The sequence below is a fragment of the Triturus cristatus genome, chromosome 2_2 (genome assembly GCF_964204655.1).
Source record: "Triturus cristatus chromosome 2_2, aTriCri1.1, whole genome shotgun sequence".
NCBI classification, from domain to species: Eukaryota; Metazoa; Chordata; class Amphibia; order Caudata; family Salamandridae; genus Triturus; species Triturus cristatus.
In genome coordinates, this window is record NC_140582.1 from 836,538,035 (window position 1) to 837,114,750 (window position 576,716).

General features: G+C 44.6%; 1 protein-coding gene and 1 pseudogene across 1 annotated transcript; one reads left to right on the forward strand and one right to left on the reverse strand.

Moving 5' to 3' along the window:
* Positions 1 to 14,855: 14,855 nt before the first annotated feature.
* GRXCR1 (glutaredoxin and cysteine rich domain containing 1) lies at positions 14,856 to 465,250 on the reverse strand. The gene is made up of 4 exons (XM_085643314.1): positions 464,758 to 465,250; positions 88,160 to 88,399; positions 83,495 to 83,560; positions 14,856 to 15,062 (listed from the first exon to the last, which is right to left on the reverse strand). The coding sequence occupies exons 1-4, from the start codon at positions 465,163 to 465,165 to the stop codon at positions 14,883 to 14,885; spliced, it is 894 nt and encodes a 297-aa protein (XP_085499440.1). The 5' UTR covers positions 465,166 to 465,250; the 3' UTR covers positions 14,856 to 14,882.
* On the forward strand, positions 123,641 to 124,318 carry LOC146862854 (18S ribosomal RNA; annotated as a pseudogene; the record flags this gene model as incomplete).
* Positions 465,251 to 576,716: the final 111,466 nt, after the last annotated feature.

The window sequence follows — 576,716 nt, forward strand, 5'->3', positions numbered from 1 at the left end:
GGACAAACCTTGTCATAGGAGATAATTATCGCACCCTACAGATTCCAAACCCCACCATGTCATATTGGATTGGGTTTTTATGGGCATTAAGAATGTTACCTTTATTTTTGGTTATTATGAAACTTTATGTTGATGTTGGGTCCTCTTTAGGCCTGCTTTAACCCCTTCGACGCGCATGACGGAGCGGTTCCGTCATACACGTCGGTTGCGCTGTGCGCATGACGGAACCGCTCCGTCATGGCCCCGCCCGCGCACAGAACCTTCAGCGTGGCGCGGAAATCCGCGCCGCGCTGAAGGGGTTAAGGGTGTTGGTGATGAGGGTATGTTGATCATAAAGCCAAAAAGCATGTGTTTTTAAATATGTAAAGTGAATGTCAAAAGCTGTAGGCCATTTCCACTTGAATTATGAATGAGTGGTAAAGCCTATAGACCCACTCTTTGGTGCAACGTCCTAAATTGTGATAGTAGGCCTATTTAAGGGTATTGTTGGTTTTTAGGGTAAGGGCAGGTTGGTGTGCAAACTATCATATGGTACATCACATATAACAGAAAGAGCATATGTTTATGGGATGTATGATGATACAACGCGTACCATCACAACGCGGTATGTTACATCGCGGTTTTGACAACGCAAGTCGTTACATCGACTTGCGTTGGTAGGCGCTGGATTTAGGAATAGTGTGAATTACTATTCCAACTCCAGTCTACGTACAGTAGGGAAGGTGTTGGAATAGTAATTCACACTATTCCTTAGTCTAGAGCGCCCTCCAGTGCAAGTCGGTGTAACGACTTTCGTTGTTAAAACCACGATGTAACCATACCGCGTTGTAATGGTTTCGTGGTAAAGGATGTTTCCCATGTTTATGGTGTAAGTCGCCGCCTGTGATGAATATATAGGGCACAAGACTACAAACTGGGTATTTTGTGGACCCCACTTAAGTGGGGTTCCCATTTGCAATTCCACCTGACATCTTGTAAATATTTTTTATGTTGTGCCTAGTATTTAGTTATGTGTGCATTAGAGTACTTTTACTTTCTAAAGTGAAAGCAGAATGCACACAAGACCTTTGCTAGACTTGACTATTTTCTTGGCTCACCGGAAGTTGCTTCCATATTTCAGCCGGTGGAACCCCGCCCTTTATCCGATCATGTCTCTTACCCTTAGTGTTCCATCCTCTGGCCCATCCTCTAGAACCTGGTGCCTTCATGAAACCTTACTGCAGCACCCGGAGGTTCTTGCCCACATCACTAAGACAATCACTGACTGTTTGGATATTAAGGAGACCCCGGATGTTGGAGTCTCTACTCTTTGGGATGCCCTGAAAACAGTTGTCAGGGGGGATTTCATCGCTATAGCTGCTGCCATCAATGAGCTCTGTCGGGAGAAGAGGGAGCAACTAACTCATCAAGTCTTAGAACTGGAACATTTTCATAAGAGAACTGGTGCTCCCAGGGTTTGGAGGCAGTTGGAGGCAGCCTGTGAGCAGTTAGAGGGCATCGATGTTGACAGGGCATAATACGCGGTGCTTCTCCTTCGTCCCCGATATTATATTGGCAGCAATAGATGTGGGCGTCTCCTGGCTAACCGGTTGCGCATTCAACGCCAGGAGTCTGGAGTCCCAGTGGTGGCTGATGCCGAAGGACATGTGTGGAGGGATGACCCACACATAGTGGAGACTTGCTGTTATTTTGATCAGAATCTCTACACAGCGCAGGACCTTCTGCCTGATGCTGCAATTGCATACCTCAAAGAGCCCCGTACCTCTGCCTTGACACTGGGAGAGGCGGCTGAACTAGACCACCCTGTCCGGATAAAGGAGGTTATTACTAGCATAGCCTGACAAAAGCCGTCCAAATCTCCGGGCCCGATGGCATCCCTGCCTCCTTTTATACGGCCTTCTGCCATTGGCCTGTCTTCTTACTAGATTATTTAATGCAATTGGGGATGATTCCTTGCTTCCCCCTCCATGCTCATGGCGTCTATCATAGTGATCCCCAAACCGTGGAAGGACAAGTCCCACTGCTCCTCATATAGGCCCACCTACCTTTTGAATGCAGACTTTAAACTCTTCACAGGCATTTTAACTCCCTGTCTTAGTACCTTACTTCTGGGCCTTATAGACCAAGCCGGATCCGTGCCACAACGGCAATGTAGCGCTAATACAAGGTGAATCCTCCACCTTATACATAAGGGTCAGAGATATGACCAGGAGAGGATGCTCCTGGCCATAGATGCTTAAAAAGCGTTTGACAGGGTCCATTGGCCACACTTAGCAGCGACCATAACGCATTTTAATCTCAGGGACCGGTTTACTAGGTGGATTCTTAGCAGCTATATTCAACCCACAGCGGTGGTCCGTGTCAACAGACATTCCTTCACCCCATTCCCCATTGGCAGTGGTACCCAGCAGGGGTGCCCTGTGTTGCCTTTACTGTTCGCCCTTTACATGGAACCAATGGTGCACCAAGTCCGCACTAACCCCAAGATACGAGGGATTCTCTTTGGGGGTGAACAACACACCATAAGCTTATATACAGATGATGTCCTGGCAACCTTGTAGGAGCCCCCTACCTCCCTACCGGCATTCCTGGAAAAGCTGGAGGCTTTTGGTCGGCAGGCGTGCTTCAAGGCAAATATCCACAAATCACAGGCTCTCAATTTGACCGTCCGCCCACACGCACTAGACACCTTACAGCAGACCCTCCCCCTTCAGTGGGCATCGACCTCTATCCCCTACCTGGGTCTCCACATCACCCCCACAATCTCAGCAACGGTGGCCCTTAACTATCAGAGCCTGACCCACCAGATTAAGTCTGACCTGCTCTGGCGGCAACCTTACTCACTCTCCTGGCTCGGACGGGTCGCAGCGATTAAGATGGGGTTTTGTTCCTGTTTCAGGTTCTCCCTGCCAAGTGGCCCCCTGGGACATTGCATCCCCTGCACCCGGAGCTTAATCCATTCATTTAGGCTGAAAAATGTCCTCATCTTTGTAGACCTCAACTACAGACCCCCAATTGAAGGAGGTCTAGGCTCATGAATCTCTGTCACTACTATCAAGCCACCCAAATTAGGGTCTTTGTGGAATGGGCTCGCGAAGAGTAATAGAAGCGCTGGCTATTTATGGACAGGGCTCTGGCGGGACAGCCCCTGTAGAGAATTCCCTTTCTCCCCAGACACACCCACCAACAACCCTCTATCTTTCTTCCATCACTAAGTTTTCGCTGGCTGCCTGGGAGTGATTGGCGATACGGGGAGCCTTACATCTTTCCCATCCCTGGGCTTACGTGACTCTACATTCCTAAAACCATAGAGCACTAATGAGCACACCCTTGAGTATTAATGATCCCATAGGGTACTGAATGAGTAAACAGATTTCCTATGTCCAATATCACATGTAAAAACTCTTCAGCAAGTAATATCAGTCGATGCGATCAAACAGCATACAGAGTCCACAGAAATCAAATGTCTTCAATTTGGCGATTTTATTCTTGTGCTTCATACATCCAGCATGAAATCTGCCAATGTGCCAACACGTGTTTCGTCTACCCGTAGACTTTTTCAAGGCTGGAACAATAGATATTTAAGACATCGTTGTTGCTTTATAAATAGCAATTGTCTTAATTTGTCATAACAGCTTAAAATCAAGATAAAACACGGTGGTTACAAAGATTATGTACACTTTTATCATAAGAGTTTAGTCAAAACCGTGCAAAAGATCCGTCACCAAAATGAACCAACTATAAACCTAATAATTTTAAGTAAAAAGGGTGTGTTACAAGACTAAGACATGTATCAAGAAAAAGGAGGAAGAAAAGAAAAAACGAATGAGAACCAGCAAATTCCCAATTGTCGTAGGAGGTGGTCACCCAGTGTGCCAGAAACCAAAAAAAAGATCTGTGTTGAGAAAGTCCCTGAGGCAAGAGAAAGATCATGCCTAATGAATTAACGGCCTATCGACCCACCGGTTGGCCCGAGAACTTGTTGTTGTACTTTCGACCTCTGGAACTGGGCAGGCTGTAGATCTATTGGCCACCTGTTTGACCTGGAGGTAGAGGTCTCCTTCGAGACACTATGCACAACCCATGCGCTCCCAGAATCGGAGTGTTGGCATTACACCCGGATCCGCCATTAGATACTGCACCCTTCTGTCCGTACTGTAGCAGAGCTACAGCTTGCCCCCTTTGATCGCTGGCTGATCTCTAAGATATCCAACAAGGTGTCTCATCTCAGAGTTATACCACATGACAAGCCCCATTGCGGAGTCTTCCAAATCTACCTGCAACAAATGCTGGGAGACAGTAATTGGTAGAGAACTGATGTTGAAAGAGTGGGGAGATATTTACTACCATGCAAGACACACCGTTCACAACGTGGCTAGCATGGAAACGGCTAATAAAGATAAAGTCATCACCTATTGGTATTACACACCACACCGATTGCACAAATATAACCCATTTAAATCACCTGAGTGCTGGCGCCAGTGTGGGTCCCCAGCCACTCTACTACATATCCTATGGGAATGACAAAAACTCGCGGCTTACTAGTCGCAGGTACAGAACTTCCCAGATTTCCTGCCTACATTATATTGGGTCTTCCCAATGAGCTCACCTTCCCACCTAAATCCCGCAGAGAAAAGCAGATTGATCTGGCCCTGGGGGCAACCCTACAGAACATTTTGACACACTGGGCATATTCCCACTTACTTGGGATGTTTGCATCAAATGGGGTACATATTAGGGGTGGAACGCATAACCACAACTCACAACTTGTCATCTCTGTCACCAATCAGCCTGAGACCACAGCAGCTAGGTTCCATGTCTGTCTCACTGAGATAATGACCTGGATGAGCCATAGATTCCTGAAAATAAATACAGACAAGACAAATGTGATGGAATTCGGCCCGGGCAAGCCCCAGTGGAACAGGTCCTGGTGGCCAATTGAGGCCGGAGAATGCCCCAGCCCGGTGAACAAGGCCAGGAACTTAGGGATCATCTTTGATGATAATCTGAACTTTGGCGCCCAGGTAAACAGTCTCACATCATCCTGCTTTCTCCTATTAAAAACTCTGAGAACATTTTTTCCATACATCTCTCAAGAGCTGCAAAAAACGGTGATGGCAGCACTTTTTCTATCCAAGCTGGACTATTGTAATGCCCTATTTTTGGGCATCGACAAATTCCAACTGAGAAAGCTGCAGTCTCTACAAAATGCCCCAGCGACACTACTCATGGGCATACCCAGAGGACAGTCAACCTCCGCTGGAATCAAATCACTTCACTGACTTCGGATCAAACAGCGTGTAGAATTCAAGTCCCTCAGCCTTGTGCACAAGGCAATATATGGTGGTGGCGCTGAGGACATTCAAAAACTGTTCCCACCATACATTCCTCCACGCACTCTTAGATCTGCCAGCCTGGGTCTCATTCAGATCGCAAAGACCCGATGGGCAAGATAGGGGGCAGGGCAATATCACAATGTGTGGCAAAGCTCTGGAACACACTGCCACTATCTATGATGCTCCAACCCAACCTACAGCTTTTCAGGAAGAGCTTGAAAACCTTGCTCTTTACATCTGCATATGCCTCCATCAACCATAGTGCACCATTCCTGTCCACACACCCAGCACCAAGACGCCATGGCATTCAAGCGCTATATAAGCATATAAACATAAACATAAACATAAACCCTCAATCAATCAATCAATCAGGGACTTGTGAAGCACGCTACTCACCCGTGAGGGTCTCAAGGGGCTGGGGAGGGCAGCTCCGGGTCAGCCGAAGAGCCAGGGCTTGAGGCTCTTCCTGAAGGTGTGCAGAGTGGGGGAGTGTCTGACGTTGATCGGGAGCTTGCTCCAGGCCATTGCCGCAATGTAGGCGAAGGGTCTTCCACCCGCTCTGGTTTTGCGGATGCGCAGGGTTTCTGCGAGGACGAGGTCAGAGGAGCAGAGGTTTCTCCTGGATACTTGGAAGGAGACTCTTTCGTTGAGGTATTTGGGTCTGGTGTTGTGGAGGGATTTGTAGACGTGGGTGAGTAGCTTGAAAGTTACTCTCTTCTCCACGGGGAGCCAGTGGAGATCTCACAGGTGATGGGTGATGTGTTCATGTCATTGGATGACGAGGACGAGTCTGGTCGAGGTGTTCTGGATGGTCTGGAGTCTGCGTAGCAGGGATTTGTTGATTCCAGCATAGAGGAACCCTCACCTTGTTCAACCAGGGTGCGTCATTTCCCAAGCTGTGGGGTCCATTTCTGAAGTTGTTGACGTCAGAATTCCACAAGCTTATCAGTCCAAAGTACTTAAGACTTCTTCGTCTGCCTGAGGCCTCCCCGCCGCCAACAGAAAGAGAGCCACCGATTGATAGGTTATCTTTATGACAGTGCTGATTTTGTTTTATGTGCAATCGGGTTCGGGGCAGGGGCAGGGGAAGGAGTTATGGGGATGACAGGCATTCTAATGCACTGTGGCCTGACGAAATCAGACCTTGATTTGCTGATGTATTATGTCTAATGCTTATAACAATAATAAAGAATTTTGAACCATAAAGTGAAAGCAGAGGCTGGAATGTGTTTTTTGCTGAGTTATGAGTTTCTAGTACACATTACATCTCCGAGTCACAAACTGCTCTGCCCAAAGACATAGCTTTCATTGGTGCAGCAGGTACAGTAGCACCGGGGGAGAGAGGCCTGAAGGCTCCACTTAGCCCTGTAATTCAAACAACAGCTAGGGACCCATTTACTTCCTTGCACTATGGCCCATGGCACACTGGCTATGCTACTGGCTTTGCCTTGCTACCCTGAGAGTTAAATGCTAAAAGGGGTACTCGGTTCTCAGTCCGAGGGTTCCACAGCAGGAATGCCCCAGGACCACATGGTTAAAAGGCCTATATTATATGAAATCAAGGGGAGAGCTAGGGAAAAAGTAAGTACAGGGGTACGTCCCTTCCCCAGATCAATATGAGACTTAAACAATGTGGACGGACCAACTATGTGTATGTAATTAGATCACTGTGAGTAGTAAAAAACTGGACCCTTAGGTGTTCTTAAAAGACCCCTCACACACCAACCTGGTTGGTGTCATGCTTCATCATTGAGGTCCCAACCGGGAGGCCGAGTGCCTCCCGGTTGTGCTACGACGCCTGATTACAGCGGAGCTGGTGTAGTGCAAAAATTTGATGTGAGGTTGAATATTTACAGTTAAGAATATCTCTGAGGATCCTTATCTAAAATTTTAATAGTGGCAGCTCAGGATATGGTTAAAAATAATAATATGTGTCGTGCAACTAAACTGGATTTATTTACCATAAGTTGCTGTATGTGTGGCGGTCTACATGTTTCAGCCCGTAAAAATGTTGTAAGGGCTTTCTTCAGGACCAAAGGTGGGTGAAAAGTGAGTGGCAAAGGTGAATAGTGCCACGTGAAACCTTTTGTAAAACCAGCACACGCGCTAAGGTGTGTGGTTAAAAAGTGCCTGCATACTTACTGACACTTGAAAATAACTATAAGGAAAAATAGAGACACAACAAAACATATAATATCGCAACAATAAAAATGCAATGTTAGTGGTAAAGGTGTGATCGTAGTCAAGTGTCTCTATGACTACCACAGTGATTGTAGCCCATGTGGTTGGCTGCATGCAGGAGGTACTGTGCATGCTGCGTTGAAGATCATGATGAATAACAATGGCAAGTACACAGTGTGCGCACATAGAGTAGGAGACTCAGGGCGCTGTTCTAAGACTGACATAATGGTGCTGTGTGGCTCCTATAGGTGAAAAGGAGACCATATATACAAGTGAGGAGCACCTAGAGCAGTCTACTGGATAAGTGAATACGAACCCGGAGTGAAAAAGGACCGAGCCGCTATTACTATGGTCCTTGGCGCGATGTGCGCGTATAGTCAGGGATACATACAGTGAAAGCTTATCCTAGACAATTGGTGGTGAAAGGACTGTAGAGACAGTGGTAAAGAACTACAGTGGTAAAAAACTACATTCAAAAGCATGCACAGTAATAAGTTTGTATTTACAATGTATGGGGCAAAATGCGGGAGAATCGGGGCTTGGGGGGAGGGTTGCTCATCCAAGTAACCGATTTGAAAACACAAGGATAAATGCTATCAGTACTGAGTCTGGTCGCGGACTCTGTGGGAAGAGGCCGTATGGAGCACGTATAATCTTACTTGGTAGTGATGGTCCCTCCGCTGTAAACCTGACTAGGTCCCTCGCAGTCCCGGCTGGTGCTGGGAGTGCCGAGGGAGCGCGGCTTAAGTACTAAGTGTTTGAATCCCGGTACATGAGAGGTTGCACGTCCAGGTTTCGTGATGACAAGACACCGGGTGGTGTGCGCATCCGCAGGCATGCGCGGTGCTGGTGCAGTGATGTTAGCGCTGGGTAAACACGGCGGCCATCTTAGGGAGGTGTTCACAGTCGGATAGACTGATGCGCGGGTGTAGGATATGCAATTATAATTATTTTATAGGTGCCATAACACTGAAAATAATTACTGAAAATAATTACGGGCCGAGATTACGCTAAGTCTCTGGATACAGGTACTAGACAGGCTGCGTCAGTGCAGTACAAGGGTGGAGGCTGGGAAAAAAGGTGGGTAGGTTGCTGTGAGTGTGTTATCTGGCAGCAGCTGTCATAATGCAGTTGGAAGTGCCAGACTCAAATATGAGTGGCATAAAGGAGTAGTGGTCCTGTCTGCCGGGGTGTAATCGCACAGGATCACAAGGGGATGTCATGGTACAGCGGACAGAGATAATGAGTATAGTCCAAAGGTATATTATCAATCAGTGGAAACATTGTTGACCAAAAATGGTGGTTCTGCATTAGGCTCTGTTAAGGCTGTTCCAAGGGATATTATCATTCAATCCCGTTTTATGGCTGGATAAGTGGTATATCCATCTCTGTTCTTTTTGGAATAGCTGCTGTTGGATGTTAGGCATGTTAGGGTCAAGGGTTTCTATGATGACCCAGCACATGTCATTGGTGGTATGTCCTGCCTCCAAGAAATGGTTGGTCATTTTGGTCACGTTCTATTTGCATCGTGTGGTGCTCGGATGCTCACAGATCCTGGTCTTAACTTTTTGGTTGGTCATCCCAATGTAGGTGAGATTACATGGACATACAATGCGGTATATGGCATGTGCTGTGTTGCAGTTGGTGTGTTGACGTAGTTCCCATGTTTTCCCAGGTACCAGATTGAGTTTTTTAGTGGTTGCAGTTAGGTGACAGACACTGTAGTTGCCACATGGAAAATGGCCGATTACTCTCAGGAGCCCCCAAGCGTTAAGGACAGTGTTGTCAGGTCTTTGTACTGGTGCTGGCCTGGTAGAGACTAGAGCGTCCTTGATGGATTTGGCTTTTTTGTGTGACCCCAAAGGGAGATCCCAATTAAGGTTGCCAGTGTGTAGGATTTTCCAATGTTTTTTAACAATGTTTGAGATTTTAGTGGAGACTGTGTTGTAGGTAGTGACACAGGTCAATGGAGTGGGTTGTGGTTCTCGTGGATGTTTTTCAATGAGAACCTCACGGTCTTGGTTCCTGGCCCGTTTTTTGGCTTTGTCAGTGATGTGTTTGGGGTACCCCCAGTCTTGAAGTTTGTTGCTCAAGTCCCTTGCTTGGTTCTTGAAATCTGTCACACTACTGCAATTCCTACGAAGTCGTAAGTATTGGCCGTAGGGGAGATTCTCCCGGAGAGGCTTAGGGTGGAAGCTGGAAAAATGTAGGAGTGAGTTACGTGCAGTCGGTTTGTAGTGTGTTTTGCTTTTCAAAAGACCCTCCTCAGCCCAGATGTCTAGGAAAGTAGTCTTTTGGTGGTCCACGACGTGTGTGAACTTGAGGTTATGGTCAGAGGTGTTAAGCCATTGGCAAAAGGTGTTAAGTGATTCTGTGTCTCCTTCCCAGATTAGTAGAATATCATCTATATAACGTTTATAGAACTTTAGTTCCGGGATCCGTGACACATTGTTGAGAAAGATGTATTTTGACTCCAAATTGTGAACATACAGGCCTGCCACACTGGGGGCAAAAACGCTCTCCATGGATGTACTGTGTTTTTGGAGGTAGAGTTGACCTTCGAATTCGAAGTAGTTGTCTTTCAGCGCGAGTTTTGCACATTCCCAGATAAATCTCCTGGATGTGTGGTGCTTCCAGTCAGTTTGTTTCAAGACTGTCTCCAGGACGCCTAGTGTGTCATCTTGAGGGAGGCTGGTGTAGAGGCTTTCTACGTCGAAGCTCACAAGGAAGGAGGTCCCAGGATCATAAGCCAAGTTTTAATTAGTCTCAAGAGATCCTTTGTGTCTTGGAGATAGGTATTCGTGGATTGAACCACAGGTTGGAGGAAAAAATCACAGTACCGGGACAATGGTTCTATTAAAGAGCCTATGCCAGATACAATGGGGCTACCTGGAGGAGGTGATTTGTTTTTTTGTGTCTTTGGTAGTATATAAAAATAGGGTATTTTGCCCATAGTAGAAGTAAGGAATTAAGCTTCATTGGGTGTGATTTGACCCGTTGATTCAGCTTCCTCGACTAGGGAATGGATGCGTGCTCTCAGGTTTTCGCTTGGGTCTTGGTTGAGTTTCTGATAGTTTTTTGTGTCACTGAGAAGTCTCTCACATTCGAGTCTGTAGTCTTCTTTGTTCAAGATGACCGTCCCTCCGCCTTCATCGGTGGGCTTGATAATGATCGATTGGTTGGATCTCAGGGATTGTATGGCAGCACGTTCTGCTGTGCTGGTATTCTGGAAAGTGTGGTCCTCGTTCAATGCTTCAATGTCCTTGGAGACGGCTTGTTCATAGACAGCCACCTCGGGAGGAATGGCATTGAGAGGGGGCATACATGTAGATGATGCTCTAAATCTTGTGTCCCCTTCTTGGTCAGCATTGGTTGAGGGAGGTGAGTGTTCAAAGAAAGCCTTCAACCTGAGTTTCCGGAAGAATGCAGCTAGCTCGCAGTGTAGTTGAAACTTGTCTAGTCTAGCAGTGGGTACGAAGCCAAGTCCCTTCTCAAGGACTGTCATTTCCGTTGGTTTTAAGGTATGGGACGAAAGATTCATGACCAGGCTCATCTCGTGCTGGGGCCTGGTTGTTGGTCTTTGGCCTTGCTCCTCGTCAGTGCTCCCTCCTGTTGGTCGTCTCCCCAATGGTCTTGGTTTCCTCGTCGTCTTCTCCCCCTGTTTCGTTGGCCTCCTCCTAAAAAAGGGAACCGTTGGTTTGGGTTCATATACTGCGGTGGTGGAGGAGGTGGGGGTCCAAAGGGCATGTTCCAGCTGTATCCATATTATGGGTGCATCTGCGGGTATTGCAGCGGGTAGTGGGTGTTTTGACCAGGTGGCCCTGGTGTCCATGGTTGTTGCCAGGCAATGTCCTTGCCTCTTCCTTGTTGTCTTCTTTTGTAGCTACTTGAAATGGAAGTGCTGCTCCCTGATGAATCATCATCTGAGGAACCGCCTGACATGTCGCTCCTCTTGGGTGCTTTGTAATCAGTGTCCGCATAGGGGTAAGATTCAGATACGAAAACATTTTAAGGTCCTTTTGGAACTTGTTAATTTTGCTTTGTGTTAGGTTTTCTTTGTACTCATTTATCTCTTTGTTGGTCTCGTCCAATCTCTTTTTAAAGGAGGGTTGCTTTAAAGTGTGCTTCAGTAGTTTGGATTTCTATGAGAATGGCCTCGGAGAGACGCTTGGCTGTTTGTATAATTAGAATAATCCAATCTCGTGTACACCGCCATGCTATCTGTGCCAAATCTTTTCTGAAGTTCCCATCATCCAGAAAGATCTGTGGGGCATTCGTGACTATGAGTCCTCTGGAGGCTGTGTTATTTCGCAGATATTCGGTAAGGATGACTCCATGGAGAATAGTTCTAATGCGCTTATGTTTTTTCTCCGTAAGGGATTCTCAATCGGCTGTTTGTGCTATTGATGTTGCCACATTGAAGTCTGCCATAATGGGTGGGTTCGATAGGATGTTGTTGACATCATCCAGTGTAAAACCTAGGCCCTGATTTTCGGCCATGGTGTAACTAGATACTGTGCTGTTTAGGGGAAGGTACTAATTCTGGAATACAAGTTTGTATTCGCAAAAATTAGTTAAAAAAAAGGAGTTCACGGACTCTCGCAGCTGTGCGCTGCAAAATGACTATACGAAATCAAGGGGAGAGCTAGGGAAAAAGTAAGTACAGGGGTACGTCCCTTCCCCAGATCAATATGAGACTTAAACAATGTGGACGGACCCACTCTGTGTATGTAATTAGATCACTGTGAGTAGTAAGGAACTGGACCCATTAGGTGTTCTTAAAAGACCCCTCACACACCAACCTGGTTGGTGTCATGCTTCATCATTGAGGTCCCAACCGGGCGGCCGAGTGCCTCCCAGTTGTGCTACGACGCCTGATTACAGCAGAGCTGGTGTAGTGCAAAAATGTGATGTGAGGTTGAATATTTACAGTTAAGAATATCTCTGAGGATCCTTGCCTAAAATTTTAATAGTGGCAGCTATCAATTAATCAATTAGCATTTGTACTGCACGACTCTGTCACCCCTGGGGTATCTGGGTGCTGGGGTGCAAGGTCTCCGTAGTTTCAGCTCCCCCTGTGACGGGTCTTGAGGAGACCGAGACAGGTAACAGAGGGTAGTGGACTGCAGTCAAGCTGGACAGGAGAACTGTCGAAGGGGAACTGGCACAAGGACTTGCTACAATAACTTCTGATTTCTGGGTCATCCCAAATAAGACTGGTGAAACAAACATCTTCTTTAATTACTGGGTCTACTGGTAATCAGTGGCGCAATACAGGCCCCCGCAGCTCCCATGGTGCAGGGGGCCCCAGGCTCCAGCAGACCCCCTCAGCACAATACTCTGGCTGGAGAGCTCCTGATTGAGTCTAGAGGGGGGCAATCAACGAACCTTGCAGGGGGGGGGGGGGGGGGAGGCTCAAGTTTTGTTATGCCAGTGCTGGTAATCCTTGAAGTTTGAGAGGCTTTTGTGTTGCACCAAGTAAGTTAATTTGAGGATCCTGTTCTTTAAAAATAAAACACACAAAAATCAAGGGTGCCCCTTCTCTCGGTTCTCATATGTGAGAGCCCTACATCCTAATTTGAGGGTAATTACCCAGTCAAGCATTATTTCAAATTCACAATTCCAGTGAACAGGACATAGAGGGTATATCATAAAAATAAACAGGATGGCCTCACACATCCCCTGGGTGTCATGCTTCATCATCAGCCATCCTGCGCAAGCCAGAGAATCCTCTAATATGATATACCCTCCAGGTCCTGTTCACACGAATTGGGATTTTGAAATCATCTTAGACTGTGTAATCAGTGACACATTTGTTTTTTTTTGTGTTTTGATTCTACACTCCCTCTTTCAGTCTCACTCTTTGCCTAATGGGGGACTTTTACTCTCTGACCATTTACAAATATTGGGGCAGATTTACAAGCCCCTTGAGTCACTTTTGCGCTGTTGTTGCGTCACTTTTGTGACGCATCGGCGGAGTAAAAGTTGTGGCCCATTTACAACGTGACGCATCTAGGGAGATGCGTCACGTTGTAAAGCCCTGCGTGACACTGCGTGACATTATACCTGCGTCAGGTATAACGTATGAAGGGTAGGCATTCCCATGTAGGAAAGCCTCGTAAAAGTGACGCAGTGAAATCTACAAGATTTCACTGCGTGACTTTTAGGACGCAACTGCGTCAAAACCTTACGCCTGCTTGAAGCAGGCGCAAGGAGTGATGCAGTGTATTGGGAATAGGCCACAACACGCATTGCTGGAGTTGCGCTGTGCTTGCGACACAACTCCAGCAATGCGTGACTTTTCCGTCAACAGATGCGTCAGAATTTCTTATGCATCTGTCAATCCTTGTGCCATGGTGCGCCGTATTGTAAATACGGCGCATCCATGGTGACGCAAGGGTTTTGCATGGTGGCGCAGGGAAAGTGACGCATCTCTACAGATGAGTCACTTTCTTGTAAATCTGCCCCATTGTGTCCCAAATTTGGCGATGGACTATTAATGTTTTATGTGCATTTTATTGCAAAATGACAGTTGTAATTGTTTTAAAAAGTAGTGATTATTGATTTCAAGAAGCTTTGGATTTTGTGTCTGCTTAACTGAGGAGAGAGGTGCAGATATAATTTGTTTAAGAGGTGCACTAATAATACACTTGGGCTGAGGAGTTTGAGGTGTGTTAGAATTGAGTTATTGTCCCCTTGCTTGTGTTATATTTTGTGTTAAGTTAGCATTCATGGCGCCGTTTTATTAGCAATTCTAAGCTCCTCTCTCGTACGGCTTGCCTCAGCAGAAACCTGTCTCCATGCACCTTTGCTCGTGTTTCCCCAAGGCCGATTTCAGCTGCACTAATGAATGTACTCTCTATTGTTGCATACCTTAGCTGTTAGACAGGCTCCTTCCCATCCTCACTCTGATGGCGAGCATGGGTGAAGTGCCCTTGGAGTGAAGATAACATGTAACAGGGCCCAGGGATGTAGCTCATCCTTATGTGCCTCCTTTGTTTGCTAGTGCCTGGACTGGGTTGTTTGAAAGGCTGAGAGGTGGTCACGAGTTACCCGAGTGACCCTATTCGGGTTACTTCCATCTGGTGCCAACTTAAAGTTGCCCACTGTACCTTAGTAATCAACCAGGGGCCTGGAAGGAGGCAATTTCTATTCTGTGCCTTACATTAGATAAAAGGCAATCTTGCTACACTCCTGTGGATGATAATAACTTGCCAAGTTAGCTGAATTAGCAACGTCACAAAAAATATTATATAAATCAATTTTATTGTCTGGTTCACATGATAATGACGACGTGTTTATAAAAGTGTATATAACAAACCGTTACAGTATCATAAAATGAGGTTTACATGACAGTCGCAGTGTTTAACTTGCACAGCTCTTGCAGCGCTGTAACCCGTTTTCGTTGCACGCTGTACACTTCAGGGCTTTGAACGAGTCTGTGAAGCAGTTCCGGAACACTGACATCTTGCTCCCATGGCACACTGAACACGGAAGGAAACCGAACCCCCCGCACGAGGGACACGCATGTGGGTGCTGCACTCTCTATAGAAACAGAGAGAACGAAAGAACAGTTATTTCATTGCTTGTAGGGGCAGGGTACATTAACTTTGATTTGCTATTGCTTTTAGCTTAGTATCTGACAAGTAACTAAATATAATAGTGCCATCCAGTGGTGAAACAGAACAATGACAGGTTGATTTCGGTTTCGAGAAAGTGAACTCTAAATGATACATAGCCTGAAGCAATTTATGGTGTGTTTTTTTGTCTTTAAATTATTAATATTTCAGTGCTGCAGATTCATACTTTTTCTGTGGTATTGTCAGAATACACGTTCCCTGGAAGCAAAGTTATTGATCCTTTATACAATGCTAGAAATGCTGGTTAATGCCGAGTGATATATTTAATTTAACACAATCATTGCAACAAACTGTATCAGAAATATAACCAGCAGAACAATGGCACCTGAAAGGATGGTAAGGGTCTAATAGACTGCTCCACAGCTCTCAAATTTCACATTTCCAAGCTTGCGTATCTCACCACTCCAGGGGCAGATTTACAAGCCCCATGCGACATATTTGCGCCACCGTTGCGTCACTTCTGTGACGCAGCGGCAGTGTAAACCATGCGCCACGTTGTGAATTATATACAACTTGACGCATCTAGGCAGATGCGTCACGTTGTAAAGCACTGCGCGCCACATGAAACCTGCGTCAGGTTTCATGTGGGCGTTCCGTCGCAGGGTGGTCGTTCCGTTGCAGGAAAGCCTCGTAAAACTGACTCAGTGAAATAGAGTCAGTTTTACGACGCCCCTGCGTCAAACCCTTATGCCTGCTTGAAGCAAGAGTAAGGAGTGACGCGCCACATTAAGTATGGGTGGCCCCTGTGCATTGCTGGAGTTGCGTTGCGCTTGCGACACGACTCGAGCAATGCGCTACCCTTACGCCGCAAGATGTGAGACGCATCTGCCTAGCCCTGCGCCACGGTGCGCCGCATTTTAAATGCGACGCATCCGTGGTGGCGCAAGGGCAGAATTGTGTGTCGCATCTTTCCTGGCGCATCCCAGCTGATTTGCTGAGATGCGCCAGACATTGAAAATATGCCCCCAGGTATTTTCTTTGCATCCAGGTACTTGTAGTCCTGAATTTACAATGGAATGGAAAAAACCGAAAAAGAACCTGGGTGGCATGGACTGCTTCTGCATGAAAATTTGGAGTTGTGCTGTCTTTGCTTAGGAACTATCTAAGCAGTAACTGGTCAAACGCAACTTCTATCAGCACCATTTCTTACCAGCACAAGAAAAACACCCGCCAGCTCACTCTCTGTAAGAAAATGTATTATTAGTTGTGTAGGTTGTGAACATAATCCAACACACAAGTTCAATTAAAAAAAAACTTGGGCTCAACTAACCATGACACAGAGCAGACAGGTTTAACTTAAGGTGTAGTGTCTAAAGTTTGAGTGACAAAACAATTTAAAAGCCAAAATTCAAAACTGTAAAAAATCTAAATACTAGTTTCTAAATATAGAGAAAATCTTAATAAAAAAATTACACCAAAACAACTAAAATCCAATAAAGAGAACCAGAGATCTGATTTCTAATGTATAAGGCAAAAAAGCGCCAAGAAAATGTAAAGGGCTAATCAAAAGTCACTGTTCGTGGCTGACCAGGAGCTTGATGCGATTTTGCCAGTGAATTACATTTTTAATAAATATTAAAAATAGTGGTTGAATCTGCCTGTGACTTATCCAAAATCAAGTTAGATGAAATATTTTTTTATTAAGATGTTTATTTTTCTCAAAGGCATAGAATAATATCCTTGTCCATAAAAATAGGGGGCTAGTCACTGTAGTTACATACCATCACTACATTCTTGAATGCACCACTTTTAAATACTAGGCAGCCTGCATTGTGGGCTACAAGGCCTTCTTATGGGTGACATATATTATTTAAAAGTAGGGTTCTTCATTGTCAGAAAGGATAATTTTGACAGGTTCACCTGCAGATTTAAAAGATGCAGTAGTCAGGCTACACAGGTAGTCACGAAGCCAAGTTTTTGCCATCCTGTGCCATTGGTGCCTTTCCTGCATCATATACTATGGAATTATTGGATAGTTAAATAGTCCAACTGGGGATTTGCCAATTTCCCATGTTTTAGAGGCCAGTGCACATACAATGGGAACTGGACAACAATGCTCTAGTGTTCTGAGTTGGAAAAACACCATTGCCAGTCAGCATAAAATGAGAATGATCATGCAAAAAGAGGGATTTTCTCACTCTCTCACTTCATGCTGATGTAACTCAACCCTGCTTTGGAAGGTTCTCCCTCCATGTCCCCTGTGTCCCTCATCCTTTTATGCAGCTGCAGTATTACCCTCTTAGCACTGACTGCCTCACTCTTGGTTGCTGCAACACTCTCCCAATTCATGATGTTTATATGTGGCTCTTACAGTTCTGGCCTCCACAACCCCGTGATTCTGCTGGACTCTTTCCCTAACTCCACACTCCTGAAGCACTGTCTCCAAGCTGCTGAAGTCCTCTCTTCCTCCTTTCAGGATCCAGCAATGGCCAATCACCCCTCTTTATTAAGGTCCTCCTCTCACTTTCCTTGAGTCTCCAGTGCCCTTACTCTTCAATGCTTCTGTTTTACCTTTCGGTCACCTACAACATCTCCTTCCTTCACAATCTCCAATGACTTCCATTTAAGCTCCTGCCTCAGCTCTCCATCCATAGTCATGCAGAAGCCCTCCCTCTGGGCTCCTGCAACACTGCCTCCACACAGAAAGTCTCTAAAACATATCACCGCATGATAAAAGCATGACTTTTAGTATCTGAAGTTTGGAGTCCTCATCAATAAAAATGTTTTAAAATGGTACAAGTGAAACAAGTCCCAGTATTCCTAATGCTATTGATTAAACACTGGGACTGCTCTAAGTTACCCTATGGCATGGGAATGAATGACAGATGTGTTTTGGCTACTGCAGCACACCTTTCTTTCTTGCTCCTGAGTACAGCATCAGTGCACTTCCTCACTCCAGACTACTGCAGACTCCGTTGGCATAGACTGATGCTTCAGTAACATATTGATAGAAACAGCCTTGTGTTTCATCACAGTAGCTAGACATAACTGGACCAATGAAAACTACACTCTTCAACACGCTGTCTTGTTCACGGTTTTAGAAAACACTTGTCACTTACCCCCACATTTCAGTCACAGGGCCATGTTCACCACAATTTTTGTGCAAAAAAAGTCTGACCTGTAGCTGCTATGACTCAGTGGCTTGAGAGTCAATCTAAGGAGTTGGTGGGCATGGACTCACAAGTTCAAGAAATTATTGCAGCCCGCACATGTCAGGTTCAAACATATCGCATACAGGGGAGGCTCCCAGAACTAACACATGCAGGACTCTTGTACAGCATTTATAATTGCTTGAGTAACTGAGAGTCTCTGTTCTCCAGAACTGCAGCTCTTAACATGTGGTCCGGGGAACCCTGGGAGTCCGCAACGCTTTCTCAGGGGGTCCGCGACAGCGTAAAAATTAAACAACTTAATAAAGTGTGTATAAATAAAGAAGCAAAATTGACATTGTTAAAACATTCTATAAATGTGAATTCATTTGAAATTGGAGGATACAAATAAAGGGGCTTATTTATGAGCCCCTGCGACACTTTTACGCCGCCGCTGCTTCACTTTTTGTGATGCACTGGTGGCGTATAAAATGCGCCACGTTGCGCCCTATTTACAAAGTGACGTATCTAAGCAGATGCGTCACTTTGCAAAACCCTACACTACATTATACCTGTGTCAGGTACAATGTAGCGCAGGGTGGGCATTCCTCTGCAAACCGCCTCGTAGAAGTGGCGCAGTGAAATCCATCAGATTTCACTGTGCCACTTCGAGGATGCTACTGCGTCAATATTATACACCTGCCTCACAGCAGGCGTAAGACTGACGCAGGCCCTTTCACATGGGGCCTGCCCCATGTGAAAGGACACATTGCTGGAGTTACGTCTGTTTTCAGACACACCCCAGCAATGCGTCACTTTTGCACCAACAGATTCGTCAGTAATATTGACGTATCTGTCATTCCTTGCGACATGATGTGTCATACAGTAAATATGACGCATTCATCATGTTGCAAGGAGGGCGCAGTGAAAACTATTGCATCGCTGTTTCACGCAGCAATGCAACAGTTTTCATAAATGAGGCACGAAGTTGGTATCCTCAAATGGATTCATGGGAGAAGTGCAAGTGCATCAAACAGAATAGAGTATGGACGATGAGTGGCCTAAATTGAATTTCGAAATGCTTTTAAACTTCCCATGAAAAAATTCAAATGTTGATTTTATGATTGATTAGTTTGTGAATTATTAAAATATTTATTTATTTTTGTTTGATGATTGCTTGTTTCTGTACTTTTGTATATTAATTTGCGGTTCAGATCATCAAACTTGCTTAGACCGTGGTTGCAGTTTCCAGTAATGACTCAGTGGGGGGGGGCTCTTGATTCCAATAATGATTCATTGGGAGTCCCCAGGTTTTAGTAATTTCAGTGCTACATGACATCATTTCTTCTACACCTATCATTTTGGATAATTGACATCCATGCCTTCCTCTACATTTTCTCTTAAGCGTTATATAATACCACCACAGCTAATATTTATCAGCTGTATAAAGGACATTTTATTTTGCAGAAACATTAATCGCATTTGCAATCTTTTGGCGCTTCCTTTAGGTAGCATGAGAGAGCTTCCATTGTTTTGGCTAAGTTGTGCAAGACATCAATAGGGTTAGGAAAATCGACGGTATCCACTTAACAGTAGACTTTAGCTAATGGTGCCATGAAGTTGATGAGTGGCTGTAGAATGGGAATGAGGATATGAATGCACAAGGCAATGCCCTCTTGTATTCATTGGGGGCAAGAATATAATGTATACATTTGCTAGTGATTTGGGGGTCATAAATGGTTGACCCCCTTAGTGCAATGTTAACAAGGAGACTGGCCTCATTGTATAGATGAGCAGAACATATGTATATTGCCACTGTGACCTGCATCCAGACTCAGCCTGTGGAAGCTGCTGTCTCCTCCTTGAAATAACCACCTGTGAGACTAGGGCTTTTTTGCAGGTTTACCCCTACTTTTTGACTATTAGGCACTGGTGTAATGACTCTGTAGTGTACTGGGCCTTGCTGACCAGACCTCTATGTATGTGCTCTAACCCTAAAAAGTATATATTTAATTGGTTTACCCCAATTGGCATAAGTTAACGTACATATGAGCCCCTAGTACCAGAGGTACCTAGGGCCTATAGGTCAAGTGTCCCTCGTGAACTGCACCACTTATTGCGACAGAGCAAAGAATGGCTCTCAGCCCATCATTGCCAGCTGCCAGAGCAGTTTTTCAACTGTTAATCCAACTTTGCCATTTAAACAAATGGCAAAGCCAAAACCTTCTTTTTGTACTATAATAAGTCACCCCTATGGCTGGCCTACTGAGCCCAAAAGGTTGGGTGCATTATAAAAAATAACTGGGCATGGATTTTATTACCTTTACATGTCCTGACAGTAAAAAACCCAGCATTGCCATTTTTACTGTGGAAAAGCTAGTAGCTCCAGTGGTGAGTATGGGGGTTCACGCTGACAACTCTGGACTGCTAACTTCCAAAGTAGCTTACTAAATATGGTGCTTAAAGGTATTAAATGAATCATTGCATTAAACCCTACTTCTTTTTCGAATTTAATGTAACATTTGCACTAATGGCAACTTTAAAAGGTTGCCACTTTGTTGCCCAAAATTACCAGTAGCCATTTACGGTTGCACACAAGTTGAATTACTCAAGTCAGTCTCCCAACCTCCTAGTGTAGATGACTCTCAGGAAGAGGAACAAAGTATCTGCTGCGGGTAGAGATGTGACCTCCTCCTGGCAGGATAGCCAAATTGGCTGTAAACCCCAAAATTTACTTGTGAAGAAAATGTTTTTTGCAGGTTCACTCACACTTATTGACTATTGGGTACTGGTGTAATGACTCCGTGATGTCCTGGACACTGTTGACCAGGCTTCAGTACATGTGATTTGACCATCAAAAGTGCATGTTTAATTGGCTTATACCCAATTGCTATCTGTTACCTCCCTTATAAATCCCTAGTATATCGTAGCAAGGGTACCTAGGGCCTCTAAGTTAAAGTGTCCCTCGTGGCATTCAGCACCTATTGTGCCACCACGAGTGTGACAAAACCTCCCAGCCTGCCATCGCTGTCTGGCAGGGCAATTTTCAAACTGCTAAATCAAACTTTGTCATTTACAATAGTGACAAAGTCCCAACCTTCCTTTTTAATATAAATAAGTCATACCTCAGGCAGGCTACTGTATAGTAAGAACTGAGACGTGTTTTTCTATGTCCTAACAGTGAAAAAAATTGTCCCTTTTGCTGTTGAAAGGTTAGTAGCCCCATTGGCAAGTGCAGGATTACATGCTGACAACTTAGCAATGCTAACTTCTGAATGGGACAACTAAAGTTGGTGCTTCATGGTATCCATAGAGTTGTTATATTTCACCTGACTTGATACCCAAGTTTAATTTAGTTAAACTTTTCAGTAAATAGCAACTTTGTTGCCCATTGTTGGAACTGACAACTTTAGTGTTGTTTTCCCCCACCTTTTTTCTCTACATCCTCCTGTTTTTACTTACTTTGCTTTTGCTAGCTTTAGGACACTGTCACCTTCCCACTTCTAACCAGTGCTAAAGCACTTGTGTTCTCTCCTTTAAGCATGGTGAAATTGTCTGACAACCAACTGGCACATTTAATTTGACTTGTAAATCACTAGTAAAGTTGTAATATGTGCACCCAGGGCATGTCAATTAAATGCTATTAGTGGGTCTTCAGCACCTATTGTGCCACACACTTAAGAAACCTTTTAAACATGCCTCAGGCCTACCATTACAGCATGTATGTGCAGATTTAAACTGCCATTTCAACCTGGCAAAATAAACCTTTTGCCAGACCTACAGTTTCCATTTTAATGCACATAAGTCACCCCTAGGATAGGTCCTAAACAGCTTAGAGGGCAGGGTGCAGTGTATTTAAAAAGTTGGACATGTACTTTTAAGTTTTACATGTCCTGGTCATAAAGAAATCCTACTATAAGTCCTACCTCTCCTATAGAATCACATTGGGTTCCCTTATTACATTTAACATGTGGTAACTTTCAATTGGGAGTAGACAGGAATATCCAGTTTGGTACCTAAAGAATTGTAATTTAAAATTCCCCTTTATGGTAAAGTTGGATTTGAAGTCACAGAAAGTTAAACAAGAAAAAATGTCCTAGCCGTCACATGTATCTGCTGTTAAAGTGATTTAACAGACTAAAAACCATTAACTAAATTAAACTGTGTAAGAAAGTGGCTCTGTATATACTGTTCCCAAATAGGTACAGTGTGCACAGAGTCCACAGTCCCCAGAGGTTTGGCAGAGGCTAAAGTTAGGTATAACCTTACTCTCTAAAGTGGTAGCTTGGTTGAGCAGTAAGGCAGTATCAGAGGACAGTGTAAAGCATTTGTTGTACACACTCAGTCAGCAAATGATCTCACACACTCAAGAACTGAACTCTAGGCCAATGGTTTTTTATCAAAATATATATTTTTTTTATTTTAGAACCAACAATAGGTATCAAAATATACTTTCTCCGAATGAGATGCTTTAGATAAATACTTTCAATAGGCAATAGGCTTTTGAATGAAATAGATACAGTTGTTGCAGTAGGCAACACAATTTCAAACACAATTATACATTGTGCTCAATGGGAATTTCTAATTAAATGCAATTGATTACTTTTTGGATTACTTTTCTTACCACAGGACTGGATCCTAGATTTAGTCCTGGGACATCTCCTGTAAACAGTTGAGTAAAAACGTTTTGGTTACAGTTGTGATTTTTAAGGAATATTATTGTATTTTAAAAGTTGACACTTAGAAACTTTTTCACATAGAATCACCAATGTTATCCTATGGGAGGAAATTCACATAGAAGGTAAGTAGGGTTATGGTTACTTTTTCTAACTCAGTGTTGGATCCTGGATCCAGTACTGCTGTATCTCCTGTAAACAGTTGGAAGAAAGCGTTCTTGTTATACAGGCGATTTTTAAGGAATATTTGTAAGTTGCAAAAATCGACACAGAAAAATTTCTGGTGAAAACCAGGCAATGTTATCCTATTGAGGAAAATCAAGTTAGCGATAAGTACGGTTGTAATTACTTTGCACCAAGATCCAGCACTGAGATCTCTCCTGATAGCAGGTGAGTAAATTCGTTTTCGTTATTCGGCTGATTTTAGATGAATATTTTAAAGTTTCAAAACTCGACACTTAGAAGAATTTCCAAGTGAAACCAGTCAATGTTACCCTATGGAAGAAAAGTGAGTTATCGGTTTTTGGGTAAGTACTCGACTGGCAGAGTTAAGGTTCTGGGCATAGACTCAGGGGTCTCCCAGGGTCAGGTAGGTACAGTTGTTACACCCTGAGCGACACAGGGGCAGCCGGGTGCAGAGTGAGTTAGGCCCAATGTTATCCTATGGGAGGCAGGGGACCTTTGGTTGGTGGCTGCTGGCAAGCAGGCCACGGGGCTGTGGGAGCTGGGCTCCTGGTCACTTGCTCAGGGCAAATGGGGAAGTAGATTAGGACAGAGGTTGCACTCCCAGGGGCACTCAGGCGGCTGGGTGCAGGGTGCTTTTGAGCCGTCGGGCGTTCAATGGATTTCAACGGAGAGGATCAAGGACGACCAAAAGGCTGCAAGCTCGGTGACGAAGATTCTTCAGGTGCGACCACCACTTTGAGAGGTAAGTTGGGAAGTTGGAGGATAGGTAGGCACCCAGGAGTTGGGCACAGGGGGCCGCAGGGCACCGGGTGCAGGGGTGCCTTTTGGCGTCGGGAAATCTTACCCTCTGCTGGTCGCGGTTGGAGGGGTCCCTGGTTCTGAGGCTGCAGGCGTCGTCAGGAGCATCGAGGTGGGTCCTTGGGTGCTGGATTCGGGGTCACAGTCGCCGGGGGGACGTCCTTGTGGTCTTGGTTCACTCCGGTACAGGCCAGGCTTGGCGGGTGCAGAGTGTGCAGGAGTCGTGGTTCCTGGCTGTTACTTGCTTTGAGCAGTACCACTGCTCGTGGGAGTCCCAGTTAGTTAGAGTCACAAGGCAGTCAGGTCCTCCGGGGTTTTTGAGGTTGCTGACCACGGGAGATGCCGGGGTTTAGCAGGAGCAGGTTCGAGGGTCGAAAGGCCTGTAGGGCTGGGGCCAAATCAGTTGGTGTCTTCCTCTTGTTAGCAGCTGCACGGGAGGTCTTCTTGTTTCTTGATCTTCTTGCTGGTTTCGGAATCTGGATCTAAGGAAGGAAGGTTCAGGGTGCCCCTAAATACTAAATGTAGGGGCATTACAGGTAGGTAAAGGATAGGGACCAATGGGTTCCTTCCCTGGGGTGGGTACACCCTCTATCCTGCCACTCTCCTGTGGGAGTGGGCAGTAGCCTAGTCCTGATTGGCCAGGGCTTCCCATCTTCAATATGGCGAGAGCCCGGAGATGTGCTTCACCTCGCCTCCCCACCTGAGGGGTGGGGTTGGCAGTGGCTGGCACACCCCCTTTCCTTCCTTGGGGTTTCCCGCCAGTCTTCCCGCCAGAGTGGGGGTCAGAACCAGTAGGGGGGCCAGTTGCTGAGTACAGCAAGTGGCCTGGAGAAGCTCACAAAGGTGGCATGCCTTTAAAGCTTCCCCTGCCCATCCTGGGAGAGGAGACCTAGCACTTCGCCCAGGATGTGCATTGTTGCAGGCCCAGGAGAGCGGATGGCTCTCTACCCAGGGGTCCAGCAACATGTCTGCTGTGTGGCCGCCTAGGCAGCCCCTCAGACAGGACGTGGATTGTAGGTTAGGTTCAGGGGGCAACTTCAAGTTGCCCTCTGTCGTGCATCTTACATTAAATCCCACACTGGCATCAGTGTGGGTTTAATGTGCAGAGAAGTTTGATACCAAACTTCTCAGACTTCAGTGTAGCCATCATGGTGCTGTGGAGTTTGTGTTGACAATCTCCCAGCACCATATACTCTTAAATGGCAGCACTGCACTTACAGTGCCAAGGAATGGACCTGGGTACTGTAGGGGTACAGGGCTCATGCACCTGTACCCACACCACTGGCATAGGGCACCCAGCTAGAGGGGTGACTGAGGTATGCGAGGGAAGTGTGTGTTGTGGGCATGGCACACAGGGATGTGTGCAACGTCATCTCTCTGTTTTGTTCTGCACAAAGACACTCAGCCTGCCAAGGCAGTGTGTGTGTGTCAGGGTACAGGGCCTCTAAGGGTGGCACAATAAGTGCTGCAGCCCTGGTCACAAGGCTCTGGGTACCTAGGGTGCCACTTACCAGGCGCTGACATGTGGCCACAGATGCCAATTGGGTTTAGGCTTCATGCAGTTTTAGGGAAGGAACATAGGCCCCAGGTACCAGATTGGCAGGAGCCCAGGGCAAGCTCGGTCAAAGTACATCAGCAATTCAGCAAAACGTGGAGGCATACCATGCAAGAAAGATGGCACTTTCTCACGCACTGGACTTGGTTCACTTATTTGCTAAGTCATTCACTGTTATATAGAGACGTAAAACCACATTATTTCTTAAGTCAGACACAAGTGGATACGTATGAATTAATATACGCATTGGTGATACATGTAACAACACATGAAAACAATTATGGAACTTAAATCAACATTGTGATGCAACGATACAACAATACATAGTGACAATAATAAACAAAAGTGGTTGTGCACGATAAAGCCAGTCGAAGTTCATGATACAGTAGCAGCAACTTAACAATCATTAATCATCTAATTGTCTACAACATTACCAGTGCTGCTAAACACATGGAAGAAACTGTTATGCATAGTAGGACAAATTTAATTAAATAAAAATAATCCCCGCGTTGTGTAGTGCCAACGCGTTTCGATTCCCAGAGTTATTTACGGGATTCTCTTCAGGGCGTGGACTGGGTTATCTAAAAAGAAAGGGTTGTAAAATATTAAGAAGAGGACATTGATCTGTATGTCTCCTATGTAAAAAGCATATGGGTTGCTCTCCTCTAAAAGCACCTGTTCATGAGAGAAAAATATTCCTAGGGCGCGATCCTCTGGAGCCAGAGGAAGTTGCGACAGGCTCAGTCTGTAATAAAGAATTAGGTTTGTATCAATGTATTTGCAGATGATGTTTGAAACACATTGTTGCCAGGGATGAGAAGGTGTAACTTACTTTTAACAAGTCTTTGAGCACTTTTGTTTGTTAGTTGAAACTTACTGCTCACATACAAATTCCAAGTTCAGTTTGGATCAAGGGCCTCCTGTGTTGAACAAATTTAGAACAATGTAACTAGGTAAGGGCCGTGTAAGGGTTTGCCAGTGTAGATTTAGCACTTTATGAAAAATGAAGCTTACTTAGTTTATAGATCTTACTGGCGTATTTCGAGCCTGCTTCTCGTAGCACTGTAAGAAGAAAAAGAAATGTCAATTTCAAATGCGTGGATGCTGTGGCAAGAAACGCTGAAAGTCGGCAGACCGTCAGGCTAACTCAGTTCAAGGAGGCAAGGAGAATAATCCCATCTTGTTTTCTCTTTGGAGAAGCGTGTCACTTCTGGGCTTCACCTGTTAAGAAGCTTCTCCCGATCAGCTGCATTCTGGCAAAGTGAGTTAACAGCTATACGTGTTGTCTTAAACAGCCTAACGTAATGGCCAGAGGGGAGTCTCCGCTACATTTTTGTGGAAACGGCACAATGCAGTGTCACTGGTCTAATTATCATGATGAATACAGAAAACTGTTGTAGATTCCTTCAAGAGTTTGCCAGATAAAATGGGATGCATTCTGGATAATGGAGTTCAGATATTGAATGGACCAACAATTTCAGTGTCTACCCTGTTCCGACATTTCATTAAGCCCTTTCAAGATGCTATTTAATCTTGCAATCATATATGCCTCATTTCTAAGTAGCATTGAATCAGTATCACCACCTCTTGGTGAGGGTTTGATAACCGACAGAACAGTCCATTTAAAATCTAGATCACCATGTTTGGAATCAACAAAATGATTGACCATTGGTGCTAATGTTACTTTATTTTTGACCCGTGATCGATGTACTATACGTTGTCAAATCTCCTGGGAAATATTTCCAAAGTAGATTTTTGGACAGGGTCAAATGATTGCATATATAATGTTTTTGGTCTTGCAATTAGAAAATTGCTTTCTTGTCCACTTAATGTTGTCATGTGCAAATTCATTGCCAACCACTGTGTTACTTCAGCTCGTACAACATTTACGGGGACCCTGCAGGGGTTTCATTTTGAAATGTGTTCTGAGGTCCTTGTCTTTTCCTGAAGGGGGTAGCTCTGCTCGTACTATACGCTGTCCAATACTCATGTTTTTATTCATGGCGAAGAGAGGTTCATCAAGTCCAAGGGCCAGATTTTTCACAAGGTGCCAATTCTTACGAATGACGGACTGGAATTTGTTTGTACGCTGGCCATATGTTGAGACGCACACCAGTCTCTCCATCTTAGGTTTTTCTTTTTGGATTAGTAAACACTCTCTTGGTGTACACCATGCTCTTTTAAGAGCACATTTCAGCAGTTTTTTGGGGTAATCCCGATCTTTCATCTGTTCACAGAAGGTGTTCCCATCTACATCAAAGTCATCACTACGGGAGCAGTTCTTTCTAATCCTGAGCAGTTGCCCATATGGTAAATTGTCTTTAAGATTCCTGGGATGGAAACTTTGGTAGTGCAGGATGGCATTCTTGTCCGACATTTTTTTGTGTAACTTGGATGTGAGTTTGTTTTGATGGGGTATGACCCTGATGTTCAGGAATGTTAATTGTGTCTTTCAGTCAAAGTAAATTGGATGTCTGGGTGTCGATGGTTCAGCCATACATGAAATGCATCTAATTCCGATCCCGTGCTACTCCAGAGGCACCAAACATCATCAATGTACCGGTACCATTGGGTGAGATTTTGAACAAATGGATTATTGTTATAGACATACTTTTCCTTGAATCTTGCCATATAGAGTACGGCCATTTCTGGGGCGAAGGGACAACCCATGGCTGTCCCCTTGATTTGCCAGTAGAAGTTCTCCTCAAACCAGAAAAAATTCTTCTTTAGTGCCACTTCAGCTAGTTGAAGAATGAATCCTGTGGTGACCCGGTGAGGTCGTGATCTGGAGTCCAAGTAGAATTCGATCACTTCTAATGAGTATAAAATGAAACGAAATCAAAGGACACTAACCATTGCCGCACGTGATCAAAGGAGGTATCTTCAACTTTATTGATAAAATCAGTGGTGTCCCATAGGCACAAAGGGACATTGAGCAAAAACTGTTTGAGGAATGTATCCACATATTTGGAAATGGGGTCCATGATTGAATTGCAGCCCGATACTATCGGACTGCAAGGAGGTTCTTGTAGTTGCTTGCAAATCTTCAGGATGAAGTAGATGACTGGGATCCTTGGATGTTTCTTATTGAGGAATTCATGCTCTTTCGTCCCTATGATTCCTTCAACAATGCCAGCATTGAATATTTGACTTATTTGTTCCTTGAGTTCACGGGATGGATCTTCTTTAGTTGGTCTGTACCACAAGGGGTTTTGAACCTGCTATTGTCCTTCTCTTAAGCACATCTACCTTGGCCAAACCACAACCGCTCATCCTTTGTCGGCTTCTTTTATGACTATTGAGTAGTCTTCCTTCAGTGCTTGTATTGCTTTTTGCTGTGAACTAGTCAAGTTGTGTTTACTAAAAGATTGTTCCTGTTCCAGTTGTTGAATGGAGGAAAGGACAACCTGCTTGAATGCCAGGATCTCTTTGGGGATAGTGTGTGAGGGTAGTATAAAGTTGGATTTATTAGCTAGTCCAGATGGTTGGCATTTTCTAGTCTTAACCATGTGATGCCTTGCAGCCTCTATCCTGAGTCACATGACTTGGTGTAGCTGACAGTTGGTCTTTGTGTGTTGCTCCCAGGCAGTGGGATAAAGGGGTATAGGTGTTGGCAGGATGGGCCATCTCTGACTTGACGAGGGAGAGCAGCTGTCACCTACCACACTTGCACATCACAAAGCCTCTGCCTGAATTCACTCGCAAAAGGTTTGGAACAATTTTTTGTAACCCCAGACAAGCCAGGTCAAGGAGGCAAGAATTTCCAAGCACCTTCTAGAAACTTCTCCTTCTTGAAAGTGGCACCAGGTATAAATAATGGACCCCAGACGCAAATCTTCAGTAAACCTCTGGACCGGCTGATACTACAAACTAAGGAATGATGTGCTGCTCTGCTGTCAGAAGGACTGATATCCTGCTGCACTGCTACTCTGATTGCCTGCTGCCCTTCTTGTTGAGAAGGAAGGCTGTACCTGCAACGTTCATCCCAGGCTGAAGTGACTCCAAGGGTCGACTGACTGACTGCCTGTTCTGAGCTACAGGGACATAACAAGCTCCAGAAGCCTTCCTGCATCTGGCAAGTTGACCTGCAAATGGATCTGCTACTGATCTGCAACTAGACTTGCCTGAGCCCTGTGGGCCTCCGCTAGAGGGAGTTCCCGATCCCCAAGAGGTGTCCCACAGGTTCTGGAACCTTGGTGTGGCATGGGTTAAGCTCCTTCTTCAAGAAAAGGAGAAAAACCGAAGTTTTGAGCTCTTCGCGACCATGTACGGGCTTGTTTACACCAAGATTTTGCCAATGTAAATCTCAGGTAAATGCAGTTCTCCAGGCCACAGTGACCGCCAGAAATAGCTGGCAACGTGAAATTTGCACTTCACGCCACATCATCGGCAGCCTGTGGTGACCGACAAACCAAAGCTTCAGCAACGACCATCTGTGACGCCCAACAAGATCTTCTCACAACAGCAAAGCCCCGCCTGCTCTTTGCGCTACATCTATGACCATATGCGACCCTCTCCCTGCTCCTCGCGGCCCCCTCCACCATAAACAAAACTCTTCATGTTGGACTTATGAAGATAACTCTTTCAGCTCAACTAACGGTTCCTGTATCTGGCCCACGTTCCATTGCAGTCTGCCTGTACTTGTGACATTCACCTTTCTCACACAACCAGATAACCACAAATGGAGCTTTGTGCTTTTAGGTGCGATACTTATCTAAAATCTTTAACATTGCAAACCTCTGGCTCTTCTCTTGGATTTTGTTGTTTTGGGCTCAAATAATTAATTAAATTTTACTCTATTTTTCTAAATTAGAGTGGAATTTTCTTGCGTTGTATTTTCACTTCATTCCAGTTGGAAGTGATGCATAAATACTCTACACATAGCCTCTAAGTTAATCCTGAATGCTTTTGTTCCAAGCTACCAGAGGGTTAAGTACAGGTTAATTTGAGGTTTGCTTGTGACTTCACCCTGACAGGAATTGTGGTTGCTGTTTGAGATGGGTTTCACCCTGCTCAACCAGTAACATAATTTCAGATACCCAAGTTTTCCTGCGACCAATCACTTGCCACGAGACAGCCTTCTGCCCTCCTTGAGGAACAACTCTCGGGAAGGAAAACAAATGGCCTGCCATTGGAACAGGTGTTACCTCTCCCTAGCAGGAAGGCAAAATGGGGTGTGATCCCAAAAAATTAGCTTCAAAGTGGAAGCCACCTGTGAAGGGCAAATGGTAGACACATAAGAGAAGAGCTGCTCTTTTGTTCTGGTAGACAGGTTTACGGGGACAGAGAGGGGGAATCAGTAGCCAAACCAGTATTTCTGTGGGTATGTAGGCTTCAGGTAGCTCACCTCTAGGGTGGTGTACCAAGCTCCATACACCAAGAGAGGGGTACTGCCATCTTGAGTAGAACATTGCACTCTGGGATCGCTATATGCCACACTTTGCTGGAAGTCATCATCAGGTAGGAAGGGCCCTGGTAGACAATTGACTAGTAGTCACCACATTCCCTGAGGGCACGTTGTGGACATAAAAGTGGCACCCCTGGTCAGATCACGTCGACACTGGAGAAAGGACTGTTCTGCTGTTCCCTAAACCCGGCATAGAGAGGCTGCACTGAAGATTGGACTGCACCTACTGATCCTTGGGCTAGGAAAAAGAGAACTGAGCCTTTGATGCCCTGCTCGAAGAAAAGATGTCTTTGAGCCCCAGACAGAAGACAAGCCAAGAGTCAATTGGCTGACTTCCTGTTAAAGCTCCATGGTCACAAGAGTGGAAGAAACCTGCCTTGTCCAGTTGATATCCATAAGTGCTAGACCACCACTGACCAATGAAGCACAGCCTGGAAGACAAAGTCAAAAGTTGCACCCAAGTCTGCTGGACATGGGAGAGTCATAGGAGTGCAGTTTGGTTGCCCAAGACAGACACTAGCCTCAGTTAAAGGGATCAGCTGGTTTCGCTGTAACTGGAGACCAGTAGACCAGTGGCAAATGGTCTTTGGCTGGACTTCAACCAACCTTCAAGGACATCAACCTCCTTGGCCAAAGTCACCCCAGCATGTTCGTGGACTGAGGGGTGGCCCCAGTAAGGCTCATATCACCAGATCAGAGTTCTCAGCATCTACAGCATCTTCAGCATCATGTATCCCTTTTTTCAGGACCACTCCATTGATGTCCATGGTTGTTCGACTGGCGAGCCTGGAACTGGACTAGAGATTGCTTTGACTGCAAGGTAATTGTCCTCCCAAGTCAGTCATTGAACCCTGTGACTTGCTTCCTGCTGCTGTATGTCTCCCAAAGGGGTGGAGTAACACAACGTTGCACAGATTTTTCAAGTAACTGTGAACAGCAGTAGTTACCAATGCGGGTTTGCTATTTGAATGCAAACCAGTGATTTATTATTTGCTTAATAATTTATATCTCCAGACCCCTTCATTGGATTTTGTTCATTTGGGTGTCTGAAAATTCATTAAAAAGAACTATCTGTATAATTTGGTGTCCGATTTCCTTTGTGTTTCATTTCTTTCTTATTCAGCTGTTTTCAGTACCTCTAAATGCTTTGAACTTGTTCCTTTAACAAGGTCTGACTGCTCGAAGCCACAGGTACCCAGAGACAAGCTAAGGATTGCAAACAAACCTTGCGGGACCCAAGATAGGTTTGTGAGTTTACTACACAATGAGGTTGCACAATCACACCATATAATAAACCGCTTTCCTCATAGCGAGCTTCAAAGGCAAAGCCGCCTTTAAATGGCAAATTGTAGTTACACATGAGAGGAGCTGCTCTTTTATTTTAGCAGAAAGGCTTGTATCTCTGGCAGGGAGAGAGAATCCATGGTCAAGCCAGTTTTTCAGAGGACATCTCTGGGTAGTCTAGGAAGCTCACACACCAAGAGAAGGGTCCTGTGATGTTGAGAGTGGGTAGAATAGTGCATTCTGGGTTAGATAGATGCCACATATTCCAGGAAGCCACACCAGGCAGTACTGGAACTGTTAGCCCAATGGATAGGTAGTCACTACATCACCCTAGGATCATTGTAGGCATAAAAGTGGCAGCCTGGCACCCAGACCTCAGATCCCATCTGTACTGGAGAGAGGACTGAAGAAAGACTGCCCTGCTGTTCACTGGACCCTGCAAAGAGAGGCTGCACCAAAGGCAGGACTGCACCTGCTGCTTCTTGGACTGTACCTGTGGTGTTGTGCTCAAGGAAAAGTCATCCCGAGCCTAGGCAGAGAAGGTGATTCCACAAGTCAGTTGGCTGAATCGTTGTTACAGCCAGAGGGCCATAAAAGCTGACAAGCCTACTCATCTGAGAGCCCAGTGCCAAGAGGCCAAGAAATGGATAGAATGTGACATAATGGCCATAGCTGCCGACTTTGGAGCTGGAGATATATCTTCGAGTACCGGCATCGGCTCAACATTCTGTGATTCTGGACAAATCACTTATGGGCCACATGTATCATTATTTCAAGTAGCGATTACATAATTGCGATTTTCTCCAAATCGCAATTAGGTAATCGCTATTCCTAATGTATGAAACTCTAAGCGGTTCCTAATGGGCTGCAAATAGACCTACCTCATGCATATTAATGAGGTATGTCGCAATTTATGACCCATTAGGAATCTACGCCAACACAGGGATTGTGGAGGTCAACAGACCACCATGTCTAGTATTGCTTTTAAATAAAGCAGTCTTTTTTTAGATGCAGCCTGTTTTCCGTGAAGGAAAATGGGATGTGTTTAAAATGAGAAAATGAAACTTTGCAGTTTAATTTTCTAACAGTAGGCCGTGGTCCCTGGGACCACTGCCTACTCTTAAAAAATATACATTTTCCATTCTGAAAGGGAAAGCAGCCCCCTGGGGACTCCTTCCCATTTGCAAATGGGTTACCACCTCCTTCAAGGAGATGGTAAAATATGAATGTTTTACAACCGCAATTCGGTCACAAAACATTCATACATCCCATTCAGATTCGGTATTTGGAAGGGACACCCTAAACATGCCCCTTCCAAATATCGAATCGCAAAAACAAATTGCGATTCAGTGACGTGTTACCAAATCACAATTTGTGTTTCATACATATGTAAAAGCATTTTTGCGGTTGGATATGGGCTGATCATCCGTTTCCGACTGCAAATAGGCTTAATACATGTAGCCCTTAGTCTCCCCGTGCCTACCAAAAAAAGAAAATGAATGTGGCCATATGTAATGAAACTCGTGCTCATGTTAAAGTGTTCAAATACCCTTGGGTCAAGTTTGCACTACACAAAACTGTAAAAGAACCACTGACCACTTCTGGATGCTGAGGTGCAGCCAGGGGGATCAAGTCTCAACCCTCAAAAGTTCCACCCAGATCTGTTGGACCTGTGAGGGTCGTCAGAGTGCAGTTTGATCACCCAGCAAGTTAAAGAGAACTGCTTTTTTTGTAACCAGAAACCAGTAGACCAGTGGTAATTGGATTTTGTTCTCGACTTCATCTGGAGTTCTTGGGACATCAACGCCTGAGGCCAAAGTCACAACACTGTATTCGTGGACCCAAAAGTGGCCAGTGGGAAGAGTAGCAAGAAGACTCCTGACCCAGGCTCCGCACCCCTAGCATGCTTGAGTATCTTCAGCATCCTGCATCCCTTGTATCACTACTGCTCTATTGACGTCTATGGTGGTTCACCCATAGGGCCAGGAACTGGACTGGAGACTACTTAAACTTCAAGGTATTTGTTCAACCGGACCTGACTGGTCTCTGTGACTGGTTCCCTGTTGGAGGTGGTCCCCATAAGAGTACCCTAGCAGCCCTTTTCAAGTTACTTGTTATGACTTTATACTCTAAACCGCTAGTCACTGTAGATTTCAATGATTTATTGCATTGAATAAAAAGCTGTGATTTATTGTTTTCTTAAAAATCCATCTCTCTAGTAACCCTCAGGTGGATTTTTGGCATTGAAGTGTCTATTTCAAGATAAAAAACCAACCTAATTATATAAATTGGCGTTGGATTTTTATTGTGTTGCATTTTTTTCCTATTCAAATGCTTGGTTACTTCTAAATGCTTTACATGTGTTCTTTTGATAAATACTGACTGCTCTGAGCCGCAGCAACCCAGGTCTGAGCTAAGGTTTACCAAATGAACCTGCTGGACCAGATATGGAATTGTGACTGTATCACATGATGAGGTAGCACAACCACAATACATAATAAACCACGTTCCTGACACTGCCCTGTTTCTTTCAGCCATAATGTAAAAGAAGATGTTTAACAAATATGAGCAGTAGAACATTTTAGCACTGTCCGTCTGCTTCTACTCCTGGCCCACACCATTCTTATTCTGGTACAGCCTTTAGTTCACAGACAAAAGGGCAATGACAGAGACGAATAGCAAACTAGGTTCCATGTTTGTCAAATCACAGGGTATCCCCCATGACATATGGAGTTATATACCATAACAGATCGTACTGGCACATGGGTAAAAATAGGAGGCGATAACTTGGGGTGTGAAGGTTCCTTAAGACATTCAAAGTGTGGCTCTGGGTTGAATTATGAATACTTGTCAGAGGAGAATAACAGCATCCATTTGCTAAAGAGGGCCTTGGAAAAGTAAGTACTAAAACTTAAACTGCCTGATAGAAAAACTATCCTCTCTTTAGAAAATGAGTAATTTGAGCACAAATACTGAGTTAAAGGCATTGCTAGAAATGAGATAGGAGTGAGAGGGTATGGAGACTACGGATAGCCCCTGTCCACTCTCTTAATCGTAACAAGGAGAGAGGTTCATTTGTTGTAGTTATTTAAGTTAGTTTGGACAGATGGCTGTTGCAGTTCTGTCCTGAGGAGTGGGAGTTGAGGGATTTTAAATGTGAGGCTGAGATAGGAAATTACAGGTGGAGGGGAGGAAGCAGGGGAGGGAGTAGATGATAATAAAATGGGAGTCCAAAATAGACCCAAAAAAATACATTAGGAAAAAAACATTGATGTCTTGCCAGGAAAAATACACATTTATAACATAGAATGATAGGGATTGGGTACTATAAGGTTCAAAATACAACCCGATTTAAAACCTAGGGGAACCAAGATGGAAAATCTCAAAGAAACCCATTTGACAAGTGAAAAGTTGCAAAGCAGATAGTGTCGCCAGTGTTTTGCCATTGGATGCTCCTCATATTCTAGAGGGGCACTGATTTGTGTAAGGCATGGGATATTGTTCATGGTCATGTTCGTGACAATTGAGATCCAGATTGACAGAGAGGGCAGATATATGCTAATGAGTGGCAAAATGGATGGACACTACTATGTAGTAACAGCCAGCATATATGCACCAAATACCGACTAGACTGCCTTCCTTGCTGCCCTGTTGTAATGCCTGGCCTTAGGGCCTGTGTCCAGATGATTTTAGGAGGTGACCATAACTGCTACCTGGAAAGATATATGGACTGCTCCTGTCCTTAATGTCAGGCACCTTTGTTTAAAAAAGGGCCAAGGGCTTACCTCCTGGATGGCACACTAGAATCTAGTTAACACTTAGAGGAAAAATCATATTTACACTCAATATTACTTTCTCTATTTCCCAGTACTTGACATACATGCCAAGCTAGACCACTCATTGTTACTGCAACTCTTGGAGAGCCATTCAGAATTAATAGGTTAAACTATTTCTGATCATTGCCTATTACTGGTGACAATGGCCTGGAATGACAGGGCAACAAACATATGTACTTGGAGACTATAAGGGACTGCACTGGAGGATGAAAGCTTCAGGACAGACCTGAGAGAGGCCATCCACAATTACTTTGAGTAGAATGAGTAAGCAGTCTTCAACAGCATTTGGGAGTCATTTAAAGTAGTGGTGAGGGGCTAATGCATCAAGGCAGTGGTGGGGTCAGGAAAAGAGTAGAATAAGAACTGATTAAGCTGAATAAACAACTGCACAACTTTGAGCACAAGGTAACCCGGAAAAAAACTGATTCCTACTTCTGGTTGAAGCAAGGGAACACAAACCTTACTTACCGAGAGGCTTCAATACCACAATTACATAGAATATGTGACTAGAACCCAGAGAGAAGGGGGTACATAATTCAAGTGCTTACTAATTTGGCTAATCAACACATAATATAGAGGGGTCTCCATAACACAAAAGGGGAGCAGGGCAAGGGACATACAGTATGGATGAAATGTATCAGTGCTGGGTTTTACCAGGTGTTAATTGACTTACAAGCATGGAAACTGGCCACAATTTGCATCAGTGATCAAGCAATAACACACTTCCTGGAGTCGACAAGCAAGGCATTCTACTACTTAATGCACTTTGGGATACCTCGATTTGGTTTCCCACAGGACACTATCCCTGCTAAAGACTAATTACGAAATTTTCTGAAAAATGATGGCAAGAGAATGTATCCACAAGTACCAATACTAGTTCATCCAGAATAAACTTGGTTTAATCTGAAACATAACTCCTTCCTGATTTAAGATATTTCATTACAGTCCTCACACAAATGCCATAGGGATATGTTGAGCTGATGGTGATATCAACAAACACTGAAAAGATGTTTGGCAATGCCTACTCATGGTACTTAAATGGATAGGAATATGCGAAAATATGTTGAGTGGACCACCCTGTTATATACTCAACCAACAGCTACTGTTAGATTAGGTACAACAATATCCCCATCCTATGTAGTACAGAAATGCATTAGATAAGACTCTGTGCTTTCCCTAATGCTCTCTACACTAACAACAGAGCTGTTAGCAAATGCAATTAGAATGGAGGGTATCGGACGGACCATCCCTTTGTCAGAAAAAGAACACGTTATATCACTATACACTGATGATCTGCTGCTATTTCTTTAAGAAAGAGGCTCAGGAGTGGGATCTTCAGTTAATAGCTTAAACAAATGTGGATGATTATCAAGACTTATAGTTGATAAAATCAGTGGTGTCCCATAGGCACAAAGGGACATTGAGCAAAAACTGTTTGAGGAATGTATCCACATATTTGGAAATGGGGTCCATGATTGAATTGCAGCCCGATACTATCGGACTGCAAGGAGGTTCTTGTAGTTGCTTGCAAATCTTCAGGATGAAGTAGATGACTGGGATCCTTGGATGTTTCTTATTGAGGAATTCATGCTCTTTCGTCCCTATGATTCCTTCAACAATGCCAGCATTGAATATTTGACTTATTTGTTCCTTGAGTTCACGGGATGGATCTTCTTTAGTTGGTCTGTACCACAAGGGGTTTTGAACCTGCTATTGTCCTTCTCTTAAGCACATCTACCTTGGCCAAACCACAACCGCTCATCCTTTGTCGGCTTCTTTTATGACTATTGAGTTGTCTTCCTTCAGTGCTTGTATTGCTTTTTGCTGTGAACTAGTCAAGTTGTGTTTACTAAAAGATTGTTCCTGTTCCAGTTGTTGAATGGAGGAAAGGACAACCTGCTTGAATGCCAGGATCTCTTTGGGGATAGTGTGTGAGGGTAGTATAAAGTTGGATTTATTAGCTAGTCCAGATGGTTGGCATTTTCTAGTCTTAACCATGTGATGCCTTGCAGCCTCTATCCTGAGTCACATGACTTGGTGTAGCTGACAGTTGGTCTTTGTGTGTTGCTCCCAGGCAGTGGGATAAAGGGGTATAGGTGTTGGCAGGATGGGCCATCTCTGACTTGACGAGGGAGAGCAGCTGTCACCTACCACACTTGCACATCACAAAGCCTCTGCCTGAATTCACTCGCAAAAGGTTTGGCACAATTTTTTGTAACCCCAGACAAGCCAGGTCAAGGAGGCAAGAATTTCCAAGCACCTTCTAGAAACTTCTCCTTCTTGAAAGTGGCACCAGGTATAAATAATGGACCCCAGACGCAAATCTTCAGTAAACCTCTGGACCGGCTGATACTACAAACTAAGGAATGATGTGCTGCTCTGCTGTCAGAAGGACTGATATCCTGCTGCACTGCTACTCTGATTGCCTGCTGCCCTTCTTGTTGAGAAGGAAGGCTGTACCTGCAACGTTCATCCCAGGCTGAAGTGACTCCAAGGGTCGACTGACTGACTGCCTGTTCTGAGCTACAGGGACATAACAAGCTCCAGAAGCCTTCCTGCATCTGGCAAGTTGACCTGCAAATGGATCTGCTACTGATCTGCAACTAGACTTGCCTGAGCCCTGTGGGCCTCCGCTAGAGGGAGTTCCCGATCCCCAAGAGGTGTCCCACAGGTTCTGGAACCTTGGTGTGGCATGGGTTAAGCTCCTTCTTCAAGAAAAGGAGAAAAACCGAAGTTTTGAGCTCTTCGCGACCATGTACGGGCTTGTTTACACCAAGATTTTGCCAATGTAAATCTCAGGTAAATGCAGTTCTCCAGGCCACAGTGACCGCCAGAAATAGCTGGCAACGTGAAATTTGCACTTCACGCCACATCATCGGCAGCCTGTGGTGACCGACAAACCAAAGCTTCAGCAACGACCATCTGTGACGCCCAACAAGATCTTCTCACAACAGCAAAGCCCCGCCTGCTCTTTGCGCTACATCTATGACCATATGCGACCCTCTCCCTGCTCCTCGCGGCCCCCTCCACCATAAACAAAACTCTTCATGTTGGACTTATGAAGATAACTCTTTCAGCTCAACTAACGGTTCCTGTATCTGGCCCACGTTCCATTGCAGTCTGCCTGTACTTGTGACATTCACCTTTCTCACACAACCAGATAACCACAAATGGAGCTTTGTGCTTTTAGGTGCGATACTTATCTAAAATCTTTAACATTGCAAACCTCTGGCTCTTCTCTTGGATTTTGTTGTTTTGGGCTCAAATAATTAATTAAATTTTACTCTATTTTTCTAAATTAGAGTGGAATTTTCTTGCGTTGTATTTTCACTTCATTCCAGTTGGAAGTGATGCATAAATACTCTACACATAGCCTCTAAGTTAATCCTGAATGCTTTTGTTCCAAGCTACCAGAGGGTTAAGTACAGGTTAATTTGAGGTTTGCTTGTGACTTCACCCTGACAGGAATTGTGGTTGCTGTTTGAGATGGGTTTCACCCTGCTCAACCAGTAACCTAATTTCAGATACCCAAGTTTTCCTGCGACCAATCACTTGCCACGAGACAGCCTTCTGCCCTCCTTGAGGAACAACTCTCGGGAAGGAAAACAAATGGCCTGCCATTGGAACAGGTGTTACCTCTCCCTAGCAGGAAGGCAAAATGGGGTGTGATCCCAAAAAATTAGCTTCAAAGTGGAAGCCACCTGTGAAGGGCAAATGGTAGACACATAAGAGAAGAGCTGCTCTTTTGTTCTGGTAGACAGGTTTACGGGGACAGAGAGGGGGAATCAGTAGCCAAACCAGTATTTCTGTGGGTATGTAGGCTTCAGGTAGCTCACCTCTAGGGTGGGGTACCAAGCTCCATACACCAAGAGAGGGGTACTGCCATCTTGAGTAGAACATTGCACTCTGGGATCGCTATATGCCACACTTTGCTGGAAGTCATCATCAGGTAGGAAGGGCCCTGGTAGACAATTGACTAGTAGTCACCACATTCCCTGAGGGCACGTTGTGGACATAAAAGTGGCACCCCTGGTCAGATCACGTCGACACTGGAGAAAGGACTGTTCTGCTGTTCCCTAAACCCGGCATAGAGAGGCTGCACTGAAGATTGGACTGCACCTACTGATCCTTGGGCTAGGAAAAAGAGAACTGAGCCTTTGATGCCCTGCTCGAAGAAAAGATGTCTTTGAGCCCCAGACAGAAGACAAGCCAAGAGTCAATTGGCTGACTTCCTGTTAAAGCTCCATGGTCACAAGAGTGGAAGAAACCTGCCTTGTCCAGTTGATATCCATAAGTGCTAGACCACCACTGACCAATGAAGCACAGCCTGGAAGACAAAGTCAAAAGTTGCACCCAAGTCTGCTGGACATGGGAGAGTCATAGGAGTGCAGTTTGGTTGCCCAAGACAGACACTAGCCTCAGTTAAAGGGATCAGCTGGTTTCGCTGTAACTGGAGACCAGTAGACCAGTGGCAAATGGTCTTTGGCTGGACTTCAACCAACCTTCAAGGACATCAACCTCCTTGGCCAAAGTCACCCCAGCATGTTCGTGGACTGAGGGGTGGCCCCAGTAAGGCTCATATCACCAGATCAGAGTTCTCAGCATCTACAGCATCTTCAGCATCATGTATCCCTTTTTTCAGGACCACTCCATTGATGTCCATGGTTGTTCGACTGGCGAGCCTGGAACTGGACTAGAGATTGCTTTGACTGCAAGGTAATTGTCCTCCCAAGTCAGTCATTGAACCCTGTGACTTGCTTCCTGCTGGTGTATGTCTCCCAAAGGGGTGGAGTAACACAACGTTGCACAGATTTTTCAAGTAACTGTGAACAGCAGTAGTTACCAATGCGGGTTTGCTATTTGAATGCAAACCAGTGATTTATTATTTGCTTAATAATTTATATCTCCAGACCCCTTCATTGGATTTTGTTCATTTGGGTGTCTGAAAATTCATTAAAAAGAACTATCTGTATAATTTGGTGTCCGATTTCCTTTGTGTTTCATTTCTTTCTTATTCAGCTGTTTTCAGTACCTCTAAATGCTTTGAACTTGTTCCTTTAACAAGGTCTGACTGCTCGAAGCCACAGGTACCCAGAGACAAGCTAAGGATTGCAAACAAACCTTGCGGGACCCAAGATAGGTTTGTGAGTTTACTACACAATGAGGTTGCACAATCACACCATATAATAAACCGCTTTCCTCATAGCGAGCTTCAAAGGCAAAGCCGCCTTTAAATGGCAAATTGTAGTTACACATGAGAGGAGCTGCTCTTTTATTTTAGCAGAAAGGCTTGTATCTCTGGCAGGGAGAGAGAATCCATGGTCAAGCCAGTTTTTCAGAGGACATCTCTGGGTAGTCTAGGAAGCTCACACACCAAGAGAAGGGTCCTGTGATGTTGAGAGTGGGTAGAATAGTGCATTCTGGGTTAGATAGATGCCACATTTTCCAGGAAGCCACACCAGGCAGTACTGGAACTGTTAGCCCAATGGATAGGTAGTCACTACATCACCCTAGGATCATTGTAGGCATAAAAGTGGCAGCCTGGCACCCAGACCTCAGATCCCATCTGTACTGGAGAGAGGACTGAAGAAAGACTGCCCTGCTGTTCACTGGACCCTGCAAAGAGAGGCTGCACCAAAGGCAGGACTGCACCTGCTGCTTCTTGGACTGTACCTGTGGTGTTGTGCTCAAGGAAAAGTCATCCCGAGCCTAGGCAGAGAAGGTGATTCCACAAGTCAGTTGGCTGAATCGTTGTTACAGCCAGAGGGCCATAAAAGCTGACAAGCCTACTCATCTGAGAGCCCAGTGCCAAGAGGCCAAGAAATGGATAGAATGTGACATAATGGCCATAGCTGCCGACTTTGGAGCTGGAGATATATCTTCGAGTACCGGCATCGGCTCAACATTCTGTGATTCTGGACAAATCACTTATGGGCCACATGTATCATTATTTCAAGTAGCGATTACATAATTGCGATTTTCTCCAAATCGCAATTAGGTAATCGCTATTCCTAATGTATGAAACTCTAAGCGGTTCCTAATGGGCTGCAAATAGACCTACCTCATGCATATTAATGAGGTATGTCGCAATTTATGACCCATTAGGAATCTACGCCAACACAGGGATTGTGGAGGTCAACAGACCACCATGTCTAGTATTGCTTTTAAATAAAGCAGTCTTTTTTTAGATGCAGCCTGTTTTCCGTGAAGGAAAATGGGATGTGTTTAAAATGAGAAAATGAAACTTTGCAGTTTAATTTTCTAACAGTAGGCCGTGGTCCCTGGGACCACTGCCTACTCTTAAAAAATATACATTTTCCATTCTGAAAGGGAAAGCAGCCCCCTGGGGACTCCTTCCCATTTGCAAATGGGTTACCACCTCCTTCAAGGAGATGGTAAAATATGAATGTTTTACAACCGCAATTCGGTCACAAAACATTCATACATCCCATTCAGATTCGGTATTTGGAAGGGACACCCTAAACATGCCCCTTCCAAATATCGAATCGCAAAAACAAATTGCGATTCAGTGACGTGTTACCAAATCACAATTTGTGTTTCATACATATGTAAAAGCATTTTTGCGGTTGGATATGGGCTGATCATCCGTTTCCGACTGCAAATAGGCTTAATACATGTAGCCCTTAGTCTCCCCGTGCCTACCAAAAAAAGAAAATGAATGTGGCCATATGTAATGAAACTCGTGCTCATGTTAAAGTGTTCAAATACCCTTGGGTCAAGTTTGCACTACACAAAACTGTAAAAGAACCACTGACCACTTCTGGATGCTGAGGTGCAGCCAGGGGGATCAAGTCTCAACCCTCAAAAGTTCCACCCAGATCTGTTGGACCTGTGAGGGTCGTCAGAGTGCAGTTTGATCACCCAGCAAGTTAAAGAGAACTGCTTTTTTTGTAACCAGAAACCAGTAGACCAGTGGTAATTGGATTTTGTTCTCGACTTCATCTGGAGTTCTTGGGACATCAACGCCTGAGGCCAAAGTCACAACACTGTATTCGTGGACCCAAAAGTGGCCAGTGGGAAGAGTAGCAAGAAGACTCCTGACCCAGGCTCCGCACCCCTAGCATGCTTGAGTATCTTCAGCATCCTGCATCCCTTGTATCACTACTGCTCTATTGACGTCTATGGTGGTTCACCCATAGGGCCAGGAACTGGACTGGAGACTACTTAAACTTCAAGGTAATTGTTCAACCGGACCTGACTGGTCTCTGTGACTGGTTCCCTGATGGAGGTGGTCCCCATAAGAGTACCCTAGCAGCCCTTTTCAAGTTACTTGTTATGACTTTATACTCTAAACCGCTAGTCACTGTAGATTTCAATGATTTATTGCATTGAATAAAAAGCTGTGATTTATTGTTTTCTTAAAAATCCATCTCTCTAGTAACCCTCAGGTGGATTTTTGGCATTGAAGTGTCTATTTCAAGATAAAAAACCAACCTAATTATATAAATTGGCGTTGGATTTTTATTGTGTTGCATTATTTTCCTATTCAAATGCTTGGTTACTTCTAAATGCTTTACATGTGTTCTTTTGATAAATACTGACTGCTCTGAGCCGCAGCAACCCAGGTCTGAGCTAAGGTTTACCAAATGAACCTGCTGGACCAGATATGGAATTGTGACTGTATCACATGATGAGGTAGCACAACCACAATACATAATAAACCACGTTCCTGACACTGCCCTGTTTCTTTCAGCCATAATGTAAAAGAAGATGTTTAACAAATATGAGCAGTAGAACATTTTAGCACTGTCCGTCTGCTTCTACTCCTGGCCCACACCATTCTTATTCTGGTACAGCCTTTAGTTCACAGACAAAAGGGCAATGACAGAGACGAATAGCAAACTAGGTTCCATGTTTGTCAAATCACAGGGTATCCCCCATGACATATGGAGTTTTATACCATAACAGATCGTACTGGCACATGGGTAAAAATAGGAGGCGATAACTTGGGGTGTGAAGGTTCCTTAAGACATTCAAAGTGTGGCTCTGGGTTGAATTATGAATACTTGTCAGAGGAGAATAACAGCATCCATTTGCTAAAGAGGGCCTTGGAAAAGTTAGTACTAAAACTTAAACTGCCTGATAGAAAAACTATCCTCTCTTTAGAAAATGAGTAATTTGAGCACAAATACTGAGTTAAAGGCATTGCTAGAAATGAGATAGGAGTGAGAGGGTATGGAGACTACGGATAGCCCCTGTCCACTCTCTTAATCGTAACAAGGAGAGAGGTTCATTTGTTGTAGTTATTTAAGTTAGTTTGGACAGATGGCTGTTGCAGTTCTGTCCTGAGGAGTGGGAGTTGAGGGATTTTAAATGTGAGGCTGAGATAGGAAATTACAGGTGGAGGGGAGGAAGCAGGGGAGGGAGTAGTTGATAATAAAATGGGAGTCCAAAATAGACCCAAAAAAATACATTAGGAAAAAAACATTGATGTCTTGCCAGGAAAAATACACATTTATAACATAGAATGATAGGGATTGGGTACTATAAGGTTCAAAATACAACCCGATTTAAAACCTAGGGGAACCAAGATGGAAAATCTCAAAGAAACCCATTTGACAAGTGAAAAGTTGCAAAGCAGATAGTGTCGCCAGTGTTTTGCCATTGGATGCTCCTCATATTCTAGAGGGGCACTGATTTGTGTAAGGCATGGGATATTGTTCATGGTCATGTTCGTGACAATTGAGATCCAGATTGACAGAGAGGGCAGATATATGCTAATGAGTGGCAAAATGGATGGACACTATGTAGTAACAGCCAGCATATATGCACCAAATACCGACTAGACTGCCTTCCTTGCTGCCCTGTTGTAATGCCTGGCCTTAGGGCCTGTGTCCAGATGATTTTAGGAGGTGACCATAACTGCTACCTGGAAAGATATATGGACTGCTCCTGTCCTTAATGTCAGGCACCTTTGTTTAAAAAAGGGCCAAGGGCTTACCTCCTGGATGGCACACTAGAATCTAGTTAACACTTAGAGGAAAAATCATATTTACACTCAATATTACTTTCTCTATTTCCCAGTACTTGACATACATGCCAAGCTAGACCACTCATTGTTACTGCAACTCTTGGAGAGCCATTCAGAATTAATAGGTTAAACTATTTCTGATCATTGCCTATTACTGGTGACAATGGCCTGGAATGACAGGGCAACAAACATATGTACTTGGAGACTATAAGGGACTGCACTGGAGGATGAAAGCTTCAGGACAGACCTGAGAGAGGCCATCCACAATTACTTTGAGTAGAATGAGTAAGCAGTCTTCAACAGCATTTGGGAGTCATTTAAAGTAGTGGTGAGGGGCTAATGCATCAAGGCAGTGGTGGGGTCAGGAAAAGAGTAGAATAAGAACTGATTAAGCTGAATAAACAACTGCACAACTTTGAGCACAAGGTAACCCGGAAAAAAACTGATTCCTACTTCTGGTTGAAGCAAGGGAACACAAACCTTACTTACCGAGAGGCTTCAATACCACAATTACACAGAATATGTGACTAGAACCCAGAGAGAAGGGGGTACATAATTCAAGTGCTTACTAATTTGGCTAATCAACACATAATATAGAGGGGTCTCCATAACACAAAAGGGGAGCAGGGCAAGGGACATACAGTATGGATGAAATGTATCAGTGCTGGGTTTTACCAGGTGTTAATTGACTTACAAGCATGGAAACTGGCCACAATTTGCATCAGTGATCAAGCAATAACACACTTCCTGGAGTCGACAAGCAAGGCATTCTACTACTTAATGCACTTTGGGATACCTCGATTTGGTTTCCCACAGGACACTATCCCTGCTAAAGACTAATTACGAAATTTTCTGAAAAATGATGGCAAGAGAATGTATCCACAAGTACCAATACTAGTTCATCCAGAATAAACTTGGTTTAATCTGAAACATAACTCCTTCCTGATTTAAGATATTTCATTACAGTCCTCACACAAATGCCATAGGGATATGTTGAGCTGATGGTGATATCAACAAACACTGAAAAGATGTTTGGCAATGCCTACTCATGGTACTTAAATGGATAGGAATATGCGAAAATATGTTGAGTGGACCACCCTGTTATATACTCAACCAACAGCTACTGTTAGATTAGGTACAACAATATCCCCATCCTATGTAGTACAGAAATGCATTAGATAAGACTCTGTGCTTTCCCTAATGCTCTCTACACTAACAACAGAGCTGTTAGCAAATGCAATTAGAATGGAGGGTATCGGACGGACCATCCCTTTGTCAGAAAAAGAACACGTTATATCACTATACACTGATGATCTGCTGCTATTTCTTTAAGAAAGAGGTTCAGGAGTGGGATCTTCAGTTAATAGCTTAAACAAATGTGGATGATTATCAAGACTTATAGTTGACCAGCATAAGGCATGCACATTCCCACTCTTCTCAATGGAAGAGAATGAGTCGCACATATGACTGAAGTGATCGGTAGGAGACGGATTCTCTGCATTCTTCCAGTGAGGTATGAGGGGATCCATTTGAGGGTGTCTCCCTGGATTCCGATGTGGTGGCATCTGTTGATCAAGATATGATGGGATACAGTGTTGAAGGTAACTGACAGGTCCAGGAGTATGATTGAAGTTATGCTGTTATGCTGTTATGCAGTTACGCTTGAGAGAAAAGGGCTGTTTTCCACAGAATGCTCTTTTTTAAGCTTATTCCTCTACCCAAAGAAGAAAAAAAGTGGATATAGATTCATAGATCTGCCTCTGCTGATATTCAAAAGAGCAATAGCAATAGTGTGGAAATGCGCCTAAGGCCCAAGAATAAAAGAATGATGGAAAACTGTGGGAAATCTGCTACAAGCCAAAGCACAGCACTTCAAAGGTAGGAGAAACAAGTACTATGTACGAGGTCATTGGCAAACCTATAGGATGAAGTATTGGTGGCATTCGCTGGAAAAAGTAAATCTCCTGAGGAATCATACAATTGATCATGAGGCAAGGCAAAGTGCGCACTACTACACCTGGCGTAAGCGAGGTATGTCAAAAGGCAGGGGCATAATCTGACTGAAAAGAGGAAGCATGAAGGACCACCACTCCCCCAATGAGTGGTACTAGACAGCCCCCAGAATTCAGACCCCTCCGCTAAGGAATACCTAGAAAAGCACCAGTCCCACACCGGTTCCAATCTTTATGTTCATTCGGTCTACATGACTGTGATTGAAATGCTGCATGATACAGGTAATCACTGAGGAGGAAAACTTTGTTAAGATCCTAAAAACATACTTCTGTAACTCAAGGTCCAGATATATAAACATGTGCAAAATTAATAAAAATAATAAGTAAAAGATGTGAGAAGTGCAGTGTCTAAACTGGTTCATTTTCCAGTTTCTGAGAATTGCACTCCCTCTTTTTAGGTCCGCCTTGACAGTGATTCCTATTCTTTGTTATTTATCTAGTGCAATAAAAAGCACCTGGATTCTGAGAAACTCAGAATCTCCAGGAAGGTGTATGATCAAGGAGTGTTTGCATGGCAATTCACAAGGGACTATTTTATATGTAAAGGGATTACCCAATCATCACTCATTTTCAGATTTTTGTCATACCTGCTTTGTATCCTTTTTTGATACTTATTTCTTCGCATCAGCATTTTTTAACGGTTTAGTCACCTATCAGCATGTTAAGTCACTTCAGCCTACAGTGACCAATTCACTCCAGCTCATTATGGACACTGTTTCCAGTCCTGAACCTTTCACCTACAAATGATTACTTTTAGGTGTCTAATTAGTGTAATGGAAGTAATGTAAGACTATGACACAGAAAGCTCATTAGGCAATCACACTAAAGTTCACGACTGGAAACAAGGTCCTTCACGACCCAGAAGGACGTTGTAATTCATTCTGTTTCACTGGGTTTGCCTAAAAATAGGTATGGTATGTAATATTTAAAGGTAGGTCTTCCTCCTAATAGGAAAATTGAGGGTTTGAGCTCCGGCAGGATAGTCTTTTAATTTTAAATATGCGTAAAATAATGACATTGACATGGTCTACCAAGTTTCCTAGGTCAATGTGTGTTGTGCTTTTTCTGCACAGGATTTTTTCTTTAAATTCTGGGACGGTTTTATAATGTAATATACAAGACCACAAGTCCCAGATTTCAAAGAAAAAAACTGGACTGGAGCAGCACATTACGGTAATCTGGGAAACTTGACAGGGCTGCATTGAGCAGCTCTCATAATTCTGTAGCAGCCTTTTGATCTTCGGTATTTGTAGTTTTTTAAAGAAAAGCCCATGCTGTAATCATCGCCTAGAACAAGAGCCATTTGAAGGGACTGCATGTCCATTTTGCCCTAGTGGCTCTCCCAGTGTCTCATCTAGCATCATGTACCATTTGTATGGAATTTCTAGCCAGAGAAACCCCCTACACTCTTTTCATTCAACAGCCTGCTTTGAGAGTACTGAAGGATAGTCCTAACCTGTAACACACACACATTTCACGTATTGCACAACTTACTGCAGTTTTCTCCATTGCAAAAGGAGAGTTTTAAAGCAGAAATTAAGGTTAATATCCCTCCAATCTGCAATTGAAAAGTTACAAATTGTCCTCTCTTTTCCTGATGCTATATGATTCCAAGACCTTTAAAATGCAACCTCAGCATACCACCCACCGTCATCCAATCACAACTGTGCCCTGGCAGCTCTATCCTTCACTAACTCTAACCCCAAAATCACTGATAGCGACTTGGGGCTAATGGAGACCCCTTAATAGTTAACATTTTCCAATTTTTAAGACATTTATGAACATTATGACAATAACGTTTCATGATCAACGGAAGGTGCAGGTACAGTAAATGTGATTTGAGAACTAACGATCTTGTAGAAATGGAAGTTACAAAGACCCCATTTATAAGTCTTCCTCTGATGTTTTTTACAGGCCTGCCTGGCAACTGTTAGGTGTACCTGATCAGCTTCTCCTTGGGAATGATGTATTTGGTATTTGCACGCCTAGGTTGCATAACTGTCCTCAGTGACACCTTGACAGAGAAACTGAAATACCTTGGAAACATTTTTCTGAGTACTAAAAAAAGTAATGCCCAGTACAGGAAAACCAATACAAAATTGGGCATAGCTTAGTAGTCTACCTTGGCCATCAAGTGGATGGTAGAACATGTCATCCTTTTAAGGCTTACATTTAGGCTATCATAGATGGAGAAATTCCAAACACTCAGGCCCATGCATGGGCAATCTTGGACCCCAATGACTTGTACAAGAACTTTGTAGAGATCTTTGAGTCTATCACTACCCCACTCATAGTGTTGATATTTATGAAGCAGTCTAAGAAGGTCAACTGGACTGCAGCTCATTAGAAAGCACTGAACCAGCTGAAGATTACTTTGGGTCAGGTAGCAGTTTTGAAGCAACAGATATCCGTAAGCACTTCATATTGCATGTGAGACCGGCCTCGTGGCGTGGGCCCTCCCGACCAGCAAGCTACCCTGCAACCACGCCGAACCTCGATGTCACAGACTCCGGCCCCCGTGGCCCAACATCCCGAGGGCCGGCCAGATCAACAACACGCATGCCCGGCCGAGGGAGAGCGAAACCCCACAAACCAGACCGAGAGGCGCCGATCCTGTCACACCTCTGGTCTCTTCCCCGAGGGAGGTTTCGATCGACCACCAGGCTCCCGGGGAGCAGGCGCCTCGCCTGCTGGGTGTCTGGAGTCCCTCCCGGACCCACCTGAACAGATCAAAGGGCCGAGCGACAGGAAACCCCGACACACCGCCCCCAGGCACCAGACCCCTCTCCGTGAGGACTCCGGACTTCAAAGCGGAGGGGGAGTATAACAAGGGGTGCTGGAGGGACGGGAGGCAGAGAAGACCTGGACTGACGAGAGCCTGCTGACCTGGTCGCGGCTCGATCGCTCCCCGAACCAAAGAACCCTGAACCATCTGAGCCCTGCTGACGCTGTCGCGGCTCCCCAAACTTTGAACCATCTGAGCCCTGCTGACGCTGTCGCGGCTCCCCGAACTCTGAACCATCTGAGCCTGCTGACGCTGTCGCGGCTCCCCGAACTCTGAACCATCTGAGCCCTGCAGACGCTGTTGCGGCTCCCGAACTCTGAACCATCTGAGCCCTGCTGACGCTGTCGCGGCTCCCAGAACCACGAACCTCCGGTGCCTGCTGAGTGACTCGCGGCCCGCTCCTCCAAGAGAATCGGCAGAGATTGCCGAGAGAAGCAACATCCCCTCAGCTCGAGGATTGAGAGCTGTGCGCCGGATACTCCGCAGAGGCACTGATTCAAAGACTGTCCCGCTACCCCCTACCCCTCATCACGAGATCGCTGCCGCTTGTGGCCCTAATTCTGAACCTGCCTCCCGGATCATAAAGATCCCTGACAATTAATGATAAAGTCTATTGTCTCGCAAAGAATTCCTATGTGGTGTCCCTCTGTCCGAAAAGAGTACGTGCAGCGCGGGCGATCCTAGGTACGAGACCCTTCCAGGAAGGGCCTCCCCGCTCTTGCTCGGCCTAACTCTGGGAAAGGTGGGCCTCCGGGTGGTCAGGAAAGTATTCTGCAGCCTCTCCGGGGAACGCTTTCCAACATTTGGTGGCAGGCGACGGGATCCGAGCCAACACCTAGAGATCGTGCAGTGGACGGCTAACGCACTACCAGGAAGAAATGGAAGGAGAAACCTCCCTAGGTGCCGCAGGCACCAACCCGAGCACGACATTCCGAGAGGACCAGCGGGAATCTTATACGCACCGAGAACTGAAACAATTTTGCAAAGAGCTTGGAATCGCTACCACCGGACTAAGCACGAAAGAAGACTTCCAGGGAGCATTAAAAACCTGGGTCGAGGTGGGAACTCCCCGGACACAAACAGAAGGAGAGCTGCCTGACGAACCACGAAGCATCCCGGGGAGGAACGGCGCCCCCGAGGGGGGCCTATCCCCCGAGGAACTAGCGGACCGAGAAAGAGGTCGCAACCACGAACTAGAACTAGCAAAATTAAAAATCGAAGGAGAACTAAAACTGGCCGAAAAGAAGCTGGCGGTAGAACAGTTACGCCTACAAGGAGAACTTGAAGAAAAGAAACGACAAAGAGAACACGAAGAAAGAAAACTCCAACTGGAGCACGAACGTGGCCTAAAAGAGATCGAGCTCAAGGCTAAGAATGCGGAGGCCAGACCCTCGGAAACCCAACCCATCTCCTCCACCGTGGAACCAAAGGTCCACATCCCCAAAGATGTGGTGAAGGAATACTATAAGAACGACGACATCCAGCAGTGGTTCAAAGCCTACGAAGTCGCCATGACCTCCCACCGAGTCCCGCAGAAGGACTGGGGGGCTGGGCTGTGGGGCTGGTTCCTGAGCGAGGGGAGAGATACCCTGCTGGACCTGCCCTCCACGGTGATGAACTCCTACAGTCACATGAAAGAGGCCCTAGTAGCCAGATATAGGCTCACCCCTGAAATGTACCGACAACGGTTTAGAGACTGCAAGAAGATACCCGGCACCACCTGGGTGGAGTACGTGAACTTTTACAGCCGGGCCTTGGACGGGTGGATCAAGGGCAGCAAGGTCTCCACCTTTGAGGAGCTGTTCGACCTAATCGCCTGGGAACACTTGTCCGCTAATTGCTTTGTAGAACTGCACCAGCACCTCCTGGACAGCAAACTCACAGACCCTCGAAAACTGGCCGTCGAGGCCGACCGGTGGGTAAACACCCGGGCCTCCCGGGGTCCCGTGGGAGACTACGGTCGGCACAGTCAGGGACCCCCCCGCCAGAGGGGCGGAGGGAATCAAGGCCGGCCAAGGGAACACCCGGGGGGATCCCCGCTCAGCCCCCCCGAGGACAACCTCCGCCCTTTCCAGCTCCACCTCCGGCCAGCACCGGGCCACCGGGGAGGCCGGGGCTTCGAGTGAGGATCACCTGTTTCCGCTGCCAACAGACCGGACACTACGCCAGCGACCCTCAATGTCCCATGTACCAAAGAACCGCCACAACCACCCTGCCGGCTCGACAAATGGCCTCCGTAGCCCTGGGGGAAGAGATGGAAGACTCCGAAGAATGGGAACCCGCCGCCATGGCCTTGGTCTCCCTCGGGGACCGGGAGATGGTCCCCGGAACGTCCCTACCAGCCAACACGAAGAAGTGCCGACAGCAGGTGACGGTCAACGGTCACCGCGTCGAGGGCCTCCGGGACACAGGGGCGAGTGTCACGGTGGTCCATTGTCACCTGGTCTCCGAAGACCAGATCCTACCCGGCGCCTTTTGTCCCTTCATATCATCAGACAATTCCAAGAGCCTCTGCCGGATGGCCCTAGTTCCCTTCGAATGGGGGGGAGTCACTGGCAAGTTAAAAGTGGCGGTCCGAACCTCCCAGCCCGTGGACTGCCTCCTGGGCAACGACCTTGAGAATTCCCCGTGGGGACAAGTGGAACGAAGAGCCCATCTCGAGATGATGGGCCTACCCGAATGGGTATGCGCCACCACGCGCTCGATGACTCTCAGAGTACCTTCCTCCGAGGGGGGGGAGGCCCTGCCACGGAGCACCGCCACCATCCCCGAGGTCCCGGATGCGCCACCCGAGGCCAACGACCCCCTTCCGGACGAAGCGACCGTTCCCGACGAGGGGTCCGTGCCTTCCGACCCCGAACCCCTGACCGAGCTCGGGGACCTGCCGGAATTGGCACAGTGGCGCAGCGAAGGAGGTCCCTCCCGAGAAGAATTCTGTCAAGAACAATCCACCTGCCCTTCCCTCATTGGACCCCGGCAACAGGCCGAGGCCCAAGCAGCAGACGACCGGACCGGCACCCACTGGGTATACTGGGAAAACGGCCTCCTGTACAGCGAACAGAAGTCGGCCGAATTGGGATCAGCCCGAGTACTGGTGGTTACCCTGCGCTTCCGAAGTCTCCTCCTGGGCCTGGCCCATGATGTACCCCTGGCCGGACACTTAGGCCAAGATAAGACCTACCAGCGACTCGTCAACCACTTCTATTGGCCCAAGATGCGAGCGAATGTGGAGGCCCACTGCAAGTCCTGCCTCACGTGCCAGGCCAGCGGGAAGAGTGGGGGGAAGCGCAAGGCTCCACTACAACCCTTCCCCGTCGTCAGTACTCCTTTTGAGCGGGTAGGCATCGACATCGTGGGACCGCTGGACCCCAAGACCGCCCAGGGCCACCGGTTCATCCTCGTCCTAGTGGACCATGCCACCCGCTACCCCGAAGCCATCCCCCTCTGCACCGTGACGGCCCCCGTGGTGGGCTGGGCCTTGATGGGGATCTTCTCCCGCGTGGGGTTCCCCCGCGAAGTCGTGAGTGATCGGGGTACGAACTTTATCTCCCGATACATGAGGTCCCTCTGGCAGCAGTGCGGAGTATCGTACAAGTTCACCACCCCGTACCACCCCCAGGGGAATGGCCTAGTCGAGCGCTTTAACAGGACACTGAAAGGAATGATCATGGGCCTCGAAGAACCCATACGCCGGAGGTGGGACTTCCTCCTCCCCTGCCTCCTGTTCGCCTACCGGGAGGTTCCACAAAAATCCCTGGGGTTCAGCCCATTCGAACTACTATATGGACACCCCGTCCGGGGACCCTTGAGCCTGGTCAAGGAGGGTTGGGAAACGACTCCCCGGGGGACCCCCCCGGATGTGTTCCGATACATCTTGGCCCTCCGCAACCAGACCCGGAAATTCCGAGAACTCGCAGAGGCGAACCTTGAAGCTAGCCAAGAAGAGATGAAGCGCTGGTATGACCAGAATGCTACGCTGGTCGAGTTTCAGCCAGGCCAACAAGTCTGGGTCATGGCCCCGGTGAAACCCTGCGCCCTCCAAGATAAATGGACTGGACCCTTCGAGGTGATCGAGCGGAAGAGCCAAGTCACCTATCTCGTCGATGTGCAGTCTCCGCGGAACCCCCTCCGGGTCCTCCACGTGAACCGCCTCAAACCCCACTTTGTAAGGACAGAGTTGAGTTTACTCCTGGCCACCGACGATGGGGCCGAAGAAGACACCGAGCCCCTTCCCGACCCCCTGGGGGCGAAAGAGACCGATGGTTCCGTGGAGGGGGTGAGACTATCAACAGCCCTCACCGCCCCACAGTCCGACGACTGCCGCCAGCTACTAAGGCAATTCGCAGACCTCTTCTCCCTGATCCCTGGGGTCACCAACTGGTGTGTCCACGACGTGACCACCGGCGACAGCCCGCCAGTGAGACACCGGGCCTACCGGGTCCCTGACCGGGTCCGAACCTGCATCCAGACCGAGGTAGCGAAGATGCTGGCTCTCGGGGTGATTGAACCCTCCGACAACCCCTGCGCCAGCCCGGTAGTCCTGGTCCCGAAAGCAGCGGCCCCTGGTGTCGCCCCCGAGCTGAGATTCTGTGTGGACTACCGAGGACTCAATGCGGTCACCCGAGCGGACGCTCACCCTATCCCCCGCGCAGACGAGCTCATTGACCGCCTCGGGGCCGCTCGCTACCTCAGCACCTTCGACCTAACTTGTGGATACTGGCAGATTGCCCTCACCGAGGGAGCCAAGGAGCGCTCCGCCTTCTCCACCCCGGATGGGCACTACCGCTTTAGGTTGATGCCGTTTGGAATGAAAAATGCCCCGGCCACCTTTCAGCGGCTGGTGAACAGGGTCCTGTCCGGACTAGAGGGGTTCAGCGCAGCATACCTCGACGATATAGCGGTATTCAGCTCCCAATGGACCGAGCACCTCCAGCACCTCCGACAAGTCCTGCTGGCTCTGCGCCGGGCCGGCCTCATCATCAAAGCCAGCAAATGTCAAATTGGGCACGGCTCCGTAACCTATTTGGGGCACCAGGTGGGAAGTGGACAGGTCGCCCCCCTCCAGCCAAAGATCAACGCCATCTTGTCCTGGGAACCCCCCACAACCCAACAGAAGTCCGGGCCTTCCTGGGCCTCACCGGTTACTACCGGAGGTTTATTAAGAACTATGGCAGCATCGCAGGCCCCCTCACAGAGCTAACCTCCAAAAGACACCCCAAGAAAGTACAATGGACTCCCCCCTGCCAGAAAGCGTTCGACGCCCTAAAAGCAGCTATGTGTACGGCTCCGGTGCTTAAAGCCCCTGACTACGCCCAGGAGTTTGTGGTCCAGACGGATGCCTCGGAACACGGCATCGGGGCAGTCCTCTCACAGTTCGACGACAAGGGCATCGATCAGCCCATAGCCTTCATCAGCCGAAGGTTGCTGCCCCGAGAACAGCGGTGGAGCACAATTGAAAGAGAGACCTTTGCAGTAGTCTGGGCCCTCAAAAAGCTACGGCCCTACCTGTTCGGAACACACTTCCGAGTACAAACAGATCACCGACCCCTGCGGTGGTTGATGCAGATGCGAGGGGAAAACCCCAAGTTGCTACGCTGGTCCATCTCCCTACAAGGGATGGATTTTACTGTGGAACGGGACGGACCACGCCAACGCGGACGGTCTGTCCCGATTCTTCCGCTTCAGTGACGAGAACCCCCAAGTGGGTGGGTAGTTCTCCCCACCTTTCAGCTGGGGGGGGCACGTGTGAGACCGGCCTCGTGGCGTGGGCCCTCCCGACCAGCAAGTTACCCTGCAACCACGCCGAACCTCGATGTCACAGACTCCGGCCCCCGTGGCCCAACATCCCGAGGGCCGGCCAGATCCCCAACACGCATGCCCGGCCGAGGGAGAGCGAAACCCCCCAAACCAGACCGAGAGGCGCCGATCCTGTCACACCTCTGGTCTCTTCCCCGAGGGAGGTTTCGATCGACCACCAGGCTCCCGGGGAGCAGGCACCTCGCCTGCTGGGTGTCTGGAGTCCCTCCCGGACCCACCTGAACAGATCAAAGGGCCGAGCGACAGGAAACCCCGACACACCGTCCCCAGGCACCAGACCCCTCTCCGCGAGGACTCTGGACTTCAAAGAGGAGGGGGAGTATAACAAGGGGTGCTGGAGGGACGGGAGGCAGAGAAGACCTGGACTGACGAGAGCCTGCTGACGCTGTCGCGGCTCCCCAACTCTGAACCATCTGAGCCCTGCTGACGCTGTCGCGGCTCCCCGAACTCTGAACCATCTGAGCCTGCTGACGCTGTCGCGGCTCCCCGAACTCTGAACCATCTGAGCCCTGCGGACGCTGTCGCGGCTCCCGAACTCTGAACCATCTGAGCCCTGCTGACGCTGTCGCGGCTCCCCGAACCACGAACCTCCGGTGCCTGCTGAGTGACTCGCGGCCCGCTCCTCCAAGAGAATCGGCAGAGATTGCCGAGAGAAGCAACATCCCCTCAGCTCGAGGATTGAGAGCTGTGCGCCGGATACTCCGCAGAGGCACTGATTCAAAGACTGTCCCGCTACCCCCTACCCCTCATCACGAGATCGCTGCCGCTTGTGGCCCTAATTCTGCACCTGCCTCCCGGATCATAAAGATCCCTGACAATTAATGATAAAGTCTATTGTCTCGCAAAGAATTCCTGTGTGGTGTCCCTCTGTCCGAAAAGAGTACGTGCAGCGCGGGCGATCCTAGGTACGAGACCCTTCCAGGAAGGGCCTCCCCGCTCTTGCTCGGCCTAACTCTGGGAAAGGTGGGCCTCCGGGTGGTCAGGAAAGTATTCTGCAGCCTCTCCGGGGAACGCTTTCCAACATTGCAAATGAAACCTCAGTCAATTGGATTTACTCAATTCTCTCCTAATTCAATGAGAAGGGTCTATAACTTTAATTGGCTTTTATTATCCTTCAGTTGCTATCCAGAAGATAGAACTTGGTAACAATTGAAAAGTGGTGTTTTGCAATCATGTAGGAATTGTAGAGGGTCCATCCCTACTTCTTTGGGACAGTCTTTACCACGGAGGCCCTCAAATGGTTCCTGACCCAATAATCCATGCTGGTCATACCACCTTGCCATCGCTGCTAATTTCTTTGCCCATGAAAGTTTTTTTCTTTTGGCAAAGGTTTATAGGGCCCCTATTCCAGAGGCTCAGTAAATGCACTCAGAGATGATGCATACTGGCTAGGGTATATGGACCTCTCTCATATGTCTTAATGTTTGTGTATTTGAGATGTTCACAACCATTAAGAGCATACTTGTTTTCAAGAATAAATGTGATTATTGAAACATATGCTTTGTGGTGCACACGTTAGGTTTACCCATAAATATTAAAGAACATTTATTTTGGAAAATAGACAATTGCATGACAGAGAATTGATTTTACCCATATGACACAACCAAATTCCCCCTTTTCCTTCTAGTTTCCAGGGCTGTCTGGAGACAACACATATGATTTCCTGACAGAATAGCACCTCAGATTGTGTATCTATCATCTACATGTAGAAAGATCCCACCGCATTGCATTCTGTGGAGAGAACCTTCTAAAACTCTACTATGAGGACGTAATCTGTGCTATACTTGCCTTAGTTGTACACCTGTGGGACTGGGCCTTCATAAACCTCCTGTAGTTTGTGCTGCTAGAAGATGCAGAGTGCTTTGTATTTTGTCCTGTATAGGAGCCAACCTAAAGTCCCCGTTCAACACTCTTCTAGCTTGCCATGCTGTAGAGGGCCTTCCTTTGTGAAAGCCCCCAGGCAAACTATTATTCATAGGTGATTGGTTTAAGAGAGTGAAATGGAAAAAGATTGAATGATTACATTTGCGTTGCAACATTTTTACTAGTTCAAATATACTTTTTCATAAGATTCAGTAATGCAACTTAATCTTATGAATAACTTAATCTTACATCAATTGATTATGTGCCAATGGACGATTCTGTGCCAATTGACGTTTGGATACCGACCGCCCAGCGTGAAAGACTTTTCGCATATGTAACCAGAGCTGCCCAATTGACTATGCCTTCATAAATGCTTACCACTTCACCGAAGTAAAAGGGTTTGAAGTGCTGCAAAGTGAAGGCAGTGATCATTGGCCCCTAGAATTACTACTCAGGATAGCACAAGAATCGGAAAGACATAGAGTGGTCCTTTTGCAGATAGAACACCCTTGACGCTTACCTACCAGTAATAGTAAGGATAGTTTGAAATTTGTTAACGAGCTTTTGATTGACTATACGTCCCTCTGTAAACTAGAGGAAAGAGAGAATGTTCAAACACTGTATGAACAGGTGATTGAGCAGTTTGTAAACTATTTAAGGGAACTTGTAATGCCAGGATCTGCATCCAAGAAAGGAAGTCAGGAGAAGGGGGAAAAGAAACGGCTGGTTTAATAATGAATGTAGGAGCATAAAATTGAGGGTACGGAAAAGGGAAAGACAGCTTAGACAGGACAAAGTAACAATGGAACATCTGTGCTTGGTAAAACCTGAGTATAAAAATAAGTTGAAGGAAAAGAAATTTGAATATATAACAAAAAATTGGCAAACAATGATTGAAGTGCTAGGCACAAATAATATAAGATTATTCTGGCAATTGGTATGGGAGGGAAATGAGCAAGGGGAAATGCGGTGCTTAGTGGGAAAAGATGATTGGGCTAATCATTTTAGCAATTTGTATGATAGAAAGAGGTTAGACAAGAATCTGGAAAAGTAAAGGAAACCATCCATTCCCTAAAATTAACTAAAGCAGCAGGGCCAGATAATTTATCAGCAATCCTACTAAAACAATGTGGATTGGTGGGTTAGTCTTTTAAAGTTCACCTTTTGAAATGTTTTAACTTCTGGGATTTTCCCGGTAAGTTGGAAAGGGGCAATAGTTAGACCAATATCTAAAAAGGAGGATGCCACACAGCCCCAGAATTATCGCCTTATCAGCTTGCTGGATGTGGGGGAGAAAGTATTCTCTAAGATATTGCTAGGCGTAATGAAGGCCTGGGTAGAGCAGAATAACTTGATCCTGATAGAGCAAGGTGTTTTTAAAGATGGCCTCTCAACAATAGATCATTGTCTTAGCTTATGGGCAATGTCAAAAAAGGCAATCGAAATACGAGGAAGATTGTCCTGCTGTTTTGTTGATTTCTGAGCTGCCTTTGATTTGGTTATCCTAAGCTATTGTGGAATATGTTGGGGCAGCTTGGAATCAATAAAGCGGTACTCTCACTAATTTAGGAAATGCACTAGTAGAACTGGGCCAGGTGAATCCTAAACACCCTGGGGATGCTATCAAAGAAAATAGAGATAAAGAATGGATTACGCCAGGGCTGCGTTCTGGCCCCACTACTATTCTCTTTATTCCTGTCTGACCTACCTAGTATATTATGCAATGCTGGGGGTTAAGCCCTTAATTGGGGGGACCCACATACAATGTCTGCTATACTCTGACGATCTCGTGATAGTGGACATGACAGAATTGAGGTTGCAAAAAAAGCTTGATTTTTTTATGATTACTGTTTCAAAAAATGCCTCACGATCAATTTAGAAAAAAACTATGATAATGGAGCTGGGGAAAGGAAAGGAATCATTTAACTGGAAATTCGGAGAGGTCAAATTTGAGTTGGTGGAGAAATATAAATACTTGGGCATGTGGTTCGATACCAAACTAAATTGGAGGGACCATATAGATTCAATTAAAGCAAAGGCCCTCTCTTCAGTATGGGGCCTAAAACAGTTCAAGTGGAAATATGAAGGCCCGTCTCTGCCACCAATTTTATCAGCATTCAATGCAATAGTCCGCCCACAATTCCAATAGGGAGTGGAGGTTTTAGCTCTAGGCAGTAAATTGGATTGGAATCTTGAGAAGGGTAAATGTGTGACACAGCTCCTTGCTCTCCCAGCATCAACGATGATTCAGGCTGTGAGAGTAGAATGTTAACTTACATCCTGGAATTATCAGGGATTGCAAGCTATATTGATTTTTTGGCAGAAACTGAGTAAGGAAGGGACCCTCAAAATATTACACCTTTGTAAAAGAGATATGGAGGAAAGTTAACTGAACTGGGCATCCCAAGTTAGACATACGCTAGGTAAGATTTGCATTAAACTATCATTAGAACCAGAAAAAATAGAAAATAGGGCAACAGTTCCCTAATCAGGAGCTACGCGCTATTATAGCCAAAAAGGCATGAGAAGATCTATTTTATCGTCCACTCTGTTCCTGGTAAAAGGATGGAGCAATGATCATATGTTCCCCTACATTGAGGCCTTGCCAAGTCCTTAGCTTATAAATGTGATATTGAAATTTAGAGTTGGTCTGAACCCATTTAATGTAGACAGGAAGAAAAAAACTGTGATGAGAAATGAACTGGGCTTGTGTACATGTGGGTTAAATGTAAAATGCAGTGGCCTACACATCTTGCTGGACTGTTTGTGGTTCCTAGAAGAACGGAATACATTTTTAAAACCCCTTTAAATTATGTATAAAATTATTAATAGGGATCAAGCTCTAAATCTGTTGATAAATATGAGATTTTTAAATATTGTAAGTGCAATAGAAAGATTCTTAATTGCAATACAGGGGCCTATGAAAGAATTGTTATTCTAATTTAAAATGGGTGGAGGGGGTAGGAGCAAAATTCTACGCACTAGTTGAGGACGCTCTGGAGTTCCCGTATGTATCAGAAATATACATTTTATGTATATGTAATTCTTCCCATATTTGGTTATGAATTAAGAGCGGCTTGCTATAGAGTGGCACTACTCCCACTGTAAGCTCTAGTAGGTTTTTTACTCTGTTTTGTGTGGATTTATAGTTGCACGTTTTGTATTATTCATATTTATTATTGCATGTTTTTACTGTGGCACCTTTTATGGCTATATTTGCCGAATAAAGCATGATGATGATGATACATCAATTGTTATAAAATAATACAATTTGTAAATTTAGAAGTGCATAATACTAAGGTAAAAATTAAATATCTGTCTTTGAATTCACATATATTAAATAGCACCGAATTTTATTCTAGGTCATGTCCAAATTTATCTCTTTCAAAGTGTGTTTTTTCAACTGGCATCATTAATTAAATTGATATGATGTAAAGATGTTATGTTATTGTTCCAATATTCATATGCATTTCAATTCCATAGATGCCATGCATGCATCAGGGTTTCATTGTGTTGGCATCATTGTCACATTGCTGAAAGTCGGTTATGTAAAAGACCAGTTGGCCTACAACAAGTTGCTAAGCAAATGCCTTGACCTTAGCAAATGTATACCTCCATGCTTTGAGTAGTCAATTGAGAAGGAGTCCTTGCATGCTCATGCTTAGGCTAGCTCTGAGTTGTAAACAATTAAGTCAGGGCCTCCAGAAATACCTCTACCTCTATCCAGATCTCTCTCAGCTAAATTGTCCAAGCCCACATTCCACAAAACCTTAAGATAAACATCCCACATAACTTTGAGCGGTTTTGCTTATAAATCATTTTTATAGGTGAATCTGTGAGTGACGCATACAGTTGACTTTGTTAAATGTGTAATTGTAGGCTCCTTTCAACACGTGCCCCCTCACTGGGCAAGTTGCAGTATTAAACAGACTCAAACAATTAACATTCCTGCCAGCAAGGTAGCACATTGGTGTTTTAAAGTTCCTAGGAATCACAGCTTGGCAGGTCCACAAATTTGAGAATGCTGATACAAAACAGGTAGCTGAAGATATAGCCGGGAAGCTAGCCTGAGACAAGTCGAATAACACTTCATAGCACAGAAGCAGCGCTCCTTGTAGTCACCAAGGAACTTAAAGCCATACTAGACAACAGAGGGTCAGCCGCCATCATACTGCTTGATCTCAGTGAAGCTTTTGATACAGTCAATCACGCCATACTAAAAAACAGATTGAGGGAAATAGGTATCTGGGACAAAGCAATGGAGTGGCTAAGCTCCTTTCTGAAAAACCGGTCTCTCCAAGTGATGGACCAGGTCTGTCTCTCGGATAGCCTGCCAATAACATTTGGAGTGACACAGGGCTCCTCCCTTAGCCCCACTCTATTTAATATATATGTAAGACTGCTTTCCACCATTATGCAGGAGTTTGGCATCCTAGGCGTATCGTATGCTGACGATACCCAGCTGATCATTTCTCTGTCCCAAGATCACAACCAAGGTAACATTCAATTGGGTCCCTGCCTGAACAAACTGTTCCAATGGATGTCAAACTGTTACCTAAAACTGAACGGCGAAAAGACAGAACTCGTGATTCTAGGCAACAGGGCCATTACCAGGCCAGTTAACAACTGGCCATCCTGTATGGGAGACCCACCAGTTCCTAAACCGGTGGTAAACAAATTAAAGCATCCGGCTAGATAGCTCCCTCTCAATGAACCAACAGGTAAAATAATTGTCTGGTATCTGCTTCGGGCTGCTGGGAACGCTCAGAAAGATACTGGAACTTATTCCGGAGCAGCTTAGGAAAACCGTCATGCAGTCTTTGATAGTCCCCTGTCTGGACTATGGGAGCTCTCTGTACTTGGGCTCAGCTAAGTATGTGATTAAGAGGCCCTAGATGGTGCAGAACGTGGCAGCTAGGCTCCTGCTCAAACTCCAAAGACACACTTCAACAAGAGAATTCTTGAAACAACTACACTGAATGCCAATCGCTGGGAGAGTAAAGTTCAAATCCCTTTGCATCGCTCACAGGGCAGTAAATAATAAAGACTCAGAAAAACTCAGATATCTGATTTCTGCACATGCCCCCATCAGGCTACTAAGGTCCTCCCATTCACACCTCCTCCGTACCACCAGAATAAAGAAATCTAGATGGGGAGCCCGATCCTTTGCTCACCTGATTCCAAAACTGTGGAATGAGCTACCTCTGGACCTAAGAGGGCTGCAAAATGAACTGGCATTCAGAAAAAAACTAGAGACCTGGCTAGTTCCTGTAAACCACTAATGGGCTCCGTCTCTTACCACAGCTCTCATTCTCAGCACAGGGAAGCCTTAGGGTAGCCATGTGCTATATAAATCCCAAACCAAATCAAGTAGTAAACATATGTTTGTTGTTTCCCCAAAACGTCCCTAGGGTCTCCAAGGCAAGAGCTCTTGGATAAATGTTGGCAAATGTTTCTCCCTCCAGAGCAGACATGAGCTGCAGTGATCATTCGACAAAATCAAGGTATTCTGGTGGCTGGATTCAGCATAAAGCGAGGCTTTCTAGACCAGGAAACTATGCCTCGAGGAGCAGCTTTTTGCTACTGTAGTTTGGATCAAAGATCTTTTGCTAAATGTAAAAGTATAGTACATTGAGGGTGATATAGAGAGTAGTAAGAGGCTTCGAGGGAAGATAGGAATGAAAGAAATGTACCTGTGGAGATGCTGACATTTATATTAAAGCAGTTTCTTGCAAGATTCATAGAGAAGATAAGAGATCAGCTGAGACTGCAACAAATTAGCTCACAACCAAATCTATACATTGCTTGTGTCATCGCTGAATGTATGGATGCAGAGTAAGCCTCCTTTTACAACATTGTTTCTGGTATACCCTGAAATGCTATTTCCTTCTCATAAAGAAAGTTGAAATTGTTTGGGGAAGTTTCGACGGTGAGAAAGAAGCCTCCTGATTTATATTAGAAAGAACAAGTGTATCTCAGAACTAAAAGAACATATGGGATTTATATGGAGGGGTGAGGAAAAGAGGAAAACATGGGTGGTCTGTTTGAGTCTTGTACTTTTAAGGCAGCAATCTACCAACTGCTTCATTCCTCACACTCCTTTTGTTTTTTTAAATATTTTTATTAGTGCATGATTTCCGAGTTACATATACCATATTCCATATTTCATTGACTAATTAGCATTTAAACATAAAAAAACATATGATCATGCGGAAAAAAAGGAGAATAAGAAGATCATCATGCACAATTTTGTTAGTTTATTCCCCCCCACTCCACCCCAGAGTACACCCACCCACCCATCCCACCCACCAGGAGTTGGACACGCTCGCTTGTCTTTGATTTGAAGATAAACAAAAATATCAAAAAATAAAAAAGAGATTTGGGGCATACCCCTACATCTCAAGCCATCTAGTCAGTGGTTCCCAAATTTTAAGACCTTTGGATCGGGACCGTAATCCTCTTTTTTCATAAATAGCTTTTTCAAAGTTATAATTAGCCAGTAAATGAGACAGCCATTGGTGAAAACCTGGGGGGGTTGGATCCAGCCAAGCTGAATCCAGACATAGACGAAGTATGGCCATGCCTATAAAAAAACAGTTTTTCTCCTGGCTTCCCCTGCAATTCCTGGTCCACCCCAAGTCCAATCAGGGATGGGGAAAGAGAAAGTTCACTCCCTAGCACTTCCTTAATAAAGTTTGAGATTGCTTGTTTTAGATTGCTTAGAGCATCGCAGGAGGCGAACATGTGATTGAGATCCGCCTGATATAATGCACACCGGGGGCATAGAGTCCCTCTTCCTGTCCCCCATTTTGGAGTGTAATAAAATGAGAAACAGGATTTATAATACTGAACCTGAAGCCAAGCATTAATGAATTAAAAAAATAGTACACAACTCCAATAGATAGTGGTCCATTCTTTCTCACGTTATCTATGATATGGTTGTTGAAAAATCCAGATCGGCCACCACCTTTTTTGCTTAGAAAGTCTCGTATTTGGAGGTATTTGTAAAACTCCCTCCAATCTAATTCATACCGTTCCTTGAGATTTTCAAAAGAGACTATATCAGTTAGAGAGTAAAAATCGCCGAGCTTGGATAGACCCTTATCTTGCCACTTTTTAACTATTGAGTCTTTAAAAGTTTCTGGCAGGTTGGGATTGTTACAAATCAGTGTATAATAATTTAGGCGGCCCAATCCTAGCATTTTACGAACTGATGTCATAATTCTATTTCCTCCGATCAGCATTTTAAAGCGGACCTTCTTATAGTGGCTGTCATTCAAGATTCTCCAAACCCATCCCCATGCGTCTTTACCCATTATAAGTTTTTTAGGTGTAGGTATTTCTTCTGAAGGATTGTCTATTGGCTTATCAGAAATAAGAGTTAGTTTAAACAATAGAGTGGTTGCCCAGTAATAAAATCTTACATTCGGTAGAGCCAACCCACCCCTTTCTCTTGGCAAAGATAGATATTTATATGCTCTTCTGGGCTTTTCATATGCCCAGATAAAGCGAGAAAATAAATCTTCAATTCTCTTCAAACAGTTGGTGGTAGATTCTAACGGAATTGCCCTTAAGAGATACAAAAACTTAGGGAAAAAAAGCATTTAAAATATATTACATCTACCAATTATTGATAAATGTAAATTATGTAATCTTTCTAACTCAATTTTAGTTTTAGCTATCAGGGGATCAATATTACCATCCACAATGTTTTCTACATTAGCCATAATATTTACTCCAAGATACATAGCCTTTTCAACCTGTCTAGTATCATTGCCCATACTGATGTTATTACAAATAATTAGAGTTTTAGTACTGTTAAGGGAATACCCCGATAATTGCCCAAATCTCGCCGCCCCTGCTTCGACCTCGAGTATAGCTGTTTCAGGATTAGGAGTTACTAAAGCAATATCGTCGGCATACACCAACACTTTAGTTTCCAACCATGGAAAACAAAGGGCTGATATTTATTTTAGCCTCCAGTTGTCGTAAGAAAGGATCTATATAAAGTGCGAACAGAAGCGGCGAGCTTGGGCATCCCTGCCGGGTACCTCTGGTTATATTGATGAAATCTGTGAGTACTCCATTTAGATACAGTCTTGCAGTGGGTTGGAAATAAAGCATCTTAAATGCCTGTATGAATCCCTTGCCTATTCCGACCCTTGACAGGGTCGCCCATAGGAAAAGCCAGGAGACCCTGTCAAAGGCCTTTTCGGCATCCAACAGTATACATGCTGTTGGAGCCCTAGAAATTTGGCGGCATAAAAAAGTGAGATAACTCTTCTGATATGATCAGTAGTACCGCGTCCTGGAATGAATCCATGTTGTCTAGGTGAGACTACTTTATGAATTACCACAGCTAAACGAGCAGCTAAAATTTTAGAATAAATCTTACTATCGGCGTTTATCAGGGTTATGGGGCGATAGGAGCCAGGTTCTAGCGCTGATTTATGTTTTTTCAGAAAAACTAATATTTTTGCTTGAGCCCAAGATTGAGGTGGTCTCCCTTCCTTAAATACATGCATAAATAGTTGTTGCATACCATCTTTCAACTCGGTCGAAAATTTCTTGTAAAATTCTAGGAGTATACTGTCTAAGCCGGTAGCTTTGCCACTTGGGAGACTATTAATACATAGTAGAATATCCACCCACTGAGGGGGTTCCTCAAGTTGTTGCTGATCTTCTTGATTCAATTGTTCAGTTGGAATCTGATTAAGATATGTTGTGATATCCTCCAAGTGACCAGAAGTGGCCTCATAGTATAGATCTTGGTAATATAAGTAAAACACCTTCCAGATTCCCTCAGGATCTGTAATTTGACCTTGTATAGGATCATTGATTGCTGCAATTGTATTCCGTGTAGCTTTTTGTCTTGCCCTAGTGGCCAGGTGATGTCCGACCTGCTCACTACACTCATATGCTTCCTCCCTCCAGGCAGCCAATCTATCTGTGGCCCTTTTGGCTATTATCTCCATAATAGACAACTTGGCTACCATTACTTTGCAAGTGCGTCTGCAGAGTCACCCCCATCCTGGAGTACTGCGTTCAAGTCTTCTTCTGCAGCCGCCAAGCGACTCTGCATATCATTTAGCAGTCGACGTTTCTCTTTGTTCAGGGATAGCGAAAAACTAAGTGTCTCTCCCCGTATCGCTGCTTTCAGTGTATCCCACACCACCTCAATCCCTGTACTCCCTAAATTCTCTTTAAGAAATTGGGGATCCACAGCCTCATATGTTCGCAATATTCATTATTTAAAAGTAAGGATCGTTCGAAGCTCCAATTGATCATACCTCTATTTTTAAACACTGCCCCTTTAAGTTCAACTACTAGAGTATTGTGATCTGCCACTATGCGAGGGGCCTTCTCTATTGAGCAGGTGTGAAGGATAATATGGGATGCAAATATAAAATCTTATCTCGCAAGCTTATTGTGTGGAAAGGAATAAAATGTGTGTCCAGGATCTAAGGGGTGTTGCGAATGCCACATTCCTCACACTCCTATGTGTAGATTGCCTGTCAGGAATTAGCACAGAGTCAAAGTAATGGCCCAACTGTGACTCACAAGACTAAAACTCATCAGGAACATAACAAGGGCTAGGGGTAGAAAATCCTGCTCAAAACTGATCAACCTGTGACTTAAGATGAGTAGATGAAATCTTGCCTTCTAAAAGGTTGCACACTCTTTTCTCATGTTGCCAACTTTTATTTATCTTCCACTTCTTAACTCCTCCTTGAGGTTTAAATGTACAGCCATATACACTACCCCTACCTTTAGGAGGTTTCACAGCTCCTGCTCATGTCACCAACTTTGATTAATGCTCTACTCCTATTTTGTCCACATGGGAGCATCCGACTTATTGCAGTATTCCTATTTTGGGGAGGATACCACCCAGATTACTGGCCTTCTGTGATCATCATCTATCTTGTGTAAACGCACACAGTGCTCTTCTATCCATCTGACTGGGTTGGTGCTTTCTAAATGCCTGTTTTTATCCCAGCATAACACTAGCTGACATATTGTGGTTCTCTGTAGGCAGAATATCTAGATAGCTAATTCCTGCACCAAACCGAAAACAGTAAACAGAACATCTCCCACATATTTGTCAAAGTGCACATACACCATAAAGTTCCTAGTTGCAGGGCTCACAAGGCCCTTCACCATTAAGGTGACAATAGAAAACGTGTTGCCAATGATATCTCTGCAGTGGCAATGGTCAGCAGGATTTATAAAGGTGAAGGAGTGAATGAATGAAAGTGAATTTAAAGAGCGGAAAAAAATGCCCAAAGATGGCAAGGCACTAAAGAAGGGTTTGTTCAGTACAAACCAACAGTGAGACAAAAAAAACATCAAGGACTCATTGCAGAATCAGTAAAGAGTGTAGAACCAGGTTTTCAAGGTATTTTTGAAAGGGACAAGAGTCTGAAGACAGGTGACAGATAGTGGAAGAGAATTCTATAGCTCAGCTGCAGGAACTGAAAAAGCTCTGCCACCCCACCTTGACTTTCAATATTTAGGAACAACCACATGATTAAGGTGCTGTTGGACTTGGCCCTTTTTGCAGGGTCATCCCTGAACTTTTTGCCTTCCTCCTGTATTTTTTTCTGACCTGTTGTTGGCTGTTTTATGACTCTGGGCGCTTTACCACTGCTGATCAGCTGATATGCTCTCCATGTTAAATTGATGTATTGATTAGTGACTCCATGATTGACCTATTTGATTTACTTGTCAGACCTTAGTATAGTGCACCATGTGTGCCCAGGGCCTGTAAATCAAATGCTGGTGGTGGGCTTGCAGCACTGGTTGTGCCACCCACAGAAGCAGCTTGTAAAGTGTGTCTCAGGCCTGCCATTGCAGAGCCTGTGTGCAGTCTAGTACTGCCATGATGACTGGGTAAGTGCACCCACTTACCAGTCCCTAAACCTTCCCTTTTCTTCATATCAGACACCCCTAAGGGAGGCCCAAGGGCAGGGTGCATTGTAGGTAAAAGGTAGGACATGCCCTGGTGGGTGTGGCATATCCTAATAGTGAATTACAGCCATTTTCGTTTTTCACTATTGCAAGGCTACCAGTCCCCATAGGCCAGAATGGGCAGTTTGATTATAACACCTTACAATCCTAACTGACCCAGGGAACATGGTAGACATTCGAGTTTAGTATGTCTGAACTCAGAATGATAAAATACATCTTTAAGTGAAGTTGGTTTTAAAATTCTGTGTTTGAAAATACCACTTTTAGAAAGTAGGTATTTTCTTACCTAACCATCCAGCCTGCCTCTGCTAGCTTGTGTATTGTGTGTCTGGTTTGTGAGTGACAGGGGCTGGGGTGGCTCCAGGAGACAGGGTGAGTCAGCACAAGGCTGAATAGACCTATCTGCATGAGGAGTGGTGGGAGGAGTAGCACCTGGTCCTGAATAGGGCTGTGCCTGCCTTCCACAATGCTGGCTCCACCTCCTGTGGTGCGTCTGATGACCCTGGCCCACACTGTCAAAGGAAAGAAGGAGTCCTGTAAACAAAGTGCTCCAGGACTGCACATAACTGGTTTGGACTAGGTACAGCCACTCTCTGCCTTCAGAGACAAAGGATTTTGATGTATAAAAGGGGGCACCCAGACCCCAGAATTTTAGATCACTTCTGGGAATCAAGACAAAACTTTACCAAGGAGAAGAACCAAGGAAGCTGAAGGAGGAGACTGCCCCTGTGCTGTGCTGTTGGGGTTGGCCTGCAGTGGTTACTTTATTGCCAAGGAAAGGAGAAAAGGATCTTTGTGTGTACTTTTGCAATCTTGAAGAAGAATCACCAAGGGCTTGAACTGAGCTTGACTCCTGTCTGAAGTCTCAGGGATACAAGATTTCACCACCAGCTCCCCTGAATTCCCTTGCTGTGGAATCCTGCCTGCAGAGAGGTACCTACTGTTGTTTGGGCCCTCTGAGAAGACTGTGAGTCGCTAGGAGCTAGAAGCGTGATGCAACGAGGACAAGCGTGTCGCCGCTGCTGCAGTTGCCGTCGCATCGCCGAAGAAGCGTGCCGCTGCTTCAGCTGTTCGCCGTCGCATCATCGATGAAGTGCGTTGCATCACCGGAGAAGCGTGTCGCTGCCACAGAAGTTGCCAGCGCATCACCGGAGAAGCGTGTCGCAGGGCCTGTCACAGATCAGAAGTTACCGAGTTCGCCGCACGGCCGTCGGGCTTGCACGCATCGCATCCAACATTATCGCATCAAGACGCCATTTTCTAGCATCACACCGGATCGTCGCATCACATCGAGGCGCCATCTTGTTGCATTGCACCGGATCACAGTAAGAAACCGACGCATCACCTCCTCTCCGGTAAGGAACAGACGCATCACCTCCCCTGCACTGCAGTAAGGAACCAACGCATCACATCGCCCAAAGCAAGGAACGGACGCATCGCCTTCCCTGCGACCCTTTTGTTTGTATTGCGTGATGCATCCAAGGTACTTTGAGAGTAAAGTGTTGCATTTACCATCTACATTGAACTAAGCTATTTTCTATCATTTTAGAGACTATTTTTGATTACAGTATTGAAGTACTGGGTATTTTAGTCCCAGCGGTGCAGGGGCACACACCCTATGACTTCTGGGTTTCACCCTGTTCCGGACCTACAGAAACACAGAGTCTTCTGGGTGAAGTCAAAGAATCGTTTATTGGCTGCAGACCAATGACAGGTATCCTAGAAGTACAACAGCGTGTATGTTCTCAGGAGACTGCTGAAAATCATAGCAACGGACTTCTCCTTAAGTACAAAATATCATGCTCCAGGCATACATTCCTTGGTTTACGATATGGTCATATAAAGGCATACATTACAAACGAAAAAGCAGAGTCATGATGACCATCCCACATTCCAGTTCGGCCAGCCCACAATGATTTACACAGGAAGGTTCAGATCCCATGTTTGAAGTAAATAGACCCCCCAATAAACATGAGCATCTCCTGTTTTGGGAAACAAGTCATAAAGCAGGAACAAGCAGGTGTGAAAGAGATTAGCCGGAGGATTGTGTAGAATGAAAGGGTTTTATGACGGGTCAAGCCCTGATACGAATCACAGGTGGAAGGAGGAAGGGGAGCTCGTGAGACCGGTTTGACCCGGGGCAGCAGAGCCAGCTGCCCAGGTCACAGAGAAGTCAGAGGGAAAGCCCGTGCACTGTGAGGCCCGTATTAACTCCATCATAGCCTATGTGAGGGCAATGACAAGATGGCCACTGCTTCAAAAATGGAACCCGCGTAGCTGAGCAGAATACGTGTACACAGTGCATTCGTAGCTAGAACGGCACATAAAGCACTCGTACGTGCCGCATTTACCATTTGCGGTTCGCTAATACCAAAAGAGACAGAGGTAGGGCCCTGTCCCCTACGCGGTTCCGAATACCAAAGTACGACAGACCCTCCTTTTGCCCTTACATAGGCAATCACTATACTCATCTTAATCCGAGTCTAGGTCAATGTTCACGAAGTCATGGAGATGTTGCTGTAGCATCATCCTATTACTTAGCTCGTCCCTCGATACAGGTTTCCTTACACATAAGGTAGCACAGAGGCCACATATCGCAGGAGCACACTGTATGCATAGACAGAACAGGAAAAGAATGGCTAAGATCATTCCAACGACCATCAGAACTTTCCAACCCCAGGCAGATATCAATTCCCAGAACCATCCCATCAGTGACCAATCTCCCTTATCCACGTGTATGGCTTCAGATATTTTATGGAGTTTGGAGATGGCTTGATACACTGTTGGAGCATTATCTGGTATGAAAATGCAGCAACTGGATTGGATGACCTTGCATACCCCACCGCGGTCTGCAAGAATAACGTCTAGGACCATGCGGTTCTGCAAAGTCATAAGGCGATCCGCTTGGAGCTCAGCTGTCAAATTACTAAGGGCACCAGCCGTTACATTGACGGTGGATTCAACCACACGAGTCAGCTGTCTCAGGTTCCTACTATTGACCATAGGTCCCCAAAACGGCAGGAAACCCAGGAAAAAGTCTCCTGCTTCCTGACCGGCAGTGTCCTCCTTACTAATCACACCTCTCACAACTCTGGTCTTGTGATAGTCAGAGGCAGCAGTAAATGTCGGCGGTAGCAAGTTCGCAATATAACATGTGCCCGAGAAATCAGGGGGCAACCACGTATATGCTCGGTCATGACAGATGAAATATGTGCCCTTAGCAGCCAAAAACGCAGGGGAAAACTGTGACGGGAAAGTATACGTTTCAGTACAGTCACTTCTTCCCAGTTGAGCCCTAGGGTTCTGACCATTACCCTGTAAGCAGAACCGACCCATGTGGGGTACGACCCAGATTGGAGATGAGATTTTTCGCTGTCTTTCACCCAGACTGATACTATACCCCGTCGCGTTCCATCCTACATAAGGTCTCAGCTCTTCTTTGGGAATGGACGAGTATGCATTAATATCCCTACTCATATCGGCAACTCCTTTCATCAAAGCCTTATTATTGGTGATGGGTCTGATGGAACGCGGTGGGCGAGGGGAGTATGTATCTAGGGCGTAGAGAAACATGGTTTGGAATGCCCATGACGATCCATTGTAACTGTACGGTAGCACCAGGTAGGGAATACCCTTGTTAGTGGTATGGGGCATTAACCCACAGACCCAGCAATTGGTCGTATTCATTACCAGTTGGTGCTGGTGCAAGAGTTGGATAAACGAGTTATTTACGAACTCTGATCGTCGGGTCTGTTCGTGCTCAGGCAAAGGGTGAAAAGAGTGAGAGGAGGCAGTAGAAAGAGATATAGGCTGTTGAGTCGGTGCAATGGGTTTTGGAGCAGAGAAAAACACACATCCTACAATAAACATCATGATACTACACAGTGTAACAAAGCACAAAAAGATAAAACATTTACTTTTTACAATTCTACACATCCTTGTTTGAGAGTTCATTTCCTCAATCGGTCTCTCCATCCTACAAAACTCCATCCTCTACTCGGGCCGCTCGCGGTGGATGAGTTTCTTCTGCTAAGGAGTACGCCTGTCAGTCCAGGGAAACGCCCTAGACCAACCAGAACCGTTGACCTAGCGTCTTCGGCCTGTACCCCAAAGTCTTGGCACCGCGACCCTGCGGCAGAACCCGGATGGTGGTTCGAAAAACAAAAATCAAGAAAGTCCTTCAGATGGGAGAGCAAAAAATGTCAAAAGGGAAATAATGAGGAAATCTTTATTCGTCCATGGGCCTAGGTCTCAAGTTATAGCGGAGACGGCCAGGTGCTGTTTGGTCTTGAAACAAAAGTTCAGGCTCAGTGGTGTCCAGTCGATTTGATGGCGGCACAGCTTCCTGCAGAATATTGTCACTCTCTTGGACTGAAGCTGTGTCTTTTAGGCGTGCGTCACTGAATGGTACAAAGCGAGGTACAATGTCTGTCTCTGAGTCGGCGATACCCTCGTTGACCCACTGGTCATATGGCAGAGGCAAGGGAACTACCTTGCAGTGAGTACCATGAATCCAGTGCTTCTTCCCTTTCACTCGCACTGCTGATCTTGTCGAAAGAAGAACAAGATGGGGGCCGATCCAGCGAGGTTCGTCGTTGCCCTTACGCTGGAAATTCCGGACCAGGACCCACGAGCCAGGGTTGATGGGGTGTCCAGGAGGTTCAGAGGCTTGGGGAAGAGTATCATGTACCTGTTGGTGCAAAACACGCAGTTTAACAGTCAAATCATACAGGTAATCGAGCAGTACTGGATGCTCTATTTCACTGAACTTCGTAGGCCTTGGCACACCCCATACGTTGGCCGGGCGGCCAAAGACTACTTCATAAGGACTAAGTCCTACTCGTGAGTGTATCGTCATTCTGGTGGACAAGAGTGCTAGAGGCAGAGCGTCAGGCCATTTAAGACCAGTGCTCGCCTGGATTTTGGCTAACTTGAGCTTTAAGGCTCCATTGTAGCGTTCAACTAGTCCAGCTGATTGGGGGTGATTTGCAGCGTGGAATTTCTGCCTTATGCCTAAACCTTCACATACATTCTTCATCACTTTACCCACAAACTCACTACCATTATCACACCATACCATTCTCGGCATCCCAAACCTAGGGAAAAACTCCTTCACAAGGGCTTTGGCTGTGGATAGGGCAGTGTTATCTTTCAGAGGATAAGCCTCTACCCATTTGGAAAAAGCACAAACAACCACCAATACATATTTCAGGTTGTTGCATCTTTCCATGTGAATAAAGTCCAGCTGCAAAACTTCGAATGGACATGATGGGGGTGCAAAGTGACCGGCCGGAGTTGGGGTTCCCCTACCAGGGTTGTACTTCAAGCATACTATGCAATTCTTGACCACATTCTCTGCACACTTGGGAATCCCAACATTCTGCCATACTGGAGCCAACAACTTACAGATACCTTTCGTACTGATATGCGCCATTCCATGTGCCATAGTAACCACTGGAAGCACATATGCATCAGGCAACAACCATCGTCTATGTTCTGTCAGGTCAATCCAACAACCATTCTCATCCAACTTACCCATACTCTCTCTCCACTTGCTTAACTCTTCTTCTGTAGCTTCAGCCTGAAGCGACTTCACACTCTCTATTGTGTTCTCATACATTCCCACATCATTAACCCATCTTGCGGGGCCTGCAACATACATTCTAGTCTTCACATTCTGTGCTGTCTCTCTCGCGGTCTCATCAGCGAACGCATTCCCACGTCCAACATCATCTGTGACTTTCCTATGCGCACTGCATTTCATGATCGCAACTTGCAAAGGTAGGGTCAGCGACTCAAGGAGATCATTCACCAACTTGCCATTCTGAATTTTAGCTCCATGCGACGTCAGGAACCCACGCTCTTTCCACAAACGCCCAAAATTATGAGCCACGCCAAAGGCGTACTGGCTATCTGTGTATATGTTCACTCTCATTCCTTCAGACAACACACATGCTCTCGTGAGGGCGATCAATTCTGCTGCTTGGGCCGAATTATGTGGCACTCGTGCAGTTTCCACGACCGTGTGTAAAGTCGTGATAGCATATGCAGCAGTCGTGTCACCATTAGGGAGCTTGAAACATGACCCATCTACCCATAAAGTGCCATCACATTCAGTCAGGGGAGTATCTTTGAGATCTACTCTCCCTTTCGTCTCTTCTTCTGTCCTGAACAGACAGTCATGTTGCTCAATCTCATCTGAGTCTGCTGGAATCGGTAATAATGTGGCTGGATTCAGCGTATTGCATCTTTTTATGTGTATGTGATTCGCTAACAGTGTGAGTTCATACCCTGATAATCGCGCACTAGTCAAGTGTTGTGTCTTGGTTCTATTTAATAATGTGTCTACAGCGTGTGGAACCATGACAATCAATGTATTGTCCATTACCAGACCAGCAGATTGTCGGATAGACATCGCTGCAGCAGCTGTCGCTCTCAGACAGCTTGGCAATGCCCTCGCTACAGGGTCCAAGGTGGATGAAAAATACGCGCATGGGCGCGGTCTGTCGCCAAAAGGCTGTGTTAACACTGACAACGCACATCCATCTTTCTCGTGAACATACAATGTAAAAGGCTTGCTATAGTCAGGAGTGCCCAACACAGGAGCTGAACATAATGCATTGCGTAATTCCACAAAACTTTTCTGACACTCTTCAGACCATGGGATAGGATTCGGTGTGTCTTTGCATGTTAATGCTAATAAAGGTTTTGCCAACAAAGAAAAACTAGGGATCCAATGCCTACAGTATGAAGTGATGCCCAAGAAAGCACGCACTTCTCTCTGTGTCCTTGGCACACTCAACTGTGCAATGGCTTGAATTCTTTCTGGGGTCAGTCTCCTTCCCTCCTTCGATAAGAGATGACCTAAGTAGGTCACTTCTTGTCGACAATATTGCAGCTTAGAGAGAGACACTTTGTGATGGTAAGCGGATAAATGGCGCAACAGTGACAATGTGGCTCCTTTACAGATCTTTTCAGTATCCGCAGCGATCAGTAAATCGTCCACGTACTGGATCAGGATAGCGCCACTAGGTAAAACAAGTGCATCAAGCTGCGCTTTCAAAGCTTGACTGTATATGGATGGACTCTCGCAGTAGCCTTGGGGAGCGCGTTTGAAGCGGAAGCTTCGGCCTCCCAGACTAAAACCAAAAATGTCTCTGCTCTCTTCTGCAATTGGGATACTAAAGAAAGCATTCTTTAAATCGATCACTGAAAACCATGCAGCAGAGGCTGGAATCATCGTTAACAAGGCAGTTATATCAGGGACAACCGGAAACTGAGGCACAACAATCTTATTAACCTCTCTAAGATCAATCACAAATCTGTAAACAGGTGGCTGTGAAGGGTCCGTTCGTTTTAAGACAGGTAAAATCGGACTATTGCAAACGTTGCCTCTTGTCTCTTCAATCACACCCTTATTAATCAAGTCGCTGACAATGTCTAACAATGCTTTCTGGCCTTCATTAGAGATCTTGTACTGGGGAATACGTGGCAGTCTGACATGGGCCTTTAAAGTCACCACATATGGTGGTATTTCCAAGAGGCCCACATCATTGGGACCAGTAGCCCAAAGGGCATCCGGAAGGGATGACAATTCAGGTGGCATCGTGTTTTTAGACAAATACATTGGAGAAACCACTTGCTTGCCTAATGTAAGTTGTACTCCTGAAGGAGAACAATACAGTGTAGCATGCAATCTTTTCAACAAATCTAATCCCAGCAAATTCTCACCACAACCTGTTGTCAGGATCAGGGGCGCTTTCAGCTCGCAAGGTCCAACGGAAAGTGACATGGGACTGGAAATCGGGTTCCTAACCGGGGCGCCAGAAAAACCTACTGAAACATTTATATCGCCAGACAAAGGTGCGCCAGGGAGTTTGGAATGCATGATTGAACTCTTTGCAGCACCAGTGTCTAGCAGAAAAGGCTCCGTTACATTTGCTGTAGTCACCTCAACATACGGTCCACTCTGATCCACTGGCACTGAAACAACTCCCTCTCTCTGTCTATGGCTATCCTAGTAATCATTATTCTCTGCATCACCATCTTCTGCATAATAATCATTATTGTAATACTGAGCCGTATTACTAGTCGCATTAGCTTGCTGATCAAAACTATTAATGGCGCTTTGGGGCGGAAGAGGACGCGCGTTTTGGGGAACACTCCCACGCCCTCTGCCTCTAGGAGCTTGCTGACCACCTCTACCTCTTGCGCCATACGCATTACCGTTCCGTTGCATTAATTTAGGACAACTATATTTAAAATGACCTTCCTCTTTGCAGTATGAACATTGGTTGGGACCTACAGGGACACGTGGTTGATAATACCCATTCATTTGCTGATTAGTCTGAAACTGTTGGGGTTGGTGATAGACACCTTGGGGTTGTCTATAATTATTAAGGCCGCCACGTGGTGGATAGGCCTGCTGTAAAAGGACCTTTGTCTTTAGTTCCTTCGTTTTCTTCTCCGTTCTATCTTTCTCGTCTTTATCTCTGTTCTCATAATACTGTGCAGTAGCCAGTATTTGCGCTGAAGAAGAAACAGCCCAAGAACTCTCTGAATCTTTCAACTTTTTACACAGGGAGTAAATTCTGCACAAACTTATCCACAAACAACCGTTGGCCACCCTCAGTACTCATATCTTGCCCACTGTGGTCAATAAACGTTTCCTCAAACCTAGTAAAGAAGTCTGACACTGTCTCATCTTTCTTTTGTTTACATGCAGATAACTTGTCCCAATTTACGCGCATCGCAGGCATTATTGTCTTCATATACGTGATGATTCTACCAGGCAATTCAGCTACTAAAGGTTCTGGTTTCGCACCACCCGTCTGTCTAGCATCAGCAGCAACAATGTTAGCCCAGGTATCCCCTAGTTCTGCATTGTGATCTACATTACGAATTGATCCCCATAGAGGCTGTGGAACAACATTACCAAACAACATGTCTATGTCGGCCAGATTCATAATGCATGACCCTGCCGTCTGTGACAACTCTTTATAATAACCTGCTGGGTTTTTACGGGGATCAGGCAAGGACTGCTTAAGTGCTAACACCTCAGAGCGCTTCCATGGAACATGCACCCAAACACGTTGGAAATGCGCTGGCACAGCGGGGTTATTGCCGACAGCTGCAACTGCTTCTTTCCATACCGGGGGAACTTCTCTCATAGGGTATTGTCGCGCTTTTGCCTTTTTCCCCACAAGGACCTCTTGTTCAAACAATGACTGTTGGCAATCGTCATTCCTTAAGGACAATACAACCGCAACTGCTTTATCTACTTCGCGGTCCACAATTATACCAGTTCCAAAATCGAACCTCACTCTACACAATTCCTGCGGGTTCGGATTTCTACCACTATCCTCCAATTCTTCACAGAGAATTTCGCACATTTTCTCGAATACATATCTCTGTTTCGGGGCATCCCATTGATGGAAAGTGTTAACAACCGATTCCACATCATACAGTGAAGGAAAAACGATCCATCTACGCTCCATGTGATCTATTACCTTTTTCTCATCGGGGTTAGGCAATTGGCTGCGCAACTGCTTACGCTGTACACCAGGAGTTTCACCAGATGACCCAAAGAGAGGCGACATTAATGTAGTAACCACATTGGCTAAACGCTGTCGCGCTGAAGGAGAAGCTGAGGCGAGAACAGGGGGAAAAACAGAGGGAAGAAAAGAGGATGTAGAGACAGGTACTGGAGTGGTAGAAGGAAGAGCGTTAGGGGAGGCAGTTACTGAATTAAGCAAAGTCGCAGGAAGTGCGGGGGTAGTTGGAAGCACTACCGGAGGCGCTTGAGAGGACTGCGCTACAGGAATAGGAACTGGTTGCAAAGCAACTGGCGGTTGCGGCAAGGCTTGCAGTATATGCACTGGAGGTGGCATATTTACAAGCTGGGGAGGCGCCGTGGCAGTTTGAGCATACGGGGGTGGCGAACTCAACAAATGCGACATTAAGGGATCTTTCTCCTTTTCTTCTGACTCATCCTGCTTAGAATGTGGCAAAGCTGGGTAACATTTGTCAATCCCTAACTTACGCTGCCTGTGCAATTGCTCATTCATTTGCTCCTCTTCATTATCTTTAAATTGTACAGCTGCTTGCATTACTGACATACCTCTCTCTCTCTTATTCTTTTTCGCTAGCTTAATTTCCTTCTGTTTGGCTTCCTTTCGCCATAAGCGGAAAGAGTCAAACATCGCCGGCCGGGCTTTCTTCTTAAACAATTTAATTTCCAGGTTATCTAAAATATCGGTATCAAAACTACCATTTTGGGGCCATTTTAAAACACCGTCTTTCCTGGTGTAGTGGATCCACACTTCGTTATATGCAATGGGGCCTACGCCATGTTTCACATAGAGCTCATAAGTTGGAGTTCCAACCGGAGGAACCGGACATGATTCTTCCAGCTGGAAATCTTTTCCACAACCCAAACAGAATAATCTACCAAATAGTCCAGAACCAGGCATCTTCGCTCACTAGTCTAGATCCAAACGTCAAAGGATTATCGATTACGATATTCTCGTGAATACACGAGTCCTCTGGCTTTGGGGTTTGCAAACACCAAATCACCAATTACCAAATCAAATCAAACGATCCCGAGGGATACCCAAACAAATGGGAGACGCTCCACTTATACTTAACTGAATATTGCTGATCGATGACGTCACCAGAAGACTCTCTCGATTGTTTCGCTCTCTCAAACTCGTCAAGGGTCCAAAACAGGTCGATTAATCAGGGCAGCAGTCCTTCGTAGCCGTCGGGACGCGGAGAACCTCGCAGAAAAGACTTTCGGACCACGTCGACATGCAGGGGTCGATGAAGTGGCGGCCTTCCTCCGGAATTTCCACACGAAGCTCCTCACGAACCTCTGGCTTGGACTGGTACCGCTGAAATCGGCCCGAGTTGGGCGCCAAACTGACGTACTGGGTATTTTAGTCCCAGCGGTGCAGGGGCACACACCCTATGACTTCTGGGTTTCACCCTGTTCCGGACCTACAGAAACACAGAGTCTTCTGGGTGAAGTCAAAGAATCGTTTATTGGCTGCAGACCAATGACAGGTATCCTAGAAGTACAACAGCGTGTATGTTCTCAGGAGACTGCTGAAAATCATAGCAACGGACTTCTCCTTAAGTACAAAATATCATGCTCCAGGCATACATTCCTTGGTTCACGATATGGTCATATAAAGGCATACATTACAAACGAAAAAGCAGAGTCATGATGACCATCCCACATTCCAGTTCGGCCAGCCCACAATGATTTACACAGGAAGGTTCAGATCCCATGTTTGAAGTAAATAGACCCCCCAATAAACATGAGCATCTCCTGTTTTGGGAAACAAGTCATAAAGCAGGAACAAGCAGGTGTGAAAGAGATTAGCCGGAGGATTGTGTAGAATGAAAGGGTTTTATGACGGGTCAAGCCCTGATACGAATCACAGGTGGAAGGAGGAAGGGGAGCTCGTGAGACCGGTTTGACCCGGGGCAGCAGAGCCAGCTGCCCAGGTCACAGAGAAGTCAGAGGGAAAGCCCGTGCACTGTGAGGCCCGTATTAACTCCATCATAGCCTATGTGAGGGCAATGACAAGATGGCCACTGCTTCAAAAATGGAACCCGCGTAGCTGAGCAGAATACGTGTACACAGTGCATTCGTAGCTAGAACGGCACATAAAGCACTCGTACGTGCCGCATTTACCATTTGCGGTTCGCTAATACCAAAAGAGACAGAGGTAGGGCCCTGTCCCCTACGCGGTTCCGAATACCAAAGTACGACAGTATTGTGGATTTTTGTTGTTTGGTCTTGTGTTAAGTCTAGTAAAGATTACTTATTTTTCTAAACTGGTGTGGTGTCCATTTGTAGTGTTTTCACTGTATTGCTGTATGTGTTCACAAATGCTTTACACACTGCCTCTGAGATTTGCCTGTCTGCTCGTGCCAAGCTACCAAGGGGGTGAGCAGGGGTTATTTTAGGAGTGTACCCCCTTACCCTGACTAGAAGCATGGGTCCCTATTTGGTCAAAGGTACCTACCTCTGCCAACTAGAGACCCGCAGTTCTAACAAGTGTGCAGAGTAAAGGTGTCACAAGGAGATATACCAATTAAATATTTTTCTCATTCTTCTCGGTCCGGTGTTATATAGCGTTTTATGGAGAATACATGAAGTTTTACACATAATGCGCATGTTGATAGGTAGCCAATGAAGCTTTGAAATTCCCCCGCAGAGACGGATTTATATTTAGGGATGTAGAGAATCAGTCTCACTGACGCATTCTTTACCAGCTGTACCTTGGCGATGGCAGATTACTGATCTTCAAGTATAGTCCATTACAATAATCTAACCTAGATGAAATCAGGGCCGCAGTTACTTGTTTACGTGCTGAGATAGCAGTATGGAGAGATGGTGTTGAAGGTCAAAGACAAATCCAAAATGTCCAGTACTGCGGCCTACCCTGCATCTATCATGGTTCAAATGTTGTCAACTGCAGATTTTAATGCAGTTTCTATCCCACAATTACTTCTGAACCCAAACTGCGAGGCATCCTGCAGTTTGTATTGCTTAAGGTATGCCATCAACTGTGATTTCAGGTGCTATTCTAACATTTTGGCTGGGGTAGTAGAAGTGAAATGAACGGTAATGTTTAAAGTCCAGAGGGTCTAAATTGGGTTTTTAAGAAGAGGTTTTACCGCCCCCGTTTTCCAGAGTCGACGGAAGCACCCTGCGCTGATTGCAGTATTAATGTGGCCTGGAATCAGGGAGGCTAGCTTTCTGCAAATTAGTAAATGTGGTTTGGTTTTTTCAAAGTGATCTTTGAGTAATAGTGCACCAGGATGTACACCTAGAGCTGTTTGCTGTTATTCTACACAGCATAGTGCTTATCAGTCCCCCCATTTGTTATTCCATTGTTGTTTATAGGTCTACCCTGCAAAGTATATTACCTGGGTGTTTACAGTGCCTCCGTGGGACGAGCTTCTGTTACTTCTGAGTAGACCTGCACAAAACATAACCTAGGGGCATATCAACACCAACCGGCAATAATTATCGCTAAGCGCACTTAGCGCTAGGATAATTATCGCTGGCTAGCGTTGATTTTTATCGCTGAGATAGCGTGCTATTAGCAACGCTTATCTCAATAGCGATAAAAATCCGCACGCTCAGTGGCTAACATGAGATTATCGCTGGAAACCCAGCGATAATCTCACGTTAGCTTGTTGATAGGGACAGACAAACTTAGCAATGATATCCTCCTTCCATAGGATATCATGGCTAAGTCAGAAAAATACCAGACGTAGAAAAGCAGCGTTAACCACGGTTAGCGCTGCTTTTTTTGTCTCTAACAGGGTTAGCGATATTCTTGATAATAGGAGAAATGTCGCTTAGCGACATTTCTCCTATTATTTTACTCTGGAACGTCCCCTTTGCATCTCATTAGAGATGCAAGGGGAAGCGTTGAGTGAATGGGTGCTAACATGCAAATTTGCATGTTAGCACCCTGTTGTTGATAGGGTGCTAGTTTTATCTCTGCTTTTTTGGCTTTTAAAGCCAAAAAAGCAGAGATAAAGCCCTTGTTGATATGCCCCCTAGTTGTTTAGCAGTACCTGTTGGCATTGGCTCTCTGAGTGTAGCTCTAGGTGTTCTCCATATAATTTACTCTCTCGTGGACCCCACCTATCCACATCTAGATTTCAGTATACCGATCTCTTCTAAAATGTTATGTATGTGCCACAGCATACATTCTTACAATCTCTGCTAAACCTCATGCTTAGACACAGAAACATTAACTGCACCATGTTTGAAGCACTTCGTTGAAACTCAAGCATCTCACAAACACCTCCCACATACGTCAAACTACACACAACGCCCTACAAATCATGCAATCTGAAAGAGCACTATGTGGTCTTGTTTAGAGAACGATGCATTATATAAATGCAATTAGTTGGCATACATGTCTTGTAGATTCTCGTTAGAGAATTGTGTATGTAGAGCACTTTGATGATGCAGTTGATGTGATGTCAAGGGCACGCTAGACCTGGAAAGATTTGGTAAAAAAAATCCCATGGGCTGGGAACTCTGGAGATGTTGAGCCGAAATAGATCCAGTGTCAAGGGTACTTTCTCATCCATGGAATTTAACAGCTATGGCCATCTACAATGTGTAAAATAGATATCCCTTCATTCACTAGGACTTGAGTAGAACGATAGTCCATGCCTTGGTTACATCCCGGTTGGACTATGCCAACAGCTTGTGCTTCGGGTTGCCTGCTTTTCTAATTCAGCGCCTTCAAACTTTTCAGATCTCTGCTGCTCGATTCATTCTCAAGATTCCTCATCGCTCTTCGTTGTCTGTTCACCTAAGACACACCTTCATTGGCTCCCGAAACAGTAAGTTGATCCACTTCAAGGCCCTCATCTTTGCCTTTAGGGCCTATACTCTCGAAGGTCCTTTCTAGCTTAGGGGCCAATTTAAGCCCTACTGCCAGGTGAGATCACTGAGATCTAATAACCTCAAACTGTTCCAACTCCCCCTCATTCACAAGGCCAGAAAAGGAGACAGATCATTTGTTTTCCTGGCTTCCAAGCTGTGGAACGCTCCCCCTCTGGTTCTGCGAAGCAGCCCTCTGAAGCTGTGTTCAGAAAGAGCCTTAAAAACCCTGCTTTTTGATTTCGGCCTAGAGGGCATCGAGCATCTCTATAAGGTTTTCCTTGGTCTTGACCTTTCTGCTAGTGCCGGGGCACCTCCTCGGAGGCAGCCGATCGCTCAACAAATGACTTGTATAATGGCTTGCATCGCATTCACTACTACAAGAAAGTGGCACCCATCACGCTCATCTCGAAAATAAGGGCTGCCCTCAGTATAATAGAATGCGCCACTCTAAGGAAGGAATTACAAGGTTAGCTAAATTAGAGAATCTTCTAATTTCTCTATGTGCTTATAACATCCCTGATAATTTCAAATATATTTCCAGGGCCCATAGAAAAGCAATAATTTGACTGTATGTTCAAATGCTCAGTGAATAGTGAATATGAAATTTAATACAGCAGATTCGACACAAAAAGAATAGTTACCTCGATTTTTGTTAATAGATCTTGTAGCTCACCAGATTCATTCATTGACAAAATTTTCTCTGCACCCTGTTGAAAAAATAAAAATGAAATCCAAACTGTTTTAAGTGGGTTTTGAAAATATACATTTATTTCACTTCTTTAAAATGTTTTTATATCAATGTGTGAGAAAATAAAGACCATTTTCAGTCACCGAAACAGTGGTGGCTCCTCTGCTAAGGTGGAAGAGCGTCACCCCACAGCTCTCCAAGCGTTTGAAAGAGGAAAACAAATGATAATAACGCACCGTTAATATCATTTTATTTTTCCTACTGCAGTGGCTCAGTTGGGGCAGAGCAATGATCTGTGTGGCAAATGTACACTCTCTAAGTGCACATGACTCTTTGGCCGGCCCTCTGTTCTCCACCCAGGATGCATTACAGCCTGCATGCAGAACATGCCCAGGCCCCCAGCCCCTGTCTTAGCGCCGAACCACGCCGCTCAGACCAATCACAACTCTGCATTGCAGCGTTGTGTTTGGCTGTGGGGAGCATGGGGGCTTCCTGCTTCTGGACTCGAGGAAGACGAAGAGGACCAGTAGAGGCGGCGGGTGGTGGCAGATGCCTTTCCAGGTAAGTGCTTTTTGTTTTTTTAAATCGTTTTTATTCCTCCGTTACCACCCTTCCACTCCCGTCAGGTAGCAGCCGCTACTGCACCGAAGTCAGCCTCATGCCATCAAATTCTACAGTCGGATTACCCAAGTATATACTGTGGTCATTACATTGAATGATGCATTAAATATTACAAAAAATAGAGGAGCTAAAAAATCAAATCTAATGCAGGATAATAACAAAATCTCTGAGTGGGTAAAGCATTCTTGGGATGTGCCCCATCATAAGAATGTTTGCTTTCATTGCCATATGTTTGACTACCTGAGGGTCACCCCTTAACTTTAAGATCTTTTGCTGCTTCATTGCCATATGTTTGAATATATCCGGCTGCACCCTCTTACTTGAAGGTCCTTTGCTCATTCTCAACTTGATCCCAAAACCTCCGCCGTCAGCCATCCACAATGGGAACCTTCTTGTTCTAACGAACGTGTAAATAACATTAGCCTGGTCACCATTGTTGCAACAGAAATACAACTCTAGTTCGTCTTCAATTTAAAAGCCCTCAGTTACAAAATCATGTCTACTACTGGGCTGACTTTCTCCAAGCTAATCACTGAGATTTTATGTATAATATGAACTGGCTCTGTATTATAGTTATCTTTTGATCCATGATCTACCTTTCATTGAGTAAGACAATTACTGGTCCTCACCAAAAAGTATTATAGACCAAGGGCCGCATTTATTGGTGTCATGTAACAGGAGAACTGCCAAAAGTTGGTGGCGCCACAGGGGATCTGCCACTTGCTGTTCCAGTGGGAAACCGCTTGCATTGAGCAAACAATGATGAAAATGTTGGTGGACAGAAATCATGTCGGGAGTGTTTGACCTGTGTGGGCCAGACATGCACCCCTTGGGGTCACAAACAGGAAAAGTGCAAAAACGTCTGCAACAAGTCTGGAGCATGCGACGAACCTCACACACCTCAGATAACCCCTAGAATATAAGGGACTAGGCTTTTTTACCAGGGTTCCTGATAACATACCCCTAGATAAACCCCATAACTGCTGACAGGTCTGCTACAAGGCCGTTAATTGGCTCATTCACTGCCACTCTTTTTTCCACTGCAGTGGCTCTTGCCTCTGCTGAGGTGATAGCCACTTCATTAAATAGAACCCACTAACCTGGTAGATAACTGTATTTTTTAAGCTGGGCAAGCAGATCCTGTCCCTTTGCCTCCCTAGACATTTGGCAGTTGGTCCACCAATCACTAAATTAGGCCCTCAGGAACTCAATAGGAGATGGGTAGTAATGTCACAGCTGCCAGAAAGTGGCAGCTCTGTTGTATGCCAATCTTTCACTCCCCCAATATTTCTGCACCTTGGTGGTTCCAAACAGGAAATGTGCAAGAATGTTCCTGAAGGTCACCAACATTGTTTTTATACGATCCGAAGACAGATGCCTGTCTTAAATGTCTGTCATCACTGAACAAAAAAGTAGCAACAGGTTAACCATGCCTTATCTCTTATTTGTCATTGAAACAGTTCACGTAAAAAATACCCATTCACTCTATGCATAAGTCTAAATTTGGCTCCGCCCATAGCCTGGTAGAGGCTGGACAAGTTGAGGTAGTGACTGCACTGCCCTTGCTGTTTGGTGGCCAGCCCAACATCTCAATTTCACAAACTTAGTGGGGAATAGCTGCTTGTGTGTGAACCACAGAGAATTTCTAACAGTCATTAGTACGCAACATTGTGTGTTTGGTAAATCTGTGTAAAAGGAGGTGTGTGGTATCTGGGTGTTCATTGAATTCATGTAAGGTAAATATGATCATCCTGGATAAGTGATGCAATGTTTAATGTAAGTGCATTCTGGTTAAGTGGGGGTTCAACCAGTACTCAGTTAGAGGACTCACTTAGAGACTGGGTTAAACTAGGGAATAGATCATAGTCTTTGGGGCTCATATATTGAATTTAATAAGTACAATACTGTTTAATGGTCTACTATGTTGTGAACCTGATATTAATTAGGAGTCTCCGATTATATTTTCCGGTTTTCTTTGGTTATTGTGTTGGCTGGCAAAATATAATCCTGATTTTATTTTCAATATACTGTTTGCTTTGAACATTGTGGTTGTGTTCTATTGTAGTAGTTCAAACTAAGGTGTTCTTGAATGGTTTATGCAGAGTATGGTACTTGTTAGAGTGCCAAAGAGTGCTACTAGTATGTTCATGATTTCTAGTTCTTTTGTGGAGTTTCCTTAGAGTGTGTAGTATGACACAGTAAGTTGAGAATGTCCTTCTAGACCTATCAGCCTTATGGGGGGTCCTCTCACAAATGTTTTGCCTCTACTCCTCATGTTTTGCTGAATTTGTTTGTTTTTGGTGTCCTTAAAACTCTGCACACTTTATCACTGCTAACCAGCGCTAAAGTGCTTGTGCTGTGCTATCTCCTCTAAAAACATGGTAAACATGGCGTACACCCAAATGGTCTATTTATTTTACTCGTAAGTCCCTAGTGAGGTGGGTACTACATGTACCCAGGGCCTGTAAAATAAACGCTACCAGTGGGCTGCAGCACAAATTGTGCCAACCACTTTAGTAGCCCTTTAAAAATATGTCTCAGGCCTACCATTGCAGCCTGTGTGTGCAGTTTCCAACTGCCATTTTAACCTGGAAAAATAAACCATTTGCCGTGCCTATACCTTCCTTTTTAATACATATAAGCCACCCCTAAGGGAGGCCCTAAACAACTAACAGGACAGGATGCAGTTTATTTAAAAAGTGGGACATGTTCTTTTAAGTTTTACATGTCTTGTTAGTGAAAAACACTAAATTTGTTTTTCACTGCTGCAAGTACTACCTCTCCCTTAGGATAACATTGGGTTACCTTATTACCTTTAATAAGTGATAACTTTTGATTGGGAGCAGGTAGAAAAGTCATGTTTGAAGTCTGAGGAATTGAAATTTAAAACCCTCTTTAATGGCAAAGTCAGATTTTAAGTTACAATTATGAAATTGCCAATTTTAAAATGACATTTTCTTGTCCTAACCATTTGGTGCCTGCAGCCTTTTCCTTGGTCCATGACTAGGTAAAGTTGGCAGTTGGCCTTTGTATTTTACTCCCGGATAGTATCACAACAGAGTGGTCACCTACCACACCTGCCCTTCAAATGCACTGGCCCGCTCACACACTAGCCTACTGTGACCACCAACAAACTGGGACCAGATCAGGGGGGAAGAAATACCAGACACAACTGTAGGGGGAACTCCAGAAGCTTTTCCTATTTCAAAGTGGGCACCAGATATAAAAAGGGTTTCTACAGACCCACTCTTCAGTACACTTCTGGAGATCTGGATGTTACAGAAGAAGTGTGCCCTGCTGCTTGATGCCTGCCCTGCTTACTGAGAGAAAAGACTAGACCTGCACTTTTCATCCCAGGCTTAAGTAACTCCAAGGGTCAGCTGACCATTGGCGGCTGGTGAACTTTGAAAGTGGTGAATCTTAAGACCAAGTCCTGAATATACTGTGCAATAAAGAGCAGCAAGTGAGCATGACTGCCACAAGGGAGGTTAATGAAAAATCTTCTGCTAGGAATATTTTTTTTAATGGAGTAAAGTAGTGCTTATTTTAGCACAATGTCTAAAATAAATTGATCATAAATCCCCACTATGTTCGCTCTTTGTGAGGGGCCATGCATGGGTCATGACAGCAGTGCCCTTATTGCTACCCCTGTGTAGTGCAGTGCCCCTCCTTTCTACAACAGGAAAGGAAAAAACTGAAATTGAAATATCAAAGTGTTGGTAAATTGCTTTCATTTTGTGGCCAAATGTTAAGGAATTTTCTAGCCACTAAAGGAATTTGCTGTTGTTAGGAAGAAATAGGGAAATTGCCTAGACATTTGTAAATTCACAGAAGGACTGTTTGTTTTTAAGGATACATTAAACAAATAGTTTTAGAATATGGACAGCCAAGATATATTGTTTTCCTAATAGATCAAAAAGATTGACAGTTTCACCCATTTGCATAACCGCATACAATACACTTTGTAGCAAGGCACTTCGAATAAGTCAATACTTACCCCAAGGTAATGGCCATCAATAAATACAACGGGTAGCGATGGAACTTCGGATACCCTCCTGCATCTTTCATCCAACTCTTTACCATAGTCAATATTCAAAGCAATATTTTTCTCTTCAAACTTTACTCTATGGTTTTGGAAGATTTTTCTCACCAGCTCACATCTTTCAAAGGTTGTTCTAACCACACGCAGGCTAGTGGTGTAGATTACAATTCTTCCAAATTCTAGATGTGTGGATGGCTGCAGAAAAAATTTGATTTTTTTATCTTATATCTTATATCTTAGATCCATATAAAGAGTGCGTTCAAATAATGTATTGTCTGTTTAAAGCAATATGAGTAAACAAATGTTTTCAAGTTAACAATATTGTTAATAGGAAATAATTTGTGAGACCTTTTAAACATAGTACCCATAAAAATCATGAGAGAATTTTTTTTATTTTAATGATGGTTTGTCCCAGCACAGGATCAACATGTTTCACATCACCTTAAAACTCAGAACAATACCTAAAATGAGAGTGGTGCCAGTAATTCCCACCACAAGATCACCATTTTTAACGTTACATCTTATATTTCAGCACAATCCTTAAAATGATGCTATCAATCATTTACATTTTGACTAAAATGAGTTATCAGTCTTTCAAAATGCTCCTTTTACAACCATCCGTAATTTCAACCAGAGAATTTCAATGGACATCTCATGTTCAAGAGAAAACAAACACTGGCAAAGCCAAATGGTATTGCTATCAGAGGTTTTATTTGGAGGTGCTGATGCACTGGAGGTATTGCCAGTTATGTTGGTGCTGGGATTGGTATTGTGAGGTAGGATTTGTGGTAACGGTATTGCTGGTGTTTGTAGTGGTGACGTGGTATTGTTGTTGGTATGTGATATTGCTATTGAGAATTTGGTGGTTATTGTATTGCAATTTATTTTAGCCTTAGTATAGCACTTCAGACAGCTAACAGGTCTGGAAACTGCTTTGATTTCATGAAGCCTTGGGTGCATTTTCAGACCTATGTAGTTGGATGGGTGCTGGATGTAGAATGAGCTATGTGGGAGAAGTTGGATGAGGTGCAAAAAGTTTAACTTCCAGCTCCAAACATAGAGTGAATACATTCCTGCTCATATGCCTTGTGTGTTGAGGAGACTCTGCTAATAGACACAGGCCTGCTAGCACATTATTACCATCTTCAAGGAGGTGGCAGATTCCCAACCCTTGAGACTCAGTTAACCAACCCATACTGTACTGGAACTGCATTTTTGTAACCCTTCTTAACCCTGACAAGACACTTAATAGGACAAAATGCATGGACATAGTGATAAAAACATGATCAGTGCAGAAATCCTCATTCACTACATCTATACCACTCGCATAGGCCCAAGTGGTGTTATTGGTGGCAGAGAGGGTAATATTGGTGGTATTTGTATTGATGGCATTGGTGGAAGTGATGGCTATAGTGTGTATAGTGATGGTGGTTTTAGTAGTTGTGGTATTAGTGGCTGTGGAAATGGTGGTGTTGGGGGCACTGCTGCTGTTGATATTGATGTATTGTTTTTGCTGGTAGTATGGGTGTAGATTGGTGCTTGTACTGGTATTGGTGGTAGTAATTTGGTGGCAGCAGTGTTTGTAGTGTTTTGTACTGTTTTCTTGTGACTCAGTGGTACCGAGTCACACAAAAACAGTAAAACAAAGATAAAGAACAAGAAAAGGGGGCAGGGTAGAAACACCCTGACCCCCTAGGCCTGCTCAGGGGGTCCCACAAGGACCGCAGGGCCAAAAAAAGCATTTTTTCTAAAAACATTTAGTCGGGATTCGCTTTGGGGTCAAGAATCTCGCTGACATTTTTAAAAAAATGAAGCGCTTCATTTTAATGAGGCCCCCGGGTGGGTCAGGTCCCGGAGGCATTGTGAAAAAATAACAGCGGGGCCCCTGGGGCCCCCGCAGCCCCGGGGAATGCCAACTCTCCGGGACTATGCAGATTATGTGCGGGGGGCACGCGGCCCCCCCGCCACCTCCCCAGGGCTTATTTAGAAAATAATGCACACGCTGCCCCAAGGACTGCCACCTCCCCGGGGCTCAATTAAAAAAGGCAGGGGGCCTTGCGGGCCCCCCAAGCCCCGGAGACCACCACCTCCCCGGGGCTGTAATAAATAATTTGTTTGGGGGGCTCGAGCCCCCCCCAGACTGCCACGGGAACCACCACCTCCCTGGGGCTTTAAAAGTTGGGAGGGGGACCCTGCACCCCCCTCCTGAGCCCTTGATGGCCCTGGGGACCGCCACTCCCCAGGGCCAGCTTCTGCAGTGTCCCGGGGTTCCCACCCCGGGACACTGCTGTTTGCTATGGCAGGGTGGGAGGCATGCGGCTCCCGCCCTGCATGTCAGCAGCTCCCCTTGTGGAAAAGCAATGCCGACTCCCGCAGGAGGCGGGGAGCTGGCGGGACTGTGGGGGCATTGGGGCTCTCCCCACGGTGCCCAACAGAGCAGCCTGGCCCCGGTCCCCGAGGCCAGAAGTGGCTCAGGAGGGGCCACGCAGCCCCCCTCCCCAATAATAAAAATATTAATAAAAAATAAAAAGTAAAGGCCGGCCCCGGGAAATGGCCACGCAGCCCCCTCCTTAAAAAAAAAAAATATATATATATATATATATATCTGTGGCCATGCCCTGGGGGATGGGGTGCCCAGGGCCGAAATTGGGAAAAGAAGGGGGGCCACGCAGCCCCTTACTGAAGGAAAAAAAAGGCGGCATCGCGGCAGAGGCCAAGCCCCCTCCTGGCAGCACTCTGCAAATGCACCCCCTGGCGCGTTGTAAGTTGGGGAATTAATGCCCCTTGAATACTGAGGGTCCCTGGTGGGTAGTTGGCCCCCAGGGACCTACCTCCAGTATGCACCAGGGAGCTGCGTTGCAGAGAGGTGGTCCGAGGTCACGCCCCTTTTTACACCTCTCTGCAACGGAGCTCTGTGGTGCTCACTGGAGGTACCTGGTGGGCTAGTTGGCCCCCAGGGACCCTCAGGATTCAAGGGGACTCAATCCCCCAACTTACAATGCGCTAGGGGGCGTGTTTGCACAGTGGTGCAGGGAGAAGGCTGGGCCTGATATTACAAGTGTGCAAACACACCCCCTGGCGCTTTGTAAATTGGGGCATTAAGTGTCCTTGAATCCTGAGGGTCCCTGGGGGCCAACTATCCCACCAGGTACCTCCACTTGAAAAAATGCTTCTAAATGTTTTTCTACTTAATTATCAAAATCGAATTTAATTGTTAACTCAGATGTTTGATTACCCAAGTAGAAAAGTACATTTGTAAAAATGTGCTGTTGGCTGCTCAAGCTAGATTTTACCTAAAACCAGATCTGTCACTTATCATGCCTCCTGAGCTGGAATTTATACCCTTGGGTGGGAGAGTTAATGACTCTAGATCAGAGGTCAATAGCTTACATATGACCCCATAGCAGGAATCAGCTAAATGGGTGTAGTCAGGAAACACTTGGCAGAAAAGAGGGAAACTTTAGCATTACCTATTTTGACTTGGCGATGGCAGGGATGGCTTCTGTTCATTCCCAGTACCCTGGTTTTATGCTGTGAAGTGGGAGGAAAACTCATCTATATAGGGCATTGGCTAAGGAATTGAAGAGAGGCCTTCCTGGTGGTTACTGCGTTCTCCCCTCTTAATAAAGGCGCTCTTGGGTAATCTTACAGTAAGACAAAGAGAAAGTGCTGCAGAAGGAGGAGGGGAACTTTGAGAAAATAGTTAGGATTGATTGTTAGAATGTCACGAATTAATGTCCTGTGCACAGAATAAATGTAATACTTCAACCAGCACCTCCTAAGAACTTTTCTGGGCCTGGGAAGAATTCACCTGAAGATGAGTGCCCTGTTGGAAGAAGAATCTTGATTGCTGACTCCTACTGGAAGATGAAGGACCAACACCCCCTGCTGGCACCCAGGGACCTTAAGGGCTTATAATGGTTGGCCTCATATAATCCTGCTTCAGAGATTCACAAAAACAGAAGGACTCCTAATTTCAAAAGGGTCTAGCTGACCGCAGATGACTGGAACCTGAGGGAGACCTGAATGGAGAGAAATTGGGTGCCTAGAAGTCTGTTCTGAGGAGCTACGGGTTGTAGGACTGACAAAGAGGAACTTCTTGGAAAAAGATGGGACCTAGCCTTTTTTTTCCACCTCCAGAGGACAGGGAAATTGTGCATAGGTTTGCCCAGGGAGGCAGCTCCCAAGATGGACAAGTAAACCAGGTTCATCTTGCTTGGAGTTTTTTGCCGTGTGATTTGGTAGAACTTCAGGACAAAGCTGTACAGCCTGGTGGAACTTTGCCCAGCTATGGCTTCCAGCCTAATCCTGCTGGAGGACTGTATCTTTCAAAAAATGTGAGTGAATCCAATGGTTAATCTTTGGACCAAGGTGAGGCAGCAAATCGATCTGACCCACTACATGTCTTCAGCAGCTTCAAAATCAATGCTTGTCCAGCTTTTAAAGCCAAAATCAACGACTTTATCAAGAGCTCAAAAATGATGTATGCACGGCCTTGGACCTTGCCCCACTGGAAGATTTTGACGCCCAGTTCAGAAACTAGATCCAAAGGAAAAAATTTGACCAGGACAACCGCTTGGTGTACCCAACCCCATTCCATCACAATCAGGCTGAAATCACACCTAGTCTTGGTCAGCACCAAACAGTGACTTTTGATTGGTGCTTTACTTTTTCTATGTACGTTTTTGCCCTAAAACTTCATGGGGAAGATTTACAATAACTGGCGCATCCCTATATATCAGCAGGGATGCGCCAGTTATTTTGCGTCACGGCAGACACCTCTTGCGCCACTATGGATGCACCGCATTTACAATGCGGCGCACCATGGGGCAAAAATAGACAGATGCGTGACGCATCTGCTGCCGTAGAGGTGGCGCATTGCTGGAGTTGCGTCGCAAGTGCAACGCAGCTCCAGCAAGGCTCGGGGCGCCCCTATGCCTAATATGCTGCGTCAATCCTTACTGCTTGTGGTACATCGTTGACTGAATGTGTGTAGGAAGCAAGGCAATAAACAGGGAAATACTTTACAATAAATAAAGATGTACACACGCATGTTTCCTAACCCTGCGCATTGATAATGTACAAACGGCATACACCTTCTTGTTGCATTGAACATTTGCACAGTGTGAATACTCAAACGAAAGTAAACAACACAGATGAAAAGACATACATTACTCACGCTTTATTCATGACATACAGCTCATGCATAAATGGCTATCTCTATGAAGTGTTTAGGGCTTCTATCACTCGCCATGAATGAATGGTAAATCTGCATTGTGCCAGTCGTCTGTGCAACAGCCTCTCTCACCTGCAATACACTTATTTTTCAATTAGAATTAAATGTATTCAAGTGAAAATCGATGGCTGATTTTATATCAGAGCAACACATGTCTACATGGTTTGTTTTGGCATTGTAATGCAGCTACAACCTTGTCAGCAACATGGCTCAGTGAGTAAAGAAATTGTGCTAACCTTGCTGTGATCTGCATCCTAAGACTTTGAGTCATGGCAAGGCTCAATCAGACTTCAATCCTTCCGTGATACTAAAATGAGCACCATCACATTCTATGTAGTAACATCTTCAGTGAAAACAACTAAGAAATGCCAGAAGTCACCTGAGCTGAAAAGTTAGATTTAAAGCAAATTGGGGCATATCATCAAGGCCATGGGATAATTTTCGCTCAGCGCTCTTAGCGCGAGGATAATTATCGCCGGGCAACTCTGAATTTTATCGCGGAGATAGCGTGCTATCAGCAACGCTTATCTCCAAAGCGATAAAATTCAGAGCGCAAGCTGCCAATTGTGCGATTATCGCTGGAAATATACCGATAATCACACAAGGTTTGGCGAAAGCTTGCTGATAGGGCAAGGCATACTTAGCCAAGATACCTTACATATGATATCATGGCTAAGCCAGTCTTGAAGCAGACATAAGGAAAGTAGCGATAACAGAGGTATTCGCTACTTTGCTTGTCGCTCTGCAGGTTAGCGTGCCCATTGATAATTGGAGAAATGTCGCTTAGCGACATTTCTCCAGTTATGTCAGGGCAGGAACGCCCACTTTGCATCTCATTAGAGATGCAAAGATGGGCATTGGGGGAAGGGCGATAATGCAAGGATTCACGCGATAGCGTGACCTTGCTGATTAGGCGATAAAATTATCGCCACTTTCCGTCCGAAAATGGATGCTAAAGCGGTGATAATTTTATCTCCGGGGCTTGATGATATGCCCCATTGTTTTTTACATGGCATGTTTATTACCCTTAAGAAGGCAACTTTATGTGCTCAGGACATTAATCTTCACAGCTTCGGTCATCATCATGTTTTCTGCTGAATAGAGTTTAATGGATGTCAGTCAATGATTCAAGGGAAGGGGTTCAGAGTCTGCTAACGGTTAGGACCCGATGCCCTAACCATTGTTCGCAGCCAACTGATTTGCGAATACGGATTCAATTTTTGATGCGAGCATTGTACAAGTTGCATCTCTAATTATCCATTTGCATTGGGTTGCACACCATGTGTGAATTGTCTTCAGATGAACTCCAAAGGAACCACTGTTCTCTTTGATAGACCATGGCGAGGGCAGGGTCAGATTGGGACAGAAAATTGCCCCAGGTACCAAAATAAAAGTGGCCCCCATTTGAAAATTGGGTCAGTTTTGAACTTGTAAAGACATACCTTCTAAGTGTTTCTGCCAGATTTCTGTAAAGGGCAGTTCAACGCTGACAGAGGATGTGGGTTCACCATCTAGATTTGGGTATTCACTTTCACAAGCCTAATGATGTGTGCGTACTTGAATGCCCTAAACAAGTCTACCAATGCTGGATAATGATGGAAATAATCATTGGCAAGGCTCTGATTGATAGGTATTAACAGTCAGCTTTATTTAGAAATTCCCTACATTCTGCATCTATAACAGCTATCCAGCTGTTGGTTTTACTCAAGAGTAAAGCAACCATCATGGTGTAAAGACAGGATTTAGGGATGAAGTGATGCAGGGGAAAAGGTGGAGCAAGAGCAAAGTAAAATGCGGACAACAAAAAAATATTGCACAGAGGAAAATGGAAAAGAGAGCAAAGCTGCTGGGGGAGCAATGATGCCGAGAGTAAAAGACAGAGAAAACAATGAGACCAGATAAGGGCATGATGTCAAATTAATTTCCACATAATTTCAATTTACGTTTTTACGTTGTTAAGCTTAAAGATTTTTGCTTGATTTATATTACTGAAATAGAACAATTATGCGTTATGATGATGATAATTATTATGAAGCCCCTGACAGCAACACCTTTATGCTTTTAAATAAGTCACCCTACTACTGATAGGTATATAGGTAGAAACTAGCAGCATTCTGTAATCATTACCGCACTCTCTTTTTAGGCAAATGGTCCTTGTGAGTGAAGCAAACACTATTATTTAGCACCAGGAAAAATGTGTCAGTGCCGCAAGTCGGTGCAGAAATCGATGAGTTCTCGGGGTCACACGTGTTGCAGATCAAACTCATTGAGATCGAAGTCAGGAACGCTGACATAGGCAGTGCCAGGACAGTGGTGTCACTGCATGCAGTGGGTCATGCACTTCACAATGCGGTATCCATGGATTCAGTGCGGGAAACGGCGTGGCATTGGTGCGGAGCGCTGGTGTCAGAGTCGAAGACACTGTTGTCGGTAGCCCGAGGCTGTGGTGTTGTCGAGGGTGGTGCGGTGAGTCGGTGATCACGGATGAGGTGCAGACAGGGGAGTCGGTAGCTGCGATTAGGCATCGTTGTCGGTGAGGCCAGCATTGCAGTGCTGTTGAATTTGGTGCGACGAGGCAGTGCCCACAGCCATGGTGCAAGCAGCTGCATCAAGTTCAGCTAGATATGATGTCGTTGGTGAGACCAGGGCTGCAATGTCATCAAAGTCGATGCTGCGCTCACCCGGTGAGCAGTGACCATGGTGTCCATTCAGGCAGTGGTATTGGTGACGGCATCTGAAATGCTTTTCTTGCAGTTATAGCTCAGCAAACATCTCCAGTGGTACCACTTGGCAGGTTCAGGACTCCCAGCAATGGAGTCTAGGTGCTCTATATGAAGTCTTTTGTGTCCCTGAGACTTCTTAACAGGAGGCCAGAACACACAAGCCCTCGGAGAAACTTGGAAAGCTGGATCAAAACAGCAAAGACCTTCACTGCCCACAGACAGAAGCAGCATTTGCAGGCCAACCCAGCAAAACAACACACAGCAAAGGGGCAGTACTCCTCCTGTCAGCTCTTTAGCTCTTCTTCTTGGCAGAGTCCTCAGTTCAGATGTGTTCTAAAAGTCTGGAGTTTTAGGTGCAATACTTATACCCCTTTTGGCCCATGAAGTCTTTAGAGTTTACAAGTTCCTGCCATGCCTGGCCTTGGCTCCAGACACGCTTTAGGGGGGTGGAGACAGCATTGTGAGAGAACAGGCACAGCCCTATTCAGGTGCAGGTGAGAGCTCATCCCACGACTCTAGCTCAGGAAGGCCCATCTGCCTAGTGATGGACCATCAGCATATACAGGGCGCACCTCAACCTCCTTTGTTTGACTGTCTAGAGTCAATGCACAAACAGGCCTCTGTCAATCTAGAACCAGACGTTGATTCCACAGGCAGGCAGAAGCACAGGATGGTTAAACAAGAAAATGCCCCCTTTCTAAAAGTGGTATTGTCAAACACACAATTTAAAAACCACCTTTTCTAAAACACGGGTTTCTAAATTATGAGCTGAGAGAGCCCAACCCCCAAATCTCTAGCTGTTCCCAATTGAAAGTTACACTTGTAAAATGTTACAATGCAACTCCAATGATAACCTATGGGAGAGCTAGTCATTGTAGTAGTGAAAAACGAAATTGACAGTATTTCACTTTCAGGAGATGTAAAACACACCAGTACATGTCCTACCTTTCACATGCACTGCACCCTGACCATGGGGGTACCTTAGGCCTACGTGCGGGGTGCCTTACATGTAGTAAAAGGTACTCTTAGGGCCTGGCAAGTGGGTGAAAGGCCTGGTCGACATGGCAGTTTAAAATTGCACTGAAAGACACTGCAATGGCAGGCCTGAGACACGTTTACCGGGCTACCCATGTGGGTGGCACAACTAGTGCTGCAGGCCCCTAGTAGCATTTGATTTAAAGGCCCTGGGAACACCAAATGCACTTTACTAGGGACCTACCAGTAAATCAAATATTCCAATCATGGATAACCAATCAGAATCACACTTTACACATAGGGCATATGCACTTTAGCACTGATTAGCAGTGGTAAAGTGGCCAGAGTTCTAAAGCCAACAAAAACAGGAGGTAAATGGCAAAAGGTTTGGAGATAAACATGCAGAAGGTGCCAGGTCCAACACGGAGCACTGAGTTAGGCCATAGTTTCTGCCACAGTTTTGAGCTCACTATTGTCTTAAGTAGTTGAGGATCTGGTGACGCTGAAGTTTACAACCTTAGATAGTGGTTAATGGTTCTTTGTTGACAGGATCATTCTAGGCCTGTGCTGCTTTTGATTGGAAATACAGCAGCATTTGTTTACTTAGCCAAAGTAAATATTAGGAAATAACAGAATAACATACATACAGCAACATAACAACACAAATAAAACATAACCGGGCACATCACATCAAAACACACAAAACAAAACGTAGCACTGCAGTCATGTTGCAGTAATGCTGCACCAAAAAATACAGCAGCACAAAAAACAAAAGAACATATTACTACCATGACACAATACCACAAAACAAATGTACACAGACGTTATTGTCACATATTATGACTCTTTGAATCCTGTTTTCACGGATAAAAGGTGTAAAAGGTGTTTGGAGCAAGTACTTCCTTAACTAGCCACCAAGTGCATGAACTAGTGGCAGTCAAAACTGTTTGTGATCTGTTCCATTGAAGATAATGAATTAAAGAATTGACTCAAAGTCCATTCTCAGATGTACTCTAAGAAGAAGTACAGAGCGAGTGTGTGAGGTACAGAGAAAAAGTTTGTGAAGTGTCACAAACATACAATTTGGCATATCCAGAGACGGATGAATAGAAGAAAAAAATAATGTCGCTTTTTAGGACAAATTGGCTTATTTGTTGTGTTGAAGACATATACTTTCTTTCTGGAATTATGAAATAATTTTGTTTTCTCTTCTTTTTCAATGTCCGACACATTTTCCTGAACAAAACGTTTTTGGAATTTTCACATGAGATTCACTGAATGAATCTTGTTTCAGTCAAACAATGTAATGCCTGACTATAATGATTTATTTGAAGTTGTATATCTTTTTGCTACTGTTGGACTTGGCCCTTTTTGCAGGGTTATATCCACAAACGTTTTGCCTTCTTCCTCCTATTTTTCTGACCTTCTTTTTCTTGGCTTTCGGACTCTGGGCACTTTACCACTGATAAACAGTGCTAAAGTGCATATGCCCTCTCCTCTAAAACATGGTATTTCCTTTCCCTATGGTTGGCATTTTCGATTTACCAGTACGTCCCTAGTACAGAGCACCATGTGTGCCCAGGGCCTGTAAATCAAATGCTACTAGTGGGCCTGCAACACTGATTTACCATCCACATGAGAAGCCTGCACATATGTCACAGTCCTGCCACTGTAGTATCTGTGCGTGCAGTTTTAAACTGCCATTTCGACCAGGGCAAATGTTCAAACTTTCCCTTTTATTACATGTAAGGGACACCTAATGGAGGACCAAGGTAGTCTATTGGTTAGGATGCAGTGTATTTAAAGGGTAGGACATGTAATGTTTTGTTTTACATGTCCTGGTAGCGAAAAACGTCTAAAGTCATTTTTCCATACAGCACGGCCTATCTCTCGCATAGGGTAGCATTGCAGCTGACTTGTAACATTGTATAAGTGCCTCTGCCAATTGGGAGCTGATAGAAAATTGGAGCTTGGAGTCTCTGGACTCACAATTTAAAAACACATCTTTTAGTGAAGTTGGTTTTTAGTTGCAGGTCTGAAAATGCCACTTTTAGAAAGTTGCAAAAAGTTTTGTTTGAAGCAGAATGCACTCCTTTCCTTGAACTGATTCATAAATCAATCAATCAATCATTTGTAGAGCGCACTACATACCCGCGAGGGTCTCAAGGCGCTGGGACGGGGTGGGGGGCGCTACTGGTCAAACAGTCAGGTCTTGAGTAGCCTCCTGAAGGTCAGCAGGTCTTGGGTCTGTCGTAGGCTCAGTGGGAGGGTGTTCCAGGTCTTGGCGGCGAGGTGGGAGAAGGATCCCCCACCGGCGGTTGCTCATCGGATGTGAGGGACGGCAGCGAGTGTGAGGTCGGCGGAGCGGAGCTGGTGGTGATTGCATGCGAACAGATTCCGTGAACTATCCCGAATTTCCCGGGTTACGATAAGTAATCAAAAAGCAACGTGTCTGACGCGTCAATCAGCCGCACTGCGAAATGTAGGACCTGATCCTCAAGATAAAGAAGTTAACTAGTCGTACTCCAGTAGTTTCACAAAATTCTTCGTCCAAAAATGAATCAAAAAGTTAATCCAATAGATCATAATCACAACAAGGACAGCGTGATGCCACTGTAGTTCTTTATTTTGTGTAATCTTCAATTGCCTTCTGCGTGCCCATCCAGACTTCAACATCGGCATGTAAACGTGAACAATTCATGCTGAAAGCCCTTGTGCTGTTTCACCCAATGCATTTCGAGCCATTTTAGCTCTTCGTCAGGGGTAACTGAAATGGTAATAACAAAGACATCTAAACCAACAATTCAAAAATACGTTAACTATAACATTTGCGTGCACATCCTGTGAATTCTCCCATTTTTGGACGAAGAATATTGTGAAACTACTGGTTTAATGTGGAGTACGACTAGTGAACTTGTTTATCTTGAGGATTAGGTCCTACATTTTGCAGTGCGACTGATTGGCGCATCAGACATGTGCCTTTTTCATTACTTTTAGAAAGTTGGCATTTTCTTACTTTAACCATTCTGTGCCTCTGCCTGTCTCTGAATACACGTCTGGGTCAGGAAGACAGAGCGAGCTGTTTGTGCATTCGCTCTAGACAATCACACAAAGGGAGCTGAGGTTCGCCCAGCATATTCTTATGGCCCATCACCTGGCTGATGGGCATTCCTGAGCTAGGGAGGTGGGAGGAGTTGACACTGGCAGTTGAATAGGGCTGTGCCTGTCCTCACACAAAGAAGTCTCCACCCCCAGTAGTGTGTCTGGAGCCAGTTCAGGGAAAAGCAGGGTCTTGTGCACTACAAAGGCTTTCCTTTGAAATTTGCCTACTTTAAAGGCTGAAATGGGTACAAGTACTGGACCTTTGATACCATACACTCAAAACACTCCTGGGTTGAGGACATTCTATCCGGAAGAAGAGCAGAGCAGTTGTCAGGAGGGACTGCCACTATGCTGTTTGCTTTGCTGAGTTTGCCTGCTGCTTGCTGCTTCTGCCCTGGGAGTGAAAGGGCTGGGCTTTGCTTTTTACAGCCTGCTTTTAAGGTTCTCCAAGGGCTTGAGTTGAGCTTGCCTCCTGTTAAGAAGTCTCAGGTCGATCAAAGACTTCACTTCCAGTAACAACTGGGCCCCGCTGCTGAGGAGTCCTACATGCCAAGTGGTGCCAATCCAATTCCAGTTACTGGGCCCTTGAAAGTGAGTTTGGAGTACTACTAAGAAGAAACCAAGGAATCAACGCCGATCAACTTCAGAACCAGCGCCTGTCTGAAACTCTGACACCGTGCCACTGCCTGCACCAGAGCTGTGGTCCTACTCAATTAACTGACCGCAACTTGCACCGGCTCTGACAACAACGCAGAGCCTCCGAAGCTTCACCACTTCACAAGTCTCGAGTACCACACCACTGATGTCTGGGGTGCACCGCTCCGATGCCTGTGGCCTGGTCTGACATCAACACCACAGAAACTGAAGCTCTGCGGCTTGACTCTCAACACCTCAACATCGCTCTACAGCAAGGAACAGAGGTACCACAATGGCAACTGCAGCATCACCTCCTCTGGAGCAGTAAGAAACTGATGCGTCATCTCCCCTGCCTTGCAGTAAGGAACCAACACTGCACCAGCCTCTGAAATTCCTCACCTCCTCTGTGTTTTGCAACATCTTTCTTTTTCACCATGACTCCAAGGTACTGCACTGTGGTCTGCCCGACTCCGTAACAGGCCCTTGCTCCATCGATGTTAGACTGATTTTGTGGAGTCATCGACTGTGACCAAATAGCCCCGGTTGGAGCTATTTTTGATTTCTAAGACCTATGCTTATTTTAATCTTTAAAATGTGATAATTTGATTTGTGCATGTTGGATTTTTGTTGTTTTATTCTTGTTTACTTCAAATAAATATTGGCTATTTTTCTAAACTGCTGTGGAGTCCTTTTGTGGTGTTTTCACTGTGTTACTGAGTGGGTGTATGTGTGTGCGTGTGTATATGTGTGTGTGTTTTTGTACAAATACTTTACATATTGGTTCTGGGATAAGCATCACTGCTTGCACCCAACAGGGTGAGCACTGGTTATCTTTGGTGTGTAACTTGCCCTGGCTTGAGTGGTGGGTTCTGCCTGGCTCAGGTGCATACCCTAGCCAACCAGAAACCCCATTTCTAACAGCCACCACCACAAAACCAATGAAAAACAATGCAAACAGCAAATATGAAGGAAGACTCCATTTCTTAGTATCATTCTTGCAGCTGTGCCACGTGTAAAGACAGCAATTCCACTTCTTGTATCACAGGACATATTGGATAATATGTAAAGTTATCTGTGGAAAGTTTTTATGCCAATTTGAACTACTCAATAAAGCAAACTTAGCAAGATTTGGCTATGCCCTTGGTCTTGGTTACTTTAGCTATAGCCACATACAGGGCTGGACATTGACATTTCCCCTGTGCACAAGGACCCTTCGAGGACAGTTTTGAAATCTCGAGGTTGCTCCTGGTGCTTATATTACTTTCCCCCGCTCCTTAGGTTAGTTGCTGCGGGTACTGAGAGGATTCAAGGGAGGGACGGGGAAGGTACAGAGGAACTGATCAGAGAGGGAGAGGAGAGAGGAGAAAAGGGGAGAGAAAGAGAATGGATGGAAAGAGAGAGAGAGATTGCGTGAAGAGTCGGAGGGAGCAGGCTAGTTTGAGCATTTTTGCCAGGGATGCTAATGGTTCTCCAATCTATCTCTGGGAACATATAAACATATAATACACACATTCTGATGCACATGCAGTCAAAGAATTGACATATGGGTACCAACAGAACAAGAGATGTAGGATGGATGAATGAATGGACTTTGGACTTTTGGACATGCGGGTGAATACATTTATAATTAGCTGTTTGGAAGGAAATAACTATATTCAGTGGTGGATTGGTGGGTAGATGGTTGGGTTTGGTTGCATTGTTGAGTGGATGTAAGTGTGGGTACATGAATGAATGCTGGGTGTGAGTGGATGTCCGAATGTTTGGGTAATGGTGAATGCAAAAAGATTAATGAGTTAGAGAAGTGTTTTTTTTTTTAAATATAAACTAGAAAATCATACTTACGCTTAAGCCATCCTTGCAAGTTTAGCTAAGAACTCGCACGGCATGCTAAGACTTAGAAATTGTCACACATAGCAGAGTGAAATGGCAAGTTCAGAATGCAATGTAATGTTGAATAAAAAGCCAAGACCCACTGCAGGTACAACTGGCTGTGCGTTGCAAAAGGCAACCTGTTTGTCTGCCAGCAGAGGGGATGAGAGCAGCAGAAAGCTCATCTTAGTAAATATGTGCTTTGTTCTCTTCTTTTTTCCATGAGGAAAGCATCAAACCAAATGTGGTTGTTGTGCTGCATTGCATGAAAAGTTAGTCAATCTGACAGTGGCGGCTGGCATCTACGGGAAGGGTGGAAGGGCACACGGGCGCTTAAAATAATATATATTTTTTTTAAACGTAGCTGAATTCAGTGACGTCCTCTTCTTTTGACACAGGAACCGTGTGCTGTAACTCCCTTGGCCAATCCTGGCGCTGCTCTCACCAGCATGAGAGCAGCCCTAGGAGCAGTGGGGGCTCCTCTGCTAAAGCTGAGGAGCGTTGTCCCATCGCTTTGAAGCAATGCAAGAAAGGAAAAATAAAATGATAATTCGGTAATATTATTATCATTTTATTTTGTCCCTCTGAGGCAGCTTTGCATGACGGGGTGGGGTGGTGCGGGGTTTCTCTGCTCACAAGGGAGGAGTGGTAGCACCCTCCTAACTGTGCAATGTTTGGCTGGGCCTCTTGGGCCAAACAAACGGTCATTCCACAATTTGCATGTTCTCCATGCCTGCATGGAGAACATGCCCAGGCCCCCAGTCCCTGGCTGAACGCTGACCCACGGCACTAAGACCAATCCCAACGCTGCATTGTAGCGTTGTGATTGGTCAGGGGAGTCTGGGTGGTTACCAATCACAACACTATATTGCAGAGTTGTGATTGGTAATGGGAGCCTGGCTGCCTGCTTCCTGTTCTGAGGAGAGACGACGGAGAGACGCGGTAGTAAGGTACGTATTTTTTTTTTAAATCCCCTTACCTCCACCTCTTGCCCCCCCCCCCGCCACTCCCGATCCATGCTGGCCGCTACTGGGTAGGAGTGGTGGGAGCAGCCTCACTCGGTGCTCCACATGTTCTGGAGGCTTTGGCTTTTTCTAACCCGGCTGTCTTAAGAGAGCTGGGTTAGAGATGTTTAAAGTGTGCATGTGTGGCTGACCGTCTCAAGACGGCCGGCCAAAAAGACATGTGCATTTTAAATGGTGCCATACCAGCCCACTTACCTCCCTGCTGTTGTCACTTAGCAGCGGCCCACCCCCCTTCTGACACTCAGCTCGGGAAATGAAAAATAAAATCGTAATTACCATTTTATTTTTCATCTCTGGGGCTTTGGGGGGATTTTGAAGTGGGGCGACGCTCCTTCGCTCAAATGAAGGAGTCGCTCCATCTGGGCCACATGTGCCAACTTGAAATAAAACCTCAGTCTGCTGTAGCTCTATGGAGCAAGGCCTACTAGACATGTCTGGTACAAGTGTCTCTCTTGCATCTGTGCTTATAGGTTTATATGGAGAGGTCTCCAATGAGCCCCCTGCTGCTAGTTTAATATGATTAACCTTTACGCCGGACAGAATGAAATGGTGTCATTGCAAAAAAAAAAATATCAAGCAGATCCTCGTGTAACTTGCAAAAATGAGACCCTCTAAATGTCACATATAAGTGTCAGAATGTCACATACAAACACACCAAATGTATGGAAATGTCACATATCAGTAAAATGGATACTTTGAAACCTGACCAAACCCTTTTGAATCTGTATCTCTCCTGATCTGTTGGTTATTCAAATGCGAGAAGGTGCATTAGTGAAAGAAAAAAAATCATTACTAAAGGGGGACCCACACCAAGCCATGCACGTATGGCCTGAACAAATAAATAATGTATTGTATTGTATTGACAGTGTGGCATTGAAGGAAATAGATTGGAATGGGCGACGCGATTTTCTTTGGAATCCAGAGCTCTTTCTTACCTTCTCTCCTTTTTATTTGTGTACTATTTTGTGCAACAGCAATGTTTTTAAAACTGATTGCACTTTGATGTGTCTGTGGGATTGTAAAATAAAGATGTAAACCAAACCTGTTCTGATGCCACGAAACACTTTGGCTACACTGAGAGACAGATGGTGCTCATCACTCCGTATGCTCGTTTTCCCGAAGCGTGAAGTAAAAACCATTTAAAATGACAGTGAATCATGGATGGGGCTGTTTTGTGTTGTTCAACTAAGAGTACTGAAGCGACAGAAAGCAAATGAACTCATAAACAACAGGGAGGAGGATTGTTAGAGAAAATGCAGGACTCTAGTGACTGAGGTAATGCTTAATTCACCAAGAATCATCCGTAGTTTGACAAACTTTGCTGTAAGTCACAGGTACAACCTATGAAATGGGACCAGTGTGTGTCCCTTGAAGAGTGGCAGAACGTTGAACCTAGACTTCCGGGACTCAAACAGGATGGCACATGTCACAAAGATTGAAAGCTCATAGGAGCCACGTCAGTGTGGTGGCGTCACTGCATTGTTGAAGGGTTTAGATTAGCTGATATTGTATCGGGATGCCAACATGCTTTGTAACTAGTGCTGGAAGCTGCTGTTGGCACTGACCGTTCTTGTCAGTGATTATGGTTTGTCATAAATACCTTTTCAAATATTCATTGCAGAATAACAGAACGTACAGTACATAGAAAATACAGGAAACAGTGGAAATAGAGGAAGAGATGGTCAGGTGATGGTGTAATGTCGTAGAAATAAGAAGGCTTGCAGTGGTTGTTCTCCTCATAATAAACAAATGACTTACATCAAAAACTGTAAACATTTATGGAAATGCAGACCTAATATTTGCTACGAAGGTATCTGAGTATGTACGAGTATTCCCGTAGTACTGCTTCCCGCATCTATAAATGGGTTAGGGAATTGGCCCCAAAGTGTGCACACTTGAAACGCAGTGTGTGAATGGCTGGGGCATTGCACGCTCTAGTGTACCCAACACTAGGCTCGTACACACTCTAGGCCACATGCATCAACGAAAATACCGGTCTGCGAATCTGCCCCTTTGCGACCGGTATTTTTGCATTTGTGATGCATCATTCCAAATGCAAAATTTGCAATTTAACTAATCGCAAAATTTGCGATTACCTAAATTGTGATTGCATTAAAGGAATCGCAAATTACAATTCCTTAAATGCAATGCATTAACAAAAAGAAATGTGCGATTTCGCAAATAGCAATTGCAAATTACCGTCAATTTGATGTTGATGGTAATTTGCGAAAACTTAGAAAAATGCACTAATGTGCATTTTTTCAAAGTTTCCTGTTACACACACACACCTGCGCTTGGGGCATGTGTATGCACAACATGTGGTAAATGGAAATTTCAGGGGTGCAACAGGATGTCCTTTTGGCACCCTTGCACCCTTGAAATTGCATGCACAGTTTGTGAGTACCTATTGTGTACTGGCAAATTGCACATGCAATTCCCATTCATTCCTATGGGCTTCCCATTCCATAGGAATGAATGGAAGCCATTCCTTAATTACGACTCACAATTTGAGAGTTGCAATTAAGGAGATTCCTACATGCATAGGCAATTGCGAGTCCTTAATTGCGATTCCTTAATAATCGCAATTAAGGAATAGCATTTGCATATATTGATGCATGTGCACCTCTGTGTGTAGGTTTTCTGGAGGTTCACAAACTCAGCAAAAACCAAAGGAAATGATGGACGGAGTGTTGAACATTGCAAGCACTCACCCCCAGTCAACTGATCTGGGTTTAATCCATCATCGTTCTTTAGCCCACTCTGCCACCCCAGTTCAGACATGGCCATATGCAAATCAGTCTGACCCTGTGCCTCATGGGAACAGTCCAGCCCGAACTGCCAAGCCATGTCTTCCCTGGACCGGAAACAAGCTTCCTAGGACCGGTTTCTGGCATTTCAGCCGTCTTCAGCCAGGCTTGCTTGAATCCAGTGGCAAAGTGAGCAAGGGACTCCCGTCTGAGCATACCCTGCCAACTTACGGCGAACAAAGCAAAAACCAAAGGAAATGATGGACGGAGTGTTGAACATTGCAAGCACTCACCCCCAGTACACTGATCTGGGTTTAATCCATCATCGTTCTTTAGCCCACTCTGCCACCCCAGTTCAGACATGGCCATATGCAAATCAGTCTGACCCTGTGCCTCATGGGAACAGTCCAGCCCGAACTGTCAAGCCATGTCTTCCCTGGACCGGAAACAAGCTTCCTAGGACCGGTTTCTGGCATTTCAGCCGTCTTCAGCCAGGCTTGCTTGAATCCAGTGGCAAAGTGAGCAAGGGACTTACGTCTGAGCATACCCTGCAAACTCAAGCATGTGCACACTAATGTGTGAAGTTCTAGGGCAGTGCACAGTCAAATACATGCATCAGAGATGAGCCCGTACATAATAACAGACATATATAAAATGTGCGTAGGTTCCATATTGAGTGTGCATAGTGCTTTTACATACTCAATCCCAAGACACCAGTGTTAGCAAGTTCCCCAGCTGCAAGCACCTGAAGCCCATTACAGTCTTCCTTCCTCAAACTACACTATTTGTGTATTGTACACAAGTTGTTTGTTTTTTTATATCCATTTTTATTTTTCTCACATTTTCCAGAAAACTGTAATCCATCACAGCCATGTAGAAAGACAGCAAACAGAACCATTGACCACTTCGTACCAATTTGGGTGGTTGCAGCATGGCAACCACAGTGCAATCAATAAAAACCCCCGCCTCCACAAATTGGAAGCATTCACAATTAACAGAGCCATCACCCCTATTACCACAGTTACAGTTTATCCCTTTTCCCAGAAAAACAGAGTCATGGGAAGAACAAGGATAAAAGGTGCTGGAAAGATCCCCATTCCGCTAATCAACTCATTACGTTCCCAGATTTCCTTAAATGTTGTCAGATTGTCATCAAGTTTATAAATTAGGCTTTCATAACGCTCAGCATCATGCATATCCTCGAAACATTGTCTATATGTCGGGACCCTAGTGGACTTCCAGTGAACTTACCATCACTGTCAACAAACAGTGTTTCACCTGAAATGTCGATTCGAGAAGAGTGGGAAAATCATGTTAGAGTACAATCCTAGCATTAAACTCCAGCGATGTGTCTAATTATTACTCTGACGTGTCCCACATCTGTTTCCAATAGCATGGCACAATAGAGAATTCCCCTAGGAGATATACAATAGGCCACTGTGCCGGCATCATGTCCAGGACCGGGAGTGCATACTTAATTTTACTGGCCGGAATTTTCCGGAGTGCAGTGCCAGCTTTGTAAAACCTTGAGGTAACTATACTCCAGCATTGCCTTCCTCAAGCCCCGGTCATGGTCCTCCAGCAGCTTCCCCAAATCTTCATTTTAGAAGGTAGTTAGGAGGCAGGTTTCCCACCAGTGTCAGAGCTCACTCAATGTTTCTAGAGAGAAGGCATGTGTAAAAAAGTCCAAATCCAAGCAGATGATGAAGAAGATAATTTATTCAGCGACACAGCAATAAGCAGCCACCACGTTGAAGGTGATGCACCAACTGATCTGGCTCTCAGCATTCCATAAGAACATTCCCATGGAATGCGGGAACCAGATAAAAATAAGTACAACAGCTGAATGAGAATACAATGCGATGTAACACAAGTCCCCCCTTAAACATAACTCTAAACAGAAGGGAACAGGAAAGGAAGAAAAGGCAAAACAAGGAGACAAGAAAGAGAAGAAGGAAGAGAACAGGGAAGAAACAGAAGAAATAAAGGAAGAAAAGATCAGACCAGAAGCAAGAATAAAGAGTAACCACTAAACAAAATCAGCTAAAGGTTTCAGAGCAAAACGATCCCTGCTGGCTTCCTTAACACGGGAAGCAACCGAGTTCTCAGACAATTGAGACACCATGGAAACATCTTGGTGAACATCTGCCGGAAAACCACAGGCCTCTGGTACCTTTAAATTCACCATGAAGTCATTTCCATTATCTTCACCATTCTCGTTTTCCCGACCATGATCTACAGGTTTGACACACTTTGAGACCTTGTGGATATTTGTATACGCGGATTGGCGTTCACGGACACTCTCGTTCTCTGGGGGGCATTTTACCTGATCTGCACCCAATAAACTTTATATCACGTTGAAAATCGCTTTCCGGCATCCCATTATATCGTCATGTGATAGGTAGCAGCATATGTTTCTGCACCCTTGTATTTTAATAAATACATATCCGAAAACTATTACTTTGGCACTCTATTCATTTTGAGAGGAAAGTTTCAAATTTGTCATTCAGGAACCAGCCTTCTGTTTATCAGTATAGCCTTATATATCGTAACGGCTATAAGTTTGTTATCCCATCGGATTTTCTCTCGTTTATATTAATGGCCTTGATAAAGTCTTTGGAAAGACGAAACACGTGTTGGCAAAAAAAGTGCTGAGATTATTTTATGAAAGAACTTTTCGTGGACTCTAACGAAAGAAAGAATAAAGAATTACAGTCCCATACTTGAACTGGATGGTGTCAGACTTATGTTTTTGAAATCCCTGTCAATTGTTCTTGTGGAGTAGAAAAGAAGTTAACGGAATATTGTACCCTATGTTGCCTAGGAACCAAATCTCTATATTTTCAGAGGTTCATGTAACTTTTGCAGGTGTGCCACAGTAACCCTAATCTTTTGCTTACACTTTGAAACCTTTCTAACATTCCACACTTTACCTTCCTGTGCTGTAATAGAATTGGAAAAAATGTATGCACTTTCATAGCTTTACCGAACCTAGGCGCACCTTTGCCCTCATAATTAGGTTTGCGTACCCTCACCCAATCTCCCACAGCAAAACCATGGGGTTTGGCCCTCCAAAACTTGTCATACCACTCCTTGGCCTTATTTTGTTTCCTCTTGACTCTCTCAACTACATCAGCCACATCACAATACTCACCAAGACAGCACCATTTCTTCTTGAACCACCAAGGACACAAACGTGAAGCAGGATTCCTCCCTTTCAACAGTTTGAAGGGACTGACCTCAGTGCTGGTGTGTGGAGTAATCCTGTACATCCATAACTTCTCTCTTCTAAGTGGAGAAGTGTGGCTCAATGGTTAGAGTGGCAGACCTTGAAGCAGAGTTCTGGCCCAGGACCGGAGATCAATCCCCCGCCTTGGTGGGTCTTGGATTCAATTTCCTCGGACCTGATCATTCTCACCTCGGTGCCTATTCTAATCATGGGTCTCACGCTGCAACTCTGGGCAATAGCTTGCTTAATCTCCACAACGGCCCCAGCAGTGCTGGGATGCCTGGCTTCACCATGGGTGTGCCCAGAAGTGGACATTTCACAGGGAAAGGCCAGGAAGGGTTCCTCAGCGGTATGAGTAAAAGCGCCAGGAGACCCTCTGTTGGGGGTGGCAGTGCGCTGTACATTTACATTTTAAAAAACTCCTCCAATTACTCCCCGAGGCATGTGCATCCACAACAAATTTCTTTAAAACACGATTAAACCCTTCAACTTGACTGTTTTTATGGGGCTCATACAATGATGTGGTAACATGCTTTATGTCACAGTGTTTAAGAAAAGCTTCTATATGATTAGACGTCAATTGGACACCATTATCAGTCACCAGAGTGGAGGGACACTCCACTCTGGCAAACACCTCCTTGAGAATGTCAATAACAGCACCAGTAGTAGCATGTGGAACAAACGTGACTTCTGGCCATTTAGAATGGTAATCAACCAAACTAAAGCAAAACTGAGGTCACGGGGTAAAAAATTGAATGGCCCAGAAACATCAAAAGCTAACCTCTGCCATGGCAAAACAGGCCATTCCACATGTTTCAAAGGTGGAACATTCAACTTAAGCTTCTTCTCACTTGAAGCACATATTCCACATTCCCTCACAAATCGATCTATCGTGCTGTCCATTCCAGGCAGCCAAAAATGAACTCTTACCAAACGCTTCATGGCGGACATACCTGGAAGTTCCTTGTGAGCCAGCTTGGGAATTACATCATGAACACCTCTTGGTGGAACACACTTGCCTACTTTGATTAACAAACCATCTTCCATTTCAAGCTCCTCAGCTACTTTGCACAAGTCCTGCAACTCCAGGTTCACTTCCCCTTTCTTGGGCCAACCTTCCATGACAAATCTTCTCACATCCTTCCAAACCTCAGCCGACTCTTCGCACTGCTTCCACAACTCCTCTGTGATACCAGAAAACTCATCATCAAACACATCCCTGATACCAGCCACCATATTCACCTCACCTACTTCAACAACATCACCAAGTTGGCGCTGCAATCGGGAAAGACAGTCCGCAGTCACATTCTTTTTGCCGGGCACGAATTCAGCATCAAAGGTGTACTCTTGGAGCTTGGAAGCCAACCTGGCAATATGCGCCGTGGAGTTCTATCCACCACCAGGAGCCAAGATTTTAACTAAAGGCTTATGATCTGTCCTAAGCACGAATCTGCACCCCCACACAAAGTTCCTAAAGTGTTCCACCACCCACACACAAGCAAGAAGTTCCCTTTCTATGACTGCATACCTGCGCTTAGTCTCATTCAAGGTACAGGAAGCAAAAGAAACATTCCACTACTTGCCACACTTTTGGGGTAACACAGCCCCAACATCATACAAGCTGGCATCCACAGGGATCACACATAATTTTCCCATACAGAACGGTTTCAATGTGGGAGCTTTTACAATATCACATATTATTTTATCAAAAGCTACTTGTTGAGCTTTAGACCACTTGAATGAGGCATTGTGCCTCAGCAAAGCTCTCAAAGGTTCCATCTTGGTTGCAAAGTTGTTAATAAACTTGCTATAGTATTCACACATACCAGCAAATGACAACAACTGATCCTTGTCGGTGGGAGCAGAAGCACCAACAATGGCTTCCACATTTGACATTTTAGGCACAACTCCATTCCCAGACAAAGTGTGCCCCAAATACTCCACAGATTTTTTAAACAGTTTGCAATTTATGCCTTTTAAGAGTTATACCATGACACTTCAGTCTGCTGCAAACTTCAATGAGATGCCACATGTGCTCATCCACATTCTTAGAGAAAATCAAAATATAGTGTTGGAAACACTTCATAAAGCTATCAATGCCTCTAAAAATATGAAACATTTCCATTTGGAAAACGTAGGCGTCCAACGCTAAGCCGAAAGGCACCCTAGTAAATTGATACAGACCTTTTGAAGTGATGAAAGCGGTTAGTTGCTTGGACTCCTCAAAGAGTTTGATCTGATGATATGCAGACCTAAGGTCCAAAGTTGAAAAAATGCTAGCACCCTCTAACATGGAAGCCATCTCATTGATATTGGGAAGAGGATGACAGTCAATAACAATGTTAGCATTTAACACCCTCAAATCAACACATAGCCTCAATTGTTTATTCGCCTTGTGCGCTAAAACGATGGGAGAAACCCATTCAGCATATTCTATGGCTTCAATAATACCACCATTCACCAAATCATCCAACATCACCTTCAGTTCCCCCCTCACATTAATGGAAACACCACACAACCTTTGCTTCACGGGAACAGGGAACAGCACCTTTTTATAGTCTGATTCTATGGGAAGAATCATGTAACTTCCCTAAATTTTCTGAAAATACTTCACAAAACTGTTGTACTATCTCTTCAGCACATGCACTTTCATCAATCGACATAACTTGCAACACTTCAGTTTCTTCGTACAACTGGACAGAATCATCCGCTCACGGGTTAAGGATGATTCCCAATTTCCACTAGTCCCTCCAGCCTAAAACGTTCACTCCTTTGGCCGCCACATACAATTTGATCTGGGCACTCCTGTTCCTAAACACTAGAGGGATGCTCAAATAACCATCCAGGTCAATGACTGACCATCAAAACTTTCAGCTACCACATCAGGTGCCTTTAACTGTCCTAAACTAAAATCTCTTGACATTTCTCACTGAAATATTCTCGAGTAATGATGGTCCAAGGACTACCAGAGTCCACCATTAAAGTTAACTCTATACCAACTACTGTTACAAGACACTTGGGAGACAACATGTTGGGCTGTACAGTAGAAGGAGCAATCATGTTGCTTTGCTGAATGGTTATGCCTTTGTCAGTGTGACCCTTACAACTACACATACATCCAGACTTACATATAGATGATCCGATGAGGAGATCTCTGGACATGCAGTATGAGGAAGGTCTGACGCGGTGAGTAGAGCTGTCCGGTGCGATGAATTTGATGATGGCAATATCCAGGCAACCAGAATCAAAAACGGTACCAACAGTTAAACGGAGAGGTGAAGAAATCCCAGAAACAGCAAAACATAAGCAGATTCACTACCTGGGGGCACAGATCCAAATGTCCAAATATTGTAAGTAGACACACCTCCTATGCAGCGTAGCGAAAATCACAAATAGCAGAAGCAAGGCGTGGGTAAAGGAAACAGTCCGTTCCTGTGTCGCAGGGATGACAGGAGGTTTCCTTTCAACTCATCGCAAATGTAAAAAAGTCAAATCCAAGCAGATGCTGAAGAAGATAATTTAGTCAGCGACACAGCAATAAGCAGCCACCAGGTTGAAGTTGCTGCACCAACTGATCTGGCTCTCAGCATTCCAGAAGAACATTCCCATGGAATGCGGGAACCAGATGAAAATAAACACAACTGGTGCATTAGAATACAATGCGATGTAACAGAATCGTTGATAAACAGAGATTATAACCCTGAGATGGAACCCCTAAAATCTTTCCATGTATATATATGTCTGAATAGGAGACAGCAGCAGTGCATACGTTGTCTTCCTTAGTTTCTCTGATAAGGCCCCCATCAGTTGGGTGTGCATCCAGAGTTGTGTGTTGAGGAGATCATAGTCACCTTGCAATTCCAAAAAGGATTTGAACTCAGACACAAGGTGTGTGTTACAACCTTTCCAGAGAGACCAACTGACCTCCGCTCACTCTATCCTGTTTGATGGACATAGCAGAACATGAGCCCATTTGCATTCTTTCCTAGCAGACTGTATAATGGAATTGGAGCCCCTAGAACTGCTCTGAGGTGTGGTGTGGTATATTACTACGTCCCCCTTTGCCCTAGGAGATGGTGTTGTAAACGGATCCACATAGGTGTTAGAAATGGGGTTTCTGGCTGGCTAGGGTATGCACCTAAGCAAGGCAGAACCCACTCCTCTAGTCAGGTTAAGGGAGTTACACACCCAAGATAACCCCTGCTCACCCCCTTGGTAGCTTCGCAGAGCAGTCAGGCTGATCCCAAAGGTAATGTGTAAAAAGCTTACACAACACACACACACCAGTGACATGCTAGGCACACTACAAAAGATACTCCACACAAGGTTGTATAAAAATATCTCATATACATAGACCACAATCACATAAATCACTTAGCTGACTAGGCGATTGTCATAACCTTACATAGATCATAAATCACTTTGCCACTAGGCAAGGTTCATAACAGCATAGGTAGTGCAATAAGGTAAATACTCATATATTGCACACATTAGGAAAACATTAGGCATAACATCAAAGTTAGTGCAAGAAAGCAATACTTATAAGTTATACAGGTCATAAAACATCTTTACTGTGCACATCTTGCCGGTCCTGAAAGGATGGTTGTTACTCTTCCTTAGCCAAGTATATAGTAACCTAAATCATGGCATCGGGACTTATGGAAAATATGCAGCCCTTACAATGCAGACCATAATATGCAGAGCTCAGGCACATCAATCTCTTAACCTCACAACGGCCGCAGGGACGCCTGTGCGCCCATTACCAACAGCGGGGTAGATTTCCAGGAATGCCCCCACGGTAGGTAGGCTTGAAGCTGCCCGCATTCATGCGGCGTAGCGGCAAGTACTTCCAGCAGGGTTGGGGTGAGGGAACTCACTCGGTCCCCCTCCCGGTCTGGACCAATCAGTGACTGGCCAATGCAGCTTCTCCAGCTGCCTGAGGCAAGAGGCGCAAGGGTTCTCTCCTCTGCTGGGCTGCAGCATGTAGATCTGGAGTGGCCGCGAGGCTTCGGCTCACTTGCACTCAGGGCAGCGTACCCGCTCCTCCTGGCAGTCGGCTTCCAACGCAGAGGAACCGGGCACCCGGCACCTTACTCAAGGCGGGGCCGCGACATGCAGTGCTTCCTCTTCAGGTTGCTTCGAGGCTTGTTGCCAGGCAGCGCCTCGTGTTAGTGTGGTGCTCGCTCAGTTGACAAGTGTCCACACTCTAAATCAGCGCACCTTTCGTGCTTATCACAAAGCAGGTGGGGGCTCAGCCCAGAACTCCAGTACACGGGCAGCTCAGTGGTTTTGCTTTGCCCATGACGAGTTGCAATCTCAGGACTATGAAGCAATATTGCCGCAAACTAGAGAGAGCCTGGAGACAAGATTACTCACAATCAAAGCAAGTTGAGTATAGAGCCGCAATAAAGCTCTATAAAAATCAAATAAAATCTGCGCAAGCCCATTTTTATGAATCCAAAATCAATCTAGCTGCAAACTCCCCCAAAGAAATTTTTAAAATAGCCAAATCTTTTATTTCTCCCCCTCCCCCCGAGCGTCTGTCACCTGACGGCGCGCATACCCGTTGCAATAATTTAGCCACTTTCTTCTCCCAGAAGATCCAGGCCATCTATTCTTCATTTTCTACTGGCAGTGGTGACATGGACCACACCACCACTACAGATTCTGACTTCTTAGCCCCCAGCTCACTGGATGGATTCCCCCTCCTAGATTCCGACACTTTAGACAGAATGCTTCTTAAAGTCATCTCGGGATCCCCCAATGACCCAGCACCCCCGCAAACTCTCAATAAGGTGATGGACATCATCCGCCCTGTCATTCTGGATGTCCTTAATGCTTCCATCTCCTCTAACTCCGTCCCAGCACCATGGAAATGTGCGATGGTTAGGGCCCTTTTGAAAAAACCCACCTTGGACCAGAACAACTTGGCCAATTTCCGCCCCATTTCCCTACTTCCCTGGATGAGCAAACTGCTTGAAAGGCACATCAATAATATCTTAGTGGACTACTTAGAATCAAATAGTCTGCTAAGCGCCTCTCAGACGGGTTTCCGCCCGCAGCATGGAACTGAAACTGCTCTCCTAGCAGTGACGGAAGAAACTAGATTGGTGCTGGACCGGGGAGGAAAAGCAGCCATCATACTACTCGACCTCAGTGCCGCGTTCGACACTGTCAACCATGCCACAATGCTACACCGTCTGAAAGGCATGGGCGTGTCGGGCGCGGCCCTGGAGTGGCTGACCTCCTTCCTGGACGAGCGCTTCTTCCAGGTGTTTGAGGGCAAAGCAGTCTCCCCTAAGCAACCACTTAGATGTGGGGTTCCTCAGGACTCCTCCCTGAGCCCCACACTTTTTAATGTCTATATGCGACCTCTAGCGGCGATAGTCCAGCCCTTTGGCGTGCGTATTGTCACCTACGCGGACGACACCCAGTTGGTGGTCTCTCTGGACCACACTGAGGAGCCGTCCAACACCCTGGGCCTCTGTCTAGAGGCCGTTGCTAAGTGGATGCAATCGTCCTGTCTCAAACTTAACGGGGAGAAGACAGAGATTATGCTATTGGGTAACCCTTCTCCGACCATTTTGACATCAATTTGGCCCACCTGCCTTGGTGCTCCCCCCCCTCCCAAACCGCAGATAAAGAGTCTGGGAATCTGGCTCGATAAAGCGCTGGACTTCTCGGTCCAGGCTACCAAAACTGCCTCCACGTGTGTCGGCCTAATGAAAATGCTCCGCAAAGTACTCCCTCTGCTTCCTTTCCAGGCGAGGAGAATCATGGTTCAGGCCCTGATACTCTCCCGCCTGGACTATGGAAACGCGCTATATCTGGGTGCCCCGGCTTCAGTGACCAACAGGCTCCAAGTCACGCAAAACTGCGCCGCCCGATTATTATTCAACATCCCCCGCTGGCAGTCAGCCAAGAAAGCTTTAAAAGAATTGCACTGGCTCCCGATGGCTGCTAGAGCACAGTTTAGGGCTATGTGCATTGTGCACAAATCTTTCCATCGAACAGGCCCTGCCATCCTGTCCCCCTTAGTTGTGCCCTACGCTCCATCCAGAGCCCTTCGCTCGGCATCATTGCACCTAGTTACCACTTCTAAAATCAACAAAGCACGTTGGGGTGGCCGTTCCTTCTCCCATACTGCTGCGAGACTTTGGAACTCCCTCCCCTTAGCCCTCAGAGAAAATAATAACCGGCTGGCTTTTAGGAAAGCTTTGAAAACCCACCTGTTTGCAAAAACGTGCTAGTCTCACCCTGCGGCCCGCCACAGTGATCAATTAAAGCGCTGCGAGGCCTCCGGGTAGTCTATGCGCTATATAAATATAATTTTTCATTTCATTTCATTTCAATCAAGGAAGTGTCAGAGAGCCTCCCCGTGATGAAAAACACAGGCAGGCTTTCCAGGAAATAAAGCCCAACGTATTTCTAGCAGCACAAAGAACTTCCAGTAAGCACAAGAAGTTCCAGTAAAGTAAAAGCACAATGAAGGAAACTATAACAGCACCCTTGCAGTCCTTCTCTTGCTCCAGGCAGTAGCAGCCACTGCAGGCCATCCTACCTCACACACATCAGAGGCAGCGCTCCTCATACGGCTTCTCCAGATCTCCTCCTAGGCAGGTTCTCTTTAAATCCAGCAAGGACCTTTCTCTGAAGTCTTTTATCTCCCTGAGACTTCCAACAGGAAGCAAACACACACAATCCCTTGGAGATTTCTTCCCAAGCAGGATACTATAGCAGGGCAAAAAGATTCAGTCCTTTTCCTCTGCCTCCGATAAAGGCAGCAACTGCAGGCCAACCCAGCCCTCACTCAGAGAATAAAGCGTTCCTCACACAGTCCTTCCGCTCTTCTTCTTGTCAGCTGGAAGTAATCTGAAGTCATGGGGTTTTAGGTCAAATACTTATACCCCATTTTGTCATTGTTCTCTTTGCTGTAAGGGTCTCTGAACCCAGTCCAAACCAGTCCTATCCTCCCTAGTGCAGCATGACCTCAGGGGCCAGAGACAGCATTGTGAAAAGGAGACACAGCATATTCAGGTTCAAGTGAAACTCTCCCACCACTTTAAATGCAGGCCAGCTCCTGTCACTCCAAAACAAGACGCTGAGTACGCAAACAGTCAGAGGCACACAGAATGGTAAAGTAAGAAAATGCCCACTATCTAAAAGTGGCATTTTCAAACACAGAAATTAAAAATCACCTTCGCCAAAAGGTGCGTTAATAAATTCTGAGTTCAGAGAACCTAAACTACATTTCTCTATCCTGTCTTGGAAAGTTATACTTGTAAGATTTTACAAAGCAACTCTCATGTTAGCCTATGGGACAGATAGCCTTTCAATAGAGAAAAACGAAAAACACAGTATTTCACTATTAGAACATGTCACACATAACAGTACATGCCCTACACTTCGCATATACAGCACCCTGCCCATGGGGGTACCTTGGGCCTACCTTACGGGTGCCTTACATGTAAGGAAAGGGAAGGTTAGGGCCCAGCAAGTGGGTGCACTTGCCAGGTCACATGGCAGTTTACAACTGCGCACGCAGACACTACAGTGGTAGGTCTGGGACACATTTACAGGGCTACTCATGTGGGTGGCACAACCAGTGCTGCAAATCCACTAGTAGCATTTGATTTACAGGCCCTGGCACTTACCGTGAACTTTACTAGGGACTTACCAGTAAATCAAATATGCCAATCATGGATAACAAATCATATTACAATTCATACAGAGAGCATATTCACTTTAGCACTGATATGCAGTGGTAAAGTGCCCAAAATCCTATAGCCAATAAAAACAGGGTCAGAAAAATAGGAGGCAGAAGGCAAAATGTTTGAGGATAACACTGCGAAAAGGGTCAATTCCAACAATAGGCATCTACCTAAAGAGCTAAATCATGGGCTAGCTGATGAGCAATCCAATAACATTCTATATGTGGCAGTCGTAATACCTCCCATTTTTGTGGCAGCATAGACTTTGAACCTTTTAACCGTGACGTCTCTCCACTCTATATGAACAACCATATATTTTATGTCTATCTGTCTTAGAAGAACCTTGGTAATTGGCAGAGGCAACATTCTAAATACATAATTGAATCTGACTGTAATGTTCATTTTCATCTACTTGCACCCTTCCACATAGAGACATGTTTGTGTTCCAAACTCTTATAGTCAGAATTTGTTTTCTCTATTAGAGCGAAGATTTTGCTCTGTATCATGTCCACTAGGCCTCTGTTAACATAGATGCCCAGGTATTTAAGACGCAGGTGTTACCGCGTGGAAGGCCAGTCATCTAGGGAAGTTTGGGTCATGGTCATAGCTAAGAGTAAGGATTCACATTTAGACTAACTAATGCAGTAGCCTGAGAATCTTGAGAAGAGATTGATCAAGCCACCAACTTTTTAGCTGATTTCTGGGGTTGAAATAATGTCAAAGGAATAAAATCAGTGAAAATAAATATTTTGTGGTCTTCCACCACCATTCGTACACCCCTGATCTCACCTTCCTTGTGCATCATTATCACCAGCTGTTCTAGGGCAAGAAGAAACAACAACAGAGATAAGGGCATCCCAGTCTCCTTTCACATCTTACTGGGAATTAGGGAGATATAAAGCCCCCAGTACTGATCACCGCTGCTGGGTCCTGATGTATACCCTGCACCCAGGCCAGGAACGTATGGCCAAAACCCATCTGTACTATGGTACGAAGAAGGTACCCCACTCCACTCTATCAAAACTCTTCTAGGTATCTAGTGAGGGGAGTACCTTCTTGTCCTCATCATCCTAAACCTGCCAAAGGATATGAGATAAAAGTTTAAGGTTGTTGGTGGTGGTGCATCCCTGGATAAATCCAACCTAGTTAAGATGGATCAGGGTAGATTTTCCACAGACGGGTTGAAAATATTTTCACTATGATCTTAGCATTCACTTTAATTAGTGACATCGGCCTATAGTAGGCACACTCCAAAGGATCTCTTTCTGGTTTAGGTCTCCCATGTCCACAACACCTCTTCCAGGTATTGGCATCCTTCTGAGTTCTCCCTGTCCAGGTCTACCTGGCCATCTCCATGATGGGCTGGAGGTGTCGCCAGTGAAGCAGTATCCATTCGAGTGTCATCTATCCTGTCCAGATCGTCCAGCAACATTTTCACATCCTCCAGTTAAGTGTATTCACGTTTCCAGACGTCCATAGTGATCACCATTCTTGCCGGTTCCATTAGTCTGTATTTAACCTCCTTTTTCTTTAGTCAGGGCCTAAGTGTCAGAAATCGTTTTACGCATTAACTTAGTTTCAAATGAAAAGTATGACAAGAAGAGTATCTGATTGTTTTCATATGTGTAAGGCCCATGTTGTTTAGCCACGATCAGACCTTGCCTGGCCTTCTTGTTCCACAACTAGAAAGCAAGAATGTGTCTTGGACATGATGAAGAGGGTTTATGACACAATCTTGCCCGTGTGCACTCTGGAACTCCAGGGGAGAATTGAAAGTCACTTTCAAGAGGGTCCAGAGCAGGGCACTGAGAAAATCCACCATGTTGTCCTGTTATACATTCTAAGGATTCCCAGATAACCTCATATTGTTCCTCCGGTTTCTATCTTCCAAGTCTATGGTTTTCTGGCAGAGCTCCCAAATCTCAGGGCCCCATTCAGGCAGAGTGTCCCATCTGGATTCCATTTCCATCATTCTTTATCCCAGGATAGGCAGGTTGGAGTGGAAATTATTGAAGTCCTCTCTGAGAGACTGCACTTCAGTGGAGGTGATAGCTATTGTATTGGGGGTGGTGGGCGGTAAACTCTGCTCTGCTGGTGGAGTTTTGTCACTCTGTGCTCAGTTTGGTGGAATTTACAGGTGCCCAACCGTATAAATGTGAATTCCTTGTCACGTGTTAATGTACTGAGTTAGGGACACAAGCAGGTATGTTTTAAATATTGGGAAACAGACGCGACCTCACCTCTGTCCTGGTGGGCCAGCTCACGGGTGGCTGGGCCACATCTATTGTAGTGCAAGGAGGGCTTCTTCCCGTGCACCTGAGCCATAACAGAGACAGTTACCTTGGGAATGGGTGGGCTGTCTTTTTGAGGGAGGAGCCTTTTCCAACCAATCACAGGCATTTATTGGAAGTATATCAACAAAGACCGTCTTAGCCTATCTATCACCTTGAATCCAACTTTTCCCTTACCTCGCCTTGTTTTCACATATTAGGAGAGTCGTCGGAAGTGGAGTGAAGGCAGTCACCTTCTGGAGATCGGCTGTTCAGAGGCAGGAGGTGAGGGCCACGTTCAGGCAGGCACCTCACTGCAATATTGGGAGGGCTTGCGTGTCAGTAGCAGCCGCTATTATAAGAGTGTGAAGTTTCATTGTTACTGACTTCTCTGTGTGAGGTTTCATATTCGCTTCGCTTTGTGATCCTATTTATACCTGTTCCTCTGCAAGATGAGGATTAATGCTCCTGAAGCTTTTTCTTGCCCTAATTCAGTGCATGTATAGTAAATTGGAATTATCTCTGCCGAATGAGAAGGTATTGAGGGAATTGAGACAGGCTCTTCAGAGTGCCAGATCTGCCCAGGCATGTCCTCTGTCTGTTCAGAGAGGGTTTGCTATGCTAAAATCACCATCTTCCCAACTTTCAGTTTTGCCATTTTACTGGAACATAGCCCATTTCTCCTAATTCTTTTGTTTTCTGCAACCTCCTTCCAGTTAGTGGTAGAATTGGTTGTGAAACCCATGGTGGATCCCAGAAAGCATTACATTTCTGAATTGAGCAAGGGGTCATGTGTAGATGTTTCAAGGTTTTCTCGGGTGCTTGGCAGGACCCACCCCATGACCCGCTGGAGCCCTGGCCCCATTCCGTGCTTCTGAACTCAGCCATGCAGGAAAGGCCTTCCCGGGCCCGCTGGACCCCTGTCCTGTGCTCTTTGCAAAGCAGCACGCTAGAGGAGGGAGCCCCGGACCAGGGTGCCCACCCCATGGCCCAACAGGGGGCCCCAGGCCCTGTTCATATCCTTTGAAACCGGCCGTGCCGGGGCAGCAGCCCTTTTATGACACCAAAGAAGAAAACCCAGGGCCATGGTGGGTTCGCAGACCCAGGCCTGCTGGCTCCCTGACCCTGAGGATCCCGGTCTGTGGCTCAGAAGCCCTAACCGGGTCAGGTGTTTCCAACGAAGCAACCCACAGTCACCAAATAGGCCCACCTATGCCCGATCGACCAGAGTCTGGTCTGGACCTTCCCCAAGTAGGCCCCTAATCTTATCTGTGACCGCAGAGCCCATGTGCCCCCGCTGCATGCTTGGCGGCATGGAGGGCCATCACATGGAGCCTTGGCCCCACCGGAGCACTGACCGAGGGCATGACCACAGCCTGCCTCCCTGTTGGAGAAGAGGGGGGGCTTTCCTGGCCTGCAGATTCCCCTTTGCCAATCTCTGCTTGTTCTTAGGAGAATGCTAAGCCTTGCGCGGGGCCTGCCGACAGTACCTCTTGAGTGCACGGGACATTGGCAGTCACTGCCATACGAGATCTGGCCCAGGTGTCTGCTGAGGGCTTCTCAGAGCTCTCCTGGACTCGTATTCCAGTTGGCAGCATGGGGTGGAGCTGGGTCTTCATGCAGGGATGCTCTCTGCTTTTTCCCCCGGTAGGAAAGTGACCCTTTTTTGCATGGTTACCCCCCCACTTTTTGCCTAACCTTCGATGCAACCAGATTTGATATGCCCTGGATCCCTGCCAATCAGATTTCCAGGGCCTGTGTTCTTTCCCAAAACCGTACCTTTGTACCCACAATTGGCACATCTCTGGCGACAGTTTTTTTGGGGGGCAGTTTTATATAGCGCAAACTAGACCTGAAAGTATCAGAGTGCTTTACATGAGCACCAGTTGTGTTACAGACAGACACATTCAGTTTTTGTTAGACACAGCATGATTAAAGGATTTGCCCAGAACCACAGGATGTTGAGTGTCCCTGCCAAGACTCGAGAATGTCCACTCCTTGGTCGCATGAAGTCCGGTCAGGCCGGGATCGTGCACGAGAGGGCCCGGGCAGCAGGGCCTTCAGGGGTTGTCCCAGCCTAGGGAGGCACTGCCATTAGGTTACCCCACAGCGGGGTCGTGCTGGGTGAGCGTGGGTTCTGTCTCGGGAAGGCCTACTGTGTGCCACTCCAAGAGGGGCAGGGGCCGCAGCGTCCCCAGAGCCTTAGGCCTACCACATCCAAGCAAGGCAGCAGGCACTAATTACCCACTCCCGACTCAAGGAGGTAGTGACAAAACATTACAATAAAGGACTCTTTCGAGGTCCTGTAATTAGAATGAGTACAGTTTAAATCCTTTAACGTGGATCCATTGGAGGGCAAGTCTGGTGCCAGCAGCTGTGGTAATTCCAGCTCCAATAGCGTATATTAAAGTTGCTGTAGTTAAAAAGCACAGATTTGGATCTTGGGATTGAGCTGGTGGTCCACCGCGAGAAGAGCTACTGCCTGTCCCAACCCCTCCCTCTCCGCGCCCCCTTGATGCTCTTGACAGAGTGTCCTGGGGGTCAGAGCGTTTACCTTGAAAAACCTAGAGTGTTCAAAGCAGGCAGGTTCCCTGAATACTTGAGATAGGAATAATGGAATAGAACTCCAGTTCTATTTTGTTGGTTTTCGGAACTGGGGCAATGATTCATAGGGACAGCTGGGGGCATTCACATGGTGCCACTGGAGGTGAAGTACTTGGACTTGTGCAAGACGAACCAAAGCAAAAACATTTGCCAAGAATGTTTTCATTAATCAAGAACGAAAGTCGGAGGTTTGAAGATGATCAGATACTGTCATAGTTCCGTCCATAAATGATGCTGACTAGCGATTCGGTGGTTTCATTCCCATGACCTGCCAATCAGCTTCCAGGAAACCAAAGACTTTGGGTTCCGGGGGGAGTATGGTTGTAAAGCTAAAACTTAAAGGAATTGAAGCAAGGGCACAACCAGGAGTGGAGCTTGTGGCTTAATTTGACTCAACACGGAAAACCTCACATTGGCCCGGACACGGAAAGGATTGACAGATTGATATCTCTTTCTCAATTTTGTTGGTGGTGGTGCATGGACGTTCTTAGTTGGTGGAGCAATTTGTCTGGTTAATTCTGATAATGAATGAGACTCCTCCATGCTAACTAGCTACGTGACCCCCTGCTTTTGTCGTCCAACATCTTAGAGGGACAAGTGATGTTCAGCCACACAAGATCAAGCAATTACAGGTCTGTGATGCCCTTAGATGTCCGGGGCTGCACGCATGCTACACTGAATGGATCATCGTGTGTCTACTCCTCACCGACAGGTGCGGGTAACCCGCTGAACCCCTTTCATGATAGGGATTGGGAAATGCTAATATTTCCCATGAACAAGGAATTCCCAGTAAGTGCGGGTCATAAATTCACATTGATTAAGTCCCTGCCCTTTGTACACACCGCCCGTAGCTACTGCCGATTTGATGGTTTAGTGAGTCCTCCGATGGGCCCTGCCTGGGTTGGAAACGCCAAGAAGACAACCAAACTTGACTAGCTAGAGGAAGTAAAAGTCATAACAAGGTTTCTGTAAGTGAACCTACAGAAGGATTATTAACTGCGGAGCAGCCCGAGCGATGGACAGCACAAGCCTGAAACCCTCTGCTGCCTCTCAGATGAAACATGCATACTGTAGGCACAGGGTCTGGCCCCGCCTTTGCATGCCCTGGCTGGTGGAGCAGTCCATTGCCTCTGAGGCACTTGGGTGCGGACTGGGTGTGGGGTGGGCTTCTCCACTGGGGAGGAACCGACCGATGAACGTAAAGTGGTACTACATGTACCCAGGGCCTGTAAATTAAATGGCACTAGTGGGTCTGTGACACTTAAGCATGCCCTTACATCCAGTGTGTACAGTTTTAAACTGTCATTTCGACCTGACAATATAAACCTTTTGCCAGGCCTAAACCTTCCTTTTTAATGCATATAAGTCTCCCCTAGTGTAGGCTCTAAACAGCCCATGGGGCAGGGTGCAATGTATTTAAAACATTGGACATGTCCTATTGAGTTTTAGATGTCCTGGTTGTGAAAAACTCTTAAATTCATGTTTTACTACTGCAAGGTCTACCGCTCCCATAGGATAACATTGGATTAACTTATTACATAATAAGTAATAACTTTTAATCTGGAGCAGGTAGGAATATCGAGTTTGGTTTCTAAAGAACTGTCATTTAAAGCCCTCTTTAATGACAAAATCGGATTTTAGGTTATAATTTTAAAAATGCCCTTTTAGAAAGGAGACATTTTTTGTCCCAACCATTTAGTGTCTGCTGCCTGTATCCTGGGTCATATGACTAGCTGTAGCTAGAGTTTGATCTTGGTCTATTGATCCCAGACAGTGAAATTAAGAGCCATAGGTGTTGGCACAATGGGCCATCTCTGACTTGATAAAGGGGAAGAACAGTCACTTACCACACTTGCACATCACAAAGGCTCTTCCTGAGCAAACTCAAAAAGGGTTTGACACTAGTTTATTGTGACCCCAGACAACCTGGGGCCAGAGCAGGAAGGCAGCAAATTCCAATCACCTCTGAGGGTGGAAACCTCCAGAACCTTCTCCTACTTAAAAGTGGGCACCAGGTATGAATATTCGACCCTCAGACCCAACTCTTCAGTACACATACCTGGACCTCTGAAAGGCTCAGAAGAATGCCTGCTGTGCTGCTCTGCTGCAAGAAGTACTGCCACTCTGCTGCCCTGCTGTACTGCCCTCCTGCCTGAGTGATATGGACTGGATACGCTTCTTGAATGCAGGACCCCAGTGTGACTCCAAGGTCTAGTGGGCTGGCCTTCTGATCAGAGCCTCAAGGACCGAACAGGCTCCAACAACCTTGTACCCAACACCAAGTCTCTGCTGTGAGCCCTGCATTCCCAAGTCCCGGACCCTTGGAAGTGGGCCTGAAGGTGCTTTGCCAGCCAGCAAATTTACTTACTGGATTAAAATCTCATTGGACCAGACCATTCCATTGAAAACCTATAAATGCGCACAACAGGATATAAAGTCCCCTTGGGTTAAATCCCATTTATTGGTGCTAAAAAGGATTGTGAAAGGCTGGAAAGGCATTGGAGAAAGTCTTATGACTCCATGAGCAAATTGGACTACAAGAAAGCAATACAAATCATCACTATGAGATTAAAAGTGCTTAATTGAATTATTATGCATTTAAAATAGACAAGTCCTCAAGTTCAGCCAGTGAAATTGTTCAAATAGTCTAATCTCTTACAGATTCCTTACCTGTTAGCTTTCTACTTTTGCCTACTGTGGCACGCTGTAATGATTTGCCCAATTTCTTTTTAGAAAAGGTAACAGATACCAACCTATTGTTTTCCTATGAGACCAGGCATCTACAGCTGTCCACCACTCCTTGGCAACTTAGCCTTCCCAGGGAACCACTTCCATCTTTTCCCTCTATCAGTGCGGAAGATCTATCTGCCTTATTTGATGTGGGTAAATCAAGCTCACCACTTGGCCCCAATCTACCACATATTTTGAAGCAGGGGGCGGGAAAATCTTTCCAATGCCACAAGAACTGCTTAATCTCCCTCTAAGGAGCGGAATAATTCCTTCCCACTGGAAACATGCAGTGGTGAAACCACTGCTAAAAAAATCCACTCTGGATCCACTATTAGCTGAAAACTACTGACCAATCTTCCTACTATCCTGAGGTTGTGAAGTTGCTTGAAAAGCATGTGAATCAACATTTATCATTATTCCTTTAATCTAATGAGATCCTCCATCCTACAAAAACGGGTTTTAGACCACAACATAGTACTGAGACAGCACTGTTTGTAGTATTGGAAGAACTCAAAATGCTCCTTAACCAAGGAGGGTTCTCCAACAGTTTTATTACTAGATGTAAATGCGGCATCTGACACTGCAGCCCACTCAGTCCTTATACAGAGACTTGAAAATGAGGATGTAAATGATCTTGCTTTAAGCTGGTTTACATCATTTCTTGGGGATAGGAGTTTTCAAGAATTTGGTAAAGCATGCTACTCAGAGATATGCCCCTATGAAATGTGGAGTGCCTCCATCCTCCTCATTGAGCCTGACCCTCTTTAATTTGTATGCACGCCCTTTGGGAGAGATTGTACAATCCTTTGCTCTCTCAATAGTTGTATATGCTGAAAACACTCAAATAGTTTTGTACCTCAATCCACAGAACCATTCAAAAGTACATCAAATTTTACCTTGCTTATAGGAAGTAGCAGACTGGATGGCTAATTGTTGTCTTATACTTAACAGAGATAAAACCAAAGTCATGGTGGTTGGTAAAGACTTCAAGCTGGCCTTACGTTTGCTGGCCAGACTCTTTAAGAAGTGCTTCTACACCTAAAACGTCCATAAAAATTAGATATTTGGTTGAACTGCACACTCACTTCAGAAACCAAAGTCAGGGAGGTTGCAGCAAATTATAATGGCATGCTTAGAATGCTTAGAAAAATATTTTACATTTCACATTTGTCCTCCAGAAGGCTAATTGAACAGGCGCTTATGCTGTCATGCCTTGACCGCAGAAACTCCCTTTATTTAGGCTCTCCATGGTACATAGTCAAAAGATTACAGGTAGTTCCTAGGCATCAAGCTCATTGGTCTTGTTGCATTGGCTACATAATAAACAGAGGATACAATAGAGCCCAGAGGGCATATTATAAAAGAGACTCTCAACTGACAAAGTCCTTATTGCAGCTCTGTATACCAGCTAGGACCTTGAGAGCTATAAACTCAAAGTTGGTGGTGACGCCAAAGGTCCACAGGGCAAGAGGCGGAGGCCAATCCTTCTCCTGTTCGACCCCTCAGCTATGGAGTTCCCTACCAATTGGGATACTTAAAATGTTAAATGAATTCATCTTTAGGAAGATGCTAATGGCTGTTTGCTTAACTGAGGTGTGCTTGCCTGGAGTCTTGTTTGGGATTCACTAATGGATTAGAGTCTTGTTAGTTGTTTAGTGCTGGGAGGCCAATGTGGGTAGCCAGGCACTCCACAAATTGCCTGGAATAGAATAGAATACCTATGATCTCAGCAGAACTGACGCAGTGCGAAGTATCGCCTCCCAAAACTCCACATCGGATCCACAGCGCTACGCATTACCTCCCAAAACTCCACATTGGAACCGCTGCATGTTGCATCCTAATGCAGGACTTCACATCATATCCCGCAGCATCCATGAAACCTTGGCTACGCATCGCATCCATGACACAGAACTTTGCATCGCAAGCCCCTCGTCAACGGCATCCTCGAACCATTGCTGCGTGAATGCTCTCCACTCCAGGACTTTGTATCACCTAGGATGTGTGATGCTCAATGCATCTTCGACGCAGGATCTCACAAAGTTCCACAACCAGGATTGAAGGTGTTATTCTTCAATGTGCCTTATTGGGTCCCAGTAGCTGGCCGTGCTCCATCGCACGTGGCCTGAACTTGTGACTTTGTCCCAGTCCGGCATTACTAGATAACCACAGTTGGCACTTTGTGCTTCTAGGCTCTATTTTCCCTTAAATCTTCAAAATTGCATATCTCCTGTTCTACTGATTGGATTTTGTTATTTTGGTGTTAAATAATTAATTACATTTTACACTATTTTTCTAACTTGGTGTGGGTTTTTTCTTGCGGTGTGTTTTCACCTTATTTCTGTTTGAAATGCTGCATAGATACTTTACATTCCCTCTAAATTAAGCCTGACTGCTTTGTGCCAAGTTAGCAGAGGGTTAGGCACAGGTTAATTCGGGGTTTACTTGTGTTGCGCCCTGACAGAGATTCTGGTTGTAGCTTGAGTAGGGTTTCATTCCCCTCAACCAGTAATTCGTTTTCCAACAGGTGGGCTGGAAGGATAGGTGAAATTGGGTGGGGAAGAAACTGTTGCAGGGATTCTGCTTATACACAGAACTATGCGAAGAACCCCAGGACCTCAGTGAATTGTGGTGTACCAGAAACTCACCTCAGAACCCAGAACCCAGTATCCGGCTAGCATAAGTGTCCCATTCGTTATCCGAGATTTGGCTCAGAGATCCCAATGAAAAGACAACCCAGAACAAGCTACTCAGTGTACTCTCAGGAATGGTGGGAATCGGAAATACCTGTTCGTATATTATTCTCACATCAGTCCACAACAAGAATCAACAGAGACACGGTGAAAATAAAAAGAGTTTATTTTTATAGACCACGTGTCCTAAGATGCAGTACTTTGGCTAATACAAGCAGACAAATGATTAAAATCAAAACCATCAGCATCGTTACAATACCATAGAATATAAAAGGGGTGATCATGTTATAATGACAGTGGATACTACCACCTTCCCTTTATTAAGAAGCTAATATTATTATTAGGCTAATAGAAGGTCTCTTAGGCTTGAATAGGGGACCCCATACCTCAAAGATCAGCTTAGTGAAATCACATCACAGGAGCATCAGGAGTCTTCTCGCAGGAAGGCTCGTCTTCGGTCTGAATATTAATTATGATGTCTGCAATATTAAAAGCACCAACTTTCAGGTATTTGCAGCTGCCCGTGTGTTATGGCTAAATAGTGGGTCGATCAACCTAGAGTGGAAAACATGCATTGTGTAACAACCCAGACTGTTTGTCACACCATGTACAGACCAAGGTCACTGCGCAGAGCTCGGGATGGTAACAACAGATTGCTCCCGTGTGAGGCAAGGCTCGAGTCAGGAGTTTGTTTAAAGAATAACATGTAAACGCAGTGTCGTGCGCAAAAGCAGCAAGATGGCTTTCTAACATCTAACGTGGTTATGCTAACTTAACAATGTATGTACGTATTAAGGGAGTCCTCACTACATGCCCCCTTGATCGAAGCACTATCCAGTAGGCAAGAAAACAGAGAACGCAGAGTTCAGTTTCGACAGAGCAGAACAAGGCGTATTCAATTTAAACTTTCAGATCGGGCAAAGTCTGAAAAAATGAAAAATGAAAAGGGGAAAAAAATCAAAAAACCTCAAACGAATAACGGGAAGAGAAAAACTAAAAAGAAATGCTGCGCCGGGTAGCCGTCCAAAGGCACAGGTAAAGTGGACGACATTACACTCAATCCATGAACGTATATGCAGCATACGTGGCAACTGCTTCCAACAAGAAATCGTTTGCAGAGCCACTAAAAGTCTCAGCCATCCAATTAAGTAAAGAAAAGGAACATACATGTTCTTCAATAAGCGGAGCCTCTAGCACAATCAGAGGGCAACCGAACTGTTCCTCCAGATAGCTCATAGCTAAGAAATCGTAGGCAGCCCTTGTGATGTCCCAATTACCCAGGATACCATGCGCCGCACCACAGGCCATAATCCGAACACCAGAACAGGCAAACTCGTGAGACACTAAGGGCCTCATCAGTCGATCGTAATCCGGCACCGGAGACACCGTGTTGGTTAAGCACAAATCCATAGGCCATTCAAAGGGACAATCCAGGCAGTGAAAGACAGGTTGCACACAGGTGAAGTAGGAATATCTGAAGGATAATCCATATGCCAGGCTCAAAGTCGCCAATGGCAGAGTACCATAATAGTCAAGCATCCTGTCACGAAGAAGATGCAGGCGGGACAGGCTGTCGTGTGGCACAGAAAGAGCAGCCATTCCGTAGTATGAAAAGTAAAAGCAGCACACCTGCCACCAGCGCCAGAATCAGCGGAACACCTCCAAAGACGCTTGAGAAAATAGAATGAAAAAATGCCGGAATCACACCAAAAATAGTTTGGAAGGAGGTCACGAGGCATGAGCCCACAAGTTTAAAAAAGTGAGCCAGGCCGGTTGTGGACGAGGCATTGAAAATTGTTTGGATCAAAGCTCCAAAATGCAGGGGGAGGTCAGTATTTAAAAGCGCCTGCACCTCAGTGCGCATATTTGCAACGTGAAGGACAAATGTTTCACGGGAGGAAGTCAATGGCACCTCCTTTTGGGACAATAGAGCTCTTATTCTGCTCATCTTGTTGAACTCTGCTTTCAAGGTCGGAATCGAAGGCCAGATGGAAACATCCAGCCACCCATGCGGGGGTGGAAAGAGAACATTATTGCAGCAGACAACCCTCTGCGATACAGTTACTATATATGGGATTCCCACTAAGCAGCAAGCAAGCTTCATTATTCAAAATTAAATAACTACCGTTTGCAAGCAGCGTGAAAGAAGGCGTAATCACTGGCACTGGGACACCTTTCAGGACGCAGGCCAAATTCGGGGCTTGTACATTGCATGCACGGTGTAACTGGATGTGCCTACACACGACAGAATGATCAGGTGTCATTGTACATTCCTCACCTTTCAGATAAACCTCAGTACCGTCTCTTGTACATCGATACGTAAAAGGGAGGGACCAAACCTCATGTATGAAAGCGGTACCCAGTTGTTCATATCTACCCAGAGCATAGTGTTTCATACAAGACATATACTTAAAAAGCGCGAACGGGAGAGTGATCAACCCGTGGATTAACCACGTGGCCGAATTTAGTTCCGCCACAGAGAAAGGTAACGGCTCCAATTTTTCAATATGTAACAAGGAATATGTAGCATCTTTCATGGACATGAACCGCTGCTTCTCAGTAAGGTTAAAGGGAAGGAATAAAGATGTTGTATTCAAATAGTCCCAAGGGACCCTCCCTGACTTTAACGTTTGCAATGTCCATGCAAACTGCATAACAGAACGTAACTGGTTTTGACCATGATACAATACAGACATATCATCATGCACAATATCAACAACTGAGGAAACAATATTATCTAACGTATAAATTCGTGAAGAGAGAGTGTTAATGCTGTTATCTATAACGGCTAAAACCTTTTCCATATTTGCTTGGTCAATAGCTCTCAATCTGGAAGCCGCCTCAATTTGCGACAATTTCCATACTTCGTTGTAAATAGCATACGCCCACCTCTTGGTTCTGCCACCCACAGGACCTTTAACAAAATCATTCAAATCTATTTTGTCATGTAATTTTGATAAATGAACTTTGACAGATGCCAAGGTGGAATGTCGCAGCCAGGACTGACATAATTTCCCTACAGAGTATGTAGTTACTGTATGTGACGACTCAAACCTAGGGTCTACGCGTTCTTGAGTATACCCTGGTGTCAGCCCTAGAAAACGACGTTGACAGGTATCTGAACCGCTTTGCCAAATTAACCACCCCTCACTACTAAACTTCGAAATATTGAAAGATGTATTAGCAATCAATGACTGCAAATCAGGAAGGGACAGATCTGTGTGGTTGTCCCAATTGGGGTAAGCGCCCAGATCCGGCACAGAAGGTGAATTTAGTTTTTTAGAAGTAGCCAATCCGAAACAGGTGGTTTGGAAGATGGTTGAATTCAAAAACAACATGTGATTTGGTACTAGACAGGCACGGTGTAAAGCTTCAGTTCCCTGAACCTGCCACGGTTTGGAACCCCAAACCGACTTAAGATCAATAGTAGCCTTCCATAGATCATAACCTTTGATTGACAACTCATCCATAAAGGATTTAGAATAAAGTAATTTGGTGTGTGTCAGTCTAACCTTTGAGGCAGACTCAGGCATAACCTTAAAATAAAAGGATGTCGGGTCGGAAACACTGAAATCTGTAAAATAGGTATACTTTTCAACTAATGTAGGTGAACTGCCAAAAGAGGGGGTGGGACAGTGTTCCCATTGGGTAAAATTTACAAAATTCCTAAATGTATTCGCTTTATGCAGGAAGTGATTTCCATAATGCTGAAAACAATACTGTTCTGCATAATTAGCCGCATTTTCATATAAATCTTCAGCATCAAAAGCGGCATAATATTTCAAATCTGAAAACAGTGCTTCAACGGCGTGAACATCCCAATCATCAGAACGTATGTTCTGCTTAACCACATCACCCATAGAAACACGAAATACATTAGGTACATTAATGACCTCTGTAGGCCCATGGATTTGAAATTTAACCGCATCCCACGCGATTCCATCCAAGACGGGCCAGGCAGTAATATTCACAAAAGTCTGGTCCCGTTTCATGACGTGGGACGAGGAGTGGGGGGGCCAAAGTTCCATTGATAAGTCTAATTGTCGATCTCTCTTTGAGATAGTGGCCATCCACGAGACGGAAAAAAACAATTACGAATCCAATGGACATAAACAAAAAAATACTGAAAAGCAACAGCCAGATGTATGTCCAAGGGGCAATCAAAAAATGTCTTTTAAACCAACTAACAAAAACAGCAATGTTGGAAGTTGGAGTGGTGGGCAATGAGTTAGAGTCAAAGGAGAAACTGGACTGGTCAAGCGCTGTAGATTGTAAAACGGGCGAGTGACCATTTGTAGGATAAGCATACTCAGTCTCGTCTGGCAGACCACCAGCCGGTGGTATTAACAGGGGATCAGTAACTGACTGCATCTCAATGGCAACATCAGACAAATTGTTAGAAGCAGGAACCAACATTGAATTTCTTTGCATCGTCTGGCATGAAACTGCAGGAGTCAGACTAAGAAGTATCGGCCACTCGCTGAAGTTTGACATTGTCAATAGAGATGTACCTGTTTTCCTTTCGACCAGGAAGTGGAGGTAAAATGACTGTTCTTGTACCCTGCACTCCAAGCACTGGAACTGGTGCACGATAAGAGGGGCCGAACTCCTTCTTGTTCTCCACCTTCTCACGGACCAGGTCTCCAACTCGGGGTAGCCAGACGACTACCGGAATCTGAACCTCAGATTCAGATGTGGAGGGCAAGTGTTCCTTCGAAAGAGTGTCTCTGGCTTCTTGTAGAGTCTGCAAAACAGCACAGTGATCATCTACGTCAAAGGGTGCGGTCGACGCCGCAATGTCTAGACCATCAAGGTCTGGGACAAACATTCTGATTCAGAAGAGCATCATGTATGGGGTCCGCCCACCCAGAGACCTTCTAGGGAGATTATTAAGTGCACGTTGGACGTTATACAAATGGGCTAGCCAGTTCCGGCCTGTGCCTAAAACACGTGCTGTCAATGATTGCTTTAAGTCACGGTTCATTCGCTCCACCACACTATTACCCTCAGGTCGGTAGGGGGACGAAAATTTGACTAGGACCCCCAAATTTCTCATAGCCTCCTTGTAAGCCTTAGGGGCGAACGCAGGGCCCTGATCAGAATGGAAGGTACCACACGCAAAAGTTACCACAAAGACACGCAAATCCCTGATGACAGTTCGCGAGTCAGCACTCCTTTGTGGCCATACCCAGAGAAAACGTGTGCACGAATCCACTGCAACCAAGATATACTTGTACGCAGTATCAGAAGAAAAAGGACCGCAGTGATCTAAATAAACACAACCAAATGGCTTATTAGATATGTACAACTGTGTCTGTGGTGGGCGCGCAACAGAGGAAGGTTTAATCTGCTGGCAAATGTCACAATCAAGTACATAAGCACGCGCCTGTTTATATAAACCAAACCACCAGTAACGTTGTTGTAACAGAGATATAGTAGCGGACACGCCGGCGTGGGCTGACGCCAACCCCTCGTGCGCTGCTAATATCAAAGCTGGTCTGCAGTCCGCGTTGGGAATAATTCTGTCACCAACGTCGTTAATCCTCACTAACGGGACGTTATCAGGACTTAAATGATAAAAATAACGAGAAGGAAAACCCTTCGGGTAATCACTTCCCTTCTCTGTAGCAGTAATAGCTGCCAAGATGTCATCATCAATCTTACTTTTGGATCTTGTAACTGCTGCCACTAAGTATGTAGCCACTGTGGTTTTTGCTGCCTCGTCAGCCAAGCTGTTACCGACAGCATGGACACCAAGTCGTTGGTGACCAAGAGTGTGAATAACATTCACTAGAGGGAGACGTTCTTTAAAGTCTGCCACTCGAACCCAAAGCATTTTATGCTTAATTGTGCTACCTTTGGTATCTCGATAATCATTTTGAGACCAGAAGTGTAAGTTGTCATTGTAGGACTGGACACAATAAAAAGAGTCACTTACTATAAGAGTCGTGACTCGGGGATCAGCAAACTCCAGTGCAAGCACCAGAGCCCGAAGCTCCGCCAATTGCGCGGTACAATCACCTAATGACTGCGTATGCACTGCATCAGATTGGAATTCACCATTTACGAATGTACCCACGACAATTGCGCAAGCCGCAGAATAAGCGTGCTTAGATCCAATCGCGGGCTGCGCCGAGCCGTCAGTGTATATGACACAATGGTATTCTTCGAGCGGGCGCAAAGACAGAGGAGCCGGATGAATGAATTCATACTGCAAGTACTCTTGAGTCTGTAATGAGGCGTCAAAGATATAAGGGACATCTGGCGACGTCAGAGTTGTGGCCCATTGTATCCACCGTGGATGCAAAGCTTTAGAATTAGGTACACTCGCTTTAGTCACTGCCTCCAGGGCAGGATACGGTGTTACAACCAGAATCTGTTTCCCATGCGACAGTGCGCGTTCCTTAAGGATCGCCATCTGTACAGCAGTCAGAACTTTCTCGACTGTGGAAAAACGTAATTCAGCAGAGGTGTACAAGTGTGATTTGTACGCAATGGGGGCTGTATCGCCCTCATTAAACGTCAAATACGTGAAACCCACGGCGCCTGGTACTATTCTTATTACCAGGTTAGTGCGGTTATCACGCGTCAGCAAGTACTGTGAAGCAAGAAGATCAGCCTGTAAAGACTGTAAAATAGCAGAGTGTTCCAGCTGCCAGCTAGACTTCGAAAAAGAAGGTTGTACCAAGGCGTATAACGGCTTGATACGCTGGGCATAATCAGGAATATACGTACGTCCGAAATTCAGAAAGCCCAGCAGAGATTGTAATTTTTTCAGCGTTGTAGGAGCACGCAAGCATGCACACTTCTCCAGAAAGTGGGGAGCAAGTCCCTTACCTTCATTGTTGAGCTCGTAGCCCAAAAACAACACAGTATATTCCGCGATGTGAGACTTAGCAAAATTGAATTTGTAGCCATAGTCAGCAAAACTCACTATAATATTGTCGACTCGAGACAGATGTGGCATCAGCTCATCATCCGTGAGGTAGATATCGTCAACATAGGAGTATGCGTCGGGGTCTATTCTTTCTAAGATAGAAACCACGCGAGCGGAGAAGACGCCAGGGCTATTTTTGTAGCCCATGGCCAATCTCGTAAACTGTTTTTGTTTGCCGCCCGAAGTAAACGCCGTCCACTGGCTACTCAGTGTGGACAGGTTGTGGCTAAAAAAGCCATTGGAAATGTCAAGTGTCGTTTTAAATCTTTTACGCACAAGACTGTCGACAAGAGCCGAGCTGTGTGTATTTTGTACCGCGCAGGTCCGGCAATGGGAATTTAGGTGCCAGTAATCCAAAACTAAACGGTACGAGCCGTCAGGCTTCGTCACAGTGAATAAAGGGTTATTCATAGGGGACACACAAGTTTCAATAACACCCTGATATTCCAATTGTTCAAGGATTGCCGCGACGTGGGGTCTAGCTTCACGACGCATGGGATATTGGGGTTGAGGCTGGGGCATAGACCGCAATGGAATCTCATGGCAGGGAGACAATCTGTCCCAACCCACCTGAGTACGATACACCGCCGGCGCAAGCGCCAGCGCCCACTCCTCAGCGTACACTTCAGCCTGGTCCTTAGGCACTGTGTGCGCAAAGGACGGGAGGATTACCTCCTCCCCTCTAGGAGCTTCTAAAATGAAAGCTGGGGGCCAATCTGCCTCCGCTAGGAGGATATCATAGGTGGTAGTCAGATTATCCCAAAAAATCCCCTTAATTGTACGTTGTATGTCACCCTCAATTAGTAAGACTATTTCATAAAGTCTGTCAGGGGGAGCCACTCTGGTGTCAGCTGTTTCAACAGTAACCATTATATCAGTTGCTGTCGCCGCCAGAAATGGACGCAGAGCTTGACGGACTATGGTAATTTCCGCCGCGCTGTCCAGTAGCGTCAGCGCCCATGTCCGGTTCCGAAGCTGTGTCCGCACTATCTGAGGCATACCTCGCCGTCAGAGCAGCCACTTTCTTCTTCTGAAACGGGGGTCTTTGTCTTGCAAATTCGTCCTGCTTGCCTTTACCCTCAGTCTGTCGGGGCTGTTCACGTATTTGTGGAGCACCCCGACCTTTGCCACCGCCTCCGCCACCGGATTGTGAAGCCGATGTTTCCTGTGAAGAACGAGGAGAACGTTGTTCAGAAACCTGAAATCTATCAGGAGACTTAATAGTAGCACGATCACGTAGATCATAAGTGCGTTCACTACCTGACTGAACGGGAGAGGCAGGCCGAGAGCCCTGTTTCTGCTGCTGCTTTCCCTGTTGTTTCGACCGCCAATTCTGTTTCTGAAAGATTGGACGGTCATCCTTACCAGAGGTTTCCGCCTTACCCAGCTGCTTAATATCGGGAATCTTGACCACAGGCTTAACTCCTAAAGAGCTACGACCCAAATCTCTGTATGCACACGAGATTATTTTTGCAAATTCCCGCGGCTTATCCTCTTCTGCAACTTTCTTCAGTTCATTACGAACTTGGAACTGCAACGCATCACCTTTAAGGTTACCCATTATCATGGTAGCCACCAGGTCAAACTGTCCGAGGAGCCGCATTCCTAATTCTATCGCAGACTCCGCACCGTGGTTCTCTTGAACACGTTTAATAACGGAGGGCAGCATCATCATAGACGGAGTGCCAAAGCACTGCGCGTACGTCGCTGCAAAGACCTTGCCCCAGTTTACACAATCATCCACATCGGGGACCAAGTCTTTAGGCAAACTAATGGTAAGGATCCTGTGTTTCTCCACAGGAGATGTATTCGGGTATACCGCTTCTATTTGGTCAAATTTTTCAGCAAGCCAAAAGGGGAAATCATCCCTAGTTTGGGGGCGCTTGCCCATAACAGAATTAACCATAACAGGACTAATGACTACCGCGTGGTGGTCAGTAGGCTGTCCCGCAACAGCAGGTGCCCCCGCCTGCATATTGCGCGACACGTACTGCACTAACGCCCTATATACCGTAATAAGGGCAGTGTGCAGTACACGCAACTCAGCCACCGTCACCGTGAGGTAACGGGGATGAGGCGTAAATCCGGCTAGTACCGGCCAAGTGGCCCCTGCAATCGATAAGGGGCCCATTCTCGGCGGTATAACCACATGGGGAAGGGCGCCATTAAACCAAATAAGATGCTGCCAAGCAGATATTGGTATCTCTTGTGTCCTATACGGTACATAGTTCGCTGGCACGGCAGTGGCAGTGTACGAATGAAAGGTATCATCATCCTCGCTCACCGCCGGAATCGTCACCCAAGAGTAGAACAACTCAAATGGATGAGCCGCATCGGCTCCTACCACGAAGATGACGTTCATACCAGTGTCCGACACCCCATACTGCGTCAAATGACGTTTCAGAGCTGCACGGCTATGCGCCGAAATATCTTTCGCCATAAGGACAAGCTACACTGGAAGTATCAGTAGCACAAGGGTTCAATAACCTTTTTAATGATCAAGCTTGAAGGAACCTATATCAAAAGAACTAGGTTGGTATTAAATCCGTCAGACTTGTTATCCGGAAACAAGAATGAGGGTGTTGTGGACTAATATAAGCACTACTAAGGCGTTTCAACTCATAGACCAAACGTTAGGTGCGCCATGTTGCAGGGATTCTGCTTATACAAAGAACTATGCGAAGAACCCCAGGACCTCAGTGAATTGTGGTGTACCAGAAACTCACCTCAGAACCCAGAACCCAGTATCCGGCTAGCATAAGTGTCCCATTCGTTATCCGAGATTTGGCTCAGAGATCCCAATGAAAAGACAACCCAGAACAAGCTACTCAGTGTACTCTCAGGAATGGTGGGAATCGGAAATACCTGTTCGTATATTATTCTCACATCAGTCCACAACAAGAATCAACAGAGACACGGTGAAAATAAAAAGAGTTTATTTTTATAGACCACGTGTCCTAAGATGCAGTACTTTGGCTAATACAAGCAGACAAATGATTAAAATCAAAACCATCAGCATCGTTACAATACCATAGAATATAAAAGGGGTGATCATGTTATAATGACAGTGGATACTACCACCTTCCCTTTATTAAGAAGCTAATATTATTATTAGGCTAATAGAAGGTCTCTTAGGCTTGAATAGGGGACCCCATACCTCAAAGATCAGCTTAGTGAAATCACATCACAGGAGCATCAGGAGTCTTCTCGCAGGAAGGCTCGTCTTCGGTCTGAATATTAATTATCATGTCTGCAATATTAAAAGCACCAACTTTCAGGTATTTGCAGCTGCCCGTGTGTTATGGCTAAATAGTGGGTCGATCAACCTAGAGTGGAAAACATGCATTGTGTAACAACCCAGACTGTTTGTCACACCATGTACAGACCAAGGTCACTGCGCAGAGCTCGGGATGGTAACAACAGATTGCTCCCGTGTGAGGCAAGGCTCGAGTCAGCAGTTTGTTTAAAGAATAACATGTAAACGCAGTGTCGTGCGCAAAAGCAGCAAGATGGCTTTCTAACATCTAACGTGGTTATGCTAACTTAACAATGTATGTACGTATTAAGGGAGTCCTCACTACAAAACTAAGCTACAGTACAGATGTACTATAGGAGTATGCGAAATAGGTGGTGGCAGGCCGAATGACAGAAAAGAAGGTATTGGCAGTAGTGAAGGAAAGTCAGGGTTGTGAACATGGTTATAGTAGTGAAATGAAGATGCCTGTACAGATGACTGGCTTAGCTAAGAGGTTGATTATCAATGGAGTACTGGGTGAAGAGTATAAACTTACATTTTATGTTAAGTGGAGCCTGACAGATTTCTAACAGAATTTCATATACTCTGATAAAGTCAACTAAATGGCCTTTAGTCTCATAACTCTGCTGTGGTGGGCCTTGTGTAGCCTCCTGAATTTCTTTACATAGGATACTAGGTATGGTGGACTGGAGCTATTGGCAACTTTCTAGTTCACAGAGAAAGATTTGAAGGCAATAGAGATGGGCAGAGGGAGCCAACAGGATTCTCTGAGCACTGGAGTTATTTGGTTTCAAATTTCTAAAGGCTCTTAATAAATTGTGCTGCACTATGAAGAGGAACTTCATAAGTGTAAGATGTGCCTCCTTTCAGGTGAAATGAGAACCCTGTCTAGACACTATTCTGAAGTGATCATCTTCTGCCAAGACAGCAGATTCCAGGTGATTTTGGTCTTGTGCATGATTTATATCTTGAAACTGAGGAATTAATCAATGTGGGAGTTTTGGAGGGCGTTTTGGCATTCAAGAAATTGCCAATGCATAGAAGTAGTTGCAATGAGTATAAACTTTTTGATTCAGATGCATTGATGATGTTCTCTAGTGAAGGAATTGCTTTACCAGATATCATTATTATGAGGGAAGAGGGTAAGAAGGTGTCTTTGTAGTATGTGAGTCACCAGGTCTTCTGTGGAGAGATGGTTGTATGCAGACGATTTCAGTTCTTTGAATAGGTTGGAAAGTGGGTTATTGGTAGGGGCAAATGTAGGTCTACCACTGGCAATAAGGCCACTAACACATGAAAGGACTCAGCATAGGTCTTAGAAAATTATTCCTATGCTCAACCCTTGGTAACGTGGCTGCAAGCAGACAGGCTTAACTTCAAAAACAGGTATGTAAAGCATTAAAAAACATAATTTCAGTAAATAATTAAGACACAACACATAATAAAAATCCAACAGCAATTTATAAAAATAGGAAATAGGTGTATCTTTAAAATGACACCAAAACGACAAAAATCCAATGTAGGGAACCGGAGATATGAATTTTCAAAGATTTAATAACATATAGCACTTAGAAGATTATAGCACCATATTGTGATACCTGCTCGCGATAGACCGGGGAAAAGTCAAAGTTTCAGTCCTGGTGTTATGGAGCCCTGCAGCTACAGCTCCTGGCAGGTCCCGGTCTCAGTTTCTACCTTCACACTTAGAAACTTTTCTGGAGCTTTTCTTCCCGAGGGTCCCCAAAGCTCCCAGCCAGTCCGGATCCGGTGAGGGTTCGCCGGCTTGACTTGTGACGAGGTCCCGGTCAACTTCCCTGGAGCGGACTTAGAAGATAGATTGCTTCAGCGGGACAACCCAGAAATCCAGGCCGGTACGTGATGGAAGCAGGCGGTTTGGCTCTCGCGGTTGCTCCCGGTCACGAGCGAACTCAGAAACTTTTCTGGAGCTTTTTCTCGCGGGGTCTCTCGATGCTCCTCATGTAACTGTATCCGGTGAGGGTTCGCCGGCTACAAATTTCTTCTAGTACCGGTCAATCTCTGGAAGTTGAAGCGATGGAGCTTTTAGCGGGACGAACCTGGATGGCTTGGCTGGCTCGCGGTTGAAGGCAGGCGGCCTGGCTGACCAGGTTGAGTCGGTCCCTCTATGGAGCTTTTTTTCAAAGTTGCTCCAAACTTCTCCAAACTTCTTGAACTTCTTCCTGAAGTTCCTCAAGGGGTCCCAAAGTGTCTCAAACTTACTCCAAGGGTCTGGAAGCTCCAAGATGGTCCTTGAAAGTTGAGGACGTCAGTTCCCACAATCCACTGGTACAAATCCCTTACAAATCCACTGATGGTTCTCCAAGGTGTAGATTTAGTTGGTGGTGTTCCAGTTGAGCTCTTTTAACCTGTAGCATTCAGGGAGTCCACTCTTTAGCTCGTTTTCAGCAAGATAATCCACAGGGCTGTAGTTTCAGATGGTGCAGTTTTCAGAGGTCAGGCCTTAGGAATCTTTGCACAGCAAAGCTTCTCAGCAGGGCACTTCTTGCTTCAGTAAGTTTCAAACAGCAGATCTGAAGGGCTCTGCCCCTCTCAGATACTTATCCCAAGTTCTCTGGGTCATGCAGGAGGTCACTTCTGACCAATGGGAGCAGGGTAACTCCTCAAAGCTATGACCACATCCTGTAGAGTGTGGCATTATTTTGTCCAAGTGTGCATCAAATCTTCCAAATCCATAATGGCTGATTTTCCAGCAAGGAGGTAAGAGCTGGCTAAACACACCCCTAGAATGGCTAATTTAACTAAACTCTCCCCCCTGAATCTGCTCATACCTTCCTTAATCCTACCATCTGCCTAAGGTGGGAAGTTCAGAGCTGTAAATGACAATGGTCTCTACTCTCCCCTTTGAAGAGCATAGTTTACGACTCCTCCCCCTGTCCTGGCATTCCTATTGAACAGCACACTGCCCTGCCAGCAGAGCTGGTTAACCCCAGGGGCTCTTTATCACCTCTTCAAGGCAACCTGGCTAATCCACTTAACTCTGACCAATCAGGGCAGACCACTGGAAGGTTGAATTTAGACTTACAAACAAGAAAGTCTTATAACTTCTTGTAAGTACACTTTAGGAGAAATTCAACAATATGATATTGTTGGATTTTTTAATACCATTCTGGGAAGTCTTTGAATGGCACTTCTATCCCTCTCCTATCAAGAGTTATTAATCAATACCTTCCTACCATGTTAACCTATGTAACAGGTGATTTACAATGGGAACAATGACTTGGGCCATTTTTCCAGCATCAGGACTTACAAAAACATATTTGATAAGTACTTACCTTATATCTACAGGAACCCCACCACATGTGCAACTAGGGAAGACTTTAGGGGTTCTGAATCTGTAGAAATATTGCAGATTCTCCCTCTACAGTGCTCCTAGCATCAAAGTCGAATTTGAGCAGCACTTTACCACAATGTGGGGAGTGAAATGAGAAATTTCACTTTACCCAGGCACATAAAAACTGAATTTATAAGGGTTTACCTTATAAATACCTGATCCCCCACCCCTGGGATACCTAGGGGAGACCCTGGGCGTCCCTAATATGCTGAAACATTGTAGGTTATCCAGTTTTAAGAGCCACAAACAGCAAAGTAGGTCATGCCAAACACAGAGGTACCCCACCATACCAGTGTGTACCCTAGTGTATGTAGGTTTTTTAACTGTATTCTAATGTGTCTTTTTCAGCATAGCACTGGCCCTGGGCCTGGTTAGGCAGAGCCCAGAGTCAGTCAGTCACTTACCACGAGCATCGTCAGCAAAAAGTTGGGGGGTGACCAGGGCACGGGATGACTTTGTAACAGCATGGTATGATTTTCATAGGGATAATGGTAGGGATGTACTTCAAACACACAACAGGTGATAGGAGGAATGCTTGCAATAAGTCTAACCATTGGCAATCACTCTAAATAGCATTCCAACCCAACGTTCTTTTGCCCATCATGCCACCTCAGTTTGGACCTAGCCGTATGCAAATCATTCTTGACCCTGATTCAATACTAACTGCCGAGCCTGAACAGCCAGGCTAGGTCCTTGATGAACTGAAACACAAGCAACCCTCAAACTGGGTATGCCCAGAAGGGGGTCCGGTTTTCACTGTGAAGGAGGACTTCAAGGTTGTTTTACAGATATCGCCCAACTTCAGCACTGCAGCTCTAACTCCAACATTTTATTCTCCCAACAACTCTTCCTTCGTCTCATCCTTCCAACCTTACTGCAATTATTATTGGGGTAAGTTAGTTAAGAACACTGCTGTTATTAGCAGGTTATATCAAAATTGACACAGTCCCCAATCTCACTAACAAATTTAAGCCCCCGATTATATAATTTTTAGTTCTGGTTGACAGCTCAGCTGTTTGCATGACATATTGGTATGGCCACTGGAATTATGCAATTCTGTGGCGGCGGCATTTTCCACATAATTATGGATTTGCTTCAGTCCTTAATTTTCTGCAAAATAGGCAGATTTTGTTTTTTAATTGTTTCTCGCTCAAAAGTTACTAAAAACGCAGAGAGACACGTGCAGCAGCTAGGTGAAAGGACCTTTCCTATGGTTGATTGGTCATATTTCAGTTGCTTATTGCGATACTGGGATGTTAAACTTGTAGTAATGAGGTGAACCCTTTGTCTGGACAATGTTAACATGCATAAAATGTTTTACAAAAATACTGGTAATATTGTCATGAAATGTGCCACATAATTTGTCTTTTCTTGGCACATAATTTAGCCGTCCTTTTCGCATAGTTTAGTCCTCCCCTGTTGGATAATCCCAGTGGCCCAGTCTATTGTTACCAACAATAGATAGATTAGTCTTTGTCTCGCCCAGAGCATCATTTTTCTCTTACCTCATGCTATTGACTGTTTCATGTATTATTCTATCTGTCAATGGATAATGGACTGCCTATTTTACATTTGAAAAGTACACTGTATTATCACCCATTGCATTGTTTGTGCATTGCTTCAGGGTTCTTTTTTGTTGTTAGCAATATTCCACATGTTCTCTGCTGGAGGGTACATATAATGAAAAACAAGCCTTAGCTAAGCCAATATGTCGTACTTTACACTGCCAATACAGGTATACAGAAATGGTGGTTGCATAGTTTCTCGCATTAAAGACAACCCCCTGGCTTTTGTTGGCTTTGCCAAGCTGTGTTTACACTGCTAAGGTTTATTTTAGCAAAATGTCTGACACGCTTCACATTTCTGACTTCTCAATACCATTGAACTCGCTACGCTTTTAATGAGAGCTGTGCTTTGACAAACATTAGCAAGAGATCTGAAATGACAATGGTAAAAGTATTGCCATTACATGAGCCTCTTTAATGTATTGTGCTGTGGCCAGTGCATGAATCAATTCCGAGAGATGCAATCAATAGATTCACAATACCGAAAAGGTGAAAAGTATTGAAATAGATTATCAGAGAAGCTGAAGTCTAACTAGGCACAAGAATGAAGACTATGATCTCTCACCCCAAAGATAATGTTTTTGTTACCTCTGCTGTGAACAGTTTCCACAGTTGCCATGGGAACCACTGTGCTAGGAAGGTGCTCAGAATGCAGTGTGACTCATTTATTTTACACCAGAATTATTTATGAAAGGTGTGGATTATGTTAGGCCGCTTTCCACACATCAAGACGGCGCGAGCGTTAAGGAAGTGGGAGTGAAGGGTGTTAGTGCAACGCTTCCTGCCTCTTTCCTCACACGGGCTGTTCATTGGAACCCCAATAAGCTGGTTGATAAAACCCCTTCCCTAGACTACAAATAGCTGTTTTCAATCCTGAGGCAAAGAAAAGGAAGATAAAGACAACTAGAAGGTTTTTCTGTGATTAACACTTGACAACCAGTTTTTCGCTTTACAGTAATTGCAATCAGTTATTTTTTTCACATTTCTAACAATCTGTCGCTGATCAAGGTATGTCAGCAAAGCCCGGTCTGGAATGTTATATTTCTAGAGCGGGCTGTACCCCCTCTCCGTAATTAATGCCTGCTCCGCGGTGTGAAGCGAAATGCTGTGAGCATCTCTTAAAGTCTACTTCTGTTTTCAGCAGATAATGCATGGGTGCTTGTCAGTACCACTGGAACAATTTTAAGAGAGGGCGTGCTATTATTAAACTTAGGAAGTCCTTGGGGCTGTGAAGAAGCCAAGGGGCATATTTACAAGGAGTTAACGTCACCAGAACGTCACCTTTTCCGACTTAATGGTGGTGTTAACTCCTTTGTCTTATTTACAATGCGGCGTTAAGCCACTTAACATGCCTGAACACTGCCTTGTAAATAATTCCCCTGTTCACTTAGTACTTAGTGTAAAAGGGGCGTGCAATGGGTGTTGCATAGGGTATTCTGCCGCAACACCCATTGCTTTTTGAAACTGCTCCATATTTACAAGGCAGAGAACAGCGACAAAAAAATACCACCAGGGAATACTTGGTCTTAAGCAGGCGATACAAGGAGAAATGTTTTATTTCTCCTCGTTTTTTTCTCTTTCTACGTGTGCCTCATTCTGCAGCACAGGTAGAAAGAGCAAATCGCCTGCAAAGATTCTTTAATATGTGCAGGAAGGTCTCGCTTCCTGCACATAAACAATTGCTCCTGCAGCATAGGCACCCTCGCAAAATGGCGCTAGTGTTCCTGCGGTGGTACTAGGCAGCTTTTTTAGCACCAGTACCCGGGGTAACGCAGGGGTACACCGCATTCTTGTGAATACGGCGCATCCCTGCATTTTGAAACTGTAGGAGCGCTGCATTACCAATTTTGACGTAACACTGTGCGCGGCCACTTTCTTGTAAATATGCCCCCAGGTGTCCCAACCATGTGACGTCCATGACCAAAGCATGGTGAGCTAGGGTACTGCCATTCTACAGACAGCACATTTTCTATTGAAATAGCCACTACATTTGCATCAGTCATGCAGCTGCATGCTAAACCCATGTGACACACAAGCCACATTGGGTTTAAATCGGATTTCTGTGTTTACCTATCATTTGTGCATCACACATGTAAAATGGCTTGGTTTGTTTTGACTCTGTTAAAATCTTATTTTCCAGTACACGTAGGAATTACAAAGAGCAAACTCCCTCACTTTGTAATCAATGAAAGGAAATCGCCATGATAAATAATTTGCAGTTTGTATAAAGACATTACCTTGACCTCTGTCTTTGAACTCACAACAAATGCAAAAGAAAACATGTTTTGAACTCTTTATTGCTCATTCCCTCTCTGAGCTCCTGCAGTGATATATTGTGGTTGCTGTAGCGCCCCTGGTGGCCGTTATGTTGCATGTATGATCAAAGAGATGAACCCTGGGATGAGGCAAACTGAGTGGAGACCATCAAGACAGCCTGAAGCCACATTATAACAGTCTTGCTTGTAAATGATCAACGCGCATTAGAGTGCTTGTACAGCATATAAAACAAGACATACAAACGTCGTAGGTGAGCAAATAAGTTTAAAATTGGAGTGTAAATAAGAGTCATCCAGTGACTAATGGTGCCGACCTTGGGACGTGGGGGGCCAGGGTCGACTCTCTATTTCGGCTCAACAACTTGTGATTCTAGGTATATGGCACAATCTTCCTTTTCCTTTAGAGGAGAATTAAGTATAAATACTCTGGTTCAATTGCAAAAAGTGTTATTGCCCTTGGGGCAGGTGTGTGCGATTAAATAACTGCAAATGTTATAACAGCTAAGGGAACAAGGCTGTGAAAGAAATTAAAACATTTCGTAAACAGTAAATCACATATCAGGGCATCCATAGGCTCATAAATATCTTATATGACGATAATAGAAATGGCACTACCCTTTCTGTAAAAAATAGAAAAGTTTAGATTTTTTTCTTTAGGATGATATATACAATAGTGCCAAATAATACGGAAGTAGAGTGCCCCAACGTTATTCCCCAAAAAGGAAAATCAGCGTGTTGTGGGCAGTGGTGCATTTTATTTGAGACAGTGCTTAATTTGCAAAGAGACAAGTGTCAGGAACCTGATTTTTTTCATGCCGTCGATCGAAAGAGCCTGGCAATGTGAAACTCATATTGGCCTATTGTATGTGTCATAAAAAACTCAATAAAAGGATTTCATGTTTTTTAACAATTGGACAGTTTTGTGAACTCTTATTTTTTGCTAATGATTGAAATGAAATATTTGGCTGGTTATACCTAGTAAAAGAAGGGATCTTCTCCAGTTGTGGAGAGTTATGAGTAGTCCCAGAGTGATATGTCATAAATAGGTGCCGGTATCGAGCACCTGAAAACACTGGCCCAAATTAAGCTCTGAAATACTAGTGCAAAGATAAACCATTCAATGGCTCTCAAAACCACCATCATATAATGTAAGAAATGTCTCGGAATGCATTTTGTTGCAGAGAACAAACAGTCCTTGTAAAACAGGGAGCGTACAAATCAATCCATTACCTTGGACGCTTCCAAATGTAAACTGGTAGACTATCGCTTCTAACAAGGGACACTCACTGTAAGACCTGCCCATTTCAACCTTGAACATTTACTTTACAAATGTGATTCTGTAAGTATATTCAAGGTGACTAGATTAAACTTTGCTCACTTTGCCACTGGATTCAAGCTAGCCTGGCTGAAGAGGGGTGTTACACCGAAACCGGTCCCAGGATGCTTGTTTCAGGGAAGACCTGGCTTGGCAGTTTGGGCTGGACTGTTCCCATGAGGCACAGGGTCAAGACTGATTTGCATATAGCTGGGTCTGCACTGAGGTGGCAAAGTGAGCTAAAGAATGATAATGGATACAACCCAGATCTGTGACTGAGGGCGAGTGTCTGAAAAGTTTCAGTGCTCCGTCCATCATATCCTTGTGTTAGATTAAACTAGGACCAACCATAATATACAGCAGTGGTGTTAGAAATGGGATTTCTGTTTGGCTAAGGCTTGTGCCAAAGCCAGGCAGAAACCACCACTTTAGTCAGGGCAAGGGAGTTACACGCTGAAGATAACCCCTGCTCACCCCCTTGGTATCTTGGTACGAGCAGTCAGGCTTATCCCAGAGGCAATGTGTAAAGCGTTTGCGGAACACACACACAGCAGCAACACACTAGGCGCACCACAAAAGAAACTCCACACAAGGTTATATAAAAAATACTGTTTGTATTATCCAAAACACATTATAAGCATAATCACACATTTACACTATGCCAACTGGCACTGGCAATATTCACAGGGGATTATATACAAGACAGGGCCAATCGGGCCACTGCCAGAGTCATCACAATGCAGGTAGTAAATATAAAACACAACCAGTAACTACTGGCAAAATACTGTACTCAGCATTATATCCTGCAACATAAATCATATTATGCAATCAGCATCACATTAGGCGTAAAACACATTATGCGCCAACCTCATAAGTATAAACCACATTAGGCAATAAGCATCGCCAGCATAAACACAGTATGCGATAACCTCATAAGCATAAACCTCAGATTAGGGAATAACCTCCTAAACATAAACATCAGAGGCATAAATCATGGTGCATAAATCACATTTATCCTAGGCACCACATAAATCACATCAGGGCCTGGAGTCCTACCAACCCAACACTGACCCTCTGGCCAGCTGACGTTCTCTAGGGCTCAAATGCCAAAATGTCCAAAATGTCAGGACGGGCTGCCAATGCAGCAGAATCAAAGTGCGCAATTGCGCTGGCACCACTGTGCCTCCTGGGTCCCCACTGGGACTCCTAAAAATGCTCTGGCCTAAACGTTGCAGCTGCCACTATTTGCGGTGCAGCTCTGAAGGTAACTGCAGGCACTGGCACACACTGTGCCCTCTGGGTCACCACTGGGACTCTCTAAAACAAATGTGCGCCCAAACGTTGCAGTTGCCCGCTACGGCAGCGCAACTGAGGAGATGAATGTAGGCACTGGCACCTGCGGTGCCTTTGGACCCCCACTGGGGCTCTGCCTAACCAAATATGGCCAAACGTTCTAGCTGCAAGCTACGGTGGCACAGCTGCGAGTCCAAATCAAGGCACTGGTGCTCTGGGGCCCGCTCTGGGGCTCACTAAACAAAATTGCCCCCAACATTGGAGCGGCCCGCTCTCCTTCGGGTCCTCTCAGAAACTAGGCACTAACAATGTGACAACATGAAGCCCCACTCACCAGGAACTCCTCCGTGCTGCTGCGGGGAAGCACAAGGCTCCCCCTCGTTCTTGCTGCCACTCGGGGAGGAGCCTGCTGGTCGCGCACTCCTGAGGAGCCCGCGAGGCTCCCCCTTCACTTTGCCTTCACCCGGTCCCTCTCCTGGGACTCGGGACTTATGAGGGGAGCCCGTGAGGCTACTGACGGTTCTTACGGTGGGCGGGACTTACTCTCCCTGCTCCGCCGGATGGCTCCTAAGCCCCGCCTCCAGTCAGGTGGACTCTGCCTGGCTTCCCGGTCGGGCCGAATCGGGTCACGGCGGTGATTTCTTTTCGGCACCACAGTGCGGGGTGGGCACCCGCCTCCACATAAAAGCATAAAGCGGGGTGGGCACCCGCTCTAAAGGCACCACAATGCTGGGTGGGCACCCGCCTTTAAAATAATCCCATAAGCGGGGTGGGCACCCCCAACATAGCGGCAATGCGGGGTGGGCACCCGCTGTCAAAAGTATGCTAAAAGCGGGGTGGGCTCCCGCTCCGCTTGGAAGGAATGCGGGGGAAACCCCACGCCAGGATTCCCTCCAAATTGGCAGCAGGCCAGCACACGGGGCCCTCCAGCAGGGAGGCAGTCCATTGTGGCAGTTCCTCCTGAGGCCCAGCAGCAACAAGCCCACCAAGCACAGGAACAACACCCTTCATGGGGTCACAGCCCCTCTACTTATACACATATTTTCCTTTGTCTGCAGTACAAGGCTTTGGGGAACCAGTCACAACTGGTTCTGGGGCACTCTGTTGACAGGAATCCTCTTCCCTTTTGTCAGATGGGTGCTCGGTGATCAGACATTTTACAGGGGGCAAAGCCAGCATTGTACAGTCTAGGCACAGACCTATTCAGGGACCAGGGACTTCTCCTCCCACTACTCCAAATGCATATGTCCCATTCAGTCAGCGCTGACTCACCCTGCCCCTCCTGGAGCCACACACACCTCACCAGCCCCTGTCACTCAACAGCCAGACATGCAATCCACATCAGGCAGGCAGACACATAGCACACAGAAATTCCAACTTCTAAAAGTGGCATTTCCAAAATAGTTATAATAAATCTGCACACACCATTGCGTAGCATTTATTACTATTTCAAACATACCCAACTTGACCACGCTGGTCCTCTCATTTCAGGAATTACCCCTGAAACACTTATCAGGGATTTCCCAATGCATTCCGATGGGAGGGCAGCCCCACAGTACTGAGAAACCAAACTGGTTGTTTGTCACTACCAGGACATGCCGCACTCTTAAGGTACATGTCCTATTTTTTACCTACAATGCACCCTGCCCATAAGGCTAGCTAGGGCCTACTTAGGGGTGACTGACATGCAGTAAAAGGGGGTCACAGACATGGCACACACTTTAGGTACCACGTCACAGCGGCAGTAACACTGCGCGCACAGGTCCTGCAATGGCAAAGGCCTGAGATGGGTTTGAAAGGCTACTTTGGTGGGTGGCGCAATCAGCGCTGCAAGCCCACCAGTAGCATTTAATTTACCAGCCCTGGGTATATGAGATACCACTTTACAAGGGACTGACAGGTAAATTAAATATGCCAATCAGGTGTAGACCAATCTTACCATATTTATCACAGAGAGCACACGCACTTTACACTGAACAGTGGTGCTAAAGTGCCCAGAGTCCTAGAACCACCAACACCATGTCAGAAAAAAGGTTAGGAGAAAGGCAAAAAGTTTAGGTATGACCCTGCAAAAAGGGCCAAGTCCAACAGGTGGTTATTAACCTTTTGGCTTTTGTGGACCTCCATTGAATCAGTTTTGGGAGCAGGGGACTCTTGCCTAAGCAATTTCTACGGTTTGTACTTCAAAGCAAAACATAAAACTACAGAAACAAGTATACGTCAAACTACCCAAATTAGGAAATATTTTGTGTATTTCACAAACAAGAAAAATTTGAAAATCTATTTTTTTAATTTTAATAGTTGGGTTGGAGCATTTCGAAATGCGGTTTTATTTCTAAAAGACAAATAATGCTAAACTCCTGCATATCACTTTGTATTTTTTGGTCCTAATGCATGCTGTCTTTTTGTCAGGTGTGTACCATTGCTTCTTCAATTGAGGCCAGCAGTCATCCATACTGACTACTATTTGCTTTATTTGTGCTGCTCCCACAAATCAAGATAAAGATTCCAACTTAATTTGTAGCCTCCAATTTCAAATTCTTTCACATTTACAAAACGTTTTAATCCTTTAAATGTAGCTCTTTTTACTTATAGAAACTTTATTAATCTGTTAATTATTTATTTTCTAAACAGTTGGGGACCCCCAGAGTAGGCGTGACGGACTCCAAGATCCATGACTACACATTAATCCACTGATATAGGGTTTTCAATTGACTTTATAAGAAACTTTGAATGTGTTCAATTTGTTTCAGCCTGAGAAGCATTATAAATTGTTACAGGGTTATCACATACAAAAGCAGACATATATAGACACCAGAGGCCCATTAACAGATTGGGTAAACTGTCTCATTCTGCACATCAAATTATGTTTGCCAGGCACAGACCAGAATAGTGTGCCCTATAAATGTGAATGTACATCAGTGTGCAGGTGCAAACTCATGCCTGCACTAATAGCACAATATTGAAAAGTGGATCAACTGAATGGAGTTTTGATCTGTCTTTCACTGCAGGTGGCAACCCAGCCTTTATTTCAAAGGTGGGTAATGAACCCACTGTAGGTGGGTGCATCAGGACGATACCTGTGGATCCTTGGATGTGCTGTACCCCACTAACAAGAGGCATCCTCAGAGGTTACACTGACTGCACCATCTTTATGTGGTGCACAGCCAGCATGCCTCCGAACAGCCCCTTTGCCTCTGCACTCCTGTCTGTAATATTGTGCACTATTAAACAATGGGGTTAACCAGTAACACGCATAACCTGGGGACTATATCAGTAAACGAACAGTGGTTGTGCCACAACACACTATAAATTTATATTCTTGAATCCCCGAATCATGAGATTACATTAAATATTCTAACCAAAAGAATCAACTGAACACATACCAATATTTTTTTTTTTAACTAATCGTGTTTTTGGGAAATATACTTAAGTTTTTTGTTCATAGAATCATGTATTTATAAATTTATAGAGTGTGTTGTGGCAGAACTATTGTAATATCGTGCAGGCACAAAAGCAAAGTGTTCCCTCATTTGCGTGGGGCTGCACTTGCACACAAATAAGGGAACACAGCTTTCTTGATCATACCAGCACAAAATGTGCATTTTTGCAATTTATATGAGTGATGTGGCCGCACAAGCATCTGCAGCCCATATTATATTACTAAGTGCCCATGAGGCACAAGAAACAGGCACAAATGTCCATTACATCCGGGGGCCACTACCTAACACAGTCTTAGGAGCCCAAATGTATTCAAATCGGTGCCACTTTGCCTTGGAGTAGGCATCATTTTTGTAATATCAGGGGTGCAGCTGATGTTTGGAATGGGGCAAGGAAAACCCACTCGGGTTGCAATTGCAGACTGCATCCCCTATAAGGACTTCCTTGTTCCCAATCCAATGGCAAACGGGGGTGTGCCTGAATAAATAACAAGAGAACATTAAGAGACATACTAACGGTGTTTCTGAATGTGCCTCCTGCACTGCAGCCACTGCAATCGGTGGATGTAGTCTGTGATTTTACTCGCCCACCTTGCAGTCTTTGGAGTCTCCCTTATAGTGGGAGGTTCTTGCACTGGGAGCAAAGGGCTGGAGTTTCAGCCACAGCTTCATGTTACTCGGCTGCAATCTCTCCTTCCCATGCACTAACTCCATAAATTAGTGCATTATTTGGAAAGAGCGCATATGCTGAATAGCTGTTCATGAAAACTGGATTGGACTTGACTGTGTTTGATATTCTTTGATGGAAAATTGAGAGAGAGAGACAGTGGGAGAGAGAGAGGGAGAGAGCAAGCATGTGTGGAGTGTGCCCCACAGTAGTGAAAATAAATGGCATTACCCAGTGCGATTCACCACTGAACAGTTGAAGTTAGAACCACGTTTCCATAGGAAAAGCACTTCTTGGTGTGCTTAGAACTTTGGCACTGAATGGCAAATCTTCACGTACATTTCCAAAAAAAGTCTCATTCAAATTAGCTCCTTCCTGGAAAGTTTCAGGGTGATCCATTAAGCGGGGACCAAGAAAAAAGGCAGTCGTAAGGAACGTTTTCCCATTCATCTTACCAGAGGAAAATTAGACGTGGTGACAGTCCAAACAGGTAAATGGAATCATGACAAATGTGGCAGAAAGCTACATCTTGGTCTTGAAAATTAGCTTTTTGTGATTTGCTGCAAATCTGTTCAGTGGTTTTTGAGAAATTAAGGCTCAAAAACTTGGTATACTACATGCTGCAGAGAATCTGAACAAAGATGTGGTAGCAGCTATTCTAGAACTAGTTGAATCCTACAAAAAAAGGTTAAATAAAGATAGAAGTGGGCAGGCCCTGATAAAGGTAAGAGTTAGCACATTTTTTGTCAAGCGTTTGTGGTAACAAAAAACAAAATTGCCTCTGTTTCTTTTTTTTAAATAAATGAATGACCGCCTAGGATGGACTTCAGTGCTTTAAAAACAAGCATTTGCAATGCAATAGGTCTCGCATTTTCCAGAGTTTGAGCTATTGGCATTGTAAATGACAATGCCTTTTATTTATGTGTTGTTTTGAAATGAATAAAAGGCACTGTCATTTACAATGGCAATAGCTTAAACTCTCTCAAATGCGAGATATTTTGCATTTCAAATGCGTTTGGTGCTCGTGCTAGCCCTCTGAGTGAATAAGACAAGCCACTGTTAACAGTTAGGAAGATTTATCAGCAGCATGGATGGCGCTCATGAAGGTTGTTTGGGTTACTGCATTTGTCACCAGCTGTCTTAGTGAAAAGAGTGTGTAATGCGCTTAACAGGCCACTGCCTCAGTGCACGGAATGTCAAAAATATTGCCGAACCTTCAGAAGGCTAGAATATCATAAGCACCGACTGCGTTTTACTATGATTGTGCAGAGAAACGGAGAAAGGCTTTGCAGAGGGGGGTTGAATGAGGCTTTGCACAGGTTACTGAGGGGATGTCGGTATAAAATTTGAAGATCACTGCTATACACTGATGAGGAAGATCTACCCGAAATAAGAGTATTCCTGTTACAAAGAGATGCTGGTGTGTGATCGTATTTAAGACTGGCAGAATTTCCAGACTATTACAAATAGCTTTAATTTTGGAGAATGAAGATTTTCACTTTACAAATTTTAACATTTGAAAGGACAATCACTCAACTTTTGCGCTTCTTTGCATTTTAATTGTAGGAAGAACTAGAAGCTGGGAATCAGGAACACTTGAACATTAAAAAGTTTCGCATTCCCGTATATTCAAAAAACGATCAAGTTCTAGTTTGAGCTAGATACCATGATAGTACAGCGACTGCCGCACCGTAATGCTGCGGCTGTTCTTTCACGGGTGGTAAGGAAGAGCACTCGAGATAATCGAGGGGTATAGAAAACCTTCAGCATTAAAAACGAAACTATGTTTAGTCAAATAATTCTTGAGAGGCAGCAAGCTAAGTGATCACGATTGCGATCAAACATCAAAGCGGCCGTGTGGGTGCGAAAATGAAAGTAATCACGGTAAAACGCGGCGCGCGCGCCCGCGCACATGCACTGTAGCTCTAGGCTGGACTGGTAGCACTTTTTGGAGCCCTCTCAATAAGTCTCGCTAGACCAGCGCATGCGCTGGGTCAGGCGAGACCTAAAAACAGCCCCCGTGTGGGCCAGGGCCCGGGGCCATGTATTTTGCAATTTTTTGGGAAGGGGTCATGCGGCCTCTTCGAGCTTTATTTTGGACTCTGTTATCCCAATTCCCAGGGCTGCTTGTAATTAAAAGGAGAGGGGGAATGCAGCCCACCTCCTCGAGCTTTTGTGAGGCCTGGGGATCCCATCCCCTGGGCCTGTGTGTAATTAAAAGTGGAGGGGGAGCACGGCACCCCTCCCCAAGCCCTTGTCAGGCCCTGGGGACCCCATTCCGTGGCCGTATTTTACTTTGAAAGGGGATAGAGTGTGCGTGCCTCCATCCCTGACCCATTGTATGGCCCCAGTGACACCATCCCTCGGGTCGCTCTGGGTTTGGTGTCACCAGGAGACTGTGGTTTCCTTTCTTGCAAGAGCGCGGTTCAGGGACTGTTATGTGCTCCCCCCTAGCAGGAGTAGAAAGCTGTTCCCACCGGGTGGGTGCACATAAGTTTCCTTGCCCGCAAAAAACACAGAATTGGTCCCCCCAGACCAGCCAGAGCAAAAAGAAATCTACTCCAGTAGGGTAGAAACAATGCTGGCTCCTGGTGCACCCTGTTTGGGTGCAGGTTGGAGAGCCGATGGTGCTGTGGGGGCTTTGGGGATCCCCCTGAAATATTGTGGGGTGGCCCGGGTAAGCACCGGGGCACCCCAGTAGTTTTTAAAAAAAGGAAAAAGTTGCCGGCTACCAGCAGCCTATGGTGCTTGCTTTTAGGGAGCTGACAGGCCAGCATGAGCCCTGGGGCCCCCTCTGCACAACCCATCTTTATAATGCTATGGTATGACACGGGTGGGCACCTGGGCACCCCAGTTTGATTTTTCAAAAAAGAAGCAAACGAGTTGCTGGCTCCAACCAAACGAACTGCTAGTTCCTGTGTGGCACATATTATTGCTTGACGGGAGCCAGTGGGGCTGCGGTTTACTGGGACTCCTTGCACCACCTCCCAACAAAAAGTAAGGACATGGATGTCCCAGTTGGGCACTGGGGCACCCCACAAAAAAAGTGAAAAAAGAATAATAAATGGGTGACAGGAGACACTCATTTATAATTCACTGCCCCAAGCAAGGCGGGCCCCATAATATCCTGTGCAGGCTTTTTACTGATGTTTTAGAGCCTGGTGATGCCCCTAGCATTATTTGTTATGTTTTAGGTTTCAGGGTATCCCCCCTCATCTGCCAGGCTAGCTTGAATCCAGTGGTATAGTGAGCATGGGACCCACATCTTGGCATACCCTTCCCACTTAAGACGAAAATCGTTCTTTTTTCAGAATACAGATTAAGGCGCAGTACACAAAAGCCAATAGTATTGAGGGTGGATGATGATGGTGTGAATAATGGAGACAGTGATTTCATTCTTAATGTTATGGAGGAAATGGAAGCAGATGATGGTGGTCATGTTAAAGGGTGTGAGGAGCAAGTGGCTCTTTTTGGTTCATCGAAATGGACTTTTTGGACTGTAAAATATGCGTTAATGGGGTTGAAATGCAGATCATGGCTGACTCAGGGTCAATGTTTACAATGATAGGGTCTCAGATTTCAAAACATTTCGCCTATTGGAATTAAGGAACTCCAACATCAAGGTATTTGCGTATAGAGGAAAAAAGATTGAAATTGGGGGTGAGTTTGTTTGGGCACTCGATGTTGAAGGTAAGACTGCAGTGAGTGTAATTTATTTTGCAAAATATGAATTGGATTTGTTAGGTTGGGATGATTAGGAGTAGCTGGATATTATCTTGGTCCCCAAACACCCTGTTAATGTAATTCATAAATCTAAACTGTATAATATATTATGTGGAAGTTGTTTGAATGTTTCCTCTACAAACCATTGGGTGAGGGAATTTCCAGAAGTTTTCTTGGAACGGTTGGATAAATTGAATGTGTTCCAGCACAAGATAATTTTAAAAGGAAACTATGGCCATGGTTCGCGAAGTACGGAGAGTGGCCTTATGTTTTAAAAGGAAACTATGGCCATGGTTCACGAAGTACGGAGAGTGGCCTTATGTTTGAGGGATGATTTGCTTCAAGAGCTAGACAGATTGTGTGAGTTGGACATCATAGAAATCACTGAAGTGTCAGAATGGTTGGCCTCTGGTGACCTGGTGCACAAGGGGGACAGTTCATTGTATATGTGCACAAACTTGCACAACCTAAACCGTAACATGGATACCGCAAAACATATCTGAGAAGCTATGTATGCTGAAAGGTGCAGTTGTAGTTACCACACTTGCTATGTCTACCGCTTCTCATCAGGTAGCTCAGAGTGAAGATTCTAAACATCTCACTTCCTTTGTAATGCATGGGGTGATTTTCACTATAAGCGTATGCTTTTTGGCTCGGCATCAGCATCCTCAGCATTTCCGAGTGTCACAAAGGTGATGCTCAAGGATATCAAGGGGTTATTATACATTCAAGATAATATTTTGGTGTACAGTAATAGCATGATGCCAGGTTAGCAAAGGTACTGAGGGTTCTGCAAGGCAGGGGTTTTAAATTTGCATCACTACAAATGCAAGTTTGAGGAGGAAGGCATAGATTACCTTGGGCATCATATCTCCAAAAAAGTCAAAGAACCAAAGATGAACATTTTAAAGACAATTGCTGAAGCCACCAACGGAAGCATAACTCAAAAAACCCGCAGCTGGACTGACCTGTTCATCACGCTACACAAAACTACAATGCCATCAACTTCTTCACTGAAATAATACAGAAGGTGCGATAACACATCAACAACACAAAGCTTGCTTCGGTTTGTACACCCAACCCTTCCAGTAGAATCCTGCAATGGTCAGCCTTCAATGCCCCATCTCCCAGATCCCAACAATACACTCAGAACTTTCAAAGCTACTTCTTATGAAGATGAAAACTTACAATCGTCTTTTATAAAAGCTCTTTCTGGAGGTACTCTTTTACCCCTACTTATCATTGTCAATGCCTCCTACACTCAAGGCATCTTCTCGGAAGCTCTCAAGTCAGGCCAAATTCTACCTCTCCTACACTAGACACTGATGACCTCACCAGCTATTAGGGCCATCACTCACACATTCATCTGCAAGATCATTGAACAAACTTTGGCAAAGTCAATGGGTCTCGTCTATGAGACAAGAGCTATTGGTTTTGTCAATATTTAGCCATGTTGTACAGCAGTGCAGCTGACATATAGCAAGGATTAAAAATAAAGCATTGGCAAGGCCAATATATCTCATCTATGTTTCTAGCCAGTGCAGCTGCTATGCAGCATGACTAAAGGTTAAAAAAAAGCGCTATGAAGAGCCAGCCCTTAGGGCAATCCTACATGCTGCAGTATGTTTCATCAGTAGCCTGGCGAAATATGATCACATTACCCCCATCCTGATGGAAATCCATTGGCTCCCCTTGTCAGACCGCACCATATTCAAACCAGCTTTACTATTTAAAAGATATCTTGGCCAGCACCCACACTTATCTTGCAGGCAAGACATCATCTCTGTTGGATCTCTGCACACCTGTAGCCCAGACACCATCATACTGAAGACTAAGAAATGTAAAAAAGAAACCGTGTCTTTTCCATCTATGCACCCAGGATCTGGAACAACACCCCTGTATTCTTCAGGAACGCCCCAATGCTGCTATAATTTATGAAAAAGTTGAAAACTCATTTCTTTAAAGGTCACAGTGTGTTAACCGTCCACAACCCAACTTCCTCTCCTCTTACACATTGTATTTATGCTTGTCTTTGACCATGAACAGTGCTCTTCTTCCCTTTGGCTAGGTTAGCACTATGCAAACAGGCAAAGTCTTGAGTGCTGTACAGAAGGTTACTTCATTTCAGGATCAATAGTAGGAGTGGCAAACTAATATAAAAAAAAAACCATCTGCCCTAGTCGTTCAGGAAAACATGCACTAATTAATGTTTTGGGAGATAAAGAATGACAAGTGCACATTAAACATGCTTTTGATGACTGTAGTTGGGTTGACATCATGGGCCGGTGAGGGTTGGAGGAGAGATTCTCACGTTGCAAAATGCCATTAGAGTTGAATGTGTCACCATATGATTTGTGATTGGTATTATGGTTTTCTCAGTAAGATAGCAATATTGCATACAATAATGTAAATATATACTGTCCATTATTAATGGGCAATTCTCCCAGTATTTCCTCATTTTGCTCTTGCCTTACACACAGTGGACATTCAGAAGACATCTTCTCTGGGTGAAAGAAGCAAACTTTCTCTGGATGAAAGTAAACATGTTAACTATGTATCCATTGATCTAATAATTCTGATGGGGTCAGGAACTAGTGTACCAGCCTCATCAATATTAAGATGCCACTAATAATGAGGGCCTAAGCGAAGAGTACCACGTGATTGAGATCAGACGCTTAGACATTAGTAAGTTTTTGGGGGAAATATGAGGTGGAGAGTGTGGAATGAGTTATATATTGTGTAATAGAGATATAGAAGATTGTATGAGTTTCACAAAAAATCAAATTGGGGTAATGCATCGTGGGAGTAGGAGAAGGGATGAACAAAATAAAATTGTGCATGCGTTAAAACGGTGAAATATAGACACTAGTGTTTTCAATGAACTATGGTCAATAAAACATCAACATATGGAAAGGGGATTCCAGATAGTTGAGTCAGTGATAGTTAAATGAAGTAAAAAGCGACGACCAGGTATGAAGTTGAATATTAGGAAGATGATGGGGGTTCTGTTGCGAACCTTCAATGTAAAATGACCTCCTGTAAAAAGAGGTAAATGAATATCAAGAAATTGTGCCTGGTGGAGGCCAGAGGTGTAGCTCTGAATGGTCCGACAGGTGCAATGGCACTGGCGCCCAAAGGCCTCAGGGCCCCAGTGAACCCTAATTATTGCTGTGTTCCACTAAGCAACTAGCAGTTAAGGGGCACTTTTATGCTTTCACTGGGGCCTAGGACACTCTTGCGACACCACTGTGCATAGGACTGAAAGCATGCCAAGCACTGACCGTGATACAAACATCACTGCTTGGGTTTTAAATAACATCGATTATTTTACTATTGATTAATTCCTTAATCTTTCCAGAGCCTGATCTGTTTAAATAAAGAAGAGACGTCCGTCCTCGTTCCACCCCATTTAAATTACACGGATCAGTTCTGTCTATTCGATGAGTAATCTCCCCGTTTATGACACTCGCAATTGTTTGATTTTGGCGGATGATTAAAAATAGCAATAGGGACTTTTTGGTCTTACCACAGCGTGGTCCTTTATTGAATTTTTATTCCCAGGCCTGTTTTCTACATAATCTAAGATGAGCCTCATTTGAGTGCAATTCACAGAGGTGCGTTCTTACCCCTCTGAGACTCCACAATGAATGGTGGCTTCATCTTGCATCCATAGGAATAGAATAATCCCCACCGATGAGGAGCCGTCAGGCCTTCCTTACTTATTTGATTGCGCTCCAGCTCACTCTCTGGATGATGTTTGTTTCCAGGTGAGGTTTTTCATAACACAGGGAAGAAAGAGTTCTTACTACTGCATAAACACACCCTTTCATGTGGTTTTAATAAGATGGATACATGTCCTTTTCACCACAGGTTTCTCCCTCCCTGCTAATTCACCCTGTCCTGATGAAGACCCGCTGTTCAGGCTCAGAATGACCCTTCCCTCCCCTTGCGGGGTTGAAACGCTGACATTTTGTACAGCCTGGATTGGATACTTAGTTCACAAAGGGGCAATTATGATTAAAACAATTACCTCTGTTTAAAGGGAATATACTATTGCTAAGTAATAATCATTACAGACAGGCTACTATGTAAGAAATATGGTGGTTAGTCTAAATATCGAGTTTTAAATTTTGACCTACAAGTATATCGAGCTGTTAATATCGTAGGTAAAGAATATCGAAGTCAAGAATATCGATGGACAGAATATCGACCCCAAGGTAAGTATTATCGAAGTTAATAATATCGAAGTCATTAATATAGATGTAAGTAATATCGTAATCAAAAATTTCGATGTCAATAATATCCATATTTTATTAGTGTAATGTATTTTAATATGTATTTTATTTGTATGTTAAAGATTATTGTAATGTATTTTAATACATTTAAAAATAAATGTTTAGAGATTAATAATTCTTTAAAATATAATTTAGCGTTTTAGTATCAGAGCGGGTTGTGGGTTTATAGGGGAATAGGGTGGGAAGTAATTTAATTATAATTAATTAATTAATATGTATTGTTTAATTGGTATTTATGATTAATTAATTGTTAATTAATTACTAATTGTAAATTAATTTTATTAATTGGTTAATTATATAAGTTATAATTAGTTTAATATTAATATTTATTTATTGGTATTGTTAATTAATTAATTGTTAATAACTAATTAATTGGTGATTTAATTTTATTAAGTGATTAATTGATGATTACATTAATTATGTGCATTTTTATGTGTAGTGGGTTGTGGGTTTATAGGGGAATAGGGTGGGATGTAATTAAATTCAAATAATTACTGATAATTTTTTATTTATTTGTAATTAATAGTTAATTAATTATTAATTGGTAATTAATTGTTATTAGTACGTTAAATATAGTAAATATAAATAATGTATTATTTCATGTTATTTGTTGTTATTGCTAATTAATGTATTGTTAATTATTAATTAATTTGTGAATAATTGTAATTTGGTAGTTAATATGTATAAATTAATAAATAATAAGTATATTAATTATAAAGAATGTATTATTAATTGTAAATAATAGATAAACTGATATTTAAATGTATTGTGTATTTTGTATGTGTAGTGTGTTGTGTGTTAAAGGGGTAATAGTGTGGGATGAAATTTAAAGTTATTTATATAAATATTTATTTTAAATAATTGGTATTTAATAATAAATATTTTGTAAATTAATTATTAATATGCTATTTTTTTATAACTAATTATTTAATTGGTTATTATGTTTATAGAATCCCTATGCTATCCAGTGCTTTCCCAACTGTTTTACTATCTGGAGTGGGAATAGTAATTTTTACCCCTACGCTATCCAGCGCTTTTCCTACTGTTGCACTCTCTGGAGTTGGAATAGTAATTTTTACCCCTACACTATCCAGCGCTTTCCCTACTGTTTCACTTACTGGAGTGGGAATAGTAATTTGTACCCCTACGCTATCCAGCGTTTTCACTACTGTTGCACTCTCTGGAGTGGGAATAGTAATTTTTACCCCTACGCTATCCAACGCTTTCCCTACTGTTGGACTCACTGGAGTGGGAATTGTAATTTTTACTCCTATGCTATCCAGTGGTTTCCCTACTGTTGCATTCTCTGTAGTTGGAATAGTAATTTTTTTCCCTACGCTATCCAACACTTTCCCTACTGTTGCACTCTCTGGAATGGGAATAGTAATTTTTACCCTCACGCTATCCAACGCTTTCCCTACTATTGCACTCTCTGGAGTTGGAACAGTAATTTTTACCCCTACGCTATCCAACGCTTTCCCTACTGTTGCACTCTTTGGAGTTGAAATAGTAATTTTTACCCCTACGCTATCCAGCGTTTTCCCTACTGTTGCACTCTCTGGAGTGGGAATAGTAATTTTTACCTTTACGCTAACCAACACTTTCCCTACTATTGCACCCTCTGGAGTTGGAATAGTAATTTTAACCCTACGCTATCCAACGCTTTCCCTACTGTTGCACTCTTTGGAGTTGGAATAGTAATTTTTACCCCTACGCTATCCAACATTTTCCTTACTGTTGTTTTTGTTGGAGTTGGACTAGTAGTTTTATTGTGTCTGATATTTAATATGTTTTGTATTATTTTAGCTATTGTAATATATCATTAATAATAAAAATTATTCACATAAAAAATATTGATTATTATTTGCTATATGTAATTATTAAATATTTATTAATGTTATTGTTTTATGTGTATAGATGTATTGGTAATTTTTAAAAACATTTAATAATTTATACGTTACAGAAATCATTATTAAAATTAATTATTAAGTAAGTATATATATTATATATTATATATTATATGTGTATGTTTAATTAAAGTTTTATTAAATTATATATATTATTTATACATTTTAAATATTATACAATATATTTAATTATGTTTATTTAATTTCTAAGTATAATTTGGTTTATTTTACATATATTTTTAAAGTAAAAGAAAAACGATATTTTTAATAACGATATTTTTGACATCGATATTTAATTTTCGATATTTTTGTACTTACCATGTTGTAGATAGGATGTCGATATTCTTGACATCGATATTTTTGTTGCGATATATTTGTAGGTCGATTTTCTGTCTGTCGAAATTATGTCATACAACCAAGAAATATGGTATATGTAAAGGGTCTTTTTCCCTTTCCTTTTCTTGTTTAAATTTCACGCATGAGCACTCTTTCTGAGCACCTTGTCACATCTTCTGGAGCGACCATCATATGTAAATAATGTATTTATTCTGTTGACTATCAATACAATTTGAAATTCATACATCTAAGTGTATTTCTTTGTGTGTGATGGAAAGATGATATTGTTGTGTGTACTCTTCCCTGTCTTTAGAAGTAATACTTATCCCATCCTCTAGTTATTTGAGGTTTTTTAATTGAATTAGGATACATACATGCATTTAGACGATCCTCTTCCTTCTGTCTGTCCGATTGGACCACTGTTTTTTTGTATCGCAATTTACCCAGGTCCTTCGGGTTTTGTGGGTTAGCCCATTGTTATGTAAAGGCAATGAGAGTGGTCCTACAAAGACAGCAGTTTCCCTGAAGGAGGCAACGATTTGATTTAATCTGTGAAAACTGCAAAGGCCAGTATATATGTAAACAAATTGTTGTGCCAATTTTTACCACTAGACCTATGGACTACTAAAAATATCAAGGTGTCCAGGGTTTATTCCTGCTCATTAAATCGTTGTTTTCTAGTGAAGCTGTAAAAGTCAAAGGAAAGCTTTGCAGTTTTTGACATCTTTCTTTCTACTATTTAAATATTCAACAATGTCTGCACTAGTAAATTGTCCGCAAACCTCGCAACACAGACAGGCACCAGATTTGCGGTTGAAATCCTCCCTTACACTCTGCTTTCTGTGCTATCCTGTGGGGGCAGAAAACATTAGTGGAGTCCCACCAATAGGTAGTTATACTTCACTCTAATTTCCCCTTGTGCACGCTGTGCCCATAACTACTGGTCACTTAAGGCACACCCATTAAAAAAAGCACCTCCTGATCAGGCGGGGCAAGTACAGGTAAGAACGGTGGGGCGGGGAGCAGGTATTGACATACGACGGGATAGGGAAAATAAATAAATAAAACCGCTTTCTGAGACGGTGATGCTGCGAGCCCAAGGTAAGTGATTAATTAATTAATTAATTTCATTTTCCCTATCCCGTTGTATGACGACTTCCCCCTCACCCTGCTCCACTGCCCCACAGCTCTTACCTGTACCAGCCGTGCCTGCTCCTGATTCAAGGAGTTGTAGCTCACACAATGCCAGGTGTGGCTTGTGCAGGTAGGCGCGGTGGGGCGGGGTGAGGGGAGAGTCGACATAAAATGACCAGGGGAACTTTAATTTAAAAAACAGAAAACCACTTACCTTGTGTTCGCAGCATCGCCAAGTCGGCAAAGCAGCGAGAGCAAAGTGAGTGGTTTTCTTTTTTTTTATTTAAGTTTCCCTCGACATCGAATGTCGACCCCCCCCCACAGGCGCCCCGCTGCTCTTGCCTGCACGACCCACACCTGCACAACGCCGTTTGGTTGTGATGTGAGGAAGAACCCCATGATGAAGAATGCCACCTGAGGGTGGGTGAGGGATTTCGTACCAACAGACTTCGGCTCCTGTAGCAATAGAAAGCACTGCTTACTATAGTAATGGATAGATCCGAATATTTTGTATGTTTTGCTTCTCAAACAAGGCCAGCCACTTTATCTTACTTAACCCTTTAACACGAGCATAAGCTCGAATTGCCCAGCAAAACCAAAACCCTAAAAAGCGCTTCAACGCAGCTTCTTATAACATTGATTTGTCATGAAAAGCACATTTTCTCACTGAAGGCATACACATTTTGAATATCTTACTGAGTCATATGAGACTTGTACTCTAAATGCAAACCTTTTGATCTCAGCAAAGGAATACTATCTGAGCATACCTTACCTCCTCAAACTTTAAGACAGGTACATTCATTCCCTGCAGAGAGCTCTCTCCCTTGCTTTACACTCTGTCCTATTAAATGCTGTTATTTATCTTTTGCTATTATATGCCATTAATGATGTAGAGTTTATTTCCTTACGTACTTTCTGCAGGCTGCCTTATGTTTTATGCTTGAGACTATTCTACCTCTTTCATATATTTGTATTGTTAAATGGCAGATTTTATGCTAACATGCCATATTTTAGAAAGTGCTCTGCCACCCCGTGGACAGTAGTGCTAGATGGTAAACTAGGCTATAAATTGATACAAGTCCAAATTACTGTGTCTAATCAACGGTGATTGCACGGTCAACAGTTGTGGACTGTATTTCATGTTTTATTCAGTCATTTTATGACGACGACCTATAATAGTAAACATCATTTTTCACTGAACTCTTCTCTCAGACCGATTGTCATCTGGTTTGAAGCAGAATGAAGGATGTGGTGTATGAGAGCAACTGCTGGTTATTTTGTTACACTCCTTTTTAATTGAGATGTGTGGAGTGAGTTGAATTACATCATACTCTTCACACAATCCCTTTTTAGAATTCACATCTTTCTTTTTGCACTGCACTTCTACTTTATCTGGTGGTCACAGTTTGTCACGTGTCTTCCTGACGTTTTTCTATCAACCCAAGGGAGCAATAGAGCCTTTAACTAACGAGGCAGTCTCTACGATCAAGAGACATACCTCTGCTTGAGTTGGATACCATGTGATATAAACTGATCATGAGAGGTGCCTTTGCTCTCACTATTTGTCTCATTGGTTGAGTAAGTTTGATGGTTATCCACACTCTGCTCTGATAACGTATGGGTTTGATTTGACTCTACACACTGTTCTCCTTTTTCAATCTTTGTGCTGTCTACTATCAGACCCCCCATTCTGTTGTGTTTGTATAGTCTTATTATGGGGATTAGAATGTGGGCAGGTCTTTAAATATCCTTTCCCTTAGACCCTGTTTCCAGGTGGTAGTTTTGGTGTATGAGAGCAACCCAGAAAGACCCGGCACTGAAATGTGCTACTTCACAATATCGATGTGTGGCCTTTTTTTCGAAAGAAATGTTTGCCCTGCCCTACAAATGTATGCCTTTCGTGGAGTCACTACAAGGCATGTCAGTCAGCAATACTGAGATATTCCTTAAACATGAAATAGGTCAGTGTATTTTTATGTGCGCATAATATTTCTTGCAATTCTTGTTTTTTCCCTCTTTATGGTTTTTCGCATACATTTCCTTATGGTGGACTGGATTTCATTTCACATGAACTGTTGTTATATGTATGTGTGCTGCAGCCACTTGGACTAGTAATTTTCACCACATGATTTTTAGAAATGTTATAGAAAAATTCTATATTCTGCGACTGTATGTATACAAGAGCATACAGTTTTCGCGTACAGTTTTCACGCACAAAACGTGGCAAGCGTTTTTAACATGATAGGCATCATTTTCATGCAGATCACTCACCCGTACCTGCAACCCTTACTGTGGCTGAATCAGAATGCTCCGAAGTATGAGACTGATGTTCTATCTAAAATGCTTAGGTCTTATTTAGAACTTCATAGCCTTCTGTGGTGTTACAAGTGTATCAATCATACTCAATGACATTCTTAATATGACAGACAGGACATTCTTCTTATATCAACAGCCTGCCAAACTCTAAATTAGCATGCCTAAATCCTCAAGGGTATGAGATTACATGTCCATACCAGAGAGATTTATTTTCGTCTTCAGGGTTTAGACAGGAAACAGTCATTTCAGTGTCGAATACATGCAAACTATGCTCTCTTTTTGATTCTCAGTAGCACAGAAACTTTATTAACTGAGCGTCGCTAATTTCTGTAATGTCCAGATAAACACATCACATTAGGTTAATGGTACAGGATTAACAGTTCCCGCACTGCCTGCTCAGCATTTACTAGTGCCCAACACCTAAGGCCGGGTTCAGAGTTTGGTGGATGGTACTTTGTCCCAAACCTGAGGGCTATCCCATCCGCCTTATGACACATGCATTAGGATTTAATGCACTTGAAGTAAGGCGGACAGATTTATGGCGGAGTACCAATCTGTCACACTATAAATCAGGCCCTTAACAACGACTTGCGACTTTTTATATAACTTTATAACTCACTTCTGCCGATGTGAAGTGTTGAGGTGGTACTGCTCAACGTTTTGGGTTCAAATATGTGGCCTGCAGAGCACTCAAAGTTTCAGCAGCGCCTGCACAAATCAATGAACCATCAGTCTACCTTTCTCAAGTTTCCAATAACTATTTTTTTGGGGCGGTGGCAGTTTTAACGTTACACACTGCATGTTCTGGCTCTCACTCAATAGCTTGGGTGGTCTGTTCATTTAACATAATATGTTTGCTAGAAAATATGAACTTTAGTCACCATCACCCTCTTTGAGTACATGGAGAGGAAATGCGACTAGAAACAGATTGTTTTCTAACAGGGAACTTGCTTGTTTTTTAACAGTACATCTCTTTAAGTAGACATTTCCATGTGCCTCTAGTTCGTCTCTCCTAAGATGAATCTTCTCATTGAAAAACCTGAAGATGGGGTACACCTCTCTGTATCTTTCTACACTGCTCCTCATTTCATAATGCAGATGAGCAAGCAAAGCCTGTTTCTAATGTGTCCCTCTTTTCAAAACCCAGCTGGCTAGAGCACAACTTCTTTCTCAAGATTTTGGGCCAGATGTAGGTAAATGCATGTTTGCGATTCTTTAATGGCGATTTTTAGGGAATCGCTATTAAGGAATCGCAAAATGACATGTAGGTAGGAATCGCAATATTTTTTGCGATTCCTTAATATTCCTTAACTGTGAATCGCAAATTGTGATTCGCAATTAAGGAATACCTTCCCATTCATCCTATGGGCCAAGAGGCCCATAGGAATGAATAGGAATTGCTCCCGCAAGAGGCACTCGCAAATAGCGGGAGCAATTTAAAGGGTGCCAGGGTTCCAAAAGGACGCCCTGTTGCATCCCTGAAATGTGCATGTGTACACATGTGGTGCCCATACATGCCCTAAGGGCATGAATGTGTGCCACATGGCACTTAAAAAAAAGCAAAAAAGTGCTTATTTAAAGGAAATCGCTAATTACCACCAACTTGAAGTTGGTGGTAATTAGTGATTTCTTAAGGCTAAAGTGCACTTTCTTTTGTGCTACTTACATTTCATTTATGGAATCGTAATTTGCGATTCCTTAAATGCAAGAGTAAAATAAGAAATCACAATTCTGTGATTCCTTATTTTGCTAGTAGGTTTCAACTTACCTACATTGCTCGCTGCTAAATAGCGAGCACTAACACTGAAATGCTGGGAATTTCAGCGTTAGCGCTAGCCATTTGGCCACCTACATCTGGCCCTTTATGTTGTAAAATACGTATATGCTCGGAAGCTAGTCTGTACATGTGAGAGTTTCTAATAGAGCTGACTTCTTTTACTTTTTTTTAGAACATTAATAGAGAGCATAATGTTTGTGCTATGTGTCAGACCCTGTTTAGGGGAGGCTACAGTGTAGATAGGGGCTACTGGGACCCAATTGCAGTGGCTGTGGTCGTTTTACACTGGTGATATGGCTCTGCAAACTTGCCCAAGCACAACTCTTTCTGCACTTGACACTCGAGGTAGTGAAAGCTCACAGTCACAGAATTCCCAGTGAGTATTGAGTGGGGGTGGAGAGGGGCAACAACTCAGAACTCAATAGTTAACAATAGAAGGTTGTATTCAGTTGCGTCTAACAGTGAAGCCCTACACCCCCTTTCACTAGCGCCACTTTAATTCCCGCTCGCTATGGTCAAGTTTGTATATCGACAATTGCCAATACTATACAGAGTAGACAATGATTTAGCACAGGTGAAGATAAATGAAAGCAGTTTCTCTAGTTATTGGAGGAATAGATCCAATGTATTTTTCAGCCCTTTGTTAAAAACTCTTAAGCAGCGCTCAATAAATAAGTGTCAGGTCTTTCGTGAAGAGACTACTGTAGCTTGCACCACCAATTGCCCTTGCCAGCCCTGCCAATGACATACCTATACAACTACTAACCATCTTACACCTACAAGTGTGACATTTTAGACTATTCCAGGCCACCAAAGCTATAAGAATGGCTTGGGAAACAGGTGTTAGCCATTTTTATTGTATATTGAACACCTGTTGTTGTGATGATATCTAAATCAGATAAACTGTGCAACCATGTGGCAAACTGTCATAAAAGCCAGCGTTGGCAATGAGGGGCTGGCTTAGCCAGCAATGGAGACGGACGTGCTCATGTAGAGATCTGTCGCAGGCTCCTGCTACCAGCCACATAGATCTGCAATCAGGCATCCGGAAGGGGTCACTGACCTCCGAGAGCACCCCGGGAGTGGACCCGAGGCTCGGGTGTCGCAACAAGAAGCAGGAGACCCGGAGTACTGAGGCGCGCCTCCCCATCATCGGAGCTGCTCAGATGGGGCTCACTGCCCCGGGCGCCACTCGCCATGCAACGCTGGGGATTGGCTACGCCCCCTAGGCCCAGATCTGTGGCGCAGCATCGTGCTTCGCGCTACGGCCGTCTCTGCTGTAGCGGCGGTGCCTAGCGGCTGAATCTCCCTGATGTCGGAGTACCCCCTGAAGGTGGTACAGCAGTCACAGAGTGGTTCTCCCCAACAGCGATGCGATTCCCATGGAAATGAGCAGTTCTGAGACGAGGCCTGGGACTCTGACACACTACTTGCTGCATATCTTCCCAGCATCAGGCATGGCACGCTTTCTTGGCTTCTGTGGGCAGAGAGTTGGCAAGTAGCTACAAGGAGGAGACACTACTGACCTGTGAGGACTGGTGACATAATGGATGCCACCTACAGACGGTGAGAACTGGAGTGGGGATGCATATGGCCTGGTACTCCTCCAAGTCCCCTCTTTACCTTTCGTACCCACACCCTTGTCCAGATGAGGTCTCCCTCCCTCCTTCAAGGCAAGTATTGAGACCACACCAATTTTTGAATTTTTTGGATTAGGGGGGTGTAACCCCCCGGCCGTATTTATTGCAAAATTAAAAAACATTATTTATTAACATTATGTACAATTACGCAGAAAGGCCAAATACATTGTTAGACCGATGATGTCACATGGCTATCCTTAACTTCTAATACACACGACACTCCTACCGTCAATCTAACAATGCATATATTCACTTTCTGCGTGTCCCCTCTAGAGCCTACGGCATGGTCAATGACTGGCAGCCTCCAGATCCCAGCAAACTAGCAAACTACGCGAAATTACTTCGCCGGAGTTGGCTTGCGCAGGGGGTACAGCTTATCGGACGGATACTTTCCCCTGGGCCCCCCTGCGCCCTGTGCCTTAAACTCTATAACGGGGGCTGCAGAAATTCTGCATACTTGCGCCCTGATGCGCATGCCCGGGTGCTGTGCCCGAGAGCAGAACAAGAGACTGTTTTGCTCCCCACACCCCTTTTTAAGGGGGAGGGCACGGGCCAGGCCGGTCAAAACCGGCCGGACCCCCACGCTGGATGCGCGCGTGAACCGGAAGCACTAAAGTGCTTCTGGTTCACGCCCCGCAGAACGCCACCTATTGGACGCATAATGGGGGAGGTGGGAGTGCTCCCGCCTCCTCCTTTTCCCCGGGGACCGGTCCGACCGCCATAATGGCGGCGCGCGCTAATTAGCGCTCGGCCTTGTCCAGGGGGCCAACTCACTATAGAGGCGTTGATAATGCCAGCGCGCAGTCCTTTTACATGGGAGCAGCCTCCTGGCCCTGACAGCAGTAGGCTCGCTGCTGCACAGCCCTACGAGTCCGCCTCACTCTGTTTCGCTGGGGGCCTCCTGCCTGGGACTGCAAGGCGCATATAAGGCGCATCGTGTCGCAGGGACTGAAGACCACTGTCCTGAGGCCGTGGGAGCACCTGGTTGGAGGGAGACGCGCCCTGGAGGGGGAGGCCTTGAAGGGAATAGAAGGTGAAGTTTTTCTTTCCCGCGCCACATTCATGAGGCCGACCACACTGACCTCTTCCACGCTAATACGTGCCATATTGCAAATAGCCTCTTACTTGTTTTCCGGAGGCACACGGAGGCCCCATGTCATGAGGGGGGTGCACGAAGACATGCATCGGAGGTATTGCAGCCCCACCCCCGCAGACCCAAGCCCAGGCTGATAAGATGGCTGGCGCAGATGCAGTGGATCCGATGTCGCATAAGTTGGATGCTGTATTAGCGGCAGTTGAAAAGCTTGGGGAAACCATGAACCAGTTCCGCGCCTCCCTTGAAGATAAAATTGACAAAGTGGCAGTTGACCTTACCCTACTTCACACGGACCATCGAAAGCTAGCGGACTGCACCGCCTCTGCCGAGGCGGTCATTGCCGATGTCTCTCCAAGAGTCACCACAGAGGAGAAACAGATTCAGAGCCTTCTTGACAGCGTCGGATTCTTCGAAGAAAGGGCCGAAGATGCAGAAGGTCGCACCCGAGGCAACAACATACGCGTGGTGGGCCTTCCGGAGGGAAAAGAAGGGAGAGATGTGGTAGCTTACACTGAACAATGGATCAGCTCGTTGCTGCCCGAGGGCACCCTCTCTCCATACTTTGTTGTCGAACGGGCACACAGGGTGCCTGCCAGGCCTCTCCCACTGGGCTCTAACCCTTGTCCATGCCTGATTCGCTTGCTGAACTACAGAGAAAGGGATGCAGTACTCCAGGGAACAAAAAAAAGTTGCAGGAGGTGCAAGTGGATAATCATAAAATCATGTTCTTTCCTGATTACACAGTGCAAGTTCAGAGACAGCGTTATTCATTCATGGCAGTGAACCTGCGACTCCGACAATGTGATTTCAAATACTCGTTGCTGTTTCCGGTGAAACTTAGGGTGATAGCGATTGGAAAAACCCATTTCTTTACAACCTCAGTGGGGGCAGAAGAATGGCTGGACACCTACGACTCCTCAGGGGGCGGGGCCCTCTCTGCGGGCCGGAGAGAGTTGACGCCCAAAGCCTCCTCACGATGTCGCCGCAGGGGACGGAAGAAACCCCAATCCCTTGCCTCTCAGTCCTTCAGTCCTGCCCCGGAACTGATCCTCAGCGGCCAACAACAGGCCCTACATGTGGTGGCGAATATCAGCGGGGCACACGAAGAAGAGACTAATTTAACCGCCGACCAGCAAGAGCCACCAAGTGATGATGATCTCTCAGACAGTTTCTCTGCCTCCCAAACCTCCTGTGATCTGCCCCAGATCACCCCACAGACTTTCAATGATATAGGCTGAACTTCAAACACTCTTCTGCCATTATTATATGGTTCCGGCTAATCCAGCAATGACTGTCGTCCACTGTAACACAAGTATTATGGCTCCTATGACTTGTGTATTGTACTCCCTGACTTGAGATGTTAGGCTTCCATTGTTGCGCTGCTGCTGCAGCCACAGGTGGGATGCCAGGGTTCTACCACTTGATTAGCTCCGGCACATCTAGGCGGGGTGCCCCTGTGACCCCTGCCCCTAAGGGAACATTATATATGATATAGAGGCAGTAATCCTAGAATGTATATACTTGGCCGGGGCAAAGGGGTAGCTAGCAGAGACGAATCCTCAGCTACTGACACATAGTATATTGCTGTGCATACTGGTCCCCCCCAGACGTTGACTGTATGCTACTCTTGTTGTTTGTTGGGGCAGTTGCCTGTTTCACACTCGTCCTTCTGGTATTTCTCAAGGAATATGGTTTAAATGTTTGTTCTGTCATCTATTACATTTCACAACACGCTGACCATTCCATAGGCCCACATGGTGGCGAAAACTCTGCACGTACTTGTATAGGCCCGTCGCTAGCTCTCTCCACCCCTCGGCCTGACTAGGCCTTGGGTGCTCCTCTCTCTCAGACATTATGGCCCGATAAGCTTAGGGACCTAGAACGTGAGGAGTTTACATGACCCGTCACGACAACATCTACTCATATCTGAAACGCCACCACATACACATAGAACTACTCCAAGAGACGCATCTACACAAACCTGAAGTGGCACGATTAAACAGACACTGGAGGGGACAATTATATGCCACAGGATACTTGGCGTATGCATGAGGGGTTCTGGTATGGGTGAGACAGGGGACTCCCTTTCCAGTGGTGGACTCCTATATAGAGGCGGAGGGTAGGTATGTCATTGTTAAAGGTGAGCTGGATGGCAGACAGGTGATTATTGCCTCGCTGTATGCTCCCAATACTGACCAAGAAGCTTATTTTGAACTCATCTCCCACAAACTAACCACATGGCATGATGCTCCTATGATATTAGGTGGTGATTACAATAGTGTACTAGACGTATCACTGGACCGGTCCTTTCCTCCCTTGCCTGGTACAGCCACACACACTGCCATGAAAGCACTGAATAACTGGGCTACACATTGGCACTTGACAGATGCCTTGCGACATCGAAACCCTCTGGATAGAGTATATTCCTATTATTCGGGAGCGCATGGCCTTCACGTACGACTGGACCACTTTATGGTAACCAATGCTCTCTTACCCTGTATCGCTGTGTCACATTACATGGGGCGTACGCACTCAGACCATAATCTGCATGTGATGGAGCTGGAGTGGTAGGGCAGGATACCACCGATCCCCATCTGGCGACTTCAACCAGTTGTGTTGCTGGACGCGCCCTTCCGAGACTTACTGGCCACCACTGTGGCACAATATTTCGACGAGAATGCAGGTTCAGCCTCGTCACCACTGCTAGAATGGGAGGCTCTAAAAGTGGTCGTATGGGGGCATTGTTTGGGGCGCAGGCGGGTATCAGAGGTCAGCTAGAAAAATACCTCACCAGTTTAGAGACACAATCCCTCAGCGGCTTCCTGTGAGCAGGAAGCCGCTGAGGGATCCTCAAGGTGGCTTGATTGCCACAGGGAAGAACATTCACGGCTGTTAGAGTGGTTGAGATGTCTTAATTATACAGCGCACTCAGCGCGGGCGCACCACATGGGGGACAAAGCGGGGAGACTACTCACATGGCTTGTCCGTCAGAACGAATCGTCGGCTCCGATAGCAATGGTGCGCACGGCGCACGGAGGCATAGCATATACACAGCGAGGCATACATGATGCATTTGTGTTGTACTATCGGGACCTATACAAATCTTGCATGCAGGCCACACCCTTGGAGCTGCAGCTCTACCTTGAAGGGATAACACTGCCACATCCTACACGTGCCCAAAAAGAGGAGCTGAACGACACCATCCTCCCGGAGGAAATTTGGGACAACATATTCTCACTCTCCAATGGGAAGTCGCCGGGTCCTGATGGACTACCGACTGAATTTTACAAAGCCTATGTACATATACTGGTACCGCAACTGATGAAGTTGTTTGAAACTGCAGTTGATGAATCCACTCGTGCAGACCCACAAAACAAGGCTTTACTGGTGTCTCTTCTCAAACCCGATAAGAATCTTGAATCCTTAGGCTCTTATCACCCTTTAGCGCTCCTGAATACCGACTACAAAATCTTTGCGTCCATACTTGCAAAGCATCTCTCGCCCATTGTGAAAACGTTGGTGCATCCGGATCAAAACGGTTTTGTGCCCGCCAGGAGTACCTCGCTCAACATTCGCAGGCTCTTTAGGGTCCAGCATTACGCGGTACACACATGGCCCCCGCTCAGGCTGCCTGGTGCTGGACCTGGAGAAGACTTTTGATTCTTTGGAATGGCCCTATCTAGCGGCGGTTCTCCGTAAATACGATCTTGGAGATCATTACATGAGAATGGTTCAGCTGCTATATCAATGGCCTATTGTTCGGGTTAGGACCGACAAGCTCATTTCAGAACCTATTCGGGACATACGAGGAACATGCCAGGGTTGTCCCCTGTCCCCGTTTCTCTTCTGCCTAGCCATGGAACCACTAGCGTTGGTACTTCGCAGTGATAGAGAGGCACGGGATATAGAGTTAGGAGATGGAATGCATGCTGTCTCTCTCTACGCTGACAACCTGTTATTATATGTTCGGGACATTAACGACATCCCGTCATCCATAACAGAGGCACTGGCAGCCTTTGAAGCAGTATCAGGCCTCCGGGTCAACTGGGTGAAATCGGGGGTTTACCCCTTTAGCGCAGACACGGTCGAAACAGAAGTTCTCCTCAGCGGATCTCCCCTCCCGTGGTACTCTACCACGTTTCGCTATCTTGGCATCTTCATATACAAGACACCTGCCGATTTATTAGAAGGCAATTTAACGAGGGCAATATCAGCGGTCAGAGCTCAGGTACAATTCTGGAAGTCGCTCCTAAATGTCATGAGCCGCATCACCTTGATCAAGATGATCACCCTCCCAAAACTATTACATTATTTCTCGAATCTTCTGATATATGTCCCGACCCGAATATTCCGCTAGCTGAAGCGTATGTTTCGGGACTTAATCTGGAACAAAGGCAGGCCTCGTGTAGCCTTGTGGAAGCTATATGCCCCCGCCAGTCAGGGAGGATTGGCAGTCCCTAATTTGGAGCTGTACTATATAGTGGCCCAGCTACAGTGGGTGACGAAGTGGCTTGGAGGCAAGGGATTGGAAGACACAGCGACTCTGCAGCAGCCCTGGACCCAATTACGCATCTACCACATTTTCCATCCCATTGCCAAGCCCCTACGACCATCTCAATTACACTTAGCACTGGCGCACAAATGCTACAGGCGAATCCAACGCTCCCATACACTCCGATACTTCCACTCCTAGGGATGCCCTGGCGAGGGACAGTGGGTTACCGGCAGGACAGTTTCTATTACATACTTCCCTAATTAGAGCCCTGTCGGCCTCTTGGGGGATATGACGGTTGAGCCGCCTACACACCTGTTATTTCAGTGCCTGCATGTCATGGGGACGGGTTTACACATAGTGCACTGGCTAGTGGCAGCTCTCCTTACTCATACACTGAAACCGATGCTGAGTCTCCGCACCAGCTTGGAAAAGCATACCATGGACAGAAAAGGAATGGAGTGCTATTTTGGCCAGTTCCACATGCATCCCAAGAAGCTCCAAATTTAAACTGATCCAAACATACATTGTACAAAGAGCGTACCTTTCACCCAGTAACATAAACAGATACTTCCACATCGCTACATCTGCATGCTTCGGTGCCAGCACCTTAATGCAAACTCATTCCACATGCTGTGGTATTGCGCCTCTTTACACAACTCTTGGCAGAAAGTGGCCGCGACACTTGCACGCTGCACCTAAACCTTGCCACACACATGGGAAGTGCACATACTAGAGATTTACGCCAGATCTAAAAAAAAACAAAGTCACGTCACGGTTCTGGGACCTGGGGCTGATAGTAGCGAAGCGTTTAATTATGAAGAAGTGGAAATTTAATACTCCCCCGGGAACGATCAGCTGGGAAAGGTCACTCACGATCTGGGCGCAGACGGAAAGCATGACATTACATAGGGAGGAAACAGCAGGACTCCGCAAGTACCCCATAGCACAATACTGGGATAATATATTCACGGTCTTTAAGAATGGGACAGACGGGAATAGTGCAGGTGCCCCTCCTGTCAATACCTAACCCAATCCCAGTTTGCTCCACACCCAGAGACATTAAGTAACCATGGACAATGATGCGTCCTACGTGGCAGTACGTCTGTGTCCTAGGCCATTCGTTATGTACCCCCCCAACCCATAGTCACTAGACAATAGCCTAGATGATAGAGGTTTCTAATGCTTTAATGAGCCCAAATACCATCCTTACGAGCCACTGTAGGGCCCAGATCGAGATGAGCATGTGAAGGCCTGGTGATGCAATATATCTCCTTTTCGTTGTAATGTGATGGCAGTTTTTCTTTTTATTTATTGTTAGTTTTGAAGTTTGAGTAAAATATGTCTTATAACCCACCCTTCTTTTTCCGCACAATCTCCCACAATATGGTTAGTTGCAATACAAGCCCCTATTCTCCAAGTGGGTTGTCGATTCAAACCACCTGTTGCAGACGTCTGACTAAATAAGATATAAATGCAATATAATGGGCGTAACTACATGTGAATTGGGAATTGCAAATGAACGCAAATGTTAGCAGGAAGTAGCATGCAGTGTTAAACAACTATAGGCCATCTACAAGAACGACTAAAAGCCATTGTGTACTGTATTTGAATTTATGTAAATTGATACCAATGAGACAAATGCTTACATAATGTAGTTGTGTATGAGCAGATGTGCTACCTATGAAAACTCTACTCTGTCATTAAACTCAAGAAAACCAATAAAGATATTTAATCGAAAAAAGAGCCATAGTTGGCAATTAAGTACCGGTGCTGAGCATTGAAAACCACCGGCTCAAATTAAGCACTACTCTTAAGCAGAGTGGCAGTCTTAGCTGTTTGTAACAATCTCTGCCCCTGTATAGAGGATGATTCCCACATTTACCTGCTCTTGGTTGCCCTGCATTTCAGTTTCTTTCTGATGATGCCTCCATGACAGCTGTGGTTTCCACATCTAGCCTGGCTTCAAGCTTGGCTATGGTGTGACTTTAATTTTCTCCACTGGCAGCAGCGTCAATATCTCAAGCCCACAGTCAACTGCAGGGCAGACAGGAATATTTGATCTTGTGTGCAGAGAGACTATGGAACCCCCTTTGCAGCCTAGGTTGCAAGTGACTTGCTCACTTTGTTTGTCAGTTTTATGTGGAAACACATTGGGCTGCTCGTCCTGGACAGTCTCTCCTTTCTCTCAGCAGATCGGCATTTATTCTCTTTATGCTGCTCCTCAGCTCTTCAAGCATAAACAGCAGTCGACATCAGATGTCCCCTCACTTCTGGGAGGCTGGCTGTCATGCAGACACCACCCCGCTTAACAGCACTCTCTTCTGTGTTAAAAAAACATTTGACTGCAGCAAAAGGGGTGGTGGTTTGGATCCCAGTTGGTTAGACATTTTCCAGACAAGAGATGTGGATCATCTGCCTGAGGCTACAGAACTGCTTTGGATTTTCAAATGACATGTTCAGGCTGCTCTCCAGAAGCAGCCTCTGTGAGAAGTGAGGGTTCTCAAAGAAGGTAACAATAAAGTATCACATCTCTACACCTGGCTGTCATCAGCCTTCCTGACACAGTAATAAGAGACAGACAAAATGCCAGCCCTGTCTAGAAACGTCTCCACCGTGAACAACAGAACCTACAGTCCAAAGCCTCACCCTCCCATTCACCAAATGGCAGTGCTCAGGAAGAACTAGTCAGCATTCATTCGCTAACAAGCATTTCATGGAATTTCTAAAGGGAACGCTGTCTCTATCCCCTCCTCACTCCAGTGTCTGGGTCTACATCTACAGCAATGCAGGAAATCCACTGTCTGGGGAAGCTCATCTCAACCTCCATCCATGCAAAACCAAGGGTCATCTAACATAGATTTCACTGTCCCCAGTACTCAGATTCACACAACACACAGAGCGCTTCTACCAAATATGTGCTACAAATGCACTGCACACAGACATGCATGGACTTGACATGCACACAGGATGTCAGTGCCAGTTTTTTACATGACAGCAAAGCCTTATGCAAGAGGGGTCAGTAAACAGCAGTCTCACTGAAACAGGAAAAACCTATAGTCACACTGGTACAACCACTTTATGTGATACACCCAGGAAATGGACAGTAATCCACTGCCTACTATGATGGTATGCTTGGTGCACCTGTCCAGTTTAAGGAAAAAGATCTGGATCTTGCTTTGTCAGAGACAGGTCTGAGCCTGTGTACACTGACTAGATTAGAGTGGCACAGGGGTCAAAATTAAAATCAGGATACCAGTTTCACATGTTCTCAGGCAAGGGTACACACTTGTTTACCATGCAGCAGAATATTCTGTTCCAACACTGTAGCATGCTTTTATCACCATTCTTTCACTGCTCCTGCTGTTTGTTCTGTTTAGAATTCTAATAAGGAAAAGATTGAAGTTTCTAAGGAATGCTATTTGTAGGGAAATACATTGTTTGCCTTGTTCTACATTTATTCTGACTGGATTTGCTGCCCATTCTGCTTCTGGGTGGTGGCAGTCTCCTATGCAGTCTACTACTAAATCTAATCTAACCCCTAAAGAGAATTTAAAATTGGTAAACTCAAATTGCCATTTTTATCTCTTCAAGTGATGCCACCCAAACATGGTATAAGAAATGCATCAGCCACACAAAAGGTATATAGCACAAAAGACCTGCAATGTACATTTGCCTGGCTCACATATGTAACTGTGAAAGTAGTCCTTTTAGGCCTGCCACTGCAGCACTAAACCACTGTCAACCAATGTCAAACCCTTATAAAAGGAAACTCTATTCACATGCATACAAAATCTAATTTTGACATTATCTAAGTTGCCAATAATTAGTGCATTTCCCACACCACCCCCAAAGGCTTGGGTACATAATGTGCAAACGTGCAACAAGCCTAACCTTTAATTTGATTTTTATGGGCAGTGACAGGATACCAAAACTCTTTACGTTGCATAGACTAAAGTAGATTTAAATATGGTTAAAGCCAGGTTATTAATAAATGTCATATGGCCAGAACAATAACACAGATATTACCAGCGCATATGTATCAAAAATCTAATTCAGTGCTGACCATACATTTTTGTTAAATATGCTGTTAAAATTATTCCATAAATACTGGTTTATTTCTGCCTGGGAACCTTAATTGGTTTACCTCTTTTGTGTTCTCTCTTCTGTCCAGTGGCAGTAATTAGAACTTTGATGAGGTAGGAAAATATTTTCCTGAAAGAATATAGCAACGGGCCTGTTGGCAAGTAAGGTAGGAGGTGTAATCACGGAGGCCTTAATTTGGAATATGGGAGAGGACAGTGGATAGGAGCAGCAGATGGACCGGACAAAGATCTATTTGAAACTTTCTACAGTAGCACGTTTACACTAAGGCTATACTATATTGACATTGAGCCTTTGCAGCTGCTCCACTACGAGCTAACCTTACTCTGTTACATTCAGAACCAGCCATGGTTGGTTTTCAGGGGGTTTTCCATATTTTTCTTAAGACAGACTCTGGATGGGAAATTAGAGCTTGGAAGGTTCAAAAAGAAACTTCTGGAACTGATTTGCAGTAAGGCAAATTGAAGTACTGCAAAAGTTGGCAAATTGGGGTACGGGTAAAATGGTAGATTTAGATTAGGTGTCACTGGTCAGCGTATCTTATAAAAGGCCTTCCCACCACCAGCACCTCAAAACAAAACTGAACCTGGGATAGACTAATTGAAGAAGAGGATATCTACCTGCTCCCTGCATGCCTCACTCGAGGATGAAGGGAATCATATCCATCCTAGTACCTTTACTTTGGAATTACTACCAAGGATCCGTCTGGCTGAGCCTCAGGAACTGAAAAGACTGAAGTAAGGGGCTCCTTCGTGGAAGAACCAGTTGATCACTTGGGAAAAGACTGAATTGGAAGCTGCTAGGGACATTGCTGGAATTAGTGACTGGTTTTGCCTTCTACTGTAACCTTGACCCTACAAGCTTTTCCTGGTTGTTTGAGAGCTGTTGGGTTGACTCAGATGACACTCCCTAGCATCTTCAAAAGTTGGGTCTTAGGAATGTTTTCATTCCTGGGAAGGCCTGGACAAGGTGCTAACGATACTCATAAAAGCTGTGGTGTCAGAATGCAATACTTCCTGGTTCATCTCCCTACTTTGAGCTTTTTTACCATGACGAAAAGAACATCCTCATAGAGAAGGAATCCAGCCATGCAGAGTCCTTTCCCACTGGAGGATATCCTGCTTCAAAATAGTGACTAAAGCAGAAGGTAAAACTTGTTCCCATTTCTTCCCTCCTTCTTCCCCTGCCTCTTCACTTCAATCCTCATCTCTATGCCCCTAACCTGCATTCCATCACCTCTTTCCCTCATCTGTTCCCCTCAACTTCCTGTCAGACAGCCTGTTCTCAATCCTTCCCATATTCCCCATGCACTGTTCTGTATGTGTTGCCTTTCTGTGTTTTTCTCCCACCGAGGAACACAACTATCAATAGGCCTCCTTTCCCATATCTCCCAATATGCATACAAAGTGGCACATGGTAGGTGGTTGGTGTGATGTGGCCCAACCAAGGATACACAACTCAAACCCTCAACCCCATCAGTGAACAGTACAGAACTTATCCTCCACACACATAGTCAACAAAATGCATTTATTCCTTTGTTGGTACTGTCTTTTCACCAATATACACTACACAGCCCCTTTCCATTGGCAACTATAGGTTCCACAACCACGATGTGTTAGGCCGAACCTAGAGACATGCTTGTACACAGTCCTAAAGTAAAATATAGTGGTAAAGCACTGCCAAATCAACAACGCTTTAACCTCACCACATCAAGGACCTCTTAGAAACATTAAGATAAAGCTAACATAGACATCTACATATCACCTTCTTATGCACAGCAGCATCCTTTTATGGCTACATACCTTGCTTGTGCTGCCTATTTAGAAACCAACTGGTACAGACCCATCAAGGGACATCTGACCACCCAGCACACCAACAACATAGTAAAGGGCTTTGACACACCCATTCATAAACATAAGAAAGATATTTAGTTGAATTAAAATCAGTCTACTTCCACATCAACCAATACAAATAATTAGTGTTAGAAATGGGGGTTTCTAGTTAGCAGAGGTAGGTACCTTTGGCCATAAAGGGACCCTTGCTTCTAGTCAGGGTAAGGGGGATACACATTTAGATAACCCCTGCTCACCCCCTAGGTAGCTTGGCATGAGCAGACAGGCGTATCCCAAAGGCAATGTGTAAAGTATTTGTACTAACACACACAGTAACAGTGAAAACACCACAAAAGAACACCACACCAGTTTAGAAAAATAAAATATCTTTATCTAAACTAAACAAGACCAAAACGACAAAAATCCAACATACACAGTAAAAAATATGACTTTAAAAAGGTTTCAAGAACTTTTACCTTAGAAAACTATGAATACTTGACTTTTACACAAAGTACCTGTAATTGCATCAAAATTCACAAGGCCAAACAGCTGCAGTCAGAAACAAAGAGATGCGTCAACTCCTGAGACCTTGGTGAGGCGATGCGACAGTCCTGCTGCACGCAGAGGAAGGGTTGTGTCGATTCTGGTCCGTATGGGGAGTAATAAGTCAATTCTTCATGACGGTTCCACACTGCAGGTGATACGTTTGGGAAACTTGCAGCACAGGTGCGATGCGTGGGATTCCGGGATGCGCTGGCAGTCAATGCTGCGGCTTCGAGTGGCACTGCATCGGTTTTCTTTGGCCACGATCCCTCAATGCATTGGTTCTTGCAGCGATGCGTGGAAACTCGTCTCGCACAGTGGAGATGCGTTGGAAAAACAGCCGCAAGCAATATTTGCAGTTCTTCCAGTTTCTTCGTTCTTCCAGCTCCCAAACAGCAGCAACAACCTCCAGAGGTCCAAAACTGACACAGGCACCTCTTGGCAAGTCCGAACTCACAGCAGCAGAGTTCAGGGGAGCTGGGGTGAATTCTTTGTGTCCCTGAGACCTCAGAACAGGAGGCCTGCACACACAGGCTATTGGAGATCTCCTTCAAGCAGGGGACACAGCACACAACAAAGTCCTTCTCCTTTCCTTGGCAGAAACAGCAACTGCAGGCCAAACCCACACAGCACACAGCAAAGGGGCAGCACTTCACCTCAGTCTCTCCAGCTCTTCTCCTTGGCAAAGAATCCTCTTGAATTCCAGGGATAATCTAAAGTTTTGTGGTCTGGACCCCACTATTTATACAGCACAATCCTTTGTTCTCTGGTGGCAGAGAAACCCTGTGCTCATTCAAAACCAGTTCTGTCCTCTCTGGTGCAGCTTCCTGGCAGAAGGTGGAGACAGCATTGTGGAAGGCAGACCAGGCCTATTCAGGTGAAAGGAAATCTCCTCCCACTACTCTAAATGCAGCCGGGGTCTATTCAGCCCAGGCCAACTCATCCAGACTCTCTGGAGCCACTGCACATCCCCACCCCTGTCACTTCAAAGCCAGAAAGTCAATACACATCCTGGCAGAGGCACACTGGGTGGCTAAGCAAGAAAATACCTACTTTCTAAAAATTGTATTTTCAAACACAAAATGTAAAAATCACCATCACTAAAAGATGCATTTTAACATTCTGAGTTCAGGCATACCAAACTTTATTTTCCTACCTTGCTCCCAGGGGCAGTTATGTTTATAAGATGTTATAAGAAAACTCCCCAGTCTATCATATGGGAACAGCTAGCCTTACAATAGTGAAAAATGAAATTGGAAGTATTTCACTATCAGGACATGCAACACATACCAGGGCATGCCCTACCTTTCACATACACTACACCCTTCCCACAGGGGTACCTTGGGCCTACCTTAGGGTTGCCTAATATATAGGAAAAGGGAAGTTTAGGGCCTGGCAAGTGTGTGCACTTGCCAGGTCGACATGGCAGTTTAAAACTACGTGGAGACAATGCAGTGGCAGGCCTGAGATACCTTTTCAGGGCTACTTATGTGGGTGGCACAATCAGTGCTGCAGGCCCACTAGAATCATTTGACTTGCAGGCCCTGGCACACTTAGTGCACGTGCACATTACTAGGGGCTTACCAGTAAATCAATTATACCAATCAGGGAGAACCAATTGTAATACCAATTTACACAGAGAGCATATGCACTTTAGCACTGATCAGCAGTGGTAAAGTGCCCAAAGTCATAAAACCTACAAAACCAGGGTCCAAAACAGGAGGCCAAAAAGCAAAAAGTCTGGGCTAAACCAGCTGGAAAAGCCAGGTCTAACAATTAGTGTTCTAATTTTCTGGTAAACAAATCTCTGCCTACCACACACAACCAAACTACCATACACAACGAAACAATGGAAATCCCAGAACAGTAGAAAAGAATAACCGAGTTCAAGAAACCACAACTGTTACATACTAATGGTAGAAGGTGCTAATCTAATGTGGACAACATAACCTAACATAATATGATGATAATACCTTTCATATGATATGAGCACATGAACAATAATCATCTGGCAGTTGGTGCAGGTGATAGTGGTGCCTGGTAATTGAAAGGAATACTTGAGCACTGCCAGGAATATGTTGGTAGCAAACAATAGCAATACTTAACAAATGGTGGGTGTATTTGTACATTTTTTATACACCTGACAAAATGGCATGGGGGCATAAAATGCCAATTCCTGTGATATGAGGAAAGTACCTGGACATATGATAAAAAAATTCTGGTGTTAAGCGTAACTTGGAATAATATGTCAATATTTAAGCATGCTATACAAATAACTGACATCAAAGTGGAATATATAAATACAGTATCCAGTATATTGTATATAAAATGTGAATAGCATTGTTTACGGTGAGGCTCCAATAGCCTCAAGTAAAAGGCTACATTATTTGCAGAGCATGAATTGTAACGTGTGGTTTTATAGTAAGGCCTGTGGAAAGTGGTGAGTCTTGTATGTGAGGTGCTGCAGTTGTGATTTGGTTCAGCCATGGCAAACTTGTGGTTGTGCTTAAGCATGGAATGATGCATTGAGATAATGGAAGGACTACAGATACCTATAATCAAATGTACTGTTGAGTAAGAGACTATCCCAATAGTTGTACTTTGTTTGAGAAGTGTGGCACTTGGGAGTAGATTATGTGGAAAGCTTTTGGTGTAGTGGGTGTGGTTTCAGATTAGTGAAACAATGGTGATGTTGTGGTCCTGTGATTGTGATTAAGCAAATATTGCAAAGAAGTATACAATTAAAAATGGGTTTGCAGATTTATACCATCATATTCCAGCATTACCTGGGATGATCAGTCCATCTCTTTGGTGTTAGATCTGTGAGCCTTAGGGTTGTATTCACCCAAACATTAAGACTTTTCCCCTCCTATTTTTCTGAATTCATTGTTGTTGGCCTTAGGACTAAGTGAACTATATTACTTCTAACCAGTGCTAAAGTGCTTGTGATCACTCCCTAAAACATGGTAACATTGACTTACACCAGACTGGCATATGTAATTTACTGGTAAAGACCTAGTAAAGTGGGATACCATATACTCCGGGCTAGTAAATTAAATGCTACTTGTGGGCAGGCATTACTTATTGTGCCATTCAAGCCTGTACACAGTTGTAAACTGCCAATTTGACTTGGCCCTTTGCCAGGCCTAAGACTCCCTTTTTAATATATATAAGTCACTAATAAGGTGGGCCCTAAACAGCCCCTAGGACAGGGTGCATTGTATTTAAAAAGTTGGACATGTATTTTAAGTGTTGTATGTCCTAGTAGTAAAAATGTCACAAATTCATTTTTAACTAATGCTAGGCTTAATAACTCTGATCGGATAACATTGGGTTGCGTTATTACATTTAATAAGTGATACCTTTGTGTTCAAACAGGTAGAAATGTAATGTATGGTGTTTAAGGAATTGTAATTTAAAATCCTCTTTAATGATAAATTTGGATTTTAAGTCACAATTCTGAGAAAGCCACTTTTATAAATTTGGCATTTTCTTGTACTAACCATTTGACGCCTGTAGCCTGCTTCCTGGGTTACAAGACTAGGTGTAGCTGAGAGTTGGCCTTTTGTGTATTCCTCCCAGACAGCCTCTCAATAATGGGAGTGGATGTTGGTAGGTTGGGTAATTCAAGCAGTATAGGGGGGCAAAGCTGTGCACAGCCTCACTTGCATTTCAAAGTCACTGCATCAGCTCTCACACAAAGAACTTCACACTAACCTTTTATGACTGCAGACAGCTGGGAACCAGGGCAGGAAGGCAGTCAATTCCAGACACTTTTGCGGGGGAAAAGCCCTAGACATTTCTTTCACTTCAAAGCTGTCACTAGGTATAAAAATAGGACCCTCGGACCCACTCTTCAGTTCACTTGTAGACCTGCAGAAAGAGTCTCAAAGGACTGCCCTGCTGCTTGTGGCCTGTTGTAAACTTTAAATGACTCCCGTGCTGCACCAAGAATACTGTCCTGCTGCCTGAAGCTGACTTGTGCCCTCGGAGGACCATTCTGCTGCTTGGGACCTGCTCTCCTGCTTGAACCCTAGACTTCCTGAGGGACTCCAAGGACTAGTTGGCTGACCTCTTGATTAGAGACTCTGGGACAGAAAATGCTCTAACCATCTTGAACCCGCACCCGAACCCAGCCTAAGTGAGTCCTGACCCTCCATGTGGTGCCCCTGCAGTCATGGACCCTTGGAAGCGATGATAAAGATACCCAGATAGCCCAAATCCAAAACTTGGGACTTTTAGCCAAAACGTGTTCTGAGAATCAAGAGGAGACTGGGACCTTCTTGCTTGCCGATCCGCCAAAGGTGCATCACTGGTAGGCCTGGCTAGGTTCTTCTCCACAGCATCAAATCCTGTTCAGCTGCAACTCCCAGAAGGGAGCTCTCATTGATTACAGCCTGTTGCTTCAGCTTGCTGGAGATTTTCAACTTACATGAAGGAGATTAAGTCCAAAAGTAGAAATCTGTACTGCAACTTTGTCCAACAGCTCCCCAACAACAACGACTTCTCATCGGACACCTCTAGTTTCCTTGCCCTGCTGAACTTTAGGCCCACCCAGACATTTTTCTCAAAAATTCCACTAAGTCCGAAGGTAAGTGGAGATCGGGCCCAATTCACTTTTTGTATCTGACCGACCCACGCTTAATTGTGATCGGCCATAACTTTCAACTTTGCCTTGAAATTGCGCAACTAGATGTCCTTGGTTGGTACTTTGATCTTTTAGGTGCTATTTCTCACTTTAAACTTTCCAGATTCATAACTATCCTTCTACTGATTTGAATTTTGTCCTTTGGGTGTCAAATATTTTATTATATTGTACACTATTTTTCAAAATTGGTGTGTGATTTTTCTTGTGTTGTGTTTCCACTTTATTACTGTTCTTCCACTTACCTTCAATGTACTCAATCAGAGTCCCACTCGCACTGTTACACCCACTTAGACACCTACTCAGAGACTTACACATCCAGTCACAGTCCCACTCAGACACTCATGCACAGAACCACATACCCACTCAGACACTAATGCACCTATTCACAGACCAACTCAGAGACTCACACATCCACTCACAGACCCACTCAGAGACTGACACACCGACTCACAGACCCAGTCAGAGACTCACAGACACATTCACATACCTACTTAGGCACTCATGCAAAGACTCACTAAGACAGTAATGCTTCCACTCACAGACCCACTCAGAGACTCATACACCCACTCACAGGGCTGCTCACAGACCCACACACACAGTCAAAAACCCATTCAGACATTCTTTCAACCACTCACAGACCCATGCAGACATTCATGCACCTACTCACAGACCCTCTCAGACACTCACACGCCCACTCACAGACCCCCTCAGACACTCACAAACCCATTCACAGGCCCACTCAGAGACTGATGCACATACTGGCAGACCCACTCAGACAGACAGAGGGCCACTCACAGACCCTCCCAGACACTCACGCACCCAGTCACAGGCCCACTTACAGACTCACACACCCACTCACAGACCCACTTGCTTTTTTTTCTCAGAGTTTTATGTAGCGCAAGCTTGACCCGAAGGTATCGGGTATCAGAGTACTTTACATGAGCATCAGTTGCGATACAGAAGGAGACATTCATTTTTGTTAGGCAAGGTGAGATTAAGTGATTTGCCCAGAATCATAGGATGTTGTGCATCATTGCAGAGACTCGAACCTGGTGCTCCAGATTAGAGGGCGACCGCCCTAGTCATTAGGCCACATCACCTTTGTATTCATTAAGTGGAAAAATAAAAATAAAATACATTCAGATACTCACTCAGACACTATTGTACTCACTCAGAGACCCACTCCTCTCCTATACCACTCAGACACCCACTCAGGGACTCACACACTCACTTACAGATCGACTCAGAGACTCACACACCCACTCACAGGCCCACTCAGAGACTTACACACTCACTCACAGACCCACTCATAGACTCTCATATGGACCCACACAGGTACCCATAGACCCACTCACAGACTCACACACCCACTCAGTGACCCACTCACATACTCACAGACCCACTCACAGATTCACACAGACACCTACTCACAGGTACACATACTCACACCTACTCACAGACCCAGTCACACACTCACAGACCCACTCAGAGATCCACATACACACTCAAACATGCACTGACAGACCCACATAGACACTCAAACACCCATTCACAGACCCATACACACACACTCACAGACAGGCCCACATAGACACTCACACATACACTCACTCACAGACCCATGCAGACACTCACACACCCACTCACATACCCACAAAGCCACTCACACACCCACTCACAGACATATACAGCCACTCACATACCAACACACACACCCATATAACCAATGACACACCCACTCACTGACCTCTACAGCCACTCACACACACACTCACAAACCCATATACCCACAGACCCACTCAAACACCCACTGACACACACATACACACTCACAGACTCACTCTCAGACCCACTCACTGATCCACACAGACACTCAAATACATACTCACAGACCTACACAAACACTCACACACTCACTCACAGACCCAGTCACCCATTCACAGAACCACTCACAGATCCACAGACACTCTGACACCTACTCACAGTCCCACTCATATACTCACACACCCACTCACAGACCCACAGAGACATTTCCAGATCTACTCACAGACCCCCCCCACACACACTAACTCACTGTCCTCAACACACACACTCACTCACCCTCCCACAGACCCATTCACAATACTCATAGGCCCACTCACAGATCAACAGGCACTCACACATCCACTCACAGACCCAGTTACACACTCACAGGCCTACTCACAGATCCACACAGATACTCAGATCCACTCATAGATCTAGATAGACACTCACATGTACACACCCACTCACAAACCCAGTCACACATTCACTCAACCCCTCACAGACCCACTCAAGTACACACCCACTCACACACCACCTTCAACACTCACACACCCACTCTCAAACCCACCCATACACTCACACACCCACACATAGATCCATTCACACACTCACTCACCCACTTATAGACTCACTCAGACACTCATATACCACTCACAGACCCACTCAGACACTTACACACCAACTCACAGATGCAGTGGACACTGACACACCCACTCATAGACTCACTCAGATACTCTTGCACTCACTCACAGGCTCACTTACACCCACTCAAATACCCACTCAGGCACACGGCCACTCACAGGCTCACTCATAGTCTCACACACTCACAGACCCACTCAGACACTCACACACCCACTCACAGACTCACTCACATACTCATATACCCACTCACAGAACCACACAGATACCCACCCACTCACAGATCCTCACCCACCCACCTACCTACTCACAGACACACAGACATTCATAAACCTACTCACAGACCCACACATACACTCACCCCCCCACTGACTCACACAGACACTCACACACCTACTCACATAACCACACATTCACTCACACACCCACTCACAAAGCCATACAAGTGAATCCCAAATGTCGTGCTCTGTATTGAATGTGTGCTTTTGGTTTGTGGATCCACGACGGATCACCGGATTCGAATAAGACATTTTAAAAAAGGATTCAAAAAGAAAATGAACCAGTGTTTGGACAAAGGGGTGGATCTAAAAAGAGAACTGTGTTTATGGTGTGTAGATGATATCTACACATAAAACAGGATTCAGTTTTTCAAGTTGTTGAGGAACACACTGTTGCCTTTCTCTGTGAAATGAACTACATCATTTCTATAAATACTCTCCATAGCAAAGAATAAATTGTTATGGTATATGGAGCCCAGGAAGGCAGAAATAGTTTTATTGGCATGATTCCTGAATTTGTCTATCTGGTGACAAAATTGCCCATTTTTACTTCTGCCTTGGGCAAATCATGGAGAACACCAAGGCAGTGTGCGGTAAAAGCGGCATTATTTGACCAAAGAGATCCTTCATTAGGATTTCTAGTTCTCTCCCAGTAAGCATGCTTATGTCATTGTCACCACAGTGCACAGTCATGAGGTCTACATTAGGTAAGCCCAAGACCCTGTCAGTGCCATTCTTTCTAGCATTCTCTCTGTCTCAAAACACAAAACTATGGTCCACAATCCACACTCTAACCATTCTGGAGGCAAACTGGAATAACACACAAGAGAAGGCAGCAGCTGAATAAGACAGTGTTCAAAATGAAAGGCAGTTAAAATAAAGGAAAACACTTACATTAAAAAAGAACATATACGATTGGATGATGTTAATTAGGGGTGGGCGAAGTTCACAGAGTTCTAATATGTGGAATTCCGTGAAGTTGACTAAAAACTCCATGAAATTCCACTGAGTTCAGTGTGCAGTGGAATGTCGCCCGGGCCTAGTCTAAAGCTGACATCTCTCAAAGATTCTCAGCAATCATGGTTGTGTATTGTTCTTTCACTAAGTGTTTGTTTGATTGGCTTAAACGAAGCTGAAAAGTGGCCCTTTCTCAGTTAGAATTTTACATTACTCTCAGCTTCTGTACGGGTCTTCATTTTGGGGTGAAACTTCCAAATTAGGGGCTGCAGGGTTACAGAATGTTGAATGGACTCCCATGCGAAATTAGTCATTTCAAGTGAACATTACCGAGGACTTTTTGGAATTTTGTCACGTCTCTGTGACGTTGTTTGAAACATATCCTTCAAGACATGTCTATCTGCCTGTTTTACTAAACCTGTCCTGGAATAACAACAACACAGATTCAAATGCATTGTATTCATACCCCATCCTCCCCACAGTAGTGCAGACATCAGCAACTTTTACAACACTGCCCTAGACCAGGGCAGTCAGTCAGCCCATACTACACGCTGTCCCTCCATCTTCCCCAGCACTTCCTCACCCCTTAGAGCGCTATACTGCTGACGGCATGAGATCAACCATTTCCCTTACTGTTCACGCCCAGGGGCCATGCCGCTGGTGCCCTTGCTCCTCCTGGGGGGCCGCTGCCTTATATCCTGCATGCTGCCAGCCACTGTCCACAAGATCAGTGATGCCTCCAGACTGGAGTCAGCACTTCACAGCAGGTCCTCCTCACTCCTCTGCCCGCCTGCCTCCTCGGCTCACAACAGCATTTGCTTTTATAATGATCAGCATGTAGCTGCTGAGCAGCCACTTTGCCGAGCACACCTCTGCCTATGCCACCATTTTCCACGCTCCATAGGGCCCTTGGAGCACCACCAGCTTTCAACCGCAACACCCGGGTGCCTCAGACGTCATTGCTGAAATAAAATTGTGGCCTCACTGAGCTGTGATAGTGTGTCTGCTCAGGTAGCCATCCACGAGGCGAGCAAAATGATGGGCGTACATGCGCTCTACCGGTGCAGGGTCAGACCTCATGTTGGGAGACAGAGAGGCTGACCTGAACTAAGGGCTCAGTGCAGAAGCGGACAAGCGGAGGATGTAGGAACAGTCTGTGACTCCTGTGAGTGAAAGCGCAACAGTAAAGTTAAAAACTCGACGCCACCCACACATAGGCAGAGTTTTTTGCCAAACTCCATGCTGGAAGCAGAGTGTGGGGTAGCAGAAACTCTGAGAACCCCGCCAGCGAAGTTTGCCTCCCATGCCTAGTGTTAATAGTAAGGGAGTGATGGAGCAGGTAAAACAAAATGTTGTATACCTCCTTTATTTTTCCATGAAATTAATTACATGATTATATTAAACATTAACTCGCACTAACTAGTGTGAAATGGCATGACTAATCAACCTTTGCACCTTGATAAACACGAGATTCACGTGGGACTAAAATGCTAATTGCATGGCAAACAATTAAATGATTAACTGTGGTATGCAAACTAACTGTAGAACGTGGTAAAATAGAGAATTGCATGATTTATGTTGATTTTGTGATGGTTTGCGCTTTCAGCAGAGAAGAATGGTGAGTATTATTGCTTTAAATGTTGCTATACGCTAGAAAATAATATACATTGGGGTTAGTGTGGGTTTAAACATTAGAATCTTCATTTCTATATTTTAATTACTGTTATGTTTGTTTTTGCTTAAGTTGGCATTCGAGCCTACTAGGCCGCAGTACTTAAGATGGAGTTCTGAAGATGCCACCGTCATGTGAGCGCGACCCATACTGCGCATAATCAGATGGCTCTGGAGATCTCCAAGCGACCTCCAACACGAACCAGAGTGTTCCTTGTCAAGGATAGGAACATGAAGGACTGCCAAAACAAAGACTGGTGCGAACGATCGAGGGGACAATGAGGGACCTGTACAAGAAGGCTTGCATGTTGTTACTTCGGAACTTTTTGCCTGTGAATTACCAAAAAGAATACAATTGAGAAATGTCATGAACGGTCTCATGGGAAACAGGCAAACCTTGGAACATTTGGGAGACTTGCAAGTTGAAATTGGTTTAGCCAATCAGAACACTTTCTACCCCTAAATTGTTGCACATTGACCTAAAAGTAAGGAGAAAAAAGGTATAAAAGTCAATGATCTGGCAGAGGGGGGGCCCATTCGTTGGTTGGTTGGTTGGTTCGTTACAATGACCGTCTTTGGCGTTGGGACTGCATCGAACTGAAGGAGATTTCCTGGTTTATCTGGGCTTTCTTTGAATGAAAGAGAACGATTCCATCTGAAGGGTTTTGATTATCGCTGTGGGTTGACAGGTTCTGCTGGAGATTGTCGCAGAGACTGGAATAATATTCTGTGTGGTCGGAAGGTTGCCAAATGTTCAAAATGCGATAAATATAAATATTATGTAAAATTTTATGCTGGAGATCAAAAGATTGGAGGTCTCTTAAATAGATGAATTATTTGAACTGTAACCCTGAACATGCTAATGCAGAGTGAACTAAATTAGATAAACTAAAATTGGATTAATAAGAAATTAGTTTGTGATTCTTTAATAAGGTATTGGAAGTTAACCAAATGTTTACGAAGCTTTAATTGTGTTTTAGCTGGTTCTAAATCACCATCAACCAGTCCAACTTATTGGTCCATCGACCAAGTGGTGGAGTGCCTTGATGTCAAATTTAGGATTCTATAGGTGCTAATGTATATAATGTATATAATGCAAAGGAATTATTCCCGATAGATAACAAGGTACCCCCACATGTCCAGCGCTTCTTTTTCTCCTGTGCACAGATTCGAGTGAGACGAATGAGTGTTGGTGTTATAGGCCCCACCAATGAATGAATGTATGAAAAAGTTAGTGTGGTGACGAGTCTGTGACATAGGGGGAATATGTAAATTTGCCCTTTTCCGCTGGAGCAGGAGATAAAATTGGGAAGTGAATTTGAGAAAAAAGTAACTACATCTGTGAGTGGCTTTGGAAAAATAAAAAAAAGTTTGCTGTTTGGGATATGCTTATACTTCCAAACAGTCAACTACACCTGCTACAGTTGAATTTGAAGTTAGTATGCTGCTCACATAAGGTGCTGTGAACATTTGACCTAGTGCTAGTAATCAGTATTCTAAACAATGTTACCATGGAAACTGAGCTAAAAGGGTTGGGGGAAGGGGACAAAAAGAGTAGACTCTGAAAAACAGAGTGGTATGAATATTTTGCTCAATATGGAGTGTTTGTGTTGATATTCAGTTCTTATTAGAAAGTAAACTATAAATGTCATGGTTTTAGAGCTGATTATTAAGTGTTTTACAGGCTTCTGTGTGGACTCCCGAATCTTTCACAGCATTACATGGGAGGTCGTGCTGAGCGCCACGATCGATACATGAATTCTCTCCAAACCACTCCCAAATTGGTCTTCTTAACAGGAGTCTTACAAAGAGTTAAAATACAGTCACCATTCAGAAGTGGTATAACAAAAGTAAAATTTGAAAGGAAGGTTGAGATTTGCATATCTACATCAGTATCACTGAAAGCAGAGTGGGAAGGGTTGCCATTAATAGTTCCTTTGTACTGACAGTGGTATGCCTTTTCCTGTACTTTTGACTTCAGATTTTTACTGACATAAAAACTGGAAACAACACAGACATTTCACAGGTACTTCAATTGAGGTGTACTTTTAAAAGGTATACGTATATAAAACATATTAGTGCATATAAGTTGCAATAACACACATAGGTTATGCACAATAGTAAAAGAGAAAAAAGGGAGGGTAGACAATTGTGAGCATGAAATTAGGAATAAAAATGTCTGAAGAGAAAATATAGTTATTTTATTAAGCTGCTATGAATTAATGTGTTTGGAATTAGATGTGGGTGATTGTTTATGCTAAATAATTTGATAGTGTATAATTTTCACCCCGCACACATTTTGACAGGCACTCATACACTGTTACATTGTGAACAAGACACTTATGTATGCACCACCGATATAGCTAGATAGAGACTGACACACTGAGAGGTACATCAGTAAAACCATTTACACACCCATTTATTCACCTATACATCCACCTATATACTCGTTCTCACAAGTATGCAGGTACTGTTATATCTATTGAGACACATATATAGCTTTTCAGGTACCCAGGACTCACTCACATAGAGTGAGATATGCAGAGCCATATGCCCAGTTGACTTGACATTTAAAACCCTTAGGTCAAGCCTTAAACTCTCCTTTTTAGGTCTCGTCTAGCGTTGCAGCACGAATGTGCTGCCATCGCCTTGCAAGGCATGCAGTATACACTATGGTGTGGAAGCTTCGTGGAAGCTCCGTCCACTCTCCGGCCCATCTTCTTCATTGGCTTAGGTTATAAATGCTGCCTTCCGATTGGTTTTACACTTGTTAGTCCCTCCCCATGACAGCCATGTCAGTCATTTGTATCCTTCCATGGCTACTGGCCCCTTCACTGCACAGACTACTTTCTCTTCTCCCTCCCTACCCCCCCACCGCAGTCCTTGACATCTTGAGGGCCCTCCCGCCACGTCCTGTGCACTCCCATTCGTGCTTGTGCCTTCTTGCGCCCGCTTGCACTCCCGTTTTCAATGCAATAGGTTTTGCGTAAATGCGAGTCCTATTGCACTTGCCAATGCTTGTTGGGAAAGCAGCGACAGGCTAGCTGCTAGCAGATGACCATATCCCGAAATGAAGAGTCTTGCATGGCTGTATGTTGTTGTTTTGTTTATTTCTTATCTAGTCATGCCGTATAAATGGTGCGTTATTTGCACATTCCTTATCTGCACCTATCTTCTTTACGCGTGATTAGGATTACGGCCAGACTGAGTTGCTTTGTACACAGACACCACGGCATTCAGCACTGACGTCATGAGTCAGTCTGATGTTGCCCAATGGTTACTGCTGAAAGAAGGAGGATATACACTTGCGTCATACAGACGCTACACAATACGTGTGCCGATGGCGGCGCGGAAGAGTGGCTCTGCAGTGCACAGTTTGAAACAGCACCTTAATGAAGTGCTCGGTTTGCTGCCTTAGTCCAGCCTGCACTGCTGTGAGCAGCTCTAACGTAAGGTTGATTACTAAAGTGAGCCGTGCGCAGTCTGACATCAACTCCGGCAGCTTGAACAAGAAGAGTTTTTAAACCTCACATGCTCGTGAAGCCGGAGCTCCCAGGCCACAGGTTTATATTACCCTGTTGTCATAAGAGGATGCCAGTGGGTCATGTAGATAACAATTAATGTCAAATATGACGAAGTATAGGTGAATTCCTAGACTTTCAGTTTGAATACAGTTCTTCGAGGGTCCTGCAGGTCCCACCATGTTCATTACCTTCTCTTTAGGGGACTCTGAAGCTCTCATTGTGTGTTTTGTTAGTGCAGACAATCTGCTGGCTGTCCAGACAAGTGCTGGCCTGGCTGAGTGATTGCAGACAGTGGTCAGAGCGGGCAACACCGGCCGGCCGGCGGTTGCATGTTGTTTACTGTGGAGAGCCCACCCGGCACCTTGATTTCACTGGCCCGATTGGTGTTTTTAATAAACACCATATTATATCTGTCAAATGTCAGGCTAGGCGAGGATTAATTCTTCCAATCAAGGTGCAGTAATGCAAGCTCCAGCACCGCTGGACAGCCAGACATACTGTCCCAAGTTAGGAGGGGAGAACTGTAACTGATCATCTGCACCTTGGGACGCTCTTGAAGTGCCTACTGCTGAAGTGCTTTTAAGGTAATCTATGATCTCAGTGGTTTAGCTCCTCAGTATATTTCAAATTTTCCTTTAATCTTGCATTCCTTAAATTAGTTAGCTACTACCAGTACGCGTTTTTCTATTTTTTTTTATTTAATATTTATCCCTTGTATAGTGAGTGCAATTTGAACAATTCACCACCAGCTATTTATAACGAGCCAAGAGACTACGATTTGAAGATGAAGGCAGTGAAAATTCCTCCTAGTGCTTGCGGGTTAAAAAACAGTGTTCACAATACATGGCCATCCAATCTTGGCCAATTTACAGAGTGCACAAACAAATTGTCATGTATTCCAGTCTAAACTGTCATTCTGTGTGACGGAGGGGCCCAGTTGCCTAAATATTGACAAGGCACAAAAACGTCAGTGCTTATCGGTGAGTGGGTCTGTTTTGTGTTTTTGGCAATGGAGTGAAGGTGTTGTGAGGAAGTGCATTTCAAGAGTGAGTGAAAACAAGGGCACGAAGAGGAAAGTGGTGAGGTGTAAAATATGCAGATGTGGAGAGACAAAGTATGCAAAGATCACACATGAGTGACATAGGTTGAACTTAACAGGAGCGATTGAGACATTCAGAAGACCACTATCATTTGTACAGGCCTCAGCTGTTTAATTCAGAGCCTCACTGTTTCATAATTGAAACATTTTCAATACAATTATTTACAACAAAATCATTCTTTTACTCATTTATCTTAAACTGCTAACAACCATTGACAAAGCAGGTAGTCCTGGTTAGTTTTAGAGATATGTCAGTTGTCAAGCTCAGAGAGGAACCAAAATACTTATCAGACGGCACACTATGAAAATCACAGAAATTATGTGTTTAGGCCATACGCTTAGTCACATAGGCCATGCATGCTCCTTTTACAGGCCCCCACTTGTTTCATCCCATTTAAAGCCATGATGTCAAGATCTTCAATTTCTGGTGCTTTGCAGCAGTTTTAAGATTTTCTTAGAGTTTCTTGTTGCTCAAATGGGTATCATTTCTGATATTTAAATGCTTCCCTTGTCTTCATTGCTTGATTTTGTGCGTGAAAAAGTGTCACTCATAATCGTTGAATGTCACTCATAATTACACTGAAATTCCAAAAATGTCCCACATAAGCAATCTGAAACCTCGGTAGCTATGGAACACTCTAATCATATTTTACTGCAAGGCAGTAGGTTTTACAAGTGGCGGTGTTGGTGGCTGAATGCACTTACAAGCGCTGGGGCTGCGGTGCCTCCCTGCTGGTATATGCTGTCAGGGAGTGAGTCATAGGTCGTCACTATTGCGCGTTCGTTCAAGAGAAGGCGGCCGTATATCATATCCCTACTCTACTTCTCCATCCGCAGCTTCTCTCTGCAGGCCTCGCTTCCTCTCTGGTCTGCACATTTGTGCGAACATGTCCATTCACCCTGTGTCAGTGTCCGAACCTCTGCTTTCAGGTATACTTGTGACTTGTTTCTCCTACCATCGAGTAAAGCTGCTGCACAGTTCACATGTACTATACAGACGGTCTCTGGGTTCGGGGAACCGAGTCGTGCCCTCGCTGCTGTAGTTGCTCACCTAGCTGCCTTAGTTTCCCCTTTTGGAATGTAGAGGATATGGTTGATAGTTTGGCGGATGTAGAATGAAGACAGGGAGATGGGGGAGGTATCAGTGTCAAACATTTTATCAGTCACATCAACTACCTTTATCCAGTGTCAATGAAGCTTTGAACAATGCCATAAAACCAGGGTTAATGTGTTGTGTTGTCGCATCCTCAGGGATAACCATCCAACCTCTGTGAACCCTATCTGTGCACTTTGACAGGTGTGTTTGGGACCAGTATGTTATGGCTTCCATCATGGCTTCTTTTCCTGCAGCTCACCTCACTGAGACATCAAATATATCTCCTCTCCCTATCTATTAAGTGTCTTCCACGCTGTTTCCCATCGTTTCTATCCAGGTGAACTCTCCTGTGCGAGTCCATCTGCAAAATACATATACATCTCTGGGATAAGCCATTAATCACCTTCTTTTACCAAAGGCAGTTTTTCAGACTTTATCAGCTAGCTAGCATGTGGCCTGATGGACTGCTCTAGAGCCCAGTACCGGACCTGATGATGGTGAATTCTTACTCTTTCTTATTGGTCAGACTCCATTTTGATGCTTTCAGAGGTTAATTCCCGCTGCCTTTTCAAACACCTAACCTACTCTTGTACAGCTGTTAATTGTCCATGTACCATAAGAATTTTTGTCAAGCACCTTTGTGAAGGCCCGGCTGTGTAGTTACGAGCGACAGGTATGTGGGCAAGCTTGTTTCTTTGAATAACCTGTCACAGACTGGTAGAGTTGCCCTGGCGATAGGTACGTCAAGTCTCTACAAATGACGCTGTTTTGAGCCAAAGAACCTTCCATATTTAACCATTGTTTCTTGCAATGCAAATAATTAAATGTATGCTTTCAATGCAGACTTAGTTATTGTCAGTAAAATTCACTGCTTTGCATTCCCAGACACCAAGTTGACCTACATGTAGGTTTGGTTTACATATGAATATATTAATTGTGTACACAAATTTACATTCACATATGCAGCAAGTACTATAACTGAGCTCTGGATATAACAAGCATTTGCAATGCAGTAGGTCTCGCATTTACACGAGTTAAAGCTATGGGCATTGTAAATGACAATGCCTTTTATTTATGTTTTAGAAACCAAAACATAAATAAAAGGCATTGTCATTTACAATGCCAATAGCTCAAACTCGCATAAATGCGAGACCGATTGCATTGCAAAGGCTTGTTCCATATATGTCTCCCCAAAGGTAGGCCATAGGTAGCTCATAAGGCAGGGTGCTAAGTGAGGTAAGATATGTACTTTTAAGCTTCACTGAGTTACATGTGCACTTACAGACTCATATGTCCAGTTATACAATAGTCTCATTCCCATACTGTAAGTTATATACCTTTTTAGAAAAGCATAGAGCCACTCACACACCCAGTCAGACAGTAACAGAGGCACTTATACATCCACTCACACACCCACACAACACTTATGTATCCAGCAGTATCAGAGCCAGTTGCACATACAGTTACATACCCCAATACTAACTAACACAGCCAGTAAGCAATCCATACAGCCATTGAAATGTACATTTATAGACCCATGGAGTTACTAAGAATGCCAGTCAAATAGCGGCATACTTGTAACACATCCGGTGACACACACATAGATGAACTGATGTACTCACCCACATATGTACTTGAGTACTGCCACAATCAAGTCACCTATTCAGATAAGTTGCTCTTTAAACATTTCTCAGGCCTCCTACTGCAGTGTCTGTACAGTTTTACTGCAAGGTCTACGTGGCATTTAAAATCCTTTTGCCAAGCCTTTAACTCTCCTTTTTATACATATACGGTACAGCTAAGGTAGCCCGTAGGGCAGGGTGCTAAGTACTTAAAAGATAAGATATGTACTTTTACGTTTTAGTGAGTTACACACGCACTTACAGACTCATATGCCCAGTTATGCATCCAGTATCCAACCCATACTGTGAGTCACATACCTATTTAGAAAAGCATAGAGCCACTCACACACCCAGTCAGATAGCAACAAAGGCACGTACACATTCACTCACACACCTACTCAGCACTTATGTATCCACCAGTATCTGAGCCTGCTGCACACACAGTTACAACCTCAACACTCACTAACACAGCCAGTAAGCAATACATACAGCCACCTACATAGACATTTATAGACTCATAGACTTATTAAGAGAGCCAGTCATATAGCGGCATACTTGCTTACACATCCGGTGACATACACATAGAGGGACTGATACATTTACTCACATAGCTTCTCGTGTAGTGTCACAACCAAGTCACCTATCCAGACAAGTAGTGCTATAAACATATCTTGGACCTGCTACTGCATAGCCTGTATGTACAGTTTTGCTGCTATGTGCACTTGGCATTTAAATCCCCTTGCAAAGCCTTAAACACCCCTTTTTTTACATATAACTAACCCCTAAGGTACGCTGCTCGTAGGCCATAGGTCAGGGTGATATGTGCTTAACAGATAAGGAATATCATTTTGAGTTTTCTCCCACTCATACTACGACCCACATACCTATGTAGAAAACCATATGGCTACTCACACACACAGTCAGACAGCGACAGAGGCATTTACATATTCACTTATACACCTACAGAGCACTTAAGTATCCAGCAATGGCAGTACCAGTGGCACACAAAGTTACAAACCCAAACTCTCACTAACAGAACCAGTAAGCAATCCACCCAGCCACTTTCATACACATTTAAAGACCTATTAGTTAATAAGAGAGCCAGTCATACAATGATATGGTTACTTACACATCATTCCGATATCAACTCAAGTACTGACACAACAAAATCACCCTTTCAGACATGTAGCCCTTTAAACAAATCTCGGGTCTGCTACGTCAGTGTCTTCATCTGCAATTTTAGTGCCAGGTCAATTTGGCCTTTAAAACCCCTTGCTAAGCCTTAAACTCTTCTAGTACACATAAGTCACCCCTAAGATTGGCTGTAGGTATGCCACAGGGCAGGGTGCTATATGCTTAAATGGTAAGACATGTACCCACACATTTACGCATGCACCTACACAGCACTTATATATTCAACAGTAACTGAGCCAGTTGCACACACAGTTACATACCCCAATAGTCACTAACACAGGCAGTAACCAATCCATACTGCCACTTACATGAACATTTACAGACTCATAGAGTTACTAAGAAAGCCAGTCATATAGTGACATGGTTGCTTTCACATCTGGTGACACACCCATAGAGGGACTGATACACTGACTCATATATGTACTCAATTACTTACAGAACCAAGTCACTCATCCATACCCTAACTCATAAACACATTTATACATCCAAAATAACAAACTTACACTGCCTGTTACACACTGACATAAGTACTTGTGTACCTACTTAATTGCTTACAGTATGTCATTTAATAGTATGTAATGTAAAGCTAAATATATTTTTTGTTTGCTTTTCAGACATCTACTTCTATTTATAAAGGAAGACAAACAATGAGGAAAAAGACAGAAACAAGAAAAAAACAGAAGAAACAGTACTATCTGCATAAAACTGACAGTGAAAAGGAACATAAGGTTGAAAATGTGCTTAAAGAGAAAAGAGCTGCTGGTAAGAGAACTAAGAAGTTTCTTAAAATAGTATGTGGAAAAATGTAAAATGTTCACAAACATGCAAATTAAAAGCGAGATTTAAAATCAGCTAAGAAAGGAGAAATAGTAAGTGAATTTGAAAGTAAGAAATCTTATAAGAAAACAATAAGAACACAGAAACAATATAGAGAAACACGAGTAAGAATGTTTTGCAGTAAGGTAATATAGAATTTGTTATGAAATGTTAAGCAGTGTAAGAGAAGATGGGAAGCACTGATACAAAACCAACATATTGAGAGTGTAGTTGATAAAGGATTTTTTTCTAAAATGGAAACGATTCATTGTGATACTGAAAGGAATGAGAACTCTGGACAAAACAGTGTTATCTATGAAAAGAAAAAGACGGAAAAAAAGGCTTATTAATGAAATAAAGTTTAGTAAACTTTTCAAAGGAGAATTGAAGCATGCATCTAACATTGAGCCATTTTAATAGATGAAAGCTACTTACAAGAGAACACATTAGTGCAAGCAGTTGAAACAACTGGTTGATATTATGAAGTAAATGATGGTTGCCCTATTGCAAAAGCGTAGATGGTTCCTAGAAGTATAGAGGAAGACATAGCCGAAGAGGTAGAAGTAAGGTATAGACATGCCAATGTTCATGAATGGGATTGTAGCAGTATTCCTAGTATTCGCCAGGAATGTATTGGTATATTAATACGTTTTCTACATCAATTTCCAAGTAAAAGTGCGAAGCAGAGAATTACAATATTGCAAGGATTAGATCCGTGCAAAGTGAGGAAATATACTAATTTACAAGGACATTCACTAGCATGTCTGTCCAAGCAAGTGTGCAGAAGTATTATTCATAATTTCTGATTGTTAGCCGCTCATCATTCAAAAATGTGAAATTTAGTTTTAAAACTTTACTTTGTCAAAAGTTCAGCATTGTGTTCAGGAGTAATGAACAAAGCCCTTTTGTATGGTACAGTATCAGAGGTTGAAAACGTTTGTGATGATATTCAGTTTAATTTCTTTGGTCCTGAAGTAGAGTATGCAGAAAATGAAGAGGTGGTATGTCCAGGCGTAGAGGAACAGAACACAGACATTGCTACTGATAAGTTTACACAAGAAATAGCAAAGTTGGATGCCATCACTACAGAGAAACTAAACTTTCTTTGTATATGTTTTAGAGGCACTCACTACAAAAGCCAAATTCGAAATGTAGATTTGTTGTCTAAAACTGAGCAAGAAAACAGAGGTAATGAACGGTTTGAATCATCAACACGTCAGATCATATGTAAATATTGCTATGTCAGATTTCAGGATAACAAAATGCTCTCGAAGAGTAATACATAATAGTTTACAATTAATTGAAATTCCAGAGGAACTAGACATCTAAATATTTATGAAACAATACTGATACATTCTATACATCATTTTCAAGTAATAGTTTGTATGGAACCAAAGACTGGAAAACCTCCACCGACACAGCTACAAAAATGCCTTAAAGGTAGAGTTGTGTACTTACATTTAGATTTTAAATGTAATATTGAAACTGTGGGTGTAGAGAGATATAGAAGAACTGCTTATTATTCTAGTGAATGGTGTACCCACAAAAAACAAAAAAATCTGGCAAAAACTAATAGATGTGACTAAGGTAAAAAAAAGCTACATTCTATCTCAAACAAAATAGTGTCCATTAAACTGTGTAGATGTATTCATGGACGGAGGTTCCTTGGAGGATGAAATGTTACCTTCAAGTGCACAGTTTGAAAAAGTGGATACAACTAAATGTGAAGAAATATATGAGCACTACAGAATCCATCCACTGCATTCAAAAGAAGTTAGGGGAATGTCATTGAACTGTACCAGATTAAACAAGCTAATAGAGTTCTAACGAGTGTGTGGGAGAAGCATTTAGAGGCTCACTATTTTCCACAACTATTTACAACTGGAATAGGCAGATCGTATGATGATCCCCCAGTGCAAATACCAGCAGCTGAACATAGGTCAACCAGATTATATTCAGAAGACCCTAGATTTTGTCGAAGTATTTCATGTATATTCTACTTGTTATTTAAAAGTGATTTGTCTGGACTATCATACACTGTTAGTCATATTCTCAAGACTGGAGTTAATCTACAAAATATGTCTGCAAAAGACTTTATCAACAACATTCGTGGAAGGGATAAGAAGCTGGAATACAATTATATACATTTGATGGCATGCCATAGTGGCACCAATTAATATTGGTATAGTCATCATGGTGAACTGAAATATATGTTACGAAATCAAGGTGTATCAACTTGGTTTGTCACCCTAAGTTATGCAGAGTATGCATAGGATGGATTGCATGACTGCAACATTAAAGACATTGAATTCAAGACACCAGGAAAACCTTACAATTTAAATCCTGCAAATGTTTGCAGGTAGTTTAACCACAGATGTCAAGCCATGCTCTCTTTATTCTGCAAAAAACCAAAATCCACCTCTTGGTGAATTTACTGATATCTTTTGGCTTGAAGAGTACCAAGCTAGAGGTGCTCCTCATATTCATATGTTATTGTTGATTTAAGAGGCACCAAAACTTGGAACAGACACAGATGAATCTATACTTTCTTTCCTAGAGCAGTATGTTACATGTACCATCCCAAAAGACAGTGATGAAAAAGACCTAAAACAGCAAGTACTGCATTTTTAGTCACTTAGATGTGGGAAGTACTGTCGGCGGAAGTACAGAGCAAGAGGACAATTTTACACTAAATATAATATTGGAGTTCCAAGACCTATTATTTCCACAGGAAGAGTCAACAGTTTTTTGTCTGCAGTCGGACATACGCTTACTCAAAAATCACCCAAAACACATACAACCTGAGGAGAACAGAAGCTTCAAAATATGCCAATATAGATATTCAGTTTGTGGTGGACAACTCCATAGCTGTTGCTCGTTATGTTACTTCATACATACCGAAATCTGAAAGACAGAGTTGAAGGATATGTGGAAAGAGATTTCAGCTGAAAAGTCTTTAACAAAAAAAACTGCACAGCTTCACTTTGAATACTGAAATCTGTTGAGTTCAGCTAGTTTATACTCTATGTCAAGGAGAATTGTCCGGGTTAGCCAAGGCCTAGTATGCACGTGAACTAGAGTGTTGAAGTATTTTCCTGAAATGCAGTGCCTTGCGAAATTTGACCCAGAAAGTACAGATACTGTCAAAACAAACATGTTGGACACCTACTATTGAAATAGGAGTCCACATCTTGAAAATATATGTCTTTATGAAATACTTCAAGACTACAGATATAGAAACAATGTCACCAAAAATGTAGATGAAGGTAAATTTGCATTAGTTGGTTGCAATGGTTGTTTGTTCCCACATAGCAAAAGCAGTCAAATCAATTATTGAAAATTGAGTTGCCAGACTGCAGAAAAAGAGAGTTTTTATATTTGGCACTTCTGCAGCTGTTTAAACCTTGGGGTTCTGAATTAGAATTACTAGGAGAGTTTGACTGCTATGAAGACTCTTTCAATGCTGCAAAGGATAGCATTGAGTCTTCAGTATTTTTATAACTATTTGAAAATGTTGCATGATGAAATCGAACGGGAAGAAACAATTGCTTCTGAGATGGCCGAGGAGAGTTCACAAAGCAGCCAAAGTTCATGTCCTCTGAGTCAAGATCCTCTTGGAAAGCCAATAATTAAAAAAGAAGCTGCCATTGCTATGAATGAGGTGGAGACTGCAATGCAACAAGCATAATAGGGAACTATTGATTTCGACAAAGAGTTTGTTACACAACTGAATGACGAGCAAAAAGAAATATATATGGAGGTAAAAGACAGAGTTGAGCATGGATTCCTCCATGACAAGAAATAGTGTGCATGCACATAATTTCAGCCTATAATGTTTTACGTCAGCAGTCAAGCTTGCACTGGTAAAAGCTTTTTAATACAAGTTCTCACTGCTTTCCTACAGAAAACTACAGAGTGTAATTTGTCATATGTAGTAACAGCACCCACATGATTAGCTCCACATAATATCAAAGGAATTACTATATATCGACTTTTGATACCTGTGGAGCATGAAAATAAAGTAGAATAGAAAAAGTTACCAGTCCAATATTGCCATTAGGTGATGAGAGTGCTAAAAAAGGTAAAGCTTTTAGTCATCGATGAGGTGAGCATGGTGCCAGACTTAATGCTTGACTTTGTACATTTGAGAATGCAACAGATTCTAAAAACAGACAAGTTGTGCTATTTTGAGGAAAACATTTGATTGTTTTCGGAGATCTACTGCAACTTACACCTCAGAGGACAGCCTGTATTCAACCCACTGCTTCATGCTGAAACTCTGAATTCTTTGGGAAACATTGAAAATATCAATATTTGGTTAAACTTCCAATACAAAGAATTACTTAGGACTATGCAGAAGCATCTGACATTGATTAAGGGGACAACACTCGCACATACCTGGGCAGTACGTGGACCTGCTGGACGGCGTTTGGATCGCCATTGCCTTTGCCTCTGACCTCACGCCTCGCGGAACCCGCTCCGCGGGTCCCGCATCGCCAAGGGGCGCCTGGAACTTGGGAGCTGCCGTTGTTGGGACAGACCAGGGCTAAGGGCTGTGAGGGCTGCGAGCAGGAGGGGCTGGACTCAGTTTCCCAAGAGTCACAGCTCAGCTCCGCCCGCAACACCTGGGCCGCTCTCCCTCATCGCCCCGCCCTCAGCTGACCAGTGAAAGCTGCCGGACTCCTCCCTCTACGTGGGACAACACTCGCACATACCTGGGCAGTACGTGGACCTGCTGGACGGCGTTTGGATCGCCATTGCCTTTGCCTCTGACCTCACGCCTCGCGGAACCCGCTCCGCGGGTCCCGCATCGCCAAGGGGCGCCTGGAACTTGGGAGCTGCCGTTGTTGGGACAGACCAGGGCTAAGGGCTGTGAGGGCTGCGAGCAGGAGGGGCTGGACTCAGTTTCCCAAGAGTCACAGCTCAGCTCCGCCCGCAACACCTGGGCCGCTCTGCCTCATCGCCCCGCCCTCAGCTGACCAGTGAAAGCTGCCGGACTCCTCCCTCTACGTGGGACAACACTCGCACATACCTGGGCAGTACGTGGACCTGCTGGACGGCGTTTGGATCGCCATTGCCTTTGCCTCTGACCTCACGCCTCGCGGAACCCGCTCCGCGGGTCCTGCATCGCCAAGGGGCGCCTGGAACTTGGGAGCTGCCGTTGTTGGGACAGACCAGGGCTAAGGGCTGTGAGGGCTGCGAGCAGGAGGGGCTGGACTCAGTTTCCCAAGAGTCACAGCTCAGCTCCGCCCGCAACACCTGGGCCGCTCTCCCTCATCGCCCCGCCCTCAGCTGACCAGTGAAAGCTGCCGGACTCCTCCCTCTACGTGGGACAACACTCGCACATACCTGGGCAGTACGTGGACCTGCTGGACGGCGTTTGGATCGCCATTGCCTTTGCCTCTGACCTCACGCCTCGCGGAACCCGCTCCGCGGGTCCCGCATCGCCAAGGGGCGCCTGGAACTTGGGAGCTGCCGTTGTTGGGACAGACCAGGGCTAAGGGCTGTGAGGGCTGCGAGCAGGAGGGGCTGGACTCAGTTTCCCAAGAGTCACAGCTCAGCTCCGCCCGCAACACCTGGGCCGCTCTCCCTCATCGCCCCGCCCTCAGCTGACCAGTGAAAGCTGCCGGACTCCTCCCTCTACGTGGGACAACACTCGCACATACCTGGGCAGTACGTGGACCTGCTGGACGGCGTTTGGATCGCCATTGCCTTTGCCTCTGACCTCACGCCTCGCGGAACCCGCTCCGCGGGTCCCGCATCGCCAAGGGGCGCCTGGAACTTGGGAGCTGCCGTTGTTGGGACAGACCAGGGCTAAGGGCTGTGAGGGCTGCGAGCAGGAGGGGCTGGACTCAGTTTCCCAAGAGTCACAGCTCAGCTCCGCCCGCAACACCTGGGCCGCTCTCCCTCATCGCCCCGCCCTCAGCTGACCAGTGAAAGCTGCCGGACTCCTCCCTCTACGTGGGACAACACTCGCACATACCTGGGCAGTACGTGGACCTGCTGGACGGCGTTTGGATCGCCATTGCCTTTGCCTCTGACCTCACGCCTCGCGGAACCCGCTCCGCGGGTCCTGCATCGCCAAGGGGCGCCTGGAACTTGGGAGCTGCCGTTGTTGGGACAGACCAGGGCTAAGGGCTGTGAGGGCTGCGAGCAGGAGGGGCTGGACTCAGTTTCCCAAGAGTCACAGCTCAGCTCCGCCCGCAACACCTGGGCCGCTCTCCCTCATCGCCCCGCCCTTACCTATTACCCAATTATATCCTAGGCCATAAGTAAGAGCACGACCACCGCTGCGCGGGAGCGCGCGGGAGCAGCCCGGGACAAGGGCGGGACCGTCTTTGGCCGTCAGTGGCCGAAGGAGGCTGGGCTGGGCCCACTCTCTTGATCCCCCTGTGTGTTACAATTAAGGCAATGCCTTCGCCCCCACCACGGGAAACCCCCTCAAGGGATGGCGCCTCCAGCTCTGGGACTTTGGATAATTACTTTAAACCCACTAAAGGAGAAGCGGACAAGGAAAGCTCGCTTGAGAACCGCAGGGTGGAGCGCAGGCGCTCCATTGAATCTATGAAAACCAGGCCCTTGACCGATATCATTCCTTATCCCACCACTCAAGAGGAAGGCACTCCACCCAGCAGTCTGATTAAATCGACACTCGAGGACTTCCCCGTCTTACTAAGGGAAATTCCTTCTACTCCAGGGATAGCGCTTGGAAAAAACACAGAGCCAGCCCCTTTCGAGTTCTCCCATACCCCTATTAACCTGGTAACTCAAACCCCACCTACGCAATTGGTTAATAAGAGCAAGTCCAAATTAAATGTAGTGGCGGAGTTACATAGGCCCCCACCTAGTAAACGTGCTCGGAAAACAGTGGGGGGGCGGGGGAAATCCAAAATATCACATCTTGACTTTGGCAAGAAACGCATTAGCACCGCTCTATCGGGGAAGCCTACGGAGATAGTGCCTACCATTCCACCGCCCACGTCCCCAAACCCCAGTACAACGGCCACCACTAAAGAACCAGAGGTAATTTCTTCAAACTTAAACCTTCCACTCTCTGCCAAAGGGAGCATTGAATTCCTACTCCGCTCCCTTTTGCAGCCCATTACCGACAGCTTAAAAAAAGTCGAGATCAGGCTCACCCTACTAGAAACTTCTCTTACCACTTTGAACACTCTAGTAAGTAAGCAGACAAAGCTAGTGGGAACCTATTCCTTTGCTGGGGATCCTTCCAAAGCAGAAGCTGCAACCAATGCCAATAAAGCCCCCCCCAGAAACCCACCGCCTGCCCCCCCTCTGCAACCCCTTATGGCCATCCAACTCCAGGCACGGCACAATAATCAAAGCAACAGACCTACCCACCCCGTGGACTTAGCCTCCCATAGCTCTAAAATAGAGTCCTCTGGAATACATCAAGATCAGGTTAACGCCCCCCCACCCACACCCATTTGCCCAACTCCCAGACCACGAAGGCCAGACCTCCCGCCTGAAGCTAATAGATTAATGGTGGTCTTAGCTGGTGCCCCCCACTTAAGATCATGGGAAAATGAGGACTACCAATCCCTTAAGAAAAAGGTAATCAAATGGCTCAACTGGAACCGACCCTTGCCATCCCATTTTAATAACGAAATCATCATGGTGAGAAGGGTTCCATGGCTAGGGAAGACCAGGAAAACCATAGTGGGGGACTGTATTATGGTAACCTTTAAGGATCCGGGAACGGTACGACACATATGTGGAGGAATGAACCGATCCCTTGATTCCACCATACAGACCCTCCCAGTATCTTTTTTCTTCCCCCCGATTCCCAGGCACCAGGTCCCAACACACGATGACTGGACAAGGGTGGAACACAGACGTAAACACAAAGGCTTTCGACAACGCCCGTACTTCCAACCGCCTGAAACACCTTTTTGCGATTTTAATCGCTTTAACTGCCTGAACGGTTTGGGTGGGGTCGACTGACTCACCGTCCGTAAGACAGTGCCAGGGGTCTCGGGCTCTCCCGCTGTGTCCTCCGGTTCAATTTCTGGCCCCCTGAATGATCCAGCTGCTTCAGACCATGGCAGAACTGAATCTTTTCACCAAGCCACTGATGGGGTAGTTGTTGCTGAGGGGATAACTACGGTTCCTTTCCTTGTGGGCAATGGTGCGCCAAGACCACCGGTGCCACATGCATCTTCTGCTGCCCCTACTATAGGTCCCGCATTTGAAGTGGGGCATGGACTCACCTCCTCCAACCCTCTTGGTATGGCATCTGCCACCTCCGAACATTTGAAGATAATTTTCTGGAACATCGCGGGATTAGCTAACAAACTGGAAGACCCGGCCTGGGCAAAGTACATAGAAACTGGTGACATATGCATGTTCCAGGAAACCTGGGCCAGAGAGGACTATGGACATCAAGGCTATTCGTCATTTTTCATCCCAGCAAGGTGGGAAGGCAAAGGCTGCCCATCAGGGGGCCTTACGACGTGGGTTGCTGCGCACCTGGGCTGTGTGGCCACACGGCTCCCATTCAACTCTGATGACATCCTTGCGGTCTTATTAACATGGCCAAACAAAGCTAACCTCCTGCTGGTCAACATCTATTCCAGGCCGATGGGAAAGGCAAAAGAATCATCGACCTTTGATGAACTCTCGAACTTCTTATCTGAACTGTCGATTGATTCATATTATGTGGTGGGTGGGGACTTTAACTCTCACTTTGAGCCACTCCCCGGCCTCCAGGAAGGGTTCTTATCAGAAGAAGAAGTTAGGTGGGCAGTACCATGGGTTGATGTGCCATCTCCGAAAGCTTGGACCCCACTGGCACTGCAAATCACTGCCCTTACGTTAAGGTTTGGACTCAGAGCGTGTAATGGGCGAATTAAATCCGATATACCAGGCAAAAATACTTACAATCGGCGGGGAAGAGAGTCTCATTTGGACTATGTCCTGGTCCAATTGGCGAGATGGTCAACAATACAGGACTTCAGGGTAATAGACAGGTTGGACAGTGACCACAATGCCCTCGAGTTAGACCTTGCTCATCCAGCACCTCAGGCCCCAGTGACCCATGAGGAAGGGAATCGCCCCACGCTCCTCATAGACAACAGTAGGAGAAGAATTAGGTGGGAGCATATGGTCACAAGCAAGGATAAACTCCCACTGCTTTATGCAGAGATTACTCCCATCCTGGAAACTGTTGGGGATCTTGACAGTGTGGCAAATAAAATAGATATAAGGAGCAAACTGTTTGTTGCCCATGAGGAACTTATAAAAGTTGCGGCACCCCACTTTACTCGTAACATACGAAAGCCAAGGGAGAGGTGCCAAGGTAAAACACAATGGTATAATGTAGCCTGTAGACGGGCCAAAACAGAACTCCTTGGAGCAATTAAGGAGGGCTCAGGAGGAGAACGCCTTAAGCAACGCAGGCAAGTTTACAAGAAGCTTCTTGCTCAGGCCAAAATAGAATGGGAGGAAAATCTGTGGGAAGAACTTACAAAGGCCCTAGCAATTCAAGATCAACGCCTGTTCTGGAGAATTGTGAATGGGGGATCAGGGAGTCTACACTCGGCAGTGGAGCCTAATATAGCTCCTGGAGTGTGGCAGGCCCACTTCCAGTCCCTATATAGCGCTGAGTCTGGAGAACTCCCTGCGCCAATCGAACCGGAGAGGCTGGGCCCTCAGGCGGATCCAATAACACTGAGTGAGGTCACTGCTGCTATTTCAGGCCTGGCTTCGGGGAAGGCGCCTGGACTGGATGGGCTACCGGGAGACCTGTTCAAGCAGGAGCCCATCGTCTGGGCGCCTTACCTCGCTGCCCTTTTTAACGGTATCCTCGGTGGGATGGAAATCCCTAGTACTTGGCTGGGGGCTGAGGTGGTCCCGATTTTCAAAAAGGGATCCCCCCTCCTCCCAGCCAACTACAGACCGATTAGTCTGATAGACGTAGCGCAGAAGCTGTTCGGCAGGGTTCTCCTGAATAGGCTCCAGGACTGGATAGAGGAGGTGGGCGCCCTCAGTCCCTATCAGGCAGGATTTAGGAAAGGGGTATCGACTGTGGACCAGGTTTTTAGATTGAATCTGGTCTATTGGAGGACAGTGAGGTTTGAGGGCGGTAGTTTGTACACGATTTTCGTGGACCTACGGGCCGCCTTCGACCTCGTGCCCAGGGGAAAACTTTGGATTATTTTGGCAGGGATGGGCGTACCACCAGATATTTTATTGACCTTGCAGAGGTTGCATCATAACAATTATGCCCAGGTGAGGTGTGGGAGGTCGGGGGAACTGACTGACAGATTCCCCGTTGGCAGAGGGGTAAGACAGGGCTGTGTGCTGGCGCCGACCCTGTTTTGCCTCTTTGTCAACGGGGTAATCGCCCATCTTAATGCCACCGACTACACAGATGCCCCCAAATTAAACGGCAACAGTGTGCCCGCAATAATGTTCGCGGACGACACATTGTTAATATCTAAAACACCCATGGGCATCCAAAGGATACTCGATGCCTTTGTGGCCTTCTGCCTGGATAGAGGGTTGGAAATCAACGCCCCAAAAACCAAATATATGGTATTGAATCCGAGCCCCAAACAGCGCCCGAATCCCCAACTGGGAGCAGTGCGGCTGGAAAGAGTAGCCACGTTTGAATATCTTGGCGTGACGCTCAACGAAAATATGATCTGGGGGATCCATCAGAGCAGGGCTAACCTTAAATTAGTGCAAATTACCGGGGCTATATCCCGGATGATGATTGGTTCGACCTACCGCCCACTGGGGGCCTTAATTCAGATATATAAAGCCCAGGCCAGGGGGGCGATCTTGTACGGGGCTGAATTGTGGGGCCACATTCCATGTCGGAACCTGTCTTCCACGGAAAATAGGTTTATAAGACAAATAACCGCACTTCCCCCTAGCACTCCACTTCTTCCTCTGAGGCTTGATCTAGGGCTACGGCCACTTGCCGACGAGATAAGTCTAAGACCCATTGCCTTCTGGCGCAGGCTATGGAGCAGCGATGATCTCGCCGACTATAGGGCGGAACTGGCCGAACTATTAAAGCACCCCAAGGCGCTCAGTATTCCCTGGGTCAAAAACATCCAGTCAATTTGCACCGATCTGGGGCTCCCTGAATTGTGGACCGAACCAGCGAATGTAGCACCAGGAATCTCTAAGAGATTCCTGGCGAATCTGTATCACGAACACAAAAGGGCAAGGGCCTTAGCTACCCAGACAGAGGGGTCCCTCTCTTCCATATTCCTGCAAACTAAGGATCTCTACAGATTTGAGAAGGCTTTCGATCCCATATATCCCATACTCACCAGAAAGCTATTTCTCCAGTGGAGATACAGTACATTGCCTTTTCGGTCCTTTTCAAGCACCTGGCTACAAGTCCCTTCCACCAAATACTGTCCTCTTTGCGTTGATAAAGAGGAAAATGATTTGCATGTGATCTTTTTCTGCCCAGCCTACAAGGCAGCCAGAAAGCATTGGCTGCTTCCCTTGATTAAGAATTTGGGTGGCAGGGAATATACACCTATGTACAGGATTTTAAAATCCGATGTTTCTGGCCCAACCGTTTTTGCACTTTCCAAATTCTTTACGAATGTTTGGTATACGCGTATTCGTCTTTTAAAAAATGCTGGGTAGATTTTAGAATCACTTCAATTCTTAATAACTGTTTTTATTGTCTGTGTTCATTTTAAAATCATGTATTGATGTTTTAACAAATCTGACAGAATTCATGTGATTTTTTTTTGTATGTGCATCTTTTATGACCAAATGGTCGAAATAAAGATTGGAAAATGATTAAGGAAATACTCAAGCATATTAGAGTAGGAGTTCTTTCAAAAGAGGGAAAGCATCTGCTACAAAGTCATCTTCTTAAAAAACTGTTTCCAACTAACAGGACAGCAGCAGAGATATTATACACTTTCATTCAAGAAGGATAACCAATTGTGTGCCTAATGCCTGCAATAGAAGAGTGCGCCTCTTTCAACAAACAATTGCTGAAGTTGAAGAAAGAAGACATTTTGGAACTAATGGCAATAAACAAAATGGTACACAAAGGCATCACAGTATTCCTAAATGAAAAATTGCAAACAGAATTTGATTAATTGGAAAAATCAGTTTCAAAATTAGAGAAAATTTTAAGTGAATGCAGGAACTATAGAGTATGTTTGTGTCACAACTTAAATGTTGAGGAAGGATTAGTTAATGGTTCTATGGGTAATTTATTGATTTCATTACCTTTCCTAAGATGACTGAGATAGAGTTCCTAGCAATTACATTTGATCAGATTGATTGCATAAAGCAGATTGGGAGGTCCATTGTACCGTTTTTGCTTGAGAAAGACTTATATGTGCGACAGATTTAGTTTCCAGTTTCTCTAACATACTCTGTAACTATTCATAAATCTCAAAGTTTAAGCATAGATGCATCATTTGTTAATGATCGGAGTACAGTGTTTAAAGAAGGTATGTCACATGTATCCTAATCTTGAGTTAGAACATTGTCTGGTTTATATCTAGTTACATTTAATGACAGCAAAGTGCTGATCCAAGTTGTGTGAAAGTATACACTCGATTAAGAGGTGTTTATGCTCCTCATTTAGGACTGTATCCCATTTATGAAAAACTCACCATCCGTCCAAAGCGAAAACTTTCAAAGGAGTGTAGTGATGTTGTTGGAAAGAAGGAAAACATACAGAAGAAGGAAGTTGCTCAGAAAACAAAATTGTCAATAAGAGAAATATTCTTGGTTACCAGTTGTCAAACTCCTCTGGTGTCACATGCTATGCAGATGCTATTGTAAACGTACTCTTTCAATTACCTGATCTTGTATATGCAGTTGAACGGAAACCACAGAAAAGGTTGTGTTCTATTCTGTGTGCTTTATTGAAACGTTTACGTAGTGATAGAACTATAAGACATTGTGCTTCACATATTTGAGACCTTGTAGATATATGAAGTGGATCTCAACAGTTTACTCCAAACATTCAACAGACTGCACAGGAATATCTAATGGTGATGTTTGGAGTTGAGGTTTGGAAGAACAGGAAATATGTATTGATGAGTTACTTGTACTCCTAACTTACTTATGGAACCGTGAGTTTGAAGATTACTCATTCACATCAAGTACAGAAATAGATTTGGAGCAATTACTTTATTTAAGATGACCAGATTGCAAAACTGTGTCTTTTGACAGAGTGTTCAAAGAAGCTACACAACACAATAGCTGCCGAAATTGTCAGTCAGATCTTATGTCAATAGTATGTTTACGAAGAATTGGAAAATACCTTTTTTTAATGCTACAATGATGCAGAAAAGATAGAAGTAAATTTGAAACAGAGATTACAAACTTCAAAGCACTACAAATATCTATTTCTGAAAAAACCCATACTACCATGGCTATTATATTTCATAAAGGACTTAGTGCCACATCTGGTCACTACACTGCTTATGTAAAAAGTAAAAGTGGATGGTCAGAATGTAATGATAGCAACCTCAAACAAAGACTGCCTTATAAGCTGCCAAATCCTTATCTTTTGCTTCTGGAACTGAAATTCTAAGTAGTAATACAGTTCTAAAAGTTGAATAGTCTAGTAGTAGTAGGTAAATCATCAAGATTTATGCAGAGTACCAGGGCTGATGTCTGTATAAGGCTTTCCATATGCTAGTGTGCCTTATATATCTAGTAGTAGTTCTAATGATAAAGGTCTCATTTTCAGGATATATTTCTTTACACTAGTAGAGGAAGTAACAAAATTGTTAACAATTGTAGTGAGTGCAATTCACAGTATTGCTTTTTTGCAGTGACACAGTGTGCAGTTTTGGGTATTTTTTCTGCAAAATTTAGGATTGTTTTCCCCATTTTTCAATGATGATTCTTTTTACAGTATATCTATTATGGTGCACAACTATGGAACCTGAGAACAGTGAAAAAGTGAGAATAAATGCTTATTTGTATTATAACAGAATTACAGAATACATAACGTGTAGTGATTTGATACAATTATAAAGTTATGCATTGTTAAAATTTGTAAGTTACATTTCTTATTTTATAAATTGCAATACTAATTACTATTAGTTATTTTCTATACAGATCAATGACACCATCTATTGAGATTAGGTTTACTAAATACTTCTTTTAGTGATGTTCTATAACCATATGTTCACCCAGCATCACATTGATACAGCCATTTACACACCCACTCACTAACCAATACAGCCACTCACAGAGCCACTCCCTCACCTATATAGCCACTCATACAGCCACTAATTACCCATATGGCCACTCACATAGCCACTCACTCAACCATACAGAAACGGATACAGCTACTCACTCTCCCATATGGCCACTCGCACAACCAGTCCCTCACCCATACAGCCACTCACACACCCATACAGCCACTGACTCACCTATTCACTCACCCATTTACCACTCACACTGCCACTCATTTACCCATACAGTCACTCACAGAACCATTCACTAATCCATACATCTACTCACACAGCCACTCATACAGCCACTCACACACCTACTCACACACATACAGACACTCACACACTAACATATTTCTTGACATATACCAACAAGTGTTTACATTCACATAAAAACATAAAGCATATAGGTATTCTTCCTTTAAACCAGATATGTGATTCTAAAACGAAACTTAATTTTTTTGTAGTTTTGTAACTTGTTTGTCTATGTTTCTCAATGTTTTTCTGGTGTGTTTTTAGTTTTTTAATATGGCAACTCTAAAAACGAAACTATAAAAACAATATGCGTTACATTTGTGCAAACACTTCAAAAAGAAAAGAATTAATTAACATTTGTGGCATTATTGTGGGTCAATTATTGCAGTAAATGACTGTTCTCCAACAGTTAAAATGTTATTGCATTTTCTGCAAAAAGTACCAATCTCTGCCATTTCTGGTACTGTAGCTGGAACAACGTGTGTTAATTTCAGTGGTAGAACATCACTAGCAGCTATCTCTGCCACACCAGATATTGAAGTGGAAGGCGCATCTTGCTCTTGCTCTGCTCTACTGAGATGTCACGGGTGAATGGTTATACCATTTGAAATGTCATCAGTGACTTCATCAGTGATATCAGTGACGTCACTGACCATGTAATGAGTGATTTAATATGTGAGGTCATAAGCAGTGTGTTGTGGGGGTATAAGTTATATATATATATATTCACTTAAAAAACCCATAGGTTTCACACATGTTATAGTTAGCTGGACATTTCACTTGTAAAAAACCAATGAAATTCCCCCGTTATAGTTACTGCAGGCAACTATAACTCACGCGACCGCAATCCTCTGCTGATGACGTCAGATATTACATCACTGTATTTAGACACTTATTTACCCATGTCTTCTTCCATTAATGTTTAGCTATACATATATTACAAATATTTATTTTTCTGAAAGACACATATGTCATCAGTGATGTAATATCTGACGTCATCAGCAGAGGATTGCGGTCGCGTGAGTTATAGTTGCCTGCAGTAACTATAACGGGGGAATTTCATTGGTTTTTTACGAGTGAAATGTCCAGCTAACTATGACATGTGTGAAACCTATGGTTTTTTTAAGTGAATTTGCAAGGTTTTTTAAATGCTAATTCGTAACTATAACGTGTGTGAAACCTATGGTTTTTTCAGTGAACTTGTACGGTTTTTTAAATGCTAAGTTATGTATTTTTTTTTTCAGGTTTTACACCGTGCGCGCACCGTGCGACCGCCAGTAGATAATATATATATATATATATATATATATATATATATATATATATATATATATATATATATATATATATATATATATATATATATATATATATATTACCTACTGGCAGTCACCAGTAGGTAGTTATAGTTAGGACCTATTTTCCATAGGAAATCTGCAACATTCTATTTGGAATAACGTTGGCGTCGATTGATGAATCTTCGCGAAAGTTTCCAAACTTTTGGCCAGCTACGGTCCGCTCCTATGCTGAAAATTTCACGTGATTCGTCAAGCGGGGGCCGAGAAAAAAGGGTGTCCCAAAACGCGTTTTCCCCATGCATTTTCCCATAGGACCTGTTGACGCAGCTACAGCCCGAAGTGCTGAACGGAATTACATCAAATTTGGCAAAGAGGTAGTCCTCAGTTCAGACTCGTGCCTTTTGCTTAAATGGTGTAAATCCTTTCAGTAGTTCCTGAGAAAATCAAAAGTAAAATCACATATATATCTGGGCGGAGCCTAACCACACATCTCATCGTGAGATCTGATTGGCTGTCAGCACTTCATCCAAGAAGTGTTGGCAGCCATCTTGGGACCAATATACATGTTCGCACCTCATTAAAAAGCATTGCAGTTAATAGAAGGTTTTAAGACTTTAGTTACATTATAAATCATTTGTTGATGGTACCATACTCATTTTAGGAATTGTGGTGTGTTCTAAGGTGATTTTACCATGTGAAAAAGCCTTCTGCTGTGATATAATGAATCATGTTTGAGAGAAAACAATTTTCTCATGCTTTTCCCATAGAGGTTTGGAAGGTGATCTATAAGCTAAACTGAGAGCATATTTTCTGTAAATTCACATTATCTTTCTCAGTTATGTGAGAATGAAGGCTGACATTCTCAGTAAAACATGTACATCCAACAAGGGCAGAGACTGTCAGTTGATTCCTTTGTGTTCTACTGCAGCTTCCCAGAGTGTTCTAAAGAACAACTAGAGCGCTAACAGTCCTACTTATGACAAACGTATGGCACACCTGAAGCCATCTTGGTTGGAATAAAGTGGTAACTCTTAAAACATTTAATTTAAAAAGGAACAAAATGAGGGGGTTCATTTTGCCATAGAAAGTTTGATTAGTGCTGCAGAAAGAAAAATTAGGGCACATTTTGAGTGACTTCTCAAATCCTCTTCTATTTCATTTAAAAATTCTGACATGCAGAATGAAACATGCACTTTCAATACCAGCAGCAGACTTCCCTGGTGAGCAGTAGCTTTACTACAGTGATCTAATAAGCAACTAGAGTGCTAACATTCTGAATTTATGGCAAATGTGTGACACATCTGAATGCCTTCTTAATGGAATCAAAGTAAAAAACTGAAAGTATTTCCTACTGAGGAGACTGTAGTAAATGAGGAAATTAGGAAACATCATAACAAATAAGTCTTACTTATGACAAAAGTATGGCACACCTGAAGCCATCTTGATTGGAATAAAGTGGTAACACTTAAAACATTTAATTTACAAAGGAACAAAATGAGGGGGTTCATTTTGCCATAGAAATTATGATTAGTCCTGCAGAAAGAAAAATTGGGGCACATTTTGACTTCTCAAATCCTCTTCTATTTCATAAAAAATTCTGACATGCAGACTGAAACATGCACTTTGAATACCAGCAGCAGACTTCCCTGGTGCGCAGTAGTTTTACTACAGTGATCTAATGAGCAACTAGAGTGCTAACATTCAGAATTTATGGCAAATGTGTGACGCATCTGAATGCCTTCTTGATGGAACCAAAATAAAAAACTGATAATATTCCCACTGAGGAGACTGCAGTAAATGAGAAAATTAGGAAACTTCATAACAAATAAATCTCCCAAGATGGCCACCAGAGACAAAAGAGCCCAAATGTAGCCCAAATATCACCCAGATGTAGCAGAAGGATAGCCCAATGACAGAATGTCCCAGAGTGTTCTTAAGGACAACTAGAGCGCTTCCTGTCTTACTTATGATAAAAGTATGGCACACCTGAAACCATCTTGATTGGAATAAACTGGTAACACTTAAAACATTTAATTTAAAAAGGAACACAATGAGGTGGTTCATTTTGCCATAGAAATTATGATTAGTGCTGAAGAAAGAAAAATTAGGGCACATTTTGAGTGACTTCTCAAATCCTCTTCTATTTCATTAATAATTCTGATATGCAGATTGAAATGGCAAATGTGTGAAATATCTGAATAACTTCTTGATGGAATCAAAGTAAAAAACTGAAGGCATTACCTACTGAGGAGACTGCAGCAAATGAGGAAATTAGGAAACTTCATAACAAATAAATCTTCCAAGATGGCCACCAGAGACAAAAGAGCCCAAATGCAGCACAAATATCACTCAAATGTAGCCCACATGTAGCCCAATGACAGAAGTGTGCAAAACACTTATTTTTTGTGCATTTGCAGTTTTATATAGTGCAGACTTGTCAGGTATTGGAGTGCTTTACATGAGCATTGGTTACATCACACAAGATCAAATTCATTTTGGTTGTTGACATGGGGAGATTAAGTGATTTGACCAGAATCACAGAATGTTGAGCTGAAGCAGAAACTCCAACCTGGTTCCCCAGTTGCAAAGTCTGCAGCTCTGGAAGTAACACCACATCCTCTCCCCTAGGTGCAACATTTAATCAAGTGGTCAACTGGATAAAAAAAACATAAAGATTACAAATAATTTAAAAGTTCTTTGTCGCTATTTGAAAACTCAGAAAATATGTCCTCATTTTAGTTTTTTAGAGCAGTAACCCTAATTTTGATGCAAATAAGACCCTCTCATATATGTAATTTCTAAAGGAAATACTCTAGGTATTACAGTTTTGATTACATCAAGATGACGTCAGGCATTCCACACTTTTGTAATAAATATAGAATGTTAGCAATCTAGTTGTTCATTGGGATACTGTTGAGAGGCAGAGGCCAGGGGCACGGACTCTGAAAATTAAAGGCAGGTAGGAGAGTGGAGAGGCAACAATTTGACAACACTGGGCAGGCAGGAAGGGCAGTGGCAGCACAACAGACTATGAAGGGCAGTGGAAAGGGGGGCAGGGGCAACAAACCAACAATACAGGACTGGCAAGAGAGGCTGTGGTAATATAATAGACCATTGTGGGAAGACGGAAGAGGCAGTGGTAGTACAACCATACATGCCAACAGACCCGTTTCAGCCAGGAAACGTCCAATGTTTTTAAGCTCAAATAGGCTTCATTTGATCTGTCTCCTGTGTACAATTTCTTCTTTTTCAATGTAACTCAAAGGGGAAAACCAATACCCCAGTTTGTTTCAAAATCTCCCTCTTACCATGTTCAAAATGTTTGCAAGTACGGTACATTGTATCATGGTAGGCAGGAGGAATTGGGGTAGGGACATGGACTCGGATAACAGAGGACAGGAGGGACATGGAGAGGTGCACCAAACTGACCCTACAGGGCAGGCACCAGGGTTTGCAGCAGCACAATACACCACACAGCGCATGCGGGACGGGAGTGCAGCACAACAATCCATAGAAAGCAATAGGGAGGGGACAGGACAATGCACATGGACAACAGAGAACAGAGGGGAAAGAGGCAATGGTAGCTAGCTGACCATAATGGACAGACAGGAGAGAAAGCTGCAGCATAACAGACCATAAAGGGCAGGAGGGATGGATCAGGGGCATTACAATGGAACAGACAAGCCATGAGGGAGGGAATAGGGGTCTGCACATGGAAACAGAGGGCTGGGGGCAAGGGGAAAGGGCAGGAGCAGCAAGATGACCATGGAGGTCAAGCAGGATGGGCACTAGAAACAAGCCACACCATGGAGAGCAACAATGAGACTATGATGGCATACACACAGACCATGGAGGGAAGGTGGAAGGGGGTCAGGGGCAGCTAGCTGACCACACAGGGAAGGTGGGATGGGCCATGTCAGCACAGAAGACCATGCATGGCAAGCGGGAGGGTTAGTGGCAGCACAATGGCTATGATGGGCAAGAAGGAGGGTGCAGGGGCATGCACAAAGGACCATGGAGGATAGAAGGGAGGGTCAGGACCTGGGCACAGACAAGAGAGTTCAGGGGAAGGGGCCTCACAACAGACCGCGCGGGGCAGGCAGGAGGAGCAGTTGCAGCACAACAGACCAGGGAGGGCAGAAGGGTGTGGCAGTAAAATGGACCATGGAGGACAGGAGGAAGGGGATAGGGGCATGGCATGTGGACAGGCAGGGTGGAGGTGGCAGGGACAGGTTACAGTCATCTGACAATGCTAGGCAGGTGGGAGGGGAGTGGCAGCTCAACAGAACACTCAGAGTAGATAGGAGTGGCAGGTCCATGGAACATGGTGGGCAAAAAGGATGGAGCAGGGGCATGCAAGCTAACTGTTCAGAGAAGGTGGGTATTAGGAGCTTTATTGTTTTTAAAATGTGTGTCTGTGCGAACTACTTAAAATATGAACAAGTATGCAGCATAATCTCACTTTTATTCAGGAAGAAGAGGACGTTTGTGACTGTGACTCCGGGCTCACTTGGCAGAAACACCCCCTGACCCTCCACCCCCCATCGCAAAATGTAATGCCCGTGAAAAGGGTAGGTGGACGCAGTGTTATATAGAATATAGTCCTGAGAGCATGATTGAAAATGAAAACTAGATATATTATATGGTATAAAATATGCACCAAAAAGTGTGATATAAGATGAACCGGGCGTGAAATATAATATGCAATACATTGTGCGCAATGACAGATTCATTGGAGAGCGCGAGATAGCACAGGCACTAGCGCGTGCTATGCGATATGTGCCTTGGAGTGTAATATGCACAGGGCAGTGTTGTGTAACCTAACTAGTCTCTAAAGTTGTAATATAAAATATGTGCTGGGGAGTGTAACGTTGCCTATGCACTGTGACAAAGATATGGATCCCAGATTGTAATATGTATGGCATAGCGCTGTGCGTTATAACATAGGCATCGAGGAAGGCACGTTAGATGGGGCAATATAACCCGTGTCAAGGCAAGTGTGGCATGACATATTCACAGGGTGGTGTTACAGTGCACATGGGCTAGAGAGTGTCATAGCATACGTACTAGCTGGTGGAATACAACACAGAGGTGTGAGGCACTCAGCGGGCACTGGTGGGTGTAACACAGCATTGGGCTCAGCCAGGAGCACGCTGTGACTCTCAAGTGAGGTTCGTTTCCTTTCCAGAGAGTAAAATAAAAAGCATTACGCATCCGGCGGTGGATGTGTGTTTTATTAACCGTGAGAGGGGGTTTCTTGCATAGTTTGGTCGAATTTTTGTCGAATCCCCTTTGAATGGCTTGGTGTGCGTGTGTATTAAATGTGCCCGTCAATAGCTACCCATGTTTGTATAAATAAACAACAAGTGACCCTCAGGATTCAAATGAACTTAATCTCCCCACTAAAAATGGCCACAGGGCGTGTTTACACAGTGGGGAAGGGAGGGGACGGGGCCTGAGTTAACGTGTGCAAACAAGCCCTGTGGCGCGTTTTAAGTTGGGGAAATAATTCCCCTTCAATCCTGAGGGACCCTGGGGCTCAACTAGCCCACCAGGTGCTTCCAGTAAGCGCCACTGCGCTGCGTTGCAGAGAGGTGGTCTAGGCCATGCCCCTTTTTACATCTCTCTGCAACGCAGCTCTGTGGCGCTTACTGGAGGTACCTAGTGGTCTAGTTGGACCCTAGGGACCCTCAGGATTCAAGGGGACTTAATCTCCCAGCTTAAAACAGCCACAGGGCGTGTTTATACAGTGGGGAAGTGAAGGGACGGGGTCTGAGGTGACATGTGCAAATACGCCCTGTGGCGCGTTTTAAGAGGTAGTTTTAATCCCCTGCCCTATTATATACTAGGGGCCTACAGAGGAGGTCATGCTGATCACAGGGGGACCCCACGCATAGTGTTCCCAAGTGTATGTAGGTGTTTTCACTGTATTCTGAGTGTCTTTTAACATAGCACTCGCTCTAGGACTGGTTAGTCAGACTCAGTTACCACCAGTATCTGTCTGAAAAAGTTGAGGGTACAGGATGATTTTGCAACAAGGCTTCTTTCTGCTCTTCTGTTTGTTCTTTCTGCACGCTATCCTTCTTCCTGCACTTTTCGTCGTCTTTGAGGACTTCTGTTGCTTCTTTCTGCATTTCTTTTTTTCTTTCTGTGCGTTTTTTCGTTTTTTTCACATGCCCTATCTCTGTAGGCATAGTTAGAAATTAGCATTTAAAAAACCTTTGAAATTCACTGAAAAAACCATAGGTTTCAGGCACGTTATAGTGAGGAATTAGCATTTAAAAAACCTTAGAAATTCACTGAAAAAACCATAAGTTTCAAGGGCGCTATAGTCAGCTGGACTTTTCACTCGTACAAAACCATTGAAATTCCCCCGTTATAATTAGTTCAGCTAACTATAACTCGCGCGCCCGCAATGCACTGCTGATGACGTCACATATTACATCACTCATGACATGGTCAGTGACATCACTCATGAAATCACTGATGACAATTCCTAACTATAACATGCCTGAAACCTATGGTTTTTTCAGTGAATATATATATATATATATATATATATATATATATATATATATATATATATATATTATCTACTGGCGGTCGCCAGTAGATAGTTATAGTTAGGACCGTGTTTCCATAGGAAATCCGCAACATTCTATTTGGAATAACTTTGGCGCCGGTTGAAGAATCCTCGCGAAATTTTCAAAACTAATGGGGCGCTACGCTCCGCTCCTACACTGAAAGTCTCGGGGGGATTCGTCAAGCGGGGGCTGAGAAAAAAGGGGGGTCCCAAAACGCGTTTTCCCCATGCATTTTTCCATAGGACCTTTAGACACAGCTACAGCCCGAACGGCTGAACAGAATTACTTGAAATTTGGCAGAGAGGTAGTCCTCAGGTCAAGGATGTGCCTTTTGTAGGTCTGGTGTAAATCTGTTCAGTAGGTCCTGAGAAAATAGCATTTAAATCAATATATATATCTGTAAGCGCGCTCCGTGCGCTTACCGTAAGCTTACCGTACGCGTGCGGTGCCGTGCGCGAGCTCAATTCTGATTGGTGGTTACATGACTATAAACATTTGAATCGGTCGAAATCAGGAAGTGTCGGCCGCCATTTTCTGTCTCTCGCACTGAAAAACAAAGGTGGGGAACGTGAAACGGGGGCAACGAAGAGAGTTGCAGACCCCCTAGTGTTTGCCAGGGGGTCCAAGAAGGACCCAAAAGTACGAAAAATAAATGTAATAATTTTTTTTAAAAATCGCGGGGTACGCGTACGGTAAGCTTCCACGTTATAGTTAGATCAGGTAACTATAACTTGGGCGACCGCAATCCACAATGTGTAATTTCAGATGTCATCATTGATGTCATGAGTGATGTCACTGACCATGTCATGAGTGATGTACTATGTGACGTCATCAGCAGTTTATTGTGGGCGCGCAAGTTATAGTTACCTGATCTAACTATAACGTGGAATTTCATTGGTTTTTTACGAGTGAAATGTACAGCTAACTATAACATGTGTGAAACCTATGGTTTTTTAAGTGAATTTGCAAGGTTTTGTAAATGATAATTCCTAACTATAACGTGTGTGAAACCTATGGTTTTTTCAGTGAATATATATATAGATATATATTCACTGAAAAAACCATAGGTTTCACACATGTTATAGTTAGCGGAAATTTTACTGATAAAAAACCAATGAAATTCCCCCGTTATAGTTAGTGCAGGCAACTATAACTCACGCGACCGCAATCTTCTGCTGATGCTAATACTGTATTTAGACACTTATTTGCCCATGTCTTCTTCCATACATTTTTAGCTATACATATATTACAAATATTTTTTTTTCATAAAGACACATATGTCATCAGCAGAAGATTGCGGTCGCGTGAGTTATAGTTGCCTGCACTAACTATAACGGGGGAATTTCATTGGTTTTTTATCAGTAAAATTTCCGTTTACTATAACATGTGTGAAACCTATGGTTTTTTCAGTGAATTTGCAAGGTTTTTTAAATGCTAATTCCTAACTATAACGTGTGTGAAACCTATGTTTTTTTCAGTGAATTTGTACGGTTTTTTAAATGCTAAGTTACTTTACGCCATTCGTGGCGTGCGCGCCCACTTAACGCAGTTCGTTCCGTGCGCGCACGGTGCGCTTCGCGCACCGTGCGCGCACAGTGAGCACGCGGTGCGCTTCGCGCACCGCGCGCCCACTTTACGCAGTTAGTGCCGTGCACGCACGGTGGGCACGCGGTGCGATGACAAAGCAAGAAAGCACGTCAACAAATCTGTTTCTGCTTTCCTCCGTGACTATGGTATGGGTGCCATTTACCACAACAACTTGCGTTATGACATGCAAGACATTTATAGAGGAGATGGTGTGCACTTCAATGATGAAGGGAACAGAGTCTTCCTCTTGAACCTTAGACTCTGCATCGGTACTTACTTGTAGGTACCACTAAAAAATCATTTCATAAACACAACGGCTCTTTTTAGAGCCCCCTAATATCTAAACACTTAAATCTGATTTTCATTTTTTATTTTTTTTTTCTACCGTACGCTTACCGTAAGCTTACCGTACGCGTACCCCGTGATTTTTTTTAAAATCAATAAATGTTTTCTTTGTACTTTACAGTCCTTCTTTGACCCCCTCACAAATGTAAGGGGGTCTGTAACTCTCCTCATTGCCCCCTTTTCTTGTTTTCACTGAGTGAAATACACAAAATGGCGGCCGCCGCTTCCTGGTTTCGGCCGATTCGAATGTTTACTAAGATCTAAGAGCCAATCAGAATCGCGCTCGCGCATGCCACCGTACGCTTACGGTAAGCGTACGGTAAGCGTACCGTAAGCGGGCTCAGATATATATTGATTTAAAGGCTATTTTCTCAGAATCTACTGAACAGATTTACACCAAACCTACAAAAGGCACTTCCTTGACCTAGGGACTACCTCTCTGCCAAATTTCGAGTAATTCTGTTCAGCCGTTCGGGCTGTAGCTCGTTCTAAAGGTCCTATGGAAAAATGCATGGGGAAAACGCGTTTTGGGACCCCCCTTTTATCTCAGCCCCCGCTTGACGGATCCCCCCGAGACTTTCAGGGTAGGAGCGGAGCGTAGCGCCCCACCTATTTTGAGAAATTCGCGAGGATTCATCGACCGGCGCCAAAGTTATTCAAAATAGAATGTTGAGGTTTTCCTATGGAAAAGGGGTCCTAACTATAACTACCTACTGGCGACCGCCAGTAGGTAATATAGATATATATATAGATATATATATGTATAAATATTATATCACAAAGGCTGTACTGCTTCCCAGCTTCAGCCCAACTACACTACGTCTAGCTGCTTGTTTATACCAAAATTCATAATTAAGACCCAAGCTAAACTCCAGAGAGGGTGTGATGGGTGCGTTTGGCAAGGATTTAATAAATCATATTATGGTTTAATAAAGGCACAATAAAATCTAAGTGTATACAGGGCAAGGTGGCCTTGTCTTGGAGTGTGTACCCATACACTAATGATACTGCCACTGGCACACAGAGCTAATAGCTCAGGTACAGATGGGACTCTAGCTAGATATATGGCAGCTGGACCACAGCCTCTTGCAGCGTGCAGTGCAGAAAGAAATTACAATAACAGTGCAAAGAAGATTGTCTGCACCATTGTCCCAAATACACAAGCATGGTTTAATATCTCGGGCAACCTATCTGCATCACTTGTGTGGAAGTATGAAGGACCTCTCTGTCAGATATCTGACAAGGTTGGGTCTTCAGCCACACAATTCTTGTTTTGTGGTGGTTATGAAGCACATTCACACTCTTTTCAGCAGGGCATGACTCCTTGGGCTGGCTGCGCAAATTAGATCAGAGGGCAGGCAAGCGGAGCCTCAGACAGACCTTAGCATAGTTACATGCTGGAGAAAAAGGGTAGCATACTGGCCCCATGCCTGGATGCAGTTCCTCAGTTCAGTACCAAAAGGTTCATGTAAATTCAAGCTAAAAGAAAATGATCTATGAGCCGCTGATCACCTCCAGTGTATATACACAAAGTTGGCCACTACCAGAAGCCACATTGCCCATCAATATCCAGTTTAACTCTCAATTTCAAACTGCCAGTTGTAAGCTGAAGATACATTACTCATTCATGCTCAGAGTATCTCTTAATTTCAAAGTGCCAGTCAATCAGGAATTGAGTGAGGTGTCCTCTCATAAAGACTGTGGGCTAGCAGCAGCAGTCTCTGTCTCAGTCATGGAGCTCAGCAGATTTCTCCAAGGTCTTTTCTTGCATAAAGGTGTGTGTGTATATTCTCTCCAAGCTACCTTAATCAAAGGAAGAGTGAGAACAGGTAGCAGGGGTAGGGTTGTGTTGTGTCTTCAACCTTCATACTTTGTCTGGCAAATAACTTTTTAAAATTATAATTTGGTTATCCTATTTTAATTTGTTGTTAACTCTGGTGGGCTGATTCTATGTTTTTCAAAACTTGCAAAGATCAGTGGTTATAGTGTTTACATTGTATGTGCCTTAAGAAATTACAGGCCCAAATATTTTAGAGTGCTAACTAGAAGCTCCAATGGTAAACTCAAATTAAGCCCAAAGCTTAATCACACATTTAGCCTCCAGGGAACAAGTCAAAGAAACACTGTATACACCTAAGCTTTAGCAATACCTAAATGTTTACACATCACAATAAACAGTGGCTGCTCGTCCATGGGACAAATTAGCTTTTGCCCCACCACCTAGGAGATGCCACACAATGTCTGATAAATACATTGTTCATTTCTTTGTTTTTAATCCTCCTGTCAACTGAAAACTTTTACAAAATCTTATGCAAGCTGTCCTGCAATTTCAAAGTTACAGTTGTATAGGGTAAGAGGCGCAGCCCTCCTGCTGTAATGCCTATAGAGAACATGCCATGAATACCTTTAGAGACACCGACCGATTTGGTTTGTCTCTTTTTCCTGCTACGAACAAGGTAAGTGACTTCCCATACCGACGGCAACGTGCACGCTGGCATAACAGCAGATGGGTGCGCGTCTGCCTAAGACCTTCAGAGACATCGACGGATGCGGTTCGTCTCTCTTTCCTGTTACGAACAAGAGTTTCAACACTCCATTGCCAACATGACAGCTCCGACTTAAATGGTCTCACGCCACACGATCTCAGCGGTACCTCTGGGTGATTTTTTTTCCCCTTTAAAGCAGCAATTTACTGAACAATCTGGAATTTAATTCTACACACCGCGACCGTGGTTGGGTTCCCCCTTTTCTTTGTCCTGAGGAAGACCTGCAGCTGAGGAGTTTAATCACCCTTTGGCGTTAGGGTTGAGACGTCAACATTTCACCAAGAGGCCTACACCCAACATCCACTCCCCTACTACTCATACCACAGATGAAGTTTCACTGTGCTCTGAATTAAACAAAGAATTAGTATTACAATTGTTATTAGGGGTCGACCTATTGCGTAAGGGGTTCCTGCTGTGTCAAGAATTCAAGCCGGATCCCTTTTTCTTTAACAATTTTGACTTGTTCTCTGTATAATACCTTTTAATGCTTTTTCATCTTCCTTCTCTACTATACACATGAGCACTTATCTTCACTTCTTTCTTCTACCTTGGAAATAACTGCGTTAGTATCATGTGCTACGTATTATGTCTCATTTATGTTTTTCATTTTTTAATATGAAAATAAATTGATGTTTACAATTCAATTGACTTTTGGTGACAGTGTATCTCCCTGCTGAATGTACCTCTACTTTGAATTCTTGACTATTTGGATTAATTTCATATTACACTCTTTTAGAGTTATTAGAGTGTTTTCAGGAGTGTTGGGGACCAACTGTTTTCCTTACTGATCGATACCCAGGTCCTTTGGCACTTTATTGGGTAACCCCATTTATTATAATGATGAATTGAAGTGAGCATGTTGGGCTGGACATGAGCTGTGGCAAGCCCAATCTGTCATGCACACTTTAAAGGCCTTTTATCACTGTCATAGCAGAGAGCCTGGGAGACTAAAATGCCATGTCTCTTCTCTCCGATAGATGGCTGAGTGGGCCTGATCAACCCGGTCCAAACTCTGCTCTCACATATATTTCAATAAAAGTCTAATACTTTTTATTTTAAAGAGCAATGTTGGGTTTGGCTGGGCGGGTCGTGGGGCATGAAGCAAACTCCACTGCAGTGAATGGTATGCAACATGGGGCGGTGGAATAGCATGTAAATCGGGATAGATGAGCAGTAACAATGATAAAAAGGCTGCACTGTTGAGCTGCTCTACCAGAAGCTATAATTGAGTTCACTTTTAAATAATGTACTGAATTTCCGTTAGTCTTGAATTATCAGCCCTAATGTGCATTAAGTACAGTTGAGTTTATGTGGCTATGAGTCCTCACTTAATACTGAAACAGTCTAGGTTTGTGCACCACTACCCCATAAAGTGGCAAAACACCCTGCAGAAATGTGGAGTGAAAAGTCAAAGTGAAGGTTTTTTTGCTTTTCTGAGAGCTAGTGTCGATCAATGACATTTACTCTCTTTCAGACATCAAAGTTTTAGATTAAGGTTTGTATCTGAGGATCTCTTTTATGTCACATAAAACATCTTGAAGATTTAAATTGTGTTTTCTGCTGCCCTTATTGGTTGATCAATGACAGCAAGACTTGCCATTTGCTTTTCTTCTACGAGGTACAAATATTCACAGCTTGTTACTTACAGAAATGTTTGTATTTGACCGTTATTGTTTTTGTTAAGGTAGTTCAATAGGTTACTGTTCTTGTTGCTGTGATAATTATTTGTTCACTAGAACTATAAAAACTAGGCTCACTCACCGCAAGGGATTCAAGACAGGCATTTATACTCCCCCACCCACTTTAAAATGTCAGCAGCCACCACTGTCAATAAAACTCAGAAAATCAACCAGTTCAGCAAGCCTTGGCTTCTTAACAACAGCACTTTGCATGATAGGTCTTAGAAGATTAGGTGCATGTTGGGTAATGTTTATGAATGTATTCTCTAGCCCACGACAGTAGACTTTATTTCAACTGCTATTTGGTGAATACATGAGATGTGCACAGCAGGGGCAAGTTATCACGGCAGCTCTTGAAATATTAACTCATGTCTTCGTAGTTAATGAACTTACTTTAATGAAACAGCAGTGCTTGTCAAAGGTGTTGATAACACTGTTACTCTGGAGCAACAGTAAATTCCCTTGTAAATACATTTATAGGAATCACTGACAGAATATCAACTACAAGAATATTCTCGTCAAAAATATCGGAGGCGAAATATCAAGATCCAGAATATCGACATCCTATCTACATTATGGTAAGTACAAAAATATTGGAAAAAAAAAAACGATGTCAAAAATATTGTTGTTAAAAATATCGTTTGTTATTTAAGTTTAAAAAGTAATGTAAAATAATGTGAATAATACATATAATTAAAATAAACATAGTTAAAAACAATTAAAACGTTTAAAAGTTATAAATTATATATATATATGTAAAAATAAATTAAATATGTACATATAATATATAATATATATATTTATTAATAATTTTTTATAATTATTTTAATAACTTATAATAAGTAGGGGTAAAAATTACTATTCCCACTCCATTGAGTGCAACAGTAGGGAAAGTGTTGGATAGCGTAGGCGTAAAAATTACTGTTCCCACTCCAGAGAGTGCAACAGTAGGGAAAGTGTTGGATAGCGTAGGCGTAAAAATTACTATTCCCACTCCAGGGAGTGCAACAGCATAGGGGTTAAAATTACTATTCCCACTCCAGAGAGTTCAACAGTAGCGAAAGTGTTGGATAGCAGGTGGGTAAAAATTACTATCCCCACTCCAGTGAGTGCAACAGTAGGAAAAGTGTTGGATAGCGGGTGGGTAAAAATGTACTATTCCCACTCCAGGTAGTGCAACAGCATAGGGGATAGCATAGGGGTTAAATTTACTATTCCCACTCCAGAGAGTGCAACAGTAGCGAAAGAGTTGGATAGCGGAAGGGTACAAATTGCTATTCCCACTCCAGTGAGTGCAACAGAAGGGAAAGTGTTGGATAGCAGAGGGGTAAAAAATACTATTCCCACTCCAGGGAGAGCAACAGTAGGGAAGGTGTTGGATAGCATAGGGGTTAAAATTACTATTCCCACTCCAGAGAGTGCAACAGTAGCGAAAGTTTTGGATCGCTCCCCATCGGCACAGCACCGCATGTGTGACCCTGCCCCAGCTGTCGCCGCTGCTGAGGAAGTTCGAGGCCCTCCTCCACCCGCAGGCCTCCACCTGCGCCTCATGCCTGGTGGCCAGTGGTAGGCCGTAGGTTAGTATCTCCATCTGTTCATTGTATTCCCTTTATTGTTACTCAGTGTTTGTAACTGCTGTTGTCTGTCTTCCCCCGCTGCCTGTACATGGTCTGTGCCCGTCTCTTTTCTTCTGTTCCCCTCACTGTCCCCGTGTTTCTCATGCCCGTTTTGCTTTCTGTTCTTTTTGTCATCCCCCACCGCTCCCGCCGCTGCGTCCCATGCAGCACCGCCCCCCTGATTGCCCATTCGCTGCCCCTGCCTCCCGCCTCCCAGCTGCTCCTCCCTCCCACCTCCCCATATATGCCGGGCGCTGCGCGGTGAGGAGAGCGACCCTTGACCCTACCAGGTAGATCGCTCCCCCTCCGCATAGCACCGCCTGTGTTTCCCTGCCCCAGCTGCCGCTGCTGAGGAAGTTCGAGGCCCTCCTCCACCCGCAGGCCACCACCTGCGCCTCATCCCTGGTGGCCAGTGGTAGGCAGTACGTTAGTATCTCCATCTGTTCATTGTATTCCCTTTATTGTTACTCAGTGTTTGTGACTGCTGTTGTCTGTCTTTCCCCGCTGCCTGTATTTGGTCTGTGCCCGTCTCTTTTCTTCTGTTCCCCTCGCTGTCCCTGTGTTTCTCTGCCCGTTTTGCTTTCTGTTCCTTACGTTGCCCCTGTAACTCTGCGCCCGTTTTGCTTTCTGTTTCTTACATTGCCCCTGTGACTCTGTGCCCGTCTTGCTTCTGTTACTTACGTTGCCCCTGTGACTCTGTGCCCGTTTTGCTTTCTGTTCCTTACATTGCCCCTGTAACTCTGTGCCCATTTTGCTTTCTGTTCCTTACGTTGCCCCTGTGACTCTGTGCCCGTCTTGCTTCTGTTCCTTACGTTGCCCCTGTGACTCTGTGCCAGTTTTGCTTTCTATTCCTTTCATCATCCCCTTTTACTCCCGCCGCCTGCGTCCCCTGCAGCCCCACCCCCCTAACTGCCTATTCGCTGCCCCTGCCTCCCGCCTCCCAGCTGCTCCTCCCTCCCACCTCCCCATATATGCCGGCTGCTGTGCGGCCACACAACAGACGCATGCAGTGGGCACGCCACTGGCGTGCCGAAGGCACGCCTAAGGCAAGCCCATCTGCGCCTGTCTGCACCCATCCTTGCCTGGACCGCGCCCAGCGTCAGGACCCCTAGCCCCGGCGAACGCCACGATGCCCGCCTCTGCTACGACTCCAGCACCCTCCACGCAATCAGCGCCGGACGATCACGCACCTGCTGCCTGGCCGCCCTGAAGCGCACCCAAGGACCCTTCTCCTGCTGGAACGGCAGCTTCACCAGCATCCAGCCCACCAACCCACCTACCAAAGAACCCAACCACCTCAGATGCATCCTTCTCAACACCCGCTCCGCACGCAAACACGCCATGGAACTCTGGGACCTACTGGACTCCAACACCCCAGACGTCGCCTTCCTGATGGAGACCTGACTGAACCCCTCCTTGGCACCCGACATTGCCATAGCCATCCCGGAAGGCTATAAGATCACCTGCAGGGACTGCACCAATGGAGTAGGAGGAGGAATCGCCATTGTCCACAGGAACTCTCTCAACATCTTAACCAACACCGACGACACCCTCAGCACCGCCGAACACCTGCACTTCCAGATCCACACCAATCCCAACACCACCCTCAGAGGAACCCTCATCTACAGACCCCCCGGACCACGAGCACAGTGACTCCATCACCGACCTCATCAGCACACATGCCCTCGCCTCCACGGACTACATCCTCCTCGGGGACCTGAACTTCCACCTCAAGAACAACAACGACACCAACTCCTCCACCCTGATCAACAACCTCACCAACCTTGGACTCAGACAACTCGTCACTACACCCACCCACTCCGCCAGCCACACGCTTGACCCCATCTTCTCCACAGGCTCCCACGTCTCCTTCAACCACACCACTGAGCTCCACTGGACCGACCACCGCTGCATCCACTTCACCTTCCGGAAACCCACCACGCACCACCGCACCCAACAGATGCTGCACCGCTGCTGGAGCAAAGTCACCGAAGACCAGCTTTCCACCACCCTAGCCCGGAAAACCACCTCATCAGCACACACGCCCTCGCCTCCACGGACTACATCCTCCTCGGGGACCTGAACTTCCACCTCGAGAACAACAACGACACCAACTCCTCCACCCTGATCGACAACCTCGCCAACCTTGGACTCAGACAGCTCGTCACTACACCCACCCACTCCACCGGCCACACACTGGACCCCATCTTCTCCACATGCTCCCACGTCTCCTTCAACCACACCACCGAGCTCCACTGGACCGATCACCGCTGCATCCACTTCACCTTCTGGAAACCCACCACGCACCACCGCACCCAACAGATGCCGCGCCGCTGCTGGAGCAAAGTCACCGAAGACCAGCTTTCCACCACCCTTTCCCAGAAAACCACCCGCAGACCCGACCGACCCCGACACTGCAGCTCACAACCTCAAACTGTGGATCAACGACTGCGCCAACACCCTCACCCCGCTCAAGAAGCCCTCTAACAACCACACTAGCAAGAAAGCCTGCTGGTTCACTGAAGACCTCCAGGCCTCAAAGCGAACCTGCTGAAAAATCGAAAAAAACTGGATCCGTGAACGAACACCGGAAAGCTACACAGCCCACAAGAATGCCACCCGCAGACTCCACCACCTCATCAGATCCGCCAAAAGACCTCCTTCACAGACCGCCTAGACAACAACGCACACAACAGCAAAGAGCTCTTCAACATCGTGAAGTAACTCTCCAACCCCAGCTCCAACACCAACGACATCCCACCTTCACAAGACCTGTGTGACTCGCAGGCCACCTTCTTCCATCGCAAGATCGCAGACATCCACAACAGCTTCAATGCTGTCACCACCCCGGCAACAACTGAGACCCCCAGCTCCCAGGATCACCACCCGCACTAACCGCCTGATCGCCTAGACCAACATCAATGACGATGACACCATCAAGATCATGAACACCGTCCACTCCGGATCCCCGGAAGACCCCTGCCCACAGCACATCTTCAACAAAGCCAGCAGCACCATCGCACCCCATCTCCGGAAAACCATAAACATCTCCTTCGAGACAGCAACCATCCCGGAGAGCTGGAAGCACGCAGAGATCAACGCCTTACTCAAGAAACCCGAGGCGGACCCCAAGGACCTCAAGAACTTCTGACCCATCTCCCTGCTCCCGTTCCCGGTGAAGATCATCGAAAAGGCCGTCAACAAACAACTGACATCAGGACCCTGCTAGACAACGGAGAAACCGCGGCCCTCATCCACCTCGACCTGTCAACTGCCTTCGACACGGTCTGCCACCGCACACTACGAACACGCCTCTACGACGCCAGAATCCAAGATAAGGCCCTGGACTGGACCTCCTCCTTCCTCTCCGGCAGAACACAGAGCGTCCACCTCCCCCCCTTCAGCTCCAAAGCCACCGAGATCATCTGCGGCATACCCCAAGGCTCATCCCTCAGCCCAACGTTGTTCAACGTCTACATGGCACCACTCGCCCACATCGCACGACGACACTACCTCAGCATCAGCTCCTACTCCGACGACACCCAGCTGATCCTCTCCCTCACCAAGGACCCCCACACCGCCAAAACCAACCTCCACAAAGGAATGAAGGCCGTCGCCAACTGGATGAGGAACAGCCGACTGAAGCTGAACTCGGACAAGACGGAGGTCCTCATCCTCGGATCCACCCCCTCGGCCTGGGACGACTCCTGGTGGCCAACTGCACTAGGAACACCCCCAACACCCACCGCCACGCACACAACCTAGGGGTCATCCTCGACTCCACCCTCTCCATGACGAAGCAGGTCAACTCCGTCTCCTCCTCCTGCTTCAACACCCTTCGCATGCTTCGCAGGATCTTCAAGTGGATCCCCACCGAAACAGGGACACTGGCTCCCTGTAAACAAGAGGATAACCTTCAAACTCCTCACCCACGCACATAAGGCACTCCACAACACCGGACCAACGTACCTCAACAGCCGCCTCAGCCTCTACACCCCCACCCACCAGCTCCGCTCCGCAGACCGCGCCCTCGCCACCGTCCCCCGCATCCGAAGAGTGACCGCCGGCGGCAGATCATTCTCCCACCTCGCCGCCAAGACATGGAACACCCTCCCCATTCGCCTGCAGCAGACCGAAGGCCTTCTGACCTTCAGAAGACTCCTCAAGACCTGGCTCTTCGAACAGTAGCAACCCCCCCCAGCGCCTTGAGACCCTCGCGGGTATGTAGTGCGCTTTACAAATGCCATGATTTTTATTTTTTTAAATTTGTTTTTAAAGAAACCTTTATTATACAATAAGATACATACAAGGGCCTACAACCACCAAGGCCGGCCGCTATAGAGCCCGAGGGCCCGCAATGCAACGCCACACAGTCAAATGAACCAGAGGCGAGGCTCCCGGCAGTCCGTAGGTAGATGCAACAGGCCGTGGCCATAGGCCAAGAGCAATCAAAAACAGTTTCATTTTTAATTAAACACAAAACACACTCAAGGCAATGAGAGTCTGTTAGAAATGGGATTTCTGGTTGGCTGAGGCTTGCGCCAAAGCCAGACAGAAACCACCACTCTAGACAGGGCTGGGGAGTTACACGACAAAGATAACCCCTGCTCACCCCCTTGGTAGCTTGGCACGAGCAGTCAGGCTTATCCCTGAGGCGATGTGTAAAGCGTTTGCGCGCGCACCCAGCAACAACACCCAAGGCCCACCACAAAGGAAACTCAACACAAGGTATTATATAAAAATAACCTTTGTATTATACACAACACATTAGATAAAAACACACACTTTACAATGTGCCAACAGGCACGGGCAGAATTTACAAGGGATTATATATACAGGGGACAGGGCCACATGGACCACTGTCAGGAATTAGTACTTTGTAGAAATAGCACTTAGAACGTAGGAATCATATTTTAGAACATAGCACATACAATCACTGTAGCACTAAAAATAGAACATATAGCACACAACCAGTAACTACTGGTAACCAGAAAGTACCACCTACGCAACCCTAACCACCTTTAGGAATATCACGCAGGGAACTAGGACCTTACTAGTACCACCTGTACTAGGGAGAAAACAACCACCTAAGTATCACTCTGCCTGTAGGGGTCTAAGCACATAAACACAGGATGCATAAAATACATTTAGAGGTGTAAACACAGTTTAGGAAAGAAAATATCATGAAGGCATTGCGCAGGCGCAAAAGTACATATATGAAAATCACCAGGTACCCTAGGGGAGGGCACAACACAGCAGAAACTGTCCCCAGGCCAGCTGGCCTCTCAGGGGTGCAGAAATGGCCAATATCCAACTGTCAGTGCGCGACTGCGCAGGCTGCGCAAGCCAGGCGCACAATGTACAACCTAAACGTTGCAGCTGCCCACTAAGTGCTGGGCAGCTGGAGAAAACGAGCGTGGGCACCACTGTGCCTTTTGAACACAATCACGGTCACGTGGGGCCCCTTGGGGCTCTAACAAAACTCTGGTGGCCCCCTGAGCCTCGCAGGCTCTAATCAATGAATGCCCCCTGAGCCTCGCAGGCTCTAATCAATAAATGCCCCCAACGATGGAGCCTCTCTGGGCTCTAGGCGAAGCGGAATAATGGCCCCAAGTAACGTTGGAGCGGCCCGCTGCCTTCCGGGGCCGCTCTGCTGATCAACAAAATGCCCCCGTCCTGTTGGAGCGCGCTCGCGCTCTGGGACCATCAACACGGTCCCTTCGGAGCCTCACAGGCTCGAGCAGCACTGACCTCAACTACCGGGATCCTGGCAGAGGCGGCGCTGGCGTCTCGGAAGGCGGCGGGGCTCTCCTCTTCCTCCTGAGAGCCCCGCTCGGGCAGCCAGGACCTCGGGGACTCTTCGCTTCCCGGGCGAGGGCACCGGGGCGCAGAGTCGGCTCCTGCCTGCTCCGGGGTCAACAAAACCGTCGCGAGTCCTCGGAGGGAGGCGGGGTAGGCTCCCGCCCTCCTACTTCCTGCTGTCCCGGAGTCCCGCCCCACGCCTGCCTGACTTCCTTCGAGCCCGGCCGCGGCGGTGACTTCTCTCGGCAATAGGAGGGGTAGGCTCCCTCGCGATATGAAATGTACGGCGGGGTGGGCACCCGCCGTGAAATTAAGACCAATAAGCGGGGTGGGCACCCGCCAACAACCACGGCAATGTCCCTGGCAGGGTGGGCACCTGCCAGGGGACTTCGGAATCTGTACAGACGGGGAAAACGCCGGGTGGGCACCGGCTTTCAGAAATAAAGCGCTCTGAGCGCTAAAAAGCGCTTCCAGGCGCTTGAGGGGCACAAATAAAGCGCTCCCAGCGCTTAGGCAAATCCAAACGCTGTGGGGGAAAGAAAAGTGCTTCCAGGCGCTTAGGGATGCAAATAAAGCGCTCCCAGCGCTTTAAGAAGGATAACAACAAAGTCCAGCAAAGTTCTCCCCTGCACACAGCAAGGCAGGGGTGGGGGGCAAGGCTGGACCCAGAGCCAGCTCACTGGGCCTCCAGGCAGGGAGGGAGTCCAAGTGGCGGTCCTCTGGTCCAGCGGCAGCAGCAGCAGCCCCCCTCAGGTAAGATCCTGGCAGAGAACAGTTTCTGTGGGGACACAGCCCCATTTTTATACAGGCAAACCCTTTGTTCTGGGTTCAGGGTGAGGGGGAAAACCAGTCGCAGCTGGTTGGGGAGCACCCTTGATGTGCTCAGCCCCTCACTCTATTCACTGGAAGGGCTAGGGTCGTCAGTCGCACCACAGGGGGCGGGGCCAGCATTGTGTTTGGAAAACCCTGTCCTATTCAGGACCCAGGTGGACTCCTCCCACCCATCTAGCTGCTGATCTCCCCATTCACCACTGGGTGACTCATCCTGACACTGGGGAATCCCTAGCCCGTCACATGACACGACCAGCCAATCACGCGACAGACACACTGCACACCGAAGTGCCCACTTCTAGAAGTGGCACTTCCACACTAGGTACATGCACGCCGCACACATCATCGCGCAGCATTCACTCCCACGAGTCCGCACATACCAAACTCGGGCCTGCACACCCCACGCATCAGGAACTACTAGGGACACATACATTCCCCATGCATTCCTATGGGAGGGCAGGCCTATCTCACCTCATGCACTCAGAGCACGCACGCACTTTACCCTGGGACACAGGGAAAGTGCGCAGAAACCAACCAATCACCACACCAAGTCACCAGTAAAAATCAAAAAAGTTCAGGGGTGAACCTGCCAGAAGGGCCAAGTCCAACACAACCCCCTTCCAGCCAAAACGCAGGGCAGCCCAATCACCACCGTGATGGACTTCCCTGCTTGGGGCGATAGAACACGGACGCGGGCCCGCAACTGCAGGGACACGCTCCGGTTCTACGCCACGGCGAACCCATGGAATTCTTCCTAACACCACTGTCTGGACCAACTGGGCTACCCCACTGGTACTCCCAAGTTGTCCGCGGCCAAGACCAGGCCCTAGGCCACCCAGGTGCCACTGGTCTTTGCCTAACCACAGAGTGGGGGGTAGTAACCCCTGGCACATAGCGGCCATTCTCCACTCTTCCTCTCTGAAAGACAGGACTAGACTGCCACTTGTTCTCCAGCCTAGGGTCTACACCCTCAGGCGGACCAGGAGTCTCAGGGAAGGCTCTCCTCCCCCTACCTCTTCTCCTAGGGTTCCTCCTCCTCTGGCGAGGGGTACACCTAGAACGCCATTCCAACCCAGGGTTTAACCCCTCAGGTTGTACCGGGGGCAGAGGTGGGCTCTCCCACCCTCTGCACCCCCTTCCAGAACCCTGCTCCCTACCAACTGGGGCGGTACCTCTGGAAGAAGAACTGGTCGGGACGCTGATTACAGACGTCCCACCCTTCAGGTCAGGCTGATCCCGAACCTGGCCTTCCAACCTCCGGCCTAGAACCTTTGGTGGAATAATTGCCTGGCACTCCAGGACTTCTGGGGATCTCCACTCCATCCCCCTGAGGCTATCAAATGACACGTATGTCGAGCGACTGTCTGTCTGGCGCTGATCTCCCGTCCCCTGTCCACCTGACAGTGCGCGGAGATCCCCCAGAACAGAAGTGGTGTCACCCTGGTCACTACACGGGAACCTAGCCCAACTGGGAAGTCCCTGACCCACCGGCTCTTCCACTGGGGAACTCATCCCCCAATCACTCACGCTGGACTCCTGTACCCTCCCTACCGGAGCGGTACCGCCAGACTCCAGAACCACAGGAGCCCTGGTTACAGGTGCCCCAGGTCCTCCACTCACTAAGAGATCTTCCTCAAGTGGACTAACAGGACAGCCTAGGTCCCCAACTTGGTGTTCCCTCATGAAACCATCCAAGTCCTGAGGCAGGGTTTCGGGCGTCTGGGGACCCTCGGTCACCCCCTCACTCCTGCTCCACTGAGCCAGGCAGCGAGCCCCTACACCCTCCTCGCTATCCTGGGACCTAGCTGGGCTACACTGAGCCTCCTCCACCACGCTGGGCTGGAGGATCTCTGACCCACTATTGTTGGAATCACTCACTAATGACACTAGAGAACCTCTGGCCCTTTCCCAGCGGTCTGCTTCCTCTGCAAGTTCAAATGGACAAAAAGAGTTATACCTCAACAGGTGTTGGCGCAACCCTGGAGAACAACTACTGAGCATCTGCTCCTTGATAATCATATTTAGTACTCCATCCAAATCCTGCTCCGGGTTAAACACCAACCAATCCACCAGTGCATCATGACATTCCTCCACAGCCTCCTCCCAAGACTGGTGAGACAGCTTCTTACTGCCCCTGAACTTCAACCTACATTCCTCCTCTCGGGAACAAGGTACCACACTCGGGGAACTGGGACTGGGACTCTCTATACTGCACTTTATATTGCTGCCCCCCCTGGACTCCACCCTCACTGGGGAATCCAGAAAACTACCACTGCGCTCAGGGGACAGGGAAAGGGGTGAGGCGCTATCTTCTACGCTGGACCCAGCAAGGGACTCCCTACCTACGGGGTCCTCACTCTCTACTGGAGTCCAGGTACTGTCATCTTCTTCTAAATCTTCAGGGCTCCCCACGGACCCACCACCCTCCAGGTGTGAGGCCCGGGCCCTTTCTTCCTCACTGCGCTCACGTTCCCATTCATCTGCTTGCCATCCAATCATGTAGTTCCTCAATTCGTACACAGTGTCTGACTCGCTCACCCCTATGTTTCTCTCTCTACAGAACCTTTCCAACTCCTGCATACTGTAATAAACTAGATCACTGAGATCAAAAGCAGGCTCCATTCTGGCAGACGTTCTAGAGAAAAGATCACACAGGGAACCTAGGGGTCTGAGCTTAACAGGAGTACACAATTCACAAAAAGATTCAGCAAGCTCTCTAACCCAGAGAACTCACACTCACTTGCCTAGTGCCACTCACCACTCATCCACACACAACCCTCCCCTCGGACTGGTAAGGCAGTTTCTACCACCCCTGATTCCTCAACCTGACCACCACGTGACACAGGTACCAACTCTGGGCGCAGGGCGGGGGACAAATGTACAGGACACTATTACGCTGCCACCACTGGATCCCACCCTCTGGTGAATCCAGAAAACACAATGCACTAAGGGGGATGATCTACCCTCCCGGGCTAGGGACACCTAACTCACAGTGCACAAAAACACATTTCCAAGGAAATGACAATTAAAAACAATTTTAAAACAATAATCCCTATACCATGTGATTTATCTAAATGCAGAGTTTTGTAGTGCGGCCAGTTGCCGCTGCGGTACAGCGCAAACGCAAGTCCAAATCCCACCGCTGATCACCAATGTTAGAAATGGGATTTCTGGTTGGCTGAGGCTTGCGCCAAAGCCAGACAGAAACCACCACTCTAGTCAGGGCTGGGGAGTTACACGACAAAGATAACCCCTGCTCACCCCCTTGGTAGCTTGGCACGAGCAGTCAGGCTTATCCCTGAGGCGATGTGTAAAGCGTTTGCGCGCGCACCCAGCAACAACACCCAAGGCCCACCACAAAGGAAACTCCACACAAGGTATTATATAAAAATAACCTTTGTATTATACACAACACATTAGATAAAAACACACACTTTACAATGTGCCAACAGGCACGGGCAGAATTTACAAGGGATTATATATACAGGGGACAGGGCCACATGGACCACTGTCAGGAATTAGTACTTTGTAGAAATAGCACTTAGAACGTAGGAATCATATTTTAGAACATAGCACATACAATCACTGTAGCACTAAAAATAGAACATATAGCACACAACCAGTAACTACTGGTAACCAGAAAGTACCACCTACGCAACCCTAACCACCTTTAGGAATATCACGCAGGGAACTAGGACCTTACTAGTACCACCTGTACTAGGGAGAAAACAACCACCTAAGTATCACTCTGCCTGTAGGGGTCTAAGCACATAAACACAGGATGCATAAAATACATTTAGAGGTGTAAACACAGTTTAGGAAAGAAAATATCATGAAGGCATTGCGCAGGCGCAAAAGTACATATATGAAAATCACCAGGTACCCTAGGGGAGGGCACAACACAGCAGAAACTGTCCCCAGGCCAGCTGGCCTCTCAGGGGTGCAGAAATGGCCAATATCCAACTGTCAGTGCGCGACTGCGCAGGCTGCGCAAGCCAGGCGCACAATGTACAACCTAAACGTTGCAGCTGCCCACTAAGTGCTGGGCAGCTGGAGAAAACGAGCGTGGGCACCACTGTGCCTTTTGAACACAATCACGGTCACGTGGGGCCCCTTGGGGCTCTAACAAAACTCCGGTGGCCCCCTGAGCCTCGCAGGCTCTAATCAATGAATGCCCCCTGAGCCTCGCAGGCTCTAATCAATAAATGCCCCCAACGATGGAGCCTCTCTGGGCTCTAGGCGAAGCGGAATAATGGCCCCAAGTAACGTTGGAGCGGCCCGCTGCCTTCCGGGGCCGCTCTGCTGATCAACAAAATGCCCCCGTCCTGTTGGAGCGCGCTCGCGCTCTGGGACCATCAACACGGTCCCTTCGGAGCCTCACAGGCTCGAGCAGCACTGACCTCAACTACCGGGATCCTGGCAGAGGCGGCGCTGGCGTCTCGGAAGGCGGCGGGGCTCTCCTCTTCCTCCTGAGAGCCCCGCTCGGGCAGCCAGGACCTCGGGGACTCTTCGCTTCCCGGGCGAGGGCACCGGGGCGCAGAGTCGGCTCCTGCCTGCTCCGGGGTCAACAAAACCGTCGCGAGTCCTCGGAGGGAGGCGGGGTAGGCTCCCGCCCTCCTACTTCCTGCTGTCCCGGAGTCCCGCCCCACGCCTGCCTGACTTCCTTCGAGCCCGGCCGCGGCGGTGACTTCTCTCGGCAATAGGAGGGGTAGGCTCCCTCGCGATATGAAATGTACGGCGGGGTGGGCACCCGCCGTGAAATTAAGACCAATAAGCGGGGTGGGCACCCGCCAACAACCACGGCAATGTCCCTGGCAGGGTGGGCACCTGCCAGGGGACTTCGGAATCTGTACAGACGGGGAAAACGCCGGGTGGGCACCGGCTTTCAGAAATAAAGCGCTCTGAGCGCTAAAAAGCGCTTCCAGGCGCTTGAGGGGCACAAATAAAGCGCTCCCAGCGCTTAGGCAAATCCAAACGCTGTGGGGGAAAGAAAAGTGCTTCCAGGCGCTTAGGGATGCAAATAAAGCGCTCCCAGCGCTTTAAGAAGGATAACAACAAAGTCCAGCAAAGTTCTCCCCTGCACACAGCAAGGCAGGGGTGGGGGGCAAGGCTGGACCCAGAGCCAGCTCACTGGGCCTCCAGGCAGGGAGGGAGTCCAAGTGGCGGTCCTCTGGTCCAGCGGCAGCAGCAGCAGCCCCCCTCAGGTAAGATCCTGGCAGAGAACAGTTTCTGTGGGGACACAGCCCCATTTTTATACAGGCAAACCCTTTGTTCTGGGTTCAGGGTGAGGGGGAAAACCAGTCGCAGCTGGTTGGGGAGCACCCTTGATGTGCTCAGCCCCTCACTCTATTCACTGGAAGGGCTAGGGTCGTCAGTCGCACCACAGGGGGCGGGGCCAGCATTGTGTTTGGAAAACCCTGTCCTATTCAGGACCCAGGTGGACTCCTCCCACCCATCTAGCTGCTGATCTCCCCATTCACCACTGGGTGACTCATCCTGACACTGGGGAATCCCTAGCCCGTCACATGACACGACCAGCCAATCACGCGACAGACACACTGCACACCGAAGTGCCCACTTCTAGAAGTGGCACTTCCACACTAGGTACATGCACGCCGCACACATCATCGCGCAGCATTCACTCCCACGAGTCCGCACATACCAAACTCGGGCCTGCACACCCCACGCATCAGGAACTACTAGGGACACATACATTCCCCATGCATTCCTATGGGAGGGCAGGCCTATCTCACCTCATGCACTCAGAGCACGCACGCACTTTACCCTGGGACACAGGGAAAGTGCGCAGAAACCAACCAATCACCACACCAAGTCACCAGTAAAAATCAAAAAAGTTCAGGGGTGAACCTGCCAGAAGGGCCAAGTCCAACACAACCCCCTTCCAGCCAAAACGCAGGGCAGCCCAATCACCACCGTGATGGACTTCCCTGCTTGGGGCGATAGAACACGGACGCGGGCCCGCAACTGCAGGGACACGCTCCGGTTCTACGCCACGGCGAACCCATGGAATTCTTCCTAACACCACTGTCTGGACCAACTGGGCTACCCCACTGGTACTCCCAAGTTGTCCGCGGCCAAGACCAGGCCCTAGGCCACCCAGGTGCCACTGGTCTTTGCCTAACCACAGAGTGGGGGGTAGTAACCCCTGGCACATAGCGGCCATTCTCCACTCTTCCTCTCTGAAAGACAGGACTAGACTGCCACTTGTTCTCCAGCCTAGGGTCTACACCCTCAGGCGGACCAGGAGTCTCAGGGAAGGCTCTCCTCCCCCTACCTCTTCTCCTAGGGTTCCTCCTCCTCTGGCGAGGGGTACACCTAGAACGCCATTCCAACCCAGGGTTTAACCCCTCAGGTTGTACCGGGGGCAGAGGTGGGCTCTCCCACCCTCTGCACCCCCTTCCAGAACCCTGCTCCCTACCAACTGGGGCGGTACCTCTGGAAGAAGAACTGGTCGGGACGCTGATTACAGACGTCCCACCCTTCAGGTCAGGCTGATCCCGAACCTGGCCTTCCAACCTCCGGCCTAGAACCTTTGGTGGAATAATTGCCTGGCACTCCAGGACTTCTGGGGATCTCCACTCCATCCCCCTGAGGCTATCAAATGACACGTATGTCGAGCGACTGTCTGTCTGGCGCTGATCTCCCGTCCCCTGTCCACCTGACAGTGCGCGGAGATCCCCCAGAACAGAAGTGGTGTCACCCTGGTCACTACACGGGAACCTAGCCCAACTGGGAAGTCCCTGACCCACCGGCTCTTCCACTGGGGAACTCATCCCCCAATCACTCACGCTGGACTCCTGTACCCTCCCTACCGGAGCGGTACCGCCAGACTCCAGAACCACAGGAGCCCTGGTTACAGGTGCCCCAGGTCCTCCACTCACTAAGAGATCTTCCTCAAGTGGACTAACAGGACAGCCTAGGTCCCCAACTTGGTGTTCCCTCATGAAACCATCCAAGTCCTGAGGCAGGGTTTCGGGCGTCTGGGGACCCTCGGTCACCCCCTCACTCCTGCTCCACTGAGCCAGGCAGCGAGCCCCTACACCCTCCTCGCTATCCTGGGACCTAGCTGGGCTACACTGAGCCTCCTCCACCACGCTGGGCTGGAGGATCTCTGACCCACTATTGTTGGAATCACTCACTAATGACACTAGAGAACCTCTGGCCCTTTCCCAGCGGTCTGCTTCCTCTGCAAGTTCAAATGGACAAAAAGAGTTATACCTCAACAGGTGTTGGCGCAACCCTGGAGAACAACTACTGAGCATCTGCTCCTTGATAATCATATTTAGTACTCCATCCAAATCCTGCTCCGGGTTAAACACCAACCAATCCACCAGTGCATCATGACATTCCTCCACAGCCTCCTCCCAAGACTGGTGAGACAGCTTCTTACTGCCCCTGAACTTCAACCTACATTCCTCCTCTCGGGAACAAGGTACCACACTCGGGGAACTGGGACTGGGACTCTCTATACTGCACTTTATATTGCTGCCCCCCCTGGACTCCACCCTCACTGGGGAATCCAGAAAACTACCACTGCGCTCAGGGGACAGGGAAAGGGGTGAGGCGCTATCTTCTACGCTGGACCCAGCAAGGGACTCCCTACCTACGGGGTCCTCACTCTCTACTGGAGTCCAGGTACTGTCATCTTCTTCTAAATCTTCAGGGCTCCCCACGGACCCACCACCCTCCAGGTGTGAGGCCCGGGCCCTTTCTTCCTCACTGCGCTCACGTTCCCATTCATCTGCTTGCCATCCAATCATGTAGTTCCTCAATTCGTACACAGTGTCTGACTCGCTCACCCCTATGTTTCTCTCTCTACAGAACCTTTCCAACTCCTGCATACTGTAATAAACTAGATCACTGAGATCAAAAGCAGGCTCCATTCTGGCAGACGTTCTAGAGAAAAGATCACACAGGGAACCTAGGGGTCTGAGCTTAACAGGAGTACACAATTCACAAAAAGATTCAGCAAGCTCTCTAACCCAGAGAACTCACACTCACTTGCCTAGTGCCACTCACCACTCATCCACACACAACCCTCCCCTCGGACTGGTAAGGCAGTTTCTACCACCCCTGATTCCTCAACCTGACCACCACGTGACACAGGTACCAACTCTGGGCGCAGGGCGGGGGACAAATGTACAGGACACTATTACGCTGCCACCACTGGATCCCACCCTCTGGTGAATCCAGAAAACACAATGCACTAAGGGGGATGATCTACCCTCCCGGGCTAGGGACACCTAACTCACAGTGCACAAAAACACATTTCCAAGGAAATGACAATTAAAAACAATTTTAAAACAATAATCCCTATACCATGTGATTTATCTAAATGCAGAGTTTTGTAGTGCGGCCAGTTGCCGCTGCGGTACAGCGCAAACGCAAGTCCAAATCCCACCGCTGATCACCAATGTTAGAAATGGGATTTCTGGTTGGCTGAGGCTTGCGCCAAAGCCAGACAGAAACCACCACTCTAGTCAGGGCTGGGGAGTTACACGACAAAGATAACCCCTGCTCACCCCCTTGGTAGCTTGGCACGAGCAGTCAGGCTTATCCCTGAGGCGATGTGTAAAGCGTTTGCGCGCGCACCCAGCAACAACACCCAAGGCCCACCACAAAGGAAACTCCACACAAGGTATTATATAAAAATAACCTTTGTATTATACACAACACATTAGATAAAAACACACACTTTACAATGTGCCAACAGGCACGGGCAGAATTTACAAGGGATTATATATACAGGGGACAGGGCCACATGGACCACTGTCAGGAATTAGTACTTTGTAGAAATAGCACTTAGAACGTAGGAATCATATTTTAGAACATAGCACATACAATCACTGTAGCACTAAAAATAGAACATATAGCACACAACCAGTAACTACTGGTAACCAGAAAGTACCACCTACGCAACCCTAACCACCTTTAGGAATATCACGCAGGGAACTAGGACCTTACTAGTACCACCTGTACTAGGGAGAAAACAACCACCTAAGTATCACTCTGCCTGTAGGGGTCTAAGCACATAAACACAGGATGCATAAAATACATTTAGAGGTGTAAACACAGTTTAGGAAAGAAAATATCATGAAGGCATTGCGCAGGCGCAAAAGTACATATATGAAAATCACCAGGTACCCTAGGGGAGGGCACAACACAGCAGAAACTGTCCCCAGGCCAGCTGGCCTCTCAGGGGTGCAGAAATGGCCAATATCCAACTGTCAGTGCGCGACTGCGCAGGCTGCGCAAGCCAGGCGCACAATGTACAACCTAAACGTTGCAGCTGCCCACTAAGTGCTGGGCAGCTGGAGAAAACGAGCGTGGGCACCACTGTGCCTTTTGAACACAATCACGGTCACGTGGGGCCCCTTGGGGCTCTAACAAAACTCCGGTGGCCCCCTGAGCCTCGCAGGCTCTAATCAATGAATGCCCCCTGAGCCTCGCAGGCTCTAATCAATAAATGCCCCCAACGATGGAGCCTCTCTGGGCTCTAGGCGAAGCGGAATAATGGCCCCAAGTAACGTTGGAGCGGCCCGCTGCCTTCCGGGGCCGCTCTGCTGATCAACAAAATGCCCCCGTCCTGTTGGAGCGCGCTCGCGCTCTGGGACCATCAACACGGTCCCTTCGGAGCCTCACAGGCTCGAGCAGCACTGACCTCAACTACCGGGATCCTGGCAGAGGCGGCGCTGGCGTCTCGGAAGGCGGCGGGGCTCTCCTCTTCCTCCTGAGAGCCCCGCTCGGGCAGCCAGGACCTCGGGGACTCTTCGCTTCCCGGGCGAGGGCACCGGGGCGCAGAGTCGGCTCCTGCCTGCTCCGGGGTCAACAAAACCGTCGCGAGTCCTCGGAGGGAGGCGGGGTAGGCTCCCGCCCTCCTACTTCCTGCTGTCCCGGAGTCCCGCCCCACGCCTGCCTGACTTCCTTCGAGCCCGGCCGCGGCGGTGACTTCTCTCGGCAATAGGAGGGGTAGGCTCCCTCGCGATATGAAATGTACGGCGGGGTGGGCACCCGCCGTGAAATTAAGACCAATAAGCGGGGTGGGCACCCGCCAACAACCACGGCAATGTCCCTGGCAGGGTGGGCACCTGCCAGGGGACTTCGGAATCTGTACAGACGGGGAAAACGCCGGGTGGGCACCGGCTTTCAGAAATAAAGCGCTCTGAGCGCTAAAAAGCGCTTCCAGGCGCTTGAGGGGCACAAATAAAGCGCTCCCAGCGCTTAGGCAAATCCAAACGCTGTGGGGGAAAGAAAAGTGCTTCCAGGCGCTTAGGGATGCAAATAAAGCGCTCCCAGCGCTTTAAGAAGGATAACAACAAAGTCCAGCAAAGTTCTCCCCTGCACACAGCAAGGCAGGGGTGGGGGGCAAGGCTGGACCCAGAGCCAGCTCACTGGGCCTCCAGGCAGGGAGGGAGTCCAAGTGGCGGTCCTCTGGTCCAGCGGCAGCAGCAGCAGCCCCCCTCAGGTAAGATCCTGGCAGAGAACAGTTTCTGTGGGGACACAGCCCCATTTTTATACAGGCAAACCCTTTGTTCTGGGTTCAGGGTGAGGGGGAAAACCAGTCGCAGCTGGTTGGGGAGCACCCTTGATGTGCTCAGCCCCTCACTCTATTCACTGGAAGGGCTAGGGTCGTCAGTCGCACCACAGGGGGCGGGGCCAGCATTGTGTTTGGAAAACCCTGTCCTATTCAGGACCCAGGTGGACTCCTCCCACCCATCTAGCTGCTGATCTCCCCATTCACCACTGGGTGACTCATCCTGACACTGGGGAATCCCTAGCCCGTCACATGACACGACCAGCCAATCACGCGACAGACACACTGCACACCGAAGTGCCCACTTCTAGAAGTGGCACTTCCACACTAGGTACATGCACGCCGCACACATCATCGCGCAGCATTCACTCCCACGAGTCCGCACATACCAAACTCGGGCCTGCACACCCCACGCATCAGGAACTACTAGGGACACATACATTCCCCATGCATTCCTATGGGAGGGCAGGCCTATCTCACCTCATGCACTCAGAGCACGCACGCACTTTACCCTGGGACACAGGGAAAGTGCGCAGAAACCAACCAATCACCACACCAAGTCACCAGTAAAAATCAAAAAAGTTCAGGGGTGAACCTGCCAGAAGGGCCAAGTCCAACAGAGTCCAAAATAGCAGCGTGCGCTTCCCAGGACGGGGGACAACGGACAGTGTCAAAAGCAGTTCTTGACAGGAAGTGGAAGCGGGGAGCAGCGGGAAAACAAAGCATGGAACACACCTCACACAATCCCGCAGAATACGTGGCTAGGGGGACAAAGCAATATCGACCTCTAACGGCAGAGGCGGGGTGCAGATATGCCCACGATATGAGTTCCATGGACCCCATACCTTAGTCCATTTCCCAGGCTTGCCTCTCGCCACATACACCGTCTTTTCCCTAAACATACACCAGTCCATGTTCTCCTTCCATACCGCGACCGTGGGCGGCCTCGGGGAACCCCACAGCTGTGCAATGTTACGCTTAGCCACCATGTACCCCAAGGTCACCCACTGCTTCTGTGCCACATTATAGTCATTCGGTTCCCAGACATTCAACAAACACCTCCTAGCCTCAGGCAACAGAGCAACGTGCGTGACCTCCTCCATAACAGCGTGGATACCGTTCCAAAATCGCACAACCTCCAAACATTCCCATAGGATGTGAAGAAAGGTACCCGACAGGCCACATCCACGCTTACACATTCCATCCATCGAGTAACCCATACGTAGCAAACCGGGCCCCGTGACATACACTCTGTGGAGGATCTTCAGCTGTACGAATCGTAAGCGGGCCGGGATCGCCACCTCCTTCGGGGAGGCCACCGCCGCTACCCAGTCCTCATCGTCCAGTTCCAAGCCGTCGCCCGTCCATGCCTCCCGCAGACGGGTTAGCAAGTCCGCGCGATCATTAATAAGTTTTTTGTAGATCAGAGAAATAGTGCTGTCGGGCACATAGCCGTCCAACACTCTATCCTCCAGCGGGGAATGTTCGGGGATAGCAGCAGCGTCCGGAAAGACCGAGCACAGCGCATGGTAGACTTGTGCATACCGGAAGTATTCTCTATCATTTAGGTTGTATTCAGTTTTAAGCATTTCAAACGTTTTAAAAGACCCCTTCGCCCAAAGGTCACCCACCTTACATATACCAATCAATTCCCATTTCTCAAAGCCTTTCGTGTTCCACAAACAACCCAGCCGCTCGGAGGCATACAACGGCGTCGCCCGAGTCAAGCGACCCCTCCACCCCATCGCAGCATTCGCCGCGTGCCACACACGTACAGCAACCTGCGTGGGTCCTGTCAACCGTGCATCCGGGGTCACCGAATACAGCGTCCTATTATAATCCCCACCCGGGAGTAGTAATTTATCCATCTCGAAGGCCGGATTCAAGGCGGGACGTATATCCCGTGGTTCACCGCCGCCAATTGAGACGCCCAATAGTATCTTTTAATATCGGGGAGGGCGACCCCCCCGTCATACCAAGGGAGCGTCAACTTGGCGAGAGCGATCCGCGGCCGCCCGTCCCAAAACAGTTGGCGCTGAAGACCCTCCACCTCACGGAAATAACGGGCCGGCACAACATCTAGAGTATTTTGCAAAGCGTACAAGAAGCGAGGCAGTGACATCATTTTAAACAATACCGCCCGTCCGAGCGGTGAGAGCGGAAGTCGTCGCCACCTCGCGACGTCGGCCTTCAATCGCTGGAGGGGAGGGAGAAGGTTCCGCTCGTAGCGGACCGCAGGATCCAGAGAGATAAAGATTCCCAAATATTTGAACCCCAATGTAGCAATCTGGATAGGGCAATCCCGCGGCAGAAGGGGAGCCTCACCCGAGAGGACGTAAACACATGACTTGGCCCAGTTGATGACCAGGCCAGATTTGCAACCAAAAGAATTCAATACATCCACCAATACAATTAGCGACTGTCGGGGAGAGGTAAGATACAGAAGGATGTCATCCGCGTAAAGGGAGACACGGTCCTCAAACTCCGGCGTCCATCTAATGCCCCGCAGAGACGGCTCCCAACGCAACCAGGCGGCGAGAGGCTCCAAGGAAAGTGCAAAGAGAAGAGGTGATAACGGATAACCCTGCCGCGTACCTCTCCCCAGCGCGAGGGGAGCCGACACCCTACCATTCACCACAACCTGAGCCAGTGGGTCAGCATATAGTAACTTTACCCAACCAATAAACTCAGGGCCGAACCCGAATTTCGCCAACACGGCCCAAATATACGACCACTCCAGAGTGTCGAACGCCATAGTAGCATCTAAAGATGCCAAGATGGCCGGCTCGCGTATGTACTCCGCTCTAGCAAGCACGCCGTGCAACCGCCTCAAATTCAGGGCGGTATTCCGATGGGGTATAAAACCGGACTGATCCTGATGAATCAAGTCGCCCACGACCCGGACCAGCCGATTAGCCAGTACCTTAGCCAGAATTTTGGGTTCTGCATTCAACAGCGAAATGGGCCTATAAGAGGCGCAGCGATCTCGCGGCTTCCCGTCTTTAGGTATCACAACTATGGTGGCGAGACGTTGGTCAGGGGGGAGGAAGCCCGCCGCACGTGCCGCGAAAAACATGTCCCGAAGATACGGCGCTATCTTATCGGGACGCAACTTATAGAGTTCAATGGGAAGACCATTAGGACCCACAGCCTTACCAGACGCAATGTAGCGAGTGGCCAAGGCGATCTCATCAGACGACAACTTCGCCTCCATCAGTATTGCATCAGCCTCCGATAGGGTCGGCAATGCAATGTCTCTAAGCAACAGATGAGAATCCTCCTCCGAACGCACAGAAGCCGGAGAGTATACCCCGCGGAAATAATCTGCGAAGCAGTCAACAATCTCCACAGGGTCAGTCACACGCACTCCATCCATTCTCTCCACAAGGGGCACCACCCTGCTCGCTCTCTCCTTCTTATCCAACCAAGCAATCAACTTTCCGGCCTTATCCCCCACATCATACAGTCGTCCTTGCTGCTCTCTACTCATTTCTTTAGCGGCATCCGTGACTAGCACTCTATAATCTGATTGTTTGAGGCTGAGAACGTGCAGTTTCTCGTCAGTGACACCCCGCTCCAAGTCCTCCTCCAGTTCAACTATTTCAGTTTCCAGGTGAACCACCTCTGCTCTCCCGCACCTCTTAGCATGGGAAATAAGTGACAAGGCCTGCCCCCTGATCACCACTTTGTAACCCTCCCATAGGGAGACAGCCGACGACACCGACCCCACATTATCATTGAAGTAGTGATCTGTGGACTTGACCAGTCCCGCGCGGATCTTAGGGTTGCGCAAATACCAGGGGTTAATGGGCGCTACTCTCCCCTCCACCCCAGGGACAACCTTCAGTTGCAGCCATATTGGGGAATGGTCAGAAATACCGCGGGCCAAATGACGCACCTCCCCAATCATCCCAGCTTGGATCGCCGGCATGAGCATGTAATCAAGTCTCGAGAGACTCCCATGGGCCCCCGAGTGAAAGGTGTATTGCGCCTGTCCCGGGTGCATCAATCGCCAACAATCTACAAGTCCCAAAGTGTCCAGAAAGCCACCCAACCAGGCCTGAGCCCTAGGGAGATCCCTGGGGGGGCGACGGTCCTCCAACCCGGATACAACAGCGTTAAAGTCACCCCCCAACACCAGAACCCCCCCAGGGAGTCCCAGGACCAGACGCCCCAAATCAGCAAACGTAGCCGTCTGTAACCCCGGAGGCACATAAACAGCAACAAGCGAAACAATCCTACCCTCCCATCGCCCCACCAGTGCCACATAGCGCCCCCTATCATCGTGAATCACCTCATCCACCTCCAATGGGAGAGAGGTACGAACCAAAATACCCACTCCCCTTGAGCCAGAAGTGAAACCAGAGTGAGCGGCAAGGCAATAGCCCCTCCTATTCAGGGCATGGAAGGAGTTCCCAATCAAATGTGTCTCCTGCAGGAAAACAATGTCGGGCGAAATCCGTTTCAGATACTGCAACACCACCCCGCGCTTGATCCTGTCCCCCAATCCATTCACATTCCACGAAAGGATTCTCAATCCCCTACCCCCCACCCCACTCCCGTGCATGATACCCACATCCCGGAAAGCACAACCCGGACAAGTCAGCAGAGAACTTCACATTGCCTTGCGAAACAAACAAACAGTCCCCAACACCCCCCCTCCCCCACAATCCCCAAACCACAACTCCCCCCTCCCTGCACCCCTGCATGAGCCCAAACAGCCCCCCCAACTCGCAGTGTGCCTGTCGCCCTAACATACACCACAGAAAGAACTCCAGAAGGAGAAAAAGGCCCCAATAAGCTCCCCACCACCTCCAAGCGTTTGAAGGGCATAGTATCACAAACTAGAGTCCAGTTGAGCCAAGGTACCAGACATCACCAGTCCAGTCCATCCCCAGGAACCAAGTTCTAGTCCCGCTGCACCAAACCCTCTCCGCTCTCCGCCATCTGGCCGTCCCTCCGGCCGGTCGAAGAAGTGTGAGCGACCCCGGAACTCAACCCGCAGCCTGGCCGGGAATAACATCGCATATTTCAGCTCCATGTCCCTCAAGCGCCGTTTGACGCTCAAAAATCCCAGCCGTTGTTTTTGGACCGCTTGCGTGAAGTCCGGGTAGAAACTGACATTAGAGTTCTCAAACTTCAGCGGCCCGGCCACCCTCGACGCCTGAAAGATAGCATCCCTATCCCGAAAGTTAAAGAGCCGAGCGATTATAGGCAGCGGGGGAGCACCCACTTTGGGCGCACCACCCGGAATCCTGTGGGCCCGCTCCACCGCGAAGAACTTGCTCAGCCCCTTGGGCGCGAGACGATTGATCACCAGATCCTCCACAAAAAGGTCGGTAGCAGAGTCCTCCGACCTTTCCGGCACTCCGATGATACGAACATTGTTGCGTCTAGCCCTGCCCCCGGAGTCCTCAAGTCGACAGTCCGTCTGGTCACTGGCTAGCGGCAACCTACGGACCTCCGTCTGCAGGGCAGCCACGTCCACAGTTAGGCTCGACGCAGCTTGAGCCAAAGAGTCAACCCGCTCGTTGGTTTTGGATAGGTCTGCCCTGACCAAATTCACATCGATCAGGACCGCGTCCAATTTATGAGCCAGGGTATCAAACTGTTGACCCACAGCAGCCTTCATCTCCTCAATGGCGCCCATAACGTCCAGCAAGGTCAATTCTGACGAAGGGCCCGAGACCTCTTTGGACCTCTCAGGCGATTTATGCGAGCCACTAGGGGATCCCTTTGTCTGCGCATAACAATCCATGTTATTGACCTGAGTATAGGCTCCCCTCCGAGTTGACTTGGATTTCGATTTGTCTCCGTCTAGTCTAGCCGCCATCGTCCGGAGGCCACCAAAGTTGGCACCCGCCAGCACCAGGAACAAAAACCAGGTAGCTACTGCAATTGAACACGGCCGTTACAGACAGGAGGCCCAAATATAGTCCGAGAGTCAGGCCAGGCACTCCGCCATCCGCGCCCCTCTGAAGCACCAAAGTCTCTCAGCCGATATCAGAACACAGGCTTGAAAACGAAAGTGAAAGTGCGGGGTACGTGGCAGGTCGAGCCCAGCATGCCGCTGTTGTTCACTTTGTACCCGGGCACCTCACCAACTCGAGATCGGGACCAAGGCAAGAGCAGGCCGCAAACTTCGGAGCGCAACCATTCCGGTTCCCAGCGTCTGATCCGAACCCGGAAAACGGGTGGCACCTCAGCGCAAGTTCATCAGCAAAAGCCCGTCAAATAAATCAGGATTAAGTCAGGATAGACGTGGGAGGTTGCGGAGGCCCTCGAGAGCCGTAAGCCTACGCGGCCATCTTGGTTGCGCGCTAGGCTCCTCCTCACAAATGCCATGATTGATTGATTGATTGATTGATAGCGGAGGGGTACAAATTACTATTCCCACTCCAGTGAGTGCAACAGAATGGAAAGTGTTGGATAGCGTAGGGGTTACAATCACTATTCCCACTCCAGTGAGTGCAACAGTAGTGAAAGTGTTGGATAGCATAGGGGTTAAAATTACTATTCCCACTCCAGAGAGTGCAACAGTAGGAAAAGTGTTTGATAGCGGGTGGGTACAAATTACTATTCCCACTCCAGAGAGTGCAACAGTAGGGAAAGTGTTAGATAGCGTAGCGGTAAAAATTACTATTCCCACTCCAGAGAGTGCAACAGTAGGGAAAGTGTTGGATAGCGTGGGGGTTAAAATTACTATTCCCACTCCAGTGAGTGCAACAGTAGTGAAAGTGTTGGATAGCGATGGGGTTAAAATTACTATTCACACTCCAGAGAGTGCAACACTAGGAAAAGTGTTGGATAGCGGGTGGGTAAAAATACTATTTCCACTCCAGAGAGTGCAACAGTAGGGAAAGTGTTGGATAGCGTAGGGGTAAAAATTACTATTCCCACTCCAGTGAGTGCAACAGTAGGGAAAGTGTTGGATAGGGGTTAACTTAACATACTTATTAATTAAATACTTTTTGTAGAATAAATCACACATTAAAATTAATAAACTAATACATTATTAATAAATACCAATAAAATTAAATTAATATTTACTTAAATAAAATTAAAATACTTTACACCCTATTCCCCCATAAACACACGACCCACTACACATAAAAAAGAACACAATTAATGTAATTTGCCATTAATCAATTAATAAAAATGAATTAACAATTAATAATAAATTAATTCACAATTAAAACAAATTAAAAAAATAATACATTAATTATAATTATTTTATTAGAAATTATTCAATTAATAAAAACTGACTACCAATTAATAATTAATTAGCAATAATATATTTATTATTAACAATAAACTATAATATAATAATTAATTTATCATTATTAAATTACTTCCCACCCTATTCCCCTATAAACCCACAACCTGCAACACATAAACATGAACATAATTAATGTAATTACCAATTAATCAATTAATAAAAATTAAATTATTAATTATTAATTAATTCATAGTAAATTAATTAACAATAGCAATACATAAATTAAATAATACATTATTTATAATTAATTTACTGATAAATTAATCAATTAATTAAAGGTAATGAACAATTAAGAATTAATTAACAATACATTATTACTCAATAACAATAAATTAAAAATAATAATTAATTAATTAGAATTAAATTACTTCCCACCCTATTCCCCTATAAACCCACAACCTGCTCTGATACTAAAATGCAAAATTTACTTTAAAAAAATAACTAATATCTAAATATTTACTACATATATTTAGAAATAATTAAAATACATTAAAAAAAATGTAAACATACATATAAAATTCATACTAAAATACATAACACTAATATAAATATTGATATTATTAACAACAACTTTTTTGCTTATGATATTACTTACTTCGATATTACTAATTTCGATATTAAAAAAAACGATATTACTTACCTTAAGGTCGATATTCTGGTCAACGATATTCTTAACATCGATATTCTGTCCCTACGATATTGTTGACTCGATATAATTGTAGGTCGATATTTAAACTTCGATATTTAGACTGTGTACCCATTTATAGAGACCTTGTCATGGTGAAGAGTGATGCTCCCAGTGAACACTTAAGTAATCATGTAGACTGGCACACTACAGATCATACAAAGCCTTGCCGGTACCCACTCATGAAGAATAGTGCAGACCGAAGTGTTTAAAAGCCCTGCGAAGAGCTGAATGCACACAGAAGGGTGGAACTGCCTTTCTCATCAATGTCTCTACTTCCATCCACAAAACCTCAGGTGACCCCCGAGGACCCTGACAGAACACAGCTCCCGAGTGCCTAAGTGCACATCAGATCCCAGAGAACAGCCAAATGTACAGAGGAGTATAGCACTATCAGCACCCCACCTGCCTCCTCAGACACTCGCCAATGCTTCCCAGGGGTCTGCCTCAGCACCCAGACCCTCCACCAGAAGCTGGATTTTAAGAATACATTTTGCTGGAGTTTACTTCTAATTCTTACAAGTGTTGTTTGGCAATGTTTGATGCCACTTTCCCTTCCCTCCCCACAAACGCTCCCAAGAGGTTCCGGTGGCACTGTTTGACACCACCTGCCCTCCTCACTCAAAGTCCCTAGGATTCCCCAGACCTCACAAAGTGTAGTGAGACACTGTTTGAAACTACCAGCCCCATCCATCCACAGACCCAAAGACTGACTGCAGAACCCAGGTTCTTTGGAGGAGTGAAGGCCATGGTAGCTAATTTCATCACATTATTGATGTGGTCCAAGTAATATGAGCAGTTATATCAAGGCTGAATCAAGGGTGAATACTGTGCATAGCCTGCAGATGCCCTCATACACATATTGGGGTTTGTTTGTGTATTGCTTCCAGACAGTGAGACTAAGGAAGCTTAGGTATAAGGAAAGAGCAGGGGTCTCCAACCTTTTCTGTGAAAAGAGCTACTTATGATCAATAAAAATCATCTTGTGCTACTGATATCATTAGTGATGCAATAATGACACATCAGTTAATGGCCACCCTGTGTACAATTACCCACAGTGATCACCTCAGTGCATCAGGTAGGATTGCTAGCAGTAGCATGAAAAAAAGGCCTTGTCAATTTGGCCTTTACGTGGGTAATACATAACTGCCACAGCTTAAATGCCCCTAGCATCAAGGTAATATAAGTAATAAACCTCCATAATGCCACATGATTTATCATTCAAATATCGCTTAAAATAGATTTTGGAAAATCTGACACCAGCTTATCAGTTCTGAAAATACACACATTTTTCTCTCTAATACACACTTTTCAATTTTGGTATACATATATTCAGTCAAGCAAAAGCTTCTAATTTGGTAGGCTGGACTGGAACAGGAGAGCTACTTGCAGGTATGTGGAGAGCCACTCATTGGAAAAGCCTGTGATAGAGGGTCTTCCTGATAGGAAGGCTGCGGAGGAGCTGCCCCTTGTCCTGATTGCAATTTCATATGGCCCTGTCTGCATCACACAAATGGGAACCTGGCACCAGTCCTGCCCTGTCTTTAGTCACCCTAGACAGTTTGGAACCAGGACCTGGCATAGGGGAAGAACTGTCAGTTTTTGGGGTAGGTCAGTGATTTCCCTCACCCTAAGGCTGGCATCAGGTATAAAAATGGGGCCTTCATAGGCTGATGTCAGAACGCCCCTGGACCTGTGAAAGATTCAAAAGGAGGACTGCCCCGCTTCTTGAAGGACAGCCCAGTTGTCTTAGGTAGGAAGATTGGACCTGTTTGAATTTAACCCAGACTACCTAGAGTGGCTCCAGGAGTTAATTGGCTGATCCCCTGTGTGATTTACAGGAACACAACAAGCTTCCAGAGGCCTCTCTGCAACTGCCAATCTGACCAGCACAAACTAGACCTGCCTGAGCCCTGCTGCTGTTCTGTGGTTGAGTGAGTCCTCCTGACCCCCAAGAGGTGTCCCAGGACCTGGACCCTTGGTTGGCATCAGTGAGAGCTCCCCCACAACACAAAGGTTGAAATCCTGAAGTTTGAGCTCTTTGAGACAGCGAATGGGCCTGTTCATGCCAAAACACTGCCACCTCTGTTGACCGCCAACACGAAGCTCCAGTGGGACCTGCTCTTTTTGCTGATAGTGACTGTCCTCGACGACCGCACATCGGGACCAGCACTTTGCGATAAAAGTGACCATCCGCGATGATTAACCAATGCAAAGCCCCAGCGATGCCCAGGTCTTGGTGCTACACCAACGCTAGAGCTTGGCACAGTGGGCAATTGGCCGGGGCCCCCATCTTCCCAAGGGACCCCCTGGGAAAGTGAAGTTCTCTCCGTTTAACCTCTCTTTCTCTTTCTCTTCCTACCTACCTCTACTTCTGACTCTCCCTCTCTAACAAGTGTCCAGGGCAAGACATATTTCATCTATTTTTTTATATAAATTAGGATTGTTTGGCATCATGCTGGCTTGAATTAGCAGGAATGGGTAATACAATTCAAATGTATTCTATACAAGGGCCCCATAATATGTCGCGCTCAGGCCCCCAACATTCCTACGATGACACTAACCATGCATTAACGGTTGTGGCATACTGAACGTTCCAGAAAAGAAACAGAGAGAGGAAAGCAAGAGTTAGCGATTCAGGAGGATTAGAGAACCGTGAGCGTCACTGGATATATCAACCGCTTTGGAGAAAGGCAATTCAAAATAGTTTAATTCCTGTCAAATATACTTATCGTCAATGTCAACAAAGAGACTTTTTTGCGTTAATGTAGTGTCTGAATACCAGTTCAAATGATGTATTTTTCTGCATTTTAGTCACATTTATCAATCATTCCAACTGCAGTTGTGCCGACCGTTGAGTATGCTTTTAACATCATTCTTCAGCGTCTATAGGGAGTGAAAGCCTAGAAGAGACATATTAACTGCCCCCCCCCCGGATGCTATCAGTATCAGAAAAACGCTTTTCATTCGCATTACTGTTTTCGCCTGTCATTGTATTCTCAATTATAGAAATCCTGTGGAGGCATCTATTGATATACATTAGAGAAACCCCATGAATAAATTCCACATTTAACTGCATATATATTCAAAAACACACACAGGAGGCGTTATATTAGGGATGTAAATTGTCCATTTGAGGGAATATTGGGACCGGCTAGGAATATTGAACAGATATTTTTTGCGTTTAAAATGAGGGATATAATACTTTCTACGAATGTAGCAATATTTTGCACAGGTAATCCAATGACGATTTTATTTTAAAAAAAGACCGAGCATCAGGTATATCTTCATGGCTGGTGCTCAGGGCTACACTCTATCACACTCATCTAATGGACAGGAAAAGATTAATAAAACCCTAACTCTGTTTTTATCTCCTATTTTCTCATCCAGATTGTGTCCAGGAAAACACAAGTTTACTTAAAATGCTTTAAAAGTTAAGCAGAGGAAAAAAGTAACTATTCTTGACAATCTTCGTAGGATTTGTGTTCCTATAAACTGCCCTCAGGTGACTGACAATGAAAACTCATTACCAGCAACACTCAGAGGCTGGCTTCCTGACTCCACGCATTAGATGGAAGAATGCCAGACTTCGGGGCAGATTTATGAGCCCCTTGCGCCACTTTTGCGTCACTTTTAACATGGGAAAAGTGATGCAAAAGTGGCGCAAGGGGCTCATAAATCTGCCCCTTCGTGTTTTGCAACATCCACAGAGCAGACATCCAATCAAGCAGGGGTTGTTCATGAGCGTTATGGTAACTGTTGCATTTGTGCCACAAACATAACATGACAGTCATTTATTCTTTCATTTTACCTCTGGATGCACACAATCGCCCAGTAAAGCAGGAACCTGTTATGGGCAACACTTCCACCCCATCCAGCAGTGCAAACCACACGCTGACCCATGTGTTGTACATCAATGTGCAGTACAGCTGAAATCAGCAGTTTGTCGCAAGAAAAGGCGGATAATGTGGACATTATAATACAGCTGGTAGATTCCATGCATTTGGTGCAACTACTGGCCATATACCAGTATATCACCTTAGTAGCACAATACTGTTAGAACAGACCAACCAATCACATCTCTGTACCACTTCATAGCAAGAGAGTCGACCCGAAAAGTTAGTGATTGTAACAATCACATCACGAGCACTGAGGAGACGACTCAGAGGCCAGTAGCGAGGGTAGTGATAGAGAGTGCCGTGGAGGATGTTTAGGAGTGGAATGACTGTGTGGGAGGGGAGGGGCTGTCTCGATTCTAAACTGTTTTTGGTAATAGGTGCTTGTTAATTTGTAAATTGTGCTTTGCAATACAAGAGCACTTTTTACTGCAAGGTTTGTTTTCATCCTGACGTGTAACAGATAAATATTTTCCTGGGTCAAGGTGTGTACCGAAACGAATGTGGCTTCACTGCATTCTTGGTGTGTATTCACAACTTCCCTGCTGTGCTGCCCTTTTGAGAGAAGTATTTGATGAGCAAGGTCCGGCATGCTACCTACCAGAATGGATATACCCAAAATATGTGGTGCCAGAATGCTACCCTGGCAGCATCCTCAACACTGTTCTTCTTCATTACACATAGAGGCACAGCAAACATGTGCAGGGATGCGTGCATGTAATCAAAGGCGCCTTTGAACACACAACGGCATCAAGGCTGCATTTCAGGAACTATCCTATCATCAGAGTGGATGGGACAATGGGCGCAGGCTCGTGAATGCCCCTCGCTGGCTTAAATATTACATCTTTGCGCGCAGTTACATTTCCACTTTACATTGATTTTATTGCTTAAGAGCATTTTCCTGCAATAGGTCATGAATGACTGATGTCTGTTTTATAGTGGTCCGCCTGGCAGTCATATATTGTCATCAATGCCAGAAAAGAGCTGCTGATATAGATTGAATTTCGTCCGACAGTAGGGCCTGTAAACTTTCTCTTCTGGCAAGCCAAAGCTAGTGGAAGAGATTTAGGAACGCCCCTGCCCTTGCCACCCATCGGTCGAGAAGTCCGAATTCTTGCCGGATCTGGGCAGCTGAAGAGGATCTCGGCCATCGAAGGACAAACGTATATGTCTTGGTGACAAACTTTTTCAGGAGCTTGCCATCCTCCCCCAGCAGAATCTCGCTACTGTAAGCCAGGGTGGAATGATTTTAGCCCTCATTACCTTCAGCACCTGGACAGCGCTCGACCCCCTTCAAACCCCCCTCCCTCCCGCAATGCGCATGGCAGTTTTGTAAAGGATGCCTCGTGGGCCAAAGCTTTGACTTCCAATGCCTCTATTTGCCGAACAAAGGTGCACTGTGCATCAATGGTGACATCCAGGTAATTGTATGACTGTTCCTTCAAAATCGTATGGTCATTGAGGTGCCAGCCGCCCGCCTCGTTGATTTTTCTGCCCAGTGTTACTATTTTAGTTTTCCTTAAGTTGACCTCCAGGCAGTTGCCATTTAGAGTAGGAGTGCAGCACATTTAGCAAGAGCTGCAACCCAACTCTTGTGTAACTAAACAATGCTAGGTCATCTGCGTGAATCAAATTGCTGATGTGTCCATACATACTCATTTTTCTATAGTGAGAAGTTGCTCATGTTTGCAAAACTCTGTGGGGGCATTACAGTTTTGTGCATAGCTAATGTGCAGTTGTGTTTAATGTTCAATCAGTGGTGGGAGACTTTGCTTTAATTCTGGTTATATTATAGCGGATTGTGCAGCTGTAGTCTGGAATGCTGCTGATGCCAAAATGTAAACAGTGGTGATGCTCGTTGTGTAATTTTTGTTTTAGATCTTCATGGCATGCAGCTAGCTGCTTATACTCCTTTGATGCCTGTAATGATTTTGAGGATCGCTTCTTATGAAGTTCTATGAATGCCATTTATTTCAGCATGTTGCATAGCAAAATGTTTAGTTTCTTTTTGGCTGTATGCTACTCTGCCTCCTCACGGCATGTGAAACATTGAAGTCATTTATGAAATGTCACCGCTGCTTTTTGTGAGCTACAGCACCAACACATCTGATGCTTTTACTTTATAAGTCTTCCTTTCCTGTGAACTTGATGTTGGTGCTAATTTCTAACTGTTTGTTTGCACTAACCCATTATGTGCATGTGCTTCTGCCCAGTTTGCTTTGGCACTAACAATGGACTCTGGTTTGAAAATCTTTTTAGAGCCTTTCTAGCGCAGGAACATTTAGCTCAAAGCAAACCAGTCCAAATGTAGCAACCAGTTTTTTAACTGATGTGCATCCAGAACCTTTACCAGCCATTGCTTAAACAAACAATGCATTGCCAAACTCAAGAGATGTCACTTCTTTCTATACAATGCCTCGAATTTCAAGAACGCAGAACAGCCTCTATGGGATAACCTCTGTAAGAAATTAGATTTTTATTTAGGGTGAATGACTGCCCACCTCAAGGAATAATCACACACCTTGTCATGGTGAATGCTCAAAGTCACTAAATTAACCTGAGCAGCACCCTTTTGTAGCTATGGCCCAGAGCAGACAGGCACACTTTAGGGCAACGTGTAAAATATTTATGCAGTACTAAAACAGCAATGAAGTTGAAAGGCAAAACATTAAAAAAAGAATTAGAAAGATAGAGTAAAATTGTAGAAACAAAATGACACCAAAATGTAAAAATCCAATAAGGGAGGCCTGGAGGTATGAGTTTTTCAAGTTTTGAGTAGAAATAGCACCAAGAAGATTATAGTCAATGGTCGCAGTAGGCCAGCACCCACGGGCAATTTGAAGCTGACCGCATTGGAATGCAGGTTGGATACACCAACCAGGTTCAACCTGCTCAAACATTTTACCTTCTGACTTTGGTCCTTTACGTCCCAATCCACCACAGGAGTACACTTCCAAAGCCATAAAGAACCTCCCGGGAAGCACTTAAAAATTTACAGGGTGTCAGGCGGAGGCCAAACAACAGGGAGCACTCCAGGTCCAGTTGCCACTGGTCATTTGGGCAGTTGCAGGAAAATGCCTGTTGTAGCTCATTGTGTCCCCACAGCTTTAATGGAGGTCAACCTTAGGAGCCTTGGAGTCCACTTCTTTTGTCCTGGATAAAAGAAGGTGAGCAAGTTCAGACTTCTAGGCCTATCTCAAGTCTCTGACTGCAGGTTCAGTACCTTATGATCTTTCACAGGTCCAGGAGTGCTCTGAATTGGGTGCCTAGAGATGTCACATTTATGTATGTCATGAGCTAGTGGGTGGAGAAATGAAGAGCGGATGCTGAGATTGTGCTGGAGTCGGAGCCAGCGTCGAGCGGGGTTTGCTCGCACGTATGCCCTGGAGATTCTGCTGGGTATGTGTACAGCCCTCCCGCATGGTGGGGACTGGACGGCATTAGCCGAATGGAAGGTGCTGGGAGTGCAGGTGCTGGGAGACCTCTATGAAAACGGAATCCTTTTGTATTTTCAGGCCCTGCAGGATAGATATGGTCTCCCTCGAGGGGATTACTTGCTGCATTCAGCACTGGTCTCGGCTATGCAGTGCTATTGGAAGGCGGGTTTGTTGGAACCGCAGACCTCAATGGCATGCCAATATGTGGTAATGGCCGCAGGAACCTTTAAGGCTATCGCGTGCCTTTATAGGCGCATGCTGACTGAAGCGCAGGCCCCGTTGCGTGCATTACAGGAGAAATGGGAAGCAGACTGAGGGGCGGAAATCCCTGAGAAGACATGGACCCAGCGGGTTAGAAGGGCCTGGAAAAGTACGAGGAACACCAGATTTCAGTTGGTGCAATTTTATATACTGCATAGAGCGTATTTAACACCGGCGAAGATTAACCAATACTTTACTGTGGCCGCAGCCCAGTGCCCGAGGTGTAGGTTGGAGGGGGCCGACTTCCAACATTTAGGGGCCGATTCTGATCCTGAACTTTTATTTTACATACAAATCGGATCCGTATTTTTTTCCATACAAATCGTACAAGTCCCTTCCAACCCATGTAGTACGATTCGTACGGGAAAAATACATACAGATCGGCCCGATCCTTCCAAATCGGATCGGGAAAAGCTGTACGACACGGACTTGTAAAAAAGACCATACAATTTGTAAAAAGGCTGTACAACCCGTCAAGTACGATTCGTACCGGGTTGTCAGCATGCGATTTGTATGGAAAATGGCCTATATACGGGGAACGACTCGTACCGGGCTACGAAGCGAACCCCTATATGCCTCGTACCCTGGTATGACTCGTTCTGGGGGTATGACTCGTACCGGGGTACGGGTCGTATAGGGGTATGAGGCATGCAGGGGTCCCCCCACATGCGAGGCGTGTGTATGGAGTGTACCCCAACATCGCGCATGTACGCACCGTACATACGCCATTTTGGGGTCCGCACCATACACACGCAATTTTGGGGTACGGTGCGTACAAAAGCGATTTTGGGGTACGGTGCTTGGTCGGTGCGTACACGACCAGTACCCCTTCAGCGTGTATATACGCACCGTACCCCACTTTCCGTGTCATCGATATGCACCGTACATACGCACCGTACCCCTGTATTCATGGGGTGTACGACGCGTACATGGGGGGTCCGTCTCGTACTGTTTTTGGGGCGTACAATGTTTTCCCGGCACTTTTTGGCTCCTGTAAAAAAATAGCCATACAGAGTGCCGTTTGTACGAATCGTACTTGACGGGTTGTAAACTGCTACCGGGAATACATGTGAACGTCGCGTGCAGGGCAATCCGAATCGGAATCGCTTGTATTTACGAGTTGTATGGTCTTTTTTACAATTTGTATGGAGAGCGTCTATTTGTATGGATCGTACTTCCTAGGTTGTAGGAGAATCCTTACAAGTACGAGTTGTATGGGGAAAACGCTCCATACCACGATTTGTACAGCGTTTTTCCAGGATCGGAATCGGCCCCATGGTGTGGGGATGTACCAATTTGGGAACATATTGGGAGGAGGTGCTAGACTGAGGTGCCGATTAGGATCCTGGAAAAACCGGGTACGAACCGTTGGTCGGAGCGTTTTCTCCGTCCGACTCGTACCCGGTTGTAAAACTTCACAAACATGCAAGTACGATTCGCACGGAAATACCATTTCCGTACGAGTCGTACAAAACACCGACCGACGAAAACATACAGACAAATGTGATCCGGGAAAGCGCCGACGTGACGTCAGGACGCGTTCAGGCAGGGTTTCACGAACCAGGAAGTAGGAATCGAACCGACAGCAGTCCGGACGGCAATATTTTTACGGCACCCAAAAAGTGCCGGAAAAGCGAAGTACGCCGCGAAACGACCAGATTAGGGTGCCCGGTACGCGCCGTACCCCCCCCCCAGCCCCCGTGAGTACGCGCCGACCCCCCCGTGTATGTACACCTGTGCATGTACGCGCCGTACACCCCTGTGTATGTACACCCGTGCACGTACGCGCCGTACCCCCCCGTGTATGTACACCGTGTACGTATGCGCCGTACCCCCCGTGTATGTACACCCATGTACGTACGCACCGTACCCCCACCTGTGTATGTACGGTGCGTACCCCCAGCGCTGGGGGTATGCACCGTACATACACGGGTGGGGGTACGGCGCGTACGTACACGGGTGTACATACACGGGGGGGTACGGCGTGTACATACATGGGGGGGTACGGCGCGTACGTACACGGGTGTACATACACGGGGGGTACGGCGTGTACGTACATGATGTACATACACGGGGGTACGGCGCGTACGTACACGGGTGTACATACACGTGGGGGGGTACGGCGCGTACGTACACGGGTGTACATACACGGGGGGGTCAGTGCGTACGTACACGGGTGTACATACACAGGGGGGTACGGCGCGTACGTACACGGGTGTACAAACACGGGGGGGGTACGGCGCGTATGTACACGGGTGTACATGCACGGGGGGGTACGGCGCGTACGTACATGGGTGTACATACACGGGGGTACGGCGCGTACGTACACGGGTGTACATACACGGGGGGTCGGCGCGTATGTATGTACATGTGTCCATGGTTGCAATGGGAGTTCGGTGCGGACGGTGTTTTTTCCATACGGTTGTGACATCGGACGCACGGGATGGATCGTACTTGCGCGGTCGGACTTCACTTTTCACATTTGTACGGTAAATCGTCCGGGGACGTGTCGGAAACATTTTCCGACCCGAGGACGTGTGGGGAATTATTCCCAATGCGATTCGTATGGACTTTTTCCCATGCGAATCGTACTTGGCAGTTTGTACGGCACTTGTACGATTCGTACGGTAAAAAGACCGGATACGAGTCGTACGGGGAAATTTTTTCCAGGATCCTAATCGGCACCTTACTGTGTGGAATAACTGATCGAAACATAGATGACCCAGGGTGTTTGTTTATTGCACTGGTTCCCGCATACCTCTAAAACTAAAGTGATGAGCACATTTATTGACTTGGGCCTCGTATTAGCTAAGAGGGAGATCACACTACATTGGAAAACAGCTAGAGGGCCCAGTATGGGGAGATGGAGAGCGGAATTCCTCAAATGGGCACTGAGCGAAGGTACACTTAAGCTACAACAGGCCCTGCGGTCTAATAATGAAAAGGCACTGGGAACAGTGAGGGCGTGGAAGGCGTTGGTTGCACTGCTGCAGGTCCGGTTCGCGCGACCGCCACTCTATCACAAGGATGATGTCATCGGTGATGTCATGAGTAATGCCACTGACCATGTCATGAGTGATGTAATATGTGACGTCATGAGCACTGGATTGCGGGCGCGCGAGTTATAGTTATCTGACCTAACTATAACAGGGGAATTTCATTGGTTTTTCACGAGTGAAATGCCCAGCTAACTATAACATGTGTGAAACCTATGGTTTTTTCAGTGAATTTGTACGGTTTTTTAAATGCTAATTTATCTATTTATTTATTTATTTAAAGTTTTTTCACCGTGCGCGTACTGTGGGCGCGCGGTGCGCTTTGCGCAGCCCGCGCGCCCACGTTACGTAGTTCACTGAATTTTTCTGTTTCTACCGTGCACGTACGCTACGCGCACTCCGCGATTTTTCGTAAAACAATTCAAATACATTTTTGCCCTTGGGGGTCCTTCTGGGACCCCCTGACCAAGGCTAGGGGGTCAGGAACTGTCCAGCCTGCCCCCTTTTCACGTTATCCACCTTTGTTTTTCACCCCCTCAGACTGCGAGAGACAAAATGGCGGCCGACACTTCCTGGTTTCGACCGATTCGAATGTTTACTAAGATCTAACAACCAATCAGAATCGCGCTCGCGCACGGCAGCGTGCGTGTACGTTAAGCTTACGGTACGCGCTCGGAGCGCGCCTATAGATATATATATTGATTTAAATGCTATTTTCTCAGGAAATACTGAACAGATTTACACCAGACCTGCAAAAGGCACATCCCTGACCTGAGGACTACCTCTCTGCCAAATTTCAAGTAATTCTGTTCAGCCGTTCGGGCTGCAGCTTGGACTAAAGGTCCTATGGAAAAATGCATGGGGAAAACGCGTTTTGGGACCCCCCCTTTTTCTCAGCCCCCGCTTGACGAATCGCCCCGAGACTTTGAGGGAAGGAGCGGAGCGGAGCGCCCCACCTATTTTGAAAATTTCGCGAGGATTCATCAATCGGCGCCAAAGTTATTCAAAATAGAATGTTGCGGATTTCCTATGGAAACACGGTCCTAACTATAACTATCTACTGGCGACCACGGGCAGTGGAACCCGAACCTCTTTAATACAGCGAGCACACGGTGGGGTAGCGAACCCCTTTTAATCCCACCACTGTGATTCACTCTTCCTCTTTGGTCGTGTCAGACCGCCAAAACGAAGAAAAACACACTGCAGCTCCAATTTGCTTAGAGCGTGTTTATTCAAGCAAGTGCAGCAACAATTCCCGATGTGTTTCGGAGCCCCCAGATCCTTGATCATGGGTCAAGTTACGTTTACTTTCTGATCCTTATAAAACACCATGGTGCACATGCATCAGCCTTTCCGAAAAGCGAGTCCTTATTAGCGAGAAATAAGGAATCGCTAATAAGGAATCGCCTTCTGGGATGCATGTACAGATTCGGTATAATTTAGCGTTTCTTTAAAAATCGCTAAAAATCACCGAAAACACAATAGCGATTCCTTAAAATAAAGAATAGCAATTTCCGAAATCGGTATTACCGAATTCGGTATTAGCGAGTTCGGTAATAGCGAATTCGCACAAGAAGCGGGCTGATGACATCACAACCAGGAAGTCATCCAGCCCATCCCTCATTCACTGCCCTGAGGAGCTCACAGGAGGAGGCAGAGCATACAAGCTGAGCCGAGAGACTTCACCCTCTGAACCCATTCACACTACCTACATCCAGGATGGACAAGGATGCACCTGCCACTTCAGACACACCCAGGAAGAGGAAGAGAAAGTTCTCTGACAGGGAACTTGAGCATCTGATCGAGGGGGTGAGCAGCAAGCATGATAAGCTGTTTGGGAAGCTGTCACTCAAAGTGCCCGAAGCAGAGAAGCGGAAGATTTGGCTTCGCATTAGGGAGAGGGTGAATGCTGTCGGAGTGACGCACCGCAGCATCAACGACCTTAAGAAGAGGTGGTATGACCTCAGGAAGAGGGCAAAGGAGCGCATTGCCGAAAGGGTCAAGGAAGCAGCTGGCACAGGAGGGAGGCCATCCAGAGTACCTGCCAACACTGCCCTGGAGGAGCTCGTTGAGGGGACCATTGAGCCAGAGGCAGTCGTCGGAGTAACCCAGATGGACACCTCCGGCGGAGCAACCATAGAACACGGTAAGATGCATGCCTGCGCCTATACGCTGCGTATTGTATACCCATGCCCATCCCCCCAGGTCAATCACAGTGTGCAGGGAGAAGTGCATAACACATATGCCCTCACATTAGTAATGCATCATGGGAGTCTTAGTCATGTTAGGCAAGTGTGCATGTATGATCACCAATGCACAATAAATGAGATCAGCAGTACAGGCCCAACAGAGTGTCAAAATATGTAATTTATTGTAGGAAATAAATGCAGAATGACAAACAGATGTAGTCACAAAATAAACTAACAATGCCCTGTTTCACACACAGATGCATCTCCGGTGTACTCTGAGGACAGTGAGCGCCTCATCATCTCCGAGACACCGGCAGATACCGATGGCGAGACTCCGCAGGAAGGTCAATCCACACCACCACCACCGACAATACCACCACCACCACCCCCACCACCAGCAACAATACCACCACCACCACCACCGACAACACCACCAAGACGCAGGGCACATGTCCCCTCCCTGCAGGTGATGGATACAGACCCGAGTCCAGCACCCACAAGTGCCCACAGTCAGACACGTGTCACACCGCCAGCCCCACCACCAGCACGTGGCCGAGTCACACAGTGGACATTGAGAAAGGCCAAATTCTGAGATTTGGAAAGAAATTGACCACTTGAGAAACACTACACAACATAAATTACATATTAAACAACCTTCTACTTCAAGTAATATCACAATAGAATCAACTAAACACCCAACAACTACGCACAAGCAGACGCATGAGTGCAATCAGACACAACAGGAGTAAAATTCAAAAATGTAAAAAGAGTTCAACTTGATGGCCCAGGGAAGATTGTTAACACACGCAAACAGGGGTGCACAGGGATGCAAAGGTCGTGGATGAGGAGGCAAAGGAGGCAACAAAACAAATGTAAAGAAGCAAGGCAAGGCAGAAATCTCAATAGGAATTCAAACAAGAGGGCAGAAATTGGCAAACTGTTGGAGAAAATGACCGTGGTAAATCTTTCTACTACTACCCTTACAAATCCACAAATTGAAGTGTTAGCCTTAGGTTTATCAGTTTGTCCTGCCTCACGTTTTGGCTACATTAAAAGCTGCATTGATTTGTTTTATTGTATGAGAAAATTAAAATTGAAAAAATGGTGTGCCACCAAACTCCCATTAACTAATATCAATATCACTGCAAGATCGACCAACTTAGAAATAAGCGATATTGAATTATTACATACCATGAATCAATTAGAAGGAAACTATAATTTAATCAAATATCCTTTTTGGAACTTGATTAATGATGAAATGGATATGGATTCATGCTGCACTAGTGGAGTTACACCAAAATCAATTATTATACTGCAGTTGGACAATAATGCTATCGATACATTTGAAAGGTGAGTGATAAATGAATTTCAGAAAATTGATAAGAAAAAAGATTGTCAGAAGCAATCTGAAAAAAGTACATCTTGATGCCATAAAAGAACTGAAATGTAATAACAACATTGTTTTCAAGAAGTCTGATAAAGGTGGAAATGTAGTTGTTTTACCTATAGAAAAACACTTGAATGAGGGGTATAAGCAAATGAATAATATTGATAGATGCAAGTTGTCAACAATACAAAAATATGAGAATGCCAACAAAGTTTATCAAGAAAAATTGATTGAATGGAGGGATAGGAACTTGATAGAATGGGAAGAGTATCAGTTTCTGGACTGCAATTTTCCAAAAATCCCAGCTCTGTATCTCCTGCCCAAGTTACATAAAGATCAGGAAAATCCTCCTGAGAGACACATTGTCTCCTCAAGAAGTAGCATGTTTGAAAATACTTCTAGATGCGTAGATTTCTTTCTGAGGCTATTCGTACAATCCCTCCCCTTGTATATCAAAGAAACGGGCGATGTCTTAAGAATAATCAATGAGATCACCTGGAAAAATAACTATATGTTAATGTGTTTAGACGTAAACAGTTTATACACATGTATCCCCCATGATTTATGAATTAGAGCTAACCGACACTTTTTGAGAGCAGGATCTCTATATCCTACTTATTCCACACCGAAATGCTTCTTGACATGATGTACATATGTCTTACCAATAACTTCTTCATTTACAAAAACAAATCTACAGACAGACCCAGGGAATGACAACAGGGACCAGCAGTGTCCCCAGTTTTGCAGAGCTTTACCTGGGCTGGTGGGAGGAGCAGCACATTAGTAACTAATATAATTTTGAAAACCACCTTGTCCTCTGGGTACGTTACATTGACAACATTTTCTGTATTTGTAAAGGTGATCAGGAACAAGCATTTGATTTTGTTAAGACACTTAACGATAATTTATTAAGGGGCCGATTCCGATCCTGGAAAAACCGGGTACGAACCGTCGGTTGGAGCATTTTCTCCGTCCGACTCGTACTCGGGAAAAAAACATTACAAACATGCAAGTACGATTCGCACGGAAACACCATTTCCATACGAATCGTAAAAAACACCGACCGATGAAAAAATACATACCAATGTGATCCGGGACAGCGCCGACGTGACGTTGGGACGCATTCAGGCTGCGTTTCACGAACCAGGATGTACGATTCGAACCGACAGCAGTCCGGATGGCAATATTTTTACGGCACCCAAAAAGTGCCGGAAAAGCGAAGTACGCCGCGATGCGAGCGGAATTGGGGGCCCGGTACGCGCCGTACCCCCCCCCCCAGCCCCCCCGTATGTACGCGCCGAACACCCCCCAGCCCCCCGTATGTACGCGCCGAACAGCCCCCCAGCCCCCCGTATGTACGCGCTGACCACCCCCCAGGCCGCGGATGGACGCGCCGTACCCCCAGCCCCCCGTGCATGTACGATGCGTACCCCCACCCCGCCCCCTGTATGTACGGTGCGGACCCCCACCCCACCCCCCATATGTACGGTGCGGACCCCCACGCCACCCCCGTATGTACAGTGCGAACCCCCAGCGCTACGGGATCGGAATCGGCCCCTAAATGTCACATTTACAAGTCACATGCACAAACCTACAACAGCATTTTTGGTCCTGCAACTAGAAACCAAGGTTAACAGACTGGAAAGCAGACTGTTCCGCAAAGAAACTGCAGAAAACAGGCTGCTACATGCAGAAAACTGTCACCCTAAAAATGTAATTCAAAGTATCCCATATGGGGAATTATTGAGAGCTAAAAGAAACTGTAGCTCTGCATATGGGTTTCAGAAAGAACAGCAGATCATGAAGTGGAAAGTTCTAGAAAGAGGGTATTCAAGAGAGGTGGCTAAACTGGCATGTAAATATGAAAGGAATTAACTTTTAACTCCCAGTGTCAGAAATGAGTCAGAAAAGCAACCAGTAAGGTTTATTACTTCCTTTTATGGTCAGCCATGGGAAGTTAAACGTAGCATCAAAAAGTTGTGGGAAGTCCTAAAAACAGATGTACATCTGGAAGGACATAGTGGTGAAAACCCCCAAGTGACTTATAGAAGATGTAAGTCTTTAAAAGACACTTGGAGCCAATGTATAGTAAGATGAGAAAATGAGAAAAATGCCATTCAAGGTTTTTACACATGTGGTGCATGCAAAGCATGTAAATACAGCCATAATTTCAAAACTATCAAGCTATCTATAGATTACCAGCCATATAAGATAACCAAACATTTGACATGCAATTCATATCATGTTGTCTATGCACTAGGCTGTCCATATAACAAGTATTATATCGGAAACACCATTCATAAGGCTAAAAAAAGAGTGCTAGAACACCTTAGGGCAATAAGCAAAGAAGACAAACAATATCTAATTGCAAGGCACTTTAAATTGAAACACAACAAGAATACCAATCTGTTAAACTTTTGGCCCAATCAGAGAAAGAGGAAGCAATAGGGTACAAGAACTAAGAAGGTTAGAATCTAAACTGATTATCAAGTACAGTACCCTTCACACTAATGGACTCAACTTGGACGAGGAACTAGCAGTACACCTAGACTAAGCAAGGTACCCAAAACTACATTATGAAAAATAAAGATTCATTAAAGAACAAAAAATAATAAATAATGAAAGTAGATAGTAAAGTAAAATTATGTTTGAAAAATGTTGTCCTTTATGTTCATGACCCTCATTTTATATCTAAAAAGAAAGTTAGGTGTATGTGCTATTTTAATTACACAGGATATGTGATGGTTTCAACTATTTTTTTGTTTGAATTTTGTTGCAGAAATTCCTGAAACCAGTTGCAGAATAATGAATGCAAGAGACCTAACTATATCTAGCCCACTGGGGACCATTCCATGTTTCTTCTTAACCTCTTCGATGCCGATGATGGAACGGTTCCGTCATGCACGCCGGTTGGGCTGTGCTTATGACGGAACCGTTCCGTCATGGCCCCGCCCGCGCTCAGATCTTTCAGCACTGCGCGGGAATCCGCGCAGCGCTGAAGAGGTTAAGCGTACACAGAATATTGCTTTTGCAACACTCTATATGTAAATACTAATACGTTGTGAGGTTTTTATTTGTACATTTATACGTTAGGCCCACTAGGGCTAAAAAAATAATATGTATTTGTTTTTTTTGTTTTTTACAATAAATGTAGATATGCCTACTTGGGCGTAATTATGTAATGAGTATACTGGTCAAATCTGAATAACTACTTACAAGGATGATTGACTAAAAAACAGTGTTTTAGAATTGTATAACAACTTTTTACCTCAATGAAATCTCTGCAATGGGACAGAAAGAATGCAATGAGAGGTAGTAAGCGATCCAATAATAAGGAAACACAGTTCCAACCTGCTTTATATATGTACAGAATTGAAGGCTGGATTAAAAACAAAAGGTAAATACTGCTGAAATGTATTTTGCAATATGGTAAAAACGGGAATTCTGTTTTCATTGTTCATGTGACACAGTAAATCACATGGTGTTTTATAAGGATCAGAAAGTAAACATAACCTGACCCATGATCAAGGATCTGGGGGCTCCGAAACACATCGGGAATTGTTGCTGCACTTGTTTGAATAAACACGCTCTGTGCAAATTGGAGCAGCAGTGTGTTTTTCTTCATTTTGGAAGTCTGACACGACAAAATAGGAAGAGTGAATCACAGTGATGGGGCATATATATATGACTTATTTGTAGTGTGGAATGGTTCATTAGATGAGGCCTATGGTTTTATTGAGATTTTAAATGTGAACAATCTTAACCTCCACTTCACAGCTACATGTAGTCAAACCAGTGTCACCTTTCTTGATACGGAAATCTACACCAACGCAGGTAAACTAGAAACCAGGTTATACCGCAAACCCACTGCAGGTAACACTACCCTACACGCCACAAGTGCGCACCCACCCCATCTTATCAAGAGCATACCCTATGGGGAGATGTTGCGGTTGAAGAGAATTTGTAGCAATGATACTGATCTCAAAGCAGCACAAGGGTTGAGTAAACAAAGATTCAGGGCAAGAGGTTACTCTGAGGGTATTATTGAAAGTGCTATAGTTAGATCCAATGCGCTCAATCGCAATGACCTGTTAAAACCCATTACTGGAGCTACTAGTACCACCATTTTGCCAAGCAACCAAGTGGAGGCCAACAAGAACTCACCCAATGCCTTCAGAATTATCATGGGCTATAGCAAACAACAAGCAGACTTACGCAGAATCATCAACAGGAACTGGCCCATTGTGCGAAGTGACCCTGTCATTGGTCCTCTGCTCCCTCCGCAAGTTACCATCACACATAGCAGGGCTCCCACAATGAGACAAGCATTGGTTAACACCAATCCAGAAACCATTGACAAAACGTCTTGGCTACAACTCAACAGTGGTTTTTACAAGTGCAAAACTTGCAAAGCCTGCACCCATGGTGTTAATACCAAAACATTTATTGATCCCTTTAGTAACAGGCAGCATAAGATCAATAAATTGTTGACTTGTAAGACTGAATTTGCTATCTATGTCCTTACTTGTCCGTGTAATCTTAAGTACGTGGGTAGCACGAAGCTAGCGGTACATAAACTTATATTGCAACACCTGCGTGCGATCTCCAATCAAGACAACACCTACCCCGTAGCTCGACACTTTAGAGAATCACACAGTAGTGATAACAAGGGTTTAAGCTACTTTGTTATTGATTCTATTGAGCCCAGTAGGAAGGGTGGGGATCGCGAGTCCAGTCTCCGCAAATTGGAAACACGGTACATTTTGCAACTTAACACCAAGGTACCTTTAGGACTGAACATGACGGAGGACTTGCATACTTGCTTGGGTTGATCATACATTAATACACCTCATTGTTTATCAACTTATTGTGTATATCAAATGTATCCTGAAAAAATTTATTCAAGTGACAACTTAGTTAGCCCTTCCCCCATTTATTATGGTTTTACACTGCGGTTGATTTTACTCGGAAATTTTATCATGGAAATTTTTATCTGATGTGTTCATAGCAATATTTTAACATTTTTAAGTCATTTGTCTTAATCCTATGAAATTTGCAATTTTATGGTTATTTATTTAGTATTTCACTATTTATTATTGACAAATTGTACTTTTGTATGTGAAATTTGCGTATTTGCACATCTTAATTCCATCATCCATTTCTGTGGTTTATCTCCTGAGGTTTAACATTACTATGTTCTCTATCTATGAACCTACCACACTACTCTCGTATTAGGATCATTATGATCGTTTTGACGGGTCCCACCGCACTCTTACTCTGAGGAAGCTTCTCTTAGAAGTAAACATTATATTTTTTTTGGATCTATTTAATCCTTGATTATGCCTTTGTTGTCCCCTATTAACCTAGTTCGAATTTCAAAAACTGAATATTTTTTCTTTGTGATACATCAGGGTAGGGTCCATTTTCACATATGTAATTTTTAGGAAATGTATTTTTCTAATATTCAAGCACAGGCACTTTATTCGTATTTTTTATTTTATTATTTTTTCCATTAATTGCACTATTCACTTTTCTAATTGCATTGGTCTGTTGGGTGACCCGATTTTTTATCATAATATTTATATTTTTATATAATGATTGTTGTATTATGTTTTGAGGTCCGGCTGTAATTTATTGATTCCAATATTGGCAACTATGTTATTTATGAGCAATTAGTTAATTCACTTCTAATCCTTTGGAGTTGACAGATGCTTACCTTGTATTTTTACAGGCTGTATGGGCATTTATGCCGGTATTGCAAAGTACGACTTACTGAAGTATATGTTTACATGATTTTAATGAATAACATGTCAGTCTGTTGCTAGATTTCTCGAATTTATTGCCAGCTGTGATTTGCATCTTCCTCTATGTCTATGAACATGTACCCATGTGATTCCCCCATGTGACCAGTAATAGCACTTTAAATTTTTGACATCACGAGCTAAACGCTGTCATGTGATCAAGGCTCCACGGAGCCGAAACGTCATGGCCGTCGCTCTGGGCAATAAATGAAATTGGCACTATTCCCAGGCTCGTGTGCTTACTTCTTTGGCAGTTGAAGGATTTTCAAGGCTGGTGGGAGTAGTTTCTGGATATATAGGGGTGGGGACAGGGTCAAATAATTGCGTCAACTGGAGGCACGCTTTATTGTTGAACTCCAGACACGCACTCCGGGGGGTCTAAACATGGAAGAAGAACTGTGGTCCTTTATTGGTTAATTCAAAGTCTAATCCCACAAAATATCACTAGACAGGCTAAACGAGCAACAAGTGGGGTACTTACACATACATTATGTATATTTTACATTCATCATGAGACATCAGCCCATTGGAGGGCTCTATTTGGTTAAATTTTAAATTTGCCTGATGAGGGATCAATATTTTCAATGAATTTGGTATGATTAATCATGAAAATTTATGCAAAGGAATGAACTGATTTTCATCTCTCCTCTAAGGCAATTTGTAATTTATGCATATCGATTTTTACATGTCAGATATGTTTCATTGGTTCCAGATTGTTTTATGTACCCACACGAATGTTATGGTTTGATGAATTACCCTTCTAATTTTGTCGTTATTTTCTGTTAATTGACTAGGCTAAAATGGCCGACGCATAACGATTGATTCATTGTGATCGAGTTGATTAGTCCTTTGTTGGTTTTGCTCACTTTTCTTCCTGTCCAATGAAGACAGTGATTATTTATATGTGGCCGTTGTAATGCACTAACTGACACTGACGAAGGCCAGGGTGCCGGAACGCGTGTGTCAGCTTTCTACGGAGAATGGAATAAAGATTTACTTTTGAATCACGAGCTCGAGTGCGCTTCACGTTACCTTGGGAAACGTGTGTTTTTGGAGATATATATATATATATATATATATATCCAACAAACAACAAAGTTTGCCTGCAATGGAGGAGCCTCACAACAGGATGTTCAATAGCCCAAACTTCTTTATTGAGGGGGTTGCAGCGAGGAAACAACAGCCATGCCCCACCAAAATAGATTGTCCAGCCTGACGCGTTTCGTGATCTGCATCACTTCTTCAAAGGCAAAGGAAACTGACGAGGCGGCAGCACAGCAATTTTTGAAGCACCACTCAATTACGAATCTCCGCCCCAGTGGGCGTGGCCTCTTCCCATGGCCTGATGGTAGATGTAGTGCCCAGTATTGCTCGAGTGAGATGCCATGCTTGAGCCCCCAAACATAGTTCAAATAAAACACCACAGTGGGCGGAGGGGAATGGCCTGGGTCCCCGCTGACACAATCTTCCTTCAATAACCGGCCCCTGCCCCACATGCAGCGGCGCCAATGGCGTCGTTACCGGAGTGCTCAAGAGCACCGGGACTCACTCCGCGGCTCAGGCATGCCGCCCAAAATCCAACAAACAACAAAGTTTGCCTGCAATGGAGGAGCCTCACAACAGGATGTTCAATAGCCCAAACTTCTTTATTGAGGGGGTTGCAGCGAGGAAACAACAGCCATGCCCCACCAAAATAGATTGTCCAGCCTGACGCGTTTCGTGATCTGCATCACTTCTTCAAAGGCAAAGGAAACTGACGAGGCGGCAGCACAGCAATTTTTGAAGCACCACTCAATTACGAATCTCCGCCCCAGTGGGCGTGGCCTCTTCCCGTGGCCTGATGGTAGATGTAGTGCCCAGTATTGCTCGAGTGAGATGCCATGCTTGAGCCCCCAAACATAATTCAAATAAAACACCACAGTGGGCGGAGGGGAATGGCCTGGGTCCCCGCTGACACGATCTTCCTTCAATAACCGGCTCCTGCCCCACACGCAGCGGCGCCGATGGCGTCGTTACAGGAGTGCTCAAGAGCACCGGGACTCACTCCGCGGCTAAGGCATGCCGCCCAAAATCCAACAAACAACAAAGTTTGCCTGCAATGGAGGAGCCTCACAACAGGATGTTCAATAGCCCAAACTTCTTTATTGAGGGGGTTGCAGCGAGGAAACAACAGCCATGCCCTACCAAAATAGATTGTCCAGCCTGACGCGTTTCGTGATCTGCATCACTTCTTCAAAGGCAAAGGAAACTGACGAGACGGCAGCACAGCAATTTTTGAAGCACCACTCAATTACGAATCTCCGCCCCAGTGGGCGTGACCTCTTCCCGTGGCCTGATGGTAGATGTAGTGCCCAGTATTGCTCGAGTGAGATGCCATGCTTGAGCCCCCAAACATAGTTCAAATAAAACACCACAGTGGGCGGAGGGGAATGGCCTGGGTCCCCGCTGACACGATCTTCCTTCAATAACCGGCTCCTGCCCCACACGCAGCGGCGCCGATGGCGTCGTTACAGGAGTGCTCAAGAGCACCGGGACTCACTCCGCGGCTCAGGCATGCCGCCCAAAATCCAACAAACAACAAAGTTTGCCTGCAATGGAGGAGCCTCACAACAGGATGTTCAATAGCCCAAACTTCTTTATTGAGGGGGTTGCAGCGAGGAAACAACAGCCATGCCCCACAAAAATAGATTGTCCAGCCTGACGCGTTTCGTGATCTGCATCACTTCTTCAAAGGCAAAGGAAACTGACGAGGCGGCAGCACAGCAATTTTTGAAGCACCACTCAATTACGAATCTCCGCCCCATTGGGCGTGGCCTCTTCCCGTGGCCTGATGGTAGATGTAGTGCCCAGTATTGCTCGAGTGAGATGCCATGCTTGAGTCCCCAAACATAGTTCAAATAAAACAACACAGTGGGCGGAGGGGAATGGCCTGGGTCCCCGCTGACACGATCTTCCTTCAATAACCGGCTCCTGCCCCACACGCAGCGGCCCCGATGGCGTCGTTACAGGAGTGCTCAAGAGCACCGGGACTCAAACCGTGCTGCATGTTATTAGCAAATAATTCCCGAGACCACATTGACTAAAATTCTGAAAAGAGAAAGGTTATCAGCAGACACAGCGGAAACAAAATTAGGATTAGAACATAAAACGCAAATGCGTGTTTAAACCAAACACTCAGGAAAACGAAATATTGGGATTAGTAGCATGACCACGGTCTCCAATTCCACCACTGTGAGTGTGACCGACAATAATGCCAGCCTCAGGGTAATCACTGTTCGATTCACCAGGACTCCAAGACCCATAATCCCCTTTGATGGCCATGCGGATACACAGTTCGTTAATACATAACCTGTGTGAAAGTTCAAATTACAAATGTTCCTTATATTGGTTGTATCCGTACCTGAATAATCATATAGTCTTTTCAGATAGGTAATTGTGAAAAATGTCTCAATGTCACTAAACGTGAGCAGCACGAGATGTAACTTCGTAGTGGGCACACAAACGAGGTCGGTGGAGACTGATGAATATAAATTTGATATGCCTGAACGAACCTCACTGTTTCCGCATCGGCATCCACAGTGCCCAGTCACCAAAGTACGCCAGTATCCCGGGCAAGGCATTTCTAGCTGAAGAAATGCAGAACCAAGTGCTGGCAGTCGAGAAACCGCCCCGCTCCTCAATCTGGAATCCCCACAGCTGTCATCCTTGTTCCTCTTCCCGGCGCACTCTCTGGGGGCTCCACCGCATAGCACTCCCATGCTCATCCAAAAACAGTAACGGTCAAAGTGGAGCCACAAGTCGACTGGTGTTACGTGTACAGCATCGACCGTAGATGCTCAAATTAAGCAAACAAGACAGTCCTGCTCCAACAAAGAGGAGGCATGTACTTGAGGTAAGTAGGTGTAGGGCCCATTTATTATTTTTCAGGTCTCCCACGACCACAAAATAAACGAGAGACGTGTTTTGGACGCGCAGCGGCCTTTATCAATCTAATTGGCGCCATAAACTTTCGAGTATATATAGTCCTTCCCCCACTGAGCCTTAAATAGACATAGAAAGTAGACTGGGCTGTTATATATATATATATATAGATCGAGAAAGGCTGCTGTGACAGCCAAAACGCGTCTCTTTAGTCGTGGGGTCGAGGGAAGCCCGATGGAATAAAGAAGCACATACTTTGCAGCCTTCGTGTGCGTGCCTTCTTCCAGTGTGGAGTAGGAGTTTGGTTGATATATATATATATATATATATACATATATATATATGTGTGTGTGTGTGTGTGTGTGTGTGTGTGTGTGTATTCATCCATATGAGAAAAAAGAATTGGCAGGCACTCCTCACAGTGAATTTCTTTTTTTTCAAAACTCTTTTTATTAAGTCAGCTGACATAGTATTTGTAAGCAGTACAAAGCAATGAAAACATACAATCTTCCATATATTGAATACTGAGCAGGTGACTATTATATAGTAATTATAAAACAAGAAAATAAACCATTTGGGACCGTGAACGACAGCCCCAAACATTTTAACACACTGTGTCGCATACTGTAAAATAAAACCACGCTTATGCCCTGCATGCCCGACGACATATTCAAGTCCATCCGAACAGCCATTTTGCCCCGTGCTACACCTCTAGATGGTTTCAACGTCCGCAGGGTGCGGAGAAGGTGGCTCCAGTACAAGGCCCCTAAAATTTGCCCACCGTTTCCATATTTAATAATGTTTCTGAGGGCACCCTCTCGCTTTAAAAATAGGTTGCTCCTGACCCATACATCAGTCGAGACCAGCCCTCCAAGCGCTCAATTTGGGTGGAGACGGATCCTTCCATGCCCTAGCAATATCCCTTTTAGCTAGGGTGAGACCCAAGAACAGTAGATGTCTTTTGTAAATATTGCCCCCTATCTCATCTGTGATATGCAAAAGAACAAGCCTAGGAGAATGAGGTACAACCCACCCTAATACTTCAGATAGACAGCGAATTACCCCTGTCCAGAACCGGCCCAAGGCTGCAGGTTGTGTGGAGTATTGTACCCTCCTCTCTATCGCATCTAAGGCACATGGGGGAGCTTATCATCCCTGCCCTCCAAAGCCGATACCTAGTAAAATATTTGGGGTGCAGGTATTTACATTGAATAAGCCTGAGACGGGAGGCAATTGTAGCGTATCTCGGGGATTCCAGGGCTTCCTGCCAATCATCGCTGTTCAAGGGGCCCAAGTCTACCTACCATTTATCCCGGAGGGGATCTAGAGTCGTGGAAAGATTTATAACTAACGTTTGGTATATCTTTGCGGTTTTATGATCGCCCAAGTCCCCCATAAAGACTTTTGCCTCGATGGGGTTGAATTCGGGAAGAGAGTCTAGGTGTGAAATATATGGAGATAAGGCATGTCTCAATTACAGGTATTTGTAGAACTGAGCATGTGGCATATCATATTCAAACCTGAGGTCCTGAAAAGATTTCATCGTAGTGCCACGCACTAAGTTGCCCAACATAGCTCTACCAATGGCGTCCCATTGTTTAAATCCTGCTAACGCAGTCACTTGTGGCATAAGGCCACTCTGCCAGTGTGGGGTCTCCCTCGTCAACTGCCACAACCACCCCACCGATGCAGTGAGTCTGTCCACACACCGAAGACAACCCGAGTAGCTGGCGGCAGCTTACGCTGCTCTCTCAGTGCAAAAAGCAGTCTGTGTGGCAACATATCTCCCATCAGCCATTTCTCCACTCGATATGCTGGGTCGTTGCTAATGCCGTACCACCAATCATTTAAAACAAGCATTGGCATAGCAATAGGTCTCGCTTTTGGGACCTTATAAGTGTTTAGCCATGTAACAGTTGCATAACTAAATACTTATAAGGTCCCAAAAGCGAGACCTATTGGCTATGCCAATGCTTGTTTCTGTTTAGTACTGCTCTGTAGTAATGGCGGCGCACGGGTGCCACCATTACTACATATAAGTAATAAACAGGAGAAAAAAAACCTGGCCCACGGAGAACATCAAAGCGGCCGTGCGGCCGGGAAAGTGAAAGTGATCGCAATCAAACATCAAAGCGGCCGTGCGGCCGCAAAAGTGAGGCGCACATGCCCGCGCACATGCACTGTAGCTCTAGGCTACAGTGGTGGCACTTTTTTGAGCCCTCACAAAAAGTCTCGCCAGACCAGCGCATGCGCTGGGTCAGGCGAGACCTAACCAAAAGGTGGGATGCCGCGTGATACAGTTGGAGATCGGAGTCGCTATACCCCCACAAAAGGTTGACTGGAAGCACGTTCTGAGGGACACCCTAGCGGCCTGGTCTTGCCACAAAAAGCAGCTCAACCTGGAGTTTAGCTGCTGGAACCAGGAAGGTGCGATCTAAATTCTGTCGTTGGTATAGGAGACGAGGGAGGGACACCATTTTAAATATTGCGGGCCTGCCCAGTATAGAGAGGGCATACGCAACCACGCCTCCATTTCCGCTTGTGTGTGCGTCCAAATAGGGGCGATATTTTTATCCCATGATATTGATTGTGTGTCCAAAACATATACACCGAGATATTTCAGACTGGTCGTAGCCACTGTCACCTCCGCTGTCCAGGTGCCCATAGCCGAAACCCCACGCACAGGCCAAAGTACAGATTTCTTGGCGTTCATATATAAGCCAGTATGTTGGCCGAAGATCTACATGATGCGGAAAATAAGTGGACCTGTCCGGTGGGGATGCATAAGCAAAAACAGGAGATCGTCTGCATAAAGAGCAATCCGATCTGAGAACCCACCGGGCCACTCAAAGCCCATAACCTGTGTGTGAATACGAACTCAAGCGGCTAATGGTTCCATAGCTAAGGCAAATAAATATGGGGCGAGGGGGCAACTTTATCGAGTACCGCATCCTAGGGAAGGGATCAGACGCTACGCCAGCGATTCTGACCGAGGCCGAAAGGTCAGTGTAAAGAAGTTTAATATAGGAAATAAGACAGCCCGAAATTTAAGCATTGTAATAGAGCAAACAGATAAATCCATCCCAGCGAGTCAAACGCTCTGTCAATACCAGCTAAGAGCAGGGCCGCCGGACCCTGAATGCAATCGATGGCCGCAACCTCATTATGCACACATCTGATGTTATGACGGGGATCCCACTGGGGCATAAAGACGGCCTGATCTGGGTGGACCAGCTCAGACATATAGGGGAGGATATGATTGGCCAACGCTTTGGCCAGTAATTTTGCCTCGAAGTTCAACAATGAAATAGGGCGATACGAGGAATGCTGAACTGTGGGTCGGCCCGGCTTGGAAAAAAACGCAATTTCAGCATGCCGCCAATCCGGAGGAAGCCTCCCCTCTTCAAGGGTTGCATGTATCGCTTCCAAGTAATGGGTAAGGAATTGAGTCTGAAACGATTAAAAAAATTTGCAGGGGAAGCCGGTCGGTCCCGGTGCTTTCCTGGATCGGAAATTGACCAAGGCAGCACGCCGCTCGTCAACTGTCAGCGGGACGGGGGAACAACCTTTACAACGCAACTTTTACAACGCACTGCCATTACAATGAAACTGTTACAACGCAAATGCATTGACAACGCATGCCATTACAACGCAAGTCTTTACATCGATTTGCACTAGATGGCGTGCTAACATTAAAAATAGTGTAGTTTACTATCCAAACACCTTCCCTACTGTTACGTGGACTGGAGTTAGAATAGTAAATTACACTTTTTTAATGTTAGCACGCCATCTAGTGCAAGTCGATGTAAAGACTTGCGTTGTAAAGACTTGCGTTGTCACTGCATTTGCGTTGTAAAAATTTCATTGTAACAGCATGCGTTGTAAAAGCATGCGTTGTAACATCATACATCCGCGGGACGTCTAAATCCTCTCTAGCGTTGTCCGAAATGGCCTTGGGAGGCAAATTGTCAAGATATTGCTGGACAAGAGGTTCCGGGAGTGCGTCCCTGGGAGCATAGAGCTCCTCATAGTACTCCGCAAAACTAGCAGCAATTTGAGTACGGTCCGTGAGTGTCTGGCCATCCCCATCAGGGATACCCGGTATGCTCACTGGGTGGAGAGCATGCTGGCACAAGCGATGTAGAAGCGAGCTTGATTTGACCCCCCATTGATAAATTCTACTGCGGGATGCCAGCCAAGCCTGTCTTGCCTCATCACGAAGGGTGTCGGCTTAGGTTTGTTGGGGAAGGAGCAATTGGCGGCTGTGTGCCCCACCGTGTTCATCCCTACATTTCTGTTCCAGTTGAAAAATCTGGGCCTCGGTCTGACTCAGAGCCTTCCGGTGCTTTTTCCATTGGGCGCACAATATGCGATGTCCACTCCCCTGATGGTGGGCTTCATCGCCTCCCAGAGCATGGCCAGAGAATCCACCATGCCCGAGTTCTCAGAAAAAAATGTTGTGAGGTCCTGATGTAGGTGGTAAGTGTACTGTGGGTCTTGGAGATGCCACGGCGATAAGCGCCATTGAAACAGGGGGTGCGCCACTACCTGGCAGGGCATTAGGGCCACCAGAAAGTGATTAGACAGACCTCTAGGTAAGATATCTGTCATTGCAATTCAAAAATAATAGGAGTGTGGTATGAACACGTAATCAAGCCTGGAGAATGAGTCATGGACCGCCAAGTAGTACGTTTAGCCATGTGTAGCAGGGTGCAGATGCCTCCATGGGTCCAACCACCCCATGTCCCTCATTAACATGTGCAGCCGTGTAGGTTGCGAAATCTCAGGCACCGCATGCGAGCGCCATCTGTCTTGCACCACATTTGCCACATCATTCCAATCTCCACCAATAATAGAGAGGCCCTCAGGTATTACCGACAATTTTGCTGACAGGCACTCTACAAATGTGTCTGAGAGCGGGGGAGGTGCGTATATACTGCCCAGAGTAATGGTTTCCCTATGCAATATCACCAATTTGATGATGTATCCACCCTCACAGTCAATTTTAAGTGTATTGCTATGTCAACGACAATGCATTTTGGCATTTGCAGCCTTTCTCAAGTGCAGGTTCAATCGACTTTAGACACTATGGGGCCGATTCCGATCCGGGTCGGAAGGGCACCGAAAGCGATCCGGCCGGAAAAAGTATGAGCTGTACGCGTGTTTTCCGCCCGACTCGTACAGCTGTACAAGCGATCAAGTACGATGCGAGCTACGTGACATTCACCGACAGAGTTGTTTCCGGGTTCGAACCGCTCCGTACGTCTCGGCTGTAAGCTAACCGTGGCGTGCAATGGATGCGATTTTCGACCGAGCCAGTACGATGCACACGTCAGACAGCCGGTGCGAGCCGGAGTGTCTGGCTCGCAAAACGTCTGGGAAGTTGTCTTTGGGGGTCCGCGTTGGACCCCCTGTCACCCTCAGCCCTACGACTCGGACACAGGGGGAGACCCAAGGGTCCCCCCAAAACAGGCATGTACGTTGCAGATGGCACCGACGCATACCCACTGTAGGGGGCGCCCTTGTACGAGACGTACCCATTCAGTCAATGGGAGCCCATGTACGCGTCGTACGACTGGCTCCCATTGACTTCTATGGGAGTCCGACCGGACCGGGTCCAGCAGCATACGGCCGCATCATACTCGCTCAGTCGGACTCCGGCTCGGTCGGAAAACACTCCAGATCCGGCTCGGTTGGAGAGCTTTCCGACCCGGATCGGAATCGGCCCCTAAATAGTGCAAGCCAATCACAAACATATACAAGACATAGTAGACAGACTATGTGACAAACCACCAAGTGACATCAATAATAATATATAAAAATACAGATACATTTGTATTGTGCTCACTTCGAGAATACATTGTGCTATGTGAAAACACAATAGAAAATATGTAAATAAATATACAGCTCATACATTATAATTTACCCCAATCAATATGTGTGAAGAAATACATTCCGATATATAACTAGACATAAAAGAATAGGCAATGAATTCCTTCATACCTTCATAAAATATAAAAACTATATATATATATATATTCACTGAAAAAACCATAGGTTTCACACATGTTATAGTTAGCTGTACATTTCACTCGTAAAAAAACCAATGAAATTCCCCCATTATAGTTAGTGCAGGCAACTATAACTCACGCGACCGCAATCCTCTGCTGATGCTAATACTGTATTTAGACACTTATTTGCCCATGTCTTCTTCCATTAAATTTTAGCTATACATATATTACAAATATTTTTTTTTCATAAAGACACATATGTCATCAGCAGAAGATTGCGGTCGCGTGAGTTATAGTTGCCTGCACTAACTATAACGGGGGAATTTCATTGGTTTTTTACGAGTGAAATGTACAGCTAACTATAACATGTGTGAAACCTATGGTTTTTTCAGTGAATTTGCAAGGTTTTTTAAATGCTAATTCCTAACTATAACGTGTGTGAAACCTATGGTTTTTTCAGTGAATTTGTACGGTTTTTTAAATGCTAAGTTACTTTACGCCATTCATGGCGTGCGCGCCCAGTTAACGAAGTTCGTTCCGTGCGCGCACGGTGCGCTTCGCGCACCGCGCGCCCACTTTACGCAGTTAGTGCCGCGCACGCACGGTGGTCTCGCGGTGCGCTGCGCGCACCGCGTGCCCACGTTATGCGGGATGGGCCATGTACGCACGATGCGCTTCGCGCACCGTGCGCACATGGGGGACATATTATGCGCATCTTTGTGAAATTTATTCTTTGTTATTTTCTTATCTCTAATGAGCCATGCCCAAATGATGCCCTTCGTGCACCATTTGCACACGGGTTGGGGAGGGTGTGGATAATTTTTTTTTTTAACAATTTTTACCGTACGCGTACGGTAAGCGTAATCGGTGATTTTCGGAAAAAAAAATTATTTTTTTTTGGGCTTGGGGGTTGTTTGGGGACCCCTATATCAATGCTGGGTGGTTAGGATCTCAAGAAACTGCCTCTTTAGACGTTTTTTGGCTTCGTTTTAGCTGCCCAACTCAGAGAGCGAGAGAGAAAATGGCGGCCGCCGCTTCCTGGTTTCGACCGATTCGAATGTTTACTAAGATCTAAGAGCCAATCAAAATCGCGCTCGCGCACGCCACCGTACGCGTACGGTAAGCTTACGGTAAGCGCACCGTAAGCTGCCACAGATATATATATTGATTTAAAGGCTATTTTCTCAGAATCTACTGAACAGATTTACACCAAACCTACAAAAGGCACTTCCTTGACCTGAGGACTACCTCTCTGCCAAATTTCAAGTAATTCTGTTCAGCCGTTCGGGCTGTAGCTGTGTCTAAAGGTCCTATGGAAAAATGCATGGGAAAAACGCGTTTTGGGACCCCCCTTTTATCTCAGCCCCCGCTTGACGAATCCCCCCGAGACTTTCAGGGTAGGAGCGGAGCGTCGCGCCCCACCTATTTTGAAAAATTCGCGAGGATTCGTCGACCGGCGCCAAAGTTATTCAAAATAGAATGTTGCGGATTTCCTATGGAAACGTGGTCCTAACTATAACTACCTACTGGCGACCGCCAGTAGGTAATATATATATATATATATATATATATATATATATATATATATATCACTCAGTCTTATACATTATTTCTTTCAATGCCTGACGGTCAATGCATGGCTTGATCTTGGCATGTATATGTACATGGAAAATCATCATATTCCATGTAAAGTTGCCCTATGTAGGATATTATACCCCATTTGGCAAAATTAGCGAGACCCATTTTAGCTTTAGATAAAGTATATGTTCATGTGCCCATGAGAGCAATGAAATGTACGGGTCTCAGGGTATGAGTGCTACAATGATCACTCTGCTAATGGCCACCAAATGTCACTATGTTGATATAATGTGTGGAGCTGTGATTAAGCCCAAGTGGGCCCAGTGAGTTTAGGCATCATCGTGTAGAATAAGCGGCAATGTTTGAATTTACCTGTTTGTGAAAAAATGTACTAATTATGCAAACAGGTTGTACAGATAAGAAATCAATACTTTTAAGATGTTAATGTGCAGCAAGATCAGTATAGGATAAAAGTGAGATATGTGTGAACTGTCAGTTCTTTGTCCATATTTAGCCCACATGGGACCTTGCTATCCAGCTCTATAATTTGGCATGATTCCATGACATATAGTAGTTTCTTTCTGTCTCCTCCTCTGGTTGTCTTGTCAACCCATTTAGTGCTCCTGATTTTTCCTTTTGGATTGTCACCATGGTCTCTGCATGAGGGCCACCTCCCCCTCTTCTTGTTTTCCTCGACCTCTGCGGCGCCAAATCTTTGTGGTTCTAGATTTTGTTTGAGCAGTTTGAACTTCTTTAAAAAAGTAGTCCGGGGGCGTGGCCAAGGTGGCGGCTTGGTAGGACACAGGATTGATATCCTGCCCCATGAGCCCTTGAGCGCTGTCGAGATACCGGGTGGCGGGTGAGCTCAACACCATTCATGTTTGAGGTGTTGCTGAGGCGAAGTCAGCACCTTGCTGGTGCCTGCGCGGCTGGCCGGATTGGAGGCTGGGTGGTAGGAGTGACCAGGCCGGGGGTCGAACAGCGAGAGCAGGGCTGAGCAGCGCGGCCGCAAGGTGTTGGGAGGCCGCTGCTGTACTGCAATCGGCTGGTAAGTGGGACTGAGGAGCCAGCGGGTTCCAGAAGGTCGAAGCGCTGCAATTGGCAGCATCACAAGAGGTGAGAACGGGCAAGCGGTGGCGGCCGGGAAACGGAGCGTCTGGGGTCCCGCCATTTTGTTAGCCCTACCATTTTAAAGCTCCCGCTGCCTGCATGGACCGGTGTGTGGCCCACGCTGACTCTTCTATGAGCTTTTGCCGCAGTGGGGCAGAGTGACTTTCCCCCGCATAAGGAGGGGATGGGAGCACCAAACACTAGCTGCAACTGGTGACCCGACTTAAAACACGACTGATCCTGGGCTGCAGACAGGGGCCCGGTACGCCTGGGGAGTGGGAAGCCAGTGGGGCTCCCCAGGCCCTGTGGATTTTTGGTGTGCCCTGCTGGGACCAGCGACGGGCACTGAGCGCTTAGATAACAGCATTGGGGGGCCCCTGACAGAGTCGGCTGCTGCGGGATGGATTGGCCCGAGTCAGAGACTTGCGTGAGACCTGGTGAGCAGCAGAGGCTGGCTGGGCCTGGTGGGGCCCTCAGAGGAGCAGATTGCCACACCATGGCACCACGTGGGCATAGAAGCTGACGGGCAAGGGAAGTTGCGCGGAGGGGCACTGCGGGGCACATCTTGGCCCCATGCCCACAACAGGGCAGGATCTTCTGGGTGAAGGAGAGGCATCTGTGGATTCCCTGGTGCCTGCCTAACTGGGGAACACGACCCCTACACCCGGCGAGTGGGATTGGGCAGCGGGCCCGCCCGGCTCTGGCCCTACTTCTATGGCCCACTGACGGCAGTTCCGTGACGGCCATCAGCAGGCGGGCCGACAGCTACTGACCCATTGATGGGGACCTGGGCTGGGGGCCGCTGCCCGGTAGCTGGGCTCAGAGTAGGTGGACTGTCAGCATGGGCTGGGACTGAGTTGAGCTCTGAAGTTGACCCCCTGTATCATGGCGGTGGCACGCAAAAAGATAGATCGGGTCAAAGGATTCAACAAACAGGGGCTTTCTCTTAACGGGGGAGGGATTGGTTAGCAGACAACGGGCTACACAATGTATGGCGCTCACAACATCTTGGGGTACGTGATTACACTTACTATTCCGCAGCCCACAATACCTATGCGCGACTCGATCACTTCTTAGCCTCCACACCCTTAGCACGACACTTGCATAATGCCACAATTGAGCCCCAATCCTTGTCCCATCACGCTCTCATCACTGTACATGTCCTCGCACAGGCATCGCATGCGATTCCTCCTGGGTGGTGCCTACGGGAGAGTCTCCCACACTCAGAAGACACAGTCCAACGCATCAATCAAAAGCTAAAGGAATACCTAAAGCTTAATGATGTAGGCTCTGTGCCGCTTTCAGCCGTATGGGTAGCCCTGAAGCTAGTCACGAGGGGCGAGTTTATCGCTATTTTGGCAGCGGAAAATAAACGTCAGAGAGAGAAGCGCAGTGAACTAGAGAAGGGGGTTGAGAAGCTCGAATCTATACACAAATTAACTGGGGCACCGAGGGTGTGGAGGGAACTGAAGAAACGTAGGCGCCTGTTGAAACATCTCGATCTTGATAGGGCAGAATATGCCCTTCTTCGCCTCTACCACAAATTCTACCTTAGTAGTGATAAGTGTGGTAAGCTGCTAGCCCACAGATTACGGACCCAAACTCAGACAACTATGATTCAATCGATTAGGGACCACAATGGGGACGAACATAGTGCCGACGAACACATAGTGGACACCTTTGCGCATTTTAGGCGACTTATATACAGGGCAGGACCCACCGGCTCGGTAGCCGCTTGCATATTTGCACTCCTGTGAGATCTCCCCTCTTCCCAAGACAGCGGCTGAGCTACTTGACTCTGAGATTCGCATAGAAGAGGTGATTTTGGCCATTTCCAGACTGAAACTGAGCAAATCCCTCGGCCCGATGGCTTTTCGGCCTCCTTTTATGAGACCTTTTGTAGAGAGCTGGCTCCCTTTTTAACTAAACTGTTCAATTCCTTTTTAGAGACAGGTGCGGTAACACCCTCCATGTTAGAAGCTGCGATCTCAGGTATTTTAAAACCTGCCAAGGACCCATGGGACTGCGGCTCCTATAGGCCTATATCCCTCCTCAATCTAGATGTGAAGATATTTGCCGGCATATGAGCAGCGCACTTAAATCCGCTCATGGCAGACCTTATTGACCCCGATCAGTCTGGTTTTAATCCCACGCGACAGGGGGGAGACAATACTAAACGCCTTTTCCATCTCATGGACAGCATACAGCGGTCTGGCAGGCAGGCCTTCTTCCTGTCCATTGATGCCGAGAAGGCATTTGATAGGGTGGGGTGGACCTACCTGTTTGATACCCTGCACTGCTTCGGATTCGAGGAGAACTTTATCAAGTGGATTCGCTGCATATACAGTGCGCCCATGGCCTTCGTGAGGGTAAATGACAACAGATCTGCCACCTCTCCGATCTCTAGGGGGACCCGTAAGGGTTGTCCCTTATCCCCCCTTCTATTTGTGCTCTATATGGAGCCCTTGGCCCAACGTATACGTGCGGACAAGCGCATGGAAGGTCTGAAATTCGGGGCAGATGTGCATAAAATAAGTCTTTATGCAGACAATGTTATCCTCTCCCTTACCCTCAATCGACCCTACCGGCTCTCCTTGAAGAACTCCTTGCTTTTGGCGAGGTGTCAGAGTTTAAAGTCAACTTGACTAAATCCAACATCCTGAACTTGTTGGTCTCCCAGGCCCTGGATGACACCTTGCAGCACCAATTCCCGTTCCAATGGTCTCAGCAAGACATATCGTTCCTAGGAATATGCCTAGCCCTGACTATTGCTAAGACGGTTGCCCTTAATTAAACGACCCTCATAAATCACTCGGCCAAGGCACTGGAAGCCTGGTCGCGTTTGCATCTAGCATGGTTTGGGAGGGTGGTGGTGGTGAAAATAACGGTTCTTCCACTCATTCTATACATCTTTCAAATGATACCAATGACACCCCCACCGCGGGCTTTAGTGCAATTGCATCCTATCATTAATAAATTCGTATAGGGGGGAACCGTGACTCGCGCTGTCACAGCTGGTGCGGTCGAAGAACCATGGCAGGGTGGGGCTACCTCTGATCCGAGGCTATTAACAGGCATCCTGTCTCCGCTACATAGTGGAATGGAACAGACCCCTACCCGGTAAACACTGGAATTTTATGGATCAGACGGTAGCAGGCATCAATATTTGGAGGGAGCGAAGGTTGCCTCACAAGCACAGGGCGTGGGGATTATATTCCTCGCCTGTCACCTCGCCGACTCTTAAGGTCTGGGATACGGTGGCTGTAAAGAAGGATTGGACGTCCTTTCCTTCACCTATGACCCCTATTGTAGATAATCCTGACTTCCCTCAGGGCAAGCATCGGCGGTCTTTCAGAGCTGGAGGGAGGAAGGCTGAAAGAGGGAGAGGTCTCTTTTTGACACAGAGGGGTTGGCCTCTTATCGACTGACAAATATGCCAAATATGCCTATTGCCAACTATACCACTGGATCACGGCACCTTCCAATTATGCGCAAATATCCCGCCCTCTCACCACGTTTGCAAAATGGTTGCTTCGCAAGCGCGACGATCGCCGCCTTATCTCGGAATTATATGCCATGATTGCAGCGCGATCCACTGAACAATGCACAAAAGCACAAATACGCTAGGAGACTGAGCTGGGCAGGCCACTGTCTCAAAAGGAATGGGAACACATACTCTATAGAACCCATCACACAACACACAATACTGCTGGGGCAGAGTCCGTTTTTAAAGAAACACTTACTACGGCTCCGCCGACAACTACCTTGTAGAAATACTCTGCCAGTCTCCCCGTTTTGAGGTTCGGGATATAGTCAGGTAGTATAGCTGGTGCGGATGAGGGTGGGGGAGGGAATCAGGGGTTTAGGGTCGGGTTGGTTTAGTACTGTTTCCTTTTTGCCTAGTTACGTCTTTCTTTAGCCTCTTATACTTGTTCTTGTGAAAACTCAGAAGTCGTGGATTACCACATTGCAATACCCTTGCTGCCGATCTCCGGGTTGATGGCTCAAAAGCTGTGTACTGCTGCACAAGGTACGCTCTGCCGGCCGGTGGATGTAGGCAGGAAGTTGTGTTCTCCTACTTTGACTTCTGACTAATAAAAAAGATTGGTTCTTAAAAAAGTAGTCCGAGTGATGATACTTGCTGTGATGCTGGGTGTGTCATTCATCAGGGAACTCACATCTGCACTTGATGCTGCCGCAGACAATTCCTGGCGTGTGTGTGTTGGTGTTATCCTGAGTTGTTGCCGTGGTATATCAAATTTCCTTTCGCAAATTAGAATTCACACCTCTGTGTAATTCTTTTTATCTCTGAGGAACACCCATCTTTTCTTACAGTTGATTTCCTCCTGATATTATTTTAGGCTCTCAGCTAGAATGGTTAGAAAGTCTGTCACATGCTTCTCCTCCTTATATTGGTCAATTTCAGCTTTTAATTGTGCCAGTTCTGGTCTGGTCATCTCCACGTCTATGTTGGCTACTTCACCAGAATCTCAAGCCTGCCCTTGCAGGTTTTTGACATAAATTGAGCCCATTCTTTTAAGAGAACTGGGTGTGGTATCTCATATGTGGGTATAATTGTAATTCTTAGGCCCCTCGATACTCTGGTCACCTCGATGGAATATCACATGATTAAATGCTTACCGTGGTATTGTCAGTATTGCCATGTTGTGCTGAATATATATTGCACAGCAACGGACTCTTTGTCACTCTTGCGTGAGCAATCAATGCATAGAGCAGTAGATTCCCAAAATCCCTCTCTGTTTGTATATATTGTATGTGCCATGACTCTCACAATATTGCTTTTATTCTGTAATGTATTGGCAGTGCAATTCTATGTAGGAAATAGGCTGTGAAATAGGATGTTGTGTGGAGTGGGTGGATGATATTGGGTATTTTAAAGTTTCTCAAGCAGTATTTAAAAGTAGGGTGTTGGTCATAGATGTCCAGGTGTATGGTCGTACAGCTAATTGAATAAAAACGAAAATGCTACAACAGAACAGAAGTGCAAAGCAGGAAGGCTGGATAAGTGCCTGAATTGAATGCAGGAAGATAAATAAATTCCTCTTCTTTTAGCAACATACAGACGGATGAAGAATGATGATCCATGTCTAGATCCTTAACGTTTGTTTTAGGAATTGTGACATGATTTTTGTGTTTGTTTTCTAATTGTACATTCTTAAATGCAAATTACGTGTACATATTTGTATACTTGAGAAAATGTTCAACACATGCAACACGTCTATTTTCTATGCTACAAGAATAACAGAGTGTACCTTTCATTTTTATGTTATGCATTTGCATAAAACAGGATTAATGCGCCATACTTGGAGAAATGTGTACGGAAATGAAGGCCCCGTTTCTATAATGAACACAATGTGACGCTTTTAGTAACTTCCTACCCAAAGCTACCAAAGACAGGGGCATGTACACAGTACAGCTAAAAGAAGGTGTTGCAAAGTCATCCTGTGCCCTGGGCACCCCCCAAATTTTTGCTGACTGATGCTGGTGGTAACTGATTTTGACTGACCCTGGGCTCTGCCTAACCAGGTCCAGGGCCAGTGCTGAGCCTAAAGGAACACATTAGAATACAGTTAAAACACCCAACATACACTAGGGTACACTATGATATGGTGGGGTACCCCTGTAATTGGCATGACCTACCCCATAAGCCCCTAGTATATAATAGGGCAGGGGATTGAAACTACCTAGAAGTCCCCAGTACCCTGGGGTATGGCAGTTTAGAGGCCAGAAGCTTTTTCAGCACTAGCATGTGTGCAGTGCTGAAGCCTGAGGTCAGTTTAAAAGCAGCACTGGGGGCCAGGACTGCTTTGAAACAGTAAATTGCTGTTCAAATTCGACTTTGATGCTAGGAGCACAGTAAAAGGGGAATCTGCAATATTTCTACAGATTCAGAACCCCTAAAGTCTCCCCTAGTTTCACAGGGGGTGGGTGGTCCTGTAGAAATTAAGGAAATACTTATAAAATATGTTTTTATAAGCCCTGGTGCTAGGAGACTGGCCCAAGTCATTTTCCCCATTGCAAACCCCATGGCCCATAGGTTAACATGGTAGGAAGTTAATGGTTAATAAATATTGATAGGAGAGGACTAGACGGACCATTCAAAGACTTCCCAGAATGGTAGTAGTAAATCCAGCAATATTATATTGTAGACTTTCTCCTAAAGTGTACATACAAGAAGTTATAAGACTTTCTTGTTTGTAAGTCCAAATTCAGCCTTCCAGTGGTCTGCCCTGATTATTCACAGTTAAGTGGATTAGCCATGCTGTTTTGAAGGGGTGATAAAGAACCCCTGGGGTTAACATCTCTACTGGGAGGGCAGTGTGCTGGTCTATAGGAATGCCAGGCCAGGGGGTGGAGTCGTAAACCATGCTCTTCAAAGGCAGAGAGGAGGACTGGGTTTCAGTTTCACTCTTGACCTAGAGTCAGGGCTAGGCTTAAGGAAGGTATGTGCAGATGGTAGGGGAAGAGGCCATGGAAATAAGCCATCCCAGGGGGTGTGTTTAGCCAGCTCTTACCTCCTTGCTGGAAAATCAGCCATTATAGATTTGGAAGATTTGATACACTCTGGGACAAAATAATGCCACACTCTACAGGATGTGGTCATAACTATGAGGAGTTACCCTGCTCTCATTGGTCAGAAGTGACCTGTGGCTTGACCCAGAGAATTTTGAATAAGTATCTGAGAGGGGCAGAGCCCTCCAGATCTGCTGCTTGAAACTTACTGAAGCAAGAAGTGCCCTGCTGTGAAGTTCTGCTGTGCAAAGACTTCTAAGGCCTGACCTCTGAAAACTGCACCATCTGAAAACTGCAGCCCTGTGGATTACCTTTCTACAAAAGGACTAAGAAGTAGACTCCCTGCAAGCTACAGAGCTCACCTGGACATCCCCCCAAAGAATCCCCAGCCTGGAGTACCAGTGGATTTGAAAGGGTTTTGTTCAAGTGGATTGCGGAATTGAAGTTTCACACTTTCAAGGACCCTCTTGGAGGTTCCAGAACCTCGGACTGTGTGTTGGATACTTTGGGACCCGCAAGCAGAACTTCAGGAAGGAGTTCTAACTGGACCCAGCCTGCTGGAGAAGGCTGCACAGTGGGGAGATATTCTCCAGAACAGTTTCTAAAGGTGTGTCCCTGTCAGACAAAACGAAATGACTAAAAGGGGCATTGTTGGTTTCTAAGCAATAGAAAGTGACTAATCTTTAAAAATTCCTATCTCTGGTTCCCTACAGTGGAATTTTTTTGTTTTGGTGTCATTTAAAAGATAAAAATATTACCTATTATTATAAGTTGGTGTTGGATTTTTATTTTGTGTTGTGTCTTAATTATTTACTGAAATTGTGTTTTTAAATGCTTTACATATCTGTCTTTGAAGTTAAGCCTGTCTGCTCACAGCCACGTTACCAAGGGTTGAGCATAGGAATAATTTTCTAAGACCTATGCTGGGTCCTATCATGTGTTAGCGGCCTTATTGCCCATGGCAGACCTACATTTGCCCCTACCAATAACCCACTTTCCAACAGAAGGGTACTGGAGTGCTATATTAGACATGGACCATGCAAAGCAAGCATGGATTAAGTGCTTCGCAGATAGTCTCTAACTCACAAAACCAGGATCAGCAGTCCACCATACCACATTGTGGTAAAATAGCAATGATGATTGTAATAACATAAATGCCCTTCAAAGGCATCCAAGAACATCATACCTGGACGAAAGACTGTAATTATGGGAAAGTGTCAAAAACCCAGAGGACTGACCCATACCTAGCAGTTCCATGTCGGCAGTGCCCGTACACCACAACATTTACTGACGCCAAACCCTAGTCAATTCAGCAGAGCCTCCGGGATATTGCCATTTCGTAATTTGCCCCAAAAAACAAACAAACATGAAATTAGGACATTTGTAAAAATCTCTTGATTTTTATAAAAGCCCTATCAGAATTTAAACAAAAGAACCAGAGTAGTTTCCCTGCATGCAACTTTTTCCTCCCCACCTTCCCACAGTGTCAATTGTGCTCCTGACACCCCCATCTTCCCCTAGGAACCCGTTATTCTATCCCCTCTCCGTGGCAACAATTTTCTTGCTCTCCTCTTTCCACAGCAACCTATTTTTTTCTTCAAAACCCCCAACCCACCTTAACCACACTTGTCCTCCCGCAGCACTTGTTTTGCTTTCCCCTCCTATACGGCCACTCTTTTCCTCCCCCCTCACTCCCAGTGCCACTCGTCATCCTACCTTTCCCTCCTCATCAACTTTTTGTTCCTCTCCCCAAGTGATATTCACCCTCCTTCTCTCCTCTGGCCACACTGCCTCTGTTTTTAGGTCTCGCCTACGCAGCGCGCATGCGCTGCATAGGCAAAAAGACCTTTTGCAATCGCTTCGGCTTTTCAGCCGAAGACGGGCACGCGTTCCATTGCTTTCAATGGCAACGCGTGCACATGTGGCGATTGTCTTGCGGGAGGAACGCTTTGTGTGCTGTTGCACTCCCCCCACCCCTCCCACTTTTGGCGCGAGGTGAGGCGAGGCGTGCGCATGCTTGTCTTCCCAGGGGTGCATTCTTCTTTCTGACGCGCCCATTTTGCGCTGAGTGTGCCTTTCAGCTCGTTTGGTGGGACAGGAAGGGCGCTGAAGGATGGGTTGGGGTCGCTGCCAGCAGGAGAGGCCCAAGTGAATACCAAACTAAGAGCATACCCCTTAAGAGCGGTCTTTGAGGGCCCAGCTTGGACAGACCCACAGCCTGAAAGGGGACGTCGGAGGCGGCACCGTGAGCTTTGCATTGAATCTATAGTGTGCCCGCGGAGCAGCACCTTTGACCCTAAATACACCTAGTCAGCATTTTGATAAAACCAGAGAGTCACCTTTTAATGAGATGGCTGTAGAATGATATGTGCATTTGGAATTCACAAACTCTCTTGAGGTTTCTCCTTCATGGAATAGAGTACGGTGCATTTAAGATGCAAATTAACAGCTTTTTCCTTTTTCTTGTCATTTTCATGAACATCCTCAAAGTTCAGTCCTCCAGCAAAGTATGCTCCATCGTAGACTCGAAAGGTACCCTGTACCCTTAACTGTTCGCCCAACCAACATACATCAGTTCTTGCTGTGGTGACTGTAAGTAGGTGTACGCCACATTCATTCCTGTGCAACTCCCTCCTCCCTCCTTACTCCGCCACACTCTCCTCGCCTTGGCAGACTCTCCAAACCCTGGCACTCCCTCCTTACTCTGCCACCCTCTCCTCGCCCTTCCAGACTGTCAACACTCTGCCACGCGCTCCTTACTCTGCCATGCTGCCTTCACCCTGCCAGACAGTCCACACGCTGCCACGTGCTCCTTACTCCGCCATGCTGTCTTCAGACTGCCAACACTCTGCCATGCACTCTTTCCTCGCCGTGCCACCCTGTCAGACCCCTGCCACCGCTCTCTTGCCTGCAGTTCTCTTAGCATCCTTAGCCCTCCCCAACGCTCTTCGTGCGCTCCCCTACCCTTTCGCATGGTGCCACGTTTGCAGCACCCTGACACTCCCCTAGCACCTTGCCACCCTCCTAGGCTTTCACCAACCATCCTCGCCCTCAGCAGCCTGCCAGGTTTGAGATGTCCATCACATTCGTGGTACCCCGTCCTCCCATTCAGCATCCTCATCATCTTGTGAAATGTATTGCCGCCTTGCACATTCATCTTGTGAACATATCAGATACACATCGACCAAGACCTAGTCAAACAGATAATTACATTTAGGAGGGGTGGCTCAAATTACAGATGCTCCCCTTACCCCATAAAGTGATAACTGTGATGGCATGGTCCTGACATGTGACAGGCAAAATATCCTCTGACAGATGTCAGGTCCCAGTTATCGTTTACAAAAATATCACCTCCATAGTTAATAATAGAGAATCTACAGTCCATAGGATGATATTTTTGTAAATGATATATAGGACACGGTGCGTCTGTCAAACAATATTTTTGTCAACGTTATCTTGGCATACAGCCCGGGTGAGAGGAATTCAGAAAACCCAGATAGAGTCTAACCTGAGAGCAAAAGATAAAAAAACACAGGTGAGACATTCTTCAGTTTAAGAGCCTGGACTTGGATGCCGCAATCTGAGTCAGGAAGCTAAAAGGAACTTTTTTACCCAGCGAAATGTAATTTCTTTCCGTATATTTAAAGAACATTTATGTCAACTGGTACCAAAAGCCCTTGTGGAGGGAATGCTAATAAATATGTCAATTGTTTAATTCTGGAAAGCAAAATCGCTGAAATGGGACGCTTAACGAAACTGTTAATTGGGCAGAGCTGCCTCCGAGGTAGGAGAGCATCACTGGGAGGCATGTTCAGAGCTGGATAGCTCTGTGCCCAGTCCGCCTCGCGTCCCGCTGACAAGTAGGAAGCCAAATTCAGTGCTTAATTTGAGCCGGAGCTTTCCGGTGCTGAGCACCGACACTGAATTGGTTTCCGGTGCTCAGCACCGGCACCTAATTGTCAACACCACACTTGGGGCAGTCTACCACAAGGTGGCGTTGCTCATGTAATTTAGAGATGAGCAGTATACAGTTGTTTAGGAAAACAATTAAACATTAAAGAAATACTAATACCTGCCTCCCCAGCCATTCCTTTAGCTTTGGAGACCTGGAATAATCTGAACTGTCGCATTTACATGCGATAGAGATGGTTAGTAGTTGTTTGGCAGTGATGACAAGGGCGATGCATGGTGCAAGCTGTAGTGCCTCCTGGTCAGAGCCCCGGTACATAATATTTTACAAATTAAGCACTGGCCAAATTAAGTCAGTCGTGTGCTCCTTCCTTGGTTCTCTTCAGCTCTGTACTTTCCCCTTGTTTTGTACTCCTTGCTGCTGAGCATCTGTGCTTTATTCTCATCCTATTCCTTCATATTTTCCAATGTTCATTTGTGGACAGATGCGTCAGTACGCGGCACCATTTGTGATAAAGGCAAAGGCAGCGCCGGTATTGTGCAGGTATTAGGAAGCCGGAGGTAGGGAGACCTGTCCATGGAATCACCAGTCTAGCATGGCATGTTGAAAGCCCCAGTACTTGGGGCAGTTTTGATCTCTGGCTGCCCGTCTGAAATGTGTCCGTAGCCCCTATTGGTGGATGCGTAATCCAGGGCCGCGCCTGCCCTTGAGTGTGTTGACTTGATAGGCTGATGCTCTGATTCAGGAAGGCTTAGCCACCATTGCATACTGACTGCACAACAATCACACACAGCCTGTTCCGTTGCAAAAGTCTGGATCCAGCCCATTATGGGTTCTCAAATTAAAATGCATAGGTGCTGTGCGCCCTACAGCTCTTGCAACTCGGTTTTATGGGGAGCTGATGCAGGTGACAATGCATGGGTTCTCTTGTCATGCTGCTCACACACTTAGGCCTTCTGCAGAGCTGATGCGGATCACAATGCATGGCTGCTGTGCACATGAAGCTCGCACACACAAGTCTCCCAGTGAGCTGGTGTAAATCAAAAGGCATATGTTCAGTGCACTTCAAAGCTCACCCCCCCCCCCCCACAATAGACTCAAGGAGAGCTGATGCAGATCACTATGCACTGGTCCTATACTCCAAGCAGCTCCCACACAGCAGTCCTCAACAGATGAATGCTACGAGCCACACACATCCACCTTACAGGTAACTGCAACAGATCGCAAAGGCTGAGTCCTCTGTAACCAACCGTTTACATATATAAGCCATATAGGCAGGGACACTAGAATTATGCTGCAGGAGAGGGCCAAATTATGCAGCAGGGTTGATTAAATTATGAGGCAATCAAGGCATAATTATGCGGCACATTTAGTAATAATAATAGTGCTTCATTATTTTGTCATTTTTAAACTTGGTAACACTTTCTGGGCATTGGCTGCACCTCATTAGTACCAGTTTAACACCAAAATATAGCAATAAGCATCCCAAAAGTGAGCAGTCCAGTTTTGCAAAGGATCTTCCATCACGGCAACAAGTGCCGCTGCATTTTTAGTAACTTTTGAACTGTTTGAGCTAGAAACAAACATTTTTTGGGTTGAAATCTGCAGATTATGCTGCAGTTGATGTATTATGTGCCACATGGGGCAAATCTATAATCATGCAAAAATCGCAGCAGCCGCCAATTGCATAATTCCAGTGGCCCTGTTTATAGGCAACGGATGCATATCACGATGGGTGGTTGCTCTGAACTAAGCAGTTCCCAGCCATTATCATCTGTAGCTGACAAGAATTCTGCGACTTTTTGTTAACAGCAGTTCTCCCAAAAACGGAGCACTTCCCCCGCACTTGGCAGTTGCACAAACTAGTGCTCCAACCTCCACCACTCACCACGCACTTTCACTGTGGAGGGCACCGTACGTCACCCGGGGTGCACACCCTCACCAGCTGCCAGGGGGGAGGGGAGAGAGCACTTCTTTAACAAGCTCTCCCCTCCTGCTGCTCCATACACCAAGGGCCCTTTCACCAGCGCTTGTCACGCTTTTCCCAGCACAGTACAACCAGGATGAAAGCGTTCACCACGTGCTTCTGCCCATCAACTCCGGGAAGCCAACAAGCCTCACAAGATCACTGGGAGAGACCAAAGGGATGCACACAGGTAGGACAGCACAGGTGTTTCCCAGGCAAAGCGGTCGTCCTTCCAATAGCCCAACAGGCAGTAGTCCAGTCCCCTGAATGCTGTTCATTGACCTATTACCATAAAACATCCAGGATCACTTTGGGTTTGTTGATGATACATTATACTAGTTGTGTTTGTTTGCCTTTCTTCTTCAGTATCGGAAAGCCTAATGTAAAAAAGGACACTGATTGCTTACTTTCAGCATTTCATAATTACCGCGGCTTCTCAATTACCGCCGCATAGAGAGTTGAGGGTTCTGTGTGTTTGTAACCAAGCCTTCTATTAAGTTACCCCATCTGCTTTGAAAAAAATCTTGCTGTAGTCCCTTTTGTTCCATTTTCATCATGGTATTTCGTCCTTCTTTCTGTCCCTAATGTTTAGAAAGCATGATCAGAAGGAGAGGCGTTATCAGTGCACGCAGTGTTACTCTGGAACAAACTGGAGCACCACTTTTGAAGATCACTATGCCTTTGGAAAGGCTTTGAGAACTCTTCTCCTCGCAGCCTAAGCTTATGTTAAATCAAGGCCTATGTGAAATCTGGTCAATTTAATAGCACCTAGGTGCCTTCTTCATGACACTTGTACATTCCTAAAACACATCAAGGAGGTGGTATCAAAGGCGCTCATAGAGAACACATATGCCAACAGTACTGGCACATGTATGCAGAGGAATTTATCAGCACACTACTTATTCACACCGACAACATCACCAACAAGCATTGGCATAGCGAATAGGTCTCGCCTTTGGGACCTTATAAGTGTTTAGCCATGCAACAGTTGGTGTTGTTGCACTAAGGATATTGTGCTGCATACCTAAATACTTATAAGGTCCCAAAAGCGAAACCTATTGGCTATGCCAATGCTTGTTCTACTTTGTGCCCCCCATCGTCTCACGCACCATTTATAGTGTGAAATACACAGTGCTGGATGGAGATGTTACTGTAGCCCCCTATACTCTCTTGCCACTTTAAATTAAAATGAGAGGAGGGTGGGAGGACTACAGTTAGTGAATACTGGCATGCCCCATAACACGTCTGTAGTGCGAACATATATATGTGGTTTCAACCCAGGATGACCATTGTGTGTACATGGCTCAATCACTGCAAACTTTACTTATTGTAGTGCATACATAAACAGAGCGGCAGCTGAAATCGCAAGAAACCTCCTTGTACAGCATAATCCATATAAACAAGGCACATAAACGGTGGAGGCACTCACAGAGTGGAGGTAAGGCCTCAGCACTTTGTCTGTGGGACCCACACAGGACATTATCACAACCTATCCACTTTCAGTATCATACTGGGTGCACAGTGATCCGGCTGGCATTAAAGGTGGTATTCTGGCTGATTAATATTTATGGTAAATAACTGTATTCTGTGTTTCCCTTTTTCCTTATTATTTTTTCAAGGACCATCTCAATGATTGTGTGTCCCATCTATGCACATGTGAGCCTTGTGAATGGTCTAGGAATGGTATGTTTCATCCTGAAAATATCACATTTAATTACATTGCCCTGAATTGTGCAATAAAGATTCAGTCAATTGTACAGCACAATCAGAAGAGATTTGAGCTGGGTCTGTTGGTAACACCGAGCATGTGCGAAGAAATATGTGTTTTTAAATATATCTTCCTGAAGTATTGCAGGTGTTACTGTATGTGTGTTTGTTTCATTTCCATGTGTTTGCTATATCTTAAATGTAATATTAAACTTTTTCCCTTTCATTTAATTGTACTGATCCTGTGAGCAGTGGTGCAGTCATCAAAGTTCTCTAGGCCTGGCTCCACACAGCTTTAGTTGTCAGAAAGACCTTATATTAACAATCATTTAGAAACATACAGGAAGAACTTCAGAGGGAAAGGGGGCTTTTGGTCAGCCCCTTTTATGTATTAGCTGAGTTGTGAATTTTATGCTGTGCCATTTTTTGGATGGGCTGTTGATGAAGCCCAGGGCAATTTGAGAATGTTTACCTTGTTGCATTTATGATATGATTAGGTTTTGTTGATGAGGCGTAATTAATTTTTTTTGTTAAAACGCAGATGTGACACGACATGTAGCTTCACATTGAGGGCTAGTGTGCATTCTTTAAAACATTTTCTTTGCTGACATTTTCATTTCTGACTCACAGCTTTCTTGTTTAGAATGTGTTTGATTTTTAGATACCTTAGTTACTAATAAAGTCACAGTGATATTCACCAGTGGTGGCCACTAGGGAAAAGTAGTGGTGAGGCGTGGTTAAAAAAATAAGAAGAAGCTGGCGGGGTTAGAAAACATAATAATAATAAGCTCACTTACCTGAGTACAGCCACCACCTCTACTGTGTCCTCCCACTTTTCCTGGCTCCGTGCAGCACACACGCTCCCAGACTCCCGAAGCCAATCACAACTCCGGTTTCATCAGCATGACAGCAGCGTCGTGATTGGTCTGAAGATCTTTGTTTGGAGCTCAGACAGGGAGTGGGAGCCTGTGCATGTTCTCCACCAGACTGTGCAATACAGCCGGGTGGTGAAATGCTAAGTACACGTATCTGTTTGGCCAGCCCAAGATGGCCGGCCAAATCGTGATGCACACTTAAATGTACCAACCACTCTTCCCCCTGCTCATCACATAGCTTAGCCCCACCGCGCTCTAATCTGGCTCATACTAAAAATAAAATGATAATAACGTAACCTTACTAACGTTGTGTTATTAGCATTTTTTTCCTTTTGCACTCAGTGGGGTGACGCTCCTCCACCTTAACGGAGGAGCCACCACTGATATTCACTAATTGCCCTAGCACATTAATTGTTATTACAGTGCTGTAATTACATGTTTTGGGATTCATGGTTTCTTTTGTTGATAAAGTAAAAGCCTTCACATATGTAGGTCTTATTAAATACTTACAAACTGCAACAAAACTCTTACTCTTTGTTAAGGGTATCTACTGCTATGCAATATCTTGGTGCATACACTTTTTAAGTTCACCACTTACAATGCAAACTTAATCTTCTGTCTCCTTTTCATAATGCTCTTCATTGAGAGCACAGATTAACTCTGCTAATGCTGTCTGTTCAACAATTAAGCCTTACGTCTAGCTTTCCATACTGTTGTAGCCCAAGATGTTACTTAATTATGGAACTTTCTTTCTATGACACGTTTGTGGGCAGCAGACAAAAAGTCTCCCAACTATTACTAAACACTACCCTCAACAAAATTCAGACTTATTTGCTTTGCAATACTTGACTTTGGATCTCGCCTACAGATAGCTTTTAATTGCCCGTTGTCAAATACCTACGGTGTACAATATCAATGTTTGGAGTGTACTTTGAATCAGCCCACTGCTTACCATTGGTGAGCTTTCTTGTCAATCCCATTTGCTTGCTTCTTAATTTATGGTGTTCCTTTCTCTTCTTTTGTTTATCTCTCTTCTAGAGTGTAGATTATTTACCAGACTTTTATCCTTTCATGAATCCAAATCAGGGATCTACTGCTGTCCTTTTTCTTTCCATGTGAATGTATGTGTTCTCTTGCTCTCTCCCCTGTGTTCTGCTACCCCCACACATTGATGCAACTATGCTCCCTGCATTTTTTTTAACTCTCTACCCAGCTCTACTGTTGTTCCCCACCATTCCCTGCCCACATTGCTTCCACCACTTGGGGCCACCATACCATCATGACGCATAAGTGTGCATGTGTAAAAACGCTCTTTATTTATTTACTTACATATTTGCTGAAGCTGTTGAGCATTGGTAATAAACATTTTATTTTCCATATTTAAGATGTTAAGCAGTCTCATGCTTGTTTTGCATGTTTGATGTGTACTTTGACTATTTTGATGCAATGTCTGTGACCAAACTTCATTTATCTCTTGTTATTTTCGATGTATGTACACAATGCTTGTGTTGCCTCATTCTTCATGTATTGCACTGTAGTTCCTGCTGTGCACAGTTGTGTTATGGTTAGCTGTTATGTGTGTTTTAGACTGTGAAATAATTTTTTAAATATCATGGTATCTGATATGTGTCCTTTTGGTGTGCTTTGTGTACAGTAGTCTGCTATTAAAATGATATACACATCTTTAATATGTGTGCATCTTAATGCTGTCTACCTACATTGAATAGTGAACATTTATTTTCTATTGCCAAATGTGTCTATGTCACTGTGTTTTGCAACTTCGCTGTCTGGCAATGAATTTGATTGTGTTTAATCATTAAATCTGAGTGTCCATATTTGGTTGTATGGAAATGTTGTGTTACTTGAATGTATCAGGCATGTTTAGGAGTATGGTAGTGTGTGCTAGTGTGTTGTCTGAATTTTAGTATGCACAACATTATTCTGGCATCTGTCTATAGGAATTCAGAGTGAGATGTCTTTTTAAAAAAAATCCCTAAAATGTACACCATAAACTACTGTAGACGTACTTTGAAAAGGCCTCCGGAAATGTAACCACTGGATAAAATAATTTCTTGGCCATAACTATATTGTTTTAAAGTATGCAGTGCATATGCCTTCTCAGTGACCAATCAAATATATTGGTTCAACTAGTCCCTTTGAGGAACAAATCTACTACTTAGTCAGTCCATGGTGGTCAAGTCAGCACATTGGGTATCAGGTCCAAGTAGGGCTAGTTATTAATCCTGACAATACCTACAGAGCATCATAACAGAAAGTTTTAGAAATGGGTCTCTAGTTGAGGAGGTTTGTTTCCTGTCCAAGTAGGGACCACCAACCTAGTCAGGGTAGGTCAGACACACACCATAGATTAACCTGTGCTCACCCTCGGTTAGCTAGGCACAGAGCAGTGAGGCTTAAGAGGCAAAGTGAAAAGTATTTGTGTAACACTTAAGTTACAGTTACTCAATGAAAACATCACAAAAAGACTCCACATAGGTTTAGCCAAGTTATACATTTTTAAAGAATAAACCAAAAATAGTGCTTAGAAGTCACTAGCAGTAAAATGAGACTTGAGGTTGCGAGGGACCGGTGCAAAACCTAAGTTCAGGCTGACTGTAATAGAGGGCAGGATGGCTACAGAACCCAGACAGGTACTGCTGAAGAAACACCATGGGGGGAGCTTTTGTAGCGGTGTCGAGAGTCTAATGCATCATCATCGGGTCCTGCAGACAAAGTCCCACGTTGTCATTGACCTCCGTCGAATCGAATACAAATCTTTGTCATCGACCCGCCTCTTCGTTGTTGTTCAGCCATGCAAGCTGTGGATTCTTCATCGTTGAACAACCTCTGCATCAAAGTCGAAGCAACACTGTGGCGGAAATTCTCATGCAGTCGAGGCAATGCGTCTGTTTTTGCAGAAACCAGCTGCAGAACCCACTTTTGAGGCCCAGGACTGGAGGGGGCATGTCAGGCATGGGTAGAACTCACAGATGGAATAGTCCAGCAGCACCAGCAGGATTACAAGAAGTCTTTTGTGTCCCTGAGACGTCAGAAAACAGGAGGCAAGCCAGCAAGCCCTTGGAGTCACTCTGGGTTCAAGTGAGAGGATCCAGTCCTTGTCCTCAGCAGCGCAGAGATCAGCTCAGCAAAGCATAGAAGCAGTTCCTCAGGACAGTCAGTCACAGCAAAGTGGCGATTCTTTCTGCACAGCAGACTTTACTCCAGCAGAGTTCATTCCAGTAGTGTAATGATTTGATATCGCCAGAGTCCTGGTACTTATACGCAAAAGTGACTTTGATGTGGGGGGAATTCCTTTCAACCGAGCCCTGGCTCCAGACTACCAGTAGGGGGTAAATCAGCCCTTTGTGTGAGGGCAGAATACAACCTATTCAGATATATGTGTGAGCCACCTCTCCCCCTCCCTTCCCAAGAAGTGTATCAGTATGCAGATGAATGTGGATGTATTCCCTGTCACAACCAGCCCTTCCTGTGTAGTGGCTGTCTAGAGGGAATGGACAAAGTTTAGCTGTCACCCAGTATTGGACATAGGCTGCAGGCACACAGAGCAAAGTTAGGAGCAGAGAAATGTCCACTTTCTACAAATGGCGTTTCTGAAATGGTAATGTCAACTCCAACTTTACCATTAAAGAGGATTTATCACCACCATTCGAAAGATATTAAACGTAAAGTAGCTACTCCTTTCCAATCAGGAATTACAGCTTAAAAGGTGCTTTAAGGAATACTCAATATTAGCCTATGGAATGAGTAGGCCTCACAGCAGTGAATGATGAATGTAGCTGTCTGTCACTGCCAGGACGTGTAACACTTAAAACTACATGTCCTGCTTTTTAGTTACACAGCACCCTAACCTAAGGGTTACTTATGGATTACCTTAGGGCCGATTCATGTGTAATACAAGGGATGTTCAAGGCTTGACAAGTGGGTTTAAATGCCAAGTCGAGGTGACAGTAATTTGCACACACAGGCACTGCAATAGCAAACCTGAGACAGGTCTGAAAGGCTAGTTGTGTGGGTGGCACAACCAGTGCTGCAGGCCTGCTAGTAGCATTCATATTACAGACCCTGGATACGTGGTATACCACTTTACAAGGGACTTACAGGAAAACTAAATATGCCAATCAGGTATACATCAATTTCAACAAGTTTAGGGGAGAAGCACATGCACTTTAGCACTAGTTAGCAGTGGTAAAGTTCTGAAAGTCCTAAGGCCAACAAAAAGATACACAAAAAGTGGAGGTAAGCAGGCAAAAAGGTGAGGGAAGACCACTCTAAGGATGACAGGTCCAACAGCGAGTGCATGCTTAGCAAGGAGAATTTATTGAATCATATTCTCATCCACCGACATTCATGTGATTTCAGTAAAAGTGAATATGTAATAACAAAATGTTTGTCTTGTTGATTGTGTACAACATTAAGCTTGCAACAACATAATAACGACTTGAGTTTCAAGGAAAATCTGCTATAATTTTGTTTTTGAAAAAAGATGCATTCAAATTTTGTCACGGTGTGTTTGCAAGAGAGGAATGTATAGGTAGAGGGGAAATTGTTGCAGGGGTGGCCAACTTCCTCGAAAGATTCTATTAAGCTGCAAAATAGTTTGGTCCACAGAGCACTAGAGGCAACACTGCACAAGATACATATACAGACTTGCACATTTCGGTGTCCAGGGCCGGCCTGTGCTCCAAAAGCGCCTTAGGCGGAGCCAAATTTGGCACAATCGCTGCTGATTATGTGTACAATAAGTTATTAGGAAGTACATTAGGTGTGAGTAACCTCTCCACCCCACCACAGCTCTTCTGAAACATACACAGCTCAGCAGCAGTATGATGCTGCCAAGTTGTTAGTAAGGGGCAGGTTAAAGGTTCGTGGGGAAGAGGTTGTGAGGTAGATGAAAGGAGAAGGACAAGTAAGTAAGTAAGTAAGTTATTCTATATTGCTTGATTAATACAATTCATTGCAAATAAAACATCTTAAAAACAATACAATATATAAAACATTATCACATTTGTATAATTAATAATCTCCTTATAAAAAAGAAGCCTATGCTTACAAGCCATACTGTAAACTTTACATATATATCTTTTTTACAACTTCACCAGGATATCCTTATCATTTGTAGCTGCATTCATAATCATACATTAAGGTCTGATTGTCCTTACAGGTCTTTGTGCAAATCAGCTTTGTATTACATTTGGACTTCGTTGGGACACAGAACAAGTTTAAAGTGCAAGTGTGCAGTGAACAGTAATAGTATTTCCATTGTGCAAGGGAACTAGAAAAGTGCATCAGCGTCTTCTGTTGTGCAAAGAAAAGCTGTAACAGGGCGTATTTTCGTTTCAATAAATTACTATTATTACTGATAATTGATTTTACCAGTTGCCTAAAACCATTAAAAGATTACGATGGCACTAAAGAAGAATTCACTTCTATAAAATCATGATAATAGATCTAAAATGCCCTAATCGTTTTGGGCAGCTTGAGCCACAGTTTCTGCCCACAGATTCAAAAAGACCAAGTAGATCAATTATACAGTTGTTTTAAACCTTCCTAACATATCTAAAAGATATAATAGTATTTGAACAATTTTCTCTATTTGGGGCAGAAGCTTTTCACCAGAAATGTTACAATCGATTAGGCTTTTACCAAATAAAAGGTTGTGCGGCTGGTTCTGAAATTGAAAGTGGGCATAGTCTCGTAGTCTCTTTGTCAGTTTGCTACTAGATTTAGCTTTGTATTTGCTGCACTCATAAAAAAGACCAGACTACAGGCTAGTTAAATGTCCTCGCCTTCGAAACACACTTTCACTGCTTGTCTGTATGTTCGAATCTGTCTTTCCTTTAGGTGCGGTTTTAACAGTAATCTTCGTTCCTTGTCTAAACCCTTACAGATGCACAGTAAATGTAGGACATCTTCTTTGACTACACCACATAGTCTACACTTTGTTGTTGATTCTTTTAATTTCCATGGTGGAAGGTGCCACGTTGTCGTTAAAATTCACAGTCTTAAGCGGAGGAAGCTTTCCTTTTCTCCGAAAGCGCCTTAGGCGGAGCCAAATTTGGCACCCTAGCTGCTGATTATGTGTACAATAAGTTATTAGGAAGTACATTAGGCGTGAGTGACCTCGCCACCCCACCACAGCTATTCTGAAACACACAAAGCTCAGCTGCTGTATGATGATGCCAAGTTGTTAGTAAGGGACAGGTTGAAGGTTTCTGGGGAAGAGGTTGTGAGGTAGATGGAAGGAGAAGGACAAGGAAGAAGGTTAGGCGAGTGTTAAACTCAGCTGCCAGTGGAACATTAAAAAAAAAGTGATTGAAATAAGATTAAGTTGAATCCCTGGAGTCAGATCGAGACAGCTGAATGCATGTCTTTAATGGAGGCAGCTTGGTGCTTCCCTCTGAAGGCTGGCACCCTAGGAATGGGCCCAGCTTGCCCATGCCACAGGCTGTCCCTGCTTGGGACCCTATATATCAGTTTGTGTGGAAAATGTAATCTACAAATAGCCTTCTGTCCAAAAGATCCACTTTGTGGTGTTGCCTCATTATTTTAAACATGGTCTGTTGTTCCACCCCACTCCTCCCCGTGCACCCCTTCCTCTTTCGGGCTTTTGCACGGGCTGCACCGTGCCAGACACTTGGATGTGGCCATCTTAAATAATATACATTCACTCCAGCAGCAGGCGTAGTCTTTCCCAGATTGCCATGTATGGCACCAGTACTTGGGCACAAACACATACTTTTTTTTATTGTGTAGTACAATACATGATTTTATTTATACATAGAACATTTTTTGTTTCACAGATTTTCAGATCAGAGTTTCTTAAATATGCACAGGCTTTGTTTCATCTGACCTGTTATCATGTTCAGTTACAGTGGTACTTAATTGGCATCAGTTCCAACACACCTTCTCTTGGCCTCAAAAACTCACCATTGTAGATAGCTTATATTTAAATGGTTCTTGGATTCACACCGTCCTCAGACACGTCTCTGTTTTCAGGCCAATGTTTTCAAAATATATTAAAATTCTCTTACATATGTTCTGCAAGAAGGGTATATCTTTGACAAAGCTTCGCAGGTCACACGTAACACAGGCTTGTTCCAAAATAACAGTTGCCATTATGCATTTCTTTCTTTCTTGGTATGCCTAAATGCATAATTTAGCTCTTTCTAGCAGCTTTTCAGCAAAACCTTTCTACATGTTATAACTATATTCTCACGAACACGGTAAGAAAACGTGAGCATCAAAGAATTTTTGAAGCATAATATATTCCGAGAACTTTTTTTTCCACATCTGATATTGTGTACGATTTACATATTTCTAAGAGGGAAAAATTCACATTATACTTCTACACAAATAGCACTCTTTAGATCGTCAAAAATTAAAGTGGCAATAAAGACCACTGGACCAACTGTTTAGATTAATTCATGCTTATTCATCGCACGTTCTGCGCTGCACTTCGAGGCTCGAGGCCAAAGTATTTGTGCTATGTTTCACATTTTGTCTTCTTTATTTATTTGGATTCGATAAGGTGCTGCAGACCACCTTGCGGTTGCATCAGAACACTTTGGGCAAGAGAAACAGGCGTATTTTCTAAGAAAGGACATACGAGTTTTGATTTAACCTGGCTTCTTCCTCAGCCTAAATGGCCTAAAAGGCACCAGATTGTAGACAGTTGTTCCAAGTCTTAGTAAATCGTGTATGCCCATGAAGGAATATCTATTGGCCATTGATAGTAAGACTGAAGTATAGTGTCACTTACCGATGGAAGTAACCCCAACACCACGCGTTTCAAAGTAGGGACTCACAATGAAGTCAGAAGTTGAAACAATGATTAAGACCATCTCAATGAATGTTAAGCCAATATATGCACATGGCATAAACTTCACAAATGTGTTAAATTTGATTATTTCAAATCATGCTTCAGTCAATAAAACACGGTTAGACAAAGTTTTAGGACCTACCCTTATGATGGAGTTCACAGACAAACAGACATTTAAAAGGTGAACTTGCTGAATACCATCTGCAAAACTGCAGTAAGAAAATCTTAAATTTGCATAAATGAGACTCCCAATCCAATTCTTCTCTTCAATATATTACAGTCTAACTGTCCATTGAACACTTTAATAGTATTAGTGTCATTGTACTTCACTCAGCCCCAAATTTTTTGAAGCTGAAGTTAATGCCTGGAAGCATGTCTCACAGTAAAATCATTGTGACAAGAGCCTTCAACACATAGCACAATGATCCCTAGAATGCAGAAACTACTAGCCCATGTCATCGATGAGCTCATTTATGATATGATGGATACCATGATGAGTGAGGTAAACACAGTACATTGGGGGAAGTTATATCGCTGTAAATGCCCAGTTTCAGAGATATTGTCTCAAAACCTGTGATTTGAAAGAATGTGTTACCTTCCAGACCTCCCATAACAAATGGAACTTTTACTTGTCGTGTTACTCGGTCTGCTTTATCTTGGCCGTGAGCACTATTTTGTTTAATGATTTGCCCCAATTCCACCCACTCCGTTGCAGCATGCCGCCCGCCTTTCTTTTATTTACTAATGGTGGTCTGCTTTAACTATAACGGACACATTTCTTTCTTTCTTTATTTTAGCAGCACGGTTGCTTTAAGTATAGCAGCAGCGCTTACTTTCTATTTATTTTTTCTATTTGTTTGTTAACAAGGACCCATTCAATGCTTTCACATTCATTTAGGCTGCCCCTTTCCATAAACAAGCAGAGTTTAAGGAAAGGGGGGGGGGGCGCCATTCAAGTGAAAGCAATGCATGGGGCACTTTTACAAAAAAAACTGATTTGTTTGTCAACTTGACAAACAAATGCTTTCACTTTAATGGCGGCCACGCCCCTCTCTTTAGTCACGGCTCGTCTAAAGAAAGGGGCGTGGCTAATAGTAAAGTTAAAGCGCTGCATAGACATTTTATCAAAACTAGCATTTGTAATGCAATAGGTGTCGCATTTACAAAACTCACGTAAATACGAGACCTTTTACATTGCAAATGCTTGTTCTTGAATGCCTCATCAAGCAGTTCTCTCCCATTCATCATGACATGTAGGTTAGTTGTTCCAACATGTCTTCTTCATATAATCTGAGAGGCACTTTCTTACACCACCTTACACACTTAGTGCATTTGCATGCACTTACTCTACACCACAGCACATGTGGAAGTTGTTAAATGGGTGAGATAATTATAATTGAAATAAAATTTCTTTTCTTGCCTCATAAACAACCATTTGTAGAATACAGGTATTACTGGCAATTAATCAAAGCAAACACTAACTTGTCCAAACTAAATGACACTAATACTAGATCGACGGATAAAAGGAAATTAGGAAGAGTAGTAAAACACATAAGATAAGGCAAAAAACAAAACAACAGATCAAAAGTTCACATAATAAATGATTCTCAAATCTTGCCTAGCTGGTTGACATAAAAGCAGTAGTACACTAAAGTCAGAATGTACACAACTCAAAAAATGAAGCCAAACTCCCTCATGTTTTTCTATGCCTTTTCTGATGCTGCTTAGGTCAAGTGCCATATATTAACCAATGGGCACCTCATACTGTTCCATATTCCCAGAATAGTTATTTATTTAGTAAGAGTACAGACCTGCTCATTAACTCCAATGCTGTTAGGTTTTTGTGAACCCTGATCTGCTTCTTAATGATCAATGAGCTTCTATCCATAACACTGTTCCAAAAACACTGAGTTTGAGTAAATAGTAATATGTTCTATTCATGTTGTATCAATGACCTTTCTAGAAATGCTTAACAATGTTTATTATAAAACTGGGGAGTGGGGGTTCTAGCCATGTTTGGGATATTACTTTCAAAATTGCTCTGAACAAATTTTATGCCATAGCAGTATTTGCTAATGGTAATATAGACACCCTTTTCAGGGTAGCTGATCACATTTTATAAATTAAATTTAATATACGAGTAGCCATAAAATTCCAGTTTTCTATTATTTTGGGACATATTTGTCCACGTGTCCTCAGAAATGTTGGCATCAGTTGTTTGACTAAAGAAACCACCAGGACTTCTCCTGTTTGAAAACTGCAAAATGGCACTTAGCTAAACATGCTTCTGACTGACTGCAGCATCTTGTTCAGTTAGACTGTTTTTGCAACATGCTATGGTTTTGCCAGACTTTTAAACAATGGTTTATATACTCATGCTAAATGATGGAGCTCAATAATTGTGTTAGGCCTTCTGTAAGAAGGTGTGTTAAACAATTAGATGATACACTAAATGACATGATATGTGTGAGAACAAGCAAAGGAAATGAAGTGTTTCCCTTCATTTTTCCCAACATATCGTGATTCACTCAATAACGTTATTGATCATCTTAACCTCTTCAGTTCCCATGACGAGATAGTCTCGTCATGGAGCACGGTTGCGCTGTGCCCATGACGAGACTATCTCGTCATGAACCCCATCCACTAGTGCAACGCCCGGCACAGGAGGGGGAAAGGGCGTGGCACTGAAGGGGTTAATTAGAAGATTTGTTATGGTTTTGAGCACAGTAACTTTAGCTGCATTTAAGAAAAAGCTCAAAGTTTAGATATTTATTAGTATACTTTATGAAGTTTGTTGAGCAGTGGCAGTAAGTGCACTAATGTTGGAAAATGTATTCTATACAATGTGTAGATTTCTCAATATAGTTTTTGAGAGGTCGAAATTAGAACATAGAGAGATATCGGCAGGTATTGCAGAATTTATTTAAAAAGTGAAGTGTTCAAACTGTATGTTCTTGTAAGTTATGGAAGCAGTGTTTCTCAAACTATAAAACAAGAATGTGGAAAGTGTTAATACAAGCCCTAGTGTTTTTATGAACCACACTGTACATATGCCTTAGCTCTATGAGGCGTTTCATTGGTGATATTTTTATGTCTAGAGTGAAACATGATGGTCAGCGTTAGTAAAGGTGTTTTAAGAGGAATGTCTCACTTTATAAACTTTTACAAAATCAGGTTTCATGGCATGTTATAATGTATTTGTGAAAAAATGCACTGGGTTAGGGTGCAGAATTTTTCAGGAGAAAGCAATAAAAAGTAAGTGGAACACTGGATATAAATATGTTATTGTAGGTGAAATATAGTGAAGAATATAGTGAAGAATGACTGCTATTATTTATTGACTAATATGTAACTTTTTTTGGTTATTTTCTCTTTTTGTAGGAGGAAAATGGAAACCAGAAGTTGTGAACAAGAAAGCTTACATATGAGAAAATATATGGAGGAGGGAAAGAAGTCTTGTTTCCTTTTGAAAAACCAGAAAATATTAAGACAGTGGAAAGTGAGGAAATAAATTATTAATTTGAGAAGTGAAAATGTTTGGATTGCACAGGGTGGCATTTGTGATCTTGCACAAGCTTCTCTCATGTAGGTCTACTTGTATATGAGAAAATAATGATCTATTCACAAAAGCTGCAAAAAAGAGCCTTGTTAAGACAAGCAAGATTTTTGTGTTGTTCAGTGCAATAAGTACCTGATGAAGTACAGGGTATTCAGGTTGACATTATGTGGAACCACCTGAAGAGGTCTCCAGTTCAGCAGCACAAACTAACTTTCCCCAAGCTATCCTTCGTGAACTGCTTTTTAAAAAACTGTATGCTTAAGAATCTTTGCTGAGACTTTTACTGCCAGCTTGCCTCAAAACAAAAATCTCCTAAATGCAAGATTCTTTGGCTGGTCGAGATGGTTGAGGAGCTGGAAGTACACTACCCTGCTCATCATAATCTGATGAAGACATTAATAGTTAATGAAGTTGGTTCTTTTGTTTGTTTTACAGTTGTTCAAATAGTTTACTAATATAGTTTTCTATTGTGAAGTTATTTTGTTGTAATAAAAAAGTTAGTAGTATTTCATTGCTTAATAGTTATTAAAGATTTCAATATTCTTTAAGTATTACAATGCTAACTGCAACTCGTAATTTCATTTTCAGGGATTGCAGCAGTGTTCCTGCATGTATAAGCATACATACAATACTGTGTGCATGTTTTATTATACAGAGACGTCTTGATGGAGAAGCCAATTACTTGAATACCCATCTACGGTGAGTTTCCATGCAAGAGTGAACTCTCAGTGCAGTATAGAGACCTCTCATACAACAGAGAGGTGTCCGCACACAGACCACTGTATCCTCTTACTCTACTATGAACTGCTGTCAGTGGTATAGTTTTGGTGTGGAGAGAATGGTTCTTTTGCACATGTTATTATATATGCTTGTCACTCTGGAGAACATTTTTAGTGGAGAGATCTGTCTCTGTGCACACCCTACTACGCATGCCTGTGGCCATGGGAGAGGTCTGAGAGAGAGGTGCGTGTTTAACCAATATGCAACTATCCACACCAATGAACCAACACAGAGTTTTTACCAGAGAAGATACTCTATTTCTACAAGCTACTATGCACGTTCATCACCATGAAAATAGGTAGGATCAGTGAGACCAGTCTGTATCCACAGTCTATTATACACGTGTTACTCAGGGAGGAGGTCTGAGCTAACAAAGCAGTCTCTCTCCATTGCCTAATTTCTATGCTTGTCATCCAAGACACACTTCTCAGCATAGAGGTCATTTCCTCACCACATCCTAGTTGTACATCTGTTATCTTGGGGAGAAGTGTGAGCAGACAGGTAAAATCGTCCTCACACATTACTATGCATATCCATCATCCAAAGAGAGGTGTCCGCATAGGGGCTAGTTTTTCTGCAGATCGTACTATGTGTAAAAGTCATCCAAGACAAGGGTGTCAGAGAGAGGCCAGCTGTTCCTCACACCTTACTATGCATACTCAACTCCATGAGTAGAAATTTGAGAACGTATGTCAGTATAATGCCCAGCCACTCCCTAAACTCTTCTACAAAATTAGTTATTCAACAGAGGGGTCTTAGTGGAGAGGCCAGTACCTCCATACACTGTACTATGGTTAATAGTTATCCGAGACAGAGGTCTCAGCGGAGAGGCAGCCTCTTCTCACATCCTGCTACACACACCTGTCAGTACTGAGAGAGGTCTCAGTGGAGAGGCTAGTCTTATCCCTCAACGTACTACAAAGAAATTATATTTACAAACTTCTATGTAGAAATAAACAGAGAAAAAACACTAAAGTTCATATTCATTGTCGTTATGTGGCCTACCAGAGATAATAACGATATAATGATTGAAATTTTTCTAATAATAATAAATGAACTTAAAAAAAAAATGAGAATAAATGAGTGCTATTTTCCAATGTTGGTCTCATGCACATAAAACATGTGGGGTTTTTTCAGAAATCTAAGTGATGTATTTTTCCCCACAATTATATAATAGATTGCATTTCATTAAACTAAACACTGGGTTACTATTCTGGTGTGTATATATATTTTATACATACTATATCAGGATGTATATTAGGTGTAAATGTAAACTCCATTAGAAAATGTATAGTCATGTGAGAGGCTTGCAAGAGCAATCAAGGAAGCACTGCTCCCTTAGACTGCACATGAGGGATTGCCTCCCTCGCTCTTGGGTGCGCTTGAGACCTTTCGAGTGAGTCTTGCAAGAGCCGCCGATTATAGTGGGGTTTTTTGACTCTCGCAAAAGTCCCGCCAGAGATTTGGAGAAGAGAAAAAAGGGAAACATAGCAAAAACAACAAAGATCATGAAACTAAGGGTACGTCTGAAAAGAGACATTTTTGTTAATTAACAGTTTTCAACAAATAAAAATGTATTTTGTGTTTGTTAACATTTTCAATATTTGTTTGTATTTATATATTTTTTTATAGGGTAGGACAAAAACATACAACTTGAGGGGTGAATCGAACACCAACAACATCTCTTTAAAAACAAAAAGGCAAAAAATGTGGGAACAAACTGTTAAAAAAAAAATATTGGCTGGAGGGGCATTTGTGATCTTGGAGATGCTTATTCTGGGCAGACCTGCTTGTCTCTCATGAAAAAATGATCGTCTTACAGAAGCAGCAAAATAGTCTTTTATTCAGGTAAGCAGGGTTATTGTCTCCTTCTGCACTTATTACCAGTGCAGGCACAGTATCTTCAAGACCAAATGATGTGGAAGCCCCTGAAGAGTTATCCAGCACCACATCATGAGCCAACTCTGCCTGAGCAAGCCTTTGCGGATGCATAGATCTGAGGTGCCTCCACATGCCTGTGGCACTCATACTATACTATTTATTTCTACTCTTCCGGCTGAACTCCTTTTTGCAAGGTTTACAGATGACATAGTTTGCAGAAACTTTCTTTCTTGCCACCTGGTCTCATCTCAAAGAACTGCCACACAAAGAATTCCTTGGAAGGCTAAGGCTGGCTGAGCAGGTGCAGTTGCCCCTGGCTGCTAATCAGAATCTGATGAAGACATCTTTGAGTTGGAATGGAAACAAGAAAGCAGAGAAAGACAGATGTGTCTACCCTTGCCAAAATCCAATAGACTAATAATGCAATAATGATGGAATATTTTTTTCTAAATAAAGATATCCATATGAAGCAATCCCAATCCTTTCTCAGGGCGTGTTTCCTCTCCTGAACCTCTCGCAAAATTCCTGAGGGCATCTTGTGAGATTGTAAAAATATTATTGCTTTATATATTTAATAGAACAATTCATAATCATTTTTTTCAAGCTAATCAATATCTCTAATGTCTTAATTTGCTCAGAATTACAAGAGAACACTGTTATTAACCTAATTCCAAATGCATGATTTTGTGGGTAGATCTCAAGTGCTGAACAGGAAGTACAGCCCACTCGGAGTACATGCAGGGGATTGTGGGTCCGACTCCTAAAGCTTCTTGTTAGATCGTAAAAATATTATTGTTTTATATATTCAATGGAGCAAATCGTAATACATTTTACTAATATTATCAACATCTGTAATCTGTTACTTTGTTCAGAATTACAGGAAAACACTGTTCTTAACTTAAACTCAAAGGTACGATCCCGTGAGAGGGTTGTGAGAACAGACCAGGAAGTACAACCCCTCAGAGTCCGTGCAGGGGATTCTCTGTTTGACTCCCACAGGTATCTCGTGAGAGTCATTACCTCTTTCAAAAAAACTGAATATTACAAACATTTTTTAATTACTCTCTGTTTTTGTAGAATAACATTAACTAATAACTAAACACATGAATAAGAACTCTAAACAGTAGATTCAACAAAATATAGAACTCTTCAATCTCATGAGCATATTACGAGAGTAATCACACATTCCTAAAAAATAGATTTCCATAATGAAGCAATATTAAAAAAAACTGTTTGCCTCTTTCTGAGTCATAATTATGACTTTAATGTAAAAACACACACAAAGGTTATGAAATGTATGATAGTACAATATTAATTAACTTTCTGAGAAAATGTCTCAATATGAGAGTTAGAAGAACTGTGGAGAGACAATCTCAACACAGATATTGTTGTATTACTCTGTTTAATACTCAGACATCATTTTTTATAAACATTTTTCAAAGTGTGTACCCTTTCTTATTAAGATACAGTACAAATGCAATTCCCTTCCCAAAAAATGTCTGTACATAGACTTTATTATTCAGTTAGTTCACTCTACATACACTTAATAGAAATGTATTCTCTTAAAAATAAAAAAACTAGAAATTCACTGAAAAAAAACAAAGGTTAAAGAACGTTATAGTTAGGTGCTATAAAAAGGTATGTTTTTGTTTTTAAAAAAACCTTAGAAATGCACTGAAAAACAAAATGTTAGGTGAATTTCTGATTGACATTAACATTTTAAACAAAAAAAACACAGAAATTCAGCAGTTATAGTTAGCAGCGCTAACCATGACTTGTACCCACGCCAAACACTGCTTATGACCTGAAATATCACATCACTCATCTCTGAATGATATCATTGATGACACCACTGATGAGTGCATCCAAATGTTGTTTTCCCGCATATTACTCGATAAATTACAATGACATTAGAGGAATCAAGTACAAAATAGTTCAAGAGAATATCAACCATTACTACTGCCACCAAAGATACAACTCACTTAGGGGTTAAAAGCAAGCATTATATGCAACATTAAGCCTATAGCGTAAACTTTACAGTTAGCATAGATCACATTAAGAATCGATCACACATATATGTGAAACACACATTCACTACAATCTTCAATCTCTATACAATTGTTGGGAGAAAACCAAAATAGCGAATGCCATTCAAACAAAAGTAGCCAACTACATAAAGCTTAGATCTGTATTATACCTCTGAACTCACTGAACCTATATCAAGAAATAAACTTGATATCAGCAGAAAAAGGGGTACAATAAACAATGTCTTTCACTGTGGAAAGAGATTAGTCTGTATCAAACTGTTTGCAGACAGTGACACTCTCATGATAAATACACCACAGAGTATTCAAATAGATCTACTGAGAACAGTGTCTACTCCATGCAACATTTGTAAAAAAAAAAACAATATTCGCTTAAAAATACCACAATCTGAAGGTGCTAAAGAACATACTACCTGACACCCTCATACTGTACTGAAAACTTTACAGATAGCTATTCTTTTCTAGCAAAACTAGAACACGTACATATTTTAGTACCTGGTGCACACAGTCTTCTATGTTAAGTATAAATTAGCCAACGTCTAACATCAAGTTGTAAGCCTTTTATAATTCTGTGACTGGTAAAGCAGTTTCAATTGAGATGAACAAACATTAAAAATGGGTAGACTTCAGTACAAGTTAGGGCCTCTGATGGGATGTAAATAGCTTATCAAAGTCAGTCACATTAGAAAAGTGTGGCACAGGCTTTCATTGTTCCATAGTCAAGACAATTGAATGAAAGGTCAAAACAAAGTTGTACCCCTGCCTGAATCTTGCATGTGAAGGCTGGACTGGCCATACCGGGCATCACAGGTGTCCCTTGTAAGATGGAAATGAGGGGGTAAGTTTTGCTCCTGGGGCCTGGGTTATCTCTGAGCTGGAGGCACTGTGTTGCAGAGTTCCTTTTATATCCATCAGATTTCAGACAACAACAAACATATCAAGATAACACTGATGATAAATGTTCCTGCTGAGAGGGATTGGAGTTTTGTCTAGTGGCAATTATCACTCATCTAAAGTAGCGCAGATGGTTAACATGCCTGTGGTTAGATCAGTGGGTTTCTGCTTTTGTGATAGAGATCCTTTTGCTACTGGCAGTTTATAAGTTACAATCATAATATAGACAGTTAGCTATGAACTACCATCAAAGAGCTGCATGTAAACTGCATGATACAGGTTAGAAGGTTATGTGTTTTACCAGTCTTTCATTATCCTATTTATTTGGGTAGAAATAAAGTATTAGTAGTAGTAAAGCAAACCCTAACACTGTTTTATGTTTTGAATCCTGAGTGAGTTTTTCCTCGAGACCAAACACTCTTAAAAAATGTCTAACTGTATGGATGACATTTGTATCCTACATCTTGTAGTCACCTTTGTGTTATGTAGCACTTTCTATACACTGTTTTACACATGTATGACTCATTGTCTCTGTATGTGTGTGTGATGTAAAGTACCCCCATATCCCACACTGACATGAGAGGTGCTGAAATGCATGTGAAGGAGGAGCTATGGAGAGATGAGGGACACTGTTGGAGAGTGATAGTGAGGAAATCTGTGGAGGAGGAGGTCAAGGGGGAAGCCCAAAAGTATTGTCACACCAGGCATTACCAGGGCTAAAGCTGACCCTGCCATGCCTCTTATTGTGGCGGAGAATGCTAACATTCCTCAAAATGGCCTTTCATTGTGTTCCCAGCTTCGGCGCTGTGTTTCACAGTGAATGTGTGCATTTATGTTTTATTTAAGTCAATGTTTCTTGCTTAACATCTAATTTTTTGTGTTCTCTATAAGAATGTCTGTGGAAATGACTGGGTATCCTTGTAAACTGTAAGGTCATCATTTACTAGGCTTTAAAAGCTAATTAAATTAAATATATAATAACAAAATATGCTATAGAATGCACCATTTTGCTATTTTTTCCACCTTTTTTTCAGGGGGAAACTACCTAAGTCCTCCTGGTAGAGGTCAGGATTGATCGCTGTGTTCGCTAAGCACCATACAAGGGCTGGTCATACAATTTGCCAGGGCTGATTTGGGCTCCCAGTCCAACCCTGTTCCATGCTGATAGAATAATTCATGGAATTAATGGAATGCTTAATAGATCAGAGTGTGATCAGTAGGCAAACAATTCCGGCAAAGTAGATCAGGAGCATGCAGCACCTTCTGCAGCGACCTATGTGTAACATGAATATCTTCGGTTTGTAGCCAGGTCATAACAACTATGTTTTAATAAATTGTAAAACTTGTCAGTTCCACTCAGGTTGCTGCGGTGAACTGTCAACTCTCTGACCTGTTTTTCAAGATTTATTTGCTGATGAAAGATAACAGCTTAGGGCCCTATTTATCAAGTAGTTGTGTCGCACTTGCACCATAAGCCACGCATAGCCACCTCGGTCGGGCCTGAGTGGCTTGGTAAATCCTGGAGAAAAGAAATACAGCGCAAATCGGCTGTTGCATTGTTCTGCACCAGGGAGGCTTTCCATGGATGGTGCCTGGGTGTTCCCACACAACACCAAGGGATTTGAAACTACTATGCCTCCCAGGTGAGGGGTAACAAGGAGAAATGAGGGGCATATTTATGTAGCGTTCACGTAGTGCAGCAAGCCACCTAGCTGCGCTACGTGAAAGAGAAAGGGCAAGGGCAGGAATGAACCGTATTTAACTTAACACAACGCATTCCTGTCCTTTTCTTGTGCTGGCGGCCTTTTGGCTCCCTAGCTCCAAAGCAGGCACCCTTTACCATGGTGCAAGGGTGCCTATGCTGTAAGCAGGAATTTTTTGTGCAGGAAGGAAGACCTTCCTGCACAAAAACATCCTGAGAGGAGGCATTTTTCTCTTTCTACCTGTGTTGCAGTATGCGTGGAACACCTATGCTTCACCCATGGAATACCTTCCCAGGGCAGAGTAATGCATCACTGTGATTTGTGCTGCGTTGCCTTACTCTCGATTTATCAAGCCTTGCAGGGCCACACTGGGTGTCCTTGCGTGGATTGATAAATTCGACGTTTTGCGTCACACTTGTGTCCCCTGGTGTGGTGCAAGGGCAACAAACAACTTTCATAAATATGCCCCAATGTTTATTTTGCCTTGTTTATTCTTCTTTCTATGTATGCTGGAATCTGCAGCACACATGGAAAGAGAAAATTGCCTCAGGGGATTGTTTTTGTGCAGGAAGGGGCCTGAGTGGGTGCTAGGCTAAATACATCCTAAAATCATACATAATCTAAAAATTGTTATCAACAATGTACATACAACAATACAAAAAGAAAGCGTTTTGATAGGGGGTCTCATGCCACCCACCGGGTCTGTTATAAATTATCCGGCAGGCCTTCTAAAATCTCCTGTATTGTATTTAAAAATCTCCCAATTGCACATGAAACATTTAAAAATCCTGATTGATCCCGATTAGAGATTCCATAAGTAATACAAATAGGTTTTAAAACTCTTTCTGTTTGCCTAAGAACCATAAGCAATCCAATAGAATATGAGTCCCATCACATTTTACCTTTCAGCCCACATTTGCACATACCCTGTTAATCGCGCATTGCTGCTTTTATCTTCATATCAGCTTAACATAGGTTTAGCCCACCCCTTAAGTTTATTACAGCATTCCTAAGTTGGGACTTGGCAGTCCCTCAGTGAATGGATATGTATCATCATTACTCCAAACTTTGACCAGAAACTGGGTAGACAATGTACTCCTCCAGCATTGGGAAAAGACAGGTATGTGCTGCAGATTGTTAAGTACAGCTCATTCCTGCCCTTTCCCTGTCATGCAGCACAGCGCACTGACTTGCTGTGCTGCGTGACGTTTTGTTAAATATGCCCCTTAAAGTTTACTGGTATTGGTTTCTAAGAAGCAGCAAGCAGCCCAGGCACAACTAGTCAGTTTGGTTTGGAGTCCTTTATTGAGGTCTACAGGATGGAGCAATGTGACCTGTGGATATCTGCGAACATGCTGAGAGTTTATATTTTAGGTTGAGAATCCGTGCATCACTTTGAAATTGTGCTCTTCTCCTATCCTGATAACTGTTGCTTTTGCCCACAGTCCCACAGTATTTGTTCCTAAGCAGTGCATGGTGTTTACGGGGCTCAGGACCTTTTGAAGGGTTTGGAGTTGGCTGGATAATCAGTGTTTCTGTGTTGTACCATTGAGCTGAGCACCTGCCTCTTGTATGGCCTTTCTGTTTTGCAAAGTAGGTTGGCCTGGTTGCTTCCACTGTTGCAGTTTTTAAAAAAAATGTTGGACTGGTAATATACCCGTGTCCCAATGATTGCATGTGCTGTTGCTTAAGCTTCTCCTGCAGGTTGTGCATTGCATTCTCTATGCCAGCCTTCTGAGGATAGTAGACTGGGCTATGATGCTGCTGCCTATTTTTTAGGTCGAGGATTTGCGACCTCTTGTATATACTTTAGTAAATACTCATATGTGTATGTACTTTGTGGGCTCTGGAGATCAGCCCTAGGACTTGTCTGATTCCGCTTATGAACTTATTTTCTGTTCAACTGCCTCTATTTAACTGTCTTGATAGAAAATGACCAGAAGAGGTCAATAAAATACCAGAATTGCTGTCTGCTGAGGGACTTTTTATTTTTATTTTTCTGGCAACTGCCTCTATTTAACTTGATAAACAACGACCAGCAGAGGTCAGTAAAGTAACAGAATGACTTTAGCATTCTCTAGATTCCAGTCCATAGAAATTGTCTTCCACGAGCACCCGTAGACTATAACATTTTTTTTCAAATCTTGTATTTTCAGGGATATGACCACCGAAAGAACTGATTTTATATTGAAAACAGAGCTTTGGACTATACCATTTCTCGCTGAAAGGTAATATTTCTCTCAATGTGTTTCCATACCTGGCATGTGCCGTAGTTTGGTGCTTTCTTTCTCTCCATGTTAAAGAACAGTAGATGTTTCAACCCTCAGGCTAATGTGCTGCATAGCTAAATACAAATAAGACCGATTGCATTGCAAATGCTTGTTATGATGTTTTTCTTCTTTGGGGATGGTGCTTTAGTGCCTCTTCATTACAGTTTCTTTCCTGCATTTGGTGCATGCACTCACGTGAGTGGAGGGTTCTGTGTCACTTTGTCTCTGATTTCTCGAGTAGCCTGGGTTTAGGCACATTTCCTCCTGCTCGTGGCCTGTTATTTGTTCCATCTAAGTGAGGCGATTAGTTGTTTTGAATGCATTATTACTCATCTGCTCTGGAAGTACATGGCAATGGTAGGCCGCCATTCCATCCGCAAATCCAAGGGACTGTGCCACCTCACCTCCTGGACATAGGGGCTGTAAGTAAAGGTGCGGAGGATGCTGCAGCACCCCCAAAACAGCTGCGCTGGATTTCGGAAGGTGAACGAGCAATAAAGATGCTTTTAACTTTCTATTTTTTATCGCTTCACTTTTTCTGTGTCTTCGAAGACAAGGGCAAATGTCCAGCTATGTGTTCTGAAAAATTGCTGCCTATTTTTCTATCATGGAAATTGCTTTCAGTTTCTCTGACTGGAAAGTAAAATGATTTACAGGGAGAGTGAACGGAAAGGCTGTAGGATGTCTTTGTTTTCTACCAAATATTTAAATGCCTGTAAATGCACTCTATGCATACCTTGAACAATATCAGCAGTTAGTAAAACACAAATGAAGCATATTGTTTTGTAATTCTGAAGTGTGATGGCAACAATGTTAATAAGATCAAAACAAATTTGAACACTTTACTTGGTGATGTGAAAATGATAAAAATGTGTTGAAACGCGATTTAAACATATTATTTGTGCACTATATGGCTTTATGATTGAAACTGTATGTCAGTACAAATTTAGTGCCCATTTCAATAGAAAATGAGCTGTCTGTAAATGATAGTGTGCTACCACACTATGCTTTAGCAATACATGTACAACAGTGGGCTCCAGAATGCAGAACTGCCTACACACCACACTCTTACCACTCTCTCCTGCTAAATGGGTGAGGATGATTTGCTACATTTGTTCTTCGTGTGTTGCTTGGGTTTTACATGAGCCCTATGACGTTTGTGATGTAAAAATGATGGCAGCACCCCTATTCTGAAAATTGTTCCAGCTCCACTGCTCCTAGGGTTGAAGACTTCTGTGCCGCTGCCAGCAGGTACGGGTTCCTCTGAGCTTTCTCTACTTCCACAATCTGGGGGTACTCTAAAGGGCAAGGGGAGTTGCTGGTTTACTTCTCTTTTCCTGGTGACCTTTCACTCTGTGGATATGGCACCTTCTTTAGTGCCCACCATTCTCTTCGCGCCCGAGATCCTTCCTGATTTGAGGCTGTGGTGCTAGTTTCCCTGGCAAAGCTTGTTGTGAGTTTCTTGTGATTCTGGTCCCCTCCTGAGGAAAGTGGGAATCAGTTTGTCTTGGCACTAGGTGTTGTTTTCCTTGTTTGAGTCACGGATGCCTAGGGTAACTTTGTTTAGCCTCTTATGTTGCTATTACTTCATTACATCCCTTGAACAGGGGTTCCTTCTTCTTTCAATTGTGGTAAAACTCAATGAACAACTGTTTTTTTCACTGTGTGTTAAATGGCTTTCCTAATGGGGTTTGCTGTTGTTTCCTCTATGGTACACAGTCTCATGTAAGGGTAGGTCTGGTGGAAACTCGCACCTGCATGCACCTTGTAGGAAATAGCCATCTTTTCAGTGGTTTCCTCTCAATTTTTGACCTCTCTGTTTTGCTGGCTTTAGTACTCTGTTCACTTTACCCCAGCTAAAATGTGTGTGCTCTCCCTGTGAATATGTTAAAAGTGGCTGTAATCTGATTGGAGCAACTAACTTTCCTATAAGGTCATACAACATGATGCAGAATTACATCCCTGGCAATTAAAGTTAAATGCTTCCTGTGGATTGCGGCACCTGTTTTACCACTCAGTACAATGGAAGTGATAACATGCCTACATACCTACCCATTGCAGCCTGGCAGCAGCAGCTTGAACCGTGCTGCATCAACCTGTCAAAATCACCTTAAGACAGGTAGAAAAAACTAACTTTAAATATTAAATAAGTCATCCCTAACCAGAGCTTGTTGCCAACAAGTAAGGGTGTATAATATTTAAGAGTTGAACATGTGTGAAATTACTAGTGGAATGTTCCTCTAATGACTAGGTCCAAAATGACATTATCACTGGTAAGACTGGCTCGCAGGAAGAGTAAAAAAATAGATTATACACTTTAATCGTTAACTTCTGACTTGTGCCAGCTACTGATTCCATTCAAAAATTAGTTTTTATATTTTCTAAAACTCCAATCGAATGATGGAATTGGATTTTTAATAAATGTACTGGAAATGTTACCTTTCCCTGCCTTAAGTTGCTGGGAGATAATTCTGCATTAGCTCTGCAGCAACATAACAGCCTGTATTCAGCATGTATTTGGCCTGAAAGAGGTATGAAAAGAGGTGAAAACTGTTGATAGAGGCGAGCCAATGGTCTGGGTGCGCTGAGGTGTTTTTCTTCCCCTTACAGCAAGCCCAGTTAATGTGGACCAAGAAACTTAATTACCTTGAAATGTGCTCTTTCCTGTCATAAGTAAATGCAAGGGGAGACCTGGAGAAGGGAGCCTTTGTCCCACAGTGGGATTTGCACCAAACACTCTTGGAGGGAAGCTACCCCAATGACTGGTTTAGAGGAAATACTGGGAAGGGCGTTGCTCATTTTCCTGGCTGCACATCTTGGTGGGTGCAGTGCCTCAGCATCAATGAAAAAAGGTTTCTCCATCTTGAGCTTTTAGACTGAGATGTACTGTAAGATTCTTTACAGTAGGGCAAACAGAAATGTCTGAAAAAGTGAGTAGAGTTGCCCCTGGTAATGTTACCCCATTGTTTAGGGAACGGGCAGGAGTCACCCCGACCTACTAGCTAGTGCTACCATATATGTGACAACCCAAGGAACCCACGGAAGAACACTCACTGGATTGGACCTGTGAAAGATCAGAATAGGACTAGACATGGTCTATGTGTTCTGAGAGAAGCCCTGAAGGACTGGACCTCCTCCCTCCTGTACCAAAGGCAAAGACGTGGACTGCACTTCAAGTGTCAGTTGACTGACCTCCTGTGTCACTATAGGGACACAAGGTGCAAGAGGCCATTTCCTTTAAGTGTCCAGCTGAACAGTGACAGCTGGACCTGGACTAGAACTAGCACTAAGACCTGAACTAGTCTTTGCTGTTGGCCTCTCCCTGACACCCTGAGTGTCTCTAAGTTCGTTTCCCTGAGGACCTGAGGGCTTATTTACAAGGCCCTTGCTCCAATTTTTTGCCATTTCTAACATGGGAAATGTGACGCAAAAGTGGTGCAAGGGGCTTGTAAATCTGCCCCCTGGAGTCTTAAAAGTGTATTCATGTGGTTGATTGAGCACCAGAAGAATGTTTGGAAACTTTTGAAAACATTTCGTCCAGAACTCCAGAACTTCACTTTACCATGCTGGAAAAAGTATTCTACAGGCAAAGTTCACCAGCACTGGACTGAATTTTAGCTGTGCCCCACTTAGAGAGCTCCACACCTCTGAAAGAAGGACAAAGTCCCATTCTGCGTTGGGAATTAAAACGCTTTCAGTATGAAATCTCCAAAGCTCCAGAGCACCAGTGGGACCAAACTGCTTCAGGTATCTGGTGGAGGCTACACTTTCAGTGGCATCCAGCGCAAGGATGATATTTCTTCTTGAAAATGACAAAGTTCCATTCTGTGTTGGAACTTGAAAGACATTTCTAATTTTTTTCACCAAACAAGTGACTAAGTCCCTACCTGAAGTAGGACTTAGGGCCTTATTACGATTTTGCTGGTCTCGCAGTGGGCCACTGCGAGACCACCAAAGCCGTCCGCACACTGCCCACCAGATTAGGAGTTTAATCCTGGTCTAGCGGGAGGTGTTTAAACTGTCCCACGGCAGTGCCTTGGTATTTCAATGTGAGCACCAAAGCACGTTCCTGCATGGCAGGGATTGTGCAGTCCATGCCATACAGGAACAGTGGGTGCTTACAGACAGGGGTCACATGCACCCTGTGGCCAGGAGTAAAAAGTTTCTTCAATGCCACACTTTTCATAGCGGGCTCACCGCCGTGAAAATTGTGGCGTGAAGAAACTATATGCTTGGCAGTGCTACAGCAGCACCGACAGCATATTGTGGCCTCAGAACGCTGCAAGACCACCGCGGGATCACGGATCCCCGGGGTTGCAGCGGTCCTCTGGTGGTCCAACCGACCAAATCTTAATAGGATGGGTGGACCACCAGTCTGACGGACCATGACTAGGGCAGTCCTATGGACCGCCGTAGTCGTAATAAGGCCCTTAGACACTTTTTTAAACATTCATCGGTACCAATTTACTTGGAATATGCGACCCAGGCTCCAACACAATTAGCCTCAAATTGCACCCAGGTCCCAATCGACTGCTTCCATGGGCTGTTATTAGTGCCTAGTGCTTTTCAGTGCTATTTCGAATTAAAACTTTAAAAAATTCACAGCTCCGGTTCCCCTTGTTGGATTTCTGAAGTTTTCATGTGATTTTCTTATTATATTTTATCTATTTTTCTAATTCAGTTTGGGTTTTTATTGCTTGGTGTTTTGACTTTATTACTGATTTTATCCGCATCAATATGTTACACATTTCCCTAAGTTAAGCCTGTCTGTCCTGTGCCATTGCTACCAGGGAGATGAGCTCAGGTTAAGTTAGTGATTTTGAGGATTCACCTTAACAATGAGTGTTATTATTCTTTGAAGTGGGCAAGTTGAGCACCCCAAAAAATAATCGACTTTCCTACAGGCCAGCTCCATGTAACTCTTCCTTCTTTTTTTACATTTTTTTTTTACTTAATTTTATATAGCGCGAACTTGATCCGAATCGGGTATCAGAGCGCTTTACATAGCACCAGTTGCATTACATGAGGACACATTCATTTTTTTTTGTTAGGCACGGGGAGATTAAGGGATTTGCCCAGAATCACAGGATGTTCAGCGTCATTGCTGAGGCTCGAACCCAGTTCCCCAGATTTGAGGTCGACCGCCCTAGCCGTTAGGCCAACTCCTCAATACTGGTTGGTACCTTCGCTAGTGATTTCTTTCTGTTGGAGTTCCTTCTGCAGTCCCAAGCTCAGACTTCCAGCTTTGCTCATGACTGTCTAACAGATAAGTCTGAAAGTGGGTCCATCTGCCTTTAGGGATTGTTCACAGGCCTGAGTGGTCTCAAGCTGGGGGCTTGTTGGCGTGGCTGTGTGGGTGTTTCTGATTCCGTGACTCTCACCCTTCTGGACTCAGATATCCCTTGTGTGCCTCTGCCCTGTGGCTTCTTTTTCATCTTGGTGTCTCTTGTTGGTCAGCTGCTGGCTTGATGTTAGTTTATACCGTCCTTGTTGGGGGGACGGGTTCCAATTTTCCAACTTGGCGAAACGTTGTCGATCATGTTGAAGTGGTTTGATCCCTTGGATGTGGAACTTTGGTGGGGATGGACCTTTCCAAGCAGGCATTTTGCTCACAATTCTTTGCACTGCTGGTATTTGGGTCAGGCTTTACTCATTTGTTCAGTTTCACTGGCCATTTGGCTGTGCTTTTGGCTGTTGTACTGTCTTCTTTTTCTGCCTGCCTATCATGGGGGTTGGTTTGGTGCTGAGATACTGGCTGGGAAGTTTTTTCCAGTCTCCTCTGTTTCACTCTTGTGCCTCTTCTCCTTCTGGATAGTGGTCTGGTGAGTTATGATTTTTTTGGAACTCCTCAATACTGGTTGGTACCTTCGCTAGTGATTTCTTTCTGTTGGAGTTCCTTCTGCAGTCCCAAGCTCAGACTTCCAGCTTTGCTCATGACTGTCTAACAGATAAGTCTGAAAGTGGGTCCATCTGCCTTTAGGGATTGTTCACAGGCCTGAGTGGTCTCAAGCTGGGGGCTTGTTGGCGTGGCTGTGTGGGTGTTTCTGATTCCGTGACTCTCACCCTTCTGGACTCAGATATCCCTTGTGTGCCTCTGCCCTGTGGCTTCTTTTTCATCTTGGTGTCTCTTGTTGGTCAGCTGCTGGCTTGATGTTAGTTTATACCGTCCTTGTTGGGGGGACGGGTTCCAATTTTCCAACTTGGCGAAACGTTGTCGATCATGTTGAAGTGGTTTGATCCCTTGGATGTGGAACTTTGGTGGGGATGGACCTTTCCAAGCAGGCATTTTGCTCACAATTCTTTGCACTGCTGGTATTTGGGTCAGGCTTTACTCATTTGTTCAGTTTCACTGGCCATTTGGCTGTGCTTTTGGCTGTTGTACTGTCTTCTTTTTCTGCCTGCCTATCATGGGGGTTGGTTTGGTGCTGAGATACTGGCTGGGAAGTTTTTTCCAGTCTCCTCTGTTTCACTCTTGTGCCTCTTCTCCTTCTGGATAGTGGTCTGGTGAGTTATGATTTTTTTGGAACTTGTTTCCTATTGTAATCAATGTTTTAATGGTCATTTCTCCCTCTACTTATTTTCTCAGGGCATGAGGGCTGGTTACCTTATCAGTTGCTTCGCCTACAGTTCCTTGCCACATGGGTTTTGGCTGGTCCAGGAGTTGGGTGTGGAGTAGGTAGTGGTCATTCCCCTTCACCTGTCTGTTCCTAATGGCTCTCTATAGGACTCTGTTCATCTGGTCACTTGATTGCTCCAGCTGGTACTGTTTCTACTCAGCTTCCTGGTTGTTCTGTCAGAGTGGATTTCCATCTTGATCTGATAGTATGATTTTGAGATTGGGCTCTGGAATTCCCGCTCCACATTACCTCTTTGATTCCACTGGGATTTCTGTTGATTTATTCCAGCTTTCGGGCCTCTTGGGTGGCTTGGGTTAGTGTCCTTCTCTCTGGGTTCCATGTTTCTTCTTCTCTGGGTCTATGGGAGCTCCGAATTCTCTTTTTGGTTCCCTTGTACTTTTTGTCTCTGTTTTTCCTGTCCCAGCTGGCTGGGTGGAGAGGACTCCTCTGCTTTCTCCTTCATGTTAATTGAGGCTCTGATTTAGCAGGAATCCTTATTTAGGTTCTAAATGTTGGATTGTTTTTTTTCCTGCCCCATTGTTTCTGTCGGAGGTGGCCTTCTCTGGCCCTATTACACAGAGTACCCGAGGGGCGCAGCAGGCATGTGTGACCACTTTGTGTGCTCCTGGAGCACTTTAAAATTACAGAAGGGGCCACAGATGCTTGTGCGACCCCTTCTGTAATACACATAGCTATGGATCTAATGTAGCACCAGTGCTGTCATTAAAGGGCATTCCCTGGTTTGTATGGAGGCATGCTTGCGTACAAATGGGAGAATCAGTTTGCCTCTCAGCCCGCACCCTATTAGGACTGCAGAGGTAAACATGCCTTTAGGAGGTGCACTGAAATTGCAGAGAGAGAGTTACTGCAGTAGAAGCAGCAGTGGAATCCCTTAGCAAAAAGGTCAGCATGGATCAAAAAGAAATTCTGAAAATAAAAGATAGCGAGAAAACAATTAAAGAGAAGCTGGAATCATTGGAAAACCAAGGGAGAAGAAACAATCTTAGGATTCTAAACATCCCGGAGAATATGGAAGGAGCGGATATAAAATCTTTTATTGTTTCACTTCTTGAGGAATTTTTCCCGTGGGCCAAAAGTTGTAACTTGACGGAAAATATTCAGAGGGTACATCGGGATCCGTTTAGGAAAAATAAAGAAAAGAAAAAACCAAGAAAAATTTTGGTCAACTTTATGTCATACACTCTCAAAGAAAAGATATTGAGTGAGGGCTTAAAAAACGGAACACTAAACAAAGATAATTGGTCATTCAAAATTCGCTCAGATATATGCAAAGCCACACAAGATAGACAGTGGGAGTTGGGACAATATATGCAGGAATTGAAAACATTGGGGGCAAATGTCCAGATGAAATTCCCAGCAGCATTAAGAATAATGTGGCAAAACAAAATGCATAATATCAGAGAGCCTCAAGACGTAGAAAATTTTATAAAACAGATAAAAGATAAAACTAACTGAATCTCAAGAGATATCCCTTAAAAAGAATTCGATTAAAGAAGGAAAGAAAATTTTTCAATATATATAAGTAAGAAAACTGGTGAGTTGGAGCTCGAATTGGATGGATAATTCCACCCAAAAGAAGAAGGGGGGCTTCCTCAGGGGGGGGGAAACGAATCTCACAGAAACACTATAATGTAAATAGAAAACACACGGGTGGGGAGCAAATTAGGGAAAAATTCAGAAAAAATAACCTCATAAATCAAATGGAGTCAAAAGGATGGCAAATAAAATATTACAAGAATGCCTTAACACAGCCCTCGCAGGAAAAAATCTTTAAGAAGAAATGAAGAAAGAAAAAATAATAAATATTTTATCATGGAACGTTAATGGCTTAAGAACCCCAAATAGAAGGAGGAAAATTATGGAATACATAAAAGAGACAGAAAGCGAGATTATTATACTTCAGGAAACCCACCTTGTTAGTATTGAATGGGAACAGATAATAAAAAGATTAAACTGGGCAGAAACGTGTATATATACTACCCAAGACTGTAATGTGAAGGGGGTAGCAATTATCCTAAAAAAATCTTTGAAGGCAAAACTGATAAGTAAGAAAGTAGACAACAAAGGAAGATGGGCCATAGCAAAAATAAGAATAGGAGGATCCACATTAAATATAGCAGGATACTACGGCCCAAACACTGATGACCCTATACCCCTCCAAAACTTATACTCGGAGTTGTTACCAACATCTGATCCCATTATAATAGGAGGAAACTATAACATAATAATGAATCCAAAAAAGGATAGATCACCTCCAAATAAACATTTTAATCTACCTAAGATGAGGGAATGGCTAAGCATATATAGAAAAGATCTAGATCTGGAAGATATGTGGCCACAAAAAGGAGATAAGATATATCCTTTTACCTTTCACAATAAGAAATTAGGACACAAATCAAGGATAGATCTCTATCTTTTAAGCAGATCTTTACAGAGTAGGGTCATTAGTATAGAACACATCCCTGCTCACATATCTGACCACTCAGCGGTAAAATTAACCTTGCTTGTACCCAAAGATGCAACCCCCTCTAGATGGACAGTAGACCGTTCTTTACTACACAAACAACAGTATATCAACCAGCTAGAAACATCTACATTTCAATACTTTGAAGAAAACGCAACGGATATCTCAAAACAAGTAACCTGGGATGCTTATAAAGCGGTGATAAGGGGAAAATTGCTTAGTTTGGGAGCACATAAATTAAAAGTGAAGAAACTGGAAATTAATAAAATGGAACTGGATATCAGAAACTTGGAGTCACAATTAGAGAACGAAATTTCCCCGGAAAAAAAAGAAGAGTTGGAGATGAGACACCAAAGATTAAAAGAAAAGCTAGAAATTTTCTTAGAGAACATAGTGAGAGAAAAATGGGAAAACAGTAAACTAGCAGATTATGAATACGGGGAAGGGTGCGGAAAACTATTGGCATGGAAAACAAAATGTGAACAATCTAGGAATAATATACCATGCATCCAGATGTTAGAACAACCGCTAGAAACTTTTGAAGACGATATAATAAGACAAGAGTTTTCAAAATATTACTCCAGTATATATAAAGAAGATACAAATCCAACTAAAGAACAAATTGGAAAATACTTAGAAGATATCCTCCTTCCAAAATTAACAGAGGAAGAAAAGACAGAGCTAAATCAAAGAATTAAACCGGAGGAAGTTGAAGAAGTAATAAATAATTTAAAAAGAGGGAAAGCCGCTGGACCAGACGCCCTTCCAAATGAATTTTATATAATATTAAAAGATTATCTAGTTAACAAATTAACAGATCTAATGAACAGCATATATATAGATCATGAAAAGATTCCAGACTCTTGGAACGACGCGATAATCAGCATCATTTTAAAACCTGGGAAAAATCCAAAGATCTGTGAGTCATATAGACCAATATCGTTACTTAACTGTGACTATAAAATTTTTACTTTAGTTATAGCAAAACGACTCGCCAAGGTCATGCCTGGATTGATTAATTCAGACCAGAAAGGTTTTATAAAAGGGCGGCAAATTCACGAAATTACCCATGAGCTGTTCGCGGCAATTGATATCGCCACTTCCAAAAAACTTCCTCTAACTATAATCACTTACGACGCGGCTAAGGCGTTTGATAGGGTAAATTGGGCCTTCCTAAATGAAGCAATAAGAAAATATGATCTAGGGGAGAACGTTGCAAATGCCATAAAAGAGGTATACAAGAACCCAAGAGCTAAAATAATAGTCAATGGCAACCTTACCAATAACATTAAAATACAACGTGGCACAAGGCAAGGGTGCCCACTGTCGCCGTTACTTTTTAACCTCTATATCGAACCATTGGCCGCCTTGATTAGAGATCACCCGCAGATTCTTCCTTTTAAATATCAAAATTGGTCCAAGAAAATAGCATTATATGCTGATGACTTAATGGTTTTCACAACCGATTATGAAAATACCTACCAAGCACTGGACAAGATGATGAGCGACTTTGGAAAAATTTCTGGCTACTTAACAAACAAAGAAAAAACTGAAACAATGAGTTGGAATTGCAATCCAATTTCGCCATATAGTAGGGATAAATTAAAATATCTAGGAGTCATTTTAGTTAAAGAATTGGACAAAGTCCCGCAGCTAAATTTAACGATAATCGCTAAAGAAATGAGAAGAATATTAAAAACATGGTCAAGCTTACCATTAACATTCCTGGGAAGATCCAACGTAATAAAAATGTCGATTATTCCAAAGTTTACATACCTTTTTAACACCATACCATTGGATTTTAAAAAAGAACCCATGAAGAAAATACAAGGCGAAATTACAAGTTTCATTTGGGCCTTCAAAGGAACGAGAATAGCCTGGAACAGACTAAGGAGGAAGAGAGAGCAAGGAGGGATAGCAAGTCCTGACTTATTTGAATATTACAGGTCCTTCCAATTTAAGAATTTTAGATCTTTACTAAGGAAGTATCAATATTACCCAAGTTCCCTGCAAAGTATGACGGAGAACACCGATTATTTCCTGTATAAATTTGGACACCCAAAATTTTTCAAAAAAATAAAACTAAAGATTTTACACAATGCCACTAGACTTTGGTTTCAAATAAGAAGTTTAGCAAATATACCGTATTATAGTATAAAAGCACCAATATGGGATTCTCCAGGTTTACCGGAATGCTTAAAAGATTCCCTAGCAGTACCACTCAAAACAGCAGGAATAATACTATGGGGACAGCTACTAAAAGGTAAAGAGATAATCCCTTGGAACTTACTATATGAACAAACGGATGGTAAGATATCGAAATTTAAATATTATCAGTTATCAAATTGGGCAAAGTCCCTAAAAGAAGAAAACATCGGAAATGAGACTACTGAAAATGAAATGATAAGAATTACACCAATCAGAAAAGAAATATCAAAGTGGTATTGGACATTAATTGAATCAGGGGAAGAAGATTTCTTAATACCGGAAAAAACTTGGAGAAAAGTTATACTAGATCAAGAGATAGATTTACAAAGGATATGGCAAGAATCTATGGGGAAATGCTGGTCTTGTATAAAATCAGCGCCACTAAGAAGAAATCACCTATTTACAGTACATCGAGCGTATTGGTCTCCAAAGAAGCTGTCTAAATTTAAAGGTTCCAGTATTAAGCTCTGTCCCAAGTGTGGAGAAGCAAGAGCGGATGACATCCATATGTTTCAAAAATGCCCCGTAATAACCAACTACTGGGAGGAGATTGGTAAGACCGTGAATAAGATTCTAAGAACCAACATAACTGTAAGTACTTCTCTTATCTTTTTTGGGATTCTTAGTGGTATAGATGCGGATAGCAACAAATTAAATAAAAAACAGGAAGATTTACTCTTTGTTTTAATGCTATTAGCCCGGAGAGAAATCTGTATTAATTGGGTTAAACCAATCACTCCAAATTACACAAATTGGTTAAACTACATCATTAAAATCAATAACCTTGATAGAAACAGGGGCCGTACGAAGAGAACAGATTTTTGGGAAATCTGGGAAAATCACTTCCAAAGTATTTAAATGTTTTTCTGGGTCATAAATAATAAATCCAATGATTAATGCGTAAAACCATAATACCAGGCAGAAATGATTTCTGCCGAGTAGTCTTTTTGGCTAGCTCCTCTCCATTAACCAATGGTAATATGGGAAACGATAAAGGGTAATTGGAGTAAAACTGATGGATCAAACAACAAAAGGGTATTCCTCCAACGTTTCTTTCAGAAAGTGACGGGACTGTGAAGGCAAACATTAACGAAAGAAAAGATCATCAGACTCCAGAAACCTCCTTATCAATTCAATCGCAAAATGAGGATAAAAAAAAAAAAAAAAAAAAAAAAAAAAAAGAAATTGCACCACAAAAAGGTGGCACACTTTAAGTGTGCCTCCTAAAGGCAGCCTTCGGGAGGGGAGAAAGGGTATCCCATGGACCCCCATACCAGAAATCCCCTTGCAGGCGGGTGCAGTCTCTCACAGCACTTGCCTATAAGGGGATTTCTCTCCCTTCTTGAACGTACAAGCGTGTACCGCCTGCACAGTGAAACATGGACGGCTTTGAAGCAGCTGCACTGTATTTCACTTGAATGCACTGCCCCCAGGGCAGCACAAGTTCATTGCTGCCTTGGGGGCAGCGCATTCATGGTAACATGGCGCACTTTCCCTGTTTGCTCATGGCATACTTATTTAAAGGTGCACCATGTCACAAACAGAGAAAGTGAGCCGTATATGGAATACGGTCCCTGGTGTTTGGTGCACAGGACATTTTCTTCCAGTATTTTTGTTCTCTTACTTTCCATCTCTGTCTGTACTTGGTTGTGCCTTTTGAAATGATAGAGCTTAGCTTGGGCCTCTTGGTCTGTAGATGTTTCTGCCATTGCTAGGATTGTGTTTGCTCCTTGTGAGGTTCAAGGCATGTGAGCTCTGAGTGGGAGCTTCCCTTGCAGGGTTTGAGGTTTATCTTTTTGCAATGTGTTACATAGATGTAGCTCTCTCCCTTTCCATTGCCTGTCTCTTAGGCTTCTGAGGGTTGGATTGTGGAGGTTTGAACTTTGTTGTTGCAGTTCCCTGAATGGTTCTGTCTGAGTTATTTCATGCCATCCTTATGTCAGTGCAATTTGAGATTGGTACTTTCTGTGTTTCTTGCTGGTGTGTCCATATGCCTCTGGGGCGGCTATGATATTCCTTGTGAGCAGAGACTGGGGTGATGATGAGTGATGTAGAAGTAATGACTTGGATACCAACCAGTGAGACTAAAAACAAGGAAGATTACCAGTAAATATTTGAGGCATGTCTTTAAAGCCCCAAAATGGCCCTCATGTTCAGCAAACTATAAATCACATAAACACTTGAATATTCGGAATTTGACTGACATTTTTCATCCAGAGTCAGTAAACTACAGAACCAGAGACTAGAGTTATGAAGAGCTTTAGTACGATATGAAAAGGCACACAATCGTTGTTCCTTTTGTCCAAGTGGTGGAGAATGTTTCCTTTACCGTATGGCAGTGTCTTAGAAATGTCCACCATTCAACTATTATTGTAAAGAAAATGATGCTTTTCTTCGGGTCTCCCCACTTAGTTTATAATTTAATATGAAACATTAATATCAAGGAATATGTATATTTCATAAAACAACATCATTAAGTAATACATTAATCTCAGAGAATAAATAAAATAATGCAAGATATGGAAACCTGCTTATGGTTTGAATCTCTTGAATGTATCCATTACATATGAAATACATTGACAGAGTGAACTTTCATAGCGTTGGGAACATTGTTGTGGAAAGAAATTTAATGTAACCTTGATGTTGGTGTGTTATATCTAACCCTGTTGGTACAGTCCTGTTCACTCCCCTCCCTCTCCTGGCACCTTGGTTCCGTCTTAGAACCCTCAGGTGAAGGCTGCCTTGGAATGTTGACAGGCAGTGCTTCTGACAGAGTGCGCCTTGGACTGGAAAGCTGTAGGTGCAGAGGTTCATACTTTCAAATAAAGGACACTTCGCTTACCTCCTGCGTCTGTATTTGCTTCATGGTGATTCTTGAAAATGGTAAAATGTGGAGTATGGATCGTGTTGCCATCTGCCCGGACAGGTCAAGTCCCAGTGAGATTAGGGATCCTCCCACATATGGCACTCATTCGGAAGAGGTTCAGGGGAGAAGAGGGGAAAGATCCAAGAGCTCTCCTTGCTGGCACAAAGATTATAAGATGGTGTGATGTTTTCAGCTCAATTTTTGTATCTCATGTTATGTGGTCTTCTGCGCAAGACCACTGTTTAATGTCCTGCCATTGGTTGTTCCCGCTTACCCTCCTCCGGATTTTCTACCCCTGGGTCTACTTCCGTTCTTTCTCTCTTTTCCTCCCGTTTCTCTCTCTCTCTATTTTTCCTTTCGCTCTCTTACTTCCTGTCTATCCCTCATTGTTCTCTTCTTCCCCTCCTCTGTTGTCCTCATCCCCTTCTTCTTCGCCTCCCTCTCCTTCTGCTCCTCACCACTTTAGGGAGGGAGATGTGATATATCTTACCCTGTTGGTACAGTCCTGTTCACTCCCCTCCCTCTCCTGTCACCTTGGCTCCATCTTAGAACCCTCAGGTGAAGGCTGCCTTGGAATGTTGACAGGCAGTGCATCTGACAGAATGCGCCTTGAACTGGCAAGCTGTAGGTGCAGAGGTTCATACTTTCAAATAAAGGACACTTCGCTTACCTCCTGCGTCTGTATTTGCTTCGTGGTGTTCCCATATAAGATACCGTATCTTAAAAAACAGCCAAAGTGGTGCTCGTGATCATGATATGTGAAAGTCCATGTATAGCTACGCTCATATGTAATATGGTTCCTTTTTTATGTACAAAAATAAAATAAATCTCTCCTCGAATGAACAAACATCAGTTGCAGCCATTAAATGAGAACGTCTCCTTGGTGGACCTAGTATTGTTCTTATTCCTTCATTTGAATCAGGAATTATTTTGTATGATGGGTATTATTATGGCGATTGTCTATGGAGTCAGTGAATCATGCCAGTTCTCATTAGGGCCTTTGTTTGTAACTTGTATTGCTTACGAAAGGAATTTAAATAGCTGAGCACTTTCGAAACCGCCAGTTTGTGGTTTTCTATTTTTGAAATAATAGTTTAAATTTAGGATAAGCTTTCCTATCTAGTTGGCATTGTCTTTTTCAGTATTTTCAGAATTCCCTAGGAAGACTTCATTTTCGAAAGGCAAAATGAGAGCATTGTTATATGTTAACTGTTAACCCTCAGAAGGCGTCAATCACATGAGGCACTTAAATATCTTTATTGAAAGCATAAAATAAAATACTCAGACACACCTTAGTAAGATTTCTGAATTTTGGAACCATCTGTCATTGAGCTGATTTGTGGTAAGATGCTAGTAGATTGTAAAACGTGGTAAACAACAGCCCAGCGGTACATCCACATGGCGACAAACGTTATCCCCAGTGGCGTAACGCAAACAATGGCGTTTTATTTTTGGTTTCTGTGGGCTGGGTTAGGGCAGAGTCGGGCTGGGGGCTCAGGGTGGGAGGAAGAGTGGACTATGCACACTAAGTGCGCATGACTGCTTGGCCGGACGTTTTGGCCGGCCAAGCAGTCATGCACACTTTGCATATTCCCTACCAAGATGTAATGGATAGCCTGGTAGGAATATGCACAGGCTCCCTGTCCTGATCTGAGCACCGGTCCACGAAGCTCAGACCGATCACAATGCTGCATTGCAGCATAGTGATTGGCTCAGGGGAGCCTGTAGGCCCGGGGGCTTCTGCAGCTTCTTCCAGACTGGAGTCAGGAAGAGCAGAGAAGCGGTGGAGCGATGCGGTCGGCAGAGAAAAGGTAAGTGCAGTTTTAAAAAAAATGTACGTTTTCAAACAACCCCCGTCGTCATCATCATCTCCCCCTCCCCCACCCCTTTTCCTTACTCGCCATCACTGAATGCAACATTAAGGGGCCCTCTACAAAATATGATGAGAAGCCTCTGAGTCTACCATATCTCACAGATATGCATCAGCTTTGGGCTGAATGGGTCCCGCTGAAAAATTGAGGGCCCCCTACGCCACAGTGGCAGCAGGACCCGCGCTAAGCCCCAGTTATCCTAAGCATACCATGCTTGCCTGCACAGCTGTTGAATGCCCTGGTTGCCAAATACCAGGCTGTCCAATTTTGATTCCACCTCATGGTTCTTTCCTTTGGAATTTCGAGAAACAAAGTATGTTCAAATTGAAGATAAAATATAAAATATGAAGAAAAATATTTGGTTCATAGGGAAACCTACAAAAAAGTTCTCTCTCGCTAAAAGTACAAGCATGTATTATCTAATGTGTAGGTCCAATGCTTACCAAATCTACAAGTCACCTCGCCCACGGTAACTCAGATCTGATGTCAGTATTTATGGTTAAAAAACAAAGATAATCAAACATTTGCATAGAAAACAACGTGCAAGTCTGTCAAAGTGCACAAGGCCATTTATTTACAAAGAAAACATGCTCCACTGGAGCAGGCCTGCGCCAAAGATTAAAGTTGCATAGCCGATGCTATCACAAATGTGCAAATGTGCGACCGCATAAAACATTCCTACCTCTTGCATATTTATTGGCCATCCGATATGACAAACAGCAGGAACACTTGGGCTGCTGCAGCCCGCATCCATTGATAGAGGCTAAAATTGACAAAGTGACATTCGTCTGATCTGTGCATTCATTCGATGACATTTCGAGTGGGTTCCAGAGCATTTTTAAGATGTGGAAATGTTGAGCTCTTAAAACATGTTCATGATGAGTTTATTGCTTCTTTTAAATAAGGGTATATACCTTGGCACAATAAATACTTGGAACTACGGAAACCCTGAAAAACGTCCTTCTGATAAATGAAATTGAGGCTCAAAATATATGTATCTCTTTAACTAAGTTCATTTAGGGCATCATTCCATTGCCGGCAGGACTCTCGGCGGACCGGGACCACAGTGGAAGAGGGACCACCCGACAAGAAGTTGGCATTCCCGCTGCCCATATTACAATGCAACAGCGTTCACGGTGATCGCAAAGTGTATATTTTCCATTGTGGCTTGTGCTGCGGGCTGCAGCACAAGCCGCAACAGAAAATGTACACTTTAAAAACATCCATGCACCGTGTGGCAGGCACCATGCGGTGTCTACCACAAGGTGCAGGGATGTTCAGGAGTGCACCATAGCGGAGGGCCAGGAGGTCACTTTTCGCCTGCCTTTTCATGGCGAGTGAACCGCCATGAAATTGCATGCGGGAAAGGGATATTGTAATCCCTACGGCGGTGCCTGAGCAGGCACCGCCCCTATTGTAGGGATCACTGACTGTCCAACGGGCTCATTGAGCCCATTGGACAGTGTCGGACTGTCCCTCCTCCTGCTGCCTCTGACCGCACGCATGGTAATACGTTGGTGGGACCGCAGCAACAGATGGTGGTTGGACTGCATACGAAGAGCTGTCGGATGTGGTTTGACCACCATCAGAATGACCCCCTTAGTGTGGCATTCCAACATTTAATTTGCTGTCATTTGAGTATACTGAGAATGTTGAAGAAATATTCAGGTGTATGTGACTCACCATTTATACTGCATTTTGAAATTGAATTTTGCATCGCTTATATCTTGTGGCTGATGATCAACTACGAGTCTGAACCTCATTTAAGGGGAACATGTATTGTGCACTAATATGAACATGCATTCTTCTCTACCAATGCATTGTACCACTTACACAGACTTCTGAAATGGCTCATGAAATATAAGTGGGCAGCCATTCAGATGAAGGAGTATATTTACAAGGGGATAGTGCTACCAGAATGTCACTTTTAGTGACTTTCTGGTGGTGATACACCCTTCTCCATATTTACAAAGCAGCATTAAGCTACTTAACGCCGCCTTGTAAATACAGCTCCTTTACACGCATGACTTAGTGTGAAAGAGGCGTGTAGTGGGTGTTGCTGTAGGCATTCCACCGCAGCACCAATTGTGTTTTTACGCTGCCCCAGATTTACAAGGATGTGTAAATCTGGGGCAAAGCCAAAAACTAACGCCATGCAAGAGAAGGCATTAGAATGGCGAAACGAGGAGAAATACTTTTATATTTCCTTGATCTTGCTTATTCTATGTGTGATGAATTCTGCAGCACACATAGAAAGAGCTAAACGCCATTAATGATTGTTTATGTGTAGAAATGGACACCTTCCTGCACATAATCAATCATTAAATAATGACGATTTACTGCTTCAATGTGTTCACGCAGAATGCACTAATATGACATTTTATTGCATTTTGTGTTTTGAAACACTTGCAATGCAAAAACAACAAAACACTGTGTGGCGAAATAAATTAGAGCTTTGCTCCTCACTGGTTTTTTCCATTAGTTCGCATTTATGAGCAGTTATGAAGATAGGGCCATATGTAGGTAGAACGTGTTTTGCGATTCTCTAATTGCAATTTTTAGGGAATCGCAATTAGAGAATTGCAAAACGGAATGTAGGTAGGATTAGCAAATAATTTTGTGAATCCTACATATTCCTTAATTGCGAATTGCAAATTACAATTCGCAATTAAGGAATACCTCCCCATTCATTCCTATGGGCCTAGAGGCCCATAGGAATGAATGGGAAGACATTCTCAATTTGCGATTCTCAATTAGAGAATCGCAAATTGAGAATGCAATTTCAAGTGTGCCAGGGTGTCAAAAGGACACCCTGTTGCACCTCTGAAATGAGCATGGGTGCACATGTGGCACACATACATGCCCTAAGGACATGTGTGTGCACCACATGCCACTTTGAAAAATGCAAAAATATGCATTTTTGAAAGAAATCGCAAATTACCACCAACCTGTAGTTGGTGGTAATTTGCGATTCCTTAAGGCCAAATTGCACTTTTTTGGTGCTTCTTACATTGCATTTAAGGAATCGCAAAATTTGCGATTCCTTAAATGCAATTGCAAAATAAGGAATCGCAAATTTAGCGATTCCTTATTTTGCAAGCAGATTTGCCTTCCTACATACCACTTGGCAAAATTGCGATCGCAAACGCCGAAATTCGGCGAATTTCGCCGTTTGCGATCGCAATTTTGCTTTCTACATATGGCCCATAGTTCTTTATTTACTTATTCATATGATTTGTGCTCTGGACCACAGAAACGTCTGCCCTAACTATCGCCGTGTAACCTGGAAGTGGTTCAAGCCGAGCACGTGGCGGACCCTAGAGGCGCGTTCATCCTGATATTCCCACTCTAGTTCCTTGAGAATGAAGGTCCCCCTATGACCTCAGGCGGAACAGCGCGTGGACATGGGCCATCTTCTAGGCACGCTGATGGCCACCTTATAGGGAGCTGAAGGTCAAAGGCTTCCTTCACACATAGGGTGGTTTTCAGAACTCTTCTCAGTGGCTGTGCAGAGAGCCTATGTGTTGGTCAAACTTGCTTTATTCTTTCCCGGGTGAACTACGGTCTGTTTTCAGGCTCAACGAGTGAGCTCATGCAGGGTTTTTACTGGAATCCATAATGGTAGGTGCTCTCCATGCGTACTGAGGGACTTTGCTTACAGAATGGTTAACACTGTTGATTTTAATGGGATCACATTGAACCTGTATTGCTCAGTAAGGACTGAACGTTTTCTTATAAATCATCAATCATTATAACCAATAAGGTCTGCCCTCGTAAACTTCCCTACAGCCTAAGCCTGCTTGAAAATCTACTCCTTGTCTAGCACAGGGGTTTTAAGTGAGATGCAGAATGTCATTTTGCTGGTAAAGGTCGGGCCTAAGTCCATGCAGCCTTCAGGTGCTCAACCACAAGTTCAGGCGATGAAGAGACATAAAATGATACAATGGGCTGGACATGGATAAGTGAAGAACTCCGCATCGGATGGGTAGCCAGAGGAAGATGGAGAAAGAAACGAAGAATGAGGATAAGTTCTTCTTCAGTCCAGGACAAGGAACAAGAAACAAAATGCTTGGTATGACTAAAGGTTTCACTGGGAGTTTATTTTACTTAATACTTTTAAATGCTGCCAGATTTCCGTCGTATTACCCAGCATTGCCAACAATTTTATAAGCATAGGAAAACACAGACAACAAAATAAATATTGCACAATAGTAGACTCGAAAAGATACCCTTCCAAAATCTCAACCTTACCTACTTTTTTTAAATATATAGATATATAACTCGACCTTAAGGTGAAGGTATCAGACCGCTTTACTTGTGCACCAGCTGCGTTACAGAAGGACATGTTTATTTTTGTTAGGCACGGAGAGATTACGGGGCATATCATCAAGCGGCAGTGATAATTATCGCTGGCCGTGCTTACCGTGAACATTTCTATCGCCGGATTCTATTGCCCGGTTAGCGAGCTATTAACAACGCGCATCACCGAGACGATAGAAATCCCGGCAATAGCGGCGAAAAGCGGGAATGTCGCTTGATTTTCAGCAATAAAGAACAGCGATAGGGAAATCATTGTTGATAGGGAGATGTGGACTTAGCTTTACAATCCACCTCCCATGATACATATAGGTAAGTCAGAAAATTAGCAGGTGTTAGAAACCGGCGATGTACACGTTAGCGCAACTTTTTAGTCGCTAGGCGGGTTAGCGATATCCTTGTTGATAGTGAGAAGCTGTGTTAGCGACTATTTTAGCTGAATTTCAGTCAGGAACGCCTACTTTGCATCTCAAAAGCGATGCGAGGCGCAAAGGAAATGGGCACTAAGGCATGGATTCACGCGCTAGCGTGCCCTTGCTGATATTGCGATATAATTATCGCTGCTTTTCGCCCAAAAATGGACGCTAAAGCGGCGATAATTCTATTGCGGCCCCTTGATGATATGCCCCTAAGTGATTTGTCCAGAATCAAGGTCGACATCTTCTTCTTGGCAGAGCGCTCGAGCTGCACGTCATCCAGCTGTCTAGCAGTTGCCCCCAAAATTCTATGCCTGGAGTGAAAATACCTTGTCCTAGAAAATGTGGTGGGTAGATTTGACTGGAATTAGGTATTGCATTACAGAAGACTAAAGCACCAAGGAATGTGGAGTGTTGAAGGAGCATTATCTGATTTTTTGGTAGCTTTTATAGTGCAGGCATTGAAAAGACCAAATAGCAGTCCTTGAAGGGTCTAAGGAGAAAGCGTGATGGATGAGGGCTGCAGTACATGTTTTTCTAAGAGATTGAAGCCTGAATTCCACTGTATCGATCCCAGGGCCGCTTTCATCTAACAGAAAACATCAGATGAAATTAAGCAGCTTCCCAGATGTCCATCAAACTGTCAACTCACCCACATGTAATGACACATTCCAGCTCGCTTTCAAAATGATTTAGTGCAGAGCTGTGAACGTGGAGTGATTGGGCGTTGGTAAACACACATGGTACTGCAAAGCCACTGGTTCATGATGTGCTTCGAGCCTTTGTACAAATGTGTATTGTAAGTAGTTAAATTGCTGCTTAGTGTCCATAGGCGTGGGGGGACTGCTCATTTACACGCACGGGTGCCGCGTAGCTGAAAACACATCCCAGACCATGAGTCTTTCTTCTGACCTGGAAGGCCTTTGCTAAAACATCTATCACCAGTGGCAAGGGAACCATTTTCAGTGGGGGAGCTGCTGTTTCTGTTATATCACTGATTGTGAAAAAAAGCACCCCACAAAAAAACAAGTGTAGCAAATGTATCACGTCCATTCAGCAGGATAACGGCAAGGGCGCGGCATGTAGTCGGTGGATAATTTTGCAGCATTGGTGGTAGCGCACTGTCATTTACGACACCACCGTTTCCCACGAAATGGCCACTAGATTTGCATAGACATGAAGGATTACTGGTAAAACTATAGAACACACAAACTATAATGTGTGGAAATCGGGTTTCAGTGAATATTTCTCATTTGCGCGTCACCAAGTAAAGTGCCTTGATTTGTTTTGATCCTATTGTTTCCATCACACTTCAGATTATGTTTTTTAAATGTGCTTCATTTGTGCTTTCCGAATTCATGATATATTTTGAAAGATGTGTATAGTTCATTTACAGGTATTTAACTTTTGTTGGGTGTTAAAAAAAGCATGACACCGAAAACCTTTTATTTCACTTCCTATAACCCAGAAAGATTGTCACCTAGCTCACTTTTATTTCTCTGACTACAAAGTGAGAGCGTTTTGTAAAAGTAAACAGCTGTTTCTCAAAAAATAGCAATTTGTCAGAAGACATAGCTTGACTTTTGTCTCTGAACACAGCAAATATGACGAGATAACCATCAGGTTTAAAGGCATTTTTATTGCTCACCCACCTTCTGAACCACAGCATGGTTATTTTTGGGGTGCTGCAGCACCCTCCACACTGCTACTTCCACTGCCTATGACTATCACGATGGAGTGAATAGCAGCTACCACTAAACATCACTCGACTTACATTGCGAACAATCAAAAATTATATAGCTGATCTTCCGGGGGTGCCAGATACTGCATTTTTTAGCATGCTTGATTAGGGCAACCTGATAAATAGTCAGAAATCTTTTCTACGGCATATGGAAAGGCATATGAAGGATTACAACTGGTACTGATAAGAGTGTAGCATAAATATATACCATTTGATGTGCATCAGACTAATTGATGAAAAGGAGGAAACAGATAGTGACATAGAAGATGCACTGCAGATAAATTTGCTCTATGTGTCAAATCCTAAGTGTCAACCATTCATCTGGTCACGCATGACTAACTAAGTGTTGCATGGTGTTGAGAACCTAATTACTGCAGAGGAAAGGATTGGGTTGCATATAGGAAACCCAGGAACCAGGTACTGCATTCCTCTTCATCACTAGAAGCAGACTGATCAGTTGTACTGCAGGCGAGCCAGGATACTGGTGATCGGAGATGAGATACACTCATACTGGAAGATGGATGGGGGGCACAGGCGAAAAATGACAAACTTTATAGTGGCTGTATACTTTGCAAATATGCATCCAGCAAAGTATGCGGTCCCTCGGCATTTTTCTTTTGGGTTCCATTCTGACATTGCATATTCTAACTTGGAAGACACACACACACCTTGAAGGCTCCAAGATCAAGGTATACACAATAGTAAAACATAATACATAAAGCTAGAACAAACATTTGCACTTAAGGCTTGCATTTGTCTACTTAGGGCCAGATTCTGATGCGGTTAGGAAAGCATTCCCACCTAGGGCCCGATTACGATGCGGTTAGGGAAGCCTCCTAACAGCATTTGCTCCTTCCAAATCGGATCGGGAATGTGTCTTCCCAACCGAGGGCCCAATTATGATGCGGTTAGGAACATATGCTCCCATTGAAGTCAATGGGAGTCAAACCAAATCGTATCTGGAAGCATCCGTATGCATCATACTGGGTCAGTCGGACTCTCCCGATCCGAGTGTGTCGGAAACCATTTCCAAACCGATTCAGTCGGGAAGCTTTCCAAACCGCATCAGAATTGGGCCCATAATGTTTCATAATGTTTCCTGGGATTTACAATGCTGTGGAACGCTCATACAATGTGTGGCTAAAAAAAGATATAAGTGAGGGGTGTGAAAAGTTGGGCTCTTGGCTGTGTGGGGTAAAACCCTTCACAAGCAACGGCCACAATCCCTGTCAGGGTAAACCACAAAACTTAGAGGCAATTAGTAAAGTATTTATGCAGCATTCAAACAGTAATACAATGAAAACACAACACGAGGAAAATCCTACTCCTATTTAGAAAAAATAGAGTACATTTTAAAGAATTATTTGACACCAAAATGAAAACAATCCAATTAGTAGACCTAGTGATATGCTATTTTATTTTTTTTTAGGTAAGAATAGACATGCAGCGATTTCGCTGATGTGATCCGGAGGCGGCAGGGAGCCCGAAACATCTGATTTACACGCGGACCGTCTGACCGGAGGAGACTGCGCCCGCACTGGAGGGCGGCTGCGACCAAGCTGCGGCGGCCGCGCTTCCCAAGCTGCGTGGCCGGAGCTGACACCGCCTTGCCCAGAGGCCCCCTCGGGGGTAAAGACTGTGTCCGGGTCCCGGAGGGTGGCGGAGGGTGTGATCCGTTGGCAGGGATTACATCTCCTCGGCAATGCCATTGCGGCACCCCTCCCCCGGCTGTGCCTGCATCGGCTCCCGTGCTGGAGAGCTTTGGGCCTGGTGAGGCCTATCTTGGGCCTGGATATTGCCGGTGGGGTCTGGAAGGCCTTCCAACTGCGGGAGATCGCCGCTCTGCCTTCAAGCTCCTGTGGTCTCTATCCTTGCGGTGAGCCGGGCAGGGGGCTCACCGGGTCGGTCTCACTGTCAGCGCACATAGCGCCCACTTCCCACAGCTCCACGCGTCTGACCCCCAGTTGTGGAGAGAGTGATCTGCTGGTCGGGGCCTTCTGGCCGCAGAACTAGATGAGGAGTTGATCCGTAATGTCCAGTCTCTTCCCCTCTGGACTGGCGGCTACACGGGGAGGCCACACCAACCATCCTGACTTTCCTGTCCCACTGGCGGCCCTAGGGGATCTTTGAGGGGCGTCCTGTTCGCATTTGCTCGGATCGGGTGCGCCCGGCTTGGCCCTGCGGTGGGTGGCGTACCATACTGCTCCTCCTTTACCCTCACCTCTGGCTGTGGTGCAGATTGATCTGGAGTGGACCCTCTGAGAAGTGCCCCACATCATCATGGGCAAGGGCTACCCCGGTGCGGCATCACACAAACAACCTACCATGGACCATTACACCACATTCGCCCCGGCAAGTAAGGAAGCGACGGAGGGCCTTTCCTCTGACACAGTGACACTCCTGGAGGCCATTAATCAATCGAGGACTGCCCTTGAGGCCCAGATTTGGGCGGTGGGGTCCAAGGTGTCATTTCCGCCAGGACCTCCGGAAGGCGGTCGACCGAATCACTGAGGCGGAGATGAGGGTTTCCACAATGGAGGACACCGTTTCCGCCCTCCAGAGGAAGGTTGACAAGCTGGCCATGGCTTCTAAGGAACTGGTGGCACGGGTCGAGGATGCGTAGGGACGGGTCCGCCACAACAACATCCGCCTGGTGGGTTTTCCGGAAGGTTGCGAGGGATCCTCGATGGATGGCTTCCTTACAGACTGGCTTAAGACGCTGTTACCCGGTGGGGACTGGAACGACATCATGGCTCCCTCGGATAGGTGGCGAGCTCGACCTCCGGCCACCCCTCCTCCTAGGTCTAAACTCAACATATTGACACATACATTGGGTTGGGTGGACACCTGGCGGGTCTTCCATCCCTCTGAGGCCGGATTCACTTATGCATCTTCAGTACACCCCCCCCCATGCCTAGATTATCTGTTCCTCCCCTGTAGCTATATACATAGAGTGTCACATACCGCTATTCTACCACGAGGCTTGTCCGATCACTCACCAATTCAGCTCAAGCTCCGCCTGCAGACCAGTCGTGCCCCATATCGATGGCACATGTCCCCCTGGTTGCTTAGAGATACCGGGTATCAGGAGATGATACATCGGGCCACTGCCGTTTATTTTAGTTTCAACATTGGGTGCGCTCAGTCCCCGATAACTTTGTGGGAATCCTTTAAACCTACAATTTGAGGGGCCAATATCAGTTATCGTACTGGGGAAAAGCGGCGCTGCATGACACAGGTTCTAGACCTAGAAGGTAGACAACTTGCTCTTCAAACCTTGTTGGTGGAAGGCTCCATTGCAGGTGCCCGCTGCAACTTGCTCCATGTCAAACAGCAACTACACTAGTTGCTCACAGATGACGCCAAGGAAGCCTGGCTGGCGACTCAATATAGGATCTATCAGTGGGGTGATAAATCTAGTCAGATGCTCCACAGACTATGTCAAGCAAGAGCCTCCCCAACGCAAGTCCCCCTCTTGCGATCCCCTGCTGGCGACACGTGCACCTCCTCGGGGCAGTGGTACAGGCCTTTTCCGACTATGCTGCCTTATATAGAGACCGGGAGGGACTTGCCGAACCGCTTATAGATGCCTTTCTTTTAGATATCCCACCCAGGTGCCTTTCGGATGAGCAGCGGAACGCCATAGATAAGCCATCTCTCTGGATGAGCTGCGGCCCTCACCAATACACACCCAGGTGGTGCACCTGGCCCAAACGGGTTCCCCTGTGATTTTATGCGTCCTCATATTGGGACCATTGGTCCACACCTCCTAAACGTGCTACACCAGGCATTGGACCAGAAGATCTTGCCCCCAGACTGGCACCATGCCGAAATAGTCATTTTCCTTAAACCAGGCCGTCCTCCGGAGGCCCAAGGCTCATACCGCCCCATATCTCTACTAAACCTTGAGCCGAAATTACTGGGGAAGGTGTAGTGGGACCGCCTCCGCACCTGTATTCTAGACCTAGTGCATCCGGACCAATCTGGCTTTATGCCTCAACGCTCCACCAGGCACAACACCAGGCGCGTACATTCTACTGTAGCTGAGGCCCACCGTTTGGGATGCCCAGCGGATATCCGGCTGGCCGATATCGACAAGGCCTTTGACTGATCCACACATGTAAGGACCACCCAAGTTCAACACAGTATCTCAATACAAATATTTTGATTTGATCAATAAGAAAATGTATTCTAAGTTGTCATATTCTTTCCAACATGAAAAATGCCAATTTGATTCAACACAAATGTCCTTTTGATTTATTCATCCATGAGTTCCATGTGAATTTCTCTTTCATCCTTATTTCATATGAATGTCTTTTTTCATTCCACAATTATTTCCTTTATGTCCATCAATCGTTAATTCCATCCATTTATGATCCAATAATTTTATCAGGGATGATAATTCCAATTCCTTATATCCAAATATACTCAACAGCCGACGCGTTTCGTCCCCTTCTGGGACATCATCAGGGCTGTGAAATAAACAAGAACATACCAATCATAATCAGATCCCTCATGTATAGTGATTCGCATCCTAATATCATTTTAAACATTACCTGCCTATTTTACAAGCTCCATGTTTAGTCCGGATGTGACTATACAAAACATCCTAGTTTTCACCATTACATTCTAATGTTAATCCGACCTTTGTTTAAATTCTACATTTTTTATATATGTATATTTCTTAAAACTGGACATCATAGTCAAATTCCATACTTAGTGCGTAGAAAACAATTCATAACTGCATCTATCCCCATGTTTATTCCTTCTTCACAACCTCCTCACTGTACTTAAAAAGGGATTTATTGCCCCGTGACTAATCCAACACACCCACCTCTTCTGTACTCTTCAAAAAGGCCCCTTTAATGTGTTCATATGTCACTGTTCTTCCCCATGTCTCAAATGATTGATGCTCTGTGTATTTCTAAACCAAAAATTGTATCTCAAATTCTTTTTCCCAAATGTAAATGTAGTTAAGCTTATATAGCGCACAGCTACCCGCAGTGGGTTTCCCGGCACTTGCTTAGGGAACCCGTCCTGGTATTCCCCTGTGAGGTAGCAGGGTATCCACAAGGTGAAAGTCAGGCATCCCGCCGCGAGGGGCCGTTGTGGAGATTAAGCAAGCTATTGCCCAGAGTCACAGAGTGTGAACCCGTGAGTCGAGGAGGCACCGGGGCAAGAATTATCAAGTCCGTGGAATTTTTAGCCCAAGACCCGCCGAGGCAGGGAATTGAACCCTGATCCAGGACCGATCTCAGCTTCCGGGTCTGCCGCCTCTAACCCCTGAGCCACACTTCTCCACATCTCCAAGCCACTATTATTAAGTTATCGCAATTGTCCCCTATATCCACAAACTCATTACCACCCAGACGACAGTTCTAAAGCCATCCTTGAGCCATTACTATTCTTATTCATATCCATCGCCGAAACACCCCACAATCATCTCACCTTTCGTCAATTATTTCGGTGAAAGTATCCCAAACGTATCTTTTCACATTAAGGTTACCAGATTCAACTCAAGATTCCTCTTTCTGTATCAGAAATAAAACCAAGGAGAAAAACGTTCTAAAGTCTTATTTTCAATGTAACAAACAATCACAATTAACTCAATCACCTTGTTTACCACCAGCACCCTTTCAATAATCTCTGACCAAGTACATGTTATTATTGCAGCGGTCCAAATTCCCGATATGTATCTCCCCACGGTCTGTCCGATACTCTCGCTTCACATAATCGCACACCCTGCCCCTCCGGTTATGAAGGGCACGGCAACCAATCACCACGCAATATTTCTAAACCACTAATTTACTATCGTGTTTCCTCTCCGGTCTGCTATTTAACCTGATGCATGGGCTTGCCGATAAGCAGCGGTCCTGTTCTTCCGCATAGACACAGTCACCCAATCCAAATTACCCGGTTACCACCTCCAATTGCCATGCGCCGTTTCAAGTCCCCCCAGTTCCTTCCTATCTTCTTCATTTTCACATCATCCAATCACAATAGTTTTCCCAATCCCCACCAGTCCGTCGGCTCTATTTGCCTTCGTGTTCGTGTCTGCTGTTTCATCTGTTATATTTTAGGAATGGTTGGACGATGAGCATTTTGAAGTGAGCACCAGTAGTCGAACTTTTTGAGAGGGAATTTAAGACGATATTGTCACTCTCTGTGCGCACAAGTCTAGGGCCCTCATCGTTGTGGTATTAAGGCCTTTGACTGATTGAGCCGGACCTATCTTTTTAAACTTCTGGAAGCGATTAACCTGGGGCCCCGTTTTCGTGCTTATGTAAAATTGCTATATACAGATCTTACAGCCTCGGTTCGCGTGGCCGGCTACCATTCTGCCCCCTTCCCCATCAGCAGGGGGACCAGGCAGGGATGCCCCCTCTCTCTGCTCCTTTTCGCCTTAGCGATAGAGCCATTGGCTTTGTGGGTGCGCTTAGACGCGGTCTACCGAGGACTGGACTGGTCGCCTGAGTGCTCCGATAGGATAGCACGGTATGCTGATGACGCGTTATTCTTTTTTTAATGACCCTTGGGTCACTGGACTGAGGGTGCTTCTGATTTTGCGGGAATTCGGCGAAATGACCAGACTACATGCCAACCCGTCCAAATCTGTTCTTTTCCCCATATGCGGCGAACAGGGGAGTCAAACTTGGGCCACACAGCTGGTCATTGCTGACGAGGGGTTTAAGTATCTCGGTGTCCATATCACCAGATGCCCCACTGTGGCGTGGTCATGCAACATAGCCCCCTTGCTCCCGGCGGTACGTGAGGAGACAACTGTGTTGTCCCACCTTCCCTTATCATTATATGGCCGGTCCGCTATTTTCAAAATGGTGTCCTTGCCACGCTTGCTCTATAGGCTGCAGAATTTCCCATATCCCATCCCTCCGTCGTGGTTTCTTCACATTAATGCGCTTCTAAACAGATTCCTCGGGGGGGAGGGGGGATTCAGGTAGCCCTGGCGACCTGTATCCAATCCACCTATTGTGGCAGAATCGCAGCAGCGGACATGCGGGCATATTATTGGGCATCTCAGCTCTTGGTAATCAATGAATGGTGGTACAACCCACAAGCTGATCCGGCCTATGCGGTGGAAAGGCGGAATACCCACTGCTTGGTCTTTTATACAGTAATTCGTCCTTGGAGGACCTTCCCTCGGCCTGCCGTACGGTAATTCAGATCTGGAGACTTGTGTCCCAGTCCATGGGCTGGTGGGGCATGCTGACAGGCACAACTCTCCTTTGGCAGGGCATGCACCTCCGGAACGTCTCCATCCTGACCGGATTCCGCAGATGGGATACTATAGGAAAATCTACACTAGGTAAATCCTTTCAGAGGCTGCAAGAGGAGTTTGACCTACACAAATCCCAGTTCCATAAGTATTTACAGCTCCACAATGCCCTGTCCCCTCTGATAAAGCACCTCAAGTCCTTACCTTAATTCCACCCTATGGAGGGCAGACTGTTAATGGGGGCTCAAGGAGGACATAAAATCCGCCAAATTTACCAAACTTTGACCACACACGCAAAGACGAACATACTTCAGACCAGGACGGCGTGGGAGGCAGACTTACCGGCCCTGACAGATGATGATTGGACAGAGGCCCTTGCTAGTCCCAGGTATGCTGCTGTCTCCTCTAGGTACCGGTTGACTCAGTTCAAATATCTTCACAGAATATATTACACTCACCTTCGCCTTTGGAAGATGGGAGCTATTCAGTCCTCTACATGTCTCCGCTGTAACTCTGAGGAAGGGTCGTTTTTTCATACGGCCTGGAGTTGCGGGGCACTACAATACTTTTGGTCGGGTGTGCTGTCCTGTCTGGGGCGGGTATTGGGGTGGAACATTCCGGCGGACCCTTGACTGACACTGCTACACAGCACGGAAGACATCGGGGGGATCAGATATAAGACACACCTCCTGTTCCTAGGCCTCACCCTAGCCAAGCGCGACATCGCGCAGCATTGGAAGTCTTCCTCTCCCCCGGGATGGTGGCATGGAAAGCAGCCTTAGATAAATGTATGTCGGCTGAAGTTGCGGTAATTCAGGCACCGGGTTGTCCACAGAAACATGAAAAGATTTGGGCCAGGTGGGCTAAATACAGGGGTATAGACCTGTCCTTCCTTTTACAGCCAGCAAACCTAGACCCTATTGAATGACTGATCATCAATGACTCCCCAATCTAATATGCTAATCGGTTGTAGCTGTGGATCTATTCTTTTCATCGTGCATGTACTTATTGTTCCTTATGGGATGCGTGGTGAAGGGTTTGAGGGAGGGTGGTGGGGTGGGATATTGGATCGAATGTTTCGCAGACCTCCTGGTGAGGCTCTCTCCAGTATCTCGTTCTCATGCATACTGTCATTTGTCTATATGCTGCATACTGGGTTTCGCCCACTTGATGTTATAAACTCCATAAAATTTGTTATTAAAAAAAAAAGAATCAAGCTATGAGAACTAATAACATAAGTTTTATGTGAAACACATCACGGTCTGGATCAACTTTAGCATTTCAATTATTCACCCACAATGACAGGCACTCATGAGTCCCACTGTTTTGTTAGCGCTCTAGCCCTCCTAGTCACTTCTCTTGTTCTGATCTCCCACATCCTGTCAAGGTACAGAGGAAAAGCAAGCCAAAGTTTTCCAAGTGCCCCTTTTGGTATTACAGGTGTTCTGACCTCCCACATCCTGTCAAGGTACAGAAGAAAAGCAAGCCAACGTTTTCCAAGTGCCCCTTTTGGTATTACAGGTGTCCTAAACAGAGCCCTTATACAATAAATATTAACCTACACTTACGCAATGGTCAGATTTAAAAGTATTGACAAGTAAGCCCTTATCATCCCACAAGGGATGGGGATTGAGGATACAGGGATAGAAAAAAAGATACACGTCATCAACACAGATAACAGGTTTGTGATATAATGCATTTACCTAATACTTGCTATGTGCGGGGTAGATCCTTGGTTCAAGATAGAGCTTCGAATATGAATAGAAAAATAATTTGTGTCTAAAGAGATTAGCCTGCTGTGCACTATGATGACCTAAAGGAAAGATATGATTGACATTGCCAGCAAAGACGTCCAGACAAGTATTGTCATCATGGGAAAGGATGTCAGGGATACATGAGATTATGTAGAGGGAACACTACTCTAGCACTGGCCTTATCCAACACTTTCTAACCTTGATGTCACCTGTGGGTGTATAGTTGGTGCGCTGTAATTGGAATGGGTGAGAGAGGTTCTTTCTTCAAATGGCCCACATGCACTATTTCTGTTTCTAGAGACAATGGGCAGTGAAAAAACAAGATACACTCTTGGGTAGATTTGGGATGAATTACATTTTAAGGCATGCATTTTACATTTTTGATGATTTTATTTCTCCATGTAAATGTTTTGTTTAATATTGATAACTGATACATATCCCCTTTCAGAAAATTTGCCAAAGGTCCTGATTTGTGTCTCAGATTAGCAAAGGGAAACGCATCCTGCCCATTGCACAAACCAGATAAGGGGCAGGTTGCATAATGATCAGTGAATCCATGGTTGGTGAACAGCATCCAAGCCTGCTGTTCCAAAGCTCGTGAATACCTCCTCTCTCTCCTCTTCCCACGAGCTATGGCATCCTTCAGCAGAGACAATATAATACGTCAAAACCTTTGGCAACAAAGTCTGGACCTGCTTAAATGACCACACTCTAGTGTACAGTAGTGCCAATATCTACACAATTTATATTTCAATAAAAGACTCAGTTTGTGCATGGTAATTCAATGTCAATATAAATTGAAGGTCATTCATAACTTAGTTACTGAATGATAATTTAATAGTTGTTATATTCCAGAGTGTTAACCATATGAATTTAAGGAAGTGCTTTGTTAGAGAGCCTTGCATCATCAGGGAGACTATGAGAGGCAGTTTGAGAGGCGTTAAATCTTTTTGCTTCTAAGATGTGATTCTGAGCACTTGAAAGATTCCTGTTGACTCAAGATCTGTTGATAGCAGACAGTTGGTTATCTGGTTAGTTGACAAGCATTATCTTGTAAGTAGGGCAAGAATTTCATAAAATTGATCGTGGCCTCAAAAAGAAGCCAGTGGAGGTTTTTGAGCATCGAGCCGATATGATCAAATTTCCAATGTTGAAAATTATTTGACGCTGCAGAGAGAAGGAGAACTTTAACAGGGGCTAGGTGAGAGGTGAGGATGCCAGTGAGTAAAAAGTTACCGTAACTAATCTTATAGATAATTTTGGATTGCTCTACAAGTCTTACTATGTTAGATAGAATAAAGGGCTTAAGATTGTTTTATTTCATGTCATGTGGTTCAAGCTTTTAAGGTAGCTTGTTCAATATGATGAACCATGTAGAGGTGAGAGTCCATTCATATTCCTACAGATTTCACCACTGTCATAGCAGTTGGTAAGAACTCAACAGATTTATGATCTAGGAGGCAAGTTTCAGGAATGTTGGTGTCTTGAGGACGTGTGCTTAGGATAAACTCAGTTCTATTCATGTTTACCTTTGGAATACGCTCCAGTCATCCATGTTTGTATTTGTTATCTACACAATTCCCAAGTCCCTCTATCCTACAGAGATGTTTTTATGTAAATCAGGGTATCATCAGTATATTGATGAATAGCCACTCCTATTTCTTCCATCAAGATTCTCGATGGAATATTGAACTGAATTGGATCTAAGATCGAACGTTGAATGACTCTGCCTATTTGTTCTAATCTGTATGGACTGTGTTCAATTTGCCAAGAAAGAAGCTAACCAGAGTAATTTTTTCCTTCTATGGACATGCGTGCTTCCAATATTTGTAAAAGCCTGTGATGGGCAATCACTGATGATCAGCCTAAAAGGAACAATAGACTTGAGGTGCTCTATGGGGCTACAGCTCTATACAAGGCTTCTTGCCAATAGTGCAAACTGTGGCTATACACTGTGAAAGTAAACAGAAAAGGGACACACAGGAAAGAGGAAAAAATGAAAGAAAGTGGCAGTTGATCAATACAACTCAAACTGCGAAAGCAAACAAGTGTTGTTGGGGATAAACCTTGTCTGGGAATGTGTAGAGAGAGTGTCTGTGAAAGAGAAGGCAGAGCTAGACTGTGAATGTAGAGAGAGGGAACGTAGATAAACTGTAAATCTAGAAAGTAGGCAGGCACATATTTATTCAGAAAAAGAAATTCAACTAATTTATTATGAATTGTAAGGAAATGCCTCTTATTGCATGATCATTAATCACCCCAAGTTTTTGGACTAATGCGGCTGTGTTTTTTACTCTAAGTGCACTGAGTCCTGTTTGCTCACCCCCTTGGAGGCTTGACAGAACAGTCAGGATTATCCCAGAGGCAATGTGGAAAGCGTTTGCGCAACACACACACACACCAAAATATCCTTGCATTGTAAATAAAACACCTTCAACTACAATCAGATAAATCACTTTGCCAACTGGGCAATTGCCATGATGTCACATAGATCATAAAATCATTTTGCCAACCAGGCAATTGTCATAACATCACAAGGTAGCGCAATCGAGTAAACACTTATAGGTTGCACATGTTATAAATCCACCATCACTGTAAATATAAAGCAAATCCTGGAACAATGCTTGTTATCCTGAGCAATGCAAGGCAAAACGACATTGATTGATAATTCAGCACAAATCCTGTGACAGGTTATGGATAAACACATGAATCACCCATTTAATTCATAGGGCTCCGCACCCCCTGTGCTCCTATTCAGCTTTATACAGTAATATAGGCATGAAGTGCAGGGCATAGCAGTACCTACATGCCTATTAGCCGTAATATGGTAATTCCCATCAGTTCTGTAGCAGGGACCCCTGCCCACCTCTCACAGGCATTATGGTTTCACAATGGCCCCTCAGGACCTGGGAGGCAAAGCGGTAAAGGTAGAGAGCAACGTATGCCAACAGCCTCCCTGCAAACCCTTTGAGCTCGGTGCAACGGTACTCCAGTGAAGCGGTATCCACTGGGCTCGAGGGGAATACATGGCCCATGGCCAACTTCCCTCCGGGTGCCTCCACTGAGAACTTCCCCAGAATGCTACAACTCGGGGGTTGTGCCCCCGTATGCGTGGGACCTCACCCACCCGCTCTCTCACCAAAAGACCCCAAAAGCTGCTGGGGTCTGCTAGAGTCTGCTGGGCAGTCACGGCCAGCATGACTTGTGGGTGGGGGGTGGGTTGGGGTGGGGAGGGGCTTGGGCAGGGGGGTCGCATGGGGAGGGGGTGGGTTAATTAAATAAAAGAAAACAATTTAACTTACCTTCGCCTCCGGTCCCGCGTCGTGTCTCCCCTCTTTGCGCCTTACAGGAAGCAGGCAGCCTCCCTCTCCTTTCCTAAGCCACTCACAATGCTGCAATGGCAGCGTTGTGATTGGCTAGGACACGACCCCAAAGGCATCTATGGGAAGGCCATTTTCTCTATGTAGGCTGCAAGCAGCCTACATAGAGAAAAATAATAGTGCGCATGACTGGTTTGGTCGGCCCTGGGGCAGTGTTGCCTGGGGGGCAGTCACAAGGGAGAGATCCCTGGCAGCGGTAAACCCTGCCCCTGTTTGTTGGAGGCCCAGCAAAGCAGAGCCTCATGTTGTGGTTCAAAATCCAGTGCCTGCCCAGGGAATGTTCCCCTCTCTAGTAATTATGGATAGATATGAATACACGCTACTACCTGGTTTTTTTGTAGTTTAATTGCTGATCCTATTTATACTTTTTTTAGAACTTTTTTTTGCGTGCTCCCGGGGCGGCGTTTTCATTCAAAACATCATCGGTACTGTTAATTGCTGCAGTTCATTCATAGATGTGTCACCCTGGGCACAGCTTAGGTCAGATCGATCTTTTAAAATATTTGAGGCGACTCGTTGTAGATTAGATTTCAGTTCATGTATTTTATTCATACATTGTGAATATCTCTAAGTTGATAATCTTTATAGTTCTATTTTATGGACTTTTTTCTCCAATGCATTTTGGGTATAGGTACCCCTCGTCAGGGATTAGTCCTGCAGTGAGAATGTAAGTATCGTGAACAACTGTGCACAGTAATATATTTTTTTTTATAGTAAATATTCTGTTGGTTCTCTCTCATTTAGCTGGTATACATTGGTAATCGGATTTGAACAATATAACCATAACATTGTTTGGATTACAATAGGAATTGCATGAGAAGTAGCGACTGAAGTGTATCATTGAGATTATAAGCCTCAACTTTGTTTTAAGTACGATCCGTATTAGTACTTTGCCGCTTTGTGCGAATTGTGTTAAAAAACGTGCTCCGATTAAGAAACGAGGTTCGTGGTAAGAAAATGTCATGCCGATAAAGTTTTCTTAACGTGTGATTCCATCGGGTGAACGGTATTTGGTGACCACAAGTATGTGTCCAGAATTTTTTTTTTGTGCTTAGCAATTAAAAGTCAGCGGGTGACGGGTTTGTGATAAATGTGAAAAAAATTTTAGCGGTGAATTGGTTTAAATGATAGTTAGTATCGTGCTGGTTTAACGTACATTATTTTGTGAGATGAGATGGGTGGCTGTTAAAGTGCTGGGAAGTTATCGCGCTGTGCCGTTTAGAAGCCGAAAAAAGTTGAAGTAAATATCTGTGCGGTGCGCACGGATGTGTAAGAATAAAGTTTGTACCGTTACATACCGTAAATAGATGAGTCCGTTCGGTACTCCGTTGTAAGAAACTTTGGTTGCCGGTGTAATGCAACTCAGAGGCCATCTTTTTGTTGGGGGTCGTTTGTATGGGTAACATGGTAAAAGGACTAAGGAGTGATGACTTTGGGGGCCATTTTGAAGTGTGTTAGTATAACTAAGGTGTGATCACTTGGGCTAGAAAAAATGACTGTGCCTTTGGCGTTCCACTCGAGGAAAAGTTCCTCCAAGAGCCCCAGACTAAGATGGTGACTTATAATGTCAGTTGGCTAGAGCAGCCTGGGAGACCGAGTTCAAAACCTAAAAAGTTGCAACCTGAGTCTGCTGGACCCAGAAGAGTTGCCAGAGTGCAGTTTAGTCACTCAGAAAAGAAGGTACTGACAGTATAAGGGCACTACTGGTGTTGCTGTAACCGAAGATCAGTAGGCCTGTGGCAACTGGTTTTTGGCTGAACTTCACCCGGACTTCGATGGACATCAACCCCTGCAGCCATAAGAGTCCTCTTATAGCCATTTTCAAGTTACCTGTCGTGGCTAACCGTAAACCACGAGTGGTGGTAGATTACAATGATTTATTGCACTAAGTGAAAAATCTGTGATTTATAGTTTCTTTAAAAATACAACTCTTAAGAATGATCAGGTGGATTTTTGTGGTACAGGGGTCTAATTAAAAACTACAAATAATAATGAATTGCGCCTTTATAACATGGTGAAGTCGCACAACCACACCATATAATAAACCACTTTCCTCAAATGAATGCAGAGAGAAAGCGAGAAATTCAGAGATCGAAAGAGAAAAAGAATAGAGGAAGATTTGAAACGTAAGGAGAGATAGATACAGAATGCAAAAACATCAAAGCAAGGCAGTAGAGCTTGAAAGAGGATGGGAATGTTGCTTAGTGAGAGAAATGCAGCAACATTTAGAGCACCAAACAGGAAGTCTTTCACTTACGTTTGAATCCTTTCACTTTTTTCTCAACCAAATCCAGATTCAGGGTCTTAATAAAAGATAAGTGTTTCTCTGAACATGTCTGAACATGTCATTGCGACTAATGACAACACTTTGGGCCTTATTGCGATGCCGATTGGACTTGCATTCAACCGACATCGTTTCGGAATGGAAAGCGCCCAACTAGTAGTATACGGTTCCATCTGACAAATTATGATGCGACAGCCCATGAAAATTCCAGTGCAGCTTGTGTTGCGGCCGAAAAAGGGTCGCAGCACAAGCTACATTGGAAAAATGTATGTTTTCAGACATCTAAGTGCCGTGTGCCAGGCACCATGTGGTACCTGGTACACAAGGTATAGACATTTGGGGGGCACAACAGGTGCTCCCAGGCCTCTTATTAGAGGCAGCGGGGAACGGGGGCTCTGCTAGGCATCCCCAAAGTCCATTTCCGACAGCCTTTCTGTGGCCGTTAGACCGCCATAGGAAGGCAGTCTGAAGGGGACACCTGAATCCCTAAGGCGTGCCTGAGCAGGCAATGTCCCATTGTAGGGTATTAAGTGCTGACTGATGGTCGTACGGGCTCCTTGACCTTATTGGAAGCATTGGTCGGTCCCTCCGCCCGCTGCCTCTGACCGCCACACATCACAATGCGGTGGTTGGACTGCAGCACCAGAGGACGGTCGGACTGCAACCAACAGACCTCGCAATGAGGCCCTTTTTTTTCTTGGAGAGGGCATATTGTCGAACAACCCTGTGTCTGGGACTGTAATGTGCTCTCCCAGAAGGTGAAGCGCTTATCTCAGTGCATGTACATTCATGGAGATAACAAGGGCTACCTCATTTTCGCATAAATTTTCCATGGCAAATGAGGTACAGGATACTCCATTGCAATTAACAGTGCTTTATAAGCTCTGACTCATTTGTTGCAGTGGAGTGGCTTTAAAAGATAAATGACTAACCATAACTTGCAACAGGATTTATCCTAATGTCCAACCAAATCATAGGATCGGATCACAAAACATCTTTGATTGGTGCTATTTCATGTCCTTAGTGGTAAGTAAAAGGCAGTGCTTGCTCCAAACATCTTTTGCCACCGTATAATGAAAAGAGGATTCTGGAGGTTATTAAGCCTTTGGTGCACTTTTGATTTATGACATTTTGTAGTGGTGGTGATGTTCTTTGTTGTTTTTAGTGCTTCTGTGTGATTGAGCTGCGTTATTGCATTGTGATTTTGTAGGCTTTTACTGCTTTTGTTGCGTTCTGTTTGAACTGTATTGTTGTGTGCGTGGTTATGCTTTAATTGTGTTGTTATGTTGCTTTATGTACATTATTATGTTATGGTCAGTTGTTTTCTTTAGCTATGTCAACAAATGATGCTCCATTTCCAGCCACAAGCAGCATATGCCTTAAAAGTTCTTGCAGGAAGCACCATTTACCACTGCCTTTGGTGGTAAAATAACACTCTTTTAAATATTCAACTATGTAAGACCCACGCAGACAAAAGCAGTGGAACAGATTGTGTCTTAAATTAGCGCTTCCAGTGCTCATTTTATGTGACAGGTCCCATTAGCTCTACAAAATAAAACATATCCAGAAAGCACACATTTTGTGGATACTCTGGGCCTCATTACGATGGCGGTGGGAATGCCACTGTCAGCCTGTCCGTGGCGGTCCCACCATCATCGGACCTGCCTCACCACGCGCTGCATTTTGATGGCGGGTGGATGGTTGCCGGTCGGAGATACCAGCCACTATGGGTTCAACAGGCTCAAGGAGCCTGTAGGACCGTCGGAGGGAACCGCAATCCCTACAATGTGGCGGTCCCTGCCAGGTATCGCCGTAGAAATTACAATGTCCCTTTCCGCGGGCCGTTTAATGGCAGTTTATCCACCATGAAAAGGCAGGTGGAAAGTGCCTGTAGCGGGTCCCCTTCACCCCTGGCCCTCAGACATGGTTCCTGGGGAGCACCTATGGTGCCCCCTTACCTATCCCTACACCATGTGACAGGCACCACATGGTGCCTGTCACAAAGTGCAGGAATATGCTAAATGTGTATTTTTTGTACTGCTGTGTGTGCTGCAGCACACGCCGCAATACAAAAAATACACTTTGCGCCATGAAGGCAGTCACATTGTAATTCCCATGGCAGTACCGCCAACAGCAAGTCAGACGTTCCCCAATCCAGATATGGATGAAAGTACAACCGCCATGTTCTGACTCTGCCATGTTCTAAATACAACTACAAACACCAACCATCACAACTAAGTTTACCCATAACTACAAATACTTGTGATGTTAGAAAGTGTTTATGAGCAATATGGTAAAGAAGCTGTGGTCTATAGTTTGCCAACATCTCTTTAGCAAGGTATAATGATGATATAAAGTATGTGATTATATGATTATAATACAAAAAAGTTTAGCACTTGATTATCTAATTATAATAGTTAAAAGTTAACTGTTTTTTTTTAATACTTCATTTTTGTCTAAAACACATTTAAATAAGAGCACATTCACTACCAATTGGTTCCTTGGACTTTTGGAGGTGAGCCATAACTACTGTATCAGAGTCCAAGAGCAGCAGACAGGATCTTTTACATACAAAACAAAAGTTTCACAGAGTAATGGAACTTCTCCAGCCATCCTTATTCTCCTGACATTTTACACTGAATAAATGTGATTACATTGTCTTGCCAAGTTGGCTCCTCTTAGAAACCAATCTATGTTGCAACCATTCAAAATATTTTTGAAGTCATCGTTTTAATCGATGGCTGCACTTTTGGAAATTTGTGGCAGACATGTTTGCATTTGAGCTCAGACATGATTTATTAATTGTGCTCCTAGTCACAGAGTGAATTTATTGATTGGGAGTTATAGCAAATTCTTTCAATGGCCTAGAATTTTTCATGGCATTGGAAATATAGTGAACCTATTATGAACACATTTCTATTGAAATTAAATCTATCTTCAGATATGTGTTGATACATAAGGGAAACTTTTTTAGATGAAAGAATGAGTATAGTGTGCCGCAGCCAAAAGATGTGGCGAGCGTGTTGAATATACACATGTGTTATGGACAGGACCAGTGCTTGGTCCTTCTGAATGGCAAATAATTTGTGATTTATAGGAGTTCTAAACATAGGCATGTTTATAAAGTGAACCCTCACTGCATTATGTGCACTACTGCATCAACTGACAACGACATTATCTCTCCTACATAATGAAAGCTGCTATATCAATGGCCTTGACAGAGTGGAGATTTGTAGGGGTGCTTCGTAATCATGTGTAGATCGCTCCTGTATATAATTATTTGCTGTATTAACGAGAAGTGTTAGAATTGTGAAATGTATTAACATAAATACGTGATGTATTTTTAGGCTATTGACAAAGACATGGAGAATCAACTTGGAAAAGAGTGTAAATATCAGAAAACGCTAACGTGAATAACCCATGTTGTGCAACTGACAATTGTTTTTGTATTAAATGTGCTCATTAATTATGTCATTTTATGCGTAGGTAAATGTATTTGTTGAAGTTGCATTAAGGTTATTTGAATTCGTAAAGCTTATATGATGTTTTCTTATGTTGGCTGAACTTCATAGGCCTGAAATGCTAGTCCCTGATAACTCTTGTTTTAGAATTAACAGTTTGAATTTTATTTGTGCTGTGGAATCTGTTCTTTCTCACGTTTTTTTGTAGCAAGTGGAGAAGCACTTGTTAGATAGAATAATGCCTGTGTTTGATTAGCTAGACAAGGAAAGAAGAAGTTACCATCATGTGGCTTGGGTCGATAAAGGAAGTTTGTTGCTTTTCACACAGGAGAAGGCCTGAGAACCAAGGACAAATTGTAGTGAGGAAGGTACACCGTCGACATTGTGGAAAATTACCTTCAGGACTGTACCCAGAGTTGTGGCGTAACTGGAATTCCATCATAGGAGTGTTGCCTGTGGATAACTGATTGTTGGAATTAGGGATCGCATGCCACTTCTTTCTTGCCTTCAGAGAGAGAGCATCCTCGAACGAGCTCTGTCTTTTGTAGCTTTATGCTACTTGACCCATTGACGGTGGAGAGACTTCTTAGGAAGACTCCACGCACTGACACCTTTTAAACCTTCCTTCTGAAAATGGTTATTTAGGGATGTCACCTTAGTGCTAGAGTAGGGATAGATGTAATGCTTTTCACTCCTGAACTCCCGATGCAGAGAAACTTGGACTCCTGTTCCCTGATTTTCTGTATCCTAGTTCTTTAACTACTTGTGTTGTTTATGCTGCACAATCTAAACTGGATGCGCCAATGTGGCTGTATGTTAATTTCTTTTTATTGCTATACCCTCGTGTTAAGGTGTCTTTATGTTGTTATTTATTTTTCAGTTCAGAATATTTTATTGAATTTTTGTTCATATACAACTAATAAAGACAATACATAAAATATAATTATTTAGCAAGAATACCTAAATAACAATGTATATCGTAATCAAAGTCGTTAAAAAAATTACAATAGGTAGTGAGAGAATACATATTCAAAAGATACATAAAGGGAGAAAGGAAGGAGGGGGAAGGAGGGGACAAATATAACAATTCATGCATAAGATGCATACAGAGCTACTATATTTCATAATAAGAGTAATCAGGTTGAGTACAAATCTGAATTTAAAATTATTAATACAGCATTAAAAGGATATATATACATCAATAGGTAACCAAAAAGAGAAAGAATTGTGAGTAATCCCATTCATGGATAATTGAGCACCTCTTCTTGAAAAAATAACCCACAACCACCAAGCATTAACAGATAATATAGAAACATCTTTCCAACAAAAAGTAATGGATTTTAAAGCAGCTGAGATAAGAAAATCAAGTAAATGTTGTGATAGAATAGCAGATTTACAAATTATTAATTGATATGAAACATCAATTTGAAGTTTAAAAATCTTATTTATAATATCCCAAACTTCAGACCAAAATTTAAAAACCCAAGAACAATCAAAAAGCATATGTTGTAATGTACCAGGATGTAATTTACAATGCCAACAATCAGGAGAGGGGAGAAGTTTAGCTTGGAATAAACGTGATGGAGTCCATAAACGATTGCAAAGGATATAAGAATTAGTTTGGTGGATTGAAACAGGGAGCCACCCAGATATACTACTAAGCCAAATATCTTTCCACGTGTCAGCACCTAGAGTATCTGATAATTTTTTATATAAAATAGAAACTCCATGAGATGATTTTGAAACTGTTTGAATATAAATTGCTAAATCAGCTGTAACATTAGAAGGAATGGCTTTAGGGAAGGAATCTAAAATTGAATTGCACAAATATTGATACTTAATAAAATCAGACTTAAATAAACCAAATCTTGTTTGCAACGATTCAAAAGAAATAAAAGTATTATTGGAATAAACATCTTTGAGATAACAAATACCAGCCTTAATCCACGAAAACCAAAAACTAATATTTCTGTTTAATTTAATAACATTACTATACCATAGTGATAACTCAACAGTGTTGATCATGGGAAAAAGAAAAATTAAGTCAAGATCATTAAATAACATTTTAGTGGATTTAATAATAACTGATTTTTTCAAAAAATGGAGCAATGATATGCATGGACACCAAAGTAGGTAACAGGAGGATTATTAAAAAATGAGCGATTAAACCATAATGAACTTTGTTTTAAAATAAAAGCTTTATGATAAAGAAAAAAGTCTGGGATACCAAATCCAGCATTACGTTTGGTAACTTTTAATTTTTTATAATTAATACAAGGAGATTTGTTATTCCATAAAAACTTTGACAAAAATTTATCAACATCTTTATAAAATGTAATGGGAATTGAGTAGGAACCATGGCAAGGGTATAAAAGATTTTGGGAGCTATAGTCATTTTAATAGAATCCATCCTACCCCACCATGAAAGATGTAATGATGACCATTTAGACGTTTTGTCTTTAATATAATTTAGGATGAATTCACAATTTAAATTTATTGTCGATTTTATGGATGAGGAAAAAAAAATTCCAAGATATTTTAACTTATTCTTTTGCCAAATAATTTCATGCATAGGAAGCATATCAGGAGTGCAATAAACATTTAAGGGAAAAAATTCACTTTTGTTGGTATGTAACGTTTATCCAGAAACTGTAGAATACGTTGTTATAATGTCCATTAATGAGGGTAAAAAAGATATAGGGTCACTAACAAATAAAAGCACATCATCCGCATAAGCAAGGGTTTTAACAGTAACATCCTTAATAATGATTCCTTTAATATGATCACAATTTCTGATTAGGTTAAGAAAAGGTTCAATGCCAATTAATAATAAGAGAGGAGAATGAGGACATCCTTGTCTTGAACCTCTAAAAAGTGAGAATTGAGTTGAAACTTGGCCATTAATAAATAAACGAGCAGTAGGTGCAAAATATAGAGCTGAAATCATGCGAATAAAGGTATCTCCAAAATTAAATGAGGACAATGTATGGAATAAAAATTGCCAATGGAGTTTATCAAATGCCTTTTCAGCATCTAAGGCTAAAATTCCACATGGTATCGATAAAGTAGGACTTTGTTCAATAATATGTAGCAAAGTTCTTGTATTATTAGCAGAGTATCTATTCTTCATAAAACCAGATTGGTCAGGATGTATAATAGAATCTAATATGGGGCCCAATCTAGTAGCAAGTATTTTAGCATATAATTTACAGTCCTGATTAATTAAGGATATAGGTCGATAATTAGAGACAAGGGTGGGGTCTTTATCTGGTTTTGGAAGTACTATAATTAAAGCTTCTGTAAAAGAACCAGAGGTAGATCCTGTGGATCCAAAAAAAGTAAAAAGTTGGTATAAAAAAGGTAAAAGGTGAGACTGAAATTCTTTGTAGAACTCCGCTGGAATCCCATCAGGACCCGGAGATTTGTTCTTTTTAAGAGATTTTATAGCTGATATGATTTCATCATTTGTAATGGGTGCATCAAGTCCAATTTTATCTGAGTGTGAAATCTTGGGTAACTCACAGGAATTTAAAAAGGAATCGATTAAGGAGATCTCTTGAAAATCGGGTTTATTATATAATGCAGAATAGAAATTCAAAAATTCATGAACAATTTCATTGTGAGAGAGAGCAATTTTACCATGTTGACCATGAATTGAACTGATTTGAGTTTTATCTTTTTTTATGCACAAATAATTAGCCTAATAGTCTTCCGGATCTATTGGCGTTAAAACTAAATCTGGCTTTGGCATTAGAGATTTGAATACCTGCTCTCTTACTAAGAATTTAATTAAATTCATAACGCAATTTTTGTAGTTTAAATTTATATTGAGGATTGTTGGATATAATAAAAAGTTGTTCAAATTTCGCAATCTGTTTTTGTATGTGTTTAACATTAGCATTAAAAGTTTTATTTTCGTGAGCCATAATAGATATTGTCACACCCCTAATATAAGCTTTGAAAGCATCCCATCTATTAATCATAGAAGTAGAACCTTCAGGATTAAGTAGAAAATATTCGTGAATAGCAGCTAAAATTTTAGGCTTGTTATACTCATTTAAAATTGTAGTAGTGTTCATTCACCATCTAGATTGCTTAGTATAAGTTGATTCCAAATTCAAAACCCTAAAAATCATAGCATGATCTGAGATGTCAATGTTACCAATACTAGGAGAAGTTAGTAAACTAATTAGATGCCTGGAGACCAATAAGCAATCAATTCTAGAATGGGAATTATGAGGATTTTAGAAAATGTGACCTCCTAATATCAACTAACTTAGTGGCTTTAATGAATGATTTAAAAGCAAAACAGACTTTAGAAGGGTGAAACTTAGTAAGAGATAATCTATCTAATAAAGGATCAAAGATAACATTAAAATCACCTCCAACAATTAAAGGAGCGTTACCAACCTTTAGAACCTCTGTTGTAATATTAGTCCAAAAAACAGGGTAATCTGCTGTAGGACCATAAACATTCAATAAAAATAGAAATGAGTCATGAACTTTAATTTTAACAAGCATATATCTACCATCCTTATCAGAAGTTTTACCCAGAACATACAGTGTAGTTTTTTTGCAAAAAGAATTGCTACACCATTTTTTTTACCATTGGCAGGAGAAGAAACAATAGCATCTACCAATTTCTTCTGCATATACTCTAAAATTGTATCATCTATATGAGTCTCTTGTATAAAACAAACATCAGCTTTGCAACTACCTAGATAATCTAGAATTTTTGTTCGTTTAACTGGATGGCGCAATCCTTTAACATTTAATGAAATAACTTTAATATTGTGTATATTAGCCATAATAGAAGAAAGGAAAAAAAGAAGTCAAGGAGAGAAAGATAAAAGAAGATCAAGAGAATGAGAAAAAGGTAGCTCCAGATAAAGAGGAAGGGAAGGAAAAATGGAACAAACGACAAACAGAAGACATAAATGGGAAATGTGAAATGCACACACGCTGTACAAGCATGACCAGAACCGCTGGAGCCCATTATAGAGAAGTTTCAGTACTGTGTCAGAAAAGGCATAACTGGCAAAAATCAAGTAGCAGAGTCATTGGTATCCATAGAGTGCTGAGACTGATGATCCAAAAAATGTCTCAAATCTTCTGGACGATGAAAAGATTTTGAAAAATTATCCTTCCAAATGCGCATCGTCGATGGATCAAAAATACCATATTTGTAGCCAAGACTTCTTAGTTGAGGACGAAGAGCAGTGAATTCTTTACGAATGGAGACAGTTTCTTTGGCGAAGTATTGATGAATAAATATTCTGTTCCCATTGACCATCAATGAAGGTATTTCTCTAGCTGCTTTTCTGATTAGAACCAAATGGTGGTGTTGAAGATCTTTAAAAATCATTTGTCGCGGTTTTGTGTGCTGAGGGTTCCTATGTGAGGGGGTCCTGTGAGCTTTATCAATTTCAAACTTTTCTGAAAATTTAATTTGTAGAAGGCCAGGTAATAAGTTCTCCAAATATAGTCTCCAATTATCTCCCTCAACATTTTCAGGTAAATTAAATATGCGTAGATTATATTGTCTGTTACGATTTTCCAAGTCCAATAATGTTGAGCACATAGGTGAAATTTTTGCCACAAGTGGAGTAAATGAGTCAAGTTTGACCTTATTATCCTATATTTTGATGGAATTATCCGATATTTTCATTGACAGGCTGGCCATATCTTTACGCACATTTTTTACTTCAGATGCAATAGTGTCTGTATTGACACGAAGTGCCTGAATTTCCTCCAATATTAAAGATAGTGAGGGTTCAGAAGACTCCACTACTTTAGATTTAGCAGGAGGAGAAACTTGCTGCCTCCTTTTATTAACAGAACTTTTATTTTCCATTTTCAAGTGAAAAAAATAAATAAATAAAATAAAATAAAAAGTCTGAATTATAATTGCAGAAGCAGAATAACGAATGAAAAAATGAAAGCTGTGGAACTAACCAGGCAAAGACTGGTGCAGCAGCTAAAATGGGCTGTGGGAGTGGCTAGGCACAAGCCAGACCCTTTCCTGAAAGCTCGCTCTGCCCCCTTGACAGAAAGCCTGGCTGTACCTGACTGCTGTGCAGGGAGCAGGAACCAGGCGATGAAAGGACCCACTTCCACTGTGTAGAAACCTTCAAAATTGCTCCACAATGCTGGTAAGTCCTTTATGAATGCAGCAAACTCCTTTAGGGCAATTTTCTGACAAAAATTGGCGTTTCTGGACGAAAAACTGGCTTAAAACGTGCGAAGGCTTTCACGCGGCGGCCATCTTGGATCGCGCGCTCGCGCGTCTCTCTTATGTTATTTTTGACCTTGTAAAAAACCAACCAACCTTAAGTAGTTGTCCGTGGGTTATTATGTGTCAAGGAGGATTAGTGGCTAATTGATTGTTTTCCCTAACAACATTTCTCCCCTTTACACTTTCATGCTGTGAAAAAAAAACATCGGATTATGACTCTAGAACAGGTCAAGAACTTTCAGTTGGTAGCATAGTAGAATGGTTCGCACATGAAGCAAGGGGAGAATCTAGAAGTGATCTAGAATAGGTGGAACCTAGAACCTCAAAGCCCCAAACTAGAGCCCAATGATAGAGAATGGAAGGTGACGGAATCTGGTGGAGACCGAAGGAGTTTGATGGTGCGGCAAGATCAGCGGTGGAAGGAGGAGTAAGTATTAATGAGGTGTATGGGGTGTGTTAGATTACGGAAATGATTTGATTGTAAGATTTCTTGCAAAATCGGAGTGGGAGTCGATTGAATGTGTATTTGGGCCGGATGTGGTCTAAGGATTGAGATTTGAGTTGCAGGTCTCGAAGTGGCCTAAAATCCTGGGATATATTAAAAGGTTTAGAAGACACCGAGACTGTGATTGTCTGACCGAAGAATTGAGGAGTTCTCCTTAGACGTTATCGGCAGCTCCACCTAAGACAGGGAACTGTGTGAATGGGACGTATGGGAATCGTCTAGCTTACTTTGTGTACAGGCGTTGACTACACTGATTCGGATGATCCATAATGGTAGAGGTGTGTGAATGTTCTTGAGTAGTTGAATTCTATTGATCCTTTCAGATGGCAGACAATTACAGATTTAAGATAACTGTGTGAGTTGCTGTGTACAAAGAAATTGTGAAGGAGGGTGACCCACTGCAAAGAGTGAGAGTGATGTCAGAGAGTGTCGAGCTGCGATAAGTAGGTTGGTGTAACCCTGCGCTGGATTGGTTGGTAATCATCAGGAAGCTTGTGGTTGGAAAAAGATTGCTTCCTCGTAACTTGGTGAACAGTAAATTGTCATTTGAAATCATGTGATGCTTTAGGGTGTTGCTGGACCTTTTCAGGGGTGATGAGGGGGTTGTCACTCGAGTGGGCAAAGTGGATACTCCAGCACACCATATGGCGATACAAGTTGGGTTTCAAAATTGGCATAAGATCACTGAAAAGGAGGGGGAATTGTCCTATATACGCTTTGGTTAATTTTGGTTGGATGTCTTGAATCAACTCAGAGTGGCAATGATTGCACTGCGACCTTTGCTTCGACCAACAGAGTTTGAAGCGTTAGATGCATGGATGCATGCAGCTCATGCTAAGCAGAGGGAGAAATACCAAGGGAGAATGAGGAATACTGTGAGGGCATATCAGGACGCACAGTGGGATACCTTTGAGGGAGAAAGGTTGTAACTAGTTCTGATAGGAGATGGAGGATCACAGGATAGGAGTGGTAGGCCAAATGGGAGTGACAGCAGCGACAATGAAGATAGCTTGTTGGATGGGTTGTTAGCTGAGCTTCCTCCACCTTATAGTCCACCTACAGGGGAAGGGGGCGAGACTCAGGAAGTGCTGAGAAGGTGGGAAGTGTAACAGCTCAAGTGGGTTCTGATCCAGGAGTCGTGGGAAGGATATCAGCAGTAAGAAAGTCAGGAGTATCTGCCTTGGGAGGTCTCGAATAGAATGGCGTCAATGCCGCTTCACGGTTGCCGGAAGCTCTTACAGTACCAGTTACCATTGGTAATGTTGTTCCTGTTTACAATCTGAGCTCCGTGGGAAACCTTAGCCAGAGACAGCCCATACCTGCTGAAGAGACTGGATTGGGAAAAACAGAGAGTATGAATTAGGGGTGGGCGGAATTTGCGTTGTCGCGCTATGCATAGCTCCATGAAACGGTAAAAAATCTCCGTGAGCACGCAGAAATTCTGCGAACAAGTGGAAATTGCTTGTTCGCGATGCTTTTTTCCTGTTCGCGAACGCTGTTTGCGTGCTCGGGGGGAAATATCTTGCAAACACGCATTTTGAGAATGCAAACAAGCAAAAAAATCCACGAAGCGGTGGAACGGAGAATTTTGGGCAATTCCGCGTTCTCCGCGGAACGCGAAATTACCAAAATTCCGCAAATTCCACGAGAGGAACGGAATTTACCTAGTATGAATGGAAATGGCCATTCTTTAGTGCCTATCGATTTGAGTACTCCTTTGGTGGCAACTGCTGACCCTTCCAGAGTACGCATTGGCTCCAGTTCTATACAGTCTATACCCTTGGCAAGCACTAGTTCTGCAGATGTGGGAAACTACTGTGAGAGGGCCAAGTGGTGGGACTTTAGAACCTAGCACAAGGCAGAGAGCCTCCGGAAATCAGCATGTCCTACCAGCAAAGGGAGTCAGAATGGTACATCAAGTCAGGGTACCATCAAGGCTGCAATGAAGGCAAAGCTAGTGGATGTGGTGAGACTGAAAGCTGAGGTAGACAAAATCATCAGTGGGAATTTACCTTTAGACAGGATAAAGACCCATGAACCAGATGATCTGCTGTTTGTAGCAAAGGATGTCACCCGAAGGGCAAGACAAACACATGGGAAGTTGTGGGAGCTGGCTCAGAGGGATGGAGTAGACTTGTCTCGAAGGAAGACATTACAGGGAAATCATAGGCTTACTTACTGTGACTAAGAGCTAGAGGAAAAGAGTGTGATGGAGTTGAAGCCGCAGATCGGAGAGTTGATAATAGGAATAAGGGCCTGGAGTATGTTGGATAAGTGGGTGGAGAGATGGTCGAAGAGAAGAGGTGCAAGAAAGGCGAGAGGAAAGACACCAACTCCAGAAGGAGGAACTTAGGGAGTAGAGGCATATCCTTTACGGGAGGTGCTTAGTTGAGGGTATGTGCATGTTTCTTGGAGTTGGGAGACCTTGTAGCTTTCACAAATGATTTTCCTAGGTTGGGAGAGAAGCCTGCGGGGTGGTATATGCAAGTTGATTGCTTTGTTAAGATCTTGAAAGTGTTGTGGATTGACTTGAATACCTTGTTTGAAATTGTGGTTCCTAGTGATTTATGGGCTGCTTGTAAGATAGCTATTGAGTGGCCTGCTGCTGAGCCAGAGAGGGATCCAGTAACTCATGGTCCTTCACCTTTGGTCCTGAAGAAGTACAATCAGGTGATCACATTGCAGCAGTCCAAGATAGCCCCTCAAAATATCGATTGGGTTAAGATAGATCGAACGACCCAAGAGTCTAATGAGTCAGTGCATGCCTAATATGAGAGGCTGTTGTACGGCTTTAAGCATAGATACGCTCGATCTTAAAGATATGGGACAATTTTTATCCCAATTTGTGATTGGACTAAAGCCAGAGATCAGCCTCATTATCCAACAGAATCTAATCTGTTGGCAAAACAAATTTGTAGACAAAATCTTACGATACGCCAGGTACTGCAGTGATGAAGTGAACTTTAAGCATAGGAGAATAAAGGAGAAGTAGATGCTGGTTCAAATGCGAAATGTCCAAAAAGGAAGAGAAGGTGTATGCAAGAGTGGGAACTGTAGTTCATGCTCAGGGGAATATTCCAGGAGGTGTCCAAGTGACATCAGTTGCAGGGTCGACGGAACAGAGAAGAGGAAGAGGCATCCCCATAGATCCTAAGACGTGGATAGCTGTTGCAACCCAGAAAAAGACCACTGTCTGTCATTTTTGTCACAAGATTGGGCATTGGAAACATAAGTGTTGTTTCAATCCCTGGATCTAGTGCAGGAAGGAGAACTTTTGCAGGTGGCAGATGGACTAAATCAGTTACCGACAGTGACTAGGCCAAGATCGCTTAATGAAGGAGGGAATCAGAATTAGGTAGTGCAAGTGCCTCAGCCTCCAAGAACCTCGCAGGGCAACAAAACATATCACCAGATGCCTTTAATGGAAGCTCTGGTGGATTCGATCCGGGCCCGTCCTTATGACGGTGCCTGAGATGGGAGGTAGAGGGTACAATTGGCGCAGCCTTAGAGGGAGTCCAGAGTGGACCATACGCAGAAACAGAAATAGATGGTCATCCCATTTCATTTTTGATTGATACTGGCGCTACCCATTCTACTGTGAGATCTGCAGTAAATCCAAATCTGCCCCTCTAAGGAAAATCGATCCAAGTTGTAGGAGTTTCTAATAAAATAATGACAAACCCTATGACAGAAGAGGTGTTGGTGAAAATTGGGACCTTTTAAGATCACCATCAGTTCATGGTGTGTGATTCGAGTCCAGTCTGTTTGCTAAGGCAAGACTTTTGTGTAAATTGAATTGTAACATGTACTGCACACCAACGGGGACTGAATTTCAGACTATTGATGAGGACTTAGCTTTCAAATTGGCCAACCAGAATCATTATACAGCCATGTTTCCTTTACTGACAGTTGAAGACATGCTGCTGGATTTGAGAGACACAGTCTCTCCAGTAGTATGGGACTTCTCAGGGGAGGAAATCAGATTGATTCGAGGAGTCGAGCCAGTCCACATACAAGTCAAACCAAATCAAGAATTTCCGAGAACACTACAGTACAATCTGACCCCAGAAACCGTAGCAGGGATTACACCTGTAATTGAGCCCATGATTGTGCAGGGCATTCTGAAGGAGATCATGGGAAGTCTGTGCAATTCTCTTACCATGGGATTGCAGAAGCAGAGTGGGAAAAACTGCATTGTCCAGGACCTTAGAAAGGTAAACAACATAGTGATTCTGTGTTGTCCAGTGGTACCAAATCCATCTGTGGTTCTATTTCAGATTCCTTGTGAAGCTGTGTGGTTTACGGTGATTGACCTCTGTCAGGCATTTTTCTCCATCCAATTGCACGAGGAGAGACACTTTTTATTTTCTTTCTGTCTGGAGAATCGTGTGGTGTCGTATCCCTCAAGAGTATAGTGAAAGCCCATCCATATTCAACTAGAACCTTTCAGAGCTTGATTCTGCCCCGAAGCGTTAGTCCAGTACATCGATGTCCTCCTCATTGTGTCCAAAACACGAGAGGCTTTTAGGGACTATAGTATCGCCTTACTGAATCATCAAGCTGACAATGAACATAAGGTGTCTCCAAGTAAACTTCAATACTATCTAAATAAATTACAGTATTTGGGTCATCAAATTGAAAAAAGCAAGAGGAATGTGTCCCCAGAAAGAGTGGAGGCGATCATGAAGATGATTCCACCCAGTACACAGAAGGAGGTCAGGGTGTTCTTGGGAATGGTTGGCTACTGCCAAAAATGGATTTCTAATTTCTCCTTGTTGGTAAAGCCTTTATAGATGCTGACCCACAAGGATGTGTGTGATCCGATACTTTGTGATAACGACGGTCTGCATGCCTTCCTGGAGCTGAGAGAGTGCTTGTGTCACACTCCAACTTTAGTAATACCTGATTACAACAAAGCATTCTCATTATTTTGCCATAACCGAAAACGTTGTGCTCTAGCCGTACTCACCCAGACACATGGAGGTGCCCGTAGACCAGTGGCCTATTTCTCAGCTACACTAGATTATGTAGCTTCAACGTTGCCCGGATATCTCAAATCCGTTGCTGCAACAGGTGTCAGTACTGAACGATGTGAGAGCATTGTGATGGGTCATCCTCTTACAGTATATGTACAAAATTCAGTTGAGCTCCGGATGACGAGAACCAAAACACAGCATTTGACAAATAACAGGCTGACACGGTGTGAGCAAGTGTTACTCGCTACCGAGAATGTCACCCTGAAGCTTTGTTCTGTGTTAAATCCTGCTACCTTGATGCCTGTTCTAAATGCATGTGAAGACCTTGACTGTTTGGATGACACTGAGCTTTGCACGAAACCAAGAACGATCAGATTATGACTCTAGAACAGGTCTAGAACTTATCTTTCTGGCCCTTTCAGCCTCTACATAGCTGCCCTTACCATTGCAAGAGGTAAAAATTACATAATATTTATGGCATTTCCTGACCACTATCAGCACCAGAATCCTTATTATAGAAATACCTGGTGCCTGTTGATACTTTCCATGGCAGTGCCCATCCCACGTCAGTGATAGAGTATGGCACTGTCAGCCACTGTCTGTGGTAGATCTCTTACTATGGCTTTGCCTTTCCCCTGCCAGTGGTAGAATGCCTTTCATGGCACCCCTAGACACTGGGGGTGTATGTTCAGAAAAGTAAACATTTTTTGGAGGAAGCAGCATTAGTTCATTTATCAAAAAAATGTAAGTTGATATTTGCTGGCAAAATGAATGTGTTTTTGGAAATGACAAGTTGATATTTGCTGAGAATTGGTGCGTTTTCAAAAGGTCTTTAAGCTGATAGTTCTATGAAAATAGTTCAGCAATCCATTTATGCACAGTTAACGATACATTTTTGTATAATGTCATCATGTTCTTGGTGCTGCTACTAGGGCTGCTATTTAATTGCCCATGGAAACATTTTTCATCTATATTAATAGCTTTTTATGTCATTATCAGGAGTATAATTATACTGACTGTACCTGTAAAACCTGTGTAGCCTAAATGAGACAGCTACTTTCAAAACCCAAAAGAGCTTCATATCCTCAGTGTTAGCACTACTATATGAGGCCATATGATTTGTTCACTATAAGGTGGTCTAAAGCCAGATGTTGTGTCATCTGTCTACTTTTTGTATGTTCCTATCCTGTCCCTTCAAAGTAGATTGTTAGCAATATTATATGCATTACAAGCCGATTGGAAGGGGCAAGACTGGAAAAAGGGTTGGAAGGTAAATTGTTATTTACATAATGCATGGGATTCAGTAATCTCTATATAAACGGCAGTCTCTATCTTCTTTATAATCGTGGCTAATTATGCACCCAGTCGCCGAATATAAAGAAAGTTAGTACAGTCGAGTTTTGACATCACAATATCTGCTGCCAGAGCCATTAGCCGAGGTGAAAGGCAAGTCAGGCCACGGAGCATAATTGAAGCAGATGCTTAAAGCAACGAAACCTGAACATTGGTTTTCTTTCTTCTGCTCTATTATAATTACTTACAATGACAAGCAGAAAGAATGTGTTACATTTTTGCACTTCTTGGATAGAGAAAAGTTAGAATCTTTCTGTATGCTTCCACATATTCTGAGCTACTGCAGCTTTATTTTCTTTTAAGCTGACATGTTGAACTGTTTCTAATATTTGTTTGCAACAAATGTCTAACAGGTTTTTGGTGTGTTTAATTTTGCACTAGAGGTTTTATTTTTATTATGCATGTTTGCAAACATGCTTGCTCTTTCAAATGAAAAAGCTACACACCAAGGTGTTTGTGGTTTGTGGAAAATGGTGATGGTGTCACCATGTATTATAAGTTATACTTGTAAGATACCCCCTGGCGTACATGATAAGGATATTACAAGTCACCTCTGAGTTTCAAAACCTTATGAAGGGACTCAGCATTCAGCCATGTTCCTCTATATGGTTATGGGACTCCTCAGTGAATTGCAATAGCCTTTTACTGCACGGCAGGGGATACTTTATCCCTTGTATCATAAAAATGAGAAGATTTGTCAGATAGGCTCCCCATGTGACTTATGCTAGTTGTAAAATAATAGCCTTTCTACTAATTCTTTTGACCATTGTTCTACAAAATACCCCATTTAGCCCATTTTTTACTCTGACATCTGCAGGTGTTGAGGCTTACTTGCTTCATTAGCACCTTATAATTTGGCCTATTAATTTATGCCCTTTTGAATTTTCCAGGTTTACCGGCTAGAAAAATGTAAAGGATCTGGAACTGACATTAATCAATTAATGTACACATAATTGATGAATTATATGAGTGTTTTTCCAAATATCTGCTGTAAGAAGTGGAGTATTTGGATCAAGCACTGGAACCTTATAAATACATTCTTATTCTGCCTTACTGATGTTTGGACCAAATATTGAGTAAAAAGAATCAGGAGACAGAAAAACCAGAAATTAACTATCGTGTAACATAAATATAATAATAGACAAATATCGTTGACAAGAATATTGTTTTTTGAGGGATGTAATATAATTGATGTCTTTAAAATCATTAATAATATAGTAGTTAACAATCTCGTTTTTTAAATTGTTATGGGTTTTAGTTGATATATTATTTTTATCTGTGACTATTGTGTATATAAATGTTATTAATGTTTTTGAAATATAGCTTGTAACATTAAGTGATTTCAAATGTTTAAGTTAAGTTTTAATATTAATGTATAGCATCATAGTGGGTTATTGGGTTTTACAGGAGGATAGGGTGGGAAGTTAATTAGGTATTGATTAATTATAAATTATTGAATTAATTTTATTTAATTATATGGTTGATATCTATGATATAAATTATATGATATCAATTAAATGTATTAATGATTTATTTTTGTTATATGTTAGTTGCGGGCTGTTAGGTTTGTAGGGGTATTGCGTGAGAAGTAATGTAATAATAAGCTATTTATTATTAATTGTTAAATGATTATTTAATTGATTTTTAATTATGTAATCTATAGAATGCATCTTCATTTTACTTATATTTAAGCTGCGGTCTGATAGGTTTGTAGAGGTCTAGAGTGGTAAGTTAATTAAGTAACAATTATTCAACAATTTATGATTAAATGGTAATTATTTAATTGATTTTTATTTAGGTAAAACATCGAATACTAGTTTATTTTACTTATATTTTAGTTGTGTGATGCTAGGTTTGCAGGGATATAAGGTAGAAAGTTAAATGAGTAATAATTATTAACAATTGATCATTAATTGTTAGTTAATTATTTACATGATTTTAAATATGTAAATTATGGAATATTTATTTTTTTAGTTATATTTTAGGTGCAGGCTGCTAGGATTGTAGGTGTACATGGTGGGAATTTAGATAATCATTAATTGAATAACATTTATTAATTGATCATTATTTTATTGAATAGTAATGATGTAAACTGATTGTTTTTAGTTTTTAATAAATATATATATATTTCAGGTTTATTAACAATTTTTATATTAAAAGTGTAGTACTTTTTCTACATTTTACTCATATATGTGATATGTTTAATGTGAAGTACTTTTCCTACTCTTGTTTAGGCTGCAGTAGAAATAGTCAAATTAACCACTTCAAAGTTCACTACTTTCCCTACTGTTGCACTGTTGGGAATTGGAATAGTAAATGTCACTCCTCCAAAATCCAGTGCTTTCCCTACAGTTACTCTAACTGGAGTGAAAATAGTAAATGTTACCCCTCCAAAGTCAAACACTTTCCCTACTGTTACATTTTACCCTACTGAAATCCAATGTTTTCCATACTGATGCCCTGCTTGGATTAAGAGTAGTCAATTTAACCTCTCAGCAGTCCAAGACTTTTCCTGCTGTTGCATTGTTTATAGTGGGAATAGAACATTTAACCCATCTGAAGTCCAACATTTTCCCTAATGTTGCACAGATTGGAGTTGGAATAGTAATTTTTACTCCTCCAAAGTCCAATACTTTCCCTACTGTTGCATAAACCTAAGAGGGAATAGTATATTTAATATTCTTATACTCAAATTTCTTTCCATAAAATTTCTTAAATAGATTTTATAGCCTTCATTATTTGGTTTTTTATATTTATCATATTTGCTGTTATTTTTAAATTTATTTTAATGTTTATAGTATTTTTGTAAATGTGTATTTGTTTTTTTATATTTCTTATATTTTATTTATTGTCTACAATCATTATTTATATTTATTTTTATTGAATTGTTTATATTTTTATAATTTAATTGTTTATGTTAATGTTGTAGATATTTTAAATGTATTATTATGAAATAATATTTTTTATATATATATATATATATATACATATTCTCAGTGGTAAATGTAAGAAATCTATCTATATATACAAACACACACATATATATGTTTGTGTTTAAATATAGTATCAAATATTAGTGGAATTTATTTAATTTACATTATATTAATATAAAAAATATGTAATATTTACTACTTTAAAATCAATATTAAAAAAAATCTATATTTTTTAATATGTTTGGATAATATTAGTGTCGACTATAGTTTTATTCTGATATTTTAAGTATAGATGCACAATATTGTGGTAAACTGCATTTTTGACACAATATTTTTGTCAACAATATTTTACCACAATATTGTGTCAGTGATCCACTCTAACCACTTGCGCACTCTCTCTCTTATACATGTTCTTTGTGTATTCTGTCTGTTTGTTGTACACTGTTATCAATGACATGCATGTTTGTCTTTATCATTGGGGATGTGCACACATTTTGTCTTTTGGTATTTGTGTGTATGTTTTTTGACTAACCAGATTTTGATCATAGAAAAGAGTTAACTATCTTTGGAGCAGCCCTGCCCACAAATATTGGCTAAAGTTTTTATCAAGAGAAGTTTGGCAACATTTGATGATGGGAATTTTCCCATTGTCTAGATGTTCTGTAGTTTCTTGCCACAAAAACGCAATCTCTGCCAATCACACATACTGGAATCACTTGATTCGCCTGGATTTTGACTTTTTGGAAAATTGTAGGGTTGATTGGTTGCTCTGGGTGCCAGATGACCTTGGTCCGAAATACTACACACACCCTCTAGGAAACTTTTCCCATCAAAAATATGCCTTGGTGCCTAGTGTGTGGAGCTCTGCTCATAGCTATTAAAAATCCATCCATGTCTGGTACTCCCATGCTCAGAACATAGGCCCTGATTTCCATAACGGCAGTCAGGAGACCGACCGACAAGCAGGTGGCGGTCCAACCTCCCAATTACGATGTGATCGCTGGGCTGGCAGTCGCACAAGGCGGCGGTCTTCCTCCGGACTGTTAAGGGTCCGACCGCCTGCATTGAAATGCGGTAGTCGGGCCGAAGACCTGTCGGCGGTCACACCACCACCGACGGCATGTCGGTGTGCGATCCGACCGCCATCAAAATCAGTCCCATTGTTGATGGTATTGAACATTGGTAGGAGTATGTTCCTGCACAAAGGAGAGTTATTAGAAAATATATCGTTTTTTTGCTTTCCAAATTGTCCTGAGTTTGATGTATGAAATCTAATGAACTGTGCACCATAAACAATATTTCTGCTGTAATTTAATGATATGGGTTAATATTGCATGAGATTATGCATGCTACAGTCCGTAGGAAATCTCACATGCATTTGGTATTGCCAGACTCCAAACTTTCAGACAACATTCTGGAATTTATGTTTGTCCGTTTCAAAAAAGTAAAAGAAAAAAACTCCATATTTTTTATTATATTTTCAGGTTGTCATGTGATTTTGATAAGGGGTTTTTACCAAGGCATAACCATGAATAATCCAAAAATAAACCATGTAGTTTGAACAGGTGAACAAAGAGACCAAAGATGCACATACATTTAAACAACCTAATGGCATTAACCAAAAAAAATCTCTGGCACAAAGGTGCACAAACACCCCATCAAAGAAAGGTGAAAAAAGTTAAACAAGCAATTGCGCTATTTTACTGAAATCTTTAAAGTTGCACATCTCCGGTTGTACTAATTGGATTTTTGTCATTTTTTATTTAATAGAAATCACTCTATTTTCTGAAGCTGATGTGGGATCCTTTTTGTGTGTTGTCACTTTATTACTGTTTGAAGTGCTGCTCAAATACTTTACATTTTGCCTCTAAGTAAAGCCTGGCTGCACTGTACCAAGCTACCAGAGGGTTGAGCACAGGTTAATTTATGGTTGGCTTGTGCCTCATCCTGACCAGGGTTGTGCTTGCTGCTTGACTGGGACTCACCCCCAGTCAACCAACAACCCAATGTCTTACATATATGTACTTTATATAATTCCTATTTTAGATTTCCACACATGTTATGGAACAGCATATTCAAATAGTCGCAGAGATCAACTGTTTCTAAAGAGCCTCAATCTCAAAAGAATTTCCGTGAAATGCCCGCTCTCCTGTAGACTTGCTCTTTTTCCCATCTCCTTTGCCTCTTCAAGTTGAGGTTATAAAACCCTCAGTCTCCTTAGCTGTTGATATATATTACTTACATCTATGACTTCCTTCATGGGAGAGCTGTCTACCAAAATATTATCAAGTCTAAGTTACATAGCCCTTCCTCTCATAAGATTCTAGTTTTCCGGCATTCAAATCCACTGTTTCATTTCTAGACTTCAGTCCATTTTCAAGTTTTGTAATTTTCTCTAGATACTGCTGCCTGGTTCAATTATCCTATACGATTGACTTGATGCCTTGAATCAGCCCACAGAATCTTTGTAGGGGCCTATAATATATGACTTCTGTTGCTGAAAAATGAATCAATAACCCTTGTTTTACATGTTTTCCCAGAGCAAAACAAATAAGTCTGTTTCCATTGTTTTCCTATTGAATTTCTGATGAGGACTTCTGTGTTATTTTACTGCTGCCAATGGTTGTATCAGCCTATATCTCTACCATTAACCCTGTCTACTGTTCTATTGCCTTTGATTGCTATTCTGCTACTCTGCTGTCCACCTGGACTGCATTTATGCTACAGAATAACTTAAATAAACATATTTTGAAAAAGGGATCTAGGTTTTAAATAATCTGTTTTAATCTGTTTGTTGCTACATAATTTTTTTCTTTTCTTTGTTTTACCATGTTTAATATAGTGCGAACTTGACCCGAAGGTATCGGGTATCAGAGCGCTTTACATGAGCACCAGTTTTATCACACAAGGACACATTCATTTTTGTTAGGCACAGGGAGAATAAGTGATTTGCCCAGAATCGACCGCCCTAGCCCATTCGGCCGCATCCTCTCCCCTAATAAAATATAATCATATATATGCAACGAGTCGATAACAATTGTGAGAAAATCCCTCTTTTTACATAATCACCCCCATTTAGTGCTCACTAGTATTGCTGGGTTTCTTTAACTCTGCACACTAGGGCACTGCTTGACAGAATTGACTAATCAGCAATTGGCATAGTTAACTTTCCATTAAGCCTGTAGTATATGGTGACAGAAAATACGCCAATGGCATGGAAAGTAAATGTCACCAGTGAACTGCATGCTGTGCCATCCACTTGGCTGCCAAAGAGAACATTACTTCCAGCCTACTTGTGTAGTCTGTCTTCTGAAGCTTTAAAACCTTCAGGCAAACCTGTCAAAATAACCCGTTTCAAAAGAAAGAACCCTACTTTCAAATGTTAAATGTCACCCCTATGTAGGCCTTATTAATATGTTGTTGGACCGGGCCCTTTTTGTAGGGTCATCCCAAAACTTTTTTGCCTTTCTCCTAGCCTTTTTTCTGACATGGTGTTGGTGGTTTTAGGACTCTGGACACTTTAGCACTGTTGTTCAGTGCATGTACTCTCTGTTGTTAAATATGGTAAGATTGGTTTACACCTGTTTGGCCTATTTAATTTACCTGTCAGTCAGTTGTAAAGTGGTATCTCATATACCCAGGGCTGGTAAATTAAATGCTACTTGTGGGCTTCCAGCGCTGATTGCACCACCCACCAAAGTGGCCTTTCAAACCTATCTCAGGCCTCTGCCATTACAGGGCCTGTGCGCGCAGTGTTACTGCTGCTGTGACGTGGCACCTAAAGTGTGTGTCATGTCCGTGACCCCTCTTTTACAACATGTCAGTCACCCCTAAGTTAGGCCCTAGATAGCCCTATGGTCAGAGTACATTGCAGGTGAAAGATAGGACATGTAGGACATATACCTTAAGTATGTGACATGTCCTGGTAGTGACAAACAGCCATTTTGGTTTCTCACTACTGTGGGGCTGCCCTCCCATAGGAATGCATTGGGAATTCCCTCATAAGTGTTTCAGTGGTAATTCCTGATATGAGAGGCGCAGCATGGTCAAGTTTGGGATGTTTGGAATAGTGATAATAAATGCTATGCAATAGTGTGCGCAGATTCATCATAACTACTTTTAGAAATGCCACTTTTAGAGAGAGTCTGGTCCAGGCGAACACCCAGATTTTTAACCAACGACTTGGGAGCAGGTGCTGCACCAAAGTCTGTTGGCCATCAATCCGGGGACCAGAGCAATTGGGCTTTACCAGAAAGCATAATCTCCATCTTGCTAGCATTCAGCTGGAGGAAGTTCTCAGTCATCCAAGCCGAGATGGCTTTCACACCCTCAAAGAAACTTACTTTTGAAGTATGTATATCGTTATTGTACGATATGAGGAGTTGGGTGTCATCCACGTATGAGACATGGTTTGTAGGAAAGTAAGATCTGTTTTTGACTAGTATGACTGGGCTCCTGCCAATCAGGACCCCAGTCTATCTTCTTTCTCCCTAAACTGTTGTGTTGTTCAGTACCTAGGTACATCCCAGATTGGATACTGCGGTACCCTTGTCAGTCCCTAGTATATGGTACCCATGTACCCAGGGCATAGGTACCCCAAAGGTCTGCCATGGGGTAAAGCATGCATCATGCCACCCATGAGAGACCAAATAGAACTAAAGGCCTGCCATTGCAGCCTGTGTAAGTTGCTGCATGCACCACTTACTAAAGATATAGGTTTACTATATCTAAGGGTCACTGCACTGAAAACCTATAAGTCACCCGTCTAGCAGGTCTTTACAATCCTTAGGGTAGGGTGCTTGGTTCTAAGTGAGAGAGTGCCTATGCATGAGCAGGACACCCTTGCAACCTAGGGAGTTCATTCTCCTGGGTTGTAAGTGAGGCAGCCATATACTCGTTGAGAGGGGCATTGCGTGAACGCACGATGACAATCTTGAAAACGGCTGCAACAATTCCTATTGGTATCAAACATGTTGGAATCATACCCCCACACCATAAACAGTGTGGGAGATATGATTCCAAGCACTGGAAGAGCCTTCCATTAGGCTCTTGGTGTTCCCGGTAACAACCTACTTGTTCCGGATAATGTTACTGCTGACCAGAGACACATTTCTGCCCTCCTGCTACCCAGCCAAGCTCAAGCAGGGGAAAGCAGAACAATAGGCATCCTGTCACAGAGAGGTGTGACCACCTCCCAGACAGGTTTAGTGTGTTAGGGTTAGGTGGGTGCTATTGCCAGAGCCTGAAAGTCTGCATGAGGGGCACATTTGGTGTCCCTGTGCATAGTCCTGTTCAAACCAGTCCTGTGAGCCGTTGGCTCCAGCTCTAGCGCAAAACTAGACCAAGGACATGCCATTAACCTCCCTCCTGTCCAGACCCTCCCCTGGGAGGGTCCCCTGAATCTTCCCATCCCTTTCTCTAGGGTACTTAAGGGCTTAACTGGGTGTAGGTCCCTAGATTCGTCGTGGGATAAGATTCAGAACTGAAACCACTGCACTTCTACCGTATGGGCACTCTGGACTTCGGTGGACTTTGTCTCGCTTCTGCTGCATCATCTCTGCCTGTGCATTACACAGGAACCTTCCAAGGCCTGAGAAGCATCAAGGACAACTGAAGTAATCGCCCTTGGAGTGAAGGAGGAACTCCCCTACATTTGTATGCACCTCAACACTGTGGACTGGTCTGCTGATCCCAAACTCCTGCAGACTTCAAATGGTTCAACAACACAGGTGTTGATTATCTACATCTCCTGAGGTCCAAGCTGCCCTCTCACCAAGTTTGCGGTCAGAGTCCCAAGTGGGGGCTGCATTAACTGAACCCCTGTCCACCGCATACTTTTGCAAACAAGTGCATATGCTTGTTGGCAACTCTGCGAAAAGTGCATTGGGCTCCAAGTAGCCCCAACGTCCGGCAACTTCTTCCACCAATATCTTCAGCCACACTGCCTCCTGGGCACCATGGCCTGCTCCTTTTGGTGAGCTGCTTGAGGGCCTCTCGCAATCCCTGTGCCTCCGGCCTGTGGGTCCAATTAAGGGTCATGTTTGTTTTCCTTGGGATCGTCTGAATGCTCGGGCCTGCCCTCACTCCCTTGCTTGTGGTGAGTATCCTGGACCTTGCTGGTCCCACCCGTGCACCTTCTTACTTTCCTTCATGAGTTGTATTTGCCAAGGCTTGTTGGTGCTCCCTCTGAACACAGATCCCTCAGCATTCGACAACCTTCATGGGACAGCTTGTATCTTGGTCCTGGTCATCCTTAGTGTCGCCTGGTCTTCGCAGCTGCAGAGTCATGGTCACAGTCATCCTTCCTGAAGCACCCGAGTTAGGCGGGCATTCGTCTTCTGAGTCTCCTGGTCACCTCTGAGTGGCACAGACTCTGTTCCCTCTGCTTTCAGGTACTTCTCATCAAGAATCTACATTTGGATTCCTCCGGACACTCTCTCCCCTTCCAGCAGCAGCACTTTCCTGAAGTCCTCCATTGGGTTTGACTGCGGTTTCCGACGCCACTTCACATCTATGCACCCGGCTTCCCTGGGATAGGTAACTTGAGTACCACGGTATCCACAGGTGGGGTGGCTCGCCAACCTTCTGTCTTCCGCAGGGTTTCCTCAGAGTCCACTGGGAAGGGTCTCTAATCTTTAAAATTTCAACTGCGACTTGCACATAGTCTTGTATGGAGCACACAGTTGTGTTCACACACTGCACACGCTCTTCGCGGGGTCCCTATCTACTTACCATGGGTGTTTCTGTGGGTCCCCAGCAATTCTACGTCCTCTCGACATTGTCCTGACTCGAGTCGTGGTTCTTATACCACTTTCTTAGTGTATGGTTTGGTCCCCCATGGGGCCCACCGTGTATTAGTGCTATTTACTGTGATTTCTTTGCTTAAGTATTGTGTGCTTTGTGTCTATCTCCGAGTAGGAGTTACTGTAACGTACTAGACAGTGTTATATAATAAATACATATTTTTATACATATTTTGTGTGGTTCCTTTTCATTTAATATATTCTATAAGATTACATTTTGGTAAAACAATCTGCTTTACACAACCTGAAGGCTGCTCACATGGATAGCTTTCTAAGGTTCTCTGAGACCTCTTAAATCACCATAAGGGTTATCTGGACTGGTGCAAGGTGCCCACTTACATTAGCGGACATCATATACCAGGCCAACTTCTTACAGGGGTGAATCCATACTCTATAATGGTTTTAGCAAGTGGGGCCACATAGATGTTAAACAGTGTGGGACTAATACAAGAGACCTGAGAAACTCCCTTGTTAAGTTCTAGAGTGCAGGATCGAAATGGGCCTAGATTGATGGTATGTGTATGATGAGTTAGAAAACTTAAGAACCAATGTAGAGCTAGGCCATGAATACCCATCTCTTCTAGTCTCAGGACCAGTCTACGATAGAACACTGTGTTGAAGGCTGCTGACATATCCAGCAGCACCAGCAGAGCAGGCTGGGTAGCATCTTGAGAATTTCTGATATAATCTGTTACAGCTATGAGAGCAGATTCAGAGCTATACATAAATCAGAAGCCGGATTGCGAAGAATACAGGCATCTGTTGGATCCTATGTGCTCTGTAAGTTGTTTATTGATGTGTCCTTCCAAAAGTTTGGTCATCTGTGAGAGAAGGAAGATAGGACAATAATTCGACACTTCTGACGCAGAGTGATTCACTTTCTTACAAATGGGAATAACCTGTGTGGCTCATCGAAAGATTTAATAGAGAGCAGATGGATGGGCAAGTTGATTAGCTAGAATCGCTGTGATGTTGGCTGGCACTATATCTAAAGACCTTGATTTAGTGGTCTTTGGCATTTCACAGATGGAGTCGTCACTAGGGGGTATAAAAGCTCTCAAGGATACCAGTATTATCAGCATTTGAGGGGATGCAAAAAGGTTCTCCTCCAAAATGATATCTTGCTCTAGTAAATTTATTGTAGATCAGATTGACTTTTTCTTAGAAATGGTTTGCAACAGCATCACATAGAGCTTGCAAGGGAGGGGTATCAGTTGAGCATGCGATCGGATTAGTAAAGTATTCAAAAACTTTATTTAACTCTTTGGAAGAGTTCCCCGCATGGCTAAGTTGTAAAGCAATGTATGCTGTGTGTTTTTTTTTTAATATTCCTATGATTTAGTGCTATGGTACTTTTAAAGGTTGCTCTATCATTGGGGTTGTTGGATTGACACCAACATCTCTCTAGATTTTACATTGAACTTTCTACTTGCGCAATTCAGGAGTATACCAAGGGCCATGTGGTCCATGTTTGCCTATGTGTTGATGTTTCAAAGGGACTAGGTTATCAACAGCTTATTTTAAGGATTCATGATAGTCTGCTAACCTTATGTTGACTTCCCCCAACTCCCCTATATTAGAGTCAATAAACTCCTTAGTAAAGGTGTCTGTGGTGATTTTATGCCATTGTCTCATATCAGACAGTTTGTAGGATTATTTGGGGTGTGGGAACGTGAGTAACATAACATAACGTGTATTTATAAAGTGCACGATCACCTGGAGGTATCTTGGTGTTGAATAACATATGTTTATTGTTATCCAACCCAATGGTACTCATTTTATTGACCTCAGATGGATGAAAAGCTGAGTGGACCCGGGTGGATTTGAACTTGTGACCATGAGGTTGAACATAAGTCCCTGCAATGGACGCATTAGTCCACTGAGCCACCAGACCCGGCTAAGAAGTAGAAGGGATCTGAAATCTAATCAAAGAGCGGTCTGTCCAAGGTAAGGAGCAAGGGGGCTCCACAGATATAGAAGGAGAATTAGTGAAGATAAAATCAAGCGTGTGGCCCGCCGTGTGTGTGTGTGGGGCCTATGCTATTCTGATGAAGGCCTAGTATTGCCATATCAGTGATGATTTGCCTCCATATTAGAGGGATCTTTACTGTGTATATTAAAGTCACCCAATAAAATAAAGTGTTTTGAGGAAAGGATATGAGTGGCAATCAATTCCATCAATTTTAAGACTAAAGTCTCATAGGAGTACCAGGGGACGATACACAAGGGCTCCTTTCTAACGGTCCTGGGCCAAGAATTCTACTCTAAAAACACATATGTCTATCAAATCCTCAGAAAGGGTTTCAATTAGAGAGACTTTCAAGGATTCATTGAAAACAATGGCCCTTCCTCCACAACTTTCCTGTCTGTTCTTAATAAGCGATAATTCTCAGGGAGTGCCAGAGTGATGGAAGGCGTGGAGGAAGGTTTAAGCCACGTGTCTGTGAAGAATCCTAGATCGGGTGACTTAGAAGTCAGCAAGTCCCAGATTTCAGTAGCATGCTTGGGCAATGATCTCATATTGCCTAAAACACCTTTCCATGTCTGTGAGGGCTTAAGGGGAGGGATATTAGGGGGGAGTAACAATAAGCCATAATCTGGGGTAATGGGGTCTGTAGGGTGTTCTACCTCCTTATTCAGTGTAAGGCTTTGATACTGCCAGTATATACAAGTAAATTGACCTTCGGGACTAATAGGAGATCTTTGCTTGCCGCATAATTAACAGAAAATAATGCCTTGCCTTCATAGCTTATGCATGTACGTTCCTCCGCAGAGTATGGGAATTTAGGAGTACTACTGACTTCCGAGGCAAAAGAGGCAGGGGTCCTGACTGCCCTCGTCCACTGCGCATCAGCACTGGAATGTGCCTTAGGTAGAAGACTGGAAGTGTAGCTAGACCATTGACTCCCATAAACCTCCAACTGGAAGCAGTAACTTTAAAGCTTGCTCGCTCTCTCCACACAAATTGAAGACTCAGCGGTGGAACGGAGGGCGGACGAACCCTGGAAGTAGTCTCACAAAGTGTTGAGTGCAAGCTAACTTATAGGTGAAAGTTTAAAACATTAAAACATTGTTGGCATATGAGAAATTAAAATTAATGGGAGCAAGAGAGGTTGGTGCTACTCACCTGCACCGTGTCCGCTGTGAGTCAATGGTGACATGTGCCTTAAGTAGAAGACTACGGGGCTGATTTACAAGCCACTCGCGCCTCATTTACGCCACCGTTGCGTCACTTTTGTGACGCAGCGGCGGCGCAAATCCTGCGCCATGGTGCGGGGTACTTACAACGTGACGCATCTGGGAGATGCGACACGTTGTAAAGCCCCGCGCCTCATGTAGGTGTTCCTGCGCACGGAGGGCGTTCTGGCGCAGGAACGCCTCCTAAAAGTGGCTGAGTGAAATCTACAAGATTTAACTCAGTCACTTTTAGGCCCATACTGCGTCAAAACCCTGTGCCTGCCTGAAGCAGGAGTAAGGATTGACGCAGCATTAACAAGATAGGGCCCCCCAGAGCATTGCTGGAGCAGCGTCGTGCTCGCAATGCAACTCCAGCAAAGCGCCACTTTTAAGGCACAGATGCGTCACGCATCTGTGCCGTTTTTGCTCCATGGTGCGCCGCATTGTAAATGCGGCACATCCATGGTGGCGGAGCTGTGGCGCACAATAACTGGCGCATCCCTGCTGATATGCAGGGATGCGCCAGTTATTTTAAATATGCCCCTGAGAGTGCAGCTAGACCGCTTACTACCGTAACCCTCAAATGGAAGCAGGAAATACGAAGCCCATTCGTTCTCTCCACACAAACGGAAACCTCAGCGGTGTAACGGAGAGTGGGCGAGCCATGGAAGCAGTCTCACAGAGTGCAGCCTAACTTATAAATAAAAGTTTAAAACATTAAAACATTGTTGGTATATGAGAAATTAAATTTAATGGGAGCAGGAGAGGTTGCTGCTACTCGCTGGTGGCGCATCTGCTGAGCATCAGTGGTGACGTGTGCCCTAACTAGAAGTCTGGGAGTGCATCTAGGCCACTGACTCCAGTAACCCCCGAACGGAAGCAGGAAATACAAAACTCGCTCGCTCTCACCACCCAAACGGAAGACTCAGCGGTGGAACAGAGAGCGGGCAAGACCTGGAAGTAGTCTCACAAAGTGCTGAGTGCAAGCTAACTTATAGGTAATAGTTTATAACATTAAAACATTTTTGGCATACGAGAAATTAAAATTGATGGTAGCAGGAGAGGTTGCTGCTACTCCCCTGCAGTAGATGACAAGGTAGGGTACCTAGTATTTAAAAGTGGTACATACACAAATTGAGTATTGGAATATTCCTACAGTGACTAGCCTCTAAAACCTGTTTGCACTGAACAGGGCTGTAAGCTGATCTTATGAGGAAAACTGAAGTGTAAAAACAATGTGTTTGCTAACTCTGGTTTGGGATACACTACATAAATGATTCAACCACTGTTTTTAATAGTTATTAAAAATACAATTTAATGATGAAAATCAATGTTTAATTAGTTATTATTGAGAAGTAACATTTAAAAAGTTAGGCCTGGTGTGTCTGAAGTCCAGTAGGTTAATTAGTGTTAGCTTCTCAGTGGCTAACCTATTTTATTGCTTCGTTTTAATGAGGTGTGAACACTGCCCTCAGAGCAGAAACAATCGGTTAGGCCTAAGTGTGAGGTATGTGAATCCTTTCCACTCAGGAGGGACTGAAAGGGAGGGTTCAGGAACCTTGTTAACTTGAAAGAGACCATGATGAGGCCTGCCCATCCATAGTTATGTGTAAAGGGCAAGAGAAGCCTTTATTCCCTGAGCCAACTATAACCAGCTTGGCATCAATGCAGTGAAGATGGAGCTGACCCAAAAACCAGTTTAGTTTGGTTGAGAAAGAGGGGACACTAGCCACTCCAAAGCAGAAGGGTTCCACAATGTTGGATTTTACTCAGAATTGTGCACTGTGGGATTGTTTGCAGTAATGCAAAAAGTAAGAAGCTGAATCCTTGGAAAACTTTTTATTATTGGTTATATTAACCAGCAGACAACCCTACACACTGGCCAGTACATTTTACAAAACAGCCACCTAGCCCACAGCTCAACAGAACACTTTTTGGAACTCTGGAATAACAGAAGAGGTCTGGACCTGCTGCAAGTTACGTGAGGAGAGTTGAGGGGCTGGACCCACACCTCTTGTAGCCAGGAATAAAAGGTAGACTCCAAGGGTCAGTTAGCTGACCTCCTTTGTGGCTACAGTGACACAACAGGCTGCAAGATACCAGTAACACCTGGAATTGACCCTGCTGGTGGCCTCCGCTGAACTGACTTCTGACTGTCCCTGAGGTCCTGGAGCCTTGTAAGAGACCAGGAGGAACTGCCCCAGAAAAGTCTGAAAAGTTAGGAATATTTTAGGACTTCGAAGACCTCTGAAGCTTCAGCAAGACCTCGCTGCAAAGGCCTTCATCAACTACAGATTCCAGGCTTGCCCCACTGAAGGATTTTGAGCTCCAAAAAGTGACACTCTGAGCTTTCTTCACCAAAACCAATGGCTTTAGTGGGACCTTGGCCAACAGCTACCTGACTTCACAAGGACTTTGCCAGATATCTGCAACCTCGCCCCACTACAAGATTTCATCTTCAATGTCAGAGACTAAGTCAAAAGGTAAAATCTTTTAAAGGGATGCCTGGCTTGTGGTATCTGACCTCCACTCATCACTGTTGGCCTAAAACCAAGGCTCTGTCTTGATCAGCAACAAATGGTGACTTCTGATTGGTGCTTTACTTTTTCTTGGCACTTTTTGCAGCAAAACTTTAGAAATTCTACTCTCCAGTTCGCCTTATTGATTGAAATCATGTTTGTGTAATTTTTCTAATTAAAATTGCCTCTATTTTTTTAATTGGTTGAGGGATTTTTATTGCGTTGTGCTTAGACTTTTTAATTATTTTGGTACTGCTAAACACTCAACACATTTTCTTTTGGTTAAGCCTGTCAGTATGGTGCCTTAGCTAACTAGGGTTGAGCCCAGGTTGAGTTACCGAACTTGTCGGTTGGACCTGATAGGACTTAGACTTTTGACTCATTACTTGGGAAATACTCACATCCTCCCAATTAATAACCCATTTCCATGCAATAATGTTGTTTGTATATTTAAAAAACAAACCTTGAAATCCACAGTTTTGATTTATGTAACATGCATTCAATACATGTGCTGATGTTTATTTAACGTAGCGCTATTTTTTTACACAGCATTATACACAATGATTGGACTTAGAATGGTAACAATTCAGAAGCAAACTACCCATATAATATATGTGCTATGTTAATATCAGGCAACTCAGCTAGCTTGATGACGTGTGATAAATCATGTCTCTGTATCTGTTTTAAATTCCTTGAAGGCGAATTTAATTTTAATTTAGAGACGAGTATTCAAGGTTGTCTCATAATAGCATCTTTGTGCTAAATTGCAAAAGTAGGTGATCCCAGATTTATCTGAGGGTTCCTGTTTTTTCTCTTGATTCGAGGGAGCACATTTAAGTGATCCTTTGCAAGTGGGAAGTGGTCATTTTCCGTTCAGCCCCTCACAAATATTCCATTAGAGGACTGCTTGAAGTGCCATTTTGTGCTTGTTGCTGCTCAATGATGTAGATTCAGTGCCATCCTGTTACAAGAAGTAACCCCATCTGAGCTAATGCCACTGATCCATTTCAAGAATGACTATTGGAGACTATTGATGTATTTAATGAACTTGTTCCTGACAGTCATAAAATCATTTCTCAACCATTCAAACTCAAGTCAGTGGGTTGCCTTGCCATCATGGACAGGCTTTCTATCACAATTGTGAGTTTTTCTTCACCCACCTTTTTTAAAAAACTTTTCTGCCAGAGAAACTTTCATACCCACCTTCTCTCCCCTTTATCATCTCAGCTATCACTATTTGAATACAACAAATATTTGATTGCTGACTTTTCTTTTTTCATCTCCTAAACCTCATTCTCTCATGCAACAAAACATAATGTGGTGTTTTCAACCTTTCAGGGGACCACACCATTAAAAGCATGACAAATCCCTTTCATCATTGGTTCAGTCAAATTACATCTTGTATCAGAACTGTAATGCATTCCAAAGGCAACTACCTTGATGTCAGTATCTTTTCTGCAACGTGCCTAGCCTGTTTATAATGTATCCTAACAATGGTTCACAGTGTTTACAAGATAATCAACATATAAAAAATATATATGATCAACACATAACCATACAAATTATACCGTGTTCCTAAAAATAGTGAAAAACCAAACAAGTTGTAAAAAATAGATAGAAAAATAGAAAATAAGGCCCTTATACAAAAAACAACAATGCTCAGACATACAAGCTGGTACAAATAGTCAATTCAATAAACATATAAAACCAGACAAAAATGGCGTACACAAACAGAGATTTACATAAAAGTCGGAGTTCCAAAACAACACTGGAACTTCAACACACAGAACAATGTGTCCTCTATGAATTGTGGCCACAAATGCGTCGACGGCGTTTCGACCTTTGTCACAAGTACATGGTCATCATCAGGACAATTAGATAGCTGAGCATCTCACCAAATAATCTATAAGGTACAAAATTACCATTTAAATATTTGCAATAAAATATAATTTTTTTTAAATTTTCAAAGGGCCTAAAAAATGATATAAGAGTTTGTGAAATAGAAAGCTAGAAAAAATAAATAATATATAGCCACACCATCTCCAACAAAAATTGGGGTTTTTGTGCACATAGAAAAAGGAAACAATCATGTGACCCCAAGAAGAAGAAATTAAAATAAAGAAGGGGGGGGGGGGAAATTTGGGGGGTGGGGCAAGGGGAAGGTTATAATTTTTTATTATCATACTCACTAAATCCTTAATACAATCTAGCGCACAGTTTACATCCGTGCTAGTGTATCAGTTGAATTCTAGAGTTCTGTAAAGGAGAGAGTGGGTACAGCTCTATCAATGTTTCACCAAAGCAAGATTAACCACCACCAAGGTATAGTCCATCCAAGTTACTTACATATATATAAGAAATGTGAGCTCTTAAAATTCAGCTTCCATTTGCTTACGAATTCAATAACTGTAACAGAAAAACCAAAACTAATATAAATCACTGTGCACGACATGCTAGGTGCCGACTCAGAGCTCAGTATCCAGACAACCGATATTGCCAACTGATGATATGCCAAACATGAATTACCTTAGTGCAGTATAATTGTAAACATCCTGCTTAGTCTGACAAAAATCCCAGTCGTATCTATCTTCAGGAGGGTTCCCAGACTAAAATAGAACCAAAGCGGGAGAGGATAAGTTCTATATAATGCGAGACTCAACTCGAAGTTGTCAAATCTACCCAACATCGACCCAAGATCTAAAAACAACAAGCTTACTGTTACTGGTTCAATTCACACAACTTAATTTTCCGAATATGTTCTAGGTGAATGAAAACGCCGTTGAACTTCACGTTTTAAATACACGCCAAGGAAGCTCTCACCCGGGCAATAAAACAAAGAAAGGACTTTCACCGCTCGCACACTAAATGGGCGCCATCTTAGAAGGGAGTCTTAATCTAAGAGAGGGTAGTATTCGAGAATTATAACTATTCACTGATACGTAAGACAAAGGCAACTTCAATAGAAGGACTGCATCTCCACTCCGCAATAATTACGGACCAAAAAAGAAAGCAGCCATAAGTGGCGCGCTGGATGGGCGCCATCTTGGAATGGGATCACAGTTCCCAAGGACTAGATAAAGTTCCATAGCCAGATAGAAAAAGAGCTTTAACGAAGGTATAAAGCAATATACCAGATGAAAAAATATTATCCATAAATGAATAATTAAGAAACAGAGGGAGGGAGAAAAAATAATAAAAAAAATAATAAAGAAAAACCTTATACAAATCCTCACCAGTGAAAAAAATATATATACATGAATGAAGATGAAACATAAATAAGTCATCAATTGGCTCAATAATGCCACCTTTAAGTTCTTTATGATACCAATAAATTTTGAGGCAATAATATTTTTCAGGCAAAAAACTTGCATTCCATAATTTTACAAAAACACAGCACTTGTCATAAATGAAAGTGTCAATAAAGTTTGAATAACAATATACGTCCTTTACAAATCCAATTTGGACACAATACAGCTACATTTTTATATTATACTTTCATAGAGAAAATTGTTATATATGAAAACAATTTAGATTCTTTAGCAAAGAGAAAAGGGGGGGGAGGGGTAAAAAAGGGAAGGGAGGGAAGGGGAGGAAAAGAAAAGGGAGAGAAGGAACAAAAGGGGAGGGGAAACTTTCAATACAACCATCATTGAAGTTGTCATAACAATGATTATAAAAGATCAGATATAGTGCAAATTGCACTCATGTGTCACAGTATTGTCAACATTAATGGATATAGATGTCACATTAGCTGCCAAGAAGATACAGCACCTTACAAGTCCAGCACCAAGTTATAATTTTAGCCAAACGTTAAAGAATGGCACTCCTCCATAGTGTTCAAACCCTTATTAATACTATCGCAGCGGAGGATCCAACGACATTCAGATTTATTTAGAATCGGAGTAATACTTTCACCTCGCATAGGTGTATGTATCACTTCAATAACTTGCCAACGCAAATCTGAAGGTGCATGGTTCATTTCTAAGAAATGAGAAACCAAAGGTGCGTTTTCAGTCTTGCAGCGAATACGACTCTTATGTTGACCCAGACGTATTTTGATTTTTTGTGTTGTCTGCCCAATATATACAAGATTACAGGGACACCAGATGGAATATATTACATTTTGTGTATTACAATTAGAGTGTTCCTTCAAATCATGGCATATGTTGTCATGGACAAACTGTTTAGTATTTAAACTAGAGTCACACATTAGGCAGCCGCCACATCGATAATGACCCACAATTTTGTTCATCCCCCACAACATAGTCAGGCTAGGTGTCTCCGCCCGTGGTAATGCGGCTCGAACTAAATGATCTCATAAGTTTTTTCCTCTTTTATAGGAGAAAAGTGGTAGTTCATTTGTAATACCAGTGGACAATACAAGAGGCCAATGTTTTTTGATAATGGCCGAAATGCGATTACTTTTAGTCCCAAAAGTGGTAACACATGGGATCCTCGTGGTTTGTTTTTTTATTTTCGGGATCAACAAAAATTCCCGATGATTATACCATGCTCTTTTCATAGATCGTTTGATTAATTTTCGCGGATACCCACGTTGTCGTAATTTTTCAGATAATTTACCTGCTTCTTCGAAATAGTCTTTTTTAAAAAAACAATTTCTGCGAATACGCAGAAACTGCCCAAAAGGAAGACCATCTCTAAGACCTCTAGGATGGTGACTGGAATATTCAAGTAAAGTGTTCCGAGCGGTGGGTTTAGTAAAGAGTTTAGTAGTTAATCCTCCCTCGTGTGGTAAAATGGATAAATCCAAAAAATCAATTTGTGTGTTACTAGAATGGGAAGTAAATCTCAAATCAACAGAGCAAGAATTAAGCCAATTCAAAAAATCTGTCAGTCCCAAGCTGTTTCCAGTCCAAATGAAAAATATGTCATCAATATAGCGTCGCCAATGGCGCACGCTAGAAAAATATGGATTTATTGTGCAGTCATACACAAAATTATTTTCAAAGTCATCTACAAACAAAATCGCAAAATTGGGGGCATAAGAAGCCCCCATCGAAGTGCCCTTCGTCTGTAAATAAAAATGTCCGTCAAATTCAAAATAGTTTTTTGTCAAAGAAATAGTCAATAAATCAATAATGAAATCCGTAGGTACTAGCCTGGGGGCTGGACGTGTGTCAAGGATGCGTTTAATTACATCAATTCCCTGAACTTGAGGAATGTTGGTATATAAGGACTCCAAGTCCAAACATACCAAAAGTTCCGAATCAGGATTAAAAGTCATTTCCTCCAATTGTATGATAATGTCACCACTATCTCGGACATAGCTCCTGGTATTAATGGAAAAATCCCTAATAAAAAGGCCTGTTAATAGCCATTTTCTCTAAACTGGTCCAACAATTGAACAATTCTACTTTCAACAAATATATGACGCTATTGTAAGCAAAGAAGACATCTATAAAATATAGGCATTTAAGAATTCAGAGTTAAAGGCTCTCAGCCAAATAATGATCTTTGTCCCTCTCACTACCAATTCTGGCCAAGACATACTTCTCTCACATGGAACAATGGAACAAAGACCTCCAAACATAGGGAAACATCCACTTCACTTTTCACCTAGAAAATGTCAAACCTAAACTTCATACACCTCGGTACACCTAGGCACTTAATGCTAACAAAATTAATATCCATAAACTTGAAAATCCAAAACACTACTGTTACACTTGAAAAGAAAACATTGCTACTGGCTAAGACTACTGCTTCTTAGAAACCCTTCTCACTTGGAAGAATAAGGCCAGGGCATTATACAAAGCTGTTGAATAGAATACTGCTCCACCTCATTTGCACAAATCTAGCTCTTGATTGAATATAGAAATCACTTGACATTTTAAATATTTTATTCGTGAAACTGACACAAACAGATCGAACAATGACAAATCCATAACCCATGGTGTAAACCTCACATATTCTCTGACATACTGACCCTCACACTCCTTCAAACCCTTGACAGCATAATTATCGAGAGCCACCCACACTCTCTAAAAGTAACTTCCTTTGATGAAGACCCAACTTCATCATGTGACATAAAATCCCTGCTTTCTTAGACTTATTGTGGACATCATCACCTCTCTACTTACAGATATCATGGCCCCTTCACTGAAGAACAGTTTCATTCTCCTCTGGGGAAATCTCAAAAAGGCATTAGGCTGTAGATAATTTGCTTCAAATGCAGTCTAATCTTCACAGCCTCCTCAACCCTATAGCTCTGTTTTTCCACCACCATAATAGACAGTCTGACACCACCCAGGTAGTATACGAGCTTCATGAATAAGGATGAATCATGCTGCTTGACCTATCAGAGAATTTTGCTCCTGTTGAACTTCCTGGTCTTATGTGAAACTGAATTTGTGCATGATATTACTGACACTGTCTTAAATAGTAAACCTCATACCTCTACGTCAGAAAGCAATTTGCACAGATGGAATCCTGCTGAGTTGGAACAATTTCGGTTTCCTGCAGCATTACACGGATATATATAACATTCTACTCCCAATATGTTAACCAGTACATGAAGGCTCTAGTAATTCTACTGAGCTAGCAAAATATTACTATTTGTCAATACGCTGGTGACACCTAACTATACCTTAAAATGTCCTAGGCTAACACCATCATTAAATAAGTTGCTTCTTGGAAACCTTACAAATCGGAGGCCTGTAGTGTACCTATGCCTATGTATGCATTTATTTGCATACTTACATCCTTGGGCATTGTGGCATTAGGACGACACCAAAGTTTGTGTAGTTACAAAGTCCCTAGAATAGATGAAGGTTCCTTCTGTAATGGGCAAGAGATTACATTTCACATGTGCACTGCCTAAATTTCAAATGTTCTTTATTCCATGGACTGTTCATCCATTCTAGCCAACATGTGTTTCTTCATCCCTGAGTTCATGAGGGCTAGAAAATCATATAATACATAATCAGTATCAGTCATAATTCCTTGCAAATCGCTAAAACCCCCTGCAGCAACCATTCACCAAAAAGAACAACCAGATGGCCATCTCAAGGGACTTCCGTTATCCCACTATACACAATGTAAGTAAAACAACATAAGGATGCAACGCCCATGTGTTCCAAATCACTTATTAGTGTCCACACAGCACGTGCAAAACCAAGTGCGATGCAACAACCAGTTTTTAATTGTATAAGTACCAGAGTGTACAAGACATGTGCTGTGACAACCAAACAGAAATCTTTTGGTCATGTAAATCCCTAAATTGATAATAAAGTGTTGACATAACAAAAGGCTCACCTCTTCACAATAAAAAGTAAATCAAAATTATATCACATGTGCAACCAAAAATTGCGCCGAATCCATAAAAAACCATATCATAAATCCACAGTCTGTAAGATATTGGTAAACTCTGTATTTTTGATGTTCACCCATGACTAACTCACCCGAGTATTCTCTCTTTAACAATTAGTTGACCACTGGAGTGAGCTGACTCCCCAACAAGGTATATTCTCACCTGAACATACATTTGGACAAAGGCTTCCCTGAAAAGTTCAGTTTTAACGTGATTTCTTCAGCAGAGATTATTTGGCTTGAGTTGGGTATCCAAGACCGTACACAGTTTTGGACTCCGCACATCTGGAGAGTTGCCTTGATGATTCTTCCAGAAAAAGAGGGTCATGGTATTAGGTGCAGTGAATCTGGCCAAATTTTTCCAGTATTGATTTAATGTGACCATTCTTTTTCAGATGCAGCTGACCTTTATTCTTCTATGTGGATAATGCGGAGTGACTTGAATTTAATCCAAGCAGCCACTCGGGCCAAGATACAGCCAGTTTGCATTGGTTACATTCTTGTTTGGGTGCATCTTGACAGCTTGATTTTGGAGTCTGTGTATCAATGTCTTTGGTAGGTCTGTGCACATCGTATTACAATCATATTACAAGATTCGATCCACCCCAGCAGAAACATCTTGCACCAGTTGGCCAAATATCTGGTCACAAAATACTGGTCGCAGTAGCCAGGAAAGATTTAAAAGGGCAGGCCTAAGTGCTAATAGGTCAGTTCTTGAAATTCTGAATAATAATGAGGTAGGTTACATATTATGATTGCATTTCAATAAAGTAAACCATTTTCTTTTATGTAGACCATTTTCCTTGAAAGAAACTGAGCTGTGCTTTAAAAGGAAAAGTTTGCATTGTTATTTGAAAGGTGAATAAGACTTCAGAGTAAAAGATGATCACAAGGTTTTCATCTTTCTGAGCTGTGGCTGGAATAGACAATAATCCAATGGGCCACTGAAATCATGAGCTGGAATTGTCTCGTATTATGATTAGTATTTCACTTTTTGCTCCATTAAAGCAAAATACTTATCTCATGTTGGATATTGTCTTAGCAGTTGGTGATCTTATCTAGACCCTCTGAGTTATTCTATAGATGGATCATTGATTGACTGATCACCTGTGCTGCCATCCCTACCATGTTTTCTTTTTAACCCTGAAAATTCCATTGTCTTTGTAGTTTTGGAAAAAAATGTGTTGGGGCCCTGTTAGAAATGGGATCCCAGGTTGGCTGAGGTATGCACCCAAGCCAGCACGAACCACCACTCTGGTCAGGGTAAGCAAGATACACACTAAAAGATAACCTGTGCTCACCCTCTGGTAGCTTGGCAAAGAGAAGTGAGGCTGATTTAAAGAGGTAATGTGTAAAGTATTTATGTAACACACATACACATACAGTAATGCAATGAATACATACACCACAAGAAGACTCCACACAGGTTTAGAACAATAGAGAATACTAATCTGAGTAAAACAAGACCAACACGACAAACATTCAATCAGTAGAAGTCGAGATATGAATTTTTGAAGATTACATGCAAAAGATGTGCTTACAAGTCACTAGCTGTCAAAAGGTTACTTGAGGTCGTGGGGGACCATCGCAAATCCATGATTCAGGCTGACAGCGATGGAGGGCAGCCAGCTAAAGGATGCATGCTGGGCATACCGAAAAGAAGCTTGGAAGGAGCTATGCACCGACTCTGAGGGCACAATGCATTGATCTTTTCAATGCAGTCAGGTCACTGTATCGTCATCAAGCTTCACTAAGTTGTAGGCAATGCATCATTGTCGAGCAGCACCGAGCCTTGTCATCGGTCGCAGGTTCCAGATCACTGTCGTTGAACAGCTTCTGCGTCGGAGGACATTGCGTCGGTTCCAATCAGTGCAAAGGTGACGATGCATCGGTTTTGTGGCAAAACAGCTGCAGGACCCACTTCTGAGACCCAGAGCTTGGAGAGGGCACCTCAGGCAAGGGTAAGACTCACAGAAGGCAGAATCCGGCTGCACCAGCAGGATTGCAGGAATTCTTTTGTGTCCTTGAGACTTCAGAAAAGAGGAGGCAAACCAGCAAGCCCTTGGAGATCACTTGGAGGAAAGGCAGAGTCTAGCTCTCCTTCAGCAGAGTCAGGGAGCAGCTGGGAGCAGGGCAACAAGCAGAAAAGCAGTTGTTCCAGAAAAGCAGTCCAGTTGAGTCCTTTAAGTAGTACAACAGTGCTTCTGACAGAGGTTCAGTTGAAGATCCAGAAGAGTCTGTTTTAGGGGGTCAGAGACCCAGTAATATACCCAAAAGTGCATTTGATGTGGGGGTGACTTCAAATGTACTCTCTTAAGTGCACAAGAATTTGTTGCAACCCAGTCCTGTCTGGGGTAAATCAGTGCTTTGTGTTTGGAGAGGACACTATATGTTGAAGTGTAAGTGTAATCCCCTCCCATTCCTCCCTACCCAAGAAGACCCATCAGAATGCAGATGAAAGCAAATGAGTGCTCAAAATGCAGATGAGCCTCACCTTCCTGTGGTTGTGGTTGTCTAGAGGGAATACACAAAGTGTAGCTGTCACCCAACACAGATGTGTATTGAAGACAGGCTGTCAGACACATGGAGCAGTAAATGCAGAGACGTGCACTTTCTAAAAGTGGCATTTCGAAAACAGTACTGTTAAATCCAACTTCACCAGTAAGAAGGATTTATCACTACCATTCCAAAGATATGAAAGATGAAAAAGCTACTCTGCTCTGATCAGGAATTGCAGCTTAAACATGTATTAAGGTTCCCCAATGCTGACCTATGAGAGGTGTAGGTCTCACAGTAGTGAAAAGGAAAATATGCTGTCTATCACTACCAGGACATGTAAAACGTAAAAGTACATGTGCCAACTTTTACTTACATGACACCTTGCCCTTAGGGTTACTTAAGGCCCACCTTAGGGGTGACTTACCTGCAGTAGAAGGAGAGTTTCAGGCCTGGCAAGTAGTTTTAAATGCCAAGTTGAAGTGACAGTAAATTGCACACATTGGCACTGCAGTGGCAGGCCTGAAACAGGTTTGAAAAGCTACTTCTGTGGGCGCCACAATCAGTGCTGCAGCCCACTAGTAGCATTTGAAATACAGCCCCTGGGTTTTTGGTACACCACTTTATAAAGGGCTTACCAGTACAATAAATATGTCAATCAGGTATATACCATTGTCATCATGTTTAGGGGAGAAGCACATGCACTTTAGCACCGGTCAGCAGTGGTAAAGTGCTCACCAGCAAAAATGTGAGGCAAAGGTTCTGGCTAAAGACCGCCCTAAGGATGACAGGTCTAGCAGTTCCTGATTTTTATATACCACTCAACCTATGATGCATGTTGGCCTCCATGTGTAAAGTAAGTTCAGTGGCTTGAAAGGGATTGTGGCCCCTTGATATGTTCAAGAACATTATGTGCATGAGATTCATAAAAATAACTGGTAACAACTAAAGTCATGCATATCCAGTACAAAGTGTTGTAATGGGATTTTGTTTCCAAAACAAATTCTGATTTTCATTAGAAAGTAGCCTAATGTAATGTAGAGTAAAGCTACATGCTGATTTACACTACTTTATGTCTAGGGAGTGTTCCATGTGTGATACATGTGTGTTTCCATGCAACCACCCCTGGTTTTAGAAGCAAATTCCTGTCTACTAAAAAATAAAAAAGGTAGAAAGGAATTGGTACTGGAAATATAACATTCCAGGAAAGAAACCTATGCTTCACATCACACACACACCGTTACACTATGGTGCAGAGTTGTGTGTGTTGACACAAGGCCAATTTAAAGTATGCCAGTGGTCAAGGAAGGTACAACAGCACCATATCACAGTAGATATGGTGCTGTTCTGCTCTCTCCCCTTGATGCAATGCAATGCGTTGCCGCGCTGCATTGGGTCACTTTTTATTAATTTACCACATATGGGTAGAAACGGAGAAGATTAAGACCTTCTGCCAAAACAAAACTGTGAAAAGTGCAAAGTTAAAGCCACCAAAGTTGTTTATTCGGAAATAATTGGCAGGTTGTTCCCTGTCCTTTATGTGACACTGTTTACACACATTCTAGCAGGAGAGCTGCCTCAAAAACATCCTCTAATATTCAGGACTGACTTCTTAGATCCCAGTCCACTTCTTTCAGTTGCATGGGGGGGTGGTCACCACAGCTCGCCTGTCAGGTATTCACAGCATGTCTGATCTCAACTTGTAATTCTTTTACGTAGTCAATATATTTATTTATCAGGACCCCCTGTATCCTTAAGCTTCAGGAGAGAGGTACCAAAGAACAGGTTTCACTGACATGACCTTATCTTTTTTTTTACCCTCCGTATCAGTAGGAGACTTATGGCACCATTCCTGAAACAAACATCTACAGACATAATTTCAGCCAAGCAGAAGCTCTCTGGAGAAATCTGCCAGGCAGGTATGAAGTCTTCAGTGAAAGCAAAGCTGGGGAATATCACAAAACACTGATTTTCGTAAAGGCTTGCTGACCAATGGAGGATGCTTCCAGCAAAGACACTTAGCCACAAGACTTAGCAGATTGGTAGTGGCCATTTGAAGGCATGGATGGAAGGTCTTGTGACCTAGACTCGTCCTATTCTTTCTTTCTCTGGATAGTTTATATAGAGAGTTCCAGGTTTTATGATATTTCTTTTTTTAACCTTTTCGTCTGTATTTATCCATATTTAATTTTTGTCCAACTTATTGGTATTTAGCAATATTAATTTTGTGTTTGGAGAATATGGAGCCGTAAAATGGTATATTTCCATGCTTATTTAACTCTTGGAATTGCACTCATACATCGATGACTGTCACGTGTTAGCAAATTAAACAGCCACGTATAACGAAATGCTACACTCACAAGTACATATTAGCGCTGTACGACAAATATATGTTACTATATGCCGGAATTAAGGAAATCTCATGCAACATTATAGATGGTTTTTCCTCTCCATTCTGTCTATCTGCTCAGCTGTTACCTGGAATTCATGAAAGACAGCATATAAAGTCTCTCACAAGAGGCACCATTTTCAGTATTTTTCCGCTTTCAGAAATAAATACAGACAAGAAATGGAAACACATTGTTTTCTGTCTGTATTAATCTCTAAAGGTCAGTGAAAAATAGGTAGGTAGGTAAAGCTTTATTCGATATAAAATATCATAAAAGCAAAACATACAATAATAAAAGAAGGATCAAGATAGACATAACAACAACAACAATGATCGTGGACATCTTAAAAAGTTTTAAAAAACGGTTAAAAACAGCATATAGGAAACAGAGACAAAGTGCTTAGTGACTTAGTTCATTAAAATGCAGATAGTGGTCGATCACAAAAGTGGATCAATGCAGTTGCGCTGAAATTTTTTTCTTACGCAATAGCCAAGCACAGCCCAAGTACTTGGCAATGCCGCAGACAATAGTAAGGGACGAGGTATCAGTCTGCAGAATGCGTAGCACAGTACGATAGTCACGGCATCCCAACATTCTACAGATCGGACGTAACCATTTGGCTCTTGGCCTTCGATAATGGTAGCAAGCAAATAAGAAGTGAGGGGTAGACTCACTAGGTGCTGTGCAGCTCGGACAACCAGCAAATGAAGGTAAGGATCCCTTCCAGCCAGCAGTCACACAATTAAGGGGGAGGGACCCTAGTCTGAAACGTACATACAGGGATCTGTCCAGTGGGGACTGGATGAAGTCAAGGTATGCCTCCAGTTTACAAAAGGGCTTATGTTCGAAGAAGGCCTCACTCAGCTTCCCCAATTTGGGATTATTCAGATCTCTTATATTTACCCAACTCCAATAAGCTTCCTTAAGATCCTGTTTCGGAGGGGGTACCTGGGATACCCAGGAGTCTTCATAGCCAATAGATTTCAGTGTTTGCTTTATGTGAGTGAACCATTTTAACCTCCGCCCAGTGTCTGCTAATAAGAGATCATTTAAACCTGCTGCATATTTAGCAAGTTCAGGGGTCCTCCGCAGTCTTGCCCAGAATAATAGGGGTCGTAGACGTGCAATGTCCTGAATAGAGTGTCTCCCCAGGTCATGGAGCAAAGGTTTTAGGGGGGATGATGTTGGGACAGAGATGAGGTTCCTCATAAATTTGTTCTCCGAGACAACCAAATCGTGAATGTTTTCATGGCCCCAGATTTCAGCCCCATACATAGAGCTAGACAGTGCCTGAGCCTCATATACCACAAGAGCCGGTGCCACAGGTCGACTAGTAGAGAGATGTTGTTCTCTTATAATGGCACCGGAAACCCTCTTGTGGCACAGAAGCATCTTAGTCAGATGAGCACTCCACTTCATCCCTTTTGCAATACGTATCCCTAGATAATCAAAAGAATCTACAATGTCTAGGGGAGTGCCATCAAGGGTAAAAGTATAGCTAAAACGTCTCGGAGGGTTTATAACCATTAGTTTAGTTTTTTGGGTATTAATAATGAGCCCATAGGATTTGCAAAAGGAGGCAAATCTGTCTAGGTTTCTTTGTAGGCCAGCCGGGGATTTTGAAATCAGGAGAGTGTCGTCGGCGAACAGGAGGGTGGGGATCTTTTCGCCAGCCAGGACTGGCGCGTCGGCAGGGACCTCTCTGAGGAAGTCCACCACCCCGTTAATGTATAGAGAAAACAGGGTGGGAGCCAGCACGCAGCCCTGGCGTACCCCCCTATTCACCGCGACACTCCCTGTAAGCTGGCCCTGGGCCCCCCATCTAATATTGGCATGATTATTTTCATGTAAAAGCTTTAAAAAGGCAAGAATCTCATGGGGAACACCTAATTGAAATAAAACCTGCCACAAGCGTTGGCGGGGAATTAAGTCGAAAGCCGACTTTAAATCAATAAAAGCTAAATATAGGGTTCCCTTGCCTAGAACTACCGTTTTCCAATATATCATAAAAAATCTAAAAACTTGATCCACAGTGCCTACCTTTTGTCTAAAACCAGCTTGGAAGTGTGATAAAACATCCCCATTCTCAATCCAGCATCTCAGTCTCATTAGGAGAACCCTGCCAACCACTTTCTGTATTACGTCAATTAGACTGATGGGTCTATAGTTAGCAGGGTCCTCCTTGTTGCCTTTTTTAAAAATTGGTACCACCACCGCGGCTTTCCAGGACTCAGGTACTATGGAACCCTTAGCTATGGCATTCATAACAACAGCAATAAATGAGGCCCAGGGAATTGGGTCGTGTAGAAGAAGATCACCTGGTATGCCATCAGGCCCAGTCGCCTTACCGGGGGCAATACTTTTGATGGCCAAAATAGTTTCGTGGGTCCCAAAGTTAGTCTCCGCTGGGAACTCAACAATGGGTGGCAAATCATTCGCCACCGATGTGTCAGAGACAATGTCACCCTCATATATAGCAGAGAAATGGTCGAACCATTGCAGCTCCGCTATATGATTTGGGATGCTTATTGTTTTGGCCCTTTTGGCTCTGTTCAAAATGTCCCAGAAGGCTGTAGAATTCCGATTTAGAGCCGCCTCCTTGAGTTCCTGCCAATGATTTTCTTCCCAATCCCGTTTGGCGTCTCTCAGGGATCTTGAATAGACTTGTCTTGCCTTACTGATTTGATTTCTATCCTGTTTCCTTAGGGCTTGGGACAGGGTAACTCTGGCCCTTTTGCAACCTTTGGAGTACCAAGGGTTTCCGCTCCTCGAGGAGTCCACCTTGGGACGGGCTTTCGCCCCCAGAATAAATAAGTCCCCTATTTTGCTAATGGTGTCAAGATAGACAGAAGCTATGAGGTGGGGATCATCCATTTTGGTGCTGGCATCGCAGAGTTCGGTGTGTTTTCTAGCTAAAAGCTCTTTGATCAAAGCGAGCTTCTCCTCATGTTGGGAGATCCCATGCCATTTAAGGCGTCGACAGCACCCTGCCAGTGATACATCCTTGGTTGCCATTAGGGGGGGTTCATTGGCCACATTAGGTATTGTCATCCAAAGGTCTTTGGTTTGTAAACATAGTGGGTTGTGATCGCTATCTATTGTGTTTTTGACAACCATATCTATGATGAGCCCCCAGGAATAGATATCGACAAGGATATAATCGATGCGTGATGGCGAGATTAACCTGTTAAAAGTAAGGGCACCACCCTTGTCAGATATGGATCTGCCATTCACTGCACGTAGATTAAATTCTTGAGTAAGTGCATTCAATTGAATGGCCCTTTGTGACCATTTCTTAATCGGAGCGAGCTCCAGAGGCGGAATTCCCCAAATAAGATCTGAATCACTAAGCCCGAGTAAATCTTCTGTGGCTAGGGGTTCGAAAGTGCAGTTGAAATCTCCACAGATGATAATAGTGGAGTTCCGGTCGATATGGGTCAGTTCATGTTCCAGAGCAGCCACTGTCTGAGAGATCTGTCCCCCGTAGAACCTCTGGCGTAAATGTTAAAGAGATCTAGGGTGGGGCCGCCGTGTGGACCTTTTATTGTCAAATGAAGCAGGTCGGGGGAAACATTATTATGGCACTCAACCTGCCAATTGTGCTTAATATTTAGCCACACATGTAGTCCCCCCGAAGGGCGACCTTTCCCTGAGCTTATGGTCGGTAGAAAATAAGTGGAATACCCAGATTTATATAGCGGGGTTGTACTCCATGTCTCTTGAAATGCACATACATCGAATGCGCCGATAAAATCATGCCATTCCGGGATCAAAAGCTTTTTAGTGAGCCCCGCAACATTCCATGACACAAGATTAAGAAGGGGCGTAGGCTTGGCAAGTGTAGTGGTGGACTGGGTGACAGGGGGCATCTCACAGAGCAGGGAGGGCAACGAGAGGGGGGACAAACTCTCAGGGGCTGTGATAATGTGATTAGGAACAACAGTAACCGGCTCCATAAAACAAACCTTGGATGAAGGATTTTGGGCCAGTCAATCAACCCTATTTAAGTTGGAATCATTACTAAGAATCCTCTGTCTACCCACTGGTAGAGCGTTACTTGGGACCCAAGGCGGAGTACGCCTTATCTGGATACCGGAATGGTCCGGGGCTGAAGTACGGTACTCGAGGAGTACCAAGTTCTCGGCCAGGGTGCTGTTAGAGAGAGTAAGCTCAATACAGTCAGATTGGCTAGTGTAATGAGACAGTCTTCTGGCCTTGGTAATGTCTTCCCGAATAATGGACCTACATCCCCTGACATGCCTGACCCAGTGTATAGCTTTGTTTGTAAGGGAATCCGCATTTTCGTAAAATTGATTGTTAGTAAGTCTTGGTACCCCAGCCATATAAACTACGGTTGGATTAGACAACGAACCAGCGAGAGTAGGATTAAGTGCAGTGTTGTCTCCGGGGCATGGCACAGACCTCTGGCTACTGGGTCTCAAGGATCCAGTCCCTACAGCTAGGTGTGGAGTAGGGGTGGTGACTTTATCGGTTCTCTGATTATTAACAGTATCCCTGTTTGGTGGTATACTCCGTCTAGTGGGGGGCAGAGTTGGCTTTCTAGTGGAATTGGTTGTGACATAAGGTAGATCTTTAGCCCTGTGAATGATTGGCAAGGAGCAGGTTTGGACGGGGATTAGAGGTGCAAGTGATGTTGGCACCGCAGGGCTACTATGCGTTGTAGACTGCATAGGAATTAATAAAACCCTCTTGCTCAGTTCCATGACTATGTTCTTCAGGGATACTATCTCGGACAATAGCTGGTCAATTTTTTGTTCCAACAAGACCCCATGCGAGCTAGGGGTCTGAACTACTTCAGAGGGCGAGGAACCAACCACTTGGCATGCAGATGTATCCTCCTCTAGGTCTTCCAGGATAGCAAACCTATTAGAGCAAGTGAGGTCGAGCTGGATAATGGAAGAGGGAGATTCGATGACTGGTATGGGGTCCTGTGTAGCCTGTTTGTCTTCCTGATAGGGCTCATGATCGTGAACTATAGGTGTAAGGGAAGTCGGTGCATTAGGAGGGGCTTCCCTGACTTTAGTAAACATACTAGGGATCTTGCGAGTGCAGATACTAGTTGGCAAATCTTTTGTCAAGACCCCAGTGCTAGAAGAAACAGAGCTAGAGTCCTCTAGTATGACTTGGCAATTGTCAACAATAGCTTCAATCCTATCAATCCTATCTAGAATGCAGTTACCTGCAGCGTGGTTAACTTTTTTTGCTTTCTTTCCCTTTTTCGAGACATTACCCCCACCTCCTTCCATGGATTTCCTTTTGGCCATGTTACAAACACAAGGGGGATGAAGGATATCAACAATACCACAAACCTAGGGACAATATAAAATCAAGGGGCAGTATACTACAACAATACTTAGTTCAGGCTCTCACAGAGGGTGGTGCTGCATAATATATTATAGGCACAGCTTTTCTCTGGGGGTGGGAGAGTCTCAGCAGTACAGTACCTTGGTGTGCCGACTAGCACGTACGAGGGGTGGCCTGGCCCGGCCTCCTCCGGCCCCGGATGGCCACAGACGGCCCGCCCTCTGCCCGGGCTCAGCCCGGCGCCGCCCGCGCGCGTCCCGCGGCGCGGAGGGAGACGCGACTTTGAAGCGCCTCCGGGCGCGCTGACACCAGGAAGTGGGCGGGGCAGCGGTGATTCACGGGAGCTGTAGTCTCCCCCAACAGCGGCCTTCGATGTCGTGGAGGCGGCGGGGGAGACACACAGCGTAGGCACCCCGTCCAGGCAGCAGCAGTTCAGCCTTCCAGGCCCAGGTTAGTCCCCGAGCAATGCAGTGATTGAGAGCAGCACCCCCCGCTCCACCGAGGGAGACGCGACTTTGAAGCGCCTCCGGGCGCGCTGACACCAGGAAGTGGGCGGGGCAGCGGTGATTCACGGGAGCTGTAGTCTCCCCCAACAGCGGCCTTCGATGTCGTGGAGGCGGCGGGGGAGACACACAGCGTAGGCACCCCGTCCAGGCAGCAGCAGTTCAGCCTTCCAGGCCCAGGTTAGTCCCCGAGCAATGCAGTGATTGAGAGCAGCACCCCCCGCTCCACCGAGGGAGACGCGACTTTGAAGCTGTGGTAAATATTTAAATTACCTGTACTATTTTTTATGCGGTAAAGTCTAGTAAGAATAACTCAGTCAAAATAAGAGGCAGAATCCGTGGTATTAGAGGTTCTGAAAAGGGCTTTATTCCTTACAAAGGAATTATAGTTCGAACCAGGCAATCATATTCCATCACCACGAAGGTTCAGGAAGGGATCAGCAGTACATTATTGACAAGTAACAATATTTATATGAAAAGTATTGCATTAAGACAGATGCAGGAGGCGTAACAGCTGATAATACAGATAAGAATACACATACGTAATGAAAAATAGGCGTAATACAGGCGTATACTAGAAACGTCATTTAAAATGATGTCACAAGTGGGTGGATCCATAAGAGAATCCTGCAGTGTCAGCAGAAATATTTGGCAGAGATGCGCGCGCAGCCGCATGACGTGTGATTGACGTGCAACTAGAGGGTGAAGGGGAATTGACATTTAGCTCTACATATGGAGACAGAAGTCTGGGGTGTCAGGACAACCTAGTTCTAAATCATATCTAATATCTTGTGTTTAAGGAACCATATTATCTGGAAGGAAAGGTCTTCTCGGACAGATCCTATTCTATACTGACTGTTAGTGCGTGTACAAGCGTCTATGTGTCTACATGAGATGCGAGGGGGCAAGAATCTTCCATGGGCCTATGAATTACTTGCATAAAGACAGCGAGGCCGGGCCCTTTGCTCGGTAGCTAGAAGGATGTTTACCTAAACTACTAGACAGGAATGTATTGGATGAGGAGCGGAGCAGATAACTTTGAAGGCTGAATACAGTTTTTGGCAGGCAACAGGCCGCGTCAGGCACCGCTAGCCGCGCAGGGAGTAAGACAAAGTTCATGGACACGGATGCAGGTCCAGGCTGGAGCATTTCAGAGGCAGAAGCAGGAAAAGGCTCGATGACAGAATTCAGGGCCTTCTCGCCTGAACTGTAAAACTAGAAAAGTGAACCATATAAAGTCGGTGGCCAATCATACTTAGGAATGGAATATTCGACCCATTTATGACGGATCTGAAAGAGGATATGTTGGCGTTGGACGCACATGATTTGCGTCTTCATAGCTGGAACTGGAGGGAACATACACGTACTTGTAGCATGTACATGGAGTCGTTGGGGTCTAAGATAGGGGACACAATTGACCATAAAAATTCATATTTCCTCATTCCCTCCTTGTCCCCTACGGACCCTCATGAAATATCCATCTTCATAAATCCATCAATCTGTTCATATAGCATCATTTGTTCTTCTTTCTTCTTCCGGGATCTTGAATGGAAATTTGAAGGCGGGATACACGATGTGGCACACAGACCACAAATCGCTGGCCCACATTGTAGACACAAGCAACAACTGAATAGTATGAGAAAGCCAATACCTAGGAAGGATAGGATCCTCCATCCCCAGGCTGACAACACGCTCCAGAACCAACCGGACCAAGTCCAGGTGCCTGGATTCTGGTGTATCTGGCTTACGATCTTATGAAGTCGAGTTATAGCTTTATATACTGACGGCGCGTTTTCTGGTATGAAAACACAGCAACTTGATCCGATGACCCTACAGGCTCCGCCCCTATCGGCCAGGATGACGTCAAGGACAAGACGATTTTGAAGAACAACAATCCGCATCGCAGACTGCTCCTCTGTTAAGTTGCCTAAGGCGGAAGTAGTTTCATTCACTACTGCTTCAAGGGTTCTAGTTAATCTACGTATCAACTTACTATTAGTGACTGTACCTATGTAGGGAAAGAAACCTTTATTGAAATCTGTGTATTGCTCCCATGCGGTTTCGGTGTAATCGACAATCGGGAGATCTCTCTGTTGTCTATTGTGTACTAAATGGGTATTTCTATGGTAATCAGGCGGGGCTAGGAAAACAGGTGGCAGAAGGAATGCAATGTAACAGGTACCATCCCAATCTAGGGGTAGGCGTATGTATGCGGTGTGACCACAAATGAAGTAGGAGTGACGAGAAGCTCTAAATGTAGACTTGCCTTTATCACTGAATTCTATTACAGTGGTACATTTACTATGGCCCATGTGTATTGAACCATTCTTTCTTACACATAATTCGCCTCTAACTGGAAATACTGACATAGCGGGCAAGTTTGGTGTAGCTTCGGATTCAACATTTAGGATCATGAGATTAAGTGTAAAGTTACCTAGTCCATATACTTCATTTTCTAGATCAGTTCCTGTTCTTTTGGGAAGTCCCTCCTTGTTAGGGTAGCAGACTTTAAGTAAAACTAGGTTCAGGTTTCCCCAAACCCAGTTGTCTTGATAAACTACTGAATTTGAATCTAGGGAATTAATCAAACTAAACCATGCTCCACAGGAGCCATTGTGTGTGAATGGGTACGGAAAGAGGGGCAGAACTCCCCTATATTTCTGATAGGGAGGGAGTCGGCCACATATCCAACAATTTGTAGCATTGCTGGTCTGATGAGAATGATGTAACATACTAATGAATGTGTTGTTGCGCAGCGCAAATCTATAGGACAACTCATGTGGGGGTAATTCGCTAAAAGAATGTTCGGCAGTAGCATTGGAAGCACGCTTGGAGATAGGGTAATACATGTGTAATAATATACTGGAGATAATAATCAGAAGACTTAGAAAAAACATAATTAACAATGTCACTATGCAGTGACTACGAAGTGATTTACAGTACGCATGTGTCCTGAGCTGTTTCTGTCTATTTTTCTCTCTATTTCGGTCTAGAGGATACATGTCAGGGACAAATTCAACCGATTCACCTTGGAGAGGACTTAAACAATCAAATTGTCTGACTTGCTAGACCTTAATTTCAGTTTATAATTCTCCTTTTCTGGTTCATCAACCAGGGGAAGTTTTGAGTCAGTCTGTGAGGGAATGCAGGGCTGAAAGTTCGATTCAGTTGGTAGTCCATGAAATTTTTTGATATGGCTCGAGTGCAACCACCCTTTACGTCCCTCAATCTTCACAGCTGTCCTTGTGGTCAATAAGACGAGTTTAGGCGACTGCCAGCGAGGCTCCAGCGGGTTCCTTCTGTCGAAGTTCCTTACAAATACGATATCTCCCGGAACCACGTCATGGGGCTTCACCTCAGTGTTATCGGGAAAAGCTGCAGCTACCTGTGAACGACAAGATTGTAGTGCAGACATCAAGGAAGCCAGGTAATCTGTCAGCATATTACAATCAACATCAGTTATTTTACGGGGTATAGGCGTCCTCCACATATTTGGTGGTCTACCGAAGATCACCTCATACGGGGATAGCCCTGTTCGAGAGTGTGCTACCATTCTCATGTAAAAGAGCGCAACCGGTAAAGCTACTATCCAGTCGACACCTTTTTCTCTACAAACTTTGGACAGTCTAATTTTCAGAGTTTGATGTCGTTCCACGAGACCTGCTGCCTCGGGATGTCGGACACAGTGGAATTTCCATTGGTAGCCTAACAGAAGTGAAACATGTTTCATTAGCTCGGATGAGAACGGCTGACCATTATCTGAGTACACAATACGGGGCAAACCATACCGTGGGAAGAATTCTCGAACTAACTGCTTGGCAGTGGTCGGGGCAGTGTAATCTGAGACGGGATACGCCTCTGTCCACCGGGAAAGAGCGCATACAACTACGAGGACATATTTGAATCCTCGACATCGTTCCATCTGGATATAATCCATCTGGAGGACTTCAAAAGGGTGGTCGGGGGGTTGGAATCCACCCTGTTCTACAGGTACGCCTTTTCCTGGATTGAACTGACAACAAATCATGCAGGTACGTACTTTCTGTTTAGCTGCTGCTCGCAAGTGTTTATTGAACCAAATGTGTTGAATGCTGTCTAGCATAGCTTTCTCTCCTAGGTGCGCTGGACTATGTATAGTGTTAATGATGACCTGAACCATTGAGTCGGGGAGAAACCATATAGATTTTCCCTTCATCATCCATCCTTGATCCGTTTGGATCCCTCCTAATTCAGTCCATTTCTTTATTTCTTCTGGTGTAGCATGTGTCTGTATGTCAATTACATCAAGGGCGGGATCCTTAACTGTCATGCAGTGTGTTGGTATCGGAACTATTGTCTTTGTCGTGTCAGTTGGACGAGTCTGATTCTGAGCAGTCTGTTTAGCTGTTCTGTCAGCTAGGTCGTTACCCTGAGAAATAATGTCAGTTACTTTTGTATGGGCTTTACACTTCATAATCGATATTGCAGTCGGCAGATGTATTGCATCTAACAGAGCTTGAATAAGGGGACCGTGCTGGATGTGGGCACCGTGAGAAGTTAAATAACCTCTCTCTCGCCAAAGCACGCCGAAGTCATGGACGACTCCGAATGCATAACGTGAATCTGTGTATATGTTGACTTTCTTATTTTTGGCTTGAATACAGGCTTGTGTCAGAGCGATGAGCTCTGCTGCTTGAGCTGACAAGGTATCGATACAATTTGTTTCAATAATTTCAGTGTCTGTTGTGACTGCATAAGCGGCCACTAACTCTCCTGTACTTGTTCTCATGCATGAACCATCTACATACAGTGTCAGGTCTGGATCTGATAATGGAATATCTGTCAAGTCTTGTCTGGGTTTCGTCGTAATAGTAATAACTTCAATACAATCATGTGCCAATGGGTCTGTTCCACTTAATGGCAAAAGTGTGGCAGGATTTAATGTACTACAACGTCGGATTTCTATGTGTGGCTGGAACAATGTTAATTCATAACCCGTCAGTCTTGCTATAGTCAAGTGTTGTGTTTGGGTCCGGTTCAAGAGAACCTCTACTGCGTGTGGTACTTGTACTGTCAATTGATGTCCTAACACTATGGCATCGCTTTGTCTGATTGCTAAAGCTGTTGCTGCGACTGATTTCAGGCACGCAGGAAGAGCCTGAGCTACGGGATCTAATGTACTGGAAAAATAAGCACATGGCTTATGTGATCCTGCTTGTTCCTGCGTGAGTACTGACAAAGCAGTACCTTCTCGTTCTGTAACAAAAAGCGTAAAATGTTTGCTGTAACATGGCGTTGATAAAACAGGTGCTTGGCATAAAGCTTTCTTTAAGCTTTCAAAAGCTTGTGTATGTTCCTGAGTCCAAGGGAGGACAGTCGATGTCGCTGCCTCCTGTGTTGTCAACTGAATGAGTGGTTTCGCTAGAAATGCATATTGAGGGATCCACTGCCTACAGTACGAAGTGAGGCCTATGAATGCCCGTACCTCCTTTTGTGTCTTGGGTGGCGGCATGTTAACAATTAACTGGATACGGTCGGGTGTAAGCTGTCTTCCCCCCTTGGACAGCAAGTGCCCAAGGTACACAACTTGCTGGACAGAGAATTGTAGCTTTGAAGGGGATACTTTGTGCCCCTTGTCTGCTAAGAAATGTAAAACCGTCAGTGATGCTTTTTCACATTCGGGTTCGCTTCGGGCGGTGATCAGCAGATCATCGACATATTGAAGCAGGGCAGTGTTAGCTGGCATGTGGATACTGTCAAGTTCTCTTTTCAGTGCTTGGCTATAGATGCTGGGGCTTTCTGTGAATCCTTGAGGTGCGCGTGCGAATTAAAAACTTCGTCCATTTAAACTGAATCCGAACAAATATTGGCTTTCCGGATCGATTGGGACGCTAAAGAAAGCGTTCTTGAGATCAATTACAGTAAAGAACGTTGCTTCTGAATCTATGGCTGTTAGCAATGAAGAGATATCTGGGACCACGGGGTATTGTGGTACAATGCATTTATTTAATTCTCGCAGATCAATAACTAATCGATATACTGGTGGTGCTTTTGGATCAGTTCGTTTAAGAATCGGAATTATCGGGGAATTACATACATTGGAGTCGGTTTCCACGACCACTCCTTGTGCAATAGGCTCGTCAATGATTTGCAGTAAAGCCACAACAGCATCTGGGGGTAACTTGTATTGTCATATTCGTGGTAGTACCACTCCTGTTTTTATTGTGACTCGATATGGTGTAATGTGCATACAACCTACATCAGTGGGGCCTTGCGCCCATAAATGTTCAGGTAGATTCTGTAACCGGTGATCCATGTCTCTAGACACGTAGTGACCTTTAAAATCACGCAAAAATAGTCGTACTCCTTCCGGAGAACAACATATTACAGCTCCTAGAGCCTTCAAGGTTTTTATACCTAACAAGTTTTCTGGACATGATTTCGTAAGTAATAGATCTGTAGTCCGTGTTAATGGACCGACTGTAAATGCAAGTGGTTGCGATACTTCGTTAATAGTAGGCTTTCCTGAAAAACCAAGGGAGATATTTTGTGAGCCTGAGAGGGGTACCCCTGGGACTTCGCAGTGACGGATAGTGGTTCTGCTTGCCCCTGTATCGAGTAGAAACTTTCTATCTTTCCCTAATAACTGACTCTGTACATAAGGACCCTCTTGATCTACTGGAACCTCAATAAGGGGTAAGCCAACTTCCCTCTCTAGGCTATTTCATGTGTAGCGCTGATACTCTGGATAGTCATTTTGTGCATACTGGTACATCTGTTGTGTCGTGTTTTGTGTTGCAGCAATAGGCTGTGGCTGTTGTTGTAATTGTTGTTGTGGTTGTGGTGCGGTCTGTTGTACAGCTGGCATAGGCTGTATATTCTGAGGTACTTGTTGTTGGATCTGATCCTGTCTAGGCGGACGTGGTCTCTCTTTCGTTATACCCGTAGAGATATTATGTTTCAGAACTGCGCAATCGTGTATATAATGACCTGGCTGTTTACAATAGTTGCATGTCCCTCTAACAGGACCCGCTGAATCATTGGACTGTGTCGTACCCTTTTTATGACCGTCAGCTGGAACTGACTGAGCAACAAGCATTTTCATTTTCGTGTCTTTCATACGTCTTTGTTCATGTTCTTGTTCTTCCCTAATTCTGTTGTGATGATATTGTAACATTTGTAACATCTGTGACGGTGTGTTACCTTGCCAAGTACTCTCGAATTTTAATACTCTACTCTTAACTTGGGGCAGGGAATTCTCAACTAATTTTGTCACAAACAGATGTGGGTATGACTCACTACTAGCTTTTATGCCACTATTAATACCAAAACATTTTTCAAATCGGGAATAGAAATCACTAGTGTCTTCATCTTGTTTTTGTTTACAGGCTGAGATTGCACCCCAGTCTTCCTTTTTCGTAGTTAATAAACGTGGTAGTACCTGCACTAGTAATCCTGGTAATGCTGTAGTCCTTTCCCCAAGCCCTGAACCTGCAGCTCGGGCCTTTTCTTCGTTTTCTAATGCTGTCCAATCTATCTTTTGGTCTCCCACCTCCCATTCCTTTTCTTTGAGTTTCTCGTAAATACCGGCAGGCAATAAAACTTTCAATATTTTCATAATGTCGGTATAAGTATACTCTCCCATGAGTAACATGTCTTTTATCTCACGGTGGAAACCTGCTGGGTCTTTGTCATGGCTAGGTACTACTTTCTTCATTTCTAATAATTCAATTTTAGTTATGGGCGCGTACACAAACACGCGTTTAAAAATATTGTCCTCACCTCTGATTGGGTGCACTTCGCGTAAGGGATTCTGTCTGTCTATGTGATACGTTTTTCTTTCCTTGGGGGGAACTGAAACATGTTCTGGGCATACGAAGACAATGTACTGGTGTCGATATTCTAGAATTTCCTTAATTAAATCAGTACCTGAACCTCTCCATTTATTCGTGAGTAATTCTATCAGTATATCAGGTAGGGGACCAGGATCGGAGTGTTGGCTTCTATATAATATAACGAGATGTTGTATCATGTATATACCAGCTAAACGCTGTTCGTCTGGGGTAAGATTCAAAAACGTGTGTGCCAACGCATCATCACTGTATTTTTCAGAACTGTCAGCCCATTGTACTGCTGACCTGGCTAATTCTTGTTCATCCATAGAATCGAGCATATGATACCCCCTTCGGTCTCGGAGTAATTTATCAGCAGCCTGGAATAAGTGTTCAGGGGACCTCGTATTTAACATAGGGGCTTGAAAATGTCTGTTACATTCTGGACGTATCGGACGTATCGGGTCATTAAAGTATCTGGTATTGTTACAAGGTCTTCCCCTACCTACATAGGCTATCGTTTCTAATTGTCCTGTGGGCATGTCTGATTCTTCCTCCTCCTCTCCCTCTGATTCAGTTTTGTCTGCCTCCAATCTGGCTTTATGTATTCGTTCTACTTCTTTGCGGATCTTTCGGCACATAGCTACTATACATGTCTGTTTATCATGTTTTCCCTCTGATATATTCTGGCCCCATCGGGTAAGTACTTGCATTTCATCCTGATCTACCTCGGACCTATCTCTGTTTCTGATCAAGCAGTTTATGAAGAAACGTAACAGTTGTCTCTGTATATCCGCTTTCTGGTATTCCATGGCTTCGTCAATACTTTCAGGGCCTTGCCCGGTTTGGACAAAGCGATATATATTGTCTAGATGATTAATCATTCCTGGTAGTGTCGTTAAATACATTGACGCTCGTCGTATACGTAGTGATGATAGCAGCATTCTGTCATTTTTACCGGGCACTGGATCATATCTACAATCTACAAGATGTTCTTTAAACACGTCGGACGTTGCTATTTGGGGTGTACGTTGGTTTGCTAAATCTCTAAGAGACGATTTACTTCGTGATGGTGGCGTGGCGAAAATTGCTGTCGCACCTTCTGCCGCACCTTCTGAGGTGCTAGGCACGAAAGGATTTGTGGGATGTAAGGTAGAAACTGTGGATGCAGGAAAAACGGTGGAAACAGATGGACCTACTGGATTGTGCGGAGGAGTTTGTTGTTGCGGAGCTGGGGGCTGATGATCTCGGTGTTGAGCTCCATCGACAGGTGGCGTGTGTGGTGGATCATTAACATATTCGGGAGCTACATCGTCTAAATAGGAGGAAAGGAAAATATCTTTTGCGGTCTTGGGATGTGCTTTAATCGGGAGTAATGGGGGTGGCAAATCTTTCGTTTTTTCCGGGGTGGCCTTAGGTAAACCTTCGGCTAAAAGAGGATACATACCATTCATAAGAGCATTTCGTTGTCTGTCTACTTGTTCGGTTTTTACTCGGATACCTTCCTCAACTAATACGTTTTCTCGGGCTCTATTTGAGTTCTCCCTACTTTTCTCTTCCAGTCTGAGCGCTTTCTCTGTGCGCCTATGCGATTCTTTACGCCATAACTCAATGGCATCTTTCTGTGACTGTCTGGCTTTCTTTTTCCATAATTCTTCTTCTACTCTCATGATGCAATCTGCATCCCATGTCCCAGCTGCGGGCCACCTCTGACTTTCTGCTAGATCCTTGGTGTAGTCCACCCATAAGTCAAGATATAATACGGCATCTAGGCCATGTTTATGATACATAAAGTACCCTGGAGTGTCCCTAGGTGGAATGGGAACAGCTTCTTCGAGCACTCCTTTTCTAGTTTTGATCTGTCTTAATTTTGAAAAGAACGGCATTTTTAACACCTTGCTACTTGATTCTTACTTGAACTGGACTTGAACACAATTAATACAATAAACACAATAATGAACACTCATTCATACCACAATTTTTTAGACACTGTAAAACATTTAACATTTAACATTTAACTTTTAACGAACAATGATAATTAGAAGAAAACTAGTTACTGACATAATACTAATACTAGATAATATTGAATATATACATGAACATACTGGATATACTGCTAAACAGTACAGATACACTGCTAAAACAGTGCAGACCGGATCTGTGTACCCAAACCCGTCAGGACCGGCACAAATTAATGTGCACGTCTAACTGCCTCCCCAGCAACGGTACTCACCGGGTAGCACGGAACGGAAGGCCTCGGAACTGAACTGAACTGGACCGGACTGGACTCGACTAGATTCGGAACTTCGGAACCTGGTGGGCCTCTGTATACCTCGGATCTTGCTCTCTCAGCTAGGCTCTGGTCGGGATACTTCGCACCTCTCACCGCCTCGTCTGGGTGTTGATCGCAGCCTCAGTCACCCCCGCTTGGCCGGAGGGAGATACAGGAAATCCTGCGGGTACGCGTTTTTGTCCGTTCAGCTGTGGCAGGGGACCGGGCCTGCAACGCACCTCCGGCGCGTGAGATGAGAAAGTGTCCCTGTTAGGGTGCCAATTTATGTGGTAAATATTTAAATTACCTGTACTATTTTTTATGCGGTAAAGTCTAGTAAGAATAACTCAGTCAAAATAAGAGGCAGAATCCGTGGTATTAGAGGTTCTGAAAAGGGCTTTATTCCTTACAAAGGAATTATAGTTCGAACCAGGCAATCATATTCCATCACCACGAAGGTTCAGGAAGGGATCAGCAGTACATTATTGACAAGTAACAATATTTATATGAAAAGTATTGCATTAAGACAGATGCAGGAGGCGTAACAGCTGATAATACAGATAAGAATACACATACGTAATGAAAAATAGGCGTAATACAGGCGTATACTAGAAACGTCATTTAAAATGATGTCACAAGTGGGTGGATCCATAAGAGAATCCTGCAGTGTCAGCAGAAATATTTGGCAGAGATGCGCGCGCAGCCGCATGACGTGTGATTGACGTGCAACTAGAGGGTGAAGGGGAATTGACATTTAGCTCTACATATGGAGACAGAAGTCTGGGGTGTCAGGACAACCTAGTTCTAAATCATATCTAATATCTTGTGTTTAAGGAACCATATTATCTGGAAGGAAAGGTCTTCTCGGACAGATCCTATTCTATACTGACTGTTAGTGCGTGTACAAGCGTCTATGTGTCTACATGAGATGCGAGGGGGCAAGAATCTTCCATGGGCCTATGAATTACTTGCATAAAGACAGCGAGGCCGGGCCCTTTGCTCGGTAGCTAGAAGGATGTTTACCTAAACTACTAGACAGGAATGTATTGGATGAGGAGCGGAGCAGATAACTTTGAAGGCTGAATACAGTTTTTGGCAGGCAACAGGCCGCGTCAGGCACCGCTAGCCGCGCAGGGAGTAAGACAAAGTTCATGGACACGGATGCAGGTCCAGGCTGGAGCATTTCAGAGGCAGAAGCAGGAAAAGGCTCGATGACAGAATTCAGGGCCTTCTCGCCTGAACTGTAAAACTAGAAAAGTGAACCATATAAAGTCGGTGGCCAATCATACTTAGGAATGGAATATTCGACCCATTTATGACGGATCTGAAAGAGGATATGTTGGCGTTGGACGCACATGTATTTGCGTCTTCATAGCTGGAACTGGAGGGAACATACACGTACTTGTAGCATGTACATGGAGTCGTTGGGGTCTAAGATAGGGGACACAATTGACCATAAAAATTCATATTTCCTCAAAGCGCCTCCGGGCGCGCTGACACCAGGAAGTGGGCGGGGCAGCGGTGATTCACGGGAGCTGTAGTTTCCCCCAACAGCGGCCTTCGATGTCGTGGAGGCGGCGGGGGAGACACACAGCGTAGGCACCCCGTCCAGGCAGCAGCAGTTCAGCCTTCCAGGCCCAGGTTAGTCCCCGAGCAATGCAGTGATTGAGAGCAGCACCCCCCGCTCCACCGAGGGAGACGCGACTTTGAAGCGCCTCCGGGCGCGCTGACACCAGGAAGTGGGCGGGGCAGCGGTGATTCACGGGAGCTGTAGTCTTCCCCAACAGCGGCCTTCGATGTCGTGGAGGCAGCGGGGGAGACACACAGCGTAGGCACCCCGTCCAGGCAGCAGCAGTTCAGCCTTCCAGGCCCAGGTTAGTCCCCGAGCAATGCAGTGATTGAGAGCAGCACCCCAGTCAGTGAAAAGTGAAAACCAGGAGCCTTTTTTATATGTTGTATTTATGATTTTGCATTGCAGTTTGTCTAAGATGGTATTTAACATGTGAACAGGACGTCACATTCTGCACATGCATGCAATAGCCATACACTGTATACATTCAACAGTAAGTTAGACTCGTAGTTTCAGTACCCTTGGGTAACAACGTTATTATTTGCAGCATTTAGAAGATGACACTGCTGAAGAAAGTGGTTTAAAAAAAATGTTTTTTAAATTATTATAATTGTTGTTGGTTTCTTATATAAAAGACTTCATGCATAATACCCGAACACACAAAAGATGATGGCAGGATGCTAGCAATAAGTCTAACTGGGATTGAAGGCAGGAAGGTGCTAAAAATATTACCCATACACACCAGAGGGAACTCCACCAACCATGAGGGTGAAGAAGGTGACGTGGGTGAGGAAACACAAGGATACAGTTTTGATGAGTATTTAGAAGTTGTAAGCGCCTTGGAGGAAAATTTTGGCAAGAAACTCAGCATAATGGTTGAAAGGCACACATTTTTTTCTAGAGCGCAACAACCAGGTGAATCAGTAGAGCAGTACATTTCTGTTCTTAGAACATTTGCATCAGCTTTTTGATTTAAGGATTTACGGAAATAAATAATAAGGGATCAATTTATTAACAGGACAAGCAATGTCAAAATACAAGCGAGATTGCTAAATTTAAAAGATCTGTTGTTATAAAATACAATAGAAGTGGCTAGATACATAGAGAACGCATATAGATATGTCAAAGAACTGAATTTGGACCAAGTGAAGGATAAGGGCAAGCCTACTTAGGTTTGTGTGGTTGAAAAAAACATTATTAAGAAAGATGACAAGAATGTTAAAAAATTTCAGCCTCAACACAATCGTATTTGTTAATAGATGTGGCAGCATGAGACATACTGCTAATTCTGACAAATGTGTAGCAACCAAAGAACAATCTTACAAATGCAAAACAAGTAGGTCACTTTGCACGTATGTGTAAAGCTGGTTTGTCTAATAATTGGAAATGTTCAGTACCTGCAATAAGGGAGTACAGTGAAGAGGATTCATCTGATGAAAAGGACACTGTTGCGGTGTTAGTTGTATGTGAGGACACTATTAATGAGATTCAATAAGGGTACAATCCACCAAATGCCTGCCAAAGATAAAGACGTGCTGGAGAAGGTTGGCAAATGTAAATTGAATTCACCTGACATTGAAATCGTGGGTTATTGCGGTGTTAAGCTTCCTTTGGTAGTATTCTTTAACTGCAATCTTTCACACAGAAACAAGGAAATAACTAGCAAGGTGTATGTGGTGGAAAAGGAAAGAGCTTTGTTGAGGTGGTGTGAGCAAAAAATGTTAGGCATCATGTTAGACCCCAACCATCCCCAACAGGTACTTGTAACTGAAGATGCTGAGAAAACCAAATGAAGTGTAAAATACCCTAAGTTGTTTAGAAGTGAGCTTGGATGTTTAACCAAATTCTAGCATTGTATTGTTCTGAAGTCCAACTATGTCCTGTGTGTACACAAAGCAAGGAATGTTCCATTTTCACTCAAAGAGTATTTAAGGAATGAGTTGCAGAGGTTATGCGAGGCACAAGTCATTGACCCGATTGAGACATTGGAATGGCTTAGCCCCATCGTTCCGGCATTCAACTCAAAAGGAAATTTGCGCATCTGCATTGACTTAAGAGATCTCAATAGTAACATCTTAGTCGACCGATACCCCCTGCCGCATGTCAATGAGATGGTACTGTCTTTCACCAATGCAGCATATTTTTTCTTGATTGATTTTTCAAGTGCATACCACTAAGTCTGGTTACACCCAGCATCAAGGCACCTCACTTTGTTTATAACACCGAGGGTGCATTCTGATTTTTACGAATGCCCTTTGGATTAGCGTCTGCTTCTGCTGTCTTCCAGAGGGTGATGTGCAAGATATTGGGGATTATGCCTAAAGTCTTAATGTTCCAAGACGATGTTCTGGTGTGGGGTTCAAAACAGGAAGAACACGATCAAATCTTGGATAGATCGTTGTGCAATTTGCAAGATGTGGGTCTAACGGTGGGAGCCGACAAATGCAAATTTGGTGTGGAACAAATAGATTATCTGGGGCACAACCTGTCAAGGGAAGGTGTTAAACCCCAAAAATATATATTGGACGCCATTGCTGATGCGCCATCTCGTCAGGACAAGGAACAGTTGTGATCATTCCTTGGGTTAGCGGAATTTTATTCAAAATTCATCCAGCACTTTGCTGACAAGGTGCATGTCTTCAGAGCATTAATAAAGAAAGGAAATACATTTGTGTGGATGGATGAATGCCAGGCAGCATTTGATGCCATCAAAAAGCAGATTGTGAAGGCAGTAGCTTTAAAACCCTTCAATCCCCTTGACTGAAGTATGGTTTTAGTGGATGCAAGTGCGAACGAGTTAGGAGCTGTTCTAATGCAAAAACATCTTGGTCAAGAGCGGGTGGTGGCGTTTGTGTCTCGCACATTGCGGGAGCTGAGCCTACTTATTCCTTTGTTGAGAAGGAGGCCATAGAGTGTTGGTGGGGTGTTAACCATTTTAAAACTTATGTCTGGGGAACCCATTTTGAGGTCAGGTCAGACCATTGACCTTTCATAGATCTGTTCACTACTAAGGGGCTGGGAAGGCAACACCCAGGATTGCCAAGTGGTTGTACAGATTACCGGGATATGACTTCACGTTGAGTTATGTACCTGGTATTTGCAACATAAATGCTGGCTGTTTGTCGCTGTTGCCATTACAGTGCGTAGATGATGTTGAAACCAAAGATGAATGTGTGGGGACCAGCATGTCTGAGTCATGCAATGGTGCCATCATGATGGATGAGTGGACGTCAGTAGTAATGGAGGATGCCATCATGAAGGACTTGTTGGACGAATTAGCCAGCCCAGCCCAATATAATGTGACTTTGAAAAGAAAATGTAGCGAATTCTGGACAGTGTGTCCAGAGCTTTCTGTTGATGATGGTGTGGTGCGTAGAGATGGCAGGTTAGTAGTGCCTGAAGGCTTATGGTCCAGGCTGCTCAAATTACTGCATGGGGGACATAGTGGGATGTCGGGGATGAAGAGAAGAGCTAGACTGACCTTTTGGTGGCCAGGAATGGACAAGGAAGTGGAAGAGTGTGTACGAGGCTTCATAGATTGTATGTGCAGTGACAAGTCCCATCGGGTTGAAGAATCTCCCATTGCCCCTACTAAGTTTCCCAGTAAGCCATGGGAAAGGATAGCCATGGATATTTGTCGGCCTTTCTCTTCCAAAGGGATTACGAACAAATGTGCCCTTGTAATGATTGATTATCATTCCAAGTGGCTGGAAGTGGCATTTTCCGGTGAAATAAAAGCATCCAATGTCATTGAGTTTTGTGACCAAATCTTCCGCAGGGAGGGTTGCCCTGATATGTTAGTTACTGATAATTGACCTCAGACATACTTATCCAAAAAGGGTATTGTACACCATACCACAGCAGTTTACAAAGCCAGGGAGAATGCTCTCATTGAGAGGTTCAACCGGGTATTGAAGGAGTGTGTTCAGTTGAGTGAGAGGAGTGGGGGTGATTGCAAAGAGGTGGTAAAAGAAATATTGTGGAGCTACCGTACCACACCCCACTCTGTCACTGAGGAGACTCCCTTCATGCTCTTAAAGAGAAGACAGCTGAGGACAAGAGTTTCTCCAGCGTGGAGGCTCAAGGGACCCACATATCATCTGGACAGGGAGAATTTGATGGACAGGGTTCAGAAACACCAGGTCAAATACTGAAAGAGGCACAACGACAAGTTAAAAAGGGAAAAGAGAGTGTTTGTAGTGTGAATGGGTAAGAACCAATAATTTGAGTGCCCAAAAAAGGGCTGTATCTAGATGGTCGGTGCCAAGATGTGTGACAAAAGTAGCAGGTAACAATGTGTGGTTGTCAGATGGTAATAGGTGGAATGTTCAAAGGGTAACATTGTGCAATGCACCCAAACGTGATGATGGAGCAGGTAGTGCAAAAGTTTGTATACCTCCTCTATTTTTGCATGAAAATACTAATTATATAATCTATTAATTAGAAAATTATTAAACGAATGTTGCATGTATATTAATCAACATTATTAATACTTAAACTACACATGGGATTTGCTATTTGCATGGCTAAATAACTCTTGTAACTAAATCTGTACGCATATTAACAATAGTATATGTGGTAATAGAATACTGCATGATATATGTTGCTTTGTGATGTTGCACCCTCGAGGAGGATCGAAAAAGGTGAATGTAATTGCTTTAAATGTCGCTATATGCTAGATAAATACAAGCACATAGAGGGATTAGCAAGGGGTTAACATTAGAATCATCATTTCTATGAATTAATTATTCTTTTGTGTTTGTTGCGCTTAAGTTGGCATCTGGGCCTAAATCCAATATGGCCGCTGACACCACACGCAGAAGTGGCCACTGTCTCATGAGGTGAGGAGTGAGCTGCACATGTGCAAGAAATCTCCTAAACCTCGTAGCGACCTTTGCACAACATGTCTCCGGTCAAGGATACAAAACGGGACATTCGCCAAGACAGGGGAACAATCAACCTTACAGTAAACCGGAACAAGCCGACACTTTGCTGACCAATGACCTCACCCCTCAAACTGTACTAAGAATCTGGGAATGAAAGTCGGTCGATCTCAACCAGCCAATCACGACTGTCCTAAAGTTTAAAATTGTATCGTCTTTAACTTGATTTTATAGTAAAAGCATACTAGAATAGGGAGGGTTCAGGATACTCTTTCTTTTCATTCATCATTTTTCCACTTTCATTCGTTGTGACACCTCTCCTAAAGAACCAGATGCTGCCAGACCGCTTGATGACTGCAAACTTTTTCTAAAATCCACGGGCTATGATAGATGCTAGCACGATTTCTGGTCCTTTGATAAATTGGGACTGTAGCGTGCTGAGCAGAGGACTTTGAGCTTTGGCCTGCTTTTTCGGACAATTTACGACAAAATTTGGTTATGCAGAGCCAATGAATTAGAGGACTTCAAATAGCCAGATTAGGTAAATATGATGTTCTGCGATTTATTTGAATTTATCTAAAAATTCTAAACTTTGACGAGACAAATGCAAATAATAATCATTATGAAAATTTAGATAAACAAATATTGATTAACAAGAAATATGAGTTTGTGGTTTCATTGAAGGAAATAAGGATTCTGAGTCTTAAATGTGTTTTAGCTGGTTCTAAATCACCATCAACCAATCCAACTAAATTGGTCCGTTGACCAAGTGGGTGGAGTGCCTTGATGTTTGGGACTAGGGATCTATAGGCGAGGGATGTTAATGTATATTTTGTAAAATAACTTTTCTCTCCCTATAGGTTATAAGGTATTTCCCCCCACATGTCCAGCGCTTGAATTACTCATCCCTCCTGTGTGTAGACTTGTGAGAGAGACATATGAGTGTTGGTGTTATGGGCCCCACCAATGAATGTGTGTGTGAATGAGCTAGTGTGACGTCGGGTCTGCGATGCAGGGAGGATATCGGTAAATGTTATTCCCCATTTTCCAGATTTGCGCTGGATCAGTTTTTCTGGTAGCAGTATGATGGTTTTTATTGTTTTGGTTTGGTGATTATTGCTTGTAAATTGCTTATTGATTATTGATTGTGGGAAAGTATTGGTTTATGTATTATTACTCTATGTTGAATGGGTAAGAACCAATAATTTGAGTGCCCAGAAAAGGGCTGTGTCTAGATGGTCGGTGCCAAGATGTGTGACAAAAGTAGCAGGTAACAATGTGTGGTTGTCAGATGGTAATAGGTGGAATGTTCAAAGGGTCACATTGTGCAATGCACCCGAACGTGACATTGTAGATGAAGAAATCGGGTGGTGATTTGTTGGAAGGGGTGGACAAGGGGAAGTCTACTGTGAAGGATACGGAACCACAGGTCAGGAGGAGGCCCAAGTGGCAAAGTGACTATATGTGTTATTAACCATTGTATATTAAGATCGCATGCAGTTGTTTCTCCTGAACATGGTACATGTCAGCTCCATGTTTTTCTTCTTGCCTGAATTTAGTTTGTTTTGTTAGTTGTTACTTTGTTTAGCTGTTTAGTGCTGTTTTTCATGTTTTTTTTATTGTTATAGGGAAGGAGAGATTTGTTGTATTTTAGCAACCTTGCTTGGCAACTGTGCTCTGTAGCCTAGTGATGGTTGTCAGTCTTCCTGTGTTCTGTAAGCTGGACTTCTCTTTTTCGGAGGGTTGCTGCTGATGAGGACGTGTCCAGGGTTTGCTCCCTTTATACTTAATAAACTATTTTCCACATAATTACCATGTCCGCACTTCTTAAAATATCCAACATTCAATTGCATGCTGAAAGTGTGGCACCCATACTTACAGTGTTAATGCAACACTACCAGTCACATAATGCAATCTGTCACTGAACAAAGGCTAGTAATAGTCGAAGGAATTTCATACGATGCAGAGCAACTTTGCACCTGTGCATTGGTCAAACAAGACTAGGAAACACTGGGAAAGATTTAGCGCTAATCATAGACACGGCTCATAGCAAATATTGACATTAATAATATAACTGCAAGCACATTGGACTAGCAACAATGGTCAGCAATGAAATTGGTGAAAATTAGTTCTACATTAGAGCAGAAGTGAGGGGTGAAAATGTTAATTCTTTAATGGTCATAGTATACCACATACCATTCCATGTCAATCGAATTGTGTTGCTCAGATAGGAGAATGCAGTTATCACCCGTGTTAGTTGCAGCAAAAGGTCTAGTAGAACCAGTACAGTTTAGCTATTAATAGAGAAATACTTGTCAAGAGTAAGAAATGTTTCAGTGCTGTGAAGATGCGCAATTACGTTGCCCTACAGAAACACGATGATACAGATAGCAAAATAAATAAGATTCAAGGACAACTTTGTTGGAATTCCAAGTAGGACTTGCCATGATTTTACTTAACAAATCAGATAAGGCATTTATAAACTTGTTCACTACACAGAATAAGAGTAAAACATATGACACATAGGGCCTAATTACAATGTCGACACCATTGCGTAATCGGGACCGATCGATCTCCAGTCGGCGGTCCCGTTCGCAGCATTATAATGCGACCACACATGGCACGGTCGCGTACTCCCATTGCTCTATGGGAGCATGTGCTGTGGCTAAACTGGCCATAGCATATGCTCCCATAGAGAAATGGGATCATCTGTTAATTCCTGCACACACAGGTGCCATCTTGGCCCCCAACCGGAGGCCTCAGGGTGAAGGGGGCCCAAAACTACCAGCAAGACCGTGCCCTGAGATAAAAATCATCTGATATTGCTCAGGATTCCTCATTTTCGTAGGGCAGGATAGGTGGTAGAGCATTCTCGGTCAGAGCTGCGAAGCTCTGGAATGCTATGCCTCTCCACCTCCGCATGACAGAGCCAGAACCGGCTTTCAGGAGAGCTCTAAAAACATGGCTCCTTAACCTCCCGTAGTGCTTCTCCTGTTCTTCTCGCTGTGTATCTGCAACCCAGCACCGGTACACCTCCGTTGGAGGTAGCCGTGCGCTTTAAAGTTTCTTCTTCTACCAGGGGCCCCCAATGTCGCTCTCTGACAGGTTTTCCATGGCGGAAAGCCGGACATGGAAAGCATGTGGGAACCAACATCGTAATCCCTACAGCGGAAATTCCAACCTTAGGGATTACAGGCAGACCTCCGACTGGCCGACGGGCTCTTTGAGCCTGTTGGAATCCACCCAGAATGACTGATCAGTTTCACTTTAGACCACATGCATCGCAATGCGGCAGTCATAAGTGAAACCCACAATGAGACCCGGAAAGCCTGCAGTCGGAGGTTTCCAAGTTTCATCGTAATTTAGGCCATAGTATTGAATTGAGAATTCCCCTCTCAGGGGGCAGAAACCACGGAAAGTCAACAAATATACATACAGCAAAGAATTATTCAATACTGAACACTTAACACCCCGTCCCTGCTTAGGGCACCTCTGCCCAACCTGATCACAGCCCAAGATAGAAACTATACAGGTTGGTAGTTGGTAAAATTGAAAGTATCTATTATGTATTTTTGATCTCTTGCATGATGAGATTTTATTCAACTCACGTGTATGAAAATGTAAAAAATTGTCATTCAGATAAACATCTCGAAAACCTAATCCTAAGAAGCCATGTGTCTTATAAATACCCTTAAGGATTATATAGGTACATGATAGTTAAGAAAGAATATGAAGAGGATGTGACCTTCATAAGGGCACTAGCAGTTCTTAATTTGCAAAACAATAAATGTCAAGGCTGTTATCAAGAGGCCTCTGCAGCTTGCATTACCCATTGCCCCGGCCAGCACTGCGGTGACTGTACAAACTGGAAACAGCCATTACATTGCGGCTGTTACCCAGCTTTCCATTACAACGCAAGCGTTACCACACATGGCTTTTAACAACGCGCAGTCTTTACTATGCATTTTTTTACAGTGCATGTGCTTTTACCACGCATGCCATTACAACTAATTTTTTTGTAAAGGTATGTATGGTAAAAGCACATACGTTGTAAAACAATATAGGCGATCCATGTAGTTGGGAGGAAACAGAGGCTCTTCCGTTTCCTCTCAATGACGTGCACCGCCCCTAAGGTCACAGGACAAGGAACCTCAGGAGAGAGAGGAGCCACGAGGAGAGACAGGTAAGGGGGATTGGGCCTGGGATGAGGGTTACTATTTTAGGGTAGGGAGAGGACTGAGGGTTGGGGGGAGGTTGTGCAGGGGTAGTGTTGTAGGGTTTAGGGTAGGGAGAGGACTTGGGGTTGGGGGGGTCATGCATGGATAGTGTTTTAGGGCTTAGGGTGGGGAGTGGATGGGGTAGAGGGGTTGTGCAGAGTAGTGTTTTAGGGTAGGGAGAGGACTGGAGGAGTGTTGTGCAGGGGTAGTATTTTAGGGTTTAGGATGGAGAGAGGACTGGGGGTCGGGTGGTGCAGGGTTAGTGATTTAGGGTTTAGGGTAGGGAAAGGATTGGAGTCGTGCAGGGGTAGTGATTTAGGGTTTAGGGTAGGGAAAGGATTGGGGGTCAGGAGGGTTGTGCAGGCATAGTGATTTAGGGTTTAGAGTAGGGAAAGTATTGGGGTCGGGGGTCAGGTGATCGTGCAGGGGTAGGATTTTAGGAAAGGGCTGGGGCTCAGGGGGTACAGGGGAACTGATTTATGGTTTAGGGTAGGGCAGGGTAGTGTTTCTTTCATTACACACTTTTACCAATTGTATGCCTTTAGCACGCATGCCTTTGTGTTGTAATGACATGCGTGGTAAAGGCATATGCTTGGTAAAAGAATACGTTGTAATGGTTGGTCGTTGTAGGCATACTAGCGTAGTAATTCCCACGTTGTTATGCCATGCGTGGTATTAGTATGTGTAGTAATGTCATACATTCATACAAGCACACCTATGAACATCACACTCCTTAAGGTGTGGAACTTTAAACTATTCCAGGCCCCCAAAGCTATAACAATGGCTTGGGTTGCAGGTATTAGTAATTTTTTATGTATATTTGTTGGACTTGGCCCTTCTGGCAGGTTCACCCCTGAACTTTTTTTGCTTTTTATTGGTGACTTGGTGTGGTGATTTTTGGTTTCTGCGCACTTTCCCTGTGTCCCAGGGTAAAGTGCGTGCGCACTCTGAGTGCATGTGGTGAGATAGGCCTGCCCTCCCATAGGAATGCATGGGGAATGTATGTGTCCCTAGTAGTTCCTGATGCGTGGGGTGTGCAGGCCCGAGTTTGGTATGTGCGGACTCGTGTGATTGAATGCTGCGCGATGATGTGTGCGGCGTGCATGTACCTAGTATGGACGTGCCACTTCTAGAAGTGGGCACTTCGGTGTGCAGTGTAAAATATGTGCCTTGTCGCGTGATTGGCTGGCTGAGGTCATGTGACGGGCTAGGGATTCCCCAGAGTCAGGAGGAGTCACCCGGTGGTGAATAGGGAGATCAGCAGCTAGATGGGTGGGAGGAGTACACCTGGGTCCTGAATAGGGCAGGGCTTTCCCCACACAATGCTGGCTCCGCCCCCTGTGGTGCGACTGACGACCCTAGCCCTGCCAGTGAATAGAGTGAGGGGCTGAGCACATCAAGGGTGCTCCCCAACCAGCTGCGACTGGTTTTCCCCCTCACCCGGAACCCAGAACAAAGGGTTTTACTGTATAAAAATGGGGCTGTGTCCCCACAGAATGGGTTCTCTGCTGATCCTAACTGAGGGGGCCTGCTGCTGCTGCTGGGCGCCAGGAGAGACCGCCACTGGGGACTGCCTCCCTGCCTGGAGGGCCCTTTTCACCTGCAGCGTCTGGGAAGCATTGTATTTCTCATCCTGCGGAGCGCTGTGTTTGTGCCCCAGGAGGCCTTCAGGGGCCCTGCAGCGCGAAGCTGCACAGTGTAGGGACCCCCTGATCGGGATTTGTTTAAAGCGGGTGCTCACCCCGCGTTTTCACCCCATCGCGAATTTTATTAATAGCGGGTGCCCACCCCGCATTGTTGTGCTCGTTGGCGGGTGCCCACCCCGCTTATTCCTGTATTTTAATTACGGGAGCCTACCCCGTATTCCTGCCACCGAGAACACAGGGCCGCCGCGCTGCCTGCGGCGACCCGGAAGCAGTCAGGGAAACCCTGATCGTGGGCGGGGCTTTTTGACGCGCCCCCGGAAGTAGCCGGGCCTCCCGTGAGCCGGGGGAGACCCGGGTCACTGCTACAAGAGAGGCGGGAGCCCACCCCGCTCTCACGACCGGAGAAGAATCCAGGCGGGGCTCCTGTGAGAAAGGTGGAGTCCCGCGTGGTCAAGTGCCGCATCGGAGGAGTACGGGAGCCCACCCCTTTTCCCACAGCAGGAACGAGGAAGTCCCGGGTCCCAGGAGGGGGCCCGGGCGAAGTGAAGTGCGTGCGGTGACTGCCCCACCGCCTTAGAGGAGAGCCCACGTGCAGCTGCAGGAGTCCGGTGAGTGGGGCTCCACTCTGACCTTGTTGGGGGCTTTGGTAGTGAAGAGTCTCCTGAGCGGCCCCCCGCCTGATAGGGGGGGTGCTCCAACGAAGGGGCAGTATTGGTTTAGAGCGCCTGTGGCGCTCCATCGTGGGGGCATATAATTTTAGAGCGTTTGTGGGGCTCCAACACCCCGCATTGTTTGATTCCGAGCGCTAGTGCGCTCCAATGAGGCATAATTGAAAGAGCCCTGACAGGCTCTACCGGGGCACATTTGTTCACGAGCCGTGAAGGCTCCAACTCGGCATTTTTGTGTTCAGAGCCCCGTGGCTCCAACGTCGGGGGCCATATTTTAATAGAGCCCTGAAAGGCTCTAGGGGGCAGTTCATTTGTTGTTTTGAACCCACGAGGCGCCCCCATTGTCGTGACCCTAGAGGGCTCCAAAGGCACAGTGGTGCCCACGCTCATTTTCTCCAGCTGCCCAGCACTTAGTGGGCAGCTGCATCGTTTAGGTTGTGCCCCTGTGCATTGTGCGCCTGGTTTGCGCAGCCTGCGCAGTCGCGCACTGACAGTTGGACATTGGCCATTTCTGCACCCCTGAGAGGCCAGTTGGCCTGGGGACAGTTTCTGCTGTGTTGTGCCCTCCCCTAGGGTACCTGGTGATTTTCATATATGTACTTTTTCGCCTGCGCAATGTCTTCATGATATTTTCCTTCCTAAACTGTGTTGATGCATTGGAGATTGTTTTACTAGTAGTGGTTATGCTAGTGTGTTTATGTTTCCCTGCGTGATGTTTTCCTAAGGTGGTTAGGGTTGCGTAAGTGGTACTTACCTGATACCAGTAGTACTGGTTGTGTGCTACATTTGCTATTTTTTTACTACAGTATTTTATATCCTATGTGCTAATTTCTACAAAGTGCTAATTCCTGACAGTGGTCCATGTGACCCTGTCTCCTGTACATATAATCCCTTGTAAATTCTGCCCGTGCCTGTTGGCACATTGTAAAGTGTGTGTTTTTATCTAATGTGTTTGGTATAATACAAAGGTTATTTTTATATAATACCTTGTGTGGAGTTTCCTTTGTGGTGGGCCTTGGGTGTTGTTGCTGGGTGCGCGCGCAAACGCTTTACACATTGCCTCAGAGATAAGCCTGACTGCTCGTGCCAAGCTACCAAGGGGGTGAGCAGGGGTTATCTTTGGCGTGTAACTCCCCAGCCCTGACTAGAGTGGTGGTTTCTGCCTGGCTTTGGCGCAAGCCTTAGCCAACCAGAAATCCCATTTCTAACAATATTGAATTAGTAAACAACTTTTTTTGCTCTCATCTCTAAATAAAACAAACAATGCCACCAAGTGGCAGACTGTCTTAAGTCCTGGTGATAGCAATTAAGTGCAGGTGCTGAGCACCCACTGGCTCAAATTAAGCACTGTGCACTGGTATTCCTAGCTAGATCTGCACATTTCATGGGTGGCGACTCCAGTCAATGTACTGCGTACACAGGTAAAAAAGTTAACAAACCACATAGTGACATAAGAAGGGCAGGAAGTGGCACCATGTAGCCAGGTACACCTTACACCTCTATGTGAAACACAATATGACTGATGAGCTGATATACCCACACATAAATTACTCACATAGCCACATGCACAATTGAGGAAAGCACTTACGAGCAGCTCTGACCTAATATTATGCGGGTCTTTACGGTACTTTAATTATCAAACTTTACACTTCACCCTCAAAAAAGTTGCTGTTGTGTGCTCCTAAACTACAATAGCATTTTATGTTTTTAAGATTTGTGTTACTGGACCTGCAGACCGCTGTGTCTTTAACAGTGAATCATGTATTATTCACATACTAAAAGAAACTGTGTGTGTCCAAGTTCACGATTCTTATCAAGAACCTGAAAACATCATGAACAGAAAAAAGAACATATTAGCTTCCTGCTGTGTGAGTCACTGTCTATATTTAACAGCGCGCGCTGGTGGAATAAGAAAGTAAAAGGGAGGAACGGTGAGATAATGCACTTGCAGATGTACTTTGACATGTTATGGAGACAGAGAGCAATAAGTGAAAACTTTATAACCAAAGTAGTCATACTGTGTAAGTGTCAACTATGTTTTTTTGTATATTATTAATGTGGATACATAATGGATTGCTGCGGGGACTTCCGTACAATATTTGCGGTAAGGTAGAACTTTACGTAGTTTGATCGTAGCTAAGCCTGGGAGGCCGCAGGTAAAGCCCCCCGGTTCCTAACACCGCTCAAGTGATTCTCTGTTTTTCTGCACCGCGGTGAAAGGTGGGAGGGTGTGCATGCAGGCCTCGAGTCAGATACCCTCCCCTGAACGGTGTTCGAAAGCAGCTGGTGCATTGGCGCTGGTGACCCCTGAAAGTACCGGTTTGGAAACACGCCTTGAAATGTGTCTAAATGTTTTCCAGCTTTTACAGGGGAATCACATTCTACATAAATGTTGACAGTTTCTAGCAAAATTACCAACTAAGTAAAATGTATAATTCTGGGAATTGAAAAGTACATTTTCACTGATTAATTTACCACCATCTGTTGAAAACAGCCGTTTCACTTTGCAATTACTTCTAGAGATACATATGGGTTCTGCATTTCTGTCTCATTACTTTGCCTCCATGTCAGTGCTAAATATGTAAAATAATAAGGGCCAGGCCCAAAGTTTCGCTCAGAAGCACGACCCCATGGCGCAATCAAATGTCAGGAGTCTCGAGTCTAGGGCCACCTAGTCCTGATTCCACCGCATGTCTCTTTCAGCCACCACCATGCATTCCCTGCCCCTTCATCTTACTCTTACAGTTTCTTTTTTGTCCTTGCTTTCGCCCTTTGTCATAGTTTTTCAGTCTCAGTGACCCCCTTGTCAGCCTCAAAACGCGAAAAATAAAACAGGTTTATTATCGTTTTATTTTCCAGGTTCTGATGGCTGGGGTGGGGCTATCACGAGGGCAGTGACAAAGGAAGTGGTTGCACTGTGATCAGTGAGCATGTCGGTTAGGCAGCCGTCAAAAAGCCAGACCAACCGACATGCGCACTGAGCTGTCTCCAACCCAGCTGCACTGCTGAGTTGGAGACAGCAAAGCACAGGCTTCCAGTCTCTCTAGGAGTGCAAAAATCACAGCGCTCAGGCCAATCCTGACACTGCTTCCAAACATGGGACCAGCATCAGGATTGGCCGCAGGGGAGTCTAGGTGCCTGTGCTGCAGCAAGGACACGGAGAAGAGCGGCAGGTAAGTTCTTTTTCCCCAATTTGTTTTAAATGTTTTCTTGTCCGGTTCCCCTCCCTATCCCCACCTCCCTGTCGTCCGTCATCGTCCCCTCTGCCCCGCCACTCTGCATGCACAGCAGCCGCTACGGCTTTCTCTTCCTCCTCCTTCCCACCATATGTTTTTCTTTCTCTTGCTGTGGGATAAGGTCTGATAAGGCAAACTAAGTACACCATCAATGACCGGCACAAATTAAGCACTGTTGCCTCACTGTAAATGAGTTTGCTAGTTACCAATAAGCCAGGAAGAACAGATTCATGCATCCTTGCATCATTTATGTGGAATCTGAGCAAGAGGCTCAACAGCATTGAGTCAAGTATCAGTATCAAGTATTTTATTAGCACAGTTACTTAAAACCATTGCCACAGAATATCTCGTAACATTTCCATTATAAAGTACAATTTTTAAAAATAATGTAAAAACTATTTATTAAAAATCAGTTAAAATCAGTGCAAGCCAGTTGGTCTGTGCAATACGTTGATGAAATTAACGTTTGTTTAGCAGCGTCCAACTTTTTTTCCTTTTGGTTATATTAATTTTCAATCCGAAGTTGGTTGCCGGAGATATACCTGTCGATATTGTGGCATTCTCTTCTCCAATTGTCTCGAAATTTTTACCAGTTGGCAGTTCAGCTGCGTGTCCTCAGGTGCGAAGCACGCCAGCACCGATTACCTCCGTGTGCGTATAACTCTCTGATTAAAAAGTGGCTTTAAAAGCTGTTTAAGTTTCTGTGTCAGTTCCTTACACATACAGAGAAGGTGCAACATGTCTTCTTGTGCTGTACCGCACAAGCGGCAGGTGGAATCAAATTGGTTTTTCAGCCAGTGCAGAAAGTGCTTTGTGCTTGGTAGCAGGCCAAATCGGTACTTTAGGAATTGGATTTTAGTGGATTTAGCAAACCCCATACGTTTTTCTTTCTCTTGCTGTGGGATAAGGTCTGATAAGGCAAACTAAGTACACCATCAATGACCAGCACAAATTAAGCACTTTTGCCTCACTGTAAATGAGTTCGCTAGTTACCAATAAGCCAGGAAGAAAAGAGTTTCATGCATCTTTGCATCGTTTATGTGGAATCTGAGCAAGAGGCTCAACAGAATTGTTAAAGTAAATAATTCAAGCAATTCCCCAAATCATATTAATTTCTCGATGTTATGTAATATTATTCTCGGAATACTATTCTGTCAGTATATCACTCATGGAGCAATAGTAACATTATACCATTCCAGAATTAAAGATAAAAAGTTGACCTTGGAAATGATTTGTTAAGCCAAAAAACCTTGTCTCACGTGTCTTGGTATGCTGCTGTCACACTTCTCCAATATGAGCATCAACAACTTTGGCTGACTGCCCCTGAGCATGCTCTTTCGTGCTCCCTATCGAGCAGGAGGAGTACAGTGAACAGTGTGAAGAGCTCTTAGGTGCCAGGTGCTCAGAGGGCACTGGTTCTGCTTAGTGTGCCACCTAATGGATGTCATCCATTCATATGATTCACTATGTTGGACCAGCACTTCAAAAGCTTTGGTTGGCCCAATATGCAGTGGAGGTCGTGTGCCTCATAGGACAGCAGCCATTTGTCTTAGGACTGTAGCCCTTAGGGCTGTCACCACAGAGAGAAATAGTACATTCAACTGAATTATTTGTAATGTTGCATACACTAAACACAAATATGCGTAAAGTACCAAATCAAACAATATGTTCCTACACTTTGGATTATAAAAGTACATTAAATGATACCAATTCATGGCTCCCAGGATATGGCATACCAAGGCAGAGGGTACTAAATCACTGTCAGTGTCATAAAAATTCAACAATACATTGCACTATACCAAGACTCACAAGCAATAGCATACCACAGTATATTACAACACAGCACATTCACCGCACAATATCAAAGTGTACTCTGAACTCTCTGTGGTGTAGATGCTGCAGACCATTACAATGCTCCTTTGAGTCACCGACTCCTACGACCCCTTCATAGATACACACAAAACACACTCTTTCAAAAATGTTCAGCCTCACACACATGAAGACATTCACACACGTTCACCTGAATGCTCAGCCCAAGCCGCCTCTTCAGTCACATTCCGCAGAGTTGTGGAAAATCCTGCCTCACTGATATTTCCTCATGCCTCTATATCCCACTTTGGTGCAGGTGGAGGCAGCTGGCGGTGTAAGAAGAGTGCTGTGGCCCCTTGCAAGAGCAGCCACGTGCCAACATGGTCCAAGAGGTAGCAACCGGTAGTTGCACCTTTCTGCCTTCTGAAACGGGCCAAGACCAGGCACAAACAAGGAGCAGTCTGGGGGCTCATGGGAGGGTCCAGGGGAAGCTAACACCATTAATGTAAAGAGGACGGAGAAGACAACAGAAATAAAGGCAGAAGGATGCACGACAAGCATTTGCAATGCAATAGGTGTCCCATTTACTAAGCTCTTGAAAATGCGAGACCTATGGCATTGCAAATGATTGCTTGCAAAAGCGCCCAAGGCCGCACTTTCACTTTTATGGTGGCCATGCCCTTTCCTTAGATGCGGCTCATTTAAAGAAAGGGGTGCGGCCACCATTAACATGAAAGTGGGACGCTTTTACAAACAAAAGTAAAAAAAATTGAAAAAAAAGAACATTTGGTCGCGTTCGGTGCCGCAAACAAACCAAAGGCACAGCCGCCACTGTGGCATGCCATGCTATGGAAAAAATAAATGAAGCCTTACAAGAGAGCTTGTCCTGTCTGCTTTGCAGGCAGGTGAAAAGCATTTAACAAAATAGTGCTCTAAGGCAACAACACAAGTAACAGGGGGCGTCGCCATCGGAGGTTACAAATTAAGACAGGGCAGTACTAAGGACGGACTAACGAGCCTATTAATGAATCAGAAGCTAGCATTTACCAAGGACAATGACAGGAGCCAATGAAAAATATGGGTCGAGAGTGGGCGGAGCTTCACATCCTTACTCCGAATACAGCATGCCTCACTAAGCAATGCATGTGCTGCCCAGGCTCAACCTAAAGAGCAGGGGCTTTCTTGCACCATGTCTCTGCCAACTCAAGCCATCTCCTTTTTAAAGAATGATCCAATGAGAGGAGCAAGCAGGATCTGGGCAGCAGACCTCAGTTTAAGTCATGGCTCAGGACGAGTCAATTGCTCAACCAGAACAAGGGCACTGTTGCTGAATTTGGCAGCGCAAGTTTGCCTTAAAGAAGCACACTGCGCATGTGAGATGTTGGTGATAATGAAGTCGTCCACCTCGCATGCTCCCCAGTGTGCATTGAAGAACTGCTTTGCTGCTCTTCCACTGCCAAACTAGGCAGCGGGAGATCAGAAGACCGGGCAATCAATCTCCCGCTCTTCTCCCCCCCCCCAGATCTGACGCAGCACTGCCCCAAACACCTGACAGAGGCAGCCCTTGCTGATTGGTTGAAGGTGGTGTGGTGATCAAAGTCGCTAATTGTGAAGGACAAACTTCTATGAGTTAGAGAGCCCTTCCTTATGCAAACCAACTATTCCTAAAATTAACCGGTTTTCCTTTTAGTATTTGGTCAGTGGATAAGGGCTCTTAATTACTGTGCTGAAATAATATGCTAGATGTGCAGCCATGATATGTAAGAATGAAGCCATGATAGGAGGGTGGTGAAGTATTCTCACAACCAGGCACAGTCAATATAACTTAGAAAAGGCCACACTTACATAAACAGTGTGCTCTGCAAAAGGCAAGGTTTTATCTCATAGCACATTTGCCTTGGGTCGTACCTCAGATCATCGTGGAGTGCAGGAATCAAATATCAGAAAAACTCAAAACAGGGATTTACTGGAAGATACTTTACAAACATACTTTGATTGCAGGGTGGAGGCAAGCAGAAATATTATAAATGAACACGCACATTTTAGCCTTTAAAAATCTCTTTCATTTGTACCTTCCATTAATGTGTCCTTCTTGCGGAGTGTTAAACATTGTTGTGCCTGATATCTGTCGAGTTTAGTTCGGTAGTAAAGTACAGATTTTTTTTCTACTTATTTTGGTGGATGTCATAACTGTACCTTGTGTGGGAGCAAAAACAACAATACTACTGTGTCTCAGTTCATACACTTCCTGTTAAACAACAATATGACACACAATTGCAATAAGCCTACACTTATACAAGGAGCCACCGTGGATCACGTTTTTGTTAATTGAATGCACTTTACAAACTGAGGACCCTGAAACATTTAATTGTGGAACAACTAAATATCTATCAAGGGTACTCAGAAATCTTAAAAGCGGGGAACGTGTGGTGGAATATGAACTGAAAGGATCATAAATTGCGCACCATTGTGTTATGTAAAAACCTGGCGTTTACTCATTGTAGCAACGACACAAAGAAGTGCAGTTTCCCCAGAAAAAGGTGTGTTAAATATTTAAGTTAACACCAATACAACATTGAAGTCATGCAAGTATTCAATAATATTCCCAAACCAATTGAGTAAAAATAACAAAAGGCTAATAAATGAAGGCCCACAAAAATGTTCAAAATCGGATTAAAGACACTGGAGATGGCCTAGAAAACACAAACCACCAATGTCAGTGGGCACAGATGACTGGGTCTAACATGTCTTTTGAGGCCTACCACAAAGCAGCATGGGTTGGATACATTTTTATCAATATTTTAAACTTCTCGCTTAGTAAATTTCGTAGGAGTCAAGTGGGGCCTGGGAAGTTGTTGGAGCTAGCCTGGGTCCCATGAATTTGAGTACATTGCATGCCAGGCCCAATTGCAAACTCTTATTTTGTCACCAAAAGTTCTGAATGGGACAATACTGAAAAGCATGGCTGCCGGCAGCGCTTTGTTGGGTGGATCAGTTGGCTGCCCTCCTTCTATCTCCATTTTACATTCAGACTTAGAAGAAATTATGCCTCTAGAAATACTCCATTGAGATAAGGCTGAAAGCCATAGGCAGGGCTCCAATAGGTTGGATATCTTCAGCAGGAGGTCCCGCTGAAGCTTCTTTTCATTTAGAAAAAAGCTCACACATGAGGAACCCAAAAAATCTTTCCACCCAAGTTGTGCCTTTCTGATGTTGTCGTAGCTCCTTGTCCTGGTTCTACGGAGGTCAAAATATTTCCAAGTTTCAATTTTCGGGATTATTCTTTTGCTGTTATCATACCCCCAAACTCTCAATACTTTGAAGTAGATTCTATGCGACCCCGGGCACAAGCAGCAAGAGACAGCCTCATACACTTTTTTCATCCAGGAATCGAGTACAGTTCCCAATGCCTGCTGGTCTGTTGTTTCTTCATTGGTTAGGTGCCTTCTTGTCGTTTATGTCCCGGAGGCCTTCTCGAGAAGCACTTCCAGCCCCTGTCCTTATCCAGGCAGATAGAGTAACAGGTGTTTCCTGTTTTGTTTTTCCAAAGTTCAGTCTCGAGGTGCAATTTTATGAAGACCTTTATGGTGGTTGTTAACCAATGATTGGTAACAACTCCTAACACCATCTCAACAAAGATCCCATAGTCAAACCATGCTTACATTGCAGTAGTTCCTGTGGCCTTACTGTAAAATATCACAGAGGTTTATGATCTGAAAGTCTGTCAAGATGGCACAGGGCCAGTTGGTGAGTTATGCGTGTGGACTTCTGTTGTAAGCTGTTAGATCTGGGGGTCTCTAGTTGGCAGAGGTATACACCTTAGACCAAATAGGGACCCTTGCTTCTAGTCAGGGTACAAGGACACACACGGTAGATAACCCCTGCTCACCCTCTAGGTAGCTTGGCTCGAGCAGACAGGCTTATCCCCAAGGCAATGTGTAAGGTATTTGCACGTAGACACCACAATGATCCCCCCTCCGCACACCACAAACTTAGACCACACAGGTGAGTTATATCAAAAATAATATATCTTTATCTAGTTTCCGCAGTTGAAATCAAGCATCACAGGTTTACAGTATATTCGCTTTCTTGGTTGGTCGGGATCTCAAGACGATAGTCTCTAGTCTCTTGCGTGATTCGATACTCACTGAGAATGAATCAGTTCGTAGGCTCTTGTTGTTTAGGCAGCTACGTTGCTCCGACGGTGTCACTGCGCTCGTTGTACAAAGCGCTCCTCTGGCTGTTCGGTGCAAGGTTTCCACAACTCCCTCGACGAGCCCTCAGTGACGATGTTGACGTCACCGGAGTCAGCCACTCACAGCGCGGCTTCGTAGAGCAGGGAAGTACGACTCTCGGTCTGCTTGAGGCCTCCGGGTCGCGGCAAGGCACGTGCCGATGAGCACGTCGGTCTTCTTGAGGCAGCAACCGGTGTCAGGCCTGGATCAGCGCGGTACTCTCCAGCAAGGCAGAGAGCAGCCAGCCCACTTCACCGGCCGATGTTGAGAAGCTTGGTAGAACAGTCCACGGTCCCTGCAGCACACAGCAGCGCAGGGGGGACACAGCAGAGTCTTGGGTTCGGGGGGGCAACCTTTCTATCCCTGGGTTGCGAAACAGGAGGCCAGCTCTTCTCAGGCCCTTGGAGATTCGGTTTAAGACTCAGCACACAGCAAATTCTTTTTTGGTCAAGTGGGTAGAGTCAGCACACAGCAAGACCCCTTCTCCTCCTCAGCGTCAGTTGTACAGCAGAACAGGTCAGCCCTTAGAGCACACAGCAAGGCAATCTTCCTTTAGTTCTTCAGCGGTCCGTCTTTCAGCAGAGGTTCATCTTGATGGTAGAATCTAAAAATCTGTGGTCAGGGGTCCTTTACTTATACCCCTAAAAGTCTTTGAAGTCTTTGTGCAAGTGGGTCCTGAGCCCGGTCTGATCCAGTTCTGGGTGTTGCTGGAGCACTTTGTTTTCCTGGCTTCTACTTTCTTTTCAGAGTGAGGGGCAGAGTCGTCAGCCGCCCAGCGGGAGGTGGAGCCAGCACCGTGGCAGGCAGGCACAGCCCTATTCACTCCCAGGTGCTATCTCCTCCCTTCACTCTCCTTGCAAATGTCACCATTCAGCAGAGGGCTGACTCAGCCAACCTCCCGGGGGATCCCCAGCCCCTGTCACTCTCAAGCCAGACAGTCAATCCACAAGCATGCCCAGGCACACAGAAGGGTCAGACAAGAGAACAGCTACTTTCTAAAAAGTACTATTCTCCAACTCAGGATTTAAAAACAACCTCTCCTAAAAGATGTGTTATTAAATGCTGAGCTCAGGGATATCAAACACTCATGTCTTATCTTGTTCCTATGAGAAGATCGGCGGATAGCCATTGGCACCAGCCTCCCCCATGTTAGCCTACAGAGCAAGATAACCTTGCAGCAGTGAACACACAAAATGGCCGTTGTTCACTACCAGAACATGTTACCTGCACTAGTACATGCTCTACCTTTTGCATACACTGCACCCTGCCCAGGGGGGTACCTTGGGCCTTCCATAGGGATGACTGACGTGTATAAAAAGGGAAGGGTTAGGCCCGGTCAGTGTGGACACTGGCCAGGAGGACATGGCAGTCCGGGGACTGCAGGCAGGCCTGCGGTGGCAGGCCTGAGACACCGTTTTAGGGCTACACCGGTGGGTGGCGCAATCAGCGCTGCAGACCCACTAGTAGCATCTGTCATCACCAGCCCTGGCACACACAGTGCACTTTACTAGGGCTTACACTCTGGCACTGGTTAGCAGTGGCAGAGTGTCCAAAGCATCTAAACCAGCAAAAACGAAATCCATCACAGCATCAAAAATCCAGGTAGCAGAGGCAAAAGATAGGGGAAAAACCCACGCCAAGGATGTCAGGTCTAACATGTGTCCCCTCCAGCTGAAAGTGGGGAGAACCACCCACCCTCTTGGGAGTTCTCATCACTAAGGCGGAAAAACCTGGACAGACCATCAGCATTGGCGTGCTCTGTACCGGGACGGTGTTCCACCGTTAAGTCCATTCCCTGTAGGGAGATGGACCACCTCAACAGTTTTGGATTCTCGCCCCTCATCTGCATTAACCATCTGAGGGGCCTGTGGTCGGTCTGAACACGGAAGTGAGTCCCAAACAGGTAGGGCCTCAGCTTCTTCAGGGCCCAGACCACAGCAAATGCTTCCCTTTCAATAGCGCTCCACCTCTGTTCCCTGGGGAGTAGCCTCCTACTAATGAAAGCTACAGGTTGGTCCCCGCCCTCGTCGTCCATCTGTGAGAGTACTGCTCCCACACCTTGCTCTGAAGTGTCTGTTTGCACTACGAACTCACTCGAAAAGTCAGGCGCCTTAAGCACCGGTGCTGTGCACATTGCAGTTTTCAGGGCATCAAAAGCAGTTTGACAGGCCTCGGACCAATTCACTTTCCTGGGCTGATTTCTAGAGGTTAGTTCTGTCAAGGGGGCAACAATGGTGCCGTATCCCTTGATGAACCGTCTGTAATACCCGGTGAGTCCTAGAAAGGCTCTCACCTCTGTCTGCGTCTTGGGGGGTTCCCAAGCCAGAATGGTATCAATCTTCGCCTGTAGGGGCGCCACCTGGCCGCTCCCTACCTGGTGTCCCAAATACACCACCGATCCCTGCCCTATCTGGCACTTACTGGCCTTGATAGTGAGGCCTGCCTTCTGCAGCGCCCTCAACACTTCACAGAGGTGTTGCAAGTGTTCCTCCCAAGTGGAGCTGAACACAGCAATGTCATCCAGGTACGCGGCGCTGAATTGCTCCAGCCCGGTCAGTACCCGGTTGACCAGTCTCTGGAAGGTGGCAGGGGCATTTTTCAATCCAAAGGGCATGACGCGAAACTGGAAGTGCCCCTCTGGTGTTGAAAATGCCGACCTCTCCTTTGCCCCTACAGTTAAGGCAATCTGCCAGTACCCCGAAGTCAAATCGAAGGTGCTGAGGTACCTGGCAGCTCCCAACCGATCCACGAGCTCATCAGCTCTGGGGATGGGGTGCGCGTCAGTCTTGGTGACCGCATTGAGCCCACGGTAGTCCACGCAAAACCGAAGTTCTGACGGGCCACCGGGTGTAGCAGACTTCTTGGGAACGAGGACCACTGGGCTAGCCCAGGGACTGCTAGAGGGCTCAATTACCCCCAACGCCAACATCTTGGAAACTTCTTCCTTGATGCTGGCCCTGACTTTGTCAGCTACTCTGTAAAACTTCTGTTTCACAGGCAGACTATCTCCAGTGTCCACATCATGGACGCACCAATTGGTGACACCTGGGGTCAGGGAGAACAGGGAGGCAAACTGACCCAACACCTGGCGACAGTCCCTCTGCTGTTCTGGGGTCAGGGTGGGCGAGAGGACCACACCATCCACTGACCCGTCTTGCTCCTTGGTTGCCAGGAGGTCAGGGAGAGGATCACTAGCCTCCTCCCCACCGTCATCGGTAGCCATGAGCATCGTCACTTCAGACCTCTCGAAGTGGGGTTTGAGGCGGTTCACATGCAAGACTCTAAGGGGCTGCCTAGGAGTCTTCATGTTGATCAGGTAGGTCACCTCACTCTTGCGCTCTACCACCTCGTATGGCCCGGTCCACTTGTCACGGAGCGCACAAGGCTCCACTGGCGCCATTACCCACACTTCCTGCCCAGGATGAAATTCTACCAGAGTGGTATTCTGGTCGTACCATTTTTTCATCTCCTCCTGGCTGGCTTCTAGGTTCTCCTGAGCGAGCTTCCTGAAGCGCTGCGTTTGGTTGCGGATGGCCAGCACATAGCTGAACACATCCTGGGGGGTTTTCCCATGGGATTTCTCCCACCCCTCCTTCACCAGTGTGAGAGGTCCTCTAACAGGGTGGCCATACAGCAGTTCAAAGGGGCTGAACCCTAAGGACTTCTGAGGCACCTCCCTGTAGGCAAACAACAGGCATGGTAACAAGACGTCCCACTTCCGTCTCATGGGCTCCGCTAGGCCCATAATCATACCTTTCAGGGTGCGGTTGAACCTTTCAACCAACCCATTTCCTTGAGGGTGGTAAGGAGTGGTGAACTTATAAGTTACCCCACACTCCTCCCACAGAGACTTCATATACCTAGAGATGAAGTTGGTACCCCGGTCGGAGACCACCTCTCGGGGGAACCCCACACGGGAAAAGATCCCCATCAATGCACGGCCCACCACGGGTGCTGTGATTGTCCTCAGAGGGACTGCTTCCGGGTACCGAGTGGCGTGATCCACCAAGACCAGGATAAACCTGTTGCCTAAGGCGGTCTTGGGATCCAGGGGCCCTACGATATCAATGCCCACCCGCTCGAAAGGGGTGCTCACTACAGGAAACGGCTGGAGGGGCGCCACGCACTTCCCTCCGCTCTTACCACTGGCTTGACAGGTTTGGCAAGACTTACAAAAGGTACCGACGTGCTTCTTCATCTGGGGCCAGTAGAAGTGGGTGACAAGCCTGTGATAGGTCTTGTCTTGCCCCAGATGTCCTGCGAGAGGCACGTCATGAGCCAGACCCAGTAAGAAGTTCCTGAAGCGCTCGGGTACCACCAGCACACGGGCTGCACCGGGCTCAGCGAACTTAGGCTCACTATAAAGTAAGTCATCCTCCCAGTAAATCAAATGTTCCTTGGACCCTAGGCCCGCTGCCTGGTCTGCAGCCTGCTGCCGCACACCAAGGAGAGAAGGGCACTCCTTCTGAGCCTGGCAGAATTCCTCCCTGGAGGGACCACCCTCTTGCTGCCAATGGGTCAGCTCAGGCAATTCCCCCAGTTCGGCCACCTGTTCCCCTGTAGGTTCCAGGGCATCCAACTCGGGTTCTGCTTCCTCCTGGACCGTGGGAACAGTGGGGGCCGGTTTCCCGCGCCCTCTGCCCCTTCCTCTCCTGACAGGTTCCTGGGCCATTGTTCCAGGCTCCGGTTCTACTAATCCACCCTTACTGGCTGTCATGGCACGTGTGGATACACAGATCCACGCTGGCAGTCCTAACATCTCCAAGTGAGTTCTATGCTCTACGTCCTTCCATGGAGAACTCTCCAGGTCGTTACCCAACAGACAATCTACTGGCAAGGCATCACTGACACAGACTTCCAAGGTACCAGAGACTCCCCCCCATGTAAAGGGAACACGCGCCATCTTGCAGAGGCGCACTGAAGTGTCAGCTGCCACTACTGGGCGGAGCACATTGGGAATGTGCTCTTCAGACACCCACTGACACCTGACAGATGTTACACTAGCCCCGGTGTCTCTCAGAGCCTCTATCTCCCTCCCATTGATGGTCACCTTTTGCCCGTATTTCTTAGTGTTAGCGGGTATCAAGGTATCCTGGACCATCTCTTGGTCTCCTAAAGAGACAAGGGTCATCATAGCTAATCCCTCCTCCCCACTGGAAATCAAATCCCCTCCCAAAGCTACACTAGCTAACCCTGGGACTGGAGCAGCAGCTGGTGCTGGGGGTTTCTTGGGACATTTAGGGGCGATGTGCCCCACTTCCCTACAAGCATAGCAAGTAGGCGGTGGTCTGTTGCCCTTAGGGGGCCAAGACCTCTTAGGCTTGGGGGCTTGGGACTCCTTCTCCTGGGAACTGTTTTGGGGCCCTTTAGAGAACTCCTTACTGTTACCCTTGTCCTCCCCACCTTTCTGCTGGGGACCCTGTCCACCCTTGGCTGGCATACTTACCACCCCTTTGTTGACCCTGGTGCTAGTCCAGCGGTCTGCCTCTTTAGCAAGCTCACTGGGATCAGTTAACTTGCTGTCTAAAAGATGCTGGCACAGCTCTGGAACACATAGACTACTCAAGTGCTCCCAACTAATCAAGTGACACAACCCCACATAATCAGTTACTTTGCTGCCCTTTATCCAACCTTCCAGTGCATGCGTGTACATACTCACACACTCCACCCAAGTACTCGAATCAAGTTTCTTGAAGTTCCTGAACTTCTGGCAGTACTGTTCTGGTGTAAGCCCATACCTGAGGCATAAGGCCTCCTTCATCGTGGGGTAGGTTAAGGTCCCTGCTGCTTCTAAGGGTGCTAAGACATCCCTCCCAGAGGCCTCAAAATGCTTCCACAACCCTGCTCCCCAACTCTTCTCAGGCACTTCATTCATCTTCAAGGCAAGCTCATAGGATCTAAACCAGGCATAGATATCCTCACCCCTCTGATAATTCTGCACCAAATCTTTCGGTATGTATACTTTACCCGCCTGTACTGGCTGTGCGCTGCCACCATTCGGGCTGGACTCCACTTGTTTGGCTTTAATGTCCAGCTCCCTCATGCTCAACTCATGAGCCAATTGGAGTTTTCTCTCTTCCAAAGCAAGAGCATTCCTCCTCTCCTCCGCCTCTTTCTCACTGTCAAGGCGCAGTTTCCTTTCTTCCGCTTGAGCTTTGAGCTTAAAAAGTTCAATCTCATGGGCCCTAATCCTCTGATTTTCCTCCAGCTCCTCTGGAGAAAGGCTCCTACTGGAATGGGTGCTGCTAGCCCTAGACGCTGGCCTGTTCACTGGCAGATCATCGGATCCAAATCCGTGCTCCGGTGTGCCATCCCCTCCAGTAGTTTCCTCGGTTGCGCCATTCTTGGCCTCCCACCAGGCCCTTAGAGCTTTCTGTAGCTCCGTCTTGTTGGCGCTGCCCTTCACTGGGCATCCAAGCTGCTTGCAGAATTGCTTTAGTTGCTCCTTCTTATATTCGAGCAACTTTTTCACTTCGAATTGCAATTCCGACTCCTCACCTACTCCATTCAGAGACATGATGCTTCGTCGATCCTCCAAGAATAGTCTTCGCAAAAACTTCGTGCAATGCAACTGCTTACTAGATTAGTGATGTACGAAGAATCACTGCAGGTCAAGTGCAAATACTGGTTCTAATCCGCACCGCTGACCACCAATGTTAGATCTGGGGGTCTCTAGTTGGCAGAGGTATACACCTTAGACCAAATAGGGACCCTTGCTTCTAGTCAGGGTACAAGGACACACACGGTAGATAACCCCTGCTCACCCTCTAGGTAGCTTGGCTCGAGCTGACAGGCTTATCCCCAAGGCAATGTGTAAGGTATTTGCACGTAAACACCACAATGATCCCCCCTCCGAACACCACAAACTTAGACCACACAGGTGAGTTATATCAAAAATAATATATCTTTATCTAGTTTCCGCAGTTGAAATCAAGCATCACAGGTTGACAGTATATTCGCTTTCTTGGTTGGTCGGGATCTCAAGATGATAGTCTCTAGTCTCTTGCGTGATTCGATACTCACTGAGAATGAATCAGTTCGTAGGCTCTTGTTGTATAGGCAGCTACGTTGCTCCGACGGTGTCACTGCGCTCGTTGTACAAAGCGCTCCTCTGGCTGTTCGGTGCAAGGTTTCCACAACTCCCGCGACGAGCCCTCAGTGACGATGTTGACGTCACCGGAGTCAGCCACTCACAGCGCGGCTTCGTAGAGCAGGGAAGTACGACTCTCGGTCTGCTTCAGGCCTCCGGGTCGCGGCAAGGCACGTGCCGATGAGCACGTCGGTCTTCTTGAGGCGGCAACCGGTGTAAGGCCCGGATCAGCGCGGTACTCTCCAGCAAGGCAGAGAGCAGCCAGCCCACTTCACCGGCCGATGTTTAGAAGCTTGGTAGAACAGTCCACGGTCCCTGCAGCACACAGCAGCGCAGGGGGGACACAGCAGAGTCTTGGGTTCGGGGCAACCTTTCTATCCTTGGGTTGCGAAACAGGAGGCCAGCTCTTCTCAGGCCCTTGGAGATTCGGTTTAAGACACAGCACACAGCAAAGTCTTGTTTGGTCAAGTGGGTAGAGTCAGCACACAGCAAGACCCCTTCTCCTCCTCAGCGTCAGTTGTACAGCAGAACAGGTCAGCCCTTAGAGTACACAGCAAGGCAATCTTCCTTTAGTTCTTCAGCGGTCCGTCTTTCAGCAGAGGTTCCTCTTGATGGTAGAATCTAAAAATCTGTGGTCAGGGGTCCTTTACTTATACCCCTAAAAGTCTTTGAAGTCTTTGTGCAAGTGGGTCCTGAGCCCGGTCTGATCCAGTTCTGGGTGTTGCTGGAGCACTTTGTTTTCCTGGCTTCTACTTTCTTTTCAGAGTGAGGGGCAGAGTCGTCAGCCGCCCAGCAGGAGGTGGAGCCAGCACCGTGGCAGGCAGGCACAGCCCTATTCACTCCCAGGTGCTATCTCCTCCCTCCACTCTCCTTGCAAATGTCACCATTCAGCAGAGGGCTGACTCAGCCAATCTCCCGGGGGATCCCCAGCCCCTGTCACTCTCAAGCCAGACAGTCAATCCACAAGCATGCCCAGGCACACAGAAGGGTCAGACAAGAGAACAGCTACTTTCTAAAAAGTACTATTCTCCAACTCAGGATTTAAAAACAACCTCTCCTAAAAGATGTGTTATTAAATGCTGAGCTCAGGGATATCAAACACTCATGTCTTATCTTGTTCCTATGAGAAGATAGGCGGATAGCCATTGGCACCAGCCTCCCCATGTTAGCCTACGGAGCAAGATAACCTTGCAGCAGTGAACACACAAAATGGCCGTTGTTCACTACCAGAACATGTTACCTGCACTAGTACATGCTCTACCTTTTGCATACACTGCACCCTGCCCAGGGGGGTACCTTGGGCCTTCCATAGGGATGACTGACGTGTATAAAAAGGGAAGGGTTAGGCCCGGTCAGTGTGGACACTGGCCAGGAGGACATGGCAGTCCGGGGACTGCAGGCAGGCCTGCGGTGGCAGGCCTGAGACACTGTTTTAGGGCTACACCGGTGGGTGGCGCAATCAGCGCTGCAGACCCACTAGTAGCATCTGTCATCACCAGCCCTGGCACACACAGTGCACTTTACTAGGGACTTCATGGTGATACAGATATGCCAATCAGGTATATCCAATCAATATGATATTTTACACAGGGAGCACTTACACTCTGGCACTGATTAGCAGTGGCAGAGTGTCCAAAGCATCTAAACCAGCAAAAACGAAATCCAGCACAGCATCAAAAATCCAGGTAGCAGAGGCAAAAGATAGGGGAAATACTCACGCCAAGGATGTCAGGTCTAACATAAGCAGAGACAGTTTGGCTGGGGAACAGTCCACCATCAAAGTCTTTTGTCATACCTGGGATCGACGTGCTATAAATATACCCATTATGAAGGATCTATTCTGTTTTCTGTGCTGCCTATCCACCCCCACACTACAAGAAAACTTGATTAACTTCTCCCAGTATTCCTACAAGATAGCTGCTGGAAGGTCAAGCCCATTGTTCCTTACTAGAAAGGTATTTCACACCTCATAAAAGAGTCGATTTCTGCCACTGGAGAAGGGAGGGAATGACAGAACTGAATTCATTATTAAAAAGACTTTCATACAGAGACAAGTAAGTCAGTCATTGAATTTGATTTTTGATAAATATTGCAATTATGCACAGATGATTTTATAGCTGATACTGAGCCAACTTATTACAAGTGTTCTTTCACCATTAGGGAAAATTCCCTACAGCCCATTGAAAGAAGCAGCAGATCACAACTTAGGGAAGACTGAGAAAATGCAAAAATAGGCTACCAACATGTCAAAAACAATGATTTTGATTGTGTTGGCTGCAGTTCATTGGCATTCATGAAGGAATGTTTTAATGTGACACATAGAGGTGGCATAAGGTTTGTTTGTAGGCTTCACATGTCATTTATAGTTTATTGCCATGCTGAACTTCCTGCACCATATTACTTTGACTTTTCAGGGGGCTGTTTCGTAGCTTCCTAGTGACCAAAGTCAAAACGGCAGTCCATTCAGTCAGGGGTTAAACAAGGGAACCACACAGATGGACTGCCTCTCCTATAGGATTTTCTTTTAATGAAAAGTGTACAAGAAATATACATTTAAATCCAGGTCCGCCTTCATGAAACCAACACTGTTGAAAACCCCAAAAAGTGTTTCATGATAAAATGATCCCTTATACTACATAAATTCAGAACAATGTTTGATATAAAATCAAAATGACTAAACTTCCCCTTACTGCACATTGATGATCTCAAGAGCTAAGGGGACCAAATTGCAAATTTTCTGGTGAAAGGACAACTTTTAAGGTAATAACTCAAGCTGAACTGGTAAATGCGAATGCAAAATTAAAACCCTTTTCGCATTTCTCAGATCCTATTCCTACCACTCAAGTAAAATATATTAGTTTTTAGTTGTCCCAGTTTTAGACTAACTTTATCAGGTGCTCTCTGGATAATGGTGAGGAATGGATTCCAGTTTTCTCAAACCAAGTCACAACTCACTTCTCCTGAAAAAAATGTATTACGACCCAGAAGACCTTGATAATAATCGCACTGCTTTGGGCCTATCTTTTACAGAATATGTTTTTAGAAGCCAAGTGGTTGCACAACTAATTCAATGCATCATTTAAAGCATTCTCTTAGATGATTTACAGTCTGGATTTGGATCAGGCTGCAGCAGAGAGACTGCCTTGTTATAAATAGTTGGTGGTGTGCTACACATACTCGATACTGGTGAATCTTGCTTGCTCGTCTTCAATGATTTATAAGCAGCATGTTGTAGTCAATAACATCACCTTACCTAAATCTCTTACGCTGCCCATGGGTTTTGATAGTAATTATCCTTGTTTGCTTTCTACCTCATAAACAAATTGTAGCGCATGAAAATAAAAAGTAACTCTAACCCAACTTCATAAAAGAGAAAATATCTACAACCCTTTTACAGTCTAATCAGTGCTTTCACAAGACCCCGTTTTAGCATCAACTCTTCTCAATTGCTACACTGAACTACTCAACTTATTGCTGATTTCTTAAGGTATATATTATCATGTGTATGCAGATAATAGCTATTGGGGAGAAGACATCTATTATGGCTTGATATAGTCATGCTTAGTATGGGAATTTGGAGACTGAAGTTGGGGGATCTCATAGTTGTATACTCATGGATTGCAACAATGAAGCAAACTGGGATGTTATTTTTATGTTATCCATGTTGAGGATAAAATGAAAAGTAAATTAAAAATGCAATGCTGAGTATAGCCATCCTTTATCAAAATCCCCTCCACTACTGACATTACTCTTTAACAATCGACAGTTCACAAAATTCAAGCCTGGATGTCACTTAATCACGCCTGCTTTAACTTGCTCACAAATTAGATTTTTCACTTATTGCTTCTCCTCATAGGAACATCGAAAAACAATCTTAAATTGACTCTTTCATGATTTTAGTCTGCAAACTATCCATCACTCAATGCATAATATCACTTGGATGAATCCAAAACAATGGAAACACCTGTTCACTGGCACACCACATGCCCACCCTGCCTTATTAAAGATTGAATATGAGTAAACAGAATGACTGCCTCATTCAGCCATAATCTGCTGAATGGTTAAGTCTTGTGCTCCTACAAGCTCCTAAAAGAAGTTTGTGGTTGGATCCTGAAGAATCTTGGTATAGTGCCTCAAAACAATAGCATCCTCTTTTGGATCTAACAATCCACTGACTTCTTCCAATAAGGAAGGTACACAATTCATATTTAGATTAGAGGTAAAAGTAGATCCAATGTGTAAATGTAAAGCTTGCAAATAAAACAAAGCGGAATGAGAAAAACCAGATTGAGGCTTGGCGCTTCCAAATTCAGTTGCTCCTCATAAGCACAGAACAAATCATCTCCTCTTTACCTGGCTTGATTCTTTGATTGCCCTCACAGACTATATCAGTGGAAAAGACCAACAAGTCCTCTTGGACTTAGATCTGTCCTTTCATCACTCAGAGCAATTTAGTCATGAAACCAAATATCCCTTTCCCCATTTTCAACTTAGTAGGATATCATGAGACCACAACCGTATTCAGTAGTATGCTAACCCAGAGCTTTCCACAAAGTTACAGCGTTAAAAACTAAGGGCCTGATTTAGATCTGAGAGGACAGGTTACTCCGTCACAACGGTGAGGGATATCCCATCTGATGAAATATAAATCCCAATAAATCCTTTATGATTTATATTTTGGCAGACAGGCTATCCATCAATGGTTTGACGGAGTGACCTGTCTGCCAAGATCTAAATCAGGCCTTAAAACTTTAAGTAAATAAATAAATGCTGTCAGATCAGGAAACCTTTGATTTGAAGTGAGATTAACACACATAACCAATGTGGTGTATTTACTATTTCTCTACCTGCACTATACTGCACACTAAAATCCGATAGGTTATATTACTGCAGCACGACATGATGAAAACTAACTGCCTGTCGTTAGTTCAGCTCACCATACCAAAAAACAATTGAAAATTGTACAAAGGAGGAAACCATAATATTAGCACCTCTGGCCCCCATCCATTTTTGAGTTATTTCCATATTTATTTACAAACTGTGACCCATACATCTTGCAGAAGCTGCAAGAACGCTAACACAATGGTGGATATGTATATGGTTTTACACTGCTACTACTATACTACTTTTTAGTAATATGAACAATAATATTTATAACATCAACATAATATTTGGGTAATTAGGCATTACTGAACTCAAAATTCAATCCCTTACACTACAGTAACACATGTTATAGAAAAGTGCTCTGCCTTGTAGCGAAACCTATTTTTATTCATTCATTAGTGTCCTGTAGCCCACATGGTTGGGTGCGTAATGTACAAAAGTGTGGCATGTTAAATATTAAAGAAAAGCATGTCACTATTGTGGGCAGCTACCACTTAGTGGTTATCATTGTATAAGTAAAGAGGCAATTTCCTATCGAGAGGTGAGATTGAGAAAATGTATTTTTTTACAGTTTCAGCCATGAAAACTGTAGGAACTGTTTCAAACATTATTTTTACTATTTATCCAAAATCGAGATGGTAATACAAGTAAACTTTCAGTACCAAGTCAGTTTGGTTGGATTTTCCTTCCCTCCTTTGGAAATAATAAATATCACAATTATTGGTAAATGTAAATGTATTTGTACTTGTATAGCGCACTTCTACCCAGGGGTCTCATAGCGCTGTATTCATACTGCTGCGGAACCCTTCCTGGTTTTCCTGTGAGATGTCCACTCCTGGGCACCCCCAAGGTGAAGCCAGGCATCCTAGCGCTGTGGGGGCCGTTGTGGAGATTAAGCAAGCAATTGCCCAGAGTTGCACAGTGGGACCCATGATTAGAATAGGCACCAAGGCGAGAATTATCAGGTCCGGGGAAATTGAATCCAAGTGCCGCCAAGGTGGGAATTGAACCCTGGTCCCGGGCCAGACCTCTGCATCAGGGTCTGCCCCGCTAACCATTGAGCCACACTTCTCCTTTGGTTAAAAGTTGTTCTTCCAGGAAACACTAAATCAAATGTGTTAAAACTGATGTGGGTTAACCACTGAGCACTTATCTGAGATGGGCAATATGGGAGGGGACAGGAACAGATGGCATAACAAAGGAGCAGAGTGGAAGCCTGACTTTTGATATTAGGATGCCAGAAGTAGACCCATGTGACACAATACTTTCATAGAGAGTATGCCCAGCAGGAGGAAAAGATGTTCACAGACCAATAAGAGGGAGTGGCTCCTCATTTCAATCGGGCTGGATCTGGGAGGGCACCTGGAGCTACTGAGATGAGAGCCTGGTGTATGTCACTTTCGTATAGAGGCCTCTACAATGTTTAATGTCTAGTTTGACAGTTAGTGCTGGTAAAGGGGCTGCGTTTTAGCATGTATTTTGTATAGGAAGTCATCACTCACTGGATAGAGCATTTAATAGACATCTTACCTCACCACCTTTTCTTCAGACTACTACTGGATTTTGGAAGACATCAGAAGAAAAGTAAAAGAGGCAGTCTACTTATTGTCTGCCTGCAAAGAGGACTGAGATTTGACATGCTCTTCAGTGGTGAGATGGCTGGCCCACCAAATTGACCTAGGGACACAAAAAAAGAAGAAGGGTTCCATGCTATTTGTGGGAAAACCGGGCTGTGAAGACCCTGAACCCTTTGCAAGCCCTCTCTGGAGATAGACCTGAACACCAGCTGATTTTCCTGGAACAATGAGACATGTAGGAGAGGCCAAGAGTGACTTTTCTACCTTCTGCAAGAAATTGGGACTCGTAACTGTTGCAGGAAGCAAGAATAGTGAGGTCTGCCTCACTCCTGGATTTGTGACAGGAGTGTCACAGAACAGCATCAGCAAGGTAGAAAGTATTGAGCTCTACCTTGATGGAGGATGCCTGACATAGCCTCTGTCCTCCCAGCCTCTGGATAGAAGCACAGTTTGCTGGTAAAGTTTTCTTATTTTCTTTGGTATGTTTTTTGGGGTCAAACTAGCATTGAGATTTACTTTATCCCTGTAGCAAATCAATCTTTTATGGATGCTCACCCCAGATTTTTCACATTTCTCTGTACTTTATTTTTGTTGGACTTAAATATTTGTTCAGTTTTACCCCTGCTAAACATGAGTAAAATCCCTGGGCTTCCATTTATGGTTAAATTGGATTATCTCTTATTGACATATGTAACTTGTACATGATGTAAAAAATAAACCCAGGACCTGGCAGTTCAGTAGCACTTATGGACTGCAGCACCCATTGTGCAATCCGTAGAGTGGGCCTGGAAAACATGGCTTCAGGCCTACCATGTGTAGTTTGACTGCAGTCCCCTAGACACCTGCTGCGAAACTTGGCAAAATAACCCATTTTGACAGGCACAAAACCCTGTTCCAAATAATAATGAGTCACTCCTAAGTATACCTTCTTGCCCACAAAGTAGTGTGCCTAATATTTATAAGCAGAACATGTACACAATTAAAGCTGGCATATTTCTCCAGTGAATAGCCCCATAAAGCTATGTTCACAGGCAGGGCTGTAGCTGAACCCTAGAAAATGTCCAAGTACAGATTACACATTTTAATCTATACCTTTTGACATGAAACTTCAACAAAACTCATTCAAAGACTATTTTTAATTTTATTAAAAGCCCAATTTAATGATAAAGACAGATTTCAATTAAATATTTGGAAGAGTAATTTTTAAAAAGTTACATTTTACCTGCCTAAACCTCCAGTAGTATAACTAACATTAGCCTATTGACAGCTGGTGTGCCAGTGCGTACCCTTAAAGAGATATGAAACAATGACCTGGGTGTGGGGAGGTGGTTTTCTTCTCCTTGCAGTAAGACCACTTAGGGTAGACCCAGAAACCTCATTAACGTGCAAAAGGTCTGGCCTTTCACGTGTAAATGTAAATTGAGACCTGGGGAACGCAAACCTTTGATCCCCCAGCCAGTCTGGCTCCAAACCCAGTGGGAGGGGAGGTACCCCAATAACCAGTGTACAGAGATACCACAAAGGAGGGGGAGCACTCTTTTCCCTGGGCACACCTCTGAACGGACACAGAGGTTCTGCATAGGAGACCAAGGATTTTCCCATCATAGATTTTAGGAATAAGGTATAAGGTGCACCCTGGGATTATTTGAAGTAGAGCAAATAGAAACTACTTAAAAAGTGGGTAGGATTGCCCCTGATAACTTTTACCTCATTGTTTAAGGAGTAGCCAGGAGTCACCCCAGCACCTCTACAGAAAACTTCCTGGACCTGCGGAAGAGAAGATGTAGATTGAGCCTGCTGTCTCTGACCTGCGAAGAGCCCAGAAGGACTGGGCCCACTCCCTTTTGTACTTCAGACAAAGAAGAGGACATCAAAGGTCTGTTGGCTGACTTTCTGTGTGGCTACAGAGATACAACAAGCTGCAGGAGGCTTATGTTCAGAAGTGACCAGAACCAACTGTACCTGCACTGAACCCTGCTGGGGGCCTTTGCTGGAGTGAGTCCTTGCCACTAAGTGCTGTGCTAGAGGTCCTGGAATCTTGGCAGTTAGCAAGAGGAGCTGCTCGATACACCCTGGAAAGTTAGGACTTAAAACATTTGTGGAACTCCTGTACCTCTAAAGCATCAGCGGGACCTAGCAGCAAAGGTGTCCGATTTAGATGCAACTTCCTCAGATACAGTTTCAGGCTTACCCCACTGGAGGATTTTGAGCTCCAAAAAAAAGACTAAGTCAGAAGGTTAACTCTTTGCCTGGGCTGAACCAAGTTGTTGGATCCGGCCCACGCTCCATCAGGGTTGGCCAGAAATCACACACAGGGCGTTCCATAGATCAGTGGACTTTTGGTGCTATTTGGTGCTATTTTAAAACTTTAAAAATGTATATCTCTGGTTCCTTGTATTGGATTTTTTACATTATCCTTTAGTTTATTACAATTTAATTTATTTTCCAAAATGTTTGGAATTTTTTCAGTGTTTTGACTTTATTACTGTTTTGGTACTGTATCAATACTTTATACATTATTCTAAGTTAAGCCTGTGTGCTCTATGCCATAGGTACTAGGCGGTTGAACTTAGGTTAATTTAGGGATTCATTTTTGAGGTTCACCCAAATGGGATATTGTTAATATTTCTTGAGGTGGGTGACTGCCTTCCCCCACTTTCTTACACACCCCTTGTTCCTAAGGGCATTTTTCCATTTTCTCCCAAAATTCATATTGTCTGTTCTCCTTCTACATTGTTGACAATTTCTGTGACATTTTGCTCATTAGACATTTTTTTTCCTGAATTGGTTTGGGGACTTTATTTTGCTGTTTCCTTATCTTTACTGCTGTTTTGTACTATTTGAACCTATTTTGAATTTCCCTGGGGAACAGTTTGCTGCTTGTGCAATAGATACTAGGTTTTAAGTAGAATTGTTTCTTTGAACCATGCTGCATGCCATGATTGTGTTTTTTTTAATAGATAGGGCACCACCACCCACATAATAACCGCTTTCTGAGAGACATATTGTGAGTAATTGCTGACTTTGAAAGAGACTGAGGGAGGGATAAATATTGCAATTTTAAATTGTATCTCACAGTGCGTGCCCCCTTCGTAAATATGTGAATTTGACAAAAATCAATCTTGTTGAAAATGTTTCTGACCACCCGATTTTTGTTGAAGTGGTTCTCACAGATTTTTTACTGAGAATCCAACCTGGTGAATGTTGTTTTTGGTGAAAAATCCTAAAACCAGTGTGTTTTTCACAGAGTTCTGTTTTCCCCTACTCCTCCTATACAATCCTTTCTTTTTTCCAATCTAGGTCCCCCCATTTGCACCTCAACCAAGCTCCCTTTGCTCACTCTTCTTTTTCCTCATTTGTTCTGTAGTTGTCTTTATTCTTTCTTTCGGTTTTTAAATAGAATTCAGATCTGGGATTCAAACCTGAGCCTGCCGTTCCTTGGTCCAAGGAAATCATAAGATTTTTGTGCAAATTAATTTTACTCATAAAGGCAATTAGAAACACGAGATTTTTATCATGCTGATGTTGTCCATTCTAGGAATGTGTCAGTAAATATGGCTTCATCTCCTGTATCGGAGGTGAAGACAATGAAGTCAACACGTTAAGTAACTTTGCACTTCAAAATGGTGAAGGGCAAAAAGTAGTTAAGTTGCTCAAAAGTGTAAGAGTAAAGTTACATGTGTAACTTACTCACAAGTGTAAGTTACCTGTGTGAATAGCCCTGAATGTCTCATGGTGGTAAAAAGCAGCCTACCCTCTCACTGACTGCAAAGTAACCACAGGGGTATTGTTATACATCAACAATAGGCAGCCAATTTATTCATGCTGTTCCAAAAATGTTACTCATGAAAGAACTGAGGCAAAGGGCTGTGATGTGTTTTTATAAGATGATTTTAGTCAAGTGGGGTAATTTGAATTAGAAATCATGTCTCCTGGGAGCCAAGATAGGAGCTTTTCCATAAGACAAATTTTCATTTGCCCCAATTGATATGGTACCAGAATATTATGGGGCTAATTTACAAGCCCCTTGCACTTTTGGTGCATTATCTTGCGTGACGCACCGGAGGCGCAACCCGCTGCGTGATATTTACAAGCACATGTAAAGCCACCCTGCGTGGCTTTAGGTGTGCTTGTAAATATCGCCCATTTTCATGCAACACTTTACGTGTTAGGGGCGTGACATAGGTTTTGCTGCGGGTGTTCCCACTGATGCATTTCCAGATTTACGAGCAATCGTAAACCTGGAAATGCATCACAATGTTATGCGCAGCATTCTACTGCACACCTTGGTAGAGGAAATCACCACAATTGATTGTTTTTGTGCGGAAATCTCTCCACAACGCAGGCATCCTTAATCCATGGTGCAAGGGTTCCAGCACATGGCAGCAGTTTGTGCACCAGCACAGGGAAGAGCACAGAGATGCGACATAATGATGTAAATATGTTGCATCCCTGTGGTTCAAAACTAACGCGGCGCGGCGCTGCAAAATGACTTGCAGCCATGCGCTGCCTTATTTTCTGGTAAATAGGGCCCTGAGACCTTAGTATTATAGTACAATAATGTTATAGCAAATGTATTAGCGACCAAAATATCATAAAGGTAAGTATAAGTAGGTAAGTATAGGTTTAATTTAATTAACTCAGTGTATTTATGCACATTGCCGAGCTTCAACGTTCGTATTTATGGAGTTAAGCATATTAAATCTATCGTTTTATACCCAATTTCTAAATGAATTAGTTGTCTATATTTGCTACAAATTTAAAAACTCGAGATTCTAGCATACGATCACCCCCTTCTACTACTCCAGATTTACTTTCTGGCAACTGTGAAAGGCCAATGATGTTCAGCAGAAAGAAGACAAAACTCTCAGAGAAAACAAACTAGTGGAGAGCTCTACTTTGCCAAGACAATATTTTCATGTTTTTGAAAAGGAGGATAATTTGACACAATGCATGTTTTTTTTCTTCCATTATCTGTTGTAGGCTGTATCCCTACTGGAGTCGTTGTGCTGGCCAAAGATCCATGTAGTGCACACATACATTTCATTCGAGACAATCAGTTTTCTCAAGTTGAGGTAATGGAATCATCTCAACCTCTCGATACCGCCAATGCTTACCCAGACAGAGCCTCCGATCGAGTTTTTTGGGCTTGTTCATGCTCAAAGTGGCATAACGTTGTGTTTTGTGATTATGATGAAATACAAATTGTGAACATAATGTGGATCTAATACCCAGCGAATTTTCAGGTGCATGGATGCTCCATATATTATCTCTAGTGCTTGAATCATATACGTTGAATTGTGGCACTGGACAGCAAAATAAAGATTGGCTTCGATAACACTTCAATATAGGAGGGGCTCTCTCCCCACAATACTAATAGGTCTTTCCGGGTACTGAAAAAGAAAATATGATGTCATTCTGAGCTTCGCAAAGGAACAAGGTCTAAAATGAAATATTAGATATTTGGAAGTCCAGTGCGACTTGATTTTATGCATAACGAAAGGTTCTCGCGCTTGCTAGGGAGGGGTCATAGCCGTTCAATTTTCCGGTCACATCAGCCACTGGGGCAACGTTTGTTTGTTCGACAACTCTTTAATAATATTAGACGTCACAATATATTTTGCCTGATCTTGGTGAATAACATTGGAACGAAATCCGATATTTACGGAAATAAAACATTGCATATGGCACATTTAAACTAATGAATTCAACAGCATCGTTGCAAGAGTTTTGCAAATTATAATTGCATATTGTCGAAGTAGAAACAGTGCCAAAAACAGTGTCACTTATCCTCAGTCAAATTAGTGGTAGATATACATCAGGCCCCTAATCCACCCGAGACTTTTAAGTGGGTGGAATGCACTCAAGCTCAGTCAGCATTTAACTAGATTACGTTATCAACCAAAATGCAGCTCAATTTGCACTCATAAATAATTGTGCAGCCGGGATGCCATATGTGACAGAAAGCCTGCTGAAACAGTAACCTTCGGCTGCCAGATGCCAACGAAGCAGGACGCGGCTTTCTAACTCTGCGATGATTCATTTCCAAACAGCCATAGTGCCTGCTCAGTTCCCGGAACCGCTATGCGCGGGACTTGTGATGTCATGCTTTTGTAGGTGAAAGGTCATATCGTGATCAAGAGTTCCGGGCTGCCGCACTAGCTTGCCTGTGTGACTGAGTCAGTCAAATGATGAGTTACTGAAACGAGCAGTCAAGCCAGCTAGAAGGGACCCCGGCCTGCGGCCTACCAATGTGGAAAGGCTTTGCGGGAGGAAGTCGCCCTGCAATAAGAGTCAGGAAGGAGTAGGGCAAATAAACACAAGACCAGAAACAGAACCCGGGACTATCAAAAACTCCTTCTTGTGTCTCTTAAAGATGTGTATGTAATCTCATTTACACATCACGCTTACAGCTATCAATGCACAAATCATCACAAGACAGAAATTAATTTTACCTGAAACACTTTTTCCATACTGTCGAAGAGCGCTTGTCCGGCGCTGACTTTGTGCTTGACTCCCCGCACTGTTCCATTTTTGCTTAGAATGTTAACTCTTCGCGTGCCGTAGCCCCTGTCCTTGGTCGCCCTCGCCAAAACAAGCAAGTCATCCGGCTCGTTTTCACTGTCGCCCCATTCCGATCCCAGGTGTCCATTCTGGTGCCCGTCGGACTCGCTCAGGGCGCTGTTCTGGTCCGTCTCGGTGCTGCTGGTGCACTCCGAGTCCAGGGAGTCCCCGGGCTCCCCATCGGCGTAGACCTCCCGCAGTACTCTCCCGCTGTGCGAAGAAGCAACCCTGAATCGCACCCTCCGCGGCTGCCGCTCCCCCTCGGGCTTCATCTCACTATTAGGCATCGCCCCATCCATGGATAAAAGCTTAGCACTTTACATTGTCCTGGTTTTAGTTGCCACCTTATCTGCCAGTTTACTACATTCAAAAATGCCTCCGCAGTTTTTCTGGTGACAGCAGTACCCATATGGAATGTATGTCTGAAGGAGAGCGGGGTCAGAAGGACCTGCTCCGCAGCCTGCCAATGAATAATGGATACAAGTCTCCTATGGTTACCTTTAAACTAAAACCTGCAAGCTGATACCGCCCATTAAAAATTAAAGAACTATTGTGTACTTTTATAACAGCTCAAGTGCAGAGAAGTGACACACACAAAGAAAGACTACCTACGCAAACGACATAGTCGCAGTTTTAGAAAAAAATGCAGTAGGCAGCTCCCTTTTACACAGAGTGGGGAAGACTGCCTGATAGCAGCACCCATTTAATCATGAATCCTGGGACGCACAGATATCAAATATGTTCGAAGGATATATATATCTATATCAATCTGTTAGACCTGGCATCTTTGGCGTGGCTACCCCTGACTTTTTGCCTCTACCTCCTGTATTTTTGATGCTATGCTGGATTTCGATTTTGCTGGTTTAGATGCTTTGGGCCCTTTGCCACTGCTGATCAGTGTCAAAGTGCAAGTGCTCCCTTGGTAAATTGTTGTATTGATTGGTTATCCATGATTGGTATATTTGTTTCACCTGTTAGCCCCTAGTAAAGTGCACTGCGTGTGCCAGGGCTGGTGATTCAAATGCTACTAGTGGGCTGCAGCACTGATTGTGCCACCCACAGGAGTAGCGCTAAAATGATGTCTTAGGCCTGCTTGCAGTGCCTATGTGCAGTCCAGGACTGCCATGTCGACCTGGCCAGTGCACCCACTGACCAGGCCTTATCCTTCCCTTTCTGAACATGTAAGGCATCCCTATGGTGGCCCTAGGTACCCCCCTGGGCTGGGTGCAGTGTATCTGAAAGGTAGGGCATGTACTGAGGTGTGTAACATGCCCTGGTAGTGAATTACAGCCATTTTCGTTTTTCACTGCTGAGAGGCTATCTTGCCCATAGGATAGAATGGGGAAGGCTGTTTACATGCCTATCTTCCCATAAGGGCAAGATAGGAAATCCAAGTTTGGTATCTCTGTGTTCAGAATTTAATTAGACATCTTTTTAGCAAGATGGTTTTTAAATTCACTGTGTGAGAATAGCACTTTTTAGAAAGTAGCTATTCTCCTGTTTAACCTTCCTGTGTGCCTGTGTGCTGGTTGGCTGAAGGGTGTCATGTGATGGGCCAGGTGGCTCCAGAAGCCTGGATGAGTCAGCAGCAGGGTGAATAGGGAGATCTGCTTTAGATGGGTGGGAGGAGTAGTCCCTGGGTTTGAATAGGGCTGTCCCTGCCAAACACAAAGCTGGCTCCACCCCCTGCTGGCCAGGCTGAGGACTCTGCTGGCACAAAGAAGGCTCCACCTCCTGCTGAGCGTCTAACGACCCTGCCCCTCACTCTGAAAGGAACCAGGTGCTCCAGAGCAGAGAACACCCAGGAACCGGTTTGAGCAGGGGAATCCCCCCACTGGAACAAAGAGAGACAAAGACTTGGAGGGGTATAAGAAGAGGACCCCAGACACCTAAAACTTTAGATCACTTTGGAACTAGGAAGGAACCTCTGCCAAGGAGAAAGCTGAAAAGAACTGAAGAGGAGAAGACTGCCTGCTTGCTGTTTTGCTTTGCTGCCAAGGAGAGGGGAAGGACTTTGCTGTGTCCCCTTCCTTTGATTCTGATCTCCAAGGGCCTGAGAAGAGCTGGCTCCCTGTTAAGAAGTCCCAGGAACAAAAGGACTTCACCACCAGCTCCCCTGGAACTCTGCTGAGAGAGTTCTGACCTGCCTTGGAGTGCTTGCCTAGTCATGGGGCCTCAGGAGGTCGTTTTGCTGTGTTTTGGGAGCTGGGAAGCAGAAGCGTGAAAAGAGTGACTGGTACCCAACGCATCATCCGATTGCGTGTCGCAAGACGAGAGTGCGTGGAAAATTTCATCGCGGCACCATCGCAACACGCAGGGTCTCCGCATCGCCGAGTGCGTCGAGCATCGTCCCGAAGCGTGAAGCTTCCTGCCATTGCGAGGGTTGTCGCAGAACCAGTTTGCGGGCCGCACCACTGCCGGTGCGTGAAAAGTCTCCAATCGCTGCGTGCGTCGACGCAGAGTCCCGTTCCGTGGCGCATCGAGAGTTGCGGCGCCGGAAGGCAACGCTGCGCCACGCATCGCACCACATCGAAGAGTGTCGCATCGAACCTGTGCGTGAAGCTTCCCCCTAAGAAACCTACGCAACGAAGGCCAAAGTCATCGCATCCTCCCCTTACAGATCGGAGCCGGCGCATCCACCTCTGCTGCGTGAAGCAGGGCTGCTGCAAAGCCTCCCCAGGATCTCAGGAGTATCGCATCGCCTTTGCAAGCTTCCTTGTTATAGCTTTTGGGAACCTTATCGCAACTACAGGTACTGTTGGGCACGAAAGTGTCGCATTTTGGGCATTGAGAGTCGCATTGTGCAGGACACTGACTTTTACATCCTGGAGTACTTTCTGCAAACTCTTGAACTATCTTTAAAGTAACCTTTTTGAATTATATGTTGGTTTGTCTGTAGTATTTGGTCTTGTGAAGTTTTTAGTAAAGATACATTATTTTTCTAAAACTGGTGTGGAGTAAATCTGTGGTGTTTTCACTGTGTTACTGTGAGTGTTGGTACAAATACTTTACACATTGCCTTTGATAGCCTAGACTGCTCAGGCCAAGCTACCTAGAGGGTGAGCAGGGGTTATCTTAACAGTGTATTCCCCTTTCCCTGACTAGAAGCAAGGGTCCCTACTTGGACAGTGGTACCTACCCTGCCAACTAGAGACCCCCAGATCTAACATTGGTGGTCAGCGGTGAGGATTGAACTTGTATTTGTACTTGACCCACAGTAATTGGTGTACATCACAAGGAGTGAAGACCAATAGACAACCACATACTGTATTATTTTTGATTCTATTTTTGAGTAACTCTTCAAGAGCATCATGTCTCAGGTGGCAACAAGTGAGAGGGCAGAATTGGAGTTTTCCACTGCGGATTTATATTCATACAAAGTTGAAGATCTCAAGCAATTCTGCAAAGACCGTGGTTGCTCTTTTAAAAGCGGAGCTAGAATGGATGTGCTACAAAGAGTCCTGAAGGCCTGGTGGGAGGTCCAAGAGGAAAGTGATGCAAATGAAGAGGATGGTTTTGTTCCCCAAGATCTGCCTGTGGGCAGACCAGTCTCAAGGGCTGGCAGCTCCCATTCCAGTAGGGGGCTCACTCCAGAGGAGTTGGAGGAGAATCAAAGGGTGAGAAACCATGAATTGGAAATTATGAAAATGAAAATGAAGCAATCAGAAGTAGACAAGGCGGCGGAGGAGAGCAAGAATGCCCGTGCCTTGGAGAAGAAATTGCTTCTGGCTCATGAAGTGAGCATGAGAGAACTGGACATCAAGGCCAAGCAGGTGGAGTCCGGTTCAAATGGTGGCAGCGCACAGCCAGTGCAGGGGGGTAAAGTATATAGCCCTAAAGATTTAGACAGCATTGGGGGGCGGGCCTGTGGAAACATTTTGAGGCTTCTGGGAGGAGTGCTCTAGAGCCCTTAGAATTAGCAGGTGCCATGACCTATCCCAATATGAAGGAGGCCCTATGTCTCAGGTATGGACTTACTCCAGAGCAGTATAGACTGCAGTTTAGAAATTCCAAGAAGAAAGAGTCTGAGACTTGGATGGAGTGTGTGAATCTGTACTCACGGGCACTGGAAGGTTGGATGAAGGGCAGCAAGGTAACTGATTATAAGGGGTTGTTACATTTAATTAGTTGGGAGCACTTGAGTAGTCTATGTGTTCCAGAGCTGCGCCAGCATCTTTTAGATAGCAAGTTGACGGACCCCATTGAGCTTGCTAAGGAGGCGGACCGCTGGACCAGTACCAGGGTCCACAGAGGAATTGTGGGTACCATTGCCAAAGGTGGGCAGGGTCCCCAGCAGAAGAGTGGGGGGGACAAGGGTAACCAAAAGGAGTTCTCACAAGGGCCCCAAAATAGTTCCCAGGGTAACCAGTCCCAGCCCCCCAAGTCAAAACCCAAACCAACCTGGCCCCCTAAGGGCAGGTCGGATAACAAGGGTCCCATTAAGTGTTATCACTGTCAGGAATTGGGTCACAAGTCTCCTGTGTGTCCCAAGAAATCCCAGGCACCCACTGGTGCTCCAACACCGGGTATAGCTAGTGTAGCTTTTGGGGGGGATTTAATTTCTAGTGATTTGGCGGGTTTAGCAGTTATGTCCCTTGTCTCTTTAGGAGACACAGAGATGGTCCAGGAAACCCCTGTCCCTGATAACACTAAGAAGTACAGGCAGTGGGTGACCATCAATGGGAGGAGGGTGGAGGCTCTCAGGGACACTGGAGCCAGTGTGACTACGGTCAGGTGTCAGTGGGTCCCTGAGGAGCTGATCATTCCAGACGTACTTCACCCAGTAGTGTCAGCTGACAACTCTGTGCGCCTTTGCAAGGTAGCACATGTTCCCTTTGAGTGGGGGGGGGGGTCTCAGGTCCTCTCAAAGTTGTTGTGAGTCCATCCATGCCAGTAGACTGTCTGCTAGGTAATGACCTGGAGAGTTCCCCGTGGAAGGAGGTGGAACGCCAGGCTCATTTGGAGATGTTGGGTTTGCCTGAGTGGGTCTGTGTGACCACCCGGTCCATGGCAGCCAGACAGGGTTGTGAAGCAGACCTGGAGCCTGAAACAGTGGCCCAGGTCCCTGCCAGAAAGAGGAAGGGCAAGGGGCGTGGTGCGTCCACCCCCGCTGTTCCCACGGTCCAGGAAGGAGCAGAACCTACGGGGGATGCCCTGGAGCCTACAGGGGAACAGGTCGCTGAGCTGGGAGACATACCTGAGCTGACCCATTGGCAGCAAGAGGGTGGTCCCTCCAGAGAGGAGTTCTGCCGTGCGCAGAAGACATGCCCTACTCTTGAAGGTCTGCGGCACCAGGCTGCAGACCAGGCAGCAGGTGCTGATCCGAAGAACTTTTTTCTCTACTGGGAGAATGACTTGTTGTACAGTGAGCCTAGGTTTGCTGAGCCCAGTGGATCACGTACCCTGGTGGTACCCGCAGGGTTCAGAGACTTCCTACTGGGTCTGGCTCACGACGTGCCGCTTGCAGGACATCTCGGGCAGGACAAGACCCGACAAAGGCTTGCCACCCACTTTTACTGGCCCGGGATGAAGACGGACGTCGCTTCCTTTTGTAAATCATGCCAGACTTGCCAGGCAAGTGGCAAGGCTGGAGGAAAATGCAAAGGCCCTCTCCAGCCTTTTCCGGTAGTGAGCACCCCCTTCGAGCGGGTGGGAATAGATATTGTGGGGCCACTGGACCCCAGGACCGCCTTAGGCAACAGGTTCATCCTGGTCCTGGTGGATCATGCCACCCGGTACCCGGAGGCTATCCCTCTCAGGACAACCACAGCCCCGGTGGTGGGCCGTGCGTTGATGGGGATCTTTTCCCGCGTGGGTTTCCCCAAAGAGGTGGTATCTGACCGGGGTACCAACTTCATCTCCAGGTATATGAAGTCTCTGTGGGAGGAGTGTGGGGTAACTTATAAGTTCACCACTCCTTACCACCCTCAAGGCAATGGGTTGGTTGAAAGGTTCAACCGGACCCTGAAAGGCATGATCATGGGGCTGACAGAGCCCATGAGACGGAAGTGGGACGTCTTTTTGCCATGCCTATTATTTGCCTACAGGGAGGTACCACAAAAGTCTCTAGGGTTCAGTCCCTTTGAGCTTTTGTACGGGCACCCTGTTAGAGGACCTCTCAGTCTGGTGAAGGAGGGTTGGGAGAAATCCCCGGGGAAAACCCCTCAGGATGTGTTCAGCTATGTGCTGGCCATCCGCAACCAGACACAGCGCTTCCGGGCCCTCGCTCAGGCGAACCTGGAAGCCAGCCAGGATGAGATGAAGAGGTGGTATGACCAGCATACCACTCTGATGGAATTTCAACCTGGGCAGATGGTGTGGGTGATGGCGCCGGTGGAGTCTTGCGCGCTCCAGGACTAGTGGACTGGGCCATATGAGGTGGTGGAGCGCAAGAGTGAGGTGACCTACCTGGTCAACTTGCGATCTCCCAGGAACCCCATGAGGGTCCTACACGTGAACCGCCTCAAACCCCATTTTGAGAGGTCTGAAATAATAATGCTACTGGCTACAGATGCAGGGATGGAGGAGGATAGCGATCCTCTTCCTGACCTCCTGGCAGCTAAGGAGCAAGATGGGGCAGTGGATGGAGTGGTCCTCTCGCCCACCCTGACCCCAGAACAGCAGAGGGACTGTCGCCATGTGCTGGGTCAGTTTGCATCTCTGTTCTCCCTGACCCCCGGTATCACCAACTGGTGTGTCCATGACGTGGACACGGGAGATAGCATGCCTGTGAAACAGAAGTTTTACCGGGTGGCTGACAAGGTCAGGGCCAGCATCAAGAAGGAGGTCTCTAAGATGTTGGAGCTAGGGGTGATTGAGCCCTCCAGCAGCCCCTGGGCTAGCCCAGTGGTACTTGTACCGAAAGCTGCTGCGCCAGGTGCCACTCCAGAACTTAGGTTTTGTGTGGACTACCGTGGGCTCAATGCGGTCACGAAGACTGACGCACACCCCATCCCCAGAGCTGATGAGCTCGTGGATCGGTTGGGAGCTGCCAACTACCTCAGTACGTTTGACTTAACTTCTGGGTACTGGCAGATCGCCTTAACTGATGGGGCCAAGGAGAGGTCTGCGTTTTCAACTCCAGAGGGGCACTTCCAGTTCCGTGTCATGCCCTTTGGGTTGAAGAACGCCCCTGCCACATACCAGAGACTGGTCAACCAGGTACTGTCCGGGCTGGAGCAATTCAACGCCGCATATCTGGATGACATTGCTGTGTTCAGCTCCACTTGGGAAGAACACTTGCAACACCTCTGCGCAGTGTTGAAGGCTCTGCATAGTGCAGGCCTCACTATCAAGGCCAGTAAGTGCCAGATAGGGCAGGGTTCGGTGGTGTACACCAGGTAGGAAGCGGCCAGGTGGCGCCCCTACAAGCCAAGATAGATACCATCCGGGCTTGGGAACCCCCCAAAACCCAGACAGCGGTGAGAGCCTTCTTAGGACTCACCGGGTACTATCGCGGTTTTGTCAAGGGGTATGGCACCATTGTTGCTCCCTTGACAGAAGTAACTTCCAAGAAGTTACCGAAGAAAGTGATTTGGACCAGTGCCTGCCAAGAAGCTTTTGAGGCCCTGAAGGAGGCCATGTGTACAGCACCTGTACTCAAGGCGCCTGACTTCTCCAAGGAGTTCATAGTGCAGACAGACGCTTCTGAGCATGGAGTGGGAGCGGTGCTCTCACAACTAAATGATGAGGACTTGGACGAACCTGTAGCTTTCATTAGTAGGAGGCTACTTCCCAGGGAACAGAGGTGGAGTGCGATTGAAAGGGAAGCTTTTGCTGTGGTCTGGGCGCTGAAGAAGCTGAGGCCCTACTTGTTTGGGACTCACTTCCGGGTTCAGACGGACCACAGGCCCCTCAGATGGTTGATGCAGATGAGGGGTGAGAATCCTAAGCTGTTGAGGTGGTCCATTTCCCTACAGGGGATGGACTTTACGGTGGAACACCGCCCCGGTACAGAACACGCCAACGCTGAAGGTCTGTCCAGGTTTTTCCGCCTTAGCGATGAGAACTCCCAAGAGGGTGGGTAGTTCTCCCCACTTTCAGCTGGAGGGGACACGTGTTAGACATGGCATATTTGGCGTGGCTACCCCTGACTTTTTGCCTCTACCTCCTGTATTTTTGATGCTATGCTGGATTTCGATTTTGCTGGTTTAGATGCTTTGGGCCCTTTGCCACTGCTGATCAGTGTCAAAGTGCAAGTGCTCCCTTGGTAAATTGTTGTATTGATTGGTTATCCATGATTGGTATATTTGTTTCACCTGTTAGCCCCTAGTAAAGTGCACTGCGTGTGCCAGGGCTGGTGATTCAAATGCTACTAGTGGGCTGCAGCACTGATTGTGCCACCCACAGGAGTAGCGCTAAAATGATGTCTTAGGCCTGCTTGCAGTGCCTATGTGCAGTCCAGGACTGCCATGTCGACCTGGCCAGTGCACCCACTGACCAGGCCTTATCCTTCCCTTTCTGTACATGTAAGGCATCCCTATGGTGGCCCTAGGTACCCCCCTGGGCTGGGTGCAGTGTATCTGAAAGGTAGGGCATGTACTGAGGTGTGTAACATGCCCTGGTAGTGAATTACAGCCATTTTCGTTTTTCACTGCTGAGAGGCTATCTTGCCCATAGGATAGAATGGGGAAGGCTGTTTACATGCCTATCTTCCCATAAGGGCAAGATAGGAAATCCAAGTTTGGTATCTCTGTGTTCAGAATTTAATTAGACATCTTTTTAGCAAGATGGTTTTTAAATTCACTGTGTGAGAATAGCACTTTTTAGAAAGTAGCTATTCTCCTGTTTAACCTTCCTGTGTGCCTGTGTGCTGGTTGGCTGAAGGGTGTCATGTGATGGGCCAGGTGGCTCCAGAAGCCTGGATGAGTCAGCAGCAGGGTGAATAGGGAGATCTGCTTTAGATGGGTGGGAGGAGTAGTCCCTGGGTTTGAATAGGGCTGTCCCTGCCAAACACAAAGCTGGCTCCACCCCCTGCTGGCCAGGCTGAGGACTCTGCTGGCACAAAGAAGGCTCCACCTCCTGCTGAGCGTCCAACGACCCTGCCCCTCACTCTGAAAGGAACCAGGTGCTCCAGAGCAGAGAACACCCAGGAACCGGTTTGAGCAGGGGAATCCCCCCACTGGAACAAAGAGAGACAAAGACTTGGAGGGGTATAAGAAGAGGACCCCAGACACCTAAAACTTTAGATCACTTTGGAACTAGGAAGGAACCTCTGCCAAGGAGAAAGCTGAAAAGAACTGAAGAGGAGAAGACTGCCTGCTTGCTGTTTTGCTTTGCTGCCAAGGAGAGGGGAAGGACTTTGCTGTGTCCCCTTCCTTTGATTCTGATCTCCAAGGGCCTGAGAAGAGCTGGCTCCCTGTTAAGAAGTCCCAGGAACAAAAGGACTTCACCACCAGCTCCCCTGGAACTCTGCTGAGAGAGTTCTGACCTGCCTTGGAGTGCTTGCCTAGTCATGGGGCCTCAGGAGGTCGTTTTGCTGTGTTTTGGGAGCTGGGAAGCAGAAGCGTGAAAAGAGTGACTGGTACCCAACGCATCATCCGATTGCGTGTCGCAAGACGAGAGTGCGTGGAAAATTTCATCGCGGCACCATCGCAACACGCAGGGTCTCCGCATCGCCGAGTGCGTCGAGCATCCTCCCGAAGCGTGAAGCTTCCTGCCATTGCGAGGGTTGTCGCAGAACAAGTTTGCGGGCCGCACCACTGCCGGTGCGTGAAAAGTCTCCAATCGCTGCGTGCGTCGACGCAGAGTCCCGTTCCGTGGCGCATCGAGAGTTGCGGCGCCGGAAGGCAACGCTGCGCCACGCATCGCACCACATCGAAGAGCGTCACATCGAACCTGTGCGTGAAGCTTCCCCCTAAGAAACCTACGCAACGAAGGCCAAAGTCATCGCATCCTCCCCTTACAGATCGGAGCCGGCGCATCCACCTCTGCTGCGTGAAGCAGGGCTGCTGCAAAGCCTCCCCAGGATCTCAAGAGTATTGCATCGCCTTTGCAAGCTTCCTTGTTATAGCTTTTGGGAACCTTATCGCAACTACAGGTACTGTTGGGCACGAAAGTGTCGCATTTTGTGCTTTGAGAGTCGCATTGTGCAGGACACTGACTTTTACATCCTGGAGTACTTTCTGCAAACTCTTGAACTATCTTTAAAGTAACCTTTTTGAATTATATGTTGGTTTGTCTGTAGTATTTGGTCTTGTGAAGTTTTTAGTAAAGATACATTATTTTTCTAAAACTGGTGTGGAGTAAATCTGTGGTGTTTTCACTGTGTTACTGTGAGTGTTGGTACAAATACTTTACACATTGCCTTTGATAGCCTAGACTGCTCAGGCCAAGCTACCTAGAGGGTGAGCAGGGGTTATCTTAACAGTGTATCCCCCTTTCCCTGACTAGAAGCAAGGGTCCCTACTTGGACAGTGGTACCTACCCTGCCAACTAGAGACCCCCAGATCTAACACAATCTATATATATTATCTACTGGCGGTCGCCAGTAGATAGTTATAGTTAGGATCGCGTTTCCATAGGAAATCCGCAACATTCTATTTGGAATAACTTTGGAGCCGGTTGACGAATCCTCGCGAAATTTTCAAAATAGGTGGGGCGCTCCGCTCCGCTCCTACCCTGAAAGTCTCGGGGGGGATTCGTCAAGCGGGGGCTGAGAAAAAAGGGGGGTCCCAAAATGCGTTTTCCCCATGCAATTTTCCATAGGGACCTTTAGTCCAAGGTACAGCCCGAACGGCTGAACAGAATTACTTGAAATTTGGCAGAGAGGTAGTCCTCAGCTCAGGGAAGTGCCTTTTGCAGGTCTAGTGTCAATCTGTTCAGTAGTTCCTGAGAAAATCAAAAGTAAAATCATATTTATATGTGGGTGGAGCCTAACCACACATCTCATCCTGAGATCTGATTGGCTGTCAGCACTTCATCCAAGAAGTGTTGGCAGCCATCTTGGGACCAATATACATGATAGCACCTCATTAAAAAGCATTGCAGTTAATAGAAGGTTTTAAGACTTTAGTTACATTATAAATCATTTGTTGATGGTACCATACTCATTTTAGGAATTGTGGTATGTTCCAAGGTGATTTCACCATGTGAAAAAGCCTTCTGCTGGGATATCATGATTGAGAGAAAAATATTTTCTCATGCTTTTCCCACAGAGGTTGGAAGGTGATCTATAAGCTAAACTGAGAGCTTATTTTCTGTAAATTCACATTATCTTTCTCAGTCATGTGAGAATGAAGTCTGACATTCTCAGTAAAACATGTACATCCAACAAGGGCAGAGACTGTCAGTTGATTCCTTTGTGTTCTACTGCAGCTTCCCAGAGTGTTCCAAAGAACAACTAGAGCGCTAACAGTCCTACTTATGATAAACGTATGGCACACCTGAAGCCATCTTGCTTGGATTAAAGTGGTAACTCTTAAAACATTTAATTTAAAAAGGAACAAAATGAGGGGGTTCATTTTTCCATAACAAGTATGATTAGTGCTGCAGAAAGAAAAACTAGGGCACATTTTGACTTCTGAAATCCTCTTTTATTTCATTAAAAAATTCTGACATGCAGACTGAAACATGCACTTTCAATACCAGCAGCAGTTTTCCCTGGTGAGCAGTAGCTTTACTAAAGTGATCTAATGAGCAAAAAGAGTGCTAACATTCTGAATTTAGGGCAAATGTGTGACACATCTGAATGCCTTCTTGATGGAATCAAAGTAAAAAACTGAAAGTATTTCCTACTGAGGAGACTGCAGTAAATGAGAAAATTAGGAAACTTCATAACAAATAAGTCTCCCAAGATGGCCACCAGAGACAAAAGAGCCCAAATGTAGCCCAAATATCACCCAGATGTAGCCCAGGTATAGCCCAATGACAGAATGTCCCAGAGTGTTCTTAAAAACAACTAGAGCGCTTACTGTCTTCATTATGACAAAAGTATGGCACACCTGAAGCCATCTTGATTGGAATAAACTGGTAACACTTAAAACATTTAATTTAAAAAGGAACACAATGAGGGGGTTCATTTTGCCATAGAAATTATGATTAATGCTGAAGAAACATGCACTTTTAATACCAGGAGCAGACTTCCATGGTGAACAGTAGTTTTACTACAGTGATCTAATGAGCAACTAGAGTGCTAACTTTCAGAATTTATGGCAAATGTGTGACATATCTGAATACCTTCATGATGGAATCAAAGTAAAAAACTGAAAGCATTTCCTACTGTGGAGACTGCAGTACATGAGGAAATTAGGAAACTTCATAACAAATAAATCTCTCAAGATGGCCACCGGAGACAAAAGAGCCCAAATGTAGCCCAAAATCACCCAGATGTAGCCCAAATATAGCCCAATGACAGAAGTGTGCAAAACACTTATTATTTTGTGTTTTTGCAGTGTTATATAGTGCAGACTTGTCAGCTATTGGAGTGCTTTACCTGAGCATTGGTTACATCACACAAGAACAAATTCATTTTGGTTGTAGACATGGGGAGACTAAGTGATTTGACCAGAATCACAGAATGTCGAGCTGAAGCAGAAACTCCAACCTGGTTCCCCAGTTGCAAAGTCTGCAGTTCTGGAAGTAACACCACATCCTCTCCCCTAAGTGCAACATTTAATCAAGTGGTGAACTGGATAAAAAAACATAAAGATAACAAATAATTTAAAAGTGCTTTGTCGCTATTTGAAAACTCAGAACATATGTCCTTATTTTAGTCTTTTAGAGCACTAACCATAATTTTGATGCCAATAAGACCCTCTCATATATGTAATTTCTAAAGGAAATGCTCTAGGTATTACACTTTTGATTACATCAAGATGACGTCAGGCGTTCCACACTTTTGTAATAAATATAGAATGTTAGCAATCTAGTTGTTCATTAGGATACTGTTGAGAGGCAGAGGCCAGGGGCACGGACTCTGAAAATTGAAGGCAGGTAGGAGGGTGCAAAGGCAACAATTTAACCACACTGAGCAGGCATGAAGGGCCGTGGCAGCACAACAGACTATGGAGGGCAGTGGAAAGGGGGGCAGGGGCAACAAACCAACAATACAGGACTTGCAAGAGAGGCTGTGGCACTGTAATAGACCATTGTGGGCAGAAGGAAGAGGCAATGGTAGTACAACCATACATGCCAACAGACCCGATTCAGCCAGGAAACGTCCAATGTTTTTAAGCTCAAATGGGCTTTATTTGATCTGTCTCTTGTCTACAATCTCCTCTTTTTCAATGTAACTCAAAGGGGAAAATCAATACCCCAGTTTTTTTTCAAAATCTCCCTCTTACCAAGTTTAAAATGTTCGCAAGTATGGTACATTGGATCATGGAAGAAAATGGGGTAGGGACATGGACTTGGATAACAGAGGACAGGAGGGACATGGAGAGGTGCACCAAACTGACCCTGCAGGGCAGGCATCAGGGTTTGCAGCAGCACAATACACCACACAGGGCATGCGGGACGGGAGTGCAGCACAACAATCCATAGAAAGCAAGAGGGAGGGGACAGGACCATGCACATGGACAACAGAGAACAGAGGGGCAAGAGGCAATGGTAGCTAGCTGACCATAATGGACAGACAGGAGAGAAAGCTGCAGCATAACAGACCAGGAGGGACGGATCAGGGGCATTACAATGGAACAGACAAGCCAGGAGGGAGGGAGTAGGGGTCTGCACTTGTAAACAGAGGGCTGGGGGCAAGGGGGCAGGGCAGGAGCAGCAAGATAGCCATGGAGGTCAGGCAGGATGGGCACTAGAAGCAAGACACACCATGAAGAGCAACAGTGAGACTGTGATGGCATACACACAGACCATGGAGGGAAGGTGGGAGGGGGTCCGGGGCAGCTAACTGACCACACAGGGAAGGTGGGAGGGGCCATGGCAGCACAGAAGACCATGCATGGCAAGTGGGAGGGTTAGTGGCAGCACAATGGCTATGATGGGCAAGAAGGAGGGTGCAGGGGCATGCACAAAGGACGATGGAGGATAGAAGGGAGGGTCAGGACCTGTGCACAGACAAGAAAGTTCAGGGGAAGGGGCCTCACAACAGACCGCACGGGGCAGGCAGGAGGAGCAGTTGCAGCACAACAGACCAGGGAGGGCAGAAGTGTGTGGCAGTATAATGGACCATGTAGGACAGGATGAAGAGGATAGGGGCATGGCATGTGGACAGGCAGGGTGGAGGTGGCAGGGACAGGTTACAGTCATCTGACAATGCTAGGCAGGTGGGAGGGGAGTGGCAGCTCAACAGAGTAGATAGGAGTGGCAGGTCCATGGAACATGGTGGGCAAAAAGGATGGAGCAGGGGCATGCACAAAGACATCGGAGGGCAGGGGGGAGGAGAATAGGGGCAGCAAGCTAAGCACAGAGTTTAAGCAGGAGGTCAATGATGGGGCATAGAATTGGGCAATGGAGGGCAGGAGGAGGGGACTGGTACATCATACTAAATTGAGGGCAGTGGCAGCACATCAGACCATGCATGGCAGGAGGGAGGAGGCTAGTCCATGGATTCACACAACAGAGGATAGGGAGGAGGGGGGGATGCGGCAGCAAGCTAACTGTTCAGAGAAGGCGGGTATTAGGAACTTTATTGTTTTTAAAACGTGTGTCTGTGCGAACTACTTAAAATATGAACAAGTATGCAGCATAATCTAACTTTTATTCAGGAAGAAGAGGACGTTTGTGACTGTGATTCCGGGCTCACTTGGCAGAAACACCCCCTGACACTCCACCCCCTATCACAAAATGTAATGCCCTTGAAAAGGGTAGGGGAACACAGTGTTATATAGAACATAGTCCTGAGAGCACGATTGAAAATGAAAACTAGATATAGTGTATGGTATAAACTATGCACCAAAAAGTGTGATATAAGATGAACCGGGCGTGAAATATAATATGCAATACATTGTGCGCAATGACAGATTCATTGGAGAGCGCGAGATAGCACAGGCACTAGCGCGTGCTATGCGATGTGCGCCTTGGAGTGTAATATGCACAGGGCAGTGTTGTGTAACCTAACTAGTCTCTAAAGTTGTAATATAAAATATGTGCTGGGGAGTGTAACGTTGCATATGCACTGTGACAAAGATATGCATCCCAGATTGTAATATGTATGGCATAGCACTGTGCATTATAACATAGGCATCGAGGAAGGCACGTTAGATGGGGCAATATAACCCGTGCGAAGACAAGTGTGGCATGACATATTCACGGGGTGGTGCTACAGTGCACATGGGCTAGAGAGTGTCATAGCATATGCACTAGCTGGTGGAATACAACACAGAGGTGTGTGGCACTCGGCAGGCAATGGTGGGTGTAACACAGCATTGGGCTCTGCCAGGAGCGCGATGTGACTCTCAAGTGATGTTCGTCCCCTTTCCAGAGAGTAAAATAAAAAGTATTACACATCCGGCAGTGGATGTGTGTTTTATTAACCGTGAGGGGGGTTTCTTACATAGTTTTGGTCGAATTTTTGTCGAATCCCCTTTGAATGGCTTGGTGTGCATCTGTATTAAATGTGCCCGTCAATAGCTACCCATGTTTGTATAAATAAACGACAAGGGTGTCTACCGGGATTAGGCACGGTAGGGCATCAGACAAGTCAGAGCTTCACTAGTGGTGTAAATACATTCCACGTGGATTCATTGTATGCATAGTCGCCTTTTAATGAATATCACTCAAATCGTCATGGTGATAGGTACGTACGGTTTGTCCAGCATGTCCTAGGTGTGTCTATAAATATATATTTTTTAAAAATAATAAAAAACAGTGGCCAGCCCTGGGGATTGGGGTCATCAGGGCCAATAAATTAGAATAAGAAGGGGAACCACACAGCCCCCCTTCTTAAAAAATTAAAATAAATAAAAGACTGGCATCGTGCCGGAGGCCACGCCCCCTCCTTGCAGCACTCTGCAAACGCGCCCCCTGGCGAGTTGTAAGTTGGGGAATCAATTCCTCTTCAATACTGAGGATCCCTGAGGGCCAACTAGCCCAACAGGCATCTCCAGTATGCGCCAGGGAGCTGCGCTGCAGACAGGTGTTCTGAGGCCAAGCCCCTTTTTACACCTCTATGCAACGCAGCTCTGTGGCGCTTACTGGAGGTACCTAGTGGTCTAGTTTGACCCTAGGGACCCTTAGGATTCAAGGGGACTTAATCTCTCAACTTAGAACAGCCACAGGGCGCGTTTACACAGTGGTGAAGGGAGGGGACGGGGCCTGAGGTGACGTGTGCAAACACGCACTATGGCACGTTTTAAATTGGGGATATAATTTCCCTTCAATACTGAGGGCCCCTGGGGGCTAACTAGCCCACCAAGTGCTTCCAGTAAGCGCCACTGAGCTGCATTGCAGAGAGGTGGTCCAGGCTGTGCCACTTTTTACACCTCTCTGCAACCCAGCTCTGTGGCACTTACTGGAGGTACCTAGTGGGCTATTTGGACCCTAGGGACCCTCAGGATTCAAATGAACTTAATCTCCCAACTAAAAACGGACACAGGGCGTGTTTACACAGTGGTGAAGGGAGGGGACGGGGCCTGAGTTAACGTGTGCAAAAACGCCCTGTGGCCTGTTTTAAGAGGTAGTTTTAATCCCCCTGCCCTATTATATACTAGGCGCTTACAGAGGAGGTCATGCTAATCACAGGGGGACCCCAACGCATAATGTTCCCTAGTGTATGTAGGTGTTTTCACTGTATTCTGAGTGTCTTTTAACATAGCACTGGCTCTAGGACTGGTTAGTCAGACTCAGTTACCACCAGTATCCGACTGAAAAAGTTGAGGGTACAGGATGATTTTGCAACAAGGATTCTTTCTGCTCTTCTTTTTGTTCTTTCTGCACGTTATCCTTCTTCCTGCACTTTTCTTCGTCTTTGAGGACTTCTGTTGCTTCTTTCTGCACTTCTTTTTTTTCTTTCTGTGCATTTTTTCTTCTTTCTTCACATGTCCTATCTCTGTAGGCATAGTTAGAAATTAGCATTTAAAAAACCTTTGAAATTCACAGAAAAAAAACCATAGGTTTCAGGCACGTTATAGTTAGGATTTAGCATTTAAAAAACCTCAGAAATTCACTGAAAAAACCATAGGTTTCAGGGGTGTTATAGTTAGCTGGACTTTTCACTTGTACAAAACCATTGAAATTCCCCCCTTATAGTTAGTTCAGCTAACTATAACTCGCGCGCCCGCAATGCACTGCTGATGACGTCACATATTACATCACTCATGACATGGTCAGTGACATCACTCATGACATCACTGATGACATCTCAAATGACATCACTAATGACATCACTGATGACACCATCCTTGTGATAGAGTGGCAGACCTCCTCTCACCCTAATATAACCTTTGATACACACATTCAAAAATAGCGACTAAAATTTTCAAAACAATCGACATACCAACACCAGTTACAACAACCTCTTCAGTAATTCTAAGATCCACATACACATCCACTAATTCACCAACAGTCCTATACAGTCACTCATACATGTACTCACTCATCATATGTACTCATGTACCTATACATCCTGTTACACAATGCCACTCATCCATAGAGTTACTCACACACATAGTCACTCATGCTAATAAAGAATCAAACATACATTTACTTGCATATACAGTTATACACACACCACCACACTTACTTCTACGGAAACTTACACATGCTTAGGGCCCGATTCACAGAACTAACTTAAGACAAAATCCTAAACTTACTACCATTTTGGTATTCACAGAATGCACTTACTCATTTCGGTATTCACAGAAGTTAGGAGTCCTAACTTTAGGACTCCTAAATGCCTTCTGTGAATACCGAAAGTCTTAAAATTAGGATTTTTCTCAGTTTAGTAGTAGTATAGTTAGGACTCCTAACTTTAGAACTCCTAAATGCCTTCTGTGAATACCGAAAGTCTTAAAATTAGGATTTTTCTCAATTTAGTAGTCCTAAGTTTAGACTTAGGACTACTAAATTGAGAAAAATCCTAATTTTAAGAATTTCGGTATTCACAGAAGGCATTTAGGAGTCCTAAAGTTAGGAGTCCTAACTATACTACTACTAAACTGAGAAAAATCCTAATTTTAAGGCTTTCGGTAGTCACAGAAGGCATTTAGGAGTCCTAAAGTTAGGAGTCCTAAACTTAGGACTACTAAATTGAGAAAAATCCTAATTTTAAGAATTTCGGAATTCACAGAAGGCATTTAGGAGTCCTAAAGTTAGGAGTCCTAACTCCACTACTACTAAACTGAGAAAAATCCTAATTTTAAGACTTTCGGTATTCACAGAAGGCATTTAGGAGTCCTAAAGTTAGGACTCCTAACTTCTGTGAATACCGAAATGAGTAAGTGCCTTCTGTGAATACCGAAATGAGTAAGTGCCTTCTGTGAATACCAAAATGGTAGTAAGTTTAGGATTTTGTCTTAAGTTAGTTCTGTGAATCGGGCCCTTAGTCTTTTAAACAATCACTTATAGAAACACATACTTATTCATACAGGAACTCTTTTAATCTCTCACTCTCACATATACTCACTTATATACACCAATAGTCACATATACTAGTTTAAAACATATGTAGTTACTCATAAAGACACTATTGAGACAGTCATTCACTCACTAACACACCCATACACACACTCATCCACCCATACAGTCCTGCACACATGCTGTCTTCAACACATACAAACAGTGAGTCACTCATTCATGCACCTATGCACTACGTAATACCCCCACCGAACCATGCAGACACTCAGACTGATACTCAAAAAACCAACTAATAACCTATATAGACACCCATGTAGCTACTCACCAACCCTTGCAGCCACTTATACACAAAGTGAGAGACTGATACAGATATTTACATATTTAAACATTACTCACTAAGCCATGTATTCACTATGATACACTTAATCAGTCAGTTACACAATCAATTTTTCAAAAACAAATCATCCATTTAGACACTTATATACCCATTTATTCTTCCATCGACCTTGAGATATACATATATAAAACATATTTAATTTTCAGAAAAACAGACATTCACTGGATGATGTCATCAGTGATGTCTTCAGTGATGTCATTTGAGATGTCATCAGTGATGTCATGAGTGATGTCACTGACCATGTCATGAGTGATGTAAAATGTGACGTCATCAGCAGTGCATTGCGGGCGCGCGAGTTATAGTTAGCTGAACTAACTATAACGGGGGAATTTCAATGGTTTTGTACAAGTGAAAAGCCCAGCTAACTATAACACCCCTGAAACCTATGGTTTTTTCAGTGAATTTCTGAGGTTTTTTAAATGCTAATTCCTAACTATAACGTGCCTGAAACCTATGTTTTTTTTCTGTTAATCTATATATAGACATATATAGCTATAGACATATATATAGCTATGGATCTATATGACATCACTGTTGACATCATCCAGTGAATGTGTGTTTTTCTGAAAATTAAATATGTTTTATATGTATATCTCAAGGTCGATGGAAGAATAAATGGGTATATAAGTGTCTAAATGGATGATTTTTTTTGTTGAAAAATCTATTGTATAACTGACTAATTAACCCCTTCGACGCGCTTGACGGAACGGTTCCGTCATGTACGTCGATTGGGCTGTGCTTATGACGGAACCGTTCTGTCATGGCCCCGCCCGCGCACGGAATCTTCAGCGTGGCGCGGAAATCCGCGCCGCGCTGAAGGGGTTAAGTGTATCTTAGTGAATACATGGGTTAGTGAGTAATGTTTAAATACATAAATATCTGTATCAGTCTCTCACTTTGTGTATAAGTGGCTGCGTTGGTTGGTGAGTAGCTACATAAGTGTCTATATAGGTTATTAGTTGTTTTTTTGAGTATCAGTATGAGTGTCTGAGTGTCTGTATGGTTCGGTGGGGGGTATTACGTAGTGCATAGATGCATGAATGAGTGACTCACTGTTTGTATGTTTTGAAGAGAGCCTGTGTGCAGGACTGTATGGGTGGATGAGTGTGTGTATGAGTGTGTTAGTGAGTGAATGAATGTCTCAATAGTGTCTTTATGAGTAACTACATATGTTTTAAACTAGTATATGTGAGTATTGGTGTATATAAGTGAGTATATGTGAGAGTGAGAGATTGGAAGAGTTCCCGTATAAATTAGTATGTGTTTCTATAAGTGATTGCTTAAGAGAGTAAGCATGTGTAAGTTTCTGTAGAAGTATGTGTGGTGGTGTGTGTCTAACTGTATATGCAAGTAAATGGATGTTTGATACTGTGTTTGCATGTGTGACTATATGTGTGAGTAACTCTATGGATGAGTGTCGGTGTGTAACAGGATGTATAGGTGTATGAGTACATATGATGAGTGAGTACATGTATGAGTGACTGTATAGGACTGTTGGTGAATGAGAGGATGTGTGTGTAGATCTTGGAATTACTAAATAGGTGTGTTGTAAGTGGTATTGGTATGTCCATTGTTTTGAAAATGTTAGTTTCTATTTTTGAGTGAGTGTATCAAAGGTTATATTAGGGTGAGAGGAGGCCTGCCACTCTATCACAAGGATGATGTCATCAGTGATGTCATTTGAGATGTCATGAGTGATGTCATGAGTGATGTCACTGACCATGCCATGAGTGATGTAATATGTGACGTCATCAGCAGTGCATTGCGGGCGCACGAGTTATAGTTAGCTGAACTAACTATTGGAATTTCAGTGGTTTTGTATGAGTGAAATGTCCAACTAACTATAACGTCCCTGAAACCTATGTTTTTTTCAGTGAATTTCTAAGGTTTTTTAAATGCAAATTTCTAACTATAATGTGTCTGAAACCTATGGTTTTTTCAGTGAATTTAAAAGGTTTTTTAAATGCTAATTCCTAACTATAACGTCCCTGAAACCTATAGTTTTTTCAGTGAATTTCAAAGGTTTTTTAAATGCTAGTTTCTAACTATGCCTACAGAGGTAGGACATGTGATGAAAGAAGAAACAACGCACAGAAAGAAAAAAAGAAATGCAGAAAGAAGCAATAGAAGTCCTCAAAGACGAAGAAAAGTGCAGGAAGAAGCAAGACATGTGCAGAAAGAACCAACAGAGGAGCAGAAAGAGGCCTTGTTACAAAATCATCCTGTGCCCACAACTTTTTCAAACGGGCACTGGTGTTAACTGACTCTGACTAACCAGGCCTAGAGCCAGTGGTATGCTAAAAGACACTTAGAATACAGTGAAAACACCTACATACACTAGGGAACACTATGCGTTGGGGTACCCCTGTGATTAGCATGACCTCCTCTGTAAGCCCCTAGTACATAATAGGGCAGGGGGATTAAAACTACCTCTTAAAATGCGCCACAGGGTGCGTTTGCACACTGGTGAAGGGATGGGGGAGCCTGAGGTGACATGTGTGCAAACACGCCCTGTGGGTTTTTTAAGTTGGGGGATAAAGTCCCCTTGAATACTGAGGGTCCCTGGGGGCCAACTAACCCACCAGGTATGTCCTGTAAGTGCCACAGAGTTGCATTGCAGAGAGGTGTAAAATGGGGCATGGCCTCGTACCACCTCTCTGCAACGCAGCTCTGTGGTGCTTACTGGAGGTACATGGTGCTAGTTGGATCCAGGGACTCTCAGGATTAAAGGGGACTTAATTCCTAAACTTAAAACGCGCCACAGGGCGTGTTTGCACACGTCACCTCAGGCCCCGTCCCCTCCCTTCACCACTGTGTAAACACTCCCTGTGACCGTTTTAAGTTGGGAGATTAAGTCCCCTTGAATCCTGAGGGTCGCTAGGGTCCAACTAGCCCACAAGGTACCTCCAGCAAGTGCAACAGAGCTGCATTTCAGAGAGGTGTAAAAAGGGGCACGGCCTAGACCACCACTCTGCAACGCAGCGCAGTGGCACTTACTGGAACCACCTGGTGGGCTAGTTGGCCCCTAGGGACCCTCAGGATTCAAGGGGAATTATTTCCCCAACTTAAAACGCGCCACCTCAGACCCCGTCCCCTCCCTTCACCACTGTGTAAACACGCCCTGTGGCCGTTTTAAGTTGGGAGATTAAGTCCCCTTGAATCCTGAGGGTCCCTAGGGTCCAACTAGCCCACTAGGTACCTCCAGTAAGCGCCACAGACCTGCGTTGCAGATAGGTGTAAAAAGGGGCATGGCCTGGACCACCTCTCTGCAACGCAGCGCAGTGGCGCTTACTGGAAGCACCTGGTGGGCTAGTTGGCTCCCAGGGGCCCTCAGGATTGAAGGGGAATTATTTCCCCAACTTAAAATGCTCCAAAGGGCGTGTTTGCATGCGTCACCTCAGACCCAGCCCCCTCCCTTCACCACTGTGTAAACACGCCCTGTGGCCATTTTAAGTTGGGAGATTAAGTCCCCTTGAATCCTGAGGGTCCCTAGGATCTAATAGCCCACTTGGTACCTCCAGTAAGCGCCACAGAGCTGCGTTGCAGAGAGGTGTAAAAAGGGGCACGGCCTGGACCACCTCTCTGCAACGCAGCGCAGTGGCGCTTACTGGAAGCACCTGGTGGGCTAGTTGGCCCACAGGGGCCCTCAGGATTGAAGGGTAATTATTTCCCCAACTAAAAACGCGCCACAGGACGTGTTTGCACACATGTCACCTCAGGCCCCGCCCCCTCCCTTCACCACTGTGCAAACGCGCCCATGGCGCGTTTTAAGTGGGGGGAGTAATGCCCCTTGAATCCTGAGGGTCCCTGGGCTGCAACTAGCCCGCCAGGTACCTCCATAAAGCGCCACAGAGCTGCGTGCAGAGAGATGTAAAAAGGGGCGTGGCCTCTGAACACCTCTCTGCAACGCAGCTCCCTGGCGCATACTAGAGATTCCTGGTGGGCAAGTTGGCCCCTAGGGACCCCCAGTATTCAAGAAGAATTAGTTCCCCATCTGAAAATGTGTCAGGGGATGCATTTGCAGAGTGCTGCAGGGAGGGGGCGGGGCCTCTGGCACAATGCCGGTCTTTCTTTTATTATTTATTTTTTTAAGAAAGGGTGCTGTGTGGCCCCCCTTCTTTTCCTATTTTAGTGGCCCTGGAGACCCCATTCCTCCGGGCCTGACCCCAATTTTATTTTATAAAATAAATTGGAAGGGGGCCGCGTGGCCCCCCTTGCGAGGCCTTAATCGGCCCCGGAGATCCCATCCCCCGGGGCATGGACATTTTTTTTTTCTTAATTTATCTGGAGGGGGGCTGCGTTGCCCCCAACTCAGGCCATGTATGGCCCGGGGGACCCCATCCCCCGGGGCCGGCCTTAGTTTTATTTTTTAAGTTCATTATTTATTTTTTTGAGGAGGGGTCCGCGTGGCCCCCCTCCTGGACCACTTCTGGCCCTGGAGACCCCATCCCCGGGGCCAGCCCTATCCGTTGTGGACCGTGGGGGGGTCCCCAATCCCCCCACTGTCCCGCCGGCTCCCCGCTTCCTGCGGGAGCCGGCATTTCTTTTCCACATGGGGAGCTGCTAAGAGGCTCCCTGTGTGGAAAACCAAAGCAGAGTTTGCTATGACAGAGCCATAGCAAACTTCAGTGTCCCGGGAGTGGACACCCCGGGACACTGCAGGAGATGGCCCTGGGGGGTGGCTGTCCCCAGGGCCATCGAGGACTCCAGGAGGGGGGCTGTGCGGCCCCCTCCCACAATTTACAAAGCCGGGGATGTGGTGGTCCCCGGGCCGGGGGGGTCCGTAACGGGACCCCTAATTTGCATACTTAGTGCCCTGGGGAGGTGGTGGTCCCCGGGGCATGTGGGGGGGCTCGGCCCCCCCCACAGAGGTTTGTTTATTTTTAAAACAAGCCCTGGGGGTGGTGGTCCCAGGGGCTGCGGGGGCCATGAGCCGCCCCACAAATATTTTAGAAAAGCCCCGGGGGGTGGCGGTCTCCAGGGCTTGGGGGTGCGTTTGAGCCCCCTCACCCATTTAATTCACAAGCCCCGGGGGATGGCGGTCCCCGGGGCTGCGGGGTGCTGTGAGCCCCCGCAAATATTTTTGAAAAGCCCTGGGGTTGGCGGTCCCCGGGGCTGGGGGGCCCCTTTGGGCTCCCATTACAATATAAAGATTGCCCCCGGGACTTGGCCCACCGGGGGCTAAATAATAACGAAGCGCGGGAGCATCCCGCGATTTAAAAAAAAATTTTTTTTTTTTTTTCGGCCCTGGGGGTCCTTGTGGGACCCCCTGAGCAGGCCTAGGGGGTCAGGTGTTTCTACCCTGCCCCCTTTTCGTGTTTTACGTGTTTGTTTTTCTCTTTCCTTGTGCCTCCGTTCTACTGAGGTACAAGATGGCTGCCAACACTTCCTTGTTTGGAGTGTTGACAGCCAATTAGCATAAGGCTCGTGATCGGGAGGGTGCGCGGACCGTCCGCGGCCATAGATATCACTATATTTATTTCTTAATTTCTCAAATACTACTGAACGGATTTCAACCATTTTTAAAAAGGTCACTTTCTGAGCCAAGCAGAACCTTTTTGTCAAATTTGGTTTAATTCCGTTCAGCAGTTTTTGCTATAACAATGTCTAAAATTTCCTATGAGAAAATTATTTTTTCACCACTATTTTTTTAATTTCTCAGGAACTACTGAACGGATTTACACCATTTAAAAAAAAGTGTGCTTTCTGAACCAAGGGCTAGCTTTTTGCAAACTTTGGTGTAATTCCATTCAGCAGTTCGGGCTTTAGCCGTGTCTAAAATTTCCTATGGGAAATAACATGGCGATTACGTGTTTTGGGACCCCCCTTTTTTCTCGGCCCCCGCTTGACGAATCACCCCCACACTTTCAGGATAGGAGCTGACTGGAACTGGGCATTAGTTTTGAAAATTTTGCAAAGATTCGTCAACCGGCGCCAAAGTTATTGGGATTAGAATGTTACGATTTTCCTATGGATAATAGGTCCTAACTATATCTACCTTCTGGCGACTGCCTGTAGGTAATATATATAGATATATATAGTCACTCAAAAAAACAATAGTTAAAGTGACGTTATAGTTAGGAATTGTATAATATCTTACTTTAGATTTAAAAAACCGACTGTTAGAAAGGGGATTTCTTGTTGGCTAAGGCTTGCGCCAAAGCCAGGCAGAAACCACCACTCTAGTCAGGGCAAGGGAGTTACACGCCAAAGAAAACCCCTGCTCACCCCCCTAGTAGCTTGGTACGAGCAGTCAGGCTTATCCCGGTGGCAATGTGTAAAGCATCTGCGCACGCACGCAGCAACAACATCCCAGGCACACCACAAAAGGAACTCCACCCAAGGTTATATATAAAAATAGCCTTTGTATTATCATAACGCATTAGAATAGTAATCAAACAATATACACTGTGCCAACTGGCACTGGGCAATATTTACAATGGATTATATACACATGAAAGGGCCACAGGGACCACAGTCAGAACCATCACAAAGCGAACTTAGTAAAAGTAAAACAGATCATAAACGTACAACCAGTAAACAGTAGTAATCACTGTACTTAGCATCAGCCTGTAACATAAACTACATAATACACAGTATCACATCAGGCGCAAATTATATTCTGCGCCCACCTCACCAGCATAAAACATTATGCAGTCCTCTCACAAGTCTAAACACATTAGACCCTAACCTCCTAAGCGCAATTCACATTAGGGGCATAAATCACACAGAGAGACATAATCTCACTAGCATAAACCATGATATGCAAAACAACCTCATACATAAAAACCACATTTAGAGGTATAACCCAGGGTGCATAAAACATAGTAAATACATTACATTTCCTAGCATCACATAATCACATTAGGGCCTGGCGCCCTACAATCCTAACAGTCCCCCTGGCCCACTGGCCATCTATCAGGGGCTTAGATGCCCTATGTGCCAAAGTCAGGGCACGCTGTCTAGCAGCGGAATCCAATTACGCCACTGCGCACACCTAAACGTTGCAGCTGGCACTAAGTGCTGTGCAGCTGGGAAAGTACGGGGGCAGAGGAGTGCATCTCACTCCAAACTCAACAACCATGCCCCCCAAAGAAAGAATAGCCTAAACGGTGCAGCTGGCACTAATTGCTGCGCAGCTGTAAATCTCCCATGAAGGCCTGGCACTCACTGTGCCCTTGGATCAAAAGTGCGAAGTTGCAGCTGCCCGCGTGGGTACGGTGCAGCTGAGAATACAGTAAAGGGGCCCTGGCACATTGTGCCTTCGGGGCCTCACTGGGGCTCTCTTAAATAATATTGCCCCCAACTTTGCAGTTGCACACTGTCAAGCCGGGCAACTGTAAAAGGGAATGGCCAACACAGGAAAGAACAAATGCGCCCACGAGGCAGCTGCCCGCTACGGCGGTGCAGCTGTGACGTTACTTAGAAAAGGGGAGGGGACTTCTGTGCCCTCTGGACCCCCCATGTGGCTCTTTAAATCATGCCACCATCATTGGAGCGGCACGCTGCTAGTCGGGCCGCTCTGACTCTGCCTCTCCCCACCCGGACTCCCTCGCACAACTCACCGGCTGGGGGCGGAGGCAGAACTCTGTCTCCGGGGACTCTGGAGCGGCACCTTCCACGCGGGGCTCTCTCTCCTCATGAGAGCTCTGCTTCGAGTTGCGCCAGCCTTTCTGTACCCGCGGGGCTCTCTCTCTTGAAAGCCTCGCTGGCGTCGGCCCGACTTCTTTTTCAGCCGGGCCACTCCTCACTTCACCGGGGCCTCAGCAACTCCGCTCCTCAATCCGGTCCCCGGTCCTTCTCCGGGACTTCCAAGTGGAGAACACGGGGCTCCGGACTTCCGTTCTGCGGCCCCGCCCACAACCAGGCAGGGCCTCCTGACTTCCGCGACGGCGATTTTCTTGTGTCTCGGGCCACGGCGGTAATGCGGGGTGGGCTCCCGTTCTTAATTAAAACAAGAAGCGGGGTGGGCACCCGCCATTTCACTAGGCATTAAGCGGGGTGGGCACCCGCTCTTCTCGGCAGCGGCAGCGCAGGATGGTCTCCAGCTCGGCTGCCAAAGTATGCACGATGCGGGGTGGGCACCCGCTCCTCTCATCTCGGCAGCGCGGGGTGGGCGCCCGCTCAGCTGCCCAAGTATCCACAATGCGGGGTGGGCACCCGCTCCTCTCAGGAAACTTGGGGGAGTCCCTACGTCCCTCTCTGCAGCAGCATGCTGCTAGGCACCAGCGCTCCCCCACATAAGAGTCCAGTGCTCTTCCCTGGAGAAAGTAAAGCACTCACCAGGCGCAACCAAAAGAAAGTCTTTAGGAATCAGGGGGCAATGCTGGACCCAGAGAGGCAGCCCTCCTGGCAGGTCCTCCGGGGCCCCAGCAGCAGCACGCCCCCTCAGCGTCAGGAACAGCATCCAGGCCTGAACAGGAACGGAACAACTCCATGGGGACACAGCCCCTATATTTATATTACATTTTCCCTTTGTCTAAAAGGTGCAGCTTTGCAGGTAACCTGGCTTATTGATCCAGCGTATTTTGGTGGCTCTGCTTGCCACTCACACCCATCCACTCCATCGACCAGGGGTCGGGCTATTGGAGGTTTAGTTACCTGGGTCAGTTTAATCCTCAATGTAGAGGTGACAGTATTTAAATCTGACTCGCCTTAGCGTTGAAATTATATGATCCTTTGATAAATGTTGCCTTTTATCTGATACATTTTATAATAATGATTTTATTAACACTGTTTGTACCCACTTTACTCATTTATTTAAATTGTCTGTCTAAATTACAAGCACAAGAAGCAAATAAACAAATACAATCTTATTATTTTCTTTGCAGCGATTTTAATGCTAAGTTGTGTGGTGTTTTTTCATATGGGTTGTCTGGCCTCCAGTACCATAATGTGTACCAGGCTTACCTCGACGAACATTTGTGTGGCAAATGGTACATACTGCAATATGCTCCCTGTCTTTTTTCTAACTATAAAAAGTCCCAAACTGTGGAGGAGTACTTTTTTACCGGCCCACTTCAAATGCCTGAAGACATACTGGAGGTAGGTGGCTATGCGTTGATTGCTTCTATGCTTTTCCTGAGGCAAGGGTTGGTGCAGGTCTCAGCTAGGGCTTTGGAAATATGGGAGCTGGTGGCGGTGCTACCTGTGCCACATTCCTTGGAGCTGGTTAAATGGCAATGGCAGGTTCCTCTGTGTCACCTTCCACTATGACTACCTCCCCATCCTCCTCTTCATCCCCTTTCATAAGTCTAAGTCTTTCTGGAACTTTTATTTTCCCTTGCCTCTCCTGTTGTCTCCTGGTCTCTGTTGGGATCCACTCCATGTCCCTATCATCATCATCAGAAGTGGTGCTGCTTGAAGAAGATGGTGCTGCAGTAACCTTCCTTTTCCTTGCTGGAGATGGGGAAGCCAGTGATTCTAAAAGAGGTGGTTCAACTTCTTGTTCTGAAGGAAGTTCAACATCCTGTTCTGCTCAAACATCAGAAAAATCCTTTGCTGGCTGCGGCTGCTGTCCACTTTGCTGTGTTTCCTGAAAAGATTGTGTACTACATTGCGAAAGAGACAAATCCAATTCAACATTGCTACTCGTCTGTATCGACATGATTGCACTGGCTGCTTCATTGACAGACATGTACCTGGGCTTAGGTTGGGGAGGTGGTGCTGTTGATGGAGGAGCGCTGCTCTCAACTTGCTTGTCAGAGGCTGGTGCAGCAGACACAACCTTCCTGAAAAAGGTTGCGGTCGGCACGCCAGTGGTGGAAATCTGCTTCTTCTGCTCTCCACTAGCCACTTTCTTGGCAGCACCTTTCTTTGGGGCCATCTTGGAGATGTCATTTGGCAGTGGCACTTAGCTTCACAACAAGCTGAAGAGATGACTGTGTTGCATAGTCAGTCATGCGTCTCGTCGTGCACAGGCCGTCTGTCTGGCAGTACTGTGGGTGATGTCTCTTCTCTTCTGAACCTAAAAGCAAAAAAGCAAGAAAAACATCAGTGAAACGTGACATTGTTGCAGTTCAAGAAGTAGTACAAACAAACAATATCATTCAGTGTGGTTACTTAAGTTATTATAAATAATTCACAATAGTATGCAGAGTTCATTCCTAAAATGGAAAACTGCACCAACATAAACTTTCATGGTGACTGTACACTCAGGAAGGATTAGAAAGAGCAACAGCAACAAAACAATACAGCTGTAACTGTTTGCTTTATGTGCAATGCATCACTTTAGATGTGGCACGCTTTGAGGTGCAGCTGACAAATGCATTGACAATTGAATAATCCTTACACAATGATTGCTGTTGGGCACCTATTGCCAGGGCCGGCTTTAGCGCTGGTGGCACCCTGTGCGACAATGTTTGTTGGCGCCCCCCACGGACTCCCTTAACACTACCCTTTAACAGTGCCCCCTAAAGTCTCCATAAACACTCTCTCTCTGATGTATTTAGTTATATAGCGCCACCTATACCAGTGTAGGGTGTCAGAGCACTTTATATCACACACACATTACACAGAGACAATCAATCATATGTGTGTATATCAGTGTATAGGAAATGTTACTTAGCCAGAAGACTACAAGGTAAGTCACATGTCATCCATACTGGTAAACAGTATCGTTTAAGAGTGCCTGGTCTGGAGAAGCACAGACTCAGAATTTAAAACATAACCCCAGGGGTGGGAGTTACATTTAGTAATAAGGATTTTTTTTTTACCAAAATGAACACTTTTTGAAACATTAGAATAATGAAAGAGTGACAAAAAAATCTTAATGCTCTAATGTATACCTTGCCGATTCTTTGCAGTTCTTTGATGACAAATATTAGCTCACTGTTCCATGTTAGAATCTTAACATCTACACAGATAGTAACAAAAGGATCTCTCTGACAAAAGCACTGACCTATTTAAACGATGTGCACATTGTGATCTGCATGGAACACATTCTTTGCAGCAGGCATATTAGCCCTCTGCCCTACTATAAAATGAGTTTAAACTTCCACTGGACAAAACTCCTTCTCTCTCCAGAAAGAACATTATTCACCGCAGTTAACTTGACATTTTTATTGTATGACAATTACCGGAGGCCAGCAATGCAGCAGCAGGTGCTTTTAAAACCATAAAATACTTCCAAACACGGTGCCCCCTGGAAGAGTCAGCACCCGGTGCAGTGGCACCGGTCGCACCGCCCTAGAGCCGTCCCTGCCTATAGCAGACATGGGGTTGATTCATTAATGTCAGATGCTATAAAAATGGTAAAAAAATAGAAAACAATAAAAAATAATAAAAAGATTAAAAAAGAATCAAAAATGTAATACAAATAATAAAATTAGGAACATTATCAATTGGTGACAATATCCTCAAGCATATAGTTTGTTTTTATTTATTAAACTGTTATCTCATTGCTCAACCCTCCATGCCAGCATATGGCAAAGGGCCACACTGTCTGGACACACAAAATGGCTGCCTGTCAATGCCACATGGTCACCAACAACAACAACACATGGCAAAAAGGCATTGGGAGCAAAGGGAAGACATGCAGATCTATGGCAAAAGCCCCCTGGCTACCTAAACATAATAGCCACCGACCAACCACATGGTGAACCAGCAAGCAAGGAGGCATGGCAGTAACATAATGATAGAAGAACAACATATGCAAACCTATGGCAAAAGCCATCTGGATGCCTACACAAAATGGCACCAGCCACACGGTCAGACAACAATAAACATTAAGGGTGCATGGCCACAAGCAAAGAAGAAATGCAGGTCTATGGGTAAAGCACCCTCACTGGCTACACAAAATGGCTGCTAGCCACATGGTCAGAACAACAACACCAGCAAGGGAGCATGGCCACAAACAAAGAAGAAATGCAGGCCTATGGGGAAAGCACACTGGCTGGCTACACAAAATGGCCGCCAGCCACATGGTCACAACAAGAAAAATAACCACCAAGGGGGCATGGCTACAAACAAAGAAGAAATGCAGGCCTATGGGGAAAGCACACTGGCTGGCTACACAAAATGTCTGCAAGCCACATGGTCACAACAAGCAAGAGACCTGTAAAACAAAGAACACATGCAGGCCTAAGGTGGACACCGACTATACAAAATGGCCCCTGGCCACATGGCATACTGATTCTTAAACAACAAAGGCAAAAGGTAGCCTATGCCAAACACACATACACATACACAGATGCCGGACAAAAGAGGCATGGTAACACAGAGAACACATCATTAATTCAGCAATGCCAACAACGAAAATAATCAGGGCTAAAAAAGTTCACAACAACACAAATCCTCCAAATGCATTATCCCACCTAAACACTGTTTGCATGGAAAATGTGAAAAAGTACAACAAATCTCCATTTTGTATTTTAATCCAATGCCACCCATGGCCTAAATGATGTTCAATTCTACAGACACTACATAAACAGTTGTTTGATGCATCCATAAATAGTACAGGGCCTACAGGCTGGAAGTCTCATTGGCAAAATAGGCCACATAGTGAAATAATTAAATCAATCAATGTTGCAAACGTATTAAAAAACATGGAGAAGAATTTTTTTTTTACTGAACTGTGGCACATTTTTCCTTTACAAAAGAAGATAAATGTCATGCACACAAAAAACTAGGCCCCTGCTAAAACTTCAGGCCATCCATCACAATACATTTTAAAAATAGAATAAAGGCACAAATAAATCCAGTCAAATAACACCCTTATACACCAGTTTTCAGTCCTTAAATCCAATGGTATAAATGGAGCAGACAAGGAGAGTGATCCTTCCAGCTCCAAATTCCAATGAAAAGTGACCAGGAAAGGGACAGAGCACTGGGAGGAGCCTGCCGGACAGCAACAGGAAGTTGGAGTCCCTAAGGCACTTCCTTATGTTTGGAAAAACAAAGTTTTAGAAAAATGGCTTCTCGCACAAAACAACAACTCCAATGGCTAATTTGAGAAGAAAATCCACTCCAAATGCCTCTCAGTTGCATTGTCAAGCAGAAAAGCTGCTCGACTGCTCCATTTGCGATCAGCTCTAAGAATACTAGAATGGCGCTGTCATGGCCAGAAGTCATGCGAGCGAGCGCAAAGTCTCATGGGAGCTCTCTAGTGGTGTGAGAAGTCTCACACATGCTCGCAAGCGGCCTGAGAGTCTTGACACTTGCGGTTGAGCGCCCAAAAATACTCAAGTGCTTGAAGGGGAAAAGAAATCTGCTTCACGCCTGAATGTGGAATTCAGGAATTCCACATTCCTCTGTGGAGCACGGAGTGTCCGAATTCCGCAAAATCCGAGAAGCGGAGCGAGTATACCGCCTGGGGTTTTAGAACGGTGTCTTACTATGGGGATCCATCGCAAGAATGACTAGTAAAGGGGACAACGAACAGCCCTAATGCGTGCCTCGTGTTATAGCGAACGGTGTGGTGAGTGAACCAATAATTCTAAGATGAGCAGTGGGTTTTGTGTATAGCAGATCAATCAAGGAGGTGAAGCCAATGGGAGCACCCAATTTACGAAATAACGGTGCTCAGGAAAGGCCACTCCAAGGAGTGGAACGCCTTCTCGGCATCTAGGAGTGCAATTGCAGCAGGTGTATCTGGTTTGATTCTATGAAGAACTGAGAACACTGCCCTTAAGTTTAAAGACGTAGAACAAAGGAGGACAAAGCCTGACTGTACAGGTGAGATGATCTGGTTCATTTGCAATGAAATTCGATTGGAGAGAACCTTCACCAAAATTGTATTGCCTAGATTGAGAAGTGACAACGGCCTGTAAGATCCACAGTGTAAGGGGTCTTTACTGGGTTTGAGGAGGAGGGTTATGATGGCTTCACACATGGATGGGGGTAGAGCTGCCATTTTAAGGGACCCCTCATAGACTGCGAGTAATCTCGGCACCAGAAGATGTTTAAAAATGTATAAAACTCCTCAGTATAACCATCTAGCCCGGGAGCTTTGGAATCATCTATGGCCTGTATTATTTCCTCACAAGTTATGGCTTCACAGAGTAATTGTCATTGGAGATTAGAGAGCCAGACCATGGCAATCTCCCTCTAAATACGCAGTCCGGTTACAAATGTCGCCGGTAAGGTGGGAGGTGTAGAGTTGAATATAGTACTGAAGTAGGATGTTGAGGATACCCTTGTTAGAGGTGACCCGTCGGCCCGCATCTGTACTTAGTTTGGCAGTGTATGAGGGGCCCCTTGTGGGGGAGTATGCATGCTAATGTACGCCCAGGACGCTCACCCTCCCCGATTCTAGGTGCCCAGTGCATGTTTACCCAAATAAAGAACTTTCTTATTACCACCTAACATCTGGAGATCTAGGTTTGCCAGGGCTCTCTCGAGTCAGGTAAGGTTCCCACGTAAGTCCCTAAGGACTCCAGAATGCTTTGTAATGCATATACCCTGGATAAAGGCTTTGAATGCCTCCCAGAGTGTGGAATCGGATGTCACAGAACTCTCATTAAGCTGGAAATATTCTAGAATCGCCATACGTAAGTCAGATTGGAACAGCTCTGAATGCTGCTTGTTCATAGAATCAAACAATATCAAGCTGGCCTTCATCACGGAAGCCTGGACTGATATGGCCTCTGGGCCGGATATAGTTAAAGCCACCCCCCATAATTATCTCTGCCATACCTTAGAAAGACCCATAAGGAAAGGTGGAGGTCTCGCTGTTATCTACCACAATAGTTTAACTCCCACTTTTGAGGTTGCCTCAAATGGCGCATGTGAGGCTCTATCCATCATGGTTCGGTATGGCCCTCAGGACTCGTTGAGAGCAATGCTCCTTTACCGACCCCCTGACCCTAAAGGTGGCTTTCTTGATGCACTTGGATCTTTTTTAGAAGTAGGTTGCTGTTTCAAATCCTTCACCATTCTTGGGGACTTTAATTTTCATTTAGAGGACACCTCTGAATCTGACACCGTCAGGTTGCTTGAAATTATGGGGGGGGGAACCTTTCGCAGCTTGTTGCTGGCCCCACCCACAAGAAGGGTCATACTTTAGATGGTATTTTCACTAATTCTTCCACCCTGTCCATTTTAGACATTTTACCGCTTACCTGGTCTGATCATGCGGCCATTATTTTTAGAATTTCCTCTTCCGTTACCGCCTTGTCTAATGCTAAACATAAAGGCAAAATAGCCATTCGTTCATGGAAACTAATAAACCCAGTCAATTTGGAATCTAGCCTGACTGCCTCAGTCCCTCCTCTTTCCTCCAAACCTGAAGAAGCTTCATCCAGGTATGAAGACTGGATCAGGACTGCCTGCCACATATTGGCCCCATTCAAGTGGTGTTCCCCCAGACGTTTAATTCCATCTGCCCCTTGGTTCTCACAAAAATTGCATGATCTTAAATCTGAATGTAAGAAACTGGAACGCAAATGGAGAAAGGACTACTACTTAAATGAAAGAGTTCTCTATAAAACTAGCCTCTCAGCCTATAAGAAAATTTTGGAGGAAGAAAAAAAGGCGTATTTCTCAGCCAAAATTGCTAATGCCAAAACCTCTGCTGAAGAACTGTTTAATACAGTAACTCTCCTCACGACCCCCTCCAAGCCCATTGGGCTTGGCGACTCTGAATTTTGCAACATGCTTGCCACGTTCTTCTTAAATAAAGTAGACACAATTTTCTCTTCTTTTATTAATCAAACAAGAACGGCGACTGCTAGAAATCCTGTGATTAATCCTACTCCACCTGCTCCCATTTTTAATTCTTTCTCCCCTCTGACCATTTCAGAGGTCTGCTCCCTGCTTATGGGTTGTAGATCCGGGTCTCCCAAGGACCCTTGTCTGGCCTCAATACTGAAGATGGCTCTCGCAACTATTTCTTATTCTCTGACCCCTATTCTCAACCAGATTCTGTGCTCTGAGCACTATCCGGTGTCCTGGAAAACTGCCTCCATACTCCCTCGCCTAAAAAAAAACCACTTAGACCCAACTGACCCCAACAACTATCGGCCTATCTCACGCCTTCCCTTGCCGGCCAAGATCCTGGAGAAGGCCATGAACATACAGTTTAGCCGGTTTCTGGATTCCTATGTCCTGCTGGATCACTCTCAGTATGGATTTCGGGCAGGGCACAGCACTGAGTCTGCCCTGATAAAAGCCGCAGAAGAAATACGTGAAACGGTCGATCGGGGCGGTTCAGCCATTTTGATTATGCTAGATCTGTCCGCGGCCTTCGACACGGTTCATCACGCCCTATTGTTAAACCGTTTGTCGAAGGTCGGGGTCCAAGGAGTTGCCTGGGACCTTCTCAAGTCTTTTCTGACTGACAGAACTCAAATGGTGGACCTTAACGGGGAAACATCTGAACCTTTTTTCCTTCCTTGTGGAGTCCCTCAGGGCTCCTCCTTAAGCCCGACTCTCTTTAATATTTATGTAACACCATTGGCTGCCCTTATTCGGTCTTTTGGCCTGCTTACTACCTCCTATGCTGACGACACCCAAATTGTGCTGTCTGTTCAGAAGGGGAAGGAACAGGGACTTGCCTCCAGCTGTCAAAAATGTATGGCGGCCATCTCCAGTTGGATGACAGCCAATTGCCTAAAACTGAACTCGGGCAAAACAGAGGTGATATTCTCTGGCAACAACCCCAATCTCTGGTCCCCAGCCTGGTGGCCGAGTGATATGGGGCTCCTGCCTGCTCCTTCACGATCGGTTAAAAATTTGGGTGTGATGATGGACAACACCCTCTCCTTCGGGGATCAGGTTAGTAAAGTGGTTTCCACTTGTTTTTTTATCCTTAAGACTCTGAAAAAAATTAAACCCCTTTTGGAGGAAGATAGTTTTAGAACGGTAGTCTCTACTCTAATTCTATCCCGTCTTGACTATTGCAACAGTCTTTATTTGTCTATAAACAATAAACATCTTAATAGACTCCAGATGGCTCAAAACGCGGCAGCAAGACTGCTTACTGGCACGCCAAGAGCCTTTTCAATCAGGAAAGGGTTGACCCATCTTCATTGGCTCCCAATCAAAGAAAGGGCCCATTTTAAAGCCCTTTGCATGGTGTTCAGAGCCCTTCAGGGAATAGGCCCCATGGACCTGAAAGATCGGGTCAACTGGTACACCCCTAGGAGAGCCTTGCGATCTTCGGAAGCCAAATTGGCAGCAGTTCCAAGGGCAATGAAGGCCAGCTGGGGTGGCAAGAGCATGGTGGTTAGAGCTACCGCCGCCTGGAATAAACTCCCATTTTACCTAAAGTCTACCACGGAACTCACTACTTTCAGACGTAATTTGAAGACTTGGTTGTTCCCAGTCTAATTACCTGGTTTCTTCCAGGAGGTTGGACTTTCCTTCCAGGGTAACAGTGTGCAGCGCCAGGACACCCGCGGGTAACAGTGCGCTTTATAAACTTGTATAACATAACATAACATAACTTCGTGCTGCAACGTTAAAGTTTGAAATCGCCACAGATGTTCTCGCTCGCCACCAAAGGGGATATTAAAACCCACTTGAAATGGAGAATGGTCGGAAAGCATGCAAATAAGATGTTGGGTGGAAAGCAACCAAGGGCAAAGGGTGGTGGAGAGAAGGCAATAGTCGATACGGACCACGTGCTGTGTGGGGCCGAGTAATGAGTAAATCCCAGGTTGGAAGTGTTTTTTCGGCTACAGGCGTAATGCTGCGAATGCATGGTGCAAATATCATGTAGTACGCGCATTGATCTGGGTTTGGTGGTTGGTAAAGGTGCTGTGGTGTCAGTGACAGAGTTTATGGGGAGATTAAAATTGCAAGCAACTAAAAGATGGTCAAAATCCACCTGATCAATTTGGGCAGAGAGAGCCAGAAAAAACTCAGGCAAAGCTATAATGGGGGCATAAATGTTGGCCAGCAAGACGGAATGTGCCACCAGCATGCCACTCACTAAAATAAATCGGCCACCGCCATCTGCGAAGGTGGAAAGGTGATGAAAGGAGACATTTTTGTGAATGAGAGTACAGAATCCTCTAGAGTAGGAGCTGTAATTGGCAAAGAAACGGCGTGTGCCCCATTTAGCAGCATAGGAGGATTCCCTCCGTGGGGGAAGGTGAGTCTCCTGAAGAAAACCTACGTATGCACTGTAACGGGTCAAATACTGCGGAAATTGTTTGCCTTTGTGACTATTATTGAGTCTCCTCATATTGCAGGACAGGAGTGTGGGAGGTAAATTATTGAAATTTGGAGCGGGTATTCGGGGCGGATGGGATAGTGTATGTGCCCAGTATACATGAATTGAAAGCGACCATTGTGTTATGTAGAAAGTTAATAAAAATTGCAAGGATTAAGGCAAACGTTCCCAACCCCTTCCTTTGCCCCCTACCCACACTAGGCACAAAAAGACAGAGTACCAACCCCTAGTGTAAATCCCATAAACCAAGAACAACAATACATACATGTGTGTACCACAGGGTGGTGACCACGCTATGGATAGGATCATCTAAAAGTGTGGTATCTGGGATACATGTATCAGAAAGGTATAATCGAGAACACACAAAGAAAATACCCGGAGGAGTCCTAATCAAGGGACTGCAGTTGGTCATGACTAATAGAAATGTAACTAGAGGGTACAGGATTGTCAACCCATTGGGAAGTGGTCAACACTTGCGCTGGAGTGGATGTCTGGTGACCTGCCAGGTATTCTATGATGAGAGGAAGGACAGTCTCTAAAATATTGCTTGAAAAAGACCTGTACATTGGCTGGAGAATAAAAAAACCTGGGCTTGCCATAACTATTTCACGGATTACGTTGCGTAGCTTTAACACTAGCAAACTTGCGGAGCGCTGCCTGTACCAGAGTGGTAAAATCAGAGAACAAGGATATGGTTGTGCCCTGCGAGTGTAGGGGACCCCGTTGCCTGGTGAGATGTGGGCAGTGTCATGGTCCCTGAAATTTAGAAGGCGATCAATTAGTGGCCTCGGTGGGTGTGGGCCTAGGGAGTGATTCACCCATTTTCCTACAAACCAAAGGGTTCCTTACCAAACAGGTCTGTTAATCACAGTTCAACAAACCAATCCAGGTGGCCAGTCTTAGTGGATTGCAGCACCTCCACTATTACAGATTTTTGCATCTGCCTCTAGCTTCCAAATCTTCATTTTTCATTGCCACTGTCTTTATGAGCTTTTCCATTTGTGAGGTTCCGTGAATTCTGAATCTGCGTTATAAATATCATGGTTCCGTTATGACTTTGGTAACAGCATACCGTAACTAGTGAGTTCGGCTAGTACGCGTGTTTTCGTCACATTACACCAATGGATTCACTGCGTATTTAGGGTTTTCTTTCCGAACCCTGGGTTCCATCTTGCGCATGGTAGCCATTTTGTGGTTGCCCTCACATAGGCCGATGACTGTGGTCAAACGAGTCTTTTTGGACAGGCGCACCTTAGCTCGAGTTTGTGCTGACTCCTACATGACTGGAGTGAACTGACCTCGTTGCCTGAGGCCGACCCTGCCAAACCAGTTCCTGCCCGCTAGCTGATCTTGAATAAAGGGTCAGAGCACGGGACCTCGTAAAGTTTTATTGCACACAAACATGCCTCATCCTACTTCTATCTGTTTTCTGTTTCTTCTTTTATGGTCCGTTTACGATATGGATTGTGGTCTCTTTATTATGGGTTTGTCCGGCTTGTCTAAAGAAGAATGCTGCGATTGTTCAATGATTGATCATTGGCTGGACAACTGAGAAGAGGGTTTTACCGTCATGCGATACCTTTGATATGGTTACATGTGATTGGACAAATTGTAAAAGAATGGGTGTTTGTCTGAAATGTGATGTATTTGGTATAAAAAGTGATGACTTGCTTTGTAAATTTGAGCAGTCTCCTGAGAACTCATACCGTGATGACTTCTAGGACTTCTGTTACTGGCTGCAGCCAATAAATTTGATCTCTGATGCCACCATGAAATATCCTGTGTCTCTGTATTCTAAGACAGGTGAACCCGAAGACTTTGGGCGTGCCCCTGGCGCCGCTGGGTTCTAAAAACCCGATTCTTCAGTTGGCGCCCAACGCCGGGCGATATCAAGCGATACCGGTCCAAGCCCGAGGATCGTGAGGAACTTCGTGAGGAAACTCTGGAGGAGGGCCCCCACTTCAGCGACCCCTGCATGTCGAAAACGTGGACCAAAGGTCTTTTCCACGAGGTTTCCCCCTTCTGACGGCTACGTAAGGACCGCTGCCCTGACTGTCGCCCTGTCTTGGACCACCCCCTTTTTGTGAAACTTTGTAAGGCGAGACGATCGACGGATCTTCTGGGTGGCGTAGCAGACAACTTGGTTAAGCATAAGTGGGTCGCTCCCACTAATTTGTTTGGTTCTTAGTTTTACTTGGTCCTTAGTTTGATCGGTTCTTGGTTTTGCTTGGTTCTTAGTTTGGCTCTTAGTTTGTTTGGTCCTTAGTTTTGATTTGAAAATTGCAATTTCCAAAGCCGAGGGTCTCGTATATTTACGAGTGTATCGGTAGAGCTAGTCCCTTGAAGTTTGAAGCTCGATTAGTGAGCGAAGATGCCTAATCGTAGCAAATTTGGTACTTGGTTTTGTTGTGGTTATAACAGGAAGTTCCGATTGGAGGACTCGTGTCTGATACCTCCAGTTGAAACTCCGACTTATGAGCTCTATTCTAAACACGACATGGGCCCCATTACGTTCAATGAAGTATGGGTCCGCTACACTAGGAAAGATGGTGTCTTACGATGGCCCCAACATGGTTGTTTTGATACAGAGATTTTAGATAATTTGGAAGCGAAATTATTTAGGAAGAAAGCCCGGCCGGCAATGTTCGACTCCTTCCGCCTTTGGCGCAAAGAAGCCAGACAACGAGAGATAAAACAAGCTAAAAGAGATAAGAGAGAAAAGGGTGTATCGATAATGCAAGCTGCTAGGCAGTTTAAAGAAGATGAAGAAGATAAAGCGATTGAGGTGTCAAATAGGCAACATCATATGGCTATTGATAAATGTTATCCAGTTTTGTCACCCCCTCCTGTGAATCCTGTTAAGGATCCCGAAAAGGATCCATTAATGTCTTATTTGTTAAAGTCACCTCCCCCTTACGTGCAAGGTGCTACTGCACCGATGTTACCCCTTGTTGTACAACAGGTTGCTGGTCAGCCTTTAGTTCCTCCGCAATCCCCTGTGCCTGTTCCACAGTTGGTTCAAGTTCCTCCGGCACCCCCTCTTCCTGGGTTGCCTACTTTACCTTTGCCTGCCTTGACTCAGACTGCTTTGCCCCTCGCTCCTGTCCCTTCGACTTCTTCCACTTCTGCTTCTTTTTCTTTGCCATCACAAGGTACCTTTTCCCCTGTTCTTATGACTGCCTCCCCTTCTGTTCGTCGGCGAGTAGCTGACACTGTTGCTAATTTCTTAACTCCTCTATTTGGGTCGCTAGTCACGACCCCCGTTTCTGATGCCAGACAGAGACGTAGTCAGCTCCCTGGTTCTGTGGAGCGTGGAGTGTTGGATTTGTTGGCTCGTAGGTGGGTTACGAACGTTTCTAGGTATGATCCGGGAGTGGTTTTGAATACGTTCCTACAGTGGAAAGAGCCGACGCAGCGGTATGTTTTTGATATGATGTGTACTTTGCTTCGGGAACAATGGGAAGATGGTGAATTGGAGTTGGCTCCTGTTGGATTGCTTGATATTCAGAGTGAGTTCGCTAAAGGGACGATAGTGGGAGCTGGTGTCGAAGATGCGGTAGTGACACTTCTTACATATAGGTCTGCACTTCCTCCCCAGCCATTGTTTGAGCCTGATCCCTCAGTTAGGAAGAAGGTACGACAATATCCAATGAGAGAGGTTCCTCCAGTTTGGAGAGAGGGAGACGCAAACGCTAATCCACCTATTTTGGCTCATTTCCAACGAGTTTGGATACATGTCCCTTGGAAGAGAGCTGAGGTTTTGGCTCTTAAACAAACATTACCCGACCCCCGTAAGAATCCCGCGGGGTATTATAAGGAGTTGTCCCAGACAGTCGACGCATGCATTATGAATCTAGCTGATGTGGATATGTTATTGGGTAATGTAGTTCCTAAACCGTTGTGGGCGAAGATTCGCCATGAGGATCATACGGTAGAATTAGGTGACACATGGGTGAATATTGCGGCTGCAGATGCTAGACAGGTAGGAGGAGCTAAACCTGAGCCTCTAATTGCGGATTTACCCGGTAGAATTATTAATATGATGAAAGCGATGATGCCAGCGAAGGCGCCTTGATGCCTTCGGGCTAAGTCGCGCGTTTACAAGTCTCCTTTCATTCAGCGTTACGAGTGAATTGGGACAAATTGACAGCATGTAAGCAGAAGAAGGACGAAAGTGTGTCTGATTTCTTCACTAGGTTTGAAGAGACCTTTATAGATCATAGCGGTCAAGATATGAGTACGGAAGGTGGCCAGAGACTGTTTGTAGATAAGTTCGTCTTTAATTTACTTCCCGAACTGTGTAATAAGTTGAAAGATTCCGAGAGATCTTGGGCTGTCTCTTCGTCGGCCCAGATATTGGCGACTGCACAGTACTACGAGAATAGGGATAAGGATGAGAAAGATAGATTAGAGAAAAAGACAAAAGACTTAAAAATGAAGGTTCTTCTGCAGCAGGCGTATCCGCCTCGCTCGAATCAGCAAGAATCACAGCAACGTCTACAGTTTCAGCAACCTACATCGTTTCAGAGACCGTCACAGAAACCTGAGTATTTTCTTCCAAGACCGCCTTTGGGTCTGAATCAGTGCGCGTATTGTAGAGAGGAAGGTCATTATAAGAATGAGTGCCCTGTTTTACGACAACGTGCGAGCGGTATGTTGGCTCCAAGAGGTCGTGGTAGTTTCCAGCAGGTGTCTAGGGGTAGAGGACGTGGCGCGTTTCCTCAGAACGAACGTTCTTTTCCCCCACAGACGTCTATGAATTATTTTGATCAGCAGAACGTACAGACTGGCAGATCTCCGCAATATAATGTTGACGATTACTATGTTGAGAGTGAGAGTACTGGCTATAATGATTGCTAGGACAGCCAAGGACAAAGAGAGGGAGTAGTGTCAGTTCCAGTAGACCAGGATGGACCTTATGTTGCAGTGGTTACATCGGGTGTGGTAGAGCCTTTTCTTTTGGATACTGGTGCAGCGAAGAGTTCTATCATGCACTCTAAACTCCCTGGCGCACCTTTGTCTGGCTTAACGAATGTTTCAGTGGGATTTTCTGGCGCCCCAGTTCGTAATCCAGTTTCTAGTCCCTTGTCTCTTTCGATTGGGCCTTGTGAATTGGAAGCACCCCTTATTTTAACGACAGGTTGTGGTGAGAATTTGTTGGGTCTGGATTTGTTAAAGAGACTGCATGCGACATTGTTATTGTTCTCCTTCGGGAGTACACCTTACAATGGGTAAGAGAGTGATCTCTCCGATGTATCTGTCTAAAGATCAGCTTCCACTGGAATTGCGTTGTCTCCCTGATACTCTTTGGGCTACTGGTCCTAATGATGTGGGTCTTTTGGGGATTCCACCATATGTTGTGACGCTCAAATCGAATGTTAGATTGCCACGTATTCCCCAATATCGGATTTCGAGTGATGGTGAAAGAGCGCTCTTAGCGATTATCTATGATTTAATTGAGAAAGGTGTGATCGAAGAGACGAGAGGTAACGTGTGTAACAGTCCTGTTCTGCCTGTCTTGAAGCGTACTGATTCTTCTCAGCAGCCTGAGTATCGATTTGTGATTGACCTTCGAGAGGTTAATAAGATTGTTGTGCCCCAGTTTCCTGTTGTTCCGGACATTACTGCTTTGTTGACTTTGATTCCTGCTTCAGCTGCCTGGTTCTCCGTCATAGACTTGAAGAACGCTTTCTTTAGTATTCCGATAGCCGAAGAAAGTAGAGATATTTTTGGCTTCTCTTTAGGAGGACGAAGCTTCCGGTTTAAGCGCGCTCCTCAAGGCTATTGCGAAAGTCCGTCCATCTATAGTCAGGGTTTGAAAACTCAGCTTGATACTTTTGGTTTGCCTGCGGGTGCTGCTCTTATTCAGTATGTTGACGATCTGTTAGTGGCTGCTGATGATAAGGAAACTTGTAAAGAAACTACTCTTTCGTTGTTGCAACATTTGTCTGATTTGCATCATAAAGTGTCACCTTCAAAGTTACAGTACTGTCGCCAAGAAGTGACCTACTTAGGTCATCTCTTGTCGAAGGAGGGAAGAAGGTTGACCCCAGAACGAATCCGAGCGATTGCTCAAATGACTGTGCCTAGTACGCAGAGAGAGGTACGCGCTTTCTTGGGTATCTCGTCGTACTGTAGGCAGTGGATTCCGAATTTTTCCTTGTTGGCAAAACCTTTGCTGGCTTTGACTTGTAAGGATACACCGAATCCTCTTCCCTGGTCTGACGATTGTCATAAAAGTATTTCTGAATTGCGTGACGCGTTGTGTTCTGCTCCGGTCTTGGGTACTCCTGACTACAGTAAGCCTTTTACACTCTACGTTCATGAGAGAGAGGGTTGTGCATTGTCAGTTTTGACGCAACAGTTTGGTGAGAAGCAGCGTCCATGTGCGTATTTCTCGTCGACTTTGGATCCGGTAGCTAGAGCGTTGCCGAGTTGCTTGAGAGCTACAGCAGCAGCGGCTGTTTCTATCCGACAGTCTGCTGGGTTGGTGATGGATAATACGTTGGTTGTGATGGTTCCACATGCAGTGGATACTTTATTGAACAGAACAAAGACTCAGCATCTTACTAGTGCAAGGTTGTCGGGTTATGAGTTGATGCTTTTGGCCAGTCACGTGCACATTAAACGGTGTAACTTATTAAATCCAGCGACATTGTTGCCGATTTCTGTGGATACGGATGGTCAAGAACAGGATGATTGCTTTCTTAGGACAGAAGAGGAAACGAAGGGTAGAGTTGATCTAAAAGATACTCCTCTTTCAAATCCAGATGGTACGTTATGGGTTGATGGGTCATGCTACAAGCTCCCGAATGGTGATACGACTGCGGCATATGCCGTGACGACATTGTGTACGATTGTTGAAACCGCACGAGTGAGCTATAATTCGGCACAAGCAGCGGAATTGATCGCATTAACGAGAGCGTGTGTTTTGTCTGAAGGAAAGAGAGTGAATGTATATACCGATAGTCAGTATGCGTTTGGTGTGGCACACAGTTTTGGACACTTGTGGAAAGAGAGAGGATTTCTTAAGTCACATGGGACTAAAATCCAACATGGACAGTTGGTGAATGAGCTTCTTGAGTCACTTACTTTACCAAAACAAGTTGCGATCGTGAAGTGTAGTGCTCACCGGAAGGTTACGGATGATGTTGGTCGTGGTAACGCGTTTGCGGACGAATTTGCGAAAGAAACAGCGAAAAATGTTATGGGTCGAATGTATGTTGCAGGCCCTGCGAGATGGATTGGTGCGGCTGGAATGTGTGAGGATACGATTGAGAGTGTGAAATCGATACAGGCCGAAGCTACGGAGAGTGAAAAAAACGTGTGGAGAGAAACTACGGGTAGATTGGATTCGACTGGTTGTTGGGTTGAGTTGTCGGAACACCAAAGATGGATGTTACCCGATGCGTATGTGCTTGCGGTGGTTACGATGGCACATGGAATGTCTCACATCAGTGCGAAAGGGATTTGTAAGCTGTTGGCTCCAGTGTGGGAGAATGGAGGAATTCCCAAGTGTGTGGAGAATGTGGTCAAGAATTGTATGGTGTGTCTGATGTATAATCCTGGTAAGGGAACTCCAACTCCAGCTGGTCACTTCGCGCCTCCGACGTATCCGTTCGAGGTTTTGCAATTGGATTTTATCCACATGGAAAGATGCAACAATTTGAAATACGTCCTTTTAGTTGTTTGTGCCTTTTCTAGATGGGTAGAGGCATACCCCCTAAAAGATAATACTGCCTTGTCCACAGCTAAAGTCTTGCTCAAAGAATATTTCCCTAGGTTCGGGTTGCCAAGGATGGTGTGGAGTGATAACGGAAGTGAGTTTGTGGGCAGGATCATGAAGAGAGTGTGTGAGGGTTTGGGCATAAAGCAGAAATTCCACGCTGCGAATCATCCCCAATCAGCTGGTTTAGTAGAATGCTATAATGGCACTCTGAAGCTGAAGTTAGCCAAGATTCAGGCGAGTTCTGGTCTCCAATGGCCCGATGCCTTGCCATTGGCACTTTTGTCAACTAGAACTACAGTGCATTCCCGAATTGGACTTAGTCCGTATGAAATTGTTTTTGGTCGACCGGCAAATGTGTGGGGAGTGCCGAGACCAACGAAATTTAGTGACATTGATTATCCTGTGTTGGTGGACTATTTGTATGACCTGACGGCTAAATTGCGTGTCTTGCATCAACAGGTTCATGATAGCTTGCCACCAGCATCTGTGGACGCAGGTCATACTATCAATCCTGGTGATTGGATCCTGGTGAAGAATTTCCAGAGGACTAAGAACGATCAGCCCCGTTGGGCGGGCCCTCACCAGGTGTTGTTGTCTACGAGGACATCTGTAAAAGTCTTCGGAAAAAGAAATTGGATCCACAGCGTACACTGTAAGAGGGTACCTTTACCTCTGCCGTACGACCAGTGGATCCGCGAAGGAATCGCAGACACCGAGATTGAGAGATTGCCGAAATTCACAACGTTTAACGACGCTGAGTTGGTATGGACAAGGTCTGAGAAAGGAGATGACGATGTCTTGCAAGCAGCTGTGCCTTCACCTTTAAGATTGGACACCACTGAACCTGAACTGTTGTTTCGAAGTCAGACAGAGCCCGGTAAAATTCGTTATAACATGCGGTCTAGAGACAATGGACTAATAAAGAACAAATAATTCCTTTTGTTTTGAGAACAGCACTCTCTCAGCCAAGAAACTGTTTTGATCTATTTTTTCTTTTCCTTTTTTCGAACCACCATCCGGGTTCAGCGGTAAGGTGCGGTGTAAAGACTTGGGATTGCAGCCGTGTAGACACAAGGTCGATGGTTCTGGTTGGTCCTAGGGCATTCCCTGGACTGACAGACGCACTCCTTAGCAGAAGAAAACCAACCGCCGCGAACAGCACGGTGAGAGGATGGAGTTTTTTGAGATCAAGAGAGCTGTTGAGAAAACGAACTTTAAGATGAAACTATGCAGGATAATGCATCTTAAATGTTTTCTGATTACATGTATTCTGATGTTTCTTAGCATGACGTTAGCTTTGGTGGGTTGGATTGTTTTTTCTACCCAATTGACTTCTGCACCCACTTCCCAACCGACGTCTTTTCCTATTACTACTTCTTTGCATTCTTTTCATATCTTACCCGAACACGAGCAGATTAGAAGGTCAGAATTTGTAAATAACTCATTTGTACAGCTTCTGCATCAACATCAGTTGGTGGTGAACATCACTAATTGTTGGGTGTGTGGTCTTATGCCACATACTACGGATAGAGGTATTCCCTATCTGGTTCTGCCGTTAAGTCAGAATGGGTCTCTATGGGCTTTCCAGACAATGTTCATTTATGCTATTGAAGTCTATTCCCTGCGTTCCATAATAAGCCTTGGTGAAGGGAATTGCGAATATGAGTAGGGATATCAATACGTATAGGACTATTCCCAAGGACGAGTTACTAGCTTATGTTGGCTGGAACGCGACTGGATACAGTGTTAGCCTGAGTGAAAAACAGAGACAAAAGAGAGCACCTCCGATTTGGATCGTACCACATCGAGGTCATTTTTGTCTGCAAGGTATTGGCAGGAATACGAAAGCTCAGTTAGGGAAGAGTGTTTGTACTCAGACGTATGTTTTTACGTCTCAGTCTTCCCCGCCGTTTTTGGCAGCCATGGGTACGTATTTTGTTTGTTACAACAGAGCATATACATGGTTGCCCCCTGATTTTTCGGGAACGTGTTATATTGGATATTTGTTGCCTCCTACGTATACTGCTGCCGCAGATTACCACAAGACGAGAGTTGTTAGGGGTGTCTTCGATCAGTAAGATACCGCTGGACAAGAAGTAGGAGACTTCTTTAAGTGTTTCCTACTTTTTTGGGGACCTATGGCTAACAGTAGGAGCTTGCGGCAATTGACGAGAGTGGTTGAATCCACCATAAACGAAACTGCCGGTGCCCTTAGTAATTTGACAGCTGAGCTTCAAGCGGATCGCCTTATGACGTTGCAGAATCGTATGGTTTTAGATGTCATACTTGCAGATCGAGGTGGAGTATGTAAAGTGATCCAATCGAGTTGCTGCGTTTTCATTCCAGATAATGCTCCAACAGTATACAAGGCCATCTCCAGGCTACATAAGATCTCCGAGTCAATACATACGGACGGAGGAGATTGGTCGTTAACTGGATGGTTTTGGGGACTGTTATCCGCTTGGGGATGGAAGATTCTGACGATCATTGGTGTGGCTTTAGCGATTCTTTTCTTGTGTTGTCTTTGTGTACAGTGTAGTCCTGCCATATATGGCCTGTGTGCTACTACATGTTTTAGGAGACCGCCTGTCTTGAGAAAGGTACAGAGAGATAAGATGATGCTTCAACAGCACCTTTTTTTTTTTCTTTTTTTTTATTGAGAGTTCAAATATAACAATACAATATAGAAAAAAGGATACAGTTGAATCCAATTAATACAGTACGAGAAAGAGAGTACTAAAACATTCATGCAGATTGTCATTTTAACATTTAAATTATAAAGTGCAGGGTTGTATAGAAGCAAACGATCAATCAACTGTCATTAATATTCAAAAGATTTTGTTTAGAATAAAAACAGTACGTAGCATTTAAATACAATGAGCGTCTTCTCAGTTAATATTCCAGAGCTGAGTTATAAAGTGCAGCGTGCGGAATCGAGACAGTCGTAATAGACTAGTAAACAGATAGATGTTCCCGCAAAAGTATAAATCTGGTTAAGTAATAGCAGGACAAATTTAAAGATCAAACACACTCCAATATTTATCATATTTTTTGAGAGCCCCTGATCTAAGAGCATATTTTCTTTCCCTACCCTGGATTCGGAGTAGTTTTGTCTTCCATGCCTGGAAGGATGGAACAAGATCTGTTTTCCAGGACTGTAATATGAGGGATTTAGCTATTAGAGAAGCTATAAAAAGGGACTCATCATGTTGGGTGTGGATAGGAGAGCAACCTAGGAGGGGAATTAGATCATCAAATACAATATTAGTTTTGAGAACGATTGAAAGATATTTTTCTATTTCCTTCCATAAAACCTGGATTTTTGGACACTCCCAGACAATGTGTTTCCAAGTGCCTTTTTCATCACATCGGAAGCATTTGTCGGCTACTTGAGGGAAGATATTATGTAAAAAAGACGGGGTTCTATATATTAACCATTTGTTGTAAAATTGCATACGTTTAAAATTTGCTCCTCGAAAGATGGTTTTATTAAATTTATTTATTTTGTCCCATACCTGTTGATTGATTGTAATATCTTCCCTCTTTTCCCATCTTTCAGTAATCTTGCTGTAGAGGTCCTGGTCCTTACTTTCTTTTAATATTTTAATCCAGATACTCATTTTCTTTTGTATTTTATTATTAAGGATAGTGGAAATATTTTCTTTATTGAATAAATTTCCTATATTGAGTTCTCTGAGTTTGGGATTTATCCTAATAAAGGACCAGTTCAGCGTTAAGTGCGAGTGGATTAACTGGCTATGAATTTCATCCCAAGATTTCCACCTACATCCCAGCATGAAGTCTTCAATTTTCTCAAAACCATTCTCCTTCCAAAGAGTTAATATATTTTTGTCCATACAGCAAGCATCTCCCAAGCTAAAAAATGTTAAATGCGTCTTATTACTTAAAATAGGTAAGTCATAAAATTTAAAAAACTGAGTTTTCACCTTGAAAATCCACTCGAGGGATTTATATCGTACTTTTTTTGGATCTTTCGTAGTTCTGACCGGATCATGGATTTTCAATTCCAACAACATCCTTATCATAAAAAAATTATCTGTCTCATGAGAATCTAAGAAAAAAAACCTGTGGCTATAATGTGCAAATGACGCAAAATACTATTCTTTGATATTTGGGAGGGACAGCCCTCCTTGTGTGGATGATAAATATAAAGTGCTCAGTGCTAGTCTGGGAGATTTTTTTGCCCATAAGAAAGAGGAGATCAAAGCTTCTATTTTTTTTTAAAGTAAGAGGCCTGGATTGCGCAGGGAATTGCTCTAAAAAGGAAATTGAAAAGGGGTAACACCGACATTCGAATTAGCGATGCCCGCCCCATAAGAGACAGGGGTAGTAAATTCCAACGATCTAAGAGTGAGCCCACCTTTTTTAATAAAGGTAAAAAATTAAGTGAAAAGAGATCATCTGGGCTATCCGATATAAGTATTCCAAGACTTTGGATCCGTGTTGTATATCCGCCTGAATTCTGGAGCTAAAGTGTCTATAGTGCAGTTAAGAAGAATAATTTCCGTTTTGCTTACATTCATTTTATAACCCCCAAGCTTTTGAAAGTCAGAGAAGATTTTTAAAATCTTCAGTTGACTTGAGGGTTTAGAGTCTATGAAAAGGGCAATATCATCCGCATACAATTTTATGTTTGGCATTCCTAATATTGGGGCAGTGTCAGCTTTGATATTCCTGATGGCGATCGCTAGGGGTTCAATAAATAATGCAAATAAAATTGGCGACAAGGGGCATCCTTGTCGCGTGCCTCTAGTAACCTCACAGGACCCAATATTAGTATTATTGACGATAATTTGTGCCCTAGAATTCATATACAATTGTCGTAAAAGAGAAATAAAAACATTCGGGAAATTAAAACTACGTAAAATTGCAAACAGGCAATCCCAAGACACTAGATCGAAGGCTTTCTCCGCATCTAAAAAACAAATTTGAGCCTTCACCTTATTAGTTTTAAAATAATCTAGTGCCTCTAGTAAAAATGTAGTATTGGAATGGAGATGCCTGCCTGCAATAAAACCACACTGATCATGTGCTACCAGAGATCCTACTATTTTATTTAATCGATTTGCTAAAAGTTTTGTAAAAATGTTGTAATCTGTATTCAAAAGGCTAATCGGTCTGTATGAATTTATATTTTCCTTGTCCTTTCCTTTTTTTGAATAAAATACTGACCACCACCGCTGTATGAAAGGAGTCCGGTGGGGGACTTCCTTGAAGTAAGTTATTAATTAATTTCAAAAGTTCCTTACGTAATGTTCCCCCAAATTGTCTTAAAAATTCAATGGGAAGGCCATCCTCACCATTGGCAATGCCATTGGGGAAGGACTCTATCACTTCATCTAATTCTAATAGTGTAAAATCCTGTGTAAGGTAATTCTTACCCTCAGCATCTATTTTAGGTATTTCAAGTGGCTGTAGAAATTCCGTGATAGAGTCAGATGTAGCCCCCTCAGTCGCTTGATATATCCCCTCATAGTGTTTTAAAAACAACTCACCGATGGAAATGGTGGTCTTAACTTGTATTTTAGTGATGGGATCTATTAGCTGATCTATTCTATTACGCACCCGCTTTTCTTTAGATTGCCAGGCCAGCAGCTTTCCTGTGTATTCACTCTCCTCATAAATCTTTTGTGCTTGTGAATTGCTATTTAACTCACCTAAATCATAATAAAAGTCCTTCATCTTGCACTTCGCCTCGTGGAGTTTGTGTCCAGAGATCATAGATCTGGCCCTGTAGTGCTCTTGGGTTGCCTGCGAGAGTTCAGTTTGGAGTTTGGTTTTCTCCTCCCTTCTTGCCTTGAGCTTGGGAATTTCTTTAGATGTAATTATTCCACGTAAAGTGGCTTTAAATGCATCCCAGATTATATTTAATGGGGCTGTACCTCTATTCTGTATGAAAAATTGCTCTATCTTTTCATTAATATCTATGCACCATTGTTGGTCGAGAAGGTTAAGTTTATTAAAAAACCATCTACTTGTAGGTCTTGCTTCATAATTCCCCAAATTAACCTCCATACAAAGGGCTGCGTGGTCTGAAAAAGCGTTAGGTAGATAGGCGTAGTTATATAATTCTAGGTCAAGAGATGATAAAAAAAAATCTAGCCTTGACGCAGAATTATATTTTGCCGAGTGGCATGTATACTCGAGCTTGGTAGGATTTAAGTTACGCCAATGATCAATAACAACAAGGTCAATTTTACAACTTTGGACAGCTAAGGCAACTTGGGGTTTATTCTGTCGGCGGTCTTTCTTGGAAGAATCCAATTGGGGGTTTTGTAATAGATTTAAATCGCCCCCCCAAATTATTGGCCCAGAAAGACCGGTTAATGCCTGCTTAACCTGTAGAATAGCTTGAGGGTCGTCCAAAATTGGTGCATAGATTGTGGCAAGGATAACATTAACATTGTTTAATTTACCGTATGCAACTGCCCATCTACCTCTGGGGTCTATGCACGTCCCTTCGAGATTAAAACCTACATGTCTCCCTATTAATATGGAAACTCCTCTCTGGGCCATCCCGGCAGGAGCAGATATGTTATAGCCCGCCCAGCTTTTGAAGAGTTTAGCTGACTCTGCCTGATCTTTGTCATGGGTGTCTTGGAAATAGATAACGTCTGGTATAAGGTTTTTCAACCAGCACTCAATAACGTTCCTTTTACGAATGTTATTCAGGCCATTAACATTTAAAGAAATACATTTCACCATGTTATTTGATGTTCAAGATATTGGACGTGACCCTCAGCTAATATGCATCATAGATCTGGCCCTGTAGTGCTCTTGGGTTGCCTGCGAGAGTTCAGTTTGGAGTTTGGTTTTCTCCTCCCTTCTTGCCTTGAGCTTGGGAATTTCTTTAGATGTAATTATTCCACGTAAAGTGGCTTTAAATGCATCCCAGATTATATTTAATGGGGCTGTACCTCTATTCTGTAAGAAAAATTGCTCCATCTTTTCATTAATATCTATGCACCATTGTTGGTCGAGAAGGTTAAGTTTATTAAAAAACCATCTACTTGTAGGTCTTGCTTCATAATTCCCCAAATTAACCTCCATACAAAGGGCTGCGTGGTCTGAAAAAGCGTTAGGTAGATAGGCGTAGTTAAATAATTCTAGGTCAAGAGATGATAAAAAAAAATCTAGCCTTGACGCAGAATTATATTTTGCCGAGTGGCATGTATACTCGAGCTTGGTAGGATTTAAGTTACGCCAATGATCAATAACAACAAGGTCAATTTTACAACTTTGGACAGCTAAGGCAACTTGGGGTTTATTCTGTCGGCGGTCTTTCTTGGAAGAATGCAATTGGGGGTTTTGTAATAGATTTAAGTCGCCCCCCCAAATTATTGGCCCAGAAAGACCGGTTAATGCCTGCTTAACCTGTAGAATAGCTTGAGGGTCGTCCAAAATTGGTGCATAGATTGTGGCAAGGATAACATTAACATTGTTTAATTTACCGTATGCAACTGCCCATCTACCTCTGGGGTCTATGCACGTCCCTTCGAGATTAAAACCTACATGTCTCCCTATTAATATGGAAACTCCTCTCTGGGCCATCCCGGCAGGAGCAGATATGTTATAGCCCGCCCAGCTTTTGAAGAGTTTAGCTGACTCTGCCTGATCTTTGTCATGGGTGTCTTGGAAATAGATAACGTCTGGTATAAGGTTTTTCAACCAGCACTCAATAACGTTCCTTTTACGAATGTTATTCAGGCCATTAACATTTAAAGAAATACATTTCACCATGTTATTTGATGTTCAAGATATTGGACGTGACCCTCAGCTAATATGCAAGTGTGCAAATGGGCAAATGTGCAAATGTACAGACAGCAGCAACAACATATATAACTGATAAACAATATATATATATATATAACAGTAAAAAGCAATACATGCAGAATCTAAATTTCAATGTGCAAATATGCAAGTGAGCAGCAAGAGTATAAGGTGATGTTATTGGAGGAAACATACCATTAATTATGCAAGACATTGTAAAATCTTATCTTATATAAAAAATAGACCGTATAAATATATAATATCATCAGATAAAAAAAGAGTACCGTTGTCTGTGCAAATATGCAGATAAGCAGCAAAATAGTACAAATAGCAGCACGGGCTTGAAGGTTTTAAGCCCCCCCTAGTGCAAAATAGCAGATAAGCAGCAAAATAGTACAAATAGCAGCACGGGCTTGAAGGTTTTAAGCCCCCCCTACACGATCCATATGGACAAAATTGACGAGTGTGAGATATTATTTGTGCAAGATGAGAAAAGAAAAAAAAAAGAAGAATAACCTTGCTCATACCGTAATCATTAAAGTGTAAAAAAACATATTGCCTTTGAACTCTCTTTTTTCCCCCTTGCGACACCCCCCTTCACCCCCCTTCCCTCCCCCCTTGAGTGGACGGAAACCCCAGTGTCCCACTTCCGTCCTTCTCTGTTGTGTCTTCTTTTTGGATGCCATCTCATTGCATCCTTGTGTGCTTCCTGTTTCCATCAAGTGACCGCCCTAAGGTAATAATAACTTCAGCAAGATTCAGCAACTTATTTAATTACCCCCCGAGGCCGTCGAGGAATGTTTGGGCTTCGTGTAGGACCGAGAATATAACAAAATTTCCTTTAGCCAAGACTTTGAGTTTCGATTGCTGCACTATCATGGCTTGGGCTCCCTTGCTCTTAAAGGAGTGGATTAGCTTCACAAAGTCCCTGCGTCTGTGAGCAGATGCTGCCGACATAGCACCAAAAATTCGAAAATTATTCACCCCCTCCACGTTGAAAGTTCTTTTAGAAAATGCGGTATTTAGAATTTTTTCTTTTACCCTAAAGTCTGAAAAATTAAGCAGAATTGTACGGGGGTATTTCAAGTTATTAGGTTTATGAGCAGGGACTCTGTGCGCCCTTGTGATAGTCAGGTCACCTTGCAGCTCAGGGATAGCTTTTTTCAATAAAGAGTCTGTCCACCTGACTACATCCTTATCTTCAAGGCCCTCTGGTATGCCTACAAGTCGTAGATTAGATCTCCTATTATAATTCTCAAGGTCCTGGAGTTTTTCCTCTAAGTGGGATTTCTCTCTATTAGCCTCCACAAGATTTTTCTGAATAGTAGTTAAAGAGTCCTCTAGAGAAGATATCCAAACTTCGGCTTCAGAGACCCTCAAAGGAATGTTGCCAAGGCACTCCTCCATCTTCGTAAGCCTGCTGTGTAGGAGTGAAATTTCCTGAGCCTGAGAGGATTTAAAGTCTCTTAGTTCCTGGAGGATAGTAACTAGGATATCTTCCATCGTGCTTGCTTTTGTAGCACTCGGAAGAGCAAGCAAGCCTTCATCTTGGGAGATCGGGGAGGCTTCTAGGCTTAGGGCTTGACTTGGAACTATCATGGTTTGCTTGCTGCTTGAGCCTGAGCTTGGGCTTGGGCTTATAGCTGGTGACAGCAGAGGATGGAGGGAAAGGGAAGTGTTGGAGGAGATCACAGTTGGAACCGTTGGTGGGGGTAATGCAACATCTTCTAGCCTTGTCGGTATCTTCTGCGCTGTGGGGCTGCTTACTTTACCTCCAGTGTTGAAGACATCATGCTCTAAAGTGACACTTGTACTCCCCATCTTTAACCCCCCGTGCGTAGGAGTACTTGAAGACTGTCCCTGCTGAAGAAGGGGTTTTGAAAGGAGAGGGTATTGTTTCGGGGTGGAGCGACTCTCGTGGCAGGCAGTAGAGGACATATTAGCAGCCATGAGCGTTTTGTCTGTTTTCTCCATACTTTTACCCCCCTGGTCCATTCTTGTTCCCTTGTCTTTCGCACCATCCTCTTCTTTGTCACCAACAGCAAGCAAGCTCAGTTCTGCAGATAGCTCAGACAGGGTCAGGCTCTCTACCTCTTCATCTTCTTCGCCTTCCTCTTGATCATTTTCCTCGTTGTCGTCATTCTCAGCCTGTTTCCTTAAAACATTATACTTATTTTTTCTGTATAAGTCAGTGGATTCCAGCGCCTTTTGTTTTAGGGCTTCTTTTTGTTGATTTTTCCTTTTGTTTTTTCTCTCTCCTTTTGTGGTTGATGGAGATCTGATCGGAGTTGGGAACTTAACCTCCTTTCCCAGCTCCAGCTTGAACTGTTTGCCCCTCACTCTTGTCGCCATCTGAAACGTATCTTTTAACCACCCTTTTAAATGCACTGGACTATACTCTTCGAAAGCTTTGCAATCACCATCAGGATTACAGTCAATGCACCGGTGAGGAGTCGCAAGGAGGGCGCGGTACAGCAGAGCGAGCGCGAACTGGGTAAAACCCAGCGCGCCTTACCTCGCAAGCAGACCAGCAGACCAGCAGACCAGCAGACCAGCGTCCGGTGACCAATGCCCCCAGTTTCCAGTTTCCAGTTATTCGCCGTTGGAGGTGCAGCGGCTTTAATCACTCCATATAACAGCTGACAGGGCAGGTGCCGAGAAGGGACAGCAGTATTGCTTTACCCCTTCACCCCCTTGCAGATTCCAACCAGCTTTACAGACAGCGCACCAGCGTGGAGTCTCAAAGGAGGGCACGGTACGAGCACAGCGAGTGCAAACTGGAGAAAACCCAGTGCGCCTTACCTCGCAAAGCGGCCAGCATCCAGCAACCAGCAACCAGTACCCCCGGAACTGTTAAAACAACCCACTTTAACTCAGACATCTTCGTTGTACAAAGGCACGAAGCCTTGCTACAACTGTGGTAACTGCAACAGTATTATCAAAGGGAATGTCGTTCAACATCCTACCCGTGGATATAACATCAAACTGTTTGTTTCAGCCACGTGTGATTCCAAAAATCTGGTGTATATGTTGAAATGCCCATGTGGCTTAGCATACATTGGTAAAACAGAAAGGAAGATAAAAACACGCTTGAATGAACATAAAAGCAACATCAGGAACAGATATCTGAAAACCACAGTAGCCACTCATTTTAACGAACATAACCACAACATCAGTCAACTACGTTTTTTGGTCTGTGAAATAGTTCCTTTCAAAGAAGGTAGAGACAACCGAAAATTCTTGATCCAACGTGAAACCTTCTGGATTTACAAAATGAATTCCTTGGTACCGAATGGACTCAACGATAGAATTGAACTTAGTTGCTTTATTTGAACTTGCATTGTGATCTGTGCTATGTACTATGTCACTGGTTCCATGTATTATGTTCTCCACAACTTTTCATCTTTATCTGTTTGCTATCCTTCCACACTCCCTTCTCTACACTCAATGTGTTTCATATTCACTTTTCATCCTTTCTACACTTCATTGTTTGATCATATATGTCTATGCGCACGCTTCTCCAATCTTTATCTTATTGTCTCTTAATTTCATCATATTCAAGGGTGGTATCGTATTGTTTCCGCTTTTTATGACATTTTTGTTTCTTCTTCACCCTTTCTTTTTCGTTTATACTTTCGTTATTGAAACACCTTAAGATGGCCGCCGTGTTGCGTTATGTTCAAAGCTTGTATTTTACATTTCCTTCTCCACATTCTATGTGTTTTATATTCACTCTTTATCCCTTCTATAGTTCATTGTTTGATTATTGATGTCTACGCATTTTATGACAATTTAAGGTTGGTATCGCATGGGTTCCGTTTTACATGACATTCATGTTGGTTGTTTCTTTTTCACACAATTTGTGTTTATCTGTGTTTATTCTTACATTATGGAAACATCTTAAGATGGCCGCCGTATTGCGTTATATTCAAAGTTTTGATCTTTACCCATTCCAAAATGGCCGCCATTTAGACGTCACAACACTCATTTGGTTTATAACGAGGTTTGATTAACGGCCGACACTTGCTACACTGCCTACGCGAGCATTGAGGTTCGCTGTGATTCATTCGAAGGTAACTTTATCTTCAGTTAAGCCATGTTCCATTCATTTTTTGTTAAAAGAGAGTCACTAGGTAAAAAGCTTTTTACACTCTTTTCCGGTAATGCTATCAAAAGCAACTCACAGTTTTCTCGTACTCATTCGCTCACGCTTATTTTTCATATGCACCCATTTCTGTTTAGCATGATTTTCAAAAATCACGGTGTATTTTATTTACCTCCATTGTTATTTCTCGCCCACTTTCTTATGTACTCGTTAACATTTTTGCGCAACTTCACGTTCAATAATCACGGTGCAGTTTATCTTTCTTCCGTGTCAATTTTCGTATTTTGCAATAATCATGTTGTGATTGCAAAACTTCACTTTTGAATGTTTTTGTAGTTCCTTTGGATTACGATGATTATCTGGCGTTGTTCTTTGGCAATGGGCTTTCTTATTTAATCACGGTGATGTTCTGTTTATCGCACGCTTTCAGACTCCTAAGGCTTTACATTGGCTGAGATCCACATTTTTTCACCTCAATCACTTTTCACTTCTATCACCATATTGCATACTGTGTTCACACGTGGACACTAACTAGCAGGTTGCGACACTCACTCCTATCTTTGTATCCTTTAGGATTCCTCCTGACAAAGGGTTACCCACCCGAAATGCATTGGGGATTTTCCTTTGATTCCTTTGAAAAAGTTACACGAATTGCCTAAGCAACAATTTTGTTTGAACATTCATGACGCTAATGGATATCTTTGTTGAATAAATTTTAAAGATTAACTGTATTGGACTCAGTTTGAACATGTGCGATATCATCGCCTCATTATAGCTGTGCTATTAGAGGGATATCACTCACCTTTGAGTGGTGCATTCACTGCACATTTAACAAGTGCAAGTAGCCGTTCATGCTCACTAATCGTGTTCTGTTGCATTTAGCTCTAAATGCAGATTTACTCTTCTTATGTAATTACGCAGACTTCTTAGGTAATCCAGTGTGATTACACCACATTGCAATATGCGAGTTATCCCCACCCCTTGTAACAATGCACCATCTGCATGTAATCTGGAAAAATGAGATAATTGTCTTTGATGCTTAGCATGGTTATAGAGACCTTTGACAAGAGATTATAAGTGCAATCTTACATCATAAGTACAAGATGGGGAACATCACTACATTGCTTTAGATAAGTAATAGAATTTTAAAGTGAAAGACACCCCAGACAGCATGCAAAAAGGATAAATAGAGGCAGATATTGAAAAACAATATAAAACAACAAGAAATCATATATCCAAAGATAAGGACCACAAAGATAACCTTAAAAGCAATGGGAATTACCAGAGAACATGGTAAAGACCACATGAAGACTGAGATAGCGTAGACCACACTGTAGGGCATTTATTTAGACTCCCTGGGAAACTGCAGCATGGATTGGTTAATTCTGTGGCACCAAAAGCAGAACTTTAGTGACAAAGAAGCATTTTGAACTATTTGTTGTCCCATTTCTGGTTGTTCTGTCCACCAAAAACACTGACTATCCACGTAATTCACTTAATAACTCTAACACAATACCTCTAATTCAGAAATGTGGCAGGAGAGCAGGCTTGAAAGCTAATGTATAATGAAGAGAGCAGTGAAAAAGCGGTGAGGTTTGAGACATAGGACAATAGCAAACATCCTCAATGTCACCATTGCCTTCCCTTTTCAACAAGCTTATACACTTGATCTGCGGATTAGTGACTGTCCAGATCACAGACCTTTTTACTGGTCAGTCCGCATGACATTTTCACAATCGTGCCTCTTCCTCTGCAAACCATTTATTCAGTGCCCGCTGCCTCTTCCCCCGATGTGAAATTCTTCAAAACTGATTCAGCACAAATATTCTATCAGGGGTACTCATGAGGCTTTCTGTTGAAAAGTGTAGCATGTACTGCAAGAAATTTCTGTTGAAATACATGTTTTCATTTGTTTCTGTTATGAAAGAGTTTTTCATTTGCGGCAACACCTGAGACCTCTATTGACCTTTGTGTGGCACAGAGTTGGAGATAAAGGCATAGCTGTCATTAGTGCAGAGGCACCAAGGTCCAAAAAGGGACCCACTGCACCATAATGGCCACCCAGCACTCTATTTCTTCACTATACTTTTTATGTGTATGCCACTGTCACACTTCTGTGCCTCGATGTTCCCTTTCATTTTTCTATCCGTTCACTTACCCATCCATCTCCCTTCATGATCTCCGGTACATATGCTGCGCTGTATTCTGTCCCTCATGCAGAAGGCCTGAGACTGTTGGGTACATCAAATTCTGTGGGCAGGTGAGCCCAAGCCAAACATGCTGAATTGAATCTCGTCCTCAAGACTATTAGCTAAATAAATATTCTCCAACGTTTATTTTTTTATTTTTTTATTTAATGAGTTTTATATAGCGCTGGATAGACCCATAGGTATCAGAGCACTTTACATAAGGTTCAAGAATGTTACAAAAATGATAACAATTACGCGTTACATTCAAATATATACGACATATTAAAGAGCGAGAAGGAGAGACAGATAGAGCAGAAAGGGGGAGAGGGGGAGTGAGAAGGGAGAGGAAGAGGGGTAAGATGGTATGAGAGACGAAGGGAAAGTCTGCCCTATGACCGACGGGAAGATGAAGGCCGAAACGGGACCACAGCCAGTCTCCCCTATAGCTCCCAAGGTAGCTCCATCGGGCATCGGATAGATAGATAGATAGATAGATAGATAGATAGATAGATAGATAGATAGATAGATAGATAGATAGATAGATAGATAGATAGATAGATAGATAGATAGATAGATAGATAGATAGATAGATAGATAGATAGATAGATAGATAGATAGATAGATAGATAGATAGATAGATAGATAGATAGATAGATAGATAGATAGGAGACAAAGAAAAAGCAGAGTTACAGAAATACGATGAGGGGGTGATGGGCGAGACAGGGAGATGGGGAGAAACTGTGCCCAAAGTCTGGCTGGTTAGGTGACGGTCAAGGGGATGAACCAAGGCCGATCTCCTCAATAGCTGAACAGAGCAGTTCCACCGGGCGTCGGACATAGTGCTCGGGCTCCGCTGTCAGGATAGTGATCAGGTGTACTCAGAGATTGTCAGATTAGCGCGAGGGGTGAGAAACCATGGTCCGAATGAAATTCAGACGCCATCATGAGGTCAGGCACAGTCCTTGTAGGTTTACATATGAAGAAGTTCAGATCGGGGAACCATGTTAGGGTCAGGCACCCATCAGCCTCAGCTTCGAGTAAATAGTGGCTCCAGGGACCCCTCTCCACACCATACGTGTGCTGGGTACTACAGTACCTTACAGGGAGGGATGGGCCCGACTCCCTTAGCTCTTAAAAGGTTACAAGATCTCCCAAGCGTCCACAGGCAATCAGGCGATCAGGAGTAGCGCAGTCCCTATAAGCCCTATTGGACTCATCGCTCTTCATGGCAGGCCAACGCGGAAGGAACTGCCATTTTGCCTCGCGCTGGAGGGTGTGGGGGAGGGATCTGCCCACCTCTGCCTTCGGAAACAAGTGCCTCTGGATTCTTGAAGAAACTTTTCCAGCATGTCCGCTGCGGCCGGGGTTACTTTCCACATGCTGCGGTCGGGCCACACAAGCGGATGGAGGCTCACCGCATGCCTGGATCTCATTGGGTGTAGATCTAATGTTCAGGGCTGCGCCTACGGAATAGCTGTTCGATTTCGCCTGCAGGCGCCCACTGGGGAAGTGGGTAGGAGAGTCCCCGAACACGCCGCTAATCAGGTGTAGGTTCCCAGGGGTCCTCTCCCGATGTCATGGGCCCCACTCTGCTACGTCCAAGCCCGAGGCCGCCCCACCCCAGGCGCCATCTTGAGGCGCGATCGCCTGGCAAGAATTTAGCCGATATGCCGGCGATGCAGCATCCAGGTGGAACGGCGGCCACAATGGCAGACGCTCCCAAACTTCCGATGTCGACCTTTTTAAAATACTTCCTTAAACTATGGGTAGAGAGAGTGAGAGAAGGGGCAGGCCACTCCCAGTTCTCTCATGAACAGATCCAAGTTTAAAAAAAAAATGTAATGTGGCAGCTGCAGGTTAAATTGTACCAAGTGTTGCTGTACATATTTGTGCAGGCTGTGTCTTATTTTTTAACCTCAGACTTTGGCAGATTGCAAAAAATAGAAAGGTAGAAAAGGGGAAAGGCAGAATAGAAAAATAGGACAACAATGACAAATGGAGAATGTATGGATGAAAAAGACCCTCAAGAATGAGAGAAAGAAATTGTGGGTGATAGAAGAAAGAGCAGTGATGGTCAATAAGTATGGGTCAGCCTGCTGCCTTTGTATTCTGAAACCTCAGCATTTGGCAGCACAGATGGCATACTTATAAGGAAAATTCTGCACCCCAACACCTATTTTTAGGTTGAGCCTATACAGCGCTTGCGCTGTTAGGAGATCTGTTGTCTGTACTTTGTGGGATTTGACTCCTCCCACGCTTTGGATTGGCTTCTGTGTATGAAAGTTAAAAATCGTAGCCTGCAATGGCTAACGGTGGGTGCATATCCCACCTTTTCGGAAAAGTTTACTCCCATGGAGTATTGCCTCAGAAGTGATCAATAGCATGCATGTAGTCCCTACGTGCAGGGCAGCTGATGAGTGCTTGTTTTCTTCTTGCTTGGCTTTGCCTCAGTGGCGAAGACTTGGGAAAAGAAGAGGGCATGAGTACTTCTACGCACGTACACTCCTGAGAGAACTTCGTGTTTCCCCCAACTCACCATTTAAGCCCCTCATGTTCTCAACCCTTTCAGTGGAAACGTTTGCCCTGTGTCGTTACCAACCCCCCACCTTCTCGCCGATTTCGAATGGAAGAGACCTACTTTAAGGAAAGAGGTTCGGTGAAACAGACTAGGCTGCCTGTCAGTACTAAATGCGATATTGTGGATGAATGTATGAATGTGGAGTTTCATCTTGCACAGCGCTGAGAATATATACGTTCCCCAAACTATTGATTGCTTCTCACGCAGTACACATGTGTGGTGATCCTCGAAGCTACCGTACCAGACATGGTGAGTCGACTTTTCCTGTTCTGAACACTCTTTGCAGCCGGGTTGCTGGTCTGCCATTGCCAGACTCCGGGTGGCCAGAGGCGCTAAGTGCCGATTCCGATCTTGTTCGGAAAGCATACCAAGCGACTCGGTTTGGAATGTTTTCTGGACGACTCGGATTGGGGGAGTCCGACCAAACATGTACGATGCATTTGTGTGCATCAGAAAATGATTTGGTTGGGCTCCAATTGGCTTCAATAGGAGCCTGTATTCTGAACGAGAACACAGGCTCCCATTGACAAAGGGGGCAGTTGGTGATACACTGTGCATGGTCTGAAAGGGAGGACCCATGGGTACCCCCATGGTCCCGATTCGGAGGATCCTGGGTGAAAGGGACCCTGCTATGGGCCCCCAAAGACCAATTCTAGCAGCCTTTTCATTCCGGGCAACCAAATCGGTAAGGCTGTCCGAATCGTTCATCGTACTCTCTTGTTCAGAAACCAAGTCTATAGAGCTGTACGCATCAGCTCCGGAAAGGCTCTATCTCTCTGAATATCTTTCGGAACCAATTCGGTCAGCACTGAGGGTTTCCAGGCATTGTACTTGGTCAGTCAGAACTGGGAACAAACCGGTCGGAAACAAGGGCTGCAGATCGGTTTAGGCAAAGCCAAATCCAATTCGGAGCCCTTCCGATCGAGATCAGAAGTGACCCCTAAGTTGTTTTACAACATACTAAACTTTATAGGACAAACCAGCTTTTCAAAACCCTGGTCTCTGTAGTGCAGCTTGTAGATGCCACAGGAGAATGTCGGCCCTTCACACAGAACTGGCAAAAAACTGGTAAAATAGGCCAGTGAAGTCCATGTGTGTGTGTAAGGGGGGCATGGGAGGTTGTGGAAATGTGAAGACAGGCTGGGGGATCAAGAGGACATGTGCGTATGGAGTACCCCTTCTTTTTTGCCAGAGGTGATTCGTCCCCTTGACCAAGGGCCAATGGACAGCTTAGATGTGTCCCTTTTAAGGCAAACTGAAGACTCGTTGCATCACCTTGATTGCTGTGCCCTATAATTGTGGCAAGGCCATTAGATACACTTGAAGTCTTACCTCCCCAGAAACCACCTTCAGCTCCTTAGCCTTGAGAATGGCACACCATTGACCTTATTGTGCCTAAAGGATCTGGGAATGTGACATGTTTGTGCTTTGATGGTGGTTTAACACACCAGCAGGAACCAAGCAAATCAATCCTAAAGTAATAAATTGTAGCAGCAAAAGCTACAGCAAGTTGCTTTTATTTGCACTGTAATATCGGGAGTGTTTGACTATAACTTTTTTTGTTTAAAAATGTTGACACTGAGTCATCAGTAAGCTGACCCAGCCCCTTTCTGTAAAGAAAATACATCTGTGATTTACCAAAAAGTAACATTGAAATAAAATGTTCTTTTTACATTTTTTTGATTGATTAATTTTATTTATTATTCTTTTATTTTGTTGGTAAAGTCATCATACAAAGAGGCCCCTTCAGACCAACATTGAAATATAACATAATCGCAATCCTCATTGCGCAATATCACATTTTTATCATGTCACAAATAGCAGCCTTGAAATTGACGTCATCTTTAATATGAAGTTGACGTGTTTAAAATATAAATGATAACTTAAAGTGTGGAAATAGTCTTCAACAACCTCTGCATCCCTTAATGTATCTTTACTGCATGGCATTTATAAACGTTTGTCCATTATGTCTTAATATGCAAGTTATTAACGTTTAATAAAGCATGCATTTTTCTTTAAACCTTAGTCTATGTACTGCCCAAAATATTGGATGCTTTGTATTCATGGACAATAATCAGACAGCAAGTAGATGTGCATGTATGTGTAGCTTAGAAATGAATGCATATATTCGAAATGTATGTGTCCATGAATAGATACATTATAGCAAACTTTGTAGTTCAGCTGTGGTCATAAAATAGGGTCAGTCCCTTAGTTAGGGATATTATAGGACATCCCTCCCACTGTCACTCCAACCAAGATAATTACGGACTGCCTAAGTTAATTAGGCCCACACAACTGCCATCAGCTTTATCGGGCATTTGAAAACCGGATTAGCATTCTACCTCAGAATGAGATCCGGCAGGAGATCGCCAGGTGCTGCAGTGCAATGGGTGTTCACACTCAAAGAATCAGGGAGTGCCATTGCTCAATTTGATCCAGCGGTTTTCGGGGTTTGACACCAGCACTTAATTGTCAACACCAGTGCTTGCAACAGCTCTGCCACAATGTGGTGCTGTCGTGCTTACTTACACATGACTACAACAACGGTTAATTATTAATTTAATATAAATTAAAAATTATCATTACCTGTTGCCCAAAGTAATGTAAATGTAATTTCTAAAGCGCAGCTCATGCCCAGGGGCGTCTTGGCGCTGTAGAGGTCGGACTAAGGCAGCGACAGTGTCGGGAGCGGGTTAAGCGAGTGCGCTAGGTGCCTTCTAATCCTGTGTGAAGAGCCAGGTTTTTTGGGCTTTTCTAAAACTAAGTAGGGAGGGGGCTGTTTTCAGAGTCAGTGGCAGACAGTTCCAGAGCATCGCAGTAGTCCTGCAGAAATACCCCCCCCCAAGTAGCCTTCCTAAATGGGGAACCATCATGTTCCTGGCAGAGCCTGAGCACAGCGCTCTTGCTGGTACATACCATTTAATTTTCCTGTTAAAATTATCTGGCCCGAGTCCGTGCAGGGATTTAAATGCCAGGCAGAGGACTTTGAACTCACATTGTTTTCTAACTGGCAACCAATGCAGTTTCCTGATGGCATCTCTGGCCGATTCAATGGCCCAAGCCATTCTTATAGCTTCTGGGGCCAGAAATAGTCCAAATTGTCACACTTGTAGGAGTGTGGTGGTTAGTTTTTGCGTTTTTATTATAATTGGCGATTATCACGACCAATAATAAAAAATTAAAGAAAGTTGAAAAAGTGAGCCCATTTTGAGACAAGTGTGCACCCCATAGTCCCACCGGGTTCATTACGTTGGACCCCCACCATTTTCCATTTATTTAATTACTGCGTTTTGTATTTACCAAGTGTGAAAATAAATCTTTCAAAGCTCTACACACAAGTCTGCTCAGATCTTCGAACCTCAGCTGTACGACACGTTCGTAAATGGTGTAGGCCGAGGCACTTTTACTAGTTATCATTTGGCATTAGACTTCCTTCTCCTGCTATAAAATGGCTTATTTTTATAAAGCGCTTCATACTGAACTTCTGGCGTTTCTAAGAGCTTTGAAATAGCAGGTGAAACTGTTATGCATTTCAATGGAAGAGGATGTGGCACTACCGTCAGAGCTGCCGAGTCTGGAGCTGGGGAACCAGGTTTGAGTCTCAGCGTGGGCTCAACATCCTGTGATTCTGGGCAAATCCTTTAATCTCCCTGTGCCTAGCACAAAATGAATGTGTCCTTGTGTAACGTAACTGGTGCTCATGTACAGTGCTCCAGTTTACGCTATATAACACTGCAAAAATAAAAAAAATGGTGCTCAATTTACAGACAGCTAAAGGTGATCAACTGATCAGGCCTAAGCTTTGAATTTGTTACAACCGGATCACTGAGCATGCCAGCAGCCAGTGTTTAAATCACTAACCCATTGTGCCAGGCGAAGGGGTGCACATAGTTATAGAGTAGTATAAAACGTGACTGAACGGGTGTATAGTTGCATAAAATGGTTCATTTGCATACTTCTCTACTTTGGTTTTGTTATTCAAAGCATGCATGGAATGTATACACGTATCTGGATATAAGTTCATCTACACAACTGGCTTGCACTGACTGCCCATTCCCATAGGTTGCTTTTTAGTCCGAAGTTCTAAAAAGAGAAAACCCATTTTTTTATGTTTCAAGAACCATATTGCTTTTTAGCATAAATAGTTATCCACACATCTTTCCATCCTCAGCCACCAAATACATCCTGCATGGATTGATTCATTTTAGATCATTTAATGCACAATCCACACCAGGGCCATAAATGATCTACTCATGTAAGTGTATAAAATGTGTGTGACTACATTTGTACCTACATGGTGGCCTCTATACTAATTGTTCACATAAACCAGGGCAGCAAGCAAAGTTGCTGCGCTGCACTGCGTGAATGGGAGGGAGAAGAAATGCTCCATGGTTACAAAGATATGCATCATTTCTGCTCTCCCCTTGCACTACGCACTGTGTGCAGACTAGCGCCAACACAGACACCCTTGCACCATAGTACAAGTGTGCCTGGGACAGAGGCAAGATTGTTTTACAGCAGGAAGGGACACCTTCCTTCACAGAAGCAATCCTTTGAGGCATTTTCCTCTTTCAATGTGAGATGCATAATGCATCACACATACGAAGAGGAGGTAAAAGGTAGGAATACACTTCTCTTTGTTACACCTCATTGGGGAAGTTGTAGCATTTTGACACATTTCCAGGCTTACTAGCTTCAGTAAATCTGTGAATGCGCCCAAATCCATGGATGAATGTGTGGGAACGCCAAAGGAATGCCTCCCAGCTTGAAATTTAACATAACGCAGGTCAAACCATCTAAATGTAATGCATACATTTTTTTTACAAAGCCAAGCAAGGTGGCGCAAATCACCCTTTGAATGGCTTTGTAAATATTATTGAAGCCTTTGAGGCGTCCTAATCTGGGCCGGAAGTTAGCAGGGGTAGCTCCAACGCCTTTCCGAGGTCTCTGCATCTTCATACTCATGGTGGGGCTTCTTCAGCTTCGACACCAACTGTGCCGTCCCGCCCGTCGCTGCTTATAAGGCCGCAAAATCCCTAGCCTGTGTTTGTTCCCTAGCACCACGGCCCTTCCCTACCCACTTCTGGAGACCGAAGACCGCAAATCTCAGCGACGCTATCGCCGCTGAAAGGAGGGCTTCACCGCTGCCTTCTAAACGGTATTTAAAAAGCAAGGTCTTTTAAGGACGGGATCATACATTATAAGTAAAAAACACTTCCATTACAGCGCAATAGCTCTAACTCTAAAAAATGCGAGACCTATTGCATTGCATATGTTTGTTTAATGAATCACTGAGCCACCGTGATTTCAATTCATAGGAGTGCCATTTCGGCATTCACTGTTCTCCCTCTACCCCCGCCCCCTCCCTCGGCGGCTCTGGTTAGCACTTAAGCATAAGGGGATGGTGAGCCTCAGATGAAAATGCAAACATCATTTCATTTCATTATCTGCTCATTTTGGCCATTGCTCACATTGCAACTACTAAGCTTAGGCCTGAACAAGGACTTTCAAATATGAAACCCTCAACAGTGTCATTTTCAAATCGCCCGTAGGTTTCTTTGTGAACTGTTACAGCCTGTACATTTAGTTCATAATTAGCTCCGTTTCGCAAATGAAGGCTCACATAAACCCTGTTCGCTATCTCCCACAACGTTTCTCCCATTTTGAAGAAACTGAGCCACCCTGTACACAAAAAAATACACCCCTCTTGTTTTTTAAATGAGATGAAGAGGATTTTTGCGTTGACATTTGGCCTGGAAATGATGTGTGTGTCTAAAGATGCATGCCTCTGACAGTCAGTGTAGTATAAACTGGGTTGTCGCTGATTGTGCAGATAAGGAGAATAGAAAGGTGCCCATGCGTTTTCCTTAAAGCAGTTCCCAGATTATGGATGCGGAGGAGAAGCCATGTCCCTTTCCCTGGGAAGATACATTTGAAGTTTATCTCTGCCCGTCCCCGACTCCTCGGGCAAGCAGCGGCCGAATGCATAAAGCGAGAGAAAAAATGAAAGACTGCTCTGGGGCCAACACCAAGGTCTCCCTACAGACATGCAGAGGCACGTGACAATGTGCAGCACATCAAATGCGGGGCATCCTTTTATGACCTGGGAGAAAGAGAATAAGAAAACAAACACAACAGGGAGGAAATGCACTCCCAACTTTTTACGGCAAGTTAGTTCAACTACTCAGACATCGTCAGATTTCACTGATAGAGAGGAAAATTCGAGAATCGCGAAATCGCAACATGTTAGAGGGTCTGTTTACAGAGAAACATAAAATCAGATAATGCAAAATATCACAAGGGTGGTACAAAAACAAAAATGAAATTTAACCGTTAGAGAGCTTATATAATACTCCATAAAGGAAATGGAATAACTGACATAAATGAAGAACCAACATACTACAGTATAACAATAAGAACACGAAAACATTTTTTTTTAAACTTTTCCCCGTTTAGAAATATCCATCTCATCATCTCTTTGACTTAAAACATATTCTTTAAGTTTAACAGGGTCAGGATATGTAAGAGATTAATTTTTTTGTGCAACTTGGAAAAGACAAGGGTAGAAAAGACCATGTTTGCCATTGAGATTTTTTAAAGCAGGTCTCAGTTAAAAAAATTCTTTATCTTTTAAAGCTGTAGCTCTCACAAAATCTTGAGAGCTAAAAATATTCTGGCTATTCCAACTAAATTTCTTCTTTGCTCGTGAAGCTTGAACAACTTTTAAAAGATCTGCATATGACAGAAGATAAATGATAATGCAACTTGGTTTAGAGGTCTTACTACTATTCACAGCACTCTTCCCCACTGCAGAGCTCTCTGAATGTTAACCATTGACAGTTCAGGGTTAACTAAAACCAGTGGAAAAAAATATTTCAGCAATGTAGATACGTCCGGAACACAGAAACTCTTTAATTAACTCCTCGTTTTCTGTTTTCCAGTTGTTCAACTTGAAGTCTTAGTGAAGAAATGTCTTCATTTTGACCAATTTAAGCAAATCATCCTCTAACTTATTAAGTCTTCGCTCCATTTCAGTAGTTTTCCTTTCAGCAACAAACCATATGTCATCCATCATTTGTACAGCTCTATTTGCCTCCTCCGTAAATGGACTAAGTGCTCTAATCTCCTCCAATAAAATGTCCATAGAAGGTATCGGGAGGCTTAACTGGAGAAGGCAGGTCTTTTTTGTCACTTGCTATCAGTAGCAGAATTAACTGATATATCTTTTTTGCTGTGGCTAGAAGGCATAGAAGAATGGATAGTCATTTTAAGTGCACTGTTTTCAAGTTTATTCGCTTCAGAGAAAGAAGATTCCATATTATAAGCAAAATATTCTGTACAGTGCTTAATACATGGAGGCTAGAACTTTTATTTGAGATTAAATATAGCTTTGTGCTCCTTTCTATAAATTATGTAGTTCAGTAAAGTAAACACTGGTGTCAGAATAGCATTAAACAGCAACCCAGGCACACCTAAATACTCAAAAACAATGGGGGGAATCATTGAAATAGGCAGCACTGCTAGAAAATAGTGAGCTAATGTAGAACACTTATAAGTGAAAAAACACATTTAAAAAAGTGCTACATATCAAAAAGTTAGATTTGTTGTTAAAACATGCTCCAAGCACTGACTTCAGTGTCCTTAAGCAGTTATTTAGTTTAGTTTCAATAGAGGTTCATATTAGTAACATGGTGAGCTCCATTCACCTCAGTGTGCTCTTCATTCAGTTGATATGTCACCACAATATTAATTACACATTACTTCCTTTTAACATTTGTAGCATCTCCATCTGTGATAGCACTCATTCCTCTTCATAAAAACGGCAAGACTCTATTTAAAGAAGCCTTTGTAAGTCAAAAATCGCTTATCAAAATATGCTGCATATTGAAGGGTGACAATTCTTTAAAATGTACTCTACTTAGTGCCTTCAGTGGAGCAAAACCTTCATTCAACAAAGCATCATGTTTGTAACAAGAAGTGCTCCGTTTACTTCAGTGCGCACCTCAGTTAGTCGATATGTTTCCATCATAAATAACACTTTTTTGCCTTTCAGCATTTCAAAAGATAGTTCTCCATCTGAATTAATATTTATGTCATGCTTCACAAAACTACAATTCCAAGCATGGAGAAAATACATACACACAACATTGTCCTCAGTGTGTCTGACTAAATTATGCAATGGCATCCTAACTGGATACGTGAAAGGAGCTTGTCACGTTGCTCACAGTTTGCTTCCAGAAAGGTTCACTGCACTGTCCTCTTGCAACTAAACTATTTGATAATTTGATAAACCTTATCTTCCACCACACTTGCCTTTCTGCTGGACTTCATAAAATCACCTTCATAACAGTAAACAAAGCAGGTCCTCTCCGTCAAGCTGGGGCTTTGCTAGACAACTCTGCCATCCTGGGCCATTTTGACCAGCCAAATAAACCTTTTGCCAGGCCTAAACATCACTTTTTAAATTTATAGGTCAACCTCTGTTAGGCCCTAAACAGTCACCAGGCAGGGTGCAGTGTATTTAAAAAGGCATGTACAATTATGTTTCACATGTCCTGGTAGTAAAAAGCGTCTAAATTAGTTTTTCAATGCTTGGATGCCTACCTCTCCCATAGGATAACATTGGGTTACCATATTACATTTCATAAGTGATAACTTCTGTTTGGTAGTAGGTAGAAATATCATGTTTGGTGTCTTGGGAATAGTAACATAAAATCCTCTATAATGGTAAAGTCGGAATTTACATCACAATTCTGAAAATGCCACTTTTAGAAAGTTGGCATGTGCTTGTTCTAACTATTTGGGTCCTGAGATTGACATAAATAAGAAAGAAGCATTCCAATTATATTTTCAATTTTTTCAAGGATAGCCTAATACAATGTAATAGTGTATTCCAATAGTCCTTTAGATAGGAATCTAAAACAGTAAAATTCTCATTCAATGTCCCAAGGATTATTCAAAGAGTTTGGTCTTCAATCCTCATTTATGAAAACACGTATTTTTGGTCACATTTCATATTTCTTTATTACAAAACGAAAAGCCCACCCAGCCAGTGTGTTTCTGCCCTATCCGGAACTTCATCAGGGTTTACGTATGCAGTAGTCCAGCCACAATCTCACAGATTACGTGCATATAAACATGTACTGCACATTTCCAATGCTCACTCGAATAATATTTCCAAAACATGTGGAGCCTAATCCCGTCCCAGTTACTGTTGGAACGTGAATAAGCACCGCATGTTTTGGAAATGTGCAGTACACATTGATATGTTATTTATTTATTTGCAGTATTTGTACAGCGCAACTTTCATCCTCGTAGGGATATCAGGGCAGTATAATTGCTGAAGTTTCTCAAGTCGGTGTTTGAGGTTTAACTGCTATATGGTGCATCAGCTATATTTAGTTGATCCCAGAAAATCCAGGTCTTTACGTTTTTTCTAAAATTAATATGGTTTTCCATGAGGCAAATGTCAAGAGGTAGTAAGTTCCATTGGGCCGTTGTTAAATAAGAGAAGAAGCAGCGCCCTGTCTTCACTTTTTTAATGCGTGTAGTCTTAGCTACAGCCAAATTCTGAGATCTAAAGTTTCTGGTTGGTTTCTAAAAATCTAAAGTAAGACGTATGACCACTGGGTCTGTTTTGTTAAGAGCCTTATGCATATGACAGAGCAGTTTAAACTTTGCTCTTTTGCGCATGGGTAGCCAGTGAAGAGGTTTCAAACCAGCCAAGGCTGAGCTAAATTTGTCTTTGTTGCATGTTAGTCTGGTGCTACATTCTGCATTACCTGATGATGGAAAAAGAGGTAATCCACCATACCCAGGTAGATCACATTCCCGTAATCTAGTCTACTAGTCACAAGTGCCTGGACAAAGGTTCTGCAGCAGTCCACTAGAATCCATTGGAAGAGTTTTCTCAGGTGTTTGAGTTTACCAAAGCATTTGTCACAAATGGCATTGACTTGCTCCTACTTGGATAAGGAATTGTCTATTAAGATCCCCAATTTTTTTGCCACTTTCGTAGGCTCAGGGGTTGGGCCTAGAGAAGTTGGCCACTAGAAGGATTCCCAAATCTGTTGTTATCCACCAAAGAGCAGGATCTCTGATTTTTCGGTGTTTAATTTCACACAGTGTGCCCACATCCAACTTGATAACTCTGGAAGACAGCTGGTCAGATTGACTCTGGTTTCCTGAAGTTTTCCCCAATCAAAATTACCAACTGTGTGTCATCTGTGCAACAGCAGATCTCAAAACCCCATTGCCTGACATTTTTTATTATGGATGAGACATACACATTAAAAAAGTAGGACTAAGAGAGGAACCCTGAGGGACTTCACATTTGGATGTGCGGTGGAGCAAACCGAAGGTGTCTAGTTGCAATGATTGGGTTCTCTTATTTAGGGTGGAGCCGAACCATTTTAGTGCTTTAAAATGGATTCCAATCTCATACAGTTTATTTATCAATAGATAATGGGACACCATATCAAATGCCGGGGACATATCCAGTATTATCAGGACAGCAGCCCTACCCTGATCCACCTCTAATCTGATGTTATCTAAAATGGCCAGAAGAGTGGATTCAGTGCTATTGGTCATTCTGAATCCTGTCTAGGAAGGGTCTAACAAGTTATTGTTTTCTAGGAAAGTGAGGAGCTGGGCATTGATTAGTCTTTCTAATACCTTAGACATGTAGGGGAGCAAGGAGATGGGTTGATAGTTCAACAAGATTGACACGCCGATGCCTGTTTTCTTTGCTAGAGGGAGTAATAGAGCTTATTTCCGGGGATCTGGGTATTCTGCAGTGGCCAGGGATAGATTATAAGTTTGTTTCAGGGAGGGGCCTCAAAGGGGGGCCAACCCCACAAAATAAAATGGGGTAGGGATCTAGGGGAGAGCCCGATTTGACTTACCTCTTGTTTTTATAACTTGTTTTACCGAGAAATTCCCCAGTTCTGCACTGCCTGTCAGTGGGGTGCTGAATTGTTTCCTAGGGATCTCATCTAGATGAGGTAGTATGTCAAAAAATGTCATAAATACTATCAGTCTTATTAATAAAGAAGTTCCCTATATCCTCACAGTTGGAAACTGACAGGGTATTGGTTTGTGATAGGCAAACTGGTTGTAAAAGTTCCTTTACAATTTTAAAGAGTTCTTTGGGCGAAATACTGTTCTCTTCAATGCTCTTCATAAAGGTGTCTTTTTAGGCCTTTTTAAGAGCTCTACAGTAGTTAATTAGCTCTGGTTTAAAATCCTGATGATCTTTAGTGCATTTGGAGTGCCTCCAAGCATGCTCCGAAGATTTGTATAATCTCTTCTTCATTCTCAATTCTGGCAAGTACCATGTTTCATGCGGCACCTCATAAGGCCAGCCTACCCATTTACGCCCAAGGCAGGAGAACGGGCCTTCTAAATGTCCCGGTCTCCCCACCACCTCATATTTCCTAACCCTGCTTATGGATAGTAATGAATCCAAAGAGAAGGATGTCCTTGCATGTTCCTCTGAGTTTCAGTGGGCAGGGCCCCTGGTCCTGTTTGGGCACGAACCGGCACAGATGGGGTTGCCTTTGGTGCATCAGTGGTGCATCTGCGCAGCTCCCTGGTTTTGAACCCTGTCTGTTATGTAAACTAGACTGCTGATAGACCTGTAATAGTGGCTGGAACAGCACTTCCTGGTTGGTGTGGTAAAAGCCCCACTGTCAAACGTGCTTTGTGACTAGGACGTAAGGCCCCCAAAATTCAGTAAAAAGCAACTCAAGTTCACATAAAATAGTTTAAAATGCCCCTAATGCAGTACAAGTTATATGTAAAACATGCAACGATATAAAACGATGTAAAAATTATCTCAGTTTTCCCAAGAGTGTGACTCTTGTGGTGAATATTTCCCCCAAAGATGCTCACAATTGTAAACAAATGGCAGTTTTAAACGAAATGCAAGATAGTGCAAATATCAAATCACATCAAATTTCATATTTAAATGATTTTAATCTGTGACATTTTGGCCATTGGTGAGATTTGGCCAGCTCTGTCGGCCTCAACTTGTGACTTTCATCTGGTCTTGCACGACCAGGTAACTGTGAGTGGAGCTTTGTGCTTTTAGGCACTATACTTACTTTAAATCTTTGAAATTGGATATCTCAATTTTGTCGTTTTGGTGTCAAATAATTTATGACATTTTGCTCTATTTTTCTAAAGTGATGTGGGATTTTTCTTGTGTTCACTTTATTTCTGTTTGAGTACTGCATACATATTTTACACATTGCCTCTAAGTTAAGCCTGGCTGCTTTTGTGCCAAGTTACCAAACGGTTATACACAGTAGTAGTTATACTTTATTTGTTGATTAATAAAAATCATTACAATCAAGAATAAAACACAATAGGTTAAGAACATTAATTTTTACCGACAAAACACATGTACAGCTTTATACTAAGAAGTTGACAGCAATGATTAAAAGTGCCTGTGCCAATCAATAATTAAAGTACCATTGTGCAATGATTTTTTAGCAGCAATAACTAAAGTGCAGTTGTGCTGGCGGCTGGCGGACAATTCCCAAAAAAGTTATTAAGAAATAAATAATTTTCTCCTTGGCAGGACGGCCCACAAAATACAGTTAATTGTGCGTATTTAAAATATTTTAAAACCATTTTTTCTTAAATCTCAGATTTGTTTTCCCAATCACTATAACAATTTAAAACCTTTTAGAACTTCAAATTCAGAGTCATGCACTAAGCTTTTAGGAGCAAATTATCATTTTGGCATTAACCCCTTCCCCGCTCATGACGGAGCCGCTCCGTCATGAGCCACAGTTGCCGTGTGCTCATGACGGAGCGGTTCCGTCATGTCACGGCCGTTGGCGGCCGCTCCGCCTACGCGGCGCTGTTTCCCCGCCTGTGCGGGGGGACAACGCAACTGGGCGGAGTCATGACGGAACCGTTCCGTCATGAGCACAGCGCCACCGCGCTGCCCCCCGCACCCCCCAGCGCTGTGGCGGAATTCCCGCCGCAGCGAAAGGGTTAATGTCTTTGGCGACATGTTGCTGCAATAACAATAATTATCAGTCTTGGTTAGTAGCTTTTTTTCAACAATAAAAATGAACTTTCCAAATTGTGAGATGAGGTGGGGCATATTCCCAGTGAGACAGATTATAATGGCGTGTCGACATGCTCTCACCCCTAGTTCATTAAAAATGGGTCTCAACAAAGTCTTCCGCTCTTCTAACAGCTGTGGGCACGTAGTTGCAAAAGCCACATAACCTACAGCTTTTTGTGGACCAGCTTTTTTCCCATTTGGGTATTCCGTCCCTTGTAGGGTATCTCCCAAATCGTAACAACATAAATTTGTTCCTTAGAAATGGTTTTAAATGGGTCATGAGATATAATTGAGGTTCTAATTTAATAAATGAGTTGATAATTGACCAGGAGTGACTCTTTTTTGTGAGCTCATCCTTATCTAAAAGACTCGATAAAAGAGTGACTGAACGATTTATTGTCTGTTTATTAACTGCTTTGATCTTAACTTCTTCTTCAAAGACTGGACACTTAAATTTGTGTAAACTCTCACTTAGATAAGCTCTCCAACTACTAGCATGCTCATACCTCGTTATCTCCTGCCAACATTGGTTTGCAAGGGTACCCTGGTCTGAACAAACAGAGAATATAACGTTTTTAAAAAGGCAGATTACCGTACCAGAGATTGCCTTTTTAGACTAAATTCTAATCTGACATTAGTGTGCCCTATATACCTAGGGACCCCAAAGACTGATTTGAAGACTTTTATTTGTAGGTCATCACGGATTTTCGCGTCTTTGCCATGAAAAATCACTGGACCATAAGCCAAAGAGGGGATCAGCTTTGCTTTCATAACCTTTAATAGATGTTCGTGATTTGGACAAGACAATTTATCCCTCACCTTTCTAAAAGCAAAGGACAAGGCTGTCGCCTTTGCTTTAAGTTTAATGAAATGCTGTCTAAAAGACAGATTATCATCGAATGTTATTCCTAGGTACATATAATATTTCACGGTTTTGATATGTAACCCGTTAATCTTCCATTCTTTCTTATCTGTTTTTGTACCACCTATCGTCATTATTTTTGTCTTTTTGGTATTGATTTGCAAACCATTAAGGGTGATATAGTGATTAAAAGAGTCAACTTATCTTTTCAGGCCTATGACAGTATGGCTTAACAAAATGGTGTCACCAGCATATTGTAAATATTTGATGTCTTTGCCTAAGAAGGTAGGTGAGTGAGCATTAACTTCTTTAAAATGTATTGGTAGGTCGGCCATAAAACAATTAAAAATGCATGGGGCCAGATCGCAACCTTGTTTCAGACCACTCCTAGTTTCAAATCGGCAGGTTGTACTTCTGCCGTCTCCGACTTTGATCTGGCCCCATGTGTTGTTATATAACAATTTAATCATGTTGAGCAGTTGGTTTGGAATACCCCATTCTGAAAGTTTGGCCCAAAGTAGATTACGGGGAACAGAATCAAAAGCGGCCTTAAGGTCGACAAAACAGATATATAGCTTTTGCTTTCTATATTTTGCTCTTTGGGCCAATTAAGTCAATAAGGTCAAGTTCATACTCGTTGATTCACCCCTTCTAAAGCCTGTTTGGAAAGCTGGAATTAAATAATTTTTTGCGGCCTATTCTTCCAAGTCGTCAAGCAGGCAGCTTGCAAAGAATTTTGCCTCCACATCTGTTAGGGAAATTAGCCTATAATTTGCAGGGTTGTCTTGTGGACCACTATTATATATTGGCGGAATTATGCTTCCTTGACATGACTCGGGAACCGATTCAAATTAAATAACATCATTGAATAAAATTGTTAAAACCTCTGACCAATGCCCAAGATTTGCTTTAAAAATTGAATTTGGAATTCCGTTAGGGCCAGGCGCTCCATTTGATCTGATCCTGCTTATTGCCTTTTTAACTTGCTCTGTAGGCCATGTCTCCTTAGCTTGTGGCTCAGCTTAGAGAATGTGCTGGACATTCCCGTATTTTCTACCTTCTTCTCTGCTTGACGTGCTTGAGTTTTAACAAACAGTATTAGTATTAAGCTGTAGGTCCGAGGATGAACTGTAAAGATTATAAATGAAAGATGCCCAGCAGGATTCGGTGATATTAGCACTATTCCCTCTTTTACTACCATTTTCGAGATTATTTATTATGCCCCAAAATACTTTTGGATTTTGAGTTTTGCATGAATAATGTAGCTTGGACCATATTCCCTCATAGTAAGTTTGTTTGGCTTTCCATATTTCGTTTTTATATTGTCTTCTGAGCCTTTATAATTTATGATGTTCCAAAGTTTCGGTTTTCTAAAAGTCGCCCATATAGCTCTAAGTTCTCTTTTTAGGGGAAGCAGCCAATTAGTGTACCATCCTGATTTTTTGGTAACATGATGAAGCCTTTTGATGTCATAGAAGGAGGAAAGCGATCAAAAAGGGAAACACACAAACAAGGCCAAATATCAACAATGGACTTCCCTTCTTTTTTCCAATCAGTGCTTTAAAGATTGCAAGTTCTAGGAAATCCCATATTTCCTTTTGGTTTCTCGGGTTCCACACTAGCCTGTTAAGACTAAAGGCTGTTGGCATTGATTTTCATGGATCTTGCTTCCGGCAAGTGAACAAGTAATAGAGCCAGGGAGATTGATTGAGGATTGTGATCATTTTCTATCCTAGGTATTACTTGATACTTATAGAGGGAGGATAATAGCCCCATTGAGATGATGGAATAATCAATGATGGAGAATTGGCCTGTTTTTTTAAATGTGGGTATTTGGCCATCATCCTGTAATAACACAAGGTTATATTTATTAAGCTGGGAACGGCACATCTGTGTCAGTACTCTACTTGGTTTATTAACGCAGTTTTAAGTAAGAAGGTGCATATTAAAATCTCCTGAGATAATCATCATTGCGTCTAAGTGGTCGTGGTACAGCACTTTGATTACTTCTCATAGAGCAGTAAATTGAGAAGTCTTGGCAGAGTTTTTTGGACTTAGATAGACGTTTAAGAGTATTATAGGATGTTTAAGGACTAATTTGATACACAAAAGCCACGGCAATTGAAAGTCAATTTCATAATGTTTGACATTCAAATCCAAAGAAACGTAGATGGATAAGCCGCCACTTGTGCCATCAAAGACTGCCTTATGGGATGCCAGGTTCAAATACTCATAATAACCAATTAGGGGTTCCTTTTCCATGCACCATGTTTCCTGGAACATTAAAACATCAAAATCCCTAAAAAAGATTACTGTATCTGGATCCTCTGTAAGGGTTGTCAGACGGTTGGTATTCCACAAGCAAATATTAAAGGGTTTTGTATCCGTATTTGAGTCCTTTAAGCATCATTTGTGCATGTCAGCTCTCCCTTTTGTTACTATTTTAGGAAGCCAGCTCCAATCATCACTGAGGGCTGTATCTTTCTTCAGCTCTTCACACACACGGGTGCCCGGGGTGCAACTTGTAATCTTGATCCCGGATGACAGGTTAGGTAAGTGAAGCAATTTAGCATCTATCCTGGCTACGTAGAGAGCCAATGTGTTTAGTAAATCCACTTGAATATTCAGTTTATCTGAGTGAAAATTAAGAGCATTGGTGATGTTATCCATTGTGTTGAGTAAACTACCCCATATTCCATTTTCCGGGTCTTTTATTTTATTTTCTGAAGCACAGGTTCCATCCCGAAATTTTTCATCATATTTGGCTAGCAATGATAAATCAGCTGAACTAAGCGGATTAATCAAAGAGTCAGCTTGCACGAATTTATTTTGTCCGTTTAAAGAAGGCACATTCTCTACAGGAATTTTACCTGGGACCAGGGTTGACTTGTCATTATTAATGATACTGATTTCCAAGATTATGCTTGGTGGATCCATTTTAAATGCATTTTTAATGCCTTTTGGGCTGGAGGATGCCTCTGGTATCATGATTTGGCAACCCCTTATCAATTTCTGACTTAGGCAGAGCAAGGGAGGGTACCTGAATGAGGGGGGACATAAGACCTTGTCACATGAATTTAGGTCCGGGCAAGACGATATATTAATTACGGAATTAATCTCACTTTGACTACAACCTTGTGGTTTTTGCATAAATGTGCCTTTGCACCCACCAGGTATTGCCATAGGAGCGTGAACTTGAGCTTTTACCAAAAGCGGGCCAATGGTTTGTGGTGTTGCTGATGAGAAGGCCACAGCAGACGCTGTTGGAAAGATGCCAGTGCTATTAACTGATAATTGGTGATCACTGCTGGTTTCTTTAATCTCTGGACAAAGTAGGGCATTATCAAGCATACACCCTGGGTCATGCGAGAAAGCTGTGTTGATCGCTGTGTTGATCTTAGATGTCTATTCTCCGTTAGCACCACAGGCTGTTGTTGTAGTTCCATTATCTTTTTTACAGTTTGTTGCTGCTTAAAGAATCCTGTGATGGGTGGTTGACTGGTCCTCCTACTGGGCATGCTACGAACTCCAGAATATTGAGCGTCTTCAGGAGAAGTTGAAGAAAATACTGCTAAATTAGCTAGTTCTCGAGCTTTATCTCCTATTGGAATGCTCAGATTGTATGCAAAAGATTGTACCCAGTCACTATACTCTCCTCATTCTTTCACCGGCGTTTTAATTGGGGTCGTGGCAATGTCCCACGCAGCTGACCTGACCTCATTATATGGGGTGGGAGGCCGCACGTCTTATGCTGCCTTATACTGCCTTAAACAGCCGCTACTTTCTGTTCTTTTATGAATTGACACTCGCGTTGTCTACAGTAACACATCTGAATTACAGCGCTTTTCACCTTTTATATTTTAACTTCTGGAGCGGCGATCAAATCAATAGGCATTAGCGGTGTGAGTAAAGAGCCAGGTAAAAAAAAAAACACCACTGGGTCCCGCGGAATGCTGAAAGGTGAATGCTGCCGAGAAGCAATGCGTGGTTGTATTGGAGCCTCTTCTTCTTTCCTTGTCGCAGGGTGCTGGGTGATGAGTGGTGGGAAAGCAAGGAGCAATTGCATGGGAGCGGGAGCAGACTCAGTGGTCAATCAAATAGGCAAATGGATTTATTTGATTCTCGTTCCAGCACTTATGCGTGAATGTCCCGCTGTTCCAGTCTGGGCCCGGGAGTTACTGTCAGTTGTTCCCCATGCCGAAAAGACACTATTGCCCTTGCTGCATTTGGTGGGGGCGTATTACACTATTTTCTCCGCTTGTCCAACGTGACCTTTGAATACCTGGTTAGCCTAATTAGCCATGGCCGCCTTTGGCTGAGTTAGATGGGTTTTTTAAAGTCCCTTTAAAGATCTTTGATGGCTGGTGGTGTTGGTGAAGATGGCGACAGGTGGTAGTACTGACTGGTGGCCTCTGTACTCTGGCCTCCACTAATGACCTCCAATAGCCTCTGTCAGTAACCAAGCGACCAATCCAGTGTCTGAATTGATGTTGAAGGTGCGTGTCGAGGGGAGAGTCGAGTTGCAAGTAGAGGTTTCCCCCTGTTGAAGGGTGGAAGGGACGAGGGAATGGCGAGGGGATGGCAAAAGAGGGAACAGGAGCAGGGCACACTGGGGCATCCCAGCCGCACCCAACCTAGTTGAGCCGCTTCGTGGGTGCACCTGGGCACAACACCCTGCTGGCCCCGATAGCAGGGCTGCGCTCCTGCCTCTGCTCGTACTACACCCGACTCCTATCGAGCCTGCTCACGCCTTACCGCAGGCTGCCTGTTGTTGTCCGCGGTCCGTTGGGGTTGGCGTCCGTCACTGTGTGCGAACTTTCGGACCTCGGGCTCAGTCCGTACAGCGTAGTTCAAGGGAGCTCAAGCGGTCTCTAGTTCAAGGAGAGCTCGGGCGGCCTCAGGCGTCCGCTGCCGCAGCTCTGCTGCACCGCCACTCGCTACACTACACCCGTTCACTCGCTTGCCAGCTCCTCCTCTTCTGATACTGACCACTCCCAAGCACAGGTTAATTTAGTGACTTTTTGTGGTTCATCCTGAAAAAGACTGTGGCTGAAACTTGAGAAGGACTCACGCCCACAGCCTGCTCTGTATATACTATACCAAAGTAAGGTATAGTGTGCAGAGGGTCAGTGGATCCCCTCGAAGCTTTACAGCGGCTCAAGTAGATAATACTACTGCTCTATTTTGTGGTAGTGTGGTCAAGCTGTTAGGCTTATCAGAGGGCAATGCTGAGCATTTGTTGTACACACACAGCCAAGAAATGATTGCACACACTCAACGTCTAAATCTGAGACCAATTGCTTGTAAAAATATCACTTTTTGCATGTTTATTTTTTAGAACAAAAGATACTTTTGCAATATCACTGTTTTTTAATGTGAAAAGCCGACAGTGCATTTGTGCTTCAGTACAATTTTATCCTATGGAAGGAAACACAATCAGCACTATGCAAGTAAGTAAATGGTTTACAGTATTGAACTTTTGGATTAAGAATCATTAGTAGGCAAAGTTCAGGTAATTAACAAAACTGCACCACCAACAGCACTGGGGTGGTCGAGTGCAGAGGTCAAACTCGGGACCTGGTGCCAATGTTATCCAAAAGAGAAAGGGGGCAATCAAAGTAGTATTACTTGCAGGTAAGTAGCACGGTTTTGTAACCCAGTCTCCAGAGGTTAAGGCAAGCACAGCGAGGGCCAGAAGGCAGCATCAGGCTTAAACTCAGCGGTACGGGGTGGCCCAGTGTAGAGTGCCAGCACAGCGTTGGGTGCCCAATGCAAGCCAATAGGGTATCCCAAATGTTGAAAAAGGCTGCAGACTCAGGACAGGAGGACAGAACGAAAAAACCTACAGCTGCACAGGTAAGTTTGGAGTTTTCTGCAGTGCTGTAACACTGTTGGGTTCTGGGTGCAGGGGTTTCCTTTGGCGTCAGAAATTGGCTTACTGGTACAGCCAAGGTTGGGTGGGGTTCATCTTGCAGAGGCTGCTGGCATGGATGTGGAGTCCCGTAGGGGTCAACCCATGAGGGACGCTTGCTCAGGATCGCTAGGGAACCTTTTATGGACTGGTAGGTCCCTTGGACTCGGGCCGTGGGCGTAGGGTGCAGAGGTAGTCGACTTTGCGGTTCACAGGCACAGCACTTTGTCTTAAATCTTGTTTTTCTTCTAGACAGGTCCACTGTCCATGAGAGATCAGAAGTGTTTTTAGAAGGCAGGCAGTCCTCCCAGGATTCTGGAAGTCTCTGGGCTCCAGGACAAGTTGTTTATCTATAGCAGGGTCTTTGAGCGCTGCAGACAGGCCGATATGGCTGAGGCCAAGTCAGTTGGTGTCTTCAGTCTTCGCTTCTGCATGGTTCTTCTTTGTCCTATTCTTCGTAGGTCATCGGTAATCTGAGGATCAAGATTTAGGGGTGCCCCTAAATACTATTTATAGGGGCGTCACATGGGTCAGAAGGTAGTAGCCAATGGCCTACATACATTTAGCGGGCATACCCCCTGTGTAAGTAGTGAATCTGGATACCATTGCTCATCAAACTTGTGTCCCCAAAAGTGACAGGTGCCATGCCCCCTTGCACCAAATATGACAGGTCCCAAACCCTTATGATGGATGTAGGTGACCATTTGACCCTAGGGGCGGTCTGCCATGGGGTGGGGCTGTTTTTGAGGCAGCAGCGAACCAGAGCCCTATGACGGAGGCTGGCCATGTCGTGGTGTAGAGGTGCATGCCCCTTTTCGGGGTTGTTTAGGATACATATAAGGCAGCCTTAAGAGCCTTGTACAGCAAGCAGGGGCCTAAATACGAAATGCTGCCCACAGCAAAATGAAGAGATACAACCCGCTCGTGAAAAGACCTATGTGGGGTGGCGTACAGCCCACTATCGATAGATATTACCGCAGCTTAAAACCCCTGGTAATGGATGAGAATGCTCAACAAGAAACACCTAAGGATATGGGCTGCGACGTTACTGGTTTTGGTGATGACCATTGTCAGCGTATGGACGCACGCAGTCTCAAGGATTGCGTATACCGGATGTTCCCAATTAAGGTTGATAGCACCTGGAGTGTGGAGTCGTGTAATGGCAGCGCATATGAGGGATTCAGCTTCGTGGAGCTGGATGATTTGGAAGATACGATAGTTCCACCTAACTCCCCCGTCTATGAAGACATTGGCTTTCAGGAGGAAGCGGCTCCTGAGAAGGTGGTTGTGCAGCAGCCCAGTACAAGCTCCGAAGATGATGGGGCATTGCAGGACATTAGCAACTCTCAAGATTTCAGAGGCGCCGCGGAGGGCTGTGAAAATGCTGAGGTTAGTAAAAATGTTATGAGCCGTCAGTTACATAATGAGGTAATTTATTTCTTCAACTAAACTAATGGCATGTGAATCTTTCTTCTTTTAACCCGAGAGAGCAACCCCAGCTGAATGCCCCTTCTGTATAATGCACTATGGTGAAGAAGCTGTAGCACTTTCTAACACACCCGTCTATGAACACATTGTTTTTCAGGAGGAAGCGGCTCCTGAGGAGATAGTTGTGCAGCAGCCTGGTACAAGCTCCGAAGATGATGGGATATCGCAGTACATTAACGACTCTCAAGATTTTTGAGCCGCCGCAGGTGGCGGTGAACATGCTGGGGTTACTAAAAATAAAATAAAAAGAAATGTTAGGAGCCGTCAGTTACATAATGATGTAGTTTATTTCTTCAACTAACGGACTGTCAATCTTTCTTCTTTTGACCCTAGGGAGCAACCCCAAAAAGAACAGAGGCCGTGGGGCCTCCTACAAAAGCAGACAGCATACATTTTTACTGTCTATGTTGTGCAAAACAGACTGAAAGTTCCACAAGACAAAGTACTGATGTTCCCATGAAGTGTGACTATGTCTCCAAGAGCGACACGGATGTAAAACAAATTCAAGTAGTACCCCACAACGACCTGATGGCTGTTAAAGGTTTCGCCGCTGCTGTGGTGCTAGCTTGTGTCAAACATGACTATTACAGCCATTGTTTCAGACACAGAATGAACGATCCTCAGCAGGACGCGCATGAGTGTCTGGGCAATGCATACAGAGCACGAGTAATATGCTATATATGTAGTTTGTTAGACCCATACAAGATGTATAAACTGTTAAGGGTGGTGTACGGACTGGCCTCTGAAAAGAAATATGTCCACCCTGATATGCTGAAGCTCTTGACAGTGGCACTCGAGGAGATCCGACATGCCCATGACCCCAGCTTAAAACTGCAGGGTATGCAAGGGCTGTGTACGGCTTTTGATAGAAAGATGATAGAAAGACTTGTAGAAAGGCATATGTGTAAGCTGTATATAAAAAATAGAAGCATAGGCTATTTAGCCCCCCGAAGACTATTTTAAATAAATAAGGTCTTATTTAGCGTTACATGATAGCGTGTATTTAGAACAGAGTAGTAGAATGTTACACCTTGAGGTGGTTATGTGTTAATCCGTCCTTACGACGCTTACTATGAAATGTTTTGTTAATATTCTTTATTTTTAATAAAATGTTCATACGCAAAACAAGTGTCATTCATTCCCGGTGGTGTAGCGGATGATAACATGCCGGGGGCCCTGTTGTGTGTAAAGAAAACTTTATTATGATGCATGGGGAGTTGGCAGCTTGGGAAGCGCCGAAGCTCTGTATAGAAGGGCTGTAGATGAAAACTAACCTGTAAGCAGAGGCCAAGTGAAGACCTGGTTATCAGGAGAAGAGGCGTATTCACTCCATAAACCTGCCAGAAGACACTTTAAGAGGCGTCCTACATACGTTAATACGCAAATAGATTATCAATGGCAGGCGGATATTATCAGCCTTCAAGATATAGCAAAACATAACAGCAACGCTCGTTATATATTAACCATCATAGACGTCTTGTCCAAGTACACCTACGCAGAAGCGCTACGCGATAAAAGTGGGGCTAGCGTCACGGCCGCTTTTAAAGCCATCTTCGAGAAGGGACGAATTCCTCAAAAACTACAAACAGACGCCGGTAAAGAATTCTTAAACAAGGCATTTCCGAAATTATTAAAGCACCATGGTGTTCAAACATTTTGTAACACACACGGAGGTAAAAGCAGCGGTTGTAGAGCTGTTTAATAGAACTTTAAAGTCTAAGATGTGGAGGTATTTTACAGCCCACAACACCTACAGATACGTTGATGTTCTACAAGCTTTTTTAGATGTATATAATGCCAGTTATCACAGGACTATCAAAACAGCACTCTTAGTTGTAACTCCTAGTAATTCTTTATCTGTTTGGAGAACGGTGTACGGGCGTAACTTCGCTACAAAGGTGAAGAAGCCTATTTTTAAAAAAGGTGATCACGTAAGGATTTCAAAATTGAAAGGTGTCTTTACGAAGGGCTACCAACAGACTTTTAGCAATGAAATATTTATAGTGGAAAGTGTGGAGCTTAAAGAAGGGATGTATATTTACAGGTTAAAGGATGATGGGGAGCACTGTCGGGGATCTTTTACAAGGAAGAGTTACAAAGGATACCCGCCGATACACACAGGGTGTATAGGGTTGAAAAGATTCTCAAAAGGAAAGGTAGAGGTGCTAATAGTCAGGCATATGTCAAATGGAGGGGATGGCCGGAGAAATTTAACAGTTGGGTGCTGGCCAGCTCTCTGAATGGTGTGTGAGCTGAGAACCGTCTAAAAGCTGCTGTTAAGATGGAGACAACGCCCTTTTATATCACCCTGCCGTCCAACGCTTCTAAGGGCAGGTTCCCCGACAATCAGATTTCTAATTATACCATGAAATTAACTAAGCCGGTGGACCTGAAAGGGGATTGGGAGGTAGCCCTAACCAAAATCCAATACCCTAGAACCTGGAATACATTTACACAGAGTGAGGACAAGTTTTACATAGAGTGTGCGCAGGACCCTGTGAGCATGCATGAGAGCATCCCATACGGCTAATACCCAACCGTTTCAAGTACACGCTCTATGTGTATAGCGATATTGTAGAAGCCCAGAGGATCGGCGATAGTTACTCGCCACTGTTAAGATAGGTCCACGTACAGGGTGAAAATAATACGATGGGCAATATTCAATTCAACAAAACCGACTACGTCGCAGCTTCTAAAAAACATTTTGACACTATTTCAATCATGATCTTTGATGATCTGTTCGTCCCGGTGTCCTTTAAATACGGGAAAGTTATTGTTAAGCTTCATTTAAGACCGAGACGCGACAGAGGCTATTAAGCAGGCATCATGGTGGTTGTGAAAACATACGGGGACCTGTCTATGTACAGGGACTATTATTGAAACCAGGCCAGATGTGGAGACCCTCTGTACTTTCAGGGGTCCCCAGTTATGTACGGGGCTGGTCTAGGAGGTTTCTTCCGCAGTCTGTTTAGAAGAGCTATGTCCTTCTTGAGAAGAGGCTATGAAATTGCAAAGCTGCATGTTAAAGCGGCGGCTACAAACATTGCCCAGGACGTGGTAGGGTCTATGACTTTGGCGATTGCCGAGCGCATGAACAAGCAGCCGCAAGAAGGCGCTGGTTTGGTGTACAAGCATTGAGCCAATGTTAAAAGGAAGCACCGCGCTTCGAGGCGCAAAGGCCCACCTGCCCCCTATAAAAAAGGAGTTCTTCAAAGCGCGCTCAGATAAGAAAAACCCAAGAAGTGAGTGAGCTTCGAAAAAGAAGAGAAGCCCCTCTAAATTAAACATTTTTTAAAGAGGCGCAAACTAAAACATGGCCTTCGTACCTTGTGCATCTGGCGAGTGCGCCAAATCTGAGTTAGACTTGTTTACTCTAAAGGCCACACTGACAAGCATCGAAAACAGCTTCTTCATGGAGGTATCACCTTTAGCCGCTTTGACACCTCTGGCCTCTATAGAGTTTTATATATCAGGGTCCACAGATATGTATTTGGATCTCAACAACACGCTACTCCCTCTTATGTGCAAAATCGTAAAAGCGGATGGTTCTGACATAGCAGTAGACGCTAAAGTGGCGACGATCGCTTACCCCCCAGCGACCGTGTTTAATCAGGTGGACATCACCCTGAGCAATCGCCTCATCACACAGAGCGATAACATGTACGCCTACAGAGCCTACCTCAAGAGCATTCTTACTTACAGTAGTGATGCCCTCGACACGTAGCTTTCAGCTGGGCTCTTCTACAAGGACACATACGGACACTTTGAAGCCAAGGAGCTGGACGGTGACAATCAGGGTTTTGTAAAAAGAGCAAGTTTTGCGGCGGGCAGTCGTCACTTTGACCTCCTGGGCCGCATATATTCAGACCTCTTTTCGCAAGATAAACTGCTCATCAACGGAATTGATCTTAAGATCAAGCTCACTCGCAACAAGGACTCATTCTGTCGCATCAGCGGGGATGAGGACCAGTACAAGCTGGACATACTGTCAGCGAGTCTGTTTGTAAAGAGGGTGAAAGTGTCCCTGAGCGTCAGATTAGCTCACTCCGACGCTTTGCAAATATCAAAGTACGCAGTAGAAAGAGTAGCTCTGAAGGTATTCACTCAGCAAAAGAATTTATTTCTGGGACAACTACCCAAGCTTATCATCATCGGATTTGTAGACAATATAGCTTTTAGCGGCGTCTACGCCTCAAATCCCTTCAATTTTAAGCACTACAACATCAACTATGCAGCGCTGGTCCACAAGGGCATTGTGATTCCTGCAAAACCCTACACACCCAGTTTTATAACCTCCAACTACTTCAGGGAATAACCGGGAAGCATTTACGGGACTGTGGGGTAGCCGTGTCAAGAGAAGGCTATGGGGCCAGATATACTCTGTTCTCATTCGACCTGACTCCCTACATGGAAGACGGCGATCACTACAATCTGGTCAAAAATGGTAATCTAAAAGATGAAATACGATTTAGTAATCCGCTACCTGTGAATGTGAACATGGTCGTATTCTCTGTATTCGACAGCATCATTCAGATCAACCACTCAAGACAGATTTTTTTTTACTATCTTTAAAACGTTTGTGAAATGGACACTGTGCAGATACAGGACTTCTTAAGCAGGCATAAATACGCTAGGAAATACTTTTTAGATGTTTTCCCTAGCAACGGGTTACCATCCGAAATAGGGCCAGAAAGACCTTGCACCCTAGTCTTTAACACCAATCCTCATTACAAGGGTGGAACACATTGGGTGGCCGTGTTTATAGATAGTGACAAGGTTACAGTGTTTGACAGTACAGCTGAGTTCCCTGAACACAGTATCTATACACAGCCCATATTAAAGTTTGTGAAAAAAGCCGCAGCGAGGGTTGGGTACAACAAGCTAAGGGTCCAGGATTCGTTAGCCATCACATGTGGGGAACACCGTATTTATTTTATCAGTAAAATGTCGGAGGGTGTGGCATTTAGAAATTTCTTAAATCTATATTCTAGTGAACTTGTTAACAATGACAGTATAGTTGTGAAATATGTAAAAGAAAACACAAGGACCTCGGTCAGACCTGTGAAACCAGAATATAGCGTTTGTCAAAATTGTAAGGGCATGTAACATGTGTATGCTTAATGATGAACGTTTAAAATAAAGGCATTTTTAAAACATGCATTCAGACTGTGTATTTCTATGCTGCCACATACACCATAATTAAAATGTTTTAAAAGACGAGTGAGACGGGTTGAAAAGTTATAAAAGTGTTTATTAAAAACAGTTATGTAGGTTGTGCATTACAATGACATCCATTACTGAAGAAAAATATGAAGGAAAAATCAGACGCGGTTATACATGTAATAGGCACAGTTAATCAAAAATGTCTGTAGTAACATTAAAGATGAATCCACATATGGGCTTTGGACAGTGGCCTTCTTCTCTGTACAGGCATCACAAGTGGGGTGCTCCAAGAGGGGGATAGTCGTGTAACGTCAGAGGCGGCTGGCAATGGAGGAAGGGGGGGGGGCTTTAAACTTTCAAGCATACGGCGGTGACTGTTATTACCCATGTGTGTGGAAGGGATGTTGAGTTCAGCGGCGGCTCGTAGAAACTGATCCCAACCTCTAGGAGCATTTTGATGCATTAGGGTCTTGGGGTGCATGAGGCCTTTGACTAGATCATACATGAGTGAGCCAACAACCGCCTGCCCCTTGTAGAGAAATTTGCCGTGTTCATTCCACGCTGTTAGGTCTTTAGAAGCGGCGAGTTTACTCATCAACGTTTGCACTGCCCCCCTGTGCCTCTGACTTATATTTTTTAGGAGGTCGTCAACAAAGATATCCGAGGGCGGGGCCTCGTCTGGCTGCGGCTGTTGGGGTTGCGGGGCCGGCGCTGGCGTTGCTGGCTGTTCAGAGTCCGGGGCATATAGAGTTAGCTTATTTTTTTGGTATCCCACTGCTTGTAGTAGCTTAGGAAATTTTTAAGGGTGCTGGTGTAAAGGGTAGCTTTGTTGTACGTGTTTAGATCAGTCCTGTTCAAAATGTCTTTAATTTCAGCAACCAGGCGCAGAGACTCATTTCGCCGTATATACCAGGCCTTGTCCGCCGAAGACCCCACCTGCTCCAACTGCTGTCTAGGAACCAAATACATCTTTACGGCATGCTCCATCACCGTCCCGAGAGGAGGCTTGTAATTATGGGTATAGCTATGCCCAGCAATGAGCCTATAAATCCCCCAGACTGTTTCACCAGTTTCTTATTGGTAATGAGTGAGGTCCTTTTACTACTGAGTTTCTTGATAAGATGTTGCTTCTTCTTCAAAACCTGTAACTGGCTCTTTGATATAGGGATGTTACCTTTTAGGGTGTTTAGGGCTATTTCTGAAATGGCCGCCACTAGATCATCAGAAGCAGCGCAGAGGATGGCCTTTCTGTGCTGGGGACTTACTGTAACCAGCATTTTCAGGAGAGCTAAATTGCGGCATAGGCGGTCAGACATGGTCAACACAGGGTGTTACAGGCGTTGGACTGCAAATGTCTCTAAAGGTCTTCAGCATGGCTTTTTATAGGCTCGGGACCTGGTCTTCGGTGTGTAAGCGACTGGGAGATCAGGGGGAAATATCAGCCCTCAGTCTGTAGTCTTCTAGGGTGTTATTTTTTAAGTCGACCAGCAGGTAGCCGTGGTTTTTTGCTGTAGCGTCGTTAAAGGCCTCCATGAAGAAGTACGTGTTTCCCAGGTACATCTGTTTAGCTATGACGGATATTTGCTGTTTGTCACAGGGGGTTTTAAATAAAACAAGGTATGAGGCGTTGAGTGCTATAGAGCGACTGTTCTTACCCTTGTAAAACAAGTTCTGCACAATGTAGCATATGCTTAGATTGCGGTGGTGTGAATATTGAGTAAAAGCTCGCTCTAGCTCAGGATGATCCTCACCTTCACCCATAAGGTCATCGACAATTACCAGGTTTACAAGGGTCAGTGGCAGCAGCTCATCGTCGTTGAGATTTTCAGGTATACCTTCTATAAATCTGATATGTGGGAAGCTGCGGGACAGGTCGGTGTAAAGATCTTGCCAGCACAATGTTATTAGGTGTTTGGGATAAACGCCCCTGCAGCATTTTCTAAGAGCTTTTTTATAAAGAAGCTTTTACCGCAGTTTTGTGGGCCCCGCTAACACACAAGAGAAGGGATGCTGTATTCTGGTGTGCATAGTGTGGTGATCTCTCTAATGCATAATACCGTACAACAGTGTTTTATAGTCCGTAGTCAGGACCCTATTGTCAAAAACAACGCGTAAAGTTTTATGTAGGGGTTGGGTTGTAATTTCCCACTTCTTGTTGGATCTGACTATGCAGGGCTGATTCACAACTATGGTTTTATCATTTTCACGATCACCCGAGCAGAGTATTCGTGCTCCAGATCCTTCAGACTGTCAAAATTGATTTTTAGAGTGTTGTTGACATTTAATGTTATACCTTTGACCTTCATGCACACCTTGGTGTTGTTTGTTTTGTAGGCATAGGTCTTAGGTCCGGAGGAAGTCAATTCTATTATATGTTCATTCTTATCGAGTTCGCTGGTCAAATTACCTAAGTAATCCCCAAGAGGAGGGTGTTCATCCACCGGTTTGCAGAAAGCTCTCTTTCTCATCAGGCATCATATATTGAACCCCGTAGCTGTCCGGAGGCGGCAGGGGCCCCACATAATCCTGGCACGCCCAGGTGTTACAAAAGTGTGGAAATTAACCTTTACACCCTGGGAAACCAAAGGCTTTTGGCAGCTTACTCAATTTCATGGGCAGGAAATTCAGGGTGTCTATGAATCTTATTTGTAACTGGCCAGCCGTTAGCAACATCAGCTTGGAACCCTGAGGGATGAGTTCTACTTGTACCTTTTCACGAATCAGATTTTGTAAAATAAAGAATGAATCATATGCTTTTGAGTTATGGGCCAGCATGGTATACCCTTTGAATTTGGTTTGAATGAAAGTGTTAAGGAAATCACCAACGCCCATTCGCCCTTGAACCTCCCAGCTGTCGTCGGAAGTTAGATGGTGGGCGTAAATATAGTTAGGTTGGTGTACACCTGTCTCTTGTGTGCACTCTATATCGAACACCATGTAGTCTTCGGTTTTGGTCTGGGGTCTGCCTTTAACCATGTAACACCGGTGATTTGTTCCTACCCTAAAAGGAGCGTGACACCTTGGGCATTTCATGCCTTTGCATTTGTGATCTACCGCCAAGTACCGACCACACTCAAAGCAATCCATTTTAGGGGCGGATTTAACAGCTTTTCAGTGTAAGCTCAAGCAGTCTTGCGAGCGACAAAACATCTTACAAGTGCGCACCTCACCTTCAGGGCGGCGTCTATGACGCAACCATCCCTCTGACACATCTTACAGTGCATTTCACAATGATGATGCGCCTTAGTGTTGTATATGTGATCGCAATATGTGCACACGTACTTGATTCCCAGAAAACCTTCAAGGTTCAAGAAACCGTAAAAGTGGTTTTCGTGGTGAAGGACATATATGATCTTATTTCTCACATGTTCCTCGGTTGTAAAGTACTTCCAAGAACCGTTGTGATAAAGAGCTTTCACCGTAATGGCAAAATAGTTCTCAAAAAGACCTGTGTCGCCAAAGCTGACCATATGGTCTGGAGGTGTTTCAAGAACCTCATGGGCTTCAGCTGCTCTAGACATGATGACAGCGTTGGTGGTGTTGCGCCCCATCAGCAACCCCACGATGCTGGCCAGCCACCAGACACGTGTTGGCTGCTCCGTTGTTAACGTTGAGCAGCTAACGTTGTTTCTTCCCAATTATCTTGCTGTATAGTATGCTCTTTAATGGACTGGAAACACCCCCCTCATGGCCCCATACAATGAGGGCTATGACTCTGAAAGTGCCATAGGCGACTAGTTCAGCCTTACTCTGTAACAGCCTCGAGAGTTTTTCTAAAAATTCCACAGCGTCAAACACAGCGCGGGACTTTCGTTTGGTTAACAAAGGGCTGTCAAAACCCTGCCCCTGGAAGCGTAGATGGAAAAAATCATTAGGACCCACATCATGTAACAACCTTTCTATGAGTGTTTGCACAGCCTGATGTATGGCTAAAACCCCGTGTTCTGGAGCGTTAAATCTCTCTACAGTGCGACTGTAGCTTCTAACCCTCTCTAAAAAGACGGCCTCAGAATTCTCATCTTGAGGAATTTGACATGTTGGGGAGCTCGCTGCTGTATCATTTTGGGGGCCCTGGCTTAGCACGGGCTTGGAGTGTCTTGCAAGCCACCGTGTAGCGCATATTCTGGCTTTCTTGAGTTTACTTATTAAAAGCCTGCACTGCTTAGCGCTATTAGCCCACTTTTGCTTTTTATGGGACCAGTCTTTTTGAGGCAGCTCCCCCGCCTATCTGAACAGTATGGTTTGTACATGTGTGCAACGTACTCATGGAGGCCTCTGCTACAGACCCACCCCTGGTCCTTCTATGTGTTCCTCGGATGGAGTATCGCCGCTCTACCCCCGAGCCCTTCAAACACCCTCCCCTTGGGGTGTTCTCTCCTGAACGTGTGTGTCGGTGGGTGGCTGGTACCATTGTATGTGCTTCAGGCACCGTTCTTGGAACTGTATGACTCTATGTACTTTTTACGCCTGAGCCTGCGTAAGAAGTGCAGGGACTTGGTCAGTATAGTATGGACCGTACTGCTATATTTTGATTTGTGTGTGGTTTTAGTAATACCAGGGGCCCATGGGGTTTTTAGGGGGCGGCATAGGCCTAGTCATGCCTGTGTACCCCATATGTCTGACACAGTTGTTTGACACGCTTGGAGGTTCACCCTTTTACAACTGTCAACCATTTGCAGTATCTTCCGCTGCCCTAGTTTTAAGGCTGCGGCGTTCGCTTGACGTTTTAGCTTTCTGACCGCCAGATTTATATCTTTCACATGCTCCTCTAGTACATCTTTTGGGTTTACAGAATCGTATTGCGGCGGAGTAGGGATGAACACCCCATGGGGTTGTATAACGTCCTCTCGCACACCGACCGTCACAACACCATTCTGGAAAGGAGGGCCCGGGGGAATAATAGAAACAGGGTCCCAGTGCGAAACACCCTGGGGCAGTAGGGGAAGGAGCCTCACTAAATGACACCTCCAAACTCCAATCTGGACAGTCGCCACCGTCCATACTGTTATCGGCGTATATTGATGGGGGTGACGCGGGGCTTACACTGGACGCGAGGCTAGTGGGGTCGTATGCTCCTGGAGGGGGGATAGGGGACATAGGGTACGGGGAGTGTAAATGGCGGTCGAAATAATCGAGGGCCCTAGTGGTGAATGAATCGTCGGGATGGGGCGGGTGTATATGTTACGCAAATAATATTACTCCAACTAACCATTCAATGGTCACTATTGTCACATGTAGATGGAACGATATGAAGAACAAGGGAACCTATAACTTCACCGCTAGGTGAGCAAGGAAGCAATTCCTTTTGGTTTAAGTACCCTCACACACCCTAGTGGTGTCATGCTTCATCATCGGGTCACCCCGACGCCTAAAAGCCGGGGTGGGCTCAACCACAATGTTGGGAGCTCTTTGAAGAAATTACAGACCAGGGAGGCTATAAGATAAAAAACCTCAGGCAGATCCCCAGTTTCCCTTTATTTTTGGGTCTGTCTGGGTTAAGTAAAATTAATACAAGTAGGGGTATATATAGGAGTGTTATGGTCCTATGACCCTAATGCCAACATGTTTCAGTCCAATTATGGCCATAAAGGTCCAGGACTTTCTTCAGGGCAAAAGAGGCCCCCTGGGATTCAGAAGGGGGAATTCCCTATCCTGTTTTATTAGAAGCAAGGGTAGAGTAGCTACTCCTTGTATGAGCGACTGATCTATTAATCTGTCTAGCGTCGTAAATCCATCTGTAAAAGAGAACACAGAAAAACAAACATCCAGCTTATACTGATCGGTTTTCATAATGGTATTTCCAAAGTGATGTGTCTCAAAATCGTGCTTAGGAATGTAAAGCCACATCTATACGTGCCAGGTGGTCAAAAGGCAAAGTAGTGTGCATTTATATCCACATATGTGCCACTCAGAAATTGTATCTGTACACAATTAATCGGCGTGACAGATATATTGTGCGGTGGCGAATTTGCTCGCATTCTAACTGAAAACACATGCCAGTTAGTGGAAACTATCAATGAAAAGAGACTCTCATAGAATCCTCTCAAACACATCAATCTCACCGTATCTGTGATTCCACACAGCAAATAAAAGCAGGCGTGACGATTTTAAAAAACCTATCGGTAACTGTGAAACTTACTCTCACACCTGCATACTTTCTTACCCGGACTTCGGATGATTTTCGTTTCTCAGGGGATGGAAGGGCTAATGGAGTAGCTCTATAGTCACACCCTAACATGGACCCCAAAGTATAAATATGAGGGGGAGGAAATTGTAAAAGTACCGTATTAGAGCATAGGAGTCAGAATGTATTTATAGAGGTTTCTTCTCCAAAAAGGGCCCGTATCCTGGGCTATTAATCCTAAATCCCCGAACTTACTTCGTCAAGAGTCCTGCTCCGCTTGCCAAACCTACTAGGACCCGATTCCCGGTGTTTCGCGCCATGTTACGTGGATCGGTAAGTTTATACTTCCGCATTTGTTAAGCGATGAGCTGGATTGGTCGCAACAGACATGTGATCAATGACGTTGAAAAGTAAAGTGATGACCGGGATAGGTCAACCAAACTCTGTGGCCCATGACGTAGGTAAATAGAGGCGCGAGTGCATAAGCATGGACAAAGTAAAGTTTCTTAACCCACGATATAAAAAACGAAATCTACCCAATGTGTTTACTCATATTTACACCCGTTCATGTAAAGATGAAATGTATGCAGTGTCCATAAACGGAGCTCATGACCTTCCGTTTACGTGTAGTTGCTGAAGGATTGGTTTTTCTAGGACACGTGATCGCAAGCGTGTGCATATAGTCCTATCAGGATCGTGGGAGATTGTAGTCACCATTCCCTTAGACTACTGGGAGATGTAGTATATAAATGTCATAATAGCGATATAACTACTGACTGATTGATGGTTACATGATCTCCGCTTGTCATCCTTCCTGATTCCACCTTTTATTAAAAAGATTTTTTAGGTATTAAGAGTATTGTTTGCAGTAGTAGTACGGTAGGTGTGATAATCGCCTAAGGGTTCCTCACGTATAGAGGAAAAAGTGAACCCTTAAAGGAATGTGATATATGTGTATACTCGGACCATCTGATAGTAGATGTAATTTTGAATTCAGGAGATTCGTGATATCCTGAAAACCGTGATGTCCAATATTATGTGATGGGGTCCTAGGAGTAATGATACACGACAACTCCCATCATATTCTGTATGGGGGGGTCTAATGCGCTATTACATAACTCAATATATAGCACCCGCTTCTTAATGATTTTTAGAGCTTGTTAATGATGGTAGTACGTGAAGCATAGCCCCAATTGAAGGATAATAATGTGTGGTGGACACCCAAACGGTCATTGGTCACTACTGAGAGTATCGACAGTAGTCATGAGGACGGAGGGAGATAATCAATCTACCTGTTCAGTTGGTTCCAGGGTATGTAATTGTTGAGACCCTTCTCATGGGTCTTCAAGCGATAAACCCATCGTTGTTCACGCTCTAAGAGTTTTTGCTGTTGGTTACCCGTGATTTTAACCTTTTCCAGTACTGTCCACTTTAACTCTGTATCTTTATGGGTTTTTTCATGATAATGGGCTGTTAGTCTAGTCGCTGTGACTGCTCTGCGTATGGTACTTCTATGTTCGCTGATACGAACTTTGATCATCCGACTAGTCATACCTATGTACATCAGTTCACAAGGGCATTTGATCATGTAAATCACGGATTCAGAGTTACAGTTTGTATGTGACCTCTGTTCCCATGGAGAGTTTAAGCCCAGCTCCAATGTTTTAGTGTGTTCTGTAAAAGGGCAGGCTACACATGATCCACAAGGGTAATGTCCCACAACATGCGGTAAACCCCATAATGTCTGCTGATTAGTTGGTTTAGGTGTAAAAGTGTTGGTATGTACCAGGGCATTCCTCAAATTAGAATTTTTTCTAAATGAGAACATAGGTTTCTCAAATGATAACCTGTTAGATGTCAATATTGACCATTTCTTGTTTATTATTTTTTTCAGGTCATTGGATGAGGAGTTTTATGTAGTTACACATATAAGTTGATCTGGTTGCTCTTTTGTATGTGTTTCTAAAAGAGCTTCTCGTGGTGTATTACGAGCTCTTTTGTTTGCTCTTTCTATGATCTTATTAGGGTACATCTTTTGTTGGAGTTTGTTAGTCAGAACAGCTGCCTCTTTTTTATATGTCTGGATGTTGGAACAGTTTCTGCGTATCCTCAAGAATTGCCCCACTGGGAGATTCTCTCTTAAGGACCGCGGGTGGGCACTGTCGAATCTTAATAAACTGTTCCTGTCCGTAGGTTTAGTATACAGGGAGCTTTCAAGAGTACCATCTTTGGCTGTGAATGTAACATCCAAAAACAAAATGCTCTCTTTATTCACATTCATGGTGAAATGAAGGTGCGGGTTCAGCGAGTTAATCCATGTTTTAAAACTTTCAAGACTTACTAAATCACCTCTCCAGATCATCAGGACATCATCAATATACCTGTACCATTTACAGATATTTCTACTGAAAGGATTATGAGTCCATATGTGTCGGTCTTCAAAATAACTGACGTACAGGCAGGCCAAACTAGGGGCGAATGTACTCCCCATAGATGTACCATGTATTTGTAGGTACAATTGATCTTCAAAGGTGAAAAAGTTTTCTGTAAGAGCCAGATGTTTAAGGGTGATCACCCACTCAATAGGTGCTGCCCACAACCACTCATCTTGTCTTAGGATCTCTTGGATCACTCTGATACTTTCTGCCTGAGGTATGTTTGTATATAGGGCTTCCACATCCAAACATACCAAAAAATTATCTATTGGATTGTATTCTACTTGTGTCATAAGATTGAATAGGTGTTTGGTGTCTTGGACATACGATTTTATCTTCTTCACCAAAGGGCGTAAGAACCAATCTGTATATTTTGATAATGGTTCTAAAATAGAACCAATCCCTGAGACAATGGGTCTCCCAGGAGGAGGGGTCTTCCCTTTGTGTATTTTTGGAATGGTGTAGAAGAGCGGAGTTCTAGGATCTTCCTGATTCAGAAATTCATATTCCTTTTTCGTGATCCACTCTTTAGTTAAGGCATCTGCTGTTAATGTCATGATAGTAGTTTTGATCCGTTGTGTAGGATCCTTATTGATCTTTCTGTAATGTCTGGTATCTGCCAGTAGATTCAGACACGCCGTTCTGTATGCGTTGGTACTTTGAATCACGGTAGCTCCACCTTTGTCCGCTGGTTTTATGACTATATCCGTTCTGGATTGTAGGGTAGTCAAGGCCAACCGTTCTTTCTTGCTCAAGTTGTTGAACCCATTTCTCTTGGGTTGGAGTAATTCGACTTCCTTGCTGACTGCTTCTTCAAAAGATAGTACTTCTGGGGGCATCATATTAGTAGGGGGGAAGAAAGAAGATTTGGGTCTTAAACCCGTATAGGTGTCATCTTCTATGGGTCTTTCTTTATCCAGAAAGAAAGTCTTCAATCGTATTTTACTGAAGAATTCGCCTAATTCACATCGAAGACGAAACTTGTCCAGGTATGTTGTAGGGACGAATCCCAAACCCTTATCCAGAATTGTTTGTTCATCTGTGGTAAGGGTAACGTCTGTGAGGTTTACTACTAGTCCCTCGTGTTGCTTGTGCTCGGCTGTTGTTCCCTGGTGTTGCTCCTGGTGTTCACTGAGCTCCGATCTTCTTCCCACTGTATTCGTTTGCCCCTTCTTCCTCGTCTCCCTCTTCTTCCGCCCTGACCTAAAAAATGTTGGTTGAAATCAGGCTGATAGTATGGTCCTGCTGGGAATTGAGGGGGACCGTGATATTGAACTGGTCCGAAAGGGCCTGGCCAAGGAAACATCTGTTGATGTCCATATCTTTGATTGTAATTACCTCTACGAGGTCTTCTTGCCCTTCCTCGCCAGCTCTTATTTGATCCATCACTTGACCAATCATCATACTCGGAGTCAGATGATGCGGTCTGTTCACTCCGTGTGGATCCTGAATCAGATGGAACTTGGCTTTTGTAGTCGTCTTTAATATAAGGATAAACCTTCTCATGACTGAATTTCTTCAGGTCTTTCTGCAGTTTGTTGATTTTATTCTGCATTAGGTACTCTTTATGTTCATTTACTTTTTATTAACTTCTTCTAGTTTCTTTTTGTATAGGGTTAATTTGATCTCTGTCAGTAATGAGTCCTCACTGATTTTAATTTTTATCAGTAGAGCCTCTAACAAGCGCTTGGCTGTGTTGATTATCAAGATAAGCCAATCACGTGAACATCTCCAAGCGATTAGGGAGCATTCTTTCTTGAATTGTGGATCATCAAGGAAGATTCTTGGAGCATTTGTCACCACTAAGCCTGTGGGTGCCACATTGCCGCGAAGGTATTCTGTGATTATTGCCCCGTGTAATAGTATTTTCATCTGACATCGTTTCAATTCCTTAAGTTCATCCCAATTTTGGGCTTGGGTAAGGGTCTGGTTAATGTTAGTATCGGACAAAAGTGATGGACCCGCTAGAATTGCGGAGGCCTCCTCATCAGAATAGCCAATACCAAATAGTTCAGCCATCTTGTGGATATGAAATGTGAGGTGATTGTTAAAATAAGGTGAGAAAGAGTATCTTGTGAGAGAGGGAGAGAAGTAAAATCCACTGAATTGAGTCTTTTATTACAGATATTTTCTGTGTCTAAACCCTACAGCTGTGCGCTGCGCTAGTATTATGTTTACAAAGGCTATTGAGAAAATGTTTTTCTCTTGCCCAAAGGGTAGAGAGGATTATAGGTGAGAGTAACTCCTCCCAATAAACAGTTACACAAATAATATTACTCCAACTAACCATTCAATGGTCACTATTGTCACATGTAGATGGAACGATATGAAGAACAAGGGAACCTATAACTTCACCGCTAGGTGAGCAAGGAAGCAATTCCTTTTGGTTTAAGTACCCTCACACACCCTAGTGGTGTCATGCTTCATCATCGGGTCACCCCTACGCCTAAAAGCCGGGGTGGGCTCAACCACAATGTTGGGAGCTCTTTGAAGAAATTACAGACCAGGGAGGCTATAAGATAAAAAACCTCAGGCAGATCCCCAGTTTCCCTTTATTTTTGGGTCTGTCTGGGTTAATTAAAATTGATACAAGTAGGGGTATATATAGGAGTGTTATGGTCCTATGACCCTAATGCCAACATGTTTCAGTCCAATTATGGCCATAAAGGTCCAGGACTTTCTTCAGGGCAAAAGAGGCCCCCTGGGATTCAGAAGGGGGAATTCCCTATCCTGTTTTATTAGAAGCAAGGGTAGAGTAGCTACTCCTTGTATGAGCGACTGATCTATTAATCTGTCTTGCGTCGTAAATCCATCTGTAAAAGAGAACACAGAAAAACAAACATCCAGCTTATACTGATCGGTTTTCATAATGGTATTTCCAAAGTGATGTGTCTCAAAATCGTGCTTAGGAATGTAAAGCCACATCTATACGTGCCAGGTGGTCAAAAGGCAAAGTAGTGTGCCTTTATATCCACATATGTGCCACTCAGAAATTGTATCTGTACACAATTAATCGGCGTGACAGATATATTGTGCGGTGGCGAATTTGCTCGCATTCTAACTGAAAACACATGCCAGTTAGTGGAAACTATCAATGAAAAGAGACTCTCATAGAATCCTCTCACACACATCAATCTCACTGTATCTGTGATTCCACACAGCAAATAAAAGCATGTGTGACGATTTTAAAAAACCTATCGGTAACTGTGAAACTCACTCTCACACCTGCATACTTTCTTACCCGGACTTCGGATGATTTTCGTTTCTCAGGGGATGGAAGGGCTAATGGAGTAGCTCTATAGTCACACCCTAACATGGACCCCAAAGTATAAATATGAGGGGGAGGAAATTGTAAAAGTACCGTATTAGAGCATAGGAGTCAGAATGTATTTATAGAGGTTTCTTCTCCAAAAAGGGCCCGTATCCTGGGCTATTAATCCTAAATCCCCGAACTTACTTCGTCAAGAGTCCTGCTCCGCTTGCCAAACCTACTAGGACCCGATCCCCGGCGTTTCGCGCCATGTTTCGTGGATCGGTAAGTTTATACTTCCGCATTTGTTAAGCGATGAGCTGGATTGATCGCAACAGACATGTGATCAATGACGTTGAAAAGTAAAGTGATGACCGGGATAGGTCAACCAAACTCTGTGGCCCATGACGTAGGTAAATAGAAGCGCGAGTGCATAAGCATGGACAAAGTAAAGTTACTTAACCCACGATATAAAAAACGATAATACACCACGAGAAGCTCTTTTAGAAACACATACAAAAGAGCAACCAGATCAACTTATATGTAGCTACTCTACCCTTGCTTCTAATAAAACAGGATAGGGAATTCCCCCTTCTGAATCCCAGGGGGCCTCTTTTGCCCTGAAGAAAGTCCTGGACCTTTATGGCCATAATTGGACTGAAACATGTTGGCATTAAGGTCATAGGACCATAACACTCCTACATATACCCCTACTTGTATTAATTTTAAATAACCCAGACAGACCCAAAAATAAAGGGAAACTGGGGATCTGCCTGAGGTTTTTTATCTTATAGCCTCCCTGGTCTGTAATTTCTTCAAAGAGCTCCCAACATTGTGGTTGAGCCCACCCCGGCTTTTAGGCGTCGGGGTGACCCGATGATGAAGCATGACACCACTACGGTGTGTGAGGGTACTAAAACCAAAAGGAATTGCTTCCTTGCTCACCTAGCGGTGAAGTTATAGGTTCCCTTGTTCTTCATATCGTTCCATCTACATGTGCCAATAGTGACCATTGAATGGTTAGTTGGAGTAATATTATTTGTGTAACTGTTTATTGGGAGGAGTTACTCTGACCTATAATCCTCTCTACCCTTTGGGCAAAAGAAAAACATTTTCTCAATAGCCTTTGTAAACATAATGCGGGTGTATATGTAACAGGCGTGTTAGAAGGCCCTTCGTGCGCTGCTTCTGAGGGTCTATCAAGACGGTCTACCAACCCTGTCAGTGCTTTGAGACACACCCTGCTGGCGGTATAAGGTGCTCCTAAGGGTTGAGCATTTTCAGGCGTTGGGTTCCTAAACCCGTCAAGAATGATTATAGAAGGTTTTGGGGGGCTGTCTATGGGGAGCTCCTCTACCAGCGCCGCTAGTCTATTTGAAACTTCAGAGGGCTTCAGAGGCTGGGAAGGGCCCAGCGGTGTAATGGGCTTGATTAAGAACCCTTCTACTGTTTCTACTTGTAGCGTAGGGGGCCCTTGCTTCTTCTTAAGATACTTTCTCGAGAGGCGGTTGACTTTAGGGGTTTGGGGCTGTAACAGATCTTCTGCAACCGGCGGTACAGCCTTTGTCCCCTTAGAGATCGTGGGGGTAGAGGATTCATTCCCCGGCTTAACAACATTTTTTAATGATAGATCTAAAGGAATAGTTTGGGACCACCTGTTTCTTCTTGAGGTCTAAAGGGGTTGCTTGGGACTCCGGGACCACCTCTTTCTTCTTGGGGTCTAAAGGGGCTGCTTGGGACTCCAAGTCCATCTGCTTCTTCTTAAGGGGGGGGGGCTTGCTCGAGAGGCAATTTTCTTTTGAGGCCTGGTGATGGTTCATTATTTTAGCGGTTGGCTAGATTCGGCATTTCATCTCTGTACCGGTTCTCTGCTGGATGTGTGTATAATAAGAGCACAATTGTTCCTGCCGTACACGCCTACTCACACCTTTTGCTGTAGGCACTGTGTTCTGGACTGTCTTTGTGATGTCACTTAATGGTGGCGTCGACCTCTTAGCCTTACACGAATCTTCTCCATTGCTCTTTTCAACCGCTCCTAGAATGTAAACATAAAAATATATATATTATAAAAAATAAGGAATCACAGACACCCCACCTCCACTTCATTCATTCGATACAACATGTCTTCGGTCCCTTTTCTGTTTGAGAGAATAAAACCCAGAGAGTTATTTTTTTGGCACCCTTTTGTGAAAAACATACCTGTTAGAGGTCTTTTCCCCACTTCTTTCTTTGTCACCGAGCCCTTTCTAGATGTTGAAGCTTTCCTCTTTAGCGGACATTTTTTTGTTTGCGATTCTGCAGCCTCTTGCACATCCCTGCCGACCATGCATGACAACGTGGGTCCTGTAAAGACAAAAATAACCATATTTGCAGTATAAACCAGTCCTTAGCAGTCCCCTCTGAGGAGCTCTCCTATAGTTCACCATTGTGGTTTTTGGGACTAGACCCTCCCAAGTCTTAGACAGTTTAAAGAACACGGACATTTTATATTTACCTGTAAGAACTGTGATATCCTGCACACTCAAAGATGCGCCTTGAACCTTCATGTACCATTCAAAGCCGTCAATATCTAGTTGTCTTCCGGCGTCATAACCTATAAAATCACACATACATGAGAATACCATTAGAAAAGCAGAGTTTCTGAGACACCCTAGTACAAAAACTACCCAGACCTATACAACTCTAAATACATATACCTGGCTGCAGGGCGCGCATTTCTTCGTCGGTGATAGTTCATTCCGGGAGGGTCTGTGGCGGGGGTTAAATCAAAAGTGACGGCTTTAAAACTACAGCTCATAAACATGGCATTACAGTTTGTTGCATTCACCTTAGAAAACGTAAATACATATTACATAGAAACACACATCCATGACCAACGCCTTTTACAACACTAGTCTAAACTCTTATCTAAACTATGCAGGGCACATGATGTTATTTACACACATTTAATAATTCAGCACTTCTATGCTAGAATTTAAACTTATAAACTGCAAGTAACAACAGGATTTCTCCTAGGAAAGAAGTAGCCACAACATACCCCCCAAACACATTAATGCGCCACATGGTCTACAGGGCACACATTCTGTGAATCATGCATATAGCCATATTTGTTTGTTGCCAGGGGGGTTGACAGAAGATGGTTTTTAAAACCATATGGGAACAGTTCCTAGACTGCCTGGCATTCACTTATGCACACCCTTGGAAAGGTTTTTTCTATGTATTTATTTATTTAATTATTATTTCTTTTGCCTGAAACGTTCTAGACATGCTGCATGACAGTTGTTTTTGATAAATGGGGCGCACAAACGCATAAGAAACAACCCCTGCTCAACAGTCTGTGATTCTGGGTACCTACCTTAATCTCTTCATGCCCCCCTAAAATTAATGTGTGTTTGTGTAACGTAACCGGTGCTGCTGAAAGCGATCTAAGACCTTCGGGTCGAGTTTGTGCTATATAAATATTCAAACCAGAAAAACAAATATATATAAACATGAAAGCCACAGGGACACTGCTAATCCGGTCCCTGCGGCTGTAAACACCTTTTTTAAATTTTTTTGAATTTATTTATTTGGCAACCCTTGGGGGTTACAACCCCCGCTGCACCGCCACCACTGAGGAATCCTTGCCGGGAGCTTCGCCTTCGTGTTGGCGGTGGAAGGGCCCGCCCCTTCGTGATGTCAGGGGAGTCCCTGGTGACATCACGGAAGGGGCGGGCCCTTCCATAGTCGACACGAAGAGGAAGCTCCCCATAGCCATGCGGCCCCCGCCATCAGGATCCACGTGGGATCCAAGGAAATGCCAGCCACCTCCCCAGCCCACCGTGCAGCACCCAGAACATCAGGGACCCCGGGGCCTACAAACATAAGTCCATGCCCGATCCCCAACAATGCGGACCATGCCAGCCTTTCCCCAGAGCCCCGTATGGTACACAGCGAGCTCTGGGGATCATTTACTACTCAGCCCCACCGCGCCTGCACAAGCTCCCAGAGTACCACGCCAAGAAGCGGGCTCTGAGGGCCTTTATTTTTATTTAAAAAACAGGGCCTCGAGTCCACTTCGCCACACTGCCGCACAAGCCCGCCGCACAAGCCGCCCCCGGAGCTCCGCATGTTACATCGCGGGCTCTGGGGTTCTTTTACTTTATAAAAAGGGCCTCAACCCCACAGCGCCTGCACAAGCCCCCAGAGTACCATGCCAAGAAGCGGGCTCTGGGGGCCATTATTTTTTATAATACGGGGCTGTGAGCCCACACCCCACAATGGCCGCACATGCATTCAGAGCGCCGCATGGCCCAGCGCGGTCTCTGGGGTGCTTTATTTTTTATAAAAATGGGGTCTCATGCCACCCCCCCACACTATGACCCCAGGAGCCCCCCAGAGTCCCGCACTTGGGCAGCAGGCTCTGGGGCCTTTATTTTTTCTATAAATAACGGGGCCTCGAGCCCCACATAGCCGCACAAGCCCCGGAGTCCTGCACTTGGGCAGTGGGCTCTGGGGACTTTATTTTTTATATAACTGGGCCACGAGCCCCCACACTACGCCAGCACGATCCCCCAGAGTCCCACACTTAGGCAGCGTACTCTGGGGGGGGCCTTTATTTTATAACACGGGGCCTCGAGCCCACACAGCCGCACAAGCCCCAGAGGCCTTCATTTGGGCAGCGGGCTCTGGGGCCTTTATTTTTATAAATAACAGGGCATCGAGCCCCACACCAGGGCAGCAACGATCCCCAGAGCCCAACCGGATCTGCAGGGGGTCTGGGGGATGCCCCGCACAACGGCCCCTTCCGCACACCCCATGGGGCCCGCGGACCATGCCACACTCTACCCACAACCCCGGAACACCACAACATCTCAGTGTGCTCCGGGAGGCTTTATTTAAAAAATACGATGGGGCCCGGCCTCCCAACACCCCAGCGGACCATGCCATACTCTACCCATAAACCGGGGCCTCGAGCCCCAATACTTTACCACCCCCTAGAGCCCTCCAGGACCACCGAGGGCTCTAGGGTCTTTTAGTTTTAAAATCATGGGTCCTCAAGCCCCACCCAGCCCCTGTGCAACACAAGGCACCAGCGCACCGAACAGCCCAAAGCGTGCTCTGGGGTGCCTAATTTTAAAACCCTTTGGGGGACACCGCTCCCCACACTATATCGGCCCTTACCAGGCCCACAGCACTGCATGGCCCTCAGAGGGCTCTAGGGGCCCACAGAAAGTTTTGCCCTTGAACCCCACCATTGCCCTTTCAACCTGTGGACTTGTTGCCTGTTTGAACCTCCAGCATAAGCCCCTGGACAGCTACCATCAGAAGACATAGACTGAGACCGATCACCACCAGCATAGCCGCAGGGTGAGTACAAAAATGCATTATTTATTTTTTATTTGTAACATTTTTTAATATGTTTTGCATGTTCTGGAACCATTAAAACAGCTGTTCTTCATGTAAAATGTTTCTAGGCGCTGTAAAATATACGGTTCCCTCTACATGTACCCTACTAATGCCTTTAGCATTATGCACCCTAAATACACACCTGCAACCTCTGCGCCACCCCAACAGTACCCCCCATATTCACACTAAATGCCTACGCATAGCTTTAAACTCAATGCTTCAAAAACATCATTATTCACTTCATATACAAGCCCAATATGTTTTAAACACCCTTTAAAACCTTAAGTTGCAAGCATTTACACCCTCATAACCTCTAGCAGTACCCACATTAAATGTACCCCATCATGGTAAAATGTTTCTATAAACTGCATAATCTTAAGGTTACAACCCTGTGCCACACCCCAAAACTATCCTTTATACACTTTAAATACAGTCTTCCTTGAGCTTAGTGCCGTTTAAAAAACTTTAAATGACAGCCACATTTCACCTCCAATCTTATTCACATTAGGCACCAGACCACAACTCTTTAAACATTATTTAAAACAATATAAACAGAGTCCTACATAGCGCTAAACCCCTTTTAAAATGCAACCTTATTCACTTTAATTGCATCCCCCTATATTTTAAATAAATCCTTACACCCATAAGCCTGTCACAATGTGCCCCTTATTTATTTACCTCCATTAACATGTAGCATGCAGCGTCAATCTGTGAGAAGTTGCTCTGATCCATTGTCACCTTTAAGTTTCTGATGTAGGTCTGTGCAGCAAACAGTCCAAACACGGCGTTCCAATAGGGTTTTTAAATGTCTGTTTCTGCCGGCCCCTAAAGTACACTTTTTATACTTGTCCTGGCATGCTAATTAGAAGACCTCACACTTTATGGAGGGTCTACGGGCTTAGAACCAGGTAGTGGTGTTCTTTGGAGGGAACGTTTTCACAGTTACATCATGCCTGAGCATTATCGTAAGGAGTTAGGCCCAGGAAATGTGTTTGTAGGTCTTGCTGAGTCAGTTCAACCCTGGATACTGAGAGTGCTAGCTTTATCTCCTGCATCGTGTTTTCCTGCAGTGTTTTTTCCTGCCCCCGTGTTATCAGGTTTCCGATTCTCCTGGGGAAGTTTGGGACCCACGTCTGTTGTCCCTTTATCATTTTAACATCTGCCCGAGCCCTGCCTGGAAAGCTAGAAGCAGCTTCTTTGTTTTAAGTTTTTGCCTTCACAGCACTGGCTTGCCACACATACATTATGTCCTGAAACTTTCTGCACATGAGCTGTCACTTTTAAGGACAGAAACATCCTGTAACTTTTAAGGACAAGCGTTTCATTAGCCTCACAATGCCACCCGTGGGGGTGGGGAGGGGATTTGAGACCGGCCTGCACATTCACAGCTCAGCATGCCCAAGCACCATCGGTCACAACACTGACGTCACAGTATTAAAACATGCCCATGATGACACTTTTACGCACACCCATAGGAACACATCCATCATGTCCCCAAACTTTTTGTGCACCAGCTGTCACTTTTGGTGGCACACAGACCTGTCACTTTTGGGGACACGAGTTAGATGAGAAATGGTATCCAGATTTACTACTTGTGTATAACCACTCCCTCCGGGGAGGTGGTATACCACTAACCCTATTGCCTAGAATCCTGAATGATTTTCAAAGGATTTTAAAAGGAGGGGGTCACCTTAGCTCAGGCCACCTTAGGGGTGATCCTGGCTGAGAGGGGATAAACCTCTTCTGCTTATTAATTTTCCCGCCGTTCTTGCTTCCAAACGTGGGGCTTGGTCTGGGGGGTGGCATCTCCACTATCTGGTGAGGCCCTGGTCAGCATAACAAAGGACGGGAAGCCCTTGAGGCACACCACCTTTCAATGTTGCTCCTGCTTGGGGGGTAGATGTGAAGCACCTCCACCCAGAGCAGGCTTTTTTTATGACCCATGAGAGCAAAAGGCTCCCACCTCAGGGGGCAGAAATATGTCTAGAGGTGGCAGGCTGGTGCAGACCAGTATGGCACACACTAGTGTGTTAGTAGATTTTCGGGTGGCACCTGTGGGGTGCCCTCTGAGAGCTTTTAATGATGAATCCAACACTGGCATTAGTGTGGGCTCAATAATCTGCTTGGTACCATACAACTTTGGTGAAGTCATCATAGAGATGTGAAACTCGTATTATTGAGCTCCCAGCCAATGTACTCAGTATGGCTTCACTGTTCACTTATAATGTCTAAGAATGGACATAGACACTATAGGGTCATATCTGCTCATGCAGATATGCCCTCACATGAGGTATACTGCACCCTGCTTTAGGTCTGTAAGGCCTCCTTTAGGGGTGACTTACCTATGCCTCTTGCAGTTCTGGTAGGCCTGGCACACAGGGATGTGTGCCAGGTCCACTCTTCAGTTTTATCCGCACCAAAACACACAGTTTGCAGTGGCAGTGTGAATGTGTTTGGTGAGGGGTCTCTTACAGTGGCATAATACATGCTGTAGCCCTAGGAGACCCTCTCTGTTCACAATGCCCTTGGTACCACCGGTACTTTTTACAAGGGACTTGTATGTAGGGAGAGGTGTGCCAATTGTAGAAACAAAGGTACTGTTTTGGGAAAGAACACATGCACTGGGAACCTGGTTAGCAGGAACCCAGTGCACATTCAGTCAGAGATGCATAAGAGTCAAGCAAAAAGTTGGGGATAATCATGCCAAAAGGGGTACTTTAAAACACCCCCTCAACCAACAACCCAATATTTCACAAAGGGTAAGCAAGTGCCACTGCTCATAAATGGCCTTTGAAATGGCTGCAGTTTATTTCATTATGGTGCTGATAGAAACAAAGTACACGTACAAAGGGAGCATTCTCATTCAATAATTTGCTACACAGAGTTGCCATCCATAACAATTATTGCTGGTCAAACCTAACACTCTTTTAAAGCATTACATAGATTGTTCAGAGGCAATAAGCAGAACGAACAATTAAAGAGCTGTAAAGTAGTAACCACGTTTAACTCTTATGAAAGCAGGAAAAGTAAATAGGTTATCATGGACACTTAAAATATTTGTGGCAAAATACAGCAACTAAAATTAATGTGACGCATGGTCTGCATTTTTGTCGTGTGAAATGTTAAGCTGCATTTAATTTGAAATTAGGAATACAAAAATTAGTAAATTGTTTGCTATCCTGCTCCAAGTACTCTGGGGATCATGTTCTTAATCCTGAGATTTCTATTAATAAATCAGTGCATTGTGGGAGTTATTATCTTCATATGCTTGAATGAACCTATGCATATGATAATAATTTGTAAAGGTAAAGTTCAAGACCAAATGCACAATGTTTGATGTGATCTAAGTTATTTTGTTAATTTATGTGTATGTGTATACATATACTTTGGTTGTCTGTCAGCCGCTGTCTGTTGCTTTTTTGTCTGGCTTGCCCTATCATCTCTATTAGTTTACCTTTATTTACTCTCCATTAATCTCCATTTCCTTCCCCTTGTTTGCACCACCCTATAATTAATATTTCTTTCACTCTCCTGTTCCTTCCTTTTCTTCCTTCATTTCCATTTTCTTCTCCTTTTTCTCTTTGAACATCGGGTCAGTATTATGCAATTTCATTGTTTGCATCGGGCACACCTATTAAAAGGTGCCCCCCGGCGCAAACAATGAAAGTGCGCCTTATTACGGTGAATGCGCTGTGTCCCAGGGAAGCAGCGAACTTGCATTACCCTGGGGGCAGCACATTCCTGTGAAAAGTCGGAGCGGCAACCCACCTGCACTTCTAGGGGATTAGAGATCTCTTTGCAGGGGGTGCAGTCGGTGACTGCACTTGCCTCCAAGGGGATGTCTAGGGGGGGTCCATGGGACACCCTTTACCCCCTGCAGTGGGCTGCCATCAGGGGCCTTACTGATAGTGTGCCACCTTTTAAATGGTGCAGTGTGAGTGCACCCACTGAGAGCTTCTCTTTACCTCCTTTCCTGTGGCTGTAATACGGCTTGGGTGCAGAGGCAAAGGGATTCCCTCATTTGCATAGGGCACGCCCCCATGCAAACGAGGGAACGACCCCTGAAGGTAGCGTTGCCACTTTAAGTGTGCCAGCGCCACTGGTATTATAGAAGGGGCTGCACAAGCTTCTGCAGCCCATTCTGTAATACCAAATTGCCTGTTGAGCCCCCGGGGCACTTACTGTAATACTGCCCCAGATGCCTATGACCAACTATAAATTATCCCTCTGTTTTGGGGAAGTTCTTTCTACTGGCAAGGCCCCTCCCGCATTCCCTGTCACATGTTACCTTCAGTCCACTCTCCCCTCACATCTAGTAACATGAGATGGCTTTAGCGCTATAAGTTAAACCAAAATAATGCATGTCTCATGGTCTGCATGTATGGTTGACTGCTGTCTAGAGGTTTGTGTGCACGGGTGCCTGTAGGTCTGTGCACAGGGGTGCCTGTTTGGTGGTCAATGTGCATTGGTATTGGTCTACACTGAGATTCTTTGTCTGGAAATTTTGCACATATGTATCACTTATTTCAGTTTATGCATGGATGTTGTGTGCCTGTTTGCATGTATGTGTGCACTATTGAAACCTACTAGATATGTCAGTGCTTGTATTTAATCTGACCCTGGGTGACAGGTTTAAAGTGCTGCCGGTCAGTCCATCATCCAAATGCATTTATTTCACCCTATTGATGTGCACATACCTTCACTGCTATGACCTGCACACTGCTTACATCTTTTCTTTCAGGACCATCTATTTCACCAATATAGAAAGAAATTCAATACTTCATCATAATAAATGATAAACATTGCTCTGTGACTTCCCCATTGATAGACTGTACAATACAATGATTTCATGGCTCTGGCAGCTGTGCAAAGCACAGTGCTTCTTTCATTTCAATCAGTACTTTCATTTTCCAGTAGAACTCCTGGTCCCAAAGCTCATCACTGAGCAAAATGTTTCAGAGCAATTCTTTTTATGTTCCTTCCCCCACGAGTGCTGTGATTGCCACTTTATTACCAGTAAACTTAAAAAATAATATATCTGACCTCAAGGATGAGTATCCCTAGTGCATTTGAGGTTGAAGTAAATGGCCCATACAGGGTGTTTGACATTTTGCAAAGTACATAAAGAATGTATGTTCACTTCGCCTTCATCAGTTCTATTCTCACGGAACATTTTGGAACACATTGTAAATAAGTTTCTAGTTGAAGTCCATAAAGTTGGTTTCAACTTCGAACAAAGGTAATGAATGATTTATTGAAAAATTCATCCAAAATGATCCTTATTCCAAACACCTTTATTTTTGCTAGTTTTCTACTGAAGACACGTGTCTTCGATGGGACCCCAAGAAAAACACAGTGTCCAGGTATTACAAAGAGGTATTTTGAATCGCAACCCTTTAGAGGTCTCTGGACTGGTATTGCAGTTGTGTTTACTGACACTTTCTGTAATCCCCACAAAGGGTCATTTGAGAGGCATGATTAGAGATTTCACTAGTTAGGGTGAAATGTACAGGTGCTGTTGTCAACGTCTTTCCTGGCATATCTCACAGACTTTGCTGGCATTCATAAGGTGCATGCATTATAAAACGTAAGAAATCAAAAATGATTATCTTTAAAAGACGGAAATAAAAGGAAAATCCATTTAAACAAGCGCAAAAAACATTCTAAAACCACTGCAATCTCAACAGAACTCGTACTAGCCAATAAATTAAAATCACTTATTGGGTACATACATGAAATCTTAAGAACTTATGCATTAAACTCCATAGACACTTCAATTTAAGATGCACATTTTGAAACATAATCCGAAGTGTGTGTAAACAATATCCATTATGAGACTTTATTATTTGATATCATATATTATTTATTTATAAGCACCTTGAGGACCACAAACCTATGCACCTGCCTAAGCGCCTGGATACCCTCTCAGGTGATTAGTGCACTATACAAATCAATATAACATAACATAAGTTTATTGCATGGAATCCCTTTATCTTCCAGGCAGGATTTATTCCTGTATTGTAATACTTCATCCCTTATCCTATGGTCTGGAAAATCCTGGAGATATGCAGATGTATTGAATGTAATCAGGTATTCCTGGGTCAGGGAACAAGAATTTTTAGATATTAAATATGAACATGATTTCCTTTTTTAGGTCTCGCCTAGCAACGCAGCGCATGTGCTGCACGCCTTGGCAAGATCTATTGTTGTCGGTATGGTGGGCAAAGGGGGACAAGACATGTGCAAGCGTGTTAAAGACAGGCCATGTGCACGCATGCATCTAACAGCTTAGCTGAAGACACAGCAGATATGCGAGTACGGGTGACAGGAGATGTGCGCGCGTACGGCTCTGCTCGGTTGCTTCCTCTCTCATTCCGTGTCTGCGCGCACACAGGACAAAAAATATACACGCGCTCTGCTTTTGTGGGTAAAGGACAAAACATATGCAAATGCTCTGCTTTCATTGTTAAGGGAAAAACATATGCACACGCTCTTTCGTCAGCTTGTTTATATGTTCACTGTCACTTTTAATGTCGAAGTGTCTGTTTGCAGGTCCACCGTGGCCCTACATAAAAGCCTTGCAAATAACAGCTTGTGCGCCACCACCGCGCACCCTGTCCACGGTCCCCAGCGCATGAAGGCAGCCTTCAGTTTAGCAACTCTCCCCTTGACGCGGGCGAGGCATAAAATCCTCCAGTTTGAGACACATTAGTCCTTTTCAGGGAGCGGTCAAAATGCACACGTCCCCCCTCGGAAACCCCTTGCTCAGCTGACCG

Excerpts from the sequence above, each read along its gene's own strand:
- GRXCR1 (XM_085643314.1), bottom strand. The coding sequence starts at position 465,165 with ATGGATGGGGCGATGCCTAATAGTGAGATGAAGCCCGAGGGGGAGCGG. Across the intron at positions 88,400-464,757 it reads GTATGGAAAAAGTGTTTCAG|CCATCCACACATCTAGAATT; the intron begins GTAAAATTAATT and ends TTTTTTCTGCAG. Across the intron at positions 15,063-83,494 it reads ATCTATTAACAAAAATCGAG|AGAGTGCAGCACCCACATGC; the intron begins GTAACTATTCTT and ends CTGTTTCTATAG.